Below are 457893 nucleotides of genomic sequence, written 5' to 3'. Positions count from 1 at the left end.
ATCCCCTGGAACCTCTTTCTACAGTATGACTGGAAAATTTATCATGTAGGCTGGGTATTATTAATAACTGTGTTATCCTATCTCCTGGTGAAATTACTGATATACCCTTTGGAGAACTGGCTATAATTTTTATGTCACCTTCATAATCGGGATCAATTACCCAAGGACTTATCATAAGTCCTTTTAGAGTAGAAGAACTGCATCCCAATAATAAGCCTACTGTTCCTTGGGGAAGAGGCCCTTTTACCCCTGTGGGAATGATTTGAACCCCCATCTCTGGAGTTAGTACCGCTCTGGTGGGGGCGCAGATGTCCAATCCTGTGCTCCCTCTGGTTTGTCTAGTGAGGGATCTGATGGATAATGTGTCCTAGGCACTACCCTGATGGTGTTGCTGGATTCCTCCAGTGCCCCATATTTTTGTGGTTGTGGGCCCCGGAGCATTGGGCCCCCCTGTCCGTTTTTTGGCAATGGAGCCCTATGCCTTTCTCCACGATATCGTGGGTAAACACCTGGTCACCTGGTCCTTGTCCATTTTTTGATAATGGAGTACCCTCTATGGTGGTTTGAGAATGGCATTCATTATCCCAATGTCTCCCTCTATGGCATCATGGGCAAATACCCGGTATTCTACCCCTTTGATACCTAGTATTGTTCAACCCTCCTCCTATGGGCAATTTCTTTTAAAATGTCCTGTTTGTTCACAATTGTAGCATGTTTTTTGCCTGGCATCTAAAGCCTGTTGTACTGCAGCTATTAAGACTTGCCCTTGTTCATTAATCTCTCTACATAATTTAATATATGTGTTTAAATCTCCATGTTTCCATGGTCTAAAGGCCTCCTTGCACCATCTGTTCACTTGTTCATAGGCTAGCTGTTTAATTAATGGCATTGCTTGTTCTGTATCCCCCAAAACTCTGGTAGCTGTTTGAATAAGCCTATCTACACATTCAGTGTAAGGTTCATTAGCTCCTTGTATTACCTTAGATAATTGACCTTGTAAATCTCCACGTCCTTGTAAAGTCTTCCATGCCCTAACCGCATCTACAGCAATTTGTGAGTATTTGACAGGATCATATGCAATTGGTTGCTGCTGACCCTCATAAGGTCCCTTTCCTAACAACATATCTAGATTTCTCTGAGGATAACCAGCTGCTGCATTTCGCCTAGCTGTCTCTGTGCAAAATTCCTCATTGGCAACCTTCCATAACAGGTATTGTCCTCCATTTAGCACAGCTTTACACATACTAGTCCAATCTGCTGGCGTCATGTTCAATTTGGTAATGGATTCCACCATGCTTACAGTGAAGGGTGCTTGAGGATCATAGGTTGTTACAGCCTCTTTTAGCTGCTTCATTGTTTTGAAATCTAAAGCATAGTGAATTTGCTGCCCTCCTGCCTGCTCAAATACAGGGCATGCTAATCTTTGAGGTCCTGTCTCAAGATCCCGTTCATCAACTACGGGGGTTGGGGGCCTCCCAGCATATGGAGGTGGAGCTGTTGGTTGGGCACTTACGCCCTCTGGTGATAGAAAGGTGTTAGTAGCAGCCTCCTATTGTAACTTCTCCCCTAATGGCTTTTCCTCCTTTAAATTTTCTTCCTCTGTCTGACTAGCTCGAGAGACCTTCTCTTTTACTTGATCTAACATGTCTTCTACCATAGTCTGAACTGAAGGCTTTGGACTAGGCAAACAAAATCGTATCATCATCCACAATGGCAATGTGCCAACTGGCAGAGTTCCTGGGTTTTTCTTTTCCCTCTTCCTTAAATCGTCACCATGATGGTCCCATTGTGATATATTCAACAACTCCTACTTAAAAAGCCATGGGCTACATTTTTGTATTGTATCAATGTATGCCCTAACTGTTCTTGGTTTTACTGGGGTGCCTCCTTCCTCTAACAATTTACTTAACACTCTTTCGGTTTGTTTTTCACTAATTTCTGATCCCATATTTCTACTATAAAGATAACACAACCCAACAAGATAACACAAAACAAAACCAAAACAGAATGAAACAAAAACAGAACAAAAATGCATTGTATCAATTTTCCTATTTTCTTGAAATGTATATTCGTGGTCTATCTTTATCTCTTCCTCAGGGCCGAACAACTTTTCTAGCATCCCATTTATTTCTAGGGGCAGGCAGCTTGAAACAGAAACATAACAAATCAAAACAAGAACACATTAGTTTTTGAAATGGCCACCCATTCTCTCGCCCTCCCTCAGGGGCGAGAAATTTCACTTACCCCCAAGCTTCAGGTGTTCCCCGCACGGGCCACCAAATGCTGCAGTCTGGCTGGGCACAATTCACGAGCCACTTATCAAGTAGGAACGAACTTTATTTTTAGAATGCACATGCTGCACCACACAAGCTCTTCAGGAATTCCCTCAGAACCCAACTGCCACCTCCGGCACTCCAGCGAGCACCACAACCAGTACTCTTCCCGCCCTTGAGGCCGATTGGCTGGGTTGTGTGGGTGGAGCCAAAAGAGTCCCCCAATGAGCAGCTCCGTGGTCTGAAAGGTGGGGAAACAGCCCAATGAGAATCACTGCAGAGGAGCCAATCAGCTGGAAGTTTGCTGGGGCCGCTTCAGCTGTGGCTCTCAACATTATAGTAACAGATATAAAAATGGCAAGAAACATATGTAGGGTGACAGAATCATCTGTGAGAAGAGTCTGTTGGCAGTGAGACTCCCAGCAGACAGGGGAGCAGGGGAGTAGGCTAACAGGAGCTCAGCAAGGTTCTTAAGTCACAGAGAAGCAGGCTAGGATTTGATGACAGTTGGGGTAAAATGCAAAGCAGAAGGTCAATGATAGGGGTCATGCCAACACTTTTGGGAAGAGAGAAGGTTTACAATTCAATGGCCTCATTGATATACAAACTCATCCATACCAGGGTTCTAGCTTTTGGCAACAAGATTGGTTTTAAATCTAGAGTATTCTTGTGTACTACCTTCCCTGGAGAAGAGTGTTTAGGGAACTAGGAGTGGAGCTGTGTTGGCTTCTAACTCACAGTGACTTATTTGATGGTGGTTGGGGAATGAGGAGCTTACATTTGGTTACTAAATGAGTAGAGGGTCAAAAGATTGGAGGAGAGAGTCAGTACAGTGCTGAAGTTGTTAAGAAAAAAAGAAAAGGTTTCAGGGAGTGGGTCTGGAAGAAAAGAATTGGTACTTAGATAAGAAAAAAGAGTAGGGAAAGCTATCAAGGCAGGAGAATTGGTATGAATAAAAGCACAAGAGAAGGGTTCAAATGCACATATGGGGAAAGTAAGTGTATCTTTTTTGGCTGGATCAGAGGGTTTATATAAGTAAATAATAATCAAGTAGATTGGAACATGGTTTGGAGCCAGGTTATAAAAGATCTTGAAATATCAGGATGTTTTGGACTTCATCCTATAAACAAAAGAGAAATTGAGAAATATCAATGTATAGAATGGATAGAGATCTGGGTGAGAAAGATTATTACCCTAAAATAAGGGAACCTGGAATTAAAAAATGGTGGGATAAAAGGGGGTGCTGAGAAAGACATTACTAAGGAAGACTTGGTAAGATTTCAAATGATGGGAAAAAGAGGTAAGTCTTCAGAGTCTCATATTTATGAGGCTGAATTTATGCTGAAATACCCAAATCTAGTATTAGCTGGATGTAGATATGTTAAATTGAGGTGATAATGAGACTTCTTAGGGAAATTGTCCTGCAGATAATTATATTTACCACATTTGAAATTCAGTAAAGAGGGCTTGAAATGCATGTCTGAGAATCCTTGTGTAGAAATGAAAGTTTAAGCACTTACTTAATAGAGGATTCTCTTGGAGAATGTGTAGAATAGTGATTGTAAACTTAGGCTATATGTCATTATCATTGGTGCCCTCAGCAGCTGTTTGATTCTGCCTGTCTTCCCTGTTGTGTAACAGTACATCTCTTTTCATTTTAAGAGTTGCCTCTCTTCCTTTCCATGATTTTGGCTAGAGGGTCTGTAATTATGGGGTTCCACTTCCTACACATAAAAGAAGACCTACAACTCAGTCAGGACAATCATATCCTTAGATATGAAAACTGCTCCAAAAGTAGGGACAAAACTGGGTGTCTTTACTATTTAACATGTAGACCAAGGTAAAGAGGGTCTAACTCTTCTCTCTGGAATCACTAGCTATGCAGATGATGGGAGGAAGAAACTTTCTGTAGGTTCTCTTTTCCACAATATAAAGAAAGTCTGCCTAATGACGAAGCCAAGAGAAAGGGACAGGGACTTAATGACATCCTTTGAATCCCTAAAACCAGATATTCCTAAATTTAGCCCTATCACAGGTCTGTGAGCATGGCCAGCAAGCAACTCTAGGACTTGGGAGAGGGGAGGAGCACTAATGAAGGCTGTGGAATATCAGTTGGCTGAGTCATCTTGTGCATTGGGCTGTTTAGATCTTAGTTCAGGACTACCTATGTGATCACATGACAAGGATCTTACAAACACATTGTACCAATGTCAGGTTTCTGGTTTTGATATTGTTTGACGGTTATGTAAGATGTAACTTTTGGGGGGAAACTGAGTAAAGGTACACAGTCCCTTTCTGTACAATAATATGTTTAACTCCCTGGGAATCAATACTTAAAAAAAATATAATACATCTAAATATACAGGTTGGAAGTTAAAGGATAAGAAAATACATTCTATGCATAGATACATTTATATCAGACTTAAAGGCATTAATGTAAGATAATGAGAGTTACTCCATGGTGGGAAAAACATTATTTTTTTATTGGATAGGATGCTATCTAATAACATAATCTCAAAATATTGGGAAACAAAAACTGATTTAATTGAAAGGAGAAATAAACAAATCCACAATTATAATATGAGATTTTAACATATATTTTCCAATAATTACAGATAAAATTGTTAAAAATTTAACAACAATGAAAATCTGAAAGGACAATAAATTGATATATGCCTAGGTTCTACAACTATAGAAAGTGTATGGTTAGTGTGACAATTAGCCACATATGGCCAACAATTTTCAAAAGTCTGGAAAAATACAAATTTTATTCCTTGACTACAAGACAGAAATTGCAAGCAATATATAATTATAAAATATCTTATGTTTGGAAATTTTAAAAAACAAACTTACTTTGTGTTAAATATTTAACTTATAATGAAAATATAAAAATATTTTTATTAAATGATATGAAAATACTATATATCAAAACTTATTGGGCCATCTAAAGTAGTAATTAGAGGGTGATTTAAATCCATAAGTGTTTATATAAGAACAGAAGGGTAAATTAATGACCTAAGTATCCAACTCAAGATGTTGGAGTAATAATAGCAGAGGGGGAAAAAAACCTCTGCGAAAATATCAGGAAGAAAATAAAAAATATAAGAATAGTAGTTAATGAAATGGTAAATAAACTGACAAAATCCGTTTTTGAAACTGATATATTTGATAAACCTTGGCAAAGTTGAGAAGGCATGTGGAAACAGTGTTAGTGATTTAAAAAGGAGCACCACCTTTTCAGATTTTAGACATAAAGATAGTAAAAGTATATTATGAAAAATTTTATGCTGATACACTCCAAAATTAGATGACATGGAAAAATTCTTAGAAAAAAATTTATTTTAAGAAATTAAGATAATTTTTGTTTTTTTAACAAAGAAAATATACACTGGGCTGGGATTGTGGCTCAGCGGTAGAATGCTCGCCTAACTGGTGCGAGACCCTTGGTTCAATCCTCAGCACCACATAAAAGTAAATAAATAAAATGAAGGTATTGTGTTCAATTACAACTAAAAAATAAATATTTTTAAAAAAGAAAGTAAGAAAAGAAAAATACTCTCAGAAGATGGCGGCGAATAGAGTGCATCACCCCCGTGTACCGCATCACTGCGCAGGTGAATAACGAGTTAGAACGGCCAAAAGCTATCTTGTTAGGAATTTCCAGCAAAATTGGGGTGCACCAAAACCTAGAGGCAGGATTTCCATCACCCGAGGATCAATTACTGGGGCTCAATCGTGAGTGAACCATGCGCCTGGAGATTCAGGCTAATTGATCGGCAGCCCAACCCGTAGCCAGAGACGGCGGCGCGCCGAGAAATGGCGTGCCAGCAACACAGAGAAACAGTGCTGCGGATTCTGTGGGGTCCTGCCAACTGTGCCCTCACTGTGCTCCAGGCTGAGTTCTGGGTTTGAGACGGGGGAGAGAAACAGTCCAGGTCTGTCCTCCACACCGGACAACCCACCGAGGAAGCCAGCGGCCACCATCTTGGAGAGCTGACATCACCATCGCCAGTTTCCGACAGATCTCAGCAAGTTCAGCGATAGAACAGGTGTGTGACATTTAGCCCTTCTCCCATACAGCGGGGAAATCACATAAAATCTCTCCCCGGCTTTCCGGGGGCGTGATTATCAGAGTGAGCGTGAATAGAGGCATGGGGAAAGGTAAAGGCACCTGACCTCCAACTCCCCCCTCCTACCATCGGCAAAAACGAAACCTGTCTCACCAGCTCTCGGAGGAGTGGCTATCGGAGGGAATCAAAACAATAAGGGGCCGGTTCCCAATAGCCTCGCTCCACATCCAGGAAACTGCAGGCCCAGAGTGTAGCTTGAATTGCGGAGAGGTATCACACTGGGGAAGGCCTGTCTGGCAGGGGAAGCGAGGAGACTAGAGACCAGGAATAAACCTAAGCTAACAGGTTTTGAGAGACACGGGGGTGGGGGGGGAGCGGCCTCACATGGATTGTTTCCTACAGCTGGAGGGCAAAATCTTGGCCCGGAAGACACAGCACCACCTACTGGAAGCAAAGAAAATAGAAGCCTAACAGTGCCTTTTTTAAATAATTTTTTAATTTTAATTTTTTTAAATTATTTTTTTAATTGTAATTTTTATTTTACTGCATTTTATTATTTTTTATTATTTCTTTGTCTTTTCTATTCTTTTCTCTTTCTTTCTTCTCCCTCTCTCTCTTTCTTGGTTTGCTTCCTTACCTTTTCCCCATCTTTCCTCTTAAGCATGACCACCCAGATTATGTATAATTTACTAAATGCAAATAGATGAATACTACAAGTCGGTCTATAGTCCGCCTAAGCCCGTAACTACCCCCAAGTACTCCTGTCTATTCTCTTGTTAATATCTGCCTGCATTTGAGCACCCCCCCCCCAAAGAAGCTAACATATACTAACCTCCATACCATCAAAACGATGGACCTTAACATAAAATCCTAAGTTCAAACCTCAATTCTCTATATCCCATCAAAATCTGTAGGCCTTTAATGAAACTAATGAATTTACCTTAAATCACAATTAAATCCAACATCGCTAAACATTGTCTCCCAACACAAAGGAGAGATATTGGAACTATAAAAACCAAAACAAATTTAAAGGAGAAAACAGAAACACAGCAGTCAAACAGAGTTGGAAAGTAACGTGAGCACCATGAAAAAACAAGGGAAAAAAGGATTACAAACAATGCAGGACAACTTAAATTCACAGGAGAACCTAGAGGCAACAGAAAAATAGACAGAGAAAGAATTCAAGGCATACCTAACTCAGATGGAATGGAATCTTAGAGAAGACATTAGACAGCAAGTCCAAACAATGAAAGTATACTTTGAAAACAAATTACATAAGCAAATTTAAATGGCAAAGAACTAACTCTACCAGGAGATAGAGATTTAAAAAAAAAATCAAATAGTAATCCTAGAAATCAGGAAATCATAAACCAAATTAAAAACTCAAGCGAGAATATTACAAATAGACTAGATCAAATAGAAGTCAGAACATCAGATAATGAAGACAAAGTTTATCAACTTGAAAAGAATATAGTCAACACAGAAAGGATGCTAAGAAATCATGAGCAATCCATCCAAGAGATATGGGATGTCATAAAAAAACAAACTTGAGATTCACTGGGATAGAAGAAGGTATAGAGGTTCAAACCAAAGGCATGAACAATCTATTGAATGAAATAATCTTAGAAAACTTCCTAGATATGAAAGATGGAATGGATTGCGAAATACTGAAAGCCTACAAGACCCCAAACATACAAAACTGTAATAGACCAACTCCAAGACACATAATTATGAAGATATCCAACATACAGAACAAGGAGAGAATATTAAAAGCTAAGAGAGAAAGGAGGCAGATTACATTCAGGGGTAAATCAATTAGGTTAACGGCTGATTTCTCATCACAGACGTTGAAAGCGAGAAGATCCTGGAACAACGTATTTCAAACACTGAAAAATAATGTTTTCCAACCAAGAATACTGTATCCAGCAAAATTAAGCTTCAGATTTGACAATGAAATTAAAATATTTCACGATAGACAAAAGTTAAAAGAATTCGCAGCCAAAAAACCAGCACTGCAAGGCATTTTGAGCAAAACACTACAAGAAGAGGAATAGAAAAACAGCACCCAAAACTTACAGTGGGAGGTAACTCAGTAAAGGGGAGAAAAAAATAACCAAAGAGGAAAACTAGCCATATTAAAATAAAAAAATAAATAAGCATGACTGGACGTACAAACCATATATCAATAGTAACCCTAAACGTTAATGGCTTAAATTCACCAATCAAGAGACATAGGCTAGTAACCTGGATTAAAAAAACAAATCCAACAATATGCTGCCTTCAGGAGACTCATATGATAGGAAAAGACATATACAGGCTGAAGGTGAAAGGTTGGGAAAAATCATACCACTCACATGGTCCTCGGAAGCAAGCAGGAGTGGCCATACTCATATCGAATAAAATCAACTTCAAACCTAAGTTAATCAAAAGGGATTAAGAAGGACACTATATACTGTTAAAAGGAACCATCCACCAACAAGGCATAACAATTATCAATATGTATGCACCAAACAATGGTGCTGCAACGTTCATTAAACAAACTCTCCTCAAGTTCAAGAGTCAAATAGACCACAACACAATAATTATGGGTGACTTCAACACACCACTCTCCATTGGACAGATCCTCCTGACAAAAGCTGAATATAGAAACTATAGAACTCAATAACACAATCAATAACCTAGACTTAACCGACATATATAGAATATATCAATCATCATCAAGTGGATACACGTTCTTCTCAGCAGCACATGGATCCTTCTCAAAGATAGACCATATATTATGACATAGGGCAACTCTTAGTAAATATAAAGGTGTGGAGATAATACCATGCATCTTATATGATCATAATGGAATGAAACTGGAAATCAATGATAAAAGAACGAAGGAAAAATCCTGCATCACCTGGAAAATGAACAATATGTTACTGAATGATCAATGGGTTACAGAAGACATAAAGGAGGAAGTCAAAAAATTCTTAGAGATAAATGAAAATACAGACACAACATATCGGAATCTATGGGACACAATGAAAGTAGTTTTAAGAGGGAAATTCATTGCCTGGAGTTCATTCCTCAAAAAAAGAAAAAAACCAACAAATAAATGAACTCACACTTCATCTCAAAACCCTAGAAAAGGAAGAGCAAAACAACAGCAAATGTAGTAGAAGGCAAGAAATAATTAAAATCAGAGCGGAAATCAATGAAATTGAAACAACAACAAAAGAAAAACCATTGAAAAAATTGATAAAACTAAAAGTTGGTTCTTCAAAAAAATAAATAAGATCGACAGACCCTTAGCCATGCTAACGAAGAGAAAAAGAGAGAGAACTCAAATTACTAACATACGGGATGAAAAAGGCAATATCACAACGGACACTACAGAAATACAGAAGATAATTAGAAATTATTTTGAAACCCGATGTTCCAATAAAATAGAAGACAGTGAAGATATCAATAAATTTCTTAAGTCATATGATTTGCCCAGATTGAGTCAGGAGATGCACACAATTTAAACAGACCAATAACAAAGGAGGAAATAGAAGAAGCCATCAAAAGACTACCAACCAAGAAAAGCCCTGGACTGGATGGATATACAGCGGAGTTTTACAAAACCTGCAAAGAAGAATTAATACCAATACTTTTCAAGTTATTTCAAGAAATAGAAAAAGAAGGAGCTCTTCCAAATTCATTTTATGAGGCCAACATCACCCTGATCCTGAAACCAGACAAAGACACTTCAAAGAAAGAAAATGACAGACCAATATCTCTAATGAACCTAGATGCAAAAATCCTCAATTAAATCCTGGTGAATCGAATACAAAAGCATATCAAAAAAATTGTGCACCATGATCAAGTAAGATTCATCCCTGGGATGCAAGGCTGGTTCAATATACGAAAATCAATAAATGTTATTCACCACATCAACAGACTTAATGATAAGAACCACATGATCATCTCGATAGATGCGGAAAAAGCATTCGACAAAGTACAGCATCCCTTTATGTTCAAAACACTAGAAAAACTAGGGATAACAGGAACTTACCTCAACATTGTAAAAGCTATATATGCTAAGCCTCAGGCTAGCATCATTCTGAATGGAGAAAAACTGAAGGCATTCCCTCTAAAATCTGGAAAAAACAGGGATGCCCTCTCTCACCACTTCTATTTAATTTAGTTCTCATAATACTAGCCAGGGCAATTAGACAGACAAAAGAAATTAAAGGAATAAAAATAGGAAAAGAACTTAAATTATCACTATTTCCGGATGATATGATCTTATACCTAGCAGACCCAAAAGGGTCTACAAAGAAACTACTAGAGCTAATAAATGAATTCCGCAAAGTGGCAGGATATAAAATCAACATGCATAAATCAAAGGCATTCCTGTGTATCAGCAACAAATCTTCTGAAATGGAAATGAGGACAACCACCCCATTCACAATATCCTCAAAAAACATAAAATACTTGGGAATCAACCTAACAAAAGAGGTGAAAGATTTATACAATGAAAACTACAAAACCCTAAAGAGAGAAATAGAAGAAGACCTTAGAAGATGGAAAAATATACCCTGTTCATGGATAGGAAGAACTAACATCATCAAAATGGCGATATTACCCAAAGTTCTCTATAGGTTTAATGCAATGCCAATCAAAATCCCAATGGCATTTCTTGTAGAAATAGAGAAAGCAATCATGAAATTCATATGGAAAAACAAAAGACCCAGAATAGCAAAAGCAATTCTAAGCAGGAAGTGTGAATCAGGAGGTATAGCGATACCAGATTTCAAACTATACTACAGAGCAATAGTAACAAAAACAGCATGGTACTGGTACCAAAACAGGCAAGTGGACCAATGGTACAGAATAGAGGACACAGAGACCAATCCACAAAATTACAACTTTCTTATATTTGATAAAGGGGCTAAAAGCATGCAATGGAGGAAGGATAGAATCTTCAACAAATGGTGCTGGGAAAACTGGAAATCCATATGCAACAAAATGAAACTGAATCCCTTTCTCTCACCATGCACAAAAGTTAACTCAAAATGGATCAAAGAGCTTGATATCAAATCAGAGACTCTGCGCCTGATAGAACAAAAAGTTGACTCCGATCTACATATTGTGGGGTCAGGCTCCAAATTACTTAATAGGACGCCCATAGCACAAGAGTTAATAACTAGAATCAACAAATGGGACTTACTCAAACTAAAAAGTTTTGTCTCAGCAAGAGAAACAATAAGAGAGGTAAATAGGGAGCCTACATCCTGGGAACAAATCTTTATTCCTCACACTTCAGATAGAGCCCTAATATCCAGAGTATACAAAGAACTCAAAAAATTAAACAATAAGGTAACAAATAACCCAATCAACAAATGGGCCAAAGACCTGAACAGACACTTCTCGGAGGAGGATATACAATCAATCAACAAGTACATGAAAAAATGCTCACCATCTCTAGCAGTCAGAGAAATGCAAATCAAAACCCCCCTAAGATACCATCTCACTCCAGTAAGATTGGCAGCCATTATGAAGTCAAACAACAACAAGTGCTCGCGAGGATGTGGGGAAAAGGGTACACTTGTACATTGCTGGTGGGACTGAAAATTGGTGCAGCCAATTTGGAAAGCAGTATGGAGATTCCTGGGAAAGCTGGGAATGGAACCACCATTTGACCCAGCTATTGCCCTTCTTGGACTATTCCCTGAAGACCTTAAAAGAGCGTACTACATGGATACTGCCACTTAGATGTTCATAGCAGCACAATTCACAATAGCTAGACTGTGGAACCAACCCAGATGCCCTTCAATAGATGAATGGATAAAAAAAATGTGGAATTTATACACAATGGAGTATTACACAGCACTAAAAAAATGACAAAATCATGGCATTTGCAGGGAAATGGATGGCATTAGAGCAGATTATGCTAAGTGAAGCTAGCCAATCCCTAAAAAACAAAAGCCAAATGTCTTCTTTGATATAATGAGAGCAACTAAGATCAGAGCAGGGAGGAAGAGCATGAGGAAAAGATTAACATTAAACAGAGACATGAGGTGGGAGGGAAAGGGAGAGAGAAGGGAAATTGCATAGAAATGGAAGGAGACCCTCATTGTTATACAAAATTTCATATAAGAGGTTGTGAGGGGAAAGGGGAAAAAAAACAAGGGAGAGAATTAAATTACAGCAGATGGGGTGGAGAGAGAAGATGGGAGGGGAGGGGAGGGGGGGATAGTAGAGGATAGGAAAGGTAGCAGAATACAACTGTTACTAATAGGGCATTATGTAAAAATGTGGATGTGTAACCCATGTGATTCTGCAATCTGTATTTGGGGTAAAAATGGGAGTTCATAACCCACTTGAATCTAATGTATGAAATATGATATGTCAAGAGCTTTGTAATGTTTTGAACAACCAATTAAAAAAAGAAAAAAAGGAAAGAAAATATATAAACCCTAGATGGCTTTAAAGGCAAGTTTACCAAACAGTGAGGCAAAAAATAATTCCAATATTACACAAACTATTCCAAAATATAAAGAGGAAATAGTTCTGATTTAATTTATAACACTAGCATAATTTCGACAAGGTAGTACAGGAAAGAAAATCATAGTTCACTTTCATTCATTAACTAATATAACATTGCCTATTAGGGTTTGTTTCTGGTATGAAAGGTTAATTTAATATGAGAAAACACTTGGTATAATTTTCACATTATCAGCTTAAAGAAGAAAAATCACATGATTTTGACCAGATAAAATCATTGATAAAAATTGACAGCAATTCAATATTAACACTCTGAACAACCTAGGAAATAAAAGAAGAATTGCTGAATGTTATAAAGTATCTACAGAATCTTAGTGCAGACCTTATCTACAGTGTTAAAACACTAAAAACATTACCTTTAAGATCTGTAAACCTACAAGGGTTACCTGCCATAACTACTTGCATTGTCGTAGATATACTTACCTAGCATGATAATATAAGAAGAAATAAGAAGAATAAGAATTGGGAAGGAATTATTCTATTTAAGCACTTATATAATCTACAAATAAATTTTTAAAGGTAAAAGACATGCTCGTAAGTAAAAAATTAGAAGGAAACAAAATAAAAATAAAATAACAATCATAATCTTAATATCCAGAAGCAACTAGAGGCAATATGTTGGTATATTTTCTTTAAATCTTTTTTTGATGGTTTTTAAAATAGTAGAAATGTAAATGTTCTATGGTTTTAAAAACTACAGAAATGTCAATACACTTAACATTGTATTACATGCATGCAGTTTTATAGCCTTGTTTTTCACGTCAATCTTGCATTTTTGCTTATCATTTTAAATTATTTAGAAAGTCATTTTATTGACTGTAATATTCCTTTGTATGAATGACAATAATAATTTATTTTACAGATGTTTAGGGAGTTCTCAAATGTTTCTACTGTAAATAACATAGTAATAAAGGTTTTTGTCTTCATTTTACAGTATGTCCCACAGGAATATTTAAGAATGGAACCTACCTTTAAGACCATATGGATATTCAAAAACTTGTAATATTCCCTAATTGATCTCCAGGCTGGGTCAAATTAATTAAACTGGAAACATCAGATTTGTTAAGTTTTCAACTCATTAACCCTAACAATCACTTAATATATCATTGTAATTTATCTTTGCTAATGAGGGAGTTAAGAATATGCTCTCCCACAATATGCTGCTTTGGCATGTCAACTATCTTGAATTAAAGGCACTTGAAAAAACAGCAGGTGCAAGATCATGCTGATTTTCATTTTGTGTCTTAAGAGCAGGGGATGAAATTTCCACGTGAAAGAAGTCATCTTTACACCAAAAGAAAAATAACATTCTTATCATCAAGAATGAAAGGTTGAAGACAGATATCTGTACAAATAAGCCTTGTTAAACTCTTACTTTAGCCCCGAGCTCCTTTGCCTTATCACATTTCACTACCAAGTGTGCTCCATGCAATTTCAGTGTATAAATGATTGACTAACTGCTCTTTGCATCTCCATGTCCTTATGGGGGCTCCTGTGTTACATAAAAACCATATTAAGTACAACTTGCATGCATTTCTCCTTCCACTCTATCTTTAATTCTCAGGGCTAGCTAGTAGGCTAGGGGGCTGTAGGTGGAGTTTTGCTTCCCCTATACTATTTTGACAACACAAATTTTTAAGTAGAGCAGGTTTACAGAAAAATTAAAAAGAAGGTAGAGATTTTCCATATACCCACTGTGTCCATATGTACATGTGTCCATATGATTTTCCCCAATCATCAACTCTCCCATCAGAAGGGTATATTGGCTGCAATTGATAGACCTAAAAAATAAGAATTTTCATTCTGTTTTACTTGGTATTTTCTTGATTATTAGTGAACATTTTTCATGTTTCTAATCTACTTGTGTATATTGTATATGTGTTCATTGTCTTTTCTTGTTTATCTATGGTAGTTCAATTATCTTAATGATTTTAAAAATTGGTTAAGTTCTGACTATAGTAAGAATGTTACCATTTTCTATATTTGCAGCAAACTGTTTTCCTATTTTGATTTTTTGCTTTCCATTCACAAATAACAATTTTTATTTTCATTTTTTTATGAAAAATGTATAATAAGAAAAACTGGTCATTACATTTTATTATTGATTTCTCTTTTTTAAGTGAAATTATTTTATTCCAGAGGAATTGAGAAATTTTATAATATCATACATATACAATAAGAGAGAAAAAGTAAAAGCTGGCTGAGTTGGCACAGTCTTTTTTAATATTCTAGTCACTTGGTAACATGAAGAATGAGAGAAGTGTCCACATTCCTGTGTTTAACCTTTTTAATCAGATGAATTATTACCAAATGGAAGTGGCCAATTAAATGTTCCTATTTTTGGTCAATGATAGAAGTCATTTTCCTAAGGGCAGTATGAAGTGTGTATGTACGTGAAGGAATATTTTTTTTTTCTTTTCTCTTGAGAACAAAGTTCTCATTTAGAAATTTAAAAATATTATTCTCTTAACTAATGGGCTTAAAATAGTCCACTTGTTTATCAAAGACATGATTATGTTTCCTTTAGAGAGAGAGATTGAAGGAATATCAAAGAACTACTTTCTCATTTTTTGCCACTACTCCTTCCTATTGAGAACTGTTCCTAAAATATAAAAAAATGATCAAAATCAATATAATACCCAAGTAATTTAGGCCTCCTTAAATATGAGGCCAAGAATTCACCTCCAATTCAACTTTCCATCTTTATTTACTATATTGTCATCTGTATTGTCAACTGACCTCAAAGACAAAAGAATATCACCATAAAAAGATAGAATATATATAATATAAAATTAGCAACAGAAATTTCCTGCAAATTAAAATTTAAACATACAAAGTTCTCTCCATTATCAGATTCACTTGGAGAAAGTTAAACTCCCCTACCATGTAAATGCTTGGAGTAATTAGAAATAAATCGCTTCTAGTTTTTATCCTTCCTCTAAAATGGGAGTAGTTTCTTTATATCACTCTTTCCAAGCTCTCAACTCTGTATACAGTACACTAGAAAAAGTCATTGTATTCCAGGTAAAAGTAAATGAAAAGAGATTCACACACATGTTGGCAAAACTTCTCAAATGTTAGGATAAAGAAAAAAAATCACAAGCACAAACGAAGGAAAAATAGATTCCAAAATAACAAAAATCATACTGATCTCGGATTTCTCTTACTAAGCTGTATTATAAATAAGAAAGTAAGATATTTTCTTATAGGTAATAATATATATTCTTGAAAAAATTATTGATAGTTAAAGTGGAATTGATCTCAGGAGTACAAAGTATAAAAAAAGGTATATATGAGTTTACTGTGGTCCACTGGGTGATGTAGTCTTGAAAGAGCCAATATGTGGTATAAATATAACACAACAGAGATAATCTAAATAGTCTAGTGCTGGGGACGCAGCTTAGTGGTAGAGAGCCTAGAAGGTGCAAGGCCTTGGGTTAAATCCCTAGCAATAAAACAAAACAAACCAACACAAAATTAATCTAGATCTTAAGTTCTAGACTTCATTAATGAAAGAACTATGAATGTAAAAAGAATGGGTGTGAATAGCCAAACTATGAAACAAATATAGGTGCCCTTCGACAGATGAATGGATAAAATGTGGTATATACACACAATGGTGTATTACTCAGCCATAATGAAGAATGACATTATGGCATTTGCTTGAAAATGGATAGAACTGGAGACTATCATGCTAAGTGAAATAACTGTCCCCAAAAGTCAAAGGTTGAATGTTTTCTCTGATATGTGGAAGCTAATCTGAAATAAGGGAGAAGATATAAAACAGTAGAAGAAAGATCAGTAGAGTAGATGAAGGGGAATGAAGGGAAAGGAGGAGGGATCTATGAGTAAATAGGAGAAATATCAGGTAAGTAGAGGGAAGGAAAAGGGGGAGGGAGAAAGGAAGAGAAGGAGGAAGTACTGGGAACTGACTTTGAACAAATTATATTTTGTGCTTTGTAATTTTGTAAAAATGAATTCTCATGTTACATATAACTAAAAAGAACAAGAAAAAAAAAGAATGGGTGTTAGCACTGAAAACAGCCCACACAAAGCTAGATGTGAGCAATAGTGGTACACCTGGTTTTTAATTTATTTTGAAAATGAAGTTATATGATATAAATATAGCAACACAGCAATAATCTAGAACTCAAATCTCAGATATTGTTATGAAAAACTGAGAATCAGCTGGGCACAGTGGCCAATGCCTGTAATCCCAGCTATTTGGGAGGCTGAGGCAGGAGAATCACAAGTTCAAGGCCAGCCTTAGCAACTTAGTGAGGCCCTAAGTGACTCTGTGAGATCCTGTCTCTAAATAAAATACAAAAAGGGCTGAGGATATAACTTAGTGGTTGAGTGACCCTGGTTCAATCCCCAGTGAAAGAAAGGAAGGAAGGAAGGAAGGAAGGAAGGAAGGAGGGAGGGAGGGAGGGAAGGAGGAAAGGAAGAAAGAAGGAAGGAAGGAAGGAAGGAAGAAAAGAAAGAAGGAAAGAAGGAAAAAGAAAGAAAGAAAGAGAAAGAAAGAAAGAAAGAAAGAAAGAAAGAAAGAAAGAAAGAAAGAAAGAAAGAAAACAGAATCACGGGGCAGGAGGGAATGAAATTAAAATGTGCTACAATAATGGCATACCAAAAGAGAGGGCAGTAGTTAAATACTTAACCACTAATGTTGCTTAGAATTGCTGGTGAATGGTAATAGTGAAAAACAGAGCATTTTAAAGTTGGTTTTATGCTCATTTTGAACTTTATATATCATTTAAATTTCCTGAACTCATTCAGACTGCTCCCACTGACCATCCTCTACTCTTTTGATATAGGGCCCAAATTTGGAATCTAGGTATATTTCTTACTGTTGATTAAGAAAGCAATATAAGTTAATGCCTTTAAAGAGGATCACTATTGGAATTTAAAAGAATTTCCAAGCATGGGACTATTTAAAGGGGAGGAGGGCAAACTTCTAGTAAGTGGAATGAAATAATTATGTGAATAGTACCACAGATAGTAATTATAACTGGATATGTAAAAATTTAATAAAGACATTGGAAAGCATCTTAGTAGAAATCAAGGGGAAACATTTTCTCCAACAACTGCAATGGGAGGGGGTAAGAATTGCAAGGTTGTGGACTGGCCTGAGGAGGGCTTGACCTGATGGTTCCTCCCAACCCCAATGCTAGTGAGTTAGAAAACTGGAGTTGCAAACCACAGTCTTATCAATTTGAGGTGCCAGATCAGACTTCAGAATCTGAAAAGTATTTGGAATTTTAAAGAGAAAATTCTTATTTGGATAATAACAAAGATCAAGACTTGAAATCTGAGTATAAACTCTGCCTATATTTCTAACCTACTCACATGTGGAGTAAATTCCAAGGCAGACAGAAAAAAAGTAGGCAGAGATGTGAAAAGTAGAGAGAAAAAGTAAAGGGCGAGAGCTGTTAGTTTGCTGCCTGTTTTGATTTTATTATTATTTTTTTAACTGAGTGCATTCTCCCAAAAAGCATGAAGGCAGGAAAAAGCTAAAAATTAAGGGCTTGAAGTGTCAGAGGACTGAGCCAGAAGATGTTGAAACTGGGGAAGGAGGGAGTGGAATCCTTGGAAACCAGGAAAGGCTAGGATAAGCTCTCTAATAGGAGAGCTGTCCAAATCCTTGAATGACGATTATATCATACAGGCAACAATACTTGTGATACACGAGTAGCCAGGCAATAGCTACAACTCATAAGATTAGGACACAGATATCAGTAGTTGCCTAACAAGGGGAAGACAACGTTCACAATTTGAATGCAAGCAAGTAGACTATCCAGTAAAACAAAAGAACAATGATGTTCTGAAGAAAAAAAAATCCTTGATAGCTATCAAAAAGAAAAAAACCCAAAACAACAATGTCCAGATAAACACAACAGAACTCAAAGACACCATATTATTATATAATGTCTAGTTTCCAATCAAATATTATTAGACATGCAAAGAAACAGGATGAAAAAGAGATCCACACTCAGAAAAAATAAGGATTAATGAAAAATGGCTCCAATTGAGCTCAATGTTGATTTAGCAGAGACTAAGACTTCAAAGCAATTATTATAAATATTTTCATAGAATTAAAAATATATGTTCAATAAACTAAATGATCTTGGTTAACATTTTTTGACAATTCTAGTCCTTTCCTATTCCATATAAATTTTAGAATCAGCTTTTCACTGCAAAAAACCCTTCATGGAAATTTTGATAGGGATTGTGTCAAATTTATAGATTTGAAGAGAACTGACACCTTAATATAGTCCTCAAATCCATAAATAAAATTATTTCATTTAAAACTTCTCTAATTTTTCTTAGCAATGTTTTATAATTTTTGTTGTATGAGGCAGCACCTCCTTTAAAATTTATTCCTAAGTATTTTGTTCTTTTTTTGTTATTGTGAGTAGAATATTCCTAATTTCTTTTTCAGATTAGTCATTGGTAATATAAAAAAATAAGATTGATTTTTGTAAATTGATCTTGTATCCCATGATTTTGCTGAACAACTCCCTTCCCTTCATTTTCCTTTGTCTACTGACAAAAATGTTAGTGTTGGGCCAACATTTTCTTCTAGTATGTGCAGGGTTTGTGGTTTAATTGCTAGCTATTTGACCCACTTTGAATTTTGTGAAGTTGATAGTAGAATTTCATTAAATACCTTCTTAACTTTAAAAAATAAGCAATTTTAAAACAGTTTTAGATTTCCAGAAATATTGTGAGGAGAGAGTGTTTCAGTCTACCCAACTCAGACAGACATGACAATTTATTTTGACATAATGGTAGAAGCATGGGATGTAATTTGTTCTAATTCAGTCCCCAGTACTTCCCCTTCCTATCCCTTCTTTCCAACCCTCATTCCCTTCCCTCTATTCCATTGATCTTTCTGCTATTTACTTTCAATTTTTTAAAATTAGCAGCTTTTGGATGTCCATGATGATGAGATTCACTGTGGTGTATTTATATATGTACATAAGAATGTTAGGTCAGATTCATTCCACTGTCTTTCCCTATCTCATCCCTCCACCCTTCCCTTCATTTTCCTTTGTCTACTGACAAAAAATGCCCATGTTGGGCCAACACTTTCTTCTAGTATGTGCAGGGTTTGTGGTCTTATTGCTAGCTCTTTGATCCACTTTGAGTTAAGTTTTGTGCAGGGTGATAGATTGTAAAATTTCATCCTATTACACATGGATTTCCAGTTTTGCCAGCACCATTTGTTGAAGAGGCTATCTTTTCTCCAGTGTATTTTTTTTTACACCTTTGTCTAGTATGAGATACCTGTATTTATGTAGGTTTGTCTCTGTGTCTTCTATTCTATTCCATTGGTCCTCATGACTATACCAAGCTGTTTTTGTTATTGTAGCTCTGTAGTATAATTTGAGGTCTGGGATTGTGATGCCTCCTGCTTTGCTTTTCTGGCCAAGGATAGCTTTGGATATTCTGGGCCTCTTATTTTCCCAAATGAATTTCACGATGGCTTTTTCTATTTCTGTGAAGAACATCATTGGAATTTTAATGGGAATGGCATTGAATTGGAATAGCACTTTTGGTACCATGAACATTTTGACAAATTAATTCTGCCTATCCAAGAACATGGGAGGTCTTTCCATCTTCTAAGTTCTTCTTCAATTTCTTTCTTTAGTATTCTATAGTTTTCATTGTAAAAATCCTTCACTTCTTTTGTTAGACAGATTCCCAGGTATTTTATTTTAGATGCTATTGTGAATGGGATAGTCCCTCTAATTTCTTTTTCAGCAATTAATCATTGGTATATAGGAATGTGTTTGATCTGTGGGTGTTGACTTTGTATCCTGCTATTTTGATGAATTCATTTATGAGTTACAGAAGTCTTCTGGTGGAGTTTTTTGGGTCTTCTAAATATAGGATCAAGTTGTTGGCCAACAGATAATTTGAACTCTTTTTTTCCTGTTTGTATCCCTTTAATTACGCTTTTCACCCAATTGCTCTGGCTACAGTTTCAAGGGCTATGTTGGATAGGAGTGGGCACCCCTGTCATGTTCCAGTTTTTAGAGGAAATGCTTTCAATTTTTCTCCATTTAGAATGATGTGGACCTGGACTTAGTCATATACAGCCTTTACAATGTTGAGGTAGGTTCCTTCTATCCTTGGTTTTTCTAGTGTTTTAAACATTAATGGGTGTTGTTAAATGCCTTAACTGCATCTATTAAGATAATCATGTGATCCTTGCCTTTGAGTCTATTTATGTGGTGAATTACATTTATTGATTGGTATTTATTTATTATTATTGGTTGGTGCTGAACCAACCTTGCATACCTGGGATGAAACTCATTTGATCATGGTGCATTATCATTTTTAATGTGCTTTTGTATGTGGTTTGCCAATATTTTATTAAGAATTTTTGCATGTATGTTCATTAAGAAGACTGGTTTGAAGTTTTCTTTCCTTGATGTGTCTTTGTCTAGTTTTGGTATCAAGATGATAATGGCTTTGCAGAATGAATTTGGCAGAGTTCCCTCCTTTTCTATTTCATGGAATAATTTGAGGACGATTGGTATTAATCTTTAAAGGTCTGGTAGAACTCTGCTGAGAATCTATCTGATCATTGGTCCTTTTTGTTTTAGTATTGGGGTGTCTTAGAATTTTTTACGTACAGAATTAAGTCACACAAAAATGAAGTTCCCTTTCTCTTCCTCCTCCAAATTTAAGTTTGGATGTTTTTTTTTTTTTTTTATTTTTTGCCTCATAAACTAACTGGGAACATACATTTTTATGCTGAATAGAACGGATGAGTATAGACATCCTTACTGCTTTCTTTATAACTATAACTTACAAAGATGCCCCTTTGTCAACTAGGAAGTTTTTTTTTCTCTCTCATTTGTTGAGTTTCTAATCTTGGAAGACTGTGGGATTTTGTCAAACGCTTTTTCTGTGTCTATTAAGGTGATTTGGTGATTTTTGTCATTTATTCACTCAGTTTGGCATGTTACACTGTTTTCCCCCTTGCATCTTTCTCCCCTTTCACCTTTTTCTTTTTCTTACAGCATTTTCCAGATGTCCAGTAATCTGTTAAACCATGGTGGTGATTGGGGCCAGACCTGTCTTATTCCTGGTCCTATAGGGAACATACTTAAAGTTAGTTTACTATATAGAATTTTACTGTTGGTTTACCAAGCTAAAATAGTCATTTTCTTCAATTGTTATGAATTTTTAATACTTAATTTTATCAGACTTTTTGTGTCATTTGCCATAATCATTTAGTTTTCTATTTCAATATATCACTATGGCATATATTACATTGACAGATTTTTCTTTTGTTAAGCCATTGTTAATATTCTTGGGATAAATGCTAAACAATGTCATTTTGAAATGTACTACTGAACTTATTTTAAAAGAAATTTTACACCCACAGTTATAAATAAAATGAGTTTATATATTTATATTTCTGTGATCTGGTTTTGGAATCTTAATTGCACTAATTTTATAAAATAGACTGAACAACTTTGTGCAACTCACATGTTAAACATTCTTGGTTTTGGGGAAGGAGAAAACTTTGCTATTACTTCAGTTTAATTTCATTTATTTGTTCAAGTTTTATTTTTCTTATTTTATCAAATTTGGCACTTTGTATTCTTCTAGATGTGTCCATTTAATCAAAGTTCAATTGAGCAAATGACCAACTGGCAATATTTCAAGGGGTTGCAGTTCTCTGGGGTACATTATTTATTGGATAGATTTGATGAGTCCTTAATAATGAGTGTAAAATGTAATTCAACAGGCACATTATTTTTTGTCCTGCTCTATTCTCACAAGCATATCAGAGCTCAAATTACAACAGACGACTGTATTTCAGAGTCATAATATTAGAGACGATAGAAAAGTACAGATGAAGAATCATGAGGTAAATAGAAAAATCTTGAACTGCGTGGATTTTTAAATAAAAGTGACATAAGGAAAGGTCATTGGGATTTTATGGTGGAGACAGAAAGGGGACCTCAGGATATGGCAAAGAATCAGATGAAATCATCTTGTATGGTCTTCCTAAAGGCAGGTCTATTTTGTTTTGTAGTCGGCCCATGCACAAGTGCCTGGTATAAAGATATTTAATTATTTTAAATTGACTGGGAAAACAGAAGTAACCTTTCAGAGACACTGGAGGAATTACGTATTTAGTTGCAGAAAAGGTTTTACTTAAAGAGTCCTTGAAAAATAGCCTGCTATGTCCCTGTCAAGAGGTCAGAATCTTTATAAGGATCAGGGTTAAAAATGTTGAAACTACAAAATTCTACAGAAACGAACTGTGACTACACTCCCAGAGCCATGAGTTCGGCCGGTCTGAATCCCCTTTTGCCATATCCTGTGAAAGAGGAAACAAAAGGCACCTGGGTTTCCGTTAGGTCCTCAACAGCCCGCGAGCCACAGCGTACCACCTCGGTGATCTAAGGTGGTGGAGGGCCCGCGCAAGGCTGCAAAGCACGCTGTAGTGCGCGCGCACGCCACGGCACCCACGTGCTACTTTTGCGCAGGCGCACCCGCACCTTTTGTGGAGGGGACGTCGAAGCTGAGAGAGACTGAGTGGTTTCTTTCTCTAGGGAATGGAGGCTGCCGAGCAGGCTCCCCTGGTGGCACTGCCTCAGTCCCCAGAGCTGTCTTCTTGCCCAGGAGACATCAGTCCCTGCGACTTGACCATCCTTCATTTCAACGACGTGTATGACGTGGACCCGAGTCCAGAGGAGCCTGTAGGAGGCGCTGCTAGGTGTGGCCGCCATCTTCCCCTATCAGATTCTGGAGGGGTTAAGCGGGATATGTGGCCTTCGAAACCCATCAAGAACGCCTGGAAGCTGGCAGGGCTTCCCTGGCAAAGACCCTCTTGTGTGAGCTTCAGCTCCGTGCTTGCTCTAGCTAATAATGGGATGGTTTCCAAGCCAGCAGGTAGTAGCAGGGCTAAGGTGAAAAACGCTGGGTCTGGTATCTGAAACCCTGTCTTGAAATGTGCACTGTGGGAAGTGCCCTTGTTTTTAATCCAACCCTGGATCTGGACACAACTTTTCCACTATTTTTGTGATCTTGGAGCAGGGCTTATTGAACCTATTTCAACGTTTGTAAAGAGAAAATTGTTTGATTTCTCCTCAAGATTAACTGAGGTGATTTATGGAAAGCAGCTATCAAGTGTTTAGCCTGTTCTAAGCAATTAATAATTTCCCCCTTCTCTGTATTATAAAATTGCCAGATGTCTATTAACTACTAATTGTCAGGAACCTACATTTTTAAAACATATCTTTCCTTCATCTTTTGCCAAGACAGCTACAAACTAGTGGCCCTAGAGTGATCAAGACAGGACGATATTTGACAGGAATTTAAAGACTGGTAGAATGTGAGTTAGGTGAGAACAATTAGGAATTGCAGCTTAGGGAACCTAGGTTTTCATAAGTTTGATATTTTTTTTCCTGCTTGGGTAATATAAGGCAAGTCACTTAAACCTTCTCTCTGAACTTTATTTTCCTTTATTTATTTGTTATAAAGTGAGGTTGGGCTCCATGCCATCTAATTGCTCTCAGTAATTCAAAGATGAAAAAGAGTAAATGGGGAAATCAAATGGGTGCTAAGGTAAGGCAGTGTGGCACTAATCTAAAGGAGCATGGGATGGGATATAAAACATGGGGTCATATAAAATGTTGAATGTTTGGTTAGCAATTGGAGAATTAGTCTTGGTTTTTGTAGATGATCAAAAAGGTGTTAATAACATGATCCAAGAGGTATTTTGGAAATAATAAGGGGGATTTTGGATATAAAAGGTTAGAAAATCTATTAAAGGAGAAATCACTGAGGCTCTTTGTATGAATATAGTTATTAAGTCAGGTTGGGCAGTAAGAATTAAAAGGAACAGATGGATTTGGGAGATAGCAGGTACAATAAACAAGACATAGTAGTTAATGACATGTTAAAGAACGTGTATATGTACATGTATACACACAGAAAGGGAAACATTAGGGTTTAAGTAGAAGAAAATGGAGGAATCTACCATTATTTTGTTTAATATTGAGTAACAAGAGCATTAAACTATTTCTGAAGGAGTGTCTAGTTTTTTGGGAATTGGTGTTGGAAAGGAAATGTTAATTTGAGTCAATAATAAATGTTAATTTTTGAGTAGGTAAGTAGAAGTGAATAGTAGTATTTATCTTTCCAGTATTTTAATCCCCCTCCCCAAGTTCTTTTGCATGTATGTGGCTCTTCTGAGAATTGGGAAGAAAATCCTATTCTTGAAATTCTACATCTTCTCTGTGGAGAAGTTCATTTGTTGTAGTACAAGCCATTTAGAGTCCTAGTGAGTGTTCCTTCATAGGGGTAGGCTAGTTTCTTCCTTCACCAGTGCTTACAGTTTGCTTGTGTTTTTAGTTAAAATTGTCCATTCCAAGTCACTATAGGATGTATAATTGGAATCATGCTGAGGATCAGGTAGGAAACTGCATATGCCCTGGTCTTTAAGATTTATGAATTTATATCAGAATGTGAACTACTCAGCCGGAACTTTGTTTTTATCATCTTGTTTTTCTCAGTACCCACATTAATGTCTGGTACAAAGTGGGTACTACTTTTTAATGGAGGAGGATGGGACAGGCTGGTACAACTGAACTGATAAAATGGTACTGAATGTGAGTTTTTAATTTAATCTGACCATGGTGGTGGTGGTTAATGAGGGAACTGAATTCTATTTATTGTTGGTCATTTATTTTTTATAAATGTTTTAAGCTATTTTAGATTTTCAAAAAAATTATGAACATAGTACAAAATTTTGCATGTTCCCCATTACTTACATTTTATGTGAGTTCATTAGTGTTATTTGTTACAATTAGTGAATCAAACTTGATAGTTGTTACTAACCAATATCCATCCTTCATTCTCATATCTGCAATTTTTCATGATGTTCTTTTTGTGTTTTAGGATCCCATACAGGATACCACATTACATTTGTTGTTCCTGACTCCTTGGGCTGTTTTTGGCTGTGACAGTTTTATTAAACCTCTTTGTTTATAATAACTTTTGACAATTTTGAGGAGTACTTGTGAGGTGTTTTGTAGTATATCATTTATTTGAGATTTGTCTGGTATTTTGCTTAAGATTATACCATAGAACATAGAAATAAAGTCACATTTTCATAATTTTTTTCCCAGGGGTACATATTACCAACATGATTTATCATTGTCAGTATTGATCTTTGTCAGGTTTCGCTACTCTAAAACTACTCTTTCCCCTCAGAATTTTCGTACTGTACTTGTAAGGAGTGACTATGTGCAGCTCACATTTAAGAAATGGGGAGTTAATGCTTTCTAACCTAACGGGTGAAATATCAACTTCAAATTATTTGTAGAACTTCTTAATGGAAGATTTGTGTTTTCCTTATTTTTATTTATCCATTTATTTATATCAGTATTGCATTAGTTTCCTAGGATTGATGTAGCAAAATACCACAAAATGGGTTGCTTCAATAATAAAAGTTTTTTTTTTTCTCTCTCTCTCGAAGCTTTGGATACTGGAAATCTGAAATCAAGGTGTTGGAAGAATTGGTTTCTTTAAGGGCTTTGTGGTAGAATCTGTTCCATGCTTCCACCTACTTTCTGGCAAAGGCCAGGAATCCTTGGTATTCCTTGGATTACAAATATATTACTCCAGTCTCTAGTCTGTCTTCACATGGTATTCTCCCTCTATGTATCTGTGCCCAGATTTCCCTTGTCCTGTAAGGAAACTAGTCATTGAATCAGGGTCCACCCTAATCATCTCATGTTATCTTAATTATATCTGCAAAGAATCTGTTTCCAAATGAGGTTCCATTATACTTATAGATACTGGGGATTAAGACTTCACCATAATATTTTTGGGAACATAATTTAACCTCTAATAAATATTCTAGTGACATTCATGAATGTCATTAATTTTTTATTTTTTAATTTGTTCTAATTAGTTATACATGAGAGTAGAATGCATTTTGACAGTTGTACACAAATGAAGCACAACTTGTCATTCCTCTAGCTGTGTATGGTGCAGAGTCACACTGGTAGTGTAATCATACATGTATATAGGATAATGATGTCCATCTCATTCCATTGTCCTTCCCATCCCCTACACCCGCTTCCCTCTCCTCACTCCTCTCTGTCGAATTCAAAGTTCCTTCCTTACCACCCGCCTTTATGGATCAACATCCACTTATCGAGAAGACATTCAGCCTCTGGTTTTGGGGTTTGGCTAATTTTGTTTACCGTGATATTCTCCAGATCCATCCATTTGCCTGAAAATGCCATAATTTCATTCTTCTTTAAGGCTGAGTAATATTCCATTGTGTCTATATACTACATTTTCCTTATCCATTCATATATTGAAGGGCATTTAGGTTGGTTCCATAGTTTAGCTATTGTGAGTTGAATTGCTATAAACACGAGTGTGGTTATATCACTGTAGTATGTTGATTTTAAGTCCTTTGGGTATAAACTGAGAAGTGGGATAGCTGGGTCAAATGGTGGTTCCATTCCAAGTTTTCTGAGGAAAACTTGGTTTGTTCCATAGTGGTTGTACCAATTTGCAGTTGTACCAATTTGAAACTTTTCCTCCACATCCTTGCCAATACTTATTATTACTTATATTGTTGATAATTGCCATTCTGACTGGAGTGAGATGAAATCTTAGATTAATTTTGATTTGCATTTCTCTAATTGCGAGAGATGAACATTTTATCATGTGTTGATTGATTGTATTTCTTCTGTGATGTCCGTTCAGTATTAGCCCATATGTTGATTGGTTGTTTGTTTTTTTGGTGTTTATAGTTTTTTTTAAATTTTAATTTGTTTTAATTAGTTATACATGACAGTAGAATGCATTTATGTACTCTGATACATCATACATAGGTGGGATATAATTTCTCATTTTTCAGAGTATGCATGTTGCAGAATCATATTGGTCATGTAGTCATGTATATACATACATGTTTCATTCTACTATCTCCTATCCCCACATCCCCTGCTCTCCCCTCCCATCACTTACCTTTACCTAATCTAAGGTAACACTATTCTTCCCTAGTGCCCATTGCCTTATTATGAATTAGCATCTGCATATTAGAGAAAACATTTGGCTTTTGGTTTTGTGGGATTGGCTTATTTCACTTAGCATGATATTCTCTACTTCCAACCATTTACTGGCAAATGCCATAATTTCACTCCTCTTTAAAGCTGAGTAATATTCCATTGAGAATATATACCACATTTTTTTTATCCATTCATCTATTGAAGGACACCTAGGTTGGTTCCATAGTCTACCTATTGTGAATTGAACTGCTGTAAACATTGATGTGGCTGCGTCACTATAGTATGTTAATTTTAAGTCCTTTGGGTATAAACCAGGGAGTGGGATAGCTGGGTCAAATAGTGGTTCCATTTCCAATTTTCTGAGGAATCTCCACACTGTTTTCTATAGTGCTTTCACCAATTCGAGGTTCCACCATCTATGTATGAGTGTACCTTTTCCACCACATCCTTGCCAACATTTATTGTTGCCTGTATTCTTGATGATTACTATTCTGACAGCAGTGAGATGAAATCTTAGTTTTGATTTGCATTTCTTTATATATCCTGGAGATTAAAGCTCTTTCTGAGGTGCAGATGGAGATGCAGATTTTTTCCTGTTTTGTAGGCTGTCTCTTTATGTTATTTAGTGTTTCCTTTGTTGCATAGATAAATTAGGAAAGCTACCCAATTCACAATAACCTCAAAAAAAAAACAACATGGGAATCCATCTAACAAATGACGTGAAAGACCTCTACAATGAAAACTATAGAACACTAAACAAAGAAATTGAAAAAACCTTAGAAGATGGAAAGACCTCCCATGCTCTTGGATATTGCCCAAATGGCCATCCCAAAACTTTTATAGAAATTTGATACAATTCCTATTAAAATTTCAATGACATTCTTCGTAGAGGTAGAAGAAGGAATCATAAAATTAATGTGGAAACATAAGAGACCCGGAATAGCCAAGGCAATTCTTAGCAAGAATAATGAAGCAGGAGACATTCCTACCAAACTTTAAACTATACTACAGAGCAATAGTAACAAAAACGGCATGGTATTGACACCAAAATAGACATGTAGACCAATGGTACACAATAGAAGACACAGAGACAACACCACATAAATATGTTTATCTCATGCTAGACAAAGGTGCTGAAAACATACGTTGGAGAAAAAAATTCCCTATTCAACAAGTGGTGCTGAGAAAACTGGAAATCTGTGTGTAGCAAAATGAAATTAAACCTCCCTCTCTCACCCCCCACAAAAGTCAACTCAAAGTGGATCAAAGACTTGGGCATTAAAACAGAGACCCTGAGCCTCACAGAAAATAAAGTACACCCAAATCACCTTCATGTCCGCTTATGTTCCGACTTTTTAAAGACTTCTAAAGCACAAGAAGTAAAATCAAGAATCAGTAAATGGGATGGATTCAAACTAAAAAGCTATTTCTCAGAAAATGGATGTTATTAATTTCCTTTCAGTTTTTATGGAAGCCTAAAGAATAACCATGGATTGACTTTTGAGGGCTTAAAAACAATATACGTCTGACAGCAGAATTGGATTTGGGAAATACATTCTTTGTATGTGTTGTGCAGTTCAGTACAAGCTCTTAGTAGTTTTATTTCATCTCGTGCCTTTTATTAAACCTACTATTCATATACATATTTCTTATACTAAGGAAAATGTTAGTGTCTTTGGTAGAGTTCAAGAGATTTGGATCAGCAATATCTTTGGTATCAGAGGTATGAAACTTGGAGACCATACTGAGATACTAGAAAATAGACCACATTAGTGACTGCCTTTGAAGGAACAAATGAAAGTACTCATATGATTTCTGGACTATTCTGATGATAAAAAGAAATTAGAACTCATTTAATGAATATTCTTGTGCTGTGGCTTTTCTGGGAATATTCTGTTCATAATTGTAACTAAGAAGTTGCAGAAAGAATTTGTGTGTATTTAGATTGATGGAATCTCTGGACCATTTTGACTTTGGTTATAAGATTAGCAAGATGTCATGACTTCTCTTCCTTAAATGTTTGTGTGTCTGAAAGTTAGTCTTCAGTTCCATTGCTCACTTCTCTGCTTACTGAAGTAGAGATTTATTTAATATTTATTTGGTTCAACAAATATTCATTGAAAGTATACCATTTATCAGGTATGGAATACCTGGTGTCGGAGTTATTAATAATATAACTCAATATAATGAACCATATAGGGAATGTTTTAGGCAGTGATGATATAGCAGGGAACAGAAGAGAAAAAATCCAGCCCTGATAAGTGCTTGTGTTTTAGTTGGGAGTAAGATAAAAGAAGAAAGCATGTGTTTTATCAGATGGTAATAAATGGAAATAATACAGGATAAACAGAATAGGAAGTATGAATTTGAAATTGGGGATGGCTCCTATTTTATAAAAATGTTAATATGATGGGATCTCATGGATTGGGTGTCACTTGAGGTGAAATGTGAGTAAAATGAGGTACTATGAGACATTTGGTTGTCTATGAGGAGTGTTACAGGTTGAAGAAATTGCAAGAGCAAAGGTTCTGAGATGAAAATGTGCTTATTGGGTTTCATGACCATCAGGAGGCAACTGGCTGGAGCTGAGAAAGCAAAGGGATATTAGTAGAAGATGAGATCACAGAGTTAGCAGAAATCACATCATAGATGTATTGTCATATTGACAATTTTGGTTTTCAACTTAAATAAACTGGGAATCCACGGGAAGTTATGAGTAGAGGAATGATATAAACTATCAGATTTTAAAAGTATCATTCTGCTGTATTGAAAATGGACCTTATGGAGAGGGAGAGATGCTGGATTTATAGATATGAACATTAACAAGTATATATATATATATATATATATATATTTCTGAGATTTATTTTCTGATATGATAAGTAATAGCAGCTATCACCCATATAAAAAGGCTTTTTGGTTTCTTAATTATTTTTTAAAGTATGTAAAGGTTCTTGACTGAAAAATTTGAGAACTTCTAATTTAGATTGTAAATTTGCAGTGGCAAGGTCTATTTCTATTAAGTTTGTTTCTCTAAGACCTAGTAGTGTATTGCCATTTGTAAATTCTGCCATTAACAACTTCACATATTCTATTCCTAGATTTATAATCTAGCCTCAACCTCTTTTCAGTCCTATATTTTTGCCTGCCTGTTGAGAAAACCCATTTTGATGTTTCCTTGAATAGTATATTCTGTGTCTAAAATCAAACTCATCAGCTTTTCTCCAGAACACCTCTTTCTCATAACTTTGATCTCTCATTTAATATATTAACCTTATCCCAAATAATTTACATGGCCTTTCCAAAGAGTAAAACTGTAATTGTGACCTATTTTTATAGATTTTTTTCTTTTTTCACTTTATTTTATAACATTGGTTCTCAAATTTTGCATGTATTAGAATTTCCCAGAGGGATTTTTAAAACACATTTCTGTGCCTGAACCTAGCATCTGAGAAGGGGGCATAAGAATTTGAATTTCCATTGTTTCCAAGTGATATTGATTGCTTCTGGTTTGAAGAAATACTTTAGGAACTGCTGGAATACTTAACACTAATCATCACATATGGCTTGTATTTTTAAATTTTATAATCTTGCTCATATTTTTATTCTTTTTTACTTAGATGATTCCTGAGATTTGGACCAAATCCTTTCACTGTCCATCTTAAATATAGCTGTCCTTAGGGTCATCTGAACTCCTGTACTGGTCAATTTTTGTACTAATAATTTTTTCTTTACTGTCTTGTATAGTGCGTATGTATTATTTTCCAATATTTAAAAAAGGGAGGTATTTAGTATACTGAAGAATACAAATCTTAAGGGTAGAGCTTACTTAATTTTTATTAATGTAATCATGTATTTCCAGCACAGTACATGACTTCTTCATGCCCTTTCCAGTCTCTACTATCTTTTCTCTACCCCTTAAGATTGTACAGCATGCATCATTTGTGTTTGGCTGCTTTTGCTTAGCATTGAGATTCATCCATATTGTATGTAATAATAATTTGTTCCTTTTATTGTTGAGTTGTATTCTAACTGTGAATAGCACAATTTATCTATTGTAATGTTTAAGGGCATTTAGATTGTTTTCTTACATTTGCTTTTATGAAATCACTACCATCAGCATTCTTGTATAATAATTTGGTGGACTGAATTCATTTCTGTTGGGTGTATGCCCAGGAGTGGAATTTTAATGTCACATGCAGACATATGTATAGTTTTAGTAGATGCTGCCAAACATCTTCCCAAAATAGTTTTACCAACTTATGTGTCCATCAGAAATGTATGAGAGTTTTAATTGCTTTGTATTCTTGCCATTTTGTATTGTGTTTTTAATTTTACCATTGCGCTAGGTGTATAGTTATATGTATAGATATACCATGTGGGCTTAATTTGCATTTCTTGTTAAGTGATGATATTGAGCATTTTTTTTCTCATGTTTATTGGCCAGTTACATTTGTTCTTTAGTTAAGGCTTAAAATTTTTTAAAAATATAGTTGCCTGCCTTTTTAAAAATTGATTTGTAAGAGTAGTTAATATATTTTGGATATTATTCTATTGTTGAATGTGCTTTAAAGATATATTCTGTAGTCAGTATTTGCCTTTTTACTATTCTAATGGTGTATTTTGATAAATACATTTTATTAATTTAAACTAAATTTATCAATACATTCTTTTGTGATTTGTGTTTTTCTCATCTTAAGAAGTCTTTGCTCCAAAATTATGAAGATGATGTTCTATAGTTTCTTCTAAATAATTTATTATTTTGGTTCTTAGATTAGATTTGTGATCCACCTTGAAATAATATTTATGTGTGGTTGAGTTAGGGGTAAAATTTTGCTCTTGTAGCATATATTTTTAATAATTATATTTATATGTGTATACTTGCACTATTTGTATATTTAGATCTAGTCTTGTTAATTGAAAAAGCTGTCTTTTCCCACACTGAAAAGAAGTGTTTCTGTAGCAAATCAAGTGACTATGTGTGTGACTACTTTGTTCTCTTTCATCTAAGATAATACTTTACTATCTTAATTACCATAGCTTTATTAAAGTAAGTCTTGATGCTCAACTGAGTAAGTCCTTTAGTTTACTTGTTATTCAATATTTGCTTCTCTATTCTAGAACTTTTGCACTTACATATAAATTTTATGTTGAAATTTATGTAGTGAATTTCTAAAAAAAAGATTTTCTACCTAAAACATTCATATTCCTAGTTTGATGATTATTTTTTCCCAGGAATCGATATTGAAATTCGATACTTTTTTTGTATCTTTTTTAGATAGGTGCAGGAAAATCAATGATTTTTATCCTTAATGTAATACTTATGTTTTGCTTTTATGTTAAACTATCCTTGCATCCCTGGAATAAACCCTACTTGGTTATAATGTCTTACTCTTCTTACATATTACTTAATACAGTCTGCTAACATTTTGTTTAAGAATTATGTGACTGTGTTCATAAGTGATATTTTCTTATAATCTTCTTATGTTTTTCAGGCTTTGGTATCAAGATGATTCTGACCTTATAAAATTAGTTGGAAAATCTTACTCCTTTTCTCTTCTCTGGAAGAATTTATTTAAGAATAATAGATTTTCCTCTTAAAAGTGCTTGGAAGAATTCTCCAGTGGAGATATAGGACTGGAGTTTTGTTATTGCTGAAAAGTTCTAAATTAAGGTTTCAGTTTCTTTAATAGACAGGAAAATTCAGATTTTTTACAACTTTGTGTTGGTTTTGTTATATTTTTCAAGGAATTTGTTTTGTGTGAATTTTCCAAATAATTGACAGGAGGGGTGGGGTGTGTGTGTGTTTGTGTGTGTGTGTGTGTGTGTGTGTGTGATGCTGATATAGAACTCAGGGCCTCCTGCATGCCAGGAAGACACTCTACCACCAAGATATATTCTTAGCTCCCTACCAGGGGTATTTTTAATATTTTCTTTTTTATCATCTTAAAATTTATAGAATCTGTATTAATTTTTTTTATTTCTGTTATTGATAATTTTTCTCAGTTTTTCTATAACATATTTATTTTATGAATTTTTTTCTATGAATGAAATTCTAGCTTGATTGACTTTTTAATTATTGTATTTTTATTTTCACTCTTTTTTTCTACTTTATTTCAGCTTAATTTGGTATTTGTTTTCTAACTTGCCTGGAAGTTGAAACTTGATTACATATTTAAAAATTTTTCTGCTTTTCTAGTATATGCATGTTGAACTATAAATTACTAATACCATATTAGCTCTATTTCACAAGCTGTAAGGTGTTGTATTTCCGTTATTATTCATTGCAGAACTCCAGTGTGATTTTTTAATTAGACCCATAACTTACTTAGATTTGTGTTGCCTAATTTCTAAATATATAGAACTTTTCTACTTATCTTTTGTTATTGAGTGCTTCTTTAATTTCATTAAGGTAAGGGAGAATATTCTTTATGTTATAGAACTTGAATACTTATTAGATCTAGCATATTTTTTAAAAAAATTCATATTCCCTCAAACAGGCATATTGTGTTATTGTGTATAGTCTTCTGTATGTGAATTTTGTCAAGTTGGTTAATCATGTTTTTCAAATATTTTGTATCTTTATCAGATTTTTCATTTGGTTATTCTATCAGACACTGAGAAAAGTATTTTTTTAAATTGACAAGATAATGAATTTCTTCATTTTTTCCTTTTATTTTTGTCAACTTTTGTTTTATCCTTCTTGAGGCAGTGTTATTGAGTGCATACAAATGTATTTTATATTTTTCTTCTGAATAAACACTTTAATAGCTAAAAATAGTATACCTTTTAATCTGTAGTAGTACTTGCAGTAATATTTCTTAAGTTCTATCTTTTCCTTATATTTATATATCTATATCAGTGTTCTTTTGGTTAGTGTTTATATAGTATATTATTTACAATTTTTCAACTTTTGATAGCATTATATTTCAAATGCATCTCTTTTGCACATAGTTTTTCTTTTATTGATTTTTAAATTCTTATTCCTTCATTCTTTTTATTTTTTGTTTTTAAATACATATGATAGAAGTGTGTATTTTGACATATTATAATACATGGGGTGCAACACATTATAATTTTGAACCCGTTGTTGAACATGATGTGGAGTTACACTGGTTGTGTATTCATATATGAGCATAAGAAAGTTATGTCCGATTCATTACATTGTCTTTCCTATTTTCATACTTCCTCACTTTCCTTCATTCCCCTTAATCTAATCTCATGAATTTCTATACTTCCTCTCCTTATCCTCCCTTATTTGGGTTCACATCTACATATCAGAGAGAACATTTGACCTTTGGTTTTGGGGAGTGGCTTATTTCACTTAGTATGATATTCTCCAGCTCCATCCATTTACTAGCAAATGCCATGATTTCAATCTTCTTTATGGCCGAATAGTATTTCATTGTGTGTACTTACCACATTTTCTTTATCCATTTATCTGTTAAAGGGCGTCTAGGTTGGTTCCATAGCATGGCTATTGTGAATTGAGCTGCTATAAACATTGATATGGCTGTGTCACTGTAGTATGCTGGTTTCAAGTCCTTTGGGTATAAGCTGAAGAGTGGAATAACCAGGTCAAATTGTGGTTCCATTCCAAGTTTTCTGAGGAATCTCCGTACTGCTTTCCAGAGTGGTTGTACCAGTCTGCACTCCTACCAGCAATGTATGAGTGAAGCTTTTCCCCCACATCCTCATCAACGTTTATTGTTACTTGTATTGTTTGTAATTGCTATTCTGACTGAAGTAAGATGAAATCTTAGTGTAGTTTTAATTTGCATTTCTTTAATTTCTAGAGATGTTGAACATTTTTCATATTTTTTGACTATTCATGTTTCTTCTGTGAAGTCCCTGTTCAGTTCCTATGCCCATTTATAGATTGGGTTATTTGTGTTTTTGGTGTTAAGTTTTTTGAGTTCTTTATATATCCTGGAGATTAATGCTGTATCTGAGGTGCAGGTGATAGATATTCTCCAATTCTGTAGAGTCTCTGCTCATGTTCTTGATTCCTTTGCTGTGAAGAAGTTTTTTAATTTGATGCCATCCCATTATTGATTTTACTTCTTGTGTTTTAGGAGTCTTATTGAGGAAGTCTGTTCCTGAGCTGATATGATGGACAGTTGGGCCTGTTTTTCCTTCTACTATGCACAGGGTCTCTGGTCTAATGCCAGGGTCCTTGATCCACTTTGAGTTGAGTTACAATGTATCTCTTGCAAGTAGATTACTGTAGGGTTTTTCCACTTAATCTTTTTATCTCTTTTATTTAATGGGAGTGTTTAGTCCATTTACATGTATATATCCTTCATTTGTTATTTAACTTATTAATCTGTTACTTCCTGAACGTTGTATGAAACTAGTACTTTAATTATCTTCCTCCTAGTGTTTACGTGTAGTGTACCTCTTTTAGTTTCATTTATACATGACATTATTAATATTTTTCATTTGAATAGTCAGTTAAAAAATTATAGCCAGTCAGGGTGGTGCATACCTGTAATTCCAATGACCTGGGAGGCTGAGGTAGGAGGATTGCAAATTTCAGGACAGCCTTAGCAACTTAGCAAGACCCTAAGCAATTTAGAGACACTCTGTTTCAAAATAAAAAGAGTTGGGGATGTAGCTTAGTGGTAAAGTGTCTATGTGTTCAATCCTCACTATCAAAAATAAATAAAATAAAATTACATATTTACCTTTTCCAGTGCTCTTCATTTCTATGTATATAGTTCAGTTGCATTTACCTGGAATCATTTTGTCAACCTGAACAATTTTCTGTAATATTTCTGGTAATACAGATTGAATGGCAATAAATTTTCTTTTTGTCTATAAATGTCCATGTTTCATTCATTTTTTAATCATTCCTTGTTGACCATAAGATTTTAGATTAGCAGGTATTTTTCCCAATACTTTTTATAATGTCTTATGGCCCCCAAAATTTATGTTGTAATGTCAGGTATCAGTAATGTATACCATCACCACAATCACCCTACTAATCCTGCTCTACTTTTAAGTTTTTTATCTTTGTTTTCTAAGCAGGTTGATTATGATGTGCTAAGGTAGTTTTTTGTTCATATCTTTCTTTGCTTCACTGAGGTTCTTGAACATGTTAGTGGGTTCTTTTTAAATCAACTTGAGGAATTATGGATAATAGCTCTTTAAATATTACTTCTGATACAGACTCTTTTTCTTCTCCTCTTTGGATTCTAATTACTTGTATGTTGTGTATGTTAGACTTTATTTTCTGTTTAACCTTTCTGCATCTTTTATACTCACAATGTCATTCATCCATAATTGACAGATATCCCCCAGTCAGTGATAAATTGCTTACCTCTTAGAGGTTTTCAACTTTATGGAATTTCAAGTCATTTAATTTTTTTTACTCCCTTAGTTCTTTGATGTTTTCAAAATTATTATTTGTTTTTGAAATGGGAATGTAGTCTGCCAAAATTGCTACATCCTGCTTGAGAGCAGAAGCCTCACTTAGTCCTTTACTAGATAGTTTAATCTTAAATTTAGGTAGTATTCCTTACATATTTTGTAGTATAATACTTGGTGACTAGTCTGAGATTTTGATTTGGAAATCATATAATATAGACTATAGCTGGAACAATGTGAGTGAATAAATTTTGAAACAGGAATGTATGCTAATTTCCCTGCTCCCCCTGACCAAGCATGATTTAGCTTTCTGTGGTTCCAATTACCCAGTCAACAATGGTATGAAAATATTAAATAGAAGCTTCCAGGAATAAATTATTCATATTTTTAAGTTGTATTCCATTCTGTGTAGCTTGAAGAAATCTCATACTGTTCTGCTTCAGGGCTTGAATTGTCCCTTTGTCCAGCATATCCATGCTTTATGTACTGCTTACCTTTATTTTGTTGCTAACTTAGTTATCAGATCAAACATCATGGTATTGCAATACTGGCCTTGAGTAACCTTTATCAAAAATAAGTAAGTGCAAGAACAATGATGCTGGTATTTTTCATATGCCAAAGAGATTTCCCAGAGCTCACAAACTTTAAAATGAGAAGGAAGACTTTCCTGTATTTGGTTGGGAAAGGGTATTTTGGTTATGAAGGAATAGTACGTTTGAAATAAAAGTTTGAGAGAGATTTTCTATAGTCCCTGGGGCTAGAGTGCATTTTGAAAGAGGAGATAAGGCTGGAAAGACATGTAGGAATCAGGTACATCTTTAAAAGGATTTTTAAAATTGCAGATGTGGCCACAACAATGAGTTTATGTAGTGGACTAGAGATAGTTATCAAAGTAGTAGAGCCTCTTCAAGGTGTTAATGTCACAAAAAGAATGGCAAAATATGGAGAAAAGGGAAAGGTAGAAGCTACATGAATGTGGGGAGATAAATTTTGGTTTTCGTTATGTAAAAAAAAAAGATCAGAATCATGTACATAGATTTTTCATAATCTAAGGCCAGTTCTTGAAGTGAGTGCTGTTACTGAATATGTCGGGACTTGCTGGCACAGCAAGTGGTAGATTTAGATAACTTGAGGCTTAAAAGGGAAGCTTTGTCCAGTCTAAAATTAGTTTTGGGGAATGCCTCTTTTCTCTTTCTTTTCTTCACTCCCTATTCTGTTTATTGTGGAAGTCAGAAAATGAGCAGTGGCCACTAGAGAGGACAAGTTTAGTAAAGTAACTACAGTCCTCAGGGAAAGTTCAGATTTCAGTGGAAGCAAAGGGATGCATTGGATGAAGGAAGTATACAGTAATGAGTCTTGAGGAATTTGTTTACCATTGGAACATTAGATTATAAGGATGAAAAGAGGCATTCTCTTATATCAAACTTGATGCAATAAATTTAATTTAAAAAACTTAGTTAAACATTAGATAAACCTCCTTTCATCTGGTCCCCAGGGGATTTAATTTATACTTAAGGATTTGTATGTTTAGCAAAGTTTGTTTTGCTATGTACTTTAAAGTGTGCTCTTTTAATCCATTTCACATAATTTTAAGTATCTTTTGAGTTATAATAAATCTCATGTTTAAATGGAAAATGATTTAAGAAATTTGTGTTTTAATTTTTCAGAATGCAACTATGCTAAAAGGTGAGGTATGTTGGTTATAGGAAGTGATCTAATTAAAAATTGTTGTGTTTTCATATTTTAGTTTTTATTTTAATTTAAAGGAAAACCATGTTGCTGTTTAAGATGTTTGTTTCTTTTTGACAAAGGTATGAAATTATAGCATATAACTTTTTTTTTTAGATTTGCAACAGCTGTGAAAAAGTTTGATTTCTTGAATCCACTCTTGATTTTTAGTGGTGACTGCTTAAATCCTTCAGTTTTAAGTACAATAACAAAAGGAAAGCATATGATTCCTATATTAAATGAATTGGGAGTACATTTTGCAGTGTTTGGTAAGTATTTGTAAGCCTTTTTTATTACTTGAAATCTAATTTACATACTGCTTCTAGAATATTTTATGGAACAGGAGTTAAATAACCCTGTTTATCAGTTTATAGGCACTAAGACAGAGCCAGTTATCAGGACTGTTCAGTAAATATGAAAATTTGTAATCAAACCTAGGTTTGACTTTATATGATAATATTTTTAATTGTGCCTGTTCAAAAGTAAAAAAAATATTATCAGAGTACTTAAGATCATGAATTTTGAGTTAGCTGGGCCTGGGCTTGAATATGAAAGAGGAAACTATGATTGTTGAAAACCATTGTACTAGCAATACAGTCTGGGCTGTATAGTGTTTGACTCCCTCTCTGAAGAACATACAGATTTTCCATAAGTGGTGTTATTTTCAGTTTATTTGAATTGTTTGTAACACAAAACTATAGTTGGTTGATTTCAGTGTTCTTTTTATAGACTTTTTGGGTGGTTTCTATTCTAAGAAGGCGAGACAAACTTGTTGGTTATATTCAGCTTATTAGTTTTGCTAAGTATTATATGCAGTTTGTTTTGACACTTTAAATTATTTTTAATGAATTTAGTGCAATTTTGAGAGTATAGAAAGTACCAAGACATGGTAAATAATCACTCATAATGCCATAATTTTATGTTAACATTCTGTGACATTTCCTTAAATGTGGCTAGTTCAATTGAGGTGTACTGTAAGTTTAATATACATACTGGGCTTTTAAGACTGAAAACAGAAGACTGTAAAATATCTCAATCTTTTTTTTTATTGATCTCATGCTAAAATGATAATACATTGGAATATTATGATAAATAAATAAATATATATTAAATTTCTTTTACCTATTTCTTTTTTTAAATGTGGCTGCTAGAAAGTTTAAAATTACACACATTGCTTACACTTTCTTTATGTTAATGATAGTATGGAGTTTAGCATAGAGAGGCATATCTAAGCCTTAAAAAGGGAAGGGAGGAGTTCTATGAAAAGGTTAGTTGCTAGATTACATGACCTTCAGTAAACTATTATCAGCCATTCTGAAATGCTGAAGAAGAAGGAAGAAATCTAGGGAATATATACCCTGTTTGCTTTCCTAATCAGTTCTCAAATTTCTGTATCTATCATTGGTTTGATCTAATAGGAAGCTGGCAGATAAAGGAGCCAGCTAATGAAGTCAGTAGAAGCTGGACTACCTAAAACTAGAGTAGGATAGTAAAAGGTACAGAGTAAATATAGAGGAGTCTACTGAATATTTCCATCATAATCACCCCTTTGAAATGCATTGTAAATATATTTTTAAGGACTGTACATCCTATTTTATGTATTACATTATATTATGACTTTATTAGGAAAAGTTATAATGTTCTCTTAAGTATGGGAATTATTCAGGATATATAGTTGCATTTAATTTAAATAAAAAAATAAATGAAACAGAATTGTTGGTTGGAATAGCAATCAAACAGTTAGTTAACTGAGTAATTTTAAGTGTTTCCCAGAATTTGAGAAACTTTTTATAGTTTTTTTATTTGCATGACTTTAAAGTGTTTTATTGGTGCATTATAATTATACATATAATATAGGAATTAATTATGCCATTTTTAAACCTGTACAAGTTATATTTTGATGACTCTCATTCCTCAGCCCCTCCTCTTTACCTCCCTTCCTCCCTCCACCTGACACCATTCCTCTACCCTACTGGTCTTCCTTCTCTTATTATTTTTTTTTAAATTAGGTATTATAATTATATATAAAAGCAGGATTCATTGTGATATATTTATTCATAGATGTAGCATAATTTGGTAGATTTTGTTCCCTAGTACTTCACTGTGCCCTCTGTTCTTCCCTCGCTCTGGATGCCTCTCTTCTATGCTGTTGGTCTTCCCTCTGTTTTAATAAGAGATACCTTTCTTATTTCTTCTTTTTTGCTCTCTTGCTTCCACATATGAGAGGAAAATATTTGACCCTTGACTTTCTGAGTCTGGTTATTTCACTTAGCATGATGTTTTCCAGTTCCATTCATTTATCAGCAAATGACACAATTTTGTTCTTCTTTATGTATAAGTGAAGCTCCATTGTACATAGAACACATTTTCATCTATTGAGAGACACCTAGGCTGATTCTGTAACTTGGATATTATGAATTGTGCTACTATAAACATTGGAATATATGTACCCTTTTAGTATGCTTTTAGTTATTTTGTATAAATACCAAGGAATGGGGTAGTTGGGCCATATGGTGGTTCCAATCCTTGTCTTTTGGGGAATTTCCATACTGCTTTTCAGTGTGGTTGTACTAATTTGAAGTCCCACCAACATCCTCACCAGCATTAATTATTTATATTCTTGATGCCATTCTAAGTGGAGTGAGGTGGAATCTCAGTATAATTTTGATTTGCATTTCTCAGAGTGCTAGGGATGTTGAACATTTTTTCATATATTTGTTGGCCATAGTATTTCTTCTTTTAAGAAATGTTTGTTTTGATTATTTTCCCATTTATTGATTGGGTTACTTGTTTTTTGGTGTTTTGTGTTTTGGGTTCTTTAAATAGTGTGGATATTAATTGCCTATTAGAATAATTTATTGTTCCTTTTCTCTGTCTATATTCACTCTCTTGGTGTTCTCATCATATTTCTGACTTCAAATCCTATTTGTTTGTTGACTCCAAAATCATATATTTGATCTTGATTGCTTGCCTCAACTCTGGATCTTCTTAACTAACTGCTTAATTGACATCTTTTTTTTTTAAAGAGAGAGTGAGAGAGAGACAGGGAGAGAGAGAGAATTTTAATATTTATTTATTTTTTTTAATTCTCGGCGGACACAACATCTTTGTTTGTATGTGGTGCTGAGGATCGAACCCGGGCCACACGCATGCCAGGCGAGCGCGCTACCGCTTGAGCCACATCCCCAGCCCAAATTGACATCTTGACTTGGATATTGAATAGGTCTGAAATTAACCCCTCATTCCCCAACAAAATATTCTCCTCTGTAGTTGTGCTTTTCTTAGTTAATACAACTCCATCTTCTTCATCCTTGTATCTGTTAGGTAAAAACATCTTAGGTGTCATTCTCTTAGCAGCCTCAAACCAGTTTTTTAGCTGATCCTACTGGTTCTGTTTTTGAAACATGTTCAGAATCTATTCACTTTGTCCTATCCACTCTATCACCCTGCTTTAAGCAACTTTATTTCTTTTCTGGATTATTACCAGAAAATGGTTTCCTAGTTCTGCTTTTGCCTTTCCATAGATTATTCTCATCACACCATCCACCATCTGACATTTTGAAATGTCAGATAATGTCCTCTATTAAAAAAACTCCAATGTCTCCTGAAGTTAGTCAAAGTAAAATCAAGTCTTCACAGGCCAATCAGACCTGATATGATCTAGCATTCCATTACTTTTGGGATTCACATAATATTGTCTTGTCACTCAACTTACTTTGCTGGTGCTGTTTTGTCAGCTTATATTTCTCAATCACTACTGGAGTATTCTTAACATAAATTCTGTGCTTTTGCTGTTTCCTCTTTCTGATAAAGTCTTCTTTCAGTTATTTACATGGTTGGATTTTCTTGCTTAAATATCTACCCAGAGTTGCCTTCTCTGATGACCCTATTTAAAATTACACCCTTTACTTTTGTGTTCGATCTGCCTTTCTTGTTTTACTTTTTTCCCAAAGCAGTTATTAAGTTTCTAACATTTTGCTTAATTATTCTTTGTTTGTCTGCCTCATTCAATGAGAGTAGAATTTTTTTCTGTTTTATATTTGCTGTATTTTTAACACTAACAGTAGTGTCTGGCATGTTGGAGTTGCTCAATAATAGTTCTTTGTATATGAGTGAAGATATTTATTTGCATTGTTTTTAAGGACATGAGATTACCCCAAGTTGCTTCATAGATTACACAGTCTTATACAGTTCAGTATTAATTTGTGTTAATATAATAAGGTTCAATACAATACAAATGGTTCAGAATTAAGTTATACAGTCTTAAATAGTTCAATGCAGTTTCAATATTTATGCCTTAAATAAGAATGGGAGATATTACATGCCACTATCTTAACTATCTTCTAAGTGAGTGTACTTATAATAAATGAAATTGTGATATTTAGAGAAAACTACTAGACTTTATCTGTCTTTACTGTATATCTTGTTTTTTTTTTCTTTTTAAATACACTTTATGTTTTAGAGCTGTTTTAGGTTCACAGCAAAATTGAGAAGAAGATACAGAGATTTGCCATTTATCCCCTTCTCCTGCATATGTATAATTTCTTCCATTATCAGCATCGTCATTCAGAGTGATATTTGTTATAGTTGATGAACCTACGTTGACATATTTTTGTCACCCAGAATCCATAATTAACATTAGGGTTCATTCTTGGTGCTGTATATTCTATGAGATTGGGCAGATTTATAACAACTTATATATATTTTTATAGTATCATAAAATAATTTCACTGCCTTAAAAATCTTCTGTTTTGCCTAATTCATCCTTCCTTCCCCTATAATCCATGGTAATCACCAATCTTTTTCCTTTATCTGCAGTTTTGCATTTTCTAGTATGTACATACATTATAGTATGTAACCTTTCTAGATAGGCATCTTTTGCTTAATAGTAAACATTTAACTTTCCTATATCCTATATTGCTTCCCCCACCCTCTTTTGGTTTTGGGGATTGAACCCAGGAGCATTTTATCACTGAACTAAATCCTCAGCCCTTTTTATTTTTTATTTTGAAGCAGGATCTTGCTAAGTTGCTTAGAGCTTTGCTAAATTGCTGAGGCTGGCTTTGAACTTGAGATCCTCCTGCCTCAGCCTTCCTAGCCACTGGGATTACAGGCGTGAGCCACCACACCCAGCTCCCATATATTTTAATGGCTTGATGATTTAATAATCCACTCTCTGGATGTAATATGCTTTATCTACTTATTTACCTACTGAAGGTCATCCTCTTTTCTTTTTATTAAAATTATTAATAAATTTGCACATTAATTGTGCAAATTAATGGGATCCCCTGTGTCATTTTTCGCATTCATATATTATGCATTATGTCTACTCTCCCTTCTACCTCTCCCATTCACTCTGCTTTTCTCTCTCCTTCAGACCCCCTTTTCCCAAACCCTAATGATCTCTCAACTTTCAGGTCATCTTTCCCCCCTCCCCGGTATACTGTTTTTCTGTGTCTGTGTTATTTCACTTAACATGATGTTCTCCCATTCTGCTCATTTTCTTGGAAATGACAGGATTTCCTTCTTTATTGCTAAGTAATACTCCATTGTATATATGTACCATATTTTATTTATTCATTCAACTGTTGATGGGCACCTGGGATGATTGCATATCTTGGCTATTATGATCACTGTAGGTATTTCTTTTGTATGCTGACTTTGTTTCCTTCAGATATATGCTCAGGTGTGGTATAGCTAGATCCTATGATTGGTGTATCTTTAGCTTTTGGGGGAAACTTTGTATTCTTTTTATAGTGGCTATACTAATTTATTTTTCCATCAATAGTTTATAAGAGTTCATTTTTTCCCACATATTTGTCAGCATTTGTTGTTTTTTGCCTTTTTGATAATAGCCATTCTAACAGGTGAGATGAACTCTCAATGTAGTTTTTTCATGTATTTTATTTGTTTATAATTTTTTTCACTTACATTATATTTATTTTGGATATTTGTACTACTTTTTTTGAGAAGTGTTAATTTTCCAATTTTTGTTTGGATCACTTATTTTTTGTTAGGTTTTCTGAGTTCTTTATACATTAAAAACATATTGATTGATTCCAGGTTTTGACAGTTATAAAATAGCTGTTTTTCAGGTGTTTACGTAGATATAAATTTTCAACTCTTTTGAGTGAATATGAAATGTATGATTTCTGGGTCATATGGTGAAAATGTGTTGTAAAAAAACCCTGCAAAACTGGGCTGGGTTGTAGCTCAGTCGGTAGAGCATTTGCCTAGCATGTGTGAGGCACTGGGTTCAATCCTCAGCACCACATAAAAGTTAACAAACAAAATAAACATGTTGTGTTCTTCTACAACTAAAAAAAAATTAAAAACCTTGAGAAACTATCTTTAGAAATGGCCATATCATCTTGCATTCCCAAAAACAATGAATGAATTACTTTGTTCTACGTCTTTGTCAGAATTTGGTGGTGGTAGTTTTCTGGATTTTGGTTATGTTAATAGGTTTGTAGTAATACTGACATAATTTGTATCTGTGTGATGACATACAATATATTGCATTTTGTCATGTGTTTTCTGACCTGTTAAAGACTTTTGACTCATTTTTATTTAGGTTGTTTTCTTTCTTACTGTTGAATTTTAAGAGTTCTTTATAGATTTTGGCTAGCAAACCTTTATCAGATCTGTCTTTCACAGATTTTTCCCCCTAATCTTTGGGTTATCTTTTCATTGTCTTGACAGTGTCTTTTTCAGAAGAGAAATGTTTATTTTAATGAAGTCCAGCTTATCCACCTTTTTTTTTGCCTTTAATTTTGTTTCTTAAAGTGGCATTGCCAAATTTATGGTTATTTAGAGTTTCTCCTGTATTATCTTAATTTTAAGAGTTTTATACTTTCTGCATTTGAACTGTAGGTCTGCATTCCATTTTAATTAACTGTAGTAAAGAATCTGTTCTAGGCTTATTTTTTGCATGTGAATGTTCAGTTTTTTCATCAACATTTGTTGAAAAGACTGTTCTGTTGTCTTTGCTCCTTTGTCAAAGATTCATCTATTGTATTAGTGTGAATCTTTTTTACAACTCTTTATTTGTTCTTTTGATCCATTTGTCTTTTTTTTCACCAATCACCTGTCTTTAATACTGCGTGTAGCAAGTCTTTTTTAAGTTGATGGACACAATATCTTTATTTTATACATTTTATTTTTATGTGGTGCTGAAGATTGAACACAGTGCCTAACAAGTGCTAGTCAGTTGCTCTACCACTGAGCTATAGCTACAGCCCCATATAATAAGTCTTAAAGTCAACTTGTGTCAGTCTTCTCACTATTTTGTTGACTATTCTGGGTCTTTTCATGTTCCATATACATTTTGGAATGAATTTTCTGATATCCACAAAATAATTTCTTTTGATTGGGATTTTGATTAGGATCTTATTGAACCCATAGATCAATTTGGGAAGAACTAATATCTTGGCAATATTGAGTCTTTCCATGAATATTCAGTATATCTCCATTTATTTAGTTCTCTGATTTCTTTCCTCATGTTGACTATATACATATTTTGTTAGATTTATACCTAATTATTTCATTTTTAGGAGTGCTAATTTAAATGGTGTTATTTTAAATTTTCTATGAGAAACTAGAATCCTTTTGAAGTAGGTAAGTGTGCTTAGACTCACTAAAATTTCAAATTTGCATATTATTAACCCAGGATTAATTATACCATTGTATTTCCCCCATATTGTAAGGCTTCTTTTCCCTCCTTTTTTTGCACCTTAATTAATTAATTTATTTCTTTACACATAGCTGAAAGTGATGTTACAGTACATAAGTTATTTACAACTGTGAAAGTAATGTGTTGCAAAATAAATTATCTAGAAGGCAGCAAAAGTCCCTCCTTCTTAATAGGAATAGGAAAAGCATTGGAATGAATCTAACATGGCTTTCTCATGTATATATATGAATACACCATAGTGAATCTCAACATGTATCTCTACAAGACTGGGATCCTAATTAGAATGAGATATATTCAGTGTTTGTGTAAATATATCAAAATAGATTTTACTGTCATGTATAAATAAAAAGAACAAAATAAAAATTAAAAAGGATTTTTTGATAAAACAATGCTATCTGAATTGCAAAAAATCTGTAAAATGAAGGCCTCTAAAACTTATCATATGTAAATGGAAGTTGGAGTAATTCAATGTAGTATGTGATAAAATGCTTGCTCTTAACACATACTCTTACAAGTGTTGAAAATTCTATTGTTTGGAGAACTACAATAATTAAATATGAAAATGAAATAACAAAAAACATTTTGTTTTTCTTTATAGGAAACCATGAGTTTGATTTTGGTGTGGATATTTTGGAAGAATACATGAAACAAATGCATTTTACATGGTTTCTCAGTAATGTCTATGACAGATTTACTTCTGAACCTCTTGGACATGGTGCAGTGAAAACAATTATTCACTGGAACAATATAAAAATTGGGTTAATGGGATTAGTTGAAGAAGATTGGCTAGATACCTTGGCTACTGTTAATAAGTCAAATGTAAATTATAAAGATTATGTTGAAGTTGCTAATGAAATAGCAATAGAACTTAGAGAAGAAGGAGCAGATCTTGTTATTGCAATGACTCATATGAAATGGGGAAATGATACCAGACTTGCCCAACGAGCAGAAGGGGTCAATTTGATTCTAGGAGGCCATGACCATGATTATGGAATCAGGAAGGTGAATGAAACTTGGATTGTCAAAAGTGGATCTGATTTTAAAACCTTGACAAAAATAAATATAAGACTGTTTGGTGAATCTTTTCAATATGTATTTGAGAAAGTGGACATTTTGAGTTACCTGGAAGAAGATTCACATATTAAAGCAATAGTAAAAGATTTTACTCAGAACATACAGGTATGCGAATTGCTTATATCATTTAAGTACAGACTGATCACATGGACAGTAGTGCAAAATAATAGTATGTAATTAGTAAATAACCAATAGTGCACATGGCATCTTCTTCAAAATAATAAACAGTAGTTTTTGCTTTATTAGATTTGTACTTTCATGTTCCACTTATATTTTATTTTGGCGTTATAAGTATATAACAGGAATTTTGTAAGTATAACAGGAATTTTTATAAATATAACAGGAATTTAGATTGGCTTCAGTAGACTTATTTAGCAATCACTATGAAAACACTTTTCTGTACTTAATTCTGCAAGAATTTATTTTTTATTGAAGGGATTACTTCTACTTCTCAAAGAAGCACTGGGTTAACAAAATTACAGGTGACTTTTACATCAATTTATAATGACAAACATTCTTTTCTCCCTTCTTTCTTCTTGAATACCATAAACTTTTATAGGCATTTGAAAGTCTTGTTTTTTTTTCAAGTATCCTCTACATATTGGACAAACTGTAGTTCCTTATAGGTGCATGTGTATGTTACATTTGTAACAGCTGATGGGAAATATAAACCAGGTTGTATTTACATCTTTGTATGCATTGTTTCATATGATCTTGAGTACCTGAATTGGTTCTGTGTGAATAGAGCTCCCTATTTTGATTTTGGTTGGCATATTAATGGATGGCTTTGTTTTGGATAAGCATGGTGTCGGGAACTGCTTTTTTATAGTAGTTTTCTGTTTCTCTAATGTATAGATGGTATTTCTTAAAATTTACGATAACCTGACTCTTGAAATGTCTTTGAAAAATAAATTATTGTTGAAATATGTATTATTTTGATATCTATTTAGTACATTATTTGGAGAGAAAGAGTTTCCATAGATTATTCAATTTTGGAGGTAAAGAAGAAATGATTGAGAAGAGAAAAAAATTAATTTAAATGCTGATAAATGTTTATTTTAGATAGCTTATTTTTTTCCTTGTTTTAGTATATGTTAGAAGAAGTTCTTTGCCCAATTGACATGGAATTAGATGGTCGTGAAATTACTGTGAGAAGATCTGAGAGCAATCTTGGAAATTTGGTAACTAATGCAATGTTGGAAGCTACTCGTGCTGATGTAGCACTACTCAATTCAGGTGATTTCATTATTTAATTTGTTAAAAATAAACACAAAATGACGAAAATTAGATTTTTAAAATGTACAATAACAGTATTCCTTTTTTAATACATGCAAAGTCCTATATCAAAATTCATTCCATTAACTCGATGAGATCAGCCCTTTTATTTTTTGTTATGCTTAGGTACAACATTTAGCATTAGGTACTCTATTTGAAAATTAAAGCATCCAGTTTTTAATTTTTAATGAGATTTGAATGAAAATGTGGCCTCATTGTTATCTCTCTTAAATATGGTGTGCTATCAAGTTTTGATGATATGAGAAGCAATGGACTGAAATCTTTCTTTAACTTTTGTTCTTCACCCAAGCTCCTACCTGAGCTATAAGAGGAAGTGATGAGGGAAATCTTGTAGGGTAAATGGGGAAACTGTTCATAACCTAACCAATTTTGTGTACTAATAGTTTGAAGTTGACTTATCTTGGGTTATGAGATATTAAAATTCTCTATAGAAAATTTCTAGCACTTTTTTGAAACAAGCCTTGATCCATATGCTATCATCTAGAGCTTTAGATACTGTGTATAGTCACAGTGAGTATGAGATAGATGACTTCAGAAATTTAGAATGTAACATCATGTAATATTCTAGCTATACATTCCTCTTAATGCTATTTCCACTGAAAATACAAGTGATCTTAATCTTACACACAAATAATTAAACTTGTGGAAACACTTTCTAAGAGTGAAATTTGTTTAAATTTAAAATTATTAACTTACAATTATTTTGTTTTTGCCCCCTGTGGACATCTTTAAAAATAGACGATCTTTGCTTTGGAATTTCTTAGGCAAGTTCCTGTCTGAAAACAGGAGATGAGGTAGTGGCTTTCCAGTTGTTGTATTCTTTCCAGTTGTTGTAATTTAGGAGAAAATGGTAGCTAATATGAAATTAAATCTTCCAAAAATGAATATGCTAGACATGATTAAGATAGAAGTAAACATGGGGAAGAGATTAGAAAAATAATCAGGAACTTTTATCAAGTGTGGTATATAACTCTGAACTTTTGAACATAAGACATAAAGGTGACATTTTATGGAAGAAATTAAATTAAAATGCATATTACTTTTTTCTTTTAAATTATTATAGGTACACTCAGATCTGATCGAATACATCCAGTAGGGAATTTTACTTTGCATGATCTTTTGGCTGTTCTTCCGATAGTAGACCCAGTTTTAGTTGTTAGAGTAACAGGTGCACAGCTTCTTGAAGCACTTGAAAATGGGGTATACAAGTACCCAGCTCTCGATGGGAGGTATGTATAAACGTTTCTAATAAGTGACACACTCATCAATTATTTTTTATATAATGAAACTAAAATAAATGACTTAACATTTTTAAGGTTTAAATTTGTAAAACTTTAAAATGTTAATGTGTAAGGGTGATTATAAAATCATCTCAAATTTTTAGTAGTGTGAGACTGTCAAAGTATTAGAATGTAAAAAATATACTTCCTATTAAAAATTAGAGTTATTTATTTGTTTATTGGTATATTTGGGTGGGTTCTTTCAATTTTTAAGTATCTAAAATTTTATTTTTAAAATTACTTTTCTTATTTGAGAAATAAGGTACTATTTTGTGATCAGGCTTTATATACAAATCCCACTATAAAATCTGTAGGCAAATCAGAAAAACTAGTAGACTTAAAAGATTTGAGGTGCATCCCTTTCTCTTTTTTTAAAAAAAAATTATTTGTTTTAATTAGTTACATATGACAGTAGAATGCATTTATGCACTCTGATATACATAGATGAGATATAATCTCTCATTTTTCTGAGCGTACATGTTTTAGAATAATATTGGCCATGCAGTCACATATATACATAAAGTAATAATGTCTGTTTCGTTATACTATCAGTCCTATCCCTACATCTCCTCCCCTCCCTTCACTTCCCTCTACCTAACTATTCTTCTCTAGTGCCCCACACCTTATTGTGAACTAGCATCTGCATGTTAGAGAAAACATTCAGCTTTTGATTTTTTGGGATTGGCTTATTTTACTCAGCATGATATTCTCCAGATCCATTCATTTACAGGCAAATGCCGTAATTTCATTCTTTTTTATAACTGAGTAATATTCCATTGTGTGTGTGTATGTGTATATATTTATACATACATACACATATACACACACATATCACATTTTCTTTATCCATTCATCTATTGAAGGTCACCTAGGTTGGTTCCATAATTTATCTATTGTGATTTGAGCTGCTATAAACATTGACATGGCTGCATTACTGTAGTATGCTGATTTTAAGTTCTTTGGGTTTAAACTGAGGAGTGGGATAGCTGGGTCAAATGGTGGTTCCATTCCAACTTTTCTGATGAATCTCCATTCTGCTTCCCATAGTGGTTGTACCAATTTGCAGTCACACCAACAATTTATGAGTGTACCTTTTCACTCCTATCCTTGCCAATATTTATTGTTGCCTGTATTCTTGATAAATGCCATTCTGACAGGAGATGAAGTCTTAGTGTAGTTTTGATTTTCATTTCTCTAATTTCTAGAGATGTTAAATACTTTTTCATATATTTGTTGGTTGGTTGTTATATTCCTTCTTCTGTGAAATGTCTGTTCAGTTCCTTATCCCATTTATTGATTGGGATATTTGTTTTTTTGTGTTAAGTTTTTTGAGTTCTTTTATATCCTAGAGATTAATTAATCAGAGATGCATGTGGTGAAGATTTTCTCCCAATCTGTAGGCTCTCTCCTCACATTATTGATTGTTTCCTTTGCTGAGAAGAAGCTTTTTAATTTGAATCCATCTCATTTATTGATTCTTAATTTTACTTCTTACACTTTAGGAATCTTTCTTTATAAGGAAGTCAGATTCTAGGCTGACATGGTGAAGATTTAGGCCTACTTTTTCTTCTATTAGGGTCAGGGTCTCTGTTGTAGTGCCTAAGTCTTTGATCCACTTTGAGAGTTTTTTGTGCAGTGTGAGAAACAAGAGGTTGAATTTTATTTTGCTACATATAGATTTCCAGTTTTGCCAGCACCATTTGTTGAATAAGCTATCTTTTCTCCAGTGAATGTTTTTGGCACCTGTGTCTAGTATGAGATAACCCTATTTATGTGGGTTTGTCTCTGTGTCCTCTCTTTTGTACCATTGGTCCACAAGTCTATTTTGGTGTCAATACCATGCCATTTTTGTTGCTATGGCTCTGTAGTATAGTTTAAGGTCCGGAATTGTGATGCCTCCTGCTTCACTTTTCTTGATAAGGATTGTTTTAGCTATTCTGGGTCTTTTATTTTTTCAAAATAAATTTTATGATTGCTTTTTCTAGTTCTATGAAGAATGTCATTGGGATTTTAATCAGAATTGCATTAAATCTGTATAATGCTTTTGGTGGTATGGCCATTTTGACAATATTAATTCTGCCTATCTAGGAGCATGGAAGATCTTTCCATCTTCTGAGGTTTTCTTCAGTTTCTTTCTTTAGTGTTCTGTAGTTTTCACTGTAGAGGTCTTTCACCTCTTTTGTTAGATTGATTCCCAGGTATTTTTTGGAGGCTATTGTGAATGGGGTAGTTTTCCTAATTTCTATTTCAGTGGATTCATTGCTGATATATAGGAATGCATTTGATTTATGGGTGTTGATTTTATATCCTGTTACTTTGCTGAATTTATTTACTAGTTCAAGAAGTTTTCTGGTGGAATATTTTGGATCTTCTAAATATAGAATCATGTCATCAGCAAATAGTGACAGTTTGAGTTCTTTACATATTTTATATTCCTTTAACTTTTTTCTTCTGTCTAATTCCTCTGGCTAGAGTTTCAAGCATGATATTGAATAGAAGTGAAATATTCTATATTCATTTTCAAGAAAAGTGAAGCAGGAGGATCACAATACCAGACCTTAAATTATGTTACAGAGCTAAAGTAATAAAAATGGCATAGTATTGGCACCAAAATAGACTTGTGAACTAGTGGTACAAACTAGAGGACAAGAGACATATCCACACAAATACAATGGTGAAAGAGGACATTCTTGTCTTGTTTCAGTTTTTAGAGAGAATACTTTCAATTTTTCTCTATTTAGAATGATGCTGGCCTTGAGTTTAGCATATATAGCTTTTACAATGTTGAGGTATGTTTGTACTATCCCTAGTTTTTCTAGTGTTTTGAACATGAAGGTGTGCTGTATTTTGTCAAATGCTTCTGCATCTATTCAGATGATCATATGATTCTTGTTTTTAAGTATTCATATGAATTATGTTTATTGATATCCATATGTTGAACCAACCCTGCATCCCTGGGATGAATCCTACTTGATGGGGGTGCACTATCTTTTTAATGTTTTTGTATGCAATTTGCCAGAATTTTATTGAGAAGTTTGCACCTATGTTCATTAGGGATATTGGTCTGAAGTTTTCTTTTTTTGATGTGTCTTTGTCTGGTTTTGGTATCAGGGTGATATTAACCTCCTAGAATGAGTTTGGAAGGGTTCCCTCTTCTGTTTTATGGAATACTTTCAGGAGTATTGGTATTAATTCTTCTTTGAATGTCTTGTAGAACTCAGCTGAGAATCTGTGTGGTCCTGGGCTTTTCTTGGTTGATAGGCTTTTGATCGCATTTTCTATTTCATTATTTTAAATTGATCTCTTTAAAACATGTATGATCTCCTCATTTAGTTGGGTAGTTCATATGTCTCTAGAAATGTGTTGATTCTTCGATATTTTCTATTTGATTGGAGTATAAATTTTCAAAATAGTTTCTAATTATTTCTGTATTTCAGACATGTACATTGATATTTCCTTCTTCATCTTGTAGTTTAGTACATTGAGTTTTCTCTCTTTTTCTCTTTGTTAGCATGGCTAGGAGTTTATCTATTTTATTTATTTTTTCAAAGAACCAACTTTTTGTTTTGTCAATTTTTTCAGTTGTTATTTTTGTTTCGATTTCATTGATTTCAGCTCTGATTTTAATTATTTCCTATCTTCTTCCACTTTTCATTAATTTTTTATTTGTTTGAATTAGTTTTATATGACAGTAGAATGCATTTATGCACTTTGATATATCACACATATATGGGATATAATTTTTCATTCTTCTGAGTATACATGTTGTTGAATCATATTGATAATGTTAATTTGAGGGCTTTGAGATGTAGTGTAAGGTCATTTATTTGTTGACTTTTTATTCTTTTAATGAATGCTCTCAATGCAATAAACTTTCCTCTTAGTACTACCTTCATAGTGTCCCAGAGATTTTGATATGTTATATCAGTGTACTCATTTACTTCTAATAATTTTTTTATTTCATCCTTGATTTCTTCTATCCATTCACCATTCAATAGAACATTATTTAGTCTCTAATTTTTATAGTAGCTTCTATTTTTTAATTTTATCATTGATTTCTAATTTCATTCCAGTGTGATCTGATAGAATGCAGGGTATTATCTCTGCTTTTTTTTTTGTATTTACTAAGAGTTGCTTTATAGCATAAGACATGGTCTATTTTTAGAGAAGGAGCCATATGCTTCTGAGAAGAAAGTAGATTCACTTGTTGATGGTTGAAATATTCTATATATGTCTGTTAAGTCTAAATTATTGTTTGTATTATTTAGTTCTATAGTTTCTTTATTTAGTTTTTGTTTGGTAGATCTGTCTAGTAGTGAAAGAGGTGTGTTAAAGTCATTCAGTATGATTGTGTTGTGGTCTATCTGACTCTTGAAATTGAGAAGGTTTTGTTTGATGTACATAGATGCTTCACTGCTTGGGGCATAAATATTTATAATTGTTATGTCCTGCTGATATATACTTCCCTTAAGAAGTATGAAATGTCCTTCTTTATCTCTTCTTATTAACTTTGGTTTGAAGTCTACTTTATCTGAGATGAGAATGGAATCCCCTGCTTGTTTACACAATCCATAAGAGTGATAAGTTTTTTCCTATCCTTTCACTTTCAGCCTGTGGATGTCTTTGCCCATGAGGTGAGTCTCTTGAAGACAGCATATTATTATGTCTTGCTTTTTAATCCAATCTGCCAACTCTCTATCTTTTGATTGATAGGTTTAGGCAATTAACATTCAAGGTTATTATTGAGAGATGACTTTTATTCCCTGTCATTTTGGGTTTTTTTTCCTGGTTTTTAATTTGACTCAGTTTCTCCTTTGGTTAAATATTCCTTAGTGTAGATCCTCCCTTTGCTGGTTTTCACTTAATCCTCATGGAATATTTTGTTGAAAATATTCTGTAATGTAGGCTTTCTAGTTGTGAATTCTTTGAATTTTTATTTATTATGGAAGGTTTTAATTTCATCTTTGAATCTGAAACTTAATTTTGCTGAATATAAAATTCTTGGTTGGCATCACTTTCTTTCAGAGCTTGAAATATATTATTCCAGAACCTCCTAGCTTTGAGGGTATGGGTCGAGAAATCCTTGGAGATCTGAATTGGTTTCCCCCTGTACGTAATTTTGATTTTTTTTTCTCTCACAGACTTTAAGATTTTATCTTTATTCTCTGTGTTATTTATTCTCATTATAATGTGTCTTGGTGTGAGTCTGCTGTAGTTTTGTACATTTGGGGTCCTGTAAGCCTTTTGTATTTGATTTTCCTTTCCATTCTTAGGTTTGGGAAAATTTTTGTTATGATATCATTGAAAAGATTGTGATTCCTTTGGTTTGTGTCTCTACTCCTTCTATTATACTCTATTCTGATAACTCTTAAATTTGGTCTTTTCATGTTATCCCATAATTCTTGTATATTCTATTCATGATTTTTTATCATCTTCTCTGAATGGTTCAAATCTACTTTCAAGATTATATATTTTGTCTTCATTGCCTGACTTTCTGTCTTCCAAGTGGTCTAGTCTGTTGGTGATGCTTTTTATTGAATTTATAATTTGGTTTACTGATTCCTTCATTTTGAAGATTTCTGCTTATTGTTTTTTGAAATTTTTTGGTAGATGTTGCTGGACCTTTATTTTATACATTTATTTATATATGGTACCGAGAGTTGAATCCAGTGCCTCACACATAATAGGCAAGTGCTCTACCAGTGAGCTACAACCCAAGCACTCTGCTTGTTTATTTTTTTCACAAGTGACCATTCACTTCCTGTATCTTTTTATTTGATTTTACTCCTTAAACTATCCTTTACTTCACAGATTATTCTGAACTTCTTCTTGGACATTTCTTCTACTGTGTTATTAGTGGCTTCTGTCGTTAAAGCATCTTGGTTTGTTTGGGCGCATTGTTCCCTTGGTTTTTCATGTTGTTTGTGTGTTTTCCCATCTCGAAGTAGGATTAAGACAGCACAAATTTTACCCTGTGGACCTATAGTGTCCCTGAAGGTTTCCAGCACCTTGCCTTTATGGTGAGACCAATATCAACAGCACCCAGTATAAAAAATATATACCTTAAACCTCATAGCTCCCACTAAAGCATCTACTGCTTTCTCACATTAAACCAAAATGATGAATTCAATAACTCTCTATAGTATAAACGAAAATTTGTTAAAACGGTTTACAATTTCAAATGGTGGATTAGAGAACAGTGGTAGCATAATCCACGATGTCCATGAGGGAGGAATGGAGAAGCTAGAAGCAGAAATTCACAGGAAAAGTGGACAAGGAGCCAACAGAGATTGGCTGTTGGTTGGAGAAGAGTTGGAAAGAAAATCCAAGAAAACAGACAAGTGAGAGGAAGAATACAAAGAGAAAAAAGTAAAAACATAAGAATGTAACAAAAATGCAAAACACCATTCATATATCATTGTCCTCCACACACTGATGCATGAAAAAGCCCTGTTACAAATATTATAGAGATATCAGCGAATTGAAAACTAACTAACTAACTAAATAAATAAATAAATCTATCTTAATGGAAAGTCAAAGTGTTTCCATCAGTGTTCAGAAGCTTCTCAGCCCTGTCTCTGATGTCTATCAGGATCACCAAGGCCCACAGCAACCTTCTGAGACTCAGTCACTATCCCACCAATATGGTCTTCAGATACCTCAGGCTCAGTCACACTGCAGTCCCAAGATCTCAATGCTGTTCCTACTTTCAGAGAGAGCACCAGGGATGGTCTCAGGTTGCAAACCTGAGATTCAGCAGCAAAACAAGGGCCACCAGCATTCCCAGCCACCTCCAATGCTGCAGGCACCCCCACACTGAACCTGCAGGTCCCAGCTGGAGTCCCCAGACAGGCTCTGTGGTGGTAAACCTGCTGGCTGGCACCTGGGCCCCAGACCCTGGCTGGTGTCCTAAAATGGGTGCGGCTGTGTGCAACCAAATCTGGAGTCCCCCTCACAGCAGACCTCTAGGCAGTGGTAGCAGTGTTGGTGATGGTGATTGGTGGAAGCAAGTAGCATGTAAGCAGCAACAGTAGTGAAGGTAGTGAAACAGTGTCAGCAGCAGCCACAGCGGTGGCTGCAACTGTGGCTATGGGGGCAGCATTACCAGGCAATCTCTGGGGTACAGCAGCCGTGTCGGCATCAGTTGCTTCAGGGTCAGTAGTGTTTTCAGTGGTAGCAGCAGGTGGGTGTACCTGCATGGGCAGCAGCACCTAGAAAGAAGATCTCCAGGAAACCTTAGGGTGGCAAGCAGCAGTATCACAGGCAGCGGCAATGGCAGTAGCAGTGTAGGCAGCAGCTGATTGGAGAAGAGACCTCCCAGCATCAGTGGCAGTGACCTCAGAAGTAGCGACAGAGGTAGCAGTGGACAGGCCATTCCCAGAGCTCCTTTAACTGTTAACTAAAATATATGATAAGTCAGCAGCTAAATATTGCTCTCTATGGTATCATTGTGTTGTACATTTTATAGGGTACCTTGATGGCAAGAGTTAATAAGCTGAAAAAAAAAGTGAAGCCAACCACCTGGAGAGTAAGTTTATAGAAAAATCTTATACTTTTATAAAATGTTATATCAAGGTTTGCTTAAGAAGCTTTATTGAGACATCATTCATATACAAGTCATCCATTTAAAATATACAATTGAGGCTGAGGTTGTACCTCAGTGGTAGTGCCCTTGTCTAGCATACATCCTTTAAGTTTAATCCCCAACACTACCAAAAAATAAAATGTATATTTGAATAGGTTTTGGTAGTTCACAGAGTTGTACAGTTATTTTCACAGTTTTAGAATATTCCATCAACTTCAAAGTATCACTCACCATTTCTTCCCAAACTTCCCTGTACTAGGCAAATACTTTTCTACTTTACTATTTCTATAGGTTTCCTATTCTGTGCATTCATATAAATGGATTCATAGATATGTGACTCTTTTACTGACTTCTCTCTCTCAGTATGTTTTCAAGGATTATCCATGCTATAGCATGTGTCAGGACTTCATTTCTTTTTTTGTGGAGTAGCATTCCATTGTATGATAATCATAAATGCTTCTATTCATCAGTTGACAAACATTTGGACTGTTTCTACTTTTTGGCTCTTATGAATAATGCTGTTACGAGAATTCATGCACAGGTGTTTGGACATAATTTTTTCATGTCATTTGGGCATATACTTAGTAATAGAACTTCTTGATCATATGGTTAGTCTAAATTTTTTGAGAAACTGATTGTTTCCCAAAGTGACTACATAATTTTACATTGTTCAGCATTGTATGAAGGTTTTAGTTTCTTCGCTTCTATGCGAATACTTCTTGTTACCTTTTTGATAATAGCAATCCTAGTAGATGAGAAATGGCATCTCATTTTAATTTGCATTTTCTTATGGCTATTGATGTTGTGGATCTTTTCATGTGTTTATTGGCCATTTGTGTATCTCCTTTTGAGAATGTTTAATTTTATATTTTGCCTTTCAAAAGTGGGTTATTTTGTTTTTGTTATTGAGTTATATAAGAGTTCTTTTTATCTTCTAGATAAAAATCTCTTTTCAGTTGTGATTTGCAAACTGGAACCCGAAAGTTTTTTAATTTTTGAGAAATACAGTTATTTTTCTTTTGTTACTTGTCTTTTATTGCCATTTTATGAAACCACTGCCTAATCCAGGATCACAGAGATTTATACCTGTTTCTTCCAAGACTTCTATAATTTTCGCTCTTTCCTTTGAGTCTTTGATCCATTTTGAGTTGTTTTTTGTGTATGGCATAAGATGTTAGTCCAGTTTTTTCTTTTACATGTAGGTATCCAATTGTTTGAGACCATTTGTTGAAAAGCCTGTTTTCCCCCATTGTATTGTCTTATTACTCTTGTTACAACAGTTTACTGTACGTGTAAGGGTTTATTTCTGGTCTTTCATTGGGTTACATTGATCTATTAGGTCTATCCTTATAGGCAATACCACACTGTCTTGATTACCTTTGTAATAAGTTTTAAAAATAAGCTATGAATACTTGTAATTTCAGGATTATTTTGACCACGTTGTGTTCCTTGTGTTTTCAAAATGAATTTTAGAAAATGCTTCTCAATTTCTTAAAAAAAAAAGAAAGAAAAGGCAGGTGATATGAATAAAGTTGAATCTGTAGCCCAATTTGGGGAGTATTGCATTTCTCAACAATGTTAAATCTTTCAATTCAACAGTGTAGAATGTCTTTTAACATTTGTTTAGTTCTTTTAATTTCTTTATACAGTGTTTTGTAGTTTTCATATTATAATTCTTGTAGTTTTATTACATTTATTCCTAATTATTTTATATTTAGATCTTTTGTAAATGGAATTGTTTTCTTAATTTTATTTCTCACTATTCAATGCTAATATAAAGAAAATTGATTTTTATAAATTGAGTTATTGAATTAGTTATGTTTTTACATCAACATTAACATTGTGTTGCTAATATGGTGAATAAACACAAGGAAAAACTTGTACTATGAATGGTTTTCTATGTATACAGTTTAGGTGAAGTGCTTAGGAAGCTCTGTAAGCACCTTCTTTTTCAAAAGTAGAAATGCTTATTTAACATAAGTGCAGTTAAAAAGACTAAGCAGCTAGTATAGTTATTTTTTTAAAAAAATACTTTTGTTGTAGATGGACAGGAGACTTTTAATTTATTTATTTATTTTTATATGGTGCTGCTGAGAATCGAACCCAGTGCCTCATGCATGCTAGGCAAGTGCTCTGCCACTGAGCTACAGCCCCAGCCCCCATATCATTATTTTTCTAAGTAGTTTGATATCTTGATATTAACTGGAGGCATGTGTCCACAAAGGGATTTCATACATGATTTTTAACTGAGCCTAGTTTAGAGCCTAGCCTCTAAACTTTAATTAGATTGTTGGCTTTCTTTCAACCTGTACTTAAATTATGTGACCTTAAAACTCCTTATCTTATGCCCTTCTTCCCAGTGTTCTTCATTTTTTTCTAGGGAACTTTCAGAGATGAGTAGAAATAGATTTTATGAGACTTGCATATATTCTAGTTCTGGAGGCAGTTCTTTCTTTTGGAGTTCCACTGGTATACAGTTATTCTATGTCATTTGCTTTTTAAATTATCCTACAGTACCTAAAAATAGAATCTCACATATAGTAAGGCATTTCTTAGACTGGTAATTGATTTTATAGGACTGCATGGAATTAGGAGGAGGAAAATTAATATTTTGGCTTATTTTTCTGAAATAAAGGTTGAGTGGGGAGGTCTAGTAGGAATATAAGGGATTTTTTTGAGTCAAAACTAAAAAAATCAAAAAATTATTACAGAGTAGTACAGATTTTATCTTGGTCAAGTGGCTATTAGTCAAATATTAAAATTCTAGTTTGGTAGGGCTAAAAGAATCCAACTATTATGCATCAGTATAATGCACCAATAAAAATATGGAAAAATTAAAATGAGCTAAGAAGCATTGAAAGTTTTTAAAAAATCAGTATTAGGAAGGATGCAGTAATAACAAAGAGATGATATGTCAGGAACAGAGAAGTGATTTCTAGGTCCTTATCAGTGATGGCTGGTCTGAAATGGTTGACATATGCTTTTGTTTGCTTGGAGGTGGACCCTAACTTGCATCATTCTTTCTGTTGACATTAGTTAGGCTGGGAAGGAGAAACTGAGACAAATACCAAAATCAAGCCAAATGCAGACACAAGACAGTGCTTTTTTTTCACTGAACAAACTATTGGGCAAACATTTGCATATGTCCTGTCTCAGGTTATCATAAATAATCATGAAAATTCTGTGTACATAAACTTTATATTTAGTCCTAATTACTAATATATAGATTTGCAGGAAAATACTAGTGATTTTGACTGTTATTATGAAAAGCCATATTTTTCCAGCTAAGGATTACCTCTTTTTTTTTTTTAATTTGGTACCAGGGGTTGAACCCAGAGGTGCTTAACACTGAGAAACATCCCCAGCCTTTTTAATATATTTTTATTTTGAGACAGGGTCTCACTGAGTTGCTTAGGGACTCGCTAAATTGCTGAGACTGGCTTTGAACTCATGATCCTCCTTCCTCAGCCTGCTGAGCCACTGGGATTACAGGCATGTGCTACTGTGACTGGAAAGGGTTAACTCTTTTAAGTCCAGGATTTGAATTTTTTTTATTTTGGCTGAAACTTAGTTAGATATACTTTGTTATTTTCTGCCTTCAAATGAATCACACTAAAGTTTATTCTATGTAGAGATTTATAGTCTTCTTCATTAACCTTGTAATGTGCTGAAGATTTAAGTATATGCAAATATTAATGATATAAGCCCTCAGAAAGAATTCACGTAAATTGAAGGAGTACTCGCTTGGATTTTGCTTTCTAGAAAAAGTTCCAAATGTCGGGTTTGTAGAATTTTGATAGCTTTATTGAGATATAATTCATATACCATATAATTTACCCATTTAATGTATATAATTGAGTGATGTTTAGTGTTTTCATGTTATATATCCATCATCAGTCAAATTTTGGAATATTTTCATCATCCCAAGAAGATGCCTATACTCCTTAGTGGTCACTCCCCATTCCTATGCAATCACCACTCTACTTTCTGAATAGATTTGCCTGTTCTGGACATTTCATATGAAAGTAATCATATAATATGTGGTATTTGTGATTGGACAAGACAATAAATTACCATTATTTAAGCCACTCACTTTATGGTATATTCTGAAATTCAGGCACTCCCAGAATCCCTTGTTGAAAACCATTTATATGAAATAATAAACTAGGAATTTGGTTTGAAATATGCATTTTATATGATAGGTTTTTAGCTATGTCTTTGAAAATATTTTTAATATAGATTATTATTAAAGGATAAAATAAGAAAATCTCCATATAATGCCTCAAATGAGGACTTGGTCAGTTTTTTAGATTTTTCTTTTTTTAACTTCTTATTTATAAATAATTATAGTTTCATAGATAGTTTACAAGATTAATATGAGAGGTTTTAGCTTCCTTTCCCTTGGTTTTTGCGAAAATTGCCTCTTACATAGCTATAGTACATGATCAAAGCCAGGAAATTGATACTAGTGCAGTGTGTTTGTATAATTATGTGCAATGTTATCATATGTAGTCACCAGCACAATCATGATACAGAACATTCATCGTAAATATCTCCCTATGTTGCCCCCTTTTTAGTCATGCCTGTTCTTTTCCCACTCACCTTCCCTAATCTCTAGCAACCTCCATCATGTTCTCTATCTCTACGATAATTTTTTTTATTTTGAGAATATTACATAAAAGAAATTATAAGCTGTGTGACCTTTTATATTTGATTTTCTCACTCAGTGTCCTTCAGATCCATTTAAGTTAGTGCATGTGTCTGTTTATTACTGATTAGTATTACATGTTATAGGTGTACCATAATGTAACCATTACATTATATTGAGGAATTCCAATTTTAGACTATTCAGATAAAACTGCTATTATTATTAGTGTACAGGTGTTTGCATATAAGTTTTCATTTCTGTGATAAATGATCAGGAATGTAATTGTGGGAGCATATGGTAAATATATGATTATTTTCTAAAGAAAATGCCAAACTGCTTTCTAAAGTAACTACACCATTTCCAACAGCAGTGTATGAGAGATCCCAGTTTCTCTGCAATTTCATATTATTACTATTTTAAAATTTAACTTTAAAATAGGTATACATTGGTTTTAAATTTCATTTCTCTAATGAATAATGAGCACTTTTTAAAAAAAAATTTACTCTTTTTTTTGCATTACAATTCTTAATACACATATACCAAAATTTATCATATCTCTGTTTGTATATAAGGTATATTGACACCAAATTTGAATTTGGTGTCAAAAAATTTTTTTACTTGTCAGTAGACCTTTATTTTACTTATTTATATGTGATGCTGAGAATTGAACCTAGTTATCACACAATGCGAGATAAGCCCTCTACCACTGAGCTTCAACTCCAGCCCAATTAGCACTTTTAAAGTGCTTATTAATGATGTTTATCCTCTGATAAAATATCTATTCATGTTTTGGGGCTATTTTCTATTTGGTTTTGGTTTGCTGTTGAGTTTTAAAGGTTCTTCATACATTCAAGATGAGAGTTGTTTGTGAGTTGTGTGATTTGTAAATATTTTCTTCCAGTCTTGTATTTTCATTTTCTTAGTAGAGTTTTTCATAGAGAATGAGTTTTTGATAAAGTCCAATTAATTCATTTTTTAATGCATCTTACTTTTGGTTTCATGTCTGTGAATTCTTCAACAAACCCTAGTTTTGAAGATTTTCTCCTACGTTTTCTTCTAGAAGTTTTATAGTTTTATGTGTGAGGTTTAAATCTGTGATTCATTTAAAATATTAAATACTTTATAAGGTGTGAGAGTCCTGTTGAGTTAGAGTTTTTTTTTGTTTATTTTTGCCTGTGGATAGCATATCTTTCTGATGTCATTACTGTCTTTTTATCATTGAATTATTTTTGTACTGTTGCAAAAAATTAGTGATTGTGTGTTTCTATTTTTGTTCTCCATTCATGTCCCTTGATCAATATGTCTTCCCTATCAATACCACAGACTTGATATATATTATGTCTTAAAACCACTTTATTCTTTCTCAAAATTGTTTTAATGATTTTAACTCCTTAACCTTTCCATATAAATTTTATAATGAATTGTCTACAGCAACAAAAAGTATTGCTGAGATTTTTAATAGGAATTATGTTAAACCTTTATATCAGTTTGGGGAGAATTGACATCTTCACTGTCACGAATCTTCCAGTTCACAATTGGGGTATGTCTCTACATTTTATTTAGTTTTTATTTGATTGCACTTTGTAGTTTTCAGCATACAAGTTCTGTACATGTTTTGTTAGGGGTTACACCTGAGAGTTTCATTGTTATGCACTATTATAAATGGTTTATGTTTCTAATTTTGATTTCCATCTGCTCATTGATATATAGAAATATATCATTGAATTTTGAATGATGATCTTGTATCTTGCAACCTTACTAGTTCCAGGAACATATTTGTGTGCTCCTTCAGATTTTCTTTGCTAACCATGTGTCATTACAATTTTGCAAACATCCCAAAACAACTTCATTTACACACTTTTCTTTTCTTTTCTTGTTTTATTGCACTGGCTTAGATGACTAGCACTATGTTCAGATTTGGTGAGAGCAGATATCTTTGTCCTGATTTTAGGAAGAAAAAATACTTATGTTTTCATCTTTAAATATGATGCTAGCCATGCATTTCTTGAAGATGTTCTTTGTTAAGTTGAACTAATTTTCCTGTATTCCCAGTATTCGGCAATTTTAAAATTATGTGTTAATTTTTTTCAAATTCTTTTTATGAATGAATTCATAGAATCATGCATTTTTGCCTTTTGAAGTTGTTAACTTGCTAGATAATGTTAATTGATTTTTCAAATATTGAACTAGTTTTACATCTCTGGAATAAACTGCACTTGGTAATGGTACATGTTTATTTTTATGCACTACTGAATTCTAATATTTTGTTAAAGATTTTATGTCAGTATTTATTTATTTATTTTGTTTTTGTTTCTGTCATTTTTTAATTTATATATGACAATGAAATGCATTACAATTCTTATTACACATATAGAGCACAATTTTTCATATCTCTGGTTGTATACAAAGTATATTCACACCAATTCATGTCTTCATACATGTACTTTGGATAATAATAATGATCATCACATTCCATCATCATTTCTAACCACATGCCCCTTCCTTTCCCCCAACTCCTGTGCCCTGTCTAGAGTTCATCTGTTCCTCCCATGTTTCCTCTCCCTATCCCACTATGAATCAGCCTTCTGAAAACAGTTGGCATTTGGTTATTTGGGACTGGCTAACTTCAGTTAGCATTATCTTCTCCGATGCCATCCATTTACCTGCAAATGCCATGATTTTATTCTCTTTTATTGCTGAGTAATATTTCAGTGTGTATATATGCCATATTTTTTTACCCATTCACCTATTGAAGGGCATTTAGGTTAGTTCCACAGTATAGTTATTGTGAATTGTGCTGCTGTAAACATTGATGTGTCAGTGCCCCTATAGTATGCTGTTTTTAAGTCTTTTGGGTATAGACTGAGGGGAGGGATGGTCAAATGGTGGTTCCATTCCCAATTTTCCAAGAATTCTCTATACTGATTTCCGTATTGGCTACACCAGTTTGCAGTCCCACCGGCAGTGTATGAGTGTACCCTTTTCCCCACATCCTCCCCAACACTTGTTGTTTGTATGCATAATAGCTGCCATTCTTACTGGAGTGAGATGAAATTTTAGAGTGGTTTCGATTTACATTTATCTAATTGCTAGCGATGATGAACATTTTTTCATATATTTGTTGATTGATTGTATATCATCATCTGAGAAGTGTTTCTTCAGTTCCTTGGCCCATTTATTGACTGGGATATTTGTTTTTTTGATGTTTAACTTTTTGAGTTCTTTATCTACCCTAGAGATTTGTGGTCTATCTGATGTGTGAGGGGTAAAGATTTGCTCCCAAGATGTAGGCTGTCTATTCAACTCACAGATTGTTTCTTTTGCTAAGAAACTTTGTAGTTTGAGTCCATCCCATTTATTGATTCTTGATTTTAATTCTTGTGCCACAGGAGTCTCATTAAGGAAATTGGGGCCTAATCCCATATGATGGAGATTATGGACTATTTTTTCTTCTACTAGACATAGGGTCTCTGGTTTTATTCCTAAGTTCTTGATCCATTTTGAGTTGAGTTTTGTGCATGGTGAGAGATAGGGGTTTAATTACATTTTAATGAAAATTACAGAACCCTAAAGAAATAAGTCAAAGAAGACCTTAGAAGATGGAAAGATTTACCTTGCTCTTGGATAGACAGAATCAATATTATCAAAATGACCATATTTCCAAAAGCACTATACAGATTTAATGCAATTCTAATCAAAATCTGTCGCGACCCCTCGCCGGCAAGGGAAAACACGACACAGGATTCTTCTTTCAGCAGTTTATTCAGGCCTTGTTTCATGTATCATCTTCTAGTGACCCCCCGCCGAGCGCCCAAGCACAGCCTAATAAAGCCTCCCGCATACCAATCCCAAGCTGCCACGTGGATCTCTCTCATAGGGTGGGAAGGGATTGCGTGCCAATTCTCCATATAAGGAGTTGTTTATCACAGGCCACAGTGGAAGCCGGCGCCATCTTCTAATGGCGGCCACGGTCTATAAGAATGGCTTACCACAGTTCCCCCTTCTATTTTATAAAACAATGCAGGCGAAAGTAGAGGTCCTATCCCACTGTGCAGAAGTGGCTGCAGTGTATGGTTCAGTCCTAAGGAGGGCCCTTCCCTAGACCTGGTCCCATATCAGCCGACGCCTTTTTTCGTAGGGCGGGGCGTGGACATCAAACCTGCTTGCAATAGGACATGCTTTCCTTGAGGTCCGTTGAGGGATCACTTAAGTGCAGTGCCTTGCCTCGCATCCTGCATCGTGATGACGGCGAGAAGTAGGATAACACAGGTAGCCTGGTAGTAATGACAAAATTTAAATTGGCAACGCCATCCCCAAGCCCTAGAGGAATGTATAGATTCTGTAGCAGAGAAGAAGTACCAGTCCTGAAACCCATCTGCGTGCAATGGTAACAAGACCTGCAGAGTGCAAAGGCTATTCAGCACTGGGAGAGCATAAAGAAGAGGGCATGTCAATCCCAGTGCAATGTGAAAATAACTTGGGGTGCAATGACCATGCCCAGAAATCACTGTTTAAGATGTGCAAGCCAGATTTGTGGAGAAATGCCATTTTCTAAGGCCACAAGAGCCTGTACGATCGTAGCCTTCTCTTGCGCATGGCGAGTTTTAAGGCGACAGAGAAGCCACAAACAAAGCACAACACCGAAGCAACACATAGCACCAAAAATGCCCAAATGCCCACTCCCACCCATTCCTTAAAAAAGGAAAAGGCAGAGGATAGCCAACTGGTGAATTGACCCAAAGTCACTGGTTTGACACGGGTGCTATTCAGAACAGCAATCTGAGTTAGTTGAGACTGGATCAAGTTTTCTGCTTCCATGGACCAGGTTCCGGATAGATATTCCCCGATGATGCGGGAGGCATTCCTGGAATCATTAAATCTGACAGAGGTTATACATAAATGTGCACGTTGATCAATACAACCCAAATGTACTAGGTCAGACAATTCCTCAACTTGAGCTTGAAGCAAATCTATCCTTTGATTAGCAGCCAGAATCCCAGATAAAATGTGTTGATTAATTCTACTTTGAGATTCAAGTATGGTGGATGTTTGTTGAATAACCTGATTAATAGTGGCAGCAGTTTGTACCTGGCTGGCCATGGCTACTCCAGCTGTAACTGCTGCAGCAGCAGACACTGCCACAGCTGTCACTATAGCTGCCGTAATTCCAAAATCTCTACGGGCTCTAATCAGTTCAACAATAGGAAAAGATTCTGGATCTGCAGTAACCGGGATCGGGACAAAAGTTGGAATTTTCATAATCACTGCCGTAGGCCAGGATCCATTCCAACACTCAGACAAATAACAGGTAATATTAGAACAATTAAGCATCCCCTGTGATGTATCATTAGCCAAAAGAAACAGGAACGGAGATTGGAGACAGACTGCTGCGGAGGGTAATGTAGCATTAAACAATTGTGAATTGTGTGAAGTAATTTTAAGTCTCCTACCTCTCTCCGAGTCTTGGGTACTGCCAGAAACATTAAACAGCCAACTTTGGACTCCTGATATTTCCCTGGGGAAACACAAGCGCGGACTAGACTAGCCCAATCTGAGGGAGTCATGCAAAATCTAGTAAGTCCCTCCACCTGAGTGAGAGTGAAAGTGGCATCTATGCCATAAGTGCGGACAGATTCTGCCAAGGTTTTAATTATCTTAAAGTCTAAAGGCTCATGATATCTTCCTCTATTATTGTCCTGAAACACCGGGTACGCAAGTCCCATATCTGTATTAACTGTCATCCAAACTTGCGCATGAAAAGATCTCCCGGAACCTTGGCTCCCCCCCACATACGGAGGTGGGGCAATCGGCACCGTATCTTCTTCTAGATATTCTACCTCCTCCTCCTCAGAGTTTTGTTGACCGATGTTAACTCCCTTCCCCTTCTTACAGTAGGCCTGCATGCCCTGTGTCTCCTTTTTCTTCTTTTTCATTTTTATCTTATGTAGTTGTTTTAACAATATATCAAGGTCCTCAGAACTCTCTGAGTCGCTTGTGTTCTCAGGCGTTTTTAATTCGGTCAAGTCTGGGTAGAGCCTTCTCCTATTTTTATCTTCAGGCTCTTTTGCTTTCTCACTACTGTTACTTTTAATACTCTCTGCCACTTCACTACATGATCCTTCAGATTTTTCCTCATGCAGTTGCTCAAGAATAGCTTGACCCTCACTCACAGCTTCCTGGCATTTACCATCTGTTATACATCCTCTAACTAACTTCCAAAGTGGTACAACGCCACCCTCTAAGGTGCCTTGCTCACGAGCAAAATCTAGATCTTTCCCTAATTTGTCCCAGCTAGGAATTGTAAGACTCCCTGAAAAAGCAAACCAAGGAGCTGCTATATCAGCTTCTCTTAAAAACATCTGCAAAGTACTCTGCTTTATCTTAAGTCCTTTTGAATGTAACAACCCATCTAGGGCCAACAAAATTGGGCTTGAAGAGGTAACGCCCATAATGTTTTTAGAGCTATAAAGAAAGTGAAAGTACAAAAGTCCCCGCTCTCTTCCTTTTACAGGGGAGCGTTCCGTTCTATGGATTCCCCGCTCTCTTCCTTTTACAGGGGAGTGTTCCGTTCTATGAATTCCCCGCTCTCTTCCTTTTACAGGGGAGCGTCCCTTTTTCCCGCTCTCTCTCTATTTACAGAGAGAGCGCCCCGCTATTTGCTTGCGGATTCCCACTTTACCTGGGAACTTACCGGTGCACCACCCTGACTGCTGAAAGTTCTGGATCCTGGGTTCGAGGAATATAATTCCCCGTACGGGCCACCAATTGTCGCGACCCCTCGCCGGCAAGGGAAAACACGACACAGGATTCTTCTTTCAGCAGTTTATTCAGGCCTTGTTTCATGTATCATCTTCTAGTGACCCCCCGCCGAGCGCCCAAGCACAGCCTAATAAAGCCTCCCGCATACCAATCCCAAGCTGCCACGTGGATCTCTCTCATAGGGTGGGAAGGGATTGCGTGCCAATTCTCCATATAAGGAGTTGTTTATCACAGGCCACAGTGGAAGCCGGCGCCATCTTCTAATGGCGGCCACTGTCTATAAGAATGGCTTACCACAAAAATCCAATGACATTCCTCATAGAAACAGAAAAAGCAATCATGAAACTCATGTGAAAAATAAGAGACCCAGAATAGCTAAAGCAATCCTTATCGGGAAGAGTGAAGCAGGTGGCATCACTATACCAGATCTTAAACTATACTACAGAGAAATCATAACAAAAACAATATGGTATTGGCACCAAAACAGATTGGTAGACCAATGCTACAGAATAGAGCACACAGAGACTAACCCACAAAATTACAATTATACATTAGACAAAGGTGCCAAAAACATGCATTGGAGAAAGGATAGCCTCTTCAACAAATGGTGCTAGGAAAACTGGAAATCTTATGTCAGTATTTAATATTCATGAAGCATAATACTTTCTAGCTTTTTAGATTATCTTTTTGTAATATGGAGAAATATTGGATCCCTAACATGAATTGTAAAGTGTTCTTCATCTTTTTTTTTTTACTAAAATTATAGAATTACTGTCAAGTAGTTAGTATAATTTTTTAGTAAAATGCTTTGGGCTGATGTATTCCTTTTATTTTTTTGAAACTTAACTCCATTGCAAGCACATACTACATTTATCCATTTACCTAATTGTGGACATATGGACTATTTTCAGTTTTTCCTTTTTAAACAGCACTGCCATAGTATATCCTCACACACAATATTGTTCTGTGTAGATGTGCTAACTTTTTCTAGGAAAAAGTCAACCAGGAAATAAAATTATTGGGCACGTACTTATTCAGATTTACAAAATTGCCCTCCGTGGAGGACATAAAAATTAACTCTTTCCTTCAGAGTTTAAATTTCACACTTTCTCATTTGATATTGTCAGTTACTTTAATTTTTGCCAATTTTATTATAAAGAATTACTCCATAATTTGCTTGTACATAAATAAAATGTAATGAGAATTTTGGCACAATTCCCAGAGTACTTGATTTAACACTTATTGTTCTTTACTAGCCATACCATTTGTTCATTTTCTGTTACTATAATAAAATATATAAGGCTGGTTAAATTATAAAGAAAAAATGTTTCTGTAACACATAATTTTAGAGACAAAAAGTCTAAACAACATGGTGACAGCTCAAGCAAAAATATTCACCCAATGTCCCTACATGTTATTTGCTAATGTATCAATTACAGTGAAAATCAGGTGTATTTTTTCCCATTGTCTGTGTGCTGTTTCTCTGTAATCAGGACTTATTGTGTGGTGTGTGTTGGGGAGTAAGGTATTATATTCATGATATAGATACATATTGGAAGCTTGACATTTTGGATGATTTAGTTTTTATTGATTAAAACAAGCAGTGCTTCTTTTTAATTTCTTTATGTTATCTAGATATATGCATTATTTTATCTTAGTTTTAATGCTGTATTTATCACTTTTCTACTAGGCAATACTGTGATACTGAATATTCAGTTAATTGTTTTATTTTATTTGAATGAATGATTGCCTAATAACTTCTGTGAATTGGTACCAAAACAGGCCAGCTCCTTCCAGTTTGAAACTTCAAGGGAATGGACAGGTACAATAGGAATAGAAAAGAGAGCAGGCATTGGAACCAATATGAATAGTCTTCCAAGAATGTCATAAGACTGAGTTTATGAATTTAGAAGGCAAACTTTGTTTTTCCCAGACTATCCTCATAATGGTCTATCAATTTACTAAAAATCTTTCTAGCCATTTCTTAATGTTGAAGTAATAGTCAAGAAGAAGCCACCTATTTCTTACATTTAAAATGAATTCAATTAATAAATGAGCCAACATGAGGGTAGAAAAGATGGTGAAATGGTAAGGACATCATTACCCTAAGTACATGTATGAAGACACGAATGGTGTGAATATACTTTGTATGCAACCAGAGATATGAAAAATTCTGCTTTATATGTGTAATATGAATTGTAATGCATTCTGCTGTCATAAAGAACAAGTAAGAATAAAAAAATTTAAAAAGTAAAAAAAATGAGCCAACATTTTTAACAGACAAAACATGTCTGTTTTACACTGTATTCCTTTAGTAACTTGAGGAAGGAAATTGAGACAACAGTGATCTCAGACTAGTGTAGAGTTGTTGAAGAATAGAATATTTTTTAAAAAAAGATGTTTTATTACTACATTACAGTTATACATAATAGTGGCATTCATTTTAACATAATCATACATGCATGGAATGTAATTTGCTCCATTTCTCTCCAGTACTTTCTCTTTCCCTCTGCAACTTCTTCCCCTATTACTCCCCATCTCTACTGACCTTCCTTCTATTTATTTACTGTTCTTTAATTAGTGCTTTATAGATAACACATAAAGGTGAATGCACTTGGTATAATCATATATGTATATAGCATAATCTGGTCAATTTCATTCTGTAGTTCCTCCTTTTTCCTATTCTTCCTCCCTCCTATTCATTACTCTTTCTCTATTCCATTGATCTCCCTTATATTTTCATGGGATTCTCCACCCCACCATTTTTTCCATTATTTTGCTCTAGATTCCTCATGTAACAGAAAACATTTGACCCTTGACTTTTTCAGTCTGGCTTATATCACTTAGCATGCTGTTCTCCACTTCCATCCATTTACCAGCAGTTGTCATAATTTCACTCTTTATGGCTGAGTAAAATTCAATTGTATATGTATATCTATATAGTTTCTTTATTCATTCCTATATTGAAAGGTACCTGGGCTGGTTCTATAACTTGGCTATTATTAATTGTGCTTCTATAAATATTGATGTGCCTGTATCATGGTAGTATCTGATTCTCATTCTTTTGGATAAATACCAAGGAATGTGGTAGTTCATTACATGGTGGTTCCATTCCTAGTATTTTGTGGAATTTCCATACTGCTTTCCAAAGTGGCTGTACTAATTTTCAGTGCTATCAACATTTTGAGTGTACCAATTACCCCACATACTCACCAGCTTTTATTATTATTTGTATTCTTGATAATAGCCATTCTGACTGGAATGAGATAAAATCTCAATGTGGCTTTGATCAATTTTTCCTTGATTGGTAGGGATGTTGAACATTTTTTTCATTTATTTGTTGGCCATTTGTATTCCTTCTTTTAAGAAATTTCTGTTTTGATCTTTTGCCCATATATTAATTGAGTTATTTATTTATTTGATGTTAAATGTTTTGAGTTATTTATGGATTCTAGATATTAATCCCATCAGAGGAGTGGATGGCAAAGATTTTCTTCCATTTTGTAGGCTGTTTCTTCACATTTTCTTTGTTGTGTGGAACCTTTCTCATTTAGTGCCATCTCATTTATTTTTTTCTTAGTTTTATTTCTTGAGCTTTAGGGGTTAAGGGGGCCAGGTACCTGCACTAGTATGTTGTAGTGTTTGATCCTATGTTTTCTTCTAGCAGTTGTAAAGTTTCTGGTCTAATTCCTAGGTCTTTGTTACATAGAGTTGAGTTGACTTTTGTGCAGAGTGAAAGGTAGGGGTCTAGTTTCATTCTTTTACATACAGATAACCAGTTTTTCCATTTGTTAGAAAGGCTATGTTTTCTCCACCATGTTTTTGACACTTTTGTTGAATATTCAGTACCTTATGTATGTGGGTTTGTCTGTGTTTTCTCTTTTACTGTATTTGTCTTCAAGTCTGTTTTGATGCCAGTACCATGCTGTTTTTGTTACTATAGCTCTGTAGTATAATTTGAAGTCAGGTATTGTGATGCCTCCAGCATTGCTGGCCTTGCACAGGATTGCTTTGGCTATTCTAAGACTTTTATTTTTCCAAATAAATTTAGATCTGCTTTTTCTAGTTATATGAAATACATCATTAGTATTTTAGTGGAGATTATATTGAGTCTACAATGCTTTTGGTAATATGATCATTGACAATAATAATTCTACACATCCAAGAACATGGGAGTTTTTTTTTTTTTAAATCTTCTAAGGTCTTCAAATTCTTTCTTCAGTGTTCTATAGTTTTCATTGTAGAGGTGTTTCACCTCCTTAGGTAGATTTATTCCCAAGTATCTTATTTTTTTTTTTTTGCAGTTCTTATGAATGGGATACTTTCCCAGATTTTTTTCTCAGCAGATTCATTATTGGAGTAGAAGAAGATAATTGATTTTGTATGGTAATCTTGTATTCTGCTACTTTGCTGAATTTGTTTATCAGCTCTAGAAATTCTTGTGAAGTTTTTTTAGTCTTCTAGATATAAGAACATGTCGTCAGGAAACAGATATAATTTGATTTCTTTTTTCCTATTCCTTTTAATTGTCTTCTCTTGCCTTATAGCTCTGTCTAAAGTTCCAAGAACTGTATTGAATAGGAGTGGTGGGAGTGGACAACCTTGTCTTGATCTGGATTTTAGTGAAAATTTTTTTTCAATTTTTCTCCATTCAGTATGATATTAGCTTTGGGTTTGCTGCATAGAGTCTTTATAATGTTGAGTAAGTTCCTTCTATCCCCACTTTTTCTAGCATTTTTAACATGAATGGGTACTGAATTTTGTGGGCATCTTGTAAAAGTCCCAAATCCTAATGCAGTCCAAATTAAGAAGACTTAATAAGAAATCTTCCCATCTTGGCATGGAGTATCATAAATAACTCTTGTCTGGTTTGATCTAACTTTTCATATTGCATTGATAAATGTTCCTTTATTATTCAGTATTGTAGACCTCAACACAATTGATTGTACTTCTTCTAATGTTGTAAGCATTAACTGGAATCATTCTTTCTATATTTGTTTTTGCTCTTCTTTGTCTCTATTTTCCCTCTTGAATTACCTTGCATGCTCCTACTTCAAATCCCCCACCCCCATTTTTATTTTTTATATTAGTTTTTATTATTTTTTCTATCTTTTTTTCTTTTTCTTTGCCCACTTTTCTTTTATCCCCCTTTCAACTATATATATAGTATAATAGTAATTTTACTTTTAATAGTTAGTTTTTCAATCTATTTAAGAACATTATTACAATTTTATACTTGGATTAGAGAAACTGTGGAGAACATTTTCAGTAAGTTTTATTTACCTAAGGTTTATTAGCATATGGCTTTGCTCAGAAGTGATTGAAGTTTAGGGTTTAGTATCTTAAAGTGATGTTGGATTATGGGCATAACAAAGAATAGACATTGAGTAGTAATATCAATACTTGGATATTTGCCCAGCCTGTAGCACTTGAGGGAAACAAGCTCACTAAATAGTTCCTTGCATAAAAGTAGAAGAGGGAATGATTCCAGCAAATGAGTAGAGGTACAAACAATAAGAAAAAGCAGGGGAACAAGCCACCTCAAATACCCCACAACACTTCAACAACTGATCCATCGGACGCCACAGTGGAGGAAAGGTCAGATAAAGAATTTAGAAAGTTCTAGTTAAAATGTTCAGTGAACTAAAAGAAGATATAAGGGATGAACTAAGAAAATATAGGAAGCGAACAATCATTTCAATAGAGTGGTAAATTCTGAAAAAGATCCAAACAGAAATCCTTTACATGAAAGATTCAATAGATCAAATTTAAAAAGGCAGTTGAAAGCATCACCCATAAAGTATACCACATAGAAGAGATGCTTAGGCCTTGAATACAAAATGTATAATCCTGAAAATAAAGTTGTCAAAAAGGAAAAGATGTTAAGAGACCATGACCAGAAATATTTTAAAAACTGGAATAGCATTGAGATCAAATCTAAGAATCACTGGTGTAAAAGAAGGCATTGAAATGCAAACCAAAGAAATGCACAACCCTTTCAATGAAATAATATGAGAAAATTTACCAAACCTTAGGAATGAAATCGAAATTCAAATACAAGAGGCATTTAGAACTCCAAATAGACAAGATTAAAGATCCTTCTAAGATACATTATAATTGAAATGAATACAAGGATAGAATTTTGAAAACCACAAGAGAAAAATGGGAGGTCACATTTGCAGGTAAGCCAGTTAGACTTTCCACTATTTTTTTCAGCCTAGACCCTGAGGTTCTCCATTGGCTGTGTGTTTTATCCTCAGGAAATGTCCTTTTGTAGGCCCATATATTTGAATGAGAATTGAGCTGGCAACTATTTGACTTGCAGCTGTGGATCCTCCTAGAAGTGCTGTGGTACAGGGGCTGCTTGCTGTGTTGTTATGATGTTTTTGTCAATAGATGCTTATTAGTCAAGAGGCCAAAGTCAGGGTTCTTGGAGGATGCTTTGTCTGCTGTTTCTGTTGGGTCAGGGCTCAGGGCTGTTATGCTTACTGCTGTGAAATGCTGGGTGCTGACTTCCCTCTGCTGGGACTTGTCATAACCCTATCTAAGGATTCAGTGGTTGTCTGCAAATCTTGGGCCTGTGAGTGCAGGATCTCTGTGTATGATTTTTGGCACAGAAGCTTCCATCCTGGCTGCTGCAGATTACTAGGATTTTAGGTGTCAGTTGGTCCATCTTTGCCTGAACTTCCATGAGGCTGGGTTGGAGTTAGCACTTCTCAGGAGTGATTTGCTCTCAGGTAAGACTCCATCTTACTCCTCTTGTCTGTAGTGAAGGGGAGGGAGTTCCAGTAATCATCAGCCAACAGAGATCACTCTACAAACTCCTTCTAGATGGATTACTGAAACAACCTGTTTCAGAAGCATTCTGTATGATTTTATTATTTTGTGTAGGTGGGGGAAGAAACTATATTAACTTAATTTCTTCTAAGGAGGCCACCTTGCTGTGGACTCTACAGAATGGCTGCCTTGCCAGGCATAGCATTCTGCCCACAATTTGAATTGAACTCTTTCACTGTCTCTGTTGCACCAGTAGTTTTAACTTGGTTTGCTTTTCTTTCTGACTATTGTTAAGGAAGTAAGCTTATGGGATTTTTCTCTCCCTTTTTCTCTTGTTGTTCCTCCTCTCTCTAACCTCCCTCTGGTCAGGGGTCAGGGTTAAGGAATTCTTTTCCCATTTTCTGCTCCAGTATCCAAATTCCAAATTCCTACAAGTCTCAAGCTGTCCAATATTGAGTTTTACTCTTGTCACTCACCTGTCTGATCAGCTGTTGTTTCACTGCTTTATTTCTGAGCTGTAGATTTACAAGTTGCTGCCTAGATCCACTCTGCCATCTCCTGAGTCTGAGAATAGAATTCTTAACATTCTTTTTAAGTAGAATAAAATAAACTAGAATTACTATCATTCCCCCCACACTTTTTTAAATCTAGTACATTTGGCAAGTTCTTCCCAGTTGTGTAATCTCTAACTTTTACACACATTGGCAGTTTCAGCAGCATAAAATGTGCTCACTTAAAGTTTTAATGATTTCTCTCACTTAGTATGTCTTTTACAGAATTCCAAGAATATATTTTTAAATTTCAGATTTCCTCAAGTTGCTGGAATACAGTTTGGATTTGATCCAGATGCAGAACCAGGACACCGAATCATAAGAGATACTGTAAAAGTTCAAGGACAATACTTACAGAAAAAAAAAATTTACCTCCTTGCTATTAAAGAGTATATTGCAAATGTGAGATTAATTTCTTTTGAAAAGGTTTTAAATAAATTCATTATCTTATGTTACTATATATTAATTTTAATGTATATAAAAACATAATTTTCTTTCTGATTATTTCAGATCCTCTGTAATTTAAATAAATATTTTCCATTATATTTTTATAATTAATTAAATTTATTATATGTAGGTATGATTTCATTGTTTTTATTATTAGATTTAAAAATACAGAGCATCTGAAGTTCATGCTTATTCTCTAAATGATTGAAAGTGCCAGAATAAAAAATTCCATAAAGGATTGCTGAACTCTAAATTTAATGAAAAACACTTCTAACACATTTACATATTTTGTTTATGTCATATTTAGTCATGTAGAATAAACTTTGATGACTAATTTATAAGGACTTTGATTCAGTGGGTTCTTCTGTATCTGAGTCTGGAACAGTGAAGGTGATGACAGGAAGCTTGGTAGACGTGCAGATTCCACATTACTATTCATTTAATGAGTTTCAGATGGGTTCAGGAATCCAAGTCTAAGAAGATCTCCCAGTTGAGGGGAGGCTGTTTCCACAACTGTGTTTAGATATTTATGGTAGGTGACCTATTCTCTTAAGGCTGTTAAGCAACAGAGCTAAGGATAATTTCAGGGGGATCATGTCTAGATCCTAGGAGTGGGTCAGGAATTTAGAATATCAATTTACATAAAAGGAAATGTATGTCTTGGTATATGTGCATGATATTCACTTCAGTCCCAACAGTTAATTTAAAAGATATACATTCATTTATTAATATTTTAGACTAAAAATTAAAATGTTTTGATATTCCAGGGGAAGGATGGTTACAGTATGCTTAAAAGTTGTCCTCGAATGTTTGACACAGAAACTGCACAAGTACTTTCTACAGTAGTCATGAATCACTTTGAGTCAATAAAAATATTGCAGGGAAGGAAGAAGTGCCTTTCAGGTCATCGAATGAGTTTAATTACTACTACAAGCAAATCACCATCACTAACAGGTGATAATATAGTTTTCTTTTATTAGAAATGCTTCTTTTTTGAGCAATTTTTTATTACCTTCAGGGCATTGGAAAATAGTATTTGGCTTATTGTTTTTACTATATTTTGGGAAATAGGAATAAAATAAAGGCTGAGATTTATTTGCCAAGGTGTAAAAAGCTAGATCGAAGGAAAGTACAAATGGTTATAAGAAAGGCATAAAAAAATTCAAAGCTTAAAAGCACACATAAGTGAAAATTGTATATTTTTCAAATTCTACTCTTTCTCTAACTTAACTACTCCCCCGACAACTTCTAATTAGTGAGATTGGCATCCTGTAAAATATCTTGTTTATTTTTCCTATTTGATAAGCACTGTGCATTGGCATCTAGAGTTCATCTTATCGATTTGGTTTAGAACTTTTATTCTTTTAAAAATGTCAGTTAACAATAATTAAAGACAAGAGTGGGCTAAACTCATAATGGGTTTTTATAATTGGTTAATTGATAAAATAATTGTCTTCCTAAATATACCCATTTTCTGAAAGTTATATTCATAGTTTTGAAAGCAAATTACATATTTTTAATACAAGAAAATAAGGTTTTTAATGACCATACTTGGTAATAACCATACTTTGTGTCCATTTGGTTTCTTTGAAACATGAAATAAGAAGATAGAATTAAAAATATCACATTATAAAATATATAATCTAGTACATCTTTTCATTTAAATAAAGTATACACTGAACTGATAATCCTCTTTAGAATATATATAATAATATTTTGAAAGCTCTTCTTAAAAAATTTACATATTCATGGGGTATCTAGGATGTTTCCATACATGGTGTAATGTTCAAATCAAGGTAAATATATGTATCTCTTCAAATATTTATCATTTTTCTTTATAATCTTTAAAATAAAAATGAATTAACATCCTTTTGATTATATATACATTTAGTAAATGATGAAATTTTATTCTTGGTTGTACAGTTGATTGTGAAGAATGACTATTCAGAGAAATTCTGATTAAAATTTTTTCATTAGTTATATATAATTTTTAAGTATTTATTTTTGTAGTCATGATGAATTTAACTGGTTTTACTGTACTTATAGCCTTTGAGGAAGAGTCAAATAAACCATCATCAATAATTGCAGTACCTGGCATTGAAGGACGAATTTGCCACATTTCTCAGGATATGAAAGAACATTTGCACCAACTTAGAACTGAAAGAAAAAAAGGCTTAAGAACTTTTCCCACCATTAGTGATAATACGTCTGAGAATTCTGATTCTGATTGAAATATAATATGGGTATTGTGTTTTATTAGTCAGTGCCAAAGTGAATCTGACCAATTAACACAATTTTAGCATTGTTAAACATAGTAATGTAAATGATTCTTTTGTACTGTTCTAGAATTGATGTTAATTCAAAGAATATTTCTGTAAATGTTCTTCTTATTTGATTCTTATCAAGTCATATAACTTTTGACTTTTCTGTGGTTATGCAGGAAACAATATTTGTACACATATATGTACACAATATATGTACACTTGTGAATAAGTTTGTGATTTAAGTCTATTACATAATGTTTCCAGATTAAATTACTTCACTGTTCACCTTTTTTACAGTATTTATTTATATATTATCTTTTTTCTCTCTTAATTTTGCTTTGCTTATCTTTTCTATCTAAAATAATATACTTTTCCTTCCATTTTTAGTTTAAGACTATTTTATTTTGCTATTATGACTCATTTGATCCAGAATTTAAAAAAATAAGGTAAATTTATCTAACACTGATCATTACTATTCTTTGTAACTTTAATGATGTTGTAAAGTATGGAAGCAATGGGATAATAAATATTTTTAGAAGTCCTGAGTTTTTCATCTTAAATAGACAGCATACTTTTTAAAATGCAGTTTTCTTACATTATAATTTCAATTAAAGAAATCTTTCTTACCAGAAAACAATGAGAAGGAAGGATGTAGTACTTACCAGTAAGCCATAATGAAAAATTTTGCTTCATAATTATTTAAAATCAGATTGGACAAAATTCAAAATGGGTAATTAATTAATTGATTAATAAAATTATGGTCCTTTCTAAATATACCTCATCTATGATAGTTTTAAGTTTATAATTTTTAAAAAATATTTTTAGTTGTCAGTGTACCTTTATTTTATTTATATGTGTTGCTGAGAATCGAACCCAGTGTCTCACACATACTAAGCAAGCACTCTACCATTGAGCTACAACTGTAGCCCTAAGTTTATAATTTTTAAAGTAAGTTTTCCTTCCTTTTTTCAGTTAAGAGCTGTGCATATTGTAATTATGGAAAAGGGACATTTTCTATTTTAGGGAGGCTATGTGTATCTTTTTCTAGTTTGTAGAAGGAAAAAGACATTCTGAATTGTGTCTGTATTGTAAGTTGTGAATAATAGTAACCATACATTAGCATAGTTAATGTAAATAGGAGTTTATCTGGTAGAAGGAACTCTGGTGGTGCAGTTTTCATTTAATTCCCTTTTATTTTTAGCTCATTATTAATCATATGCATAAATGAATATTTTGACATACATACATACTGATGATTATCTCTGATGAATACCTGATAATAGAAAGTAGACAGGAGTAGAAACATTGCTTCCAACAGTAATTTTAGATTTCATTTTATGTGATACCCAGTAGATTTCTGGACTTTTTATTTTTAAATTATAATCATGAGAAAATCACAAGGACTTTGTTCTGAAGTTCTTAGGATATGTGGCCATCATTTAAGTTGGGTTTAGTCATGGTCAAAACTTGAATTGAGGGCTGTGAATGTGGCTCAGTGGTTGAGTGCTTGCCTACTTGCCTAGCATTCATAAGGTTCTGGGTTCAAAAAACAAAAAGAACAGTAAAACATTTGAGCATCATTTATAAAATGGACATTCATTCAATGAATATTTATTGTACACATACTATTCATTGAATGCACGAGGGGACTTTGTATGTATGTTATTGTTTAGTGTTTGCAGATATATTTTATATGAAAGTTTCTGAGAAGATAGAAACGTAATCAAATTGAAATAAGAGCATTGGTAAGAATAAAAATATAGTATGTCTTTAAAATGGGCGATTACTTGACTATATTATAACATATTACATATTACATATTAAATAATTTTGCTTGGGAAAGATGACAAGCATAAAGTGGCTCTTCAGATTGTGCTAATCGAAGTAGGAATTTAAAGATATTTTCTAAGGAAACTAGCAACTATGGTGCTTTAAAATTCAATTTAAATTCATATTCAGAGAAAGCCGAGAAAGAATTTATAACTTTCTTTGAAAATCCTTTACAGTGTAATTATGCAGTATAAAATATGTTTGAAAGCACCTAAGAGAATATTTTATGCAAGCTTCTGAAGCCATTTGTAAATTTTTAATCCTTAAAGCAGAACTCTACTAGCTGAGGCTTCTTAAATAGGTTTCCTCTAATTATCCTGAATTGATAAGATTTATGATAGTTTGTACTTTTCATAGCCTTAACAAATTATTACTCTACTTTCTGAAGTTTCCCATGTTTCACTTTTTTCTTCCAGTACTTTTTTTAACTTTGTTTTTCATTTTATTTCAGGAAGTTATTCTATATGCTGATATAAAATTGAAAAGTTTCAAAAAAGTATGCAGAGAAAAAGGTTCATTTCTACCCCTACATCCTCACTAATATTTCATTTACTTCTGAAATATTTTTTTTGTGTGTATATGTATAAAATAACAGTGTTTTTTCTTCTGTTGTTCTTTTTAGGTATACATGACAGTGTGTTTTGACACATTATACATACCTGGAGTATAACTTATTCTATTTAGGATCCCACTTTTGTAGCTGTACATGATGTGGAGTTTTCTGTGGAGTATTCACATATGAACATACGAAAGTTATGTCTGATTAATTTTACTGTCTTTTCTATCCCATTTCCCCTCCCTTTCCTTCATTCCCCTTTGTGTAATCCAATGAACTTCTGCTCCCCTCCCCTGCATTGTGTGTTAGTTTACATCTATCAGAGAAAATATTTGGCCTTTGGTTTTGGGGGATTGGATTATTTCACTTAGCATGATAGTCTCCAGATTCATCCATTTACTGGCAAATGCTATAATTTCATTCTTCTTTATGCATAAGTAATATTCCATTGTGTATGTGTCTTTATCCATGCATCTGTTAAAGGGCACCTAGGTTGGTACCATAGCTTAGCTATTGTGACTTGAGCTGCTATCATTGATGGCCACATCTCTGTAGTACACTGATTTTAGCTCGTTTGGATATATAGTAAGGAGTGGTATAACGGGTCTAATAATGGTCCCATTCCTAGTTTTCTGTGGAATCTCCATACTGTTTTCCATAGACGACATCAGTTTGCAGTCTCACCAGCAATGTTGAGTGAACCTTTTTCCCCACATCCTCACCAGTGTTTATTGTTACTTATATTCTTGATAATTCCCATTCTGACTGGAGTGAAGTGGAATCTTAGTGTAGTTTTAATTTGCAGTTCAAGGAACTAAACAGGCACTTTACTGTGAAGTATGTGTTTACAAAGAAATACAAATGGTCAAATATATGAAAAAATATTCAACATCTATAGCAACTAGAGAAATGTAATTAAAAATAACAGCTCTTTCAATGAGTTCTTAACTCATTGTCAAGTTTAATTTTTATTTTACTGACTCATCTTATCTGTTGGGGTTAGGTTTCCTATTGGGAGCAGGGATGTGTTAATGAAAACTTCTATTTTTTTGATTATTATTCTATTAATTATACTGCCAATTTTATATAGAAATGAAAAGATTTCTGTGTTAATCCAGTCATGCAAAATGTACTGAAAAGATTTAATGTCCAAAAATGTACAATTGGGCAGAAATAGGGGTGGTAGAGGGCATTAGTCCTCAAATTTTAGTACATATTAACATGGGGAATTTTTAAGAAATCCTATACCAATTAAGTCAGAATATTTGGGAGTAGAACTAAATATTGTAGAACCAAATAATAGTAGTTATTAAGAACTACTATTTAAGAACTACTCAAGTGATTCTATTATGCAGCCCAATTTTTTTTTTAAATTTTTTATTGTTGGCTGTTCAAAACATTACATAGTTCTTGATATATCATATTTCACAATTTGATTCAAGTGGGTTATGAGCTCCCATTTTTACCCCATATACAGATTGCAGAATCACATCAGTTACACATCCATTGATTTACATATTGCCATACTAGTGTCTGTTGTATTCTGCTGCCTTTCCTATCCTCTACTATCCCCCCTCCCCTCCCCTCCCCTCCCCTGCCCTCCCCTCCCCTCTTCTCTCTCTGCCCCCTCTACTGACATTCGTTTGTGCAGCCCAATTTGAGAAACAGTGATAGATCTGTGGTTCGCAAACTTTGGCCTCTGAGTCAGATCCAGCCAGTGACTTTTTTTTTTAAGTATAAAAGAGAGTTTTTAAATGTAAAAAGGTGGATTTAATATGTGACAAATAGATCTGAGAGGAGGTTGTGTTCCTGGCTATTCCATAACGTGAAACCAAGAAAGCAGACAGGCAGCTTCTCTGCAAGGTGGGTGAACAACAACAACAAAAAGGTGGGGGGGGGCTATACTGGAAATAAAAACTGGACATTCAAAGCAGACCAGGGATACAGGAGGTTGGATACAATAAAATAAGGAAAAAAAATCCCCAGTGGCACAGCTGCTCCATAGCTGGGCCAGAAGCTCTAGCTGGAGTGGTCCCTCGTGAGCATAGTAGAGGGATAAGAGAATTAAAGGAACCTGCATTTTGGGGAGCCCTTAGGCATATCTGAGTATGGAGCATTTAGGGGATAAGGACATTGCCCAACAAACCTGAAGACGCAGTTGCCAATTTTATGTCTAGATGACCTACTATTGATGAGAGAATTGTGTTGAAATCACCCAGTATTATCATACTGGAGTATATTAAGTTTTAATTCAAGTAGTGTTATGTTTTTTGTAATTAGGTACACTAATGTTTAGGGCATAGATATTTATTGTTATATTGTCTTGTTGGATTGTTCCCTCTACCAGTATGAAGTAACCTTCTTTGTCTCTTCTGGTTAATTTTGAGTTAAAGTCTGCTTTGTTGGATATGAGAGTAGTTACTGTTTTCAGGCTCCATCTCCATCCTTTCACTTTCAGCCTATTGTTTTCTTGTGAGGTGAGTCTCTTGAGAACAACAGAGTCAGGGTCTTATTTTTTAATCCATTCTGCCAGCCTATGTCTTTTAACTTGAGAGTTGAGACCATTTACATTCAGTGTTGTTATACAGAAATGTTTATTAATTTCTGCCATTACAAATTATTTCAAATGTTTAATTTGATCTGCTTATCATTGATTCAAATGAGATTTGTCCATTTAAGGAAACTTCCAGATTTGTTCTGATTTTTTCTGTGTGTAGTATTTCCTTCACTATTTTGTGTAAGTGCCAGTTTAATTGTCATGAATTTTTTTAGTTTCTGCTTATCTTGGAAGGTTTTTATTTTTTTTAATTTGGAAAGATAGCTTTGCTGGATATGGCAGTCCTGGTTGACATTTTCTTTTGGGGCTTGAAACAAACACATCATTCCAATCCCTCCTGGATTTTAGAGTTTGTGCTAAGAAATGAGATGTAGAGGCAATCAGGATTGCCTCTAAATGTGACTTGACCTGATGTTTTTCTCTTAAGGCTTTAAAAAATTCTATCCGTGTTCTCTGTTAGGCATTTTAATTATAATGTGTTGTGGAGGGGGTTCTTTTTTCATCTTGTCTATTTGGAGTTCTGAATACATCCTGTATCTGGTTGTCTATATTATTCTTAAGGTTTGGAAAATTTTCTGTTATTTTCCTGAAGAGGTTATCTGTGCCATTAGCTTGCATCTCACAACTGTCTAATTCCAATGATTATTCAATTTATCTCTTAATCTTGTCCCAGACTTCTCATATATTTCTGTCATGGTTACTTATTTTCTTTTCTGTAATACTCTCTGAATGTTCAAAGCTGGTCACTTTGTCTTCCAGCTCTGAGATTCTGTCTTCAGTATGATTTACTCTATTTGAAAGACTTTCAACTGAACATTTTATTTGACTTATTGTGCTTTTCATTTCCAGGACTTCTGTTTGGTTCTTATTGAATTTCTCATTCATATCCTGTACTGCCTTCCTTGATTCATTCAGGAGTTTTTCTCTGTTCTCTTGGAATTCATTGGTTGTCTTTATAATCATTCTTTTGAATTCTCTATCTTACCTCTTTTATTCTTTACATTAAAGTATTGCTGTAGTTTATGCCTGGTTAATTTGCGTGTGAAGGAAGTTGTACTGTCACTAGGCTAGGTGTAATTCAGCTGCAGTCTCCACCCTGTGAACTTGTAGTGTACCACTACATTCAGAGCACCTCACAGAAAATGGGGAAACAATAGCAATAGAAACAAACAATGTACAGCATTAAAATAAATACCCTATACTTGTAACAACATCTATAACACTAATTACTAGAAAAACAGAAATAATGTGGTCAGCAATTGCTAACAGCAAAAATAATAAATAGCTGTCAACTAGCTCTGGGTATTGAACAGCAGTTGTCAACTGTCATCCTTAGTACTAATAACTGAAAGAACATGAATGGGGAAGGCAGAAGTTGTATAAACCAAATAATTCTAAAAGATGGTAAAATACATTTAATTAAGAAAATGTGATAGAAAGGCAGAAAAACGTTTAGAATGTTCAGAATGTGAACATAGAGAAAGCAGAAGAGATGTAGCAAGTGATGGCTCTAAAGGAGGAAAAGATAAATGAGAAAAATTAATTAATGGGAGAGACGAGAGAAGTTGGCTGTTGGAGGAAGAAGAAAGAAGAGAAAGAGAAAGGAGAAACTATCAAAAAAAAAAAAGAAAGGAAAAAACCTACCCCTCAAAAGACAAGGAAAATTAACAATTATAAAAAATGAAGAAATGAGGAGAAAACCACGTATATGTATATGTACCATGAGCTAATTAGTATGGGGAGGAGGAGGAGGAGGAGGAGGAGGAGGAGGAGGAGGAGGAGGAGGAGGAGGTCGTCAAAGCTGTTAATGAGGATGAATGGTGATTGCCTATGCCAACTGAGGGGGGCGGGTATGAGAAGAAGAGGAGCATGAGTGCACACACAAAGTTTGGGGTTTAAATTCTTCCTCTTTTTGTGTTGCTCACTGAGCTGCCAGATAGAGTGGTCTAAAAGTGAAGCTGGCTGAAATAGTTTTCAACTTCCCTTCTCATTAGTATACAGTAGCATGGAATGGGAAGTACTTTGGAATTCTGTCTGGGAAGATCAGATTGATGCACTTCTAAGTTGGGGTTAATGCACAGTTCTATGTGGGGAGTTCCTGGGGATGGAACTTAACTCCAGTCAGGCCTTACAGCCTTTTTTGGGTGGTATCTGTTCTGGAGAGATTATATAAACAAACTCCTAGGCCAGGTAAATGGTGATCTGTGCTGTGAGCCTAGTTCTTAAGAAAGTCCTGAGAATTATACTTGTGAGACAGAGAAACCAACCCACCAGAGGTCTCATACATCCCACTGCCTATGAATAGGGCCTTCTCAGACTTAATGCCTAAGAACAATCATGCCTGTCCATTGAGTTTCCTCACCCTCTTAGCTGGTCAAATGAGCTGCCAAACTCAAAGGGAAAGTGAGTTGTACTCCTCTCCATATCTTTTGATCTTCTCTATGCCTGTTTCACTTGGGTTCTATAAGGTACACCCTAGGCCACACGGTAGGCTCTTGCCAGGACAATATGACAATATTTGCTATACTCTCTCAGGCTTCCCAAGCTGCAACATGGCCTTCTCAAGATGACTCCCTGCTTGTCACTTATAAAACACCAGTTCACTGTGCCATCTCTGGATTAGCTAAATTTAAGCTGCTTTTATGTTCTGTAGGTTTTTCCATGTCAAAGTTTACTGTTGTGTTTCTATTATTGCTTCCTGTCTGAGGTGAGCCAGCTCACCACTGCCATAACCAACTTTGCTCTAATATACTCTTTCTTGTTCTTTGTTCAATGCACCAAATTTTAGTCTATGAGAGACTCTAACTATTCAATATTAAACTTCAGTGAATTCCCTTTCACCCACCTTCCTGAGAAATAGTACTCCTGTTGCTTGACTCCAGCCATGGAACAACTAGAAATGTGGTTTTCTTCTAATCTGCCATCTTGAATATCCTTGAAACTTTCTAAATTATTTATCTGACATTTCCTCCACTGTGGTGTGAATGGGATCAGTTGTTGAAGTGCTGTGGGCTGTTTGGAGTGGTTTATTTCCTTGCTTTTTCATGTTGTTTGAATGTCAACTCATCTTCTGGAAACCATTAAACTAGATACCTATATACAGTGGAGACAATGGAATCCTGGGAGTTAAGGGGTCAAATGGTGGCACTTAATTTAAAGATAAAGTGGGCATTTTATCATAATGGAAAAGTACAGTAAAAATAGTAATCAGAATAGTTTGACTTGTAGAAATTATGGCATTTATGAGTAAGATATCCCCAGAGTACAAACAAAAAGGTAATCAGTTTATTCTTACTTGATGGGGTTCTAGGTTTAGATCTAGAATTCAGACATTTTAAATGTTAGTTTTGATAACAGAGAGGAAAAAGATATACATTTATGAGTGCCTGCTTTTACTAATATTTTTCTCCATTTTTGGAAATGAAGAAACAGAAAGTCACAGGGGTTAAATAACCTGCCCAGAGTCATTCTATAAATGTTTACTAGTCTTTGCAAAAAACCTTTTCTTAAAGAACTTTTTTATTTGCTCCCTAATTTTTTGAACTGAATTTGAGCCTAAGAGAATCCTGTCAATGTCTGTTTTATTATGCATTTATGCATAGTTGTACAAGTGAGGAAAACAAGGAAATAAATGTTAAGCAAATTTTACTCATATAACCCAGGGTGATAATGAGGTCTCTTTTGATTTTTGCAATTATAATCAATAATAAGAATTAAAGGTGAGGAGAAATGCCATAGAAATTTTTATTTTCTATCTCTAGATGTGGTTTTGTTAGATGTTTCATCTCAGGTTTATTGTATTTGAATAGAGTCTGCATAGAGATTTGAAGGCCAACAAGTAATCAAGAAAAATAGGAAAAAGAAATATTTTTTTACTAAAAAAACAGGAAGAAGTTTGAATTATGGGTTTTAAATAAACTCTTTATGACATATAAGCCAGGATTTGCCTAGGAAATCACTGCAATTTATTTTAAAGTTCTTAAAATGTTGTTCATATTTGTTTTAACTTTTTAATCCTGATTTTATATATTAGAAGGGCTGATATTTTCCCTTATATTTGAGTAATAAATTAGTGCTTTTAAATATCTATTTGTAAAGATAAATTATCTGTTTCTAAATTTTATTCAATTGTCTGATTTCTAGATTTGATGTCTAATGTACACTATTTTCTTCCACGGATGTTTTAAACACAATCAGAATAGTATTAGAATAAAAGTTAGAATAAAAATCTGTTCCACTCATCCATATTTCCATATTTCTTTGAACATCACATACCATCAGTCAAGTGCTTACATTTAAATGCAGTCAATATTAATTAGGCCAAATTTTGACTTCTCTTAAACTTAACTGGTGAAGTCATATGTGTCTCATTTTATTTTGAATGGTGGTAGTATTGAAATGCCATGAGAGATTCACATATTTTGCATAAAATTAACTTATTTAACTATTAGATATATGATGCCACACCATAGGAATTTTGGATTAGTAATTCATAATCAAAACTTTTGTCCTAGATTTCTCCAAAACCACGTGAATAAATGAATAAATTTGAGTGCCTTTTTGCTTTGCTTTTTTAATTTTTGAAATTGGGATATCTGCCCAAATCCTTCCCACATTGGAATAATTCAGATATCTTTTTCTTATAATAAGGAAAAATTAATTATAAATATTAATACAAATAAAAGTAAATGTCAAGTTTTTCTAAAAATACATAAGTCTATTTCCAACAATTCTTTGTTCCAGACATTAAATCAATTACAATAAAAAATTTTAAAGTCACTCTTTATTGCACATTTACAATATATTTGACAATTTCCTAAATAAATCACTAAATTAATTACATTTTGGACATGCATTGCTCTTCTAAAAGTCAGTAATATTTTTTGTTTCTTCAAGTGATTCAACCTGAAATTGGAAGTGTTAATATGGCTTTCCAACTATCTATTGGTGGGGGAAGTCTCATTATTTGCTTGTATTTACTAATCTGTTGCTTATAATAATTAAAAATGTCATATTGAAGCTATTATTAGGTCTGTACAAAGTATAGTCAGGTTGCTTTTTTTTTTTTTTTTTTGGTAATAGAACGGGGCACAAGTACAGATAATTGGGAACCAAACTGGAATATATACCCTGTTAGATTAGTTTCCAGAGAATATGGTTTATCTTTGATGCATATCATTTACCTAAGAATAAATCATTGATTAAATATCTTATCAATAAAGATACTATCTACCCAGATTACCATTTCATTTTGCATTTTTACTATTTTTAAGTTGAGGGAAAAATCAGTCTTTACAATCAAAATAACATAAGTGACACTGTAAAATTAGACTTCCAAATCCTAAACCCATGAACTATGAAATTAACAGTGCATTGTTCCTTTGTGCTGGACAGAAGTTTGCTACATGAAAAACATTAATAAATAAATCCATTATTTTCAAGCCTTCTATAAACACCAACAATTTATATAATGCAACATTATAAAAACTTCAAAGCACATTTTAAAAATGTTTAAGCATTTATTGTTTACAACATTTATGATTGTTCCACTGAAGTAAGGTATGACAATTCCTAAAACGGAAAGAAAAAATAGCAAAGAAAGCAGAAAACAATGAATCCAATGACCCAGTTCACTGAATAAATATAGATGATCACCATATCCATATCAAACCACCATCCACGGCTGTCATCCTCAAAGTGCAGGTAATCCATCCTGTGTGCACCATGTGGGAACTGCCTTCTTGTAACTGGAGCTGCCCGTCTGTGGAAACCTAGATTATGAACAAAGTATTTTAAACCTCATTTAATTCAGATAAGTGCTCAGAAAGGAAGCTGCATTATGAACACAGTACCATGAGCAAAGCATATTTTGATTCATGAGTAGTAGGTTATGTTCCCAGTGTTTTTTTTAATTACAAGCAATTATCCAAAGTCTCTTCCAGATCAGCGTGTTAAGGGAAGGAACAGCAGACTAATTGAGTTCTGTTATTTACTTGGGTCAAGTTATTCATGTTTTTAGGTCTCAGATTTATCATCTATACCATCTGAGCATGTCAAAATTTGTGTATCAAATTAACTATTTTAACATGAGAACATTTAGAATTTCAGGTATTACAACTGCTATAACTAACTTCCAATCATCAGCTTCACCTGTGTTCTTATACTTTGAGAACATCAGTCTGGTTATTTGAGCAAATATGAGAAAAATGTCTTTTGTTTTAGGAATGAATAAATACATGTTGTATGGAACTCCAAGGAAATTTAGCTTTAATTTTCATATTAGGGTCCCTGTAGGAGATTGGTTTGTACATAAAATGCAAATATCGAAGTATAGTCCCTTCTTAAATTTCTGAGAAATGTTATATCTTGTGAAATGTTGGGCTTTTTTCCTCTGTGTAGTTAGATGTTAATTATCTAGAGCTCAAGTATAAACTTCCTCAATGGTAAGCTGTTTTTGTTAGTTGATCAACATAAAATATCTAAGGCATTTAAAAAAACAAAATCCGATTTTCTAGGGACTAATAACCTGATTATTTTTATTTTTTAGGATGTATTCTTTTTTATTTTTAGTTTTACATGATAATAGAATGTATTTTGGAAGAATATACATACATTAAAAATTCCTTATTCTATTTAGGATCTCACTCTTGTGTGATAAACTCATTATTAACCTTTTGTTATGGTTTGGATGTGAGGTGTCCTCCAGAAGCTCACATGTGAGACAATGCAAGAAGGTTCAGAGGAGAAATGATAGGCCTGTGAGAGTCTTAACCCAATCACTGAATTAATCTCCTGATTGGGATTAATTAAATGGTAACTGAGTGGTAGGGTATGGTTGGAGAAGGTGGAATTGGGGTGTGGCTTGAGGTACATATTTGTATCTGACACGTGGAGTCTCTGCTTCCTGATCATCATGTGAGCTCTGAAACCATGAGCTCCCAAACAAACTTTTCTTCCTCCACATTTTTCTGGTTGGACCTTTACATCACAGCAGTGAAAAAGCTGTGATGTAAACCCCTTTTTCTTATCTATTGCCCACTTTTAAGAATTTCTGAGTTTATTTGTATAAGAATGAGACAGCACAATAAACAGCAGAAAAAAAAATAATTCTGGCATATCCTAATGAATCTGGTGGTAAAGGTTCTATGAGGGTTTAGCTGGAAGGAAATTCTGTTTCTTCCATTTTAATAATTGAGTAATGTTAAATGGTATGCTCTACATCAGGCTGCTTACTCAGACTCACCTCGCCATCAGTATGGTTAAAGTCTAACCTCTTTAATCAAGAACATTCCCATTTTGCTGCTTATATATGTTTAATTTTATTATATTCATTTGTATTATGTATATTTAAAACATGAAAGGATGAGATAAAAATAAATTAGTGATATTTTAGAATATAAATTTCAAATAGGTTTTTGATAATTTCTAATTGTTTTTATCTGACTTCCTAGCACATTTGATTTGTTTTTTCCCATATTTTTAAAATTGGTGCATTATAGTAGTACATAATAGTGGAATCTGTTGTTTCATATTCACACGCACAATATAACAATACAATTTGGCCAATATGATTTTGCTTTATGGATGAATAAAACTCCATTTCGTTTATAAACCACATTTTCTTTATCTGTTCAGTCTTTGATAGACACTAGGCTGATTCCATCCACAGTTTGGTTACTATGAATAGTGCTGATATAAACATGGGTATGCATGTATCACTATATTATGATGACTTTAATTCTTTAGGATAAATACCAAGGAGTGATATAGATGGTGGTGGTTCATATGGTGGTTCCATTTCTAGTCTTCTAAGGAAGCTCCACACTGATTTCCATAGTGGTTGTACTAATTTACAATTCCACCAAGAGTATAAAGTTGTTCCTTTTTTTCTCATATCTTCTCTAGCATTTACTATTTTTATTCTTGACTGCTGGCATTTTGACTGGAGTGCAGATGAAATCTCAGCGTAGTCTTGATTTGTATTTCCCCGCTTTCTGGGGATACTGAACATTTTTTCATATATTTGTTGGTCATTTCTATTTTTTTGGTGTTAAGTTTCTGGAATTCTTTTATATTCCAGATATTAATCCTCTGTTTAAAGAGGAGCTAGGAAAGAGTTTTCTCGAATTCTCTAGTTTTTCTCTTCACATTCTTGTTTACTGTGAAGAGCTTTTAAGTTTGGTGCCATCCTAATTATTAACTCTTGGCATTATTTCTTGAGTTTTAGGAGTCCTACTGAGAAAGTTGTTGCCTGTGTCTAGATGCTGGAGTGTTGATCCTACATTTTCTCTGTGAATCGCCAACTTTCTGGTCTAATTCTGAGGACTTTGAATTGACTTCGGTGCAAGGTCAGAGATAGGGATCTAGTTTCATTCTTTTAGGTATAGATAATTAGTACCATTTGTTAAAAAAGTTGTCTTTTCTTCCATGTATGTTCTTGGCACCTTTGTCAAGGATCAGATGACTGTATCTGTGTGGGTTTGTTTCTGTGTCTTCTATTCTTTACCACTAGTCTGTGTCCCTCTTTATGCTAGTACCAAGCAGTTTTTGTTACTAAGTTCTAGTATAATTTGAAGTCAGGTATTGTGCTGCCTTTTTTTTTTTTTTTTTTGAATTAGAAATGCTTTGACTATTCTGGGTATTTTCTTCTTCCAAGTGAATTTTAAGACTTATTTTTCTAGTTCTGTGAAGAATGTCATTGATATTTTGATGGGGCTTTCATTGAATCTGTATATTGCTTTTGGTAGTATGGCCATTTTAACAATATTAATTCTGCCTATCCACAACCATGGGAGGTCTTTCCATTTTTTTTGTGTCGTCTTCAATTTCTATCATTCTCATTGTAGGGGTTTTTCACTGCCTTGATTTAATTCCTAGGTTTTAAAAAGATTTTTTGGAGAATATTGTATATGGGACTGTTTGCTTGATTTCTTCTCAGAAGATTCATTTGTAGTGTATGGGGAAGTTACTGAATTTTATAGGTTGATTTTGTAACTGCTACTTAGCTAGATTTGTTTATTAGCTCCACTAGTCTTTTAGTTGCATTTTTTGATCTATAAGTATAGAATCATATCATTTGTAAACAATGATAATTTGACCTTTTTCTTTCCTATTTTTAATCCCTTTTGCCTAATTGCTCTGGCTAGAATTTCTATACCATGTTAAAGGGGAGTGGTGAGAGTGGATTTCCTTGTCATGTTACAGGTTTTGAAAGAAATTCTTTCAGTTTTTCCCCATCTACTATAAGGTTGGCTTTGTTTTTTTGTTTTTTTTTTTTGCATATAGCCTTTATGATATTGAGGTACTTTCCTTCTATCCCTAGTTTCTTCAATAGTTTTTTTTTTTAATCATGAATGGGTGCTGAGTTTTGTCAAAGGCTTTATCTGCACTGATTTAATTTTTAATTATTAATATTTATAGTTTACAAAGAGCCAAATTACCATTTTTGTTTTTTACTTTTGTTGGCTGACATTATTAGTATTATCTTTAAACTGATTTCTTTACATGATTCTGCCTAAATCCTGTTGTGCTGGTAGTATAGCTATAACTAGATAATATAATCCAGTTAACTTGGCATTTATGAAGTTCAATGTATTGCAACATGTGGAAAATAAGCAAACTAGTGAAGTCAGTCCTTCTGTGTTGTTTAATTTCCAGTTTCTCCTCAGCTAACATTACATACAATGGTGACGTGTAAGAATGTTAGTGTCAGGCTTCAGCAAATATTACAGAAACTTATATTTTTCTATTTATATACACAAAAATTTTAATGTTATATTTCCACATTTCAATGAAATGATTTGCACCTAACCTTGGACATTCTATTTGGGAGAGCACTAGATAAGGGAATTTCAATCCTAACAGAATTTCTACCAAACTACTGTTTTCATAACTACAGTCAATATTTGAAGAGGAAAGGGGAAAGGACATATATAGAGAGTTTTTCTCATATTTAAATGTTTCTCTAAGGTGTCAACACAAATATTCTCAAAGTAGTTTATATACTTTTTAAAAGCTTCTTCATTAATACAGACTAGAGATAAAGTCACATTGTTATTGGAAATTATTATAAAAATATGATTTTTGTCTGTGCATAGGTATTATGTATAGGCTTTAGCATCTTCAGATTCAAAATTTCAGCTGTTTTGATCATAGGAGTAATAATATGAATTGTATAGTTACAGAAAGCAGTAGAGCTGTGAGTAGATAAAGTACAAAAGATGAAGCATTATAAATAGGATGACCATACATGCTGGTTTCCCCAGGGCAGCTCCATTATTCTCATCCTGGCATAACTACTTCCACTGTAAAAGTGTCCTTGTAGGGCTAATTTCCTTTCCTGGTAGAGGAGGGACAGAAGATGACACTGATTAGAAAATTTCCAGATGTGATGCCAGAAGTCTTGGCATCACATGTTGTCTCTTTCTGGTTTAGTCAACAGGTTTTTATTTTTATTTTTGTTGGGAGGGTGGTGCAGCAGTTATGGGGGATAGAAACCAGGGCCTCCTGCATGCCAGCCAAGAGTTCTCTCCTGGGCCAGAGCCCCAGCCCCCAAAAAGGTTTTTTATAGGTAAAGTGGATAATGATCATTGGCTAATTAATTTCTTTAAATTTTTTTTAGGTGAGGATGGAGTGAATAGGTATTTATAATGTGTTTTAGGATTTGAAAAGCTATAAATTCCTTGGAATGTTAGTAATTTCATTTCAAAGTCAGACTAAATGAAAAACACATCATAAATACTGTTATTTGGTAGGAATCAGATCAATTATAGCATTAGAAAAATGGTCAGAGTACCAACCCCAGTGATTAAATACAGGCTCCACTATAAAATGATAATGAAAATATTGAATTCATTGGGCTGTTATGAGGATGAAATGAATTAATACATGTCAAGTACGTCTGATCTACATTAAATGTTTAATAATGTTACATTTTCATTATTTTACTATAATTACTATTGTTACCTGTAGTTTTATTATAAGAAAAAAGCTACCTTTTATAGCTGATATTTGCTTTTCATACGATGGGTATCTTTTGTTTCTTTCAAACTTGAGTTGATTTTTCTAAGTTGTTAACTTTAAATATAGATATCAGAATATCATATATTGAAACTATAGAATTTATTAAATATTTCAGTGAATGAAGACTTAAAGATATTTTTAGACCTGGTATTTTTCTTAAAGAGCCTCAATCTAGCCAGGTGTGTTGATGTATGATAGTAACCCCAGTGACTCAGGAGGTGGAGGCAGGTGGATCACAAGTTTGAGGCCAGCTTCAGCAACTTAGGGAGTCCCTAAGCAACTTACTCAAAGAAAAAATAAAAAGGTTGTGTATGTGTTTCAGTGGTTACGGAGATAAATTAAGTTAGATTTAATTTATTTTAAATTATTTTAAGTAAATAATAAATTTAAATTAAATTTAATATAAACTTAATTTGTTTTCAATAAAAGAAATAAATAGTAGAGAAAGGATTTTGCTTGGTAGGCTTGAGTTTCTGGGGGCCACAAACGACTGTTATATCTAAGGTTGTTTTTTGGTCTGTTTTTTGTTTGTTTGTTTTCTGGTCTCCCAAGAACAAATTTTTACCCCCACTTAAAATCATGGTCTAGGAGACAGTATACCTAATACTATTATAACAAGAGTCATTATATGTATTTTAATATCTACAAACATGTTATCCCAGAAAAATATGTATACTAGAGTCAGTGAAGTGAGAAGTTTCTGTACAAGGAATTCACTTCTCTAGACTTCATATAACCTCCTATTTGTCATAAGCTGATAATTTCTCTGTTTTAAGACCAGGTTTAAAAAGCACCTAATATTTTTAGTCTGTTTAAACTATTCTATTTTAAAGTAAAGATACATACCTCATTCTTAATTTATTTTTTGCCCTGTCTTATTTTTTATGACATATATTCTAGTGGGAAAAACATATTGTAGTGAAAATTATACTTTTCAAGGAATGTAAAGGTTTAGATTCTAATGCCAATATGCTACATACTCATTATCAAAGTCAAAATAATTTCTATCTATCAAGATGTTCGTTCATATGTTTCTTTCTTTAATCTGTTAATGTGATGAATTCAACTAGATTTTTCTGATGTTGGATAATTTTTTAAAAAGTCTATTAAAATGATATTTTCCCATGTTTCATCATTCCTTCATTCCTAGACAAAGTCTATATGGACACATTGACATCTATACATTGATAGACTCAGCCTGTTATATTCTACACGGGGTTTTATGCATGTATAAAAGGAAGATTAGCCTATAATATTTTTTATTGGATTCATAAAACATGTTAGGTAACAATTCCCCATGGATGTGTGTGTGTGTCTCCATACATCTTACAAGCAGGTACTAACTGCCTTTGTCCTAGACTGTCTTTTCAAAAGTATTTATATAGCAAACAGAAAATAAATGATCTCCCTTTGTAACACAGGGCAGGTTTGTGCATTGTTTTGGAACATAGTACATTTAATGCCTGTCATAAAAGATTTGAGTTTTGTAAGCTCAGAGTTCTCTGATGTAACTCACCACATCATGTATAGATATAATCCAGTCCTATTTTTGATACCCTGTGGGAAATGGAGTTCTACCTATTACAAATGCTGCCAGTTTGGCTAATGCTGTGAGTGATGAAAATGCATTTTGTCTCTGACTCATGAGTCTTGTGTTTTCTGCCAGTACACATGAAACTGCCTGAATTACTTCCAAATGGGATAAAATTTCTGACATTTAGCAGTTTTTGATATTGGTAACCTTATGATATCTATAGTTTCTGAAATAGTTTGCATAAAAATAGAATCATAGGAGGTTTGGAAAATTTAACCTGAAAAACTATTTTTTGTTTGTTTGTTTTTGGTACTGGGGATTAAACCCAGAGCCTCACAAATGCTAGACAAATGCTTTACCTCTGAACTAATCCCTAGTCCTGTAAAACCATTTGGGCCTATATTATATAGTCTTTTCAGGCATAGAGGCAGATTTTAATACCAGTTGATATCTTTAAGAGTTGTTGAGGTTTACTCATGTATTCTAGTTCTTGAGTCATTTTTGGTAAATTTTATACAATATTATTCAGTATATCCATTTTTCCAAATGAATTGAACTAAAAAATTTCATAGGTTTGATATACTGAAGGCTCTTCACAAATATTCTAGTCTAAGTATGTGGTTTACTTGTACTTCCCTTCTACTTGGAAATTAGGCATGACCAATGAAAATTACTGTCTAATGAATAATTCGTGTCATTAATGTGTAGAAACATTTATCGGTTTAAGATGCTGCAGGGGTCCTTCTTCTACCACAACAACCAGAAATGTACTGGAAAAAGGGTGCTCTTTGCATCCCAAAAGTTTAGAATGATATGGAGCAGAGCATCTATTGGTTCAGGTAAAATTATTTCAATGTTACTATAAATTCTGGCTGAAAATAATAAAGTAACTTATAAATCAACTCAAGTAAAGGGTGACAAAAAAGGAAGTTGAATCTGCTTGGTTTCTCACATGACTGAAAAAAAAACCCTCTGGAAAAATTAATTGTAGTGAAATCAAAGAGCAAGAAAAATCTGTGAAGAAAATCTCTTAAGTTGCTATCAGGTTTAGAAAGAACATAAAAAAATTACGAGCATTTCAGAACCAAAAAGTTACTTCTGTTTCATCTTAAATTTTATTTTATAAAAAGAATTTTGTCTCAGAAGGATTTCTCTCATATTTTAGGGGGGGGGAGGCTATGATGTTTTTTCTATGCATATGGAACAAATTTATCTTTACTAAAGACCACCAAGTGGGATTTCTTATTTTGAATCTATTCTCAGAGACAGACTATTAACAAGTTATTTCACTAATTTTTTGCTACTTCTGCAGCTTGCCCTGTGCTTTCAGTGAATACTCAATGTATTTGTTGGGTGGATGGATAATGCCTGCATATAAGCATGGACTTTAAGATAATATAAGTAGTAACTGGCATATCCCAAATCAAGCCTTTGCAATGTATTTTTATCAGAAATGGAATATTATGATTCATAAATGGGAAAGATATTTTGTAATTCTGTAAAAAACATCCTTTACAGCTTAATTCTGAGAGCCCTAAAATCAGTATTAAAAAGGAGACATAGCCTCTTATTCATGTGTGCTGGGACAGACAAAAGTTTTAAAAGCACAGTATTTTACTCTTCTGTATTATTCATATTACATAAGAATTTTGTTGTGTCAAAACTTGATTGACATAAGTAGGTCTTAGCAGGGGTGGAGTGATATATTTATAGACACAAATAGGTATAGAGTTGCTGTGTTAATATAGTTGAAAAGTTAGCAAATAGATTTTAAATGTCAACTTCATCTTCTATGTCTTTAGGCCCCCAGAATCAAATGTATTAACCCTGTAAAAATTAACCTTTCATACTGAAAAATTTAAGATTTATAACAGATTACTTTTAACTCTAGAATACCCACTTAAATTTCAATATAGTTTATAAAGTGTGAGGCTAAATTATCAAGTTTAAAAATGTTTTGATTCTATAATCAGGTGAGAAATACAATGTTTTTTTTTAAAAAAATACTTTTGTTGGGCAAAATATATATAGAAGCTTGACATTTTAATCATGTAAGCATATAATCCAATTAGTTGTATTAATTACATTCACAAGAGTGCACAGCCATCATTATTGTATATTTCCAAAATTTCCCAAAAGAGTAACAATAGCCATTAAGCAATAATTCCCTGTTTCCCCCTTTCCTGAAACCCTGGTAATTTCTAATCTTTCTGTCTCTATGAATTTGCCTGTTCTACATCCCCTCATGTTAAATGGAATCATAGAACACTGTGTCTGGCTTATTTCTCTTATATAATGTTTTCAAGACTTGTCCATATTGCATAACTGCATCTGTTTTTATGCATTTTGTTGCTTTTTAATCAATTTATCTATCTATCACATTTTGTTTATCCATTCAACAACTAATAGAGACTTGGAAGCTACTAGAAACTTGGGATGTTTCTCCCATTTGGCTATTGTGAATAATGCAGCAATGAACATCAACATATAAGCATCTGTTTGAGTTCATTTTTCAATTCTTTGCATATGTATTTAGGGGTAGAACTGCATAGTCATGCAGTAATTCTATATTTAATTTTTTTGAGGACCCTCCTGTTTTCACAGTGAGTTATGCCATTTTACATTTCTACCAGCAAGGTGAAGGGTTTCATTTTCTTGCCAACACTTATTTTCCTATTATTATTACTATCTTAACATATTTGAACCTTCTTATTGTGTTGGTTTCCATTTTCCTTCTGATAAATGATGTTGAGTATCTTTTCATATTATGTTTCTTGGCCATTTGTTTATTTTCTTTGGAGAAATGTTTATTCAAGTACTTGACCCATTTAAAAAATTGATTTGCTTTCCTTCTCACTATTTAGTTGCAGGATTTCTTTATATTCTGGGTATTGACTTTTCATCAGGTACGTCATTTGCAAATAATTTCTCCCTCTCTGTAGTTGTCATGTTACCTTTATTATTTTCTTAGTAAATGTGTTTTGCTCAAAATTTTAAAGTTTGATGAAGTTGACCTTATTATTTTCTTTTGTTACCTGTAATTTTGGTGTCATTACCTGTCATAAAGATTAACTGTTACATTTTATTTGAAGACTTGCATGGGTTTTAGTTCTTATATTTAGGTTATTGGTCTATTTAGAGTTAATTTTCCATTTAGTTATATTTAATAATACATATGCTTTTAATGAACATATGATATACAAATTTATTGGATACTGTGTGATATTTCAATACATATATACCACATATAATTAATTTTTTATAATATGCTGTAGAGAATTAAATTTATTCTTTTCCATATGTAAGCCCAATTGTCCTAGAATTATTTGTTGATGAGGCTATTCTTTCCCCATTGAATGAACTTAATTAGCATACTGCCAAAAATCAGTTGGTCATAGACATATGGTTTATGTCTTGATGTTCTATTCCATTGGTATATGTATCTGTCCTTACACTAGTATCATGCTGTTTTGATTACTGTCGCTTGTTGTATGTTTTAAAATAGTGAACACTATACTTTTTTAAAGAGTTTTTTTTGTTGTTGCTATTGTTATTCAGGGTCCTTTGAAATTGTATATGAATTTGAGAATCAGGCTTTCCATTTGTTCAAATGAAGATGTTGAAATTTTGATAGGGAATGCACTGAATCTGTGACTAGCTTTGGGTAATATTGATATCCTTTCTTTAATTGATTTTATTTTTTAAATACACAACAGAGGTATGCATTACAATTCTTATTACACATATAGAGCATAATTTTTCATATCTTTGTATATAAAGTATGTTCACGCCAATTCATGTCTTTATACGTGTACTTTTTTTTGCATTACAATTATAATCTATCAACATGGGATATCTTTCCATTATTTGGAGTGTCTTTAATTTCAACAATGTGTTTTAGTTTTCAGTGTGTAAATCTGTTATATCTCTGGTTAAAATTATTCCTTGGTAAAAATTTGGGGTCCAATCAAAACAAAAACAAAACCCCCAAACAAAACAAAAATCAATGAACCAATCAAGCAAACAACCCCCCCCAAATAAAAAATCCTAGGTGTTTTATTCTTTTAGATGTAAATGTAAAAGGAATTTCATTTTTAATAATCTTTTGGGATTGTTTTTCACTGGTGTACAGAAATGATTTTTTGTGTGTGATGATCTTGTAACCTGAAGTGTTGCCAAATTTATTAGCTCTATTAGTTTTTAAGAGATGATTTTTTTTTTAAATTTTCCAGTTTGGATTCCATTTATTTTTCTTCCCTAATTGTTTAGGCTAGAACTTCCAGTACATTGTACAATAGTGGTGAAAGCAGGCAACCTTTCCTTGTTTTTATGTTGGACTTTTTTACCACTTAGTTTGATATTATATATTATAATATATAATATTATATGATTATATGTATAATATATGATTATATGTTTTTAATAAATGCTTGGTATATTTTTATTTTCATTCAGCTCTAGGTATTTTCCAATTTTCCCTGTTTATTCTTCTTTGACTTACCTGGTTGTTGAAGAATGTGTTGTGTAATTTCCACATATTTGTGTATTTCTCAATTTTCCTTCTATATAGACTTCTAGACTCCTCCTGTCTTGGTCAGTTGATACTTTGTATGGTATCAGTCTTTTAAAATATATAATGACTAGTTTTGTGGTATTGCCATGCTTTTTTGATTTTTATTACTTTAAGTACCAAAAATAAATGTGGATTTACCTATTTTAATTTTTCCTTAGTTTTGGGGTATTATAATACTTTCATTTAAGTTATATAAAATAGTATTATATTTACATTTCTACACATGGATTCTGACTTATATTATTCTATTTCTATTTGACCTCAGAGATATGAATTAGGCTAAGCATAATTTGCTTTTATTTATTTCTGTTGCTGTCAGAGCAACACCAGAAGGTCATTTTTCTATTAAAAGGTAATTAAACAGCAATTGTGAAATCATTTAGTGAGATTACTTTTGAGTGTTTGCTTTCTAATATTTGGATAAATATAATCCCTAATATTTGTCAATTTGTTTTACTTTAATATTTTAAAATCTATGTTGAATTGAATCGTATTTTATATTGTAAGATTTTAAAAATTTGTTCTTGTCATGTTACACATGATAGTAGTGTATATATTGACATATTTATACAAACATGAGTACATCTTATTCTAATAAGGAATTAGATTTTTTTTTATTGGTACCAGGAATTGAACTTAGGGGCACTCGAACACTGAGCCACATCTCCAGCCCTATTTTATATCTTATTTAGAGACAGGGTCTCACTAAGTTGCTTAGCACCATGCCCTTGCTGAGACTGGCTTTGACCTTGCCATCCTCCTGTCTCAACCTCTGGAGCAGCTTGGCTTACAGGCACGCGCCACCATGCCCGGCTAGGAATTAGATTTTAATACAATAATTTTAGACTCAGAATTAAAGATCTTTTTAACAAAATAACTATATAATAATATTTTAATTCATCGGTAAAATTTTAACAGTAACCTTAGCCTCATGATTTTAGCTGTTAAATTTAATTTGTAAAATATTACAAGTCTCTCTTATCAGGAAATTATGCAAAAGACCCTCATTTATATGTTATAAAACAGAGAAAAAAGTGTACTGAATCTTTCTAATTATCAGTAAGTCATTCAGGATAGATATCTTTCCTATTTTATAGATTAAAAAAACAAGAATCCCTAGGCAAGGAGTTTAGATGGAATGTCATGGGTCACATATAAGTTAAGTGATGGAGCTAAGCCACTTGCTATTTATTTATCTATTACAGTAATATAAATTTCAGATATTTCAAGTGTATAAGACAATTTAAAATTTTTCTCTCAGTAGCCTGACACTTTATACAAAAATATTTCAAATTTATCAAAATCATTTTATCTATTTTGTGTGGATATATAAATATCTCATTTTAAAATCCTTTCACATTAAAAGTTAGCATTCCTATTAATGTTTTAACCTCATTGTCACCTCAGTTTTTCTCCAGTGATGATATGCAGACATTTGGAAACATACGGAAGTGTATTTGTTACAATAAATTGGAGGATTTGCTTCTGGTCAGACATGCTAATGTTCAGCAGCATTGGGTTAAAAATGACCAATAAATACCCTTTTAGAAACACTATAGGGGTAAGTTTTCAATGTATTTTTAAAACTGAGGAGTTAAGAAAATGATCCATGCACTGTTAAACTAATAATTAAATATTATTTGGAAGTTTATCTTATAGCTCAGGCAAAGCATCATTTGAATAGTAATATCCATGTTAAGCAAAAATTATTTACATAATATTATTACAATGATTTGGTAAGTAATTCATTCTATAAATTGTCATCACTTAGAAATTAGTTTTTTAAATAGTTGTTCAGAGAATTAGAATTTTTTATTTATTTAGAGATTTTATGTTACTAGTTGTTAAGTATTTTGGATATCATGCTAATAGGAAATGCTGTTTAGAAAAGTCAGACTCCATTAATTTAATGACAATTAAATTTAGGAAATATATATATTTTTTATCTCCTTGAGAGATTATTCTCCTTTTTAAAGGTTAAAAAAAGTATTTTTGCTTCAGCTATGTCTCATCTTTCAGAATTCTACTGGTGTTCTTAACAGTCAGTGCCTACTAACAGGAAGTCATATTACTAAATTCAGCTTGAAAACATCATTAGATAGCTACCAGATTTTATATAAATTTAAAAAGTGACTTATTAACCTATTAGACCCCCCCATATGAAAACTCTTAGGATATACCATAAAAAAAGAATTTAGAATAAAATAACAAAAGTATTATGCCTATTTCAGGGTGAATTTAGAGTTTCAAGTCATTTAAATTCTCTCTGGAATATTTTGAGAAATTATCCAATGGCCTTTTTCTCAGACTAGAAAGAAGGAACAAAAGAAAACTAGCCCCTATGGTATATATTAATGTTCTCTCTTTGCTATGTTAGGATAAAAGGATATTTAGATGTAGGATTGAAGGAAAAAATGGGACAGAAACCAAATATTTTCAGATTATAATACAAAATATAAAATTTATATATAATCTTGCCTCATTATATTCAATCTACCTATAAAGCAGCACATGAGAAATTCAGTATTATATGTATCTTAATTGATAATGTATTATTATTAGTAATATTTCAATTATACTAGCAAAATGATGGTCTTTTTGAAAAAATAATATTTATTAACAAAACCTTTAATTGTTACAATATAATTTTAGAAAAGTTAAAACATGTATATATAGTAATATTTTACTAATAAAAATCACTTAATTTCCAGCATAGTTATGAAGTTTTTTTTTTGAAACCAACACTTGGTTTGAGTTAATAAAATCTTAAGCTGCTTTGGTTAATTATAATACAAGCTTTATATTAGTGAAGGTAAAGACTCCAAGTGTTAAACTGGCTATTTGCAAGTTTCAGTAGCAAATTATGAATCTACACAAACTAAAAAGTTTTCATGTTACCCTATTAATTTTAATGGGCTAATACTGTAATAGCTGTTGAAATATATGGTTATACATCTTATTTTATATTCCTTTGTGTTAAACCATATAAAGTCCTACATCATGTGTATAAAAATGAAAGATGAAACTATAACTGTGCTAGGGTAAATCATGGAGTAGCTCCGTTAACTGGCAGAAAAGGATGGAAACTTTCAAGCTTATCTTGAAATCATTAACATATTTCTCATGTTCCCAAAGTTTCCAAAAGGAAAGATGTTGGGACTATCCCTCTTCTCTTCTTCAGATATTGCTGCTTTTCATTTTGGAACTTCTTTTCCTCTTCCTGGAATACCTTGATATCAAATTTTTAGCCACTTTCTTCTTCGTTTGTTCTTTCTTTCTTTTCGGATTTTAAAATGTATTTATGGATATAAATACAAGAAAATATAATGTCTTAGATATTGAAACACTGTGGACAATTGTGGTCTTTCAAATCCCATGGCATTTTCCCCAGAACAGTGTTGCTTTTAGCATATTGACTAAACTCTAATTTGTGCAATCACTTGCAGATTTCTTCAGTTTGCACTGCAGTTTCAATTAAATTTGTATTCCCTGACTAAAACAAGTGGACACTTGTCATGCACTATTAACTGTCAGTGTATTATGCCAGAGTTAACTTTGTTTCTGTATAAAACAAACAACTATTTGTTGGGAACCACAAATCAAGTCAAGATGGCGCCTGGCAGTTTGCCAGGAGGAGTGGTTTGTGAGGCAATGCCACGGAGCCATTAAGATGATGGGGATTCCTTATTGGCTGACTGCTGTATCTAGATGATGCTAATGAGTCAAGCTGTGTGTAATCAGTTAGGTATATATACCTCCGCTGTTCCGCAATAAGGCGGCTTCCGCTACCTTGGGTGCCCGCTACCTTGAGTTCCCGCTCAGTTCCCGCTGAGTTTCCCCCGCAATAAAGCAGTTCCCGCTTCAACCTTCAAGTTGCTTGTCACCTCCTGGTTATTTTGCCAGCCGGACTGCGGCAACTGTTCATCTCTTTTATTTATAGCATTGTAATCCCTCAGATAAATTTCATTTTTTCATAATACTTCAGTTATATCACTGCCTAGAAGTCAGAAAATAATCAAAAGTATCTTTCCATTCTGAGTGCACCATTCTTTTTTGCTTTATGTCCACAATTCTAATCAGCTTTGAGAACAGTGTCTATTAATCTTGGTAATTTGGCTGCACACTGAAATTATCTGAGGAGTTTTAAATAATATTGACGTTTGAGACCAATCTCCAGAGATTCCAAATTAATTTGTCTGGGATATTCCCAAGACATTGGGATGCATTTAAAGTCACAACTGTGAAAGAATAGAAGCTAATACTGAGAATTATTTTCCTTCAAAAAATAAAAGAAAACTAAAGCTTAGCTCTTTTGTTCCCTCCTGTGATAAACAAATATACAAATATTTATGTATGTCCTTATTAAATATTTATTATTAAATTTATTTAAATAAGTATTTATTTAAATATTGTCTTTTTCATTTGTCAAAGTTAACTGAGACTTTGGAATTTTCCAAGATGAGATGTAAAGTTGTTTCACAACAGTGGTCTTATTTTGTAGTTGTTCTATTTTTGGACAGCCCCATTCCTGAGGTTTTGGATTAAGATTATGACTGCTGGTGGTTATCTCTCCTGGAATTTCTTCACTTCTTTATTAGTACCATCAAGCTAAATATTCACTTGAATGATTGAAATGAGTCTGAGTAGCTTACATTTTAGTTCCTCTATGGAATAAACAATGGCAAACTGTCAATATCCTAGAAGTTGATTATTAAATATAATTTTGAAAAACATGTGCAAATATAACCATACCTTTAGCAAAAAAAATAGAACAAAAATTCCTTCCATGACTTCAGGATTTGGGGTTCTAAAACAAATTTATAAAATATATACATATTTAGAATGGCCTATGATCCATAATGAACTTTAGGCTAGTAACATGAGCAATATAAAAATCTTAAAAAAAATTTAGTTGTAGATAGACGCAATAACTTTATTTTATTTATTTATTTTTATGTGCTGCTGAGGATCAAACCCAGTGCCTCACACATGCTAGGTAACTCCCACTGAGTTACAAACCCAGCCCAGCAATCTTCAACATATATGCAGAAAAACAAATTGTTTATAATGTATTCCTTTTTGCATGTGTTATGCCAGGTGTTATGAATATTATTGGTAGGAAGTGTCCTTACTGTGAAAGAGAAATCTAAGTTTTCCAAGCATTTATATCTGAATGCTAAAGAAAAAAAATCACTAAAAAATTTCTTAGAAGAAACTGTAGACTACATTGCTTCAATCTATTAAAAAACTTATTTTAAATTCATTTTATTTAATGTGTATCTCCCTATTGCTTATTTTATTTTTAAATTTGTTTTAATTAGTTATACATGGCAGTATAATGCATTTATGTACTTTTTTGCGATTTATTTTATTGTTCTTGTTTTATTATTGGTTGTTCAAAACATTACAAAGCTCTTGACATATCCTATTTCATACATTTGATTCAAGTGGGTTATGAACTCCCATTTTTACCCCGTATACAGATTGCAGAATCACATCGGTTACACATCCACATTTTTACATATTGCCATACTAGTGACTGTTGTATTCTGCTACCTTTCCTATCCTCTACTATCCTCCCTCCCTTCCCCTCCCATTTTCTCTCTCTACCCCATCTACTGTACTTCATTTCTCTCCCTTGTTTTGTTTTTTCCCCCTTTCCCCCTCACATCCTCTTATATGTAATTTTGTATAACAATGAGGGTCTTCTTCCATTTCCATGCAATTTCCCTTCTCTCTCCCTTTCCCTCCCACCTCTCGTCCCTGTTTAATGTTAATCTTTTTTCATGCTCTTCCTCCCTGCTCTGTTCTTAGTTGCTCTCCTTATATCAAAGAAGACATTTGGCATTTGTTTTTTAGGGATTGGCTAGCTTCACTTAGCATAATCTGCTCTAATGCCATCCATTTCCCTGCAAATGCCATGATTTTGTCAGTTTTTAGTGCTGAGTAATACTCCATTGTGTATAAATGCCACATTTTTTTTATCCATTCATCTATTGAAGGGCATCTAGGTTGGTTCCACAGTCTAGCTATTGTGAATTGTGCTGCTATGAACATCGATGTAGCAGTATCCCTATAGTATGCTGTTTTAAGGTCTTCAGGGAATAGTCCGAGAAGGGCAATAGCTGGGTCAAATGGTGGTTCCATTCCCAGCTTTCCCAGGAATCTCCATACTGTTTTCCAAATTGGCCACATCAATTTGCAGTCCCACCAGCAATGTACAAGTGTACCCTTTTCCCCACATCCTCGCCAGCACTTGTTGTTGTTTGACTTCATAATGGCTGCCAATCTTATTGGAGTGAGATGGTATCTTAGGGTGGTTTTGATTTGCATTTCTCTGACTGCTAGAGATGGTGAGCATGTTTTCATGTACTTGTTGATTGATTGTATGTTTTCCTCTGAGAAGTTTCTGTTCAGGTCCTTGGCCCATTTGTTGGTTGGGTTATTTGTTTTCTTATTGTTTAATTTTTTGAGTTCTTTGTATACTCTTGATATTAGGGCTCTATCTGATGTGTGAGGAGTAAAGATTTGTTCCCAGGATGTAGGCTCCCTATTTACCTCTCTTATTGTTTCTTTTGCTGAGAAAAAACTTTTTAGTTTGAGTAAGTCCCATTTGTTGATTCTTGTTTTTAACTCTTGTGCTATGGGCATCCTATTAAGGAATTTGGAGCCCGACCCCACAATATGTAGATCAGAGCCAACTTTTTGTTCTATCAGGCACAGAGTCTCTGATTTGATATCAAGCTCCTTGATCCATTTTGAGTTAACTTTTGTGCATGGTGAGAGAAAGGGATTCAGTTTCATTTTGTTGCATATGGATTTCCAGTTTTCTCAGCACCATTTGTTGAAGATGCTATCCTTCCTCCATTGCATGCTTTTAGCCCCTTTATCAAATATAAGATAGTTGTAATTTTGTGGATTGGTCTCTGTGTCCTCTATTCTGTACCATTGGTCCCCCCGCCTGTTTTGGTACCAGTACCATGCTGTTTTTTTTACTATTGCTCTATAGTACAGTTTGAAATCTGGTATCGCTATACCGCCTGATTCACACTTCCTGCTTAGAATTGCTTTTGCTATTATCTATTTCTATAAGAAATGCCGTTGGGATTTTGATTGGCATTGCATTAAACCTATAGAGAACTTTTGGTAATATCGCCATTTTGATGATGTTAGTTCTGCCTATCCATGAACAGGGTATATTTTTCCATCTTCTAAGATCTTCTTCTATTTCTCTCTTTAGGGTTCTGTAGTTTTTATTGTATAAATCTTTCACCTCTTTTGTTAGGTTGATTCCCAAGTATTTTACTTTTTTTTGAGGATATTGTGAATGGGGTGGTTTTCCTCATTTCCATTTCAGAATATTTGTCACTGATATACAGGAATGCCTTTGATTTATGCATGTTGATTTTATATCCTGCCACTTTGCTGAATTCATTTATTAGCTCTAGTAGTTTCTTTGTAGACCCTTTTGGGTCTTGTAGGTATAAGATCATATCATCCACAAACAGTGATAATTTAAGTTCTTCTTTTCCTATCTTAATGCCTTTAATTTCTTTTGTCTGTCTTATTGCTCTGGCCAGTATTTCAAGAACTATATTGAATAGAAGTGGTGAGAGAGGGAATCCCTGTCTTTTTCCAGATTTTAGAGGGAATATATCATACATAGATGGGATATAATTTCTCATTTTTCTGAGTGTACCTGTTGTAGAATCATATTGGTCATGCAGTTACATATATACTTAAGTAAAAATGTCTGTTTCGTTCTACTATCATTCCTATCCCCACATCTCCTCTCCTTCCCTCCCTTCACTTCCCGCTACCTAATCTAAGGTAACACTATTCTTCTCTAGTAGCCCCTGCCTTATTGTGAATTAGCATCTGCATATGAGAGAAAACATTTGGCCTTTGGTTTTTTGGGATTGGCTTATTTTGCTTAGCATGATATTCTCCAACTCCATCCATTTACAGGCAAATGTCATAATTTCATTCTTATTTAAAGCTGAGTAATATTCCATTGAATATATATCATATTTTCTTTATCCATTCATCTACTGAAGGACACCTAGGTTGGTTCCATAGTTTAGCTATTGTGAATTGGGTGGCTATAAACATTGAAGTGGCTGCATCACTGAAGTATGCTGATTATAAGTCCTTTGGGTAAAAACTGAGGAGTGGGATAGCTGGGTCAAATGGTAGTTCCATTTTAAGTTTTCTGAGGAATCTCCAAACTGCTTTACATAGTGGTTGCACCAATTTGCAGTCCCATCAGCAATTGATATTTTTTCTTATATAAAATTTGAGATTATTGCAGTGCTTTGTGATAAACATGTGTCAAGGCTGAGAAACAGCTTTGTGCAGGAAAGTAATCTTTCCCAGTGGGGAGGCTGAGGATGAATCTAATAAACTATGTATAAGCCATATTTATCAAGACAAAGGACAACTCACATAGTAAGACATATGAATATTTCTACTGTGTTCTTCAGAATGCCAGAGAGCATACTTTATATATGTCACTATGTCCAAGATCTTCCTTAGCTAGATCAAAATAAGGGAAAGAAGGTGGTGCTGATGGTGTGGGGGGGACTGGGATTGACATCATAACTATACAGGAAAGATCAGTGGAATGGAAGGAGAACAAGAGAAAGGGAGGAAAGAAGGGAGAGGGGAGGGAATATGCATATATAAATGTACCAAGGAAAAGTCACTTTAATGTATATGTAGAAAGCACCAAAGAAACATAAAAAAAATAAATGAGTGAGTAAAAGAAAGACTTAGAGAAGGGAGCATGGGGTGGGGGGAAGAAGCGGTGGAAAAGAGGGCGAGATGGGGTTTTTAAATCAAATTCCTTGCATGTATGATTTTGTTAAAAATGAATGCAACTATTATATATAATTATATTGATTTAAAGAAAAAAATGATGTTTCCTGGAGCTGGGCAGTGTGGTACCCAGACTTCAAAGCTCTCACTGCTTTCCTCATGTGAAAAGGTAGGGAAACTCAGGTGGATAATCCACAATCCACTATGATGAGGCAGGATAGAAGCCCCTTTAGGGGGCTACAAAATATACCTTGAAATCCATATTATCTAGATTTAGGTGGATTGATCACTAGCCAAATGGGAAACAAACACTGCTTTTCAATATAGGCAATCACTGACAGTCCCAAAAATGAGAGCCTTATGGTAAACTGGCCTGAAGAATGAAGGACTCCTTGTTTCCTCCATAGTGTACATTTTGGGTTCTGTACTCAGAATAAGATGTAGAACTAAGTCTACACACTGAATCTCTGGCCACTTATTCAATTAATCCAGCTGCATGGATAAAGAACTCAAAAGTATGTACAATTTCTATTACTGAACCTCTAATTGCAGAAGAGAATTGAATAGTGAATTAACCACAGATGGTCATTTATGAGTTTCAGAGAGGAAGCACCAGGGAATCCACTGTGCTTCAGTAAAAGAAATAAAATAAGTGAGAGGGAAAAAGAGTAGGCAATGCTACTTGCTACTTTGCTGAATTCATTTATAAGTTCTAGAAGTTTTCTGGTGGAGTTTTTTTTGATCTTCTAAATATAGAATCATATCCTCAGCAAACAGAGATAGTTTGCACTCTTCTTTTCCTATTCATATCCCTTTCTTTCTTTTGCCTAATTGCTCTGTCTACAGTTTCAAGGACTCTGTTGAATAAAAGTGAAAAGTGGGCATCCCTGCCTTGTTCCTGTTTTTAGAGGGAATGCTCTTCAGTTTCTCTTCATTTAGAATGACGTTTGCCTTGGGATTGTTATATATAGTTTTACAGTGTTGAGGTATGTTCCTTCTATCCCTATTTTTGCTAGTGTTTTAAACATGAATAAATGCTATATTATGTCAAATGCTTTTTCTGCATCTATTGAGGTTATCATAAAGTTGTCTTTAACTCTATGTGACAAATTACATTTATTTATTTACATATGTTGAACCAAACTTGCATCCCTGGGATGAAATCCACTTGATCATGGTGCACTTATCTTTTTAATATGTTTTTGTATGCGATATGTATTTTATTAAGATTTTTTGCATGTATGTTCATCAAGGATATTGGTCTAAAATTTTCTTTCCTTGATATGTCTTTTTCTGGTTTTGGTATCAGGGTGATACTAGCTTCTCAGAATGTGTTTGAAGAGTTCCCTCCTTTTCTATTTTGTGGAATAGTTTGAGGAAGATTGGTATTAGTTCTTCTTTAAAAGTCTGGTAGAACTCAGCTGAGAATCCATCCAGTCCTGGACTTTGAAAATGTTTTTGAGAAGCATGTGCATTCATGGTTTTATATTTTCTTGTTTAATTGTCCCTTTTATTACCATGAAATGGTACTTTTATTTCTAGAAATCCCTGTTTAAAGTCTAAGTTTTTATATTAACTGAGCAATACCTGCTTTCTCTTGGTTAGTGTTTACATGGTACATGTATTGGTACATGTATTGCTATATTACTTTCATCTTTTTCAACCTTTCTGTGCTTTTATATTTAAATGTTGTCTCTTATAAACAATGTATTAGTTGGTTCTTTCTTTCTTTCTTAATCCATCTGCCAGTTTCTTTCAATCTGAATGTTTACATTTATTTCATGTATCTCATCTTTGTTATTTTTCTCTTACTGTTTTTGTAAGCATTAATCAAGTATTTTTATTCTATTTTCTCCACGTTGGTTTTGTTTATTTTAGAATGGTTTTAGATTTACAAAAAGTTATAAAGATAGTATAGAGAGTTTTCAAATAATCCATGTTCTATTTTCTTCATTACTAACATCTTAAATTAGTAGAACACATGCTACAATTAATATACCAATACATTATTATTGATCAAAGTCCTTATTCAAATTTTGCTGGTTTTTATCTAATGTCCTTTTTCTGTTCCATTATTCTATCCAAGATGCTACCTTATATTTAATCATCATATTTCCTTACATCTCCTGGCTATGACAGGTTCTCAAGACTAATAGTTCTGAGGAGTACTGATATTTAGTTGAATTTACTTCACTTGGGATTTGTCTGATGTTTTCCCCATGATTAGACTGAAGGTATGAGTTTTTGGTAAGAAGTTTGGAGAAGTAGCATCTCTACTAATTTTTAAATTATACATTCCTTCATTTTTCTTACAGTTGTTACTCCAGAGATTACATATACAATTATGATTTATGATGGTATATATTAAATTAGTACTTTTAAAACCTTTCAAATGATATGAGATCCTTATAACAGTTTAACTTCATTTACCACCTTCAATAGTTTTGCTGTTACTGTCTTACATTTCATTTTCTATGATCAAACCCATCAGATTAGTGTTGTGTTGATTTAAATAGATAACATTTATTCATATTTACTCATGTAATTGCCCCTTCTGGTGTTCTTCCTTGTTGAGATCATTTTCCTTCCCCATAAAGAACAATCTTTAGTTTTTCTTTAGTGTAGGACTATTGGATGCCTGAATGTGTCTTTTTTTACATCTTCATTTTAGAAGGAATATTTTGCATGGTAGAGAACTGTATGTTAGTAGATTATCTATCTATCTATCTATCTATCTATCTATCTATCTATCTATCTATTTATTTATATCTGTTAGAGGCCAGTAATCCTTGCTTGTTTCCTTGAAGGTAACATTATTTTTTTTTCCCTGAATGCTTTTAAGATTTCTCCTTTATCTTTGGGTTTCAGTAATTTGACTATGATGTCTCTAGATATGGTTTCTTTCTAATAATTCTAACTGGGTCATGCTGAGATTTATTAATAGGTGTTGTTGTCTTTCATCAGTTTTGGATAATTCTTGACAATAATCTTTCTGGATATTATTTTCTCATCCCTTCTTTCTCTTCCCCTTCAGAGACTCTCAATTGTACATATTCAATAGACTGCATTCCACATAATCTGCTATTAAGCCTACCTAATACATTCTTTTTTAAAAATATCATTTATCTATCTATCTATCTATTTATTTGTATGTGGTGCTGAAGATCAAACCCAGTGCCTCACAATTGCTAGGCAAGTGCTCTACCACTGAGCTATACAACCCCAGCCCCACCTAATACATTCTTAATGTAGATACTGTACTTTGTAGTTCCAGAATGTTTTTTCATAGCTTCCACTTTTTTTTGACATTTTACACCTCTTTTACATATTCCACTAATATTTTTCTTTATTTTCACTAATGTTTTTGGACAATTTTGCTTTAAATATTTCTTTGTGGAAGGGTAATACCACACTTCTTCTCAATGAAGACAAATATCTTTATCCTTGAGAAGGTTTTATTTTTAAAATTTCTTGTGATAGAATCCATAGGGATAAGTTTCAATAGCTCAGATTCCTTTTCACTAGTTCTTGCTTTTCTCTAGAGGAAGTAGACAGACCGATGCTTCAGTAGAACGCAGGACCATATATTTATTTATTTATCTATCTTCCTATATTTCAGGAAGCTATCTTGGTTCTTATCAAGTACTTAATTTGATCAATAGCAAATTAATCAAATACATTGATTTTCTTAGCAAGAATCTTACTCTTAACTTGTTTGCTTACCATAATGCCAACAGCATGCTGGGTAACACTGTGTACACTTACAGTTTTTCCATGTTGACATTGGTGAGGCATTCCTTTTGGAACAGCATGCATTCTCTTGATGTTTACAGTATCACTTTGTGGTAGATTTCTATGCATGTGACTAAAGAAAAAACTCCATATTTTCTTTCTTTAAAAATATTTTTTTTTAGTTGTAGATGAACACCATACCTTTATTTTATTTATTATTTTTATGTGGTGCTGAGGCTCGAACCCAGTGCTTTACATGCACTAGGGAAGCCCTCCACCACTAAACTACAGCCCCAGCCCCAGCTCCATGTTTTCCGAAAACATAATTGGGGGTCTTTTCTCCTTCTCTTTGTATTATTCATTTTAGCATATTACTAGAAGATGGTGGTTCCAGTTGAAGGGGACAATTTTTTCCCTAATAGTTACGTTAAAGTCACAGTTTGATGATTCCAACATCTAGATAACCTAGGGATCTATTTTTGTTTTGTGCTTTGTCTCTTGATTATTAGTCACAGTTTCCTAATCCTTGGCATGTCTTAAATTTTACTGTATAAAGGATCTATGGAGATTTAAGTTGATATTATTTCCCTCTAGAAGAGGGTGGAGCCTTTCTTTTGTCAGGCAGGGTAAGGAGACTCATCACCTTGATACAATAATCAATAAGAAGTTTTGTGGGATACAGCTTTCATTAGACTTAGTCAGCCTTTGACTTTAAATGCCTTAAAGCATGATCTATCGTCTTTATTGCAGCTTCATTCTTTTATGGAACTTTATCTCCAAAGCATCATTGAACTAGGGGGACATAATAGGAAACTTTTAATGCTTTTCTGTTTTATTGTTGTTTGTATTTTTTCAAGTCTTGACATCTCCTTAAGCTTGGTCCTCTGGGTTGTCTGGTTAATAGTTCAGCAGAACTCTGTCTCCTCTAATCTGAAAGTTCTACTTCTCAGAGGTGAATGTTGTTTGTTAGCCTTCTATTCTCCAAAGGTTTAAAATATGAGGAATGTTTTAAGGTGGACTGTATTTGTTGCAGGTCCCTCACTATAGAACAGTTTGATTCCTAAGCTATGAGCCTGGAAAGATTTTATTCTGCCTTTGTGAGGTATCAACTTGTCTTGTACTGCCATAACTCTTAGCAAATGTCTCATGGTGACCATATGTTTGAACTTGTTTTCCAATCTGACATGTCAGTCTACATGGTTATCAAAACCTCTGGTTATTTCTCTTCCCCAAATAGAGTTCTCTACCTAAGATAAAACCGATCTCCAGATAATTCCAAGACTCATAAAATATGTCCAGTGAAACAAACAGCTGGCAATATTAGTTTTCATAGGTGGCTCTTATCATACTAGAATTTTAATTCATCTAGTCTTTAACTACACAGCTCTCGGATTATAAAATATGACTTTTGGTAATTTGTCATATTGTCTCAGAGAATTATGGCTTGATATGACTTATTACATCCTACTCTGAAGTAGAAATCCCCATTGCTGTTGATAGGAGCAAAAAATTTAATATATAAATGTGCCTGCTATTCCTCAAGGTCCTGTGGTTATTTTCTCATTATTATGCTCAGAATCTGGTCCCATGCATTCCTCTAATCTGGTCTTCTCATCTGGCAATGCCACTTCTATTGCTTTTGATCAAATGAGATAGCTACTCTTCCAGGGCTGAAGTAAGAGAGAACAGTCCCAAACTAATTTTTGCCACTGTTTCTCAAATATGTAACAAGCCCGCAGGACAGAAGAAGCCTGCTGTAGCTTTTCATAACATTTTCTGATCATTTGGGATAAAAAGTTACCGACAAGAATAATCTGCAGCCATTGCACAGAACCTGCTTCACTCTTACTGTACCTCTGCATAGCCTGCCCATCTCTATGTGCTAGGGCTGAGTATCCACAATTACAAGTGTTCTCTACTCACTATGATTATAGAATAGGATGAAGTCACCACATGTTCTCCCCAAAACAAGTAGGTTTTTGTCTTCTCACTTAAGGGACTTAATTGCCTACCTTCTCTGTCTTCATGTTCTATCCTAAGACTGACCATAGTTTACCATGATGGTTCACAATGATACACTTATTACCCATTGCTACAATAAGGGAGTCACACAGTGGTCAAACTTTAGAATGCTTGAATATTTTTTAAGTTTTCTGAAGAATTAAATAATACCATTTATTAAAGATCAATGGTTCACTATGAGTTTGGCTATGCTGAGCTCCTTCACTTTCTTTCTAGCTCTCTACATCAAAAGGTCCAATAATCCAGTGTCCAATATCAGTCACCTTACCACATATTTAAACTTTTTAACTTGTTGTCATCTATTCTGCAGGATCATTAGGGAAAGCATTAGTACTAGGACAAAGCATTAAAATAGTGAGCTCAAGGTTAAGGCCAGGACTACCCTCTCTTACCAAGAGAATTTGTTTTATGTGTCAATCTCAGAGGTCCTGGAGTCAGTGGTTTGATTTTTAATGTATGTACATATGTGTGCATTTATGTTATACATGAAAGTATTTTACAAGGCAGCATTTCCTACTAACATCCAACTTCATAGGCAATTAAGAAAATTCTACATATATGAAACAATGAAGAGAGTGTGTGTGTGTGAAAGAGAGAGGGAGGAAGAATAAAGGAAAGAGAAGGATTGAGAAAATGAAACACTGCTATTAATTTTAAAAATAAATAATAATTATAAAGTAGTGATATTTGAATAATTTGCATTATAATTCATTTGTTATCATAAGCATAATATAGAAGCAAAATTAAAATATTTTAATTTTGAGTCCATTGCTCAACTGAACTATTTAGCCTTAGACAGACCATGGATTCAGTGACCCAACACCAAAATAACACTGGGTAATGTGAAAAGAAATGGAAACCCAGATAAATGTAAGCTTTACATCCTTCATAAGTATTCATTTCACTGATGACTCTTGTCAATCACAGTTCTTTACCCTAAAGTATCTATTTTTAAGCATTACACGCTCAGTTTATCAGTACCCAGTAGACATAATTTCTAGCCTATTTTGTATCTCTGAAATCAGCAATCAGGTTCCTCAAATCCATTAGGAACAGTTGAAGGAATGTAGATTTAGTTTGCAGATTAAAGACTTGTGGAAGTGCTATTATATGTGTCTTTGCATATTTGAAGTAACATTATGTAGCGTAAGATTAGATTAAAATACACTTGAACCAATAAAAAATTGTGAGAAGGCAGATTTCAATTCAACATAGAAACTCTGATATATTTGTTAAGATGAATAAGCTTATTTTTGTATGGTGATGAGATCCCTGTCACTGCTTGTGATAAGCAGATTCTAGAAGTCTTTGAGTATGATTATTGAAGTTGTTCTTAAAGTGGCTGGGGAAGTGACATGTGCATTCTTTCTGTAAGAATCTATGATTTCACATTTTAGAATGGTATGTAACTATTTTTAAAAGTAGCTTAGATAATGCAAAACTTGTTGCAGTGTTTGCTTCTGAAATAAATTTCAAACTCATAAGTACATCTCAGAGAAAAAAACAGAACCTAATTCTGCCACAGTAAAAAGAAAGAAAAAGACACTTCAGAATTCCTAGGCATTTTCAAAAGCTTATCATATGAATAAAATTGTTGCAGTTTTTGAGAAAATGTAAACACTAATATACCTTCTGCTAACAGGCAGCACCAAGTTTACAGTACATTTTAAAATTCTACAATTTATTTGGGGTAAAAATGGGAGTTCATAACCCACTTGAATCTAAAGTATGAAATATGATATGTCAAGAGCTTTGTAATGTTTTGAACAACCAATAAAAAAAAAAAAGAAAAAAAATTCTCCAATTTACCTCTAACTTTCTGAGAAGGAATATTTCTGGGCTATAATCAAAGTCCTGTTGTTTGAGCATACAGTGCTTTGTTTTCTATTAGAGGCTAGCACTCTTTCCCATGTAGATATTCTTTGAATTATACTGAACACGTTTAAACTTGCAAAACCAATCTAACACCTTCAGAAAAACTAATGACCAAATAAAACAATTCCCCTTGCCTTTCCTGAGAAATGGATGGCCTTGTCATACATATATCTCCGACACCTGCATTTCAGCTGCATGTTTTTGTTATAGAAAAAGGACATGCTTTTTTTAAATCCTGATTTTCTTCTTTTCATTTCTTTGAGCTGAATTTAGAAAAAACAGATATCAACAATGTGAAACTCATCTTTTTCCCCTTTTGGCAAAAATATTTTAATAAAACTTCTCAGCTAGTTTTTACTTTGTGTATGTATGTGTGTATGCGACACAAACACACACATAATTTTGTACATATCATACATAATGAGATAGATACATTATACACACACACAAAGTGGTTTCTTAGGGCATAAGTTGATAGGGCAGGACTGGAAACCATGACAATTGGTTACTGATAAAATAAACAGAGGTTGTAATGCATGGAAATGTCAGATACTCAGAGGCACGAACTAGGACTGACACAGTCATCAGTGCAACTAGACTTGATGTGAAATGGAAAATGCAAGCTCACATTTTTTCAGAATATTTTATTCCTTTTCATATTACCTATTTTACGTATAAATACATGAAATATGTATTTATAAGAGAAAAAGAATTAAACATGTCTGCTTTCTCATCAGTGTATCCTAGACAGTACCTCACAGAATCCAAAGGAAAACAACAAGTATTATAGTTAAAGTGTGAGCTAGTTTTTGTGGCTGAGTTCATGAAAAGTTTTATGTGAGTATCACTGGCTAGGGAAATCTACATTCAAGTGGTTTTTTTTTTTTTTTTTTTGATAAAATTCTGGAGCCAAAGTCAAATACTGGAATGTGTTGTTTTTTTCCAGATTGCATTTCCCACCTTACTTCCTCCTAGCAACTGTGAAAAACAGCTGAAAAATAAATTTCTCAGGTAACCTATTAACATAGCATAGATGGTATGGTTTGCATAATAGTGATAAATCACAGACTCTTATTTTCCAGTATAATCCTGATTTTTGAATAATTACTTTATTTTGAATCAATATGACTCGATCAGTATATAATTAAATATCACTTATTTAAACATTAGAAATGAAGAATAACAAAAATATGTGATGGCAGAAAACTTTATAACATTAAATAATGAAGTTGGTAAAAAGGATAAAAGTTAATGACATAGAAAATTATCTTAGTATGGTACAGAAAGAACATCAACAACAAGAAAAAACAATTATATTCAATGGTAAATATTAAAAGCATTCCATCTAAAATTAAGGATGCTACTATCACTAATTTTGTTCAAAATAGAACAGAGAACCCAGTTCAAAATGTTCATCAAGATAAAAGAGAAAGAAAGTATATATGCATTAGATGTTTAACTGTTCAGTGTAAGCATAGTTTAACAAAGATGTCAAACTATACTTATAATCATCTTCACTGAAAGCACCTAAGACCATTTAAATATTAAACTTAATTAGATTATTTAGTATGGTTGTTAAATATTAGATCATTTTCCCACATTATACTATATTTCTATAAGACAACAGTAAATAATCTTTACAAATGCAACAATGCTGTATAATAAATATTTGGAAAAAATGGGCTTTTACTTGAAAAAAGTTGTGAATCCTTTGTAACACAATATAAAGGGTAGACTCTAGTTAAAGACCTACATGTGAAAGGTAAAACCACAATGTAAACATAGAAAAAAAAATCTAAGTGAAAACCTGTGTGGTCTGGGAGTGGTGAAGAACTTTTTAAAATGAAATTTCAAAACAAATGGTAAAGCAAGAATTTCATTCAGGTACAATGAAGTTAAGAATTTCTTATAACAGAGAACATGATAGACAAATAATAGAGCAGAGGTCCTCAAAATAGCTAAGATACTTGTGAAACAGAACAAGCTAGAGGGAAGATTTAAAAGCTTATAAATATAAAGGCTTGGTGTTTGGCCTAAGAATAGGCAAATAAACCAATGGAATCAAATTAAGAACTCAGATATAGAGCATAAGGGAATTTAAATATGACAGATTGGTATCATACATCAGTAGAGAAATTATTAATAAATGGAAAAAATTAAATAGCAAAAATTCCTCAAAGAAATTGGTTCCCTACATGGCACATAGCAAAACAAAACAAAACAAAAACTTCATAAAACAATATAACATAAGTCAATTCCAAAGACCTTTAAAACTATTTGAAAAATATATAAGAAGTTATCTTTGTGACCCTGAGAATAGAGAGAAATTTCTTTAACAGTACATACCAGAAAAATGAAGAAAATGAAGAACTATAATTCATTAAAAGATACAATGAAGTAAAAAGGCAGACTTCAAACAGTGATGAGAATGGCTATTCATATAATTAACAGAAAAAGTAATCACCAGAAAAATATTATAAACTCTTAAAAATTAACAAAAATATCATAGAAAAATATATAAAATTTGTAAATAAGTATTCAACAAATGAAAAAACTCAATGGCCAATATACCTATAGACAAAGCCATATTCAACCCCCATCACAGTAATGGAAATTAAAACCCCACTGTGGTGTTATTTTATAGTTACAAGACTAGCAAATTATAAAAGACTGAAAAGATCAAATGCGATAGACAAAACTACTGAAAAATCAGTACAGTCATTTAGGGAAATAGTTTGGTTTAGGTAATCAACTTCAAGATGTACTTTTCCTATGATCTCCCAAGTTTCTATTGGCAATTATTCCAGAAGACACGAAAATGTTTACAGTAGCATTGTTTATAACAATGAAAAGGTCAAATAACTCAATTCATCCACAGGAGAATGAACAAATTTTAGTACATTCATATAATTGACTATAGTACAGCAGTAAAAAATAAACAAATGTCACTATATTTACTGAAATACATAGATTTGAGAAACCTAATACTGAGTGGCAAAGTAAATGTGGAATATGTACATTTGTTACCATCACAAAAGTGCAAAAACAAGCAAAAATAAATAATGTTGATTAAGTATATATGTATATCTATACAGAAATGATAAATAAAATATTTGGGGGGAGGCAAGAGGCAAACAAAGAGAAGTACAGAAAGTGCTTCAATAATATTGTTAATTGAGATATCTGATTCCCAATCCTGTGTGTATTAGGTCTAGCCACTGTTACTGTAGGCCTCATAGCAGAAAGCTGCCCTTCCTATGCCAGACTTGCTGCACAGGCAGTATTTACAGTCTCCACAGGGAGTGGCAGTCAAGGTCTCAAGGTCAGTGGATGCTCTTTCACAGCATCTTCATTGCAAGGTTCTTTATCTGAGACAGTGCACAGAGGTCTTTTTCAGTTGCCTCTGCTGATGCCTCTTTTTGGGGATTAGAAGAGGATAACTTGAGGGGACTTTTCTCCATTGTGACTCCATATCCAATTTTTTTTTTCTCACTAGTAGCCCTTCCTCCATGTTATTCTCCCCCTGACTCCAGGACCCATAAAACTGTTGGAGACTTAGTTTCTGTACAGTGAGCCAATCCCCACATCTGCTCTGCTCCACCTGACCCTGGGCCAGTATGCTTATTCTATGGAGAAAATGGAAAAGGGAGTATGCATTTTCTCTAGGTTTAGATTTGCTTATGCCATTGTAGCAAGTGATTGAAAGCTTAATTCTCTCCTTTTTGGTGTGTTGCTTTACCTTACTTAGTTACCTGACAGTTCAGCTCTTGTCCAGTTCAGCTGAGCTTGTGATACTACAATACTTCTTAAATTGAATGATGTAATAAAAATATTTTGAACTTCTACCATAAAAATGTATGATATAATCAAGTTTTACTTTAAACACATACATGTGTGTATGTTGCATGTGATGCTCTCACACCCTCACTTTTCTATGGATGCCTAATGATATGCATTTACATGTATTTATATGTAGGTGTTAATGTCTGGGTTGTACTACATTTAATTTTATCATGCACTAAAGCAAGAACATACTGTATATCATTGCTTGTTTTTCTAAAACAGTAAGTTCAAAGGTATCTTAATATTGTACCATATAATCCATCTTAATTTGTTTAGTCTCCTGTGTAAGTATTAAATTTTTTTTAAATCAAGGTCTATGGCACTCTTCTGCTCCACATAGGACAAATAAAACAAAAATCACAAAGGAACACCTATTTGAATTATTGCTTCACTTTTACTTCAGAATAGAAAAAGACAAAGGAAAATGTGGGATTATTGTATTTAAATAAACTGAATGTAAGGTAGAAGACAGGATAAAGGAAACTTCTTTTTTTAATTTTTTTTTAGTTGTTGATAGACCTTTTTTATTTATTTATATGTGGTGTTGAGAATGGAACCCAGTGCCTCACACATGCCAGCCAAGTGCACTACTACTGAGCCACAGCCCTCACCCAGGATACAGGGAACTTCTTAAAGAACAAAAACCAAATTATAAATATTCTCCTTTTGGGTATGAATTCTTTATGTAAAGCTGATTTTTCTCATATTTGATTTTCTATTATATTTTGGGCTAAATGTTACAGTTTTAAACCTATTTATACCAAATCCTAGATAATATTTTTAGATACTAACCAAATTATAAAGACATAAGGGCTTACTGAGTATCCTTAAACTATTTTATTCATTTGAACCACTGTACAAAGTTATATTTGTCCTTCACTTACTTCCTTCAAACTTAAGAGATTTAGTGTATCAATTTATTTTTTGCCTCCACCATACAGGCTCTGCCTCTATCTGCTTTGGGTCTTTGTCATCACTGTATTGGTCTTATTTTCTTATGTAGAAGTTCCTTCTGTTCTCTGAAGATCATGATTCCCCTATCTGGCCCCATAATATCATAAGTTGTAAATGATAAAACTACATAGTAATTCATGCTCTTACAAACCAAGAATTTATAAAAGATGACTTTATATTTTATGTCCATGTTGTATGGTCATACAGTAACACATTCTTTAAGCTCAAAATGGCATTAGTTTCATTCAGTATTTACAATTAGTATATTAATTAGGTGGGGCAGATAAAATCATTTACACTTTATCTGAATACAAGCAATAGAGGTGCTCATGACATTCCTTAAATCATATAGCTACTTAGACCTGAACCTAGACACTGGTATACCATTCTCAGACCATTGTTCAGTGCTGTGATACCCTCTACTCCAAGGCTCTGTCACTTTCTACTTGTCCTAAACTTGTGCTAGAATTATAATATATTAAACTACATAAATTTAGCTTATGATAATTGAATTAATAAAAATTTTTATTAAGAGTACTAGTGCTTTTGTCAAATAGTTTTTTATCAAATCTGATACTTGTGGGATGCCTGTTTATCATATATATATTAACCACTGATGGAAAGGCAAAGTTAATTTATTTTTATTTTTATGAATTTTTAACTGATATACATATTAATGAGGTATGATATTATGTTTTTGATACAGCATATATTGTAATGTTTAAATCAGGTTAGATATATCTATCTCCTCAAACATCTATCATTTCTTTATGGTGAAAATATGCACGATCTTTTCTTCTAGCTTTTTGAAATATACAGTACATTATTATTATCTATAGTATATTCCATAGCACACCTGAACTTCTTACTTTTATCTCACTGTAACTTAGAACCCAATGACCAATCTTTCTCCATCCACCTTCCCTCTTATTCTCCCCAGGAAAGTCAATTTAATACTGGTTTCTCTCAAATTTGCTTTCAATGTATAGACTTCATTGTCTTCATATGTATATTTGTAGCATTCAGCAAGGAGATATTTAGCAAAACCTTTACTTAAATTAGATCAATACAGAAATATATCCACTAACATTTTTAAGACAGGAAGAAATTAGGTATAAGAATAGGCTTGGAAAAATTGACAGTTACAAGAATTTTATTTTGGGTCGGGGATGGGTAGGTATTAGTTTCCTTACCTCCAAAAAGATGAAAAGCTTTTCTGCAGCTTGGTAGAGGCCATTTTGCAGAGCTGGACTTCTGAAAGCTTTGTTTAATTTTCAAATATTCTTTAGTAAAGAATGTTTTTGTGGCATTGTTCAGTTCTGGAGTAAAGCAAAAGAAAGTAGTATCTTAAAAATTAATTGGAGTAAAATGGCAAGAACATGAGAGATTATTGGTGCAATATTTTGATAATAAATTCAGATCTCTTTAAATCCATGAAGACAAAAGTAGATTCAGAAAAAAATTCAAAAAGATTTTTAAAATTTCAAACAAATGTAGCCAAACTCACACATGATGAAACTTCAAACTATACAAGGAACATTCATTTACTGAGTAGCTTTGACATCAGGTACTATAGGTATGCAGGACACAAGGATAAGTAAACATAATCCCTCCCCTCCAGAAAACTACAGACTAAAATATGGAAATAACCAGGTGGATTGAAAAAAGGGAAGTCATGTGTTATGGGTTTAGCAACAGAATAGCTAGAATTGCTGCAGTCTGGCTGGGCACAATTCAGGAGCCACTTGTCAAAAGAAACAAACTTTATTTTTAGAACACACACACCAAACCACACAGCTCCTCAGGAAAAACCTTCAGAGCCCAACTGCCACCACCGGCTTCCCACAAGCCTCTCCACCTCCCCCATTCCTCCTGCTCTTGAGGCTGATTGGCTAGGTCTCCCGGCAGAGCCAAAAAAAAGTCCCCCAATAAGCAGCTCCGTGGTCTGAAAGGGCGGGGAAACAGCCCAATGAGCGTCACTGCAGAGGAGCCAATCAGTTGGCAGCTAGAGGTCTGCTGGGGCCGCTGTGAGTCAATCATCAGCTGGCAGCTGGAAGTTTGCTCGGGTCCCTTTGGCTGTGGCTCTCAACAAGAATACAATCAGGGTTTAGGAGTGAGTGAAAATAAAAAGTCATTTGATGTAGAACTTTTTACTTCATAATCTATTTCATTCTATATGTGATATATTCAGCATCTTACTGAGTCTAATGTTGCAGATTTGAGAGTTGTAAAACTGTAAAAATAAATTTTCAACCCTCAGAAGCTTTGCAAGTGATTTTAAAAGGGTATTCATCTGAAGTATACACAGATCAATCAGAGACCACACTTGATCTTCTCTGTAGTGGAGTCTCTGTATAAAAGCCAAGGAAAGAAAGTTATGATCAGTATCATACCCTTCATTGAAGAAGTTCTTAGGTCAGTGCAGAGTTGGTAACTGACCTGAGAATAAATGAGGCTTTCATCAGCCAACCCCTCTTACTTTCATTCTATAATTATCTCCTGACACACTTCCTCAGCTTCCTTTCTACCTTAAGCTTGGAGCTTCAGCAATACAGTTTCTGTATTTTCCCAATCTCTACCTTAGATTGATTCTTACTTATGAAATTCAAAGAGAAAACTAATTCACAGAGTTTATATTCAACAACAGGAACAATGTAAAAAATAGACTACTCCAGATAAGTGAGGTTATGTTTTAAGCTGAAGCTACAACTCCGTTGATGATTCAACACCCATGAAACAAAAATCCAAGCATATAAGGTAGGGAAATAAAGGTACTTGGGAATTTGGGGAAGTGAAATCAAGAAAGTATATAAGCAGCTTCTCAGCATGGTGGGTGGGAAAAAAAAATGAAAAGGAGACTTCACTGGGAACTAATGCTGGACATCAAAGCCGATTGGGGACTCAGGAGACTGAGTATAATAATATAAGGAACAAATCCCCACTGGCAACTGGGGAGGCCTGTGGCATGTTTGGATACTAAGAGATCTGAGATCAGAGACACTGCTTGATACATTATCCTTGCGTGGGAAAGGGGCTGTCTCTCCCCTAGCTGTTCGTGGACAGAGAAAGTAGCCTTTCTACAGTGCATCATGGGGCTGGCAGCCATGGAGGCTAATTCCCGGCAAATCAAGGCTTGACAAACCCACACCACATGGCATAGAGAGTGATTAAGTGATCAGGAGAGGGTAAGATGCAGAGAGGGACTGAGGCTACACCCCTCCACTCCAGTCAGGCTGCTCACAGGACTGGCTGGGAGGGATACACCCAACGTGGAGTTTGAAAGGACAGGGATGAGAGAGATTGAGGTTAAAGATTGAACCTGAGAGACAGAAACACAAGAGTCTACAGATGATGAAGGGGAGAAAGAATTGACTGTTATGCCACACAGGTGGAACCCAGAGTCTCCCAGCATGGACAGGCAACTGCTGGGCCTTAGAGGTGCACTGATTTAAAATCTCTAGACAAATCACCACTCAATGAAAAAACTGCATCCTATCTAGGCCTAAGCCCTGCCTGCAGGAAGTCTGTCTACAGGATCTCCTCTCACATTCCAGTGACCCCACCCTGAGGGTGCAACAGGCATCATATTCCAGTCCACCCTACCCAACACTGCTAACAAGGGAAGACAAGAATTTTTTGAAATCCGAGAGAAATGATTCTTTAACTTTCCATTGAGAACTTTTTTTTTCCATCATCTTTTCTGTTTAATTGTGACAAGAATGGACCATACACACACACACACCTCTTTTTCCAAATTTCTAGCAATATTTAAGGGCAGTTATCTTCCATCACACAGTCTTTTAAGGGATAGAATGTTTGATTAATATATTTTGTATTCTTTTAATTTTACATATACAATTTTTATTTTTCTCTCACTTAAAAGTTTCCCTTGATTCTCTTTCTCTATTTTGTCTGCTAACAGAAAATTTGTATTGATTTCTCATTCACTCATCCTTCGATTTTTTTGCTTCTATTTTCTGTCTTCCTCCCTCATAATCATCATATGTAACATCGCTTCTATTTTAACCCTTTTCAACATTTGAAATTATTAACAATTTTGTAAATTTACTATTTTTAGTGTGGTTAATAACTAATCACATCATTTTTGTTTATTGTGATAATTATCATTGTAGACATCATAGAAGGAACTATTTGGTTTAATGGTGTATATTATTTGCATTAGTTATTATTATTATTTGTCTCCCCATAAATTGAGATATTAGAAACCTTCAAGGATACTATAAGTCCACAGGGACACTCCTGCTCCAGACTATTAGATGTGTAGATACAAAAACAACATGAAAAAGCAAGGGAAAAATCACTCCAAACAAACCAAAATACACCAATAACAGAATCCATCAGGTGGAACCAATGTCAGAGAAGGAGTTTAGGAAGTTCACTATTAAACTGATCTGTGAGATAAAGAGTGTTGAAAGGAATGAAATCAGAGAGAAAATACAAGACATGAAAGATCACTTCAATAATGAGATAGAGATTCTAAAAAAAAAAAAAAAAAAAAACCAAGCAGAAATTATAGAAATGAAGGACTCAAAACAAACAAACAAACAAAAAAAAAAACCAAAAACAAAAAAAATTAAGTTGGGGATGGTGAACCATGCCTGTAATCCCTGTGGCTTGGGAGACTGAGACAGAAGGATCATAAGTTCAAAGCCAGCCTTTGCAAAAGTGAGGTGCTAAGCAACTCAGTGAGACCCTAACTCTAAATAAAATACAAAATAGGGCTAGGGATGTGGCTCAGTGGTCAACTGCCCCTGAGTTTAATCCCTGGTACCCCCTCCAAAAACAAACAAACAACAACAAAACAAATTAGAAATTCAATGGAGGGTTGGGGTTGTGGCTCAGTGGTAGAGCATAGCCTAGCATGTATGAGGCACTAGGTTCAATTTTAAGCACCACATATAAATAAATAAAGTCCCATGACAACTAAAAAAATATTAAAAATAAAATCAATGAAAAGCATCACCAGCAGATAAAACCATATGGAAGAAAGAGTTTCAGGCAATGAATACAGAATATATAATCTTAAAGTTGACCATAGAGAAAGATGTTAATAGAGCATAAACCGAACTTCCAAAAATATGGGATAACATTAAAAGAACAAATATAAGATTTACTGAGATAAATGAAGGCTTGGAGACATAAACCAAAGGAATGCACAATCTTTTCAATGAAATAACATCAGAAAATTTCTTAAGTCTTAAAAATGGAGTGAAAAAATCAAATACAAGAAGCTTATAGGACCCCAAATATACAAAATTACAGCAGACCCACACCAAGCACATTATTAGGAAAATGCATAACATACTGAATAAGGATAGAAATTTTAAATGCTACTAGAGAAAAATGATTGGTCACATTTAGAGGGAAACCTAGATCTAACTGATTTTCAACCCAGACCCTCAAAGCTAGAAGGTCTTGGAATAGTGTATACAAACCTGAAAGAAAATGAATGCCAGCCAAGAATACTATACCTAGCAAAATTAAGCTTCAGAATTGACATAAATTTTCCATGATAAACAAAAGTTAAAAGAACTCACAAGTGTAAAGCTTGGACCATAAAACATAAAATGAATAAAATATTCATGAAGAGGAAATGAAAAATAAAAATGAAACAATCAAAGGGAAGAACTACACTAGAAGAATGGACAATCAAAGAAGAAACTAATTCAAACTAAAAACCAGAAATAAATCAAAATGGTAGGGAATAAAAATCATATCTCAATAATAACATTGAATATAAATGGCCTAATCTCATCAATCAAAAGAAAAACTGGGAGTTTTATTAAATAACAAAACCCAACAATATGGTGTCTCTAAGAGACTCACTTCAGAAGCAAAAACATCCACAGACTGAAGGTAAAAGCATTGGGAAAAAAACACCACATATCATTCCCATGGATCTTGTAAACAAGCAGGGATTTCTTTTCTCCTATCAGATAAAGTGGACTTCCAGCCAACGTTAAACAGAAGGGACAAAGAATTTCATTTAATTCTGCTTAAGGGAATTATACATCAACAAAATATAACAATTGTAAATGTTTATGCCCCAAACAATGGAACATATGTACATCAAACAAGCCCTCTCAATTTCAAGAATCAAGTAGACCACAACACAATAATACTGGGTGACATTAACACATCTCTCTCATCACTAGATAGATGCTCCAAACAAAAACTAAATAAAAAAGCTATAAAACTAAAAAATTCAATTAACATTTTAGAATTAACAGACATATAAAGAATATTTCATCCATCAATGATTGAATGTGCTTTTTTCTCAGCAACACACAGATCCTTCTCTAAAATATACCATATCTTAGGACAAAAAGTAACTCTTAGAAAATAAAAAAATAGAGAAAATATCTAGCATTCTATCAGATTATAGTGGAATGAAATTAGAAATCAACAATAAAAAATGGAAGCTACTCTAACACCTGGAGACTAAATAATACACTATTGAGTGACAAATGGATAGCAGAAATCAGGGGTGAAATAAAAAATACTTAGAGGTAAATAAGAATAGCAATATAATATATCAAAATATCTGGGAGACTATAAAGGCAATTCTAAGAGGAAAGTTCATTGCAATGACCTCATTAATTAAAAGAATAGAAAGTCACAAAATAAGTAACCTAACATTACAACTCAAGGCCATAGAACAAGAACAACAAATCAACATCAAAAGCAGAAGACACAGCATCATTAAAATCAGACTGAAATCAATGAAATTATAATAAACAAAAAACAAACAAAAATAATAATTAAAAGTTTATTCTTTGAATAAAATTGATAAAAAACTTAGGCAAGATAATAAAGAAAAAGAATGAAAAAAACTCAAATTACTAAAATTTATAATGAAAAAAGGAAATATCAACAAATACTACTGAAATACAGACAATAATCAGAAACTATTTTGAAAATTTATATTCCAATAAAATAGAAAATCTTGAAGACACTGAAGAAATTGAATCAAGAGGACATAGAAAATATAAAACATATCTATTTCAAGCAATAAAACTGAAGACACCATCAAAAGTTTACCAATGAAGAAAAGCCCAAGACTAGATGAATTCTCAGTTGAGTTCCACTAGAATTTAAAAGAAGAACTAACACCGTCTTCTTCAAATTATTCCATGAAATAAAAAAGGAGGGAACCCTTCCAAATTCATTCTAATGAAGACAGTATCACCCTGATATCAAAACCAAACAATGACACATCAAGGAAAGAAAACTTCAGACTAGTAAACTTGATGAAGGTAAATGCAAAAATTCTTAAAACAATGGCAATTTACATACAAAAACATATTTAAAAATAGTGCAAAATGATCAAGTTAATTTTATCACAGGGATGAAAGGTTGGTTAAACATATAGAAATCAATAAACATAAGAATAGCATGATTATCTCAATAGATGCAGAAAAAGCACATGACAAAATACAGCATCCATTCATGTTCAAAACACTAGAAATTTACAACAGTAGGAATATACCTGCAACATTTTATGAGCTACATACATAAAACCCAAAGCTGACATCATTCTAAATGCAGAAAAATTAAAAGCATTCCCCATAAAAATTGAAACAAGATACTGATGCCCTCTTTCACCCCTTCTATTCAACACAGTCCTGGAAACTCTAACCAGAGCAATGAGACAAAAGAAAGTAACTAAAGGGATACTAATAGGAAAAGAAGAGCTCAAACTATCTCTATTTGTTGACAACATGATCCTATATTTAGAAGACCCAAAAAACTCCACCAGAAAACTTCTAGAATTCATAAATGAATTCACCAAGATAGCAGGATACACAATAAATTGTGTTAAATTAATTTTAATTTTGGGTTAATTAATTGTGTTAATTATTTTTTTTAACCCAGAAATAAATTTTGTTCCTTGCCGCAGTCTGGCTGGGCACAAATCACGAGCCACTGAAGCAGGAACAAACTTTATTTTTAAACTGCAGGAAAACACTTCACACAGCTCCCGGGGAATCCTCCTGAATGCGCCAGGAGGCTTGTCCAGGAACCCCCAGCCGGAAATATCTCTCCCGGAAATCCCTCCTCCTGCACTTCCCCAACCAATGGGAACTCTCGGGGAATCCCCGGAAATCCCCATGAGAACTCCAAAATAGTGCGAGAACTCAAAAGTTGCGGCAGAGGCGGATAGTAATGCCTCGCCTGTCAATCAATACTGTTGGCAAAATGCCAGGGGCCATACAGACTCGGCCGTGGCTCTCAGCAGTTCCTATATGACAATGATGAATCAGCTGAAAGAGAAAATTTTTAAAAACTATCTCATTCACAATAGTCTTAAAAACCAAACCAACCCAAACAAACAAAAAAACCTTAGGAATCAATCTAACAAAAGAGGCAAAAGACCTCTACAATAAAAACTACAGAACACTAAAGAAAGAAATTGAAGAGGACCTTAGAAGATGGAAGACCACCCAAGTTCTTGAATAGGCAGAATTTATGTAGTCAAAATAGCCAAACTACCAAAAGTAGTATATAGATTCAATGCAAATATCATCAAAATTTCAGTGACATTCTTCATAGAAATATAAAAAGCAGTTATGAAATTCATTTGGAAAAACAAGAAGCCCAGAATAGTTAAAGCAAGAATTTGTAAAAAAAAAGTGAAGCAGGAGCCATCACAATACCAGACCTTAATTCATACTACAGAGCTAGAGTAACACAATTGTCATGGTTTTGGCATCAAAACAGGCAAGAAGATCAGTGGAATAGAATAGAAGACACAGAGACAAATCTACATAAATATAGTTACCTCATACTTGATATAGGCTCCATAAACATACACTGGAGAAAGGTATCCTCTTCAACAAATAGTGCTGGGAAAACTGGAAATCTATCTCTAACAGAATGAAATTTAACCCCTGCCGCAGTCTGGCTGGGCACAATCAGGAGCCACTTGTCAAAAGAAACTAACTTTATTTTTAGAACCACACACGCCAAACAAAACAGCCTCTCAGGAAAAACCCTCAGAGCCTCAACTGCCACCACCAGCTTTCCACAAGCCTCTCTCTCCCACACAAGCTTCCCTCCACCTCCCACAATCCTCCTGCTCTTGAGGCCGATTGGCTGGGTCACGTGGGCGGAGCCAAAAAAGTCCCCCAATGAGCAGCTCCGTGGTCTGAAAGGGCAGGGAAACAGCCCAATGAGCATCACCGCAGAGGAGCTAGATGTTGCTGGGGCCGCTGTTGCTGGGGCCCCTTCGGCTGTGGCTCTCAACAAACCCCATCTCTCACCCTGCACAAAACTTAACTCAAAGTGTATCAAGGACCTATACTAGAACAGACACTCTGTGCCTACTAGAAAAAAATATAGGCTCAACACTGAAACATATTGGCTCAGTAACTGTCTTCTTGAACAAAATTCCTAAAGCATAGGAAGTTAAAATCAATAACCAATAAATGGGATGCATCAAACTAAAAAATTCTTCACAGCAAAGGAGACAATTAATAATGTAAACAGACAGCCTACAGAATGGAAGAAAATATTTGTCACCTGAACCTCAGATCTGCAGCACTAATCTCCAGGATATACAAAGAACTCAAAAAACTTAAATACAAATAATAATAATAATAATAATAACCCAATCAATAAATTGGCAAAGGAACTGAATAGGCATTTCATAGGAGAAGAAATACAAATGGTCAACAAATATATGAAAAAATGTTCAATGTCTCTAGCAATTAGAGTAATGCCAATTAAAACAACACTGAGATTCCAGCAGACCCACACCAAAGCACATTATAATGAGATTGAATGACATACAGAATAAGGATAGAATTTTAAAGGCTGTGAGAGAAAAAAATCAAATTACATATAGGGGGAAACCAATTTGGATTTTAGCTGATTTCTCAACCCAGACCCTCAATGCCAGCAGGTCCTGGAATAACATATATGAAGCTCTAAAAGAGAACAGATGCCAACTGAGCATTTTATATCCAGTAAAATTAAGATTTATATTTGAAGATGAAATAAAATCTTTCCATGATAAACAAAAGTTAAAAGAATTCACAATTAGAAAACCTGCACTAGAGAACATTCTCACCAAAATATTCCACAAGAAGGAAATGAGGAAAATAAATACAGTGAAAACTGGCAAAGAGAGGAGCTGTATTAAAGGAATGGTCAATCAAAGGAAAAATTAAGTCAAATTAAAAACCAAAAATAAACCAAAATAACTGGGAATACAAATAATGTCTCAATAATAACCATGAATGTTAATGGCCTAAACTTATTAATCAAAAGACACAGACTAGCAGATTGGATTTTTAAAAAAGACCTAACAATATGCTGTCTTCATGAGACTCACCTCCTAGGAAAAGACATCCACAGACTGAAGGTGATGGGTTGGGGAAAATCTTGTTCACTCACATGGACTGTGTAAACAATTAGGGGTTTCCATTTTCATACCAAAGTGGACTTCAAACCAAATTTAGTCAGAGGTGATAAAGAAGGACATTTCGTATTGCTTAAGGGAATCATACATCAAAAGGATATAACAATCATAAATATTTATGCCCCAAATAATGGAGCATCTATGTACATCAAAAAAACCCTTCTCAATTTCACGAATCAAACAGACCACAACACAATAATAATGGAAGACTTTAACACACTGCTCTTACTACTGGATAGATCTTCCAAACAAAAACTAAACAAAGAAACAACAGAACTAAATAACATAATCAATGATATAGACTGAACAGACATATATAGAGCATTTCAACCATATGTAGAGTATTTCATCAAGCAAATACTCCTTCTTCCTGCTAAGAAGAAGGAGTATTTGCTCCATGAAATACTCTATATATGGTATATCTATATACCATACTCTATATATCCAGCACATGGATCCTTGTCCAAAATAGACCATATATTATGCCACAAAGCAAGTCTTAGCAAATACAATAATAATAATAATAATAATAATAATAATAATAATAATAATAATAAAGATACAACCCTGCTTTCTATCTGACCATATTGAAATGAAATCAGAAATCAAGGAAAAAATAAAAAAAATAGAAGCTACTCCAACACCTGGAGACTAAATAATATGCTACTGAATGGATGGCAGAAGACATCAGGGAGGAGATAAAAAAAAAATTCTTAGAGGTAAATCAAAACACTGATATATCAAAAATCTTTGGGATGCTATGAAAGCAGTACTAAGAAGAAAGATCATTGCATTGAGCTCATTCATTAAAAGAAAACAAAGTCAACAAATAAAAGACCTAACATATGTCAAAACCCAAGAAAAAGAAAAACAAATGAACCCCCAAAGTAGTGGAAGGCAAAAAATAATTAAAATCAGAGCTGAAATCAATGAAATTAAACAAAGGAAACAACTGAAAACATTGACAAAACAAAAAGTCAGTTCTTTGAAAAATAAATAAAATTAATAAACACTTAGCCATGCTAATGAAGAGAAGGAGAGAGAAAATCCAAATTACTAAAATTTGTGATAAAAAAGGAAATACCATGACAGACACTATTGAAATATAGAAGATAATTAGAAACAACTTTAAAAATTTATACTCAAGTAAAATAGAAAATCTCAAAGACATAAACAAATTTCTAGGGATATATAATCTATCCAAACTGAATCAGGAAGACAGACACAATTTAAACAGATCAATTTCAAGCAATGAAATAGAAGACACCATCAAAACTTACTAACCAAGAAAAGCCCAGGACAAGTCAAATTCTTAGCTGAGTTCTACAAGACCTTCAAAGAAGAATTAACATCAACACTTCTCAAATTATTCCATGAAACAGAAAAGGAGGGAACCCTTTCAAAATCATTCTATGAGGCTAGTATCAATTTGATTCCAAACTAGACAAAGACATATCAAGGAAAGAAAACTTCAGAGCAGGATCCCTGATGAACACAGATGTAAAAATTCTCATTAAATAGTGGCAAATCATATACAAAAACATATTTAAAAGATACTGCACCATGATCAAGTGGGGCTCATCCTAGGGATACAAGGTTGGTTCAACATAAAGAAATAAATAAACATAATAGATCACATAACAGACATAACAGATCACATAACAGACATAAAAGACAAGATACATTTGATTATTTCAATAGATGCAGAAAAAAACATTTGACCAAATATAGCACCTCTTCATGTTCAAAACACTAGAAAAACTAGGAATAGTAGGAACATACCTCAACATTGTGAAAGTTATCAGTACTAATTCCAATGTCAACATCATTCTAAATGGAGAAAAATTGAAAGCATTCCCTCTAAAAACTGGAACAAGACAGGAATACCCTCTTTCAACATTTCTATTCAAAAAAGTCCTTGAAACTCTAGCCAGAGCAATCAGATGAAAGAAATTAAAGGGATACAAGTAGGAATAGGAAAAGAAGAACTCAAACTATCACTATTTGCTGATGACATGATTCTCTATTTAGAATATCCAAAAAATTACACCAAAAAAACTTCTAGAACTAATAAATGAATTTAGCAAAGTAGTAGGATATAAAATCAATACCCACAAATAAAATGCATTTGTATACATAAGCAATGAATCTACTGAAAAAGAAATTAGGAAAACTACCCCATTCACAATAGCCTCAAAAATTTTAAAATTCTTGGGAATCAATCTAACAAAAGAGGTGAAAAACCTTTATAGTGAAAACTACAGAACACTAAAGAAAGAAATTGAAGAAGACCTTAAAAGATGAAAAGATATCCCATGTTTCTGGATAACAAGAATTAATATTGTCAAAATGGCCATACTCCCCAAACTGTTATACAGATTTAATGCAATTCCTATTAAAATTCCAATGACATTCTTCATAGAACTAGAAACAGAAATGATGAAATTCATTTGGAAAAATAAGACCCACAGTAGCCAAAGCAATCCTTAGAAAGAAGAGTGAAGTAGGAGGCATCAAAATACCAGACCTTAAACTATACTGTGGAGCAATAATAACAAAAATGGAATGGTATTGGCACCACAATAGACATGCAGACTAATGGTACAAAATAGAAGACATAGAAACAAACCCATATAAATAGTTATCTCATACTAGACAAAGGCACCAAGAACATACATTGGAGAAAAGATAGCCTATGCAACAAATTGGGCTGAGAAATGTGGAAATCCATATGTAGCAAAATGAAATTAAACCTCTATTTCTCACCCTGCACAAAAGTCAACTCAAAATGGATCAAAGAATTGGGAACTAGACCAGAGACCCCACACCTAATAGAAGAAAAAGTAGGCCCCAATCTTCATCATGTAGGCTTAAGACCTGACTTCCTTAACAAGACTCTCAAAGCACAAGAAATAAATTGAAGAATCAATACTTGGGATGGATTCAAACTAAAAAGCTTCTTCTCAGCAAAGGAAACAATCAATAATGTGAAGAGAGAGCTTACATAATGGGAAAAAAATATTTACCACATGCAACTCAGGTAGAGTATTAATCTCCAGAATATAGAAAGAACTCAAAAAACTTAACCACCCCCCTCCCAAAAAAAAAAACAACAACAACAAATAACCCAATCAATAAATGGGCTAAGGAACTGAACAGACACTTCATAGAAGATATACAATAGATTAACAAACATATGGAAAAATGTTCATTATCTCTATCAATTAGAGAAACATCAAAACTACTCTAAATTTCATCCCACTCCAGTCAGAATGGCAATTATAAAGAATATAAGCAATAATAAGTGTTGGCAAGGATGTAGGAGAAAAGGTACCCTCATACATTGCTGGTGGGTCTGCAAATTGGTCCAACCACTTTGGAAATCAGTAAGGAGATTCCTCAGAAAACTTGAAATGGAACCACCATGTGACCTAGCTGTCCCACTCTTCAATTTATACCCAAAGGACTTAAAATCAGCATACTACAATGATACAACCACATCAATGTTTTTAGCCAACCAATTCACAATAGCTAAACTATGGAACCAACATAGACACCATTCAACATTGAATGGATAAAGAAAATGTAGTAAAAAATATACAATGGAATATTACACAGCCTTAAAAATGAAATTGTGGCATTTGTAGATAAGTGGATGGAACTAGAGAACATCATGCTAAGTGAAATAAGCCAATCCCAAAAAATCCAAATATCAAATATTTTCTCTGATAAGCGGATGCTGATCCATAGTGGAAGAGGTAGGGTAGGTAAGAATGAAGGAATTTTGGATTGTGCAGAAGGGAGTGAGGAGAGGGGAGAGTCTGGGGGATGGGAAGGACAGTGGAATGAGAGAGACATTATTACACTATATATGTATTATTACACTTCTGGTGTGAGTCTGTAACATGTACAGTCAGAATAATGAGAAGTTGTGCTCCATTTGGGTACAATGTACCAAATGCATTCTACTATCATCTATAACTAGCACAGATTTAAAAAAAATAGAAAAGAGACCAGTAGAATAGAAGGGGATCATCAGGGAGAGGGAGGAGAGGAAAAGGGAAGATACTGGAGAATGAAATTGTTCAAATTATAATATTTTATTGTGTGCACATATAAATATGTGATAACAAGTCCAACTGTTAGGTATAGTTATAATGCACCAAAAAAGGAAAAAAAAACAGAAAAAAGTAAGACAGAATTTTTCTATGTTCATATATGTATACATCACCAATGAAATGCCACATCATGTATAACATCAAAAATGGGGTCCTAATTAGAATAAGTTATAATCCATGTATATATAATATGTCAAAATACACTGTCCTGTCATCTATATCTAAAAAGAGCAAATAAAAATTAAATTAAAAAAGATATTTTAATAGTCTATACTCATTATATAAGATGAGGTTGTTATGGTTACTATGTTTTTATTTAATCCTGGATATTTGTAGAAGTTAAATCATTTCAGATTCGATAATCTCATTTTAATTTCTACAGTAACACACAGCTGTTTTATGCAAGTCTACTCTGCTCACTGCCCACAAATAAGCCCTATGTTCAAAATGTTCAAGTACTCATGAGTGCCATTCACACTAATGAAAAGAATGAACGGAGATACCAAATGATTTATAGCACATTCATTTACAACCATAATGATCTTACAGGACTCACACTGAAGTATTGATGACTATAATTTGGGGAATGTTTTGAGAAATCAAAACCCCTATAAGTTGTATTGTGTTAACAATTCACTATTGGGAAAACTGACTTATAAATTAGACCATTGTGGGAATCAATAAAGGTTTCATGTGAGAATATAAACCAAGGTGAAAGTTTGGAACTGAAGAAGTCTTATTATTCCTCTTCTTTCCCTTCCTTTGTCCCCTCTGCCTCCTTTTCGTTCTTTTCCTTCTTCCCCTCCTGGGAATCTTGTAGTAAGGTCCTAAAATGTTGCTGCAATAACAGGAGAATGCAATTGCATAACTTTCTCTTATACTGAAAACTTATTTGGAAATGCAATCAAATTCTAGTACAATAGTTCAACAAGACATTAGAAGAATCATCAAATACCTACATTTATGTAAGTGACACAAACTTTTTGTAGGGAGTAGATAAGTAAAAGCAACAATGATGCCTATGATTTTGTGTTTCCTGCTTCAAGGAATTATACAATGTATTTTTAAATTATTTAGTAAACCCACATATTAAAACACCAAAGCTGAGAAAGTTTTAAAAAAAATCTTTATAATACATAAGAAAATTATGATCAGAGAAAGTATTAAAACTTGTGAGATGGGAATAGGACCTTTATGCATACCTGTATGCCCATAACATAATCTTATGAGATTGAGAATTTGGGGTGATTTATTTACTTTGTTTGATATGAATAAATGACTGTTAGAGAAGATAGGATCTGAAGTTCTTATCCTACCATTTCTGGGCCAGCCAATTAAGATCTAGATTCTAATGCTTTTCATGGAATTTTTTTTAAACCAACTTTCTGCCCTGTCTTCTGCCATGAACCTGGCACTTTGCTAATCTACCTAAGATTACAGAGATGAATTAAATGTAACTCCTATGTGTAAGGCATTATATTACAGTGGTGATTCCAAAATACCTGGCTATGCACCTAAGCTACTTGTTAAAAAGAAAAATTCTATGATTTTACCCAAAATTGAAGCAGAAGTGCTGTGCTTGTGATATAGGAATCTGTGCTTTCTAATGAGCTCCTTAGGTGATTCTGATGCATAGCTAGATTTGACAGCCACTGATGAAATGATCTTAATCCCTTTTCTGTTCTAAAATTATCTGAATTTATTTAAATATTTTAAGCCTTATCTTGTTCTTGTATAAAACTGTAATAACCTTACCCAAGGGTGTTTTTCTTTCTATGGATTGTGTTGCTCCATTTCAGTGTCATTTGAGCTTGGAAACGTAAGTTTTAGCAATCAATTAAATATTCAAAAACTACATTTCCTAAAATAGTTTGAAGAAACACTAAGAAAAATTTGGAAGCAGTGTAAAAGGTGATGCAAAACATCTGTATCCTCTTCTCAGCAAAAGTTACTATTAGGGAGTCAATGTAGCTTATTATATATGTGATAACTTATTAGATATAATCAATATTTAATATTGTTGAGTATGCTAGAAAAAGATAAAAAAGTGAATATCCTGGGAAGCTCTTAAGTCTATTCAAATTATAATACTTTGTTTTTTTTTATTGGTTGTTCAAAACATTACAAAGCTCATGACATATCATCTTTCATACATTTGATTCAAGTGAGTTATGAACTCCCATTTTTACCCCAAATACAAATTGCAGAATCACATCAGTTACACATTCACAATTTTTACATAATGCCATATTAGTGACTGTTGTATTCTGCTGCCTTTCCTATCCCCTACTATCCCCCTTCCCCTCCCCTCTCATCTTCCCTCTCTACATCATCTGCTGTTGTTTAATTCTCTCCCTTGTCCCCCGCCTTCCCCTCACAACCTCTTATATGTAATTTTGTGTAACATTGAGGGTCTCCTACCATTTCCATATGCTTCCCCTTCTCTTTCCCTTTCTCTCCCCCACTCGTCTCTGTTTAATGTTAATCTTTTCCTCATTCTCTTCCTCCCTGTTCTGTTCTTAGTTGCTCTCTTTATATCAAAGAAGACATTTGGCATTTGTTTTTTAAGGATTGGCTAGCTTCGCTTAGCATAATCTGTTCTAATGCCATCCATTTCCCTGCAAATTCTATGATTTTGTCATTTTTTAGTGCTGCGTAATACTCGATTGTGTATAGATGCCACATTTTTTTTTAATCCATTCATCTATTGAAGGGCATCTAGGTTGGTTCCACAGTCCAGCTATTGTGAATTGTGCTGCTATGATCATTGATGTGGCAGTATCCCTATAGTACGCTCTTTTAAGATCCTCAGGGAATAGTCCGAGAAGGGCGATAGCTGGGTCAAATGGTGGATCCATTCCCAGCTTTCCCAGGAATCTCCATACTGCTTTCCAAATTGGCCTCACCAATTTGCAGACCCACCAGCAGTGTACAAGTATACCCTTTTCCCCACATCCTCGCCAACGCTTTCATTGTGTCCCATAGATTCCGGTATGTTGTGTCTGTATTGTCATTTGTCTCTAAGAATTTTTTTTATCTCCTCCTTTATGTCTTCTGTAACCCATTGATCATTCAGTAACATATTGTTCATTTTCCATGTGATGTAGGATTTTTCCTTCCTTCTTTTATCATTGATTTCCAGTTTCATTCCATTATGATCAGATATGGTGCATGGTATTATCTCCACACCTTTAATATTTACTGAGAGTCGCCCTATGGCATAATATATGGTCTATCTTTGAGTAGGATCCATGTGCTGCTGAGAAGAACGTGTATCCACTTGATGATGGTTGATATATTCTATAAATGTCGGTTAAGTCTAGGTTATTGATTGCATTATTGAGTTTTATAGTTTCTTTGTTCAGCTTTTGTCTAGAGGATCTGTCCAATGGTGAGAGCGGTGTGTTGAAGTCCCCCATAATTATTGTGTTGTGGTCTATTTGACTCTTGAACTTGAGAAGAATTGGTTTTATGAAAGTTGCAGCACCATTGTTTGGTGCATACAAATTGATAATTGTTATGTCTTGATGGTGGATGGTTCCTTTTAACAGTATATAGTGTCCTTCTTTATCCCTTTTGATTAACTTAGGTTTGAAGTTGATTTTATTTGATATGAGTATGGCCACTCCTGCTTGCTTCCGAGGGCCATGTGAGTGGTATGATTTTTCCCAACCTTTCACCTTCAGCCTGTGTATGTCTTTTCCTATCATATGAGTCTCCTGAAGGCAGCATATTGTTGGATTTGTTTTTTTAATCCAGGTTACTAGCCTATGTCTCTTGATTGGTGAATTTAAGCCATTAACATTTAAGGTTACAATTGAATTATGGTTTGTACTTCCAGTCATGTTTATTTATTTATTTATTTTAGTTTGGCTAGTTTTTCCTCTTTGGTTATTTTTCTCCCCCTTTACTGAGATACCTCCCACTGTTAGTTTTGGGCACTATTTTTCAATTCCTCTTCTTGTAGTATTTTGCTCAAAATGCTTTGCAGTGCTGGTTTTCTGGCTGCAAATTCTTTTAGCTTTTGTTTATCGTGAAAGATTTTAATTTCATTGTCAAATCTGAAGCTTAATTTTGCTGGATACAGTATTCTTGGTAGGAATCCATTATTTTTCAGCGTTTGAAATACGTTGTTCCAGGATCTTCTCGCTTTCAAAGTCTGTGATGAAAAATCAGTCGTTAACCTAATTGGTTTACCCCTGAATGTAATCTGCCTCCTTTCTCTAGTAGCTTTTAATATTCTCTCCTTGTTCTGTATGTTAGCTATCTTCATAATTATATGTCTTGGAGTTGGTTTATTACGGTTTTGGATGTTTGGGGTCCTGTAGGCTTCCAGGATTTGGCAATCCTTTCCATCTTTCATCTCTGGGAAGTTTTCTAGGATTATTTCATTTAATAAGTTGTCCATTCCTTTGGTTTGATCCTCTGTGCCTTCTTCTATCCCAATGACTCTCAAATTTGGTTTTTTTTATGAGATCCCATATCTCTTGGATAGATTGCTCGTGAGATTTAAGCATCTTTTCTGTGTTGACTATATTCTTTTCAAGTTGATAAACCTTGTCTTCATTATCTGATGTTCTGACTTCTACTTGATCTAGTCTATTTGTAATATTCTTGTTAGAGTTTTTAATCTGGTTTATGGTTTCTTGCATTTCTAGGATTACTGTTTGTTTTTTTTTTAATCTCTATCTCCTGGTAAAGCTCGTTCTTTGCAGTTTGAATTTGTTTGTTTAGTTCGTTTTCAAAATATACTTTCAATGCTTGGACTTGCTGTCTCATGTCTTCTCTAATATTCCGTTCCATCTGAGTTAGGTATGCCTTGATTTCTTTCCCTGTCCATGTTTCTAATGCTTCTAGGTCCTCCTGTAGATTTAAGTTGTCTTGCATTGTTTGTAGTCCTTTTTTCCCTTGATTTTTCATGTTGTTCACGTTATTTTCCAGCTCTGTTTGACTGCTTTGTAACTGCTTTCTCCTATACATTTGTTTTGGCTTTGTATATCTCTGTTGTCTCTCCTTTGTGGTGGGAGATTATGTCTAGAAATGCTGGGCTTTATTGTACTTTAAAGCTGATTCATTCAATTCATAAAAGGCTTCCAGGTCCTGTATGCATATAGTGATTTGTTGTTTGTTCTTAGGACTATATGTTTAGGTTAGGTGCTATGATGGTACGAGGGTTAGTATGTCTTGGCTACTTTAGAAGATTGCTCTACTGAAGGTGGATACTAACAGGCAATTGGAAAAGGGTGTTGGTAGTATGTAGGTGTTTAGAAGCCCTATAGACAGCCTCAAGACATTCACCTATTTGCATTTAGACAATTACACACGTAATGGAAGACGTAATGCTTGGGATGAAAGTTGGGGGGTAGGGGAATGAAGGTGCTCTTAAAAAGAAAGAAGGAGAGAGAGAGAGATTAGAGAATGAAAAGAACAATAACACTTGAAAAGGGAAAGAAAGAGAGAAGGAAAAGGGGAGAAAGGAACAGAGAGAGAAGAAGAAAAAAAATATTGAAGTCTTAGAGATCCATTTTCTTCTCTTCCAGTAGGTGGAGCTGTGCCCTCCGAGCGGAGCTTCTGCTCTCTACCTGCCCATAGCAATCCCTGTAAGGAGTCTCCTGGGAGTCTCTCAGATTTGTCAGTCCAGAGCTGTTACACTACTCCGGCCCTTGCCCCACTTCTTCCTGTCAGCCAGCCAGCCAGGTCCTGTTCACCAGAAGCAGTTCCCCAGAGATCTAGTTACACTTGTAGCCCCACCGCGTGTCCCATTTAAGCCCCAGTGCTGTGGTAAACTGGCGGCTAAGACCTTGGGAGTCACCGCTGGTGATATGGGGGGTTGGGGGTCGGGGATCCCCTCTGCTTCCCTACTGACACGACCCCTGAGAGGTCCATGAAGTTTCCTGGCTGCTTGTATCTGGATGGGGAGGGAGTCACACACCTGCTAAAGTGGATTCTGCTGGGAAGGAATTCCGTCAGCCGAACTCGGATGACGTCACCTCTCTGCTATGGCGGGCCCCAGGCTCCTTGCCGGAGTGTCCCAAGGGAGGGGTGGGACTGGTCCGTCCCTGGTTGGCTTCAGCTCCCAGCTCGCTATTTCATGAAGGCTTGGCTAAAGACTTCTTCCTGCCAAGCTGTGTCTCGGAGTCTAGCGGGACCCAGTCACATTTGCTGCTGGCGGACGGGCCGGCAGCCGCGCCGCGGCACGCAGACTGTGGCTGGCGGATCTGGAACTCTGCATCTCCTGGCAGGGATTCGCTCCTCTGGGGCAATCTGTCACTTCAAAAAATCCTAGTAGCTCCCGGCCAGTCTCTCTTCAGTGGAATTTTGCTAGGAGATTCTCCATTGGTAGAATCTAAGCGTTATCTATGCATCTTTATGACCCCATCACTGGGGGGGTATTGAAAACGCTGCCTCTCCGCCCGCCGCCATGTTGGACCTCCTATAATACTTTGTAAAATTTGGTGGCAGTAGCAGTGGAAATAGCAACATCTTTGTGTGATGCTATCATCAAAAAAGTACATGATTGTCAGGATAAAAGAATTCTAGTTTTCTTGACATGGCTGAATACAAAAGTCAATTACCCACTACATACAATCATAATACAAGTTATTACATGGTGTAATTCCATAAACTTTTATGGTATTATATCTAACAATAATGAAGGCACAACTACATATGTATTATGATAGTTTTGAAATGGATAGTACCAATAAAGTTTACCACATTGATTTCAGCTTTTCATTTAAATGTTAACTATTTTTAAACCAATATATCTAATAAAAAGACAATCCTAAAATTAAATGATTAAGTGCTCTGATAATGTTTTTTCAGGTGACTTATGAGTCTTATTCAGAAGGGGAATATGCTAAAATTATTATAAATATAGGCACAAGTCATTTAAGTGGACCCAATAGTATTATGTTCTAATTTAAGAGGCTAGAGATGTGTGTTCGGTCATCTCATTCATATTATTAAATGTCTTGTTTACCCAATTTAAATTATTTTCATTATTATAAAAGCTTTATTTCACAATTCCTTTCTTGGTTCTATGTTGTTTGATACATAATTTTTCACTTTTTTCCAGAGAGACGAAGTATAAAAACATGATCTTATCCCAAAGGAAATTTGTAACATTATAACAATATTAATAACAACAAGGTTAATTCTCCAAGAGATTTGAATTATAAATTTAGAAGGGATCCTTAGCATGAATGGGTATCCAACTCTCCCGCATTTCAATAGATGCTGTGTATGCAGTTCATAGGCATTATATGGTTCTAGAAAATAATGAGTAGTAAAGGGCACATGGGTACCATAAAAGAAACAACATTTACCACCTGATGCTAAATCCTCATTATTTATCATAGCTTGTGGTTTAATAATATCTTGTGAAGTGATCTTTAGAACTTTTTGATTAGCCTCTTTTTACTCATCCCTTAATGTGCTGCTTTTACTATTTTCTAAGGTACATAATATAACATAGTTTTCTTTGTAATTTTGAACAGATTAAGAGTAAGGTGAATTAGGATGCTGTGTCAAAGACATCTTAGAACCTTCCTTTACACAGGAATGGAGAAGTGTTAATATATCTGGCTAGAACCTATTTTGTTGCTATACAATGAAAATCCACCAACTGCCTCAAAGCTATTTTCAGGAAATCTTGGGGCAATGTTTACTTTGTACCTCTGCCAGAAGGGCAAGAAAGTTACACTTGCAAAGGGACCCTAACACATCTGATGAAATTCATTTTGTATCCATGCAAGACACTCAGATGTTTTTAAAGTAAAAACATGAGTTAGAGAAAAATTTGGATCTGAGTTAGAGAAAAAATTGGATATGCTGTTATGGTTTATATACACAGAAAATTATCCGTTTGAATCACAGTTCAAACTAAGTGTTTAAATTGTAGAGGTAGCTTTTGAGACCTTACAGGCCCTCACTATCTGGTGGCTGAATGTCTACCAGTAACTGAATATCCTAAGGGATTTGGAGGTAAGAGAAGGTGTGCATGATGGAAAGGGGAGCCCAACAGGAATATTTCATTTAATACTGACAAAAACTTATCTATGTATGCTCTGAATGCATCTGATTTTTTTTATATTTTCTCCTAGTGGATCATTCAAGGTTAAAATATAGTTTGGGAAGTTTCATTCTCTAGCTGAATATGTAGCCTGATGACAGATACACATAAAACAGAGACAAAAACAAAAACACCAAATTTATTTTTCACATTGTCAAAATGAACTATAATATCTTAGTCATTATAGAAAGCAATTTATGCTTAGCAGATGTTTAATATTTAGGAGTTCCTATTTTAGCATTTACCCATTTTAACGGAAGAATCCTATTTAGAATTGGTACTTATAAATGTAATATAATTAATGTTATATTAAATGTAATACAATTAAATATAACTTTATGTACTAGAATAAAGAAAGAGTTGTTATCATCATTTTTTTAACCTTTAGCACAGAAGACAGATTTTCTTAGGTTAGATTATTTATCAAAACTTTTCGCCTTGAGAAATTGTGTTTACCTTGTGCTTACTGATGTCCTTCAGTGGCTTTAGGACATTGAAAAATCATTTCAACAAATGATTCATTACTCAAGAGTAACTGGTCATCCCAATGTGAGAGGGATGAAAAGGCCAAAAGGAATTCTATCAAGCTAAGCCAAACTTAACTATAACTTTTATTAAGCTCTTATTATCACACAGACAAAACACTAAGTATCTTACATGTTTGTGGATATTTGTTATTATTTTGTTTGTAAAGTTTCACTTTAGGATATAGCAAAAAGCTTTTAAAAATATGGATAGGAATATATTAGTGTCTCCTCAAAAGGTGATCATTGCATCCATCCTTGGCTTCAAAGAACCCATGATTTTGTCTTCTGAGGTGGAAAGAAACAGGACCTCATTCTTCCTTCTCATTGTTATTATCAATGCTGCTGTCTGGTTTAGTTATTTTTTAAAGTAGTCAAAGTAAAACTTTCAAATGCTTAAAAAAGCAAAGACTGAAAAATGAAACATCAAAATGTGTAATAGAGCTTAGAAAACAAAAACAAAAACAAAACCTAAAACAACCTGTAATATAAGCTACTCAGCATTCTGAGCTGGGAGGACCTCTTGAACTCAGAAGACTGAGGTCAGTTTCAATAACAATGATATGTTCTATCCATCTATCATCCCTGGGGAGACAGTTTTATTGTCTGGGTTTTTTCTTTTGTTTGTTTGTTTGTTTTGTTCTGTTTTTTTTTTCTACAGACTAATCTCCATATATGAGTTAGTTTATCAGACACTGCTCTGCAAAACACCAGTTATATATGAAATGATTTTGGATAAAACTGAATGAAATAATATATTTAAAATTTTCATAGCTAACTCTTTATGATAAGGTATATAAGTAAATAAAGTAGAAGCAAATCAATAATTCACAAGCATATTGTTAAGCATGCAGCCAAAAAAAGTACTCAAGAAAAAATATTATGTTGATATAAAAAAAGTCCTTAAGAAAAAAATATTCACATGGTATGTGGGTACAGTAAAATTTGTAAAGGTGGTACAAAAATGACAGTTGTTTAAAGAATACGTCTAAATATTGTGCTTATTTTGCAATTTCCTTTTTATAATAAAAATATAAAAATAATATGTTTCCATATATTAAAGTTTGAGAACGGCTACTCTAGAAGACATCATGACATGGTCAGGTAAGAAATTAGTATGGCTTTTGGAGACAGAAATTATTCTGTATAAGATGAACAGAAAAATGAAAGAGTAGAGGTATGGATGGAAGGAAGTACAAAATGACATTACCATAAGAATTAACATACCAGGCTTATTGGTACAGAATAAGAGAAAATGTGAAATGGTCTTAACTAGTGGGAATATAGACAATAGGCCAAGATGAATTATAGATGATCATGGTAGATAAAAAGAGGAAGTGTGATTTCTGTAGATAAGCTGTATATCCTTTCAAAAGTCTCACAGGACATTAGAAAGTCATCTGGAACATAGGATGACTCTTCATTGTGAGGGACTAGCCAAATGCTACAAAATATCTATCATCCCTGCCTGGTTGACAAAATGTCAGTAACATTTTCCAGTTATTGTGATAGTAAAAATACCCTGATGAAAAAAAAAATCACAGGCCTATTCCATGCTTAAAAATTCCAGGTTAGCTTAAATATAATATTCTTAGTTTGTTTGGCACTTTAACAGACAAGGTAGAAAATTAGCTATTTCCTTTTCCTTTTACCAATAGAGTCCCTCACTACATCTCCTCATCAGCACATCCCAGGAGTGAAGAAGCTGCAGGGTAGGGACAAAGACAAAATAGAAATGAAGGTTGAAGAGAGGAAAATAATGGAACAAGGATGGGAATCTTCCTTACTAAGGTTTGGGTGCATTGTGAAAGGGAAGGGGATGAAAGCATAATTTCACAATAAGTGTATACATTGTTTGGACCCTATGGATCCTCCAGCAGCACCTGAGTCACTTTCATCTTTTATGTAACTATGGGCTGAGGTGCCTCCACATGGACTTTGAGTCTGTTAGTAAGCATGCTGGCAAAAGGATTCCCAGAATAAGTCCATAATGAAAGAAGTAACATGTATGGCATGAAGGCTATAAAAAGTCAATTTAAGAAAAAATGTCTATGTTCCAAGATGATTGTGATTTCCTTGGCTGAGGGATTCCTCCTTTCTCCCTTGTATGACCCCACTCCTCAAAATGCTTGTTTATATCATGGCTTGTTTATGTGTTGCCATCCTTTGAGGCTCACTCCACCCTAGGAAGACACTTCTTCATGGTTTCTTTCCCTGATTATCTTTTAAAGTTCTAATTTACTGTTTTTCTTTTTGCTACTAGAGGTATAGAGGTATCAACCTCTCCTTAATTGTTCAACACTAAGAAATCTATTGTTTTCAACAACATACTTTGGTATGAACCTCTCCATAGTCAGTTCTGTTACAGCTGCAGAGCTCTCTGGTCTTTTTGTCTGACCCCGCTCTATCTCCAGGCAGAACCTCTGCACTATTTTACTGGTGCTGGGCACAGGGAAAGTGGTTAGTTTCTTTAAGCATGAGAACACTATTCTATAAGAGAGACATGAACAGGAATGGTAGTTTCTGATGTTTTGGGGGTTGGCTTGATTCTCCTTGCTTGAAACCTCTACCTGTGAGCAAATTTGGGTGAAGGAGAGTAGGACTCAGTATAGTCAGACTGCCGTGCCTAAAGTAGCACTTCCACCCTGTAAGTGGGGGATAGGTGGAGCAGGCAGCACCAGTCCTGTCTGCTGAGCATATCTGTAATATATCTTCTACAATATGAAGCTAGAAGGATGAAATATGTCAGTGGTCTGTTTCTCCCTAGGGTGAAACTGAGTCCTAGACCTAGAGATTGGTGATTGAATGGAGGGAATCCCATCTTTCTGATACACCCAACTAGAGCAGAGTTTTTGTTGCATTGAATTGGCAGTAAGGGGTTTGAAAGCTATTCCTGTCTCAAATGCTCCAGGCTATTTGTACCTATAAAGTGGTAGCTTTTGGTAGATATTTTTGAATAAATCCTTTTTCATTTGCTCTATGTTCTTAGGTTACTCTCAAGACACTGATTTTTTTTAAAAAATCACTTTTAACAGCTAAATGGGTTATGTTGGTAGGGGGTTGGGTTACACTGACTTCTCATACCACCATCACAGAATCTACTTTGGTTTTCTTGTTTTTTCAACTTTAAATGTTACTGACTTCCTTCTAAGAAGATTAAAATTCTTTTAAACATCATCTTCCCTTCATTTCTGTCAAATTTTTGTGAATTATATCATCACTTTTAGAAAGAATAGGAAGATGGCGGCAAGGGGAGTGCATTGCCCCCGTGTGCCGCGTCACTGTGTGGGAGAATGATGAGTCAGGACTGCTAAAGGCTAATTTGTTAGGAATTTCCAGCAATAGTGGGGTGCTCCGGAACCTGGAGGAAGGATTTCCATCGCACGAGGATCGACTGGGGGGACTCAAACGCGAGAGATTTGTCGCATGGAGGGTAACACTGCTTATTCAGCAAATCACCCCGCGGCTAGAGTCTGCAGCGCGCACTGGGAAACGAAGAGATAGCAACGCAGGGATACAGCGCTGCAGTGTCTGCCAGCCGTGCAAGCACCGTACTCAGTGCTGAATTCTGAGTTCGATACGGGGGAAGGAAGCGGTCCAATTCAGTTCTCCACACCGGTCAGATCACAGAGGAGGCCAGTGGCCACCACCTTGGAGAGCTGATGTCACCATCCCTGTTTTCGACTGACCGCAGCTCATTCAGCCATAGAACAGGTAATTTCAGGCTGCCATTCTCCTGCGGCTTGCAGACAGATTACTCAGGCTCAGTGCTAGATGACCCGCGGAGACTGCTTCTTGGAGCCTGCTCTTATCTGAGCATACACCGAGCACGGAGTGGCCGAGTTCCGGCTCCCGGAACTGCTCTGGCCCAAGGCTAAGGAGCCCGCGGAAACTGCTTCTCGGTCTGGGTCCTGCTGAGTACTGTGGAGGTAAATACCAACCGAGCCTTCGTGGGCAGTGGCAACAGGACTGAGACGGGGCCTGTGAGGGCCGGTCAGGACTCACCCGTTGCTTTGGTCACCCGGCAAAGGGAACGAAGTGCTGCCATTCGCATAGGATACCAACATGGCAGAGATCTGATGTCATCAGAAAGCGGCGGAGGAGAGAACTTCATCAATACCAGCGGCGACAGAAACAGTTGGTCTCCTGGTAGGGAGGGTGAGTCACAGACACCCGAGTCCCTCTCACTTTGTCTTCGAGCCAGAGGGGAGGAGCTGGGCCGCCGCCCGCGCCCGGAACAGGCCCAGCAGCTCCCCGGCGTGGTGGTCACGTGACCCCAATTGGAGAGGGGGCGGAGCGGAGCCGCCACCCGCGCCCGCAAGGTGGGCAGACCTGCGACCCAGTGGTACGCGGGTGTGGTAGGAGGGGCAGGGCAGAGCCGCCGCCCGCGCCTGCAAGGTAAGCAGACCTGCGACAGACTGGCGGCTCAGGCCCAGCGGCCTGCCAGCGTGGTACACACGTCACCCCAACTGGAGTAGGGGCAGAGCAGAGCCTTCGCCAGTGACCGGATCAGGCCTCGCCGGTGTGGTGGTCACGTGACCCCAATTGGAGTGGGGGCGGAGCGGAACCGCCACCCGTGCCCGCAGGGTGGGCAGACCTGCGACCAACCTGCAGATCAGGCCCAGCGGTCTGCGGGCGTGGTAGGAGGGGCAGGGCAGAGCCGCTGCCCGCACCCAGAACAGGCCCAGTGACCTGCCGGTGTGGTAGTCACGACACCCCAATTGGAGTAAGGGCAGAGCAGAACCGCCTCCCGCGCCCAGAATAAGCCCAGCGACCCGCTGGCGTGGTAGACACGTCACCCCAATTGGAGGAGGGGCAGAGCAGAGCCACCGCCCGCGCCTGCAAGGTAGGCAGAACGCCGCCCGACCCTGCAAGGGAGACTTTTCAACTATACAAGAGCAATATAAATATATACGGGAAAAAAACATTTCAAAAACTCAACAGTTTCACCAAGCAGAAAGAAACGCAAGCAGTATGAAAAGACAAGGAAAGAAAGGAACACAAGCAATGCAGGTCAACTCAACTTTAGAAGAGGTAACAGCTGCAGCAGATGGAATGTCAGATAAAGAATTCAGGATATACATGCTTCAGATGATCTGGAGTATCAAGGAAGACATTAGACAGCAAAATCAGACAATGAAAGATCACTTCGACAATGAATTACACAAACAAATCCAGGAAGCAAAGGATCAACTATACAGGGAGATAAAGGTTATAAAAAACAAACAAACAGAAATCCTAGAAATGCAGCAAGCAATAAACCAACTTAAAAACTCAATGGAGAATACTACCAGCAGAGTAGAACACTTAGAAGATAGAACATCAGACAATGAAGACAAAGTATTTCAACTGGAAAAGAACATAGACAGCTCAGCAAGACTGTTAAGAAACCATGAGCAGAACATCCAAGAAATATGGGATAACATTAAGAGACCAAACTTAAGAGTCATTGGGATACAGGAAGGTACAGAACTCCAAACCAAAGGAATGAGCAGTCTATTCAATGAAATAATACGAGAAAACTTCCCAGACTTGAAGAATGAGACAGAATCCCAAATCCTAGAAGCCTACAGGACGCCGAATGTGCAAATTCATAAGAGATACACACCTAGGCACATTATAATGAAGATACCCAACATACAGAATAAGGAGAGAATTTTAAAAGCTACAAGAGAAAGGAAGCAGATTACATTTAGGGGTAAGCCAATCAGGATAACAGCTGATCTTTCAACACAGACTCTGAAAGCTAGAAGATCCTGGAATAACATATTTCAAACACTGAAAGAAAATGGGTTCCACCCAAGAATTGTGTATCCAGCGAAATTAAGCTTCAGGATGAAAGATGAAATTAAAACCTTCCACGATAAACAAAAGTTTAAAGAATTCGCAGCTAGAAAACCATCTCTTCAAAACATCCTCGACAAAACATTACAGGAAGAGGAAATGGAAAATAACAATGAAAACCAACAGTGGGAGGTAGGACAGTAAAGGGGGGGGATAATCAAAGAGGAAAACAAACCATGTTTAGTAACAGAAATAAACAAATATGGCTGGAAGAACAACCCATATCTCAATAATAACCCTAAATGTTAATGGCTTAAACTCACCAATTAAGAGACACAGGCTAGTAGAATGGATCACAAAACAAGACCCATCAATATGCTGCCTACAGGAGACGCATTTGATAGGAAAAGACATACATAGGCTGAAGGTGAAAGGTGGGGAAAAATCATATCACTCATATGGACTTCGGAAACAAGCAGGAGTGTCCATACTCATATCAAATAAAATAGATTTCAAGCCAAAGTTAATCAAAAGGGATAAAGAGGGACACTACATACTGCTTAAGGGAACCATACACCAACAAGACATAACAATCATAAATATTTATGCCCCAAACAATGGTTCATCAAACAAACTCTTCTCAAGTTCAAGAGTCTAATAGACCACCATACAATAATCATGGGAGACTTCAACACACCTCTCTTGCCACTGGACAGATCTTCCAAACAAAAGTTGAATAAGGAAACTATAGAACTCAATAACACAATTAATAACCTAGACTTAATTGACATATATAGAATATACCACCCAACATCAAGCAGTTACACTTTTTTCTCAGCAGCACATGGATCCTTCTCAAAAATAGATCATATATTATGTCACAGGGCAACTCTTAGACAATATAAAGGAGTAGAGATAATACCATGCATCTTATCTGATCATAATGGAATGAAACTGAAAATCAACGATAAAAGAAGGAAGGAAAAAGCATACATCACTTGGAGAATGAACGATAGGTTACTGAATGATCAATGGGTTATAGAAGACATCAAGGAGGAAATTAAAAAATTCTTAGAGATAAATGAAAACACAGACACAACATATCGGAATCTATGGGACACATTGAAAGCAGTTCTAAGAGGAAAATTCATTGCTTGGAGTTCATTCCTTAAAAACAGAAAAAACCAACAAATAAATGATCTCATACTTCATCTCAAAATCCTAGAAAAAGATGAGCAAAACAACAGCAAAAGAAGTAGAAGGCAAGAAATAATTGAAATCAGAGCTGAAATTAATGAAATCGAAACAAAAGAAACAATTGAAAAAATTGACAAAACTAAAAGTTGGTTCTTTGAAAAAATAAATAAAATCGACAGACCCTTAGCCATGCTAGCGAAGAGAAGAAGAGAGAGAACTCAAATTACTAGCATACGGGATGAAAAAGGCAATATCACAACAGACACTTCAGAAATACAGAAGATAATCAAAAATTATTTTGAATCCTTATACTCCAATAAATTAGAAGATAGTGAAGGCATAGATAAATTTCTTAAGTCATATGATCTGCCCAGACTGAGTCAGGAGGATGTAGACAACCTAAACAGACCAATATCAATTGAGGAAATAGAAGAAACCATCAAAAGACTACCAACTAAGAAAAGCCCAGGACCGGATGGGTACACAGCAGAGTTTTACAAAACCTTTAAAGAGGATCTAATACCAATACTTTTCAAGCTACTTCAGGAAATAGAAAAAGAGGGAGAACTTCCAAATTCATTCTACGAGGCCAACATCACCCTGATACCTAAACCAGATAAAGACACTTCAAAGAAAGAAAACTACAGACCAATATCTCTAATGAACCTAGATGCAAAAATCCTCAATAAAATTCTGGAGAATCGGATACAAAAACATATCAAAAAAATTGTGCACCATGATCAAGTAGGATTCATCCCTGGAATGCAAGGCTGGTTCAATATACGGAAATCAATAAATGTTATTCACCACATCAATAGACTTAAAAATAAGAACCATATGATCTTCTCAATAGATGCGGAAAAAGCATTCGACAAAGTACAGCATCCCTTTATGTTCAAAACTCTAGAAAAACTAGGGATAACAGGAACATACCTCAATATTGTAAAAGCAATCTATGCTAAGCCTCAGGCTAGCATCATTCTGAATGGAGAAAAAATGAAGGCATTCCCTCTAAAATCTGGAACAAGACAGGGATGCCCTATCTCTCCACTTCTGTTCAACATAGTTCTCGAAACACTGGCCAGAGCAATAAGACAGACGAAAGAAATTAAAGGCATAAAAATAGGAAAAGAAGAACTTAAATTATCACTATTTGCTGATGACATGATTCTATACCTAGCAGACCCAAAAGGGTCTACAAAGAAACTATTAGAGCTAATAAATGAATTCAGCAAATTGGCAGGATATAAAATCAACACACATAAATCAAAGGCATTCCTGTATATCAGCGACAAATCCTCTGAAATGGAAATGAGGACAACCACTCCATTCACAATATCTTCAAAAAAAATAAAATACTTGGGAATCAACAAAACAAAAGAGGTGAAAGACTTATACAATGAAAACTACAGAACCCTAAAGAGAGAAATAGAAGAAGATCTTAGAAGATGGAAAAATATTCCCTGTTCATGGATAGGCAGAACTAACATCATCAAAATGGCGATATTACCAAAAGTTCTCTATAGGTTTAATGCAATGCCAATCAAAATCCCAATGGCATTTCTTGTAGAAATAGAGAAAGCAATCATGAAATTCATATGGAAAAATAAAAGACCCAGAATAGCAAAAACAATGCTAAGCAGGAAGTGTGAATCAGGCGGTATAGCGATACCAGACTTCAAACTGTACTACAGAGCAATAGTAACAAAAACAGCATGGTACTGGTACCAAAACAGGCGGGTGGACCAATGGTACAGAATAGAGGACACAGAAACCAATCCACAAAACTACAACTATCTTATATTTGATAAAGGGGCTAAAAGCATGCAATGGAGGAAGGATAGCATCTTCAACAAATGGTGCTGGGAAAACTGGAAATCCATATGCAACAAAATGAAACTGAATCCCTTTCTCTCGCCATGCACAAAAGTTAATTCAAAATGGATCAAGGAGCTTGATATCAAATCAGAGACACGCCGTCTGATAGAAGAAACAGTTGGCTACGATCTACAGTCGGTGGGGTCGGGCTCCAAATTCCTCAATAGAACACCCATAGCACAAAAGTTAATAACTAGAATCAACAAATGGGACTTACTCAAACTAAAAAGTTTTTTCTCAGCAAAAGAAACAATAAGAGAGGTAAATAGGGAGCCTACATCTTGGGAACAAATCTTTACTCCTCACACTTCAGATAGAGCCCTAATATCCAGAGTATACAAAGAACTCAAAAAATTAGACAATAAGATAACAAGAAACCCAATCAACAAATGGGCCAAGGACCTGAACAGACACTTCTCAGAGGAGGACATACAGTCAATCAAGAAGTTCATGAAAAAATGCTCACCATCTCTAGCAGTCAGAGAAATACAAATCAAAACCACCCTAAAATACCATCTCACTCCAGTTAGATTGGCAGCCATTATGAAGTCAAACAACAACAAGTGCTGGCGAGGATGTGGGGAAAAGGGTACACTTGTACATTGCTGGTGGGACTGCAAATTGGTGCAGCCAATTTGGAAAGCAGTATGGAGATTTCTTGGAAAGCTGGGAATGGAGCCACCATTTGACCCAGCTATTCCCCTTCTTGGTCTATTCCCTAAAGACCTAAAAAGAGCATGCTGCAGGGACACTGCTACATCGATGTTCATAGCAGCTCAATTCACAATAGCAAGACTGTGGAACCAACCCAGATGCCCTTCAATAGACGAATGGATAAAAAAAATGTGGCATTTATACACAATGGAGTATTACTCTGCATTAAAAAATGACAAAATCATAGAATTTGCAGGGAAATGGATGGCATTAGAGCAGATTATGCTAAGTGAAGCTAGCCAATCCCTAAAAAACAAATGCCAATGTCTTCTTTGATATAAGGAGAGTAACTATGAACAGAGTAGGGACGAAGAGCATGAGAAGAAGATTAACATTAAACAGGGATGAGAGGTGGGAGGGAAAGGGAGAGAGAAGGGAAATTGCATGGAAATGGAAGGAGACCCTCAGGGTTATACAAAAGTACACACAAGAGGAAGTGAGGGGAAAGGGAAAAATAATACAAGGGGGACAAATGAATGACAGTAGAGGGGGTAGAGAGAGAAGAGGGGAGGGGAGGGGAGGGGGGATAGTAGAGGATAGGAAAGGCAGCAGAACACAACTGACACTAGTATGGCAATATGTAAATCAATGGATGTGTAACTGATGTGATTCTGCAATCTGTATATGGGGTAAAAATGGGAGTTCATAACCCACTTGAATCAAAGTGTGAAATATGATATGTCAAGAACTATGTAATGTTTTGAACAACCAACAATAAAAAATTTTTTTAAAAAGATATATACATAAAAAAAGAAAGAATAGAAGTTGGAAAAGGATACGTACTCACCTAAAAAAAAAAATCATCACTTTTAGTATTTTTATGATTGTTATATAACTAGCATGCTTTTATCAGTTAAGTTGCTCTTAGTTGAAAGAGAAAGTTTGCCCAAACTGCATCAGTAAATAAATTTAATATTTTATGTAAAAGAAGATTCACAGCAATTGAATCCCAGTTAGGTTGGATTCCAGACTTGTCTGACTCAGTTTTTCAACAATGCTACCAAGATTCCATGTTCATGTCTTTCCTCACTTCTGCCATCAAAATAAAGCCTTCATACTAAGGCAGTTCCCCCCTTGATCATAAGATATCGTCCAGCAAATCTATTATCTCTTATGCATTTTTTTTGTCCATGTCCAAAGAATGGCTTTTCCATTAAGTATCTTAAACATAAAAACAAACGTTTTCCTCATCTCATTGGCCCAAATAATGCACATCCCATTTGTGTATCAATTACTAGCAAAGAGGACAGATTACTAAGAAGTAGAATGAGATGTGACATAAGGAGCCACCTGATTGATTTTGGAGGAGATACTCAAAGTTAAGAAGAAACAAGGAAGTTATGGATACAAATTAGCAAACAACAGTGCCTACTACAAATCTGATTCTTTTTTTCTATGAACTTTCAAGAGTATATCTTGACCTCCATTTAAAAAACATATTCATGCCTCTATCCTTTCCTCTACATATTTTATCCCACTTCAACTTCTCTACTTATAACAGTGTTAAGTATTTTATAGGGATAAATTTAAGCAAGATTGCATATCTAGTGACTATTATAGATCAGGCTTAAATAATTATTTTGATAAAGAACACTCTGTGGAAAAAATCTGGAATTAATTTCAATGTTATTTCTATCCATTGAGTTGCTATAGTGGAATTATGTTACAATGGCCCTCTTATTCATTGTAAAAATCTTGAGTTCCTATCAAGAATGACAATAACCTTTGTTAATAACTATGCCCTGGTTTATACACAATCTAAATGGTAGTTGAGATTATTCATTCACTGAGTAAACAACTCTCAAGTTCAGTAAGGTGATGGTTAACAGAAGAATCCAAGACTGGAAGACTAAATTTCCCCAAATATCAAAAAAAGCAGCCAAAATCAAGCATTTACTATATGAAACAAGAAATATATAGGCATAAAGCTGACAATAAATGTACACTGTCTGTAGAAAGAAAATTACAGAACTTTATTGAGAACTAATCAATATAATTAAAATATCCACTGTCAATTATCCTCTTAAAATTAAGATTAATTCATTTGTGTGTTATTAAAATATAAATGCTACAATAATTATGAGTGCAATGATGGTATAGCACAAGAGAGAAAGATAAATGGAAAGAACAGTTGCCAAGAAACACACACAATTTATTCATACTTAATATTGCTTTCTAAAAGACAATTCAATCTGCATAAAAAGAATAGACTATTTAATAGATGTTGCTAGGATATATGCTTAAATGGGGAAAAAGTACTTTATTCTTTAATTTTTTTTTAGTTGTAGATGGATACAATACCTTTATTTTTTATGTGGTGCTGAGGACTGAACTCAGTGCTTCACATGTACTAAGCAAGGGCTCTACCTCTGAGCTCCAGCCCCTCAAAAAGTACTTGATTCTTAAGCAAATTATACACCACAACAAATAGACTAGAGATAAACGTGAGGTATCGAGAACAAAATACCATCTCATATAACTAGAGGTAAAGAGTATGTTTATAAAATTCTGTTTCAAATTGTAAATAATAAAGACAAAGATCACTACATGAAACTACATAAAAAGATAGAAGTTCTGCACAGTCATGCAGTACCTGAAACAAAATTAAAATGCAAATGGCAAAAAGGGAAAATTATTTTCCATATATAACAAAAGTTGGCACCAAAAATTTAAAAAATTCTTATAGTCAGGTATGTGGAAAGGAAAACTGGGATGGCCAGTACTACAGAGACAACAAGCCCTCATGTACTGCTGCTTACAATAATTCAAGAGTATAATTTTATAACAAATAGCCTTAAAAGAACATAGGTTTTTACCTATCATTTCCAGTTCTTAAAATTCATCCCAAGGAAATACTATGTGATATATTCAAATATTTATCCATTAATATCAATAAGTAAATCCATAAATAATAAAAACATGATGGAATCAGGGAGCTTTAAATGAAACAAACGAAGCAAATAAAGATCCCAGGTATAATGTCTGATTTTTTGGAAACAACAAAAAGCTTTAACCACATGTATATAAAATGTTCTGGAAGGCAATTCATAAATGTTGTCTTTATAAATAGTAGAAATATTGGGGATCTTGAGCTTATAATTTATTTACAAAATTTAAAAAGTTAATTTTACCAAAAAAATTAAACCATATTTTTTGGCTACTACCAATATTGTTTCCCTAATTTACATGAAGATATGTCCTTTACTTTTATCAAAGAATATCATAAGAAATAATGTCAGACAACTTTATTGCATTTGCTCCAAGAATGTTTTTGAGGACATTGCTACTCCACTTCTCAATATGCCCTAGATAAGAAATTAAATAAAAATTCTGAAAGTAAAGGAGCAGGAAAAGGAACTTGAGGAACTAGTATGTTTCTTTTAATGGAAGCATGAGAATCAATTAATTATGTACCTTCTTTTATTTTTCCTTAAGTAGTCTGAACTTTTTAGATTAATTAATTAATTAATCTTAATTAGGTATATATGACAGCAGAATGTATTTTGATTCATTGTACACAATTACAGCACAACTTTTCATTTCTCTGGTTGTACATGATGTAGCGTCACACCATAGGTGCAGTCATTCATGTATCTAGGGTAGTGATGTCCATCTCATTCCACCATCTTTCCTGCCCCTATGCATCCTCCCTCCCCTTGCCCAATCAAAATTCCCCCATTTTCCCCATCCCCTTGCCCAGTCATGGATCAGTATCCACTTATCAGAGAGAACATCTGGCCTTTGGTTTTTTGGGATTGGATTACTTCACTTAGCATGACATTCTTCACATCCATACATTTACCTGCAAATACCATGATTTTATTCTTTTAATGCTGAGTAATATTCCATTGTGTATATATACCTCAGTTTCTTTATCCATTCATATACTGAAGGGCATCACAGTTCAGCTATTGTGAATTGAGCTGCTATGATCATTGAGGTAGCTGCATTACTACAAGTATGCTGATTTTAAGTCCTTTGGGTATAGACCAAGGAATGGGATAGCTGGGTCAAATGGTGGTTCCATTCCAAGTTTTCTAAGGAATCTCCATACTGCTTTCTAGGTTGGTTGTTCCAATTTGCAGTCCTACCAGCAATGTATGAGTATGCCTTTTCCCCTGCATCTTTGCCAACATTTATTTATGTCTGTATTTTTTTTGGAATTATATAATGATGTATTTTTTAAATTAATTTTTAAAATTTATATGTGATCACTGTCTGTATTCTTGATAACTGCCATTCTTACTGGCATGAGATGAAATCTTAGAGGTAGTCTGAACACTGTAAGCCAAATACTTCATTTAATTATAGTTAGATGTAGGGCCACATGGCTTGTGTATCTGCCCTCCTATCCTCACTTTGACTTTATATTCCATTCCTATTCATGATTCCTTTGTCCTGCTATTTCAATGAATGTATTTTATAAATCATCTCAAATTCTTCTTCTGAGTACAGTATAAATAATTAAGTAGGATATTCCTGTTAACATTGTTATCAGTCTTTAAATGACAGTACACAGCCAAACATAGTCTTCACTGGAAATCACTGTAAGTATTTCCAATGTAATTTATTTTAGAAGTACTATTTTGAAAATAAAAGAGAATATGAAATTGTTGTTTCAATAAGTAAACCAAGAAAAACTTTAGCCATTACTATTTTAAGACCTAAAGAGAAAAATATTTATGATCCCTGCCAGTGTTAAACAAGATCCTAGAAGGGAGACACAAGCTCTGTTTCAACAGGGACACTAAGTCTAAACACCACCTAGCTGCTTCCAATCAAAACAATCTTTTAGTAAATAAATGTTGTTTTTTATAGCTGACCTGAAATAACACTGAGAAAGAGCTATAACTGGTGTTTCTCTTTTGTTCAACCCAAAGCACCCTGCTAGGGACCTGGTATTAGAAAGGAAACTTTAAAATTCCAGCCACAGGCCAGAGAAGAGGAATTTCCAGTAAACTTCTGCTTTTTCATGGAAGTGTTTGTTTCCTTTTTCCACCTCCCTCACGTGGCCTTCCTCCAAAAAACAGGAGTAAATGATGAAACCCTGGTGTCCTGATCACACTACTCTAACTGGGTAGAATCACTGTAGTTGGCATATTATTTTGTCTCTAGAGCTGCCTAAAGTTGGTACACTGATTTTATGCAGCAGTCTACATGCACAGGCAGATCAGGGATGGGCTCCTTTAATTTCCCTTCATGGTTTGATTACTAAGCCTCTAAAGCAGGTTTTTAAACTTACATGCAGCTGGTTGGCTTAGGATACCCAAAGCTTAACTTTAATAATCTGATTCTCCTATAGATGGGTCCTGGGATTTCCTTCAGGAAAGAAAAAATGTACCATCTATTTTCTTTAGTTTTACTATTCATGAAGTAATACTTTGATACTCATTAGGCTCCTTTATGGCTGAAGTAAGAATCTGGAGATAGAAAATTTACCCCCTAATATTTAGCAAACAGTGGTGTATTCTATCATTTTACCATAGTTCTTTATGTTCCATAGTCATTAGTTTTTCTCTCTCCATTAATATGTTTGAAATACTGTGTTATATTGCTGGGAGCCATTAGCCAAGTAGGTATGACAATTTCCTTGCCAGCGTACCCCATGTTGCAGTGACATTGAATGTAGGTGACCTTGCTCAAGGACCAGGGCGGATTAGGGTGTTCCCGGTTTAGGATAATCCGGTTTAGGGCGGTCCAGGTTTAAGATTATTCCTGCTGGGAATAGGGCGATTCCTGCTGGGAATAGGGCGTATCCTGCTGCCTGAGTTGCCCTTGAGTTCTCACAGGATTCAGACAGTATATTTTTGGGAGACAGAAGCCCGGTGGGGGTGGATTTGGGTAGAGAACGTGGATTTCCCCAGAACGTGATTGTAGAAGGCTGGTGTGAGTTCGGGAATTAAAGAGTTGCTGTTTGAATCTACAAGCTGTGTGGTGGCTCGTGATTGTGTGCCCAGCCAGACTGTGGCATTTGTGCCCAGCCAGACTGCGGCATTATATTCCAACTTCAAATGATAATTAGGTAAACAAATCCTTGTTACAATATTTCTCTTATTAAAAAGAAAGACCTTAACATTAGTTATGCTGAGAAGATTTGGAGTTTGGGCTAAAGTCTTAATAATTATCCTCAGATATTTACAGATTTATTCTCTGTGACTCCAGAGGAAATAATAAGGGCCACAGAATCAATAGTAGCAGAAGGTAGTTTTGAGGAATAAATAATCAACGGTTTTGTTCAAATGGAATTTCTTTGACACTGGAGAAGTTCTTATTTTAAAGACCCAATAACAACTAGTTAAGATGTTTTAGAAAGAATCTTAGTGTACAGTCAGGGGATTACAGATGATCTATTCTCATCTGATTCTCACACTGTTCTGTGAGTTGGGTAAGTACTGTTTTATGACCTGGACAGCAACAAATGCACATTATATATACTTTATATGATTTTCAATATTTTTTTTAGAATTCACAAAATGCTTTAGAAGAAGAACAAAAAGGTAGTTAGAAGAACTAGTAATCATGTCAATGGAATAGAAGAGTTACCTGTCTGGAAAAACACTCTTGAAATAATTGTCCGACACAATGGGCAGGGAGTGTTTGCAGGATTGTCTTTGGCTAGAGTCCGTAAACAGGGCTCACAGAAGATGTGGTGGCAAGGGTAACACATGTAAGGGTTGAAGTAAACATCCAGACACACTGCACAGATGTAGCTGTCCTTTTCTTCTGCATATTCATTATCATCATCTGTACTCATCTCATTATTCAAAGTCTGCAAAAAATAAGAAAAAAAGTTTTTTCTGAGTTCAGTTTAAGATTGGTTTCCTTGAGAGAGACTAGCTTTACTTTTTATTAGAATATTTATAAGAAGCATAAAATAGGGGCTGGGGTTATAGCTCAGTGGTAGAGTGCTTTCCTAGCACATATGAGGCAACTGTTTCAACCCTCAGCCCCACATAAAAATAAGCAAATAAAATACAGGTATTGTGTCCATCTACAACTAAATATATATAAAAGAAGCACATTAGGTATATATTTGTATCTCTGCTTAACCATTTAAGGAAGTGTTAGCGATATCAGTCTCAGGAATACAGAGTTTCTCTCTATCCACTTCTACCATGAAAAGAAGATGGTTTTCACAAGGTCACAGGGCCTTAATATGAGCATCCACCTATGATGGAAAGTAAGGATAGGAGGATACCTTACTTCATTCTCATACAGTACATAGAGAATTTTCTATTCTACCCTTTGCATCTTCTTGTAACTCAAAGCCAAGAAAGAGCTAAAGCTGAAGGAATGTCAAGAAATAGACATGGCAAGTGATTATGGGATTAGTTTTGTAGCTAGGAAATATGATGAACCCCTCCACTCTCCCAAATGAAATAGTTAAGAGGCAGCTCAGCGATTAGTAGCACAAGGTCTGGTAGTAAAATTCCTCTTACTTAACCTCAAAACTTCCACATCTGTGAAACTGTTGTGAGAATTAAATAAGGCAACAGACTTACAGAATTTAGCACAATGTCTGGCACATAGTATATATCTAATGAACATTAACCACAGCCATTTTCCTCCCACTCTCCTCTAACCCTTCTCCCCTTTCACCAAAAGTTCTGCAGTTTTGTTGAAGTATTAAGAACATTTTCCTGAAATTCACCCAGCCTCAGTCCATTGAAGCATAACAGAAGTGTTATGGTTTAGATATGAGGTGCCCCCCAAAAGCTCACCTGTGAAACAATGCAAGAAAATTCACAGGTGAAATGATTGGGTTTTGAGAACCAAAACCTAATCATTGTGTTAATCAACTTAAATGGATTAACTGGGTAGTAATTGCAGGCAGGTAGGGTGTGGATGGAGGGAGTAGATCATTGGGGGAATGCCTTAGGGTATCTACTTTATCCAAGGTAAGTGGAGGCTTTCCTCTGCCACGCTTTTCTGTCATGTCTGGGCCCAGAACCATGGAGTTGGCCATCTGTGTATTAAGACCTCTGAAACTTGAAGGCCTCACTTTTCCTCCTGTAATAGTTCTTGTTATGTCTTTTGGTCACAACAGGAAAAAAAAAGTTGACTAAAACAAGGACTTAAGAAATATTTATAAGTTACATGAAATATAAAGGTTATGTAAATGAGGCCAAAAACAAAAACCTTGAGAATACAGAAAATCTTTCTGCTATGGTTTCAATGTTTGTCTCATCCAAAATTTATACTGAAACATAAATTTCCAGTGCAACAGTATTAAGAGATGAGGTTTTTAGGAGGCAATTAAGTCATGAGTACAGAACCCTCACAGTGGGATTAGCAATCTACATAAGGGCCAAAGGGAACAGTATTCATCTTTGCTTTTCTACTCTTCTGCCACATGAGTACACAGTTTTCATCCCTTTCAAGGAAGTAACATTCAAGGTGCCATCTTTGGAGAAAAGACTGGGCCCTCACCAGACACTGACCTTGACAGGACCTTGATCTTAGACTTTGAAGCTTTTCAGAATGTAAAAAATAATTTTCTGTTCTTAAAAATTACCTAGTCTGTGAACGAGGATGGTGGTTCAGTGGTACAGCACTTGACTAGCATATGTGAGGCACTGGGTTCAATTCTCAGCACCACATATAAATAAATAAAATAAAGATCCATTGACAACTAAATTTTTTTTTTAAAAAATTACCTAGTCTTGTGATATTTGTGTTATAGTAACAAATATCTTGGCCATTGTGCTGTTATAACACAACTGGATAAATTATTATTTGATTTATCCCCATGGTTTTGTTCCCCCATAGATTTCCTATATGTTATCTGTTCGTATTTTCTTTTATGAAGGATACATTTGGGTTGTTAGTCATTGATTTTTTTTAGTCAGTTCATTTTTAATTGGATTGTCTGATTTTTCTTATAGACCTATAGGCATTTTTACTTAATTTATTTTTTGTTGTTACTGATTACATGTGTAGTATTTTTTTCTTCTCACTGGTTTGCTTTTTCACTCTTTTCCTGGTGTCTTTTGATGAAACAAAGTTCTTTATTTTTTTTAAAGTAATCTATTTAATGTCATTTTTCCTTCAAGTTACTATTTGTTGTGTTTTATTAAAGAATTATTAAATTTTTAAGTGCTAAGATAGCATTATGTTGCATTTCATAACATTTCATGACCCTATAATATACCTAAAATTGACTTTTATGTATGGTGTGCCTTATGGATAAATTTCACTTTTCTTCTTTGTATAGTTATTAATTGACCTAGCCTATTTATTGCAAAGACTTTCCTTTCCTGTACTGCTTTATAGTGTCACTTTGTCAGTAAGAGGCCAAATATGCCTGGGTTTGCTTTTGAGATTTTTATCCTGTTCCATTAGTTTACTGTCTTTTCTATGTCATAATTATAAACTCTTAAAGCTTTATAGTAAGCCTCACTCTTCGGTTGAAGAGGTCCTTTCATCTTATTGTTATCTCTGACCTTTTCATGAGTATATAAAACTTACAATTATTTTGCACTTTTTTTAAAAGTTCATATTTTTATTGGAACTATGTTGAGTCTAGAAATAAACTTATGAAGTATTAGAAATATTGTATAATACAAAGTATATGAGCCTGGTATATTTTCCCATTTATGAAAAAAAACATTAAAAATGTTATCCTGGTTGAAGTCTACCTCTATTTAACTCAATATTTTCTCTCTGCCTTTAGTACTTTTTGTTAGCTAGTCTATTTCTACTAGTATACATGATTTCATGTTCTAATATCTTTCACACCAAAACAAAACCAAAAAACCCTCTTCAGCTCATGTTATATTCCTTTGCTCCCTTCCATGGCAAAACTTCACAAGTCTTAATTATACATAATCTCTGCTTCTTCATTTCCTATTCCTCCATTCTTCAACCTACTCTAATCTGTTTCTTTGTTCCTAATACTCTGCTGAAAGCTATTCAGAACAAAAGTCTGGCTTTTGTTCACTAACTAATCTCTGGTATAGTCAAATCCAGGATACTTCCCTGACATACCCTCCTCAATCTTTCAGCAGCATTTCCTATGGAGATCAGAGTGTCTTTCCTCCTAGAAACTTAATGGCTTCTTTTTTTTTTTCAACTTCTATTTTTTTTTAAATTTTTTATTGTTGGTTGTTCAAAAGTAAGATGAGACTCCTGACACTGATCTACAGCACTGAATGACCCAGCCTACTTTTTCATCTACCATACTGAACTACTTACTCTCCATCATCGGTGGTATTTGAACACTAACAAACATACCAAACACTTTCTTGCCTTAGGACCTTGAGAATGATGCTTTTCTCCTCCTAAAATCTCATTCTCCATAAAGTAGATTACAAACCAGAAAAAAAAAATCCTTTTTCATTCCATGCACATTCCTATTCATTTCCTCCATAAGGGAAGAACATTTTTCTACCTTCCAAACTTTGGCCTTTAAGTGTGACTTGCTTTTATCAATGAGTCATTAATAAATATGATGCAATTAGAAGCATAAAATGTTTATGCATTGGTGATGGTCTTCCTTTGCTGGTAACCCTGAGGCCAATAGCACGTGAACAAAGCAAGGCTGCCTTGCTGAATATGTGACACTTTGTCCAGTTACTGCCATAGTGACTGCTGACAACAAGCCAACTATCAGACCCGTGAACGGAGCCAAGGATTGTCAGTTGATTGCAAATGTATAAGTAAGCCCAGATAACACCATGAAACACAAGACAATCCATCACAGCTGAGCCTAGCCCAAGTTGCCAACCCAGAAAACTCTGAGTAAAAATAGGTGTTTTTCATTAGCAACTAAATTTTAAATTTTAGAGTAATTTGTCATAAGTATTCACCAACATATACTTTTCTATACATACCTAATTTTATTTAAAACTTAAAATCTTAGCTTATATATCAAGTTTCCAAAGATGATTTCACTGGCTATTGTATATAAATTAGTTCTCCAAGTTGTCCTCTATCAGTTACTTGTCATTGCTTTTTGTTTTTTCCTTTATATCTCTTCTTATTTTTATTTGCCTATTTTTATTTACACACACACGTGTGTGTGTGTGTGTGTGTGTGTATATATATATATATATTACTTACTGAATTGATTGTTCTAAAATTGATGTTATCATTCAGTTGATCCTGATTATGTATACTCTCATTTTCAAAATTCTTATTGGTTCAATGTACAACATTATATTGATTTATATCCTCTTGAAGATACCTCTATTAAGTGTCCTTATGTATTCTTTTTTTTAAAGAGAGAGAGAGAGAGAGAGAGAGAGAGAGAGAGAATTTTTAAAATATTTTTATTGTTTAGTTTTCAGCGGACACAACTTCTTTGTATGTGGTGCTAAGGATTGAACCCAGGCCGCACGCATACCAGGCGAGCACGCTACCGCTTGAGCCACATCTCCAGCCCTTCTTACGTATTCTTGTGGACCTTATTTTCTATTCAGATAATAGGCATTCTGTGAAACACAGTGTAATGTATACAAACTTCAAAACAGAGAAGATATGAAATAAATGTCCCTCATCAACAGAAAGCTTGCAGCTATAATTTGAACAATGATAAAGAAAAACCTACTGCAAAGGCAACTGGATTAGTAATTTTTGCTCATTGTTGACATAAGACTTTCTCCCTGAACTTAAAAAATGCTTGAAAATGAAAGCTATAAGTGCATTAATATTTAATTGGGAACCCCAGAGAAAGCCTTTGGACCTACTTGCTTAGTTACCTAAATTTCATTTCATAGTGCCAGTTTATTATGTTTCTATTACAGCCTCAGGATTGTGCTTTGAGATTTGAACTAATTAACCTCAAAGAAATCCATGTCATGAAAAAGTATAATTTGAGAAAACTCATAGTATTCCAAACTTTGACACAAATATTTGAGCAGTTTAATTTATATAAAGAATTTTATATCTTACATATACAAAATTCTACTAAAATATACTTCAAAAATAAATATTTTGCTTTCTAAATATTGATAATATTTTGAATGTAAACTTAAAGGTAGAAGTTTGAAATCAGAAAATAAAGTTGAAACTATTCATTATTTGAAATAAATGAATCAATCAACAAAAAATACATAAAAAGAACATTAGGATAAATGTGTTTAATGGATTAAAAAAGGCTCAAAAGTGTTTAATAATCAGGAAAACTGCACATTTCTGGTAAAAAACAAAACAATGATAAATTGTTCTTCTTATTCACAATAACAGCATAATATCTCAAAAGTAGATCTTCACTGGTGGTTTTCTTCCTGTGTTGGAGGGATATAGATTGGTAAAATAAATTTGCTGTTTGATAGTTGTACTTAAAAAATTCACTCATTAATGGTTCAATATTAACTATTTTAAAGAAAAATTTTAATGGTTCTGCCTATGGACTCACTCTTATCTCCTCACCATTTTAATCTTCATAGAAAGACATCCCCCAAATCCTTATCGGAATTTGATAGCTGGCTAGTTACTAACAATCAAAATCTTTCTGGGGACAGGGAATGATATTAACAAATAATATATAAAGATATAGACTAAGCTAAAACAAATGGCAGGATCAAGATATTTGACAAAGCCTGAATAGGTCCTTGGGCTAATATTAAAATGGAATTTGTCAGGGGGGAAATATAAACCCCTGATTTCAGACTGCACATATAGGAGAAGAATAAACCTTAGCTTAAAGAAGTTTTATGTAAAGATTTGAGAATTTAGACTGCCTAGAAGTTCAAAAAGGTATGTGTTTGCTTAAAAAGCAAATGAAACTTGAACTGCAGAATAGTGTGGGTTTATATGCCTGTCATGATATGATGATTGCAACATATTTTGAGGGACACAGACTTTAGAGCTACTTTGAAAAATAAACTAGAATCATCTAATAGAAATATTGAGGGTCAGAGCAGCATGAGTTCTGAAACTCCCTCATGTGAAGCTTGCATTAAAAGGCTGAGGATATGTATTCAGAAAAACATTAAGAGAAGTCAAGATAAGCATGTTCAAGTGTGTGTGTGTGAGATAGAATAAATTTCCTCTGTGTAGTTCTTATTACTGTGATCCAAAAATGAATGGATATTATAAGAAAACAGATTGAATAAAATAGCTTGAAATTAAATACCCATTCATAACCAAAGGAACATGTACATGGCATAACATGTCTGTCCTTATAACAGTATATTCACCAGAAAGTCAAACATTTATCTTATATTTTCTTAACAAATACTTTAAGTTTTTGAAATAAGATGATGAAACTTGTATAGTGGTCCTTTGGTATCTTGGGGTATCAGTTGCAGGATTTGTCTGTGGATACCAAAATCTACAGAGTTCAAGTCCCTTATAGAAAATGGTTTAATATTTGCTTATTATGTACATCCTTCTCCATACTTTAAATTATCTCTAGATTACTTACAATGTTTAATACAATGTAAATGCCATGTAAATAGTTGTTACACAGTAGTGTTTTAGGGAATGATGATAAGAAAAACATCTGTATGTATTCAGTTCAGATGGAATTTTTTCAAATATTTTGAATCTGTGACTGAATCTGTGATCTGGACACAAGGATATAAAGGCCTGACTGTACATCTGAATTCATTTCATAAATGTGAAAACCCTACTTATAGGTACTTTCATTGTTATCAGGTTTTAGATCAAAGGTAACTGAAATAAAAATGTCACTAGCTGTAACTACTAGTAGTTAAGTAGGAATTTCAACACCAAAAGTTGAGATCTAGAAAAACATTCTTCACTACCACATTTTTAAGTGAGTTAATATGTAGTAGTCTCTCCTCATTCATGGTTTCAGTTATCTAAGATCACATATAGTCTGAAAATACTAAATGGAAAATTCCAGAAATAATTTGTAAGTTTTCAACTACATGACATTTTGAGTAGTTTGATAAAATTTTATGCCATCTCATTCTATTCTTCCTTGCACAAGAATAATCCCTTTATCTGAAATATCCATGCTATGTATACTAACCACCTGTTAGTCACTTAGTAGCTCCCAGCTATCAGATTCACAGCTATTATACTGCAGTGCTGACACATTAGCCGAAGTTACAATAGTGCTATCATTGAACTTACTTTACCTAAGTACAGAGGCACTGTGTCATCTCAGACAATCACAAGAGTACAGTACAATAAAGATATTTGAGTGAGAGACCACATTCAAATTTTATTATAGTATATTATTATACTGTTCTATTTTGTTATTAGTTATTGTTGTTAATCTCTTATATGCCTAACTTATAAATTAAACTTTATCATAAGTTATATGATACGGAAGCCAACAGTACATATAGGGTTGGTACTATTCATAGTTTTAAGCATTCACTGGGAAGCCTGCAATATCTCTCCCACGGACTTCATTTGCCAGTATTATTCAAAGTGGAGTGGTAATATGTATTACTTTGAATAATACTGGCAAATAATGAATGTTCACTAAATGTTTTGATGATAATGATGTAGGTTAAAAGACAGAATTGCATTTAGATAGGCTCTCCAGGGAAGTTAGAAACAGCAACACATGATTATCATTACTCAACAAATGAATGCTCAGTTGCTTGACCATTTTTGGCCACATGGATATCATACTACAAAGGTCAACCAAACAAAATCTCTTCAGTTATTTTCTCAAGAATAATAAATTAATAAATACTATAAGCATTTAAACTTTAAAATTAATATAAATTTTAATAAACCTAGTATTTATTAACAAAAAGAAAAACAAAGTAACAGTGATTTTTAACTCATTATAATATCTATGATTACTGTTATGTTTGGCCTATTTCTTCATCTTCCCCCCTCCAAAAGCAACACTATAGCAGAGTAAGGGCACAGACCACTATGTTAACCTGTATGGGCTCTGCCACTAATGCCTCTGTGATATTATGTAAGTTACTGAACTGCTTGGGTTACTTTCCTCCTTTGGAAGGTGTCTATACTAACAGTAGCTAACTCATGGAGTGATAAGAATTAAAATGGTCAACATCTAAAAGGGATTTAGAACAGTACCCATAATATAAAAAGTACTGTGGAAGTTTTTGCATCTGTTATTATATCCTATTCTTCTGAAGATGAATTTCAGCTTTTAACATAAATAGTTCAAGTTCAGGGTTCATAATTTCTCTTTATAAATAAAACAAAATGCATTTTCTTCCCAACCCCAAAATACAAAGACAGTCTTATGCCTCTACTTTAAGAATATTTTTCCTAAAACTGAATTAATCTATATTAGTTTTAAATGTTTTATTCTTCTGCTTATTTAACACTGTTTTCTTATACCCATATGGTCCTTTCTTAAATTCCTCTTATGTTTTACTCTAGTTTATCTTTGAAACTTGTTCCAGGATATTCACGTGGGCAGCAAGTTTTGTACATTTTACATGTTTGAAATTCTCTTTTTCTTCACTTTTGAATTTTATCCAAGTACACATTTCTATATTGAACCAGGTAAAGTGGTGCACACCTATAATCTCAGTTACTCAGGAGGCTGAGGCAGGAGAACGGAGAGTTCAAGGCTAGTCTAGGCAATTTAGTGAGGCTGTCTCAAAATAGAAATAACAGATGGAAAAAGGGCTAGGTTTGTAGTTCAGTGGCAGAGCTCCCCTGGATTTAATACCTGGTACCATAAGAGAAAACAGTTCTAGACTAAAAAAATGTCACTTGGAGTCCTGGTGCAGTGGTGCATGCCTGTAATCCTAGCTACTTGAGAGGCTGAGGCAGGAGGATTGCAAATTCAAAGCCAGCCTCATCAACTTAGGAGGCCATAAGCAACTCAGTGAACCCTGTCTCTAAATAAGATATAAAAAAAAAATAGGGCTGGGGATGTGGCTCAGTAGTTAAGTGCCTCTGGGTTCAATCTCCAGTGCCCTGTACAAAATAATTTTTTTTCACTTAGAACTTTAAAGATACTGATCCATTATTTGGTAATATGTATTCAGTACTGAATATTAAAAGTCTGGCAAAAATATTACTTTTGTTTCTCCTCCAAGTCTTTACAACTTTCTCTTTATCCTTGAATTTGAAACATTTCATTGGATATATTATCTATTCTCTCTTCCCTTCCTATTTTTAAATTTTCATTGTATACAGACACAAAATCATTCATTCTTTGATTCAACAAATATTCATGGAGTGAATAGTACAGAATGGATACCATTCCACATGCTGGTGAAAAAGTAATGAACATAACATAAAATCCTCCTCTTCAGAAAGCTTGTTTTTGAGGTTTATATTTTGTCCCATTCTGTTATACACCCCTTGTACCATGTTTTTAATTTTATAAATCATGTTTTTAATTTTCATGAGTTCTTTTTAATACTTTGCTTTTTGAAAATAGTAAATTATTCTTTCACTCCAGATATAATACCCTCTTGAATATCTTGGATAATAATTGGAGCTTTTTATACTATTACTTTTGTATTCAAGATATGTCTCCCCTCAGATCAGTTTTCTATTTATCCCTTACAATATTGGTTGGTGTTCCTCAGAAGTCTGATGATACTTAGCTTCTTTACAGACAAAAGTTTAGGTTTACTAGTAGAAGTGACTGATTTCCTCAGCCATGCATGTCTGTTTCTGCAGAGATCAGTACCTTGAACAGGAGAGCTGACTACAAACTCTGTCTAAATGGTTGAAATATGTCAACAAATATGCATGTTTTGGGTACAAAAGTGGATAGTAGGAATACAAGGTGAGAATTCACACTATCATTAAAATATAGATTGTTTTCCTACAGGGTGAAGAACTTATTCTATGCCATCCATGAGAACTGTTTTCCATATCCATCATAAGTCTGTTTCCTGAATCTGCTTTTCTTCTCCACCAACACCATAATGCAGCATATCCTTGAGTTGATTTAGGAAGTACTGGGAGTGTTATCCCGGGGTAAATGTCAAAGCCAGCTGTTCATTATATGAGAAGGTGAATGACAGGAGCAAGAACAGCACAACTATTCAAAAAGTAACCTAGTAATCAATTATTACAATGTTCTCTCTGTGGCTGTAAAACTTTACCACCTGTCAGAATCATCTGGAAAACTTGTTAAACCACATATTGCTGGGTCTATCCTCAGAGTTCGAGATTCAATGTCTGGGGTAGGCTGTGAAAATTTGCATTTCTCACAGTGCACATTACAAGGTTATGCTGATGCTGTTAATCAGCATAATGATCAGAATCAGAGAATTAAACACTAATATAGTATTGTCTCTAGTACATAAAATTATACCAATTTTCCCAAAGATGTCTTTTACAGTAACGATTTTTTAGGACTACCCAGTGATTGCATTTTAGCATCCTGGACTGTTATTTTTGACTTTTAATGAAACTATTTTTACTGTCCAGAATGCGGTTGGGATTATTGGTTGTGGTGTGCTTCAAAAGCATAACACCAAGGTTTCAATATCTAGGTGACGTTTCTATAGATAGACATTTTGAGAACAGATTTGGTTTACAATTATGCAAAAAATCCGGGAAATTTCCATGTAGCCCCCCAAACTGAGTTTTGCCTATTATTATATCTTGTATTTGTGTGGTACATTTATCATAATTGATGAACCAATATTGATACATAGTGAATGAAGTCTATAAGATTCAGTCTTTGTGTTGTAGAATTCTATGGGTTTTAAAAAATGTATAATGTCATCTACTCCATTATAGTATCCTTTAGAATAGTTTCACTGCCCTAAAAATCTTACATATTCTACTTATTTATCCCTCTCATCCTCCTCCTCAACTTCAGTCAATCACTTGTTTTCTTTTCCAGAATATTATACAGTTGATATATATAACTTTTCAGAACTGCTTCTTTCACCTAGCAAAGTGCTTTAATTTAAGGTTCCTCTTAATCAATTTTTGATCTGAAAATTACTACAAGTCTTTGATGAAAACTGCTCTCAATTCTACAGCAGCTTTTTCCTTGGGTCTTTAAGTAAAGAGAAATTAGTTTGCTTCACCTTCAGAACAAATGCAAATCCAGTTACATTCTACCTTCTAAAAATGACTGTGGCTTTGTTTCCTAGCAATTAATATTCTTTAAAAATGTGCCTTTTAATGTAATTCTTTCTTTAAAACTATCAAACAAAAAGAAATATAAAATTTTGTTTTCACTAAAAGTTATCTCCGAGAAAGAGTTGAATAAAATTAAAATAAGTTAAAACTTGCACCTATTATATAATGTATGTATATGCATATGTATTCCAGTACAAAATGAATAGACTTTAATAATATTCTCTTGGGATACAGAAATATTCCAAAGAAATAAAGGATAGTAATTCAGTTGTCTTCTCCACCAATAATATATATACATTTTATATTTTAAAGATTATGTTGGGTTGAGCATTAAGTATGCTGAACTTATATATTTTTATTTATAATTTAACAATTAAATATAGAAGTGATATTGAATATAGCTATCTCACCTATTTTTTGCAATCTGAGGGATTCAGGGACAATTTCACAAAAAGTTACTATTGTCAACCCTCAATATTAGAGTGTCTTACACGGAGTATGTTCTGAACAAAGCATGCATGCATGAATGAGTATAGCACTTGCCATGCACTGTCAATTCTAGGCTTCTTACAAGAGAAACACTTCCAGGAAGGGGCACTTCACTGTCTGTAGTATTTCTGTGTAAGTTAATTAAGTCACATTCCTCTGGAGCAAAATAAAAAGAGGGGAGAAATGCTTACCAGGTATAAAGAATCCTCTAGGAAAAGGAATTTCAATGTATGTCCCTGATCCTCCTGGGGGATTCAAAAGGACAAAAAGTATTTTGACAAAAACACTAAAACATTAATTGCCCTTTTCACTGTGACAATTGTACTGATGATGCAGTACAATAGTGAGTTAAGTTGTTAGAGTCTTAGTACAAATCAAAGCAATGGGCAAAATATCTAAGTCATTGTATTCTTCACTGCCATGCACCTGCACGGGTTAAAAGAATAAAAATAAAAATTTAAAAAAGCAAGTTTACATAAGGAGCAGCTTTTATGAATTCAGGAAAATATTAGTTATATTAAGTTTTTACTCCTGAATCTACATTTTAAAAAATGGAATGTGACAAAAATGAAAGATACACATAAAGTTTTTCTGCTGCATCTGAAATCATAATGATTATTTCAAAAAAGTATCTTTGTTATTGAGGTGTGAGATGAACTAGCTGTTGTTTTCAAATAACAGTGTTTTACTTCAAGATCCACTGCCAAACTAATTATTAAGATTTGGTGATTTTTGTCAGACATTTTCACAAAAAAGAACAAAGTAAATCTGTCACTTTAAGAGAAACAACTTACAGTACTTGTTGCCAATCAAAATGGTAAAATTGGGGCTTCCAAGCAAAAATCAGAATTTTAGAAAATTTTTATTTATGTAAGGCTTCCCTATACTTAGAGACTTTTCTGAAGAGAGTGACATTTAAAAATATTTTTTGATATTCCATGATGAAGTATGTCAACATTTAGAACAGCTTCATAATTCAATGAAACAGTATTTTTTCTCTCTTTGGGTTTTTTTTTGTTTGTTTGTTGTTGTTCTTTGTTTGTTTGTGGTACTTGGGATTCAACCCAGGGCCTTGTGCATGCTAGGCAAGTGATCTACTGTTGAGCTACCCCTTAAGCCTTTTAATTTTATTTTAAGACAAGTTCTCACTATGTTGCCCCATCTGAGAACACTTAACAATCAATAACCTAAACATATTAATTTCAAATGGGTTCCGTTGTAATCTATTATTTCTAACTGGTAGTTATTGACTTGAATCTGCTTCGATAATATTTATTTTACATACATGTTACTATCTTCCTAATGTCTGGCTACATCTTTTCATCTTATAATAAAGATATTTTATCTTTTTTTAAGATTATGAGATATGATTAGACAAGTCACACTTTGCCTACTGAAACACAAAACAGATGGGATGTGAGAATTTCACACATAGTGGAAAACTCTTTCCCATACATTACCTTTCCAAGAGAAGTATAGAAAATGGTACCTCCTATTGTCAAAGTAGACAGTACAGGTCTTGGGAGGAAGGTGGTGGCTTCAACTGGGACAGGAGAGCACCAATTGCAAAAACATTACAATTACATTCAATAGCACCCTTCACTCATTAACTCTTAATCATTTTCCTTTCCTTTTGCTTGTTTTTTCTCCCCAGGATCTTGTCAGGAAAGCTATGGATCTTCTCCCTAGAAAAATTCACATACTTTCTATATATGGTATTTTGCATAAAAGTTTAGGTGGGGAAAAAGAGACCTTAAAGCTTGAGCATGAACCTGATTTAGAACATCTTGTTTAGCACTTGGATGGAATTGCAGTCTTGAGTCAATAAAAGTTGCAACATTTAACTACCTAAAAATATAAATGCTAAGTTGAGCATTTTAAAAATATACCCCAGATACACTGGGTGAGCAAGATGGCAGCTCATAGGAATCCACAGTGTTGCAGCAACTCTCCAAGAGTGAATTAAATCAGCAGATTTTAAGCGGCAAACTGAGTAATCTGTCATTTCAAGTAATCATTGAAGATTGAAATATACTGAGAACATGCTCTGCCTTTGTATTGAAGCTAGGAAATACTGACAGCACCAGGATTACTAACAAAAATATCCTCACATTAAAGAGGAAGTGAAACCTAACTCAACATGTACAAGTCTCATACATTTGAAACATGAGAAAACAGGTAAATGAGTCTCCCTGCGAAGTTTACAATCCCCCAACAAAGAACTCACAGATTTTGAATGGGATAAAACTGCACAGAAAGAATACAAAAACTTACAATGAAAATGATTAGAGATCAGGAAGATGGCGGTGAGGGGAGTGCATTGCCCCCGTGTGCTGCGTCACGGTGTGGGAGTATGACAAGTCAGGACGGCTAAAGGCTATCTTGTTAGGAATTTCCAGCAATAGTGGGGTGCTCCGGAACCTGGAGGAAGGATTTTCATCGCACGAGGATCGGCTACGTGGACTCAAATGCGAGAGATTTGTCGCATGGAGGGTAACACTGCTTATTCAGCAAATCGCCCCGCGGCTAGAGTCTGCAGCGCGCACTGGGAAACGAGGAGATAGCGACGCAAGGATACAGCACTGCAGTTTCTGCCAGCCGTACAAGCATCGTACTCAGGGATGAATTCTGGGTTCGAGACGGGGGAAGGAAGCGGTCCATCTCGGTTCTCCACACCGGTCAGACCACAGAGGAGGCCAGCGGCCACCATGTTGGAGAGCTGACGTCACCATCCCTGTTTTCGACTGACCGCAGCTCATTCAGCCATAGAACAGGTAAATTCAGGCTGCCATTCGCCTGCGGCTTGCAGACAGATTGCTCGGGCTCAGTGCCTGGGTGCTTCTTAGAGCCTGCTCTTATCAGAGAGTGCACCGAGCGCGGGGCGGCCGAGTTCCGGCTCCTGGAACTGCCCTGGCCCAGGGCTGGGGAACCTGCGGAGGCTGCTTCTTGGAGCCTGCTCTTATCAGAGCATACACCGAGCACGGAGCGGCCGAGTTCCGGCTCCCGGAACTGAGCCTGCGGGGGCTGCTTCTTGGAGCCTGCTCTTCTCAGAGCGTACACCGAGCGCGGAGCAGCCGAGTTCCGGCTCCCGGAACAGCCCTGGCCCTGGGCTAGGAGCCCGCGGAAACTGGTTCTCGGTCCGGGTCCTGCTGAGGGCCGGTCAGGACTCACCCGTTGCTTTGGTTGCCCGGCAAGGGGAACGAAATACTGCCATTCGCATAGGATACCAACATGGCAGAGATCTGATGTCATCAGAAAGCGGCGGAGGAGAGAACTTCATCAATACCAGCGGCGACAGAAACAGTTGGTCTCCTGGTAGGGGGGGTGAGGCACAGACACCCGAGTCTCTCTCGATTTGTCGTCGAGCCAGAGGGGAGGAGCTGGGCCGCCGCCCACGCCCGGAGCAGGCCCAGCGGCTCCCCGGCGTGGTGATCGCGTGACCCCAATTGGAGAGGGGGCGGAGTGGAGCCGCTACCCGTGCCCGCAAGGTGGGCAGACCCGCTACCCAGTGGTACATGGGCGTGGTAGGAGGGGCAGGGCAGAGCCGCCGCCTGCGCCTGCAAGGTAACCAGACCTGTGACAGACTGGCGGGTCAGGCCCAGCGGCCTGCCAGCGTGGTACACACGTCACCCCAACTGGAGTAGGGGCAGAGCAGATCCTTCGCCCAAGCCCGGATCAGGCCCTGCCGGTGTGGTGGTCACGTGGCCCCAATTGGAGTGGGGGCGGAGCGGAACCGCCACCCGTGCCCGCAGGGTGAGCAGACCTGTGACCAACCTGCAGATCAGGCCCAGCAGTCCGCAGGCGTGGTAGGAGGGGCAGGGCAGAGCCGCCGCCCGCGCCTGCAAGGTAGGCAGACCTGCAACAGACCGGCAGATCAGGCCAAGGAGCCTGCCGGCGTGGTACACACATCACCCTAATTGGAGTAGGGGCAGAGCAGAGTCACTGCCCGTGCCAGGTACAGGCCCAGCGACCTGCCGACGGAGTAGTCACGACCCCCAATTGGAGTAGGGGCAGAGCAGAGCCACCACCAGTGCCCGAAAGGTGGGCAGACCTGCGACTGACCAGCGGGACAGGCCCAGTGGCCTGCCGGTACGACAGACACGTCACCCCATTTGGAGTAGGGGCAGAGCAGAGCCGCCGCCCGCGCCTGCAGGGTAGGCAAACCTGCAACCGACCGGCGGATCAGGCCCGGTGGCCTGCCGGCGTGGTACACTCATCACCCCAATTGGAGTAGGGGTAGAACAGAGCCGCCGCCAGCGCCCAGAACAGGCCCAGTGACCTGCTGGCATGGTAGTCACGACACCCCAATTGGAATAAGGAGAGAGCAGAGCCGCCGCCCGCGCCTGCAAGAAAGAAACGCAAGCAGTATGAAAAGACAAGGAAAGAAAGGACCACAAGCAATGCAGGTCAACGCAACTTTAGAAGAGGTAACAGATGGAATGTCAGATAAAGAATTCAGGATATACATGCTTCAGATGATCTGGAGTATCAAGGAAGACATTAGACAGCAAAATCAGACAATGAAAGATCACTTCGACAATGAATTATGCAAACAAATCCAGGAAGCAAAGGATCAACTATACAGGGAGATAAAGGTTATAAAAAACAAACAAACAGAAATCCTAGAAATGCAGCAAGCAATAAACCAACTTAAAAACTCAATGGAGAATACTACCAGCAGAGTAGAACACTTAGAAGATAGAACATCAGACAATGAAGACAAAGTATTTCAACTGGAAAAGAACATAGACAGCTCAGCAAGACTGTTAAGAAACCATGAGCAGAACATCCAAGAAATATGGGATAACATTAAGAGACCAAACTTAAGAGTCACTGGGATACAGGAAGGTACAGAACTCCAAACCAAAGGAATGAGCAGTCTATTCAATGAAATAATACGAGAAAACTTCCCAGACTTGAAGAATGAGACAGAATCCCAAATCCTAGAAGCCTACAGGACGCTGAATGTGCAAATTCATAAGAGATCCACACCTAGGCACATTATAATGAAGATGCCCAACATACAGAATAAGGAGAGAATTTTAAAAGCTACAAGAGAAAGGAAGCAGATTACATTTAGGGGTAAGCCAATCAGGATAACAGCTGATCTTTCAACACAGACTCTGAAAGCTAGAAGATCCTGGAATAACATATTTCAAACACTGAAAGAAAATGGGTTCCAACCAAGAATTGTGTATCCAGCGAAATTAAGCTTCAGGATGGAAGATGAAATTAAAACCTTCCACGATAAACAAAAGTTTAAAGAATTCGCAGCTAGAAAACCATCTCTTCAAAACATCCTCGGCAAAACATTACAGGAAGAGGAAATGGAAAATAACAATGAAAACCAACAGTGGGAGGTAGGACAGTAAAGGGGGGGGGGAATAATCAAGGAGGAAAACAAACCATGTTTAGTAACAGAAATAAACAAATATGGCTGGAAGAACAACCCATATCTCAATAATAACCCTAAATGTTAATGGCTTAAACTCACCAATTAAGAGACACAGGCTAGTAGAATGGATCACAAAACAAGACCCAACAATATGCTGCCTACAGGAGACGCATTTGATAGGAAAAGACATACATAGGCTGAAGGTGAAAGGTGGGGAAAAATCATATCACTCATATGGACTTCGGAAACAAGCAGGAGTGTCCATACTCATATCAAATAAAATAGATTTCAAGCCAAAGTTAATCAAAAGGGATAAAGAGGGACACTACATACTGCTTAAGGGAACCATACACCAACAAGACATAACAATCATAAATATTTATGCCCCAAACAATGGTGCAGCTATGTTCATCAAACAAACTCTTCTCAAGTTCAAGAGTCTAATAGACCACCATACAATAATCATGGGAGACTTCAACACACCTCTCTCGCCACTGGACAGATCTTCCAAACAAAAGTTGAATAAGGAAACTATAGAACTCAATAACACAATTAATAACCTAGACTTAATTGACATATATAGAATATACCACCCAACATCAAGCAGTTACACTTTTTTCTCAGCAGCACATGGATCCTTCTCAAAAATAGATCATATATTATGTCACAGGGCAACTCTTAGACAATATAAAGGAGTAGAGATAATACCATGCATCTTATCTGATCATAATGGAATGAAACTGAAAATCAACGATAAAAGAAGGAAGGAAAAAGCATATATCACTTGGAGAATGAACGATAGGTTACTGAATGATCAATGGGTTATAGAAGACATCAAGGAGGAAATTAAAAAATTCTTAGAGATAAATGAAAACACAGACACAACATATCGGAATCTATGGGACACATTGAAAGCAGTTCTAAGAGGAAAATTCATTGCTTGGAGTTCATTCCTTAAAAATAGAAAAAACCAACAAATAAATGATCTCATACTTCATCTCAAAATCCTAGAAAAAGAAGAGCAAAACAACAGCAAAAGAAGTAGAAGGCAAGAAATAATTAAAATCAGAGCTGAAATTAATGAAATCGAAACAAAAGAAACAATTGAAAAAATTGAGAAAACTAAAAGTTGGTTCTTTGAACAAATAAACAAAATCAACAGACCCTTAGCCATGCTAGCGAAGAAAAGAAGAGAGAGAACTCAAATTACTAGCATACGGGATGAAAAAGGCAATATCACAACAGACACTTCAGAAATACAGAAGATAATCAAAAACTATTTTGAATCCTTATACTCCAATAAATTAGAAGATAGTGAAGGCATAGATAAATTTCTTAAGTCATATGATCTGCCCAGATTGAGTCAGGAGGATATAGACAACCTAAACAGACCAATATCAATTGAGGAATTAGAAGAAACCATCAAAAGACTACCAACTAAGAAAAGACCAGGACCGGATGGGTATACAGCAGAGTTTTACAAAACCTTTAAAGAAGAACTAATACCAATACTTTTCAAGCTACTTCAGGAAATAGAAAAAGAGGGAGAACTTCCAAATTCATTCTATGAGGCCAACATCACCCTGATACCTAAAACAGACAAAGACACTTCAAAGAAAGAAAACTACAGACCAATATCTCTAATGAACCTCGATGCAAAAATCCTCAATAAAATTCTGGCGAATCGGATACAAAAACATATCAAAAAAATTGTACACCATGATCAAGTAGGATTCATCCCTGGGATGCAAGGCTGGTTCAATATACGGAAATCAATAAATGTTATTCACCACATCAATAGACTTAAAAATAAGAACCATATGATCATCTTGATAGATGCGGAAAAAGCATTCGACAAAGTACAGCATCCTTTTATGTTCAAAACTCTAGAAAAACTAGGGATAACAAGAACATACCTCAATATTGTAAAAGCAATCTATGCTAAGCCTCAGGCTAGCATCATTCTGAATGGAGAAAAATTGAAGGCATTCCCTCTAAAATCTGGAACAAGACAGGGATGCCCTCTCTCTCCACTTCTGTTCAACATAGTTCTCGAAACACTGGCCAGAGCAATTAGACAGACGAAAGAAATTAAAGGCATAAAAATAGGAAAAGAAGAACTTAAATTATCACTATTTGCTGATGACATGATTCTATACCAAGCAGACCCAAAAGGGTCTACAGAGAAACTATTAGAGCTAATAAATGAATTCAGCAAAGTGGTAGGATATAAAATCAACACGCATAAATCAAAGGCATTCCTGTATATCAGCGACAAATCCTCTGAAATGGAAATGAGGACAACCACTCCATTCACAATATCTTCAAAAAAAATAAAATACTTGGGAATCAACCTAACAAAAGAGGTGAAAGACTTATACAATGAAAACTACAGAACCCTAAAGAGAGAAATAGAAGAAGATCTTAGAAGATGGAAAAATATACCCTGTTCATGGATAGGCAGAACTAACATCATCAAAATGGCGATATTACCAAAAGTTCTCTATAGGTTTAATGCAATGCCAATCAAAATCCCAACGGCATTTCTTGTAGAAATAGAGAAAGCAATCATGAAATTCATATGGAAAAATAAAAGACCCAGAATAGCAAAAACAATACTAAGCAGGAAGTGTGAATCAGGTGGTATAGCGATACCAGACTTCAAACTATACTAGAGAGCAATAGTAACAAAAACAGCATGGTACTGGTACCAAAACAGGCGGGTGGACCAATGGTACAGAATAGAGGACACAGAAACCAATCCACAAAACTACAACTATCTTATATTTGATAAAGGGGCTAAAAGCATGCAATGGAGGAAGGATAGCATCTTCAACAAATGGTGCTGGGAAAACTGGAAATCCATATGCAACAAAATGAAACTGAATCCCATTCTCTCGCCATGCACAAAAGTTAATTCAAAATGGATCAAGGAGCTTGATATCAAATCAGAGACACGCCGTCTGATAGAAGAAACAGTTGGCTACGATCTACAGTCGGTGGAGTCGGGCTCCAAATTCCTCAATAGAACACCCATAGCACAAAAGTTAATAACTAGAATCAACAAATGGGACTTACTCAAACTAAAAAGTTTTTTCTCAGCAAAAGAAACAATAAGAGAGGTAAATAGGGAGCCTACACCCTGGGAACAAATCTTTATTCCTCACACTTCAGATAGAGCCCTAATATCCAGAGTATACAAAGAACCCAAAAAATTAGACAATAAGATAACAAGAAACCCAATCAACAAATGGGCCAAGGACCTGAACAGACACTTCTCAGAGGAGGACATACAGTCAATCAACAAGTACATGAAAAAATGCTCAACATCTCTAGCTGTCAGAGAAATGCAAATCAAAACCACCCTAAGATACCATCTCACTCCAGTAAGATTGGCAGCCATTATGAAGTCAAACAACAACAAGTGCTGGCGAGGATGTGGGGAAAAGGGTACACTTGTACATTGCTGGTGGGACTGCAAATTGGTGCAGCCAATTTGGAAAGCAGTATGGAGATTTCTTGGAAAGCTGGGAATGGAGCCACCATTTGACCCAGCTATTCCCCTTCTTGGTCTATTCCCTAAAGACCTAAAAAGAGCATGCTACAGGGACACTGCTACATCGATGTTCATAGCAGCACAATTCACAATAGCAAGACTGTGGAACCAACCTAGATGCCCTTCAATAGACGAATAGATAAAAAAAAATGTGGCATTTATACACAATGGAGTATTACTCTGCATTAAAAAATGACAAAATCATAGAATTTGCAGGGAAATGGATGGCATTAGAGCAGATTATGCTAAGTGAAGCTAGCCAATCCCTAAAAAACAAATGCCAAATGTCTTCTTTGATATAAGGAGAGTAACTAAGAACAGAGTAGGGACAAAGAGCATGAGAAGAAGATTAACATTAAACAGGGATGAGAGGTGGGAGGGAAAGGGAGAGAGAAGGGAAACTGCATGGAAATGAAAGGAGACCCTCAGGGTTATACAGTGGAGGGGGTAGAGAGAGAGGAGGGGAGGGGAGGGGAGAGGAGGGGAGGGGGGATGGTGGAGGATGGGAAAGGCAGCGGAGCACAACAGACACTAGTATGGCAATATGTAAATCAATGGATGTGTAACTGATGTGATTCTGCAAACTGTGTATGGGGTGAAGGTGGGAGTTCATAACCCACTTGAATCAAAGTGTGGAATATGATATGTCAAGAAATTTGTAATGTTTTGAACAACCAACAATAAAAAAATTTGAAAAACAAGAAAATGATTAGAGAGCTAAAAGAAGGGCTAATAAATGAATTAAGAGAGAAAATAAAAGAAATATCATTTCAATAAAGAAATAGAGATTTCAAAAAGAACCAATTTGAACTCCTGGAAATGAAAGATACAATAAATCACATAAAAACTTTAGTTAAAATATCACCAGAAGTAGGACTGCAAATTGGTACAACCAATATGAAAAGCAGTGAGAACTTGGAATGGAACCACCATTTGTCCCAGCTATCTATATCTAAAGGAAAAAAAAGCATACTACAGTGACAGACAGTCACATGAATGTTTATAGCAGCACAATTCACAATAGCTAAACTGTGGAAGCAACCTAGATGACCTTCAGTAGATGAATAGACAAAGAAACTGGTATATACACACAATAGAATATTACTCAGTATTAAAAAAGAATGAAATCATGGCATTTGCAGGTAAATGGATGGATTTGGAGAATATTATGCAAAGTAAGGTAAGCCAATCCCCAAAAACCAAAGGCCGAATGTTTTCTCTGATAAGTGGATGCTGATCCATAATGGTTGTCAGGGGTGGGGGAGTATAGGAAGAATGGAGGAACTCTGGATAGGGAAAAGGGGAGAGAGGAGAAGGGAGGATGCATGAAGGTATGAAAGATGGTGGAATGAGATTGACATTATTACTCTAGGTACATGTATGAAGACATGAATTGTGTGACTACTTTATGTACAACCAGATAAATGAAAAAAATGTGCTCCATATATATATACTATGATTTGAAATGCATTCTGGTATCATATATAACAAATTAGAACAAATTAATTAATTAATTAATTTAAAAAATATCAGCAGCAGAATTGACTATGTAGAAAGCACAACTTCAGGCCCCCAAGACAGGGTATATAAACTAGAACACTCAAAACCAGTAAAGAACAGTAAATATATGAAAGATCATGATCAGAGTATACAAGAACTCTGGTACAACACTGAGACCACACTTATAAAGTCATTGGAATTAAAGAGAGAGAGAGAGAGATAGAGAGAGAGAGAGAGATAGGCTAATGACATAAAAACATTTTTAGTGAAATAGTAGCTCAAAAAGTTCCAAGCTTTAGGAATTTGAAAGATATCTATATACAGAACTCCAAACAAACAAAATCATTAAAAAAAGTAATACTCCAAGACATATCATAATAAAAATGCCTAACACAGAGATTAAAAATAGAATTTTAAAAACTACAAGAGAAAAACATCATGTCACATTTAGAGGTAAACCAATAAACCTTAATTTTGACTTCTCAATTCAGATTCTAAAACCCAAGAGCACTTAAGATGAAATAATCCAAATTCTAAACAAAAGAAATGTTTACCAAGACTGCTATATCCAGTAAACTATCATTCAGAAATAAAGAAGAAATGAAAACATTCCAAGATGAGGATAAACTAAAAGAATGTATGACCACTAAGTCAGCACTACAAAACCTATTTAACGCAATACTACATATGTGAGGACATAAAAGCCTAGAACTCCCAAATGGATGATGCTCATTAGAACAGTAATTAGGCAAATGAAAATTAAGACTGAATTAAATATTTTTAAATATTTGAAACAATTCAAAATGGCAATATAATCAATCTGAATGTAAATGAATTCAACTTTCCAATTAAAAGACAGTGGATTATATAATAAGACCCAACTGTATGCTATTTGGAAGAGACTCAACTCATAGGCAAAAATACTCACAGAGTGAAAGTAATAGGATGGAAAAAGATATTCCATGCAAATGGAGTCCAAACATAAGCAGGAGTAGCTGTATTCATATTTGACAAAGCAGATTCCAGGCAAAAATTAAAAGAGACAAAGAAGGCCACCAATATACTAATAAAGAGAAAAATCCAATAAGAAGATATAATGATAGTAAATATTGATATCCCAAACATCAGTGTCCCTAATTATGTTAAACAAACATGTTTCTGACATTAAGTCTAGACATAACTTGACACAATAATGTGGAGTAATTTCAACATACCCTACTCACTGACATGTCATTCAAATACAAAATCAATAAAGACACTTCTGACCTAAATATCTACAAAAAATGGACCTAACAGACATCTATAGAATATATAATCTAACAATACCTGAATTCTCTTTCTTCTAAGCAGCTCATGAAACCTTCTCTAAAGGAGATCATATTTTAGGTCACAAAGCAAATCTTGGAAAACATACACAAAAAGTGATATAATACCTTGCATTCTATCAGATCATAATATAATAAAATCAAATATCAGTTAGAAATTATACAGAAACCACAAACACATTGAGATTGAACAACCCTATGAGGAGTAGATCATAGGAAAAATGAAAGGAGAAATATAAACATTCCTAGAATCAAACAAGAATAGTAGTGATACAATATGTCCAAATCTCTAGGACACTATAAAGGCAGTTCTAAGAGAAGAATTTATAGCATTAAGTGCCTACATTAAAAAAAAATTAAAAAGAACCAAAACAAGGAATCTAATGTATATCTGAAGGCCCTAGAAAAGAAGGACCAAACAAGTTCCAAAACAAGCTAAAGACAGAAAATAAGATTAGAACAAAAGTTAATGTACAAGGAATAAAAAAACCCCACAAAATATAAATATAAGAAAAAGTTGGTTCTTTGAAAAGATAAATAAGGTGAGAAACTTAGCCAAACTAACCAAAAGAAACAGAGATAGAAGACCCAGATCAACAAATTAGAGATGAAGGGAGGTGAGAGGAGTAGGGGGATAGAAAGGATAACAAAATGAATTGGACATTATGTTCTATGTGCATGTATGATTACATGACTAATGTAATCCCACACCATGTACAACCAGAAGTATAGAAGTTATACTCTATGTATGATGTGTCAAAATGCATTTATTGTCATGTATATTGTCACGTATAGAACAAATTTAAAAATTAGATATGAAAAAGCAGTTATCTCCACAGATATCACAGATCTCCAGAGGAACATTAGCAACTTTTAAAAATGTATACTCCAATAAATCGGGCAACCCAGAAAAATGGGTTATGTTTCTAGACACATATGACCTGCCAAAAATAAATAAAGAGAACATAGAAAATCTAAATAAAACAATAACTAACAATGAGATAGAAGCAGTAATTTTTAAAAATACCAAAACAACAACAAACACTTTCCAACAAAGGAAAGCCCAAGAACAGATGGATTCTCAGCTGAGTTCTATCAGACCTTTAAAATAGAATTACTGCCAATCCTCTTCAAATTATTCTAAGAAATAAAAAGGGGGGAACACAGCCAAACCTATTCTGTAAAGCCAGTATCACCATGATACCAAAAACAGATAAAGACATATCAAAGGAAAAGACTGACAAACCAATATCCCTGAGGAACAAAGATTAAAAAAGGTTTAATAAAATATTAGCAATCCGTATTTTAAAACACATTAAGAAGGTTGTACATCATCATCAAGTTGAATTCATCCCAGGGATGCAAGATTGGTTCAACACAATGCAATTCAATGAATGCTATTTATCACATAGCTAGACTTAAGGACAAAAATCCCACGCTCATCACAATAAATGCAGACAAAGCCTTTGACAAAATACAGCACCCATTCATGTTAAAAACACTGAAAAAACTCAGAATAGAAGGAAATTAACTCAACAACCCAAATGCTATACATGACAAAATCAAAGCCACTATCATGAGGAATGGAGAAAAATTGAAAGCACTTCTTCTAAAATCAAGAATAAGACAAGGGAGCTGCGGCTGTAGCTCAGTGGTAGAGCACTTGGTTAGCATGTGTGAAGCACTGGGTTTGATTCTCAGCACCACATAAAAATAAATAAATAAAGGTATTGTGTCTAGGACTGGGGTTGGCTCAGTGGTAGAGCGCTCACCTAGCACATGTAAGGCCCTGGGTTCGATCCTTAGCACCACATAAAAACATAAAATAAAATAAAGATATTGTGTCCACCTAAACTAAAAAAATAAAATATTAAAAAGAGGTATTGTGTGTAGCTACACTTAAAAAAAAAGAAAAAAGAAAACAAGGATCCCATTTCACCATCTCTATACAATGTAGTTCTTGAAATTCTGGGCAGAGTAAACAGGCATGTGAAGGATATTAAATGAATATATAGAAAAAAAGAAGCAGCCAAATTATTTTTGCTGATGTTAGGATAATTAGAAGACTCCACAAATGTTACCAGAGGACTTGCAGAAATGATAAACAAATTCAGCAAAGTACCAGGATACAAGAACAATAGGCAAAAATTAATAGCTTTCCTATATTCCAACAATGAATGTATTGAAAAAGAAATGAGGGAAACAATTCCATTTATAAAAGCCTCAAGCAAAAATAATATAAAATCAAATATCTAGGAATAAATCTAACTAAGGAAGTAAAAGACCTCTACAACAAAAACTATAGAACACCAAAGAAATAAATTAAAGAAGACAAAAAAACCTTCCATGTTCTTGGATCACCATAATTAATATTGTCAAAATTGCCATATTACCCAAAGTGTCATACAGATTCAATACAATCCCCATCAAAATACCAATGATGTTCTTCACTGAATGAGAAAAAAAAAGGTCTAAAACTTATATGAAAGAATAAAATATCTAGAATAGCCAAAGCAATCCTAAGCAACAAGAATGATATGGTAGCATCATAATACCAGATCTCAAATTATACTATAGAGCTATTAGTAATTAAAAAGCATGGTATTGACATAAAACCAGACATGAAGAACAACAGCATAAATTAGAAGACACAAAGACAAATCCACACAGATAAAGTTATCTCATCCTTAACAAAGGTACAAAAAAACATATGTTGGAGAAAAGATACAAATGATATTGGGAAAAATGGATATTCATATGTAGAAAAATGAAACTACATCCAATCTCTTACCCTGCACAAATGTCAAATCAAAGTGAATCAAAGACTTAAGAAACAGAACGGAAATTTTGCAACTGCTAGGAAACACACACACACATACACACACACACACACACACTCACACACACACAGGATCAACACTCTAATATATTGGTACAGGCACCCCAAAAGCTCAAGAATAAAAAAAACCTAGAAATAATAAGTGGGATGGCATTAAAATCTTCTGCATAGCAAAGGAAAAATGAGCATGAAGAGAGAGCCTACAGAATAGAAGAATGTGTTTGCCAGCTAATTTTCTGACAAGGGATCTATATCCAGAACATAAATAACTTGAAAACATTAACACCAAAAAAAAAAAAAAAAACAACCAAACAAATAATCTAATCAATAAATGGTTAAATGATCTAAACAGACATCCCCCCCCCAAAAATGCAAATGGTCAACAAAGATAAAAACATGTTCAACATCTTTAACAATAAAATGCTAATCAAAACTACACTGAGATTTTTATCTTGCTTCAGTTACAACAGAAATCATCAAGAATACAAATAACAGCCAGGTGTAGTGGCAAATGTGTAATTCCAGTGGCTTGGGAAGCTGAGGCAGGAGGATTACAAGTTCAAAGTTAGCCTCGCAGTGAGGCCCTAAGCAGCTTAGTGAGACCCTGACACTAAATAAAATGTATATTAAAAAGGGGTGGGGCGAGGCTCAGTGATTGAGTGACCCTGGGTTCAATCCCCAGTACCAAAAAATAAAAAAATAAAAAAAAATGATAATTGTTGCCAAGGTTGTGGGGGAAAAGGTATAATCATACATTGTTGGTGGGACTGCAAATTAGTACAACCACTTTGGAAAGTAGTATGAAGATTCTGCAAAACAGTAGGAATGGAGCCATAATATGACCCAACTATCCCACTCCTTGGAATTTATCCAAAAGAACTAAAATTAGCATCTTATAGTGATAAATGCATATCAATATTTATAGCAGTACAACTTATATAGCAAAATTATAGAACCAGTCTAGATGACTGCTTAAATAAAATGTGGTACACTCAGCCACAAAGACAAATTAAATCGTGTCATTTGCTGGTAAAAGGATGAAACTGGAGAACCCCTGTTAACAGAAATAAGTCACTGAAAGTCAAAGGTCAAATGTTTTCTGTCTTATATGGAAGGTAGGTGGGTGGGGAGTAAAAAAGATGTTTTTATGAAAATTGAAGGGAGACCAATAGATTAGAGGAAGGAAAGGCCATACAGAAGCATTATGAAATTAAACCTATCAAATTATGCTATGTCCATGTGCAAATATACCACAAGGAATCATATATATATATATATATATATATATATATATATATATATAATTACAATGCACTATAACTTCTACTATTGCTACTAAAAATAATAATAGATGGGAGAGATCAGTAGAGTAGAGCAAGTGTATTGGGAGAAGAAGAAAGGTAGAGAAAAGGAAAGTGGTAGGATATGAGATTGATCAAGTTATGTGCATGTATGAATCCCATATTATATATAATTATAATGTACCATAAAATTGTTTTTAAAAGCCCCCTCTAACTTGTCCATATTCAACTACATTGTATTTAAAACTAAAACTGTTTTCCACTGCCTGTTGTCTACTTCTTTAAGCAGCCAAACAAGCCACAAGTAATGTGGATGAATAATAGGAGACTAATACTGATAATTCAGTTGCCCTACTTCAGAATTGAACATCTGTGAATGTAAGTGCCCTCTATTCCTCTCTATAACTGTCTTAAATAGCTGTGGTCATATTAGGAGTAAAGATATTTCAATCTAAACCTACTACAAATACACCAATATTCGTAGTTCTGGAAGTGGTCTTATTTCTTCTTCAGGAAGAACCAAGCAATGGAAGCAGGGGAAGACAGTGATTAGAAATGATTATGCAATAACTCTCCTATCATTTCTATGCAACTTTTGCCCATGAATCAGAAACCATGAATATTATTTTTAACCAGTGTATTCCTATCATTTAGAAGAATATTTGGCACATAGAAGATGCACAGTAAATAGAACTTGCCAAGCATGTGAGAAGCCCCGAGTCCCATTCCCAGTAAGCAAAAAGAAAAAAAAAAAAACAAAAAACCTAGCAAAACCCCAGAGGAACACTTCAGGTAAGTAATGTCTACATATATGATGTGTTAGTTGGGAATTCCCAGGAAACAGAGGCAGAGGCAAAATTTTATCTGATACTACTTTATTGGGGAGTTATAGAGGGAAAGAAGGAGAGGGACATGAGGACATGGATTTTAAAGCAGACCTTTAAATGGTATAAAGTACAGTCTTCAGAAAGGCCCTATGAACTACTATGTACCAATATAATATATGAGCTACTGTGTGTTAAGGGATAAAGGGAGAACAACTTATCTCTTGGTGCTTATCTGTCATTGGTCCAAGATTTCCCCACAGAGCATTAAAACCTCACTACACACTGAGAACCAAGTGGGTGGGTCTCATTGCACTTCATGCTTCAGTGGCAACAGAGAAGCCCTGGGGAAGCAAGTGCTGTTACTTTGATTTCTGGAGAAGCAGCTATGCAGAGCCCATGCTGAATAGTTCTCCAAAAAAAGTAGCTAGAACAAATGACCAAAGACCTACAGACAGTTAAAACTAGAATTTTTAGGAGCACAAATAAATGTACAGTAACTGCAGGACACAGTGGCACACACCTGTAATTGCAGCAGTTCCTGAGTCTGAGGCAGGAGGACCATGAGTTCAAAGCCAAGCTTAGCAAAAGCAAGGCCCTAAGCAACTCAGTGGGACCCTGTAGGGTCTCATTTATCGTAGCAATAATAGTGTCACTTGTAAAACACTGGATTTATTTTATGAGGTCTATATAAAAGTGTACTAGGTTACTATCTATCTAACCCATAAATTGGCTTTCCCTTTTTATGCTGTTCAAATTAAATTACTTGAAAAATAAAATATTTAAACAAAAGTTGATAGGCATTATTCATAATGTTAAAAAATTACTCAAACATACATTCTTGGGGACTGACTCCATGGAAAGGGGGTGTAAGCCTTGATTTAGCAAGTAGAAAGGAATCTCATTTGTTCAGATATCCTCTGAGAATATTTGGACATCCAAATCAATGGTGGGGAACAAAATTGATACCAATCTAGACTGGTATCAATGTTCAGAGGTCAAATGTGATTAGTAGTGACTGGCAACAAAAGTTCCAAGGCAATAATGACTATCATGGCACTTCAGGGATTCCATGTGTCTGGTGAACATGGATTATACCGGGTAGGATCATTTCTGGCCCTTCCTCTAGCATAGATGGAGCACCTCATAGTTTAAAAAGCTGAGCAAGGTTTGGGCAGTCAATGATTTAAATTACCTACATTTACACCAAATAGAATTCCAAAGCAAAAAGTCTGACTACATGCATTTTTGTGATTTAGTTTCTCCCAGAATTTTACCATTTCTGAAACTGGAAATTAATTTTAACCAGATGTCTTAGTCTTTTTTCCTACTTTATCAAAATACTATGGGGTCATTTATAATGAAGAGGAATAAATTTCTTACAGATCTAGAGACGGGGGATGCAAGACCAAGGTGCAGGCTTGTTGTCTGGTGAGAACTGCCCTCTGCTTCCAAGATAGTGCGTTGGTGCTGAATCCTTACATAGTAGAAAGTAGAAAGGCAAAAGGGGCAAATTCTCTGAAGTCTTTTAAAAAAAGTCTTAATTCATGAAGGCAGAGCCCTTAACTATAATCACTCCTAAAATAGTTAATCTCTTCATATAACATCACGATGGGGATTAAGATTCAATATGAATTTTGAAGATAACACCACTTTCAAACAATAGTACCAGAAATGTGTCTGTCATCTGAAAATCTTCCTTCTCCCCTTTCCCCAAAGGCTTTGATGCTCAAATTGATGGTGTCAATCTGTAGTATCTTTAAAATATAGGACATGTGATAAATTTGTCACTAGGCCAAAAGAATAAGCAGTTACTATGTAATGATAACATTTATTTAGTACCTACTCTGTATTAGGCAAAGTGTTAAATGATTTTATGTATAATATCTAGTTTAATTTTCATGAAAACTATTATTATTCCTGTTATGAGCTAAGTGTGGGTGGTAATTAGGTTTATGTTAGGTTATGAGGGTAGGCATGCATGATGGGACTACTATCCTTATAAGAAGAGGAAGAAGGATGCTCCTCCCCCTCCCCACAGAAATGTATCAAGGAAAGGTCATGTGAGGAAGTAGTGACTGAAAAGGCAGTTGTCTATAAGCAGGTCCTCATCAAGAACCTATCTGTTGGTTCCTTGACCTTGAAATTCCCAGTCTCCTGAACTATGAGAAATAAATATCAGTTATTTAAATCCACTTAGGATATGGCATTTTATTATAGCACCCATGCAGATTGACAGTCCCTATTATATAGATTGGGAAATTGAGGCTCAAAGTGATTGATCAAGAGTAAAATGAAAACACCTTATTTGAGCCATAACTCTTGACTTCAAAGCTTAAACTCTAAACCACTTATCTATACTAAATCCAGGAAATTAGTACTAAGTTTTCAATCACATATTTGTTCTCTATCACCTTTTTTTATATTATACATATAACCCAAATCGATGATTCTGGCCCAAGGCACAATCATTTATTGCTGAGATTGCTGTAAAAGCCTCCTAACAGGATTCCTGCTTCTACCTGTTACTCACATTCTTTCTTCCCTCCATATTCTCTACAGTCTATCATTTGCATACAAACTAAAAGGATCATTTTTAAATGTCACATCCTAGACTGCTCAAATTTACAAAGCAACAACATCACTAGGAATTTTAAAAAACACAGCCCATTTATAATACCTCCCAACCACCATCTTTCTACTATTTTTTTCCTCATTCATAAACATAATATTTAAATAATTAAAAAAATAGTATTATTTTTTTCTTGACATGTACTTTTCTTAAGGAGATATGCATATACATAAATCTCTTCATTGTTAACAACAACACCACCAAAAAATAAACAAACAAATAAAAAGAAAGAAAGACAAAGAAAAATCTTTCTTTGAATACTGTATTTCCATCTAGTCATGATCATTTCTCTCCTTTCCTCTGTCAAACTCTGACTCATTTCTGTTTACTCTTTCCCATTACACATTATTAAAATAAAATTGCTCTAGCCAAATATCTATGATCCAATTGCCACATCCAATTAACTATTTTTAGCTCTCATTAATAATTCTTGATAATTCTTCAGCATTTAACATTATTGTCCAATCTTAAGATTGCTCAATTCATGGACATCCCTAATACGAAGTTTTCTTAATTTCAAACTGTTTTCTTTTCTGTCTCTTCTTCCTTTGGCCAACCATTAAATGTTGCCATTCAATCTTAGACCTCTTCCAACAGTACACATTCTTTTTAAAAATCTTATCTTTGATTCCATGGTTTCAATCACTCTCTCTCATGCTAATATCTCAGTAATCTCTAGCCTAGCTCATATCAATCTCCTGAGCCCCTAAAACCATTAATCCATTGGATGTTCATTTCTTTGTGTATTTTTCCACACACAGCAAAGCATAATATGTTTAAAGGTAAATTAACTTTTCCTTTAAACTTGAACCTCATCTGAAACCTTAGTTAGACTATTAACCATGACTCAATTGTTACCTAAGAAAAAATTTAGCAATTATTTTAGATTTTTCTGTTATCCTTGATTCTTCCATACCAGATATAAACTCATATAAATTCCGCTCATTCAACAGCTCTTATATTTTACTCCCTTTCTCTCTTAGCATTACAACTGCCTTGGTTCATTATAACTGCCTTAGAATTGTAACTGCCCTTACAATCTCTTGTCTGGATAAGCATCTCCTCCTCTTTCACAATCTGTACAATTTGTACTCAAGATTGCTGCAAATCTTTCGAACTGGAATCTGGAACAGATTGATATCTATGAATGTTAGAGGACAGGAAAAATTTTACCCTCTTTCCCCAATCTAGAGAAACCTCCATGCAGCCTGAGATAAAGAGTTTACAAGTCACCAACTGGTGAATGAGTTCATGTTAAAAGTGTAGGCATAGCAACAATCTTCTTTTGGTTTTGCAGGTGACAAGCTGACACTCAAAAATCTTACACTTTTAGGCTGAGAGGTCAGCTGGTTGGCTGACAATAGGATTGATATTGGACCTTTATTTTCTAACTACAAAAGTCAAGTAAGCTTATGGCAACAAATGAAACCACAAAACAATAACTTGCAATGGCAAAGAAAACAGTTGCAGATACTATTGGTTGATTGACCTAATATCTTTCCCAATTATCTCCTCCTTTATAGAACCATTCTCCATTATAGAACCCAAGAAAGTCTAAATAATTTGTTAGGCTTTCTTCCAGTTAGGTTTGGACCATCTCTAGCTAATAAGACCAAAGGAAAACTACACTGAAAGTTCCTGGAAAAGAGTTCAATTTCCTGATGAAAGGGAAGAAATAGATGACATTATTCCTTTCCAGTCCTTGAACAATTCTAGTCCTGGTATCAGAATCTATGTCAGCTACCTTGCAACAAGAGGCCCTATTCATGAGAACAGAAGGAAAGTAGAAACAAAGTTAGAGTCTGTATTCTTGACTATCCTAGACAGACACTATCTCCAGACTTACTAGATGAGAAAAATAAACCGACTTGCCAAGTTCCTGTCAGTCATGTCTCTAGTTATTTCCAGCTAAAATCACACTAACCATCTCCATCTGACCTCTACAGAGGCAACCACTCTTGAGGCAACACTGGTGAATCTTTCATGCCTTTTTTTGATTCACACAAAATATAAAAACATTTGTGCCCATAAATATGCTGCTGCTACTTTTCCCTCTTATCAATATCTTATAATTTAATATGTATTGACTTATTTTCCCTTACTTTTAACCTATATACACACATATTTTATGTAAATACAATGATTGCATATGTATTTTTTTATATTTCAGCTTTTCTTTTTCATTTTGCTTGCCTTCCCCTTACCTACTCTCTTGATGTTACTTCTGCTGTCTCCTGTCTTATTTCTTATAGTGTTCAATCTTTTACCTTTTCATTTCCTTTCACTCTCCTTTTACTACTCTACCCTTTACAAAACATTCTACTCATCACTAATGACTCTACTATTCTTTTTGTACATCTACACTGTGTTACGTTGATTATCTACACATATTTCCTTCTATTACATTTATAAGACATAAACAGGAACTGTGTTTTATTTGATTTTCCTTAAAGTCTGGACCTGGAGGGAAAAATATAAGTTGGAATGAAGGAGAGATATAGAGAAGGAACTTCACAGAGCATGTGGATGAGAGCTTTTCCATCAAGAAGTGGAGGGTAAAATTTCTTGGAAAGCTGAGATAAGTCAGTGGCTACTGGCCAGGGGTTGGCAAACTGTAACCTGTGTTCCAAATCCAGTCTGCCACCTGTTTTGCAAATAAAATTTCACTGGAACACTGCCATGATCATTTGTTTGCACTACTGTGATCTAAAAAGCCTACAAGTGAGACCATTACTTGTCAACCTGAGAAGTCTCATCATGTATCCAAATGTGAAACAGCCATGCAAATTTCCACAAATATTTATTGAATAAGTTAAGCGTTATTGCAGGCCTTGGAAATTATTCTAATTTGCTCAGTCTGCCATAACAAGATAGAATAGACTGGGTGGCTTAAACGACAGAAATTTATTTCACACAGTTGTAGATGCTATAGGCAGATCAAGGTGACATAATAGTCAGAATCTGGCGAGGGCTCTCTTCCTGAAATGCATGCAGATGGTCACTTCTGTGTTCATATGTGCATGCAGGGGTGTGAAAGAAAGAGAGAAAGAGAGAAAATTGTTCTCCTTTCATCTTACAAGGACATCAATCCTATTGAAATTGGATCCTCATCCTCATTGAACTTTAACTTCTACACATATTATCTACAAATAGTAACACTGGGGTTGCGGGCTTAAACATATGAACTTCGAGGTGATAAATCTACTCCATAGAAAAAACATATAAGGCACTATGAAAGCTGTGATGAAAATATACAGTGAATAAGACTTCTCAACTAATTCTTTTAAAAAGGGGGAAAAACACAAAGAGAGACATTTTGAAGAACGAGAATGCTAAGTGGCACAAAGAAGCAATAATTAAGACATGGATATTGAAAACCTGAACTGGAGTAGTTGCATCGGGAATTTAAGATATTTTGAAAGCAAAATCAACAGGATCTAATTTTCATTTCAGCAAATGAGGATATGTTGGTTTTATAATGAGCATTTTTTTCTTTTAAGTCATAAAATAATTCCTGAGTTCACACTTTTATTTTGATTTACATTAACCTATTTCTTTTGAAGATTTTTTAAAAAGAAGTCAAAGATCTAAATTTCTCACTTCTAGGAAGGTAAGAAGTCGCTCTCCACTGAAAGAGAACACTACTCCATAACAAAAGCTATTTTTCAACCTCCAGCAATCCTTACAAATCCTTACAAAGATGTTTCCAAATCTACTAAGCCCAGCTATTCCTAAGTCAAGGCAAGTCACACATTATACACAAACGATAAAGAGGTCTATTGGTCTTCTCTACTAAAATTTATGGTCCTCTTTTCCTGCTCTATTCATTTCTCCTTTATATCTTTGTTTCTTTATAGCAGAAAAACATTAATATATTAACCAATGTGTTTTTGTTCCCATTTTTGTTTATTCATTACCCTACTTCTCCATTTAGACAAAAGTAGATAATGTTTTACTACTTCATGGAAAGAATAATGCAACAGTATATAAATAACAAAAAAATTAAATCATTAAATTTTTGGTATGTGATTTTCAAATGCCTAGAATTTTAAGCATAAATAATAGATTTAGATTTTTTTCTGTTCCTCTGATCTGCATCTGCTTATGCTCAATATATACTAGAAAAGATGTTCTGGAGTTGGAACAAGATACTGGAGGGTCTCTGGGAAAATATTCTATAACATTCATTTGCCTAGAGCTGGTGGGAGGATGATGCTCAGGACAGAACATTTCATTAGGTTCAGAGTTTTGTCAGTAAGAGAAGCCCACACTGCCATCTCCTGAATATAGTCTATGGAGAAAAACTGACAGCTCAATAGGCATTAGCCAGGCCAAATATTTACCCCATTTCAACATACTGACACTTGAAAGGCACTAGAACACAGACCTCTGGGAATAGGAGAAAAGAAAACCCTGTAAGAAGATTTAGTTTCTAACCCCCAATAAAAAGGAGCTCAATCAGAAGTTAAAAGAATTAATTCAATATCCATTATGTCCATTGTATTAAATATAATTTTTATTTAAAATAAAGAAAATTACAATTCCTAAATATCTTTGTGGACTATAATTCATTCTCAAATTCTTTCCTTTTTTCATTTTATTATTTAACCTTCATATAAACTTGAACTATGTCTACTTTTCTCTAAATCTTTTTCTATTGCATTTTTTCATATGCCTGACATAAAGTTCATGCTATTGCAGAAAAAGTTTAAATACTAAGGTTATCAGAAAATAACAATGACTAAGAAAGGGCATATGGAAGTTATTTTAAATATATAAATGTATATATTACAGAATTCTTTTAATTTCTAGGTCTTAAACAAATTGTTTAATAAATGTCATTATGTCATAAGAACTTGTATTTCTAGTTTTAAATTTGCATAAATACATATTTAAAAGTTGACAGTTTGGGATTTCTAATATATGCTAGCTTCCATATCAGTCATCAAAATAAATATATTTTAAGAAACAATTAGGAAAGTTTTTTTATATAGCCATAAAAAAGCCATTTTAATCAATATGGAGAATCAAGTCAATGCAGGAAATCTCCCTCTAGTGTAATTAAATAAAAATGCTAGATGAAAGATTTAAAAACCTGATATGATGTTGCAGATACAGGTTGGAAGACAAAACTCTAAGATCTATGTATAGAAGCAAGCTAGAAAGGCTGTTTGATTTCAGGAAAATGGTAAAGAAGTTGGTTACTCTGAATAAAAGAGAGAATAGCAGTTAACAAAAGGATATTAGTCCTCCAGTCCTGCACTACTCATGGGTGTGAAGCTGACTTAGCACTTCTAAAGAGACTTGGAAATTCTGAACAGAAAAAAAAATATTAAAATAAGTTCATAAGCTATAAGAAAGCAAAATTAAACACAAAACTGGTCTTCATGGACTTGACTCAGTCCAGAGTTCCTAAGAGTCACACAGAAACAGCTTCCACTAAAGATGAGCTAATAATTAAAAGTTATAAAGTATGCCAGAAAACAAATTGCCAATGAAAAAGTATAAGCAGATGTACAAATAGAATTCACTTTTGAAGAACTACGTATAACTGAGAAATATATTTTTAAAAGTTTAAAACAGGTAGTTAAAAGATTATTTATTTATTTATTTATTTTTAGTTTTCTCATCTTTATTTACTTACTTTTAAATCACTTTATTAGATATGGTTGACATTAAAAAAAATCTACACAGTTAATGTAAACAACTGATAAGTTTAGAGGTAAGTACACACCCATGAAACCATATCCATTTTAAAAAAAACTTTATAATACATGGCATATGCATATCCATGATCTCCAAAAGTTTTTATTATTTTGTGATAAGAACACTTAACATAAAATCTACCTTCTCAGTAAAATTTTATGTGTACAATGCAGCACTGTTAACTGCAGGTACTAAGTGGTACAAACCTTTAGGATTTACTCTTTCTAAAGGGAAATTTTGACTAATTCTTCCCCATAATTCCCTCCCCTAGGCCCCTGGCAAACACCATTCTACTCTCCACTTTTATGTTTCAACTTCTATGTTTCATGGTCTTTAAATAAGGTTTCTAGTGACAAGATTCTGAAAAGAGAATTTTGCAAATTTGTCAAAATACCACTTAAATTTCTTTGTGCTTAAACTAGCCAGCATGGATTCTGTAGTCTTAAACTAAGAAACCTCACCTCTACAGTAATGCTTTTCATTGTTCAAAGTTTCAAAACTGACTATTTGTCTCTAAGGACTGTAGGTACTGGAAGAAAGTGAGTCTCATGGCATCCATCCATCTTTTCAGAGTAGCCAATTTATGTATTTAAAACTTGAATAATGCACATGATAGCCTTCTAATTTCAAATAGGCAAGCACATGTCAAGTTTACTATCTTTCACAGATCTTCCCCATGGGTATTGGCATGAATAATCAACAAAAATAAATGTTATTTGTTAAGAAGTTGTTTTTTATACTGCCTAGAGCAACAAACTTAAACTTTTAAAATAAGTATACAGCATACAGCAAAGGCTTTATTAATTATAATCCAGGGTGAGGGAGATTTTCACTTGTGACTTTATCAGCTGATTTCTGAAAGCAATAGGAAAAACTGCTTTCTCTTTGTACTTCTGAGAATATATTATCTGATTGTCCCTATTAACAAATATTAATTATAGTAGCCCAATATATAGGAAGAGCAAAAGGCCCCAAAATCTGTGCAAGCTGCTCTTGAATAGAGCGTATAAGCTCTGCGAAGGCAGGACTCTTATTCTTGAGCACAGAGCACACAGCTGACCTGTAGCAGCTCCCAGGCAATGGCTGACTGAATGTTCTGAGTGTATTTGGATTTCAGAGGCCAAAGTTGCCAGAGCATTTAGCCTCATGCTGTGCCCAGCCTTTTCCCCTCTTCTAAATATATCCTCTTACCTTACCTTAAATTCCTCTGCCAAATGGAGCCTAGCTTAGTATCCAGAAAGGCAACACCATATGCCAGGTTTGGGGTTTAGAAGGACTGTGTTTGGAGGTAGGAATTGGCACTTAACTACAGTGTGTTGTAGACAAGCTTTGATCCTTTGATTCCTTATCTGGGAGTCTTGGCTATGGAATCACTTCATAGTAGTTAGCTTATTGTTGCTATGTTAAAGGATAATTTAAAAGAGGAATATAGTCAAATAAGCTAGAAAAGGATATAATAGAAAAAAAAAGAAGTGGAGCTGATAAAGTAAATACCACAACAGAGATTTTAAGTATGAAAAGTAAAGTTAAAGAAGACAGGATTGGCAAATTGGAAAATAAAGGAAACATGGAAAAACTGGCCTTAAAATTTTTAGCTTAGAGAGACAAGGTAGGAGTTTCCTTTAATTTCCCAAGCATGACATAAGACTATAAAGAATTTTTATAAAATCATCTAATTTAGCACTAAAATCAGGGCTTCTCTGAAAATCTTTTTCTGCATATTTCTCCAATAAACTGTATTGTACTCTTATAGATTGGCAGTTCATAACTAGTGTCAATCTACAGGAATGATTCTCAAGTTTTCTCTGGCCCTCTATTAAGTCATTATCTCTCTGATACGAACTCCATGAAAACATTGTCATTTCTTTTAAATTCTTCCTAGATCTACAGCTTACCTCTCTCTCTAAAGACTTCTCAAATGTAAAAAACAAACAAACAAACAAAAAACAGAAAACCAAACAATTCCTAGTCTTGTCTTGTCTTCCGGCTACCTCCCTCTTTCTCCTTCCTGTCATAAACTTCTTAAAAGAACCATCCATACTTTAAATTTTCTTACTTTTCAAACATTCTTTAACTCTTTTCTTGATGTTACTAGACTCAATAGATATTTTTCAATCCTCATCTTTCTTGATCTCTTGGTGGCATTCGCTATGGACTGGTCCCTTCTGAAAATTTTTAAATGTCTTTAAATACATGTACCATCTCTTCATCTTCATGATAAAATATCCCCCCACTTTTTAAAATCTTTCTGCTTATTCCCCAAGTGCATTTTCCTCAATCATCCCATAAAGCTGGAGTTCCTTAATGTCTGATCTTAAGCTGCCTTTCCCCTCACCCTTTTCTTTTCAACCTGTAATTTCCCCAGGCCATGGACCTACATAGCTTCTATCAGAACCTGTGAAAAGATGATCTTCAGATTTAGGACTCCAGAAATGATACCTACCTATCTCTCTCTCTCTCTCTCTCTCTCTCTCTCTCTCTCTCTCTCTCTCTCTCTCCCCCTCCCTCTGTGTGTGTGTGCACGCGCACAGGCATTGCACACATGTGGCAATGGGTGGAGGGGAGTGCTGGAGATCAAACTCAGCGTCTTGTGCATGATAGGCATAAATTCTAATATTGAAGTACAATCCCAGATCCATGACCCCTCCTTTTGACCTCTAAAACTATAATACTGAAGTATATATTAGACAGTTTTATTGTGATGTCTTAAAGGCACCTTAATTCGATATGCCAATATTGAGTTCATAATTTCTCTCCATAACTGAGATAATTCTAATTCTCTTTTAACTTATTAAATCTATCCATCTCCACAAGCTAATACCCTAGTGTCATTCATAATATCTTTCAAATCCATCAATAAACCCTTATCATTCTGGTCCCTGAATTTCGAGTCCATTCCTGTATTTATGTCTTTACAATCACCGTATTATCTCTCACCTGAACTATTTAGATGAGCTGCTAACTGGTCTTTACGTCCCTTCTTGCACCATTCTAATTATTTTGCATTCCTGCTAAAATATTGTTTTTAAACTATTATTTTTATAATGCCACTCCATGGTTTAAAAGTGTCCAACACCTTCTATTGCCCTCAGGCTGAAGTACCAACATTTGTACCATGGTTCTTCTATCACTCCAACATCACCAACTTCCTCTCACATTATCTATACCACTGCTCTCTGAGCTCCAGCATATCATTATTTTACTTTCTTAAATGTGCCATTTTCCTTTAGGATACGGACTAGGACATATGTGGTCTGTTTATATGAAATGCTGATCTTCATGACTCTTTTCCTAGTTAACTTCCACTCATTTATTAGATCTTGGCAAACAAGACATTTTTTTCAAGGAAGACTTATTGATTACTCAATTTAAAATATGTCCCCTATTTATATTCTCTAATAGCTACATGTGCTTCTCTTTCACAGTGCTTAATCACAGTTTGACTTTTACCTATTCGTATATGACAGCATGATTAATGTGTGCCACTCTCACTGGTCTCAAAGCTCCATGCCTAATACATTTCCTATTATGTAGTGGCCACTCAACATTTGTTGAATGGATTATAGTAATTTGCTATTAATAGTCACCAAGATTTACAAATAATTTGGCTTTTAAAAAATCCTTATTTCTAGTCTATTATTTTTATATATTTAAATCTATTTGTGTTCTGATTTTTCTTGATGGAGGTTTATAGTTAGGGAGTTGGGAACTGTGCAAAAACATGAGGACGTTCCTGAAAAAATGTATGAAATTCTCCTTCATTAGTGTCACAGTAAGGAGAGAACAAAATGATAACAGCTGTCCTAGATTGCCAACTAATAGCTTAGTTTTTGTTTCTTCTTTTATAAATCTAAACTTCTTCGAAATAGAAATAATCTTGAGACAAATTATGACTCTTTAGGCTACTCACCAACATGTAACTGAGAAAAGTCACATGGTATTCACTCTGTTGTATCCACTATGTGGTGTCCCAGTTTTAATTTCCTTTCAAGGAATAAACATTTTTTGGGGGGGTAAGTAACTATAACAGGCAGAAAAGTTTATTCTATTCCTAATATTGGGAGTTATATAAAAAATAATATTAGGCACATACATTATTCTAGTTCCATGGAGATCAATAAAAATTAAATTCACATATAAATTTACTTCAGTCTTTCAAGTGCATAGTATAATAATACATTTTCCTACATGCTCTTCAACAGATGAATGAATGAAGAAAATGTGGTATATATACACAATGGAATATTACTCAGCCTTAAAGAATGAAATTATGGCATTTGCCAGTAAATGGATGGAGCTGGAGAATATCATGTTAAGCGAAATAAACCATTCCCCCCAACTCAAAGGCTAAATGTTTTCTCTGATATGCGGAAGCTAATTCACAATAGGGGGTATGGCTAGGGAAGAACAGAGGTAGTTTGGATTAGGCAGAGGGGAGTGAAGGGAGGGGAGGTTGTTTGGGGGGATAGGAAGGATAGTAGAATGAATCGGACATTATTACCCTATGTACATATGTGATTACACAATCAATGTCATTCTACATATGTACAACCAGAAGAATGAGAAATTATACTCCATTTATGTATAGTGTATCAAAATGCATTCTACTATAATGTATAACTAATTAGAACAAATAAAAGATTAAAAAAATTGTTAAGCTGGGTGCAGAGGCACATACCTTTAATCCCAAGGGTTTGGGAGACTGAGGCAGGAGAATCATGAGTTTAAAGCTAGCCTCAGCAACAACTGTTAATATTTCATATGTCATTGAGTTTTGCTTTTGCTGTGTGATTTTTTCCCCACAAAATACATCATGATCTACATATTTTACCACTAAGGACATTTGATAACTATTTTTTTTCCAATCCTTCATAATGGATACAAAATATTTTAAAGAAGTGATTTTTAATCATGGTGATTTTTCCCCATGAGAACATTGTTGATGTCCAGAAAAATTGCTTATTGTTATGACTGGGGATGTAGGAGCACTACTGTGATCCAGTGTGTACAGACCACAAATGTTGTTGAACATCTATAATGATGGGCAGTCCTTATGACAAAATTATCCAGTCTAAAATGTCAATAGTCACAGGGTTGAGAAACCTTGTTCTAGTGCACAGTAAATGTTAAATGCAACGATAAATGGAAGGTGAAATTAAACTTCACACTGCATTGTTATTAATTTCTGAAGACATAATCCTAAATCTCCACTGTTGTTTTTCTATGAGGATACATAAAGTCTCTTTTAATGTTCCTAAAACTCTGTGATTTATTCCTCTTAAGCAGCTTCTTAAAAACAATGAAAAATTCTGGCACTGAATCCCTAAAAGTTCAGCTGTGAACATGTAAATTCTTAACTTAGCATTCTATACTTTTATAACACTGTGAATATCTTCTTCCTAGAATTTATTACAATGTAACTTTCAATAGATTCATGTGTCTCCTTCACTAAATTATAACTTCCACTAGGTCAACAATTATGTTCATCTTTTCTCATCTTTGTTTCCTAGCACAAGGCCTTATACACAGAAAGCACTTAAATATTTATTAAATAAATGACTGAATAACATTAGTAACTGACGTAATAACAAATTACTTTTTAAATTTTGATCACAAAAATAAAAATGTGATTTAAGAAAAAAAATAATTTAATGCAATAATCTAGGTTTACAGCCAGTAGTGTTTTTTCTAATTTCTTCAAGCACTATTTCACCTAGTTACTCTTAGTTCACAGATAAAGATTGATTTGAAGCACATGAAATATCTGATTCTGTCAAATTAAGTGTTTTATTGCTCAATCCATCTTTATCTCTTTTACCTTTAGTAGTAATTAATGGCTAGGAATTACATTTTAAGAATTCAGAAGTACTTATAAGACTATAAGCTAATATCTCAATGGCATCAAGTAAACAAAAATGCATCTGTTATCTAATGGTCATAACTCAAGTACTTCTTTATTTTCATCAAAATTATCTGAAATTTCCTTCAGAAAAATTTTTAGTATGAGCAAAGGATGTTGAATTGTATCCTTTCCTTAGTAACTCAAAACCTAATTTGAAGAAATAGACAAATAGCTAACAAGTAAATTACAGAAAAGTTGTAGAAACAAAAAACTTAGATCCTTAAAAGTATATTGCTTCAGAAAGGCATAAATTGAATTCCCAGATTTGCTACTTATGAAACTTTTGATCTGAAACAGATTATTTAATCTAAATCTGTTTAATCCCTGCACAATGGGAATAATACTACCTACCTTATAAGCATCAAATGATACCATATGCATAAAGAGCCTGATGCAAAACCACATTAAATGACACCTTTAAGGCCATGTGCACGTTCAGCAAATCTAATCCAGAAGAATATTTTTTTGCAATAGTATGCTTACTAGTTAGATGGCTACAGAAGGAAGTGAACAGTGATATTACTCAATTAAGTTCCCAACCCAGCTATTTGTTGTCAAACTGAGAAGAGAACAATATCCACTAACACTGCTTTGACAGTGTAAAATTTGGTATCAGTGACAGTGAAGTCCACTATTTAATTTTGTTTCACTTGGGTAGGGCTGGTTATTAATAACAATATTCCTCTCTAAAAATGTGATATAGACAAGTCAATTACAATGGTTTACCCATTTATTTGAAAGAGATCTTTTCTTAAATTACTGTAAAATACACATTTAAAATACTGTAAAATTAAAATTTTAATTGTAAAATTAAATTACTGTAAAATACACATTATTTAAAATACTGTAAAATTCCTTTATAATCCCACTTTTAAAAGCAGGTTTATTTCTTATTTTTGTTTGCTTGTTGTTTTTGTTTGCATGGTTGTATTGGGAAGAAGGAAGAGAGAGGAGGTAATTTAGCAGAAGATTGCAGTGCATACAGTTTACCTAGGCATGGATTTTAGCCATGTGTAGCTAATGTCCATAATAACTAAAAATGGATGGCTACCTGTAAGTTCCAAACGAAACTTTTAAAAGTAGGTCATTACTTCCTATACATACCCAAACCTCTAGTGCTCCATTGGAAAATCAGTCTTTTCTCAAAAATAAACGCTTAAGTTTGAAAATACAGGCAGAGGTGAACAACTGTGGTTCTAATCAAAATTTCCAAAGACACATATGATTTACTCTGATGTCCCAAACTTAGCTGAACTGTAGTTCACTAGAAGAGCAACTTATCTCAAACATATCAACGTTTTTAGTATGATATTTTGAAAAAATATTTCCACTTCTAGGAAATGAACAAATCATTTTTCAGGTTTTTACCTGGGCACACAGGAATAGTAAAAAAGAGACTGCAGAGCTCTAGGATGCACATGAAAACACAGAAGAGGTATCTTAAATTTGCTGCATGTGGTCTGCTGCTGGCAATGACATCCCATCACAAGGGAAATTTTAGAACAAAACCATCACATATTTCCTCTTTAAAATTATGACAGAGAGGTGTGATAATTTTCAAAGGGGGCTATATAGATGAAGACAGCATAAAAAACAGTAAAGACATGTTCAAAAAATGACTGTAGTAGAATAGAGTTAATTTAACAATCTGTCATTGAGTGTCCATTTGAAATCATTCCTCAAAGGAAGTGGTAGATGGAGGCTATTAAAAAAGGAACAGAAAGAACACAACAGAGACAACGATGGAATGAGCAAATAGGAGATGCCATGGATGCAATCCCCAGAAGGGTGATGGAATGGGGAAGAATGGCATGAATAAGGCTATAGACATGGGTAGTGGCAATCTGTATACAGGTATGGATCATACAGTAGACTTATTAAGAGAAAGTAATAATAGATAAGTGTGAGTTGGCAGTTCCCTGATAGAAAATTTTATGTTATGTTATGAATCAGTATAGATTTCTGGAAAGGTCACTATAATTGAAAGAAGTGTTAAAGTAAGAATGTTTAAGGAAGAACTGGAAACTTTGCACATAATTGACAGAAGTTAAAAGGGACTAAATGCAGCACCCTAAGGCTCTTGCTATAGTCTAAATATAAGATGATAGGGGCTGGGCCAACTTTTTGGCTATAGAAATGTAAAGAATGAGTAATACCAACAGCAAGTTTTGCTTTGAAGGAAATTAGAATGCACTGGTTGTTTTGAAATTAGTCACATGGTTCCTAGAAGCTGAATATTTCAAAATCTTACTTTTCTATGTTCTTTTATGTATAAGAGAGATTTTTATTTTAAAAATTATATATTCAGGTATTGGGGTTGTAGCTCAGTTGTAGAGCACATGTAAGGCACTGAGTTTGAACCTCAGCACCACATATGAAGGAAGGGTGGAAGGGAGGGAGGAAGGGAGGAGGGAGGGAGAGAGGAAGGAGTGTCCATCTACAATTAAAAAAATATACTTTAAAAAATTAAACATTCATTTAGATGACAGTACCAGATATATCAAAGTTTAAATGTCAGCAGAGGTTACATGGATAGGATTTTATGCCCTACACACAAATTCTCTTTACCTAAGATATTTGGAAATCTATGTCTCAGCCAATTAAAGGATTATCATGGGTCTTGAAAAAGGGAACAAAGACTTGAATGAACATGTTTCACTGCTTCCTAATTTTTAACCTGGCTGAAAAAGGATATACTCTGGAAACTAGTTTGAATTCAACCTATAAATACAAACTCTGATGATTTATATATTGTGTAGTGAGATAGTAACTAAAATAATAAAAAATGATACCAACTAAAAGTAAAGATTTGAAGCCCAGCTTCATCAACTTGTGAACCTAAATGAATGATGACGGGAAGCTAAAAAGGAAGATATATTTATAATGAATAACATTTGTAATCATGGTCTTAGAAATTAGGATTTCTAACAGTAATCACTGGATAGAATTCAGGAGTGGGGCAATAGAGTGTCTTCAATGAACACAGACGGGAAAAAGAATTATGTCATCTATTTTTCTAGCTTCAATTTAAAATTTATCCTTAAATGAAGAATGTAGGATGAAGCTGGATTGTGACTCAGTAGGACAGCACTTGCCTGGTATGTGTGTGGCCCTGGGTTTGATCCTCAGCAACCCATCAAAATAAATAAATAAAGGTATTGTGCCCATCTACAACTAAAAAAAAAATGTAAAAAAAAAAAAAAAAGCAATGTAAGAGACAAACCTCAGGAATATAAATACTACCTTGTGACTTTGTCAATAAAGACTTTCATTTGATATTACAGTGATTGCAGATATCCCCAAATAGCATTTTATTCATTACTGCAATGACTTCACAGTGACTCACTGCTAGATTCTATTATTTAGTGCCTTAATAAAGAAGCACAGACTATATAAAAATTTTTAATGTTTTGATACATTTTTCAATATAATTACTTCCTTATCACTGCATTTTATTTTATGCTTTTAAATGTTTATAGGGTTTACAAGTCTCCCAAAGAGAACGTGGCACAAAATGGTCAAGAACACATGTTTAGGCATAACATTTGTTTCCTACAGTTCATAATCTTTTTAATAGAAACAGGGTAAGCAGTACATAAAAATTCAGAATTTTTAAAATTTTAGACAGGTGGAAAAGTAGAATTCTGTAATACTGTAATACTGTAATACTTCAATAGAATAGAATTTAACATTTTAACAATTATTTAGCAAAAACATGAAAATATGTACCAAGTTTAAAAAATGATAGTAATATATAGCTTTCCTCTAGCTTCAGTCAGGTTTTGCTGCCAAAGACATTCAGATCAGGGCAAATTTTGAGATCCAATGAATTATGAAAAAAAGATTAAATACATTTTAGTTTTCAGTATTTGAATTTTGTTTTGTTCCCATATTTTTATTAGTGCATTATAGCTGTACATAATGGTGGGATTTGTTGTTACATATTTGTACATGCACACTATAAAACAATATAATTTGGTCAATATCATTCCCCAGTATTTCTCCTTCTTCCCCCTGGTCCCTTTCCTCTATTCCACTGATCTCCCTTTGATTCCCCACCACCTTCCTTTCCCTTTTTCCTCTTTAACTCCCACATATGAGAGAAAACAAATGACCCTTGACTTTCTGAATTTGACTTAATTTGTGTAACATAATATTCTCAAGATCCATCAATTTTCCTGCAAATGACACAATTTCATTCTTCTTTATGGCTGCATAAAACTCCAATGTGTATATATACCTCATTTTATTTATTGACATCTATTGACAGACAACTAGGCTGGTTCAACAGTTTGGCTATTGTGAATAGTGCTGCACAATCATGGGTATTCGAGTATTGATATAGTATGCTGACTTTAATTCTTTTGAATAAATGCCAAGGAATGGTATAGCTGGGTCATATCATGGCTCCATTCCTAGTGTTTTGAGGAATCTCCATACTGATTTTCATTGCAGTTATATACTAATTTACAATCCCAATAACAATGTAAATGTTCCTTTTTAACCATATCCTCTCCAGTATTTATTATTGTTTATATTCTTGATGACTGTCTTTATAAGTGAAATGAGATAAAAATCTCAGTGTAATTTTGATTTTTATTTCCCTAATTACTAACAATGTTAAACTTTTTTTCATATATTTGTTGGCCATTTGTATTTCTTCTTTTGACAAGTGTGTGTTTAGTTCATTTGCCTGCTTATTAGTTTTGTTATTTGGCTGGCTTGACTGCCTGTTTGCTTTCTTTCATTTTTGGTGTTTTTTGAGTTGTTTACACTGGAGCTTAATCTTCTTTCAGAAAAGCAGATAAAAAATATTTTTCTTCCCATTCTGTAGGCTCTCTCTTTACATTCTTAATGATTTCCTTTGCTGTGCAGAAGCTTTTTAAATTGATGCTATCCATTTAATAACTTGTGGCGTTATTTCCTGAGCTTGAGAGGTTCCATTAAGAAAATTGTTGCCTAAGTCTATATATTGGAGTGTTGACCTACATTTTCTTCTAGAAGTTGCATAGTTTCTGTTCTAATTCCTAGATCTTTATCCATTTCAGTTGACTTTTGTGCAGGGTGAGGCGTAAGGATCTAGTCTCCTTCCACATGTTAACCAGTTTTCCCAGAACTGTTTGTTAAAAATGCTGCCTTTTTTCCAATGTGTTTTTTCATCTTTGTCAAAGATCAGATGACTGCATCTTTGTTGATTTATCTCTGTGTCTTCTATTCTACACCACTCGTCTCTGTGTGTTTTTATGCTAGTACCATGCAGTTTTTGTTACTGTTCCTCTGTAGTGTAATTAGAAGTTAGGGATTAGGATGCCTCCAGCTTTGCTTTTTTGGTTTAGAATTGCTTTGGCTATTCTGGATATTTTATTCTTCCACATGAATACCTAGACTATTTTTTCCAGTTTTGTGAAGAATGTCATTGGTATATCAAAGAGGATTGCATTGAATTTGTACAATGCTTTTGGTAACATGGCCATTTTAACAACATTAATTCTGTCTATCATGAATATGGGAGGTCTTCCATCTTCTTGTGTCTTCCTCAATTTCTTTCTTTAATGTTCTATAATTTTCATTGTAGAGGTCTTTCACCTTCTTGGTTAGGTTTCTTCCTAGGCATTTTTTTAGGTTATTATGAATGAAATTGTTTTCCTGATATCTTTCTCAGCAGACTCATTATTTATGAATGAGAAAGCAATCAATTTTTGTATATTGATGTTGTGACCTGCTACCTCACTGAATTTGTTTATTAACTTGAGCATTCTTATGGTGGAGCATTTTGGACCTTCTAAGTATAAGATCATGTCATCTGCAAACAGTGATAATTTGCCTTTCTCTTTCCTATTTTTATCCTTTTATTTCTTTTTCTTGATGAGTGGTTCTGGCTAAAACTTCTAGTATGGTATTAAATAAGGGTGGTGAGAATAGACATCCTTTTCTTGTTCAGACTTTAAAGGAAATGCTTTCAGTATTACACATTTACTGTGATGTTGGCTTTGGATTTTTCATATACAGCCTTTATGATGTTGACATAGACATAGGTTTCTTCTATCCCTAGTTTTATCTTGAGTGGGTGCTTAATTTTATTGAAGGTTTTCTTTGCATCTATTGAGATGACTATGTGATTTTTATCCTTCATTCTACTTATGTGGTGAATCATATTTATTGATTTGCATAAATTAAACCATCCTTGCATCCCTGGTACAGAACAAACTTGGTCATGATGTGCAATCCTAATATGTTGTTGAATACAATTTGCCAGTATTTTATTAAGAATTTTTGCATCTAAGTTCATCAGGGATAATCTGTCATTTTCTTTCCTTGAAGTGTCTTTATTTTGTTTGGTATGAGGGTAATACTGGCTTCATATAATGAATTTGGAAGTGTTCCCTTCCTGTTGGAATAACTTTCAGTTTGCAGCTAGCAGCTATGAGCAGCTCAGAGTGCTAGGAAGCCTACGCTCATACAGACCTGACAGGAACACCTGCAGGACAGGGCACTCTGCTCTAGTGAGCCATCTATGAAACCACATCCTCAGTGCTTGAGGTCAGTGTCGCCAAGCTACAAGGCCAGGAAACCGAGAGTCAGGTGCTTCAGGGCATGAAACCCCCAATTCATAAGGCCCCCTCCCCTAAGGACAAAGATCCTTCCAGACTGCTTTCCATCACATAGCAATATTTAGAACTTCCCCATAGTGCAGCTACATTGATCATAAGATGATTGGTTTCTAGATGTTGTATAATCTGCTTGCTTATGTATGATTGGAAGATGCATTCTATATCAATCGTAATCACTTCTACACTAAATGAGCTGCTGGAGGTCGACTGAGGTTGTCACCTGCCAGCTCTCTCACCAGCTCCAGGTGTCTGAGTGTTGACTCTGCATCTCTACCCCCTTCGACTAAGGTAGCCAAGTGACCAACTCAACCACACCAGTAGACTGACCACTCACATCTTCATTTTATTTCATGGAATAATTTGAAGAACACTGGCATTATATCTTCTTTAAAGGCCTGTAGAATTTAGCTGAGAATCCATCTGGTCCTAGGACTTTTTGTTGGAAGGCTTTTTATTACTGCTTCTATCACATTGCTAGTTATTTGATCTGCTTAGGTGTTCTATGTTCTCTTGATTCAGTTTTGGCAGGTCTATGTGTCTAGAAATGTGTTTATTTCTTCTAAGCTTTCCAACTTATTGGAGTACAAGTTTTCAAAATAGTACCTAAAGATCCTCTAGACATCTGTGATATTTGTAGTGATTTCCTCTTTTTCACATCTAATTTTAATAATCTTATCTTTTGGTTAACTTGGCTAAGGGTTTATCAATCTTATTATTTTTTCAAAGAACCAGGTTTTCATTTCATTGTTCCTTTGTATTGTTTAATTCTTAATTTCATCTCTGATCTTAACTATTTCCTTCCTTCTGCTAATTTTGGGTCTTCTATTGTGTATATCACTGGTCTATGTGTGTTTTTATGCCACGAGCAAGCAGTTCATACCACAGCTCTGCAGTACAATTTGAAGTCAGGTATTGTGATACCTCCAGCAGTCCTTTATTTGTCTTAGAATTGCTTTGACTGTTCTGGGTATTTTATTGTTTCAAATAAATTTTAGGCCTGTTTTTTCTAGTTCTTTGAAGAATGTCATTGATATTTTGATGGGGATTGCACTGAATCTGTCTATTGCTTTTGGTTGTATGGCTATTTTAACAATATTAATTCTGCTTATTCATGAACATGGATGTCTTCCATCTTCATGTGTCTTCTTTTTTTTTATTGGTCTTCATGTGTCTTCAATTTCTTTCTTCAATGTTTTATACTTTTCTCTATAAGGTATTTGCATTGCCTTGATTTATGCTTAGGGTGTTTTGTTTTAAGGCTACTGTGAAAGTGATTATTTTCTTGATTTAGTTCTCAGCAGATTAATTGCTGCTATATAGGAAAGCTATTGAGTTTTGTATGTTAATTTTGTAACCTGCTATTCAGCTGAATTTGTTCATTAGCTTTAGCAGTCTTTTGGTAGAATTTTTTTGGGTCTTCTAAGCATAGGATTACATCATTGGCAAACAGTGATAATTTTGGAATAGATTTGTTCTTTGTTACAAAGGCCTTCAGATACATCATAGGCTGCTTACTGAGGATCTTTCTGATTTTCTTATGTAGGCACTCACAGCTATAGATATTACTCTTAAAATTACCTTCATAGTGTTCCAAACATTTTGGCACATGGTATCACTATTCTCCTTTGATTCTAAAAATTTTTTAACCTTCTCCCCTGGCTTCTTCTATTACCAATTTAAAATTCAAAAGTGTATTGTTTGACCTCCATATGTTTGTTTATATAGCTTCTGTAGGGTTTTGGTGTTAACTTCTAATTTCATCCCATTATGATCAGACAAGATGTAAGGGATTATATCAGCTTTTCTTGGATTTGATAAGTGTTGTTTTGTGACCTAAAATATGATCTATTTGGAGAAAGTTCCATGAGCAACCAAGAAGAAAGTGTTTTTGACTGCTGTTGGATGAAATATTCTACAGATGTCTGTGATGTCAATTTTTGAATTTTTAAATTGTAAAAAATAGCCAGATGTGGTGGCACACGTCTGTAATCCCAGAAACTTGGGAGGCTAAGACAGTAGGATTCCAAGTTCAAGGCCAGCCCTGAAATTTAGTGAGGCTCTAAGTAAGTTAGTAAGACTCTGCCCTCAAAAAAAAAAAAAAAAAAAAAAAAAGCCTAGGGAAGGGCTGAGAATGTGGATCAGCAGTCAAACATCCTTGGTAAGTGCCTCTGGGTTAAATGTCTGGTACCAAGAATAAAAGGACTGTGGTCCTATTTTTGTAGAGGAAAAAATATTGATTTTCTCTGTCTTTTTCCCTATTCACTCCTATCCCCTGTAATTTCAAATTAATAACTTTTTTCTCAAAATTATTTATATCTGATTGAAGTAGTAACATTTTCTTCAAATATTTGGTTATAGCATAAGTTACACATGTAGCAGAAATTCACTTAATGTCTTATAATTATAATGTCTTATAATTTAAGGAAATCAGAAAATGAAAAATTGTCCTGAGTAAGGAACATCCCTGATTTTCTTATGAATCAATAATATTTTGTCATAAACTATGGATTATGAAAAATCCAATTTTATGTACCTGATAAAAAAAGAATGTTACATATTTAAAAAATGTTCACTGGTTTTTATGACACCATTTTTTTATGCCATGGCTGCTAACCAAAATTTTAGAGAGAATAAATTAGGAAATATAAGTAGTTAAAACATTTATCACTAGTCAAATTTCTTTCAAGTACATTTTGTCTTTATTTAGTGATGAACTCAAGACAGTAAATGTATACATCTCTTCCCAACTCCATACTCAGCAATTTCATATTGTTAGCTTGAAATCAGGCATGATGAGAATATTTATACCATAAAAACTGGTAAGTATTTGGTATCAGGGCTTCTTTTCCCCTGAAGAGATATTTATTAGTACACTGCTATTTTTATTGAAGTGTAACTTTCATAAAGAAAATTCACAAGTGCCAAAAAAATTTTAACAAAATGAATACCAGACTATCTACTATTTAGATGAAGAAAGATAACCTTGCTAATACTAAAAGTCCCTCTCATGTTCCATCCCTGGAAACTGATTTTTGGATAAGTGATTTATTCAAAGTCCCAGAGATAGAGGTCTTAGTGCCAGGACTTAATTATGTCTGTCTGATTATAATGTTCTTATACAATGGCATTTTCAACTTCCTATCTACCTCCCAGTTTCACATTTTCTTGGGACTCCTAGGATATCTGAACTAGCTGACTCTCTAGAGGCACATATTTTGCTGTTTTTGTTGTTGTTATTGTTGGCCAGAGACACTTTGCTCATATACCATAAACATACCTTTGGAGAACCTAGAGAGTAACAGAGAGAAAATAAAAAGTATTTGCTGTTCATAAAAATTTTGGAGGACTCCTTTTAAGGGCTTTATTTCTTGTGGGAAACCAACCTCACATGTGACTGAGTTAACTCCCCTGATAAGTGATGAGGTGCCTGGCAGCAGCCATGCTGCTAAACTGCACCGCTTTTCTAGGATTTGAGTAACTGTGTTTTCATGCATGGGCGTGCCTTTCTACATCCCCATGGGTGGAGCTATGCTCACCTGTTTCTTTGTAATATTACCCCTTGCCCTGTTTGGGATAGAATGTTCCATGGAAACACCTTTTGTGTGTCCCCTTCTCTTACTGTGCCCTTGAGTATGACCTTCCTAGATGTCAGTCAACCTGCTGACAGCAGACATCATAAAGCTAGACTCAGCCCCCTGAAACCTGACCCCTTGCCTCATTTGAACAGCTTCTCCTCAATATAAGGAGTCTGTGTGTTCTCTCTCTCTCTCTCTCTCTCTCTCTCTCTCTCTCTCTTTCTGCAGACCCTTAAGATCAGAGGAGCTGTCACAACACCCCCAAAGAAAAAGGTATTTCTGTCCCTTGTATGGTTATTTCACGCAGCCCAGTTAGCCCAGTTCCCCTGGAGTGACCCCCGAGTGTTTTAGTTGTGAGCAACCTGGCAATTTCTCAAAATAAATCAAGGCTAAAGTAAACTTTCTATATGAGAGCTAGAAAATAAATAAAAATCCTCTACAAATCATGGAAAGGTCTCTTAAATGAGTGCATGTTTCTCATTCAATGCCACTGTTTCTGAAAATTAATACTGCCACTATATTTTCCTACTTAGCAATATGAAACAATTAACTGAGGCTTTGTTCATGATTTAAAGACATGTTTCTAGTAAACAATATATTTTGAATTCATGTTTATTGGTTGTTTGGACTTTGTGACAAAGTAATGGCAATGATAAATTTCTACAACCCCTTAACAGGTTTCAAAGGGTGAGGGAGAGGTGCTAATTCTGGCTGTTCAATTATGAAAAGTGAGCAGAACAATGTACAGGTACATGGGTATATTTAAAGCATCTAGCACAGCACCCTGCACATAGCTGACACTTATTAATTGATGGTACTGTCATTCTCCTGGTTTCGCTGAACTGCTTTTACTCATTAATATATGTAACAAAGGGAAGAAGATGATTTTAAACAGTGAATAATTCAACAACTTCATATTTAGTGTTTGAGATACATGTATTATTTCCCCCTTTTCTTTTCTTACTTATTTGGTTAAAATAATTTATATTCCTGTAGTAAGTTACCACTTAGTAAGGAAAATAATAGAGTAATACTACTTCAAATGTAAAAGATGCCAAAGGTAATCTAAACATAGAAAATCATTTTGTAGGTATAATGACAAAATGGCAAATCAAATTCTTTAAAGTTCTTGGAAATTGGGATAATATTGGCCAAGGTCAATAAGAAAATATAGCTTTGTTTTCTTGTTTGCAGGATCTCAAGTTGGGCTGGGGACACCACTAGAGAGTTTGCCTAGCATGTGAAAGGTCCTGGGCTCCATCCCCAGGACAAGGGGAAAAAAAAGATTCTCAAGTTGCTTTAACTACAGATGATACCTTATGTAACAACTCTAATTCTACTTTCATTTTAGCTTTCTTTCACTTTAGTTTAGGTTCCAGAGCCAAGATTCCTGGGTTCAAATTTTTTTCCATCATCACTGGCTGAACAATCTGGAATAAATGACTTAACTGTTTGGATTCTCTCATCTATAAAATAGGAAAAATGGAAGTATCTTCTTCATTATTAATACTGGAATACACATTTTGCTAATTTATATTTTATTATATTAATTGATTTTAAAATATATTTAAAAGTACAACTTCTAGTATAAAATTATTAATATAATTCATAACTCAAGATGATATTTTCCTTAGTTATGTTGCTATGGAATAAGTCTGTAGTACTTTCATAACTGGAAGAGAATAATAACTGAAGTCAAATGTATAAGTAGAAAATGGCCAGACTATATATAAAAATAGAACTCTGATCCTGCAGCAACCAGTCTAGGAAGTCAAACAATAATTCCTGTAATAATTTCCCCCCAAATGGCCATGACTTGACTAAAACCAGTTTTCTATCTTGTGGCCCCACTTCCAACTTAGGACCAACCTATGACAGCCAAATATGTACACTTGTAATCAATCACACAGGATGCTATGTTTGTACTTAGCCCTCCTAGAGCTTCCCCTTAGCAACAGATTTCAATCAAGATATACCTGCAGTCTTCCCATTTTTCCACTGTAAAGAATTCCCATATATCTGCTTACTTTAAGAGTCTGCCAAACACTAGTGATAGTGACTAACTTCCTAGCCACAGCAAATTCAGAATAAATAAACTTTGCTTGTTCTAATTTAGGTGGTCTTTGTTTATTTCTACATAGTATTCATCTATAAGAGCTTAAAAAGAAATTGTTACTCATACCATATATTTTCAACATTCAATCAGATCATAATATTTTCAGAAACAGGACTGAAAGGACAGGGAAGTCAATGAGTTTGTTGTGTCTGATCATGAGGCATATTTTTAGAGGAAAGGTAAAACATCCTATAATCTCACAGAATATATTAAAAATATTATAAAACTGAATTAACAAAAAAATACTGGTATTAGAGGTTTGTAAAAGAATACAATTAACAAATGAAGTCACTTCAGCCAAAGGGAATTCTTGTGGTCAGAAGTATGGTATGCTGAGAGATCAGTGAAATGATTTCTAATCTTAGAACAAATGGGAAGTCAAAACTTAAATGTGCTATTTCTATATGTGCCTAAGTAAATCTGTATGACATCAATTAAATATATCTAGTTTGTGTTCTTTCCTATTTGGAGCTTTAGAACACTTGTTTGCATTCAGTATGCATTCAGAACGAGCATGACTACTGAATTAAATTCAACCTATAATACAGTAATAGAAAGGAAACTAAGCCAATATAAATAATTTGATCGTAAGGGAAGACATATACAGTGATACAAATAATAATGCTTGCTACATGGAAAGCATCATGCTAAAAGAATTGAAATGTATATCTGACACAGCAGCCTTTTAACAGGTACTATCATCACATTTTACATATGATGAAACTGAAGGGAGATGTGATGTTTCAAAAATCTGACCTAGTCATATAGCCAGTTATTTGTGGAACCAGGATTCAATCCTAAATTTATCTGATTCCAAAGCCTTTGCTCTGTACAAATATACTGAACTAATTCTCCAGAAGTAGTCATCAACAAAGGGAAACAGGTAAGTCTGTAAGACAAAACAGTGTCAACAATGAATGAAAATGATGAATTGGTTATTCTTTGAGGACTTCTTGGTTCAAGTGAACTGACCACCTCAGCCTCCCAAACGCTAATGTTAGGTGGCAGTTAGACATGAGCTATGCATCAGGAGTTTAAGAAAATTCTTTTCTAATTTTTTTATTAGTTTTAATTAGTTATACATGGCAGTAGAATGCATTTATGCACTTTGATACATCATACATAGATGGGATATAATTTCTCATTTATCTGAGTGTACATTTTGCAGAATCATATTGGTCATGCAATCACATATATACATATAGTAATAATGTCTGTTTTATTCTACTATCTTTCCTATCCTCACATCTCTTTCCTATCCCTTCCCATCACTTCTCTCTACCTAATCTAAGGTAACACTATTCTTCCCTAGTGCGCCGCCTGCCCCCCTCCCCTCCCTCCCGCCTTAATGTGAATTAGCATCTTCATGTTAGAGAAAACATCTGGCCTTTGGTTTTGTGGGACTGGCTTATTTAGCTTAGCATGTTATTCTCCAACTCCAACCACTTACTGGAAAATTCCATAATTTTACTCTTCTTTTAAGCTGAGTAATTCTTAGTACAGAACAAATTAGTTAATAAACATCCCCACCTCAATGACCAGGTCAGATCACAAGGTCTGACAAAATAACTATTTCAGAATCCTTGCCTCAGTCCTATAAACTATTCCTCTGACAACAAGAGGAAGATTGATAAATTCAGGGGTTAAGAATCAAAGGGCAAGTATAGGTTTGCTTAAAAGACCTAATTGCTAAAATATCTTAAGCAAGACGCCACACAAACAACACAGGTCAGGATTCCCAGACCTAGGAAAGCTGGATGATTAAGACCACAGCCCACCTACCATAAATTCTGTAAAACAAGTCCCAATTAAGGCCTGTCACTAAGTGCCAAGATGATCAACAGTTGCCCTTAGGTTGTTAAGTAATGTAGTCTGTCAATCCAGAGCTCAGAGATGATACTTGGATAGGACTTTCTAACAATCTTCCTCCGACTTCAATAAAAGCTGAGCCATGAAGAAAAGAGTTGTCACTCTCCCTCTAAGAGGGCCTGCTCTTTCCCTCCAGAGTGTCTTTTCTCCCTTCTTCTTTTGGTTGAAATTCTCCTGTGCAAAAACCACAAAAACCAAGAACACAACACAATTCAGTGGTGTTTTACCTAAGGTAAAATCTTATTTTTTGGTATGATCATCTTGCTGCCATGACTCAAATAAATAATAAGTTAAAATGAGAGGTTCCCACTCTTTGGTTGAGCCCTTTTGGGCTTATGACTGTCAAGATTTCTTCACCTCACTCCCCTTTCCTTTTCCTCACTGACAAATTTACTTGCTCTCCTTTGGTGAATGCTCATTTCAGAGAATTCTCTTACCCTACCTCATTCATATGCCTTTTTCCTGGGTAAGATCTGCCTATTTTCAAATCTCAATTAATCCCAAGTAAACTGGGTACGGTGGTACATGCCTGTAATCCTAATGGCTCAGGAGGCTCTGACAGGAGGATCTCGAGTTCAAAGCCAGTCTCAGCAAAAAGCGAGGTGCTAAGAAACTCAGTGAGACCCTGTCTCTAAATAATATACAAAATAGGGCTAGGGATGTTGCTCCATGGTTGAATGATCCTGAGTTCAATCCCCAGTAAAACAAACAAACAAACAAAAAACGACAACAAAACAAAAATTAATCCCAAGTAAACTTCAGGATTTCCTCTGGTAGATATTATCCATGAAGGGTAGTAATTCTTTTTGACTTTTGTATTGTTGCCCCTATCTCTCCATTCTGCTTTCAGGTCACTTATGGTAATATAGGCATTTGCCTTCTCCAGGCAATTCACCAATCTACTAGGAACTCTACCTCCTCCCTAACCCCAAATCTCCATCATGGTTGCTTCTGAGATCTTTTACATGCTTCTTTCCTGATCAACATCTGCATCCACCACAAAAGACTTCCCTATACGGATTTTGCCTAACCCCTTATGAATTTAAAGAGGTACATCTGACTTGTTTTCTAATACACTTATGGGATCAGCATAATTCCCAAGAATCAGATTTCTTTATTTTCAGCATCCTTTGATGGGGCCTTTCCATTTATCTTCAGGACTCAGTCCTTACGTCCTTTTAGCATAGAACACTTGTTTTCATTTTAAGTCCCTTTGGCATAGGTCAGTTATTTTCATCCTGGGTTGCCTTACTACACTTTATTATCCTCTTCACAAGAAGGTACTCTTGCTGGAGCGATCTGATTTCTCTTCTCTGCTCCACCTGCTTAGTCAACTCCTGACTGCCGCAAAAGATTTCATGCTAGGATTCCCATGAGAAAAATTCCTTCTGACTTTCTTTCTCCTATAGAATTTACTATTCCTCCAATATCCTTCTTTTATGCCACTGGCCAAACTGTTTTTCTTTTTAATTGTACAGGACAGTGGTATTCATTTTGCATAATTACAGAAGCACTGAATATATCTTATTCCAGTCAGGACTGCATTCTTATGGATGTAGATGATGGTGGGATTCACTATCGTATATTCACATAAGTACACAGGAAAATTATTTCAGATTCACTCCACAGCTTTTCCTTTTCCTGTCCCTGCTTCCCAACCTTCATTCCCCTTTTTCTTATTGACTGAGTTTCTATTCTTCCCCTCTCACCCCCTTATTGTGAGTTAGCTTCTAAATATCAGAAAAAAACACTAGACCTTTGTTTTTTGGGGGGCTGACTTATTTCACTTAGCATGACAAGCTCTAGGTTCATCTTATTTAGAAATACCATAAAGTCATTCTTTATGTCTGAGAAAAATTGCATTGTGTATATATACCACATTTTATTTATCAATTCATCTGCTGAAAGGCACCTAGGTTGGTACCATAGCTTAGGTATTGTGAATTGAGTTGCTATAAACATTGATGTGGCTGTGTCACTGTAGTATGCAGATTTTATATTTTTTGGATATAAACCAAAGAGTGGAACAGTTGGGTCAAATGGTGGTTCCATTCCTAGTTTTTGATGAATCTTAATACTGCTTTCCCGAGTGTTTGTACTAATTTACAGCCCCACCAGCTATGTACAAGAGTACTTTTCCCCCATATCCTCACCAACATTTGTTGTAACTTGCATTCTTCATACTTACCATTCTGAATGGAGTGATCTGAAATCTCAGTGTAGTTTTAATCTGCATTTCTCTAATTGCTAGAGATATTGAACACTTTTTCATATATTTGTTGACCATTTGTATTTCTTCCTTTGAGAAGTACCTGCTCAGTTCATTAGCCCACTTATTAATTAGGTTATTTGGTTGGTTTTTTTTTTTTTTTTTGGTGTTATGTTTTTTGAGTGCTTTTATATTCTGGAGATGAATGCTCTATCTAGGTGCAGGTGGCAAAGATTTTTTCCCATTTTGTAGACTCTCTTTTCATATTATTTATTGTTTCCTTTGCTTTGCAGAAGATTTTTAGTTTGATACTATCCCATTTATTTATTCTTATTTCACTTCTTGAGCTTTAGGAGTCTTGTTGAGGAAGTCAGTTCCTAAGCTGAAATGATATAGATTTGGGCCTACTTTTTCTTCTAGTAGGCATAGGTTCTCTGGTCTAATGCCTAAGTCCTTGATTCACTTGATTCACTTTGAGTTCAGTTTTGTGCAGGGAGAGAGATAGGTGTTTAATTTCATTTTGTTACATGTGGATATCCAGTTTTCCCAGCACCATTTGTTGAACAGGCTATCTTTTCTCCAATGTCTGTTTTTGGCACCTTTGTCTAGTATGAGATGACTATATTTATGTGGGTTTGTCACTATGTCTTCTATTCTGTACCACTGGTCTTCGTATCTTTTTTGGTGTCAATACCATGCCATTTTTGTTATTATGGCTCTGTAGTATAAGTTAAGGTCTGGTATTGTGATGCTTCTTTGCTTCACTTTTCTCCCTGAGTATTACTTTGTCTATTCTGGGCCTCTTATTTTTCCAAATGAATTTCATGACCACCTTTTCTATTTCTAAAAATTCTAATGTCATTGGAATTTTAATAGGAATTGCATTAAATATGTATAGCACTTTTGGTAGTAAGATCATTTTTTTAAAAAAATATTTTTTAGTTGTAGATAGACACAATGCCTTTATTTTATTTGTTTGTTTATTATTATTATTATTATTATTATTTTAATGTGGTTCTGAGATCAAACCCAGGGCCTCACACAAACGAGGCAAGTGCTCTACCACTAAGCCACACTCCAGCCCAGTATGGCCATTTTGACAACATTAATTCTGCCTATCCAAGAACATGGGAGATCTTTCCATCTTCTAAGGTCTTCCTCTACTTCTTTCTTCAGTGTTCTGTAGTTTTCATTGCAGAGTTCCTTCACCTCTTTTGCTAGATTGATTCCCAAGTATTTTATTTTTTTGAGGCTATTGTGAACAGAATGTTTTTTCTAATTTCTCTTTCATTAGATTAGTCACTGGAGTATAGGAATATAATTCATTTCTTGGTGTTAGTTTTGTATCCTGCTACTTTGCTGAATTCATTTATAAGTTCTAGAAGATTTCTGATGGAGTTTTTTGGGTCTTCTAAATATAGGATCACATTGCCAGCAAACAGATATTTTGAGTTCTTTTCCTATTCATATCCCTTTAATTTCTTCCTTTTGCCTAATTGTTCTGGCTAGAGTTTCCAGTACTATGTTAAATAGAAGTGGTGAAAGAGGGCATCCCTGTCTTGTCCCTGTCTTTAGAGGAAATGCTTTCAAATTTCTTTGTTTAGAATAATATTGGCCTTGAGTATGTCCTATATAGCTTCTACAATATTTAGGCACGTTCCTTCTATCCCTACTTTTTCTCCAAGGCCAAATTGTGATATCATTACTGCCTTTACTTGCATCTCAACTAATAGACTGTGAGCTCCCAAGCATTATTTTCTTATTTTCCCCAACCCTTGTTCAGAGTTGTTTTAGTCAGCTTTTATATTACTTTGATAAATATACCTGACAAGAACAATTTGAAGAAGAAACATCTTAGAGGTTTCAGAGGTTTGATTCATGGCAGCTCTGGGCCCAAGGTGATACAGAACATCATAGCAGAAGGGTGTCATGGAGGAAGGTAGCTCAGGATATCAAAACTAGGAAGAAGAGAGAGCTCCATTCACCAGGGACAAAATATAAATCCCCAAAGCACACCCCAGGTGACCTACTTCCTACAGCCATGTCCTACCTGCCTATAGGTAACCATACAATTAATCCATATCAGGGGACATGGGGACATATCTAAACCATAACAAGAGTATCTTATACATAGTAAGTGTTCAGAAAATGTTGAATTACATAAAATATGCTAAGAGTTTTGAAGACTTACTCAATGTCAACTCTTTTGCTTTTTAGATGAATAAGGTTTAAGAATATTTAAAAAATAAATATCCATAATTCACCTTACAGCTGATTAATATTTGAAAGATATTTTCAAAAAACTTAGTTTAAAACAATTGTGATCTTTCTCTAGAAATACAGAGAACATGACTTATTCATAGGAAAAATGTAGAAAGGTATAATTGGAGCTAACTTTTGAGAGTGTGGATTCTCCTTTCCTAAAGATTAAGAAATCAGAGATAACTTAAAATGGCTCATATATGTTGATCAAATGACTTTTGTAAGGCCCTTTATGAACTTTTGAATTTGGGAAGTTATATTAATTATTAATGGCTAGAGAAAAACACACCAATTAAAATTTTCTTTATTGTTATTTTCTCTCACTCTATTCATATACATATGTATGTATTTATATATGCATGTGTACACATATATATTTATGTATACATACATATCTATCTACCTACCTATATACCTATCTGCACACGGTGGGGAGCAGCGGGGCCCAGGGCCTGGCAAATGCTAAGTACTGAGATATACCCCCCAGTCCTGTTCTTTGTATTTTCTTAGGTGCTTTGTTTTATTCGAGTTGCTTTAAGCTTGGCATATTCTACAATAAGTCCAATTTACTATACAATATCCAAATGAAAAGATTACATAAAAAGAATTGATAATCTTAAGATAATGTCCCTGTACTTTTACAATACCTAGCTTTATGACTGTCATTACAAAACTTGATTTTTATTTAATAAATGCATTTATAAATTCATTTTTCTCTAGTTCAGCTCTCCTAAATGCCTTTTTAACATAACACATTATAAAAAGCATATTGCAAAATGCCAGTGGTTTTCTGATTTCCCCAAGGCATAAAATACATCTTGGCAGTTAAGTAAATTGTTAAGAATTCTTGTATGAAGATCCATATGTTACCAGAAACAGGGCACCAATATGCTTCTGCCAGTCTCTGATGAGAAGGTATTATTAGATGAGACACCACATCCACTTTTTCATCTTCATCTTGTCATCAGGACTTACTTATTTTCATTCCAATATCTCTTCTTAAATAGTAACTTCCTTGAAAATAGGTGAACTCAAAAAGTTTGGCTCTCTATGGTACTAGTTCTCTTTAAACTTAAAAACAACTTGACTTCTTAATCTTGATTTTTCAACCTTTTATATAACTGAACAATATTTTAAAATATACACAATTAAGTGGTAGAGTTTGGGCCTAGTTTTTCAAGCTCAGAATATCCATAGTCCAATTTTACCACTTAGGATAATATTAGTATAATCATTAAGACTATGTAAGGTTCTGGGAATAGAGCGATTACATCTAGTATTAAGCGTAAATTCAATATAAAAAAATAATTTTAACTTTGACAATAATAGCCAATATTTATCAAATGCTTGCTATATATAAGAAAGAATCCTAAAATGAAAATGCATAATTTCATTTAATTCCTAAATAAACCTAGTGGAGGATACTATTATCTCTAATTTACAGATCAAGACATAGATACCGGGAGCACTAAAGTAACTGACAACTAGTAACTGGAAGAGCCAGAACTCAACAAAATTGGTTTGATTCCAGAGTCAGATTCTCAATTGCTATGCTAAACTGCTTAACCTCTTATATTACTATGTTACAATTAAATTATAGCACACTTAGATTTAAAAAGGTGAACTTTAAAAAGATGAACATTTGTTTTTGCTTACTGTTTTTGGAATGATTTAATTTATAAGTAGTAATTTATAAAAATTTTTCTTTCTGTTCATATAACTCACTAAATCAACTACTATATATTAAATCAGGCATTTTAATGGGCCAGGCATAGTTCTAAATACTAGAGTTACAGGAATAACTCCCATGGGTCTTACCTTCTAATGGAAGTGAGAGATAAAAACTAAACAAATGAAAACATTAGGATAAATTCAAGATAAGCACTATGTAGAAAATAAAATAAGTAGGGATATATAAAAGCTAAGGAGTAATAAAAAAGTCTCAGAAGATAGCATTTGATTAAAATCAATAAAGTCAGCTATGCAGAGATTAGGGGAGGAGCAGAACAAGGCTTACAGGTAGAATTATGTTTGAATATAACTAGGAAACAGCAAGAGGAACAGAATAGTCAACATTAAATAAGCTAGTGAAGAATGGCACAAAATGGTCAAAGAGATAGTCAAGGTTACTGGGCAGATCATTACAGCCTAGGAACTTACTAAGGAATTTATTTTTTATCCTGTGCCATATACCTTACATGGCAACACAAAGTCATAGGATATATTTGAGGTAGGATAGAAGGCAGAAGGATGGATTGAAAGAAGCCAAGTGGAACAACACATGAGTGGCCAAGATTTAAAGCCCAGAGTTAAAAATTGCTTTCACATGCATTGATCATAAACACCACCATTAAATCAATTGTTAGACCTTATCCACAGGTACACCAAAGTAATAGTGTTTAAATTCACAAAGCAGAATTCATCAAAAGCAAAGAAGAAAAGAAAACCAATCCTGTCCCAGTAATGGTCAACATGTCAGAAAATAACCTCAACACAAAGCAGAAAGAAAAGTTTAGATCATGTCCCTTTATGATAAATTTTACATGAATAAATACACCCACACTCTGAGTATGTGCTTCTTTCTCTCAATAAATTTAATCTATGCCTCACTTTGACTCTTAAATTCCTTTCTGTGAAGATGTCAAGGACCCTCAGAGCCTGAGGTGATCTCACGTTTAAGGACCTCCCTGGGATTGTGTCCCAGTGATATTTAGAAATAGGGGATAAAAAGATCTAATTTATTGCTTTCAAACTACCCTGATTACTATGGGATTTGAAGTGCAGAGCAGAATGTGACAGGGCAAGAACAATAGTAAGAAAATAAACTGGGATAGTACAGTGGTATATGCAAGTGACAATGGTGACTTGATTAACAGTAGAAGATCAAGAAAAATAAATGAATTCAGGACATCATTTTTGAAGCTATAACTAACTATATTTGGTTGACATAAAAAATGCATATTTTTGTCAGATTATAGAAATTTGCTATTTCAAGAATGCCTATGGCAACTATTTAGAAATAGAATTTGTCTTTATTTCAGCCATAATATAAATTCAGATTCTGACATATCAGGTTTGTTTAAAAAAATAATATATCAATATTATTTTAATGCAGGATTTCCCCCTACTTTTATGCTTGATGAATAGGGAAGTTATATGGGAAATCCACTTATTAAAAGCACTTCCAGGATAAAGACTTGAGAGAAATGTGAAAGCTATTCTAGTACTAATTTCATTATCTACCCTAAGCTCTTATAGATCTTCAGTTTTTACCTGTGCATAAAACACCTAGCACCTCATGTCTTTCCCAGGTTCATGGAATAAATAAGGCACAAAAATGTAGATCTAGAGTCTCCAATTAGATATTATTTTTATAATCTAAAAAATTACCTCAATAATATTTAGGCAATACAATATTAAAACTTATGGAATCTCATTTTAATCTTAACATTTCTTCTAAACTAGAAGAGATAGCTGTGATAATGTCAAGTGTTAAATTAATTAATTAATTTTTGGTCTTTGAAGAAAAAGAGTATTAGAATTCTACTAGTTTACAGAGAACTCTACATCATTTTTGATGGTTAAATGACAAAAGGGATATAAATGATGTGAAAAATTAATAGAAATAAAAAGCTGAGTTAACATATTTCTCATAAAATATTCTACAGAAGATACAAACACCATGATATGTCATGGGCATTAAGGAAGAACTTATAGAATAGTTATAATTTCATAAGGGTTTATAATCTAGCAAGTATGAATTTCAAAGTTACCAAACTTGGATGTTGAAAAATTTAATGATTTTTCAACAAGTGAATCTAACTTGCTCTCTTTTCCTCTCTGTAGACTAAAGGGCAATCTTCAAGGTAAGACATTCTCTTCCAGTTTAAAGCTCATTTTTTTTTTGTGGTAGTCAGACTCTTTGAATATCAACCTTTTCCTTCTTCCATCATTGATTCCTCAGAGGACTTGGGGAGGTACAGAACTTTGATGAATAAGGTTATCTGAGGGGTGTGTGCATGAGATAAGTGAGGAGGACTGGGTGGTTCTTACATGACTTCTGTCAGTACTGGCTCTGCTGAGAACTAACTTGCCCTTCATTGTTCTCAGTAATATACCCCAGAATCTACTGCTAAACAAAGCCTGTGTACTCATAAGGTCTCTGGCGACCATGCCCATCAACTAAGTATATTATGAAGCCCCTTTAGAACCATCATCCTCTTATCAGATATGTCCTTGTCACCCTTGAGGCACAGAAAACCTTCAAGTTTTCCATCATCAGGACTAATCACCTGTGGGCAGCTGTCCTCAGGCCCATTCATTTTGATACCTAACTCGATAGTGTTCAGTATTTTATTTTTAATTGAAAAAGTCTATATATTTACTGTGCATTACGTTTTAATATATATATATATATATATATATATATATATATATATATATCTCAATGACTGAATCTAGCTAATTAATAATTGTACCGACTCACACAGTTATTATTTTTGTGGTAAGAATTCTTTATGACTCAACATTTTTAAAGAATATAGCATATTATTAACTATAGTCACAACACAGCACAATAGAGCTCTTAAACTTAATTCTCCTAAATTCTGTATCCCTTGATATATACTCTATATCTGTCCCCTAAACAACCCAGCTTTAAATAACGATTCTATTCTCTATAAGATCAACTTTTTTAGATTACACATGACTGAAATCATACAATATTTGCCTTTCTCTTTCTGGTTTATTTCACTTAACCTAATAACCTCCAGTCTCATCCACATGGTTGCAAATATTAGGATTTCCTTTTTATGGCAAAATAGTATTCCACTGTGTATATGCACCATGTTTTCTTTATCTGTTCATCTACTGGTGAACATTTAGGTTGATTTCCAAGTATCTTGATGATTGTGAATAGTGCTACAATAAACATGGAACTACAGATGTCTCTTTTGACATTTTTATTTCATTTCCCTTGGATATATACTCAGTAGGGAGATTGCTGGATCCTTTTGTAATTCTATTTTTATTTTTTCAAAGAACCTCAACACTATCTAATGGCTGTGTTAAATAATTCCCACCAGCAGTACCTAAGGGTTCCCTTTCCTCCACATCCTCACCAACAGCCATTCTATATTACTGTGGCTTAATTTGTATTTCCCTGATAGTAATATTGAACATTTTTTCATGTACCTGTTAGCCATTTATGTATATTCTTCTGAGAATTTTTTAGAGAAATATTTATTTTGCCCATTTTTAAGCTGGGTTACTTGTAATTTACTATTGAGTTGTGAAAGTTCCTTACATTTTTTGGATATGAACTCCTTATCAGATGTATAGTCTGCAAATATTTCCTCCCACTACACAGAATGTCTCTTCAGTCTATGAACTGTTTCCTTTGTGGTGCAGAAACTTCCTTACTTTAATGTAATTCTGTTTGCTTTTATTTTTGTTGTATGCATTTTAGGATGACTAGATTCAAAAAGTCATACAGTGTTTTTTGTGCTTCCCCCCATATTTTCTTTCACATTTTCATACTTTCAATTTCTACATTTAGGTCTTCAATTCATTTTGAGTTTATTTTAGTATAGGATGTGATGTAAAAGTCTTAATTTCATTCTTCAGCATATGGATATCCAGTTTCCCCAACACTATTTATGTAAAAACTATCCTTTTTTCATTGTGTGTTCTTGGTACCTCTGCTGAAAACCAATTAGTTACAAATGCATAGATTTCTAGGCTATTTTGTCATATTATTTTATGTGTCTGTTTTAGTGGCTGTAGTAATCTATTTTTGCTACCAGCTTATAGGATATTTAAAGTTAGGTATACCTATCAAGCCTCTAGCTTTGTTCTTTTTGCTCACGATTGCTTTAGTTATTTAGAGTCTTCTGTGGTTCCATATTTTACCTATTTCCATGAAAAAAATGTCACTGGAACTTTGAGAGAAATTGCACTGAATTTATAGATAACTTTGGGCAATACAGAAATTTCAACAATCCTAATTCTTCTAATCCATGAACAGGAGATAACTTTGCATGTATTTGTATCTCCTTCAATTTCTTCCATCAATTCTTTCATGTTTTATAATTTTCAGTGTAGAGCTCTCTCTCCCTCCTTGCTTAAATTTATTCCTAAGTATTTTATTTTGTAGATTGTAGCTACTGAAAATAAGACTGTTTTATTTATTTATTTATTTTTGGAGTGATGGTGGTGGTTTGCTATTAGTGTGTAGAAATACTACTGATTTTTATTTGTTGATTTGTGTCCTTTAACTTAACTGAATCCATTCATTAGTTGCATGGTTTTTTTTTTTTCATTTTGTTTATGGAGTATTTAGGATTTTTTATACATTAGATATTGCATTCAAACAGGGAAAAGTTAATTTCTGCATTTCAACAGAATTATTTATTTAATTTCTTTATTTTGCCTAACTTCTAAGGCTAGAACAACTAGTACTACTGAATAGGAGTGATGATAGTGAGTATCTTTGTCTTGTTCTGGTTAGAGGAAAAGTTTTATACCTTTCCATGTTCAGCATGATGTCAACTGTGGGCCGAGGTACCTTTCTCCCATACCTAATTTGTTGAGAGTTTTTGTAATAAAAATGATGTTGAATTTTATCAAGTGCTTTCTCTGCCCTATTGAAATGATCATTTGATTTTTCTTCATCATTCAGTTACTATATTTACTGTTTTGTATGTGTTGAATAGTAACTAATTTTTTTGAGATAAACTCCACTTCATCATGGTAAATAATCTTTTACATGTGTTGTTGGACTTGGGTTGATAGTATTTTGTTGAGGATTTTTGCATCTAAGTTTATCAGGGATATTAAACTGTATTTTTTTCTTTCTTTTTCTGGCTTTGATATTAGCTGGCCTCATAAAATGAATTTGGATGTATTCCCTCTTCTTTAATTTTTTTTGAAGGTTCTGAGAAGAATTGGTGTTAGTTTACTTTAAATGTATGGTAGATTTCAGCAGCAGAACCACCAAATTTTAGGCTTTAAAAATATTTTTGCTGGTTATTTTTAGTTATACACAACAACAGAATATATTATGTCATAATTATAAAAGCATGGAATGTAATTTGTTCTAATTTAGAGTCCAGTATTCCCCCTTACCCTCCCTTTATCCCACTCCATTCCCTTCCATCTAGTCTACTGGTCTTTCTGTTATTTACTTAAAGGGTTTTGTTTTTTTAATTAGTGTCTTGTGGATATACATGTTGGTGAGATTCACTGTGGAATATTTATATATGTGCACAGGAAAGTTGTCAGATTCATTCCATTGACTTTCCTTTCCCATCCTTCCTTCCTCCCTTTCATTCCACTTTGTCTACTCCTTTTTTATCACAAACCCCACCCCTTTATTTTGGATTAGCTTCCACATATCAGAGAAAACAATTGACCCTTGAATTGTTGGGGACTGGCTTATTTCACTTAGCATGATAGTCTGCAGTTCCATCCATTTCCATTTCCATAAAGTCATTCTTCTTTATAGCTGAGTAATACTCCATTGTGTACATATTTTCTTTATCCATTCATCTGTTGAGGGGCACTGAAGTTGGTTCCACAGCTTAGCTATTGTGAAATGTGCTGCTATAAACATTGACGTGGCTGTGTCACTATTGCATTAGGCTTTTCTTTGCTAAGAGACTTACTACTGATTTAATCTCTTTATACATTATGTCTCTTTATATTTTCTATTTCTTCATTATTCAATATGGTAGTATAGATTTATCAAGGAATTCACCAATTTCTTTTATATAATCCAATGTGTTAGCATACAATTATAACAATCATGCACAATCCTTTGTATTTCTTTGTATTTCATCAGTTCTAGTATCTCCTTTTTTTGCTTTTGAGGGTTTTTTTCTTCTTAGTCTAGATAAAGGTTTGTTGATTTGTTTAAAGTTTCAAAAGTCAACTCTCATTTTGTTGATATATTCTGTTTTTTAAATTGTTTCATTTATTTCTATTCTGATCTTTTATTTCCTTTCTTCTATTAACTTTGGGCTTATTTTGTTCTTGTTTTTCTTCTTCCTTGAGGTACAATATGAGATTATTTGAGACCTTCTTCTTTGATGTAGCTATCTATTGCTATAAACTTTCCTTTTGCAACTGCTTGTGCTGTGTTGGTATGCTGTGTTTCCATTTTTAGTTGTCTGAAAAAAAATCTTGATTTACCTTTTATTTCTTCATTGACCTACTTACTGGCTATTCAGGAGCATGTTGTTTAATTTTTATGTGTTTGTAAGTTTTCCAAAATTCCTTCTGTCGTAACTAGTTTTATATTACTATAGTCAGAAAAGATATTTGATATGATTTCAATATTCTTAAAATTGTTCAGATTTGTTTTGTGGCTTAACATATGATCTATTTTGGAGAATATTCCATGTTTCATTGAGATGACCATGCATGTAGCAGCCATTGGATAGGGTGCTCCATATAAATCTGCTAGATCCATTTAGTCTAAAGTGTAGTTTAAATCTAATGTTTTCTTATTGATTTTCATTCTGAATGTGGAGTGTTGAGGTTTTCTGCTCTTCGTGTAATTATAGTCCACATCTCTATTCAGATCTATTCATACTTTATATATTTACATGCTCTGATGATGACTGTATATGTATTTATAATTATTATATACTCTTGCTGAATTGGCCCCTTTATCATTATATAATGACCTTCTATGTTTCTTTTTAGTTTTTAACTTAAAGTATATTTTATATCTGATATAAGTATAGCTACTCCTATGTTCTTTTGGTTTCCTTTTTCATGAAATATTTTTTCCATCTTTTTACTTTCAGCTTGTGCTATCTTTACATGTGAAGTGAGTCTCCTGTAACAAACAATTGGTTCTTTTTTTTTTTCATCCATTCTTCTACTTAATGTCTTTGATTAGAAAATTTAACTCATTTAACCCATTTACATAAGGCAATTATTTATTAAAACTTAATAATGCCATCTAGTAATTTTATAGATCCTTTGTCCCATTATTCTTCTCTTGGTATCTTCCTTTATTAATCATTATTCCTGGTGGAATATTTTGATCCCTTATTATTTTTTATGTATCAACCATAGGTTGTTGCTTTGAAGTTACCATGAACCTTATATCATAACTATCTGGACACCTTCCAAATATAACAGACTATTTGAGGTTGATAACAAAATCCTATTTGTGTGAAATAAATGTGGTCTGCACCTTTGAAATGGCTGGTATTTATCCTGGTCTTCACAGACTCTTTCTGGGAAAGTCCTGGTAGGTGCAGCACTAGGGTGGAACAAAAGCCTTTGTTAGATGTGGTCAGCATAGTACTGAAGAAGAACAGAAGCCTGTGATTACTGAGGGCTGTCCAGAGTCAAGACCAATGAAGTTGGCCTGGGTGGCAGGGTGTTGGCTAGAGATTGAGTGTGTCATGCAAGTCTCAGATCTATGGTTGTATGCTCCCACCTGTACCAGTGGGGTCTGGAGGCTCATGATATAGGTACCAATCCAGAATAGAGCCATTTATATCTTTCTAGTTCTTAGTATCACTGTGATAGGCCCAGTATTGGGATCTAATGTAACATGTTGTACTCACTTTCTTCTGTTTCCTACAAGCAAATGTTCTCTTTCTCTATGCTATGCTGCCTGGAGCTAAGGGAAGATGGGCACACATATAACAGAAAGCAAGCATCAACTGCAGAATTAATAAAGAAGGAAGAATCTGAACTTGAAGACAGATTATTTGAAAATATGCAGTAATACAGGTAATGTAAAATGGTCCTTCGTACCTTCAATGAATCTTTTTATTGTGCTACTACCGGGTACTGTGATTGCTCACTTAATTTCTTTAGCGCTTATGAAGGTATTTTTGCGTGTGGGTAGTTGTTTCTGTGGCAGAAAGGGAGATTACTGGAGAGTCCTACTCTGCCATCTTGCTCCATTTTTCTTCTAACCTCTTTTTTTTAATGATCTTTTGTTATATATATACATAATGAACCCTGAACTGTCAGTGACATAAATATATATGTCCCTTTGAAACTGAACTCAAGGTCCATGATTAAAGCAAACTTAATCTTTGTAATTAATGTACCTTAATGTTTGAGCCTTTGCTTTAGCAATTTCAAAAATATTCTCTTCTTTTGCTTTGAAATGAAGTAAAAGAAATTATTCTAATTTCTGTTTAAATTGTCTCTTCTTGGTATACTTAAAATTACTTCCTATGATGGAAATAGAGAGATGTGAAGGGAAATTCATTAGTATCTAACCATCCTATTACTGCATTTTCTTTCTTTCTCCCATCAATTATGGAGGCTGAGTAATCCCATAATAGACCATATGCCAGCTAGAGAAACAGGGTAGCTGGTAGTCTGGCTCAGTTCAAGTCCAAAAATCTTAGAACCAAGGAAGCTGAGGACATAACTATCAATGTGAGGCTGAAAGTCCAAAAACTGCTTGTACAAGCCTAGCGTCTAAAGGCCACAGAACATAGAATTCTGGATGTCCAAGGGCAGGATATGAAGGGTATCCCAATTTCAGAAGAGAGCCAGCTCTACTTTCATCAGTTCTCACTGAACGTTCTATTATTCTTCTACCCTATCCCATTCTTAATATCAATGCCCAGACTGAAAAAGATATGGGATCCTTTTTTGAAGGACCTACTACACCATTACTCATTGACTTGCTTTTTTTCTCCCAAATCTCAAGGTAAAGAGAGATGTGGAATTGACCTATTTCCTCTAGTGCAAGACTATTCTTATCTGTCCTCTAAGTACAAGGAAAATGAGTTTCTATATCAACCACAGGTCTTTTCCACTGCTTTTGGCATAAAGTTCACATCTAAATTCTTCAGGGTTTTATCTTTGGATTCCATTCCCCCAATTTTTCTTCTGTCAAATATCTCAGTTCTTACAAATCAAAAGCTTTCGCTTTAAATATAAGGAAGATTAAAAGATAGAAGGACGGACTGAAATCAAATTCCATGCATGTATGATTTTGTCAAAGTGAACCCAACTACTGTATATAATTATAATGTTCTAATTTTTTAAAAAAGCTTTTGCTTTTAAGAATATTGTTACTGCATAGAATTAAAAACATCATAATCAATAAGAACAAAACAATCAAGCAAACAAATATTTAAAAAACAATAAAATTTAAAATGGTAATTAAAATGAAAAGTTAATTAGAATTAGGTTTCTTTGGTTGTTTAAAACACTAGAATATGACTAGTTCTTATTTTTTAACATTCAAAGGCATAATTAATATAATAGTTGTTACAATAGGAAAGAATTTTCTACTGTGTGCCAAGCTCTGAGCTGTGTGATAAGCTTTCAATGCAATAAATGGAATGACTGACTATATGTTGCCTAAACAACTATGAAGGAAGACTGAGTACTTATACTGCAAGATGGCTAGCATAGCTTTAGGCATTGTGTTCTTGTTTACAACAAGAAGAAAAGCCTGAACCAAGTACATCTGTCCATTTTGCATACAAGGGAAACCTTTCCCAAAAGGCCCTCAGAGATAGATCTAATTTCTCATTGACCTGAATCATGCCATACAGCCAGTCCTCGCTACAAGGGGAGACTGACAAAATTAGTAAAATATTTAAGGCTTATTTATTTGTTTTTTGTCGGGGCAGGTCCTCTGCAGTAGAGGTATGCAAGGTAGAATGATGCTAGAAAGAAGTGTTAAATTAGTGAATGGTATTTGCCACAATTACAATATCTGCCACAATTAATTTGACATAGGTTCAAAACTATGTATATGTTAAAAAACACACTCCTAACTGAGAGAGCCACAAATAAAAATCTAATTTAAAACTACTTAATAAAATATCATTCATTTTTACCAAACTCCTGTTTATAGAGCAGTAAACACAACCAAAAAAAAGCCCCCTTTTTTTTTTTTCTTGTGGAGTTTACAGTCTAGTGGGTATAGAGAAATAATAACATAAACATATATTAGTTAGCAGTAAGTACTATGAAAACTTAAACTACATAAATAAGAAAGCAGAATGTATGTGAGGGTAGGCAGGTCACTGTTTTAGACAAGGTTGCCCAGTAATGTCAAGGAAGTAACATTTGAGTAGAGATGTGAATGAGGTAAAAGACTCATGCAGATATCTGAAGACAGAGCACTGAGGGCAGAAGGAACAACAAGTGCTTAGTGTACTCAAGAAATGGTGAAGAGGCCAGTGTAGTGCAGCAGAGTGAATGAAGAACAAGTGATTAATACCATCAGGAAAGTATTGAGAAAAGATGTAATAAACCCTGCTTTTAGAAATAATCATGGGTTAAAAGTTCTGAAGTAACCTTGTCACAATGCTTCCTCTGAGAAGTTAAAACTGATGACTTTATCAGGTATTCCAGTGTATGTTAACATGTTTCATTCTATCAACTCAGTTTAGAAATGAGGAATCTGAAATTCATACTAGTTAAGGCTCTTAGAGGCTCTATCATAAACACAGTGTGTCTCATTATTATAGCATATGGCCTAATTATTCTTATATAATTGTGCTAGAAATGCTAAATAAAGCAAAATTTATCAATTTTACATCACAGAGGATCCACTGGAGCCTTTGTTATTGTGATCTGTATTTTAAGTCTCTAAAAATAAGATAGAGGTGGGGGGATGGTGGCTAATGCCTGTAATCACAGCAGCTCAAGAGGCTGAGTCAGGAGGATTATGAGTTCAAAGCCAGCCTCAGCAACAACAAGGCACTAAGCAACTCAGTGAGACCCTGTTTCTAAATAAAACACAAAATAGGGCTGGAGATGTGGGTCAGTGGTCAAATGCCCCTGAATTCAATTCCCATTTCCCACCCAACCAAGATACAGTCTGTTGAGTATTTCTATATACATCATACTATGAAAAAAAATAGTTAACACTTTATAGAAAGTAAGCTTGGAAACGCTACTAAATATTTTAGTTTTATATGTATTTATTGTGCTAAAAATTAAGGTGGGAAATAATACAAGTATCTCTTTCTACTCAATTCTACTTGGTTACTGAGTGCAAATAGTTAGGAGCAAGAATACACAGAGGAAATGTATATCTCTGAAAGTGTATTCAAATCCATTTGGTTTACAGGTTTAAATATTGAAGGATACCTGTATATGGATGAGCTGTACTATAGCCATTTCATGTAAGATTTGAAAAGGTAATATTTAAGAATGTACTGTATTATATTCCACAATTAAAATCTAAGTGGAACTTTTATCATATTTCTCATTTGAAAAATGCAGACTTGCTCTACTTAAAATGAGAAATTTAAAAGTAAGCATTTTCAAGTGAAAATAATACCTGTTTTTAAGATTATAGTTACTTATCCATATCCAGGCAAGTAGATTATAAAATATTCATTAGTACTAGCACATCTTTAAGAGAAAGATATCAGACCTATAACGGAGCACCATGTTTATAAGACAGAGCACCATGTTTATAAAATATTTCTATTTATCAAATGAAACCAAATTAATAATTCAACTAGCTCTAAAATGCCACAATCAATACAACAGCTTTTAACTCAAATGAGGAACAATACTTTAAAAGACAATTGCCTTATACTATAGACTATTCTTGCTTTGAATCAAACACATTAAAAAGAAAAAATCAAACTTTGCAAAGAAAGGGCAATATTTACTGACACGAAAATGTAATATACAGTAAAAGCAAGCAATTACTATCCCAAACAAAGAAATTTGTCTATAAAGTTGTAACACCAGGAAACAAAAGTAATAATTATCAAGCACTGAAGAACATATAAATAACTTGGAGAATGCAGATTCTGATTACATAGGGAAAAGGGAACTCAAGATAGTATACTTCTAATAATTTGTTAAATAATGTTGATGACCTTTGTATATGGACTCCATTTTGAGTAGCAAGCCATAAATTACAGCATTAAAAAGTCTCTGCAACAGGGATTCTGTTGGGAGAATTATAGTACATGGGTCAAAATTATACTCACTTTCCTTTAAAAATTTGTCTAATAGAAGAAGCAATGGTGAACTTTCTAAAATAAAATCAAACAAATAAAATACTCATAAACTATTAAGCCTCATTATAAAATTAACCTTTAAAACTTTAAATATTTCAAGTAGCTGAGCATGGGGGGAGGCTAATTTGAATAATTCATACATCAGGGTCTCCTTGACAATAATTTAATGAATATGACACCAAAAGCACAGGTAATAAAAACAAGTAACTGGAACTATTCAAACTAAAAAGCTTCTGTAGAACAAATGAAATAATCAAGAGTGTGAAAGGCATAACCTACAGATTGGAAGAAAATATTTACAAACCATATACCTGATAAGGAGGTAGTCTCCAAAATATATAAGGAACTCCTACAACTCAACAGTGAAAAATGAGTAACCCAATTAAACAATGAGCTGAGGACTAAACAGACATTTCTCCATAGAAAAATTAAAAGACTGACAAGTACCTAAAAAGATGATCAATGTCACTAATTATCAAGGAAAATGTAAATGAAAACCACAATGAGATTTTATCTCATACGTATTGGGATGGCTATTACCAAAAAACTAAAAAGACTAGTGTTAGTAAGGTTGTGGAGAAAGGGGAACCTATGCACATTGTCAAAGGGAAAGCAAAATAGTTCAGCTGCTATAAAAAACAGTATAGAGGCTCCTCAAAAATCTTAAAAATAGAACTACAATATCCTACTTCTAAGTGTTTATATTTTTGAAAGAATTAAAATCAGAATCTCACAAAGATATCAGCATTACTATGTTCACTGCAACACTATTCACATTAGCCAATATGGAAATAACAGATATGTCCATCAATAGATGAATAGATAAAGAAAAGGTGGTATATACATCTAATAAAATATCACAGAGCTTTTAAGAAGAAAAACCTGTCATATACAACAAGTGGACAAACCTTGAGAACATTATGCTAAAGTGAAAAAAGCCAGTCAAATACAGCCATTATTACACTTATATGAGGTCAAATTCACAGAAACAAGGAGTGGAATGGTAATTTCCAGGAGCTTGGGGGAGAGGAAAATTTGGTATTACAAATGTACTTTATGCCTATAAAGTTTCAGTTAAGCAAGATAAATAAGCTCTAAAGTTTCACCGTACAATGTTGTACTTTCAGTCAACAATAATGTATTGTACATTATTCTTAAAATTTTAAGAGAACAGGTCTCATGTTAAATGTTCTTAGCAAAATACAATTGTTTAAAAGGGCATAAAGGTCAAAGGAAATATGAAAAGAAAACAAAATAGAAGAACATGAGGGTCCCTTACTACGAAAATGCCAACCTCTGTGCCAAAAATTATACATGGAGTATAATTTATTCTAATTAGGATTTGGATGTACTTTTCTCCAAGTTTTCTTTAAATCTAGTCTATTAAATTCCGTAAGTATGAAGAACAAAGGTATTTGTTAATTTTGGTGCTCTGGAACTATCAAAAGATATGTAACTGTTTCAAATTTAAAACAGCTATACAGAATAAAGTGGTCTTTTAAAACCTACAAGGATGCAATGCTGATTTTATTTATAAAGTTCAGGGGTGACAATAGTTCAAATTTCAAGCTATCATTAAAGTACTTGACAAATAACTCATGGAAAATGCTCTTTTTTGCATAAGAAAACTTTTGTACTGAGACACAACACAGATTCACATATATATGTCTTTAACTCCACAATGATTAACTGTCCCTTAATAGAACTTCCAAGCTTCATTTCTGAAGTTAATTTTTATGCAGATTTTATCTTTCTGAGTCAGTTTTAATATTATACAACAACAATGAATATTTTTATTTCATTGAGAAGAAGTACTCTTGTCAGTTCAACAATAATAAACAACTTACATCATTCAGTTATCTAAATATCACCTTTCAGATCTGAAGTAACCTTAAAGTTTTAACAGTCTTCCTATAGCCACTTTTCAGAAAGAACAAATTCAGTCCTGAGATAATGCTAATAAATGATAATAACCCTAAAAAGATTTGTTCATATCTTAATAAAAGTCAGAAATATACTAAAAAGAAATTTTATTTGAAAGTAAAATTTTAATAGTACTTGCTTTTCAATATACTTTGCTTCTTTTTAAAAAATATTTATTTTTTAGTTGTAGTTGGACACAATACCTTTATTTTACTTATTTTTATGTGGTGCTGAGGATTGAACCCAGAGCCTTGCACATGCTAGGTGAGCACTCTACCGCTAAGCCACAATCCCAGCCTATACTTTGCTTCTTTAGCAGTAAGATGCTTGATGAAAACTGAACTATGCAAATTATGATTTACATAATACACAACCTACAAAGTAAATATTTTATAATATTAGAACATTAGAAACATATGGGAAGATATTCAGAAACTCTTACATACATGTACAGATCCATATATATAAAGAAGTATAAATGAAAGAGCTTAATCTTATAAAGAAAAACAAAGCAACAACACACAAGAATCTTCTATGAGATGGACTCAAAAGAAGACACATACTAGCAATCCACAGATGTAAGACAGATCCCTGCTAAATACAGCTGACAGGCACTAATCTGAAGAGTTGCATTGGTAAGTATCAATTTCTAAGTGGGAGGAGTGGTGGTAGGATTTAAAAGGACATGATAATGTATTTACAGATAAAAAATAATCGACACACTTATTAGTTATGATAAAAGGCCTGTACTGCTTCATATAGCTCCTTTGTAGATTATACTTCAATAAAATCCTTTGTGTCAAAGTTAAAATATTATTCAATTGTAACATATTATTAGGCTCATAATTTTAAAATATTAAAAAAAATGTTTCTTTCCATCTCAACACTATCACTTGACTTGCTACCACAACTTGGATTAGAGTAGTTCATCTCCCTGGGTCTTCGTTTTCTCATCTATAAAATAAGCATTACTGTGTGATAGAGTTACTGTACAAGTTAGAAATAATGTATGTAAAAGGCCTTACACTTTTCTCTTTTTAATCACACCACTAATAAATAGCAGAATTGGGGATTTTTGATTTAGTAAAAATATTGCATACATTTAATACAGAGTTACATGTAATGCAATACATAATTTTGATTTTTAATTCCATTAAAGACTTATCATGAGATTTCAGCAATCCATTCACATCTTCAGGCTTCACTTCTAATTCTCATTCTCTTGCTATTTCTCTACCACGTCTGAAGTTACATCTTCCAATTTCTTCCTAATGCCTTCAAGATCATCTATGAGGATTGAAATTAACTTCTTTCAAGCCCCTATTAATGTTTATTTTATTTGTAGCCTCCCATAAATAATGGAATGTTCTTAATTAAATCAAGAATGGTGAATCCTTTTTGAAAGTTTTTCAATTTACTTTTCCAAGATCCATCAGAGGAATCACTGTCTATGTCAGCTATAATCTTAAAAATGCATTACTTAAATAAGATTTTAAAGTCAAATTAGTCACTGATCCATGGGCTACAGAATGGATGTTGTAGTTGCAGGCATGAAATAACAGTAATTTTACTATACACCTCCATCAGAGCTCTTGGGTGATCAGATACATTGTTAATGAGCAGTAATAATTTGAAAAGAATATTTCTTTTTCTAATCAGATCTCAACAGTGGGTTTTAAATACTTCAAAAATAAAGCAGTAAACAGATGTGTTGTCACTCAGGCTTTATTGTTCCATTTATAGAGCACAGGCAGGGTGGACTTAGAATAATTCTTAAGGGTACTATCATTTTTGGAGTGGTCAATAAGCACTGGCTGCAGCCTAAACTCACCAGGGATATTAGTAAAGGTTAAGCCTATCATTTGAACCTAGGCTGTGAAACTCTCTGGTTATGAAAATCCTAGATGGCATACTCTTCTAAGAGTAAGACTGAAAGATGGGAAAAAAACATGTCACTCACGTGGATGGCGAGAATAAGCAAGGGTTTCTATCCTCATATCAGATAAAGTGGACTTCAAGCCAAAGCTAATCAGAAGGGACAAAGGAGGACATTTCATGCTGTTTAAGGGAATAATACATCAATAAGACATAACAATCATAAATATTTATGCCCCAAACAATGAAGCATCTATGTACATCAAACAAACCCTTCTCAATGTCAAGAATCTATTTGACAACAACACAATAATACTGGGTGACTTTTAACACACCTCTCTCACTACTGGATACATCTTCCAAACAAAAACTAAACAAAGAAACTACAGAACTAAATAATACGATCAATAATTTAGATTTAACAGACATATGTAGAATATTTCATCCATCAATGAGTGAATACACTTTCTTCTCAGCAGCACGTGGATCTTTCTCTAAAATAGACCATATATTATGCCATAAAGCAACTCTTAGAAAATACACAAAAAAATAGAGACAATACCCTGCATCCTATCAGATCATAATGGAATGAAATTAGAAATCAAAGATAGAATAAAAACAGAAGCTACTCTAACACCTTGAAACTAAATGATATGCTATTGAATAATGAATAAATAAGGGATTAAATGAAAAAAATATTTAGAGGTAAATGAGAATAGTGATATAATGTATCAAAACCTCTGGGATGCCATGAAGGCAGTACTAAGAGGAAACTTCATTGTATTGAACTCTTTCATTAAAAGAATAAAAAAAAAATCAACAAATAAATGACCTAACATCTCCAACCCTAGAAAAAGAAGAACAAATGAACACCAAAAGCAGTAGAAGACAGGAAATAATTAAAATCAGAGTTGAAATCAATGAAATTGAAACAAAATAAACAATTCAAAAAATGACAAAACAAAAAGCTGGTTCTTTGAATAAATAAATAAAATTGATAAACCCCTGGCCACACTAACAAAGAGAAAAAGAGAAGACTCTAGTTACTAAAATACATGATGAAAAAGGAAAAGCCACAATGGACATGACTGAAATACAGAAAAGAATTCGAAAATATTTTGAAAATTTATATTCCAATAAAATAGAAAATCTTGAAGACACTGACAAATTTATAGATATATGACCTACCCAAACTAAATCAGGAGGACATACACAGTTTAAACAGATCAATTTCAAGCAATAAAATATAAAACGCCATCAAAAGCCTACCTATCAAGAAAAGCCAAGGACAGTCAGATTCTCAGCCAAGTTCTACAAGACCTTCAAAGAAGAACACTAATATTCCTCAAAGTATTCCATAAAATAGAAAAGGAGAGAACCCTTCCAAACTCATTCTATGAGGCTAGTATCACCCTGATACCAAAACCAGATAGAGATATCAAAGAAAATTCAGACCAGTATCCCTGATGAACATAGACACAGAAATTATCAATAAAATAATGGCAAATCATATACAAAAGCATATTAAAAAGATAGTGCACCATGATCAAGTGGGGTTCATCCCAGGATGCAAGGTTGGTTCAACATTCAGAAATCAATAAACATAATTTATCACATCAATAAACTTAAAGATAAGAATCATAGTATTACTTCCAAAGATGCAGAAAAAGCATTTGACAAAATACAGCACCTCTTCATGTTCAAAACACTAGAAAAACTAGGAGTAATAAGAACACATCTCACTTTTGTAAGAGCTATCCATGCTAAACCCACAACCAACATCATTATAAATGGAGAAAAATCAAAAGGATTACCTTTAAAAACTGGAACAAGACAAGGATGCCCTTTCACTACTTCTATTCAACATCATCCTTGAAACACTAACCAGAGCAATCAGACAGGAGAAAGAAATTAAAGGGATATGAATAGGAAAGGAAAAACTCAAACTATCATTATTTTCCAATGACATGATTCTATATTTAAAAGATCCAAAAAATTCCAACAGAAAACTCCTAGAACTCATAAATGAATTCATCAAAGTAGCAGGATTAAAATCAACACCCATAAATCAAACGCATTCCTATATATCAGTGATGAATCTACTGAAAGAGAAATTAAGAAAATTACCCCATTCGCAATAGCCTCAAAAAATAAAATAAAATACTTGGGAATCAATCTAACAGAAGAGATGAATGACCTCGAAAATGAAAGTTACAAAACACTAAAGAAAGAAATTGAAGAAGACTTTAGAAGATGAAAAGACCTCCCATGCTCCTGAATAGGTAGAATTAATATTGTCAAAATGCCCATACTAACAAAAGTGTTATAAAGATTTAATGCAATTCCTATTAAAATCTCAATGACACTCTTCATAGAAGAATGTCATCATTCCAAGTAATCATGAAATTCACTTGGAAAAATGAGACCCAAAATATCCAAAGCAATCCTTAGCAAGAAAATGAAACAAGGATGCATCATAATACCAGATCTCAAATTATACTACAGAGCCACAATAACAAAAACATCATGGTATTAGCACCAAAACAGACACATAGACCAATGGTACAGAATAGACACACAGACAAACCCACATAAATACAGTTATCTCACACTAGACAAAGGCATCAAAAACATTCACTGGAGAAAAGATAGCCTATTCAACAAACGGTGTTAGAAAAATTGGAAATCCACACGTAACAAAATAAAATCAAACCCTTATCTCTCACTTTGTATGAAACTCAACTCACAGTAGATCAAAGACTTAGGCCCTAGACCAGAGACCCCACACCTAACAGAACAAAAAGTGGGCCCAAATCTTCACCATGGCAGATTAAAATCTGATTTGCTTAACAAAACTCCTAAAGTGCAAGAAGTAAAATCAAGAATCAATAAATGGGATGGATTCAAACTAAAAAGCTTCTTCTCAGCAAAGAAAACAATCAACAATGTGAAAAAAGAGCCTACAGAATGGTAGAAAATCTTTACCACATTCACCTCAGATAGAATACTAATCTCCAGAATACATAAAGATCTCAAAAACACACACACAAAAAAAAAATCAAATAACCCAATCAATAAATGCTAAGTAACTTAACAGTTTACAAAAGAAATACAACTGATTAACAAATATATAAAAAACTGTTCACCATCTTTGGCAATTAGAGAAATGCATATCAAAACTACTCTAAGATTTCATCTCACCTAAGTCAGAATGGCAATTATCGAGAATACAAACAACAACAAATGTTGGCGAGGATGTGGGGGTAAGGTGCACTCATACATGGCTGGTGGGAATACTAACTGGTGCAATCATTATGGAAAGCAGTATGGAGATTCCTCAGAAAACTTTGAATGAAACCACCATTTGACACAGCTATCCTATTCCTCAGAATATAGCCAAATGACTTAAAATCAGCATATTACAGTGATGCTGCCACATCAATGTTTATAGCAACTCTATTCACAATAGCTAAACCATGGAACCAACCTAGGGCCCTTCAACAGATGAATGAACAAGAAACAAATTATATTACTTAGCCTTAAAGAAGAATGAAATTATGACATTTGTTAGTAAATAGATGGAGTTGGAAAATATCACACTAAATGAAATAAACCAATTCCAAAAAAGCAAAGATTGAATGTTTTCTCTGATATGTGGATGCTAATCACAGTAAGGCGAGGGTGGGCTTTGGAAGAATAGTTACTTTAGGTAAAGGGGAGTAAAATAATGAGAGGGTATGGCAGTAGAGTAGGAAGGAGAACAGAATGAATCAAACATCATTACCCTATGTACATATATAACTATGCAACTGGTGGGATTCTACATCATGTACAACCAGAAGAGTGAGAAATTATATTCCATTTACATATTATGTATCAAGGTGCATTCTACTATCATGTATAATGAATTGGAATTAATTTTTTTTTAAAAAGTAAAGCTGTTTCTTCTACACTGAAAAATCTCTTCTTTATTGTAGTCATATCCATCAATTTTCTTAGCTAGATATTCTGGATAACTTGCTGCAGTTTCTACATTAGCACTTGTTACTTTACTTTGTACTTTATTTTTATAGAGATGGTTTCTTTCCTTAACCTCATGAACCAATCTCTACTATCTTCAAACTTTTCTTTTGCTGCTTTCTTACTTTTCTTGGCCTTCATAGAACTGATGAGAATTAGGTCCTTGCTCTGGATTAAGCTTTGGCTTAAAACAATGTTGTGGCTGGTTTGATTTTCTATCCAGACTACTAAAACTTTTTCCATCTCAACAATAAGTCTGTTTTGCTTTCTTATCATTTGTGTGTTCACTGGAGTAGCACTTTTAATTTCCTTCAAGAACATTTCCTTTGCATTTGCAACCTGACTAACCATTTGGCACAAGAGGCAGGCCTAGCTTTTGGCCTATCTAGGATTTAAATATGCCTTCCTCTCTAGGCTTAATAATTTTTAGCTCTTGATTTAAAGTGAGAGATGTGCAACTCTTTCACCTGAATGGTTAGAGGCCATTGTAGGGTTCTTAATTGACATAAATTCAATAATTTAGTGTCCCAGGGAATAGAGACATCCAAGTAAAGGGAGAGTGATGGGGGAGTGGTTGGTCGGTGGAGAAGTCAGAACATGTACATTTATTAAGTTCACTGTTTTATATGGGAATGGTTTATCCCCAAAGAATTATGATAGTAATATTAAAGATAACAGATCATAATAATAGACATAATGATAATGAAAAAGGCTGACATGTTGCACAAATTACCAAAATATGACACAGAGACACAAGTGAGCACATGGTCCAATAACATGACACAGATGGACTTACTCCTGCAGGGCTGCCACAACCCTTTAACATGTAAATATGCAGTATCTACAAAGTGCAATAAAGCAAAATGCAATAAAATGAAGTATTCCTTTAGTTGTAAAGGCTTTTGCTCTCTTGGAGAGCTCGGATATGCTCTATTTTCTTTCCTCTTTAGATTAATCTCAAATAGTGAACATGTTCAATCTAATCTAGGCTAGATTATGATACTGCATGAAAGTAAGGAACTACAAGGAATGTTCCAGAGTTTGCTGGTAGACTAGAATTTGGCAACTCATTCCTAAGTAAGAAGAAACTCTTGAATGTTGCAATATACACTATTCCCCCAAACCATTATTGGTTAAAGGATAACTCAAAATTATAGTCTCTGTACTTAGCATATTGCTTTAGGACCTATAAAACCAATGAGTATAACTGAATGAGAGTTCAACTCTTATCAAACTCAGGCAAATGTATGGCATCTATTTCTCATGAACTAAATACTATCTGAAAAGAAACTGAGTGTCTTTCCTATGACACTTAGTTGACTCAAAAGAATACAAGGAAAACTGGAATTTTAGGATAATTGGCTCATAAACAAATATAACAGATGAAACATGTAGGCAGCCCAAGTGAAAGCTATCACCTTTACCATTAATAGACCTCTGGTTTATAGCTGTTAATATTTCTATGGATTGAAATGGACCCTTGTAGTCTGAAGGTTTCAGCACAGCCTTGTGCTACTTAGGAGTTATTTATGTATCAATACGATGTGGTTTATCGTCTAAAGTGTCTTCACTCAGACCTGACTCCAGGTCAATCTTGCCTATATCTTTTACCACAGGCAGCTCTGGCTTTCTTCAGGGCCCACTACACCTTTTCAAACAATACCTATGCCTCTGGCTTTTCCTGATCCAGATCCCTCATTCAAACATAATTGTCTTTAATCCTACATAGGCAAGACTCAATGATCAAAACTTTAATCATTTCTTTCAAATTATGTTAATGGTGAATACTTAATGAGCTATGCCAGAAAACACACTTATTTTCAGAACCTTGTAAAAAGATAAGTGAGTAATGGAGAAAACACCCATTTTTTTTTCTAGAAGCCATCAAGACCTATAGATAGTTATCTCTTCTCTTTCAAGGCTGGCCTGATGTAGGCAGAATAATGTCCTCCCCCACAAAATGCCCACATACTATTAAATGGAACCTGTGATCATGTTAAATGGGAGTGGGGAATTATGAGAATCATAATAAGGCAGAATCAAGGTTGATAATTAGCTGACCTTAAAGATATTTTCATGGATTAACTCAGTGGGCCTAATGTAATCTAGAGTCCTTGAATTAGGAAGACATAGTTAGAAGAGTCAGAACCTGAGAATGGCATCATGAGGAAAACTCCAGCAATTATTGCTGGCTTTGAAGATGAAAGGGCGGACATGGTGGGCCAACTCTAGAAGGTAGAAAAGGCATGAGAACAAATTTTGCTCAAGAGCCTCCAGAAAGGAATGCAGCCTAAAAAAACAAACAAGCAAAAAAACAAAACTTATTTTAACCTGGTGATACTAGTTTTGAGCTCACTGCTGACCTCCACAGCCAGAATAAATTAATGTTTTAAGTAATTAAATTTGTGGTAATTTGTTTCAGCAGCACCAGGAAACAAGTGCACCATCTATATATACAGAGGAAGCTAGTACCTTCATTTTCTTAAAACACATACTTGGTATCTATCCCATTAGATTACGCTGCTGTTTTACAGTAGAAGTTGCCTCATTTGTATGTGCTAATGATAAGAAAATCTAAAAAGATTACAAGTTGTTGTGGCTGGAGATAGAAGGAAAATCCAACAATCAGAAATAATTTGATGTACAATGTAAAAATATCTTTGAATGTTTAATTGAACAAAAAAGTATAGTAAATGAAAAGAAATCATTGGCTGGCGTATTGGTAACTTTTCTAACCCCTTTTATTCAAGAAAGAAGGAAGGATGGTTTATCAAATGCAAGTTAATAAGCTCTGCTAAACATCAATGTATGAGTGGTGCTCTGTGACCTACTGGCTATATCATTTCACTCTCAATATTCTACACTGAAGCACAACACTTATCAATGATTACATCCTGAATTTAGGGAACTTGCCTAAATTGCACATGACACTTGAAACTTAAAAACAGAATGAATAAACATATTTACAGATCCTTAAAAATGTTATCCCAAGTATTAACCCAAGGTAGCTGTTTCATTCTCTCAAAACAAACACATAACAAATGTCTCTGAAAAACAATTTAGCAAAAGTGCTGATGGATTCTTAGCTGATGGCAGGAAGAGAACACCTTATTATAATTCTGAAAACTCCTTCTCACAACACACAAAATCTCTTTTGTAAACTCTCAAGAAACTCAAAAATATACCATTCTATATTCTACCCCAATATATGAATTTGTTTGATGGAAAGAAATGTTGTGATTATTTTGGTCCTAGAGGAGATTTGGTGCCCTCTGGTGTTGGAAAAGAAGATGATCCATTTAACTTTTATAAATAAGCATAGTTCATAAAATCACAGAATTCAGGAGCTGATTAGCACATTTAGTGTAGCATAGATAATCATTATTTAGTGGAAATTTGTGGTCACTCATTATGAAATATTCAATTTTTATTCTGATGGCATATTAGAAAAGTATTATTTAGAAGTTAAATTTCTTAGGTAAAATAATAATTGCCTATATTATCTCTATTTCCCCTCAAGCTTTATAAAAAGAAGGAAAAAAAAAAAAACCACCAATGAGCTATCTAAGACTCTGTGGCAAAGTAATGAATAAAAATGTAATGACATTATTAGAATGGTATAATTTATAACTGAATCTTCAATGTTTTATTACCTACTAGAGACATACAAAATGAACCAAATAATAACATCTGTGATAACACTGCCCAGTTTAAGAAATAAAACATAATAGAGTTATAGCCCTCCATATAGCACCCCAGATCACATCCTCTTCCCCTGAATAAGTAACCGCTCTCTTAAAATAGGCATTTAAATGATAATTTAAAATGATATATTCAGTTTTCTGCATTGTCTGCAAAACTGCCACATTTTCATATTGTTTCTAAAATTAAAAATCAACTTTAAAATATTAGTTTACAAAAGAAAGCCCAGGCAATACCAATTACAGTTGGTCACATCAAAACACAGACAGGCTTCTAGGCACTCCCCATTTCGGGGGCATGTGGAAGCTGATATTGTCAGACCTCCACATGTGAGAAGAATAGGTGGGACTTTCATCTCATCATGGGGCAAATTTTAAGGAGATCCAAACAGGACAGGAGGTGCCTGTCAGTAAGTGGTTTAAAAAATGTACAAGTGCAGTAACAGAACAATGAGGGAGAAAAAGAAATGATTGATTTTTTTTTTTTGCTTGTTTATTTGTAAATAAAGCTAAATGTGAAGATTTAGAATAAAAACAAGAAAATAGTCTTCTTGGTGCACACAAGGTCAAAAGCACTGAAGTTATTACCTAGTTCTGCTCATCAAACACAGCAAGCACTAAGCTGTGTCCTGTACACTAAGCTGTGTCCTGTAAGGATAGGTTTCAGCTTTCCATATCATTCTGGGATTAGCTCACTGACTATTCTAATATTTTTTCCATCCCCAAACAAGTTATCCTTACACAAACTTAGTGTTTTAGTCCACTTGTGCTTCTCTAACAGAATATCTGAAACTGTGATTTATGAAGAATAAAAATTCATTTTTCTCACAGTTCTGGAGGCTGGGAAGTACAAGATCAAGACACTGGCATTTAGTCTGATAAGGGCCTTCCTTCTGTTGCTTCATAGAGCAGAAGGTAGAAGGTCAAGGGAAAAGCAAGCCAAATGTTGCAAGGAGCCTTTTTATAAGGACCTTATTCCAATTAACAAGGAAGGAGCCCTCCTGGCCTAAGCACCCCGCCTCTTCAAACTATTCATTAGGAACAGCAGAAGTTTGAAGGTCACACATTGGAACCACAGCACATGCAGAAGATATTGTGTATCTCTGTTGTTCTCTCTCTCTCCACTCGCAGTGACTGAGGAGATCACAGCGCCTCTCCTCTAACAAAGCTTGCCATTCTCAAAGCTTCTCTATGTTCTAGTGACAGAATAGCTCATGTAAATCAGCTAATATCAGTAAAACGCTTTATACTGTACCTAGAATACGGTAATGCTCATCAAAACTAACTTGCTGTCATCACTCTCACCACCATACCTTCTCCCTTCTATTGCTCTCCTCTCCCTTGTTCCTAATCAAAATTCTCATTCTCTCAATTCCATGCTAAGGAAAGTTATCTGAACATACCAAATGTTATTCGGACATAAATATTCATACCATGTCTACTGTATGTGTGTATGTATGTGTGTATGTATGTGTGTATACTTGCCGCATGTATACACACCCACAAGCACACACACACACACACAACATAGACAACTAAAGCATAATCTCATACAGCCTAGAGTACTGGATTTTTTCAAGCTCCTGAAGAGATTTCATCTCAAAATCAGGGTTAAGAACTACTGTTAGCCTTTATTCTCAAATCATTTACCATGCCTGGAGCATTGGCTACATTATTTATTTGTCCAATTAAACCTCTGAGGTTTACTGACTTCTGAATGTATACTGGAATTGGTGCTTCTCAGAACTCTCTAGAAGCTACACAGTATCCTCAAAATCTAACATGAGTTTCTAACTACTACATCATAATTCTTTATAAACTGACTATTTCCCTCTTGTCTGTAATCAACTTTCCCATTTCTATATGTTTTCCCTACCCTCTCCCAATCAATTTTAATCTTTTGTGACTGCTCTAAAACTCTCAGTTGCAACCCAAGGTCTTGGTGAAAGCAATCCAATATTAAGTAAACATTAGCCAAAGTTATCTGTAATATGGCATTTATGCAAATGCACAAGAAAATGATCACTGAAATTCATGTGTCATCCTCCTTGACTCAAAGGTCTGTGAGGGAAAGGATGATATTTCATTCATTGATGCAATTTCTAGCAAAGAGTAAACTACCAAAAGAGAATTAGTTAAATGAAGGAAATAATGAAAAAGAATAAAAGTATATGATAGAAAATGTTTTCTGAAACATCAAAGAAAAATTAAATGGGGGAAAAAACTTTCTCAACAGGATGTAGATTAACGGTTAAGAACATAAACTTTGGGACCTAGATATGTTATCACATTATTCAAATTATTCAACCTATCTGAGCCTCAATTTCTGCATCTATAAAATAGAGATAATAACAGAAATTATCTCATAAAATGGTGACAGGATTAAATGAAATAAAGCACTCAGCAAAATATCGGGCATATAATAAAGTGAGGTAAGCAGAATCATGACTCTAGCTACCATTGCATAGATGTCCATATTCTAATTCCTGAAACCTGTAAATATGTTACCTTACAATGGCCAATGGGATGTGGCAGTCAGGATTAAATTAAGGACCTCAAATGGGGAGATTACTTTGGATTATCCACATGAGTTTAATGTCATGATAAAGGCCTTAAATGTCAGAAAGAAGATGTGATAAAAGAAATCAGGAGTTGGAGCAGTGCCACGGCTAAAAGGAGGTCACAAGCCAAGGAATAAGGAGAAAGTTTATAAATAGGAAAAGGCAAGGAACAGATTCTACCCTAGAGCTTCCAGAAGGAGTGCAGCCCACCAACACTTCAATTTTAGTTCCATAAAGCCCATTTTCAGACTTGTGACCTCCAAACTATAACATGATAAAATATGTTGTTTTAAGCTACTACGTTTGTGGTAATTTGTTGGAGCAGCAATAGAAAACTAATTAGCATTCTTTTCTGTTATAAAACATTTCTGAGTTAACATCAACAGTGCTAAATCATGTTGATAGTATGTGTTCTTGTAAAGTAATGACAATGGCATTTTATCTCAGTGGTCTTCCTCCTAAAATTCCATATTCAGAGAGGAATTAATACAACAGGCCTATCTGCACTTACCAGATCTGCCCTTAATTCAGGACCTTAAATTTGGGGAGGGTTCCCACCATAAGTGATGAGAGGTTCAATGCACCTAATTTGCTTGTACAAGCAATGCAATTTATACTGAACACCTACTTTACTTTCAGGAATCTGAATGTTTGTATTAGCTAAGCAGTAGGTGCCTACATGACCAGCTCCCAATAGGTGCTAAGTCTATTAACTTCCCTGGTATTTAAAACCTTTCACAATATATTGTTTGAAAACTTAAGCACATTCTATGTGACTCCACAGGAAGAGGATTCTTGAAATCCTGTGCTTGCTTACTGCAGATTTTGCCCCATGTACATTTTCCTTTAGCTAATAATAATCTGTATCCTTTCACTTTAATAAAACACAACTGAACGCGATCATATGCTGATTCTCTTGGCAAAACACCAAATGTGAGATGATTTGGGGAACCAATGACACAACCATTATCCTAATCTAAATATAGGAAAATCCTCTGACAAATCCCAGGTAAGGGGCATTCTATAAAATATCTAGCCAGTCTGCCTCAAAACTGTTAAATCATCAAAAACAAGAAAAGTCTGAGAAATTGTAAGAGTCAAGAGAAATGACATGACAACTTAAATGTAAGGTGGTCTCCTAGATGAGATCCTCAATGAAAGAAAGAAAGAGAGAGAGAGAGAGAGAAAGAAAATCTGAATAATTGATTAATAAATAATTATAATAATTAATAATGTATAATATTGATTCATTAGTTGTGACAAATAGACCTATTAATGTAAGATATTAATTAAAGTAAGGAAGAGTAGGTGTGGGGCATATGGTAACTTTTTGCATTATCTTCACAACATTACCCAGATAGTTTCACTACTAAATGTTTAAGTAAAAATAATATTAATTCTCGGGCTGGGGATGTGGCTCAAGCGGTAGTGCACTCGCCTGGCATGCGTGCGGCCTGGGTTCAATCCTCAGCACCACATACAAACAAAGATGTTGTGTCCGCCGAAAACTAAAAAATAAATATTAAAATCTCAATCTCTCTCTCTCTCTTTAAAAAAATAATATTAATTCTCCACAATATTTTCCAGAAAACAGAACAGAACTTAAAAGGCCAGCACTACTCTAATACCCCAGACAGACAATAACAGCAGAAAAAAAAGAAAATTTCAAGCCAATATCCTTCATAAGCAGAAGCCCCCCCCAAAAAATCTCAAAACCTATTATCGAATCATAACCAATAGTATCCAGCAATAAGAAGAATATTACAACATAACTAAGTGAGGTTTACTGTAGATACGTAGGATTGGTTCAATAACATAATTAATACTAAACATTTAAAACACATGATAATATCAAATAATGCAGAAAAAGCATTTGATAAAATTCAACATCCATTCATGATAAAATTATCTTTAAATTAGAAATAAAAGAAAACTTCTTCAGTAAAAATGCTCCAACTGAGGCCAGGGTTGTGGCTGAGTGGTAGAGCACTTGCCTAGCATGCATGAGGCACTGGGTTTAATCTCCAGCACCACATAAAAATAAACAAATAAAATAAAGGTATTGCATCAATCTACAACTAAAAAATATTTTTTTAAAAAAACTGCTACAACTATCAACAAATAGCATCACACAGGTGAAAGATTGAATGTTTTTCTGCTAACCAGTGCAATATCATAAGAAGTAGAAAAAGAAAAAATATTTACATTAAAAAGGAAGAAGTAAGACTTTTCATTTGCAGATACGATGACCATCTAAGTAGAAAATTCAGTGACATCTACAAAAAAACTATTACTAGAAGGTGACAGTAAAAAGATTGTAAGCATGCAAGATCATACAAAAACCAATTGCATTAAAAATATAAATACTTGGGGATAAAATGACAAAATATATCAAAGACTTGTACTACCAACATCACAAGATATAAAATCAAAACAAAAGTAGTACTTTTAAATACTAACAATATATAATTTTAAGTCAAAGTGTTCAACAATAACTTCTCCCCAAAAAGAAAAAAAATATTTATGTATAATTCTAAATAAACATACATATTCTGAATGCCAACTCTGCAAAATAATGATGAGAAATCAAAGACTTAAATAAAAGGAAAGATGTTCCATGCTTATAGTCTTGGAAAATCAGCAAAGTAAAGTTTTCAATTCTTTCCAAGTTGATCTATAGATTTAATATGATTCCAACCAAAATCCCAACAGAATTTTTGCAAATACAAACAGGTTCATTCTCAATTTTATATGGAAAATAAAAAGAACTACAATAGGTAAAACAATTTTGAAAAATAACAATAAAGTTGAAGAATTCACAATATCCTACTTTATGATTTACTATAAAACTCTAACAAACAAGAAAAAGGGCTACTGATAAAAGGGCAGAATTAAAGATGAACTGAACATCACAGAAGATCCAAAACTAGATCCACAGATATATATCCAATTAATTTTTGACAAAGTTGCAAAAGCATTTCAACAGAGAAAGGACACAGTTTTCAACAAAAAGTACTTGAAACTTTGAACCTCTATGTAAAATAATGGGTCTTGACTTAAACTTCACACTTTATTTTAAAAAATCAATACAAAGTAAATAATTTCAATATAAAACATAATACTATAAAACTTTTAGAAGAAACCATAGAAAAAAATCTTTATAACCTAGGGTAAGGCAGAGTTCTTCCATATGACATGCTTTTGGAAGCATGATCCATTAAACAATTTTTTTTGAGAAACTGGACATAATCAAAATTAAGCATGTTTTCTATGCAGGAAAAAAAAACTGTTAATATAATTAACACAAGCTACACACTGAGAGGAAATATTTACAAATCATATATCTAATTTAGAACTTGTAGCAAAAATATATAAAGAACTTTCAAAACTATATAGAAAGAAAATAACCATTCTGGAAAACAATTTGAGAGTTTCTTATATAGTTAAATAGACACTTACCATATGATCCAGCAATCCCACTCCTGAGAATTTACCCTAGAAAAATGAAAAATTAGGTTCACAAAAAAATATATGCACATAAATGTTTATAACATCTCTATTTATAATTGTCAAAACCTGGAACAACCTACCTGCTGTCCTATGGCTATTGAATAATAAAAAACTGTGGTTCATTCATACAATGCAATACTACCAAGCAAATTTAAAAAGAACAACTGTAATGTATGCAACAATTTGGATGCATTCACATTCGCTAAGTAAATGAAGTCAATCCTCAGTTTACTATATGGTTCTATTATAACATTATATTTTTGTATAAATTATCATTTGATAAAACTATGGTAATGGAGAACAGAGCAGTTGTTTTCAGGGATTAAGGATGGACAAAGGTATGATTTTAAAGGTGATCAGAACAAAGGAGTTTGGGGGATGATGCAACAGTTCCGTATCATCCCAATGGGGATTGGGATGATCTTTATATAAACCTAAAGCTACATATTAGGAATAAATTTTATTACATGGTAATTATGAAAAGAAGAACTATTCTGAATATAAAAGAAGTTTTCTGGTTTAAATACAGCTTAGCACTATGTCTTTCCCCAAAATTGATGCTCAGTTAACTTTTGCTGAAGAAACACACAAAACTGGCTGTAGTATCTACTTCACCATCAATTTCATTTACATTTCTAAGCTTTAAATGTTTAAATAATTTTATAGTGACATGAACACTTTATATCATGGTATATGCCACTGAAAGATTTCTAACTTACAAAATAATTCATTAAAAATGTCAAATGATAGTCAGAAATCCAGATTTCCTAGCCAATTAATTAAAAATTTTAAAAAATATGTTAAAAAGACCTTTTCAATGAAAACTATAAGACATTGATTTTAAAAAACTGAAGAGGACACACACAACAACAACAAGAAAAAACCATAATAGAAAGACATCCTATGATCATGGATTGGAAGGACATATATTATTAAAATGTCCATACCACACAAACATAAGGCAATCCCTAACAAAGTACCAGTGACATTCTTCACCAAAAATAAATAAATAAATAAATAAAAATCCTAAAATCTGTATAGAACCATAAAAAATAAAATAACCAAAGCAATCTTCAGCAAAAAGAACAAAACAGGAAAGATTAAGCTATCTGACTTCAAAATACACTATGAAGTTATAGTAATCAAAACTGCTGGGTATTGGTATAAAAACAGACATATAGTCAAATGGAAAAGAACACTAGGCCAAAAAGTAAACCCATGCATCCACACACAACAAATCTTCAACAAAGGTGCTAAGAACATACACTGTGGAAAGATCAGTCCCTTCAATAAATGGTGCTGGAAAAATTGAATATCCATATTCAAAAGAGTGAAACTAGAGCCCTATTTCTTACAATATATAATAACAAACTCAAAATGGATTAAAGACTTCTAAATTCTAAAGCAATACTAAAAAGTAAAAACTACTGCCAGGCATGGTGGTACCTGCCTGTAATCCCAGCTTCTGGAGAGGCAGAGGCAGGAGGATTGTGAGTTCAAAGTCAGCCTCAGCAAAAGTAAGGCACTAACAACTCAGTGAGACCCTGTCTCTAGATAAAAATACAAAATAGGGCTGGGGATGTGTCTCAGTGGTTAAGTGCCCCTGAGTTCAATCCCTGGTACCAAAAAAAAAAAAAAAAGTAGAAACTACTAGAAGAAAAGATGAGTAAATATTTCAGGGCAAATATTTTTTGGTTAAGATCTCAAAAACACAGAAAATGAGAGCAAAAATAGACAGATGGAATTATACAAACTAGAAAGCTTCTGCACAGCAAAGGAAACAACAGAATAAAGGAAGAACCAACAGAATGGAAAAAAAAGTATTTGTAAACCATACATCTGATAAGTGATCAATATACAAAATATATAAGAAACTCCAAAAGCTCACTAGCAAAAATAAATAAATAACCCATTGAAAAACCTGCAATCAATTTAAACAGAAATTCCTCAAAAGAAGACAAATAGCCAACAGATATATGAAAACAACACTCAGCCCCTCAAATCATCTAAGAAATGCAAATCAAAACCACAATCTAATTATACCATATTTTAGGTAATTTAAATTTTAGTAATTTTGAGGAAACTTTTTTACCATATTAATGAGTTATTGAGAGATAAAACATTTGCATGTTTATTGTAATTTAAGATTATATATCACTTTCAATTCAGTTTCTCATTCAGCCTTTTTCACACAGATTTACAGATTCAAAACCTCCTTTGAGTCTAAAATGCTGTTTTCTATTTTCATCAATTTGGAGATTATGCTATTACATACAATGAAATAAATATGTAACTAGTAGGTTAATGTTCCATTACACCTTAATAAATTATATCAATATAAAAAAACACAATGAGACATCATGCCTGTTAGAATGGCTATTATCAAACAGACAAAAGATAAGGGTTGGTAAGGAAATGGAGAAAAGGGAACTCTTACATACTATTAGTGGAAATGTAAATTAGTACAATCATTATGGAAAACAATATGGAGATTTCTCAAAAACTTAAAAATAGAAACACCATATGATCCAGCAATCTCACTAGTTGGTTTGTGTCCAAAAGAGACAGAATCAGTGTGTTGAAGAGATATCTGTACTTCCATGTTTATTAAGGCACTATTCACAATAGCCAAGAAATGGAAACAGCCTGAGTGTCTATCACCAGATGAATGGATAAAGAAAAAAGCATGTAAACAATATATGTGATGGAATATTATGCAGTCATAAAAAGCTCAGTATTGGTATAAAATGGATGAAACTAGAGGTCATTAAGTCAGACAGAGAAGAAAACATCATTTGATCCTACTTATATATATAGAATATAAAAACTGATCTCAGAAGTTGAGAGTAGAATAGTTTTAACTGGAGGCTGGCAAGGGAAAGAGGGGAGTGGTAAAAGTTGACCAATGGGTACTCACTCACAGGAGAAATAAGTTCTGGTATTCTTTTGCACAATATGATGACAATAGGTAATGATAATGTACTACATATTTCAAAAAAGGTAGAAGAGGGATTTTGAACAGTGTGTTGTGTGTGTGTGTGTGTGTGTGTGGGGGGTGTTTTACTCAGGACTGAACCAGGGACCTCACACATGCTAGGCAAAGGCTCTACCACTGATCTACATTCCCAGTCCAGAAGAGGGATTTTGAATGATTTTATCATTAATAACATTTCAGAAGACAGATATGCTCACCCTTATTTAAATATTACACAATATATATATGGGTCAAAACATCACGTTACCCATAAATATGTACAATTTTACTTCAATTAAAATATATAAAACATTTTAAGAAAATATTAACAGTAACTAGTACTTTTATATATTTTATTCTTATCTTTAAAAAAAGACAGTATCTGTACCAAAGTCATTACCCAAAAGCATGATATCTAAAACGAGCATTTGGTAAATCTTTACAGAATTTATCTTTATTAAGCATGTAATTAGCTGAATAATTAGCCATTAATTTATTTCAGATATTAACTTGATAGAATTTGTCTTTTTGCTTGATTTAGCATAATTAACTTTAAAATTATTTTTTCCTGGCTCTAACAATGGTGTGTATTTATATCAGCAACTCACAAAATTTCTCTACTCTTTTGCTCTACTCTTTTAAATTTTCTGCTCAAGAGACATTGGGCATTTGTTTGCTTATAGCTCTTGTGCAACCAATCAAACCTATTAGGATTCTACAGTGCCATTCCCCATACAAACCTTGTCACAGGTCTAATATTCCCTAATTCTGATTAATTAGATAAGCAAATTGGTCAAAAGTATGTATGTAAATAAAAAAAGTAACTTCTATACAAAAACAAACACAAAAAAACACAATTGTTGTTGTTTAGCTCTAAACTGTGTAAAATAGAGCATTTCTATGCTGGAAAATAATTAATAATATAATTGATATTTTCAGAAGTACCTAACCCCAAAACTAAACAAACACATTATTTATTAACAGAATAAAGTAAATATGATTTTCATACTTTTTTTAAATTTCCATTTGGAAGAAAATTATTTCAGAGCTTTCCACATTGTTCTTAAGGATTTTCTTATTTGATCACTTAACATATGATCATTTCCAATTTATCTAGGCATAAGTCAAATTCTCAATAAACATTTTGAATTTTACAGCTTTAGTAAATTATAATATGCAGTATAGTATAATATATTAATTTTTACATTCTATAAAGTATATTTCAACATAACATCATCATCACTTGCACATAAACCAAACTTAAATGTTCTTATTAGCAACCAGTCAAAAATAATTATCTATAATTATTATTATACTATGTAACTGAAAGATGAAAAAAATCATCTAATCTGACGGAAGCACTCATTGCAGTTATTTTGTTTTATTGAGTCTGTGATTAGAATAACAAGCCATACAGGACTCACTTAACTGTCTTTAAAAAGAATGAACTATTATATGAAGTTGCAGCTTTCTATATTTTGGTGCTGTGGATAGTGTTAACATTCAACACATTAATTAATTAGAATTATCAATCCTACTAATGAGCAAATAATACAGGCAATTTACAAAAAAAGTTTATATAGAAATATATCAGTCATCAAACTTCTAAATTTTTATAGCACCTCATTCATTGGTTTTAACTGGTTTTCACATTTATCATGCAGTCCTTTTACACATCACCTTGGAACATATTATTATGGGGCACACAAGAAGTTCAAATCATAGAAAAGCAAACTGTTCTATAAAATTACAGTAAGGAAAATTACCCTTTAGATAATGTTCATCAGTTAGCACAGTTAATCATATATCAATCATATGAGCACATAATTAAAGTTTTTAGAAAATAACCATTTAAATGATGTGATGAAAAGTGAATGAATTTGTTACATGATTTGAATTTAGAAAACTTTTTTCCAACTTAACCTGAAATAAAATTACTGCAAAATAATCCTAGCACATAATAAAATTAAAATGTTTGTGATAAACAATTCAGTTTCAATATAATGAAATTAATCTTCCTTTATAATACTAGCTAAAACTGAGAAAAAGTACACAGAAGACGCTTTTTCTAAACATAAGTAAAACATAGAAACTGGTTTTTACATGGCAGTTATAGTAGGGCTACATAATTAAGTGTACCTAGAGAAAAATGTCATTTCAAAAATTGAAACTCCGTTTTTTTAATACAAATATTGAAAGTTAGCTCTACTCCCCAAATTCCAATACTTGTAAATTCAGAATTTTTAGTAAATTCTTATTTTAAAAATTACCTGCTTCTGTAGCCATCTTTCATGCCTTCGTTGTTTCCTTCTTAGATTCCTCAACTTGCTCCTTTCTCTCTTATTCAGCCTCTGATTAATGGTGCCCAATGAAAAACTGGCCGAGCGCAAGAAGTCCAGAGCAGAAAGGTGCTCCTCTTGGTCTGAGGCCTCCAGCATGCTCCTGCCGGCCGAGGGCAGGTCCATCAGGAAAGACAGGTTGTTAGTATTAGTGTGGTCAGAATACACTGAAGAAGCTTCTAGACCACACTGAAATTCTCCTCCTCTTTGTGTCTGGGTCTCACGGGGAGCCACTGAAAATCTTTGCAGCAGCATATCAGGATCAAAACTGGATGGATTCTGAAAGGAACAGCTATTTTTACTGGACTGTAAAGGCAAGCCTGGAAGGGCAACAGGCCGTGTTTCATTTAGCCTGGGATAGGCAGTCGTCTTACTACGTATTTCATATAAAGTGGGTAATAAAGTCAGTTTCTCATTGATGTTCAGATCCAAACTATGTGATTTTCTATGAAAAGCTCTTGCCGTGCACCTGCCAGACATAAGCTGGGGAACAAAAAGCTGGTATTTTGGATCTGATGTTTTGAAGAGCAATTTTTCATTCTTCATCTCAAAATATGTCGATCGCACCTCCAGGCACAGTGCTTCTGTTAATCTTCCAAGGCCATTATTATTTTGGGCCATGTTTAAAAGCCTGTAATTTCTGCTTTTGGAGCCACCACCTGTCAGCAGAGTTTCCTTGTCACAACCTGACTGAACTCTAGGATGTGACAAGTATTTCAGCGATGGTCTCATTAGTCTGCCTGCCTCTGTTGGTTGATAATCAGTCCGGCTCTTGGAGAGATGTACAGCTGCAAGCTGGCCACAGGAACATTTTGGAGTGCTGACAAAATTAAAGCCCCCTAAACGGGCCCCACAGAAAGGGCAATTCAGTTTTCCAACTGTCCACTGGGCCTACAGGTAATAAAAGAAAATAAAAACAATGGTTTCATTGTAAAGTAACTGAAGAGAATGGGAGTTTTTTTTTTTAAAAGAAAGAAAAAAGCCAACCACATGAAAGTTTTCTATGCTACAGAAAAGACTAGCTTTCCCTTTTCTGATTAGTAGCAGAACAGCAAATGGAAATAAGCCTTCCAATAAATAGAGATAAGCAGCTACAAAGTTCTAGAATGATAACATATTGCAAATCATGCCCATCCAAACAATACTCCTAAGAATCCCAAAAGAGAGTATCTTAAACAATAGGTTGAATATGGATACAGGGTGAATTAATGAAAAGAAAAATATTCTATGGAACCAGGAAGCAAATCAGTCTACAGAGCTTAATTTGCAAGTAAAATCTCACAGAAAAGTGTCTGTTTTGATACACTTCTTGCATACCAAGCACCAGGGGAGGGAATTTTATCCAACTAACAGAATAAAGCTTTTCCTAGCTTTTTACATACAACCAAAAGATACTGATTGCTTACATTAGATAATGCATTTTCTATACTCAGTTTAGAAATTAATAATGAACTGGCTTAAAATGTTCTTTTCAACAAAGATAGTGGAACCTCTGTGGTGTCCTAATATATTTTGCAAAGTTCAGGACATTTGCAATGCCACTTACACTGGCATTCTCCCAGGAAATCATTACAATGTTAATAATGGGCTCAAGAGATATCTACCAAATGTTATTTTTTTTAACACCACTGACAAAAAAAAAGTAAAACTTCTCAGTGGAGAAATGCAATTGTATTTTGCCCCAAATCATATTACTTATGTTTAAGACAGGTATTGTGCATTGTGAAAAATTAGCATGTTATTCACAAGGTGAGTTCTTGATTATATTTCATTAAGGATTCTTTAAAATCCAGCATTTTCATTTTGATTATACCATTAAAAGTCATAATTATCCAGCATATATGTATGTATAAATGCATATGTGTCTATACATGAATGATACATACAAGATGTTTCTTTCATTTAACAGGTTCTATTTTCGGTGCTGCGGAAGTACAGATGACCAAAATGTAAAAATCCTTGACTTTATAGAGCTTATACTCTAATGGAGGAGGCTAGGCAATTAACAACATCAGTATGCTATGTGTGTATACATATATGTATATGATTATATAGGTTACATATACACTTTAATATAGTTATATTACTTATAGTGTGTGTGAACCTATAAAATATAGGTAGGTACATGAAGCAAACAAAGGAGATTGGCAGTGTGAAGAAGGATAATAAAGAGAAGGAACAGTCAACACATTGGCCAGGCAATTTCTCACTTAAATAAAGAGCAATGGAAATGAGGGAACAAACCAGATGAGTAATTTTGAGAAGAAGATTGAAAGGGGAAATGTCAAGAGTAAAGTCTAAGACAGAAAAGTATCTGGACCACTTCAGTTATAATGAGGAGAACAATAAGTACAATATGGATCTAACCTGGGTTCCCTTCAACAGATGAATGGATAAAAAAAAATTGTGAGAGATATATATACACACACACATACACACACACATATATACATATATATATATATAAAATACACACATATATACACATATATATGTATATAAACACACACAATAGAATATTACTCAGCCATAAGAAAGAATATCTTTATGACTTTTGCCTATAAATGAATGGATCTGAAACTATGATGCTAAGTGAAATAAATCAATCCCCAAAAAACAAAGTTGAATGTTCTCTCTGATATACAGATGCTAACACACAACAAGCGGGGAGGGGAAGAAGAGAAGTTCAGTAGATTAGACAAAGGGGAATACAGATAAAGGTGGGATACAAATAGGAAAGGCAGTGGAATAAACTTTCCTGTGTTCACATATGAGTACACCATCAGTGAAACTCCACATCATGTACAATCACAAGAACGGGATCCTAATTAGAATAAGTTATACTCCATGTATATATAATATGCCAAAATACACTCTACTGTCATGTATATCTAAAAAAAATTAAATACTTTAAAGAAAAGAGTAACACAATATTTCAAATATCTTAAAAAAACAATGCATCTAAGAAAAATAGTTCTAAAAGTAGACAATAATTCTCTAAAGGTTTCATATTTCTAATTTTATTCAGAAACTAAGAAACTTACTTTTTGTATTAGGCAATTTATCCACTCTGGAAGGGCTTCTATATTCATGTGCCACACATGGCAAATACTTTCAGCATCAACTGAATCATGTCTATCCTGTTGTATAAAAATGAGCAATATTATTAGTAATTATTAGTTTGGAATTTATTTCACAAATTTCATATTAAAATAAAATTCAAAAATAGAAATTAAACTTCAGTTAGAAAGCAAATATACACTGTCCTCCTTCTCTTGCTCCCATCACCAGAAATCCACAAAGACAAAAAGAATTCTTTTTAGGAAATAACTACCTATGATTTAAGACAAAACCAAAATCCCCTTCACTTTATTAAATTCATCAAATAAAATTTAAAGTTCAGCCATAAATTATGGAATGAACAAATCCAGTGCCCTATTATTTTTCCGGTGGGTAAAATAAAATAATGCCATTCATGGTAACTTTCTCCCTGCCTTCAATCTCTGATTCTATTTTGTTTCTACTACTAACGTAATAAAGAAGATGTTATATTCTCTCTTAGGATGCTCAATAAACATTTGGAAGGATTAGGGGAGAGGAATGATAGGGCTCAGGACACACTACCCCTAAACATACCACCTTAACAGATTGAAAAACAGCAGAAACAGGAAGATTTCTCTGCCATTCCTCCTCCCCTTTTCCCCTGAAACAGGTAAACAACTTAGGAAGAATCTTCTGACCTCCTCCACAGTAGGTCATAAAGACTCTCAATGGGGAAGTACCTTCCTATACAAGAGGGAAAGAAACATCCTTATCATTGAACATGAAGGGTCACAGAGAATATGAACAAACACATCATGCTAAGTTTCCCCAATCTGTTACCATTAGATCATATCTCCTTTGCCCTATCCTATTTCTCCATGACTCTGTAGTCGTCCATCTAACCTAAAATACCCATTTATTTCTTCAGTTCTTCATTTACATATGATGACTCCTCTGTCACATGAAACTTATGTTAAGTAAATCTATATGATTTTCTCTTGCTACTATGTCTTCTGTTATAACAGCTTTGGCCATGAACCTAGGATTGGGAGATAAAAAATAATTTTCCTCCCCTATAGGAACAATTGTATAGGTAGCCCAAAAAGTCCTGACTAAACTTTAGCTGTATAAGACCAACAAAGATCTAAAGAGAGAGGTTTGACTTTCTAAAACAGATTTGTAGAAATAAATTATATATAATTGGGACAAAATGGCTTTCCAACATGTCAGAAAAGAGCTGGGCAATGCCAGGCCCAGTGGGGCACACCTGTAATCCCAGTGGCTCAGGAAACTAAGGCAGAGGATTACAAACTCAAAGCTAGCATCAGCAACTTAGCAAGGCTATGAGCAACTTAGTGAGATCCTGTCTCTAGATAAAAATATAAAAAAGGGTTGGAGATGTGGATCAGTTGGATAGCACCCCTGTGTTCAATCCCTGGTACCCAAAACAACAACAACAACAACAACAACAAAGTAAGGGGCAGGCCAAGGTAAAGAAATGTCTGTTTACTATGTATGTATGTATGTGACCTAATTTCCTTTTAGGGTCTCAGTTTAATCACCTGTAAGTTATTGCTACATAATTTTAAAGTCCATGCTGGGTTGACAAAATTTCACTCTAGAAATGACAGGGAAGTGTTGTTGAGAGGAATAGAGAAAGAATAAGGCTCCCACCCACATATTTTTAAGGATCAGATTCTATGATGAATAGCTCTACAAGTTACAAAAGCACAATACTTTCTCTCTCAGATTCCAAGCAGTTATAATATTAGGTACTATAATCAATAAAACAAAGTAACAAACAGCAAGGACATTTCTAGAGACACCTTTTAAGTCTTGTGTTTACAGTGATAGAAAAGGGAAAAGGCTGACTTTAAGAATCCTTCATCAAATAATCTATCTTAGGCTGTGACTTGGAGCCAGTATCATCCAGAGTTTCTAGGTTTAATTTTCCAAGCTAGTTCTTCCTGAGCTCTTTTTCTTGTCTATCATTACCTCTTAATATGCTAAAAGGTGACCGGCCATAGACAAAAAGTTTCAGTGTGATTTATTTACATATTGTTAAGATTTATAAAGAAGCTATCTTGATCTAATTTTCTTTAGCACCATCCCCAAACCACAATATAAATTAAAAGAGAAAAGAGACTTGAGCTATTTTTACATGTTGAGCCATGTGTCATTATTCTGAATACTATACACAGTAAAATTTCATATACAATGAACACAATCAGTGGTAATGAGTAATCAATATATATCAAGTTACACTTGGATATGAGCAAGAAGTTCTGTGTGCAATCTTAAAGCCAAGCTCTATAGAATGTAATTTTTTGAAAACAAGGAATCAATAGCTGAAGTAGAAGATATTGATGGGCAACTTCCAATAGACCAGAAATCATAAGAAACTTCTAAGAGATTAGTGAGGGGAAACAAACAAACAAAACCCCCAGCATTGTGTACTGAAGTATAGAATAGATTAAAAATCACAAAGAATGGTCTAAGCCACAGTAGTAGAAACTAGAAACAAAGGAGGTACTGGGGAAACTATTAGGGATTCAGTTGAAGTTTATCTGTCTTTAGGCAAGAGTAGTACTTGGATCAGAAAGAAATAAGGCAACATGCAAGGGTGGCTAGAATTGCCTAGAAAAAAAAAGGGAAAACATCTGCAGTAAAGTTCAGAGATGAGATGCTGAGGACCAACCTGTTCTCAATGAAAATGGTACCAACAGCAACTAATGAGAATGATGTAGATTTGTTAGTGCCAATAAAACATGTATTTAATACTGTTTGCTTAAAAAAGGTGAAATAGAAATACAGAAGGCTATAAGCTTATAAAAATGATGGTTATATAATTATAATTTTGTACACATTGGTCATTGGTCAAAACTCATTGCAATGTATATTTTGTAAACTGTACACTAATAAAATTGACCAAAATGAAAAATAATAGATAAAATATCCTTAAAGTTTCACTGAACATTAGACTAAAAAAGAGGGAAAAAAACTACAAAGTAATGAAACTGGAGCCAAGGACCAATTTGAAGAGTGGATCTAAATGGAAAAGTAAGTTTTTTGTACCAGGAGAGGTTATGATTGTTTTAGATGTATGTCCTGATTTAGTCACCATAACCTCATGAGGTAATTAATATTACTAACCCAGTCTGACAGACAGGAAAATTGGAGCCTAAGGGAGACGGTTCAGTTGATAGCTGACAGGTGACAGATCCACACTGGATTTAAACATATGCAGTCTAGATGAGTACCCTGTCCTTCCATCACCAGACTCCAGTCATAAGCTGAAAGCCCTCTAACTTCTTTCAATGATCTCAAGAAAATATATCTTCAATTTTATCAAGAAATGAGGAACTTCAAGTTACAATGGGTCTCCATGTGCTTGTTCAGCGGTAAGAAAATTACATGAAAATAAGGAAACACCCTTGAATCATTTTCCTTAAATCTACAGCATAATACAAATGTTTAGAGATGTTATCAGACTTGCCCCTTACAGGGATAAACCTTGCATTGTTTAGTCACTGGTAATTCTAGGCTCCAAACTTTATTCTAAAATATCTCAATTTCTACAGAGTTGATATAAACAGCAACATTCTGGCAAGGCTCTCTTTTGATAACACTAAAAGAAGAGTCATCCAGATCAAGATCACAAGCTCTGTAAAAAGCACTGTCTCAGAACAGCGTTTTTCCAAATGCAGTCTGCAGATCACCAGCACCAGAAACACTTGGGATCCTTTTTAAAAATATATAAAAATTATAAATTTTTACTAAGAGAGAGAGAGAGAGAGAGAATTTTTTAATATTTATTTTTTAGTTCTCGGCAGACATAACATCTTTGTTTGTATGTGGTGCTGAGGATCGAACCCGGGCCGCATGCATGCCAGGCAAGCGCACTACCACTTGAGCCACATCTCCAGCCCAAAATTTATATTCTTGATCCACACCCAGAGTGACTACACTCTAAATAAACACTTAGGATTCTCATATACAATAAAGTTAAGAACCTTGAGACATCTTTAGAATTTGATTTTCTGTGCTTTGATTATCTGGTTTTTCCAAAATATTAAAGTCTAATACTGATTAATTTGCAATGATAGTTCAGTCATTACTAGCCTATTTTTGTTACTCATGAATTAAATCTGGGTAACTTAGAAAAAGCACTAAACTGAAGATCCTAACTCCAATTTACTTTATCAAATAGTTTAAGAAAGTTACCTTCAAAGGTAGAGTATAGTGCTCACTTGGGCAGCACATATACTAAAACTGGAACGATACAGAGAAGATTAGCATGGCCCCTACATAAGATGACACACAAATTCATGAAGCATTCCATATTTTTAAGCTATCTATGCTAATCCACAGGCCAACATCATTCTAAATGGAGAAAAACTGAAAGTATTACCTCTAAAAACTGGAACAAGACAGGGATGACCTCTCTCACCACTTCTATTTAACAGAGTTCTTGAAACTCTAGCCAGAGCAATTACAGATGAAAGAAATTAAAGGGATAGGGATAGGAAAAGAAGAACTCAAATTATCACTATTTGCCAACAACATGATTCTATACCTAGAAGATCCAAAAAATTCCACCAGAAAACTTCTAGAACCAATAAATGAATTTGGCAAAGTATCAGGCTATAAAAATCAACACCCATAAATCAAAGGCATTTCTGTACATCAATGACAAATCCTGTGTAAGAGAAACTACCCCCACTTACTATAACATCAAAAAAATAAAATATTTAACGAAAGTGGTGAACATTGAAAATTACAGAATAAAGAAAGAAGTCAAAGAAGACGTAGAAGATGGAAAGATCTCCTATGTTCTTGGATAGGCAGAATTAATATTTTCAAAATGACCATACTACAAAAAGCACTATTGCAATTCCAATCAAAATCCCAATGACATTCCTCATAGAAATAGAAAAAGCAGTCATGAAATTCATCTGGAAAAATAAAGAGACCTAGAATAGCTAAAGTAATCCCTGGCAAGAAGAGTGAAGCAGGTGGCATCAGTATACCAGACTTTATACTACAGAGCAATAGTAACAAAAATGGCATGGTATTGGCACCAAAATAGACTTGTAGACTAATGGTACAGAAAGAGGACACAAAGACAAATCCACATAAATACAGTTATCTCATATCAGACCAAAGTGCCAAAAACATATTGGAGAAAGGATAGCCTCTTCACCAAATGGTGCTGGAAAAACTGGAAATCCATATGCAACAAAATGAAATTAAGCCTTATCTCTCACCATGCATAAAGTTTACCTCAAAGTGAATCAAGGACCTAGGAATTAAACCAGAGACCCTGCACCTAATAGAAGAAAAAGTAGACCCAAATAAATCTTCATCATGTTGGATTAGGCCCCAACATCCTTAATAAGACTCCTATAGTGGGTCTGGGATTGTGGCTCAGTAGTTGAGCACTTACCTAGCATGGACAGAGCCCTGGGTTCAATCCTAAGCACCACATAAAGATAAATGAATGGAATAAAGATATTGTGTCCAACTACAGCTAAAAAATATATAAATATTAAAAAAAGACTCCTACAGAGCAAGAAATAAAATCAAAAATCAATAAATGGGATGGATTCAAACTAAAAAGCTTCTTCTCAGCAAAAGAAATAATCAGTGAGGTGAAGAGAGAGCCTACATACAGAATGGGAGCAAATTTTTACCACTTGCACATCAGATAGAGTACTCATCTCTAGGATATAAAAAGAACTCAGAAATCTTAACACCAAAACAAATAACCCAATCAATGAACGGGCCAAGGAACTGAACAGACACTTCTCAGAAGAGGATATAAAATCAATCAACAAATATATGAAAAAAATGTTCAACATCTCTAGCAATTAGAGAAATGCAAATCAAAACTACTCTTAAGATTCCATCTCACTCCAGTCAGAATGGCAACTATTAAGAATACAAACAAACAATAAGTGTTGGTGAGGATGTGGGGAGAAAGGCACACCCATACATTGCTGGTGGGACTGCAAACTGGTGCAACCAATATGGAAAGCAGTATGGAGAATCCTTGGAAAACTGGGTATGGAGCCACCATTTGACCCAGCTATCCCACTCCTTGGTTTATACCCAAAGGACTTAAAAACAACATGCTACAGTAATGCACCCACATCAATGTTTTAGCAGCACAATTCACAAAAGCTAAATTTTGGAACCACCTAGATACCCTTCAGTAGATGACTGGAAAAAAGAAACTGTTATATATAAACAATGGAATATTACTCAGCATTAAAAGAGAATAAAACCATAGCATTTGCAGGGAAATGTATGGAGTTAGAAAATACTATGCTAAGTGAAGTAAGCCAATCCCAAAAAAACAAATGTCAAATGTTTTCTCTGATATGAAGATGCTAATCCATAATGGGGATAGGAGGGAAGCATGCGAGGAATGGAGAAACTTTAGATATGGCAAATGGGAGGGAGGGGAAGAAGGGGGAAGGCAGGTAGGAAAGACAGTGGAATGAGATGTACATCATTACCCCAAGTACATGTATGAAGACATGTTCAAGTATCTTGTCACAGTAATGAAAAGCTGATTAACACAATATTTAACCATATAACATTGATCATAATACTAAGAAGCCACTATATTCCATAAGTTCTTGAAATGCTTCAAAAACATTTCTATGTGAATAAACATTATAATCATAGTTGTAGACAGGTAAAGGAAGTTTGACAACACTTCTTTTGATTTTTACTAAATAACAAATTTTTATATTACTATGCCCCATGTGATGTTTTAACATTTTTTTTTCTATCTTACAGATAGAAATTAAACTGTGCTGGAGTTGTGGTTCAGTGGTAGAGTGCTTGCCTGGCAAGTGTGAGTCCCTGGGTTTGATCCTCAGCACCACATATAAATAAATAAAACAAAAGATCCATTGATAACTAAAAAAAAATAAAAAGAAGTATTTAAAAAATTAAACTATTAAATAACTTGTCAAGGTCACAAAGTAAGAAACATAGTAAAGATTTCCATTCAACTAGTCTGGCTTCAGAATTTATGAACTTACCCAATAGGCTCCCACTGTTATCTCCTATACCAAATAAATACTATAGTTTTAGTTAAACTTTCTTACACATATTGCCTTAGTATGTCTTAAGGCATGATACTGCTCTTCTTCCCGAGTCATAACATATTTGTAAATTAAACAAAAATAATATATTTACTTGTACAGGGAAAGATAGATATAGAAAAAAAAAATCCCACAGCTGTACTTGCTATTTGACATCTTAACCTGATCTTCATTTGAGAACTATTAATATAGAGCAAGAACCCCATTATTTTCTGAACAGTTAAAAGTCAAAGTATACTTTCATGCCAAAAATTTAAAAAATAAATAAAATTTAAAAGGAGAGAAATCAGTTATAGCAATTGATAAAAATAAGAGGAGCATAAAAGGCTGGGTTGAATATATAGTATTCTGTTTCCTTTTCTGAAAATTGAGATATGGTAGGCAAGAAAAGAAAAACCAGGATAAACACAGAGGCCTCAATTATAAATGAAACTGACAGTACTTCACATGTATTTCCGTATGTACCTTCTAAGAAAAAGAAATATATGTATGACACTTGTAATAGTTGTTCCTAATACAATTTTTCAGATAAAATGGCACATTACAACCATTATAAAAAAACATTATAAAAGTCTTAAGTCACTTAAGTTTTTTTAAATCACACAAATATAAATATTTAAAAAACACAATTTTTTTCTTTTTCTTTTCTTTTTGTGGTGTGAGAGATGAATCCATTGACTTGTACCAGGCAACTGCTACAACTGAGCTATACCCAAGATCTAAAACAAGTTTTAATGGAAATATTTTAAGATGAATGATGAAACTAGAAACAACTTAATGTGAGAAATTGAAGGTGTTTAAAGTAGTGGTTAATTTTTCCCAAGGTTATCTCCTTGGGAAAAATATAAATGAACATTAGAAAATTTCACTAGGATTAAAAAAAATTAGTAGATTTTTACATCTCAAATTTATCATGTGGGGGAAGGAGAAGGAAGAAACTAATAGCCAATTCACATAATGCTGCCAGGAAAATGTTGCCAAAATGTTTGTAAATGAAATAATTTGTTCAAGCAGCAGGGGGAGCTAATGTATAAGTATTTTACTTTTTCTTTAAGGGTAGGAAATGTCTTCAATTACTGAATAAAATCGGAATACCATTTAATTTTAAAATTATAAATTTGATGCTTTGCTTTTTATCATTATGTGATTTTTTAAGATTTTAAATGAAACAGGTTAAAGTTAGAAAGTTGAAACAATTTAATAACTATTATATAGGTTTAAAAGTTTATGGGACACAAAGCAAGAAGGTTCAGAGGTAAAATTTTCAGACAGTGAGAGCTGTAATTTAATCAGCATCTTAATCCACTGATGGATTGACTGGATGGTAACTGTAGGTAGGGTGTGGCTGGAGGAAGTAAGTCACTGGTGGGTGACTTTGGGGTTTATATTTTGTACCTAGTAAGAAGAGCTCTCTCTGCTTCCTGATTGCCATATCCTGAGCTGCCGCTTTCTGCCACGCTCTTCTTCCATGTCCTGCCTCACCTCAGGCCCAGATCTATGGAGTCAGTTGACTATGAACTGAACCTTTCAAGCCATGAGACAAAATAAACTTTCCTTTCTCCTTAAGTTGTTCTTGTCAGGTGTTTTTGGTCACAGTGATGAAAAAGGTGATTAAAACAATAACATCATTATACAGATTACATGTATGATGATGTGAGGGGGAAAAAAAGTGTGGCACATTAGATTGGGTAGAGAGAAGTAATGGGGGGGATAGGAAGGACAGCAGCATAAAATAGACACAAGTATTGCTGTATGTATATACATGACTGTATGACCAATGTGATTCTGCAACCTGTACACTCAGTATAATGAGAAATTATACCCCATTTGATTCAAATGCATGATATGTCAAGATCATTGTACTGTCATGTGTAACTAATTAAAACAAATAAAAAAAATAACATTTTGAAAGATATTTAACACTCGGCATTTCCAAGAAAACAATAATTTTTCCTTAGCTAATTCATTAACAGTGAGCCAACTATATTATTTAACTACCACAGCTGCAATACACCATAGGGAAAAAATTATACAACAAGAATGTCATTTAGATGAGCAACTTCTTCTTCTTCTTCTTCTTTTTTTTTTTTTTTTTTTAGTATGAAGGGATTGAATCCAAGGATGCTTTACCACTGAGCCATATCTCAACCCTTTTGAGACATGATCTCCCTAAATTGCCCAGGCTGGCCTAAACTTGTAATTCTTCTGCCTCAGCCTTTCTGAGTTGCTGGGATTAAAGGCATATGTCACTGTGTCTGGTGGTGTTAATTAATTATTCTTAGTGAAATCTTCAAAGTGTTGCAAATGTAAAGAAATTAAAATTCTATTGGATTATTTGATTTTTCTGTTTGCTTTGAGAAGTTACTTCAAGGGTAAAAACTTTTTAAATCAAAAGCTCAGAATGAATTCAGGAAAGAAAGAAAGAAATCAATCAATCCTCACTTAAGAGTAAATAGGCAACTTGCATCCACTCTTCCACCTTTTTAATTCACTCTTCACAGTATGTAACCAATGTGATTTTTTCTAAATTCAAGAGCCACATCACTCCCTCTCAGGGATTTCTCAGCTCTTAGGATAAAGAACAAAGTCTTTCATTGGATTTACAACCACAAATGACCTAACACCCATCTTTCTAGCCTCATATGTTGTCAGATTCCTTTTGATCTCTGAACCCCAATCATAGCAATCGCCTTTATTTCTATGAATGTATCACAGGGACTTTGAGTGTGTTGGTCCTGAAGCTTGGAATGATTTACTTCCTGTACTGCCCTCACTTACCTATTCTATCTCCATACAAGTTACTTTTTCAGAAAAAACCTTCGCCTCATAGCTAGACCCAGCATCCTGGCTATATCCCATTCATATGGTTCTCTAGGCTTTTCTTTATGCCATTTATTCAGCTAGTAACTTATGTGATTGACCAATATCTAATATTTATATGAACAACAGATATAATTATATGATTACTCAATATTATAAATATTAAGTTTTCAACATTAAATCAGAAACTTTAATATTAAATATTAATAAGACACATACATATAACCCCATTAATTAATTATTAATGGGGTTATATGTATGTTTTAATTAATTATTAATGGGGTTATATGTATGTTAATATATTAATATAATATTAATATTAAATTATATGTAAACTGAAAACTTCACAAGGACAGATAATTTCTCTTTTGCTCATCTCTGAACTTCCTATGCCTATAACAGGACACATGGTGTTGTAGTCTGCTTGGGCTACCATAATAAAATCCCACAGACTGAAGAACTTAAACAATAGAAATTTACTTTTTCACTGTTCTAGAGGCTAACTCCACAATCAGAGCACCAGCATATTCAGGGTTCTTTCTATCTTACTGATAGCTACCTTCTCATTATATCCTCACATGATCTTTCTATTGGCTTCTTCTTTTTTTTTTTTAATTTTTTATTGTGGGTTGTTCAAAACATTACAAATTTCTTGACATATCATATTCCACACTTTGATTCAAGTGGGTTATGAACTCCCACCTTCACCCCATACACAGATTGCAGAATCACATCAGTTACACATCCATTGATTTACAAATTGCCATACTAGTGTCTGTTGTGCTCCCCTGCCTTTCCCATCCTCCCACCTCCCCCCTCCCCACCTCTCCCCTCCCCTCCCCTCCTCTCTCTCTACCTCCTCCACTGTATAACCCTGAGGGTCTCCTTCCATTACCATGCAATTTCCCTTCTCTCTCCCTTTCCCTCCCACCTCTCATCCCTGTTAAATGTTAATCTTCTTCTCCCGCTCTTCTTCCCTACTCTGTTCTTAGTTACTCTCCTTATATCAAAGAAGACATTTGGCATTTGTTTTTTAGGGATTGGCTAGCTTCACTTAGCATAATCTGCTCTAATGCCATCCATTTCCCTGTAAATTCTATGATTTTGTCATTTTTTAATGCAGAGTAATACTCCATTGTGTATAAATGCCACATTTTTTTTTATCCATTCGTCTATTGAAGGGCATCTAGGTTGGTTCCACAGTCTTGCTATTGTGAACTGTGCTGCTATGAACATCGATGTAGCAGTGTCCCTGTAGCATGCTCTTTTTAGGTCTTTAGGGAATAGACCAAGAAGGGGAATAGCTGGGTCAAATGGTGGCTCCATTCCCAGCTTTCCAAGAAATCTCCATACTGCTTTCCAAATTGGCTGCACCAATCTGCAGTCCCACCAGCAATGTACAAGTGTACCCTTTTCCCCACATCCTCGCCAGCACTTGTTGTTGTTTGACTTCATAATGGCTGCCAATCTTACTGGAGTGAGATGGTATCTTAGGGTGGTTTTGATTTGCATTTCTCTGACAGCTAGAGATGGTGAGCATTTTTTCATGTACTTGTTGATTGACTATATGTCCTCCTCTGAGAAGTGTCTGTTCAGGTCCTTGGCCCATTTGTTGATTGGGTTGTTTGTTCTCTTATTGTCTAATTTTTTGAGTTCTTTGTATACTCTGGATATTAGGGCTCTATCTGAAGTGTGAGGAGTAAAGATTTGTTCCCAGGGTGTAGGCTCCCTATTTACCTCTCTTATTGTTTCTTTTGCTGAGAAAAAAAACTTTTTAGTTTGAGTAAGTCCCATTTGTTGATTCTAGTTATTAACTTTTGTGCTATGGGTGTCCTATTGAGGAATTTGGAGCCCGACCCCACAGTATGTAGATCGTAGCCAACTTTTTCTTCTATCAGACGGCGTGTCTCTGATTTGATATCAAGCTCCTTGATCCATTTTGAATTAACTTTTGTGCATGGTGAGAGAAAGGGATTCAGTTTCATTTTGTTGCATATGGATTTCCAGTTTTTCCATTTGTTGAAGATGCTATCCTTCCTCCATTGCATGCTTTTAGCCCCTTTATCAAATATAAGATAGTTGTAGTTTTGTGGATTGGTTTCTGTGTCCTCTATTCTGTACCATTGGTCCATCCGCCTGTTTTGGTACCAGTACCATGCTGTTTTTGTTACTATTGCTCTGTAGTATAGTTTGAAGTCTGGTATCGCTATACCGCCTGATTCACACTTCCTGCTTAGCATTGTTTTTGCTATTCTGGGTCTTTTATTTTTCCATATGAATTTCATGATTGCTTTCTCTATTTCTACAAGAAATGCCATTGGGATTTTGATTGGCATTGCATTAAACCTATAGAGAACTTTTGGTAATATCGCCATTTTGATGATGTTAGTTCTGCCTATCCATGAACAGGGTATATTTTTCCATCTTCTAAGATCTTCTTCTATTTCTCTCTTTAGGGTTCTGTAGTTTTCATTGTATAAGTCTTTCACCTCTTTTGTTAGGTTGATTCCCAAGTATTTTATTTTTTTTGAAGATATTTTGAATGGAGTGGTTGTCCTCATTTCCATTTCAGAGGATTTGTCGCTGATATACAGGAATGCCTTTGATTTATGCGTGTTGATTTTATATCCTGCCACTTTGCTGAATTCATTTATTAGCTCTAATAGTTTCTTTGTAGAGCCTTTTGGGTCTGCTAGGTATAGAATCATATCATCTGCAAATAGTGATAATTTAAATTCTTCTTTTCCTATTTTTATGCCTTTAATTTCTTTTGTCTGTCTAATTGCTCTGGCCAGTGTTTCGAGAACTATGTTGAAGAGAAGTGGAGAGAGAGGGCATCCCTGTCTTGTTCCAGATTTTAGAGGCTTCTTCTTATAAGGCCACAAGTATTATTGAATTACAGCCTCATCTTTATCACTCATTTAACCTTAATTACCTCCTAAAAACCCTATATCTAAATACAACTGTGTTGTAGTTCAACATATGCATTAGTAGGGGAATACAATTCAGTCCATTGCATGTCACAAGACTAACTATGAAACTAGTAAACACAAAATATTAAAAATGTAATAGCATTGAAATATATATTTTGAGATTATAGCCAATGAAGGAAAGAATAATAAAGCCACCAGAATAATAAAGCCAAGGAGAAAATTAGCAAACCACCTAAAAAGGAGGTATGTAATTTTATAATCAATTCAATATTCTTTGATCATATTCATGGCAGCCACTGCATTATCATGATATTATAAGGATGAAGTACTTCTTAGCCTAGTGATGAAAAAGAGTCATAACCCAATAATATAAAGTGCCTTACAGTAAACGTTGGACTATTCCTCAGTTATTAGTTTCTTCATCTCATTGAAATTTGGTTCTTGCCTCTACTATTCTTACAACTACAATAATCATTGACTAATGATCTCATTTCTAAAACCAATGACCACTTTTAATTCTCATTCAGAGTCTTTTCGTATGGCTATACAGTTTGTACACAACCTCTGCATTAATGTAGGGGAAACATTTCATAGACTAGCATTCTCTAGGATCCACATGAAAGACAGTGTCTCATCTTCTAGATCTCCCAACAACATTCAACACTAATAACCAATCTGTGTTTCTGGAAGATGTTCATCCTTTGACTTCTATGAAACTGCATCCTATTTTTTGTCCATGGCTCCCTTTTCCTTCTTTGTGATCTTCTATTTTTCTGTCTATCCTAGAAAGTTTCCTATGTCCTCTTCTCTCACTCCATTCACATATTGCAATGGTGATTCCACCTACTTTCACAGCTTCCCTCACTACCTACATGCTGAGGACTCACTCCTAAATCTATACTCTTATTTCCTATTTCTAACATATTTGAATGTTCTACAGGCCGCATTAACTTGACATGTCCAAACTATAACAACTAAAACTGAGGGCACTACCACAGATGGAACAAATGGAGATAATTTCTATTATTTTATTTTTAAATTTTTTTAGGAGTTTTGCTGTGATTTTGCTTTTGATTTTACTTTTGATTCTTCTCCACACGTCTTATGACTCAGGTCTAAAGACAGAGTAGAAGCCCCCTTTCCTCTCTATGAAAATTGTAAACTCCATTGTAAATTCCCTCATGTCTTATTGCATGACAGTGGCTGGAAAGCTAAAGCTCAAATGTCCATATTCCTTTACAGCTCAGTTTAAATATAACCTAGAAAAGCTCAACATGCATATGGCCTATGGTACCACAACTCCACTTCTAATAATATACCTCTGTCATGTATACTAAGATACATGTAAGAAAGCTAAAAGCAACACTGGATTTTAGCACAAAACAACTAGACGTAATTCAAATGTCTACCAATAGTAGAGTTAATTATAATGTGACATATATAATATCCTAGAATACTATACAAACATGAAAGTAAACTAAAGCCACACTTCAACATGGTGATGCTGAGTTAACAGCAAGTTCCAGAAGAACACCTATCCACAATGTGACTCCATTTATAGAAAGTTCAGAAATAAAACACTTATTTTATTATTTAATTAAGTGTATACTTTAGTAGGTAATAAATGTAAATAGTTAGGTCATTAATTTAGTATCTTTTCAACACAACCTCTGATAAACTTACTTTTAGATTATAATAATTTATTTTGTGATTTCCTATAATTAGAATATATCTTTTTATGTGCATCTTTGATATTTTTACAATATGTAGGCTTATAAAATATAAGGCACATTTTCATAATTTATAGAAGGACTTAAGGAAAAGCAAATCACATATCTGCTACCCTGATTAAGAGATACAACAATGAGGGCTGGGGTTGTGGCTCAACGGCAGAGTGCTTGCCTAGTATGCATAAGGCACTGGGTTCGATTCTCAGCACCACATATCAATAAATAAAATAAATGTCAATTGGAAAAAACAAGAGAGAGAGAGATAGAGCCTGGCATACATGAAGGCACTGGGTTCAACCACCAGCACCACAAAAAAATTACAAAAAGAAAATCAACATTATTTTAGACACCCCCTCAGTCCTTCCTAATTATAAACTTCCTTCTCTAGACTTAATCATGATATTAACAAGACAGGAATGCCCTCTTTCACCACTCCTATTCAATATATTCCTTGAAACTCTACCCAGATCAATTAAATAGACAAAAGGAATTAAAGGGATATGTCCAGGAAAAGAACTCAAACTATCACTGTTTGCCCACAACATGATTCTATGCTTAGAGAATCCAAAAAACGCCATCAGAAAACTTCTGGAATTAATAAATTAATTCAGCAAAGTAGCGGGATACAAAATCAATACCTATATATCAAACAAATTTCTATACATGAGTGATAAATCCTCTGAGAGAAATTATGAAAACTACCCCATTCACAATAGCCTCAAAAAAATAAAATAAAATACTCAGGAATCAACTTAACAAAAAGGTGAAAGACCTCTACAATGAAAACTACAAAACACTAAAGAAAGAAATTGAAAAAGACCTTAGAAAATGGAAAGATTTCCAATGTTCTTGGATAGGAAGAATTTTTACTGTCAAAATGGCAATACCATCAAAAGCATAATACAGGTTTAATGCAATTCCAATTGAAATCCCAATGACATTCCTCATGGAACTAAAAAAAAGCAACCCTGAAATTCATTTGGAAAAATAAAAGACCCAGAATAGCCAAAGCAATCCTTAGCAAGAAAAGTAAAGCAGGAGGCATCATAATACTAGACCTTAAACTATACTACAGAGCTATAGTAACAAAAACAGCATGGTATTGGCACCAAAATAAACAAGTAGACCAATGGTACCGAATAGAAGACACACAGAAAAAATCCACATAAATTCAGTTATCTCATACTAGACAAAGGCACCAAAAACATACATTGGTGAAAAGATAGCCTCTTCAAAAATGGTCCTGGGAAAACTGGCAGTCCATATGCAGCAAAATGAAATTAAACCACTATCTCTCATCATGCACAAAACTTACTTCAAAGTGGATTGGAACCTAGGCATTAGACCAGAGACCCTGCACCTAATAGAACAAAAAGTGGGCCCAAATCTTCATTATGTCAAATTAGGTCCTGACTTCTTATTTAGACTCCTAAAGCACAAGAAATAAAATCAATTAATAAATGGAATGGATTCAAACTAAAAAGCTTCTTCTCAGCGAAGGAAACAATCATTAAGTGAAGAGACAGCCTACAGAGTGGGATAACATCTTTACTACATGCACATCAGATACAGCACAAATTTCCAGGACACATACAGATCTCAAAAACTTGACTCCAAAAATATAAATAACCCAATCAATAACTGGGCTAAGGAACTGAATAGACAGCTCTCAGAAGAAGATATACAATTGATCAACAAATACATGAAAAAATGTTCAATATTTCTAGTAATTAGAGAAATGCAAGTCAGAACTACTATAAGATTCCATTTCAGTTCAGTCAGAATGGCAACGATCAAGAATACAAACAACAATAAGTGATGGTGAGGATGTGTGGGGAAAGGTACACTCATACATTGCTGGTGACACTGCAAATTCGGAAAGCAGTATAGAGGTTCCTTAGAAAACCTGGAATGGAACCACCATTTGACCCACTCCTCCTTCTATACTCAAAGTAAAGTCAACATACTATAGGGACATAGCCACTTCAATGTTTATAGCAGTTCAATTCACAACAGCTAAACTGTGGAACCAATGCCCTTCAATAGATTAAATGGATTAAAAAAAAATCTGGGGTATATATACGCACTGGAATATTACTCAGCCTTAAAATAGAATAAAATTATGGCATTTGCAGGTAAATGGATGGAGTTGGAGAATGTCATACTGAGCGAAATAAGCCAATCCCAAAAAACCAAAGGCCAAATATTCTCTCTGATAAATGGATGCTGATCCATAAGGGGGCATAGGGGGACATGAGAAGAATGGAGTAACTTTGGGTAAAGTATAGGGAGTGGAGGGAGCAAGCATGAGGGCAGGAAAGACGGTGAAATGAGATGGACATCATTACCCTAGGTAAAGTATAATTTCATATATGATATGATGCTACATCCTGTACAACCAGAGAAATGAAAAGTTGTGCTCCATTTGTGTACAATGAACCAAAATGCTTTCTGCTGTCATATATACCTAATTAGAATTAATTAAAAATAAATAAATAAATAAATTGCTCCTTTGACTTTCTAGATTTTTAATATATTTTATTATATATATATATATATTTCAATATATATTTTTATATATAATATCAGATTATAATTTCACATAAATATCTTTATTTTATAAGATAGTTTTGATAGTTTACATATATATTTTACAAAATATATACATATACATTGTACATAAAAATCTATAGAGACAAACATAAAAATGGTGGTTGGGGATGAGAACAGAAAAAATGAGCATGAGAAGACTTTTTCGGGTAACAAAAATGTTTCTGAAATGTATTGTTGTGATAATTGCATGAGTAAAAATCACTGGATTATATTTCTATAATGGATAAATTTTTTGGCTTACAAATTAAATTTTACAAGTTAAATTTTTGATTTTACAAATTAAATTTTAAAAGCTGTAAAATATGTAAAACATGAGTTTGCCTGGGTGTGTGTGTGTATGTGTGTGTGTTTTCACACATTTCATCTTTTGGGAAGCATTCTATGACTAGTCCAGGCAGAAGTTTGTTTGCATTCCTGCTATAGTACACAACAAATTAAGTTATACTGGGTTGGCCTATTTTCAGCGAAAAGTTTAAAGCTCCTACAGGACTGGAATATATTTTTTTACTCTATATTGCTCTCTTGAACTACCCATCCAAATACATCCTAGCAGTGCTTGAACTTCTATTGTTTATTAAATACTTGCTTAATGAATGAATAAGAATTCTGCAGGTAAATAGGACCAGTCACTCAATTGAGAGTGATATACATATTCCATGATATACTTATGGAAGGCCAAAGGCAACAAAAACTATGTGGAGGTTAAGAGGACTGGTCCTGAGCCTCAACACCCAGTCCTACCGCACATGCATTACCTAGTAGCAGTGTGAACTGGGCAAATTATTTAGGCTTCTTTGCCTCAGTGTACTTATCTGTAATATGGACATGATAGATTATTGTCCTCTAAGAGTTACTATAGGGAATAAATAATATAAATATTGCACAGAAAACAGTGCCCAACCAATAAGCACATAAAAAGGTACCCCATAAATCTTAGTAACCAGGGAAATGCTATAAAACTATATTTATATGCCACTATTCCTCTTATCAGAATGGCTAAAATTATATACACTTAAAATATCAAGTGTTGACAAAGATGTAAAGCAACTGGAATTCTCATACACTGCTATGGAAAGTGAGTGTTCACTTTGGATATCTAGTACCAGTTTCTAAAAAAATTAATACATTTACCCTGTGACCCCAAATTCATATATGTATCAAAAAGAAATAATAAAATATAACCACAGAAAGACATTTTTAAGAATTTTAGAGCATAAAACTGCAATAAGCCCATCTAATTTCAAACTGGAATGAGTACAAATTACCATTGGCAGAAAAAAATGTTAATTATGATATATTCATACTATTCAGCAAATTACTTCTACAGATAACACATAAATGAATCTCTAGAACATTTTGTTGAAGAAAATAAGTCAGACAAAAAAGAAGCATACTATATTATTCTATTTGAATGAAGGGCAGGAACAGGTAAAACTAGTCTATGGTGATAGATAATAATAGCTACCTTGTAAGAGGGAGTGTTGCCTGGAAAAGGGCCAGACAAATTTATGGGATTACAGAAATGTTTATATCTTCAACTGATTCATATCAAACTGATGAAATTTATCAAGCTGTGCACATTGTTTTGCTCTATGTAAATTATATTCAATAAAATAATCTCAGCATGTGATATGGTTTGGATATAAAGTACCCCCCACATACTCATGTTTTGAAGACTTCACCCCCAGTGTAGCAATGTTCAGAGGCAGTGCTGTTGGGAAATGATGTTGGATCATGAGAATACTAACCTCATCAATGGATCAACTTATTAATAAGTTAATAGCTGAATGGGTTATTAGAAAGTGGGGTCAAGTTGGAGGAAGTACATCATTGGGGTATGCCTTTGAAGAATCTTGTTCCTGGCTGCTTCCTCTCTCTCCTTCTCAGTTTCCTGACTACCCTTAGATGAACAGCTTTTTTCTACCATGCTCTTCCACCATGATGTTATGCCTTGCTTCAGGCCTAAAGCAATGGAGTCAACTAACCAAGGTCTAAAACCTCTAAAACCTTAAGTCCAAATAAATCTTTCTTCCTTTAAGATGTTTTTTTAAAGTATTTTGTCACAGCAACAAAAAGATGAGTAATATAGGGTGATAATATGTTTTTTAAGGTATTTTGTCACAGCAACAAAAAGATGAGAAACATAGGGTGAAAATTTGAGGGGTTTTAATCCAGTGAAAATGTTGTTTTTAAAAAGTATGTGGCACACAGTAAGTATGCAGTCAAAAGTTATCTACTATTATCAGATTCAGGTTGGCTAATCTGTTAAAAGTACAGAGGAAATAATCATGATCAAGTATGGCTGAGGCAAAAAACAAAACAATAAGAAGACAAAAAATTAGTGTGTCTCTTAAATGAGGGAAGAAAACAGGTGATTACAGTCATGCTCTTTTGAATTTAGAATTCCCTGTAAACTCCACAAATTACTTCCTAGTTTGTACCTATTGAGTATTGCCTCTTTAATATTACTCTAAGAGAAGTTCAAGGAATTTCAAAGGGACATTAACATTAGCAGCTAATGCTAAAACTATTTGTAACTATGAAATATGAAGGATACCATATAGAGAGTATAGTATGTCTGATGCTATACTCACAACATTCCTACACTAGAAAATGTTCAAAGACTAAAGTCAGCAATACTCACCTTAATCACTTGATTTTCAAGATAATTCATGAAGCAATCAGAATTTGCTATACATTTTCTACATTTCCAACAACGAAGAATACTTATTTCTTCTTGATTATGATTTTTAGTTATTAATTCTTCACTTTTTTTCATCTGTAGGAACATTAATACAGTTTTAGAATGTTAAACTATGTCACATCAACTTCATTTTCAAATATACAGCAATGCTACAAGTAGAAACAACTATCATTTATTGAAGTACTGTACAGTCCCCCATTTTCCCCTACTTTCTGTGTCCTGAGCAAAAACTCATAAAGCACTTTGATTGCTTTGTAACAGGTTTATCCCTGTAAGCTTGAACCTAAGCAAGAGCTTTAAGTACTTGCAAGCACTGATAAAAGTATTTAAGTTGTTGCCCTGAACACACTGAAAGAAACTGGCCCTGAGCCAAAATTCCTTAAACCTTCATATAAACTCCACAGTTTGACAAATTGTTGTGGACATAATTAGGTAGACTATCCCTTTTCTGTCATTGTTCATTGTGAGGACAAGCTGGAGTACTTTGTGAGTTCTCCTAAAAAATATTTTAGACCTATCACTCTGGAGTTTAGTGCTTTTCTTTTTTTTTTTTTTTTTTTTCAGTTCAGAATCTCAACTGGCCCTATCTCTGGATACTCCTTGGGGAACTCCTCTGACACCACATTGTTTTGTTTTGTTTTGTTTTGTTGCTACTGATTGAACCAGGGATACTTTACCAGAGAGCTACATTCCCAGTCTTTTTATTTTTTATTTTGAGACAGCATCAAAGTTGCTGAGGCTGGTCTGAAACTTGCAATCCTCTTGCCTCAGTCTCTCAAGTCACTAGGATTATGGGCACATGCCACCACACCTGGTTCTGCAACTACTTTGGGGGCAATTCCAACACAGGTTTGGTAAGATGAAAGAGATACCTGGCTGCTACTAGGTCTTAGGCTAAGGGTACTCTATAAACTATGTCTGAGATTAAAAATGCCATTTCATTATGATGATGATGATGACTTATTAGTGACTACCACCTTATTTTCTTTTTGCAGAACATTTCATACATGTTGCTTTCCATTCATCTCTCATTGAAAGTTATAAAAAGCAACCATTGAAGAGTCACTTCAATATGTTTCTGTAGTTATTTTAAAAGAGTCATGACAAAGAACTATAAATATTCTTATAAGCAGGGTGTTTTGAATAGCTACAGCATTACATTTTTATTTATTTATTTATTTTAATTTTTTAGTTACAGGTGGATGGCAGTGTTTGAACAGCATGTTTATGGACTGCAAACTCAATTCCATCCACTACTGAGCACCTGAGACAATACTATTGGTCTAAGGAAGAGAGAAAACTATATAAGAAAACAACTGAAACTCTGTTTTCTGAACTCTGTAATAACCAGAATTAAACAAAGTTTAGATAGCATATACCAACCACATGGCTTTAATAACTCTAATCAGCAACAAAAGAACTATTGAAGCAAACAGAGAAATAACAAAGACAAGGTAATTTTAGAAAACAATACAATATAAAAGTGTATTTATTACTGAGTACATTTGAGATGCCACACAATGCTCAGACATACTTGAACCTATTCTGCAGGGACTCTGGCTTTTTAGTCAACAGATGAGGATAACAAACAGTGAGACTGTGATACTTATGTTCATATAACTGCAACAGACCAGAAAGATAACATAACATGCTGATTGATAAGGCCTAAGTCATTCAGGCACCCTCTACTTTTCTCCCAAATCCTGTGACTCATATCTTATTCTAGTACTGATCATCAAGTTGGATACAAGTTATTTTTCTAAAATAGACAGCTCCCATCCCCAACCCTTAAAGGCTAGCTTTTCCTATCTATGTCACAGTGTCTTTATCATGAAAACCTGATCTTCTTCTTTTTAACCTTTTTTTTTAGTTATTGATAGACCTTTATTTATTTAGTTATATGTGATGCTGAGAATCAAACCCAGTGCCTCACACGTGCCAGGCAAATGCACTACCACTGAGCCATAATCCTAGTCCCGAATCTGATCTTCTTTATCACCTGTCCTACACTTGGTCACTTTAACCAAGTGATCTGCAAATAACTGTTTAATTTTCTTAACCTTGCTTGCATACATTTTTCCTCATACTGTACTTCCCTACCTACTTACACTGATGTTCCTTTCTGGCATTTCATTTTCTGAATGCACTGGGAATTTGTAAAACAATGTTTTGCTGAGATATATCAAACACTAAAACATGTCATTGGTATAATATTGGAAAAAAATGAGATTTAAGATGGCAGATTAGAAGAAGGCTGCATTTCTAGTTGCCCCATGACTCAGGATTCAATCACTGAAAATACTGCTTCTCAGTAAGGTGCTGGGAATCTACTGGGACACTCTTAAATTCACTGAGTAGAAACTACTGCTGAGCTAAACCAAGCCAAAAGACAATACACCTTGCTCCAGACACACACAAATTAATCATACTTAAACTTCAGCAATAATTTAATACAAGTAATAGAAAAGACAAAAACCCCAAATTAATGACCAAGTCCCAAGAAGGATCGGCTAAGGGGGGTTTCTAGGTCCCACTCATGGGCATCCACTCCTACAGCAAAAACAGATTAACACAAAAGCTATGAATACCATAACTAGGAGGGGTCTCAATCTAGATCACCCTCACAACCTTTGATAATTACAGAGTTGTTAAGAAGAGTAAACACAGAAGGTGAACCCCATATACCCTGCTATATACAACACAACTGCCAGGTCTACTAGATGGACCCCTATAGAAAAAGTAGAATCCTAAAGCTCTGACACAATATACACTGTATAAAAATATATTAATCATCACCAAAGAACTAGTAGGAAAACTATACTACAAAACCTACTTGGAAATATATTGAAAAATTCATAACAACCTGATATCCTGAACACTTTGGCAAGAGAATACTGTGCCCTAAAACGGCTCACACTTAAGAGTGGAAGAGAGATCCATCCCAAGAGATGCACAAATTAGGCAAAGTAGCAGTTTACAAAATCAATACACAAAAATAAATCTTTCCAATACTCCAGTAATCAATCTGCTGAGAAAGAAATCAGGAAGCAATCTCATTCACAATAGCCTCCAATAAAATAAAATAACTAGGAATAAATCTAACCAAGGTGGTGAAAGATCTACAATAAAAACTATAGAACACAGGGGCTGGAGTTGTGACTCAGTGGTAAAGCACTTGCCTTCCATGCATGGGGCACTGGGTTTTATCCTTTATTAAATAAATAAAATAAAGGTATTGTGTCCATCTTTTTTAAAATTTTTATTTGTTATATATGACAACAGAATGCATTACAATTCATATTATACATATAGAGTACAACTTTTCATATCTCTGGTTGTACACAAAGTAGAGTCACATCCTTCATGTCTTTATACATGTACTTAGGGTACCATCACATACTTTATACACAGTACCTTCCATGTTCATGGATAGGCAGAATTAATATGTGACCATCACATTCCACCATCTTTCCTACCCCTATCCCTCTCCCTTCCCCTCCCTCCCCTTTTCCTCTCTGTCCTATATAGAGTTCATTTAATCCTCCCACCCCCACCCGCACATCATAGTATGGATCAGCATCCTTAAATCAGAGAAATCATTCAGCATTCGGCTTTTGGGGATTGGCTAACTTCACTTAGCATTATATTCTCCAGCTTCATTCGTTTACATGCAAATACCATGATTTTATTCTCTTTTAATGCTGAGTAATATTCCATTGTGTGTGTGTGTGTATCTCACATTTTTGTTTATCCATTCATATACTGAAGGGTATCTAGGTTGGTTCCACAATTTAGCTATTGTGAATTGTGCTGCTAAAAACATTGATGTGGCTGTGTCCCTGTAGCAGGCTGTTTTTAAGTCCTTTGGGAATAGACTGAAGAGTGGGAAAGCTGAGTAAAAAAAAAAAAAAAAAAAAAAATGGTAGTACCATTCCCAGTTTTCCAAGGATTCTCCATACTGCTTTCCATATTGGCTGCACCAATTTGCATTCCCACCAGCAATGTATGAGTGTGTCTACATCCTCCCTAACACCTATTGTTGTTTGAATTCTTAATAGCTGCCATTCTGACTTAAGTGAGATGAAATCTTAGAGTAGTTTTGATTTGTATTTCTCTAATTGCTAGAGATGTTGAACATTTTTTCATATATTTGTTGATTGATTGTATATCCTCTTCTGAGAAGTTCCTTGGCCCATTTATTGATTGGGTTATTTATTTATTTTGTTATTTTGTTTTGTGGTGTTAAGATTTTTGAGTTCTTTATATATTCTAGAGATCAGTGCTCTATCTGACATGCATGGGGTAAGAATTTGTTCCCAATTAGCTGGCTCTGTATTCACCTCACTGATTGTTTCTTTTGCTGAAAAGAAGCTTTTTAGTTTGAAACCATCCCATTTATTGATTCTTGATATTAATTCTTGTGCTATAGAAGTCTTATTGAGGAAGTTGGGTCCTAATCCCACATGATGGAGACTTGGGTCTACTTTTTATTCTATTAGGTTCAGGGTCTCTGGTTTAATTCCTAGGTCCTTGATCCATTTTGAGTTGAGTTTTGTGCATGGTGAGAGACAGGAGTTTAATTTCATTTTGTTGCATATGAATTTCCAGTTTTCCCAGTACCATTTGTTGAAGAGTCTGTCTTTTCTCCAATGTACATTTTTGGTGCCTTTGAAAATATAACTGTAATTATGTGGGTTAGTCTCTGTGTCCTCTATTCTGTACCATTGGTCTACAAGTCTATTTTGGTGCCAATACCATGCTGTTTTTGTTACTATTGCTTTATAGTATAGTTTAAGGTCTGGTATAGTGATGCCATCTGCTTCATTCTTCTTGCTAAGGATTGCTTTAGCTATTCTGGTTCTCTTATTTTTCCAGATGAATTTCATGACTGCTTTTTCTATTTCTATGAGGAATGTCATTGGGATTTTGATTGGAATTGCATTAAATATGTATAGTGCTTTTGTTAGTATGTTCATTTTGACAATATTAATTCTGCCTACCCAAGAACAAGGTAGATCTTTCCATCTTCTTAGGTCTTCTTTAATTTCTTTCTTTAGCATTCTGTAGTTTTCATTGTAGAGGTCTTTCACCTCTTTCATTAAGTTGATTCCAAAAAAGAAAAACTATTGAACACTGAAGAAAAAATTCATGAAGACACAAGAAGATGGAAAAACCTTCCATGTTCGTGGATAGGCAGAACTAATATTGTTAAAATGGCCATACTCCCAAAAGCAATCATTTTTAATGCAATCCCCTTTAAGATATCAATGACATTCTTCATAGAAGTAGAAAAAAACAGTCCTAAATTTCATTTGGAAGAATAAAAGACCCAGAATAACAAAAGCAATCCTAAGCCAAAAAAGCAATGCTAGGGTCATCATAATACCTGACTTCAAATTATACTACAAAATGAGCATGGTGCTGGCATAAAAAAACAGAAACATGGTCCATTGAAACAGAATAGAAGACACAGAGACAAAAACACACAGATAAAATCATATGATCCTTCACAAAGATGCTAAAAACATACACACTGGCAAAAAGATAGTCTTTTAACAAATAGTACTGGGATAATGGGTTATCCATATGAGGAAGAATGACATTAAATTCTTATCTCTCACCCTGTACAAAAAGTCAACTTAAAGTGGATCAAAGACCTAGAAATTAGACCAGAAACTATGCAAATCCTAAAAAATGTAGGGTAACACAACATATAGGTGCAGATAATGGCTTTCTCAGTAGGACCCCTAAAACTCAGGAAATAATACCAAGAACTAATAACTGGAATGGCATCAAATTTAAAATCTCTGAACAGCAAAGGAAACAATTAAGAATATGAAGCGAGAACATATCAAATGGAGAAAAATCTTTGCTAGCTACTCTTCTGACAAAGAATTAAGATTCGGAATATAAAAAAACTCAAAAAAAAAAAAAAAAAAAAGACCCCACAAAGAAAAGTTAAATAACACAATTAATAAGTGAGCAAATGAACTAAACAGACTCTTCTAAAAAAAGAAATGCAAATGGCCAACAGATAGATGAATAAAATGTTGAACATATTTAGCAATTAGGGAAAGAAAACTCAAAAACACACTGAGATTTCATCTCACTCAGAATAGCATCCATCAAGAATACAAACAACAATAAATTCTAGAGAGAATGCGGTGAAAAAGGAACACATTTACACTGTTGGTGGGATTAGTACAACCACTATGGAAATCAGTATGAAGCTCCCTCAGAAGACCAGGGATGGAACCCCCATATGGCCCAGTTATATCACTCCTTGGCATTTATTCTATAGAATCTAAACCAGCATACTATATAGCAATACCTGCATGCCCATGTTTACAGTAGCACAATTCACAATAGCTAAACTAAAGAACCAGTCTAGGTGTCTGTCAATGGATAAACAGATAAAGAAACAGATAAAGAAAATGTGGTAAATATAAACAATTGATTTTACCAAGCAATAAAAAAGAATGAAATTATGTCATTTTCAGGAAAATGGATGGAACTTGAGAACTTTATGTTAAGTGAGGTAAGTCAAACTCTCAAAATCTAGGGTCATATGTTTTCTCTCATATGTGGCAGCTAGAGAGGAAAAAGGAAAAGAAATGTGGGATTACTGAATCCCATGAGATCATTAGAGAAAAGGAACCAAGGGAAAGAAAGAAAGAAGAAAATACCGAAAAATGATATTGTTCAAATTATATCATTATACTGTGTGCATTTATGAATACATAACATATTTTCCCATTATATACAATTACAACACACCAATAAAAAATGAGGAAAATTAGAAAAAAAATGACATTTGTTAATATTACCATCAACCTCAGCAAAAAAAAAATTTTTTAATTATTGGGCAGTAGCCAAGGTCAAAGTGGTGAATACAAGGTTTTAAAAATACTAATTTTCACTTAAAGTTCCAATTTATCACTTGTAACAAATACTATGAAGTATTACATCTGAATACATATCAATCTTTCAAGTAAAAAATGATTTGAAACAAAAAACGGTGCCACACTGGCTCAGCTCTCAACTAAAACAATAGAGCAGGGCTTTTCCTCAAGACTCAACAGATTTTTGGCAGATTGCAGAGGTACTTTATATGTTTTTGCCTTTTTTTCCACAAAAAAGACCTAAAAGACATGTATTAAAGAGTTAAAATTTAACAAAATCTGTAATATTTGTTTCAATAAATGTTGTTTCAACATTCTTAACTGAACGTGTGTAGCAGTATAGAATAAAATGATCACTAGTGTAGTTCACTGCCACTGTCTTGATTTAGCTAAGGGACCAATAGTTTCTCCCATTACTGTTTTTATATTATTAGTGCAAATGTCACCACAGTGAAAAAGACAAATAATATCCTGATATTACCAAAAGAATGATTTCTGAATGGGTCTTGGAGACAGCAGGTTTCACAGACCACATTTTTAAAATAGCTACTTGGTGCAAAAAAGTGAATTATGCAAGTCTTATTGCCACTGAGCTACATCCCTAGTCCTTTTAATTTTGAGATAGGGTCTCACTAAATTGCCAAGGCTGACCTAGAATGTGAGATTCTTCTGCCTCAGCTTCCTGAATCACTGGAACTACAGGCATGTACCACTGCACCCAACTAAACCAAAATAATTTTAAAAACTGAAATACAACTCAAGTAATTTATCCAACCCCCAACCCCCACAAAATTGGAAGACATATTGGCACAAATGGTATAACAGGAAAATTTTGCCAAGAATGGGAAGCCCTTAAGATAATTGTATAAAGTTAGTATGACTTTGACATAGAAAATATATAAAAATATATAATTTGACAAGCAAATATAAAACCAGACAAGAATAAAAAAAATATAGACCTATTTATAGATGCTAAAATCTTAAATAATATATTAGCCAGCAGACTCCATAAATAAATTAAAATAACAATAAATTTTGAACAAGAAAAGTTATATTCAGTAATTCAAAGATGATTCAAAATTATAAAAGAAATCTATTCAATATATTCAATACACTAGAAAAGACTCATGCTCATCCTTAAAGATGCAATGACAACATCAGTATGAAGCTTAATTGTGAGTAAAAAAAAGAACATTTAAATACTCAAGAAAAGGAAGGAAACTTCCTTAACCTGATAGAGGGAGTTTATCAAAAACTCTAGCAACGAAACTACCGAATGGTGAAACTTTGCAAGCATTCCATGAAAATCAGGAAAAAAACAATGATGCTTAGTATTTGCTCTACTATCTAGTTGTGTCAGAACTCCTAGATAATAGAAGAAGAAAAGTAAATAAGAGGTCTAAGGATTGGAATGGTTATCAGTGTAAAATAAACTAACAGCCTGTTATACATGATACCATTTTTCTTTCTTAGGCTGACAATGTTTCCATTTTGTTAGAAACTATAATCATGATGGTAAGCAAGCATGTTCCCTTATGCTGAGGCACTGATGAGAAAATGTCTGAGTAAACAATACTTACATAATACTACATACACACACACACATACACTCATACCCTTTGATGTAGAATTTATTTTCCCTTACTACGTAGAAGGTGTTGAATAACTATTTGTTCATTAAGATGATTTTTATTTCAATTACATTATTTTCCTAAATTAAAATATTCATGGCATAAAATGTTTAAATTCAACTTTCAGGTTTACATTCAATACTTTCAGTATTTTATTAATCAGCCAAAAGACACCCTACCCTCAATGTAATTTTACTAGTTTATATAGTAAAAATAGACCAGAATCACCTTTAATTCCTTATTTCTACCAAAAAATTCCCTGAAGGCAATCTAAATTTTTCCTTAACAGATGCATCAAATTCTTATAGCCGCCACACATCATTTAATTATAAAGACATTTCCATATTTTTAGGTCCTCATTACAGCAGAATCCCAGTTCACAGTACCAAAATCTGAATTATTGTTCTCAGGTTGCCATAACCCAATACCATAGATTAAGTGGATTATACCAAAAAGAAGAAAATCATTTTCTCACAGTTTAAGTATGAAAGTTCAAGATCAAGCTACTGACAGGATTTATTTCTGGTGAGGTGTCTCTTCCTGCCCTAGAATTGGCTGCCTTCTGGTTAGGTGGGACCTCACATGGCTTTTCTTTGAACACCTGTTTTGGTGGTGGCTCCTCCTCCTCCTCCTAATTATGACATTAGTCATATTGGATAATGGTCCACTTTTAAAAATGCATTTAACTTTAATTATCTCCTTAAAGGCTTTATCTTCAAATATAGTAACATCAGGAGTTAGGACTTGAATATATGGATGGGGGGTTGTGTACAATTCAGTTCATAATGGTACATACAGAACCCATACCAGTCCTCTCAATTTGGACATTAGTATAATACCCATGTTTTGTTGTGTGTCTTTTCTATTATACTTCATGTATAAAATAACATCATGGCATAAAGGAGAAAAATATTAAATTTGGAATTTCTCAAAAAGAAAAAAATCACCTGTGAACAATGACCAAAAAAAAAAAAAATCAAAAAGTGAAATGACCAAAGAATTTGGAATTCCTTCATCATTTATCAGTATTTCTTTAAAACTGTGATAAGATAAAAAGCCAAGTGAGATAAAGGAGTAAATGTATGAAAAAAGCAATGCACACCTATGTGGAAAATAAAATGCTTAAATGATTTAGCCAACTCAGACCATCAGACCAATATTATTTCTAAATTTTGGTGTTTTTCTTTTTCTTTTTCAGTGCTGGGGATTGAACCCAGGGTCCCACATGCCACACAAGCACTCTACTTCTGAACTACATGGTCTCATTAAGTTCCCCAAGCTGGCTTTAAATTTGTGATTCTCCTGCCTCAGCCTCTTGAGTCATGATGCATACCACTGTGTTCGGCTTCATTCTTTTTTTTTCTCTTAAACTTAAATTACCATCTTAAATTTAAAATGTGTATCTACTTTTTTTTTTTTTTAATTCATGAGCACCATGATACATTTGTAGCCATTAGACTGTGGCATATTCAATTACCTGGAGGTTGTATTACTGGAAGTTATGTCCCATAAAATGGGAAGAAATATCCCTTTTATAAATATTAACAAATAGCATTTATTAAAGTAAGGGAAATATTATTATGTAGTACACAGGAACCTTCGAAGTAATTCATAACTGCTTTGTAGAAGTGGACTTAGGAACCAGTGACTGTTCACATGGACATAACATCATATGTAATAACTGTTGGGAATGACCTGCACTGACATTGATTATTTTATAAAATTGATAGCATGTCAGTATTTCTTGCTAATGTTGAATCCTCCTCCTGAGCACAGAATAACTGAAATAAAAATAACTCAAATCCAAGCAGGCCACAGCAAAGAAGTACTAACAACTTTGCAATCAGTGTTATGTGAAGCAAAGATAAAAATGAGTGAGTTTTAAAAAACACAAACTTCTAGATTTGTTTCTGAATCATTTAAAAATGCATCAGGATAAAAAAAGTAATCCTATGTTAAGTAGAAATGAAAATAGCTTTTTAAAGTTAAAACTAGATTCCTGTGGAATTTACATGCCTTCTTTAGTTCAATATTTCTTGCACATATATTATTTAGTGAAAGCTACCTTATAATCCAGGATTCTTCAATAATCATTGCTGTTATATAGTTCTGAGTTTGAAAATGATAAAGTTTAAATAGGTCTACATACTTTGGTGTTCACATTCATAAACATTTTTCTTTAAAAGTAACCAATTTTGTTGATTAAAAATATTTCAATACAGAACTACTTTATCTCCATCTATCTACTTCTCACCATCCTTATTTCTATTTCTGCCTTCCCAGGCATTGATGAGTTCTTAGGCATTATGCAATTGATACCCAGACATAATAAGAAAAATTAATAGGACTCTGACACTATAGTAATAACCAGATGCTTCCTACCCTGATTCTTAAGCTACACACTTCAACTGAAGCTGAGCACCACTTTTTTTTTTTTTTCAGGGGTAGATGGGTATTGAACCCAGGAGCACTTAAGCAAGCCAGCCAGGGTCTTGCCAAGGTGCTTAGGGCCTTGCTAAGTTACTGAGGCTGGCTGTAAACTTGTGATCCTCCTCTCGCAGTCTACTGAGCTGCTGGAATGAGTACCACTTCCTAAATTGCCTATTCCCCCACACTCCAAACACACACACACACACACACACCACAACTCAAGTACTTAGTCTTGAAAGCCCTCTGCTATCTTTCAGATTAAGTCACTCCTTCAGGAATTGTAAAATAGCACTTAAGCAACACAAACATTTTGCAAGTTCTATATCCTGGTTATAGATGTGTCCATTTTAACTGATACTATCCTTTGGTAAAGGAGGAATAAATTTTAAAGATGAGTGAAATTGATAGTAGGACCCATATACTCACTTCTCACATACTACCTTTTATGCTGAAAATAAAAGAAATCACATACAAAATTAATAAAGTTGTATATAATACTGAAATATACATTTCCAAAAGGTGCATATGTATTTGTATTTATACACGACTCTTAGAAATCACTATATATGATGACACTACATGCTTTTATTCCAAGGAACAGTTCCAGTCATTTTTGAAGATTTTTTTTTTTTCTGAAATAGGATCTTGCCATTTTGCCTAAGTTGGTCTCAAACAGTACTCCCACCTCAGCCTCCAAAGTAGCTGGGACTACAAGAATGCACCAATCCACCATGCCTCACTATTTTTGTAAATTCTTAAGCAATACAGGAAACATCTAAATATCACTCTAATAAAGATGCCAACACTATTTCTAATTAGACCAAACAGAACAAATAAGAAAAAGGAATAAAGAAAATCAAGTCAAGTGATTTTTTTCCAGTTAATTTTTTAAAAATATTTTTAGTTGTAGCTGGACACAATAACTTTATTTTATTTCACTTTTATGTGATGCTGAGGATCAAACCCAGTGCCTCACATGTGCTAGGCAAGGGCTCTACCACTGTGCCACAACCCCAGCCCTTTCCAGTTAATTTTAAGTTGTATTTTAAGGTTACAAATATTGATTCATCCAGTAGATTTGCTAACTATTTTGTCAGTGAATACAAAGAATAATATAGATATGTACTGTGAAAGCACATAAGTGGGTAAAGGAGGCTCTAAGACAGTTAGATGGGAGAGAGTAGATGAAAAGGGAAACATCTAAGTGAAAGCTTGAGCCTGGGGTCAAATGAAGCCTTCTTTCCCCATATACTTCTCAGGCTGACTGCTTAGAAGAAGAGATAAGGGCTAAAATATATTTAAGTGAAATATGTTTAAGTTAATATTATTTAGTGAATATTATTAATATTATTTAAGTAAAATAATACACTAGAAAACATGGCTTTAACCAAAAGTTAATAAATACTGTCTTACTTTTATTAAATGGATATATTGTTTTTGATGACCAATAATCAAGAAAAGATGCATATCAGAAGATGATAGCCCAAATAAGCACACTGACCTGGCTTCATATGCTTTTATCTTCAGGTCAAAGGAACAATGACAGAGTGACTCTTTTTGGATATAGAGCAGTTCACTAGGTTACCTCGAAAATATTTTTGGCTCCCAAAACATTGCTAAATAATGGAAACAAAAAAGAAGTATCTTTTATGTATCTCCCAATACATAAAGCAATGACTATGAAACCAAGGGACTTAGGTTAGTTTACTTATTTATCCTACCAGCTTCCCCCAAAAGAGGGTTTTAAGCTCCTAGCACTTTTACTGTTTGTTCTATTTTACCTCAATGGTCTTTACCTTTGGGTTCATCTGCCCTAAGCTTCTTTTAGTACTTATGTCACTGAGCCACTATGTATCAAACCAATGTATACATCTATTTCTTCCTCTACTTATAAACTCTCAGAAGAAGGGTGTAAGCAGTATCTCAAGTCTTTATGATACTGGTGGTGGGGCACACCTGTAATCCCAGCAGCTCAAGAGGCTGAGACAGGAGGATCACAAGTTCAAAGCCAGCCTCAGCAACAGCAAGGTGCTAAGCAACTCAGTGAGACCCTGTCTCTAAATATAATACAAAGTAGGGTTGGGGATGTGGCTTGGTGTCAAGTGCCCATGAGTTCAATTCCCAATACCATTAAAAAAAGTCTTTATGATCCCTGGAATACTACAGATATACTATATGTGACTATATATGTTGCTGAATTGAATCAGAGGTAACTAGAGCTACTATTCTTTCTTTTGGGCACTGAAAGGAATCTCAAACATATCAGGTATAAACCACATTATACATTTCATTTAAATTCACCTATGAGCCAAACTGTATATCAAGCTGAATCACATAAGGAAAACATCCAATTCAGAGATTAAATTATGATTTGTATTGTCATATGAGTCTGGCTTAATCAAAATGCTTGCCGTAGTTCACAATGTGCTTTTATAAGATTCTGCCCCCTCCCTAGTAAAACCTTAATGGTATTCATTATTACTTAAAATTACAAAGGAAAATGGAATAGGGTAACACTTTCAAAATGGATTACTAGATTTTGTTTTAAATAAAATGCTGAATTTAAATGGTAATGAAAACTACTAGCTATTTTATCAGACACACTCAACTATGACGGAAAAACATTGCTACAGAAATACAACCAAGACAAGGCTTTGAACAGGGTGACAGCAGGGAAGGTAGTAAATATCTATCAATACTGGATATATATAAAAGGTATATCAACAGAATTTCCAGATCAATAGGATGTGGAGTCTAACTAAGAGAAGTAAAAAGGGCACAATGTTTTTTGTCATGAACCAACTGTAAGGATGGGATGGATGTTGACTGATACAGAGAAACCTGTGGGTAGAACAGAAGAGGTAGATCCAAGAGTTTAGTTTTTGGATATATTAAGGTTTGAAATGTCTAATCAGGGGGTTTGAATATGGGATGGTTTGCTAAAGACATGTAAATGGATCCAACTTACAAAGCTGTGAGTTCACATAAATTTTCTAAGGATATAAATTTCCTCTCAGTTGTGTCCATCACATTCAATCATTTCCTCATGGATTTTGTAATTTTGGAGATGAACTCATCTGTATTGTAAGTGTAGTATGGGACCTTTTTTGAGGACAAATACTTCCTTGCCAGCTCTTTCAAAAGGTAAAATGTAGGAGAATTTCTATTATAAATTTTTTTGTATTATACACATTATAAACAGTAAGCAAATATGAGATCTCAACAATAGAAATTGTGGGTCTAGTCATCAAGGTTTTACTTATGAAAACTTGAAGCATTTTATTCTCTATACTGAAGGTATAAACCTTGAAAATATAAAATAGATCATTATTCCCTGCTCTCTTCAAGGGCTTCTCTGTCCTCTGCTGACCAGGCAGCTGTCCATGATCTGCCCCTAGCTGGCCACAACAAGAAAAGGAGAACATGGAAGCAGCAACCAGTTCCAAGGTGAAACTTCATGATTTTATATTCAGTCTTGATCAGCTTTCACATGATATCAGATGTACTCTCCTTTAGCCATCCTAAAAATAAAAGTGTCCAATAAATTCACAGAGTTCACAAAACTGCATACATCGCTATCTTATCATATGAATGTTGGTGGTCTTTTTCACTTTTAAACTTTGTTTTGCTTTTCTGTACTTTTCATCTTTTCTTTTGAAATCCATATCAAGACATATACAATATACTGTCATTTATTGTTTGTTTTTGTAAACTTCTACTTGGCAGCAACTGCTTCTGCAGATAGCTACTCTAAAGAGTCCTTTAGCATAGATCTCCCTGAAACTCAGTGAATATTATTAGATGGTTACTCTAAGAAGAAAATTTGGCTTATATACTAAAACATCTCATCTGTACTAGTTGTTTCTTCTGTCTTCTCATTAAGTAAAGTCCTTAGAGACCACTGAAGTATGTAGTGTTTCGCTTGCCTTCTTTAAATGTTTCCAGACATTAAAGTTTTCTACACTATGAACAGTTAGTCATGACTCTTTGTAAATCTAACACTCAAAGTTTTACAATAAAACTTTCTAAGGTGATTGGTGAAGATTCCCTCATAACAATTATTCTGTGAAATTTCTTTAAAGCCACTTTTTTGAAAATCACATTCTTTAACAAAGTAGCAATTGTACTGCCCTCACATAAAATCTTACAAGGAACCCCAAAATTCCCACAAGAAAAAAAAATGGAGAGGTTAAATACTCTAGTATCTGCAGAAACTCTGAAGCAGACTAAACACCACTGACACAAAATATATTACTCATGAAACTACCATCAATCAGGCTGTGAAATTAAAGTAACATTATAATTTCTTTCAATAATAAATCTTCCTTTGTTCTATAGCATTCCTGAAGTTTCATTTTAGATTCCTTATTTCTTTTTTTCCCTATACAAGTTCAATTACAAAGAGATCTACCCAGACTTGTTGTTATACAGGTTGAAGAAATTACCCATGTTCACTTTTCTGCCTACCTGCTTAGAACTAAGTTCAAAGCCTATTTATATACAGAGTATTTAGTCTATTTCCCCTAACAGTCTGGTTCTCCCTTTCTGCTCTACTCTTCAGAACAGCATCTTGTATTCCATTTATTGCCTACCTGTTTCCCTGGGAGAGGAACTGATATAACATAATAAAAAGCTAACTGTAATTGCTCATGTACCATCACCAGGGTTCTTTATGTATCAGGTCTCCAGATTGTCTGTAGTACATGCTACAAATTCCCCTACTGCATAGTGGCTTCCTAGAATTTTCTGGAATCACAGGAAGTAAAAGATAACCCATCAATTCCTGCCTTAAAGAGAAGTATCTGAAAGGTAGAAAGGAATATCTGCCCAATTTGCTGGCTGGTCGAGGTCCTATGTATGAAGGAATTGACTACAGGGACAGAATAAAGCCTCTTAGCCTGTATTTATCAAACAGTCTACATCACAAGGAAAGGATGGGATATGCAGATGCACTGATATAGAGAAATTCCTTTCAACCTAGGGCCATTTGCTTCTTAGTGAAGATCATTTCCTTCTGAATATTTATTTTATATAGATATATAGATATTCAGAATATATATATATATATATATATGTTTATATACATATATGTATATATGCATATATTTATGTGTATGTTAAAAAGACACATCTTCTAAAAGATAAAACATTACATAAATATATATTTTATAAATAAATATGCACAAACATATTTTATATTATTTATAAAATACATTATTTAATGGTGAGTTTTCATTTTATTCTACATCTATATAAGAACTTAATGAAAAATGAGAAAAGACTATATTGGAAGCTACTAGTTGAATGCCAGTTTTGAACTGGGAGACTTTTTTTAAAAATTGGTGACTGAGAGACTCATATACATTTTTAAAAATTAATAATTTTATGTATTCCCAAGAGAAACTAGGTGGCATTTTAATTTCTTTACTTACTCATGTATGCTCTACTTTATCTAGAAAGAAGTTTTGAAAGGTAGAAAACTACAAACCTAAGGAAGACCAAGAGTGTGACTACATGCAGGGTCAGAAAACTGTTCCAAAAAAAGGAGTATAATGATTGGTAAAGTGAAATATTGAGAATATTTTTAATTTCAGTATAAGAAGAGACAGAATTAAGAGATCACCCCAAAACTGAAAGAAATGTGTGCATATGGGCAAATGGTTAGTATGTACAATTAATCCTACAACATAAATTTTTCAACAGTAGAAAAGATATGAAAATGCTGTTCCTCAAAGAGGAAACCCAGATGGCCAGCAATCACATTAAAGGTGTTGAACTTTCCAGAAATCAAGAATATTAAAATTAAAACATACCACTTCACACCCATGATACTAGAAAGTTATAACTAAGTATGAGCATTTTATAAAACAATTTGTACAGATTTGGTAAGGGATTTGCAGTTCTACTTCTAGGCTTATAGGTATATAAAGAAACAATATATCATATAGGAATGTTCATTTTGGCAACACTTTGTAGTAATAGCAAAAAAATGGAAACAATGAAAGTGTGTATCAATAGATTTGATAAGTTATTTTTGTTCATTCATAAAATAATAAATATATCAATAAAAGTTAATAAATTAAAGCCATGAATATCTAGAAAATACTCAAAATTATTTTGGGCAGATTAAAAATAAGATGCTGAAATACACCTAAAGTTTGAATATTGTATAGTTATAGACATTTTAAAGCATGTGAAACAATGTTACATTTTGTTCAGTGATACATGCATATGTAGTAAAACCATAAAAACATGCATGGGAAAACGGGACTTAAGGGGACTTACACCTGATCTGCATTTTTCTCTTAAAAAGTCAGAATAAATTGTAAGATGTTAATGATTTTAAAGCTAAGTGTAGATATGAGTGTTTAGTATATCATTCTCTACATATATTTGAAATAGTCTATATTTTTTTAAAAAAACTTAAATTTTATCCTATTGGAAATATAATAGAAACTACATTTTATATCCCTTTGTGATTCTGAAGAAGATAATTCAATGTTCTCCAACATTTGTTGTCAAACTAAGGCATTTGTCAATGTGAAAAATATAAAATATTTATTTCGCTTTCAAGAGTAATAAAGCAGCCTCAGATTTCCATTTAATTCTGAAATGCTAAAAAATAACAGATATAGTGAGGGGAAAGGGGTTACCACCACAACACTTGCGTCAAAATAACTACCCCTACCCGTGCAAGGAGTTCTCCTTGTACATTGGAACAGCTGAAAGTTTTTGAAAGAAAGTACAGATGCTCAGGATTTTTCCTAAACCTGTTTGAGTTAGAATTCTGCATTGAGACAGCACATACCAAGACTAAAAATGGCACAAAAAGTGAGCAACTCTGATTCAGACAAATCATGTAGTTGGAATACCAAAGGGATAGTTTGCTAATGTGGTTCATTCTAAGTTTTATGTAGCCTCTCTATACACAGTACAAGCCATAGGTGGAAAAAAAAAAAAAAACCTCTCAGAAAACATTTAATAATACTATACTAGCTAATATCACAAAAAATAGGGGATAGTAGTGGCAGTTCATATGATCAATCATAAAATAAAGTGTTCTTGGATGTTGGTAATGGAATTACACTAGGAAAAAAAAACAGGCTTATCTTTTACAAAATAAACACAAAAAGTTTGCACACTATAATCAACACACACTCTGGATGATGTGATAATGGTGCTGAATATTTTTTTTTCCCAGCTGGATATACTGTCCAGCTCATCTACCTTGCTCTAATTTCCAGGAGACTGACTTTTGGAATGCAGTAATAGAGATCCCTATGGTTTGGATATGTGATGTCTCTCCTCCATACCACCATCAAAGCTCTTGTGTTAATGAAGGAATGACTGAGGAGGTGAGATGATTGGATTGTGAGAGCTTTTACCTAATCAGTCTGTTTTAGTTGGAATGGACTAAATGCTAACTGTAGGCACGGGGAGTGTAGCTAGCGGAGGTAGGTCACTAGGAGCATGTCCTGGAAAGGTATATCTTCAGAGCACCTCCTATCCCTGCTTCCTAGCTGCCATGTCCAGAACAGATTCCCTCTACCAAGCCCTTCTGTCATGATGTGTTGCCTCATCATGGGCCTGGAGCAATGGACTTGGCCAACCATGAAAGAAAATAAACTTTTCCTCCTCTAAATTATTTTTGCAGGTATTTTGATCACAGTCATGAAAAGCTGACTAACATATTTGCCTTCTGGCTCCAAATTTGATTTGCCAGTGGGAACACCTGCAGTAAATCAGAAGAAAGCAAAACTTCGAGATCACAGGCCGGAATTCTAGACAATGTTCTACACAGAGCTACCTTTTCTGGGTTTCAATAATGATCCCCATCTCTTGCCCCTTCAGGCCGAGAGATAAAATTGTCCCCATGATTTCTAGCCCTAGGGTGCTTCACCATCCATTGTCAGTTTATTTTAATCCATATACATCTTTCTAAATTAAACTCATCTCAAGTACCTCACTTGAGCCATCTATTTTTCTATTTGAACAGTTTAAAATAATTATGAAGTACAAATTACACCTCATACATGAGTACCAAATTTCTTCTGTAGATCTAATCTTATGAGCTGATATATACAAAGCTGAAATACATATATATATATATATATATATATATATATACATATATATGATATATCTACTATTATATGATATATATGTGTGTGTGTGTGTGTATATATATATATATATATATATATATATATATGATTGATATATCTACTATTCTAGGTGCTATATATGGTACAAGGGAGAAATATATGGCAGGGGACATGATTTGTTTGTGCTTTTCAGGGTATGAAAATGTGTGTGGACAAAAAGTTTAAAATGAAAATAAATAATCAAAATCACAGAAAGTAAATAACAAATATAACTATTAAGTAAATTGAAAACAAGAAGCAAGAAATAGGGAGTCAGGGAAGGCTTTGTGGAGAAAGTGATACTTCCAGCTAGGTTGTAAAAGATAAGAGAGGATTCAAGTAGCATTAGTCAGGTAGAGTAGAGAGAAAAGGGTATTTTGAGGAAGGAAAATAAGTAAACCAAAAAGCTAAGATGGGAAAGAGTACGGTTGCTTGGTTAGCAAGAAGTATAATTCTTGACTTGAGCAGGGGAAGCTTTATTTCTGACTCTACAATCTCATGAGTTCTAAGTCCAGCAGGTTCAGCTATATAAATATTGAATATACAATTTTTGTATATCCCAGAAGACAAATGGTGTGTGAAACAACGGATTCTATCTCAAAACCATTTTTTTTCATTTTTTTAATTTGTTCTAATTAGTTACACATGACAGCAGATAGCATTTCAGTTCATTGTACACAAATGGAACACAGCTTTTCATTTCTCTGGTAGTATATGATGTAGAGTTCTACCATATGTGCAGTCATACATGTACCTAGGGTAATGAAGTCCATCTCATTCCATTCCACCATCTTTCTTACCCCTGTGTCCCCTTCCCTCCCCTCCACTCTCTCTTCTTTGTCCAATCAAAGTTCCTCCATTCCCGCCCCCCATTATGGAACAGCATCCACTTAACAGAGAGAACATTTGGCCTTTGGTTTTTTGGGATTGGCTTATTTCGCTTAGCATGACATTCTCCAACTCCATCCACTTACATGCAAATGCCATAATCTTATTCTCTTTTATTGCTGAGTAATATTCCATTATGTATATATACCACAGTTTCTATAGCAATTCACCTATTGAAGGGCATCTAGGTTGGTTCCACAGTTTAGCTATTTTGTATTGAGCTGCTAAAAAACATTGATGTGGCTGTGTCACTACAGTATGCTGATTTTAAGTCCTTTGGGTATAAACTGAGGAGTGGGGTAGCTGGATCAAATGGTGGTTTCATTCCAAGTTTTTAAAGGAATCTCCATATTGCTCTTCAGAGTGGTTGCACCAATTTGCAGTGCCACCAGCAATGTATGAGTGTACCTTTTTCTCCACATCCTTGCCAACACTTATTATTGCTTGTATTCTTAATAACTGCCATGCTGCCTGGAGTGAGATGGAATTTTAGAGTAGTCAAAACCAAAAATTTGAGCAGAATTTGGTTAAAAAGATAAACCTTAGTTTTCCATTAAAAGCACAGTCCCCAATTTATCCATATTGTTGACCCATATGTCTATATTATCCATTCCAAACTGCCTTAAATTGGTATCCATGTCAGTTTTGGTCCCTTCCCATAGGTTTCTGAATAGGCCAGGCAATTCTCATTCAGAATAAGCCTCATGCTTTGACTATATGGTCACACTTTGAAGACACAAAGCAACTTTCTTCCATGAAGTTCAAACTATTTTCTAGACATTACTTCATTAATTCTCCAAATATCCCTATGAAAGAAAGGATAGGTTATCATTCGTTTTTAAATGGCTGAGTAGAGGTGATATATTAGGGAAAGTAACTGTCTATTCCATGAGGCAACAATGAAGTCTAGGCACACTGTCCCCTAAAATTTGTGCTAGGGTAGTTAGCGAAATTTAAGTGATCATTTTTAGCTCCTTGATAAAAAGGCATGTATATGTACAAAGTATTATTATTATTATTATTCAGGGAGGTGTGTCATAAAATCCTACAGAGGTCTATTAAAATGATTATTAATTCACTGCATACTTGGCTGGAAGAATTCCTGTTTGATGTATGAGAGTTACTTATTAAAGAGGCTGGGATCTGTCTTCAAAACACTAAGATTTTAGTGTCTCTAGTTAACTGTATTTTTATAAAGAAAGAAAACTTTATTCTTTTTTAATTTTAGAAGAATAAAACCCTTCACTTTGAAAAGCCAAATACATAAAAGTGTAAGCGAGAAAGAAAAATGGGGCTATAAAAGATCCATGGCAAAACTACTTAAATGCAAACCCTAGGGAAACCAGTAAATTGCTGATATCTCTGGGGAGATTAAAAAAGCACAACAGTGTAATACACATGCAATTACTGTACAATTTAATTTTCACTAAAATGACTGTTCTCCTACATGTTCAATTCTTTATGACCAAAGTGAATTTGCTATATTCACAGATACCTAGCAGCTCATCTCTTCCATTCTACTTATTTATGAACACTTAGAATCTCTGCTATGATCACCACCAAGAATCTTTGGGCTTCCAGTAGCACTATATTTACACAGGAAATAAAAGATTTAACAAAAGAAAGGAAGGAGTTTTACTCCTTATTTCAACTCTAGTGATCCTATTCAATAACTGAAAATTATTTTGATCTTTTTCAGGAGTCTGAAAACATTCAACTCTATTTTATAAGGAAGGATTTTAATAATTAATGAGTAAATTCAAATAGAATGGGTACCTGACTGACACTTTTTGAGTGCTAAATTTTGCTTGAGGCTGACAGAGTGACTGGACCACCAAGGACAACTCTGTCAAACAAGTGCTAATCACAGCTTCCTCCTTAGTTTTGATATAATCACTTTTCTACCTGGGTGCCTCTCAGCTGTCTGGTCTATAAAATGGGCTAATAAGTAACCTGCCTACATAATGCTCCTTTGAAGTTAACTAATAAACGCTCTCGTGAATACGCTTAAAACTATTAGATGCTAAGAAAATACTGAGTAGTATCTAGGAAAGAATATGGTCATATTTACACGTTAGTGCTAATGACTGCATTATCCCCCAAAGGACCCCCTCTTCCCACCTCCGTCCAGATGCATTTCAGAGCTTCCTTATGACCGCTGCCTAGCAGAAAGTCTGTACACTCAGAACCCAAGGCTGAAACAAAAGCAGCTGAAACACCAATACTGAAATGGACCAGACAAAAGAAAGTGGATCTGAGCAGAGGGCACCGGACCTGGAAGGGGGTGTACGCCAGCTGTCCCCAGGAGCTCTGACCCTAAGCAGGACGCTCCTCACCTCGGACCTGAAGAGCGTTCAGCGCAGACCCCGCTCCCACCAACCCTACCCGCCACGGCCTCCTCACCACGCCCCCGGCGCCCCGCCGCCAGGGCTCGGGTTTCAGACCCCACGTAATTCCACCCTGCCGGCGGGGCACGCCCGGAGGCCGCCTCCGACGCCTCAGGTGCGAAAGTTAAACCGCGCCGCGTCACCTGAGGCCGGGGCGCGAGGCCGGGCCAGCAGCGCCGAGTCCCAGCCCAGTCCCTCGGCGTGTCCTCACCTGGGCCAGCCCGGGGGCCCGAGCCGCCTGGTCGAGCCGAGGCCGAGCCCCTCGGGAGGTGCTGCCGCCGCGCCGCGCCCCGCCCCGCTCCGCTCCCAGACTCCGGCCCTTACCTGCGTCCGCTCCCGGAGCCGCCGGCTCGGCGCCCCCTCCGGTTCACCCGCAGCCCGGCGTTGAGGACTCCTGGTGGCGGCCGCTGCAGCTCCGGCGGCGGCGATGCCGGTTCGGGGAGACGGGAAGCGACAGGAGCCAAACCCCGCGGAAAGCGCTCGGGCTGTGCCGGCAGTCCCGATCCCGCGGCCTCGGACTCAGTGCCTCTGCGCTGCTTGCCCGGCTCACTCCGCCTCTGCGGGTTCCCACCCGAGGCCCGCGTGGGCGGCGCCGGGCCCTGACCCTGCGTGGACCCAGGAGAGGCGCGGGCCGCGCTGGGCCAAGCGGAACCGTGGGAAAGTTTCCCCTCTCCTCACCCACTGGCCGGAACAAGGAAAGTCTGCGCTGTCTCCGGCCTCAACCAGCCCTTACTGGAGTTCCAGGCCCACCTGCTGGGTCCATTCCCTGCTAAAATCGGCCGGCGTCCCAGCCACCCATCCCCATGCCTAAGGCTTCCAAAGGTGGCACCTTTATATGGGTTCAGTTTTCCCTTCTGATATCACTACATTCGCAGCTTACCTTCCTGTGCGTAAGGTTCCACCCATGCATAATGGAGAATAATCACTGAAGATACCTGACTCCACTCCTGGCAAATCACAGTTGTGAAGTGAGTTGGTGCCTGGAGTCAAAAGTGCCTGTTCAAGGAGTGAGTGACGCTTGGAGTAAATGCTGACTTGCCAGAGAGTCATAAAACTTGATTCAGAGCAATGAAAAAAGATGTTCAAAACTCTATGAATGAGATGTGGAATATGAAAAGCACATTTTATTAGTTGGCTTGCGGAATGGGGAAGGAAGCTACAAGGGAACCCCCAAACAATTATATAGCTTTCTTTCTCAGATAGATACAAACATTTTCATTTGCCCGAGATGGCTTATTTGGAATCTTGTCCCAAGAATAGGGCTGTATGGGATGAACCCCCACCCCCGGAAAAAAAAAAAAAAAAACAATGAAAAGGATAACAGAGACATCACAAAAAAAAAAAAAAAAAATTCTTCAGGTCAATATACCTAATGAATATAATGCAAAAATCCTCAACAAAATACTAACAAACCAAATCCAATCAACATAGAAAATGATTATGCAACACGACCAAGTGGGATTTACTTTAGGAATGCAAGGTTGGTGTAACATACAAAATTTATCAATGTAATATTCCATTTTCATACATTAAAGGACAGAAACTACATGATCCTCTCAACAAATGAAGAAAAGCGTTTGGCAAAAAACAACAACTTTAATAATAACACACACACACACACTACACACTTAAACTAGGCATAGAAAGTAACTTCTAGTACCTAATAAAAGACATCTATGAAAACCCATAGTTAACGTCATACTTTTTTTGGTGACGCAGATTGAACTCAGGGGTGCTCCACCACTGAGCACTGAGCCATATCCCCAGCTCTATTTTGTATAAAAGACAGGGTCTTACTAAGTTGCTTAGCACCTCACCATTGCTGAGGCTGGCTTTGAACTTGGGATTCTCCTATCTCAGCCTCCCCAGCCACTGGGATTACAGGTTTGTGCCACCCTGCTTGGCCCATAGTTAATGTCATACTTAATCATGAAAGAATGAACATTTCCAACTAAATCTGGGAATAATACAGGGGGTCAGTTCTTGCACTCCTATTCAATATTGTCCTGTAGATTCTACTCAGGGCAATTAGGGAAGCCAAGTTTGAATATCTAACAGCTAATAAAGCAAACAAAAAAGAGAAGTATCAAAGAAACCCTGGGCAAAAAGTCTCAGAATTGAAAGACAATATCATATAAGTTTTCCACTCAATGGCTAAAATTGAAATTTGTAAAGTATAAAGTTAAAAAAAAAAGACCTTTTCAAATATGTAAAATTCTAAGTATTCTTTTCCTGCATCCTTTCTCAGAAACTCACTTGCAGGATGCATTCTACAATAACAAAGAAATTGTGAGAGATGGTTCTAATGGAGGAAAGTAGTGCAAATTACTCTCCAGACAATTGTGACAAGCAGAACACTCCTCCAAAATTTCCACCTCTAAGGTCCTGGAACCTATGAATATGTTACATCATGAAGTAAGAGACTTTGCTGACTTAATCAAGGTTAGGAACTCAAATAAAAAGATTATCTAGGATTACCTAGGTAGGCCCAATTCAATCACATGAGCCTTGAAAAACAGAAAACACTCTCCAGTTGGTATCAGAAAGATGAGACAGAAGGAGATGTCAGAGAGATTTGAAGCCTCAAAGGGACTTGACTTTCCATTGACGGGAGGAACCACATGAAAACAGAAGAGAGGATATTATCACCTTCTAGAGGGAAAGATCAGCCAGCTGGCAGTGCTTTCTTTAAAAAAGAAAGAACCTTTAGAGGAACTGAAAAGAAGGGAGGCAAGACAAAAAGTCTTGATGCTTTCTGATTAAGGAATATAATTTAACCTCTTATTTGCTATGAAGTCACAGAATAGTCAGAGAAACAATAAGATGACAAGTTTGGCATTTAAAAACACGGATGTCCAGTTAAAATTGAATTTGGGGGACTAGGGATATGGCTTAGTGGTACAAAGTTTACCTAGCATGTGCAAGCCCTGGTTCTATTCCCAATGTAACAGATGCTCATTTGAAATTGCTCTTTGCTCACTCCTCCCCTCCCTTTTTCCTTCTTCGTCTTCCTAATCCTGTTTGTTGAAAAGAAGCCCCTTGTGATATTCCAACTAAAAAGGAACAAAGATACTCACCTGGATGACAAAGACCCTACCCAGATATTAGCCTTCCTATTCACTGCCCCTGCCCCCTCCATATAAAAGCCCTTTGCTCTCTAAAATTTCTCTTAAGATAGAGATTTGGGAGCAAACCTCTCTATCTTCTTCAGGGTTGGATTTGACTAAAGCCTGATTCCTTCCACCAACTGACTCCAAAATTCTTGGTTGAGAGGTAGACATTGTGGGCATTTGATTCCAGTAACACCAGCACTGGGATGGTGTTAAAAACAAAATCAATCAATCAATCAATCAATCATGAACATCATTTTAGTGTAAACATAATTATACTAAAAATAATTGTTCATTATAAATTTAAATTTAAATTTGTGCCCATATTTATCTAGCAACTCTAGAAATTGTACCCTCTGAACAATTATTTTCAACCTTGGATTTCAATTTTGGAAACATACAGGAATTACGTGGAGTGCTTGTGAAAATACCAATGAATTTACTCTTGGTTTGGCCAAAACAAAGAAGACAGCTAGCCTGGAAATTTATCTTGCCTGTACAGACAACAGCTTCAAGATTCTATAGGAGAAGAATGAAAGTGGGGAGCCAAGAGCATATGCATCTGCTAACTACTCAGGCCCTGTGGGGTTTGCAAATCCGGTTTTACAAGTTCTCTGTTGGGGAGCAGCTTCCTTTCAGCTTCCATTCTTAGCATGAGCTGATTGCCTATAGGAATCTGGGACAGAGAAATAACTTAAAAGGACAAGTTAAACAAACAAAATTAATTAGGATAGTGGTTAGGTCTTTTTTTAAGTTTTCCAATTTTAAGGAGTCCCCTATTACAAGGGAATTCCAGTGAATGGGCAAATTTGAGAACCATAGTCCGGGAGAGGAGTTATTGACACTTATCTAGTGAACTCAAGCAGCTTTTCCTGTCAGTTTACAACCTGATGTGCAGAAATAGGTTTTGGTTTTGTTTTGTTTTGTTTTATTTTCAATAAACATCTTAACAAAATCACAAATGAAGAGTCCAATTTTCAATATTTCAAGGGAAATATTTCACTTTTTATTAAAGGCAGACAAAAACTCAACTTTATGATAATATGCAAAATAAATATATTTTTGTTTACCTATTAGGAAATTGTTATCTAAATATTTACTAACATTATCTCTCATCTCACTGGATGTAATGGCTATCTAAAAGTCTTAGTCATTGCAAAGCATCCATGACAACATAACCTTTATATAGCTATCATCCATATCCAGGAGGGATTAGTTCCAGGACCCTCCTCAGACACCAAAATCTGTGGTGTCTATCAAATCCCTTTATAAAATTGTGTTGTGTCTGCATATATCATCCTATATACTTTAAAATCATTTCTAGATTATTTATAGTGCCTAATGCAGTATAAATGCAAGGTGAATTGTTGTTATTTGTTGCTGTTATTAGTTGTTATTTGTTCTGTGTTATTGTTACCGCTATTGACCAGTGATGAGTCCTCGCTTCCCCAATGTTGAAGAATAACACCAGAGAAGCACGCCGAGGCAAGGTCAGAGTAGAAATTAGAAGTTTATTAAAGGACAGCAGAAAAGACTTCTCCCGGAGGAAGAAGGGGACCCAAGAGATGGAATCCGTGGAAGTGTGGTTGTCTCTCCTTTTTATAGTTTTTGATGATGGAATGTAGGTGGGAAGGCCCAAAGGGTTGGGACACAGGTGGGCCAAAGAAGTAATCTGGGCTGGAAGGACTTTATTAACACTTCTTTGGGATGGGCTATCTTTAAATCTGCTGGGGCTGTTCATAAACATTTCTTTGGGATGGACTTTGGGCCTAGGGCTTTTCTGGGGAATTCATTCTCAGCATGGCCTGCATGGCCTCCATTTTAAATCTTACTCGATATTAGACCCGATTTACCTACTACAATGACTACCTAATTTTAAATCTGGCTTCATTATTTAGGGAATCATGACAAGAAAAAGTCTGTATTTGTTCATTACAATTTTTCTTCAAATATCTTCTGGTATAATTGCATCAGAATTTCTTGATGTATATTTTAGTCAGCTTTTGCATCACTGTGAACAAAACATCTGACAAGAATAACTAAGAGGAGGAAAAGTTTATTTGGGGCTCATTGTTTCAAAGATCTCAAGCCATGGATGGCTGACTTTAGTGGTCTGAGTCCAAGATGAGGTAGCATATCATGGAAGAAAGGCCCAGTGAAGAAAAGCTATTCAGCTCATGGCAGGTCAGGAAGTGGAGAGAGTGAAGTGGGAAAGGGTCACAGGGAAGATGCACTCTTCCAGTACATGCCACAAGTGATCCACCTTCTCTGGCCATGTTCCATCTGCCTACCACTACCAAGTTATCACATTCAAACTAGATTGGGCTGATTAGATTACAGCTCTCATAATCCAATCATTTAGCCTCTGAATATTCCTGCATTAACACAGGAGCTTTGGAGGGACATTTCATTGCCAAACTATAACATTGTGGGCCCTCATATGGTTGAATATACAGATGCAGGAGCCATAAATATGAGACTGGATTACCTAATGTTATTATTACTTGATGGTTGGGTTTTATAACCTCTGGCTTCATTAAAGCCAAACTGAATTAAATAACATTTCTATTTTTCTATAAATACTATTTTATGGTATAATTTCTGCCATTTGAGGCCTCAACAGAACATTTAAGTGATTTGGAGGAGAAAGTGGGCAATTCAAAATAAAAAGTTTGATTTAATAGTATTGATGTGAATATAATATAATTTTCCCTCAACCCTCATAAGTTTGTAATTGGGACAGATTCTGGCAACAAAAGATAGATTAATAAGAGAAAAAAGAAGCAAGTTCATTAATTGGTGCAGTGCACATCACACAGGAGAAAATAAATTGAAGGCATTGGCTAAAGTATTGGTTTTCTTTGTTGCTGTTTTGTGATACTGGAGATTGAACCCAAGATTGTTGTACCTCTGAGCTCTATCCAAACCTTTTTCTTTTTTTATTTTGATACAGGATCTTGCTAAATTGCCCAAGCTGGCCTCAAACTTATGATCCTCCTGCCTTAACATCCAGAGTCAAAAGTCTGTATTCAACAAAGAACAATATATTTTAGAGAAATGACAAGACAAACAAAAGAAGTCCCGAATTTCAAAGGTGGCAAAAGTATGGGGAGGTAAATCTATGGGAAGAAAGTCTGCTGGCAGATTCCTCTGATGCTGCCATCTCTGAGAAGATAAATAGGCATTGTAAAGGACAGTCTAGGGCTGGAGTTGTAACTCAGTGGTTGAATGCTTTTTTCGCATGCGTGAGGCAGTGGGTTCAATCCTCAGCACCACTAATAATATCTAAATAAAACAAAGATACTATGACATCTACAACTAAAAAAAAAATGTTAAAAAATAATCTGCATCCTGTTCTTAGGGGATTAGAAGGTAGAAAGGTCTTCTGTCTTTATGAACCTTTGTCCTGATTTTGGAGAGCCTATGAGTTCCACTGTATTATGTTTGTCTTCACCTCAACAATAGTTTTTGTTTTGGGGATAAATATTTTTGTTTCCTTCAGTATCATTTGCATGGACGTATCATCTGAAATTGTGGAGTATCATGGGATGAGTAGGGAGTCCTTAGGAAAATTCTAGACTTCGAAGATAGGGCAGAAGAAAAGCTAAAAACATTCCTGTTAGAATGATTGGAAAGCAAAAACTTTCTGTGAATTTGAAGAACAAGTGTATAGTGTCTAATGTATCTAAGAGGCTAAGGAGAATGAGGAAAGGCCACTGGAATTGCTCACTCATGAAGCAGCACATAGCAATACAGACATGGGTCCTTAGGCCAGAGTGCCTTGGCTTGAATCCCAGCTCTACCACTTACAAGTGTATTTCCTTAGAGCAAGTTACTTAATCTCTCTGTGCCTCAGTTTCTTCATCTGTAAATAGAAAATAATAGTGGGAATAATAGAGTTATTGGGAGGTGTTAATGATTTTATCCAAGAAAGTGCTGAAAATTATATCTGGTATATGGTAAGCACTTAGTAAATATCAGTTATTACTGTTTGTAGTAATGACAACCTTTAAGAAAACTCTTTAGAGCAGTGCATTACTTAGGACCCACTTCAGCAATGACAGAAACCCAAGGAAAATATCTATTAATTTATAGGAGTAAATCTAGGATAGTTTCAGGAATGTTTGGATCTAGCTGCTTAAATGATGCTATTAAAAGTACATTTTTTTTTTTTTACCTTTGACCTATTTTTCTCAATGTCAGCTTCTGTTTTAGATAGAATGAATCAATGTGATGGCCAAATTGGCTAATTAGCCACAGGCTTAAATGAAACCAGTCTAGCAAACCCAGTGAAGAAAGAATGCCTCTTTCTCAATATTGCCAGAAAAGTTCTGGAACTGAATCTCAGACTTGAATCACATAAGTTGCCCAGTTGAGGATTGTTTGCTCATCTATAAAACTGTGTATGTGTATGTGTACTCAGATCATATAAGTTGAAAGTGAAAAAGGTATAGTTCCCCAAAGTAATATTGGGTTTTGTTATCAGAATAAAATGCCCAGTCAATGGAGCTCTACATAAAGGATTACTAAACATCAGAGAGGTTTAAACAATGACATAAATTTGTATGTAGTTTTTAAGATTTTTGTCAAAGTATTCAGCCGCCCAAGAAGAGAAATAAAGAAATTACAATGATGTGATCCCCACGAGGCTCAGGACTAGAAATCAAACACCACCAAAGGACAAGGATCAAAGCAAAGAAGGTGTCATAAAAACACAGATGAAATACAGTCCATGGAGTCCAGGTTGGGCAGGGATGCAATAAGACCAGAAAGACATAGGATTAAGTAATCCCTAGGGGTGTGGATGTTCCTGTGGTGGAATGGAGCGAGTGCCAAGATTAATAAAAAGGCAGGCAATGCTCCTGAAGTTTGTGGGTAATAGGATAAAAGATGCAGAAACCTCAGGAAAAGGTAGTTTACTTCTCACTCTTTCAGTAAGTGTAAGACTAAGTGGACATATGTTGACTTGAACTGAGGTCACATAACATCCGAAAAAGATGAGACGTTCTGATATATTTGCAGTTAACCAAGATGTACAAATTTTTATTTTATTACTATTGGAACAAATATAATTCTATTCAAAATACTCTAAGGACAGTAAATCAAAAGTTAATTAATTAATGTGTTATGTGTAAAACAATAATGTAATATAATTATATATTATAATTAATATAATTTTTCAAGAATAATTGATATTATTATTAATATAATTTTAAAATTATAAACATTTTACCAGGAATTATCATTCTTCAATCCTTAAGACATAACATGGAAAACCTTCTTTCTTAAAAAGAAAACGAGCCAGGAGCTTTGTCATATGCTTTGTCACATCAGTTTGGGAGATTGAGACAGGAGAATCGAGAGTTCAAAGCCAGCCTCAAAAATTGGTGAGTCACTAAGCAACTCAGTGAGACCCTGTCTCTAAATAAAATACAAAATAGGGCTGGGGATGTGGCTCAGTGGCTAAGTGCCACTGAATTCAATTACTAGTACACCCCCTTCCCAACAAAAAAAAGAAAAGAAAAAAAAACATGATATTGTAAAACTGCAAAACAAGACTTGAGATTTATTATTTTCCAGTCACATAATTTGAGGCAAATTATGTGACTTTGACTCCAAGTTTCCTTAATGGTATGTTTTAATCAGCTGGTATGATTAAATGAGCACAGTATGTGAAAGTGTTTTTTAAACAACAAAATGTTTAAAATGTTATTTTAAATGTTATTTTCTATTTAAATGTTATTTTCTATTAACATCTAGTCATTATTATAATGTGATTATTTTACTATAATAATTATTAGGTTGAACTAGCGTTAATTAGTTAATACACTTTTGTTACCCCTGTTGGCCTTTGACGGGTCCTTGCTTCCCTGATGTTGAAGAATAACATCAGAAAAGCACACGCCGAGGCAAGGTCAGAGTAGAAATTAGAAGTTTATTAAAGGACAGCAGAAAAGACTTCTCCCGGAGGAAGAAGGGGACCCAAGAGGTGGAATCCGTGGAAGTGCGGTTGTCTCCCCTTTTTATAGGTTTGGTGATGGAATGCAAGGGGGAAGGATTAGGACACAGGTGGCCCAGGAAGGACTTAATTATCACTTCTTGGGATGGGCTATCTCCAAATCTGTTGGGGGCTGTTTCCTGGGTTCCATTAACATTTCTTTGAGGTGGACTTTGGCCTAGGGCCTTTCTGGGACTTCATTAATATTCCATGAGTTTTCCGGAATCATTGTCAGCATGGCCTCCATTTTAGATTTCACTCGATATTAGACCCGATTTACCTAACTACACTGACTACCTAACTTTAAATCTGGCTTCACTTTTAAAAAAAATATTGTTTTTAGACGTCAATGGGCCTTTATTTTGTTCATTTATTTATATGCAGTGCTGAGAATTGAACCCAGTGCCTCACACATGGTAGTTGCTCTACCACTGAGCCATGACCCCACCTCCCTAATATGCTTTTAAAAGATATACCTTGTTTCTTTAAAAAAAAAAAAAAATTGGTTATAGTTCAACACAATACCTTTATTTTTTTTATTTATACTTTTAGTTATTGGTGGACACAATACTTTTATTTTTTTTTATACTTTTAGTTATAGGTGGACACAATACCTTTATTTTATTTTTATGTGGTGCTGAGGATCGAACCCAGTGCCTCACATGTGCTAGGAGAGTGCTCTACTGTGAGCCACAACCGCAGTCCTACATTGTTTTCTTATCTGGCAATACTGGGGATTGAACCAGGGCCTTGAATATGATAGGCAAGGGTGCTCCTATTGAACTACATTCCCAGCCCTTTTTTATTTATTTTGAGACAGGGTCTCACTAAGTTGCTGAAGCTGACCTTGAATTTATAATCCTTCTGCTTCAGCCTCCCAAGTCATTGGGAGTATAAGTGTGCATCACCATGTCTGGCTAAGGCTACACATTTTTAGCACAAACTTTTACTGAAGTAGTTTTTCTCAGGTAATTTTCCAAAGATTAGTCAGAGTCTGCTACATCTAATTTAGAGTCGCGCTTCCCCTTCCATCTTAAAATGTTGTGGGCTCCTTTCCAATATTGGTTGCGTAGTTTCAGAATTAAAAAACACTGGCTTGTAGAAGAAGAATTGTTATTTTCAGGGAAATCAGAAAAAGAGAGGGGAGAGCTAAACAAACCCAAACTCTATGATTTATAACTGCTATCTTTCCAAAGGACATATAGCCAAGCAAATACAATCAAATATTGTGATACTTCTTACTCTAGCTTACTCTCTGGCAGTAGCAAGGTCTGAATCTCTCAGGTCACCTATTGCTTTTACTACAGGAGACTAAACCTTCAGTATGCCCTAATATTCAAAGTTTATAATCTTGGGAATCATGAAAATGAAATTTACTAATTTCCCAAAATAGAATTTACACTGGTGCATATTATTTGACATAGCTGTCGGTTCATATCATTTAATATTATTGAGCGGCTATCACTTCTGTCCTTTATGAAAGAGATGATATTTTCATTCCGATAGTTTCATTGGCAAACTTTACTGTTAGCTCCTCAGTAAGAAAATAAGCCTATGTTAGTAATTCATTTTTTTTAAAAAAAAAGGTTATGGTTTGAGACTTGCTTTCCTTGCTTTGACAGAGTACCTCTTGCATGGCATAGTTCTAGATACATTGCATCCATGAAATCGAACATTTTATCTATTACACAGTGATATCCTAGGGAATACGGACAATGAATCTACCCTAACCAACAGCCTCAGGCTGATTCTTTCACTAACTACCTGTGCTGCTTTGGGACAAATTACTTAACCTGCATGAATCCTAGTTTCCTTATATGTAAAATAATAGAATCATATAAATTTAGGGCAGAAAGGAACTCTAGGAAGTGGGTATGCACAGAAGTTTAGCTCTAACTTATCCAGCCGGAATCTACAGTCTGGAAACTGTGTTCATGTGTTCAACTTCTTTTTTTTTTTTTTTTTTTTTTTTTAATTTTTTATTGTGGGTTGTTCAAAACATTACAAATTTCTTGACATATCATATTCCACACTTTGATTCTAGTGGGTTATGAACTCCCACCTTCACCCCATACACAGATTGCAGATTCACATCAGTTACACATCCATTGATTTACAAATTGCCATACTAGTGTCTGTTGTGCTCCGCTGCCTTTCCCATCATCCACCCTCCCCCCTCCCCACCTCTCCCCTCCCCTCCCCTCCTCTCTCTCTACCCCCTCCACTGTATAACCCTGAGGGTCTCCTTCCATTACCGTGCAATTTACCTTCTCTCTCCCTTTCCCTCCCACCTCTCATCCCTGTTAAATGTTAATCTTCTTCTCCTGTTCTTCGTCCCTACTCTGTTCTTAGTTACTTTCCTTATATCAAAGAAGACATTTGGCATTTGTTTTTTAGGGATTGGCTAGCTTCACTTAGCATAATCTGCTCTAATGCCATCCATTTCCCTGTAAATTCTATGATTTTGTCATTTTTTAATGCAGAGTAATACTCCATTGTGTATAAATGCCACATTTTTTTTATCCATTCGTCTATTGAAGGGCATCTAGGTTGGTTCCACAGTCTTGCTATTGTGAACTGTGCTGCTATGAACATCGATGTAGCAGTGTCCCTGTAGCATGCTCTTTTTAGGTCTTTAGGGAATAGACCAAGAAGGGGAATAGCTGGGTCAAATGGTGGCTCCATTCCCAGCTTTCCAAGAAATCTCCATACTGCTTTCCAAATTGGCTGCACCAATCTGCAGTCCCACCAGCAATGTACAAGTGTACCCTTTTCCCCACATCCTCGCCAGCACTTGTTGTTGTTTGACTTCCTAATGGCTGCCAATCTTACTGGAGTGAGATGGTATCTTAGGGTGGTTTTGATTTGCATTTCTCTGACAGCTAGAGATGTTGAGCATTTTTTCATGTACTTGTTGATTGACTGTATGTCCTCCTCTGTGAAGTGTCTGTTCAGGTCCTTGGCCCATTTGTTGATTGGGTTGTTTGTTCTCTTATTGTCTAATTTTTGGAGTTCTTTGTATACTCTGGATATTAGGGCTCTATCTGAAGTGTGAGGAGTAAAGATTTGTTCCCAGGATGTAGGCTCCCTATTTACCTCTCTTATTGTTTCTTTTGCTGAGAAAAAACTTCTTAGTTTGAGTAAGTCCCATTTGTTGATTCTAGTTATTAACTTTTGTGCTATGGGTGTCCTATTGAGGAATTTGGAGCCCGACCCCACAGTATGTAGATCGTAGCCAACTTTTTCTTCTATCAGACGGCGCGTCTCTGATTTGATATCAAGCTCCTTGATCCATTTTGAATTCACTTTTGTGCATGGCGAGAGAAAGGGATTCAGTTTCATTTTGTTGCATATGGATTTCCAGTTTTCCCAGCACCATTTGTTGAAGATGCTATCCTTCCTCCATTGCATGCTTTTAGCCCCTTTATCAAATATAAGATAGTTGTAGTTTTGTGGATTGGTTTCTGTGTCCTCTATTCTGTACCATTGGTCCACACGCCTGTTTTGGTACCAGTACCATGCTGTTTTTGTTACTATTGCTCTGTAGTATAGTTTGAAGTCTGGTATCGCTATACCGCCTGATTCACACTTCTTGCTTAGCATTGTTTTTGCTATTCTGGGTCTTTTATTTTTCCATATGAATTTCATGATTGCTTTCTCTATTTCTACAAGAAATGCCATTGGGATTTTGATTGGCATTGCATTAAACCTATAGAGAACTTTTGGTAATATCGCCATTTTGATGATGTTAGTTCTGCCTATCCATGAACAGGGTATATTTTTCCATCTTCTAAGATCTTCTTCTATTTCTCTCTTTAGGGTTCTGTAGTTTTCATTGTATAAGTCTTTCACCTCTTTTGTTAGGTTGATTCCCAAGTATTTTATTTTTTTTGAAGATATTTTGAATGGAGTGGTTGTCCTCATTTCCATTTCAGAGGATTTGTCGCTGATATATAGGAATGCCTTTGATTTATGCGTGTTGATTTTAAATCCTGCCACTTTGCTGAATTCATTTATTAGCTCTAATAGTTTCTTTGTAGAGCCTTTTGGGTCTGCTAGATATAGAATCATATCATCTGCAAATAGTGATAATTTAATTTCTTCTTTTCCTATTTTTATGCCTTTAATTTCTTTCGTCTGTCTAATTGCTCTGGCCAGTGTTTCGAGAACTATGTTGAAGAGAAGTGGAGAGAGAGGGCATCCCTGTCTTGTTCCAGATTTTAGAGGGAATGCCTTCAGTTTTTCTCCATTCAGAATAATGCTAGCCTGAGGCTTAGCATAGATTGCTTTTACAATATTGAGGTATGTTCCCGTTATCCCTAGTTTTTCTAGAGTTTTGAACATAAAGGGATGCTGTACTTTGTCAAATGCTTTTTCCGCATCTATCGAGATGATCATATGGTTCTTATTTTTAAGTCTATTGATGTGGTGAATAACATTTATTGATTTCCGTATATTGAACCAGACTTGCATCCCAGGGATGAATCCTACTTGATCATGGTGTACAATTTTTTTTATATGTTTTTGTATCCGATTCGCCAGAATTTTATTGAGGATTTTTGCATCTAGGTTCATTAGAGATATTGGTCTGTAGTTTTCTTTCTTTGAAGTGTCTTTGTCTGGTTTAGGTATCAGGGTGATGTTGGCCTCATAGAATGAATTTGGAAGTTCTCCCTCCTTTTCTATTTCCTGAAGTAGCTTGAAAAGTATTGGTATTAGTTCTTCTTTAAAGGTTTTGTAAAATTCTGCTGTATACCCATCGGGACCTGGGCTTTTCTTAGTTGGTAGTCTTTTGATGGTTTCTTCTATCTCCTCAATTGATATTGGTCTGTTTAGGTTTTCTATATCCTCCTGACTCAATCTGGGCAGATCATATGACTTAAGAAATTTATCTATGCCTTCACTATCTTCTAATTTATTGGAGTATAAGGATTCAAAATAGTTTTTGATTATCTTCTGTATTTCTGAAGTGTCTGTTGTGATATTGCCTTTTTCATCCCGTATGCTAGTAATTTGAGTTCTCTCTCTTCTTCTCTTCACTAGCATCGCTAAGGGTCTGTCGATTTTGTTTATTTTTTCAAAGAACCAACTTTTAGTTTTGTCAATTTTTTCAATTGTTTCTTTTGTTTCGATTTCATTAATTTCAGCTCTGATTTTAATTATTTCTTGCCTTCTACTTCTTTTGCTGTTGTTTTGCTCTTCTTTTTCAAGGATTTTGAGATGAAGTATGAGATCATTTATTTGTTGGTTTTTTCTTTTTTTAAGGAATGAACTCCAAGCAATGAATTTTCCTCTTAGAACTGCTTTCAATGTGTCCCATAGATTCCGATATGTTGTGTCTGTGTTTTCATTTATCTCTAAGAATTTTTTAATTTCCTCCTTGATGTCTTCTATAACCCATTGATCATTCAGTAACCTATTGTTCATTCTCCAATTGATGTATGCTTTTTCCTTCCTTCTTTTATCGTTGATTTTCAGTTTCATTCCATTATGATCAGATAAGATGCATGGTAATATCTCTACTCCTTTATATTGTCTAAGAGTTGCCCTGTGACATAATATATGATCTATTTTTGAGAAGGATCCATGTGCTGCTGAGAAAAAAGTGTAACTGCTTGATGTTGGGTGGTATACTCTATATATGTCAATTAGGTCTAGGTTATTAATAGTGTTATTGAGTTCTATAGTTTCCTTATTCAACTTTTGTTTGGAAGATCTGTCCAGTGGCGAGAGAGGTGTGTTGAAGTCTCCCATGATTATGGTGTGGTGGTCTATTAGACTCTTGAACTTGAGAAGAGTTTGTTTGTCGAACATAGCTGCACCATTGTTTGGGGCATAAATATTTATGATTGTTATGTCTTGTTGGTGTATGGTTCCCTTAAGCAGTATGTAGTGTCCCTCTTTATCTCTTTTGATTAACTTTGGCTTGAAATCTATTTTATTTGATATGAGTATGGACACGCCTGCTTGTTTCCGAAGTCCATATGAGTGATATGATTTTTCCCAACCTTTCACCTTCAGCCTATGTATGTCTTTTCCTATCAAATGCGTCTCCTGTAGGCAGCATATTGTTGGGTCTTGTTTTGTGATCCATTCTACTAGCCTGTGTCTCTTAATTGGTGAGTTTAAGCCATTAACATTTAAGGTTATTATTGAGATATGGGTTGTTCTTCCAGCCATATTTGTTTATTTCTGTTACTAAACATTGTTTGTTTTCCTCTTTGATTGTTTCCCCCCCCTTTACTGTCCTACCTCCCACTGTTGGTTTTCATTGTTATTTTCCATTTCCTCTTCCTGTAATACTTTGGCTAGGATGTTTTGAAGAGATGGTTTTCTAGCTTCGAATTCTTTAAACTTTTGTTTATCGTGGAAGGTTTTAATTTCATTCTCCATCCTGAAGCTTAATTTCGCTGGATACACAATTCTTGGTTGGAACCCATTATCTTTCAGTGTTTGAAATATGTTATTCCAGGATCTTCTAGCTTTCAGAGTCTGTGTTGAAAGATCAGCTGTTATCCTGATTGGCTTGCCCCTAAATGTAATCTGCTTCCTTTCTCTTGTAGCTTTTAAAATTCTCTCCTTATTCTGTATGTTGGGCATCTTCATTATAATGTGTCTAGGTGTGGATCTCTTATGATTTTGCACATTCGGCGTCCTGTAGGCTTCTAGGATTTGGGATTCTGTCTCATTCTTCAAGTCTGGGAAGTTTTCTTGTATTATTTCATTGAATAGACAGCTCATTCCTTTGGTTTGGAGCTCTGTACCTTCCTGTATCCCAATGACTCTTAAGTTTGGTCTCTTAATGTTATCCCATATTTCTTGGATGTTCTGCTCATGGTTTCTTAACAGTCTTGCTGAGCTGTCTATGTTCTTTTCCAGTTGAAATACTTTGTCTTCATTGTCTGATGTTCTATCTTCTAAGTGTTCTACTCTGTTGGTAGTATTCTCCATTGAGTTTTTAAGTTGGTTTATTGCTTCCTGCATTTCTAGGATTTCTGATTGCTTGTTTTTTATAACCTCTATCTCCCTGTATAGTTGATCCTTTGCTTCCTGGATTTGTTTGCGTAATTCGTTGTCGAAGTGATCTTTCATTGTCTGATTTTGCTGTTTAATGTCTTCCTTGATACTCCAGATCATCTGAAGCATGTATATCCTGAATTCTTTATCTGACATTCCATCTGCTGCAGTTGTTACCTCTTCTAAAGTTGCGTTGACCTGCATTGCTTGTGGTCCTTTCTTTCCTTGTCTTTTCATACTGCTTGCGTATCTTTCCTGCAGGTGCGGGCGCCGGCTCTGCTCTCTCCTTATTCCAATTGGGGTGTCGTGGCTACCACGCCGGCAGGTCACTGGGCCTGTTCTGGGAGCTGGTGGCGGCTCTGTTCTGCCCCTACTCCAATTGGGGTGACGTGTCTGTCGTACCAGCAGGCCACTGGGCCTGTCCCGCTGGTCGGTCGCAGATCTGCCCACCTTTCGGGCACGAGTGGAGGCTCTGCTTTGCCCCTACTCCAATTGGGGTGTCGTGACTACCCCGCCTGCAGGATGCTGGGTCTGTTCCTGGCAAGGGAGGCGACTCTGCTCTGTCACTACTCCAATTAGGGTGGTGTTTGTACCCCGCCGGCAGGCTCCTGGGCCTGATCCGCTGGTCTGTTGTAGGTCTGCCTACCTTGAAGGCGCGGGCGGCGGATCTGCCCTGCCCCTCCTACCACGCCTGCGGACCCCTGGGCCTGATCTGCAGGTTGATCACTGGTCTGCTCACCCTGCGGGCACGGGTGGCGGTTCCGCTCCACCCCCACTCCAATTGGGGTCACGTGACCACCACACCGGCAGGGCCTGATCCGGGCGTGGGATAAGGATCTGCTCTGCCCCTACTCGAGTTGGGGTGACGTGTGTACCACACTGGCAGGCCACTGGGCCTGTCCCGCCAGGCTGTCACAGGTCTGTTTACCTTGCAAGCGCGAAGGGCGGCTCTGCCCTGCCCCTCCTACCACGCCCATGTACTACTGGGTCGTGGGTCTGCCCACCTGGCGGGTGTGGGTGGCGGCTCCGCTCCGCCCCCTCTCCAATTGGGGTCACGTGGTCACCACGCTGGCGAGCCGCTGGGCCTGCTCCGGGGGCTGGCGGCGGCCCGGCTCCTTCCCTCTGGCTCGAGGACAAATTGAGGAGACTCGGGTGACTGAGCCTCACCCCCCTTACCAGGAGACCAACTGCTTATGTCACCGCTGGTATTGATGAAGATCTCTCCTCCACCGCTTTCTGCTGACATCAGATCTCTGCCATGTTGGTATCCTATGCGAATGGCAGCATTTCGTTCCCCTTGCCAGGCAACCCAAGCAATGGGTGAGTCCTGACCTGCCCTCAGCAGGACCCGGACCGAGACACAGTTTCCGCGGGCTCCTAGCCCCGGTCCAGGGAAGTTCCGGGAGCCGGAACTCGGCCGCTCTGTGCTCGGTGTAAGCTCCTATAAGTGTAAGCTCCAAGAAGCAGTCCCCGCGGGCTCAGTTCCGGGAGCTGGAATTCGGCTTCTTGGTGTTTCGTGTTTGCTCTGATATTAGCAGGGTCCAAGAAGCAGCCTCCGCAGGCTCCGCAGCCCGGAGCCAGGGCGGTTCCGGGACGGTTCCGGGAGCCGGGACTCGGCCGCCCCGCGCTCCGTGTTCACTCCGATAAGATCAGATTTTAAGAAGCCCCCAGGCGCTGAACCCTAGCAATCTGTCTGCAAGCCGCAGGCGAATTGCAGCCTGAAATTACCTGTTCTGTGGCTGAATGAGCTGCGGTCAGTCAAAAACAGGTGTGGTGACGTCAGTTTACCAACATGGTGGCTGCTGGCCTCCTCTGTGGTCTGACCGGTGTGGAGAACCGAGATGGACCGCTTCCTTCCCCGTCTCGAACCCAGAATTCAGCCCTGAGTGCGGTGCTTGCGCGTCTGGCAGAAACTGCAGCGCTGTAACCCTGCGTCTCTATCCCAGCGCGCCTTGCAGACTCTAGCCGCGGGGCGATTTGCTGAATAAGCAGTGTTACCCTCCGTGCGACAAACCTCTCGCGTTTGAGTCCCCGTAGCCGATCCTCATGCGATGGAAATCCTTCCTCCAGGTTCCGGCGCACCCCACTATTGCTGGAAATTCCTAACAAGATATCCTTTAGCTGTCCTGACTTGTCATACTCCCACACAGTGAAGCAGCACCCGGGGGTAATGCACTCCCCTCGCCGCCATCTTCCCTCCTCCCGTGTTCAACTTCTTAAAGAGCCAGAAAGTCAAATACTGACTAGTGTATGTATTGTCCCCCCAACTTTCTTCTTCTTCTTCTTCTCCTCCTCCTCCTCTTCCTCCACCTCCTCTTCCTCTTCCTCCACCTCCTCCTCCTCTTCCTCCACCTCCTCCTCCTCCTTATGCAGTACTGGGGATTGAACCCAGGGCCTTGCACATGTGAGTCAAGTTCTTCTACCATTGAGTGCCGCAGTCTGGCTGGGCACAAATGCCGCAGTCTGGCTGGGCACACAATCACGAGCCACCACACAGCTTGTAGATTCAAACAGCAACTCTTTATTCCCGAACTCACACCAGCCGTCTACAATCACGTTCTGGGGAAATCCACGTTCTCTGCCCAAATCCACCCCCACTGGGCTTCTGTCTCCCAAAAAATACTGTCTGAATCCCGTGAGAACTCAAGGGGAACTCAGGCAGCAGGATACGCCCTATTCCCAGCAGGAATAATCTTAAACCTTAAACCTGGAACCTAAACCAGAACGCCCTAAACCCGATTATCCTAAACCGGGAACGCCCTAAACCTGGAACCGCCCTGGTCCTTGAGCAAGGTCACCTACATGCAATGTCAATGCAAAATGTCCTATTTCCACGAGTCCTTCCACTAAGCAACATGGGGTACGCTGGCAAGGAAATTGTCATACCTACTTGGCTAATGGCTCCCAGCATCTCCCCCCTTCTGATTAATTAAAACTAAAGATGTTATAGCTCATTGCTTACAAAATTTTGCCACTGTGGGCATTCCTAAACAGTTAAAAACCGATAATGGTCCTGGCTATACCTCTACCTCTTTTAAACAATTTTGCTCATCATTTGGTATTACTCATATAACAGGAATCCCATACAATCCACAGGGACAAGGCATAGTTGAAAGAGCTCATCAAACTATTAAAACGTACTTATTAAAGCAAAAAGAGGGAATTGGAAGGGGATATATATCCCCCAAAGATAAACTTAAAATAACGCTTTTTACTCTAAACTTTTTAAATTTGGATTCATCAGGACTTAGTGCTGCGGAAAGGCATATGTATCCAAAAAATGTACATAAGCCTAAAGTACTTTGGAAAGATATTCTAACAGGACAATGGAAAGGTCCTGATCAGAGATATGAATGGAAAGTACTCCCTCAAGGGATGGCTAACAGTCCAACTATGTGTCAAATATATGTTAATAAAGCAATCCAGCCACTTAGAAATCAAAATCCTGAACTACAAATATTTCACTATGTGGATGATGTATTATTGGCACATAAAGATAAAACATATTGCTGGAATGTTATGCCACACTTACAAACTTATTAAAAAATTATAATCTAGAGATAGCAATAGATAAAGTACAATTAAATTTTCCAATTAATTATTTAGGAGTTCTATTATCCTCAACCATGGTCCGTCCACCAAAAATTCAAATATGAGTAGATCAACTCAAATCACTTAACGACTTTCAAAAGTTATTGGGAGACATAAATTGGATAAGGCCTTATCTAGTTATACCAACAGGAGAGTTGGGACCTTTATTTGATATTCTAAAAGGTTCATCAGATCCAAATTCACCCCGCATGTTAACTCCTAAAGCAAGAAAGGCATTAAAAATTATTGAAACATATATGGAAAATATACATTTGGATAGAATTGATATAAGTTTGCCTTTATTATTTATTGTACTATCAACAAAAAATATTCCTACAGGAGTATTTTGGCAAGAAGGTCCATTATTGTGGATACATTTATCTTATTCTCCTAACACTATTCTTACTAGGTATCCTGAGGCTGTAGGACAATTAATACTCAAAGGAATAAAAGCAGCGAAGTGAGTGTTTGGAATTTCTCCCAATAAAATTATTACTCCATATACTATGGATCAAATTGATGAGTTAGCTAATGAGTTAAATACTTGGGCAATAATCATGTGTAAATCTAATGTTACATTTGATAATCATTTACCATCTCATCCTTTGTTGTCTTTTTGGTCTAAGCATCCTGTAGTTTTTCCTAAAATGACAAGAAAAACACCTATCATGAATGCTCCAAATATATTCACTGATGGGTCTAATAATGGTACAGCAGCAGTAGTTACCCCAGATCAAACTTTTACATTTTTAGTACCCAAACAATCAGCTCAAAAGGTAGAGCTTAATGCAGTTTTACAAGCTTTTGTGATGTTTAAAGATTCTGTATTTAATTTATTTTCTGATAGTCAGTATGTAGTTAATGCTATAGTATCTCTTGAAGATGCTGGTAGGATTTCCCCTTCTTCTACTGTTTTCTCTTTGTTTTCCACTATACAAAGTCTAATCTGGGACAGAAAAGATCCATTCTTTATAGGACATATTAGGGCACATACAGGATTGCCTGGAGCCCTTAGTTTAGGCAATGGTTTAGCAGATAAAACTACACATGACATACATATTTTCTCTACATTTGAAGAAGCTACAAATTATCATGAAAGGTTTCATGTTAATGCTAATACTTTACAAAAGCGTTTTAAAATAACTAAGGAACAAGCCAGACATATAATAAAACAATGTCAAAATTGTGTGACATTTTTACCACAAGTTAATCCTGGAGTCAATCCTAGAGGACTGATACCTAACCATATTTGGCAAATGGACGTCACACACTTGCCAGAATTTGGAAAATTAAAATATTTGCATGTTACAGTTGATTTTTGATTTTTGATGGGCTCCCTTCATGCCGGAGAAAAAACTAAAAATGTTATAGCTCATTGCTTACAAAATTTTGCCACTGTGGGCGTTCCTAAACAGTTAAAAACCGATAATGGTCCTGGCTATACCTCTACCTCTTTTAAACAATTTTGCTCATCATTTGGTATTACTCATATAACAGGAATCCCATACAATCCACAGGGACAAGGCATAGTTGAAAGAGCTCATCAAACTATTAAAACGTACTTATTAAAGCAAAAAGAGGGAATTGGAAGGGGATATATATCCCCCAAAGATAAACTTAAAATAACGCTTTTTACTCTAAACTTTTTAAATTTGGATTCATCAGGACTTAGTGCTGCGGAAAGGCATATGTATCCAAAAAATGTACATAAGCCTAAAGTACTTTGGAAAGATATTCTAACAGGACAATGGAAAGGTCCTGACCCAGTGATTGTCTGGAGTCGGAGGTCTGTTTGTGTTTTTCCACAGGGAGAACAGCAGCCGATTTGGATTCCAGAGAGATTAACTAAAACAATTTCTACAGATTGAAAAGAAGATGATTTGACTCAAATCCATAACAGCTGATATCCAGAACTCCAGCTTGGCCATTCTTACATCTGCGACAGTGATTAACCAGGATGCTTTTTTCAATATCTATTTTATTATTGCTTTTTCCCACACCATAAAGTTCTATTTTATTTTTTGAGCTCATACAAACCTAGGTTAATGTTTTTCTGATCAGTTTTATTTTTTGACTGTGGAGTTTTTAAACATTGCAATGGAGATTTCACCCAGGTAAAGCTACAAGGCCTTTACTATTTTCTTATGTGTTGTACGTTTGTGTACACTCTTGTGTTTTGTGTTGTATGTCTGTATGTGCGTATGTCCATATTTCTTATATGAGGAGCGCTCATGAAAAAATGGATCCGAATTATTATTATTTTTTTTATTCACGTGATTTAAATGGTTTAATTTAAATTAGGTAAACAGCTGTTAAGGATTGTTTTTAAAGGTGGTTAACAGATCTGTTTGTTTACTAATTTGAATTAGGTAAACAGCTGTTAAGGATTGTTTTTAAAGTAGGTTAACAGATCTGTTTGTTTACTTTCACCTTTCCTTTTCATTATATTTAATAATTCTTTTCAGGATAATGTCTCTTTAGCATCATTGCCAGAATTCCTATCTTCATCCCAGTGCTGGTGAAGACAAAGATAAAACCAAACTACAGCTTCTATGATAGCTATCACAGTAAACTGTATAAACTGATGCATCAATGAATATAACTCAACAAGTAATGCTCAGTCAACTTACTTTGGGAGGAAAGGGATTTTGGGAGGAAATGGACATATTGATAGATTCCTCTGCTTTGAACTGCTTGCAGAACTTGCCTGGACTATGTAACTATCGTTTGGTGCAGCGAATTGTGGTAATGCTGGCATATCTTTGCTGATGGTGTCACCAGTGATGCAATTTTTATTTCCTTGCCAGCGTACCCCATGTTAATTGTGGTAGTGCTGGCATATCTTTGCTGATGATGTCACCAGTGATGCAATTTTTCCCAAGGAGCCGTCAATTGGCTTGGTGTCGTGGCATTTCTGTATCCTCCTCCCTTCTGCTAGTGATGGTCTAAAATTTGGGGGCCAACGGCTATATGCTGGACAGGTAGTCAGTGACGGGTATGATCCAATGGCAGTGGTATCAACCTAAGACAGGAGGCTGACGCCTAAAGGTCAGTTTTCCGATGACGGGTAAGAACCATATGTTGAATTGGACAACCTACCAGGCACGGTCCTTAAGCCACATTAACCTCACTCCCCCACTGGCACCAAATTTGGGGGCCAACAGAGGTGAGGCAAAGAACCTCACCCCCCCACTGGTGCATAGACCTATCCACAAGTATGGCTGTATGCTGGACCGGTAGTCAGTGACGGGTATGATCCAATTGCAGTGGTATCAACCTAAGACAGGAGGCTGATGCCTAAAGGTCAGTTTTTCCCATGACGGGTAGGAACCATATGTTGAATTGGACAACCTACCAGACACGGTCCTTAAGCCACATTGCTTGTTGTTTAATTAATCAGAAGGGGGGAATTGAGCTAAATCCCCAGTCCCTAGTGTGTTATTATTATCATTTTTATTTTTGAAAACAAATTATATTACTACTTTATTATATTACTAAATCCAATGTTTAAGGGGAAAAAACTTCTCTGAAGAATTTCGATGCTATGAATGATGAATGGAATGGAATGAAATTACATTCCTTTCAAAACACTCTAGTGACAGAGAAGGAAATAAACATCAGGAAAAAAAGGAGGGGTACCATATTAAGTCTGAAGCCTTCTATTTAGACAGGGATTGAAGCATTGGTGTTTGGGATCACCAGCAACATTGTATCCATCACTAGTAACAAGTAGGGGTTAGCTGTGCAGAAACTTGAGGCCTGAACATTCCAGGAGCAGCAAGTACTAAGACACATTGCTGAAGACAGTTTGGCAATGCAAAGCACAAAGGAGCATTCACATCCCTAGACCATCACCTGCAAGTCCATTAGCATAGTCAAAGACTCCAGAAGCTTCCTCACAACAGGTATCATCTTTGTATATAATGGGCTTATTATCAACTCAAATTAAATTATTCTGGATTGCTAAGGGCTGGGAGCAAAACAATATTTTACATTAATCTCCATTCACATTTATCTTTTTGTCATTAAATATTTAATATACAACTACTATATTGTTGTAGTTGTATATTAAATATTTAAATATTAAATATTTCACTTAATATTTAAATATTTAATATACAAATATTGTGCTAGATTTTGGGAGTCTGATAGTAAATAAAACAAGAATCGTTTCTACCCACATGGAGATTTCAGTATAAGGTAGAAGGGAGTTAAATAATCACACAAATAAAAGTAAAATTAAAGTACTAAAAGCAGCATAAGAGGTACAATATAGTAGGAGAGAATGCACTTGGAAGATTTGATTAAGGGTAGGAGTCAGGGAGGAAATAATGGTTATATATATATATATATATATTAATTACAGAGAAGTCTGTGTAAAGCCTAGGTTTGTATCATGAGACATAAATTCAATAAAGTAAAAAAAAGCCACTGGGACTGGTACGAGCCAAAATTAAGTTTGTAGCATAACATGAGATTGGCAAGGTAGGAAAGGGTTAGATCATGCAGGGGCTTCACTGGCTATGCTAAATATTTTGTTCTTTAATCCCTAAAGTAGTGAGAATCCATTGAGTTGTTTAAGCAACTGGGTAGATTTGTTTAGGTTTATATGGAGAATGAATTAGAAAGAATTAAGAATAGACCCCAAAACACCAAGGACCATAGCAACTACTTTTTATCTATATTCTAGGACAATTATCTATATTCTAGGATAATTCATAATTGATTAAATGGTAGTAACTTTCAAATTACACAATGAACACTGGAAGAACTATGTTTTAGAAAGGAATATTGAGTATTCAAGTAAGATATCTAAAAAAGAGTTCAATTAAGCTGATGGTAATGTGGGTCTGGAGCTTGAGGACATATTTTTGCTTAACAATCTAATTAGCTGGTAAAAATCACAGTGTTTTGTTTTTGATGCAATCTGTCAATATTTAAAAATATAAATTCTATTATTTGGAGTATTAGCTACCTACCAGTTTTACTGGTAGCTAATATACATCTGTGCTCTCTGAAATTTGATAAATATGCTTCCTATGTATCAATAGTTAATAATTAATGGTGACTATTAAGCTGGACAGTAATAAGTCCTAATCAAGAGCTGGGTTTGAAAATCTTGAATTGTAAGTAGGTGGTTTTACATTGTTAGTCACCATTGTTGTGCCTTCTTTTCTTTATATGGTCTATGTGTCTTTCTTATTTCTTTTGTGCACTTTTGGTGTGACAGAACTATAAGATGAAATTTTGTAGCTGGAAATGTAGGGGCAGAAATGAAGGAATAACAAATTTTTAAGGCATCAAATGCTTTAAATGCTTACTTTCCAAATGACTGGAGGAAGAAGGTTTTGTACCAACTGCCTGTTCTTATTGCTCTTTGGCAAAACTAGGTAACTCCTGCTATTGTGTGTTATGTGCCTGCTCTTATACATAGTATGAAGTTAGCAGGAACAGTCAGCTGCACAACCCTTAGCATATACAAGTATGGCTCCATTTCCTCCTCTACTGTGTTTCAAGTATCACCTTCTTACTCAGAGCTGGATGCATATACATACCAACCCAGAGGTCAGCAATCCCTTTTTTCCTCAGTCAGCCGTTTTCCTCTATTTCCAAAAGAAACCCAACCACATCAAGCATATTGCTATCTTTGTAGTTTTCCTATCCCAGAATAATCACATTGCACCTCATACAATATATGGCTTTCAAAAATCTCACTTCGTTGTCTCTTCTCAAGTCTCTGCTCCTGGCCACATATCACTGGATTCTGTTTTCTGCCCTCCCTCTCAGAGGCCTCAGCCCAGCATCTCTGGTTGTGTTCCCAGCCGGTTCTCCCTCTGGTCTTTCAATCTTTTCTGTCTTTCTTTTCTTATTGTAGAGCAATGTAGTGTTTTTCTAGTTCTCCTTGAAACTTTCACCCCTTACATTATTCACCAACAAAGAACTCTCCAGGTGCTGGGCAGGGCCTATTCTCCCAGAACAGTGGAGCATGGTAAACCACAGAAATACTTTTACTCTGAAATATTTACATTTTCTTATTCCTTCCCAATAGAAGGAAAATCAAGCCATTTTCTCAGCATCTTAGTGCCACCCCAGGGAAGAGACTAGTATAGAGGTGTACATAAAATTTGATTTCCAGGGAGGCTATTTCCTAAAACATTCAAAGATCAGGTAGGAGTAGGGAATAAGATAAGAAAGCTAGGAGATCAAGAGAGGTAAAAGAGAGGAATTAGCTGGAGAGGCTGTGAGTAGGTATTTTCTATTTGAAAATATTTAATTACATAACAACTGAGTATTGGAAAAGAGTAAGTGAAGTATCGCTATCTATCCTAGCTGGTGACCTATGCTGGGTTCACAAAAGTTATTCCAATAACTTTAGAAAACAGTGAAAGAAAGCACACAAACACACAAACATACCTTTTCAAAATCCAGGGACAGCTCTGTGAACTTAGGGGTCCGTGGAAAGAGGGCAAGCCACTGGAATTTTTTATTCTTATATAGGGGAGACACACAAGGGGAGGTTCCGTGGAACATTTTATCCCAAAAAGGGCAACAGGGTAGGATTACAAAGGAACAGGTAGGTGTAATTGAACCCCATCTGCTAACACCACCCCTGGAGCCACACCTCATTATCCAAGCTGGGGTAAAAGTCCAATGTATTGCAGGGTGCAATAACTGTTCAGTACCCCTTTACTCAGGACTTAAAGGTGTGTACATATCTCCTGTCCAAAGTGACTCCCGACAGTGAAGAGCAATTTAGTAACTAAGTAAGAGCTATTAATCTGCAAGGAGAAAAATAATGAATAGTGTGCTAAATATTTATATTTATGTGTTTTAGTTTATTTTCTGTTGCTATAACTGAATACCACAGATTGGATAATTCATAAAGATTAAGTTTATTTATTTAATGATTCTGGAAGCTGGTCAGTCCAAGAACATTGTGGTGACATCTACTCAGCATCTGGTAAGGGCCTTCCTGATGGTCATGACAGAGCAAAGGGACATCATTACATTGTGAGACAGCAAGCATGCCAGAGAGAACTCAGTTTTATAACAGTCACTCCTGCAATAAACCATCAATCCATGAATGAGTCAATCTTGTTACAAGGGCTGAACCTTTTGACTTAATTACTTTTCATAGATACTGCTTCTCAAATATCATTAACACATGACTTGGATTAAGTTTCCACCATATGAAAGTTGGGGAACATGTGGACCATAGCAAGTAGTTTTTATCTATATTCTAGGACAATCAATTAATGGTTGAAATCATTAGTGGGGAATCACTATCCCAGAAATGTTTATTTAGTACTTGAAAAATCATCTAGAATGACTAGCCTTATCATTGATCAACACTGAAGGGTTTGACAGTTAGTATATGGATGTTAGAAATGATTCTTCACTGGTGTTAGCAGTGGTGTTCAAATTATGCTGTGCTCTTGAGAGTAGCATGAACCAAAGCCTAAATCTTCCATCAGTTCCCATATCTAGACGTTGTTGGTGTCTCTTATCTGATATTACAGAAGGTTGGCAGGATCCTACAATCCTGCAACTAGAATATTGCTTCATCAGCCTCCAGTAAATCTTTCTTGCAAAGTGCTTGACAGAACAAACAACACAGATGCTATTGAATTTACAGCATAAGTTAGTCAATTTTTTTTTCTGCCTACCTTTTCTCTCAATGGATAGAGGTGGTTGATTTTTGTCTGAATCTGGCTTTCACTATAATATTCCATCTACTAAAAAAACTTGTAGAAAGAGGACTTTAGCCCTCATATACCTGTTTTGAACCAAGTGAGTGCTTTTTACCAAAAAGTATCTAATAATTATGAATGACTAATTATTAACATCTGGTTTATCATCTTTATCATCAACATCTTTAAGAATTTATTTATTAAATCTAGAATTATAAACCAATATTCAGAAAACTAAAATATGCTCACATTTAACTGAGCAATTTTTTGTTAAAAGTAAGCAATTTTTAATATGATAAAATGCTTAATTATTTAGTTGTTGGTTTTGTTATTTTATTTGAAGGATTTTTATCAAATAAAGTAGTTCTGAATAATTCTGTAGAGCTTGAGTTTTGATTCCTAAATGGTTTCAGAATTGAAATTCAGCTTCTTAGAAACCGACTGATAAAGATTTTTCTGGTTTCAAATTAATTTTTTATAGTAGTTCTCATAGCATAAGGCACAGGGTACAAAGGAGATATTCCCTTATAAATCCTGTGCATGTTCTGATATTCCCCTATAACAGGAACTTTTCATTTCTGCATTAGCATTGCAATTGAGAAAGAACCCAAGGAGAACTCAAGGAGAACAAAGAGACAGGGAGTTAAAAGAAATCATATAGAGAATTTTGCCAAAAGGAAGCAAAGTAATAGGAATTGAAGACAAAAGAAAATGATCAAAATCAACTGATAAATTAGTGTTCACTGTGGCCTATATCTGCATGTAAAAGAAAATGTAATTTTGAAAAGGAAAATTAAATGATTTAAATTAATGCTTTTACTAAATGGAAGGTAAACTAAAACATATTGAATGCATTTACCAAGCATTACCATGCACCCTGTTAACAAATGGTATCTTATTTTTTACCCCTTAATTTTAGCTCAGTGGTAATGTAGTATAACTTGATTTTTTATGCATGAGGATCATCATGAAATGATATTGTGACTGGTAGAAAGAAAATGGGCACAATTAGAGAGTGTAGATTTGCTTTAGTGGCAAAGTACAGAGGGAAAATAAAAATTAACACAAGTGTCCTCCTTGATGGAACAACAGTTTCCCCCATACCCAAAGAAAACTTGTGGATATCTCCCATGGTGATTCCATTTGTGGGTGATGTCACTGGGTACAGTAGGAATTTCTCCAAGTGTGAAAACTAGTCTTTGTTCCATACTTATCAGGAGGAAGTAACAGGTGGGAAAAAAACCAAAACATATTCCTAAGTATTCATAGCAAATAATGTGAAGACCAGTCTTCTAAGAGCATCCCCCAGCAGGATAGGATATTGTTTGAGGTAATTTCTGTAATGTACTAGGGGAAATAGAGCCTCTGTTATAAAAAGGATCAAAGGATCTGAGGTCAGGGATAATGTAAGGATACAGAAAATAATAGGAGAAAATTATGTGCATATATAATAATGCATGCAAAATCACTATGCAAATATGTGGGCATATTATTTTAAAATATGATTATCTTCACTGACAATTAAGCCTTTTGGGCTTTTAAATTTAAAGTTTCTAATTTGATATTTGATATTATGTGAGCTTCCTGACTGCATATTACTTTCAGATAGTCAAACCTTATTACACCAGAACTAGAGCCAATTTTCCTGGAAGTCAAATCATCACTCTGAAAGTACTACCAGTACCATTCCCAAATACATACTATCTGTTAAAAATGGATAGTTTTTATTATAGTTTGGATATGAGGTGTCCCATCAAAACTCCTGTGCTGTGGCTGGGGATGTGGCTCAAGTGGTAGCATGCTCGCCTAGCATGCGTGAGGCACTGGGTTCGATTCTCAGCACCACATAAAAATAAAATATTGTGTCCACCTAAAACTAAAAAACAAATATTAAAAACAAAACTCCTGTGCTAATTCAGGAGTATTGTGAAGTGAAATGATTAGATTTTAAAAGCTGTAACCTAATTAGCCTATCCTAGTTTGAATGGTCTGACTAGGTGGTGACTTCGATAGGTGGGGTGTGGCTGGAGGAGGTAGGTGCCTAGGAGCGTGCCCTGGAAGGATGCATCTTCTCTGGAGACCTTTCCCTTTTCTCTGCTTCTTGATTGTCATGAGCTGATCAGTGTTCCTCACCATACCCTTTCACCATGATGTTCTCTTTCATCTTGGGCGCAGAACAATGGAGTGGGCCAACCATGAACTGAACCTTTAAAACTTTGAAAAAAATAAAATAAAAATTTCCTCCTTTGCATTGTTCTTCTAAGGCATTTTGGTCACAGAGACAAAAGCTAACGAACATAGTTGTTTACTTTGAGGCCAAATATCAAATTAGATCCCCAAGGACTCAGCTGTCAGTGAAAATAACCATATTTTAAAATTATGTTGTTTTCTTTCTCTGTCTTTCCCTAGTGATTTCCAAAGTATAAAGTTAACATCCAAAGATTATTTAAAAAGAATAGTCAAAATCCTTCCATTATAAAAATATTCAACACAGAATAAGATCTAAAAAATTTTTAAAACCCAAAGCCTCCTTGTCTTCTATCAGCACCTAAATTATTATATTACAGAGAGCACCACTAATGAGAAGACAGGGAATTTGAAACTTTTAGGCATTCTTAAAACATTCTGAACTTGCAAACTTTAATTCATACTTTAAAAACTCCTAAGAAAAAAGAAAAAAAAACTTAAAGTTTATGCCTTTAGTTAAAACAAGGTATTTCTGAGCTCTGATTAGATTTTAATGTTTATGCTTTCCTCTAATCTTAGTAGCACAACACCTTCCTTCTAAATGGAACTTCATGGTTATTTTAAAATTGCAAGTAGCAATATTAAAATGTTTTTTAACTTAAAAATATTAAGCAGCACTCTATCACTGAACTATATCTCCAGCCTTTGTAAATAAATTTTCATTTTGAGAAAGGTTTTGCTAAATTGCCAAGGCTGTCCTCCAATGTAAGATCCTCCTGCCTCAGAATCTCTAGTCATTGCGATTACAGGTACGTGCCACCACACCTGTTCAAAAATGAGTAAGTAAGTAAATAAATAAATAAATAAAATGTTATGGTTTTGATGTGAGGTGTCCCACAAAAGCCCATGTGTGAGACAATGCAAAAGGTTCACAGGAGAAATGATTGGATTTTGAGTGTCTTACCCCAGTCAGTGAATCAATCTTTTGATAGGATTAACTGAATAGTAACTGTGGGTAGGTAGCTGTGGCTGGTGGAGGTGGGCATTGGGGGAATGCCTTTGGGATACATACTTTGTATCTGGTGAGTGGTGTCTCTGCTTTTGATCATCATGTGAGCTGCTTCACTCCATCACATTCTTTTGCCATGATGTTCAGCCTCACTTCAAACTATAAGGAATGGCTATGGATTGAGACTTTTGGAACCATGAGCCCTCAAATAATTGTTTCCTTCTCTAAAGTTGTTCTTATCAGGTCTTTTAGTCATAACAGCAAAAAAATCTGACTAAAACAATAAATAAATCAATATATATGTATATGCACACACATATATATGATAGAGAAAAGAGAATAACATGGCTATGACTTTAACATATCTGTGAATTATGCAACTGGGAGCTCTCAGAGATATCTTGTTGCTTCAATACCTCATGTGCCCACAGTATATTATGAAAAAATTTCACCCCAAATTTCAATATTTAAAATTTGGGTTGTCTGTCCATCTCATGCTGTTCTAACTTACCATATACACTTTGGACAAATCACATGTAAATTATTTGGGTCTTAACCAATCTGTCAACCACATTTGATTATATGCAAAACTTTGTATGCATGTCTACTTTTCTATGGAGAGAATTCACAACTTTTAATCACTGTTCAAAGAGATAATACAACAGAGAAAAAAGGTTTAAAAGTTACTGAGGTGGATAATCTTTAAGGCCTTGTAATCTGTGTTGTTGGTGCCTACCCAGACCACTTTATTGAAAGTGTTCTCATCCTTCAGCTGTTGTCAGTATTGGCAGACTGAACTGACATTTGCTCTCTTCTCTAGAGGAGGACCCTCAGCAAAACAAGATCCTCCCATCTTCCTAGAAGGCTAAGCATACACACCCCTCACCCCCATTCCCTTACCTAGGGCAAGGATTAAAAAATGATTAATTGTCATATGACACAAAAGGAGAAGCACCTTATCTCAAGGTGAGAACAATTCTGTGTTGCAATCTGACTTCCAGAACTTCCCTATGGTATCAATTAATGTGAGTCATTATCAGAGACCATATTCTGGAGGAGGTTTTTTCCTTCCAGCCTTATCCTGTTTCACTCTCTCCCTTGCTTCTCAGAGCACTCACAAGAAACTACTTGAACAAGAATGCCCATCTCATTCTGTGCTTCCAGGGAAATGGAAAAAGACATGCATGTTTGATATCAGTGCTTGAGTCTGAAAAGTGGTTTTAGAGTGCAGTTATTTATAAGGATGAGTTTCTGGAGTTAGGTCATTCTCAGGACAACTCTTTCAGTTTTGGTTGGTATATGTCAATGACCTGCAGAAATTTTGACACACAATTCCCCTCCGCTATTTAGCATACCCAAATACTATTCTAGTCAGGACATGCTGATATTTGATTTTCATGTGGCCAAGATGGGAAGTGGGACAGATTCTGAGGAAGGTAAACATTGGTCTGTAAGGTACGTGGGTCACTTGAAGCATCTGCATAGCCTCAAGCCGAATCAGCAGCTGAGACGGTTTCATTCACCAGTCCTCATTTTGTAAGATCTTCCAGACATTGTGTTCAGTCGGAACCTGGAGAAGCTATGTTTGGATGGAATAAACTTAATATGAAAATCAAGTGAACCTGAGAGGTGCAGTGGTTTGGCTGCAGTTGATGCTATTATGCTTACCCCAGTTCTCTTTACTGGCAGGTGCACACTTCATTCAGCTTCATTGAGTTTGTTGTTAATAGCTCACCACTTCCCTCTTCTACAGAGAATTTCTCTTGGCTGACAGGAAGCCACCATGTATGTATGCTGTGCATTGACCCCAGCTTCAAATAATGACTGACTAGTCTAAAGGTATCCAGGAGCCACCCTGTCTTAAGGTCTTTAGGTATGAACAACACTAGTAAAATTTGGGCTCCAGATGACCCCTGTAGGAACAGGATAGAGCTGGTCTCCAAAAGAGCCCACATCTTTGCTAAGCATTGTTCTCCTTGCTCTATTTTGCCTCCTATGCTCATTTTTCTCTGAGATCACTCCTAGAATAAATCACTTGAATAAACATCAGTCTCAGGTTCAGCTTCTAGGAAAATGAGGCTAGAAGCATCACTGTCTAGTTCTGGCATTGTATGAGTCTATGAATGTAATACGTGGAGGAAAGGCAGGTAGGACTAGGTTATAGACAGCTAGAGGGGAAGAAAAGCCAGAGACAGTGGCAGGCATTTCTTTAGACCAATGCTGTTCATCAGATAGCTTGGTCAGGGTCAAGAAAGCCAGTCATTGTAGGAAGTGCCAAGTGTGTAATGAGAAGCTGAAAAATTGTTTTAAAATTAAATACTATGGATTGAATAGTTTTTGTGTGCTAGAGAAACAAAGAATGGGTAAGTCATGATTGTTGGTTGCAGTTTAGATTGCATCTCAAACTGTAATGGGTAAACAAATTGGTACTGCTGCTTACCTGTGAGGAGTTCTGCTCCCTCACCTGTTAATCATGCTGAGGCAAGCAAGCTTATAAAGCAGGGTTTATCTAGAAAAGGGTAACATAGACTTCTCCTGGGAGGGAGAAGGGGGCCATAGCTGGAATCCTGGTATTCCAAGAAGTGAGGGTGTCTTTCCTTTTATATGTCCTAGGCTTCCTTTGTTCTGTTCTCTTTCTCTTTCCTGTGTACTTGACTAGGCCCAGGAGATGTTGGTGGGATGGCCAAAAAGGTGAGAAGCAGTTGGGTGGGAAGGGCCAGATGGAGCAGCCCTGGACATATTAATTAACAACTTTTACAAGTCCCTGTAGAGAAGGGCAACTCCTCAAACAGGTTACCTTAGCAACAGGTTGGAGCAGGGGCAGATTATCTTCATTAAGGTGGAGGAAGGGCTCAGAAGCCTTAGCATTTCAATTCCTCTCCAACTTCTGTGACTCACTCAAATTGGCCTCATTGATCTGACCTGACTTGATTTACCTATCTATACCAACTGCCTCTTTTAATTGGCTTCAAAATCGCCTACATTAAAAAAAATGTAGATTCTTAGTCATCTCTAAGAAGATTTCAGGTGACCTTATCCTGCTGATGCACAGACCACAGTTTGAGTATTAAGGCTCTAGGCCAGACTGGTGCAGTAGAAATTATATCTAAGATGTGTGTAGTCCTAAATTTTCTAACCAGCCACATTAAAAATGTTAAAATATAAAATTAATTGTATAATATATTTTGTTCTAACCAAAATACCCCAAATACCTTACAATTTGAACATATAATCAATATAAACATTGTTAATAAGACATTTATATTCTTTCCTTATATTAAGTCTACAAAATCCAGTGTTTTTTTATCACTTAAAGAATATCCCATGTCAGATTTTAACTTTTTATTGGAGACACACACACACACACACATTTGTATTTCATTATTAAGTTGAAAATGTTACCGAAAGCTCAGTCCTTGTCCCCAATGCCAATTAATGCCAGTTTAATAACGAGGACACGGCTTTGAGTAAAAGGAAAAGATGCTTTATCACTTTGCTAGTGATGGAGAAACAGAGGGGAGTCCAGTCCCTGAGGCTGTGATTCTGCCCATCAGGAGGAACTGGGGGTGAGGGCAGGATTTTAAAGGAGCTATTCAAAGGCTACATTTCTGGTGTGCCCTGAGAGGGGGTCCCAGGGCACTAATTATCTGGGGAGTTTTTCACTTCCTAGACATCTGCTTCCTGTGGAGCACAGATAACTTAAGGTAATCTTGTTTCCTGTTCTTGAGTGAGGGGAGAGGGAGAAAAGGAAAAGGAAAATAGGTCCCTTTTAAAAATTAGCCTCAGAGCTATATTCAAAAGGTGAAGTGAACCACTGTTACAAAAGAACATTCTTGTATTTAAATTATTCCCAGTTAAGTTTTCCAGTAACTGACTCAAGTACGAGCTTTTAAATATAAATCATTAAAATTAAATAAAATTTAAAATTTAAATCCTGTTACACATATAAACAACTTCTGCAATTCCCAGGAACCACATGTAGCCAGTGACTACCATAGTAAACAGAGCAGCTCTAAATCACATAAGAACACCAAGATGGATACTTGGACATGAGGAAAAAGGAACTTGGAAAGTGGCTTGGAGAAATGAAAAACAGGGTTGAAAAACTATGGTGTCATTGTTATATTTTAAAATTTGTATTAATATTTTATATTTTAATTTAGGGGATGATGATTTCTTAGGGAGTAACTGACAAAATCTGAATGAATAACAAAATTTTTTTTTACTAGTCTTAATGGTCCAAAGGTACCAGTATCTGATTTTGTTCTTTAGGAACTTGGACCTATTTTTTACAGGTTTTTATTTTCACTTAACTTAACAGATGTGGAACAGTTCAATGATTAAAAGAAACTTGGCTTTCAGGGAAGAGGAACCACTTGTGGAGACCTACATAATTCCCAACCTGTCTTAAATATAGGCACATTTTGACTCCTAGATTCTGGCTACAATCATAAACAGTCTTGTTATCTGAGAAGTAGATCATGTAGTGTCCATGACCAATAGGGGCGATTTGCCAAATTCTCTGGCATCTGAATAAGTTCCCTTATGACCCATCTGTTCATTTTTGTGGACCTCTCCCGCGAGTCTTAGGCTCCTGGGGCAAGTCTTGTCACTTTCTCCTCTCAGCTTATTGGTAAAGACACAGTCCTAAAGGGCTCTCTGATCTCACTTCCTTCAGCTCAGACTCAGCTGTGTTCACCTCATCTTCATATTGCTGACCTACAATGATGGCTGCTTAAACTTTGCTGCCCCCTTCTGGCTTAAATGTTCAACAAATATTTATTTAATGAATTTTGTAAATATATTACAATTGTGTGCCTTTACAGAATGTGAAGAAAAACTGTGTTTTTTAAAGAATTAATACTATTTATTGAGCAGATTCTGTGTGCAGGAGATACAGGGGCTAGTAAGGCACTATAGACAAAGCAGTGAGGGCAACAGACAAAAATCTGTACCCTTTTCTTTCTTTCTTTTTTTTTTTGGTATGGGGGGATTGAACCCAGGGGAAATTTACCACTGTGCCATGCCCCAGCAATATCCCCTGCCTACCTTCTTTTAAAATTTGAGACAGGATCTCGCTAAGTTAAGTACTTGCTATGTTACTGAGACTGACTTTGAACTTGCACTCCTCCGGGCTGAGCCTTGGCTGAGAGTAATGTGTAATGTAAATAGGCAGCAAATGACTATTTAGTATGCTTGAGAAAGGAACATCAAGGAGGCCAGTGTGTCTGAAGCACTGGAGCAGAGTGACTTGAGAGTGATAGTCAGCTTTTTGTTATGGTAACAGATACCTGAGATAATCAGCTTATAAGGAAGACAGATTTATCTGGTTCATGGTATGAAAGGTTTCAGTTCATGTTGCTTGACCTTGTTGCTTTTGGGCCTGTGGCAACGCAATTCATCATAGCAGGAGCATGGAGTGGAGGAAGTTGCTCACCTTATGGTGACTGGGCATCAAAGAGAGAAAGGGGAAGGTGTTGGGGTCCTAATACCCTTCAAGGGCACACCCTCAGTATCCTCACTTCCTTTCATTAGGCCCTACATCCTAAAGTCTCCACCACTTCTCAACAATAGCATCACAGTCTGGTGACCAAGTCTTCAATACATTGGACTTTAGGGTGCATTCCAGATTCAAATTATAGCCAAGAGAGAGAGTGGGGCACAGGTCGAGACTAAATGTGGAAGGGTAGGAGGAAAAAATTATACAGAAAATTTCAGGCAACTTGATACATACACACATAAATATATACATTTCTATCAGATTGGAAGCTATTAGTAAGTTTTGCTTAGATGAAATATTTAAATAGATCACTTTGAGGATTGCATGAATAATAGACTCTAGGATTTGCAAGGGACAGCAGAGAACTGTTAGGAGGAAAGCAGTAACGGTGACTTGAACCCCAACATGGTAGAATGGAGCTAATGAGACATGGTCAAGTTCTGGGTATATTTTGATGGTGAAAGATTTGACAATAAATTGAATGAAAACATAAAATAGAGGGCTAAAGGAAGATTGGACAGCCTAACTGGACAGCTGGAATTCCCATTTATTGAGACAGAGAAGTCTGTGGGAAGGGCAGGTTGGAAGATAGAAGAACAATAGTTGTTATTTTGAAATACTTAGTTTGAGATGTATATTGAACAAGCACCAAAGAAGAAATCAGAGGAGAAATTTAGGGTAGTGGTAAAGTTTTTGGTGATATATCTTATAGTTGGCATAAGATCAAATTAAGAACATTAATTCAATGTGGCAAAAGTTGTGACTAAAATTGAATTATGACTTGCAATATGAGCTTGGTTCCAACTTTACTGACCAATTTGCCCTGTGATATGTGATGACAACTTTTATCTACTTGAACTATTGTGCAACTGTAGTTCATGTAGCTCACTCTGTAGTCCTATGGTTTTCACATGGAATGACTGTATCCTTTAAATTAATTCGATATCTGTCTTTTCCTCCTTAGTTTACAACTAAATTATCCATTAGTAACCCCAAAATTAGGAACACAAGTGCAAATTCTGGCAGTGTTATTGAGTGCTTGCCTTTTCTTCCCCATTCCCATATCCTCATGTTCAACTGGAAAACTTCTATACATCCTTCAAGACTCAGTTTAAGACTGGGATTGTGGCTCAGTGGTAGAACACTTGCCTAGCATGTGTGAGGCCATGAGTTCGATTCTCAGTACCGCATATAAATAAATGAAAGAAATAAAGGTTCATTAACAACTAAAAAAATAAAAAATAAAAAAAGGCTCAGTTTAAACATCATCGCACCTGAGAAACCTTTCTTGATGTTTCTGGACAACGCCTATTATTCCTTCTTCTGTGTTTCCATCATGCTTGTTTATATCTCTGTAAATCCCTTGTTATGAAACTAATTCCCATGTCCTTTCTGCCAGGTGACTGTCATATCCTAGAGGTCATGGGTTACTTTACTCATTTTTATATGCTCGGTGACCCAGTTACTGGCACATAATAAGTGCTCAACAAATATTCAGGAAATTAATGCCATACACAGGGATGAGTTTGTCTTTTGGGCCACTTTTATGTTGAATAAATTAAAACTGTATAATTTTATATGCTATTTAATGTCTAGGAGCCTTTAAATAAAAGAGGAAAAGTGCTCTTTATTCTTTTTGGGGTTATAAAATAGCTGCCTGGGCTTTTATATCATTTGACATTATTTCAGTTAGCCAAAGTAAATTCCATTTGAAGAGCTGTCAGACTACATTCTTCACCCCTGCTCTTTGGCAAGACTCACATCAAAGGGTTGGTTGGAAGTTTATTCATGTTGAGGTTTTCTGGCTCCATGCTAGTTTGTAATGAGAACACATATGGGAGATTAACTGTGTGGCTCCCCAGTGTTGGTAGAATCTTTTTATCAAGAATCATAGCAGTGATTTTTCCTTGGCTTAACCCCATGCCTATTTCTAGGCAAGCACTAGCCCAGGAATTTTGTTCCTTTGTATGGTTTGTTCTAATCCAGTTTAAATATTACTCCCATTAGCTATTTCTTTTTGCAAATAGTTATCTAGAAATTCAATACTTTTCCACATAGTAAAATGCTTTAAAGCCTTCTTATTCCAAGAATGTCAGATTCAAACTTGTACTCAGGCAAATAATCTTTATGAAATCTCTATTAAATACTACCTATGTGCCAGGAATTGTTTTGAGTGCTAGAGACACAGCAGTTAGTGAGACAAAGTCCCTTGCTCTCATGATGAATACATTCTAATGGAAAGATGATAGGTGATAACAAATAGACTAATACAGTAAGTTCAGGTAATAATATGCTATGAAATATGCAAGGTATGAGAGGGTGACTTGTAACTGAGCGTGTGGGTATTAAAGCATTGTGCATATTTAATGAACCAACATAGGCATCTGTCACCAACTATTGATTGGCCCCTTCTCTGAGATCCTAGTGTTTTAATTCTTCTCCAGTTACTACTACTGTATCTCTGAATTCATTCTCTATTGTTCTCTGTTGGGCTCTGTACTATATCCTGGACATCTGACTTCTGTAAACCATTATCTGTATCTCCTGTCTTATGGTTTTTGGTTGTGTCACAAGCATTGACTGATGATTAGAGGGTGAAGGAAAAAGAAGTTGAGATATGTATTCTTTCTCTCCCTCCATGATAAGCATTATGATTCTGACAGTTCTCCATTACTCTGCAGACACAACTCCATGATTCTGGTGCATTTTCTGTGAGTCCAGCTCTTGCCACCTCTGATGGTTTCATTGTCCCTTCAAGCCTAAAGATGGTAACAGCTTTGGGATATAATTATCACACTGCACACATTTCTACAAATAAGGTCTTCACCTAAGTCTCTTTAATAATTTGGGGGCATGCCTTCTGCTTCCTGTCAGGACCATGGATGACACAGCAAGGAGTTAAAGAACAATCACCCACATATCTAGATCCTCCCTCTGTTCATTTCTACTGATGAAGCATTTCCCCAGATAGTCAGTCTATCCCTAAATCTTATACATTAGAGATACTTACATACATTTATTACAAATGATGAAAAATAACTGAAAATATCTATTCTGAGGGCCCCAGCACCTTTGGAAAATAAAATCGATTCCTTTTTTAAGGTTGATTTTAAATAGAATTTGGGCTCATAATCTTACCATGTTGCTATTCACAGTATTTCTTCAGGTGATACTGCAACAAAACTAAATTGAAAGGCTTACACTTCAAAAGGCTAGACCATCTCTTCATATTAAATGGAGGATTAATACTTTGGATAAGAAATAGAAGTTTACTGGTTTTTAATAATGTAAATATTACTATAACTTCCAATGCTAAAAGCATATTTACCACATGATTTACATGGTAGGGTAAAAGTATGTCTAATTTATACATTTTATCTCCATGTATTTTAAACTGTGGTTCATTTCTATGGCTATGAAAATTTATTCTCTGATGTCAAAGAATATAAAAGTAATCAAAAATGTCTTTTCAATTTTTGCCATAATATTTTTAGTTTGAGATATCATCATACTACCTTAAAAGATAATCTACTCCATTTGTGATAATTCTAAGTATTAGAATACACTATTGACTTCAAGTTAAGCTTTTTGCAAATTCCTTTATTTTTTATTATTTATTTATTTTGGTACTGGAGATTGAATTCAGGGGCATTCGACCACTGAGTGACACCCCTGCCCTATTTTGTATTTTAATTAGAGACAGGGTCTCTCTGAGTGGATAAGCACCTCACCATTGCTGAGTCTGGCTTTGACCTCACAATCCTCCTGCCTCAACCTCTGGAGATGCTGGGATTACAGGCATGTGCCACTGCGCCCTGCACTCTTTATTTATTTTTTACACATAAAAAGAATTCATCAACAGAATGATAACAGTTATTAATCTGGATATCTATAACAAATGAAGGCTTTAACTATTGGTAACTACTTTTTTTCTTAATATTAAAATATTTTAAAAATATAACTGGCATAGCAGAAATACTAACATATGTAGTTTATAAGCACATCTAAATGAAAGCAACAAAATAGTACAAAGATCAAGAAGAAAAAATAGAAGTACGTTACTTTAACATTATTACAGTTTATATGAAATGTAATAATATAACTTAAAAGTAGACTATAATCTTAATTTATATAAGTATAAGCTCTAATGCACTTAAATAATAAAACAGAGAATCACAAGAATCACAGGTTCAAGAAATTAAAGAAGTTCTAAGTACAAAAGTTACAAAGAAACTAAACCAAAAAATACAATAAATTGATTAGAGCACACTGAAAAAAACTTATTAGGCCTCCCTGTGCAAGAAGGATTCCCCATTGATCTCTTCTCCAGAGAATTTTCACTTTTATTCCCTTGAGCCTGAGATGGTTGGGGGTTTCTGGGCAAAGTCTTTAGCATTTCTTTAGTGTCAGTATTGTTTTTAACAACTGCAACTTCCTTAGCTCCAGTTTTACCCCTGACTTTCAAGTTCAAGTTTTTCAAATCTTTCTTCTATGCTTTCTGCTCCAGATTATCAAGATAAACTTGGTTAAAAGCTGCCAGCAATACCCATGCCACTTCCTGAATGCCATGCTGCCTAGACATTTCTTCCACCAGATTAAGGAGTTCGTTGTTTTTAAAATCAGTCTCACAGAAAGTCTCAGGACACAGGCATAATGTAGACAACTTCTAAGCTAGGAATGGCCTCTAGTCAAAATTCCAATATAGTCCTTCTCTGAATCCTCTTGAGCTTTTTCTTCACTGTTCACAGTCCTATTGACATCCTGGTCTTCTGAGTCCCCATCAGAATCAGCCATTAAGCTCTGCTTATAACAATTTAAAGCATTTTGGAGCTGGCACTGCTAAGCATCTCAAAATTCCTCCCCCAAAATCCCCAAAAAACACAAAAAAACTTTTGAATCACATGGTCAGGTTAGTCACAGCAATGACCCCACTTCATGATATCAATTTCTATTTTAGTCAACTTTTTCACTGCTGTGACTTAAAGATCTGACTGGAACAAGTTTAAGGGAAGAAAAGTTTATTTGTGATCTTATGGTTTCAGAGGTCTTTGTCCACAGAAGATTGGCTCCATTCCTTGTGCTAAAGGTAAGGCAGAATAACATGGTGGAAGAATGTGGTAGAAGGAAGCAGCTCACACGAAGATCAGAGAACAGTGAGAGATAATTCCACTTTCCAGATACAAATATATACCCCAAAGCTATGCTCCAAATGCCCTACCTCCTCTAGCCACACCCCACTGGGTTAATCCCATCAGATGATTAGTTCACTATTGGGTTAAAGCTCTTTTAACCCAATCATTTCTTCTCTGAACTTTCTTGCATTGTCTCACACTAATTAATCTATTAATTAATTTTATTTGTTTTTTTCAGATTCTTTAAATTCTTATATTATTCTTGAGAAGAAGTCTTCTATCTCAACATTATTTTTTATCTTCCTGATGTGGCAAAACTTAGAAAGGGGGTTCCTCCAGTTCTCTTCCTTTTATTTGTACTGGCAGATTTATAACTAAGACATAGTGGATGAGTTTTCTGGCAGGAGGACAGACACCTCTATCTCTGCATTCATTCACTCAGGACCAGGTTTCTGTGCTGCTCCTGCCAGAGAACCAACACCCTGGATTAGGAAAAGAAAATCTCTCTTATCTGTTCTTGACTGATAAATCCCTTTTTCTTCTCATCTAGAACTTTCTCTTCTTATTGCTTCCAATTTAACCCAACCAAATTGTTCTGTATTAGCATCATTGAACTCATGTTCTGTGGTAGCACCATTCGAGTCTTCCTTCTGAAGAAAAAGTTATGTGAATATATTCAGTCTAATTTTTTTGAGTCAAAAATATTTATTTTGCAGTTACATCTCATTTGTACTTAAACTGAAATTGCCATCTTGAAATCCATAATATAAAACAAATTGGATACGTAGTCTAAAAACAATACTAGCAAAGTTAGTTCAGATATATCCTGCTTTGAGATGGGTTGTACTAGAAAACTCTTCCTGAGCCCAACTATACTTTCCAAGACTTTTTTGGGAACACCCACAATGAGTGAATCCACATTCCTGGGATTGTCTTCATAGGGAAAGGTCACACGATTGCAAAGTATTAATCCTTAGTAAGAATTTACGAGAATGTATAGATTAATTCATTATGGTAATCTATTGACCCATCTGCCAGAAATGTGTATGAAGGTATGTATACATTGCTCCCAACAATATTATGTGTCCTACCAACCTATTTCAGAAGGAGTTTGTTTTGCCTTTTAATTAAGCCTTCTTAACACTAATTGCTATTTCTGTTCTACCCTACAGATATATTAAATAGTTCCCCAATTACCCTGAGCAAGACTAAATGACTGGTCTCTTTCCTCTTTTCTTTAAAAAGACATGAACCTAAGTGCTACAAGCAGCCAGGATCTTGGCTATGTGAATCCTGGATACACATTTCTTCTTAACTTCTGTGAGAAGAGAGAAAGAAAGGAGAGAATTACAGGGGCTAATTGTGATAAAAGAATAAAACACGGAGTTTCATCTATTTCTTCCTTATATACTTGCATGTAGAGTTCACATAATATGATCCATCCCTCTTTTATTAGACGACCATCATCTATAATGTAAATTTGTTCATGAAATATTTGTTCTTAGTGTATTGTGGCCAGGGGTGGAGGCAGGTAAAAATCGACTCTAGTGATTTACTTTTCAAGAGGTTTTGTCCTGTTCTTCGGGCTTCATATGAATCCTTCTCTTTATTTCACAGTTCCTAAACACATCTCAGTTTTCCGAATAAGTCCCTACTTTCTTCTCCTTTAGTGTTTTTAAAATTTAATGCTTCGCTTCAAGTGCTAAGCCACAGAATCACAGAGTTCTAGAGTTAGAAGGACCTCAGAGATCAAATTGTAAAGTGGCCCCAAGTTTTCCCAATTGACTCAAGTTGCTTCTCACTCTCAGACATTCTCATTTAATTGATATGGATATGACCTTGTCAATGGGATTTATATAAGCTCCTCAGGTGACTGAAATGTGCAGCCAATTTGGAAACCACTGACTTAGTGCTAATCTCTACCTTAGGGCATAGAGCTAGTGCAAGCTAAGAACTCAATTACAGTCAGTTGTTATTTGGACCAGTTCACTTTCCATTGTCCCAGTGCATTTCTTGTGAATGAAATAGTACCAAGAAATAGTAAAGGTAAAATATCAGAGCAACATTTGAGGTTTTATAAAGGTAAGAAATATACTGAGTACTAAATAATAAAGGTTAAGATAGGCTGTTCAAAAGGAAAAAGCTTAGTGATAGTGTGCTATTATATTATGCTAGGGCATAAATTACTATCTGATTAATATCAATAAAATAAAAGTGAGTCATTAAGCAGACAAATATGCAATTCTTCATGTTGGATTATTAAAAGGTGGGTTGGAATTTTTTTTGTAGGATGATCAATTTGTTAATATTATTTTGCAAACTAGAAAGAAAATCATGGTCTCACAGGTACCTGATTAAAATTTCCTCCACTCTGTTGATCAGGAAATAATTCTTTAGAATGCTTGGATATTTAGCATACCCAAAATAGTAATAGGGAGGTCATAACAAGCAACACAAAAGCAATTTAGGAAAACAGAACATCAAATGAAATTTAATAACTGAAAAGACATTTTACAACCCTTGGTCTCAGTGCTACCATTAGTTCTTGACTATCTGACCTCATTTGTTGAATATGTCAATGTAATGAATGTGCAGTTGGCCTGCACTGTCCTTGTGTTCACCGCACTCTGTCAGCACTCCTAGGTAGCCATCAATTCTCTCAGTGTTCTCTTCTCTCTTGTTTTTATTATTCTTATTAATAGCAGCAAGATACCTTTTTCATTTTGGATTTAAAGATAAAACTTTGGCTATAAGCAGAGACATCAAACTACACATATACATGTACCTGTATAATATATGCATGTATATATTACTACCCACCATCTTTATTAGTGATGTTTTCATATTAAGAGATATTTAATTCTTTAAAAAATGTTCTGTAATTAGTTTCTAGTATATTCTTCTAGAAAAACATTACATCTACTAAGTTTGGGTCAAGAAAATGTAATGGTGGTTTTATATCACTGAGTTTGGGGTAATTTGTTATACTGCAGTAGTAATTAGAATAGTAGGGCACATTGTTTTGTTTGCTTGGGAAAATATCCCTTTTCTTTGATTTCTCTGCCAATATAACTAGGAAGCCACCAAAATCAAGGCACTTCCAGTTTGGATACTTCGGCAAGAATAAGTGTGGTATGTGGCCACATAGATGAGGCTGATGATAATGCTGTGTCCCTTTTGCTGAAGTACTTGGTAAGGGTATGACACATGTCCCAACCAGGGACACTGTGGTCCATTCCTGGAAGTTTATTAATTAGCCCTGGAGGAAAAAACACTGGCTTACTAGGTCAGAATGCAGTCTCTACATAGTATAGAGAAAGTCCTTCTTCAGGAGGAAAGAATGAAGCTGCACAGAGGATCCCAAGAAGGCCAGGAAGGAGGAGAATGTTGCAGGAGCTTGTGTCTCTGTTACAGTTCATCTTACTTTCCTGGGACCTACAGTTCTTCCTTCATTTCTGAGAGCTATTCTAGTATCCGTTCAATAATTTGTTCTATTTTGTGTAACCTAAGTTAAGCTTAGATTTTGTCACTTGTAATCTGTAGGAATCTTCACAAAAATATTAAATTTCACCCTCATCATCAGATATCCTCAAGAGTACGTGAGTTTGAAAAAGGCAGCCATGTGTGGGCCAAAGGGAGGATAATAAAGGAACACTGAGGGAAGTCTTTGAAAATAACAAGGGATTCTTGTTAAATAAAGTGAACAAATTAAAGGTACGTTTAAACCATAAATATTAAAAAATCAGTTAATTCACAAGTCTTTTTTTTTACTGTCAGGGAAATGAATGCTTTCTGAAAGTGTGAGTTATAAGTCTAAATTTTAATGCCTCATTTCTTGAGTCACTGCTACTCATCCTTTGCTCCCCAAATATACCCCTAGACCATTACTAATTTCTTATAATTTTAGATCTGTGATATATTTAATACCACTTGTTTACAACCTAGATGACATTTGATATGAACAACACAGATGTTTATGAAAATATGAATTCATATTAAGAAAAATGAGAATGTAAGAAGATTTACATTTTAAGAGGATTACTTTGACTGCTGTCAGAGGATTCCAAGAGTTAGTTAACCAGTTAGGAAACTCTTGGTGTAGTTCAGGGAAGAGATGATGGTAGCTGGGACTTCTCTTGTTGGTGGTAGTGGAAGTAGAGAGAAGAGACAAATTTACAAGAATTTTTGGGCTTGTTGATGGCTGGATAGAGGGAGATGAGGGAGAAGGAAGTGTTAAGGGTGGCCCCAAAGCTTGTGGTTTGCATAAACTATTGTGTTCAGTCACTTAGTGATGGGTAGTGGAAGACCAGTTTTGGGGAGAAAGGTTATGGACATCAAAAATTGGAGGCAATGTCAAGATAGGAGGTCAAACTCAGAGAAGAACATAAAAATTGGGAGTCATTATTCAAAGGTGATCTTGATAAGTCAGGTTTTACTGGATTAGTAGGGAAGGAAGACACTTTGTAATCGATTCAGTGGTGAGATAAAGTGAGAAAGTAGGAAGAGGAAGATTTGTTAAGAGTTTTGAGAATTGAGAAAGTGATAGAAAATTGATAGAGGAGTTGCTGGAATAGGGGGTGTAGAAGCTGATAAGGATGGGGAAGGGATGAAGATGTATAGAGGATAGTGATGATTGATAGTAAGGTTATAGAGAGAGCAGATGGTGATGGAATCTAGAGCTGCATGAAGCAATTAAATTCAGATAGGAGTTGGGACAGCTCCTCTGTCTATTACTACACTACTTGGGGGTAATTATATTTGATAATCAAAGAGTTGGGTTGATTGAGTTCTTGTCCAGAAGTTGATACTCTCTCTATAAAGTTAAAGAATCAAACATCTACTGATGTGGAAGGACCTTGCAAAACTTTATTCTGCATTCCAGGAGTCACTAGAAGGCTTCAGATTCCTTCCATTTATTACCAAGGATTACCTAGTGCAATGAGCATTGGAGTGTGAACATGGGATTTTGCCTCAGTGAATTTGAGTTCAAGTCTTATCTCTGAACTTAAGAACACCTGGATCTCGATCACCTTCCTCAATCTTATCTAACTCAGTTGCATTTTCTCACTAATAAATCAAAGAAGACAGGTCTTATCTTACAGGATTGTTGGAAAGAATAATTGCTAACTGTACAAATGTTAGTTATTTTAGAATAGCAGAGTCTGAGTTGGCAGACTTTTAGATCTGAAGTTCCCTTATATATTCATAGTAGAACAACAACACTCTGATAATGGGCTGAAGGAAACTGGGGCCCAGGGCAGGAGGATTGAGATGGAAAGTAAGGATTCCATCCATTATATATGTATTTTTCTATTATTTTATATTGTTCAGTGTAGCTCTTGCAGGAACTAGATTATGAGGTTATTTTTGTCATGTTTTCCCAACCTTTTCTTTTTATCATTTTTTATCATGCATATTTTCAAAACAGGCATCAGAATAATTTATAATAAACATGCTTGTTTTATTTTATTCTGGGTATGTGTAGACTCTATTTCTTATACCTGTCAGATTTACACTATTAAATAAGGGAAACATATATCTCAATCTCTATGTACCACTGAAGCATAACCAGTTTATTATGGACATTAAATATTCTGGCACCTCTTTAAGATTGTCTTTAAGAGGATAGTCAATAAAACCAGATATAACTCTTAATCACTTTCACTTTCCACTATATATTCAATTAGTTCTTCTGGATTATTTCTGCAACTTCTGTTTTGAACATCATCCTTATCCTTCTTTTCCCATCAATACTCCTTGTTCTGCTTATGAGTATTCCTATTCCTATCTTTTGCTTTATTTTGAGATGTCATGAGGCCATTTTTTCTTTACTGTTCTTTTGATATGTTATTCTCATGAGAGCAGAAGGATAAGGTTGAACAGATTTTTTTGAACTAAGTCTAAGATTTCTAAAACATCTTAAAGTTTTTCTACTTTATCAGAATTTGTGATTTGTAAAATCTGGCTATAATAAACAAGGACAAAATCATGTCATTTTTTTAGGTAAATGGAAGGAACTGACTGTTCTAATGTTAAGTGAAATTAGACACAGAAAGATAAGTATCACATATTTTTTTCTCCTTTATTGAAACAAACAAAAAAAGATGGAATGGAGGGAAGATGAAATTAAGGAGAGAGGAAAGGAGAATATTAGGGAAGGTGGATATGATCAGAGTACAAATATATGCATGTTTGGAAATACTGCAGTGAAACCCATTAATTTGTATGTTTATTATGACCAAATAATTATAGCAAAAAACAAAAACAGGCTGAGTTTTGAAGGATGTATTTTTGAGATAGATATTGATTTGAAGTCAATAGTGTTTATTGGGAAGGTAGGATAGAAAAATAAATTATTAAATTTGAAAAAATTCATGGATTCCACATGAAATAGTCATATTGTAAGCTAAAACTGTTCTTTAATTTCAACAATTTTAGAGAATTGACAAAAATACCCCATGATAAACAAATTCTTATAAAACTAGGACTTTGATTGAAAACTGAGGAGGTCTATGATATTCCATTTTATTAGAATAAGAAAATAGAGTTACTATCAAGAATTACTGGATAAATGCCTAATGGTTCTCTGAACACAATAAAGGAGATATTACAGTTAAAGCTTGTCAAGAAAGTGAGTCTACTGATCAGAACAATTTTCTCTTTTTAAAGTACTTAGTTGTATCTGTAGGATCGTTCTGATGCAGGAACACTGTGGCATTGACCTTGAGTTGTATACTGAGATTGCTTTATATATAAGATTCTGTTACTCTGTAGTACTTTTGACCTGTCAATAATCAAGCACCCTTTTGATAGGATATAAGACAGATTGGCTTCTTAATGAAAATAATTCAGTAGAAATGATTTTGGACAGGGGCTGGGGTTGTGGCTCAGCGGTAGAGCACTTGCCTCGAACATGGGAGACCCTGCGTTTGATCCTCAGCACCACATAAAAATAAATAAGTGAAATGAAGGTATTGTATCCAACTACAACTAAAAAAATAAATATTTTTTTTTAAAAAGAAATGATTTTGGACAGAGGTTTCATTCTGTTTACATTTGACAGTTGAGCAAATTATTTGCTAGTAAATTTCTTGAAAAACAATGACAAAAAAACCAGATTGTTAAGCAGGATGTCAGCCAGGTCACATCTTGATGTCTGGGATATGGTGTAAGTATCTCTTTAGGCCTTCGGAAATGATGATCATCCATAGTTGATACGAATCACCTATTTTCCACCATCCTTCAGATAGTTCACTTAAACATGTAGCAAACCTTGATCAATCTATCCTATTATGTTCTAAAACTGCCTTCTGAATTCTGTCTCTGGAAAAGAATCAGCTGGTTGCTATTTTCTTTTGACTTATTGATGCTAAAATCCTATTTGCCATTTCTTTTCTCAGCAGATCAACTAAATTTATGTAACCTCTTCGCACAGGACTTGATTTTTTTCACCCCTGGCTTTACCTAATGATCTCCCTGAAACTCTCTTCAGGTTCTTTCTGTCCTTGGATGTGATAACTTAATGAGGCTGTCCTGACTCTGCAAGACCCCTGGCTGCTCCTTATCCTTCAGCTTCCTACTGCTCACCTTCCTAACATTGTTCTCAAGTCTCTGTTCTCACACACATGGGGAGCAATGCACATAACACTTCCCAGCAGGGCTGCCTTGTGAATGGGGCAGATGTGATTCCAAGGTTAACAAGAAGTTCTCCCAATATTCACCTCTTCCCTAGAGTTTGCTCTTCCACAAAGACTTACAACCAAAATTAGATAAATCTTGTAATGGAAATATATCCCAAGAGAGAGAATAAAACAATTTAATTTTATTTGTATAAAATAAAATTATAAATATGTATTATAAGCCTCAGAAATTATACTATATAATAGGAAAAAGTATGAAGACTCTGATGGAATATAATAGTGCTAAATTTGACTTTGCTTATTTTACCCCACTATCACTTTTTATTAGAAGTAGTAATGGACTTGTAGAACCCTTATATCTGAAAACTTCCTTAATTACTCACACAGCTTATGCAAGGCAAAACCCAGCCCAATTCTTACTTCTATTACCACAAGTAGAACTTCAAATTACTTTCCATGGCTGAATAAAGAACTGGTTTGAAAATGCTGACCCTAAACTTTTCCCTTTCTATTGGTAAAGAAATTGAAACAGATCTAGTAAAGTTGCCAAGGAGAAAGTAAAATAAATTAACAAACTATAAGTATAGTGTAGTAGTTAAGAGCACAAAGCCTAGTGTCAGACCTCTTGCCTAAAAATCTTGGCTCTATCACTGTACAGCTGTGTGATCTTGGGGAAATCACTGACTTCTCTGTGCTTCAAGCCGCTCATCTGTAAAATGGGTAAAATAATAGTACATACTCTGTAGAGCTGTTGCAGGATTTTGTGGATTATTTTATGCTAAGTGCTTCAAACAGTAATTGGTTGATGATAAGTAATCAAAGAATGTCAATTATTACTTAAATTGTTATTTATCACTTTTGTATATGTTAAAACCATTAACTCCAAAATAGAAACCTGAGGTTATTTCTCCAGAAAATAACAACAACAAAAATAAAGTGGTAATGGCCCCTGAAACTACTGGGTAATGAAGAGATACCTCTTAGCTGCAAGAATGAGATCCCAATTAGAATAAGTTATACTCCATGTATGTATAATATGTCAAAATATGCTCTACTGTCATGTATATCTAAAAATAACAATTTTAAAAAAATTGTTTTTTAGTTGTAGATGGACACAATGCCTTTTATTTATTTATTTATTTATTTATTTTTATGTAGTGCTGAGGATGGAACCCAGGGTCTTGCACATGCTAGGCTAGTGCTCTACCACTGAGCTATGACCTCAGCCCTAAAAAAGAACAAATTAAAAAAAAAAAGAAATAAACTCAATGCTGTGAGTTCACCCCTTTGCAAGTGCCAAGCCCAAAGGGACAAGCAGGTCTAAAGAAGAAAGTTTTATTACTTACAGAAAGTAGGGAGAGCACCAGAGGTAATTCTCAAGGTACTGTTCCTGCTGAACTAAGAAAGCAGGGGCTTTTATTGAAGAAACTTATTCATATAGGAAAGACTCATCATCACATGTAGAGATAGGCACACGCCTGAGCATGCTCAGTTTGAAAATATGCTTCCCATGTGTAAAAATCATAGCCAGAAAGGCTTTCTGGGCAGAGAATTTAGTATCATAATGACCAGTTTATTCTAGGGTAATTAAAAGGAGTGAGTCAGATGTGAATTGGTGATTTTTGATTGAATCCTTGCAAGCTTTTCTGGATGGCCTTATCTGAGACCATAAATAAATAAATACATACATAACCCCCCCCACACACACACAAAAACAAACAACCACCAACAACAAAAAATCACCCCAAAAACAGTTTTGAAGTTTTGGCAGCATGTTCACAGTTATCTGGGGGGGGGGGAATAGCTCCACTCCAACCCTGTAAGCCTTGAATTTTAAACATTTAGTACCTGCCTAGGGGTTAACAGTTTTTCAACAAAAGTTGCATTATGCATTACTGGTACCTAGGCTTGAATGCATTACCTCTTGATCAAGATTGAGCTCACTGATTCCTTTCCTGGTCTTATCTGGTCTACCCATCCTATCAAAGGTCTTCTTCTACTGCTATTACAATAATTTTAATTTTTAGCATTTCCTTTGATTCTTAAGGATTTTCACCTTTTTACTTACATTACTCGTCTGCTCTTGTGGATTGTCTAGTTTTTCTAGCAGAATCCTTAATATGTACCTCACAGTCATTAAACTCCCTTTCTCATCATCCCAGAATCTGTGCCATATCTGAGCTGGATCTTGATGTTTGTTTTATCTTTTCAAATTGTGCTTTCCCTGCCACTTTCCATCATGCTATGTACCTTTTGTTGAAAGACTGACATGTTCCTGAGGTAAAGAGGCCTTTACTGTGAGGGTTTATGACAATTTGGCTCCGAACTGGGCTGAGTTTAACATTTGTGTTACTGCAGGTTTCAGGATCCTCAAATTCCTTTGGTGTTCTTGTATTGTCTCTTTCTTGACTTAGTGTACTTTTCCCAAGAGTGAGTCTGTTTTGCAGCTCCTTGGCCATAATCTTCTGTTATACTGGAGACCCCTGTTAGTGTGGTGGTAAGATATGGGGAAGAGAAGAAGAAAGCGTCTTGTGATATACTTAATGGGCTTGTGTCTTCCATCTGTGACCTTCTCAATTATTTTTCCATATTATAATTTTTATCTCTCCCATCAGATGAGACAGGAAGGCTACAGGGCAGGAAGGTGAGGAGTGTTCTTCCCTCAGTCAGGAAAAAGCTCTAGTGGTCTTTCCCCTTCTTATGGACAACACTTTGTTTTTCACATTAGTTACTCTTTCCCTCCCCAAACAGAGACATGAGCATATCTTTCTCAGGTATTTACTGTGAGAACCTGTTAACCCTAACCCTCATAAAAGTAAACCATAAAAAATGTGGATCTGCTTGAATACTATAGCCTCCAGGAGTTTCTCACTCCATCTATATTTGGCTTCCAGCAAATCATCAAAATTAATTGTTAAAGTGTTCCAACCTGTTTATGTTGCCAGTTGCTGCTTCTCTAGGTGAGTAGATGTTGGTGGTAGCTTTTTGGGTTCATCTCTTTGTCTCCAGATTTTGGCTGGTGGTTGACCTTGTAACTCCAGGTAAGTTATAGGAAAAGTTTTTGATTTCCAGTTTATTCAACTTTTCCATTGCATAGTCCCTAAAGAAAAGGAGGACATACACTATGTCTCTGTATGTCCCTTTTTGTTCCCCCAAACCTAGTCACATTAGGGGAACAATGAAAGCCTGAGCTGGAAATCCAGATACATATTATCTTTCAGGCCACAGAGCTTCTCTTTGCACATTGGAACTAGGGCAGGATAGTATTATCTGTAGAAAGCTACTTGTTTACGCGTGCACCAGAATAGTTGCTCTCTAGGGTGCTGGTTGTTTTAAGCAAACTAAGTGAGCTAATGTTATGATGTCATTGCGTCTGCAGCCTAAGATATAAAACTTCTTTCAGTGGGGACAGATGTGGAAAGTGAGAGCACTGTGGAAGGGATAATTGTCACTTGGACAAAACACTGAGGGAAAGGAGACACTGCTTGGCAAATCACCATGAGGGACAGGTGCTATCTGTCAGCCTGTCACCATTGAACTCTTGAGGCAGTGACTGATCTCTTGAGAGCTTTCCCCAAAAAAACATATGTCTCCCATGCTGTCTTTGGGTACTTTCTTTTGCTTGTCTGAACCTACCCCACTGCCCTGGCACAACTGGACTGTGGACAACACATTCACGTTATAACAACAGGAGTGTTGATGTCCATCCTCCTCTTCTAAGCTGAAACTAGAAGTCTATGTTACTTCTTTACATAACTTTCTTTGGTGTTTCCATTGGCACAACTCATTGCTATTTCTCCCAGTGCATTCTTCCTGGGGCAATATGACTATTTGTTTTAAAAAATTGAATTGACCATTGTTCATAGTTACACATAAATCAGTTCTAATGTTAGAAAAGTTGAAAGAGTAAAACAAGCTTTTTTTTGGGGGGGTGCATAATAGAGCATTAGACTAGGATTCTATATTCTATCTGTGGGACCATAAGAATAGAGAAATCTTAGCTACCATGATCACTCCTTTCCCATAACCACTCCTACCTCGATGGGGCTCAAGCTGATATCTAAAATATCTCTCATTTTTCTAATTCTGATTCTTTTTTTTGCCTTTCTTTACTTTTTTATTCTACTACACATAAACCAATTTGCAAATATTTTATTTATCCTTTAAACATCAGATTATATGCCACTTCTGAGCATCTCAAATGGAAGTAACTTCTCCCACTTATAGTATATACTATAGATATACTGACTCATAAGAGCTTGATGTGTACATGCATCTATTCCTGATTTTTCATTCAGGGACAACATAGTGCTGGACTGAAATCAGCTGTTTGGGGGTATTTACACCATGCAAAGTGGAAACACTACAAATCAAGACTTTTTATTTTCCAGAATGCAAGTTAAACATTTAACATCACACCATATTGTGTGAGAGAGAAAGAAAGAGAGAGGGATAAGTTGCGTATGTATCTGTTTTATTATAGTCTGTAGTTTCTTGAGTGTAAATGTGGTGGTCAGGTGTAATATTTCATTGCAGGTATTCATTTCTTCATTTTAACTGGCGAACCATTGGTCCATAATTTTAGTCCTGGCTATTTGGGTAAGGCTTTATTCTATCTTTGTTTCTTGATTCCAGGGACAGATATAAATTTGAAAATTCAGCATATTGTTTCTCTCTATTTACAGTGATTGATTCAGGGATGGCCACATGATACAAATTGAGTTAATCAAAGTCAATGATGAATACCAGCTTTGGGACTTCAGTGGGAACTATGGCAAAAGTGCTCCTTTCCCACTAAGATTTCTGGTTGGAGCAGTAGTGGTCATTAAACAAAAGTAATGGTAGAATCTAAGAAAAAAGTCAACCTAGAGAAACAGAATCAACAGAGAAGAGAGAAGAATCTGCTTAATATCGAATATCTGGATGTATCCTAAACTTGCATGATTTTCCTAATTTGGAAGCCAGTATACTTTTTACACTGGATAGTTTAAATTAGTTTTCCAATACTATAATGTACTGAGATGGTAAAAAAAAAACACAATGTATTTTTAAAAATCATATAGCTCCATAGCTACATAATGAAATCCTGTGTATAAAGGGAGTCAATAATTACTCATTGAATCAAAGAATGAATCTTGTGAAATACAAATGCAAAGCTTGTTCTAGGTGTGGGACATATTTATTTTCTTCTAAAAACCTATTAAATATCTGAATGGTTTATTTATTTATTAAATTTTTTTTAGTTGTAAATGGACATCATTTTTATTTATTTATATGTGTTGCTGAGAATTGAACCCGGTGCCTCATACATACTAGGCAAGTGCTCTACCACTGAGCCACAACCCCAGCCTTGAATGGTTTATTCATGTTAGATTGCATTCATTTCCAGAGAGAAAGACATTGGAAGACATCTTTGGTGTCTTGTGTCTTCCTTTTTGGAAATGAATGCAATCTAACATGAATTATTAGAAATTGTTAGAATTGTTTGTTCAGAGGGATTCAAGATGGCTGAATAGAGGTTCCCAGCATTCACCTCCTCCACTACAACTAAATAGAAGGTGTATAGTGGCCTTCTGAGGTTAGTGATCATGAGAGAACACTGAAAATCAGTGAGAGAGAGATTGGAGTCTGGTGAGATTCAGAGTCGTGGGATGATAGCATAGAAAGATAAACAAAACAGCCAGGCAACTACTGCTGTGCCTCCCTTTGCAGGGCTAAGGGTGAAAAGGAGAGTTCCAGCAAACTATCAGCACAGATGCCAGCAAGTCTAGCTACCAGAAAGTTTCATAATCCTCTGGGGCTTGCTGCCTAGTTGGACAAGCAACTTGAAATCTTCAAGGTATTTTTGCTTTGGAAAAGCATCTTACATCATCTTCCCATGAACCTCCAGGCTGCTGAAGCTAAGAGTCATTTTGAGAGGTAAACTATCATCTGGATTTGGGCTTCTCTAGGGGTCATAGAACCCTGATTATTGCCATCTCTGAGGACTCATTGACATTCCATTGTAGTGGATTGGGGGGGAGGTAGCTGCCTTGAAAACCCAACTTAACCCATCAGAGTAACTGTGACAAATGTCCACTTGGTGTTGAGCACTATAAGGGACAGGTGTTGTGACACAGAGGACTGGAGGGCACTGGTCTGGAGAACCAGGAGATCAGGGTGCTTATCCTCTGAGATTAAGGGTATAGAAAATGGCATGTGGTTTTATTCTAGTTCTAGGACTGAAGGCAGGCACCCATGTAGTTCCTGCTAACCTTATCCCTGCATTGTGCTTAGGCACCAGCTACTAACAGGTCTGGGAGAGAAGCTTTGACTCTAGCTGTCACTTTGCCCAGGGGAATGTACTGAGGAGTGACCTTGAGAAACTCTGTAGCTACAGCTATCTCCAAGCTCCAAGGAGCTGAAAGGAATGTTGCTGTGGCTCCACCTACCATTCCATTCCCATGTACTCCCTTCAGCTGAAGGGGTTATGAGAAAAGACTTGGCTTGAGCTGCTGTACCACTCTAAGGCATGCATAACTACCAGACTATTACACCCTGGATCCTGCTTTATCCACACCTACTCAGTTTCCATTTCTTCCCTGCCCCTGCATCATAACTGATACTGGGTGTCAGTGTCATGGAGGGTGCACTGTGATTCCCACGACTGCCCCTCCCCATGTAGCATCTAGGACTGCAACACTGCCTACTTAGAGAACAAGTGCTCCAGACACCTCACCACTGCTTTGGTCACCAGTACCAGAGCCCCTTGCTAGCAGCAGAGTTCACACCAACAGTGTCTGGGGGAAATCCACCGGATTGGAGCCACCACTTCTACTGCAATAGTCACACAGAGAACACCCCACATCCAATGCTGTCTGCACCATACTTACCTCTGCCACTAGAGTGTTACCTCTCTTGCACAGACAGTGGACCTCTTCAAGTCTACTCAGGTATGCACTGTGCTCTGTCATTAGTCACAGCAAAGAAGATGTAAAGAGACTATGCTATGGTACCCAAGTAGTGACAAAATCAACATTGCCTAACAACCAGTCACTCCAAGACACATCTTCAGGAGAAAGCTACTTACTAAGAAGGACACCTTATAAAAGTGGTCGAGATAACTGATCTACCAGATGTGCATATCCCAATGTAGAAGCATAAGAAACATGAAAACCAAAAGGCAACACAACACCTCCAAAAGAACATGATAACTTGCCAACAACAGGCCACAAAGAAATTGGTAGGATGAAATGCCTGATAAAGAATTCAGGAGAATGATCATACAAAGGCAATGAGATCAAAGAGAATGCAGGTAAATGGTTAAGTGAAATCAAGAAGACAATACAGGATATAAGTGAGAAATTCAGCAAAGAGATAGAGATTTTGAAAAATAACCAGACAGAAATCTTGGAAATTGGGAACTCAACAAAATAATATGTGAGTTTGAACTTGAAAACAAGCCTTTTGAAATATACAAGAAAAAATGAAGAAAGAAAGAAGAGAGCATTCAAGACAAACAAATATCCACATTTTAAGAGAACCTGAAAAAGAGAAAAAAAGGTAGAGTGATAGAATATTTGTTTTATAAAATAATAGCAAAAACCTTCCCCAGTCTTGGAAAAGATATGAATATCCATGTATGGAAGGCCTATAGGATCCAAATATAAATGGCCATAAAAGATCTTCACCATGGCATATTAATTCAAACTGTCAAAAGTACAAGAAACAGAATTCTAAACTCTGCAAAAGAAAAAAAGTTCCTAATTAAATATTATTATCACTAGAATAACTGCAGATTTTTTTTAGTATAAATCCTATAGGCAAGGAAGGAATGGAATGATATATTTCCGGTCCTGAAATAAAGCAGCTTCAATCAAGAGTACTATATCCAGCAAGGCTATCCTTCTAACATGGAAAATAAAAACCTTCTAAGAAAAGAAAAACTGAGGGAATTCATGGCCACTAATTTTATCTCACAAAAAAAGGAAATCCTACATAAAGAATTGGAAAGAAGAAATTGTCATGACAAAAGTATGTTAAAGTATAAATCTCACTAGAAGAGCAGACACACAATAGAGAAAAGAACTGAACACTGTATATAGCAAACCATCAAACCTCAAAGATAAGGTAAAGAGAAGAAAAAAGGACAAAGAATGTCCAAAACAAAATAAAATCAACAAAATGATAAGGATAAGTTCTTATCTGGAAATAACCTTGAATTTTAGCAGACCACATTCTCCAACTAACAGATACAGACTGGCTGAATGAATTAAACAAAACAATACTCAAAACATGCTGCACCCAAGAAACTCACTTCACTAGTAAAGACGCACACAAATTAAAAGTGAAAGAATGGAAAATAATATTTCTAGCAAATGAAAACCTAAATCAAGTAGAAATAGCTTATTTATACTGAAAAAACAGATATTAAATTGAAAACAATAAGAGACAAAAAAGATCACTACAAAAATTATCAAGCAATCAATTCATCAAGAAGATATGATTGTAAAACTCCTTGCACCTAATGTTGGAGCATCCAAATTTATAAAACAAACACTATTACAACTAAAGAGTAAAACAGCCTCCAGTATAATAAAATGATGTTGGCACTCCACTTTCATCAATGGACAGGTCATCTAGACAAAATATTAAACAGGAACATCAGAGTTAAACTATACAAAAGATAAAATGGACTTAACAGACATTTAGAACATTTTATCCAACAGCTATAGAATACAAATTCCATTCATTAGGACATGGAACTTTCTCTGGAACAGACTATATAGTAGACCACAAAACAAATCTTAACAAATTCAAAATAATTGAAATCATATCCAGTATCTTTTCTGAGAACAATGGAATAAAACCAGAAGTCAACAATGAAAGATACTTTAGAAATTATAAAAATAAACAAAAAATGAACACTGCAGCTTTGGATGAACAAAGGGTCCTTGGAAAAATTAAAAGGAAAATTTAAAGTTCTATCAAAATAAACGAAAATGAAAACAGCATACCAAAACTTATGGGTTTCAACAAAAACACTACTAAGAGGGATATTACTACCCATAAACATTAAAACATGCCTACGTTACAAAACAAGAGTTTTAAACAATCTAATGATGACTCTCAAGAATCTATAAAAGCAAGAACAAACCAAACCCCAAATCAGAAGGAAAGAAATAATGATAAAAGCAAAAATAAAATATCGACTAACAAAACTTACAAAAGATCAGTGGAACAAAGAGTTGATTTTTTTTAAAAGATAAAATCAACACACCTTTGCCAGATTAACCAAGGAATAAAGGGAGAAGACCCAAATAAATAAAACTAGAGACAAAAAGGAGACATTAAAACTGATACTGCAGAAATACAAAGGATCATTAGGGATTATCATGATAAACTTTAACAATTTGGAAAAATTAGAAGAAATGGATAAATTTCTGGACTCCTATAACCTGCCAAAATTGAAATGTGAGGACATAAAAGTGTATCAATAAGAAGTGATGGGAGTGAGTCAGTAATAGAAAGTCTTCCAACAAGGAAAAGTTCAGGAACTGGGTAAGGCTTCACTACTGAATTTTACTGCTTTTAAAGAAGAACTAAAACCAGTTCTTCTCAAACTATTTCAAAGAATTGAAATACAGGGAACTCTTCTAAACTCATTTGTTGTCGTCAGCATTCCCTGCAACTAAAAGTTGACAAGGGCACAACAAAAATGAAAACCACAGACCAATATCCCTGATGAGCATACATGCAGAAACTGAAAAAATACCAGCGAATTAAGTTGAATAGCACATTAAAAAGACAATTCACCACAATTATGAAGTATGCAAATTGTTAAATATAATATATAACATCAACAGAATAAAAGAAAAGAATAATATGATCATAGCAAGATGTAGAAAATGAATTGGATAAAATTCAACATCCTATCATGAAAGCCTTGAACAAATTAGGCACAGAAGAATTGTATATCTCAATTTAATAAACCCATAGCCAACCCATAGCCAATACCATACTAAATGGATAAAAGCTGAAAACAGTGACTCTAAGATCAGGAATAAGATAAGGGTGTCTACTCTCACTTCTTGTATCCAATATAGTGCTATAAATTTTAGCAAAAGAAATAAAAGGTAGGCAAATAGGAATAGAGGAAGTCAGATTATCCCTGTTTTTATATGTAGAAAAATCTAAATATTCTACCAAAGAACTATTCAACTGATAAATGAATTCAGTAAAACTGTTGTATACAAAATCAACTTATAAAAATCAGTAGCTTTTCTAGGTACTGGTGTTAGTCAGCTTTCTATCATTGTGACAAAATGCCTGAGAAAATCTACTTAAAAAAGTAAAGATTTATTTTGACTTGCAGCTTTAGAGGTTTTAGACCATGGTCATTCAGTTCCATTTTTTTCTGGGCCTGTTGTGAGAGAGATTATCACAGTGGGAGCACATGGTGGAACAATGCTGTTTACTTTATGATAGCCAGGAAAGAGGAGTAGGAGTGGAAAGTGCCACAGACAAAATCTAATTTTTAGGGGCTCTCCCCCAGTGACTTACTTCCTTCACCTAGGCCTCCACTTCCTAACATTTACATCACCCAAGTAACACCTTAAGTTATAAATCAATCCATAAATGGATTAATTCATTCATGAGATCACAATCCAATCATCTTCCAAAGGCCCCACCCCAAATACTGTCACATAGGGGACCAAGTCTTCAACATATTCCTTTAATGGACATTCCAGATCCAAACCATAACAATATTAATAACAACTTTTTGAGAAAGAAAACATGAAAGCCATTCTATTCATGATAGCTACAAAATACAAAGCAAAGCAAAATCTTTTAATAAATTCAACCAAGAAAGTAAAATACCTCTACAATGGAAGTTATAAAATATCAATGAAAGAAATTGTAGAAGACATAAGAAAAGGAATTTTTTGTTACTTGTATCCTAGATAATTCCTATTCTGACTGGAATGAGATGAAATCTTAGTGTAATTTGCATTTCTCTAATTGCTAGAGATGTTGAACATTTTTTCATGTAGTAGTTGTTGGTCATTCAAATAATTCTTTTCCTGTTTGCATACTCTTTTGTTGCCTTTTGGCATAAGAATTTTGTGATATTTTCTGAAAAGAAAATGGAAAAATAATGCAGAGTTTCCTCTGGAATGATTCTGCTTTTTGAGGTCATCCTCAAAATAGCCTTTCCTTCATAAAACCAGACAAATCCTAGGCCTTTTGCTGACTGCTATTATCTTCTTCTAAGCTACATGTACTTGACTTTTAAACAATTAAGGAAGAAAAGTTTTCAAGCTTGATCCATAAGTGCTCTTAGTTAAGGGCAATGCAGAGAGGTCCTTTTTCTTTCCTCAGTAACTAATGGAAATTCATTATTAAAAAATTGGAAGTGACAGTGCATTTATTTCATTTGTAGGGGTGGCTTGAAAAATTAAGCGGAGATGCTGACAGGTTTTCTTGTCATTACTTCATATTAAGTGGATTCAGCCCACCCTTCTTTACACTTTCAGGTTTTAGCTATTTCACAGAGTTATTCAGAAGACAGTTAACGTTTTCCTCATTGTTTCATGTAAGTTATCAATTGCTGGCTCAGATAATAATGCAAGACCCTAGTGGAAGACATGCCATCCAGAGCTAGTTGTGACCCAAGAACATTTAAATGCCCAGAGTATCAATTCCAAGGATAATCATGGAAACAGAGCCAGCTGGTAGACTTACCATGGCGTTTTATGTAACCTAATATTTTACCCCATGGCTAACTAGATCAAGGAACAATGAAGCTACCCATGTGGCATTCATTCTTATTTTAAAACTGGTAGAAGGCCTGAAGGTGTAGGTCAGTGGTAGAACATGTGCTGAGCAAGCTTAAGGCTCTGGGTTCAAACACTGCCACCAAAACCAAAAATAAAATAAAAACAGCTGAGTCCTGCACAAAGAAAGGCATACATATGTCAGCAGTACATAAGCTCTGGTATTTATGGCTTTAATTGATCTGAAAGATTAGGAGTTAAAAGATGACTTAAATGGAACTAGTGCAAAGCATCACCATTGGGTCAGTAAAGTACTGACTCTGCAGAAGCAATGAATTGATGTTATGATGTATTTGTTAACCAATCTCTCAGTAACCTACTTCACTTTCACATTTATACACGTCATTATTTAGTATCTAACTAATCTTAGTCAACACTTTTTTTTCTTGCATATAAAATGGGAATTAGATAGTATTTACCTCAGATTTTATTTGCTTGTTTCAGTTTTTACAAAAGTGACATTATGATATGTTGAAGTTGTGATCATCCAGGGGTGGGGAGGGGTAGGGATTGTCATGGCCCAAATCTAACAGTAAAGTCTGTGTTACTAGAGGAGTTCCTGGGCAGACAATGGGAAAGAGGGTATTGATGCTTGTGCCCCCTCTTTTGCCTTCCTTACTGAAGCTATTGGCAAACCAGAGAAGTTAACAGTGGCAACTGGCTTGGAAGGTCTTGAGATATAATGGGAGAATGATTTTTATTTCTTGGTGACAGTTTCTGTAGGTCACAGAAATTATTACTGACACAAATTTTAAAGGCAAAGAATAAGAGCATGACATCCCTTTCCTTTGTCAGCTACAGGGTGCTTTCTGACCCCAATTCCCAGTCACTAGCTCTATGGCTTCTTTTCTCTCATCAGTTAATTAGATGTACCTTTCCTGGCTGTGACATTTGGGTACTGTGTCAGCTATTTGTGGGAGACATACAGAGCTGCAGAAAGTGTGGTCTCTGCTTCTAAGATAGCCAGGACCAAGTAGAAAATAGGGTCTTTTCTCAAATGAGAGATTTATAAGTATTGGGCATGAGGTATAAACCAAATGCTATTGAAATCCAGGGGAGGGAGAGAATGCATTCACTTGCAGAATCAAGGTCTCAAAGGAAAGGTAGAATTCTGGCAACTGGATGTTAAATTCGGTTTTCTTGATCTCTCTGAATTTCAGTGAAAATCCCCTGAGTTTCTACACAAAGATCCTATATAAAATGGTAAGGAGCTAACAGTAACTATGGATTACCAAGAGTTGACCAAACTGGAACTGAAATCCTTATTTCCTCTATCCCACTTAGTGATGTTGTAAAAAAGTTCTTTTCCTCACTAAGAATAAGGTAAAAGAAGGTGTTATTAATTAAATTATGTCCTCTCAAAACATGACAACATGTGGAGATAGGGCATTTAGAGAGAAAATGAAAGTTAAATGAAGTCATAAGGTGGGGCTCTAATCCAATAGGATTTGTGTCCTTATAGACCCAGGGATGCTTTTACAAAGAGAAAAGTCCATGTGAAGACATAGTGGAGAATGCAGCCATCTGTAAGCCAAAGATGGAAGAAATCAACTGTGTCACCACCTTGATCTTGGACTTGCAGTCTCCCAAACTATGAGAAAATAAATTTCTGTTGTTCAAGCTACCCAGTCTGTGGAATTTTGTTGTAGCAACCCAGGCAAACTAATATAGGTATTTCTAGCATTGTATTGATCCAGAGAAGTTGCAAAAACTTCTCTCAGGATTGGAAATAACTGTTAGGTGAGGTTGACATTTTATGCCCCTGTTAGTTTGTTAGCATACCTGAAATTAGGGATCATGTGAAGCTGGTTTGATTTTGACTAATGATTTTTTTTTTAATACCAAGAGCTGAGTTGCCCCATTAATATGAGAATACACTTCTGGTATCATCAGTGAACATGAAGATTAGATCTCATTAACCTTGTTTGTAAGGAACAGTTGGTGGAACATAAATCTTTCTTGTTTGAATTATTCAATAAACATGTGACACAAGCAAAACTTGGACCCTCTGCATTACAATGTCTATAGGTGTCACCAATCTCATTGAATTTGCTCCAATACAAGTGGTGGGTGGTTTTATTTTATGGCTTTAGCATTTTTTAAAAAAATTAAAAATTTGTTCTTTTTAGATGTACATGAAAGTAGAGTGTATTTTGACATATTATACTACATGGAGTATAACATATTCTAACTAGGATCCCATTCTTGCAATGGTGCATGATGTGGAGTTTCACTGGTCATGTATTCCTATATGAACGTAGGAAAGTTATGTCTGATTCATTCTACTACTGTCTTTCCTATTCCCATTCCCATGGCTTTAGTATTTTCTTAAGTGTTTAGTTTTTGACTAAGAATACATTTCCCAATAATTAGATTTATAGAATAGTGGAAGACTGTAGTTATCTTAGGTATCTGCTCTGTTATAACAGATTACCATAGACTGGGTGGTTTAAACAACAGAAATTTATTTATCATAGTTTCAGTGATTGGGAAGTCTAAACTGAAGGCTATGGTGGATCCAGTTCTGAGGAGAATACTCTTTCTGGTTTGCAGAGCGGTCTTCCGGCTAGGTCCTCAAATGGCAGAAAGCAGAGCAGACAGCAAGCTCTCATGCCTCTTCTTATAAGAGCACTAATTCTACTCAGAACATAATCATCCCCAAATACCATCACACTGGACTTTAGGATTTCAAAATACAATTTTTTTTCCAGAGGAGGGGCACAAATATTTAGTCCATAGCAGTAGTATAAGAAATAGCAGGGCTGGGATGTGGCTCAAGCAGTAGCGCGCTCGCCTGGCATGCGTACGGCCTGGGTTCGATCCTCAGCACCACATACAAACAAAGATGTTGTGTCTGCTGAAAACTAAAATATAAATATTAAAAATTCTCTCTCTCTCCCTCCCTCCCTCTCTCACTCTACCTTAAAAAAAAAGAAATAACATCTATGTTTTTAATTTTTCTCTAAGTCTAGAGAAGGGCAGGATTTTGTAAGTTCTGACATGTCTTACTTTCTGTAGTACATTTTTAAAAAAAGATCAAATCATGACTATAGCTACTCTCTCTTTTTGTAAGTGTGTGTGTGTGTGTGTGTGTGTGTGTGTGAGAGAGAGAGAGAGAGAGAGAGAGAGAGAGAGAGAGAGAGAGAAAACACACCAAGTGAAGGGAGGAGAAAATTTAAATATTAGAATTTTAAAACCTACAATTTTGACCAGTGGAAATATTAATGGATTGTATGGATGCCTCAGCAGAGTGAGTTCATTGCCTATTTATTCTTGGTTCATATATTGTACGATTTAAATCAATATAACCAAATTTATAAGTCATAAATATCTGATAGCATACAATTGCCAAAATTAACTGACTTGGGTGTCTTGGTGCATTTTCCAGCAGACATCACACCACCTGCCAATACTATTGGCATATTTTATTGGCGTCTCACTTGACTAGTTCTTACACTTTTTAGTGAGCAATTTTGAACTGTAATTTTTTTTCTATGTGGTCTTCTCTTTTAGAGACTGTAAGGTGAATAAAGGAGTTTAGATTCTTTTTCATAAAGGATAGTATTGGGACAATGCATAGAAAAATTCAAACTTCAAGTGAAAGAAATAAGCAGTACATTTATGGTAATTGTATGAGGTTGATAAAGTCAGAAAATGGCTGAAAATTAACATGTAGCCAGTATAAGCAATTTGCCAGGGAAATTCCAAAGCAGTGTAACAAAGTCATCCTGTATTGTTAGACAAAGTTAACCCAATTAAAATATGTAATCCTTCATTGAACTTGATTAGAATTTATTGCAAATACTCATTCAACCTACATATCTCTCATATTAATGTATGTAGCCAGAGAGTCTCTCAAACTTTGTCATTAATTCTATGGAAAGAATTCATACTGTAGTATAAAATAACCATCTGTTATTAAATTCTCTGCAGTATACCCAACCACTTGCTTTATAATGATCAGCTTTATTTACCTATTCTGAAAACTTGAGATGGCAGGGACTCCATTTCACTGCTCATTTTCTCACACCAATTGTGGCTAGCAAAAAAAAAATGTACCACCTCCAATCCATATTAAGTCTCTGGAGCTGAGGATGTTACCTTACTTGGAAAAAGGGTCTTTGCAGATATGTGTGAGTTAATGATATTGATATGAAGAGGTAATCTGGATTCTTGGGTGGGGGTCAGGTGGGAGAAGGGGAGAGGGAGAGGAGAAGACATAGAGAAGAGAAGGCAACACGAAGACTGAGGCAGAGATCAGGATGATGAAGCCACAAGCCAAGGAAGTAAAAAAAAAAATCAGATAGTCACCAGAAGCTAGAAGAGGCAAGGAGGCAAGGAGCTTCCTTAGAAACTTTGGAGGAAGCATGGCACTGTTGATGCACACCTTGATTTCAGACTTACCGACTGCAGAACTGCCGGAGTCCTGCCCTAGCGGGGTCCAGGGGGTCCTGAAGGATGAGTGGCGTCGGTGAAAAGATGAGACAGGAGTCGTTCAGTTGGAGCAATCACCAGAGAGAGAGCTCTAATGCAGCTTTCTCTGGGTCATCTTTTATTGCAATTTTTCTCATCATTATAGATTCAGAATACGTCATTGATTATACAATTTAAAACTTGCCAAGACATGACATTTCCTTAACCATTATTAGGGGTACAAAAAATGTAACATTAATTTACATTTTTCCAGGACATGACCTTTAGTTATTTAATTATTAAAAGTACAGAATCATTAATAAAATGCATCACTAATTTACATTTTTCAGATTTTCCCAAGATTTACTGTTTTCCCCAAGATATGCTATTTTCTTATTAACTAGTGCCAAACTACGTAACCAGACTCTAAGTCTCCTAACTTATCATTAACCTTTAAGTTTAAAGTACACCTTTACTTTATTTCTAATCTAAAATTCCCATCTAAAAAAGTCCCCTTAAATCTTATACTTAAAATATTCTAAAATTTATAAATCATTCTTAAAACATATCAGAAACCCATACAACTAAAAACTTAAGAATTTCTAAACCCAAAAATCTAAATAGGATAATATTTCTAACATTATTCTAAAAATATATCTTATAAAGCTACTTTAATTAATTCCTAAATTTATTCTCATAAAACTGGTTGAGCTGCTTTCTCAAAGGGTTTCTTTGTTTCTCAGTCAAGGTGCACTAGTTCTCATATCTTTATAATCTTTCTCAATAGAAGGTAAGTTGTAAACATCAGTCCACTTTCTGCCAATATTAACTATGCTCATCATAAATCCCTATGTAAAGTAAAAAAGGGTTTATAAAAAGAGAAGAATATATATTTATATGTTTTAACTTTCCTAAGTGTATAATATAACTTTCCTCAATCAAAAATGAGACTACAAATGGCGGGCTTTGTAAAATAAGCATAATGATTAGGTTTTTCTAAGAGGCCGGAAATATGAGCTTGGGTTCTAGTTGATATAATCAATGTAGTGCCTAAAAATTCTCGTGACCTTTCAGAGGATGATTGTTGTCCATATCAGATTTGTCCTCAATGTACTGATATAGAAGAACAGCCTTCTACTTTGTCCTTGATATGCTGAGGGGTAGTAGAACAGCCTTCAAGGCATGAACTACCTGTTATGTTCTAGCCATCTGAAATTTAATTTGTTTGGCATTTAACATACTCATGCCTCCTGTCAGAAACATAAGCATGAAAGTGAAAAGTCCCAATTATATAAAAAAGGGTCTCATGGTTTCAGTTTCCCACTAACCAGTGAGGTTTTGCTAGCATTCATCCTCACTGTGACCCTGTCAAGACAGTGAGTGGGGGATCACCTTCACCACAGAACTATGAGGAAATAAATTTTCATTGTTTTAAACCACCAGGTTTATGGTAATTCATTACAATAGCCTCAGGAAATCAATACATTCGTCAACATACGCACACAAAGACACACCTATACACACTTTTATATATGTACTGTTTGGATCAGTATTATTAACTTAATTTACCTTTAATCTCAAAGTTATGTCAGGTTGCTTGTATGTTTTCTCAAGTTCCCATTGAAATGCCTTGAGGTTAGTATCATAGGATCTGGTTTCATATGACATATTATTCTTATTATCTCTTTTTGCTTAACAAATCACTTCAAACCTTAATGGCTAAAAACAAAATTATGTTTTTTTTTCATGGTTTTGTGTGTTGACTGAGCTCATCTAGGATGTTCTTACTTTGGTCTTTCCTATAATTGAAGTCACATGACTGCTGAGTCATGGGTGATCTGAAAGTTCTACTGAGCTGAATATTTTATATTCACTCTTATAATTGATGGCAAAGTCTACCTTTACCCTGAAAGCTCAACTGGGGCTTTTGCCTTGAGATACCTACACATTGACTCTTCTGGTCACTTGGGCTTCTTGCAGGGTGGCTTCTTGGTTCTCAGAATCAGTATCAAAAGATAAAGCTTTCCAGTTAATAAGAAGGGAAAGTGCCAGATCAGAAAAGGCCATGCCCCAACGGTGTTACTCTGCTATACTTTATTGGTTCAAGGAATACACATCTGGCCCAAATTCAAAAGGTTGGAGAAATTGACTCCTCCATTTCTTGATGAGGGACTATCAAGCTCAAGTTGTAGAAGAGCATATGAAATGTTTTTGTGGTCATTTTTGGAAAATATAATCTGTTATGTATAATAATCAGGTCCACGAATGACACCAAATTTAGAAAAAATATTTACCCTGGAGAAAAAGGATTAAAATTTAAAGACAATTTGAGAAGATGAGATGTTTATTTTCTCAATTACAGTCCTTCTTAATTTCTCCTAACTTTCCACTAAAATAAAGAAATAAGAGAAAGCATACACTCACATTGACTCTAAAAACAAAGACCAAGGAACAATATAATATCAAGAGCTCTTTTCATGGCATATCTGGGGCTTTAATTAATGAAATAGGGTACACCTGAAAAAGTAAATTGGAATACTGTTCCTATCGCTACTATTGACCATCTCTGAACACAGAGCCCCAGGATCTATCTCATGCAGACAATTAGGCAACTGTCTCTCACCCAAAAGGTGCTGAATTGCTTGCCTCCCTAGCCTATCCTCAACCTTGAAATACTATTCCTCTTTACCAAGTGTTTTAGTTAGCTGTTTTTTTTTCTGCTGTGACTAAAAGACCCAACCACAAAAATTGTCAAGGAGGAAGAGTTTATTTGGGGGCTCACGTTTTCAGTGGTTTCAGTCCATAGACAGCTGGCTTCATTACTCAGCGCTCCAGGTGAGGTAGGAAAAACATGGCAGAAGAGTGTGGCAGAGGGAAGCAGCTCACATGATGATTAGGAAGGGAAGAGAGAGAGAGAGAGAGAGAGAGAGAGAGAAATCTCCATTTGCCAAATAGAAATATATACCCCAAAGCCACACCTTATATATATATTGGGTAAATACACCTCCTCCAGCCACACTCTACCCACATTCAGTTACCACTCAGTTAATCCCTATCAGGAGATTAATTGGTGATTGGATTAAAACTCTCAAAACCCAGTCATTTCTCCTATGAACCTTGCATTGTCTCACATGTGAGCTTTTGTGGGACACCTCACATCCAAATCATAACACTAATTTTCTATTCTTATCAAGGATATTTCCATGAGAATATACCTGGAAAGAATTAGGAAGAAAAGTGATCAAGAATGTGTGGTGCTGTAGAGCATGTGCGGAATATTACACTAGAAATTAGAGTGCTTTGAGACAGGAGAGGCCTTTGTTAAAGTTGACGTTCAGAGTAACACAGCTCCAGGAAATGGGGGTAGACAGTTGCTGCTTCAGGAGAGCAGAGGTGAACAAAACGACTTCAAGAACCTGGAAGCTCATTTAGAAGGGGCACTCACCAGTCTACTCTCCAGCTATATATGTGAAAAGAGTAATGAATCATCTCCCCAGTTGACAGAGAGAGACTAAATATCAGAGATCTGTGAACAAACATTACATATAAACAGACTTTTCTTGTACAAGCCGAATAATAGGACCCAGAAGAAATGCCACTAAAAATGATCTATACCAAGTATTAGTGGGCAGAGGTTTCCTCAGTTCTTGTGTTCTCAAAGAAAAGATTTCCGTGGAGTCACAGAAGCAGTATGTGTGTATACAAGAAATTAAAGTACACTCCTAAGATGTGAGAAGAGGGCATCCTGCACAGGAGCAACTCTGGATTTCAGTCAGAAGACACAGCAGATACAGTAAACAAGCACAACAGGTTTATTCAATGAAACAAAAGTCCACTCCAGAGAATACTGAGCAGGCTGTTTCAAGAGAGAGGTAACTCTGGTATTTGAGTTCAGTCTGTTTTTATGTTCTGATTTGGTCTGAGTTTCCTTCCTTTTCTGTCCCTGTATCACAGAATTGGAGACATGATTGACAGGTGGTATTATCTATTTCTGGGCAAAGTCCTGAATCGTCCTAGCATTGCTTGGGAAAGCCCACAAGAGGGGACCAAAACCGCAAAGCTAATGATTATTACAACAATATGGTAATTTGCCAAAGGTAGCTTTAGACATATTGGAGCTAAGTACACAAGCTGCTTGCCTAGGGGAAGGATCAGGACAGGTTTGAATGGGAATGCTGTCTCCAGGTAGAACCCACAGTTCTAACTGCAACTGGGCGTGGCCTTCCTGTCACCCAGTCTTGGGATTCCCTCCCCTCAGTCCACCCTAATTTCCTCTCCCTTTCTGTGGCCTTGCTCTTGTCTATAGAATTAACCCCTTGTTCTTCACATCTCATGTCTAGCATGCTTATCTACCTGCTATCTATCATGATGTATAGGAGGACATTTCAAGAAGTTGTGTGATATTTTCATCAGAATAAAAAAATATATAATTACTAGAAAATAGGAAAAAGAAAAGATGTAAAGAGATAAGATTCAAAACACAGAAAGAAAACATTATTTTATTTTTCTCCCCTAAAATTTATAGATTTAGGTAACTTTTGGCCCATTTAGACAACTGATTAGATTTAGCTGTGTTTCATCTTGGGCAATATGTGTGCTTGGCTAAGGTAGACTGCCCACCCACCTTCTAGCTGGACAGGAGATTGTTGGATAGAAGGGACTCAACTTCCATCATGCAGCATCATCCAGGACATCATATTTGCATTTCTGAATCATGCCTGAGGATATATTTAACTCATTTAAATAGTTATTTAATTAGAAATGAAAGATGCTGTTTGTGAATCAGTATGTTAAAAAATAATCATGTTTATTGATTCAAAGCAACTTTCTTTAACAACCTGGAACCATAATATTGCACTAATACCTGTTCATAGTACTTTGAATTTTCTCTCTTTTGTTTCGGCAGACATTTATATTTGAAATTTCTGTCATATTTTGTGGTTATATATCCCATCCTGATGTTTGCTTTTAAGTGACGGGTCAAAACCACCGATCTTCTGGTACTGTTATTACACGCTATCAGCTTTCTCCTCATTTGCAGCAATCACTATTTAAGAACTTTCTAATCACTAGCTAATCTGTTCTGCTACATCCCTTTCTCTGATTGCCATGGCAACTGTAGAGCTGGTCAGAAATTCATATCTATTCTCCTTATATGCCAGAATCCTTTCAGTGATACCAGTACCTTTAAAGGAACAACAGCAACAGATGCTTTTCTGCTAGAATGTTTATCAATGTACACATCTGGAGAAGGCCTTAGGTGTCATTTACTACTCCTTCTAGCACAATTTGGGAAGTCCCCTGTTATACCACTGGAAAATGGCCATCTGACTCTGGAAATTTCATGATAGGATAGATATCTTTACTTTCAGATGCAGCCTATTTATAGTTGAACATTTTAATGGTTAGAATATTTTTTCTTATGTTGATTAGGAATGCTACCCAGTAATTTCTACATATTAATTCATGTTTTGTCATTTGAGATTTTACAAAATATGTTGGGTTTATTTATTTATTTATTTTTAGAAGTAGATTTTCTTTTTCTTTTTTTAATCTTTATTTTTATTCATTTTATTTTTATGTGGTGCTGAGGAATGAACCCAGTGCCTCATGCATGCAAAGCAAGTGCTCTACCACTGAACTACAATCCAGCCCTGTTGGGTTTATTTTTAATTTGTTAAATGTTAAAGTATTTGAAGACAGATATTATGTGTGCAATCATCTCAATTTTTGCCTGCCCTGAATCCATTTCCCTTTCTTCCCATTGTAAATTAATTTCCCAGTGGGAACTTATCTTAATCCTATTTCATAGAGGAGGAAACTGAGGCACAAAGAAGTTGAAACTTGCTTGCTTAGGGCTGTGCAACTGGCAAATTAAGGTAACAGGATTCAGGTCTATTTTCATGCATTGCCTACTAATGCGTACCACCACACATGAACAGTACAATCATAGGAAATTGTCCTGATTATAACCAGCTTTTAAATGTTACACATTTCAGTATGTTCTTAGAAAATTGCTTAAGAGGCCAAGGAGCAAAGGTAAACTTTGTTTATCCTTATTCAGTGTACTGAATACGGTCATAATGATGGATAACAGAATTGTTATGTACAAAAAAGTGCATTTTAATATTTTATTGCCTATTTAATATTTTTGCAAACATTTGAGTGAAAATATCTGTACATGTTTGCAACAGCTTTTGCACAGTTTCACAATGGATTGGAGTTGGAACAAAATAGTAACAGGTGATAACTATGGAAACAGAGATTGGCATTACATTAATTAAGCTCAATATCTAAATGTTCTGTCATGATTCTGCCCTATTTGTTATAAACAAGTAATGTTCTAATGATTAATCTTCAAGTGACTAAAAATCCCAGTTACATAAAATGTTCTTTATTTGAAGACGGGGACAGTTTTCTGTGTAATCAGAGTCCCTTGGTTCTGTTTTGATGATTGTGTTTGGTCTTTAATTGAACTTATTTTATCTCTTGATCAATACTACGTGTTTTTTTGTGACTTTCCTGGGAGACTTTCAATCTCACAGAGGAAAACTAATCAGTCAGCACTTTGTGAACTTCCCAGATCTACCTGGCCTTGAATTTTAGCAAATCTAGGGCAGCTTGGCAGAGAGTTTGGCATAGCTCTGGCTGTCATTGCTGTTTCTCTGTCACATTGTGTTAGGTCTGTTTTACCAGCAGGTGTCATACTGGGCTGCACTTTCCAACAGAAATACATCAGTTAAAAATTCAGTATCATTTCCTGTTTCATAAACTCAGAAAATAGAACACTAGCTTCAAACATTCTACTATACAAAGGTGGTAAGTTGCACCATCCTAATTACAAATGCATCGAATATGGAGGACTTTTCCCCACTTTCTTAGGTTTATGGAAAGTGCACACAGTATTAGGATTATAGATATAGGCAGCTAGTCTGTCTTCTTTAAAGGGGTCAAGAATATAGTTATCTAATAAATTTTCCTTTGCTGTGCTAGGGGTGAAGTTGCTTTCTCAAGGGACATACATTTAATTCACTGGTTCTCAGTCTTGGTTGTACATCAGAATCATCTGTAGAACTGGTTATCACAGGAATTGCTGAACCCCAGCCCCAGAGTTTACACATTTGTATTTCTAACAGGTTCCTAGATATTGCTGATTCTGGGACCGGGTTTTGAGAGTCCCAGAATCAAGAGCTCAGTGCTGCTTTAGGGAGCAGCTTTAGGAAGCCTTCTTAAAAATAAGAGTGTGAGATAATGTCACATTTCAGCTATTCTGTTACACATTAAGGCTTGTGGATGTATGCAATAGAAATGATTTAGCTAACTTAGTACAGAGGATGCTGTGGGGTTCCTACTTGCATTCCTTCTCCAGCCAATGCACTTACTCCCTAACAGCAAAAAGTGTTGTTGATAGTGACTTATGTTTGTGAGCTTCCTAGAGAATTGTCTTTGACTGATAAGAGCTGTTCCTCCTAGAAAGGTCGAGGAAGATTCACACCCATTTTCTCTCTAGGAGTAGTCTCTGACTGAATGATATGGAGGTGCCAAAGCACCCTTGACTCAAAGTGGGACATAGCGAATTGTAATTTGTATCCTACAGTTGTGTTATCCAATAAAGTGTTAGCCACATGTAGCCACTGAGTCTTTGAAACATGGCTAGTCTGAATTGAGATGTGCTAAAATATATGTTGACTCTGAAGGCTTACGAAGAAGAATGTAAAACTTTTCATTAATCATTTAAACTATTGATTATAGGTTGAAATAACAATATTTTGTCTATTTTGGGGTTGAATAAAATATATTAAAACAATTTACCTGTTTATTTTTACATATGTGGCTCACATTTTATTTCTATTGGGCATTAGGGAATTACCTGTTTAATGAGTCTCCACAGAGTCAGGCCAAACCTATACTTCCTATAACTGGTTTCTTTTGGAAAAGATATGGTCTCAAGTAAAGTCTAGCGGGAAAGGCCATGTAGAATCCTCAAAATTGTACTCTTCCTATCACTGCCAATTCAGTAAGTCAAATTATAATGTATCCTAGGAAAATTGAGCAATTATTTCCACACTCAAAACTTGAAAGATGCAGGGATGGTAGTCTTCATCATATCTCCATTTAATTTAATGGTCTGAAAATTTGCATGGGCCATGACATATTGTAGTGAATTACTAACAGCTAACCAACAAGTGGTTGATTAATGAAACATTTTACATTCTTTTCTTCTCTAATCCATAGTTTGTAACCATTTACCTTGTGAATACATTCTTTTCATACCCATCAGGAAGAATAAATGATTTGTCAAGTTTGTCTCCAGATCAATAGTAACTCTTCCACATGCTTCACAACATAATTTGAAGGGGACTGGAGAGGTTGGGAGTTCTTTTGAGCAATACTTTCATCAAATATATTGTTGGAAATATGTTGAACAGAACTGATGAACAATAAGCTGTACATCCTCAGAATGCGCTTGTAAACTCTTAACACATGGAAGGTAGGAGATAAATCCTACAAAAATTTAGGGAGATGCCACACTAGGGGCAATGATAGGGGTCCAGTGAGTTGAAGCATGCTAAGACATCGTCTCATTCAAAGCAAAGCACCCTGTACCTCCTACCATTAAGAGAGAAGCAAACATGTTTGGTAATCCTTTTTGGTTTTTTGAAGAAACTCTTGAGAGTACTGATATAACCGTTGGGTAAGGTGAACATCTGCTAGTTTTGAACAGGATTCAAAGCAAGCAAATATTGTGTACAGGTCTAGGATATAGTACAAGCAGTTCTGCCACTTAGGCCACATGTAGAAATATGTGTGGTAGAAAAAGATGCCACTAGGAAAAAACTCAATAGGAAAGTGGCAAGGCAGAACCCTAGAATTCTGAAATGAGGCCATTCAATCTTCTGTAAAAAAACTGTATACCATTTCTAGAACACTCTTAGAATGCTTCTGAGACAGAGGCAAAGCTGAGCAGCTAAGCATAGGGCCATCTAGTGACCAGGTGGTTGAAGTTGCCAGTTTCCCTTAGAAGATTGTCAAGCCCTCCCATTCACAAAATTAGAAGAGCCCAGAATCAATCTGCTAAGAATCATTATAAGTGAAAGTAGTACTTTTGAGAGCCTTGAACAAGTGTAGAGGCATAATCAAGCTGAATGCAGAAGTGGTGTACCCCCATTTAAGTTGCTCAGGTGCTTATCCCTTAGGTCATACCTGTGACTTAGGATGGACATTCCCTAAGGCATGTGCACTGAGGAGTTAAAAACAAAAAAAGAAGCAAAAACAGAGCTTGGTGCAGGAATCAGTTGACTTGTTATGGTGGTATAAGTAAAAAACTGACTGATTTTGAGCTATAGTTGCATTCAGAGATGGCTCAGAAGGACAAACATTCCCGAAGGGCTGAACTTCAGTTAGTGAACATCATCATTTCCATGTAGAAAAATAAACCCAAGATGCGATGTACAGAAAATGGCAAATGGCTTGGCTGGCAGGGGCTTGGGAGGGCAAGATTGGAAGGTTGAAAAAAGCCATTTGGATAGACATGTAGGCATGGGTACAATATACAAAGATTTTTATATACATACCAGAGAGAATCCACTCCAGCTGTGGTAGTAAAATTCTACATAGACAGGTTAGCTTTAAAACAAAATGAGTTTCTTTTTGAAAATTAAAGGGACTATGCATGCAATGTCTAAACTATTTTGATGGATTTTTTTTTAATTTAGAGAGGGCAGTGGGAAAAATGAAATATTATTTGCAGCGATTAGGATATAGAGACAAGAAAACAGTTTTATTCTTCTTAAAACAGTGAATTTAAGTACTATGAGTTTTCTTGTTTTAAACACTGATTTGAAGTATGACTTTGAAAAAAATTATAATCAGATTTTTCATCTTGCTGACAGAAGACCTCAGAGATATTTAGTTTGATTTTTCTGGCTTCCAAATTCATAGGATACTTTAAAAAATGTTATCAATATTTAGTTTTTTGAGTGGTGTTGAAGAGGAGATTTAAAAATCTTACTTCATAATCTTTTCTAACTTCTAATTTTGGGGCCTGGAAGGAAATCTTGGAGAACTGAATTAGCCTTTATTCAATGTAGTAGGCAGAATAATGGTTCCTCCAAAAATGTGCATGCCCTAATTCCCAGAATCTGTGACTATGGTATATTTCGTGGCAAAAGGGACTTTGGAGTTGTGATTAAGGTTAAAGACCTTGAGATGAGGAGAGTAGCCCCTATTATCCAGGTAAGCTCAGTCTAATAACATGAGCCCTTAGAAGCAGAGAATGTTTCCCAACTGGTTAGAGATATGAGATGATAGAAGAAGGAGGTGGCATTCAGACTGTGACAGGATAAATCCTGTGGCTGGCTTTGAAGAAGGAGGAAGGGATCATGAGCCAAGGACTGAGACTGGCTTCTAGGAGCCAAGGAGTGAGACTGGCTTCTAGGAGCCAAGAATGGTCCTCTGATGACAGTAAGAAAATGGGGATCTCCTGCCAAGTGTTGGACAAGTGTTCTCCTGACCCTCCGGGTGGGCAAGAAAATGAGTTTTGCTGACCCTCCAAAAAGGAAAATAGCCCTGCCAACAGCTTACTTTTAGCCTGGTGAGACCATGTTGGATTTGTGGCCTGCACAAATGCAGCATAATACATTTGTATCCTTTGACCACAAAAGCTGTGGTAATTCATGACTGCAGTTGATAGATAATAATACACTGCACTTTCCTGACCTTTATTTCCTGCTCTTCAAATAGGGATAATGCTTTCTTCTTCTTCCACTGAAGATAGAATGAGATGTTCTATGAGTCAGGGTATGGAAAACTTCCAAGTGCCAGTTAGATTTTAGATTTAGAACCAGTTGATGTGGTACTCCTAGGGGAGGTCTTGTAGGTGCAAATAGCCAATTAACACTCCTTATATCCAGTGCTTGGAAATGCAATAAAGTAAAAAAAAAATAAATTACTTTAAATTCTGTTTCGGTACATTAACATTTGACAATATCTAGGCCTAATGAGGGCACAAGAGTAAACACAGAAGTCCACTTTAGTGAAGATTATACAGTTATCACACAAGGAATAGAAGACAGTACAATAGAGCCATTGTTATTTTAATATTAACTCTTGGCCCAACAGAAAGAAAAGTTAATTCACATGTGCTACTCAAAGACCAAATAGCAGATCCCTCTTTATTTTATTTTATTGAGTTTGATTTGATATGCTGATTTTTATTTTGTATTATCAGATTCTTGATCCAATTTTTTTTGTCTTTGTACATGAACTTAGGGTAATGATGTCCATCTCATTTGACTGTCTTTCTACACAATTTATTTTTTTTTCATACGTTTTATTGGTGCATTATATACATGACAGTTGTTACATATTCATACATGCACATGATATAGCAATATAATCCTGTCAGCATCATATCCCAGTATTTTCCCTTTCCCTTCCCTCCTCCCTCCTCCTGGTCCCTTTCCTTTATTTGCTGATTTCCCATCTCCCTTGTTTTGTATGACTCACCTCCCCAAACACACATTTCTTTTTCTTCTTTCCTCTTTAGTTTCCACATGTAAGAGAAAACACGTGATCTTTGACTTTTGAGTTTGGCTTATTTCACTTAAGATAATATTCACATGTTCTATCCATTTTTCTTCAAATGACATAATTTTATTCTTTTTTATGGCCCCAATAAAACTCTATTGTGTATGCATGCCACATTTTATTTATCCATTCAGCCATTGACAGCCACCTAGGTTGGTTCCGTAATTTGGTTATTATGAACTGTACTGCTATAAAAATGGGTATGCATGTATTTCTATAGCATGTTGACTTGAATTGTTTAGGATAAATACTGAGGAGTGGTATAGCTGGGTCATAAGGTAGTTCCAATCCTAGTCTTTTGAGGAACCTCCATGCTGATTTCCATAGTGCCTATATTAATCTGCAGTGCCATAAACTGTGTAGAATTGTTCTTTTTGCCTTACATCCTCTTCAGCATTTTTTATTATCGATGGCTGCTATTCTCATTGGAGATGAAATCTCAGTGTAATTTTGATTTTCATTTTTCTAATTGCTAAAGATGTTGAACAATTTTTCATATATCTGTTGGTCCCCATTTCCTAATCAGTGAAGCAATACAAAAATACCTGCTCATATCTTGCTTATTTTCAATTATGTTGAATAATCTTACTTAAGATTTAGGTCAGTTTGTTCTGAGGATTTTTTTTTTGGTTTTGCATTTTTGTTAAAGGACAATAAGAATTAGGTAATATTTATTGTAAGGAAGCTCTTCAAGCTAGTTCCAGGGAAGGGAGATTCATTTTAAGGATTCGACAGGCATCTTCAAGAGTATAAAAATGTAAATACCTGTGGGCTTATGAAATTAGGAACCAAAAAGCAGAGATGAAGGTTTCTTTCCACCTTTTATAAGGAGCATTTGGTCTTCTGTTTTTTCTTGTTTCTAAGTGCTTGCTCCATCTTCCTGCTTCTCACCACAGAATTGTTGGCATGCAGTTAAAAGTATTTTAGGCCTCTTCCATGTATATTGAGTTGAATTGTACATTTCATCCCCCTTACTCCTGCTATACCAGTGACTCTTAGTTTAAATTAAAGATAGAAAACATGATTGATTATTGGCTGGTGTAAAGCATTGGATTCTTTCAATTCAGTCTGTATCCATAGTTTAATTAGCTGTACAGTTGTGGTTACGAGGTACAGATTTCAACAGACAGTTCCCAGAAAAGAGGGCTATAGGGAGACAGATCACCTTAGAACATATCTCACTTATTTATTCATACTTAAATATTTAGTTCCTTTCATCTAAAGACTGAATCAATTTTCTGTTATGTTTATGCTTTGGACCAAATTTTTCACTACTTAGCTTTAAAGCATTATATATTTCTCCTGTTCACATACAGCTAATGAATAAAGTAAGTGAGCACAATATCTTGTCTGTGATATCTATTATAAATATTATTCAGCACATAAAATTTGTGTCTTTTGTGAATTTATAGTCATAATTTTTCTATGATCATTTTAATTAAGGCTAGGAATAATTATGTGTTAATAGTTGGAATTACAACCAAGTTTTTTATCTTTAGGAAAGGACTGATACAATGTGCATTATCTTGGGTTATTTTAACGACTATGTGGAAGTTTTTTCTACTTCCCAAGGGTAGCTTCTGAGACAAGTCTCCAGTTATGGATTTATAACTATTAAAGCAAGGAAAGGACTTTCAATTTAGCAACAAAAATCTGAGTTCACAGAATCTAAAAATGTAAGGCTCAAACTAATATCTAAATTCCCTATTACAGAGGAAACATTGTCCTATTTTACCTGTGTTGTTTCATTAAAAGCATACTAAGTGGTATTATGCATTATGCAACTAGAAATTTTTGTGAGTCTAGAAATAGAAAGTATCTCTAAGGCTGTTTATATTCTAGAATTTGAATTAATTTGATGTTTGTGGAGGAACTGATTAAAAAAGATTTAACACTGTAATTTTGAGTCTAGGTGCATAAGACAAGACCAGGGTAAGTGACTGATGACAAAATGGACAGCACCAAATTGCCTAAAGTTTATTTCTAGACCTTTTAACAGATCAAAGGACATCAAGGATACAAGTGAAACAGATCTAGAGATGATATGTATGTTTAAGTTAATATATCAGGACTTGAAAACAGCAATTAAAATTTGTACATATCAAATCAAAAAAAGTGACAAAAAGTGAAAAGAGAATCTGTGACCTACAGAAAAAAAACTAAGTGGTCTAATGTATATGGAATTTGAGTCATAGAAAACAGAAGAGACACAGAAGCTAAAAAAATTAAAAAATAATGATTAAAATTCTCCATATTTGATGAAAAATAGCAACCCACTAATCCAGGAGAACTTTAATAAGCCCCAGCTAGGATAACCTAAGGAAATCACACTAAGGCATATCACATAGAGATGGCTTGAAATCAAAGATAATGGGGAAAACTTTACAGAAGTTAGAGTAACAGATACATACAGGAAAAAAAAAAGAATGATCTGTACTTCTCAAAACAATGCAAATCAGAAGACAGTGGAATACATCATTAAAATTCTTTAAAGAAAAATAATACTATCATAGAATAAAAATATACAAATTGAATAAAAGAACAGATTAGAAAATCCAGGAGACTCACACCACAGTTAAATTGTTAGTTTATTTTTGACAACAGTGTTATGGTTTGGATGTGAGGTGTACCTCAAAAAACTCACATGTGAGACAATGCAAGAAGGTTTGGAGGAGAAATGATTGTTGTGAGAGTCTTGGCTTACTTAGTGAATTAATTCCCTGATAGAGATTAACTAAATCGTAACTGATGTGGTAGGGTCTGGCTGGAGGAGGTAGAAATTGGGGCGTGACTATTGGGTATACATTTGTATCTAGCAAGTGGAGACCTCTCTCTTTGCTTTCTTATCACAACAAAGGGTGAGGAGAGAAAGAATAGAAGTTCATTGGATTAGACAAAGGGGAATGAAGGGAAAAGAGGGGGATGGGAATAGGAAAGACAATAGGATGAAAAGGACATAGCTTTCCTATGTTCATATATGAATACATGACCAGTGTAACGCCACATAATGTATAACCACAACAATGGAAACCTTATTGGAATGGGTTGTACTCCATGTATGTATAATATGTCAAAATACACTCTACTGTCATGTATATCTAAAAACAACAAATAAAATAAAAAAGAAATAAATGGTTAGTTAGGCCCTATTGAAGTAAAAAACTTTCACTCATTAAAATATACCATTAAAGTAATGAATATCTGAGCCACATTTAAGAAGAAAATATTCACATTACATATTCTTTTTAAAAATGTATATCCTTTGTATATTTTAGCATATTTTATCTTTAAAACAAATTTGGCACAATATGTCAATGCATTTCTGAGAAGTTGAACAGTTATTTAAAAAAAAAAAAAAAGCCAAGCATATACCTAACTGTAAGACTCAGTTTCATGTCATTATTATCTGACTACTGAAAAAAAAAGACTGAATTACAATAACCCATCTCAGCAAATTTTTCCAATTCAAATGAGAAGGACTCCAATTTATAAATCTCTTTAGAAAGGGCAATATTAACACAGTGCACATCAGAACATCCAATTAATACAATTAACAACAAACCATAATATTGCTATATAAATTAACCTATTTATTATAGGCTAGGGATGTCTCAAATAGTAGAACTTCTACTGGTCTTTCAATTCCTTCAGCCTTCTGATTGCAGACTTGACTGTGCTGGCAGAAGTGGTGGTCTAGATGCCGACACCACCAGCCACTGTTTTCATACAGGGACCACAGTGCTAGATCCCCACAGCCTGTCTCTTCATCTTGGTTTTGCCACCAAAGGAGCAAGTGTACTTGGCATGCTGGCTGATTTCAATTTTCTTCGCCATTTTCTGGAAGAAGGCACTGTAGCAGGTCCCATATTTACCTACGATTCCAACCTTCTTAGTGCATTTAGCCATGAGGCCATGACTGCCTGAGCCTGGAGAGCTCACATTACATATTCTAAGAAAGAACTTGCATCAATAACATAGAAATAACCCTCCTAATTTAATAATAATAATAATAATAATAATAATAATAATAATAATAATTGTGGTGAGCCACTTCTGCCGTTTCTGCAGATTATGGTCGCCATTACAAGATGACGCTGGCTCCGCTGTGGTCTGTGACAAACAACTCCTTATCTGGGAGAGTTGGCACATGATTTTTCACCACCCTGTACACCACCCTGTGAGAAAGCTCCACGCGGCAGCTTTGCATTGGGGCTTGGGATGCTTTATTAAGGCTGGGAGGGGCATCCGGGAGAGAGAAGAAGAAATATCAAGGGCCTGAATAAACTGCTGAAAGAAGATTCCTGAGTTGCGTCTTCCTTGCGGGCAAGGGGTCGCGACAAATAATAATAATAATAATAATACAAACAGCCTTAATTAAAAATAGGCAAAAGGACTTTTACACTTCCCAATGGAAGAATACCCCAGTGGTCAGTAAGCAAATCAACATACACTCAATATTACTATTCGTAAGGGAAATATGAATTAAAACAAAAGTGATGTGCCACTACAAACCCACTAGAATAAATTAATTTTAAAAGACTGACAAAACCAAATGTTAGTGAAGATATGAAGCAACTAGAATTCTCACATATTATTGGTGCAAATGTTAAATAACACAACCATTTTGGGAAAATATCTTAATTTCCTTTAATATAGAACAAACACCTAAACAATGACAAAATATTTTAATCCTAGATCAAAAGAAATTAAATCATATGCCCCAAAAGAATATTTGAACAAGAGTATTAACATTATTTTAACTTATAATAGCTCAAGTACACCAAGCCTCAAATTTAAAAAAGAAAAAAAAATCAAGATAACAATAGTAATTATTTTATAAGTGTTTGTGAATTAAATGAACTAATATATACAGTATATAATATGATATATTTATAAAACAGTGCAAATTAAATAAATCTAACAATAGTTCCTGCCAAAACCTAAGTACTCATTACTCAAAACTTTGGTATAGGCTTAGAAACAAATTGTGGTAAATTCATATATATTAGTCTTAAAAATTAATTTGAAAAAAAGGAGCCAGATACAAAATAAAACATGATGTATGGTTCTATTTATATGAATCTGTAACAGGATAAAACAATGTCTGGTGATCAAAATCAGAACAATGATTATGTCTGAAGATGGTTCAGGAATGGGAACTTCTTTAGGAAGGGGCTTGAGAAACTGGTCTATAGCTTGTAGTCATTGTCTAAATTTATTTTTCTGCAAGTACATCAACCTTGAATTTAAAAAAGAAAAAATAAAGATAACAATAGTAATTATTTTATAAGTATTTGTGAATTAAATGAACTAATATATATGGTATATATATATTACATATATATGTATATATATATGTGTATATATATGTGTATATATATTAGCTCATTTATATATATATATATATATATATATATATATATATATATATATATATAACAATGCCAATTAAATGAACTTAAAAATAGTGCCTGCCAAATCCTAAGTACTCATTACTTAAAACTTTGGTATCGGCTTAGAAAGTACTATTATAGGACAAAGAAAATGTGGTGGATGTGTACCACATGGGTACTGCATATGTACCACATATGTGTCACATTTGTATGGCTGAATATGCAATACTATTCAGCCATAACAAAGATAAAATTCTGTCATTTAAGATGTGGATCGACCTGGAGGTCGTTTTGAAATAAGTTAGGTGCAGAAAGACAAGTACTATATAATCTCACTTGTATCTGGAATCTAAAAAATTTGACCTCATAGTTGTTGAGAGTAGGCTGGTGGTAATCACCTGGTAGAGTGGGAGAAAGGGAAGGATGGGGAATGGTTGTGCACTAGGTATAAGTTGCATTTAGAAGCAAGAAGTTCCATTTTGCTTTTGTATGGTAGAGTGACAACAGGTGACAATAATGTACTATGTATTTCAGAAAGCCAGAAGAAACGATTTTGAATGTTTTTACCATACAGAAATTATAAGTGATTGAGGAGATAGATATGTTTAATGTGATTTAAACATTGCACAATGTGTGCATGTATGAAAGCATCACAAGGTACCTTTTAATATGAGCAATTTTTGTGTTTTTACGTATCAGTTAAAAATAAATTCAGGCTGGGGGTGGTGGTGCACACCTTTAATCCCAGGGGCTAGGGAGGCTGAGGCAGGAAGATCGCGAATTCAAAGCCAGCCTCAGCAAAAGCGAGGCGCTAAGCAACTCAATGAGACCCTGTCTCTAAATAAAATACAAAATAGTGTTGGAGATGTGGCTCAGTGGTCCAGTGCCCAGGAGTTCAATCCCTGGTGCCCAAAACAAAACACAAATTTAGTTTAAATTTTTTAAAAATACTATTATAGTTTATGCTGTTATTTCTAATGCTCCATTCATGTAAGGTTCTACTATGTGGCTGTACACAAATATTTAAGCAATGGGATATATTTCAGAATGTAGAAATAATACCTCATGGCATAGCAACATTCCTGGTATTATTTGATTCTGCTGTTTAAAAGGCATTGCAGCTGTTTCTACTCAAGAAACCTCTTGATATTCCCCAAATCCCCCATCTGTGGTTTCCCCACCAGCTGACTTCTAGATGGCTTCAAGTTTTCCTTTCCATTCAATTATCCAGAATTTTAAATACAAGTAATTAATCCCTTGATCAAATGGTATAGAATTAGACTGCTTTGATTATTCTCTCCCCTCAAGGGATCTTAAGCTTCCACAGAATATAACACTAACAGCACATTTAAACAGAACATAAGGTGGTTTAGAAAATGGTCTTGTGGTAATATCCTCAAAATCCATAGCCCAAAGCACTCATCAGATGAAATTAAAAAAAAATGATGTTTGCCTGAATTTTGCAGGGAATTGCTTCATCTCCCCAGTGCATAAGTGCCAACCTTTTATCTAAACGGTGGGGTGAAAACACCAGAGAATTATCTTCTTCAAGTGACAAATAGATACCAAACATGAGAGTGGTGATGATACTGAATACCAGGGGATTAAAAGGAATTTTGCTCCTTTGCCTCAGGAAGAAAACATTCACTGACAGATGCCAAAGAGTGAAAAGTAAATGGTAAAATTGCAGAGTTGAAGATGGCTTGCTTTTAACCCATCTTTGACAGTGAGTCGGCCTCAGCCTAACATCATGTCTTGGGTCTGAATCTGTTTTCATAAACGTTTCAAAGTCAAAACATCCTACCCATAGTCCAAAGCACAAAGTACCATTTCTAGGTCAGTGCTTATAAAGTAGACAGCAGCTCAGAATAAAAATCACAGGAGGTTAAAAGGCCAAAATAATTTATTAAATAGGCAAAAATAAAGCCATATTCTCTAATTTGCTCTGGTATAAAAATTCCGCCTTCTTTGAAAACTAAATGTAATAAAATGTTCACCAGTTGGCTGGCAGTAGCCTCATTACCCCAAATCCACATAATTGCTATGTGTGATCAAGCAAAGCTGAACAACAGCTGGCCCAGAGATTAGTCTGTGCTCCTGTTTTAGACAGAAGTTTGCACAGTGCCCGAGCAATTTTTTTTCTCCACTGCCTGTAATATGGGCTTTCTATACACTATGGTCCCAGACTTTTTGAAGCTGGACACCATATCAGATAAACTGTTTTACAAAAGACTTCATTGAAAGACAAGCTAGGTAGGCTTTCCACCACTGGGACTTTACACTTGAAATTATTATTATTTTTTTAAGAAAAGATTTAGTTAAAAAAAATTTTTTTTCCCTAATAGATCATAAAGTTGAATAAAATGCTTTGTTTCTTAATTTTTCCCTGGAACTACTTTTGGAGGGCAAACTCCCAGTGAGAATGTTAGGTATATAAGAATAAAAAGAACTGATTCTCAAGAAAACCAGGTTTAGAAATATTATCTGGGAGGTGATTACTGTGTCCTAAAAATGAAATTAGTTTCCCAAAGCAATCCAACTTTCAAAAAATTTGTCAATAGCTGGGTGTGGCGGTGCATACCTGTAATCCCAGTGACTTGGGAGGCTGAGGCAGGAGGCTCACAGGTTCAAGGTAAGCCAGGCAACTGGGTGAGACACTGTCTTAAAATTTAAAAATAAAGAGGAATGAGAATGACCTCAGTGGTAAAGCATCCCTGGGTTCAAACCCCAGCATTTAAAAAAAAAAGTTAGTACTTTTTAAAAAAAATTAACTAAAACATGTTCTTTTTGGGGTTTGAGATTGTTTTTGAGTTTAATTTGCTGGTAAGTTATTTTTTCACACATAAAATAATTTCAGACAACAACTTTTTGTCATTCAGTGAAAGCAGCTCTACAAAATTGGCTCATCCCAAATTCCCAAATATCCCTGTAAACCCAGAGGCTGATTTCAAGAAAAATCAACCTCCTATCTCCAAATATCCACCCATTCAAACATTCATAAAAAACCAAAATAAATAAATTACAAATCAGCCTTTCCAACTTTTATGAAGCCAATTACAGGAATGCCCAATATTTGAGAGCATATACTTATAGTGGAAGAACTATTTAGGCAACGCAAGAAACAACAACAATTTCTATTAAACAAATACCACTAAAGAATTTTGTTCTAGGCCTTTCCAAAGTCCAAATCAAAGAAGAAAGTTTTTTTTTTTTAAAATACAACCAAGTTGTATGCATAATCCAACACCAAACAGCTTTGAATATGTAGATAATATTCAGTATTTCAGCAATTGGGATAGATAATTCTTTTTGTTGTTTGCCAAATATGAGTTAAGTATTAAACAAATTTGTAAATGGGATATATCTGTTATCTCTGAACAATTCTAACTCCACAGATTAGAAATACCAGCATGATGAAAATTTACTTTAAAATGTATTTCAATAATTACCTAATCCCTAGAAGTACAACGTGATAGGATGAGATGTGCCTCATTGTATTTCTACCTTTTTAAAAAATTTGTTTATTGTTAATTATAAAAACTACATAACTGCAGTTCAAAAACTGGATATGAGGAGAAAAACAAACACATTCATAATTATTTATTTCAATTCAATCACTGCATTTTATATTTCAAGGAAAAGAAAATATATATATATATATTTTTTTCTTGAAGAGCAGGTAAGGAGAGTCCTGACTTGTGTTTGTCTGCTCATGTCCTTCTCATTTGCTGCTGATGAAGCCACTATTCTGTCTGACATCTTTTGTTAAATTATCCCCACCTGCTGGCACCTCAGGAAATTGCCCCCCCAAAGCCTGTAAAGGCAAGGTAACACCGTGTTGCTTTCACAGCTAGTAGATTAGTTTTAACTGTAGACATTCTTACTTGATTGCTGGTAACACATTCACACCAGCCATTACTGAAACCCCAGAGACTTCATTTCATCTTCATTGATGTTTAGTATTTCGTAATCTTCCCTGTGCAAAATTTGTAGACCTGCTTCTGTTGCTTTCGAGTACTCAGCATTTTGCCTTTTTACCTACCTTAGAATTCAAAGTCTTTGAAAGAAAGAAAAGTATGTACTTTTTCTAAACATATATTTAATAAGTAATAATATAAGTAATAAGTAATCTTGATTTTCTAAACACATATTTAATAAGTAAAATTGGTGCCCTCCTCCCAAATTTGAAAAACCTAGAGAAAGCACCAAATCCAAGTTTCAATTATTATGACCTTTTCATTTCATTTCATTTATTCATTTATTTTTCAAGCTAGAGTCTCACTGTGCTACCCAGGCTAGCCTGGAACTCAAGACCCTCCTGCATCAACCTTCTGAGTAGCTGGAAATATAGCCTCTTCAGAGGTGAATATTCTTTATTCTCTGTGTCTTGGTTTTCTCACACATGAAGGGAACCATCAAACTGGATCTACCAGCACACTACAAATACACCTCGCCTCTTATATAGTCTTTCTCCTGCTTTTTGGTTTCTCTTTAGTTTTGCTCCTCGCACAGCAGTTTGAATGCCTCTGTCGCTCCACTAACCTCTCTTGCCAGAATGACTGGCCACTCCTTGCTAAATCCGATAAACACCATTCAACCCTTATTTAATGTGATCACTTGGAAACAATCTACACTGGGACTTCTCTGGGTTTCACAGGGCAATACTCTCCTGGTTTTCTTCTTTTTTTGCTGGCACTCTCTTCTTCATGTCTTTTAAGTCTCCTTCTGCCAGGTGTTTCTTAGAGTTATTTCTTGGGTTTTCTGACCTCACCCTCCAACCCTGGAACTTTATACACCTTTCTGGGAAATATTTACTTCCTTCTCTTTGCATACTGATGGTTTCCAAATCTGAATTTCTAGTCCAGTTTTCCTTCTTGAGTTATAGATAATTTTGCTTAAGTCTTTCATAAATAAATCAAATCTACCACACCCCAAATGGAACATGCTATCTCCTCTTGAAAATGTCCTCCATATGCCTCATCTCAATGAACAGTTTCAATATCCATTCCTTTCCCACACCATCCCATTCAATCAATGATTAAATCAATTTTGTTTCCCAATCCTATCTCCATCCATCCAGTATTTTCTGTCCTCACAGCTACTTTCTTGTTATGGTACCATCCTCTTTTGCCTGAATTTTTGTTCTCAGGCTTGATCCCTCTAATCCATCCCCAAACTGTTAACAGGGCATTTTTTTAAAAAAAAATATGACTATATCACTGCCAAGTTTAAGATTCTTTTAAGTTTTATTCCACACTTAGGATAAAGCCTAAAACCTTTAACACAGTTTTCAAAGTCCAAGTTACCTTCCAGTCTTTTTTTTTTTTTTTTTTTTTTTTTAAAGAGAGAGAGAGAATTTCTTTAATATTTATTGTTCTAGTTTTCGGGGACACAACATCTTTGTATGGTGCTGAGGATCGAACCCGGGCCGCACGCACGCCAGACGGGCGCGATACCGCTTGAGCCACATCCCCAGCCCTACCTTCCAGTCTTAACTTACCATTTCTTCCAGCTCATTCTGTGTTCCCACCAAACTGTGATGGGACTTTCTGCAGTTGGACTATTCTTTGTAAACTCCAGTAGTTTTCACATGCTGCCCCTGTTTCCAGAGTACACTTACCTTCAATGTATCACCATTCATTTGCTTACCTCCTCTATATTTTTGAGTTTCAACTTAGATGTTTCATTGTTTAGGGGAAATACTTTTCAAAAATCTACCACTATAATTCCTCCTGTGGCTACTCTCCCGTCTCCTCCTCTAGTCCTGAATCGCTTAACAATGGGAGATTTATTCCAAGAAAGGAATTCTTAGACACTTTCTCCTTCTGTGAACACCATAGCATGTACCTACACAAACATAGATGGAATAACCTATTATACCACCTAGGGTATATGGTATAACCTATTGCTAATAGGCTACAAACCTGTACAGCTTTTTACTGTAATTAATATTGTAGGCAATTGTAACATAACACAATAATATTTGTGTATTTAAATGTATATAAGGTATAGTGAAAATACTAGGCAATAGAAATTATTTATTTATTTATTTATTTATTTATTTATTTATTTATTTTTTATTTTTTTTGCCATATTTTCTTCAGATCCTTTATTCTTTTTTAAAGAAATCAAATATTGCACATATGATTGAAACTTTTACATTTGCAGTGGCAACTAGGGTATTTTTCTTTACGACTATCATGAGGACTCAGCATAAATTTCTAAGAACTCATAGCATTAGATAAGGAAGACTTTTGAGGGAAAGGGAAAACTCACAAGGCAGCAAAATAGAGATGCATGAAGTCCTCCAATATTTATATTATCACTTGTAAATACACGAAAGGACCAGGGTATCTGCAGAATGTGGACATAGTGTAGATTTCTTTTTTTTTTAATTTTTTATTATTGGCTGTTCAAAACATTACATAGTTCTTGATATATCATATTTCACACTTTGATTCAAGTGGGTTATGAGCTCCCATTTTTACCCCATATACAGATTGCAGAATCACATCAGTTACACATCCATTGATTTACATATTGCCATACTAGTGTCTGTTGTGTTCTGCTGCCTTTCCTATCCTCTACTATCCACCCTCCCCTCCCCTCCCCTCCCCTCTTCTCTCTCTGCCCCCTCTACTGACATTCATTAATTTTTAAATATTGATGGACCTTTATTTTATTCACTTATTTGTATGTGGTGCTGAGAATCGAACCCAGTGACTCTCACATGCTAGGCAAGACTCTACCCCTGAACCACAACTCCAGCCCCACAATAAGAATTCTTTAGCTCCATTTTAATCTTATGGGATCACCATTATATATGTGGTCTGTCATTGACTGAAATGTCTTTGCAGTGCGTAACTGTGTTCTGATCCCTGCCATAGCATTGCTTATGTTCTTCACTAGGTTGTAAACTCCTTAAGGGAAAGAACAAAGACTACATATTTTTAACTGTTAAGCTTCAAGCATAGTACCTGCTATATAAATGGTACACATTAAACAGTTTTCTCTAGTTGAGCTAAATTGCAAAATAAACTTTAAGTTAATTATAAGTAATAACAACATTCCACGATGCATATCATAAAGAATTACTGTTTTGGGAATGATTTTCTTGAAGACCTTTCTTTTTCTTATATACGCTGGAAAATGATGGCTTACAAAGACATGTCTCATGTAGAATTCTTAATAAGAATTTTCAAATCAAGCTAAAAGTAACATACGCTCATTTAGGAAAGTAAAAACAATTCAAAGATGTATACATAAGTCAACTTTTCCACTTGTATCTCATCTTTAGATGCACTATTTTGAAGCCTTAGCTACAGTGTGATCTGTGTCCTTCCCCAACATTCACTATGTACATACAAAACATTGTAAAACTATAAATGCTGAACTCAAGGCCAACATCTTTCTAAATGGAGAAAAATGGAAAGCATTCCCTCTAAAAACTGGAACAAGACAAGGATGCCTCAACATTGCCCTTGAAACTGCAGCCAGAGCAATTAGAATAAAGAAATTAAAGGGATCCAAATGAAAAAGGAATTCAAACCATCCCTATTTGCAGACCTCATGATTCTATATTTAGAAGACCCCAAAACTCCACTATAAAACTTTAGAGCTCATAAATGAATTCAGCAAAGTAGCAGGATATAAAGTTAACACTCATAAATCAATTGTGTTCCTATACGTCAGTGATAAATCAACTGAAATAGAAATTAGGGAAACTACCCCACTCACAGAAAAAAAAAATTTGGGAATCAATCTAACAAAAGAGACAAAAGACCTCTACAATGAAAACTACAGAATACTAAAAAAATAAGTTGAAGAAGTTGAAGAAGACCTGAGAAGATGCAAAGATCTCCCATGTTCTTGGATAGATAGAATTAACATTGTCAAAATGACCATACTTCCAAAAGGGCTATACAGATTTATTGTAATTCCTATTAAAATATCAATGACATTCTTCATAGAAATAGAAAAAGCAGTCATGAAATTTATTTGGAAAAATAAAAGACATAGAATAGACAAAGCAATCATTAGCAAGAAAAGTGAAGCAGAGGTATTATAATATCAGACCTTAAATTATACTACAGAGCCATAGTAACAAAAATGCCATGGTATTGGCACCAAAACAGACATGTAGACCTATAGTACAGAGTAGAAAATACAGAGACAAACCCACATAAACATAGTTATCTCATACTAGATAAAGGAGAAAAGACAGCCTTCAACAAATGGTGCTGGGTAAACTGGAAATCCATACATAGCAAAAGGAAATTAGACACTTATCTCTCACCTTGCACAAAACTCAACTCAAAGTGGATCAAAGACCTAGGCATTAGACCAGAGACTGGGCACCTATTAAAAAAACAAGTAGGCCCACATCTACACCATATCGTCTTAGGAACTGACTTCCTTAACAAGGCACCTAAAGTGCGAGAAGTAAAATAAAAACATCAACAAATGGATTGAATCAAATTTAAATGCTTCTTTACAGCATGGAAAATAATCAATAATGTGAAGAGAGAGCCTATAGAATGGGAGAAAATCTATACCACCTGAACATCAGATAGAGCATTAATCTTCAGAATAAAAAAAAATTCAAAAAAACTAAAAACAAATAACCCAATAGATAAATGGGCAAAGGAACTGAGCAGGTACTTCACAGAAGAAGAAATATGATCAGTCAACAAATATATGAAAACATGTTTAACATGTCTAGCAGTTAAGGAAAAGCAAAATAAAACTACACTGAGATTCCATCTCACTCCAGTCAGAATTATCAAGAATAAAAGTAACAGTGAGTGCTGGTGAGAATGTGGGAAAAAAGGTACACTCATACATTGCTGGTAGGATTGTAAATAAGTGCAACCAGTCTGGAAAGCAGTAAAACTTTGGAATAGAACCATCACTTGACCCAGCTATCCCACTCCTCAGTTTATACCCAAAGGACTTAAATCAGCATACTACAGTGACATTGCCACATCAATGTTTGTAGTAGCTCAATTCACAACATCTAAATTATGGAATCAGCCTAGACACCCTTCAATAGATGAATGGATAAAGAAAACTTGGTATATACACACAATGGAATATTACTCAGTCTTAAAGAAGAATGAAATAATAGCATTTGCCTGTAAGTGGATGGAGCTGGACAATATCATGCTAAGTGAAATAAACTAATCCCAAAGAACCAAAGCCTGAATGTTTTCTCTGATATGCAGATGTTAAATCACAATAAGGGAGCAGGTAAGGAAGATTAAAAGTACTTTGGATTAGACAAAGGGGAATGAAGGGAAGGGAGGGGGAATGAGAATAGAAAAGATAGTTGAATGAATCAGACATTACTTGCCTATGTGCATATATAAATACAGGACCAATGCAATTCTATATCATGTACAACCAGAAGAATGGGATATACATTATATTATATTATACAGTATATTACATATATTCCTTATATGTATAATATGTTAAGATACATTCTACTGTCATGTATAACTAGTAAGAACAAATAAAAAATTCATCGAAAAAGGGGGATGATTTTTATCTTTCTTCCTGTTTTTAACCACACTAGCAGCAGTTTATATCTTTCCCTGACTTATTTTTCAACTTAATACATATTTTTGAATGGTATTATAAAATATTGAAGTAATGATGGATTTTATTTAACAATTTCCCAATTAACATTCAAATTAGAATTCCAATTTTTGCCATGATGACCCACACTGTAATTGCTATATGTTATCTATTAACATGTAGGTTTCCAAAAGTGGGCATACTTGGTATGTTAAATTTTGATAGATCTTTCTACCTTACCAAAAGAAAAGACACAGGATTTTAGTTCCAGCAACTATTTTTAGGATGTCCCTTGCATCATGATCACTAAATGTTTTCCACTCTCTAATTAGGCCTGATATGGGGGAGAGGGGTAGAAAATGTATCTCATCTCTTTAATTTTCACTTCCCTGACATCTGGTTTTGGTTTAGATTTCTTTTATAACGTATTTATTGGTCAGTTGGACTTTCTCTTCTGTGAATTGCCTGTTGTTAATCCTTTTCTTATTTTTGTATAAAATTGTTTGGGATTTAAAAAGTAATTTTGTGGGAGCCTTGGGTATGTTTGGAATGCTACTAACCCTTCGTTTTTCACAGGTGTCACAGATATTTTTCTCAAATCTGTTGCCTACCTTTGGAGTTTGATTATGGCCTCATTTGCCATGTAAACTTTTCATTTTCATGTGGTCAAATTGCATAGAGCTCAAATTCCCTGTTCTGCTTGGGGAGATTGTCCCACCCTAAAGTTATTTAGTTGGTAGAGTGCTTACCTCACATACACAAGGCCCTGAGTTCAATCCTCATTACCACAAACAAACTCAAATCAGTTAATAATTTATTTTTGCATGTTTTATAAGTTGGATATTTAACTTTTTCCCTCCAGAGAGGTAATTATGAAAGCACCATCTATGTATTAAGTAAAACGTCTTTTCCCATTAAGCTGACATATAATATCTTATTATGTTGATATTCCCATGTATTCTTACATCTCTTTCAAAACTCCGTCTCTGTTCAACCCAGCTATTTCTTTATTTCTAGCTAATACCATGCTATATTTGTTGCAGTGTAGTAGCTGAATGCTTTCTCTAAAATGCAGATGTTAAATCACAATCAGGGGGCAGATAGGGGAGATTAGAAGTACTTTGGGTTAGACAAAGAGGAATGAAGGGAAGGGAGGGGGAATGAAAATAGGAAAGATAGTAGAATGAATCAGACATAACTTTCCTATGTGCATATATAAATACAGGACCAATGTAATTCTGTTTGCCTATCCAATGTCTTGGTCTTCCTTCCTTCCTTCCTTCCTTCCTTCCTTCCTTCCTTCCTTCCTTCCTTCCTTCTTTCCTTCCTTCCTTCCTTCCTTCCTTCCTTCCTTCCTTCCTTCCTTCCTTCCTTCTTTCCTTCCTTCCTTCCTTCCTTCCTTCTTTCCTTCCTTCCTTCCTTCCTTCCTTCCTTCTTTTAACCAACAGAACTCTAATTTTACCTGGGCTAGCAGTGAGTTCTGGGTATAAAATTATATTTTCTTTCCTTTCAATTCAGATAGATATAGGCAAGTGACAGAGATTTAGTCAATGAAATGCAAATGGAAAATGTTAGGTGGAACATATAGAGTTCTTTAAAGTGGGGACATATTGCTGAGGAAATCCCCTTTAGTCCTATGCTCTCATCAGGGTGGGGCTAGCATTATCAGCTTTGGATCATCTACTTTGCAAATCTTTTAGGTGAGATAGCAGATCTCTAAATTAACTCCCCAAAATTGCCTAACAATTTCTGAGATAATATGATATTGATTTTTTTTAATTGTGAACAAACACATAATATAAAATTTACAATTTTAGCCAGTTTGAAAGTGTATATTTTAATAGTTGAAGTAAGTTTTAATATCTAGAAAAACAAATATATTTTCCATTATTCTCCTATTTCATACATTTCTCAATGATTTCAGGAAATTTTTGCTTCCATAGCCTTCACAATGATCCTAGCTCCAAAAATCTGTGTAGCTAGCCGGCTGAGGGCTGTGAGATGTGATTGTGAAATTTTAGACTATGCAGGTTAGCTGCTCCTGGTGGTGATTGACCATTTCATTCTGGGTCATGGGGCTGAGAGAGAATCCTGTAAATACTTGGTCAGTTGTTTACACCTGTTTCATCTCTGTTCCCAGGAAATATGTCAGAGAGAACACTGAGTTTGTGAGGTCTCACTTTCCAACTCCACAGATGTGCCTTGAGACCAGGGTGAGACTGAGCCTGTCTCCAAGTGCATTAAAATTTTAAGTGGATATTGCTGGTATATAATAAATCTATTGATTTTTGTTTAATTATGTAGCTTTTATTCATCCAACTGACCAAACTGTCAAAATTCTAGTAGTTTATGTTTGTAAGAAGTGCTTGTGTTTATAGCACTTATAGTGCCATCTGCCAATAGATGTACATTTACTTTTTTCCTTTCTTATGTGAATTATTATAGTTTTGGTCTTCTTGTTTTAGCTATAATTAACCAAAACTGTATTGAAAAAAGAGTGGCAATGAGGTTATTCTTGATTTATTCTTGTTTTAACATTGTGTTTTTAACATGTTGGGATTTGGTAAATACATAATTTAAAACAATTTTTTTGGAGGAGTAAACAGGTTTTTTTAATATTTATTTTTTAGGTTGTAGGTGGACACAATGCCCTTACTTTACTTTTTTATGTGGTGCTGAGGATCAAACCCAGTGCCCCACCATGCTAAGTGAGCACTCTACCTCTGAGCCACAACCCCAGATTTTTAAAGAAATATATTTAAATTGTTATTATTCTTAGTTAGTCTTTGAGTATCATCAAATATATTATAATATAGTTGTCCTCTTTTTTTTAATGTGTGTGTTGTGTGTGTCTGTGTGTGTGTGCGCGCGAAAGCGCGCGCGCCAGGGATTGGACTCAGAGGCACTCCACTACTGAGTCACATCTCCAGCAGAATTTTGTATCTTATTTGGAGACAGGGTCTCACTGAGTTGCTTAAAGTCTCGCCATTGCTGAGGGTGGTTTTTTGAACTCTTAATCCTCCTGCCTCAGCCTCCTGAGTGGCTGGGATTACAGGAGCGCACCACTGAGCCTGGCTTAGGTGCCCTCTTTTTTGATGTAAAGAATTGTTACTAGGTTTCCTGCTGTCAATTGAACTTACTGGAATGAACTCTCCTTGGTTGTGTCTTAGTTTTATTTTAATACACAGCTACATGTTGCTGTTGTTACCAGAATCAAATGTTCTGGCTGCTTACCGCTCAAGTACCAATATTCAGGAGACAATTATTGTTAGGAAGGAGTCAGGTTTACTTAAGGCTGGCCCTGAAGAAGATAGTGGGTTGTCTCCTCTAATGGGAAGGCTGGAAATACAAATAGGAAAGGGAGAAAAAGAACAATATCAAGGAAGCACCTGTTTATAATGTATTGAGTTATACTGATGAATATAATAAACCTATTTTCCTGTTTTATCATTCTTTTTATATATTCATTATGTACTTGATAATATTTTATTTAGAATTTTTGCCTTAAAATTTATAAGTAAAATTGGTATCACTTGGTATACTGAAAAAAATGTAGGAAATAATTATTTAACAATCACATAACTGCTACCTACCTTAAAAAATAAATCAATATACCTTCAAATGAAGTTCTTTATGTATAGTCAAGCACACTATCCTACCTCTTTCAGATATAATTACCATCCTGAAGTTGATTTTTTAACTTATATGCATATATTTCTGTAATCAAAATATAACATTATCTTGGATGTTTTGGGATGTTATAGACATGGTCTTGTACTATACATATCGTTCTGCAGCTATTTTAGTTAAACATGTTTTTGAGATTTATTCATATCAACATGTATTTCTAGTGTATTCATTTTCAATGTTTTATAGTATTCCTTTGTGTGAATTATCAGGTTGTCCAGAGAAACAGAACAAATAAAATACATGTTTATATGAGAGAAGATTTATTATGGGAATTGGCTTATGTGATTTATGGAGACTAAGATGTCCCTGGAAAGCTCTTCACAAGCTGGAAAACTGGAAAAGCTGCTGGTGTAACTGAGTCCCAGTCCAAAGACCTGAGAACTAGAGGAGCTGTCCATGTAATTTCTGGAGTCTAAAAGTCCGAGAACCAGGAGTTCTGATGCTTGAGGACAAGAGAAGATGCATGTCTCTGCTCAAGAAGAGAGAGAGAAAATCTGCTTTCACTCCATCTTTTTATTCTCTTTGTGTGGACCCTCAATGGATTGGATGATACACACCCATAATGGTTAGGGGAGTTCTTCTTTACTGAGCTACTAATTCAAATGCTAATTTTCTTGCAGAAATAGCTTCATAAACACACCCACAGATAAATTTTTACCATTTATCTGAGCATCCCTTAGCCTAGGCAACTCTACACAAAAAATTGACCATCACAGACAGTAAAAAGGTAAGGGGGAAATCACAGATTCCTCCCAGAACCTCAATCTTTATTTTTAATTTTTTTTTAGTTATAGATGGACACAATATCTTTATTTTGTTTGCTCATTTTTTATCTTCATTTATTTTATTTATTTATTTTTTATGTGGTGCTAAGGATCGAACCCAGTGCCTCACATGTGCAAGGCAAGTGCTTTACCACTGAGCTACATCCTCAGCCCCCAGAACCTCAATCTTATTGGGACTTTCGGTACCCTCTTTGTTGTCCTTGAGGAGTTTTCTTGGGAACTTTTTTTTCCCATATCCTTTGTGCTGATACAGGTTTCTGATTGCTCTAGAATCCAAGCCTCGAGTCACATGGTGGAAAACTGGTAAAATCTGCTCTGTTGGTTATTCTTTATGTTTGGTTTCTTTCCTGAATATGCTTGCTTTTATTTATTTTTCAAAGCCTTCACCAAGTCCCTCTATGTATGTTGTCCAAGGGTTTTAGTTGTAATCGGTGGGAGAGAGGGGATGGGATGTGCTTATTCTATCCTGGCTGGAGGTAAACTCTCATACTGAAGTGCTTCTTCAGGACTGGGAGGCAACAGCATAGCCTCAGTCATTATGTCTCCTCAGGCTCTAAGTAACAGACCTGCGGCTTGCAGAATTTTTATTTATTTATTTGTTATGTTATTATTTTTATCATCTATTTTCCTTTTCTTTCTGGAGTTTTTCTTATTATTCTGTCTGTCCTTCCAGTATCTTGCATTTCCTTCAAAATATATTTTTTCACTTGTCTTCCAGAGTACAAATTTTGTTCTCATTAGTGAATATACTTTAAAAATTAAAATATCATAATTAAAAAAAAATATTTTAGTTGTAGATGGACAGAATACCTTTTATTCATTTATTTATTTTTATGTGGTGCTGAGGATTGAACCCAGCACCTCACACATGCTAGACAAGTGCTCTACCACTGAGCCACAAGTCTAGCCCTAAAATATTATAATTTAATATTTAGAATATCTTTGTGTCCTAAATTATCTTTTTCAGTATTCTTATTTATTTTAAAACTTCTTATGTCTTCAGTGGAATTTACCTGTTCCAGATGTTTAGTTTGGTCTTTCTCTTTGGCTTTGGGTTTTTTTTTTTTTTTTTTTTTAGTGAATTTAAATTTTCACTAACTGCTCATTATTTTCTGAAGGTGGTGGAGGCTAATGGTATCCCTACAGCCAGAAAAACAACATCCTACTGAGAAGAGTGTGTAGAGGAGGACAACATTCATTCCTTTCCATAAATATTGAGCCTAAAAGCCCCTTGCAGACATCCTTCAGGTTCTCCAGGTTTGGTTTCCCAGGACAAAATGCAGGCAGCAGAGGCTGGAGATGCAGCTTGTTTCTGCATAGACTTCAATCAAACCAATGGCCCAGGGGAACCACAGAATCTTTTTCTTTCTTTACACCCCTTCCCCTCTTCTGAAGCTCTTTCTCACCAGTTTCTGTGCTCTGTCTTCCCCTAATGCCTCAAAATTATACTTTCATTCCTTAACCCCTCTTGAAAGCCATTGCATGTCTAGTGAATTTTGTTGTCACTAATTGAAAGTTAACAAACCCAGTTTATTTTATTCTACCTATGATTATCTTATTACTTTCTTGTTTGGTGTCCCAGTCTCCTAGTAAGAATTAATGAAGTGTTAACCCTTAAAGGTTTACCCTTCAATTGTCTGAATAAATAATTTAAACACACAAATGAGTACATACTTATTTTCATTTCAAATGCACTGGTTTATTTTATTGTTTTGATTCTAAGGGTGCCTTAGAAAGGTTTAAAATGAAGCAAGTTTCTGAAAAGCAAATTTTAAAAAAATCTCATATCCATTTCTAGTAGACGTGTCTCAGAGTTTTCTATTCGAAAGGATCAGTGACTAGTTTTTCTTTCTGATAAAACAACACTTTTCCTTTACGAATCAAACACTGAGGCCAGGAAAGGACAATTTGCTTGGTTATAACCTTTCATGGGGATAAGGGTGGAACAGAGATCAGCATGCTAGTCTTCCCGCATGTCTACATTGGAACAAAGAAATGATTTAGAAATAGATAGAGTCATTAGTTTTAGACAATGTGTATTTTGAAGAACCTGGGGCTTCTCATATGTGGTCATCTTGTGTATACATATTTTTGAGAAGTGGAATCTTAAGAGTTGGCAAAGCTGAAATTATGCCTAATTATATTATTTTGGGCAGTATACTCACCAAACAGGAAGTAGAATTTCAAGGCACTAGGGCAAAGGTACAATTTTATACTTACGCATAAGTGAGTATGATAGCAACAAGATGGTGGGATATAAAGTCCTGGACTCTCCCCTTTTTCCTACAGATACACCCACTTAACAACTACATGTAGATAAATTCCATTTGTGAAAATCTAGAAAATATTTGAAAGAATCTGTACACTGAGCAAATGCAAAACCAGACAAGTTGGAATTAATAAAAAAGCAAAGACATTCCCTCCCCATAATCCCTCCTGCAGGCACTGCCCCATATGAAACCTCAGCCCTCACTATCTCCCTGAGGAGTGAAGGAGTTGGACTACATAGGTAGTGTCCCCCAACTTTTCTAGGTATTACCTGAGGGACTTCGGCCTCTGTCTTGTCTATCTGGTAGTGCTGACAGCATGTGGCATGCACCAAACCTCTGCAGCTTACAGGAAGTAGCAGAAACTTGAACTAGAGAAAACTGGACAAGTTCTTTACCCCAGCTCAGTGCAGAATGAAAAGGTGATAATTCCTAGCTCCGAGCTTCTTCCCAAGGAGAACCACATGCAGAATACCCCAACTTTTCCAAGGTCTGGTCAAAGGACTGGCTTCAGTCTTACTTGTCTTAGAGAGCTAAGGGGCTCCTAGTTCTCACCTGGAAGCCAGTGAGGACAAAGTTGGTACTCTGATAAAGCATATAATTAGTCACCATAACTCCTCCTCCTGGCTCAAGGCATAGTAAATAGGCAAAACCCCTAGATCCCAGCTTATACCTGTGGAGGGAAGGAGTTGGACATAGTATCTAATGATCCAATTTCTCTAGAAGCTTTCTGAGGAACTGGTTCAGTCTCACTTATTTTGAAGCACTAAGGTGACCTGGCTTACTCTAGAAACTTGGGGGCTCCTGATAAAAAAGAAAGTGGGCTGACCCAGTATAAACATTTGAGAAGTACTCAACATCTCTGGACAGAATGATTAGTGAAGATTCTCTCCAGTATAAGACTAATCATTGAAGACTGGAAACGAAGATTGTTTTTTTTTTTTCTAATGTGTAGACACCAACACTAAGAATCTGGAAAATATGTCCCACACAAAGGAACAAGATAAATTTCTGGAAACAAACCCCCCAAATGGAGGTAAATTATTTATCTGACAGAGAATTCAAAATTATCATCATAAGGATGCTGGCAAAGCTCAGGAGAAAAATGCATGAACAAAGTAAAGAATTTGAACAAAGAAATAAAATTACTGAAAGATATTAAACAGAAAACATGAAATTGAAGAATGTAATAACTGAACTGAAAAATTTACTAGAAGTTTTCAACTATGGATTAGATGAAGAATAGGAAGCAAATAATAAAATAAAACCTAAGTCATTGGATGTTATTCAGGCAGAGAACCAAAGGAAGAAAAGAGTAAAAAAAAAATGAATCAAGATTAAGGGACTTATGCAACAACTGCAAGTAGACAAATATATGCAATATGAGAGTGTTCGAGGAAGATATAAAGGAACAGAAGGCTTGTTCAAATAAATAATTGATGAAACTTCCAAAATCTGGGAAAAGAAATAGGCATACAGATCTAGGAAGCCTAAAAGACTCCAAATAAGATAAATACAAAGAAACTCACTAAAACCTATTCAATTTTTTTTTAATCAGGAGTTAAAAGAAAATTTTGAAAGAAGAGGGGAAAAAAGAACTTCAAGGTAACCTTCATAATATTATCAGTGGATTTTAAATAATTTTTTTCAGGCTAGAAGAAAGTAGAATGATATATTCAAAAAACTGAAGGAAAAAACCTGCTAACCAGTAACACTATACCTGACAAAACTGTCTTTCAAAAATGAAGGAGTGAGCCAGGCATAGTGGCACACACCTGTAATCCTAGCAGCTCAGGAGGCTGAGGCAGGAGAATGGAGAGTTCAAAGGCAGCTTCAGCAAAAGTGAGGTGCTAAGCAACTCAGTGAGACCCTGTCCCTAAAGAAAATACAAAATAGGGCTGAGGATGTGGCTTAGTGGTTGAGTGCCCCTGAGTTCAATCCCTGGTACTCCCCCTGCCAAAAAAAAAAAAAATAATAATAATGGGTGATAGAGGATTTACAAGAAAAACAAAAATGAGGGAGTTCATTACCTGAGAACTTCCTTGCATGAAATGTTATAGGAAATTCCTCAATCTGAAATAAAAGGATACTAAACAGAAACATGATAGTATAAGAAAGTATTAAACACGTTGCTAATGGTAAGTACAAAAACAAAAAGAAAGTATTAAACACATTGCTATGGTAAGTACAAACACAAATACAGAATATGGTATTACTATAACAGCAGTGGCTTTATCATTATTAATGCTAGAATAAAAGACAAATGTATTGGGCTGTGGTTGTAGCTCAGTGGTAAAGTGCTTTGCCTAGCATGTGTAAGGCACTAGGTTTGATCCTTAGCATCACATAAAAATAAATAAGTAAAATAAAGGCATTGTGTCCACTTAAAACAAAAACAAAACAAAAATTGAAATACAAATGTATTAAAATAATTAAAACTAAAATTCACTAATAGATATACAATATAAATAGATGCAAATCATGACATCAATTATATAATGTGTATTGGAGGAGAGGCAAAGTATAGAGTTTTTGTGTACAAGTGAATTTAAGCTGTTATCAGATTCAAAGACACTACTAAAGTTATATTTAATGCAAGCTTCATCATAACTACAAGTAAAATAGCTAGAGAAGATACAAAAAAAGAAAGAAAAGAAAAAAGAAAGAAGAAAAAGAAATCAAAGCACATAAATTCAAAACATTAACAGGGAAGGCAGTAAATCTAACTTTGTTTCAAGGAACTAGAAAAAGAGAAAAATGCAAAGTTAGCAGAAGAAAGGAATTAATAAAGACAAGATCAGAAATAAATGAAACAAGATAATAATAGCAAATTGAGTTGGTGTTTTGAAAAGATGAAATTGACAAACCTTTATGTAGACCAACTAAGAAAAATAGAAGTTCAAATAAAATCAGAAATTTAAGAGAAGATGTTATACCTAACATGATAGAAATAGAAACTATCAGACTGGGATTTTGGTTCAATGGTAGAGCACTTGCTTGCCTGGCACATGTGAGGCACTGGGATTCATCCTCAACACTGCATAAAAATAAATAAAATAAGGGTATTATGTCCCTCTACAACTAAAATTATTTTAAAAAAGAAATATAAAGGATCATAAAAGACTACTATGAACAATTCTATATCCCAAAAATGGATAACCTAAGAGAAATGGATAAATTCCCAGAAACATACAGCCTACCAAGAATGAATCATGAAGAAATATAAAGTCTAAGCTGACTTATAACTACTAATGAGATTGAATCAGTAATTAAAAACCTCCCCGACAAAGAAAAGCTCAGTACCAGATGGTTTTATTGGCATATTCTACCAAACACTCAGAGTAGAATTAATTCCAATCCTTCTCAAATTCTTCCCAAAAAATGAAGAGGAGGGAACACTTCCAAACTCATTTTATGAAGCCAACATTACCCTGGTACCAAAACCAAAGACATTACAAAAAAACTCTAGGTCAACATTCCTGATAAAAATTAGTGAAAAAACATCCTCAATGAAATAGTAGCACACCAAATTTAATAGAACATTAAAAGAATCACACAACATTGTCAGGTAGAATTAATTTATGGGATACAAAGGTGATTCAATGAACACAAATCAATTAATGTGATAAACCTTATCAGCAGAATGAAGGATAAAAATCAGAAGATCTTCTCAATAAATGAAGAAAAAGCATTGGATAAAATTCAACATCCTTTTATAATAAAAACTCTCAACAAACTAGGAATAAAAGGAAAGTACCTTGACACAATAAAGCCCAAACTATGAAAAGCCCACAGGTAATATCATGCTTAGTGGTGAAAAACTAAAATATTTCCCTCTAAGATCAGAACAAGGAAAAGATGGCCACTCTCATGGTTTCTTTTTAACATAGAACTGGAAGTACTAGCAGAACAATTAGGCAAGAAGAAGAAATAAAAGGCTTTCAAAAGGAAAGGAAGTAAAATTGTCTTTATGACATTTTTTACATGTAGAAAACCCTGAAAATGCCACCAATAAAACCTGCTAGAACTAAGATATGAGTCTAGTAAAGTTGCAAGCTACAAAATCAATACACAAATATCTCTTGCCTTTCTTAATAATAAACTATCTGAAAAACAAATTAGAAAAAAATTCACTTATAAATACTTAAGTATTTTTCAAAAAAGGAAAATAAGAATAAACTATGGAGGCAGGACATAGTAGTGCACACTTGTAATCCTAGCAGATCTGGTGTCTGAGGCAGGAAGATCTTAAATTCAAAGCCAGCCTCAGCAACTTAACGAGGCCCTAAGTAACTTAGTGAGACCCTGTCTCAAAATTAAACATAAAAAGGGAATATGGCTTAGTGGTTAAGTAAGAGAAGATCCCTGGTACCAGAAAAAAAAAAAGAATATGGAAGTGAGACTTTTAGAAAAATACAAAATTCCAATGAAAGAAAGTGAACATGATATAAGCAAATAGAAGGACTTAAGTTTTTGTAGAAGATTTAATATAGTTAAAATACTCCTGCTATCTAAAGTAATCTACAGATTGAATATAACCCCTATCAAAATTCCAAAAGCAATTTTTACAGAAGTAGGGAAAAAACAATACCAAACAAAAAAACCAACCATCAACCAACCAACCAAACAAAACAAAACAAAACAAACAAACAAACAAACAAAAAAACCCAATGATTCACATAGAACCACAAAGGAATCCAATTAGTCAAAAACAACCTTGGGCCAAAACAAACAAACAAACAAAAAAACAAAACAAAACTGGAAGCATCAGACTTCCTAATTTTAAAAATACATTAAAAATTTACAGTAATTAAAACAGCATGGTACTGATAAATTGACCAATGGAACAGAGTGAGCTCCACTCATATGGTCAACTGATCTTTTGACAAGGTTTCCAGGAATATATAATGAAAAAGGATGATTTCTTTAACAAATGCTTTTGGGAAAACTGGATACCTATCTACAAAAGAGAGAAATTGATCCTTTATTCCATGCACAAGAATCAACTCAAAATGGATTGTGCACATAAAATATGAAAGCATAAAATTCCTAGAAGGAGCTATATGAAAAATCATGATATTGACCTTGGCAATGATTTCTTGAATATGATACAAAAAAATAGGCAAAACAAGAAAAGCAAAAAAAAGACAAATAGGAGCACATCAAATTAAAAAGCCTTTGCACAGCAAAGGTAGCAATCAACAGAATGAAAAAAAATATCCTATAGAATAAGAAGAAATATTTGCAAGTCATGTATCTGATAATTTAATATGTAAATTATGTAAGGAACACCCACAACTCAATAGGAAAAAAAACTAAAAACCTGACTTAAAAATGAACTAAGACTTTATATTTCTCCAAAGAAGAGAAGAAAAATGTCCACTAGATATATGAAATAATCATTAATCATCAGCAAAATGCAAACAAAAACCATGATTAAATGACAAACAAAAACCACTTTATACTTGTTAGAATGGCTATTATCAAACATACAAATAAATGAACAAAAACAAAAATAAGATAGTGTTTTTAAGGATGTGGAGACACTGAAATGCTTGTATGATATTTGTGGGAAGACACAAGGGTGCAGCTGCTAATGGAAAAAAAAGTATATAGGTTCCTCAAAAAATTAAAATTAGAATCACTTTATGATTCAGCACTCTTACTTTTGGGTATCTATCAAAAAGAACTGAAGTCATCTCAGAGAGATATTAGCATACCCCTGTTCACTGTAATACTATTCATAATAGCAGAGAAGTTTAAACAAACTAAATGTCCATCAACAGATTAATGGAGTAGAAGAAATGTGGTATATTCATACAGTGGAATGAATATTCAGCCTTTTGAAAAGGAGATTCTGCAATTTGAGACAACATGATGAAGCTTGTGGACATTATACTAAGTGAAATAAGCCAGTCACAGAAGCACTTGTAGTACCACATGCTTCCACTTATATGAAGTATCTAAAATAGTCAAATTCACAGAAGCAAAGAATAGAATATTATTGCCAGGAGCTTGGGGGAGGAGACAGGGAGTTGATAATCAGCTGGTAAAAATTTTAATCATACAAAATATATAAACTCTAGAGGTCTGCCAAACAAGATGTGGCAATCTACTTCCACCACACACGCAGAAAGTTCACAATGCTTGATTTTATTTCTCTCTCTCTTTTGGCAAAAGAATATCCTGTATTTTTATTTGGTGAACAATAACAGAAACCAGACATTAAAAGATGGTGACAGCCATTCTACTATCATGTATAACTAATTAGATCAAATTAAAAAATAAAATTTAAAAAAGACCATGACGGTAAGAAGAGGGAATAGAGATTTGTCTTATACTCTCTTCATTATCGAAACAGGTTCTAAGAAGTTGATCTGAGACCAGTCATTACATGAATTTAAGGGAACACATTACTCTTCTCAAGGATATTTTCTGAAAATCCTTATTCTTGACTGTGAAAGAAAGAATTGGTCTCTATTAATGGTATTTGTGAAACAAACCCAAAAGCTGAGTAGTTATTTTGGGAATACCTGGTAGATTGATTAAATTTTGCCCTATTTTCATTAGCCCAGAGGAAAGATAAGAGAGAGCTTATCTGTTTGTAGGTAGGACAGATAAACTGGAGGTATCATTGGATTAATACTTTTTAAGTGTAAAATCTGTGTAAATTCATGCTATAGTTACTAAATTAAATATGGATGAAGAAGTAGCCCCCCCCCCCCCCGCCACATGGACCTTGAATAGGTGATGATAGTGCCCTAAAGTCAAATATATTTATGTTTTCCTTTAACATGTTATATATATATATATATATATATATATATATATATATATATATATATATATAAATTTTTTTGTTCACCTATATGTTGTGAACAAAATACATTCATTTTATTTTTATGTGGTGCTAAGGATCAAGCCCAGGGCCTTCCATGTGCTAGGCAAGTGATCTACCACTGAGCCACAACCTAGCCCCTGACATGCTTGCTCTTAACAGTGTAAATAAAATGTTTAGAAGTATGGCCATTATTGTTGATGAAAGGCTGTACTCACCATAATTGCATAGTCTCATTTTAGTGAGCAGTACTGATAGTATGCTTTATGGACAATTTAATGCTTCACTGTGAACATGATTTTTCTGTCTGTAGTTACTCATAAAGAATGACAACTCTGTTGTTTTGAGCTCATTGGAGTCTTAAGAGAGTTGGACTAGTTGGGTAGTTTGTTTTTCATTGCAGTAATAATTCAAGGGCCGTGTGGTATAGTTTTATTTTGACCTAGTTGGGGAAAATATTCATGTTTTCAGACAAGCATTCTTCCTTATTATGGCTTTGTTGTGTGGTGAAAATTGGACATAATCATACTGACATCCCGGACAGGTTTCAAAATAAATTACTTTCTGGTATGCTTGAGGAACAAGGAGGGGTTGATAGAGCTTTTTATTTTATTTTATTTTTATTTGTTACATATGACAGCAAAATGCATTATAATTCATATTCCACATATAGAGCACAATTTTTCATGTCTCTGGTTGTTCACAAAGTAGAGTAACTCCATTTATGTCTTCATATGTGTACTTAGGGTAACGATGTCCATCTTATTCCATCATCTTTCCTACCCCCAGTCCCTCTCCATTCCCCTCCCTCCACTTTGCCCTATCTAGAGTTCATCTAATAATCCCATGCCCCACTCCCCAACCACATTACAAATCAACATCCTTAAATCAGAGAAAACATTCGGCATTTGTATTTTGGGGATTGGCTAACTTCACTTAGCATTATATTCTCCAACTCCATCCATTTACCTGAAAATGCCATGATTTTATTCTCTTTTAATGCTGTGTATATATACCACATTTTATTTATCCATTCATCTATTGAAGGGCATCTAGGTTTGTTCCACAGTTTAGCCATTGTGAATTGTGCTGCTATAAATATTGATGTGGTTGTGTCCCTGTAGTATGCTGTTTTTAAGTCCTTTGAGTATATACCAAGGAGTGGGATAGCTGGGTCAAATGGTGGTGCTATTCCCAGTTTTCCAAGGAATCTCCATACTGCTTTCCATACTGGCTGCACCAATTTGTAGTCCCACAAGCAATGTAAGAGTGTGCCTTTTTCCCCACATTCTCAACAACACTTATTGTTGTTTGTATGTGTAATAGCTGCCATTCTGACTGGAGTGAGATGAAATCTTAGAGATGTTTTGATTTGCACTTCTCTAATTGCTGGAAATGTTGAGCAATTTTTCATATATTTGTTGATTGATTGTATATCTTCTTCTGAGAAGTGTCTGTTCAATTCCTTGGCCTGTTTATTCATTGGTGTTAAGATTTTTGAGTTCTTTATATATCCTAGAGATTAGTGCTGTATCTGAAGTGTGTGTGGTAAAAATATTTTCCCCAAATTGTAGTCCTCTATTCACCTCACAGATTGTTTCTTTTGCTGAGAAGAAGCTTTTTAGTTTGAATCCATCCCATTTACTGATTCTTGTTATTAATTCTTGCATGATAGGAGTCTTATTAAGGAAGTTGGGGCCTAATCCAACATGATGTAGATTTGGGCTTACTTTTTATTCTAATAGACTCAATGTCTCTGGATTAATTCCTAGGTACTTGATCCACTTTGAGTTAGTTTTGTGAATGGTGAGTGATAGGGGTTTAATTTTATTTTGTTGAATATGAATTTCCAGTTTTCCCAGCACCATTTGTTGAAGGGCTGTCTTTTCTCCAATGTACGTTTTTGGCACCTTTGTCAAATATGAGATAAATGTTAATTATGTGGGTCCTCTATTCTGTACCATTGATCTACAAGTCTGTTTTGGTGCCAATACCATGCTGGTTTTGCTCTATAGTGTAGTTTAAGCTCTGATATAGTGATGCCACCTGCTTCACTCTTCTTGTTAAAGATTGCTTTAGGTATTCTGGGTCTTTTATTTTTCCAGATGAATTTCATGACTGCTTTTTCTATTTCTGTGAGGAATGTCATTGGGATTTTGATTGTAATTGTGTTAAATCTATATAATGCTTTTTGTAGTATGGTTATTTTGACAATATTGATTCTGTCTATCCAAGAACAAGGGAGATCTTCCCATATTCTAAGGTCTTCTTTAATTTCTTTCTTTAGAGTTTTGAAGTTTTTGTTGTAGAGGTCTTTCACCTCTTTCTTTAGGTTGATTCCCAAGTATTTTATTTATTTATTTTTTTGAGGCTATTGTAAATGGAGTAGTTTTTCTCATTTCCATTTCAAAAGATATGTCACTGATATACAGAAATGCCTTTGATTTATGGGTGTTGATTTTGTATCCTGCTACTTTGCTGAATTCATTAACTAGTTATAGTAGTTTTCTGGTGGAATTTTTGGGTTTTGTAGGTATAGAATCATATCATTGGCAAAAGTGGTAATTTGAATTCTTCTTTACCTATCCTTATCCCTTTAATTTTTTTTTCTGTCTAATTGCTCTGGCCAGTGTTTCAAGAATTCTTTTAAATAGAGGTGGTGGAAGAGGGCACCCCTGTCTTGTTCCAGTTTTTAGAGGGAATGTTTTAAATTTATGTAGAATGATATTTGCTGGGGCTTAGCAGAGATTGCTTTTACAATGTTGAGATATGTTTTTGTTATTTCTAGTTTTTCTAGTGTTTTGAACATGAAAGGGTGCTATATTTTGTCAAATGATTTTTCTGCATCTATTGAGATGATCATATGGTTCTTATCTTTAAGTCTAATGATGTAATGAGTTACATTTATTGATTTCTGTATGTTGAAGCAAACTTGCATCCCTGGGCTGAACCCCACTTGATCATGGTGTACTATCATTTTGATAGGTTTTTGCATTCAATTTGCCAGATTTTTTTTTGAGAATCTTTGCATGTATGTTCATTAGAGATATTGGTCTGACATTTTCTTTCTTATATGTGTCTTTGCCTGGTTTTGAAGTCAGGGTGATATTGGCCTCATAGAATAAGTTTGGAAGTGCCGCCTCTTATTCTATTTCTTGAAATAAATTGAAGAATATTGGTATTAGTTCTTCTTTAAAGGTTTGTAGAACTCAGATGTGTATTCATATGGTCCTGGGCTTTTCTTTGTTGGTAGTCTTCTGATGGTGTATTCTATTTCATAACTTGAAATTAATCTCTTTAAATTGTATATCATCCTGATTCAATTTGGGCAAATAGTGTGACTCTAGAAATTTGTTGATGCCTTCAATATTTTCTATATTTTTATCAGAGTGCAAGTTTTCAAAATAATTTCTAATTATCTTCTGTATTTCTGTAGTGTCTGTTGTGATATTTCCTTTTTCATCACGTATTAGTAATTTGAGTTTTCTCTCTCTTTTTTGTTAGCATGGCTAAGGGTCTGTCAAGTTTATTTATTTTTTCAAAGAACCAACTTTTTGTTCTGTCATTTTTTTCAATTGTTTCTTTTGTTTCAATTTCATTGATTTCATCTCTGATTTAATTATTTCCTGTGTTCTACTGCTTTTGGTGTTGATTTGTTTTTCATTTTCTAGGGCTTTGAGATGTAATGTTAAGTCATTTATTTGTTGACTTTTTCTTCTTTCAAGGAATGGACTCCGTGTAATAAAATTTCCTCTTAGTTCTGCTTTCATAGTGTCCCAGAGATTTTGTTATATTGTATCTGGGTGCTCATTCACTTCTAAGAATTTTTTAATCTTCTCCTTGATGTCTTTTGCAACCCACTATTCATTCAGTAGTATATTATTTAGTCTCCAGGTATTAGAGTAGCTTTTATTTTTTATTTTATCAATAATTTCTAATTTCATTCCATTATAATCTGACAGAATGCAGGGTAGCATCTCTACTTTTTTATATTTGCTAAGAGTTTCTTTGTGGCATAATATATGGTCTATTTTAGAGAAGGATCCATGTGCTGCTGAGAAGAAAGTGTATTTGCTCATTGAAGGGTAAAATATTCTATATATGTCAGTTAAGTCTAAGTTATTGATTATATTATTGAGTTCTATAGTTTTTTAGTTTAGCTTTTGTTTGGAAGATCTATCTATCAATTTCTCTTCATGGAATATTTTGCTAAGGATGTTCTGTAGTACAGGCTTTCCAGTTGTAAATTCTTTTAACTTTTTTTTTCTCATGGAAAGTTTTTATTTCATCATCTAAAGGTTAATTTTGCTGGATATAAGATTCTTGGATAGCATCCATTTTAATTCAGAGTTTGGTATATGTTGTTCCATGATCTTCTGGCTTTGAGGATCTGGTTGAAAAACCTGCTACGATCTGAATTGGTCTCCCCCTATATGTGATCTGATTCCTCTCTCTTATGGCTTTTAAGATTCTATCTTTATTGTGTATGCTAGGCATTTTCATTATAATGTGCCTTGGTGTAGATCTGTTATAATTTTGTATACTTGGTGTCCTGTAATCCTCTTATATTTGATTTTCCAATTCATTCTTCATGTTTGGGAAATTTTTTGACATTATCTTATTGAAGAGATTGTGCATCCCTTTGGTTTGAAACTCTGTGCCTTCCTCTATCCCAAAAAATCTTAGATTTGGTTTTTTGATTCTATTCCATAATTCTTGGATGCTTTGTTCATGGTTTCTAACCATCTTCACTGTGTGGTCAACTTGATTTTTTAGATTGTATATTTTGTCTTCATTATCTGACATTCTGCCTTCCAAGTGATCTAGTCTGTTGGTGATGCTTTCTATTGAGTTTTTAATTTGGTTTATTGTTTCCTTAATTTCAAGCACTTCTGATTTTTTTTCAGAATCTGTATCTTTCTTGAAGTAATCTTTTGCTACCTGTATTTGCTCCTTTATCTCTTTATTGGTGTGATCAATGAATGCCTTTATTTGCTCCCTTATCTGTTTATTGATGTAATCAATGGTTGTGTGTATTTGTATTTGCTCACTTATCAATTTGTTGGAGTGATTAATTTTTGCTGGCATTTTCTTATTTCAGTCATTTTTTAATTCACAGATCATTTTAATTATGAACATTCTGAACTCCTTCTCTGAAATTTTATCAACTGTGCTGTCCATGAGTTTTGTTATTGAAGTATCCTGGTTTGTTTGGGGCACTTTCTTCCCTTGTTTTTTCATACTATCTATGTGATTTCCTTACTTTCAGTGTGGATCTGAGGTATTACAGTATCTACCGTATACTCTTGTAGTATGTGTGCAGATTATCTGTATCCCATCTTGGTGTTGGGCTTCCACACCCTGCTGGTGTCCCCAGATGGATGCTACTGCAACTATAGGTGGTGGTGGCAATAGTGGGAGGTAACTCAAGATAGTAGTAGAGGTGCGCCAAGATGGATGCAACGTCTTTCAGAGATGGGTCTTAAAGAGTTGGGCTTACACTGGCTTTAGGATGAGGGCTCCAAATGCATCAGCTTCTAGGCCCTGTTTATTGTCCCAAGGTACAGGCTACTACATGGGGATGACTGCAGTGTCTCGAGATGGAAGTGGGTTAGAACTGGGCTCCCAGGTGGTATTGTGTGGGGCAGACCCAAGTTTTCCCTGGGCCCTGGCTCCTGCACAGGTCAGTGAGGTGGGACTGGGCCAGGCCTGACTCTGGAAGGTGTCTGCCAGTGGGCAAATGTGGTCCTGGGCCAAGTCTGAGCTCTGGTGAGTGACTACTGCTGGCAGGATGGACTTGGGCTGAGAACTGAGTTTCAAGCCAAAGGGATGCACAATCTCTTCAGTAAGATAATGTCAGATAATGTGGGGCCTGAGCTCCCACACAGGTCAGTGAGGCAGGTCTGGGCTGAGCCTGACTCTGGTGGGTATCTACTGGTGGGCAGAGGTGGTCCTGGGCTGAGCCTGACTTGATAGAGCTTTTACAAGGAGATATTTGGAGTTCTTGAAATCACTATTTCTGGACAGATTTAGATCAGGTTGGAAGTACTTCCATTAAGACCTTTCTAGAGCTGTAGTTGTCTATACTTATCTATTCACTCACTAAACAAAAATATATTAAATGCATATAATCTGCTAAGCTCTGTTCTGGCTCCTGAGGCTATAGCAGTGGATGTAACAGGCAAAAAAGCCTGCCATTAAGAAGCCTGTTTTTAGCAAAGAATAGGTATGAGCAAAGTAAACGGCACATTAGAAACCGATCAAGAACTTAGAGGAATAATAAGGGAGGGAAGTGTTGGGGAAGGGTTGCAATTATTATAATTTGACCCAAGGAGGCCCCACTGGAGAAGGTGATGTTTGCACAAAGACCTACGAAAAGTGAGATATAAGCCTTATGGATAGTTAGGGGAGAATAATTCCTGGCAGAGGGAATAGCAATTGAGAAAGGCAGGAGCATATCTGGTGTGTCCCCAAAACAGTGAAGATGAGACCAGGGTGCTGGACAAAGAAAGGGAAGAAGAGGAAGAGATAAGGTCAAGGTAGAGGCTAGAGAGACAGATTAGGTAGGTTCAGTCCCCTTTTTAATCCGGAGAAGCACTACAGTGAATAAGAAGTTCAATTTCAAATTTCAAAAGACAGTACTGATGCTAGGAATGTTCCCTGCACACCAGGAGCCAGAACATACTTCTTCCCATTAGCACTGTGGGATACCTTGCTTTTCTTTTCTTAATGGAAACAAATTCTAATTTTCACTTGGTGTTGTGTCTAAATTTCCTAATAGGGATGAATTCTTGAGCACTCTACAACTTCCTTGTTTCTCTGCCATTTATTTTATGTCCATAAGGCAGAATATTTTCTTTCTCCTGTACAAAGTACCACAAGGGTAGTTTGTGCTATTCCTTATTATTTGTCAATCTTTTGATATGCCATGAAATATCAGATTTAGGGCTTATGGAATTGACTACCTTAATCTCAATTTCATATTTGAGATCATTCACATAGTGACCACTCAATAAATTACATGACACAGAATAATATTACCTCCATCCTCAATATGGTAGATGGCTTAATTCTCCTTGACCTAATTCTTTTTTTTTAAATTGTTTTTTGTAGTTTTAAATAGACAGAATACCTTTATTTGTTTATTTTTATGTGATGCTGAGGATCAAACCCAGTGCCTCACACATGCAAGGCAAGCATCCTTACACTGAGCTACAGCCCCAACCTCACCTAATTCTTTAATTTGAAGAAAACCATGTGGGTAGTCGCAAGAGCAGTTCTTATAGTGTGTGTGTGTGTGTGTGTGTGTGTTTGTGTATGTGTGTGTGTGAGAGATGTCTCTGAAAGGAGAGACTGAAGATATTCTGTCCGCTAAACCTCTCTTTCTCTCTACCATGTCTACTGACCCCTCCTGAAATCTTCCCACTATCATTTAATGACTGTATTTCTTAGGATTGTGCTTTTTCCTAAAACAAAAGCATGATAAAGAAAGAAAAACTGTTTTATAATCAATCAGTCTATTCCTAGTGCTTAATCTGCTATCAGGCCTGTGGTAACATTCAAAATATATTGAATTTTCTTCTCTTATTCTCATTTCCCTCCAAAATTTTTACCCTGACAACCCCATTCAGGATGTTTCATTTCTTGAGGAAATCAGATAACTATAAATATAGTGTGAGACCCTCATCATTATACAAAATACATGTATGAAGATGTGAATTTGGTGTCAACATACCTTATAAATAATCAGAGAAATGATAAATTGTGGTATGAAGGTGTATTAAGAATTATAATGCAATAATAATAATAATAATAATAGTAAGAGCTCATGTATAATGGCATAATTTGGCATGAACATATTTTATATACAGAGTTTATGAAAAATGGTGTTGTGAATGGATAATTATGATTATAATGCATTCCACTATTGTCATGTATGTAAGAAATAAAAAAATTAAAAAAATAGTGTAAGCCTGATATAAGTAAGAAATCAAGTAATACCATTGATATTTGGATTTCAGGTGTGGTTTCTTGAGAAATCCAGGGAAGAGTTGATTTATTCTATAGACCAGACCAATCTCCCACCACATGTGTCTGAGCAAAGAAAAAAAAAATTAACAGCACCAATGAAATAACTAGGAAGTACCTTGTGACTCCATGTTGTATCTTTTAATGCTTAAATTTCTCTTTCAAATCCTTGTTTGCAAAAGAGAAGCCTCGTTTTGCCCATCTTTTCTTCACTACTAAGTCTCAGTGTGGATGTCTTAACCTCTCATGCCCGTTCCAAATACACATATCCAGTCTCTCATAATCCTTGTGCTATTGTTTACTATTCCCTGAAAATACCATAAACTTTTCTGCCTTTATTGAGAATGCCTTTGCCTTGTGGAATTCTACTCAACCTGACTTAGCTCAAGTATATTAGCATTTTCATGGGGAAGGCTCAATTCTTTCAAGCAGAATAAACTGCTTCTTTTGCAGACTCCTGTAGAACTTGGTGTATACTTTGATTATTACACTGATTTTTTTGTGTTAAACTTATTATCATTATTAATATGAAAAACATGATCATCTTAATCTCTGACGTTATACCTTATGAGAGGAAACAAAAATAATAGATCGTGAATCTAGCCACTAATTAGATGACTTATATTATTAACCTCAACTTCTCTAACACTTCTTCCATTTTATCACAAATGATAAATCACCATAATGTCTGACATTTCCTCTCTGGTCTTTGGATGTTGTAAACAAACCATAACACAATTCAGATATCATGTGACTAGATTGCTGTTAAATTGCAAGATCCACAAAAAAATACAGGAAGTTATGATGCCCAGGAAATGCCAGAATTGTTTATGAAAGTATTGGTAAGATCAAAAAGATTGGGAGGAATTAACTAGAATGATGACATGAGCATAACAAGAGAATGATTTGCATATCTAAGCATTAGGAAAATTGATGAAGCAGGCTAAAATTTTTATAAAGGAGATCTTCTTCATGGTAATGTTACAACAATTTAAATAGGAAGTGAAGGTGTCATATAGTATAAATTTGGCAGAAAAAAATACATAAAAACTCTACATGATTTATTTGTTGCAATTAATGCCTGTATTTGTTAAATATAAGATAAAATAAACATTTCTTTTTATTTTGAAAAGATTAAATCTAGGCCAAAGTTACTTTAAAAAACTGTAATCTTTTGTTCCCTAGTTGATTTTCTAGGTAATAATTGTCCTGGTAAAATGAGCTCTTCCTATAGTTATCTGTAGACCTCTGGAAGCCATTAGACCATTAGCTGTATGAACACAAAGATCATCTGTGAACTAGCCAACATAATGCCTTGCACATAAGTAGGAATGAACCATTTTCTGTAATTTGGACATTGATCTCAGCACTTCATTAACATGAACTCATTTAATCAATAAAATCTTTCATGGTAGGTACTATTATTATCTTTATTGTATAGATGAGAAAACTAAAGCACAGAGTTGTTAGGAACTTATCCATGTCATACAACTTGTAAGTAGTAAAGCTTGAAATCAAATTCAAGCAGTCTGTTTCCTAAATCTATGTTCTCAGCCATTTCACTATGTTGCCTCCTGTACTATAGACTGCCTCCGGATGTTTGTAGAATTAATTAAAATTTTAATAACAGTCTGAGTATGGTAATGTAGTGTGTAGGTCAGATCCAGTGAGCTCTGAGGAGGGAAGACCATTAAGGAGGCTTATCTGACTTATGCTATGAAAATGGGAGGAGGAAAATACAAAAACAAAAATAAAAACAAAATACTCCAAAACTCCAATAAATCCTCCAGTAAATCCAAGACCATCTTGGCTTCTTTCAACCTATTATTTTACTCCATTTGTACCCTCATTATTTTTTTTTGATTGTAAAATAGGATACAAAAAATATAAATATTACAGAAATACCTCAACATATTTCACCAACCACTTTTCTATCATGTATAGATACATCTTGCTTTGTAGTCTGAATTGCTTTGCTATAGGTCTGCTATTGACAGTGCTGTTTGGTCTCATAATAGTAATGCCTGTGGGCTGAAAAGATCAAGACTTTAACTTTTTCTGCACAGCACTAGGCATGGGGACCAGTAGCAGGTAAATGTTGAAGTCTTTTTTCCTTTCCTATACTTCTCCTAGGGTTCATTGCTCCTCCAATTCCCCTTGGCAGCCCTGTCCTTACCTCACTTCACAGACACCTGTTCTTTTTCAGGCGTTTGTTCAGTCTTTATTTCTGTGCCTCAACCCTTCTGTGCTGGCAGAAGCCTAACTTGCTGATCTACCTGGGATTCTCAGGTTTGCTGAGCTGTCTCAGCAGCTGGAGGAGGGTGGCTCAGGTTAGAACTGCAGCTGGAGGAAGCAGACAAGTTCTAGGCTCACCATATTTCCCTCAAAGAGAAAACATCACTGTTTATTCTTGAAAATAGTATTCTGAACAACTGCAAGAGAAATCCTCCGAGGAAAGGAAGTGTGAAGGGACCGCTTGTGCTGGGAAAACACCTGATATACTCCTTGGAGATAGGTGGTAGGTAGGCGTGGCAGAGGCTGAGCAGCAGAAACAGGTGGTTAAACCTTGCTTGAGAAAGTGAGAATGACGTATGTTATTCTTTTATTCTAAGAAACAGGGAGGGAGAAAAGGGAGAGAAAAATGGAAAGGAAAGGGTTTTATAAATTAGGATTTTCTAGAGAAACATAACCAGAAGACTGACTATCTATCTATCTATCTATCTATCTATCTATCTATCTATCTATCTATCATCTATCAGAAAATTACATATTTATATACACATATGTACACACATATGTATTTATGCACACATTTTTATTTACACACACACATATATACATTATACAAGCACACTTATTTTTGTTTTAAGGAGCAGTTGGTTCATGTGATTACTGAAGATAAATCCCCAAATTTGCAGTCCAAGGGCCTAAGAACCAGGAGAGCTGATGATGTGAGTTCCAATCTGTGTCCAAAGGCAGGGGAAGATCAATGTGCCAACTTGAAGAAATTTACACAGAGCAAGTTCTCTCTTGTTCACTCTTTTGACCCATTCAGGTCCTCAGTGGGTTGGATGAGGCCCACCCACAATTGGGACAGCATCTGATACCAATACAAATGTTAATTTCATTCAGAAACATCCTCACAGACATACCTCCAATACTATTTTACTGAAAAATGGATGTCCTGTGGCCCAATTTCACACATAAAATTTACTATCTCAGGAGCCAAGAAAGGAGCTAGGCAGCAAAATGGTAGGAGATTGGGAATTCTCAGTAGCTTTATTTTTTTTGGTACTAGAGATTGAACCCAGGGGCACTTAACCACTGAGCCACATCCGCAGACCACTTTGCTAAATTTCTTGCAATCCTCCTTCTTCAGCCTCTTGAGTTGCTGGGATTATAGGCATGTGCCACCTTGCCTGGTAGAGACTGGGAATTCTGTTGGGGGTAAAGGGTTAGGGGAAAATTATTGTGTAGAGCAAGAGTAGAAGGAACTTTCTTCAAGGGAGAATTTTTGAATTTGAACCTCTATGTTTCTTCAATAATTAGAAAATAATTTAACCTCAAAGGATTTGTGAGAATGTGATGAGTATTGAAAATCATGAGGAGAATGTTTTCAAATTAACACAGCACAGAATAGAAACAGTGTGTATGGAAGACAAGTCTCCAAGTGAAGCAGACTGTGCTCAGCTCAGTCTCCAAGAAATCACAAGTGTCTTTTCACAGCCTCAGGAAAGGGAATTAGAGCTTATATCTTGCAAAAAGATTGGAGGAGCTGGATATATGTTGGAGCAAAAGAGGGCCTGTGATTTTAAAAAATGTAGTGTGTGTGTGTGTGTGTGTGTGTGTGTGTGTGTGTGTGTAAGGCCACTGAGCATTTATCCATGCTATTCAAAAATTTTTGTTTGCTAAGATTACTTCCTGTCCGGGGAATACTTAGGAATAATAAAGAGAACTTGTGATTATGAACTTAGACCAATAGTAGGAACTTCTCAAGGAGAGAGGCTGTGTCCCAGAACTGGGTACCTGCTTGGGAAAGAATAGAGATGTCCAACTAATAGCCACTAACTAGAACCCATCATTTGTGACAGTGCTTATGATACCACATACATATCAGTGTCTTTGCTGGCTGGTAAGGTCTTTGCCTTGGTCTTACACATGTCTCATATGTTGCTCATCTACTCTGTAGAAATTTAATTCTGGCCCAGACCAAATCTGCCTTTAATACCAACCTCAGTGGAAAAAAAAATTATTGCTACTGATCTTCCCTCACTCATGAGGCTCCTGAGGAAGACTTCCTCCTGCTGACTTTAATGGTGTTTATGTGTACAGTATTAACACTATAGTAATTAGGGCTCTATGTAGAACTTCAGGAAATGTTTCATTTCTCCAGCTCTCAGGTAATGGTGTCTCCTGAAATGATTTCACTGTAGAATTTATTTTTTTAATTCATTTTTGTTCAGTGTTTTGTTTTGAAGGGAGTCTTCCTCATAAACCCTTATAAGCTTATGAGAAACAAAAGGAGACAAAGCCCCCTTCTTCCAGCAACCTCTGCTTGCAAATCATCCCGAACATTTAGTACCTGACAGCAATGACAGAACCAAAGGATGAGGGGCAGCCTAAGAAGATGGGGTTTCCCAGTGTTGCAGGTCTTTCTAGGATCCCCCTTCTCACCATTTCCCTCTCCTCACAGATGTGCCCAATTTTCTTCTCCCTGCAGGCTCAGTTCTACCCTCTCATCCAACCTGGTTAGAGTCAGGGCTGATTGGAGTATGGCCATGGTTCCTCCATGTCAGTATTTTTTTTTCTTTAAATTTCCACAACTACTTCCTTCTCTCTCTTATCACTATAGATTTGTTTTTAAAAATATGATGTGTTATAATCACTCTTTGTAGATTTAGCTGGTTATAAAAATGGCTTGTTGAGAGGACCATGGCTTTTTGTATGGAAACCAAACCATGTATTGTTCCTCCTGGGCTTGTCTTGGTGACTTTTATGGTGTAGCTAGCCATGAAGATCTCTATTTAGCCCTGACTCTTAATTTGATCTGCAGTCCACTCTCCCCCATCCAACTCCAAGTGAGAGCACCTGACATTAGCTCCAGGCTGAACTCTAGTGAACTATGCAATGTGCAGATCAGGGTGAGCATGGCAGGCCAATGGTTTCTCCGAAAGTGATTTCTTTTCTTTTGGTACTGGGCATCTAATCCAGGGGCACTTCACCACTGAGCTACATGGTAGCCCTATTTATTTATTTATTTAATTTTGAGACAGGGTCTCACTGAATTTCTTGCTGATTGAGGCTGGCCTTGAATTGGTAATCCTCCTCTCTTAGCCTCCCAAGTTGCTGGGATTTACAGGCATGTGTCACTGCATCTGGCTGAAAAGGGATTTAGTTTAGAGCCTTAATAAATTTATTCAATCTTAGTTTGGGATTTGCTAAGCATAAAATAAAATTCAAGATGGCATTTTTTTCTGAACTTCAAAAATAACATGGATTGATTTTTAACATAAATTTAGGAGTTAAATTAGGTGTGCACAAAGCAGAGCTTTGTGATGTTAATTAGAAATCTTGTTTTGTTTTTTAGAGCATTATAATTATACCTAGTATGTGGGTTCATTTTGACAAAATAATATGTGCAAGAAATTTGATTTCAATCCCTATTCCCCCTCACCTTTTCCTTCCCTCCTCCCTCTGTTCTCTCTCCTCTCTTCTGTCTTCCTTTTGCTCCTTTATTTAATTATGAAAAGTGATTTCTAAGAGCAAAACAGACAGTATGGCTAAGGCTAATTCCAAAAGCACTTTCCATTATTTTTCTGGACAAAGAGTTATGCTGGATTTTGAATCTAAAGTTTTCTTTGAAATACTTTTAAATATTTTGTATTGTGAAATACTTTTAAAATTTGTCTCCTAAATGTCTCCAAAGTACCTTATTTTTTTTTTTTTAATTCTGGGAGCCACTTGGACTACCTCATTGCGTTCAGATGTTATTTATATTTGGTTTATTTTATGTGATGCTTGTTTATTTTTTAGGACGTTTACTTTCTACTAATCCTACTTTGAGCATTGAGTAGTAACAATAATGGCAGCTTCTGATGATGAGCAGATATGGGTTTGGCAAATTACTGTGAGACTTTGCTGTCGTACCTTTCCAGAAGATAGTCTTCAAATTATAGTGATGGCTCAGAAAGGCTGAAGGCATTTTTATTGCAGAGAGAGAGATTTTTAACTTGTCAGAAACATATTTCTCTTGGGGGGAAAGACAATAATTAGCAGATGATAAAAACTTGTCAGAACATTTCCCAGGAGCCTGTCAGGCCAAACATTGATAGGGAACCAGGGAGCTGCAAAAGCTATTCCAGGAGTTCTAGTTCAGCTCTCAAAAGGCAGAGATTACCTGCTGGTGTGGATTTCTGCCTCTGAGGTTTTCTGGAGTCCTCAGGGTGGCTGAAATGCCCTCTGCCACTTCTGCACTAGATGATGGGTTAGCACATAAGGGATTTAAGTCTCATCTACTGTGCAGGGTTTGTCTTCTCTCTAGGAGCGTCTGTCCTCCTTTTTTTTTTTTTTTTTCAAAGAGAGAATGGGGGGGAGAGAGAGAGAGAGAGAGAGAGAGAGAGAATTTTTTTTGATATTTATTTTTTAGTTCTCGGCAGACACAACATCTTTGTTTGTATGTGGTGCTGAGGATCGAACCCGGGCAGCACACATGCCAGGCGAGTGCACTACCGCTTGAGCCACATCCCCAGCCCCTCCTCCTTTTTCTTATTGTTAAATAAGTGCTGACTATGTCACAGGCATCATGTTAGGCACGGTGAAGGTCATTGTGTTTGGTCACACAGGATTCCATCAAGAAAGAAGGCAGGGCTATGCTTTTTACAAATCAGAGATTGACCTTTAAATCTCTCTTTCTAATTGACATCCATTGAACTCACTGGACTGCTTCAGCTATCCAGTTGAAGGGAACGGATTATGCATGATTGTCAAATCTCATGTTGCTTTGTGATAACCTTTGGTTGTTAGAACATCACTAGAGAAGCTGGGAATACTACTATGGAATCTGGTAGGGAGTCAGTCTAGTAAGTCCCTTAAGTACTCTGGTTATAATAAGTTGAAATCTCGGCTATGCCATTTACCAGTTATCTTGTGTAGATTACTTTTGTCTCTTCCTTTCAGCAGAGTGAGAACTACAATCATAAGTACTTCATAAAACTGTTAGAGGATTTTGCCAACTGTCTGTGAAGTGCTTATATGGCTTGTCCCATAATAAGAGTTCAACAAGTGGTAATAATTATGGTAGATTTCAGCAGTAACATGGGCCGTACCTGATAAGGTTTTGCATGTAAGAAAACCAAGACTTTGATGTCTCTTGACTTTCGCTTTCATGCACTTTCTCAATAATTGTTTTTATGTATTTCCCTAAATTATTATAGTTCTTCCTCATTTCATTTCTGCAAATAATTGGATAATAAAGATCTCCAGTATCTCATATGAAAGATGCAAATAATATTACCTGATTCTGAGACTTATAAGACATCTGGTGGAAAATGGCCATAATCCTTTTAAAATTGGTAGATCACAGGAAAAAAATGTTTTATTTTAAACCCTCATATCTCTTAGTAAATGCCTTTAAAATATATTAATAAGATGTTGGGGGAAATTTACTTGCTCTGACTTTATAAATAATTTGTGAGATTTTCTTAAAAAAAAAAGAAGAAGCCAAACTTTTTAATGCTGTTTCACAAAGAAAGTCATAAGTATTGAACAGCCATGCCAGTGAGAGGTGGAAAAAATCCATCCACTTTTATTGTTTTCCTTCTCTTCAGTTGATATGCTATTTTAACCTTTGCCTTTCTTCATGTGAATCTTATTTTTTTAAACAAAATGTATTTTCTCTGTATCTAGAGTTGATTATTATGTTAATAGGAGGCAGGACTGCCAATAATTGTTCTACAAGGAGAGCTACTAATGTTAAAAAGCAGGTTTCAAGCATTTCATGGAATTCTCTTTGCCCCTCATGTCTGCATAACTTGAGCCTTCAGATTCAGGTCTCTGCTCAAATATCAGCCTCATCCATGAGAACTTCCTTGAGAACTTAACCTAAAATAGGATTTCTTATCACATTCTCTCTTCTAACACAGATTCACTTTTCACAGCGGTTCCCTTTCCCTGAGATTTTACAAACTAATTTAAATTATTGCCTGTCTCCTCATTAGCCCAACCTCCAATTAATGATCAAAAGGTATGAGACAGTAGGGATTTTTTCCCCCTATTATCCTGACCAGGTCTATGCCATATTTTAAAACAATTCCTGGCATATATTGGTATTCAATGAGCTATTTCTTGAACAACTAAAGAAAATAATAATTTTATCAACAGACAGAGTGGCAGAGCATATAAAGTCTGGACTGGAAATAAGGTACAGTTTTGACTCCTGTTTATGTTTTTTTCCGAGTTTAATGTCTGTGGGTGAGCCAATTAATGTTTTAGCCTTAGTCTCCTCACTTATAAAATGCGAATAATAAAATTTACTTTGCAGTGGTGTTATGAATTCAAAACAGATGGTATATGTGAAAATGCTTCATATATTCTTTATAAGCAATATTAAGATATTTATTATTATGGCTTAGAGACTGGTAATTATGATTATTGAAATATTTTGTTTTATAATCAGAAAACATGATGACATCTTCTGTTTGGTAGTAGTTTCACCATGCTCTTAGTTTTTTTCTTTCCCCAGAAAACACAGAAGGGTTGTATTTAAGTCACAATTGTGATCCTTCGGATGTGACTCAGATTTGTAACCCAAGTGTTTTTATGGTAATTTTAAAAACTGTCTTTTAAAATAACTGTAGATTCACAACAAGAAGTGAATGAAAACATTCCAGGTACCTTTCACTCAGCTTCCAATAATGTTAACATTTTGCAGAACTATTGTACAATAAATATAAAAAAGGTAACTGACACATATTTCCAATAACTTATTCAGATTTTGTTATGCATATTCTACAAGTACATATGTGCTTACATGTGTGAGTAAAGTTTTTTCACTTTTATTACATGGGTAGACAACCCCAGTCTGACCCTTCATCTTTAACTCTTCACAACCACTAATCTATTGTTTATTACTATGATTGTATACATCAAATGTGTTAAATAAATGGAATCATACAGTATATAACCACTTGAGAATGCATTTTTTTCACTTAGTATAATTACCTCGAGACTCATCTAAACTTTTGCATATACAAATAATTCATTCCTTATATTTTGAGTGGTAGTTCACATATATATGCATCACAATTTATCTAACCATTCTCCCATTGAAAGGCATTTGGATAATTTCCAGTTTGGGGCTATTACAAATAAGCTTCTATGAATATTTGTGTATAAACATCTGTATGAGCATAAGCTTTCATTTCTCTTGACTAAATGCCTAAGAATACAGTTGTTCAGTCATATTGTAACCATTTTTAGTTGTTTTTTAATTTCAATTCACACTTTTTCTTGAACTTTTCTTTATTGGCACATATTAAGTATGTAGAATAGTGGTTGCCATTTTGGCATATTCATACATGCATGTAACATAATTTTTCAAACCTATCTTTAGAGTGACTGTGTAATTTTATATCCTTGCCAGTTATATACTAGTGAATCCCACCAGTAAAATTTCTAATGATAGTGATTTCTACATCTTTCCCACATTTTGGATTATTAGTATTTTTTATTCTAGCTATTATTTTAAGTATGCTCTCTTAGTCTTTAAAACACTTTGATTTGAGATTTCTGTTTCTTTTGACATAAAGAGTTCTAATTGATACTATAGGGTAGAGCAATTGAGACTACAGGGCAGCATATAAAATACACATGATAAGCATGGAATCAGAAGAAGGGGGTTACTTACAGTATTTAAATATGAATGACATCAGACTGTAATAAATTATTAGGCTACCAAAAGGCTATTTGTCTCAGGAACTGGAAGGGGCAATCCCCAGGCCATGGCTCTCATTTCTTGGACATTCCCTATAGGGCTCTGTGAACAGCAGGCTCAGAGTCTCTTCCATGGTTCTGTATGTTTCCATGTATGACTAGTACCATTTTTTTTTTGGTCCTTCTTTTGATAAATTCTATATCAAAAAGTAATCTTTTATGTTATCTATATTTTAGGGGTTGGGGAGGTACTGGGGATTGAATTCAGGGGTGATTGAAAACTGGGTCACATCCCCAGCCCCTAGTTTATATTTTGTTTAGGGACAGGGTCTCACTGAGTTGCTTAGTGCCTCACTTTCGATGAGGCTGGCTTTGAACTTGCAATATTTCTGCCTCAGCCTCCTGATCTGCTGGGATTACAGGCATGTGCCACTGGCCAGCTCTATGTTATCTTTCTTTGTACATTAATCAACTTTTAGTTATAAATATTTCCTTGGTGGGGCTGGGGATATAGCCTGTTGGTAGAATGCTTGCCTTGCATGCACAAGGCCCTGGGTTCAATTCCCAGAACTGCAAAAAAAAAAAAAAAAAAAAAAAAAAAAATTGGCCTTTTGTAGGCTAATTTTATGTATGTATTCATCTTTAACAACATCATTGTCTGGCACAAGAAGTAATTTGAGAATGATTTTCCTTCTTTTCCTGCATCTCTCTCAGAACAGGAAATGTGATGGATTTGCAGGCTGCCTATGACCAATAGCACAGATCAGAACAAAACAAATCAACCAAAGCAGAAATGGAGCCTCTGCCTTTGGCTTCATCAGAGCTTTTATTGGTGCTTAGAGGTTACAGAGATTCTCTACTAAATCCTTGACCTCTGCCCTCAACTGCCACTCTAAGACCCAGAAATAAGAGCAGCCTGCAAATCCTTCACTGCCATAGATGAAACTGACTTCAAATATGTGCCCTACTAATGCAAGGTCAGCAGCAATATGTTTAGATATAAAAGAAAACACATCTATTACCATATTTTTGCATGTGTATTTGGGCTAAAAAGTGCTCAGGGCAATTTGCATTCATTTTTGTATCGAAACATTATACTTGGTATGCATACCAATAAATGTGAGCTACGTAAAGCATTGCCCTTCAACTTGGCATGCTGCTGTACCATAGCCGGCAGGGGAGGGAATTCTCATTTTGTAAACACATGTTGTGATTAGCAGTTTTATATACCTTTCCTGATAACCTGTATGTAACTATGGCTGAATTTCAGAGACAAACCCAAAAATACTATACATAGGACTTTTCTTTGTGTAACTGAAGCCATGATTTGGAAAGGTCTGTTGTCATCGATAAACCTGCTTTGGGAAGTGAATGTTTTGAATGCACCTTTTTTTCCCCCATGCGACTTTTAAAGAGACACTTGGTAATTTCAGACATTTAGTCTATGCTTAGTTAAAAAGTCCTCAAAAGGTTTCAGTATTCTGGGTTTGTGTATTAAATATTTCATATCACACACAGTTGCCTTTGGCCTGAGATGTTCTTCAGCTCTTTGTGATGAACATACATTACTAGATGCAGCTCTTCTGTCTCACTTCCCAAATCTATTATTTTTGTCTGACTTCAGTTGATGTCTTTTAAGTGTTTGGCTCTTGTTGATTTCTTTAGAATGGGACATAATGATGACAGGCATTCTCAGATGGCATATAGGGAATCAGAGTCACCTATATCAGATCCTCTTCACATGCTCTGCTGTCCCAGGGACTGTGATACATCCTTAACCTCTTGGTTCAGAAAAAACAATTTTTTAAAAAATATTTATTTTTGAGTTGTAGGTGGACACAATATCTTTATTTTTATGTGGTGCTGAGGATCGAACCCAGTGCCTCACACATGCTAGGTGAGCACTCTACCACTGAGCCACAATCCCAGAAAAACAGAGTTTGATGTTTTTGTTTGTACATCTCATTAGGGCAAAAAGTCATTTTGGAAGGTGTGAGGACCCTGGTGGGCAAATATGTGAGAAAGGAGGATTTGGTATCTGACTAAGATGAGTTGAAAGTTCTCTGAAGGAAATGAACTCTGACAAGGAGATGGAGTCTGGAACTGCTGCTCCCTATCCTATGTTCTGAGTTGGCTGATCTGGTCACCTCCCTGTGTGATGAAGATATGAGGCCAGTGCTCAGATCATCTTGCTCTAATTGGCTTAGAAAGGGCTCATTATTCCCATTCACTTCTCCAAGGGTACATGTGAAGTAGGTTAGATTCTATTTCCTTCTTGAAGTCCTACAGGTAACCACAGTTTATGCCTTCCTTTGATTTCTGCTTTTTTTAAAATGTGCACTTAGCATTTGTAGCCTTCACCTTTACATGTATGGTGCTCATATTCTTTAACTGTTCCCTGAGTATGTTTTACCACGCTAACAAGGCTACAAGCTCTTCAAAGGCTATAGCTTTTGACATGTAAAATATTTTCCAGAGGAGAGAACTTTATATGGAATGAAAGGAAGCCAACTAATATTGGCTTAGCACTTCTACATGCCAGGCACTGTGGGAAGCCCTAGATGCCTACCTTCAATTTACTTCAGCCTAATATTATCTCCTTTTTACAGATGGCTAAAGTGAAATTTGGAGTTTTAAGTAACTATCTGAAAAGCACATGAATCATGGCAGAGAATTTGATTGAGGTTTATGAGTCTCCACTCTCAGTTGCCACCATAGTATTTAAGCATTAGCCTCAGTCTGTCTTAAAAGTGCATAGGGTGTCCACTTCAGAGATTCACTTTAGAGATTCTCTTTTTAGTATGTTATATAGGTGATTTTCCCCTACCTTCATGTTATTTTTCAATGCTAGCTTTTATTGTTACTTGTTTATCTTCTAATTTCAGATTAAATTATGATTGCTTAATGATACTATGGTCGGTCAGTTTCCCAAAAGTCTTGATACAACTTTTGGGAGAACCATGCTTGTAAGTGTATACATAATTATTGCTATCATTTATTATTTTTTCACCTATTATAAGGATGCTTCTAGTAGTGAAAATTGGAAAACTTTACCTTGAGAATGATATGGATCATTATTTGCCATGAAAAATAATTTTCACAAAGTCATGAAGTCATTCGATTGCAATTATATTTTTATAATAAAATATTCCATATAAAATTTTAGTCCTCTAAGTATTTGAGTATCAATATTGTTAATCTTTAAGTTTTCTTTTACAGATGATTTGAGTGAATCAGTAAGCATCCTTACCTCCTCTTCTGACATTATAATGATAGTCAGGAAATGTTATTAATTCTGACAGTTTCTAATATACTAGCTATTCTTTATCAGTTTCACTTCAACTGTTGAATTCTTGGAAGATTTTCACAACCGGTGCCACTTTTCAGGCACTTTAGGTATTTTTTCTTTTATTACTTTCTGATTGCCCAAATCATCTTACTTCGTTTTTTAATACCAATTTAATTTTTGAGAACTGTGTTTAATAGTCTCAGACTTCAAAATTCTTCTCTCTCTCTCTCTCCATATATATATATATATATATATATATATATATATATATATATATATCTACACACACATATATATATATATATATATGTGTGTGTGTGTGTGTGTGTGTGTGTGTGTGTGTGTGTTTGTGTGTGTGTGTAGATAGAAATGTGTGTAAACATATTTTTCCAAATGCCAGCTTTCAGTTTTTCATAATTTAATCTCCCTGGGGTGTATTCTAAATTACCTTTTCATTTGTCTCAGTCCTATTGTTAGCATTAACATCTTTGGGTTGATAAATTCTTAAATGACTCTATAAACTTCAGGTTTTATCTAATTTATATAGGCAGCTTGCTGCCTAGACTTTTATTGAGGTCTCATGCTATATAAATACACCTTTTGATTATTTGCACCTGGGATAGTGAATCTCAGGAGAAGTAGCTATTATGAGGATATCTCATCCTTTGGTTTACTTGATACTGATTTTAGACATGTGGTAGAATAGGTGCAGAATTCTGCATCTATCTCTGTTAATTAGGGAAATAGAGGCAGTAAATTGAAGAGGATTAAGAAAGTATTCTAGGACCAAAGAGCCATGGACTTGAAAATTGGCTTTGCTATGTACTGGTGGTAACTTTTGGGCAAATTACTTAATTCTACTGTGCTTTAATTTTCTCATCAATAAAATGGGGACAATGGTAGTCACATTGTAGTGAGGATTAAATGATTTAATACATTAATGGGGCTTAAAATTAACACCTATTTGTGTTTATCTATATATAATCCTCTAATAAGGTTTTATTTAAAATACATCTGCCTTGGTTTCACAATTACACATATAGAAATAAATCCATTTCTACTCACTTGACTCATAATAAAATATTGTACATTTTTGTATTTAATGGTGGCCTCCTCCTTCTTTCTTTATTTCCTTTTGAGAAACATATGATGAAATCTACACAAAATGGGTGCAACTCCTTTTCTCCCTCTTCATTTTCTCAAGTCATTGTCTGCAAGAGCTATTTGCAGCTGTACATCTTACCCATTATAGACTTAAGAGGGAAAAATAAATACAAGAATTAACAGAGAGAGATATCTAAGGTCATCATTATCTCTGCTCTTAAATATTAAATGTCTCTTAAAGTATTAAGACTTTTATAAGGTCCATTAACAAATGTAAAAATAGTTATGAGAATTCAAATTTTCAGAAAAAGGCCAGAGTTGACCAGGAGGGAAATATATGGCTTTATTATATGTACTCATCTATTATCTTCATGTGCTTAATAACCATTTCTTCCTAATTCCATTTCTGTCTGTCAAAATCCCACCTAATCTTCTTTTCAAAATTCTTTTTAGTTACATACAATCCCAGGATATACCCTGACATAATCACAAAAGCATGGAACACAACCTGCTCCAGTTCAGCCCCTAGCACTTCCCCAACCCCCACTCCCCTCCCTCCACCCCCAAAATCCTTCTTCAATTCATTTATGACCTACTTACTTTTTATTTTATTTTATTTTATTAGTGTCCTGTGGATATACCCAATGCTGGGACCCACTGTGCCATATCCATACATGCACATATGAAAGTTCAATCAGATTCATTCCACTGTCCTTCCCTTTTCTTATCCTCTTCCCCCCTCCTCAATCCCCTTGTCTACTGAATTTTTTCTCTATTTTGAAAATCCCACCTCCTCTTGAATCATTAACTTGACTGTAATTGTCTTCATTAAAGTCTTTGAAAGCATCAATCCATGCTCTTTATTTTCCAAACCTTGGATACACTTCTTTCATGTTGCTTCATATTACTACATCAAGGACTTCTAGAGACCAGACTCTCCCCTTTTATCTGTCTTGTATTTAGTATTGTTCATCTTGCCTAACTTCCTGCCCAGTGAAGAAGCTCAATGGGTCAGTCCTCAGAAATGATCACTGAATGAGTATATTTGTGAATGAATGGAACTGTACAGAACTTAGAAATCATTTAGTTTAACTCCTCATGTTGGTCATGGGAAAACTGAAGCTTAGAAGGGTACCTAATTTTGTCTAAGATCACATGGCATGCACAGAAAAGGAGAAAAAGACCTTTCTTTATTTGGTGTGTAGTTTAATTAAAAATGGTTAGAATCTTAGAAGTACTGGTGCTTGAGAATTGTAAAATTTTAGAACATCCAAGACATTGTTTTGGAAGTCATCAGCACAAGCCAAGCCAGGTATTTAACTCTAACTATTATAAATGGGTTTCCTGCATAGAAAACTTGTCACTTAATTAACAGCGTTACAGAGAAATAAATTCTGTATTGCATTTTGTATTCATCAGTAGTCTTGTTCCATATTTCTTTTTGGCCAATGAACTGTTCACGATTGTCAGTTACTTTGGCATAATAGACTCCTCTGACAACTAGAGGAATGTAGGAAATATGTTTCCTGCTCTGCAACACTGCTATCACATGAATTGTTAAAATGAAATCAGTTTCTTGAACCACATACTGCCACATATGATCCTACTTTCCTGCCCCCTCAACCCCTGCTCTGTCAATAGACACAAAACATTGAAATATCTTCCCTGTATACTTGGTAAAGCTCTATATTTTTCTCCCCTTCAGGTGTTATGATAAGGATCTTGCATGAATCATTCATTTTGAGCAAAATGCTACAATATTCTGTCAGCAGCATCAGCTAACCCAGTTGGATCAGGAAACAGAATCCACCATCAAACGCATAGACATAGGATGGAACCCAGTTTGAGATCATGGGTGTTTCTTTCAAGATAGCCTCCTTGTGTGTGTGCATTATTTTTTACTTTTAATTTGTTTTAATTAAAATAGTAATGATATATAATCTTCTTTACCTGTAAAATGGACTTATTTTATTTTAATTTGGGAGATGTATAATAATATATTTAAAATTTTTATAATAGTTCTTATTAGACATAATTCACATACCATTCAATTAACCTACTTAAAGTATCCAATTTATTGGTTTTTTAGCATATAATTGTGCAAACAATATCACAGTCAAGGTTGGAATATTTTTATCTCCTTCAAAGGTAATAATAGTATATCCATTAGCAGTTATCCTCATTTTCCAAGTTTTTTCTCCTCTTCTCCCACCCCTGCACTAGCTTTAGGCAACCAGTAACCTAGTTTCTATATAGATTTGTCTATTGTGGATACTACACATAAATGGAATCATATACTGTGTGTTTTTTTGTGATTGACTTCCTGCACTTAGCATAATGTTTCCAAGGTTCACCCATCAAATATAAGATGTGCAAATACTATATTTTGTTCAACAAGTTATCTTTTAACTTTCTTGATGGGATCACTTAAAAACAAAGTTTTAAATTTAGGACAAGTTTAATTTATCTATTTTTTCCTTTTTTTCCCCTAATGTTCATGACAACTTTATTGACAATGACCCCAAACTGGAAACAGTTTTAACATCCATCAGTAGTAAAATTGATATAATAAAGATGATACATTTATATAATGGAATACTTCTCAGGAATAAAAGTAACAAAACATTGTAAATGCAACAACTTAGATGAATTTCAAAATCATCTTGTTGAAAGAAGCAAAGCACAAAAGATTACAAACTGTGTACCTTTTATATGCATTGCAAAAATCGCCTATGTTCCCTGTCTGAGATAAGGACTGAAGGAAGAATTCACTGAAAGGGACCTCAGGAATTTGGTGAGTGGCAGATATATTCTGTATCCAATTATGGAGATTTGGTCATAGGTGACAACAACTGTCAAAATTCACTAGATTGTATCTTTTCTAAAAATTCTTTTTAGTTATACATGACAGTAGAGTATATTTACACAAAGATGGAGTATATCTTATTCTAATTAGGATCCCAGTCTTGTGGTTGTACATGATGTGGAGATTTACTGTAGTGTATATGTACATAGGAAAGTTAAGTCAGATTCATTCCACTATCTTCCTATTCCCATCTCCCCCACTTTCCCTTCATTCCTTTTTGCCTAATCTATTGAACTTCTATTCTTTCCCTCCCCCTCTTGTTTTGTGTTAGCATCCACATGTCAGAGAGAACATCTGACCTTTGGTTTTTTTGGGATTGGCTTATTTCACTTAATATAATACTCTCCAGATCCATGCATTTTCTGGCAAATGTCATAAAATCATTCTTTTTTATGGCTCAGTAATACTCCACTCTGTATAGATACTGCATTTTCTTTATCCATTCATCGGTTGAAGGACATCTAAGTTGGTTACTTGTGCTTTTGATGTTATATCTAAGAAATTATTCCTTAATTGAAAGGCCATGAAAATTTATACCCATATTTTCTTCTACTTGTTTTGAATTTTAAATTTAGGTCTTCAAACATTTTGAGTTCATGTTTGCTTATGGTAAGAGGTGGGGGTTTCAAACTTTATTTTACCCATATGTCTATAAAACTGCATATTTCCATATGCAGTTGTCCCAGCATCATTTATTATAAAGAGTATTATTTCCCCAGCAAATCGTTTTGATACCCTCATTGAAAATCAATTGACTATAAATGCAATGGTTTCTAAACTGTCAATTCTATTTCATTGATATATATATATATATATATATATATATATATATATATATATATGGCAACTCTTATGCCAGTACCACCCTATTTTGATTATTATAGCTTTGTAGTAAGTTTTGAACTGGAAAATATGACCCCTTCAACTTTATTTTCAATATTGTTTTGGCTATTCTGGATCTCTTGAATTTCGCATGAACTTTAGGATTATCTCACCAATTTCCAAAAGAATCCTGTTAGGATTTTGATCTGTAGAACAATTTGGGAAGTACTGCATTTTTACAATATGAAGCAATCTGATTCATGAACATGGGTATATTTGCATTCACTTAATCTTTAATTTCTTTCAGTAACATATTGAGAAGAAAGCTACTCTAAATTCATCAGAGGATAACACCTAATCTAAACATATATTTATCCCGTATTTGAAAACAAAAAAGGGAAATAAGACAATGTCTGGTAATTCTGCATTCATCCCTCACCAGACAGGAAGAAGAACAGGGGTATGAGTGCTCTGCGGTCTTCAGAGACATCAGGCTTCACACTACAACTGTAAAGCTGTAAAGGAAGTACTGGGTGGTTAAAGGGTTTGGGTCCTTAGATGTTTAGGGACTCTGATTCCCTTTGGTAGATATTATAGGTGGGTAGTTGAAAATGGAAAATACTAATTATATACCGAAACGGGTAGGAGTATACAAACGAGAAGATAGAGAGAAATGAATTATATTCAGTTCTAGACCTCATTTGTGAAGGACAGAGGTGTCTGTATAAATTTCTTGGCCAAACATTCATATTAAACACCACTAATTTCACCAGTGAAAATTTACTTTTAAGGATTTTTGTGATACTAGACAAACTCTCTAGTGCAGACTTAGATATTGATGTTTGAAGGCCTTGCAACCTGGAGATTAGATTCCTGATTATTTCAAATGTTATCAAGATCTTAGTTTGTGGTTTAAGTTCAACTTATATACTTTACATAACACTGTGCTACATCATTTTAAAGTAAATTACAGATGTATTTTTTCTAGCTTGCTTATGGTTTTAACATTTTAATTCAACTAGAATTTGTTTACGTGTATAACATGAGGTAGGCTTATAGTTTCAGAGGTTCAGTCCATGGTTGGCCAACTCTATAACTCTGGGCCTGAGGTGAGGAGGTACATCACAGAGGAAGGGCACAGTGGAAGAAAGCTGCAGAGTTCATGATAGCCAGAAAGCAGAGCAGACAGCTTCACTTGCTCCACAGAAAAATAAACCCCAAAGGCACACTCTCAGTAACCTACTTCCTCCAGCCACACCTTACCTGCCTAGTTACCACCCTGTTAATCCATTCATCCTAATTGGTGGATTTCACCAATTAGGTTATAGTTCTCATAATAGATTCATTTTATCTCTGAGCATTCTTTCATTGTCTCCCACAGGACCTTTTGGGGCACACCACATATCCAAACCATAACAGTAGGGTTGAGCTTTCTCATTTTATCTCATGTTTTTGTTACTTTGTATTGTTGTGTTTTGTTATGTTGAATATGAAATTATTTAGTAAATACTCCTCCATTCATGAACTAGTGATATATCTTTATCATAATCTAAATTTTAAAGTTATCCTAAGGCTTGTCTCTAGCCTGATTTTACTGATCTCATAATATTTATGTGAATGTAATATATGGTTTGAAGGATCATTAAGAGCAACTTCTACTAGAGTCAAATAAAGTAAAGGTGGAGGGAAGGATAGGATATCATAAAGATAAAGGGAAGATCAGTAATATAGAGAGAAAAATTGAGACCTGAAGTGGTCCATGGTAAGATGCCAAAGTATTTATTTGTTGTAATATTTTTATTTATTAGTATGATAATGGTCTTTAAGGGATGGGGCATGGGGTTACAAATGATGGTGGAATGTGATGGACATTATTATCCAACGTACATGTATGAGGACATGATTAGTGTGAATATGCTTTGTATACACCTAGAGATACAAAAAATTTTGCTCTATATAATAAGAATAATAATGCATTTCACTGTCATATATAAGTTAAAAATTAATTTAAAAAATTGGTCTTATAAACTCAGGAAGTAATACAATCTGTAATTCTAATCTCCATGACAGCTATTCAGAATCTTGCTGATAACATTGTTTTTGATTCCTATCAGTGATTCTTACCATTCTTATCATCATCCAGCTCTTTGTAGTATAGTTTAATTTTATAGGCACCCTATATATGATACTATACATAAAATAAATTAAAATTAATGAAGTTTCACCACTTATAATTCTTCAAAAACATGTATAATTGCCAATAGCAATTTCTAATAAATAATATAGAATAAGTGTTACCTCATTGAAATAAAATAAAAGCAAAAAAGAACATGATTTTAGTTCACCTGTGAATCCTTACCATAGCTGTTTCCATAACACATTTGAAGATTTAGGAAATAAACAGCTTCCAAGACAGCACGAATCAACTCCTGATAGCTCAGGACCCCAAGAAGAACATCAGTGCCAACACATTATCTGTCATGATTTAGGTTTAGTTCACAAAACTTGTGTAACACTCTTGGTACTGTCTTATTTTAAAGTAAATGAAAGCATTGACATGCTCATGTCTTAACAATACTGAGATTTCTTGTTTCTAGCTGCTTTCTCAGGCACTTTTACCAGACAATGTTAATGATCAAGACATTTTTCCTTCCCGACTGTAGGGTCTCCCCTAGGTCACTCTAATTACCTATGTATGTACGATCAGTTAGAATTGACCTGAGAGGTGACATTGATCTGGGGATTTAGAGGATCCTTCATTGTGTAGACAGCCTGTGAGGCAGAGTAGCTGCGTTTCTAATCTCAAGGGAAAGGGAAAAGCTTAACGAGAGAAAGAGGGGTCAACACACAAGAGCTTGATTGAAATGAAAGCTGTCATGTATGAGCAATGTGATTCTGCAACCTGTACAATCAGAAAAAATGAGAAATTATACCCCATTTGATTCAAATATATGAATTGTCAAGATCATTGTACTGACATGTGTAATTAATAAAAAAAAAATGCTAAAATAAATAAATAAATAAATAAAGACTTTGAAAGCATGATGTAATTTGCCTATACATTTTCTCTTTATCTTAGCCCCAAGGCTAAGTCACAGGGACCCGAAGGCTATGTTCCTGCATGAATGGAGATGCTAGTGGTGTTGCTTCTTGAGCAAAGTACCATCATCTTAATAAATCATGTTCAACAACTGTAGAGAAGGAAATGATATAGCAAATACCAATCATGCTCCTGGAACTTTCCAGATATTATTAAGAATAATTTGAATAGGGTTGAAGTTCTGAAATTCTACAGATGAGACCAGAGACAGAAAGAGTACAGTTCTCCTATCATTTTTGTTTTCCTCTTATAGCTCCAAATCTGTGTGGCCCATGAATACATGAATTATTTTAATTCATAAATTCAAGAAGGGAAGCTAGTTCGGTTTTCATTTTATAGATAAGTAAAAACGTGGAGAGTCAAAATTATTCACACAACATGTTATATTAGAGAAGGATTAGAGAGAACCCAGATGTGACTTAGTTCCTTTTCTCACTAGAACATAGATAATAGACACTTGTGAAAGAAATGCTCTGAATAAAGCGATGTATCAGATGCTGAGGGTTGGCACAGTTAGAAGTACAGACCAAGTTTAACTCACTAAAGACTACAGAAATGATTTGGTTTGTAAACCTCAACTGAGTCCATTCAAAATTCCAAGAATCATTATGTGATGAATTGTATTTTCTGAAGATGGAAAATCTCACTTTTTTCCCCCCAAAATGATATTAATGCAACTTTGTTGAGAATTTGGGCTCTGGGTTCCTACCACTTCACCTTGGGCAATTATTTTTTGCACACTTAATCAATACAACATGGAGGAAGTTTCTCTATGTGACTTCTGAGGTTTGCTGATAGAACATGATTTGGCTTCTACCTGGTTCTCCCTCGGGACACAAACTTTTGGATCCCTGAGCTGCTGTGTAAGAGTCTTGGCTACATTGAAGTTGCCATTCTAGAAAGACCAGAAGAAGGAAGCACAAATAGTCACAGAAAATCCTGTTTCTACAAGATTCTGCTCAACTCTTCCCAGCCTATCCCCAGATATGTGTCAGAGGACGCTGGGCACAGACACTATCTAATGGCAGCCTCCCGCAGCATCCCAGGGCAGAGCCACTCAGCCAAGAAGCTCCCAAATTCCTGAATCACAGGAGGTATGAAAGAAATTAATGTTGGTATCTGAGTCCTCTAAGTGTTGGGTGATTTATTAGGCAGTCATATTTACTTAATGAACAACAGAACAGACATATTTTTAAAAATCTCAGTTGCAACTCTGCTTTATAGAGCTGAAAAGCCAACCATACTTAACACAAGGTAGTTCTTTATAACAATAAAACCAATGAATGCAGTCATTTCTGCTTTAGTGCACACATATTTATCTTTGGGTTGAATGCAGTTTTCATGCTCAACATGCTTTTTACCATCTTCTTCTAATGAGAAAACATCTTCTTAGTTCTATAAAGATTGTTGTAAATATTTAAATTTATTGAATGATGACAATTCCAAATTCCTTCTTCAGAATGACAAGAAAAAGAAGGACCTAAAATCAATTGACATTTGTTCTTTACTTGCTCATTTATGATTCCTTGAAGCCTTAATTTTACAACAGGATCCATGTCATGGTGAGCTGGTGGAGGGTCTAAGAGAAACAGTGAAAGCAGATTCTGAGAATCCTTACTTGATTTTAAGGCATAACTAATACTAAGTCAATTCTAGTGAATTTACTAAGCATGTTCACAAAGAAAACAGTTTAAGTTATTCTAGCTTTTTTTTTTGGTGTTTTTGTTCTTTACACTTGGATATGAAATATTTTGGAGTATAGCATATAAAATCACTGAACTTAGTCACACATTCTTTTCTCCTTAACTGAAGCCTCTCTAGTCTGCAAGTCACTCCTAAGTCAAAGATTTAGACATGGAACAATCTTTCTAAATCTTTTACTCAGTTATAAAATGAGGTTAACAACAGTAGTCAGTTTTTTTGGTTAGTTTGTTATTGTGTCAATACAGAATTTCTTATCTCTGTAGCACTAATCTCTTATATTGCAGTGTCCTATAACCTTTGGATTTAAATAGGGACATGTGTGTTGATGGGAGATGGCTACTCTACCAGACAGGGTTGGAAAACCTTGGACTTCCAGGTCCTGATCCCCTGAGCAGAACAAGTCTCCTATGTTTCTGGAAAGTTACTTAAATGGAATAAAACCAGCTGAGTGGCCTTTGCCCTCAGGTTTCCTTCTCACCTTACAGAGTCCTCAGCATTTAGAAGGACACTCATTTTTGTTCTGTTTGGTACTTAAGAAAGAATCTAGCTCATTATTTTCAGGAACTCCAGGGAGGCTTTGCCTGGCAATGAAACACAGGGTGGTACGGGGTCACTTAAAGCCAACATTAGTTTTATTTTCTAGGGGAATTAGATAATACATTCCTAGGGACAAACCAGGTGAAATAATTTTGGTCATAGACAAGAAGGCTAAAGAAGGAGGAAAATGCACTATTAAATACCCTTTATATTGCATAGGAAAACATGTTTCCTTTCTACAGAATCCCCTATTATTATGGATTTACACTGTGTCCTATTATGCTGAAAACAATAAAAATTGCCAAAAAATGTTGATGAAGCAGTTAAATGAATATTTTGGATTAAAACACAGGAATTTTACAAAACTTCATATTATTGGTGTTTGAAACCAGGACTGCTCTATCATTGAACTATATATATACCAGTGTTTTTTATTTTTTGAGAAGGTAGCTCCCTAAGTTGTCCAGGCAAGCCTCAAACTTGCAATCCTCCTGCCTCAGCCTTCTAAGTAGCTGAGATTATAGGTTTGCTCCACTACACCTGGTAGGAATTTTTTTTAAAATTATTGAAGTATAGACTTTATGTATTTTTTTCAGTATTGTGGGTTGAACCCAGAGCCTTATGCATGCTAGGCAAGTGTTCTACCATTAAGCTACATCCCCAGCCCTATGTAGGACATTTATAACAACTGACTTAATGTAAGAATTGATCATTCCAACTTTGGAGAGGAATGTCTCAACTTATTTATTTTTCCTAACTAAGGTGACTTTCCTTCATCAATTCTCATGATCCTTGACTTTGATTTCTTCCTCAGGCTTTCAGACTCCTGACCCTCTTCATTCAGTTCTTTTGCATCTTTATATACACCATGCAGAATGAGAACCACAGCACAGAGCTGGGCAAAGAGCCTGTGTTTTGGCATCATAAGGCCTAGTTTGCACTTTGGCTCAATCACTTGCCAGTTGAATGAAAATGGGCATTATTATCTCAGTGCTGCAGGTACCTAATTTTCTAAAAAGACAGCCACAATATCTTACAAGTATCCAGAGAGAATCAAAGGAGATAAAATATAAAAGCATTTCATATACTTTAATATTTAAACAAATGTTAGACATTGTATCTACTTTTATCATAATTGTCTTTTCATATTAGCCTGAAAGTTTCTCGACATACAGAATTTGAGTTTTTCCTGGCCTCTTCTATATTATTTGGGACAATGCAGGTGTTCAAAAAGTTTTCTTGAAGTAATGTATGAATATATGAATAAATGATGAGCATGTTTTGAAAGCTATCTCCCTATTATATAATTCTTCCATCTGAATAACAGGATAATTCAAAGGATTGTAAATTAAACTGTGAGACTCTGGAGTAATTGTTGCTTAGAGATTATTTTTCTTAAAAAGTTCCATAGCTGCTGATGAATTATTCTGGGTTTTGATAATGAGCAAGTAGAGATTTATTTAGAAAGAATTAGGATGTGTTGCAGATGATTGGAATAATTGTTCATGGTACCATGCTATAATTTGAAATATGGCTCAGGAAATTCATTCTTCTATTTTATAGTGATGATTCTCTGATGATGACCCCTATTATCAAATCAGATTTTCCTGGAAATGAAGATTCTTGGACTATACTTCAGACACAAGGCCCAGGTATCTGTCTTTAAAAACTCTTCAGGAGATTTCGATGTACCCTAAAGTTTGAAAAACATGACATAGCATATAGGGATTTACGAAGAGAAAATTGACCAAGTCCTTTTTTTATATGTGTGTATTACAAGAATGTAACAAATCCCATTATTATGTTTAATGCACCAATGAAAAATTTAATTTAAAAAAGAAGTGAAAACTGAAGTAGAGAAGAAAAATAGAAGCTTATTATGGTTTGCTAGGTTAGGCTTTTTTTTGTCATGTTAGGTTTTAAAGTATTTTGAGATGCTTTCAAATCTGTAATTCATGTGGAGCCCTTCTTTCTAGATAAGGAAATTGAGTCACAAGTAAGATAAGGAGCTTATACTAGGACTAGGTCAGCTTGAGAGAGCTGTTTCCTTTTTCATCAGAGTTCTCTTGGCTGACTACCTCTCCTGTTTGGTGAACTTATGAAGCCAATCTGAGTGATGAAATGTGTCATTTCTTTTAGGAACTATGCTGGAGGTGCAGAGTAACTAACCAAAATGGGTCACTCTAATGATGGAGATTAGAGATACTGTGGAGGGCTGGTAGAGAAGGCAAATTTCGCTTCTTGGGGCTTTTGGGACATAGGCATCCACTTTTGGTGAACAAAAGTGTGAGTTGACCCCATCCTCAGTGAGATTAGCCCATCTGGACCAGTTATAAAATCTGCCTTGAATCCTGGGCTGTGTTAATTGAGTTGACCTCAGGAACATGAAACTTCTGCAAAACTCTATCAGAACTTTGAGACTGCACTATTGACCCATCTTACACGGAGCCAAAGGCTGTGGGGAGCACATGCTTAATTCTCAGCTATGCCATAAAAGAGATAAAAGGCAGAAATGACAGAAGTGAGGGATTCATGTCCATTTCAGCTAGACAGTTGATGAGAAATTGTATGTAACAGTGCAAAATAAAGTATCATACAATCACTGAAAAATAGGAGCATTTACTTTTTTTTTCATGCTTTAGTTTATACTTTTAGTTTATATTGTCCCAGTTTAAAGCAACAATTTTCAGTGTGTTTTGCTGTTTCAAATGACAGTTGTGCTGGCTTTTCCCCCAGTAATTGTTTTAATGCCTGATTTTCCTCTCCTTTAACAGTAAGATGCTGTTGTTTGTGTTTTGAGAGGAAATAAAATGCTAAAACCATAAAGAAAAATTTGATTTTTTTTCTGTAAAAACTGACAATACCAATAAGCCTGAGAACTTGGGAGTCTGGTCCTACTTGCAGTCAAGCTACAGTATTTCTTATATGTGAAAGCATGAAATTTGGTCCTCCTTCTGCTTTTTGTTGACCATCCTTGGATAACCTATAAGCTTTCATTTTTTTTTCAACATTTGTCCATGTACCTCTACTTTCTCATTGAAATGAGAACCCAATATGCTTTCTGTAAAATCCAGGAGACTGAGAAAGTTTTTATTATTTTTTCCAATAGAAAATAATCTTCTTAATGTTAAATGTCATTTTTTTAGAGAGAGAGAGAGAGAGAGAGAGAGAGAGAGAGAGAGAGAGAGAGAGAGAATTTTAATATTTATTTTCTAGTCTTCTGTGGACACAACATCTTTGTTTGTATGTGGTGCTGAGGATCGAACCCGGGCCGCACACATGCCAAGCGAGCGCGCCACCACCTGAGCCACATCCCCAGCCCCAAATGTCATGTTTTACACATTCTTGGATCTCCTACCATGCCATACAGTATCAGGTACTCGGTAAGGGCTAGACATATGCTACAATCTAAACTTTTGTGGCTCATCAAAATCTGTATGTTGAAATTCTAACTGCAAGGTGATGGTATTTGGAGGTGTGGTTTATGGGAGCTGATTAGGTTCTGCCCTCATGAGTGAGATTAAGTGCCCTTGTTAAAAAAGACTTGAGAGAGCTCTCTGATTCCTTCCAACATGTAAAGTTGCATTGAGAAGGTGAACATCTATGAAGCAGAAAGTGGGCCTTCACCAGACATAGACTCTTCCAGCACCTTGATTGTAGACTTGCCAACCTAGAGTGGTGAGTGATAAGCTACTCAGTCTGTTGTTTGTTATGGCTGCCCAAAGAGCTAAGAGAACATATTTATTAAGTTCCTCATGAAAGTAGTCACCCAGAAAAGAAAGTGGATTTAGAAAGAACTATAAAATCCAGGTGAAAACAGTTTATCCTTCCCCTCCTGTCCTGGTTAACTTGGCACACAGAAACACTAATATATACACTACACATAACAATGTAAACAGCTATGAGGTCTGTCCAGACTGACAGGGCATGACATACATTCAATATATGCCTATACTGCATTTAAACTCTCTTTTGTGTGTCTGTGCATATGCACATGTGTTTTATAAGATGACTCCCCACTTTCAGATGAATGATGTAAATATTTCACTGCCAGGAAGAGCATCTGACTTTTGGAGACATTTCTGTCATTGCAATTTGGTGCAGTCTTGGTGCTACATCAAACCATGGCTCTGTCATTGGTGGGACTTAATGAGAAGATGGAGAAAGTAGTGGGCAATCATAGGAAAGTGGATCTGGTTGAAGGTTAAGGACTGACTAGTACAGAAGCCCAGAGAAGGATAAAAGTCAGATGATTAGGAAAACAGAATAACAAGAGGACAAATCACAAATTTCAGATCGACAGCAGTGGGTCTATGAATGTCCCCAGCCTGGAAGGAGCTTGTAGAATACACCAAAATGGCACAAGTGAACTGTAAAGTGGTCTACCCTTTGTCTGAATGGTCTTGGAAGTAATTGCCTATTGAGCAGAAGAGGAAGGAGTTGAAATGGAAATAAATTAAAAGTAGTTAAGAAACTATATAGCCCTTGAGAATGTGTACTTTGGGGGAAATCGGGAAATGATAATTAAATTATTTGGAATTGTACAATGGAATAAGGATTAACAAAAGTGTTTTTCAGCTAACTTAGCCTGTGCACATGGACCATGACAAGAAATAAACTCTTCTTTAATTCTCGAACTTTGTGTCTTCCATGGTTGAGAATAACTAGAAGATAAGGTTGGCTCTTAGGAAGCTGTGGAAATCTGAGTTCTCTACGGCTTGAATGGAGGTCATGCTTGCCAATAGAAGTTTCTCATCTCTTTTAATGTTGCCCTGTTCTCTGGGGCCATCCTCTGGAGACTTAGGCCTTTGTGATCCTCTTGAGGTACAAAGTTCTTCAGTGAGTTCTCTCTAGAGGCCAGGGTTGCAGGCTCCCAAAACTTCCATCTCTTATCTTGTTTCCCTCACTGTTCTTCTGCTAATCTTATTAAAAAGCAAATTACAGTTTGATTGGAGGTAGAGATGGGGGATTCTTTTGAGCAACAAGTTTTGCACAGAATGTAGACAGTCATAACTATTGATATCAGGTTCTAACAGACCAATGTAGAAAGACAAATGGGGCAAAGCTTTACTTTTCCACCTTGGCAATTGCTCACCATCTGTTTATGGCAGCAGGCTTCTGCTTAGGCAAGGAAGACAATTATGGTGGGGAAGTTTCTAGGACAGCCAGTTGTCTGCTTTGCCCAACTGTGTTAATCTCATGAATCTGTGTATGTAGCATTTGAAATTCTACTTTAATTCCATGATTAAAACTGCCTTTTTAAAAATTAAAGCAATGTAGCCTCAAGTATTATTTTTCTTTTTTAAAAATTGCTGTTCTGGTAGAACAGGGTAAGCCAAGCAAGCAAAACATATTCTCAGGACCCCCTTCAAGGAAAGCACAAGAATATGAATCCATTTCTTGTGCTGTCATATACCCCAAGTTCAAAGTCACAGCTGCCACTGATTTCTTCCCAGAGTTGAGAGAGCTAGTCTTAAGGGACCCTGTCTCCAGGCCATGGGTATGGTGGCTGGAGCCAGCTGGCTGGCAGTAAACAGGAAGAGACAGGCAAGCACAGGTGCAGACAGACAGGAGGGAGTTGTCATAGTCTCATGAATAAATGGCTCTTTTACTAAAACTGGGCAAAATTGGCTACTTCCTCTTTAGGAACCCAAAACAATACTGGATGAGGCAACCATTGAATTCTGTGCAAATTTATCTTTGGTTCTCTTAATGTGACTGTATTGAAAGTTTGTTTCATCTCAGTCAATGTTAATATCATACTTGGTTTAATTTAATTTTATTGCTTGCTTCTGGATCTTTCCAAAATTTCTCTCATTATATTTTTTTATTTAAATTTAGTGACTTCATTTGATAGGAAAAGATATACATAGGCTGAAGGTGAAAGGTTGGGAAAAATCATATCACTCATATGGACTTCGGAAACAAGCAGTAGTGTCCATACTCATATCAAATAAAATAGATTTCAAGCCAAAGTTAATCAAAAGGGATAAAGAGGGACACTACATACTGCTTAAGGGAACCATACACCAACAGACATAACAATCATAAATATTTATGCCCCAAACAATGGTGCAGCTATGTTCATCAAACAAACTCTTCTCAAGTTCAAGAGTCTAATAGACCACCATACCATTATCATGGGAGACTTCAACACACCTCTCTCGCCACTGGACAGATCTTCCAAACAAAAGTTGAATAAGGAAACTATAGAACTCAATAACACTATTAATAACCTAGACCTAATTGACATATATAGAGTATACCTCCCAACATCAAGCAGTTACACTTTTTTCTCAGCAGCACATGGATCCTTCTCAAAAATAGATCATATATTATGTCACAGGGCAACTCTTAGACAATATAAAGGAGTAGAGATAATACCATGCATCTTATCTGATCATAATGGAATGAAACTGAAAATCAATGATAAAAGGAGGAAGGAAAAAGCATACATCACTTGGAGAATGAACGATAGGTTACTGAATGATCAATGGGTTATAGAAGACATCAAGGAGGAAATTAAAAAATTCTTAGAGATAAATGAAAACACAGACACAACATATCGGAATCTATGGGACACATTGAAAGCAGTTTTAAGAGGAAAATTCATTGCTTGGAGTTCATTCCTTAAAAAAAGAAAAAACCAACAAATAAATGATCTCATACTTCATCTAAAAATCCTTGAAAAAGAAGAGCAAAACAACAGCAAAAGAAGTAGAAGGCAAGAAATAATTAAAATCAGAGCTGAAATTAATGAAATCGAAACAAAAGAAACAATTGAAAAAATTGACAAAACTAAAAGTTGGTTCTTTGAAAAAATAAACAAAATCGACAGACCCTTAGCGATGCTAGCGAAGAGAAGAAGAGAGAGAACTCAAATTACTAGCATACGGGATGCAAAAGGCAATATCACAACAGACACTTCAGAAATACAGAAGATAATCAAAAACTATTTTGAATCCTTATACTCCAATAAATTAGAAGATAGTGAAGGCATAGATAAATTTCTTAAGTCATATGATCTGCCCAGATTGAGTCAGGAGGATATAGAAAACCTAAACAGACCAATATCAATTGAGGAAATAGAAGAAACCATAAAAAGACTACCAACTAAGAAAAGCCCAGGACCGGATGGGTATACAACAGAATTTTACAAAACCTTTAAAGAAGAACTAATACCAATACTTTTCAAGCTACTTCAGGAAATAGAAAAGGAGGGAGAACTTCCAAATTCATTCTATGAGGCCAACATCACCCTGATTCCTAAACCAGACAAAGACACTTCAAAGAAAGAAAACTACAGACCAATATCTCTAATGAACCTAGATGCAAAAATCCTCAATAAAATTCTGGCGAATCGGATACAAAAACATATCAAAAAAATTGTGCACCATGATCAAGTAGGATTCATCCCTGGGATGCAAGGCTGGTTCAATATACGGAAATCAATAAATGTTATTCACAACATCAATAGACTTAAAAATAAGAACCATATGATCATCTCGATAGATGCGGAAAAAGCATTCGACAAAGTACAGCATCCCTTTATGTTCAAAACTCTAGAAAAACTAGGGATAACAGGAACATACCTCAATATTGTAAAAGCAATCTATGCTAAGCCTCAGGCTAGCATCATTCTGAATGGAGAAAAACTGAAGGCATTCCCTCTAAAATCTGGAACAAGACAGGGATGCCCTCTCTCTCCACTTCTGTTCAACATAGTTCTCGAAACACTGGCCAGAGCAATTAGACAGACGAAAGAAATTAAAGGCATAAAAATAGGAAAAGAAGAACTTAAATTATCACTATTTGCAGATGATATGATTCTATACCTAGCAGACCCCAAAGGCTCTACAAAGAAACTATTAGAGCTAATAAATGAATTCAGCAAAGTGGCAGGATATAAAATCAACATGCATAAATCAAAGGCATTCCTGTATATCAGCGACAAATCCTCTGAAATGGAAGTGAGGACAACCACTCCATTCAAAATATCTTCAAAAAAAATAAAATTCTTGGGAATCAACCTAACAAAAGAGGTGAAAGACTTATACAATGAAAACTACAGAACCCTAAAGAGAGAAATAGAAGAAGATCTTAGAAGATGGAAAAATATACCCTGTTCATGGATAGGCAGCACTAACATCATCAAAATGGCGATATTACCAAAAGTTCTCTATAGGTTTAATGCAATGCCAATCAAAATCCCAACGGCATTTCTTGTAGAAATAGAGAAAGCAATCAGGAAATTCATATGGAAAAATAAAAGACCCAGAATAGCAAAAACAATGCTAAGCAGGAAGTGTGAATCAGGCGGTATAGCGATACCAGACTTCAAACTGTACTACAGAGCAATAGTAACAAAAACAGCATGGTACTGGTACCAAAACAGGCGGGTGGACCAATGGTACAGAATAGAGGACACAGAAACCAATCCACAAAACTACAACTATCTTATATTTGATAAAGGGGCTAAAAGCATGCAATGGAGGAAGGATAGCATCTTCAACAAATGGTGCTGAGAAAACTGGAAATCCATATGCAACAAAATGAAACTGAATCCCTTTCTCTCGCCATGCACAAAAGTTAATTCAAAATGGATCAAGGAGCTTGATATCAAATCAGAGACACACCATCTGATAGAAGAAAAAGTTGGCTACGATCTACATTCGGTGGGGTCGGGCTCCAAATTCCTCAATAGGACACCCATAGCACAAAAGTTAATAACTAGAATCAACAAATGGGACTTACTCAAACTAAAAAGTTTTTTCTCAGCAAAAGAAACAATAAGAGAGGTAAATAGAGAGCCTACATCCTGGGAACAAATCTTTACTCCTCACACTTCAGATAGAGCCCTAATATCCAGAGTATACAAAGAACTCAAAAAATTAGACAATAAGAGAACAAACAACCCAATCAACAAATGGGCCAAGGACCTGAACAGACACTTCTCAGAGGAGGACATACAGTCAATCAACAAGTACATGAAAAAATGCTCACCATCTCTAGCAGTCAGAGAAATGCAAATCAAAACCACCCTAAGATACCATCTCACTCCAGTTAGATTGGCAGCCATTATGAAGTCAAACAACAACAAGTGCTGGCGAGGATGTGGGGAAAAGGGTACACTTGTACATTGCTGGTGGGACTGCAGATTGGTGCAGCCAATTTGGAAAGCAGTATGGAGATTTCTTGGAAAGCTGGGAATGGAGCCACCATTTGACCCAGCTATTCCCCTTCTTGGTCTATTCCCTAAAGACCTAAAAAGAGCATGCTTCAGGGACATTGCTACATCGATGTTCATAGCAGCACAGTTCACAATAGCAAGACTGTGGAACCAACCTAGATGCCCTTCAATAGACGAATGGATAAAAAAAATGTGGCATTTATACACAATGGAGTATTACTCTGCATTAAAAAATGACAAAATCATAGAATTTACAGGGAAATGGATGGCATTAGAGCAGATTATGCTAAGTGAAGCTAGCCAATCCCTAAAAAACAAATGCCAAATGTCTTCTTTGATATAAGGAGAGTAACTAAGATCAGAGTAGGGGCGAAGAGCAGGAGAAGAAGATTAACATTTAACAGGGATGAGAGGTGGGAGGGAAAGGGAGAGAGAAGGGAAATTGCATGGTAATGGAAGGAGACCCTCAGGGTTATACAGTGGAGGGGGTAGAGAGAGAGGAGGGGAGGGGAGGGGAGAGGAGGGGAGGGGGGAGGGTGGAGGATGGGAAAGGCAGAGGAGCACAACAGACACTAGTATGGCAATATGTAAATAAATGGATGTGTAACTGATGTGATTCTGCAATCTGTGTATGGGGTGAAGGTGGGAGTTCATAACCCACTTGAATCAAAGTGTGAAATATGATATGTCAAGAAATTTGTAATGTTTTGAACAACCCACAATAAAAAATTAAAAATATATAAAAAAAATAAATTTAGTGACTTCAAAATTACTTTTTCTTCTACAAATTTTGTAATTTCAGCTTTTATTCTTGTTTATGGTTCTCTAATGAAGTTGTTAAATAAGATTGCATCGGTAGCACATTAAAATCCTCTTCTTTGTGACTCAATGTATTTCCATTTTAGAGTTTTTTTTTCTGCCTAGTGCTTCAGGCAGTCTTTTGTATTCAGGATCTGAATGAATTTGAATTAATTTGATCATTCAGTTACCACAGCTTTGTGATATGGAGTAGCCTAATTCCCCCATCTCTTGAAGTGAGAATGGCTCTAAAGGCTCAAGAAGTGCAATCTAAGTGACTTAACTGCTTATAGAGTGAGTATAGGTGCCACAAAATCCCCACTAAAATGAGGCAGCTGAGTCAGATTGCTCTGATAAGTTGACTTGTAGGTTTAGTCAAAATCAATACATGTTTGGGAGCTATTGTGGAGCTGGCCTAAGAGGTGGTAGGCATTGACCTCTTTAGCTCAGCCTGTGACTTGGTGGAATTCATTTAAAGTCTTCACTACTTGTGCTTCTGTCATAGATGTCCACTTATTGAATAAAAACTTTTGAGGAGATACCGAATTATGAAGGAACTTATATCTCAGATTAAAAATAAAGATAAATCTCTTGTTATGTTAGGGGACAGAGATGAGGATGGTGGGAACACAAGGTTAAGAGACTAATTCTATAAAATGGGCCCACTGTGCTGACCCCCACATGCTTTCTTGGCCAAAAATCAATTTGTCTGCAGCACTGCCTGGCCTAAGTGGACAGGATATGTCACATTCCTTAGTAAACTATCTATTATCTCCAAGGAAATGCAGGCAGGAGATAACTGTGGATAAGAGGAACCCCAGTTACTTTGAAGGTTGAGACTTTTGTGACCCTTTTCACAGACAAGATTCTGGAAGATAAGGATATTTCCTCCTAATCATAAAGTCACTGAGAATATATGGTTAAGAATCCAATTAGAACTGTCAGCATGGGCCAAGGTGACCTAGAGTGCCATGGCAGCGAGGACTTGAAAGTCTGATGTCATCCTGCTATCCATGGAAAGTCAAGAGGTGAACCTGGGCAGTATTCTCTGGAAACTTATCTGGGATCCTCAATAAAACTGAAGTGCAGAAGAAGCACATTGTCCTTCTGCTCTCTGAGAGGACCCACTCTTTCCCTTGAGAATGTCCCCTTCCCTTTTTCCTATCCCTTGAAAAAATTCATTCATATTACTCTGAGTGATATGTCTGAAATCTTTCTATTTGGTCGCAAGAAGTAGGATTTGAAGCGTTGTCTTTCCATTGTCTCAGTTTCTCAGAAGGCCCCAGCCCTATAAAAGTTATATATATTTGGTATTTATATATGATTCTTGATAGCATCTCTCTTTGATCTTCTCATTCAGATGGTGGTTGATAGCAACACCTATTCTTTCTTACGCTGGTTCTCTTGTCAGGTCACTTTATTGCTCAACTCCAGAGGGCATTATCCTATGGACAATGACAACATCCACGCAATTGGACAACACAAATCTTGCTCTTAGTCTCACAAGTTGCTTATAATTCTCTCTTTTTTATAAACTATTATTTTTTTCTATTGGTATAGATGACATGACTGCCTTGGAAAATAATTTGGGAGTCACAGAATTTTTTTTTCAATTTCAGAAAAAAAGAATTATGTAACAAGATGGTTGCCCCAGCTTGTCCTTGTCTAGATTTATCTTTATAATTTTATTTATAGAATAAAAATTTATTTGTATATTAGCATGAACTTTTCTTGCCGTATTTTTCTTTTTATTGGAAGCAGTAAAAAGCACAGATTGCCTTGAATTTTTTTCTCACTTCTTACTTATTGATTAATAAAGATTGGCTACTAGTATTAATGCTATTGTTTTCCTTAAAACCTGAAAGAAGCAGGCTAATGTAATTATTCTTTGAAATCTCTTCACCATGGACAATGTTCACAGGTCCCCATGTACTACACTTTTGAGACTTCTTCTTCACTATGTGAGCATGACACCTCATACCATAGATAACAAGTGCTGGCCAGAATGTGGCCAAAGTTAATATTTTCATGCTCTTGGCAGGAATATAAAGTAGTATAGTCATTACTGAAAACAGTAGAGAGATTTCTCAAAGAATTAAAAGTAGAACTACTGTTTTAGTCAGCTTTTTCTCTGCTGTGACTAAAGGATCTGACCAGAACAACTATAGAGGAGGAAAAATTTACTCAGGGGCTCACGGTTTCAGAGGTCTTAGTCCATAGACGACTGTCTGCATTTCTCAGGGCTCAAAGTGAGGCTGAACATCATGGTGGGAGAATGTGGCAGAGGGAAGCAGCTCACATCATGGTGACCAGAAAGCAGAGAGAGAGAGAGAGATTCCACTCTCCAATTACAAATATATACACCAAAGCCACTCCCTAATTCCCTCCTCCTCCAGCCACACTTTACCACTTCAGTTACCACCCAGTTAATCCCTATCAGAGATTAATTCATTGATTGAGTTAAGACTTCACAACCCAATCATTTTCCTCTGAAATGTCTTGCATTGTCTCACATATGAGCTTTTGAGGAACACCTCACATCCAAATCATAACAACTATAGTGTTAAAAATATAACTGAAGCCAGAATTAAAGACAGGCAGTCAGTGCAGATAGGTAATCCTGTTGGGATCCAGAGAATGAAGGCCAATTTGGGCCTGGGAATTTAGAGATCACCCCTGAATAATTGAAATGTTAATGCCTTCAGAGTCCTTCCTCCATCCTTATAAAGATAATCTGCCCCTGCTCCAAACTATTGCTAAGGTAACCTGTCCCAGAAATTGTCCCTCCATACAGGTAAAAAGTTGTAAAAAGGGTAAAAGTTGTTAACTAATGTGTCCTAGGCTGCTTCCTGCCTGGATTACTCCATTTGGCCCTTCCTCCATTTGCTTTTAAGCTTTTGTCCATCCCATCAGAGCTTCTCCTGGGCCTCGTCATGTACGCTGGAAGGAAAGAGGTAAGGGGAAAGAGAGCAGGAGAACAAAGAAAGTCTAGGATATATACAAGAGGCAGAATGCTCTTGCTTCTTGGGATACAAGGACACCAGCTATGGCCCCTTCTCCCTCCCAGGAGAAGTCTGTGTCACTCCTTTTTAAATAAACCCTGCTTTATATGCTTGCCTCAGTGTGCTTCTCTAATGTTATACTTTAACATGACGAAGCAGGACTTGTTACTGATCCCGGATCAACAGCAGTATCAGAACTAATCCACTGCTGGCTATATATCCAAAGGAAATGAAATTGGTGAGTTGAAGAGACATCTACACTCCTAGTTCATTACAGAACTATTCCCAGTAGCCGAGAAATGAAGAAATGGAACGTGACCATCAATCACCCAATGAATGGATTAAAAAAACCCATGGTATATGTACATAATGGAATAACATTTGGTCACACAATAGAATTATATCCTGTCATGTGTGTCAACATTAATGAACAGGAGATCATTAGGTTAGGTAAAGTAAGCCAGGGACAGAAAGACAAGCACTACATGATCCCATTCATATGTGGGATCTAAAGAATTTAATCTTATAAATGTTGAGAGTAGAATGGTGATTACTAGAGGCTGGAGAGTGTAGAGGGGTGGGAGGGGGAGTAGGGAGAGGTAGCTTAGTGGCTCAGTGTGTAATAAATTATAGTTAGGTAGGAGTAAGGGGTTCGGTGTGCTATTGTATAACAGGGTGTTGATAGGTGATGATAATGTAGTATTAATTTCAAAAAGCTGGAGGAAATGATTTTGAAAGTTTTACCATAATGACATGATAAATATTTGAGGAGATGGATATGCATAACTTGATTTAAACACTATATAATGTATCCATGTATTGGAATACCACATGGTACCCCATTGAGATGTACAACTTTTATGTTTTTATGTACTGGTTAAAATAAATACAATTATTAAACAAAACCCAAAATGAGAGGGGTGAGTTTACTTATACTAACTTCCTTGGTGGCTACAGAATAGATGGGATGATATTGTGTGTCAGATTGGGAGAAGAGTCACAGTGGACATTTTAGAAACTATGGATACAAACAATTGTCAGCTTTTAACAGTACTGAATTTCATTGCAGGAATATTAAGATGTCACATTTCTGTAAGAAGATAAGTAACATCATCACTATTTAGTCACTACTCATAAACTATCTCCTTGAGGAACAGATCTCACTCAATAATATGAATATCAATGCACAGTGAGGAAGTACAGGGGAGATAATTCCTCACTAGGTGTTTCTAAAGAGGTGATGGTAGTAATGGAGTGAGTGTGTGTGTGTGTGTGTGTGTGTGTGTGTGTGTCTGTGTGTGTAACTGGAAACTAGTAGAGATCAGAAGATCAGGAAGACATATCCTCTTTGCCAAAGAGCCCTGGAAGGCTTCCCTTTGTAGGATACACAACCTAATCTAAAAGAGTAAATATAAGGTGGTTGAGATACTGATGAGAAATGTGAGCCAGAGACTACAGGCATCATTTCATGGAGGAAGTTGATGTTAATTGAAAATGACAAAGTACAGAAAGCCTAAGGGACCAATCTCTTTTACTGGATAGGAGAAGAGTAGGGCAATTTGCATAGATGAGAATGTACCATAAATAACTGCAGATCTGCAATCCATCTGAATTAATTTGCATTTAAAAATGTGAGAGGTGGTCAGAACTGCTTCTGGGAAAACTGAATGTTTTCTAGAACTTGTAGTGTGTTTTGTGCTTTGGGAAGTAGGATACCCTTCAGCATCAATATCATTGAAGAAAACAGGTCTGGCTATACTTTACCCAAGAGAATAAGACTGTGCAGTGAATTTATGGTTCCTTCTGCTTATTATCCTGTCATATGTAAACTAGGAAAAGTCTCCAGCTCTTATAATTTTTTCCCAAACTTCATCTCCTGTCCCTTACCTTCAAGTCTGCTACGTATTGGGAGGTGAAGTAATCAGTGAGTTGTTGTCATCTCCTGTCCACATTCCTCTGTGTCTAACTTCTCCACCTCCTTGAAGTTGAACTCTGATGGTGCTAACTTGTAAGTTCATAATAAACCTAGTCTGTAAGTCAAACTGGTAGTAGGCTGTATCTTAACTGCCTGTGTCAAGAGGAAGGCCTCTTCTCTGCTGAAATGTCTGGACAGAGTGGAACTCCATCCTAGCACTCAGAAGCAGGACAACCCATCAGAGTTAATGTTAGTGGGACAACCCAGCATGTTGCCTGAACGTGAACCACATGAAGAAGTGGGAAGCGGATGGGATGGTGGATATCACAGCTGACTTGAGAACCAAGTATTTTCTGTCTGTAGCAGACTTAGAAGATGGAAACAGGGAACCAGCTGCTTGGAAGCATGGTGTGTGGTGGGGGCATGCATTTCTTCAGACTTGACAGCAGACTTGACTCCCATGTAAACTCTGAGTCAACCATCTTATGGTGTCCTATTTTCAGGGGTGATTCTTGTTCATGATACAGGTTGACCTGTCCCTTCAACATTAACCCTGATGGGTCCGCTTCAGATGGAGGTCTGCTC

At 35.0% G+C, this 457893-nt stretch overlaps 2 protein-coding genes, 2 non-coding genes and 1 pseudogene across 6 annotated transcripts; 2 read left to right on the top strand and 3 right to left on the bottom strand.

Moving 5' to 3' along the window:
- The first annotated feature begins 23463 nt into the window (after positions 1-23463).
- LOC124100627 (5'-nucleotidase-like) lies at positions 23464-79380 on the top strand. Its single transcript, XM_046456202.1, has 8 exons — positions 23464-23624; positions 39157-39308; positions 47331-47911; positions 48895-49042; positions 50166-50331; positions 76957-77104; positions 77917-78103; positions 79196-79380. The coding sequence occupies exons 1-8, from the start codon at positions 23464-23466 to the stop codon at positions 79378-79380; spliced, it is 1728 nt and encodes a 575-aa protein (XP_046312158.1).
- Positions 60050-60121, bottom strand: Trnaa-agc (transfer RNA alanine (anticodon AGC)). The gene has a single exon. It is a non-coding gene; the product is annotated as a tRNA-Ala (tRNA).
- Positions 79381-89121: 9741 nt separating the features above from the next.
- Positions 89122-306791, bottom strand: Rnf180 (ring finger protein 180). Of its 3 annotated transcripts, none has more exons than XM_058583066.1 (8): positions 306659-306791; positions 283337-283471; positions 263481-263576; positions 260368-261327; positions 255073-255108; positions 162005-162230; positions 123922-124047; positions 89122-90127 (listed from the first exon to the last, which is right to left on the bottom strand). In XM_058583066.1, the coding sequence occupies exons 1-8, from the start codon at positions 306686-306688 to the stop codon at positions 89928-89930; spliced, it is 1809 nt and encodes a 602-aa protein (XP_058439049.1). In that variant the 5' UTR covers positions 306689-306791; the 3' UTR covers positions 89122-89927. The 3 variants fall into 3 exon arrangements, with proteins under 3 accessions (XP_058439049.1, XP_046312069.1, XP_058439050.1); XM_046456113.2 differs by lacking the exon at positions 306659-306791 and adding an exon at positions 306103-306640; XM_058583067.1 differs by lacking the exons at positions 283337-283471; positions 306659-306791 and adding an exon at positions 306103-306640.
- Positions 267721-267826, top strand: LOC124100644 (U6 spliceosomal RNA). The gene has a single exon (XR_006854370.1). It is a non-coding gene; the product is annotated as a U6 spliceosomal RNA (small nuclear RNA).
- A 79307-nt stretch (positions 306792-386098) lies between the features above and the next one.
- On the bottom strand, positions 386099-386377 carry LOC124100585 (large ribosomal subunit protein eL43-like; annotated as a pseudogene).
- Positions 386378-457893: the final 71516 nt, after the last annotated feature.

Source organism: Marmota monax, unplaced genomic scaffold (genome assembly GCF_021218885.2).
Source record: "Marmota monax isolate L192 unplaced genomic scaffold, Marmota_monax_Labrador192_F-V1.1 WCK01_AAM20220418_F8-fsc00130, whole genome shotgun sequence".
NCBI classification, from domain to species: Eukaryota; Metazoa; Chordata; class Mammalia; order Rodentia; family Sciuridae; genus Marmota; species Marmota monax.
This window is presented reverse-complemented; position numbering and strand designations above follow the sequence as displayed.

Coding starts and splice junctions, on each gene's coding strand:
- LOC124100627 (XM_046456202.1), top strand. CDS start 23,464: ATGGAGGCTGCCGAGCAGGCTCCCCTGGTGGCACTGCCTCAGTCCCCA. Junction 39,309..47,330: donor AGTACATTTTGCAGTGTTTG/GTAAGTATTTGT, acceptor TTTTCTTTATAG/GAAACCATGAGTTTGATTTT. Junction 77,105..77,916: donor TTAAAGAGTATATTGCAAAT/GTGAGATTAATT, acceptor TTGATATTCCAG/GGGAAGGATGGTTACAGTAT.
- Rnf180 (XM_058583066.1), bottom strand. CDS start 306,688: ATGCATGGGTGGAACCTTACGCACAGGAAG. Junction 263,577..283,336: donor TTGAAAATCAAGTGATTAAG/GTGAGTATTGCT, acceptor TTTATACAACAG/GATAGACATGATTCAGTTGA. Junction 255,109..260,367: donor AAAGATGGCTACAGAAGCAG/GTAATTTTTAAA, acceptor TCATTTTTCTAG/GGTAAATTCTCAGGAGTGGG.